Source organism: Stegostoma tigrinum, chromosome 3, assembly GCF_030684315.1.
Source record: "Stegostoma tigrinum isolate sSteTig4 chromosome 3, sSteTig4.hap1, whole genome shotgun sequence".
Lineage (NCBI taxonomy): Eukaryota > Metazoa > Chordata > Chondrichthyes > Orectolobiformes > Stegostomatidae > Stegostoma > Stegostoma tigrinum.
The window spans coordinates 103,490,376-104,067,091 of record NC_081356.1 but is presented as its reverse complement, the minus strand read 5'-3'; the positions used below and the strand labels follow the sequence as shown (position 1 = coordinate 104,067,091).

Below are 576,716 nucleotides of genomic sequence, written 5' to 3'. Positions count from 1 at the left end.
GAGTCACGGAGAGAGTGGTCTCTCCGGAAAGCAGACAGGGGAGGGGATGGAAAAATGTCTTGGGTGGTGGGGTCGGATTGTAAATGGCGGAAGTGTCGGAGGATAATGCGTTGTATCCGGAGGTTGGTAGGGTGGTGTGTGAGAACGAGGGGGATCCTCTTGGGGCGGTTGTGGCGGGGGCGGGGTGTGAGGGATGTGTCGCGGGAAATGCGGGAGACGCGGTCAAGGGCGTTCTCAATCACCGTGGGGGGAAAGTTGCGGTCCTTAAAGAACTTGGACATCTGGGATGTGCGGGAGTGGAATGTCTTATCGTGGGAGCAGATGCGGCGGAGGCGGAGGAATTGGGAATAGGGGATGGAATTTTTGCAGGAGGGTGGGTGGGAGGAGGTGTATTCTAGGTAGCTGTGGGAGTCGGTGGGCTTGAAATGGACATCAGTTACAAGCTGGTTGCCTGAGATGGAGACTGAGAGGTCCAGGAAGGTGAGGGATGTGCTGGAGATGGCCCAGGTGAACTGAAGGTTGGGGTGAAAGGTGTTGGTGAAGTGGATGAACTGTTCGAGCTCCTCTGGGGAGCAAGAGGCGGCGCCGATACAGTCATCAATGTACCGGAGGAAGAGGTGGGGTTTGGGGCCTGTGTAGGTGCGGAAGAGGGACTGTTCCACGTAACCTACAAAGAGGCAGGCATAGCATGGGCCCCAGCTATGCCTGCCTCTTTGTAGGTTACGTGGAACAGTCCCTCTTCCGCACCTACACAGGCCCCAAACCCCACCTCTTCCTCCGGTACATTGATGACTGTATCGGCGCCGCCTCTTGCTCCCCAGAGGAGCTCGAACAGTTCATCCACTTCACCAACACCTTCCACCCCAACCTTCAGTTCACCTGGGCCATCTCCAGCACATCCCTCACCTTCCTGGACCTCTCAGTCTCCATCTCAGGCAACCAGCTTGTAACTGATGTCCATTTCAAGCCCACCGACTCCCACAGCCACCTAGAATACACCTCCTCCCACCCACCCTCCTGCAAAAATTCCATCCCCTATTCCCAATTCCTCCGCCTCCGCCGCATCTGCTCCCACGATAAGACATTCCACTCCCGCACATCCCAGATGTCCAAGTTCTTTAAGGACCGCAACTTTCCCCCCACGGTGATTGAGAACGCCCTTGACCGCGTCTCCCGCATTTCCCGCGACACATCCCTCACACCCCGCCCCCGCCACAACCGCCCCAAGAGGATCCCCCTCGTTCTCACACACCACCCTACCAACCTCCGGATACAACGCATTATCCTCCGACACTTCCGCCATTTACAATCCGACCCCACCACCCAAGACATTTTTCCATCCCGTCCCCTGTCTGCTTTCCGGAGAGACCACTCTCTCCGTGACTCCCTTGTTCGCTCCACACTGCCCTCCAACCCCACCACACCCGGCACCTTCCCCTGCAACCGCAGGAAATGTTACACTTGTCCCCAAACCTCCTCCCTCACCCCCATCCCAGGCCCCAAGACATTCCACATTAAGCAGAGGTTCACCTGCACATCTGCCAGTGTGGTATACTGCATCCACTGTACCCGGTGCGGCTTCCTCTACATTGGGGAAACCAAGCGGAGGCTTGGGGACCGCTTTGCAGAACACCTCCGCTCAGTTCGCAACAAACAACTGCACCTCCCAGTCGCAAACCTTTTCCACTCCCCCTCCCATTCTCTTGATGACATGTCCATCATGGGCCTCCTGCACTGCCACAATGATGCCACCCGAAGGTTGCAGGAACAGCAACTCATATTCCGCCTGGGAACCCTGCAGCCATATGGTATCAATGTGGACTTCACCAGTTTCAAAATCTCCCCTTCCCCTACTGCATCCCTAAACCAGCCCAGTTCATCCCCTCCCCCCACTGCACCACACAACCAGCCCAGCTCTTCCCCCCCACCCACTGCATCCCAAAACCAGTCCAACCTGTCTCTGCCTCCCTAACCGGTTCTTCCTCTCACCCATCCCTTCCTCCCACCCCAAGCCGCACCCCCAGCTACCTACTAACCTCATCCCACCTCCTTGACCTGTCCGTCTTCCCTGGACTGACCTATCCCCTCCCTACCTCCCCACCTACACCCTCTCCACCTATCTTCTTTACTCTCCATCTTCGGTCCGCCTCCCCCTCTCTCCTCCTATTTATTCCAGTTCCCTCCCCCCATCCCCCTCTCTGATGAAGGGTCTAGGCCCGAAACGTCAGCTTTTGTGCTCCTGAGATGCTGCTTGGCCTGCTGTGTTCATCCAGCCTCACATTTTATTATCTTGGAATCTCCAGCATCTGCAGTTCCCATTATCTCTAATAAAAAGATGCTTGTGTCTTCAACAAGATGCAGTTTATTGCACAATAGCAATCAGGTACAAGCCATCTTACACTAATAAGATTGGCATTGTTATTCAGACTACGAGGGCACCTAGATGGTAGAATTGTTCTCTTTGAGATTCACACTTAACCCCTTTCAGAACAAGTATCATACAACGGAACCTTCCACTCTTTGCACTTCTGGAACTGACACAAGTTCAAGGCTTTTGTGAGAAATTCTCCAAGGAACTGCTGTGTGCAACTACGTCTGTTTGAGATTAGTGACTAAAGCTGATTAATAAGGCTTCTAATGGCACCTACTATTGTTCTGCATGGGCCAGAGGAGCTGCAAAAGTAACCTTAGCTGACCCTTTCCAGAGTGAACATTTCAGAGAGTGTCATCTCACAGCAGCAGCAAGGCCAGTATTCAGTTTGGATAAGCAGCAGGGCCAGAGCTTCCCTCTGCAAACAGCTTTCATGACTGTGAAATTCATTATGAAACATTTCCATGTTGACATGCATGGACCTGCAGAGTGGCGTGGTAATTTGTTTCCCCTCATTAGTAGCAGAACAAACAAGTTCTAATCTATTTGCTGTTTGTATTACGTTTGTATCAGTTTTTTTTGTAGCCCTAAACACACTAGTTACTCTGTGCCCTGACTCCGTCAGCTTTCACCTTGGATAGACACCCAGTTATATTCTTGTTCCTGAGATAACAAGGTGCAGAGCTGGATGAACACAGCAGGCCAAGCAACAGAGGGGAGCAGGAAAGCTGACGTTTCAGGTCTAGACCCTTCTTCTGTTACTGAAGAAGGGTCTAGGCCCGAAATGTCAGCTTTCCTGCTCCTCTCTTGCAGCTCCTACTATCTCCTACTTTGTTCCTGATTGTTTCTCCTCAATTAGATCTATGTGTACTTATTCCCTTTACAGAAATGATGTCACTGCTGATGATTTTAGTAATCCCTCCCAAAGATCAAATATGACGTGGGATACAAATAGTCCAAAATTAGTGGAATGGAGAGTTCAGGGATGTCGTGGAGTGTGAAAAGTATATTAGAAGCTCTTGGGATACTGTAAGGACAGAGGAATTAACAGGGATAGGGCTGATTTAAAGACAAGAATCTCAAATGCGCTGGAATAGATTGTCATGGATTGAGGTTTATTAGATTATGAGGTGCATGGACAGGTTGAGCGGTCAATTATGAGAGGACGTTGGTTTAGGGTAAGGGGCAGGAAATTCAGAGGGGACTCTGGAAAAAAACGTTTTCACTCAGCACGTGGTAGGGATCTGGAATGCACTGCCTGGGAAGGTACTAGAGGCCAGAAACCTTACAAACTTTGAAAAATATTTAGGTGAGCACTTCAAATATCATAACTTTTAAGGAAATGGGGCAAGAGCAGGAAATTGGGGTTAGTGCAGTTTTAGTGGTTGTTATGTTAGCGAAGACTTGATGGGTCGAAGGACCTTTTCTGTGCTCTATGAATCTATGAATTTAAAAGTACTAGGCAGCGCTTAGCCAAAGCTTTGGTTTGATTTACTTATTGTCATGTGTATCATGTAACAGTGAAAAGTTTTGTATAGTGAAGCCACTCTTGGTGCCATCTTAAACCAGAAAAAATAAACCAAAACATAGAATATAAAGGCAGAAAAATGAAGACATAAAGAAAGTGTCCAAATTTACACTTCTTCTTTGTACCTGCTCCATCATGGGCCTCGGGCCTGGAGTTCAGGCATGAATCCCCCTTGCCATGCTGGAACGAAAGCCATCACCCCTTGGCACCACCTGGCCTCCACCGAGACTCTTGCCACTCCAAGTCCTCAATGGACCTCGCCAATACAGAACGCCACTGATTCTGCCGGGTACCACTCCGGCCCAAACATGGCTCTGGCACCACCATGAGTCCACCTCCGGCCCGCCTTACTGTTCTGGGCCCAAGCTCACCTTGGTGAACCTGCACTGTAGACAGAGACCACAGGGAGGAACCCAAACTTGCCTCCGATGCCTCTGCCATGAGACAGCGCTGCTAGGAGTACTCATCACTGCCGATGTGGTGACTGTGGCTGAGCTCTTCACTGAGACGGAAGTAAATGAAAATCGGAGAGAAAAAAATGCTGAGGGAAGAGAGACGAGAAAGGAAATGAAAAGTGGACGGAACAGACAAGCCTCGGGTTCAGAAGCCCTACTCCACCGCCATCTACCCACAAATCAGTGGCCGACTCAGTTTCTAAGATCAAAGCTAGATGCCACGATAACAGGGCTTTGAGGCTTTGAAGGGGTGATTCATATGCCCCTATTGAGAAATGTGCAATCTAAAATTAGCGACAGGAGGTTGGAAAACTAATACAGAAAATTTATTCACTGCCTCTCCAGTGTTGCTAATTCTTTAATTGATGAAGAAGTCTTGTGCTTGTTGAATAATGGCTCTGCAGATCCTGAAGAAATTTGCAACTAGGCACTCAGAAGTCCAGACTGTAGCTACTTTCCAAAGCAGCTGTTTAAATTACATTTGTTTAAAGTGCCATATATGCAGAGATTCCATCCCACTTAGCCAGTTGTTAGGCGGATTCAGGAGCTGAGGAATAATGTGATTGGGCCTCAGCATTTAACCCAAATGCTAAAGCAAAGAACAGCAGCCCTCTTCAAACATAATTATCCTGTCAGAGTGGAGTGTTGTGGCTGACTTAAATCTATAAATCTTTTATCTGTTGGTGCAGAACTTCAAAAGCAACAAAGGTACCCCACCTAAGGCACCAGCACCTTAATTAACCCAGTTCTCCAGCCTTTGAGCGAGTCACGAGCCAGTGAATAGCAAATCTTGTGCTACCCTGATTTTGGACAGTTTGATGTACTGTGAGAGCTGAAACTCCATTAAGAAAAGAATCGGATCTTTAACCATATGAGTAAGCACACTGTAAGCCAGTGCTGAAATCAAATGACCATTTCAGTTACATTATTCCTCAGACTGGTATCAGGATACTGGTATCTCTTCCCCTGAACAGCAAAACAACATTTTCTCCTCTGGACCAATTAATTATTCTGCCCACTTTGAAGAGTATCTAAAGGGCTACTAGTCTGTATAATTAAGAAGGTGGAACATATGAAAGCTTGTGTTCTTTTAGGTTTATAAGCTTTTGCAGCATGTTTCAAACCTGCTGGTGTTAGGTTTCATTCGGCGATGTGTTGTGAAACCAGCTGATCTATTCTTCCTTTCCAAATGCAAGTTGCCATCTGGAGAGTGATTTGAAATCCCTATTAACTACCCTCTGGGGCCCTATTAAACCTGTAATTCACTGCTTTGGGACTGAGGGGATTTGTGTTTAAAAAACAAGTGCAGAAATTGCTATTGTAACAAGTTGCCTGTATATGCTATATCTTTGCTCTGTGACCTTGCTTGGTGTTCCTGGTTTGGTACCTAAGCTCATCACACGACATCAAGGGAGCATGCTTACAAGGGCTTGCATGTAATTTTTCAGCCATTAACAGGTAGTGTTTCTCCCAACACATGCTGGGAACAACAATTCCTTCCTTGACCCTGTGCTGAAAGGATTACCACTGAAAAGTTCCACACAAATTTACCATAACTACCCATCAATACCTTAAGTAATTTCCAGACTGAAATTTTCAAAGTAATTGTAGCTAATACGCTCACAGAAATCTCCCAGTGTACAACATATTTTCAACAGCAGAAATCACATTATAGGACCAATACATCATGGGATGCACTCAATAGTGCTAGGACACAGAAAGGAAAGGAGAGAAACCAGCTACCACTATACAGAGACAACTATAATTAGCCTCTAGTTGGGTATTATCCCAATTTAGGCCACTTCCCACAGGAAGCTCCCAAATTCAGACTGGGTCAGGAGCTAAAGTTAGCAAGTTTTTAGCTTACAGAGATGGTGAAAGGGAAGGAAACAAGAAGGAAATATTTCAGGTTATGACATGGTCAATATTGTTAACTGCTACTTCACTGCCTGTCTAAGCTCTATTGAATGCAAAAATGGAAAATCCAGAATTTAGTCATTTTATGTAAATTCACAAGCCGTGCTTGAAATCCATTTCTAGCTCTGGGCAGGGCACTGCAAGTCTATATACCTGCCTGATGTTGATTTTGTTGAATGTTTTTGTCTCAGTCTCCATACTAATCCATAGCTTTCTCATGGCTCAGTACAGGTTCAGCACAGGGTTTTATGCCAATAGTCAGCATTTCTTGACAGGGGTCACGGGTCCACTGGATAGCTCTACATCAACGTTTTTGTCACTTAGATGTACACTTCGTACAAAAGAGAAGTATAAGTGGGATTGAGCTAATTTTGCCTTCTGGGATGGAGTGAAAACTGCATACAACACATGTGAGAGGTTGGGAAAAGGCATCATAAAACTAGTTTATAAGGAACAGCTTGTGATGGAGAAGATGGTGATTAGCTGAGTCATTCAGAGCTCAGATTTGATTCCCATCTGTAACAACAATAAAATGTTACAATTAAATTCCAAACAACTGATTGAAATGAGAAAAATTGAATAGGGTTCTTGTTCCTCTTGGAAGCACATATGATTGCAGATTGATTAGTGTCTGCCAACATGTATTTAGCCATGTTCACCCATGACCAATTGGATCACAGACACCCAGAGTAGTACATCCCAAACAGAATTCAGCACATTGTGGATACTGTGGTGAAGTGATAATGAAATTGAGGGCAAGTTTTATGCCACCATAGCAAGTTTTGATATCAAGTTCAAAAACCTGGTATCTGTGGATAAACACCTAAAAAGAATAGACAAAATCATAAATTTATCAACACATTGGCCAATATTCTTCATCTACCTTTATTATGCCTGGTCCCATTCTTAATGAAGTCTGAAAAACAATGAATCCCAGATACTAGAGATAGACAACAGGCAACTCAGTTAGCATTGTCTTTGGGAGTTGGTTAACTAAGTTGGCTGGTTTGTGACACAGAGTGATTCCAACAGAGTAGATACAATTCCCACACCAGCTGACATAACCATGAAGGTTACACCTTCCCAACTTCATCCTTCATCTCAGGCAGGAAGCTCTTCAGGTTAAACTACCGCCAGTCATTTCTCTCTAATGGGAGACGAGCCCTATGGTCTGGTGGGACTATGGTGACTTAATTAGGCCTATCTTTAAAGTTTTCCTTTATTCAACAGCATGGGTGTTGACAACTCACTATGCTCAGAACAATGGACCTGAAGCTCAATCTTACTGCTCTTTGACAGGCAGAGTGCTGTGGGATGTTTTAAAAGCCAACGTCCACTGTCTGAGGATATAGGGCAGTGACTAATAATGCCATGTAATGCCCCTCATATGGCAGGGTTAGTTTTAAACCCTACTTCAGTCCCTGACATCAGGGGCACACATGGAGAGATTGCCCATGTAGGGGATCTGAAGTAAGCCCAATTCAGGTTTCACTTTATTTGGAAGAGTAGCTGGTACCTGTCACACCATCACATATGCATTTGGGCACTTACCTCACCAAGTGTAAAACCCCAGCATTGGCATGGAGTGACATTCAAGGTTAATGTACCCAGAAAACAAGATGCTCCGGAGTCAGGATGTGTACTGTCATTCCAAATTTACGTCTTACCTCTCGTTAGTAGACATGCTTATGTTGCATCCTGCTGAAGAATTCTTTGGTGACTAACATTATGCTGCCCAGGGTCAGAAATCACACAACACCAGGTTATAGTCCAACAGGCTTATTTGAAAACACAAGCTTTCGGAGCCTCTCCTTTTTAAGGTGTTAATGAGAGAGGTAGTATCGGACACAGAATTTATAAGTAAAAGATTATAGAGTCACACCAGTGATGAGAAATATTAAACAAACCTAAGATGCTGTTAAATCTTTAATTAGTTAGAAGGATTTAATTGATTAATATGTACATGTAAATCCCTAAATTCCATTTAAGTCACTGATCTGAGAGAACAAAAGGTTTTATCAGTGTAAAGAAGAGGTGGCATTTTAGGTCAGACAGTGCAACATGAACCCAAGATCCCATTTGAGGCCATCCTCATGGGTACTGAACCTGGCTACCAGCCTCAGGTTGGTGACATTGCATTGTTGTGTATCCTGAAGTCTGCCTTGGAGGACATTTACGTGAAGATTTGACGCCGAATGTCCTTGGCCACTGAAGCGTTGCCCACTGGGAGGGAACATCTCTGTTTGGTGATTGTTGCGCAGTGTCCATTCATCTATTCTCATAGTGTCTGCATGGTCTCACCAATATACCACGCCTCAGGACATCCTTGCCTGCAGCATATGAGATAGACGACATTGTCCGAGTCACATGAATATCTGCTGTGCATGTGGTGGGTGGTGTTCCCACGTGTGATGGTAGTATCTGTGTCGATGATCTGACATGTCTTGCAGAGGTTACCATGACAGGGTTGTATAGTGTTGTGGTTGGTGTTGTCCTGAAGGCTGGGTAGTTTGCTGTGAACGATGGTCTGTTTAAGAGTTGGCGGTTGTTTGAAGGCAAGAAGGGAAGGTGTGAGGAAGATCTTGACAAGATGCTTATTGTCACTGGTAATGTGTTGAAGGCTGTGAAGAGCATGGTGTAGTTTCTCTGCTCCTGGGAAGTACTGGATGATGAACACCATACTGGAAATATCCCGTGTCTGTCTTCTGAGGAGGTCATTACGGTTTCTCACATTGGAATTTGCAATTGATGAGTTGAGCATCGTGTCCTGTTCCTATGAGGCCATTCTTCAACACCTTCAGGTATCTGTCTCATTCCTCCTCATCCAAACAGATCCTGTGTAGGCACAGGGTTAGTCAGTAGGGGATGGCTGTTTTAATACATTTAGGGTGGAAGTTAGAGAAGTGCAATATTGTGAGGTTACCTGTGGGCTTGTGGTAGAGTGGTGTATGGAGGTGTCCATCCTGATGGAGATGCGTGTGTCCAAGAATGAAACTGATTCTAAAGTATAGTCCACAGCAAGTCTGATGGTGGGATGAAACTTGATATCACTATGTAGTTGTCGCAATGATTCCTCACCATGAGTCCAAAGGAAGAAAATGTCATCAATGCATCTGGTGTGTAGAGTTGGTCCACTAATATTCCACCTGTAATCTTACCAGTGCATTGTATAGTTTCAGCAAGACCTCCCTATTTTCATATTCCATTGCCTTTGAAATAAAAGTCAACCTTCCATTCATCTTCCTTATTATCCCTGAATTTGGATGCTTGCTCTCGTGACAAGGATTGTGCAAAAGAAATCCCAAATCTGCAGTCATTCTCCCATTTAAGTAATATTCAGCTCTTCTCTTCTTGCCGTCAAAGAGTAGGACAAAGACTTGTCTTAGGTATCCATCAACCTCTTATGAAATGAAAGACATATCGGTGGTGGAGGCAGTCCAGGGAATGTTCACTAGGTTGATCCCAGGTATGGAGAACTGTAGATGCTGGAAATCTGTAAAAAACACAGAGCTTCTGTGCAACAAAGAGGAATTGTTCAAACTAGTGCATGAAAATGTTGGCATATTGGGGAGCCAATCTGGTCCCCACGGCTGTTCTGTGTGTCTGGTTGAAGAGCTGGTTGTCGAAGGTGAAGGCATTGTGTTCGAGGATGAAGTGGATGAGTTGTAGGATGGTGTCTGGAAATTGGGAGCTGGTGGTATGAGTACTGAGACTGTTGCGGCGGTGCCGTCAATGTGGGAGATGCTGGTGTGGAGTGCCAAAACGCCCACCGTGACAAGGAATGTTCCTGGTTCGATTGGTCCATGGGTGCTGAGTTTCTGTAAGAAATCTGTGGTGTTGCGACAGAAGCTGGGGGTTTTCTGTACAACAGGTTTTAAGATGCCCTCAACATAGCCAGAGGGGTTCTCACACAGGGTTCCATTGCCTGAAACAATGGGACATCCAGGTGTGCATCTATGGAAGGCAGTAGAAGTCCCCTATGCAAGAAGTACATGGGATGCGAGTGCGAAGGGTACTCTAAAGGACTGGATCAAAGTGAAAAAACTGGACCAGTCTGTTCAGTTTATGGTTTGTTCTTTGGTCTGATTGGCAGGTAGTTGTCTGCCGTGTTCTGGGTTGTTCAGCTGCCGGTACACTTCCTTACAGTAGTCTGTTCTGTTCTGTATGATTTAGCAAAGTTGACTTAAAATAAATGCTATGACACCATACAACAGAGGAGTAAAAGCAGGCTATTCAGCCTAAAGAGTCTGCGCTGTCTGATGGCTGATCTAATAATCCTCAATGCAACTTTCCTGTCTTTTCTTCCATAATCCTTGATTCTCTTGCTGCTTAAAAAGCTGTATATTTTAACATAATTAATATTTTAATATAATTAATGACCCAACCCACTCAGCTCTCTGGGTAAAGAATTCCCCAGATTCGCCAAGCCCTGGGAATGTTCAGAGGAAGAGTCACACCAAACTTGGATTTTGATTGTTTCTCTCTCCACGGAAGGTGCAGGACCTGCTGAGTTTTTCCAGCATTCCCTGTGTTTGTTTTAGATATCCAGCATTTACAATACTTGACTTTTACTCTCTTCATCTATCTCATCAAGCCCCCTAAGGGTCTTATGTCTTTCAACAAGGTTGTCTCTCATTCCCCTAAAGTCCAAGGAGTACAGGCTTAACCTACCTAACCTCTCATCATAAGAAAATCCCTCCATACCTGAGATCAACCGAGTGAACATTCTTTGGATTGCATGCACTACCAATATATCTTTCATTACATAAGAGGACCACAACTATTTTTTACTATTCATTTGTGGAGCGTTGGCATCGCTGGCTGGCCAGCATTTCTTGCTCTTGAGAACTGTTCACAATGTTGCACTTGTAGTCTTATCAGAGCCTTGTATAGTTTTAGCAAGACCTCCCTATTTTCATTTTCCATTCCCTTTGAAATAAATATCAACTTTTCATTTGCCTTCCCTATTATCCCTGAATTCAGATGCTTGCTCTCTGATTAGGATTGCACACTAGAAATCCCAAACCTGCAGTCATTCTTCCATTTAAATAATGTTCAGCTCTTCTATTCTTGCTGTCAAAGAGGAGAACAAATATTTACTTTAGGTATCCATCAACCTATTTTCAGATCAGGATGTTTCTATAGCTACCTGGGGTGTGGATACTGTTCCCAAAATTGTCTCCCATTATAAATTAAAGCAAAACGAGATCTGTTCTCTCAACAGAGGGCTGGGCAACATTTGCTGAGTGTTGAGTTTGCCTGGGCTAGTGAGAAGCATTAACTGGGAATCCTACACCTAACAATTTGTGAGTGATATCTGCACTAAAGTTGTAGGAACTAGGTCAGAATAAATTCAACCACAATCGTGTTGCTTTCCACAGTGTGATAGTCAAACCTTACTGGCAAAGTGCACACAGGAACAATAGCCACCTGGAGGCACGACTCTATTCAACGGAGCACCACCCGCTCAATAATAAGCCTTTATCAGGAGAAAGGAAATATTTATTTCTGTGAAGTGCATTTCAGGCCTTGGGGACATCCCAGTATACTCTCCACTCATTGAAAATCTTTTGCAGCATAGTCATTGATGAAAGATAAAAGTCTGGCAGCCAACTTGCGCACAGCAAGATCCCATAAATAGCAAGGTGATGATGACCAGATAGCCTATGTAAACAGCATTAATTGACAAATAAATATCAGCCAGGACATGCCTGCTCATCTTCAAAGTTAGACTTTAGGACCTGTTACATTGGGATCATTTACATTGCTTGGTTGAGGCTTTAATTCAATAAGATCAAATAGCAGCACTGCTGACTGTGTACCAGTCCCTTAGAATGACTCTAGAGTATGTGCTCAAATCACATTTCGAATGCACAACAGTTGGAGTCAGTGAACTCAAGGATGATATGAATTACATGGATTTTGAGTCCAGTCTGCATGACTTCCATCCCCCACATTGATTTTTATTAGTGCGTTGCCAATTTCAAGTGGAACTAACGTGTTAGGATTGTGCAGCGAATTGATAATCACTTCCTTGATGGCTTCCTCTCACATTTATCACTATGTCTGTGTCTTGGATAACACTAATTGGATGTGTGGAGCTTCAGTTTCCGTGCCTATCTACGTTACTAACGCAGCCATGAACAAATATTTGAACTGTACAGAAACCGGCTAAAATTCACAAAGACGAAATCTCAGAAATGCCATTGTATCTCTCTGTATTTTTCTTGAAAGGTATTTGACACGGGAAATATTGTAAATAAAAAGGGAGACTGGGGTGAAGGGAGATCGTTGGATTCAAGGCAGCTTTAAATCCACAGTCAAACTCCTTCAGTTCTAATTAACTTTTACCCTGCTGCGTGCATAATCCGAGTCTGTGAACCCCTTGGGTTCTTCTGGAAGAATGTTGTGAAAATTAGCAGTTCCCTAATCGGATATTTGACCAAACTAAAAGATGATTAAAATTCATTATGCCAATTAATGGGTGTGGAAATGCAATTCCATTCCCTGATCAGACAATCTCATTTCTTTTGAACAACATTATTCTTGCACTTTTGTCGTTAGTCGTCCAATAGGTGACCTTTTGCATGATTTAATTTCACGACATCCAGCCGCAAGTAAGCAGATTTCCATTCATTTGAAGTGAAAATGAGATTAAAGCCTTTGGTTTGCGTGTCACACAGCGGCTCTTCCTGTGACACTCCGGGTGCCAGCTGGTATTTGACACCTCACTCCTAATGTCAAGAGAAGAAAGGGCGTTATGAATGAGTTCCAAATTGACTGCTGCTGGTCATTAACAACCCCCACAGGAAGAATGATTCCCATAAAAAAAGGTAATTTCTGCTTGGCCGGCATCGCTGCTATCTGCTGCTGCTTTGCATCATTCTCATCGGATGTCTATTGCCTCTGATTAGTGTAGATTTTCACCGCCAGAGCTTCTTAATCACCATCTGCCACTGAAGCCATCCTCTAAAGCAGCTTTATTTACCATGGGAAACTATTACTTTCTCTGTGCCCAGAATAACCAATATACGTGTTTAGTGTTTTCCTGGAAACTGCATTTGGATCCATCGGTTAAAAAAAAACAAACGTCCATCTTTCAGCTGAAGAATTATCATCAAAAATAACATAAATGTTTTGGATAGCTCCGCCAGCGAGTGCTTTGCTTGATTGGTCCAAATGTTTTGAGATTCTCTGGCTGTTGATGGCAATCAAAAAGAAGTTACTGTTCTGCATTTTTTGCGAATTTAGCATCCTACTTTAAAGCTCTTTTTACAGGACGTATATTTAACACAGGCATTTATCCTTTTGATAGCAATAATTTCGAACTGAAACTCTAGACATCTTTCCTGTTAAATTGGTATGTAGAAACAAGAACGTTCTTGTGGGAGCGGATGGGAGATCCCAGGGCTGGCAGGGCCTGAAATTTCCCCATGGGCACTGGAGGCAGCTATAAGCTGAGAAGCAGCTCCAGATGGAAGCCTTTGCTACCTGTTTAGAGAATGGCATCAAATTAGACAGGAAAGCCAGGTAGCTTTCTGGTGAGATCTTACCTGGCCATTTTGCAGATCACCCCAAAATACTTTGTTGCATCTTCTAAAATTAATGGTCATCCATTTCTCTTTCCTCCATAGGAGTTACATAAAGATGAAGGTGACAAAAAGTAATGCAGTCATACACAGTAAAGCCTGACAAACGTGCCACAACATTAATTAACTATCTATAATCCCTTTGTTGGCTTCCCCCCTTTTTCTTTCTCTCTTCCTCTTTCTGAGCTCCTTCCCCACCTACTCCTGTCTTCAACATAAATACTGCCTTTGCGCTGCTATCTCAAAGTAGGGTCAATGAACTCGTAACATTAACTCTGCTTTCTCTCTACAATTGCTACCAGACCTGCTGAGTTTCTCCAGCAATTTCTGTTTTTGTTTGTTCCACAAGTGTTTCATAACTTTGTGTTGCTTTGATGATTTTTAATGTGATATATGGTACAGTAAAAGAAAAAAAAATTCACTTATATAAGTCCTTTCATGACCTCAGGATGTTGCAAAGTAGTTATAGCCATGAGATATTTTTGACATGTCATCAATGTTGTTAACATAAGACAATGGCAACTGTGCAGCAAACTTTTACAAATAGCAATGTGATGCTGACTGGATAACTTCAATAATGTTAAGTGAAGGATAAATATTTGTCAACATACTAAGGGAAAACTCTTCCGTTCTTCTTTGAAATAGTGCTATGAAATCTTTTATGACTGTTGAGTGACCAGAAAGGTCTACAATTTAACATTCTATGCAAAACTCTGCAACAATATACTGAACAGTTATTTAAGGCTAATAGCCTGGAAGGCAATTTCTACTGAATATCTTAGATACTGAAGGGCCTCTGAGGTGGTTAAATGGGGTAAAGAAGTTGAAGCCAACACTAGGAAAGGCTGCCCAAAATCTGATTAAGTGCTTGACATTAACACTTAAGTTATGAGCAAAAGCTCATTATAGAGGCAGCATGGGAATTTGATGGTTAACATTTCAGCAAACACCCACTCCTAACAGTTACCAGCTGTTTGTAACTAAATGCAGTGTTGATGTCAATTTGAAGTGTTACTTAAAGGGATACTCGTGATTTTATGTCCTGTTAATAGTGGAATGGAAGAGGACCTTTCAAACACTCTTTCTGAAACACTTTATCTAGGCTTCACCAAAACTCAGATAATTTATTTGCAGATTTTCCACAGATCTCACCTGAAAATGTGAGTACTGTGCTCCTCTACATTCTGGGACATGACACATGAGGAGAAAGGAGCACTTGGCCATGTGCATTTTCTAAGCAGTGAGTGAGAGGAGCCCCTACATGCAGATCCAGCAAAGCGTCTCCATCCTCCACTAGTGAGTCAAACCTGTTCAGCCACAAGGGTCAGCTACAAAGCACTGAGTCAATTTAGCACTGGCAGAGATAATGGGAACTGCAGATGCTGGAGAATCCAAGATAACAAAGTGTGAAGCTGGATGAACACAGCAGGCCAAGCAGCATCTCAGGAGCCCAAAAAGCTGACGTTTCAGGCCTAGACCCTTCATCAGAGCTCTGATGAAGGGTCTAGGCCTGAAACGTCAGCTTTTGGGCTCCTGAGATGCTGCTTGGCCTGCTGTGTTCATCCAGCTTCACACTTTGTTATCTTAGCACTGTGGCAGCTGGTTTAAGTTAAAACTGGTAGTGGCCACTCTATAGCACTTCTGACACGGTCTGTACCAATTGCTATGTTGGTGAGGGTAACAGCATGTGCATTATGTGCAACTGCCTGGAGTGTGTAAAGTGGACAGAACGTGACCACCAATCAGAATCTCATGCCAAACCTAGCATTTTGGACTTCACCCATCTAGTTAAAGCTTTCGCTTAAACACATGTTGTTGAAAAACATTCAGATATATACAGACCCCGCCATGACCCAAACACCATCAGTGTTATTTAACCACCCAAACTGTGGGTGAAGTTGTTTTCAACTATTTACTTGTTGTAGAGTTGGTGAAATTATAAAACAATAATTAGAAAATAAACATTTCAACATTATCAGAAAACATACTCAATATTTCAAACCAATAATACATATAACTAATTACCTATTTCCATTTCCTCTGTGCTGTTTAGACTTTCCATTGCCTGTCGTACAGCTCCTACACAATGCTCCTCCCAGCGGCAGCAGTGTGCCTTGTGATAATGGCTGCGTGCGAATGGTCTGGAGTGCCCTGTTTAGGGTGCCTTCCCATCAGAAGGCTGGGCACTGGCACAATGGCAGTAGTGGGGGCACTAATGCTGAGAAAGGACAGCAGAGGTGTTGACCTCAGAGCCACTGGCACTCCCCTAGGCAGCTGCTAGGAAATAGTCCTCATATGTGCCAGAAGGAAGTCTGCTGGATGGTGTGAGAGCCTGCATTGATATCGGAAATAGTCTATCCTCAGATGGCAAACAGAGATTTCATGGCCTCAGTCTGTAGTGCACAGATTTTGTGTGGCTTCTGCTTGAGCTGTAATGGATGCACAGACATGGGCCAACCAACACAGCATCGAGTAAATATCCTCACGGAGCTAAGCACCATTTCCACAGTGGAAAGGATGGATTCCAAGCCCTGCACAAAGTATTCTGTAAAGTTGGAGCTGGACTCCATATCTTTAATAGTGACAATGGACTTTCTGGCAGATTTTTAAAGCTACAAGTGTGTATGTCCAGCAGTACCTTGTCCCATTAAAACACCAATATGGTGGGCTGTGCAGGATAGGTCATCAAGTATACCCAAGGCTGAGATAGACCGATCAGACAATATGGGGAAAAAAGAACTGAGGATGCTGGAAATCAGAAACAAGACTAGAAATTGCTGGTCAAACCTTAGTAGGTCTGGCATCTGTGGAGAATAATCAGAGTTAACATTTCAGGTCTTGTGACTCTTCTTCAGAACCAATTAAGAAATGTTAACTCTGCTTTCTTCTGACAGATGCTGTCAGACCAGTTGCGTTTTTCCAGCAGTTTCTGTTTTTGTTACACAAGATGCAGACGTTGGTGGGGTGGTCCAGTACATCATCCTCCACCACTTCCGCCACCTACAATCCAACCCCAACCCCACCACCAAAGAGATATTTCCCTGCCTGTCCCTATCTGTCTTCGGTAGGGACCGCTCACTCCGACTCTCTCATCCACTTCACATTCCCCACCAACCCGCCACACCTGGCACCTTTCCCTGCAACCACAGAAGGTGCTTCTACAACTACTCCCTCACCTCCGTCCAAGGCCCAAGACAAACCTTCCAAATCTAACAGGAGTTCACCTATTCATCTGCCAACCTGGTCCACTGTATCTGTTGCTTCCGATGTGACCTCCTCTACGTCAGTGAGACCAAAAGTACACTTGGTGTCCAATTTGTGGAGCATCTGTGCTCTGTATGCTGTAATCAACACCACTGCCTGGTTGCTAACAATTGTAACTCCCCTCTCCCTCTCCCTTGGTGACATGTCCATCCTGTGCCTCCTCCAGTACCACAGTGACACCACACACAAACTGGAGGAGCAACAGCTCATTTTCTGCCTTGGGAGCCTGTAGCCCGATGGCCTGAACATAGAATTCACCAGTTTCAAAATCTCCCCAACCCTGACCTCATCCCATGCCCAACCCTCCCTCATCCCCACCTCCTTGACCTGATACAACTTGACCACCTTTGTACCCATCAATGCACTCCACCCTTCCCACTGACCAATCCCCACTACTCCCTACCTGCATTCACTATCACCATCCCACCTACCTTCCTTAGCCACATCCCTCCTCTGTATTTATTTCCCAGCAGCCTTCCTCCTCCACAGCTCTGATAAAGGGGCCTGACATGAAATGTCAACTCTCCTGCTCTTTTGAGAGCCCCAGCATCCTCTGCATGCCATCCTCTCAAAAACATGGACAGTGGGAGAGCTGTAAAGTTCAGCCCAGTGTTTTCATTTTCCCTTGGACTGCGCTCTCTCTCGCTCTCTCGCTCTCTTGCTCTCTCTCTGAGCCTTGACACTCCAACTCCAAACATAATAATGGAAGGGGAAGGCTAGAGTGAAGAAAGTAGGAGTGGTGGGTGCTGGCGGTGGGGGAGTCACAGATTCATAGTGACACTGTCTACAGCTCATACTCCTACCAGACTGTGGGATGTGGGGAAGTCAGATTTGGGATGAACAAGGTACCTGAGACAAGGACATAGCAGGACCCTCAAACACTGCTGGCTGCAGATATAGTGATAGCTGACCTAGCACTATCTTCTCCATGGGAATGAGCTCACACACCTTGGCCTGGTCCTTCTCTGGTTTGCTGCTGTTCCTGGTTGCCTGAGGGAAGAGAATCTCCTCCTGTTTGCCTTCAGTGTCAGTGACCGTATAGCAGCAATAGAACATTGGCTGATGTGCCCTCCTGCCTGACGCTCTATTCCTGAATGCTTTCCAATATTTCTCAAGCAGTTTCAGCCCCTGCTGTATGTGGAAAGTATCTCCCTTTTCAACTTGGCTTCAAATGGCACATTTGACCTTTAAGTGGTGCTAGTCTTGCAGCGTCTTCAATCACTTGTAGGATTGACATTCCTGCAAAATCAAATTAGCCCCCACTCCACCCTAATGCCAGGCTTCTGGATTATCATTTCTGGACTAGTTCAGAATATGATAACCAACATTCAGGGTTAAATGCCGTGTTAGATCCACACTTCTGAACAGGCAAGTGTTGTTACACTGTCCCAATTTCATGCCTGTTTTTACCCTATGGACTAAATACCTCGTATTTCTGTAACATCCCAATTTGCCAATTATAAACTTAGATGTGATATATCTACTCTTGAGTAATTGTGATGAGATGACAAATGTGTTTCTTAAGAAGGGAAATAAAACATTTCAACATAGGAAATAAATTGTTCATAAAGCCAGAGGATTTTGCAAACTATTTGGCCATTATTTTTGCAATGTGAAGAAAAGCTTTTTCTGTTGTTTTCTTCATTATAAATTTCTTATCTTCCTCAATTGCATTTGGCAGAGTGTACTTTTTGTACTTGTATCAGGAACAAGTCACAGTTAGACATCTGTTCCTCTGCTTTTAAAAGTCATTTCCTCAATCCCTCACTTATCTTCTAACAGTGCTCACTCGTATTTGCCTACAAATAAGAGCTGGAGTCTTAACTAACTCACCATTCTTCGGTGACAGTCAACAGCCTATTTGATCACTGATAGCATCCAGTGGACCTATTCGTGTTGTCATTCAAAACCCAGGCATTGCAAACTTTCCAAAAGCAGTCATTGGTAGCAATTATAAATGACAATCAAGCTGATTCCTTGCTCTTTCAGACTAGACACACCACAGGAAGCAGTAATGCAGTAAACCTCAGAACAGAACCTGGGGCCTACATGACATATGTGCACAAAAGCTGACGTTTCGGGTCTAGACCCTGAAGGGTCTAGGCCCGAAACGTCAGCTTTTGTGCTCCTGAGATGCTGCTTGGCCTGCTGTGTTCATCCAGCCTCACATTTTATTATCTTGGAATTCTCCAGCATCTGCAGTTCCCATTATCTATGACATATGTGCCTCAGATTTCCAGCATTTGTCCTAAAGGCCTCTGACATGACTACAGCTCATAACCCTGGATCACCTGTAGACATATCGAATGGTGATTCCAAACATGTGTTTCTTAAAAGCATACTGATAGAGCCAAGATAACTGTGGACAGAAATTTAATGGGTTGTCTGATGAAAAGAATCTGGAGTGTCACACCTATAAAATGCCAGGGAAACTTTAAATGGAAAGACTAAAAAGGAAGAGGAAATGAGAAACCAATTATTCAAGTGCCTCTGAACAGATAGCTATCTGCTGAAGATATATTTGTACTTTTACCCTTCCAGGGATATACAAGTAAAGACAGGATTTAAAAGTAAACCTCAACCTTGGTCTGTGTGTGTGTTAGTGGCTTGGTGTGCTAATGTGTGAATGAGTGTGTTGTGGAAGTCACAGTTATAAGAGTAGCCATTACACACCCCTACAGTGCAGGTAAAGAAATAGAAAAGCCTCACACAATGAATGCTGTCAGTCAGCCACTGTTGACAGGGGCCAGTCCAAAAAGCATTTCAATCAATCTGCAAAGCCAAGGATCTTAAAATTGGCTATTCACAACAAAGCTACCAGTAACAACCACAGGAACAGTCACAATATTCTTTCCTTCCATCTTAGCATAGATTGTAGAAACTCTGCAGTGTGGAAACAGGCCCTTCAACCCAAAAAGTCCACACTGGCCCTCAGAACATCCCACCCAGACCCATCCCCCTGTAACCCACATATTCCTGAATACTACAGGCAATTTAGCATGGCCATCCACCTAGCCTGCAGGAGGAAACCCATGCAGACACAGGGAGAACATGTAAACTCCACAGAGACAGTCACCCAAGGGTAGAATCAAATCTAGGTCCCTGGTGCTGTGGGATAGCAGTGCTAACCACTGAGCCACCGTGCCACCCTATTCATGAGCAACTCAAAGACTAACCAATATATCTCTTTAATATGTTATCTTTTTGGGAGAGAGAAACTTCTTATTCCTAATTTATGTATATGTATACTTTGTCATTATTGCTTCTCACATTTGGTAACTATTAACCCCAGTCTTGTAAAAACCAAAAGGACCCAGATGCTGTAAATCAGAAATAAAAACACAAATTGCTGCAAAAGCTCACCTGGGCAGCACGGTGGCTCAGTGGTTAGCACTGCAGCTTCACAGCGCCAGGGACCCGGGTTCAATTCCAGCCTCGGGCAACTGTCTGTGCGGAGTTTGCACATTCTCCCCGTGTCTGCATGGGTTTCTTCCGGGTGCTCCGGTTTCCTCCCACAGTCCACAGTGGGCTAGGTGGATCAGCCATGCTAAGTTGCCTGTAGTGTTCAGGGGTCCGTGGGTTATGGGGAATGGGTCTGGGTGGGATGCTCCAAGGGACGGTGTGGACTTGTTGGGGCCGAAGGGCCTGTTTCCACACTGTAGGGAATCTAATATAATCTAAAGGTCTGGCAGCATCTGTGAACAGAAATCAGAGTGACCCTTCCTCAGAACTGGAATCTAATCTTGTGTTACCTCAAAAGGCCTGGTTAAGTTAATTCCCTCTTTAAATTAACCTTATTGTGATCAGCCAAGAGGGTGAGTGAATAAAGGAGAGACAGCTCAACCTTCTTTAACAATTTGGGGGTTAACAATTTGGATTATCTAATCTGCAACCATTACAAGCTGGGGAACCTCATGGGGACTGGTTGCATCATCACAAAGATTTCCACCAAGTTGGCCCTTTTTAGTTATTTCGCTCAATCTCTAGCCACTTGCCACTACAGTTACCCATTCAACCCTAAAGCTCTCCATAAGAACACCTATGAAGATGTGCTTGGTCTCCCTATCAGGAAAAGCCCTGACTAGTTTGACACAAATGACCTTGAGATATAGGCATTAATCGAGTGTAAGCACAAAGCTTCCAGTGAATGCAAACTTCAGCATAGCCCATCAGAAAACTGCAGTCTTACAGGCAGCTGGATAGAGTTGCACACCATTGAACAGATGAAATAAAGAAAATGTGGTTGGTAAAAGGATTGCAGGAGATCCAGCAACTTGCAGACTCCAGAGACATTTGGTTTCATCAACATGCTGCCAAGTCAAACTGTTGCCCATCATTGCAGGGTCCAGCCCACTGAAAGCCACACATGGAGAGGAGCTCATCAAAGAAAGGCAGGCAGTCACTGCTTGCTGGAGACAACATTTTTAAGAACTCCTCAAGTAAGACCCTGTCTTTAATTTTAATGGCCTCAACTCCATCCCTCAATACACTGTCCAGATTGATTTTTGGTGATGGCCCAGCCTAGAATGAAGCTGAAAAGGCCATTCAATAGCTAAAAGCCCCTGCAATGTCCAGAAACCCTGCAGAAATTCTGCAACACGCCTGAAGTACGCTCCTGGCATGGCTGCACAACTTCATAACCCGTACAGGAAGAAGACTGCATGTTGGGGGATCTCAGCAATGCTGTTACCGTGACTACTCCAGAAAGAAGAAAAGCCTAATTGTCATAGTGCCAGAGGAGTCTCCGTCGTGCCTGCCATTGTTGGATCATCACAAGGGTGCTTCTCATTCATTTTGTTCCAGTGGACAAAGAAATATTTCTAGTGTTGCAATTTAGTTTTTTGCCATTGTGATACACCAATGACATGATCTTAATGCGGTGGAAAATTCAAGTATAGTATGATCGCATAAAATAACTGCTGTGCACGGCCTTTTTTGACTTGATGAAATTTTCGGATGATCCAGATTCTGCAGTTTTTTGAGCAAGAAAGCTTCAAATTTCAACTATAATTTTGTAATGAATATTAGGTCTGAACAGCCCAGCACTAAATTTTAACAGCATCATCCCTGTTTCTGGACTGCATCCACAGGAGGTCGGTCCTATCTATCCTTGTCAATGCTGCCGATATTTGTTGTTCATTCATTTGTGAGATCTGGGCAATGCTGTCTGGACCAGTAACTATTGCCTGTGCTTAGTTGCCATTGAGAATGTGGTGACAAAGAAATAATGGGAACTGCAGATGCTGGAGAATCCAAAACAACAAAATGTGAGGCTGGATGAACACAGCAGGCCAAGCAGCATCTCAGGAGCACAAAAGCTGACGTTTCGGGCCTAGACCCTTCATCAGAGAGGGGGATGGGGTGAGGGTTCTGGAATAAATAGGGAGAGAGGGGGAGGCAGACCGAAGATGGAGAGAAAAGAAGATAGGTGGAGAGAGTATAGGTGGGGAGGTAGGGAGGGGATAGGTCAGTCCAGGGAAGACGGACAGGTCAAGGAGGTGGGATGAGGTTAGTAGGTAGATGGGGGTGCGGCTTGGGGTGGGAGGAAGGGATGGGTGAGAGGAAGAACAGGTTAGGGAGGCGGAGACAGGTTGGACTGGTTTTGGGATGCAGTAGGTGGAGTGGAGGAGCTGGGCTGGTTGTGTGGTGCAGTGGGGGGAGGGGACGAACTGGGCTGGTTTAGGGATGCAGTTAGGGAAGGGGAGATTTTGAAACTGGTGAAGTCCACATTGATACCATATGGCTGCAGGGTTCCCAGGCGGAATATGAGTTGCTGTTCCTACAACCTTCGGGTGGCATCATTGTGGCACTGCAGGAGGCCCATGATGGACATGTCATCTAAAGAATGGGAGGGGGAGTGGAAATGGTTTGCGACTGGGAGGTGCAGTTGTTTGTTGCGAACTGAGCGGAGGTGTTCTGCAAAGCGGTCTTCAAACCTCCGCTTGGTTTCCCCAATGTAGAGGAAGCCACACCGGGTACAGTGGATGCAGTATACCACACTGGCAGATGTGCAGGTGAACCTCTGCTTAATGTGGAATGTCATCTTGGGGCCTGGGATAGGGGTGAGGGGCGAGTTGTGGGGGCAAGTGTAGCATTTCCTGCGGTTGCAGGGGAAGGTGCCGGGTGTGGTGGGGTTGGAGGGCAATGTGGAGCGAACAAGGGAGTCACGGAGAGAGTGGTCTCTCCGGAAAGCAGACAGGGGTGGGGATGGAAAAATGTCTTGGGTGGTGGGGTCGGATTGTAGATGGCGGAAGTGTCGGAGGATGATGCGTTGTATCTGGAGGTTGGTGGGGTGGTGTGTGAGAACGAGGGGGATCCTCTTGGGGCGGTTGTGGCGGGGGCGGGGTTTGAGAGACGTGTTGCGGGAAATACGGGAGACGCGGTCGAGGGCGTTCTCGATCACTGTGGGTGGAAAGTTGCGGTCCTTGAAGAATTTGGACATCTGGGATGTGCGGGAGTGGAATGTCTTGTCGTGGGAGCAGATGCGGCGGAGGCGGAGGAATTGGGAATAGGGGATGGAATTTTTGCAGGAGGGTGGGTGGGAGGAGGTGTATTCTAGGTGGCTGTGGGAGTCGGTGGGCTTGAAATGGACATCAGTTACAAGCTGGTTGCCTGAGATGGAGACTGAGAGGTCCAGGAAGGTGAGGGATGTGCTGGAGATGGCCCAGGTGAACTGAAGGTTGGGGTGGAAAGTGTTGGTGAAGTGGATGAACTGTTCGAGCTCCTCTGGCGTCGATACAGTCATCAATGTACCGGAGGAAGAGGTGGGGTTTGGGGCCTGTGCAGGTGCGGAAGAGGGACTGTTCCACGTAACCTACAAAGAGGCAGGCATAGCTGGGGCCCATGCGGGTGCCCATGGCCATCCCCTTAGTCTGTAGGAAGTGGGAGGAGGCAAAAGAGACAAATTGCTTTTCTCAAAACACTGTACCCCAGTTGCTGTAGGCAGACCCATAATGCTGATAGGAAGGGAGTTCCAGGATCATTCATTGAGGCTGAGGGATCCTCAAAATATTCCCAAGTCAGAATGGGGAATGGCCTGAAGTAAACTTTCAGAGTGTTTTTCTGATACACCTATTGCCCTCATCCATGCATTTGAAAGGAACTGTGTGAGGAGTCATAGAGTTATAGAGTCATACAGCACAGAAACAAACCTTTCAGTCCAACCAGGCCACGCCCAACATAATCGAAACTAAGCTAGTACCACCTGCCTGCTGCTGGCCCATAACTCTCCAAACCTTTCCTATTCATGTACCTATCCAAATGTCTTTTAAATGTTGTGATCGTACTCACATCCACCACTTCCTCAGGAAGCCCATTCCACACGCAAACTACTGTCTATGTAAAAAAATTGGCCTCTCATGCTGTTTTTAAATCTCTCTTCTCTCACCTTTTGAAGTGTGGCCCTCATCTTAAAAACCCCATCCTAGGGAAAAGACCACTACCATTAACTCTAAGCCACACCTGTCAATATTTAATAAACTTCTATCCGGTCACCTCTCAATCTCCTAAGCTCCAGTGAAAGAAGTCCCAGCCTATTAACATTTCTTTGTAACTCAAACCTTCCATACTCAGCAGCATCCTAGTAAATATCTTTTGAACCCTCTTCAGCTTAATAATATCTTTCCTATAATTGGGTGACCAGAACTGGACAGAATATTACAGCAGAGGACTCGCCAATATCCTGTACAGCCTCAACATGACTTCCCAACTGCTATACTCAAAGGACTGAGCAATGAATGCAAGCGTACCAAATACCTTTTTAACCACCCTGTCTAGATGTGACGCAAATTTCAAAGAATTATGTACCTGCAACCCTAGGTCCCTCTGTTCTACAACACTACCCAAGGGTCTACCATTAATTGTAAAAGCCCTATCCTTGTTTGCTGTACCAAAATGCACATTTATCCAGATTGAACTCCATCTGCCATTATTTATGCCATTGACCCATTTGATCAAGATCTCTTTGTAATTTTTGATTACCTTCTTCACTTTCTATTATGCCACTAATTTTGGTATCATCCGCAAACTTACTTACCTACTATCCCTTCTGTATTCTCATCCAAATCATTTATAGAAATGACCAACAAAAGAGGACCTAGAACCAATCTCTGCGAGCACCACTGGTCACAACCCTCCACCATTACTGGTTTTCAGGCGAACGTTTTGTCTTCCTTCTAGTGACGTCATCCGTGTTGTGTAGCCTCCGTTAAAATGCTGTTGTTCTGTCCGCTCTGAGTTTATATGATCCGGTCTGTCATGGTAGGCAATGTTGTTTCCAGTTTTGTACTGTATTTGTACGTAGATGGGATCTATTTCAACATGTTTGTTGATTGCATCAGTGGTTGGAAACCAGGCCTCCAAGAATCCTCGTGCTTGTCTTTGTCTCACTTGACCTGGTACTGTAACTTTGTCCCAGTCAAATTGATGTCCTTCTGCGTCAGAGATTATTGAAACAAGGGGGAATTGGTCATGCTGTTTGGCTGTGAATTGGTATTCATGTATCTTGATGGCGAGTTTCCTGCCCGTCTGTCCTATGTAGTGCTTCTCGCAGTTGCTGCATGGTATTGTTAAAATGCCACAGCAGTAGACGTTGTTTATTTGGCTTTTAGTGAAGCCTTTGACAAGAACATAAGAACTAGGAGCAGGAGTAGGCCATTTGGCCCCTTGAGTCTGCCACGCCATTTAATAAGAACTTAGCTGATCTTTTTGAGACTCAGTTCCACTTACCCATTCACTCACCATAACCCTTCATTCCTTTACCATTCAAAAATTAGTAAAGTTAGATCACGTGGAATTCAGTTTTTTTGATAACTTCCTCAAAAAACTCAATCAAGTTTGTGAGACACAATTTTCCTTGCACAAAACCATGCTGACTATGTCTATAAATCCTATCTTTTATAATCACCTCCAACAATTTACCCACAACTGAAATCAGGCTCACAGGTCTATAGTCCCCTGGTTTCTCCTCACAAATCTTCTTTTGGTGAATTTCTGCAGAGCGTCTTGTAGATGGCATACATTGCATCTATTCAGTGTTGGTGAGGAAGTGGATGTGGTGCCAATCAATAGATTGCATTATATTAGATGTGTCAAGCTTCTGGAGTGTTGTTCAAGCTGCACTCATCCAGGCAAGTGGAGAGTATTCCATTCCAGTCCGGACCTGTGCCTTGTAGAAGATGGACAAGCTTTGGGGAGTCAGGACATGAGTTACTCACCATAGTATTCCTAGCCTCTGACTTGTTGTAGCCATAGTATTTAAATGGCTATTCTAATTGAGTTTGTTGAGTGGTAATCCCCAAGATGTTACTAGTGGGGAAATTCAGCAATTTTAATGTTATTGAATGTCAAGAGATGGTGGTTAGATTCTGTCTTATTGGAGATGATCATTGCCCACAACTTAATGAAAATGAATGTTACTTGGCACTTCTCTTCCTAGCCTGGATATTGACCACATCTTATTATATATGCACATGCCTGCTTCAGTATCTGAGCAGCCATGAATAGCACAGAATAATGTGCAGTCATCAATAAACATCTCCACTTCTGACCGTATGATGGAGGGAAGGTCATTGTTGGAACAGCTGATGAAGCAGGACCTGGGACACTATTCAGAGGAACTCCTGCAGAGACAGCCTGGAGCTGAGATAACGAGAGTCAAATGTGACCCCAACCAACAGAGAGTTTTCTCCTTGATTCCTATTGACTCCTGTTTTGCTGGGACTCCTTGAGGCCACACGTAATCAAATGTGGGCTTGGCTCAAGGGCCGTCACTCCAACCTCACTCTGGAATTCAGCTCTTTTGTCGAAGTTGGCTGTAATGATGTCAGGCCCTGATGAAACACAAAGTGGATGGCAGTTTGAAAGTTATTTTGGCAATTGCCAGATGATAGCACTGTTGATGACTCTTTCCTTTATTTGACTGATGATCGAGAATAGACTGATGGGGGGTAATTGGCCAGAATTTGCCCAGCTTTTTGTATACAGTACAGAGCTGGGCTATTACCCGCATTATCGTTTAGATGCAAATGTTACACTCAAATAGTTTGGCTAGGGTTGTAGAAAGTTTTAGAGCACAAGTCTTCAATATTACTGGCAGAATGTCATTAGGGTCCATAGCCTTTTGAGTATGTTTTGAGTCCAGCCTTTTCTTGAAATTACATGGTGTGAATCAAAATGGCTGAGGACTGGGATCTATGATGCTGTTCAGCTCTGGAGGAGGTCAAGATGGAACAACCACTTGGCGCTTCTGGCTGAAGATTGTTGTAAATGCTTCAGGCTTATTTTTTGCACCGAAGAGCTAAGCTTCGCATCATTAAGGACAGGGAATTTGTGGAGCCTCATGACTTGATGCACCAGAGCTTAGACACTATCCATTTGTTGCAGAACCCTCTTAACTCTGTCTCTAAGGTATGATTCCGTGAGGATGACTGCGTCAGGCTTGATAAATCTGTGAGACTGCACTCCCAATTTCGGCACTAGGCCCCCAGATGTTAATATAGAGGACTTTGTGTGTCAACACTGCTGAGTTTGTCACTGCCATTTCCAGAGTCTCAATCAATGCCAGGTAGTCCAGCCCAACTTAATTCCTTTCTTGAGACCTTTTAGTGGTTGATACAACTGCACGGCTTACTAATTACAGTATCGTTAAAAGTCAACCACATCACTGTGTGTCTGGATGGCAGAATTCTTTCTTTAAAGGGTGTTGGTGGGCCAGAAGGGGTTTTACAACAGTTGGCAATGGTTTCACAGCCAGTATCAGACATTTTTAATTCCGGACTGATTTAACATTTAAATTCATCTCTCTGCTGAGATAAGATTTGAACTCCATTCTTCAGAACATTGCCTGGGTCTCAGATTACAAGTCTAACCACAAAACCACCGTGTCATCACCTCCCCAATCAGATTAAACATCTCAATTAGATCACCCATTAACCTTCTATAATCAAAGAACTAGAACAATATAAGCTCCTTGAACAGTCGGCCTCTACTCTGCACCAGACGGCTCCTTATAACATTATATAGCACTAAAGGAGGCCATTCAACCCATTCCACATTTGCCCAGTTCAGTAGTATTTTCATTATTTGTTCCCTAATTATATTTTTGATACATTACCCTGGGCCTTTGATTCATCTACAACTTAATGCTAGAAATGAGTCTGATTTTATTGTTTGGAATGCCACACTTTATTGCATGGTGTGTCCTCTGATTATGTCCAAACTTAGACTTGAAACTTAAAAAAGCAGGGGATTGAGCAAAAGTGGATGAATCCCATGAAAGTTACAAGACCCCAATATTGTTTCAGCATATTTATTATAACTTCCGAAACTTCACTGGCCTCACTTCAGATATCTTAAAAGTTCTTGTGAATGTTAAGCTGGAGCCAAGGGAAAGGATATTAACTCCCCTGGGCTGGCATCAACAGCATAAGGGGACGGTTAAAAGAAAACGGGCCGATGAGGCCAACTCAATCACCTGTAGAAATAGCAGGTTTGGATTGGCTGCTGTTATCCTCATTAGTATCGACACAGTTGCATTATTGGCAGTGAATGGAAGGTGTCAATGATGCACTTTCTCACTGCTTTGCTGATAAACTGTAAATTATAATGGACATTCACTTGTGAACAGAGGCAAATATACATCATGCTTTGATTTAAGAGTCTGCTAAAATGAGAAATCCTGCTCTGCTGACTAAACCCAATTCCTGGAACATTCTTTTGAAGCCATTCCATTTTATTACTACTGTCGGAATATAGTCCAGGATAATTCAAATGCGAAATGGAACCCCCTGTATATGGTCATGTCATGAGGCATCATAAAGCTAAAAATGTCAAAGCACAATAAAGAGGCCTAAATAAGCAATAACTACTAGACTATTCAACAATAAATTAACCCTGTGGTACTCAACAGTCAAATAATCATTTAGTCTACTCAGGTAATTTTGCAGAACTTACTACCTTAAGGGGTTAAATGCAAACCTCAAGTAAAGGAATTCCCTCCCAACTTCATATTAAAAGAATAGGGGCCACTTTTTGTGATTACTGCCCACCCAGCCAGATACTGCTTTGTACCACCACTGCAACATCCCAATGCAAACCATTGCTGATTAGACTGACACAGGCTGCAGCCTTCTCTTTAATCATTCTTTGTCATATTAGTATCTGCTGCTTACTGGCTCCTTGGATTTCCCAGAGTTTACGACTCAGTTGCAGGGATTCCTCCCTATGTTACTGCCAGCACTCCAAAGACTCCCACACCTGAGCAAGGGTGCAGTTAAATTTCTAATCCTATATTGTAACTAATTTTTGGCAATTCCATTGGAAATATGTTATGAAAGAAAGTTGAGCATTCACAGAAGAAACAAAAAGTAGAAAAGGAATCAGTGGTGCAACTCAGGAAAGAGTAAGATCTAATTGCATGGTTACTTGCCTGTCTGCTAACATTTATTATAAGTCCACCAAATTCCTGCCTTGACTACACTTCCCCACACTCAGACTCCTGTAAGGACTCAATTCTCCCAGTTTCTCCATCACCATCATATCTCTCATGATGGAAATGCACCAAATGCATCTTCCCTTTTCCTCCTGCCAGCACTCTGAGGAGGTCATTTCCTCCACAATAATCTAGTCCATTTCTCAATTGCCCTCAACACCTCACTGCTTCATCTCAGTATTTTCACATGCAACCACAGAATTTAGATTTAGGTTTTATTGTCACGTGTACTCATGTATAGGAATACTGGAGTACAGTTAAATGTGTACAAAGTCACCATTCTCTGGTGCCAAGATAACAAAGTGTGAAGCTGGATGAACACAGCAGGCCAAGCAGCATCTCAGGAGCACAAAAGCTGACGTTTCGGGCTTGTGCAATCTTAGTACACAAGAGACAGGGTTAAAAACAGAAACAGGAATAGAGATACACCTAGAAAAAATTAAAATGTCTAGATCACTCGGCCACGAGTTCTTGTCACCAGACAAACAAAGTCACAAAGCCCACCTCTTGGTCTGCAAAGACTTCGACACCCTGCACACCGCTGCAGTCGGAGTACCACTGCCTCCCCGATCAGGTATCCAGGCCCAGCCATGGCCTGGAGACACACTGCTGATGCTGGAACCGTGTTGCTGCTCTTCACTGGCATCGTCACTGCCATGAGTCTGCTGGAGCTGCCAGGTCCTGGACTGGGCTCAAACTTGATGCTGGGTCCACTGGTTGGGTGGATCCACAGCCTTGCTCCAGTTTATGTTGTTCGTGCTGACCCTTCCCAGGAACTCTGCCCCCCCTGCCCTCACTGATGACCCCCTGAGAAGGAGCTGCTTTCACCACTACCTACAGTCTGGCATAACACCCTTTTGCCACCTCTCTCCTCACTATCCAAGGCTACAAATTCCTTCAAGTTGAAGCATTTATTAACACATACTTCTTTCAGTCTAATCTGCTGTGTTCACTGCTCACAATATGGCCTCTTTTGATTGGGCAGATCAAAACTGTTCAAATGGTGACTGCTTAGCAGAAGACTTCTGCTCAGTCCTTAAGCACGGCCCAAAATTTCAGTTGCTTGCCATTTTAGTTTAGACAGGTTTGCTATCAGGCTCGTATTCTTGACCTCAGCCTGCTAGTATTCCAAACAGTGGAGTTCAATGATTTCCAAGGAACAGCATTTCATCTTCAGATTAAGCTCTTTACAACTTTCCAAGCTCAACTTTGAGTTGATACTTTCAGACCATGATCCACATTTTGATTCTGTTTTATTTTTGCCTTATTCTGATATAGATTATGTTTTCATGTTTTTCCTTTCAGATATAGCTGTTCATTTTCTCACTCTAGACAAATGTTTTAGTGTTATTACTATAATCACTATGACTCACTTTTGCTTTTTGTTCCAGGATCCCTTTGTCCTTTAACATTTCTGGCACTTCACCCTGTCCCAGATGTTCCCTTTTTGTTCTTCCTCCTCCCCCTCCCTCCTTTTTTTGATAAAACCTGCTTCATTTCTATCACCCTTCAGTTGTGAAGAAGAGTCCTATCGAACTCAAAATGTTAATGCAGTTTCTCTCTTCGCAGATCTTTCTAGGCCTGTGGCATTTCTCCAGTACTTACCATTTTTGTTTCAGATTTCCAACATTTCACTGAAGCTACCTACCCAAAGAAAATGTACCAAGTAGCCTCCTCTGTTAATAGGGCACTATAATTGTATCATCAGAGCAACTCCACTCATTGCTTCCAGGTACATTGCAATTTAAGGCCATTAAGGTCTATTTTGGATTTAGTTGCACAAATTCTGGTCGATCATTAGTTAAACCACTATTGTTAAGAGAAGAACATGCATTTATATACAGCCTTTCACATCTTCAGGACATTCATAGACAAATGAAGTCACTATTGCAATTTAGGAAGTTATCATATTTAACCATTAACTTTTACATAACCTGACACTTTATATGCTCTTATATTACTAGTACACCTGGAAAACCAAGCAAAAATGGGGATTTATAATCTATTTTGGTATTGTAGGAGTGTGCATTATATATCTCCCACTATATATCATAGAATTCCTACAGTGTGGAAACAGGCTCTTTGGCACAACAAATCCAAACTGGCCCATCCCTTGAATCTCCACATCCCTGGACACTATGGGCACAGTTTAGCATGTCCAATCCACCTATCCTGCACATCTTTGGACTGTGGGAAGAAGCCAGAGCAAACACACACAGACACAGGGAAAATACGCAAACTCCACACAGCCAGTCAACCTAGAGTGGAATTGAGCCTAGGTCCTTGGTACTGTGAGGCAGCAGTACTAATTACTACACCACTGTGCCACCTAGGAGCAGCTATAGTGATATTTGATAAGGACCAAATCAGCAATGAATGTGGCTGAACTCGTCGGGCTGAGCATTCATTCTGACCTTTGTGATATTAAAAAGGGTCCATTCTTATGAGAATTGCATTTTCTCTCCATGAATCACTCCATACCTGCCTTATTCAGGCACCCTTCAACAATCTGAATTAACTGTTTGCTTAGATATTATCTAAGGTCGCATCTGCTCTTATATCCAGCGCTCTAAATGGTTCAGTGATTTCTGAATGAAGTCTGCCAAGATTGAAAGCATTTTAAATTCAGTTTTATTGCAATAGTCCAATCACAGCACATGAGCACTATGGGTAAGATCTTGACAGATATATTGAGAAAACCAGGCCAAAGCACACATTAATGTTAGCCCAGAGATAATGGGAACTGCAGATGCTGGAGATTCCAAGATAATAAAATGTGAGGCTGGATGAACACAGCAGGCCAAGCAGCATCCCAGGAGCACAAAAGCTGACGCTTCGGGCCTAGACCCTTCATCAGAGAGCATGATGAAGGGTCTAGGCCCGAAGCGTCAGCTTTTGTGCTCCTGGGATGCTGCTTGGCCTGCTGTGTTCATCCAGCCTCACATTTTATTATCTTATTAATGTTAGCCCAGATTGGCTGCTAAAGTGTACATAAAATATTATGAGTGTAAAGTGGGCAGCCAGAGTGTGGCCAGCATTCATCTTCAGTTTACACGAGAAATCAAAGTTAAAACATCTTCCAATGGCATGGTGAGGGACTTCAATCAGTAACTGTGAGATATTATATATGATTAAGGGAATCACTCATGGCATTCTGTCACAAATATTAAGTTACATCATTAAGAGTTTTTAATCTATTCTAATGAAATGCTTCATCATGCTGACAAGCTGTATTTATGAAATGAAAGTGCTGTATTACATGAAATAATGGTTTAAACTTCATGACTGTGAAGTTAGAGACTGGAATGCATCTGTGTTTCACCTACTCTCTACAGCTAGACACTGGCCCACCTGTTCTACTTTGAAGAAGTTTAGTGTAATTACTTTAGAAAATGGAGGGCCTACTGTGTAGCTGTTTCCAGATTTAAGAACAAAAGAAAACTCCCATCATTTTGTCCTATTTTATGATTTTTCTTTGAAAGGCACTAAACTTGAGAAATGACATTTTAAAATAAAGAATATAGTCAGCTGCTTGACTTTGAAGCACTTTATGGGGGAAAAAAGTTACAACTCCTTCAGCTCTGTAGTCTGTTCCCTGACACCAATTAACTCTGGCCTCTCAAATCCACAATTACACACCACCTTCCAATTTTTGGTTTGAATCAACATTAGAGGATGACTGTGCCCTAAAGGGTGTTGAACATGTCTTTCTACACATAAAGAATTGATTGTCTGCATGATTTTGTCAAAGTGACCCACCTTTTGTTCGCCTAATGAATAAGTACAAACAGGAAATGATGGTACCCAAGTACTAATTAAAGCCAAAGTCCACTCCTGGGAAGCCCATAATTCTTAAATTGTATTTATAGTACAGCTTAGTAAAATGTGACTCTGTTCTGATCAGTAATTCTTAGTGCACTTATTCTGAGGTTAGGGAGCATTATCATTCAAAATTTCTGTCTCTTAAGGCAGAATTTCCACAAAACCACCTTGTTACAAACACAAAGTATGATCGCATAAATTTACAATACTTTTCATAACATAGGAAATCAGGTGGTATTGTGCCTAGACAGTAAGTTTTCACTACTAAGACTATGTTAGAATCCAGCCCAAACTATTACTTTCCTTCTTGTACTGTCTGGAAGAATTCAATGTTACGTGCATTTCGGCAATCGTAAAGCAGTCCTGAGTGGAACTGGGTCCACAGCACTAAACTGCCTCCACCTCAGCATTTGGGAAGACTTGAGAAAAGGAAATGACACTGGTACAGTCATGTGTGGACTTCTGAGGTTGGGCAGAGTAAAGTAAGTTTAACTCTTCATCTAATAACGGTTCATTTTTTAACCTGGCCCAGAAGACCTCGACACTGAGTTTTTTTTAATATTAGTTCATGGGATAGGGTGTCAGAGGCTGGACTAGTATCTACTAGCCATCCCTTGAGAAAGTGATGGTGAGCTGCGTTCTTGAATCATTCAGTCCGTTTGGAGTAGGAATGAGGAAATTCCATGATTTTGACCCAGTAATACTGAAGGAATGGTGGTATATTTTCAAGTCAGGATTGAGTGGCTTGGAAGGGTACTTGTATGGTCTCATATATCAATTGAGCTTGTCTTTCTAGCTGGTGGTCTTCACATTTTTAGAAGTGTTATCTGAGGAGACTGATAAATTTCTGCGGGTGCATGCTGTAGGTGGTATACACTGCTGCTGCTGAGCGTCAGTTGTGCAGGGAGTGGATACTTGTCGATATGGTGCCCATCAAGTGGGCTGCTTTGTCTGGATGGTGTGAAATTGAGCGTTGATGGAGCTGCTATCATTCAGGCAAGTGGGAAGCATTCAATTACACTCCCGACTTGTGCCTCGCAGATGGTAGCTTGCGGGAGTTGGAAGGTAAATTATTTGTTGCAGGATTCCTAGCCTCTGAACTGCCTTTGGAGCTGCATTATTTATGTAGGTAATCCAGTTCAGTTTCTGTTCAGTAGTCACCCCCAGGATGTTGCTCATGTGAAATCCAACCACAGTAATGCCGTTGAATGTCAAGTGGTGATGGTCAGATGCTCTGTTGCTGGAGATGGTCATTATGTGGCAAAAATATTGTCAGTCCAAGCTTGGATTTGGTTTATTTTTACGTTGCCTGGATGAACGTCAGATCCCATGTCTTGAGAAAGGTCAAATTGGCAGAAACGTGTTTGTGACAATAATGAATAGAAATACGCCAGTCGCATGACAAAAACTAGATTTCAGTTAAGGACATTCAATAAGACACAATTTTGCAATAACAAGTCAGAAAGCTGCGGACAGCAGAGGAATAGGGTCATGCTTAAGAACTATCATTGGCAGAGAATTCAAGTTGGTCTTTACTTCTCTATCTGAGGAACTGAATCAGGTTTTTGCTGCAGGGGTTCTACTACATCCCACCTGGAGTTCAGTAAGAGAAACCTGCTCCTAGCAGACTCTAATCTTCAGTGAACCAAGGAGGAATACAGGTTTTGAGATTTGATTCCGAGCAAAGCAAGTGTGACAAAGAACTTGTGAAAGCCTAAGACCTGAGTGTGTGCTCCCTTTCATAATCACAATCTTTTCCTCCGTGTGCACATCTGCATGAGTGGGTGGTTGTACATACAGTTGTGTGTTGTACAATACACATTTTTTTTCAAAAAGACTTCCCAGAAAATCTGTTACTTGTTATTATTAGTCACAGCAGTCGGGGATGAAAGCACTTTTGCTTTTAAAACCAACTGTCTTTGGGCAACGGAGAGGTCAGAAAAGAAGAAACCATCCTTATCATCTCTTCCATCCATAACAACAAAGTTTAAAAAAATTACAGGAATTTAGATAAAGCCCACATGTAACTGTTTTGGTTGAGGCAGGTATGTTTGCGTATTTTATTGAAAATAGGATTGCTACAACTAGGTGAGGTACAATCAAAGGGCTCCCATCTTTTTTCTCTCCTCATTTTGCAGCATGTTTTATTTCATTTTGGATAAGGATATCCTTGACAACTTGATGCGTGTTTAACTGTTTACCTCCTTGAGATCATAAAGAACTAGTCTGACTGGTTTTCTTGAGATTAACAAGAAACAGGTTTCTTTTATTATGCTAAAACTGGCCTAAAGAAAATATTAAAGTACACTGTAACTTCAGTGCACACATTGCATTCACAGTTCGCACGCACAAAAACATAAATTATGAAATAGGAGAGGATAGCCAAATTTAGCCAAATTTAAGTCTGTAAGAATTAGAGAACATCCACAGTTTGTAGCTCATGTGCATGCTGACTGTAGACAGAAATACATTGCCTCAGCTCTAAAAGCAAGACAATTTAAAGCTGTAGCTTCAGAGATAGTAGGAGCTGCAGATGCTGGAGAATCTGAGATAGCAAGGTGTTGAGCTGGATGAACACAACAGGCCAAGGAGCATCAGAAGAGCAGGAAGGCTGATGTTGCCGGCCTAGACCCAATCGAAACCTTAGCCTTCCTGCTCCTCTGATGCTGCTGGGCCTGCTGCGTTCATCCAGATCTACACCTTGTTATCTTGAAGCAATAGCTGGTCTGCCTAAAGAAATTACTGTAGAGTTGAATTCTTTCTTTAAGAAACATTTCTAATTCCTGTAACAGTGGAGACAAAGGAGCAATAGCCTCATTTGACCACTTCCCTGTTGGTTCAGTCCCCAGAACCATTAAACTTTGCAAAGAATTTGGGTGCTCATATCCTCTCTGTCTCTCCAATTGCCAGCAGTTCAAACTAGCTTGTATATTCAAATTATAATTCATCTGAAGAACTATCTTAAAAATCAAGGGCCTGAACTTGACCAGAAGTCGTTGAGTTCATTGGTTCTCTCTGTGATTCTGAGCAAGATTTCTTATGCCATTTTCCCAAACTGAACTCAGCACTTGTGGTACCCCACTCATTGTATCCCCCTCTCACCACAAGTGGAAGTAGTTTCCATTGCCAGGAACTCCTGGGTTTGTGATGCTCTCTCCATCACCAAATCCCGACTTTGCACCAGTTTAGGGCTGTTAGTGTGCAGCAGCCATGTATGGTTCATGTGAATAATGCCCCCACATGTTGTACAGCGGAAAACTGGCACTACACAAAGTAAGATTAGGCCCAATCAAGGGTAGAGGTGGTAGGTTGTGTGTGGAGTCAGATGAGATGGGGAAGCGCTAAATGAATATTTTTCAACAGTATTCACTCTAGAAAACGAAATGTTGTCGAGGAGAATACTGGGATACAGGCTACTAGACTAGGTGGGATTGAGGTTCACACGGAAGAGGTATTAGAAATCCTTCAGAAGGTGAAGATAGGTAAGTCCCCTGGGCCAAATGCGATTTATCCTCGGATCCTCTGGGAAGCCAGGGAGGAGATTGCCGAGCCTTTGGCATTGATCTTTAACTCATCATTGTCTACAGAAATAGTGCCAGATGACTGGAGGATAGCAAATGTGGTTCCCCTGTTCAAGAAGGGGAGTAGAGACAACCCTGGTAATTATAGACCAGTGAGCCTTACCTCAGTTGATGGTAAAGTGTTGGAAAAGGTTATAAGGGATAGGATTTATAATCATCTAGAAAGAATAAATTGATTAGGGGTAGTCAGCACGGTTTTGTGAAGGGAAGGTCGTGCCTCACAAACCTTATTGAGTTCTTTGAGAAGGTGACCAAACAGGTAGATGAGAGTAAACCGGTTGATGTAGTGTATATGGATTTCAGCAAGGCATTCGATAAGGTTCCCCACAATAGGCTATTGTACAAAATGCGGAGGAATGAAATTGTGGGAGATATAGCAATTTGGATCGGAAATTGGCTTGCTGAAAGAAGACAGAGGGTGGTAGTTGATGGGAAATGTTCATCCTGGAGACCAGTTACTAGTGGTGCACCGCAAGGGTCGGTGTTGGGTCCAAGGCTGTTTGTCATTTTTATAAATGACCTGGATGAGGGCATAGAAGGATGGGTTAGTAAATTTGCAGACGACACTAAGGTCGGTGGAGTTGTGGATAGTGACAAAGGATGTTGTAGGCTGCAGAGAGACATAGATATGCTGCAGAGCTGGGCTGAGAGGTGGCAAATGGAGTTTAATGCAGACAAGTGTAAGGTGATGCACTTTGGCAGGAGTAACCAGAAGGCAAAGCACAGGGCTAATGGTAAGATTCTTAACACTGTAGATGAGCAGAGAGATCTTGGTGTCCATGTACACAGATCCTTGAAAGTTGCCACCCAGGTTGACAGGGCTGTTAAGAAGGCATACAGTGTTTTAGCTTTTATGAATAGAGGGATCGAGTTCCGGAACCAAGAGGTTATGGTGAAGCTGTACAAAACTCTGGTGTGGCCGCACTTGGGAGTACTGTGTATAGTTCTGGTCACCGCATTATAAGAAGGATGTGGAAGCTTTGGAAAGGGTGCAGAGGAGGTTTACTAGGATGTTGCCTGGTATGGAGGGAAGGTCTTATGAGGAAAGGCTGAAGGACTTGAGGCTGTTTTCATTAGAGAGAAGAGGGTTGAGAGGTGACTTAATTGAAACATATAAAATAATCAGAGGGTTAGATAGGGTGGATAGGGAGAGCCTTTTTCCTAGGATGGTGACGGCAAACACGAGGGGGCATAGCTTTAAATTGAGGGGTGAAAGATATAGGACAGATGTCAGAGGTAGTTTCTTTACTCAGAGAGTAGTAAGGGAATGGAACACTTTGCCTGCAACGGTTGTAGATTCGCCAACTTTAGGTACATTTAAGTCATCATTGGACAAGCATATGGACGTACATGGAATAGTGTAGGTTAGATGGGCTTGAGATTGGTATGACAGGTCGGCACAACATCGAGGGCCGAAGGGCCTGTACTGTGCTGTTACGTTCTATGTTCTATGTTTTCTTTATCAACAGGAGGTCCTGGAGGACAGAGTGGTGCAGAGGAATGCCATGCTTTTCTACCAGGTAGAATTGTTGGTCGGGACTTGGAGATTTGGGCATGATAGAGGAGACAACACCATCAGATGCACAAAAGCTGACGTTTTGCGCCTAGACCTTTTCTGATGAAGGGCCTAGGCTTAAAACATCAGCTTTTGTGCTCCTAAGATGCTGCTTGGCCTGCTGTGTTCATCCAGCCCTACACTTTGTTATTTCGGATTCTCCAGCATCTGCAGTTCCCATTATCTGTAACACCATCATATGCAGCCAGTTTTGAAGATGCCACAGGGTTTGAGGTTTCCCAAAAATTTACTGAGTGTCTATTTCGGGGAGTTCCATGGAGGGCTTCTCACCATGAGTCCTATCAATTTTCCTCCCACAATTCTCAGCTGCTAACCTCATTAAAAATGCATTATGCCTTATTATGTATGGCACCATTCTTGTGCTACTTTTCACAGCAGCAGTGAAGGTCATCACAGTGAACGACATCACTGGAATCTTCTGGGAGGTCCCACTGTTGGTGCCATATTAAAATCCCACTTACACACTACGTCAAATGTTGTTAAATAGGGAACTGCCCTTCGTAGTGTGTTGCTAAAAAACATGGCTGAGAGAGAAAAGTTGCCCTCATTAAGGCGAAGAGAGCCAAATGAGTGGTGGGGTGCCCAGTGTTCAGCTCCTCTCCTGCGACTATGAGAGAATATTGGCTTTGGTGGAGAGGGCTACATCCGTTTTTGGTGATGCCCAAATCTCCAAGTCCCGACCAACAAGTAAGTTTCATTATCAGTGCTGTGCATCGCTTCCATTACGTAGTAAGTGTACACCTAACATTCCCAAACTACTACCCCATTTTCGCAACTTAATTCAGCCTTTTGTCTCCTGGAGGAGCCACAAGTGGCATCCACACAGTCTCTGACCGGAAGAGACCAGGCCCGCAGAAGATTAGCTTCTCCTCCATCTCTGAGACACAGATCCCTCAATGGTAAGGCTACCTCCTGCAGCCTCCACCAGATCAGATACTGATGCCATAGTGGTTACATTGGCTAGACGTAAGCTAGGGTCACATACTGGTGACAACCTCATTGTCACTTCTATGTGGCTGATCTCTGGAGGCTAGGCACAGGTTCAGGTCCAGGGAGGAGAGGTCCCTATAGTGGCTGCTATTAAACATGATTGAAATGTACAAAGAGGTAGAAGAACAGCGAGCATTCTTGTTGGTAATGGGATTGAATGTTAGACAGAGTCCACTGAGCTATCTCTATCAGGCTGCCTCCATAGTGAGAGCATCAGGCTGCCTCTCTAGTGAGAACATTAGGCTGCCTCCATGGACAGGGTGGTGGATGCCGTGGAGACCCATGTCCAGCACAATGTGTGTGTGTCAGTTATTTATGTACAATCTTGCTCAACATTAACGACAATGCAACAGACAGACAAGAACCTTGACCTCCATCCACGTGCCCTTTCCTCACCAAGAGACAAGATGGTGTCAGGAGGCAGCCAGATGGAGAAGAACTACTTATAGTTTTTGCAACAGTCTTCTATCAGGACATTTCAGAAAGTGTTAGCCCTTCATCTCTACCTTGCCTGTGACCCACAACCCTATGGAAGTTAAAGCCTGAGGAAGGTGACCTCGTGTCTGGGCCCATGAGCTATAACCACCTCTGGGGTCATCTGCTGAAAAGTCCAAAGCCTACAGCTTCCACTGTAGGGCATCGACCCGCTACACCAACTGCAGATCCTGGAACTGGCCTGAGACTTAATGGAAGACAAGGGAAGTTTGGAAATTTGAAGGATTAATCCCTTCATAAAATCTAGCCAAGTTTGCATTCGGCATTTAGCTATGATATTCTGCTAAATAATTCTTCTTTTAGTTTTAGGAATAAATAAGCTCCATGGTAAAGATGCAGAGACAGTTAATTCAGTAGCTAGTATAAACTGGGTTCTTTTGCCAGCAGTGCCTGACTAAGTAGAATTCAACTAGTATACGTGTGAATGTCTTGAGCTGCACAATATCAGAAGCAAATATCTTCATGCTTGCTTACTCTCACTTTGCCTATTTTACATGCCATGGAAGTCAGTGGAAAATGTGATTTGATGGACTGTAAATTGGGTAAATCTGAATCTGTCAGTTCGTCATTGGATGGTGTTAGTGAAAATTATATTGTACGACTTGCCAAGTGCTGAAGTTTTATCTTTCCTTCAACAATTGTTTCACAAGTACTAGTTCTTGATAGGGCTAAGATTATTGCCACTGTTGTTGAAGGCCACTCATAAAGATTGAGCGCATTGATAATTTTTTGCATCCTTACACCCGTCTACGAAATCAGAAGTGTTTACTATCATTACAAGATATGAGAGAAACAGGGAAAATACATTTGAAGTTCTTCCCCATACAGCTGCCGTTCAATAAGGCTACAATGTATAGGACATGATAGTTTCTCAAACAACAATATAAAGGCCTGCAGGGTTTTTAGGTAGACCAGAGGTAAGGGAAATGTTTACATGGCCACCTTCGGAACAGAACAGGAAGGGAAAATAGATTTACATAATAGAGGTACTATATTTGAATTTTCAAATGGCCTGTGGTAAGATATCATGTAGTAGACTCATGAATAAGGTCAGCGAATGTGACTTTAAGCCAAAAAAAGTAAGTTGATGAGCAAGTTGATGGCCAAACAAAAGAAAATAGAGAGTAGGATTAAGAGTAACTGTCCACACTGGCAAAATTTAAGAAGTGTTCCACAAGGATTAGTGCTGGAGCCACTGTTGTTCACTATTTTATTACTTAATAGCCTGTGTTCAGGAAACAGGAGTCCAATGTCAAGATTGTGGATGATGCCAAATTGGTAGCTGTAGATTACACAACAGAAAATATAAGGAAATACAGGAAACATTATTATGCTTGCAGAACAAATTTGAATTGACAAAGAAATGTCAACATAGATAAGTCCGAGATATTGCAGTTTGGTAGGAAGACAACAATGGTCAAACAGTGGTTTGTCTAGAAGAGTAAAACTATCTTGAATTATGGATACATAAATCACACAAAATGACAACTCAACTAGTTGAAGGTATAAAAGAGCAAACTAGCAATTAGAGTTAATTTCTATTAAGAACAGCTGAGAAGCAGCAAAGTTAGCTTAAATTTGGGTGCACTTTGGTTAAATCATACTCCAAGTACTGTGCACAGTTCTGATCTTCATATTCTAAAAAAGGTTTATGAAGGCAGTGGAGGAGGTGCTTCTATATGCAAACACACACACACGCAAATATTTAATTTTTTGAATTTGGTGTGAACATCACTAGCTAGGTCAGAATTTGTCACTCATCTTTAGTTGAGATGAAGCTGAGGACAAGTTTTTCAGAAACTCACTGAATGATCAGATGAGCCTTGGAAGGCTGAGGGATGACCTGAGAGAAAATTTTATGACAATGAAAAAGTTCAGTAAGGTGCAGAGAATGTTTCTAGTTAGAGAGTCATAGCATTATGCAGCTCAGAAGAAATCCTTCGCCCCATCAAGTCTGCGCTGATGCATCTACACTAATCCCTCTTTCCAGCGCTTGGCTCATAGTCTTGAATTTTATGATATTTCAAATGCTCATCCATATGCTATTTAAATGTTTTGAGGCTTCCTGGGTTGAGGTGGAAAGCCCTGATGAAGGGTGTAAACCCGAAACATCGACTTTCCTGTTCCTCTGATGATGCCTCTATTGTTGAATCAGATAGTGCTTTCCAGATTCCCAACACCCTCTGGGTGAAAAACCTTTCCCTCAAATCTCATTTAAGGCTCCAATTCTTCACCTTGTTCTTGATGCTTCGACTAAGAGAACACCCTGCTCCCATCCCTCATGACTTATTACAACTCAGTCAGGTCCCTTCTCAGCCTTCACTGTTCTAAAGAAATCAAGTCAAGCTTATCCAGCCTCTCTTTGTAGCTAAACTGCCCCTCCCAGGCGACATCCCAGTGAATGTTCTTTCCACCTCCCCCCCCTCCGCCACCACCACCCACACCACCCCCACCCCCCCCCCACCCCGTGCAGTCACATTCTTGTGGTGACAGAATTGCATACATTAATATAGCTGTGGCCTAACCAAAGTTTGGTAAAACTCCAACATAACTTCCCTGCTCATATAATATATGCCATGATTGATAAAGGCAAATGTCACACATGACTTTTTAACTACCCTATTAACTTGTGCTGGCACATTTAGGAATTTGTAGACAAAATTGCTGTATTCCTCTGACCTTACAAATGTTTTGCCATTCATTGAGGATTCTCTTGTCTTGTTACTTCTACCAAAGTGCATCACCTCACGTTTTTCAGGGCTCAAATTCCAGCTGCCACTGCTCTGCCCATCTATAGCAGTTATATCATTTATATATATCAAGAATGTGGGACTAAGCACTAATCTCTGTGATATGCCACTAGACACTGGTGTCCACTCAAACAATCAGCTTCTAATCTCCACGCTCTGTCTCCTACCACGAAGCCAGTATTGGAGTCAACTTGCTAATTTTTTTATCAGTCTCTGATGTGGACCTTGTCAAAAGCTTTGCTGAAATCAACAAAAACTACATCAAACATGCTACCATCATCTACACACCAGATACCTTCTCAAAAAATTCAATCAAATTTGTTATGCGTGATCACATTCTCACTATGCTGACTATCCCTGATCAAACCTTCTGTCTCCAAGTGCAATTTAATTCTCTCCATCGGAATTTTCTCCAGTAATTTCACTACCACTGATGTGAGACTACCGGTCTGTAATTTCTGAAAATTGGAACCACATTAGCCGGGCTCCAGTCATCTGGCACATGCCCTGTGGTCAGACAGGAATTAAAAATTTGGGTCAGGGCCATTGTAATTTCCTCCCTTGCCTCCTGCAATAGCCTGGAAAACAACTCATCCAGAGCTAGGGATTTGTCCACTTTTAAACCTATCAGGATCTCCATACATCCTCACTCCCTTTGTCAATCTGCACAAAAACCTGTCAGTTTCTCTCCCCAATACTTTTCTAACACCATGGCAATGTCTTCTGCTTCCTCGCAGAGATTGCCCCCTTGTTTCCTAATAGGCCCTACTCTGCTCTGGGTTATCTTCTTCCTTTTGCGGTGCCTGTGGCATATCTTGGATTTTCCCACAACTTTATCCACTGAAGATTTTTCATGCTCTCCTAATTGTTTCCTTAATTTCCTCCCTGCACTTTATATTCACTTGGGCTTCCATTGATTTGCTCCTTTTGTATCTGTTAAGAGCCTCTCTTTTTCTTCTTATCCAATCCTGAATATTCCAAGACATCCAGGTTTTCTGGGCTTCTTGTGCCTAAATTTCACCCTAAAGGAAACATGTTGTCGGAATATGTCGATTAACCATGAACGCAGAGCGGAGCAGGCTTGAAGGGCTGCACATCATACTCCGACTGTTATTTTCTATGTTTCCATGTTTATGTTGGGCCTGTACTCTACCCATCTCCTTTTCTAACATCCCCTACTGTTCTGCTGCAGATTTTCGCACAAGTAGATGCTCCCGACCTACTTTGGACAGATCCTGCTTTATTTTCATAAAATCTGCCTTCCCCCAATCCAAAATTATTTTTTTCAGGCCATATTTTTCCTACTCCATAACAAACACAAATTATACTGTGCTAAGGCATTTATTACTAAAAAGCTCACCCCCTGCATCCTACACACTTGTCTGGTTTCTTTTCCCAGAATCAAGTCCATCATGGCACCATCCTATTTGGACTTTCTACACGTTGACATAAAAAGTTATCCTGAATACAGTTCATGAAATCTTCCCCCTCTTAACCCCTTATATGATGTCTATCTCACTAATGTTGGAGAAGTTGAAGTCCCCTAATAGAGTTACCCTACTATTCTCTTTATACACCTTAGTGAATTGTCTACTTATATGCTCCTCCACTTCCCCTTGAACTACATAGAGTTGAGGGGTAGGTCCATAAATAAAAAGGTAAATATTGCCATTGTCTTACCAGACCACAGAGTTGCTCTCTCATTTGAGAGAGACAACTGGCATTGGTTTAACCTAAGGCTTATCATGCCTCAGGCGAGGTGTGAGGTTGAGAAGAAGACTCCACTATAAATATACAACAGCAGTTTGTGAATATGCATGAGTTGAAAGTAGAAACTGAAATATCATGGAAAAGTCTAAGAAAATTCATTTAACAAAAGTTGAAGAAAATTTAGCCATCAATCTTAATGTTGACATTTCATAGTACTCACAAAAAGATAATAGAAAGCTTCTTTTCCAAAATTTATTGTTCTTCAATAGTTTGATTTAAAGTCAGGGACAAATATCTAGTCTACTTTTGATTGAGCAGGACTTGACTTTTTAAGGAGTTTGTAGAAGTGAAGGGAGCTGAAAAGGGGAAGCTCTCATCAAATCAACTGGTGATATTGTTTCAGTGATATTGGGAACTGCAGATGCTGGAGAATCCAAGATAATGAAATGTGAGGCTGGATAAACACAGCAGGCCCAACAGCATCTCAGGAGCATAAAAACTGACGTTTCGGGCCTCGACCCTTCATCAGAGAGGGGGATGGGGTGAGGGTTCTGGACTAAATAGGGAGAGAGGGGGAGGCGGACTGAAGATGGAGAGAAAAGAAGATAGGTGGAGAGGAGAATATAGGTGGGGAGGTAGGGAGGGGATAGGTCAGTCCAGGGAAGACGCACAGGTCAAGGAGGTGGGATGAGGTTGGTAGGTAGGAGATGGAGGTGCGGCTTGGGGTGGGAGGAAGGGATGGGTGAGAGGAAGAACAGGTTAGGGAGGCAGAGACAGGTTGGACTGGTTTTGGGATGCAGTGGGTGGAGGGGAAGAGCTGGGCTGGTTGTGTGGTGCAGTGAGGGGAGGGGACGAACTGGGCTGGTTTTGGGATGTGGTGGGGGAAGGGGAGATTTTGAAGCTGGTGAAGTCCACAGTGATACCATTGGGCTGCAGGGTTCCCAAGCGGAATATGAGTTGCTGTTCCTGCAACCTTCGGGTGGCATCATTGTGGCACTGCAGGAGGCTCATGATGGACATGCCATCTAAAGAATGGGAGGGGGAGTGGAAATGGTTCGCGACTGGGAGGTGCAGTTGTTTATTGCGAACCGAGTGGAGGTGTTCTGCAAAGCGGTCCCCAAGCCTCCGCTTGGTTTCCCAAATGTAGAGGAAGCCACACCGGGTGCAGTGGATGCAGTATACCACATTGGCAGATGTGCAGGTGAACCTCTGCTTAATATGGAAAGTCATCTTGGGGCTTGGGATAGGGGTGAGGGAGGAGGTGTGGGGGCAAGTGTAGCATTTCCTGCGGTTGCAGGGGAAGGTGCCGGGTGTGGTGGGGTTGGAGGGCAGTGTGGAGCGAACAAGGGAGTCACGGAGAGAGTGGTCTCTCCGGAAAGCAGACAAGGGTGGGGATGGAAAAATGTCTTGGGTGGTGGAGTCAGATTGTAGATGGCGGAAGTGTCGGAGGATGATGCATTGTATCCGGAGGTTGGTGTGGTGGTGTGTGAGAACAAGGGGGATCCTCTTTGGGTGGTTGTGGCGGGGGCGGGGTGTGAGGGATGTGTTGCGGGAAATGCGGGAGACGCGGTCAAGGGCGTTCTCGACCACTGTCGGGGGGAAAGTTGCGGTCCTTGAAGAACTTGGACATCTGGGATGTGCGGGAGTGGAATGCCTCATCGTGGGAGCAGATGCGGCGGAGGCGGAGGAATTGGGAATAGGGGATGGAATTTTAGCAGGAGGGTGGGTGGGAGGAGGTGTATTCTAGGTGGCTGTGGGAGTCGGTGGGCTTGAAATGGACATCAGTTACAAGCTGGTTGCCTGAGATGGAGACTGAGAGGTCCAGGAAGGTGAGGGATGTGCTGGAGATGGCCCAGGTGAACTGAAGGTTGGGGTGGAAGGTGTTGGTGAAGTGGATGAACTTCACCATCCTCCGACACTTCCGCCATGTACGATCCGACCCCACCACCCAAGACATTTTTCCATCCCCACCCTTGTCTGCTTTCCGGAGAGACCACTCTCTCCGTGACTTCCTTGTTCGCTCCACACTGCCCTCCAACCCCACCACACCCGGCACCTTCCCCTGCAACCGCAGGAAGTGCTACACTTGCCCCCACACCTCCTCCCTCACCCCTATCCCAAGCCCCAAGATGACTTTCCATATTAAGCAGAGGTTCACCTGCACATCTGCCAATGTGGTATACTGCATCCACTGTACCCGGTGTGGCTTCCTCTACATTGGGGAAACCAAGCGGAGGCTTGGGGACCGCTTTGCAGAACACCTCCGCTCGGTTCGCAATAAACAACTGCACCTCCCAGTCGCAAACCATTTCCACTCCCCCTCCCATTCTTTAGATGACATGTCCATCATGGGCCTCCTGCAGTGCCACAATGATACCACCCGAAGGTTGCAGGAACAGCAACTCATATTCCGCTTGGGAACCCTGCAGCCCAATGGTATCAATGTGGTCTTCACCAGCTAAAAAATCTCCCCTTCCCCCACTGCATCCCAAAACCAGCCCAGTTCGTCCCCTCCCCCCACTGCACCACACAACCAGCCCAGCTCTTCCCCTCCACCCACTGCATCCTAAAACCAGTCCAACCTGTCTCTGCCTCCCTAACCTGTTCTTCCTCTCACCCATCCCTTCCTCCCACCCCAAGCCGCACCTCCATCTCCTACCTACTAACCTTATCCCACCTCCTTGACCTGTGCGTATTCCCTGGACTGACCTATCCCCTCCCTACCTCCCCACCTATATTCTCCTCTCCACCTATCTTCTTTTCTCTCCATCTTCAGTCCACCTCCCCCTCTCTCCCTATTTATTCCAGAACCCTCACCCCATCCCCCTCTCTGATGAAGGGTCTAGGCCCGAAATGTCAGCTTTTGTGCTCCTGAGATGCTGCTGGGCCTGCTGTGTTCATCCAGCCTCACATTTTATTATCCTGGTGATATTGTTTGATGGTTCTCTGGGATTAGAGGGTGGAGTGAGAGTGTGTGGTGCCTAGCACAGTTTATGGCACAGCAGAAACTGACAAACTTCAATTTCAGGATATCTGAAATAATCTGTTCTTATGATTAAATCCTGAACTTGCGATCAAATTCAGACGGTTAATGATATGAATACTGACACTTCACCACAAAAACCTCCACCCAACAGCTTAACATACTTTGGTCTGGCTATCAAAATGGTTGTTTAAGAATTTCTAATCTATAATTCATTTATCTTATTAGTGAACCTGAACCTAATTACTTTATGTTTGTGATAACAAAGAAACAGACATTGGTTTGTTTCAGAATAGTTTCTAGGAAATTGATACTTTGATAGAAATAATCATTTTTTTTCCAAATGAGGTGCGTAACTATTTAAAGAGACTGATTACAATATATGTAAACCAAATTTTAGGGATAATTTTCTTTTATGATTCTCTTCAAAAGACGTAAGTCCACCTGGCTGTTTTCATCGTACAGCCACATTTACTCAGTGAAGTTTTACTTTCAAGTGTGAAGCATGATGACAGGTTAGCAGTATGAATGTGTCATTGGCTTTATTAATTTACTTAATATAAAGGTTAATGTGAACCTTTCATAATGTTTAGAGCTTTTCAAAGCTTTTATCTGCATTTCAAGTGCAATCACTAAATATTTTTGATTTTATTGGATCAGAGGAGTGTTGAAGTATAAATTTAATGTACAAGTAGCCATTTTATCCCTCTCCTTATTTGAAACATTAGCCTTAGAAATTTGGCGTCTTGTAGACTTTTATCTCACATGGAGAATTCCAAGGAGCCCTGATGAATCAGTAGCGTACTAACAGATTGCTACACAATTTCAGATGCTGTAAGAGATTTTTTGTTGGCAACCTCCTGCCCTTACTGCCATCTCTCTGGGGTTTCCTGTCTTCTGCTGCTGAAGCGATAGCAGATATTGCATGGTCCTATTATTAGATGGACAAACATGATTGTAAGTTAAAGAGGGGGCAGAATATTTCATATCCTAGTCTCTAGGGAGCAGAGGTCTCTGGTAAGAGAGGCAAGAGAAACCCATCATTCGGGACTCCTCCAGTACTGTGGGGCTTTATATCTACAGTGTGTCTCTGATGTTAGTGACCGGTTGCCCAAAAGCCCAATGTCATTGACAGCTGGATCTTCAGTCAACATGGTAGACTTGGTTGCAGCAACTGGCATGTCAGTGCTGGAAGTGGAGGAGCAGCTTGCTGGGCCATTTCAAAGGGCAGGTAAGAGCCAACCACATTACTGTGATACAGGCCATAGTGGGTAAGTTCAATTGCTTCCTTCTGCAATAAATGTTGGTGAACCAATTTGAGTTTGCATCACTTATTGCATCATTCAATTCATAATTTAACAAAAAAAAATCTGAAATTGAGTCCAAATTTCTTCCACCTGCCAAAGTGGGATTCAAACCTGGATCTCAAAACATCTTCTGAGTCAATGGCATTGGGCTTCTGGGCAGACGTTTCAGTACCCTGCTTGGTAACAACATTAGTGCGCATCCAGTGGAGCGTCTGCGCTCTGTCCCACTTGTTATTTATATGCCTCCATTTGTTGGGATGGTTGGCATTACTTCTGATGCTGTTGGTATTTTGTTTATCATGTTGGTTTTATTGGTTATAAGTATCGGGTCCTTTACATTCGTCAGTAGCTGTCGCAGGGTGGTTGTTGGTTTATGGGCTACTCTCAATCTAGGGATCTGAGTAGTCTTGTGGTCATCTCTGATATATCCCTGTTGTATGGTAGGGTTACTAGTGTGTCTGGCCGCGTTATGGTCTTCTTGTTATGGTCTGTCGGGGAGGTAGCAGTGGATTATGCTTTTGGGGTATCAGTTCCATTAAAAATGTCTGAATAAGTGCTCCTGTTCTGCTTTGCACAAATCCAGGCAAGGTATGTGGTTCATTTGAATAAAGTGCTGATGCAGCTCTGTTTAGGGTTTTGGGGTGATTGCAGCATACAGACACCTACCAACAAATGGCCATAGACCCAATGCCATGGTTAGAGAACCGAATCAAAACAACCCTGAAGAGCTTGAACAACTCAACAAGACAGGCTACCAAAAAATGAAGCTAGAGGGATCTATCGCACCCCGCTTCCATGGATTCTCCAAGGTACACTAGGCAGCAGTCCCTATCAGACCCATTGTCTCAATAGCATGCAAGGACTGTGAGAAACACTACATAGGCCAAACTGGAATTATCTATCTTTATCCATCTTCTATCCGCCTCCCCCTCTCTCCTTGTTTGTTTCAGAAACCCCTTGCCCTCCTCCATTTCTGAAGAAGGGTCTCGACCCACAACGTCAGCTTTCCTGCTCCTCTGATGCTGATTGGCCTGCTATGTTCATCCAGCTCTACACCTTGCTATCTCTTGATAGAAATCATCAATTGTTGCAGTAATTAAAAAACCAGAATTGAGCATTGAATGGTCTGAATATGCTAGTGTTGACAGTTATGGAGTTAAAGTCTCCTGGGAGACCCTTGTGGTTCTTTGTAAGCCAATGAAGTCCATGAAACTCCATTTTGACATATATGTTGAACAGGCGGTGATACGTGTTGAATTATCAACATGACAACAAGAATTTTGCACATTAATTAACAGACACTGAACTAAATCAAATGATGCTTTTTTCCTAAAAAAACCCAGCAATTATACATGTTAACATTAAATGAGCAAACTGCTTGGCATGTCAACACAACGATTGAAAAAGCAGGGTGGAAGTTGGGTATTCAGCTCTCCTGGTATGCAAGCGCTTCCTTATCTATAAATGCATTGGAACATTTTCCTACGATAAAGGCACTATAGAAATGCAAACCATTCCATGTGACTCAAAGAATATGATGGAATGCTTACCCATAGATAAATTGCAACAACAACAGTTGAAGAGAAGCTTGACACCATCAAGTCTACACTCGGTCCCTAATGTCTCCACTAGCAAGCACGCTGTCACTGTTCTGTTGCCATTTAGATGATTCACAACAATAACTTTTGTGGTACATCAGCAGCATCCTTTGATCTGTACTGCTTTAAAGAACAAGGCAACAAAACCACAGGGACACAATCACCTATAATTTTCCTTCAATAAGGCCCATTGCTGCCTTCTCAGGTAACAAAGGATGGGCAATATGAGTGAGAGAGGCAGAGTAAAAGTTTCAATGGTGTGTCGAAACTGGTAGTTTCAAAGAAGATTCAGATTGGACTCAAAATATTAACTCTGTCTCTTTCTCTACCGATGGTGCTAGAGCTGCTGCAGCACTTCCCAGTTTGTATCCAGCTTCCACAATATTTTGTTGTTGCAACAATATATGTGCCCTTGCTAATCCTGGCCACACTGTGCGGGCAAATAAAAGAAAATTATGGATGTTCGATTTGGTTGGAATTGCCGCAGCCCCTGACTTTTCCCTGCACCTGTGGAGAGAAACAAAGTTAACCTTTCAGGTCAATGACCTTGCATCAGAACAGAAGGATGACAGAAACGTCAGAGATTTTGAACTTACGGAGAGCGAAAGACACCGAGAGAACATAAGGGTGGGTTTTTAATAGGGTGGGTTACACTGGGTTAATAAACGAGTAATTTCACAGCACAACATCTAAAAAGAGTTTTAATGAATATATTAAAGAAACAAAGCATTAATGAAAGAAACAAACCAGCAAAAAGAAGGAAAAAGATCATGACCTCTGCCTCTGCCTTGTCCAAAGGTTGTTTAACTCAGTTTTGAGTCCAGAAGATTGTAAAGTGCCAAGGGAAAGATGTGCTCCTCTCCATGTTTGCATCAAGCTTCATTGAAACATGTAGCAGACCAGGGGTAGAAAGCTCAGAATGGTAGCTAAGGGGCAATTAAAACACCGAGCAGTAGGAATGCCATGGCCCAGAATATCTATATTCAAGCCTGTGCTCAACAGATTTTTGATTTACAAGGAAGAACAGTGTCATGGGAAGTAGTACTGCAGCCAGGAGGGCAGAGTTAAAGCTGCAATTGATCAGCTATGATCTTATTGTATTGCAGAGCAGGCTCAAGGAGCTGAATGGACTGCTTCTGCCCCTGTAGTTTACATTCTTGTGTCCTTATGTTCTTGTTACTCTTTAAGCATATAATATAAATGGATTAGAGTCATAGACTGATAGGGTTGTACAGCATGGAAACAGACTCTTTGATCCAACTTGTCCATACCGACCAGATATCCTAAATTAATCTAGTCCCATTTGCCAGCATTTGGCTCCTTTCACTCTAAGCCTTTCCTATTCGTATAGCCATCCATATGCCTATTAAATGTTGTAATTGTACCCACTTCCACTACTTCCTCCGGCAGCTCACTCCATACACGCACCGCCCTCTGCATGAAAAAGTTGCCCCTTAGGCCCCTTCTAATTCTTTCCTCTCTCACCTTAAACCTATGCCCCTCTAGTTTTGCACTCCTCACGCCAAGGAAAAGACCTTCGCTATTCACCTTATCCATGCCCCTCATGATTTTATAAACATCTAAAAGGTCAGCCCTCAGCCTCCGACATTCTAGGGAAAATAGCCCCAGCCTATTCAGCCTCTCCCTTCAGCTCAAAAGGTCCAACCCTGGCAACATCATTGTAAATCTTTTCTGAATCCTTTTAAGTTTAACAACATCCTTTCTTTCGGAAGGAGACCAGAATTGCATGCAGTACTCCAATAGTGGCCCAAACGATGTCCTGCACAGACTCAACATGACCTCCCAACTCCTGTACTCAATGCATTGACCAATAAAGGCAAGCATACCAAATGCCTTCTTCACATCCTATCTGCCTGCAACTCCACTTTCAAGGAGCAATGAACCTTCAAGGTCTCTTCGTTCAGCAACACTCCCTAGGACCTTACCATTAAGTGTATAAGCCCTGCCCTGATTTGCCTTTCCAAACTGCAGCACCTCACATTTGTCTAAATTTAACTCCATCTGCCAGTCCATGGCCCATTGTCGCATCTAATCAAGATTCCATTGTATTCTGAGGCAACCTTCTTCACTGTCCACCATACCTCTAATTTTGGGGTCATCTGGAAACTTACTAACTTTATTCACATCCAAATCATTTACAGAAATGATGAAAAGCAGTGGACCCAGTTGGTCACAGGCTTCTAGTCTGACAAGCAACCCTCCACCATAACTCTTTGTTTTCTACCTTCAAGCCAGTTCTTAATCCAAATCGCTAGTTATCCCTGTATTCCATGTGACCTAACCTCACTAACCAGTTTATCATGAGGAACCTTGTTGATTGCCTTACTGGAGTCCATATAAATCACATCCACCACTCTACCCATATCAATCCACTTCGTTACTTCTTCAAAAAACTCAATAAAGTTAGTGGCACATGATCTGCCAAGCACTAAGCCATGATAACAAAGTGTGGAGCTGGGTGAACACAGCAGGCCAAGCAGCATCTTAGGAGCACAAAAGCTGACGTTTCAGGCCTAGACCCTTCATCAGAGAGGGGGACGGGGAGAGGGAACTGGAATAAATAGGAAGAGAGGGGGAGGCAGACAGAAGATGGAGAGAAAAGAAGATAGGTGGAGAGGAGATTATAGGTGGGGAGGTAGGGAGGGGATAGGTCAGTCTGGGGAGGACAGACAGGTCAAGGAGGCGGGATGAGGTTGGTAGGTGGGAAATGGAGGTGCGGCTTGAGGTGGGAGGAGGGCCTGCACCTCTCAGTCGCGAGCCATTTTAACTCCCCCTCCCATTCCTTAGACGACATGTCTATCATGGGCCTCCTGCAGTGCCACAATGACGCCACCCAAAGTTTGCAGGAACAGCAACTCATATTCTGCTTAGGAACCCTGCAGCCCAATGGTATCAATGTGGACTTCACAAGCTTCAAAGTCCCCCCCTCCCCCACTGCATCCCAAAACCAGCCCAGCTCATCTTCTCCCTCCACTGCATCACCAAACTAGCCCAGCTCATCCCCGCCTCCCTGACCTGTTCTTCCTCTCACCCATCCCCTCCTCCCACCTCAAGCCGCACCTCCACTTCCCATCTACCAACCTCATCCTGCCTCCTTGACCTGTCTGTCCTCCCCGGAATGACCTATCCCCTCCCTACCTCCCCACCTATACTCTCCTCTCCACCTATCTTCTTTACTCTCCATCTTCGGTCCGCCTCCCCCTCTCTCCCTATTTATTCCAGAACCCTCACCCCATCCCCCTCTCTGATGAAGGGTCTAGGCCCGAAGTGTCAGCTTTTGTGCTCCTGAGATGCTGCTGGGCCTGCTGTGTTCATCCGGCTCCACACTTTGTTATCTTGGAGTCTCCAGCATCTGTACTTCCCATTATCTCTGAGCACTAAGCCATGTCGACTACCCCTAACCAGTCCTTGCCTTTCCAAAATACATGTAAATCCTGTCCCTCAGGATTCCGTCCAATAACCTGCCCACCACTGTCGTCAGGATCACCAGTCTATAGTTCCCTGGATTTTCCTTATCACTTTTCTTAAATAGTAGCACTACATTAGCCAACCTCCTATCTTTCGGCACCTCACCTGTGGCTATCGATGATACAAATATTTCAGTCAGGGGCCCAGCTATCACTTCGCTAGTATCCCACAGAGTTCTAGTGTACACCTGATCACATCCCAGGGACTTATCCACCTTTATGCATTTGAAACTGTCCTGCACCACCTCCTCTGTCATGTAGACGTTTTTCAAGTTATCACTATTTATTTCCCAAGCTCTCTAGCTTCTGTAACCTTCTTTCCAGTAAACTCTGATGCAAAATACTTGCTTAGTATCTCCCCCCATCTCCTGTGGTTCCATACACAGGTGGCATTGCTAAACTTTAAGGGGCCCTATTCTCTCCCTAGCTTCTCCTGCCGTTAATGTATTTGTAGAATCCCTTTGGATTCTCCTTAAGCCTATTTGCCAAAGCTATCTCATGTCCCCTTTTTGCCGTCCTGGTTTCCCTCTTAGTTATACTCTTACTGCCTTTATACTCTTCTACGGATTCACTCGATCTCTGCTGTCTATACCTGACAAATGCTTGCTTCTTTTTCTAAATAAAATTTCTCTAGTCACCCAGCATTCCCTACACCTACCAGCCTTACCCTTCAGCTTAACAGGAACATACCATGTCTGGACTCTCATTATCTCATTTTTGAAGAATCCCCATTTTCCAGCTGTCCTTCATCCACAAACATCCACTCCAAATCAACTTTTGAAAGCTCTTAACCTCCTCCAATTTCGAACTTTAACTTTTAGCTCTGGTCTATCCTTTTCCATCACTATTTTAAAACTAACTGAATAGTAGTGCCCCGAAGGTCTCCCCAACTGACACCTAAGACATCTGCACAGCCTTATTTCCCAGAGTAGGTTAGGTTTTGCACCTTCTCTAGAAGGTCCATCCACACACTGAATCAGAAAATTTTCTTGTACGTGCATAACAAGTTCCTCTTCATCTAAGCCCTTATCACTATGGCAGTCCTAGTCTATGTTTGAAATGTTACAATCGCCACCCATAACACTCTATTATTCTTACAGATAACTGACACCTCCTTACGAAATTGTTTCTCAATTTCCTGTTGACAATTGGGAGATCTAAAGTACAATCCTGCTAGGGTGATCATCACTTTCTTATTTCTCAGCTCCACCCAAATAACCTCACTGGATGTATTCCCGGGAATATCCTCCCTAACTACAGATGTAATGTCATCCTTATTCAAAAACACCACTCTCCCCTCCTCTCTCGTCCCTCTTTCTATCCTTCCTATAGCATCTATGGAACACTAAGCTGCCAGTCTTGTTCATCCCTGAGCCACATCTCTGTAACTGCTATGATATCCTGGTCCCACATTCCCAACCTTGCCCTGAGTTCATCTACCTTACCTGTTAGGCCTCTTCCATTGAAGTAAATGCAGTTTAATTTATCAGTCCTAATCTCATTCTCTGCTTTGTTCCTGACTGCCCATGTTGTTTGACTTGCTCCTTTTCCCAACTGTACCAGTCTCAGACTGATCTCTTTCGTCACTATCTCCCTGCGTCCTCCCCCCCACCACCCCCCATCCTGCGTGTACTGATTAAAAAATCTTCCCAAACAGCTCTAGCAAATCTCTCTGCCAATATATTAGGCCCCTTCCAATTCAGGTGCAATCCATCCTTCTTGTACAGGTCACCTCTACCCCAAAAGAAATTCCAATGATCCAATGGAACTCTTCTCCCCTGCACCAGCTCCTCAGCCATGCATTCATCTGCTCTATTCTCCCATTCCTACCCTCAATAGCTTGTGGCACCTGGAATAATCCAGAAATTCCCACCCTTAAGGATGTTCTTTTTAAATTCCGACATTCTTTCCCCAGAATCCCATCCTTTTCTCTTCCTACGTCTTTAGTTCCAATGTGTACAATAACGTTCTGCTGGTCCCTCTCCCCTTCATGAATATTCTGCATGTACTGTCAGATATCCCTGACCCTGGCATCAGAGAGTCAGCATAGCATTCTGATAGAAGAGCCTGTCTGCACCTCTGACTGGAGAGTCCCCTATCACAATTGATTGCTTGGAACCTGATGTGCCTCTCGTTATATCAGAGCCAGCCTCGGCACCAGAAGCCTGGCTGTCAGTGTTACAGTCCCCTGAGAGTCCATCACCCCCTACATTTTCCAAAACAGCGTACTTGTTTGAGATGTAGATAGCCAGTTGCTTCCCTCCCCTACTTTTCCTTCAGGTAACCCATCTACCTGACTGTATCTTCCATTTAACTCCCTTCCTGTAACTGCCACCCATCAGACCCCCAGCTCCTGTAAATTCCTCATTGCCTTTAACTGCTGGTCTAACCAAACCATGTGACCCAATAGGATTCGCATTCAAACGTACTTCCTGCAGACATAGTCATCAGGAACATTGGAAACTCTCCCTGATCTCTCATACCTGACAGGAGGAGCACATCACTCTACTAAAGGCCACCTTTGCACCTTAACAATCTACACACCCAGAAAATAGCACAATCTTACTGTCTTATAAAACACTGCTCCAGGCTAATTTAATACTTATGTTTTATATTTTTAAAGTTTAATCAAGAGACAGGTCTCAATAAAACATATAATTAAAAAAGGAAGCAATAATGGGAACTGCAGATGCTGGAGAATCCGAGATAACAAGGCACCGAGCTGGATGAACACAGCAGGCCAAGCAGCATCAGAGCAGGAAAGCTGATGAATTGGGCCTAGACCCTTCATCAGAAAAGTGAGGGGGGGGTGGCGGGAGAGGGTTCTGAAATAAATAGGGAGAGAGGGGGAGGCGGATCGAAGATGGATAGAGGAGAAGATAGGTGGAGAGGAGACAGACAAGTTAAAGAGGCGGGGATGGAGCCAGTAGAGGTGAGTGTAGGTGGGGAGGTGGAGGGGGGGGATAGGTCAGCCGGGGAGGACAGACAAGTCAAGGGGGCGTGATGAGGTTAGTAGGTAGGAAATGGGGTTGCGGCTTGAGGTGGGAGGAGGGGATAGGTGAGAGGAAGAACAGATTAGGGAGGCAGGGACAAGCTGGGCTGGTTTTGGGATGCAGCAGGGGGAGGGGGGATTTTGAAGCTTGTGCAATCCACATCGATACCATTGGGCTGCAGGGTTCCCAAGCGGAATATGAGTTGCTGTTCCTGCAACCTTCGGGAGGCATTGTTGTGGCACTGCAGGAGGCCCATGATGGACATGTCGTCTAAGGAATGGGAGGGGGAGTCGGAATGGTTCGTGACTGGGAGGTGCAGTTGTTTATTGCGCACTGAGTGTAGGTGTTCTGCAAAGCGGTCCCCAAGCCTCCACTTGGTTTCCCCAATGTAGAGGAAGCCACAACGGGTACAGAGGATGCAGTATACCACATTGGCAGATGTGCAGGTGAACATCCGCTTGATGTAGAATGTCCACCTGCACATCTGCCAATGTGGTATACTGCATCAGCTGTTCCCATTGTGACCTCCTCTACATCGGGGAAACCAAACGAAGGCTTGGGGAACGTTTTACAGAACACCTACACTCAGTTCACAATAAACAACTGCACCTCCCAGATGCGAATAATTTCAACACCCTCCCTCCGATTCCTTAGATGACATGTCCATCCTGGGCTTCCTGCAGTATCACAATGATGCCACCTGAAGGTTGCAGGAACAGCAACTCATATTCCGCTTGGGAGCCCTGCAGCCCAATGGTATCAATGTGGATTTCACAAGCTCCGAAATCTCCCCTCCCCCTACTGCATCCCAAAACCAGCCCAGCTCATCCCTACCACCCTAACCTGCTCTTGCTCTCACCCATCCCTTCCTCCCAACTCAAGACGCAACCCCATTTCCTACCTGCTAACCTCCTCCCACCCCTTTGACCTGTCCGTCCTCCCTGGACTGACCTATCCCCCCCCACCTCCCCACCTACATTCTCCACTACTGGCTCCATCCCTGCCTCTTCAACTTGTCTATATCGTCTCCACCTATCTTCTCCTCTATCCATCTTCGATCCACCTCCCCCTCACTCCCTATTTATTTAAGAACCATCTCCCCCTCCCCCTTTTCTGATGAAACATCTAGGCCCAAAAACGTCAGCTTTCCTGCTCCTATGACGCTGCTTGGCCTGCTGTGTTCATCCAGCTCCACACTTTGTTATCGCTTATAAAAAAAGGATCCCACTCTACTCACTATAGTAGATTTTCAAAAAAAGACAGTAATGTTCCACTTTTAAAAAGCCACTTGGCTGCTCCCCTACTGTGAGCTCTCCCAATACAACTTTCCTGTTTCTCTAAGGTCAGCTGTCAATTTCACTGTTTATTAATTTTTCTTGGATGACTTTGATGTCTCGAGCTACTTGAAATCAAACAGCAGAACATTCAGCTGTGCAGATTCACTGCTGAGTCTGACAGCAGTGCAGGTTTATTTCTCTGTTTTATTCACTTCCTATGCGGTCACTGCCTTTGTCTGCCTTCCTGCTTTTTAAAGTGCTCTTGTTTTCATCTTTGTTTGCCCCAAGGTTCAAAAACAATGCAACATCTTATCAAACAGTAATTGCTCCTCCTAGAATTTGAGGAAATCAACTCCAATACTGAAAATACCTCAAAAAAGGAGCTGCTCCTCAGCCACATTTCTTTTCCATCCTCCATCTTGGAATACTCAGAATCCTCGTTATTTATGAATTACATTTTATAATGAGCTGAAAAAATATTAGTTACAGTACCTGTTTTACAGTGGACTGCATTGCTAGAACATATTCCTCAAATTCAAATCAAACATCTCGAATAAATATTTAGGGATAGTAATGCAGTAATTGTGTAAATCTTACACCTGTGGAATGAAAACAGTTAACATTGCATGTTGATAAACCTTTACTCAGGTTACTAGGATCAAAAAATTAACTCTGCTCTCTCTCTAAAGCTGCTGCCAGACCTGTTGAGATTCTCTAGAAATTTTTATTTTTGTTTTAGATTTCCAGTATCAGCAGTTCTCTGTTTTATTATTACTTCTGAGAAGAATATTACCCATTCAGACATAATTCCTGGTATGTGCTTGTATAGTTAATTTCAATTTAAACAGCACCATGTATGGATTAAAGCATCTGAATTTACAAAGATGGCAGTCTTATTCTGGTTTTCCATTGTTTATCTTCCCGAGTTTCCTGTTAAGAGTTGTGCATATGTATGCACAGACTTTTAAATGCAAACTCAAAAGAAAAAAAGGCATGCCAATCTTGAGGAGGCAATAGAGGTCTCAGACTCAAACTGGAGAGCTGGTGAGATCCTTGTACTGCTTTTTCTTGGGAAAGCCTAATAAATCTTGTGCCTGTCAGGCACTTAACAGATCATTGGGATCAAGGAATCTGCTAACAGATATCCATCTGCCAAGTGTTGCTGGCCAAGCAGAGGCTATATTCAGCAATGCCCAGGGGTGGATTGGTTGGTTGCCTATACTATATCTGTTCTGCCTGAAGCCTTCAGACAACGAGACACCCAGGCCCACAAGAGGGAGGTGGTTGGAAGGCGATCATGGTAGCAAGGGAGACACTGATGGAGGGTCAGTGCAAAGACAGAGGTAGGCCATGTTCCCAAGGAAGGTGCCTCAATCAGGTTTTTAACACCTCCGAATGGGGGACCTCCACACCTCCCTCCTAACCCTGGAGTCTGTGAGCAAATATACTGAGTGAGCCCCCTAACTGCCACAGAGATAATATCAAGCTGGGTTGAATCAGGGCCCATTAATTGGTGGCGGGGCTGGGAAGCTGTCTTCCAGCCTTTCTGTCGTGGCTTGAAGCAGGATGGAAATGGAAATATGACACGTTCTTCATGCGTGACTGTTCCACCCAATTTAATGCTCCATGCCCCACCACCAAGCCTGCTACAGGTTCAGCCCTTTGTATTTAAGGCTTAAATTTTTTAAAATGGTAGGCCAGCTTTTTTCTGTTCAAACATTTATGTCATCATTCAACTAGTTCTGCCAACATCTCTCATGTGAAGTTATTTTCACTACAATATTCACGTCAGCTTGAAGGATTCCAGTAACGCCTCTGTGAATTTGAACTTGACTCCTGTCAGTTTTATCAGATCTGGCAAGACCCATATGTGAGAAAACATAATTTCCTCAACACAAACAGCTTTTTGAAGTGCGGGACTTAAGCATTAGTCATTAGGTGCAGCAGTAATTAGACCAAAATCCCGAATAGGACATGTAAATGGAAGCTTTACTACTCAGATTATTACTGAATTGATCCCTGCAGGAATATTCAAGGATTAATTTTTTGGATTCTTTTCGGGTGATTTTACGAAGAGAGATGATGTTTTTAGAGAGCCAACCACAAGGTGTCTTATATTGTGAAACAATTCAAAAGATTGAAGGATGAATAAGAAAAGGCAATGTAAGTGAAATAAGTGAGTGTATGAACTTTATACAACATCAGACACTGGTGCCAAGGCAAATATTAAGAATGAGTACAAAAGAAACCATATCAATAAAAGGCACATATCACTGCAAACAACACAAATTTCAGAAGATAATCAACCTATCCACATAGATAACCTCACTGTAAAATTGAGGTGTTAACCTGGCGAAAAGACAGCACAGGACTACCAATACGTAAGGAATAAGTGAGTGACAGGGCAAAGTGATTCCACAGCCAACAAATCAGATCTGAGCTCTGCAGTCCTATCAGTTCCAAGTGTGAATGGTGATGGACAATCAAATAATTCTGAGGAAGACGAGGCTCCACAAATATTCCTCTCAAAAATGGAGGGGCCTGTTCATCAATACAAAAGATAACATTGTCGCATTTTCAACAATATTTAACCTGATGTGCCAAGTGGATCAATCCAAATCCCAGTTTAGCCTTCTCTTGGAGCCTGCAGTGTCATAGATACCTTTCTTCAGCCAATTGGATTTACTCCATGTGATATCATGAAGAATTGAAGCAATTGGTACTGCAAAGGTTATGGGCCTTGACAATATTCCAGCTATGGCCCTGAAGACTTATGTTCTGGAACTTGCTGTAACCTAGCCAAGCCATTCCAATAAATCCACAACTCTGGCGTCTACTCAATAATGTGGAAAATTGCCCAGGCATGTCCTGTACACAAAAAGGAAGACAAATCCAACCCAGTCAAATACCAGCCTGTCAGTCAACTCTTGATCATCAGTAAAGTGATAGAAGGTGCCATCAATAGCACTATCAAGCAGCACCTACTTAGAAATAACCTGCCCAGTGATGCCCAGTTTGCATTCTGCCAAATCCAGGCAACTTCTGACCTCACTTTAATCTTGGTACAAATATGGATAAAAAAACTGAATTCCAGAAGTGAGGTGAAAATGACTGGTCTCAACATCAAGACCACATTTGATTGAGGATGGCATTAAGGATCCCTCGCAAAACTGGTCTCAGTGGGAACTGGGGGAAAGGTCTCCTTAGGCTGGAGTCATACCTAACTCAACAGAAAGTTGTGGTTGCTGGAGGCTATTCATCTTAGGTGCAGGACACTTTTGCAGGAGTTCCTCAGGGTAGTGTCCAAGGCCTAAAGATCTTCAGCTGTTTCATCAATTACCTTGTTTTTATCATAAGGTCAGATGTGGAGATGCGTGATCATGTCTAAGCATAAGGATATGGATAAGCATATGGATGATGATGGGATAGTGTAAGGGGATAGGCTTAGATTAGCTCACAGGTCGGCACAACATCGAGGGCCGAAGGGCCTGTTCTGCGCTGTATTGTTCTTTGTTCTATGTTCTATGACTATACAATGTTGAGTGCCATTTGTGACTTCTTAGATATGGAAGCAATCCATTTCCAAATGTGGCAAGTCCTAAACAATATCCAGGGTTGGATTGACAAGTAACATGTGCGCCACACAAATGCCAGACAATTACCACCTCCAACAAGATACATCTAACTATTGTCCCCTTGACATTGAGTGGCATTAACATCACTGACTATCCTTCAATCAACAGCCTGGGTGTTACTTTTGAACAGAAACCGAGCTAGACTAGCCACATAAACACAGTGCCTACAAGAGCAGGTCAAGAGCTAGGAATACTGCAGTAAGTAACTCACCTCCCAACTCCCCAAAGCCTGTTCACCATCTCTACAGCACAAGTCAGGAGTGTGATGGAATATTCCCCTTTGCCTGGATGGGTGCAGCTCCGACAACACTCAAGAAGCTTGACGCCATCCAGGATAAGGCAGCCCACTTGTTTTGTACCACAACTACAAACATCTACGCATGCTAACGCTGACACACCATAACAGCAATGAGTACAACCACAAAAATTTCTAACTTATTTTTTAAAGTCTGTAAGTTAACACAGCTACTTTTTATTCCTCTTTTGTATCCAAGATTTGTACCTAGACACTTGTATCTAATACGGCACCATAAGAGACAGACATTATAAGGGTTTTTCACTGTATTTCTACTGTATAAATGATGTTCTACTCTATTCTAACATGCACTGTAGAAATTCACCAATGCACTCTAGGCAGCACATTCCACGCCCACGACCAGTACTGTCTACCAAGATAAAGGCACCAATACAAGGGAATACATTAGCCTTCAAGTTCTCCTCCAAGCCACTCACCGTCCTGATCTGGAAATATGTCATCATTCCTTCACTGTCACTGGGGTCAAAATCCTGCAACTCCCCTCCATAACAGCAGGATCTACCTTCACTAAATGAATCGCAGTGGTTCAAGAAGGCAACTCAACACCACCTTTTCAAGGACAACTAGGACTGGGCAAAAATGATGGTCCAGCCATTGGCACCCACATCTCATGAATAAATAATAAAACCATGTCTATGGTATAAGGCCATAGAAAGCTTTTACAACTATAAATATCATGTGTCTTAAAAAGGCAGATTGACACACACTTGAAAAAAAGCAAAATCAGCACAGGAGAGACATGTCACTACTACATATATTGAAAGACATGTATTTCAGAGACAGTAAGGAATAAAAATGCTGGAAGCTAGAATCAATAAATGTGGAGATGGAAAAGCACAGGAGGTCATACACCATCTGAGGAGTGGAGAAGTCAACATTTCACACCAAAATCCTTCATCAGGACAAAGGGTTTCAACCTGAAACGTTGATTTCCATGCTGCTCAGATGCTCTTTGACCTCCTGTGCTTTTCCAGCTCCACATTTAAAGACATATATCTCAGCAAGTGCATTCTATAATACAGACTGCAAGAGGTTGTCTCACGGCACACAATGTTATCTATGTCCAGTTCTTATTTTGCAGGTCTAAGCTAAGTATTAACTCTTCAATTACAAATAGCCTGTAAAAGGTGAAAGCTGACAGCATGATTGCCAGGGATACCAAAGTGTAGAGCTGGATGAACACATCAGGCCAAGCAGCATTAGAGAAGCAGGAAGGCTGACTTTTCGGGCCTAGACCCTTCTTCAGAAATGGGGCCCAAAAAATCAGCCTTCCTGCTCCTCTGATGCTCCTTGGCCTGATGTGTTCATCCAGCTCTACACCTTGGTATCTCAGCATCTGCAGTTCCTACTATCTCTGAAGCATGATTGCCAGTCATGGTGATAGATCAACTTAAACAGAGAGGTCAGAGAAGCTAGGTTTGTTCTCAATATTGTTTTCTAAATCTAGTACATAGCTACATTTTTCAGTTTGCAATCCCTGTAATTTTTTGTGCACTGCACGTTCACATGCAGTGACCCAGAGCTTTGCATGGTCATTGGCCATTCTCCTCTCACCAAGAAGGTTACTGAGAGATTTAACTAAGGTCCTTAAAACCATGACAGGTTTTAATAGAGTGAACGGAGAGAAAAGAAACTGCACAGTGGACGTATGCTTCACAAACCAGAAAGCACAGATATAAGATAAATGGCAAAATAACACAGCACATTTTTCCAACTTGAAAGCACTGTCTGAAAGTGTGAAAGTAGCAAATTCACAAGTACTTTTACCAGAAATGGAATAAATATTGAAGGGGAATCTGTTGCAGGGATGTAGAGAAATGCAGAGGAATTAATCCCATTAGTTAATTGTTCTAAAGATGCAGGGCAGGCAAGATGGATCTATTAGCGTCCTTTAGTACTGTTACAATATATCTTTGTATGGTTCCTGACTACAGTTTGTCACAAACTTAACAGAGCACACATTTCCTGTTACTACATCATAATCCTTAGCCAGAATGTTATAAATATTAACAATGATGATTATAGATTTTTTTATTGACAATTTGTCAGTAAGCGATCAAGTTGCTTAATGCCGAGAGATGAGTTTACATCTTGTTTCAGGGATAGTTTGATCTTTGAAATTGATTGAAAAATCCTTATTTTGAACGTGGCTCTATTCACAGATCCACAATAAGCCCAGGGATGTGCAGGTTAGGATGGATTGGCCATGCTAAATTGTCATGTAGTGTTCAGGGAACTGTAGATTAGGTGGGTTATAGTGGAGTGGATCTGGGTGGGATGCTGTGGGAATCGGTGTGGATTTATTGGGCCGAAGGGCCTGTTTCCACACTAGGGATTCTAAGTTTAAGTCTAAAAACCAATCATTTTTATTTCCTCTGTAACTAATCTGTGAGATGAGAAAATAAACAATTGGAGCATTTTGTATTTTCTTCTGGCAGTAAGAGCAGCAGATTGAAAATCCAAGCCTTGAGGCTTGAAAAAGATGCATCAATAATGTACAGAAGATAATGTGCATGCTTGGCATTGGAGTCTGCCTATTAATTCATGTATATTCATGAATGAGTAATACCGTATAACTCACAAGAACTTCACTGTGAGTGGGTGATTTATGTCTTTTTCTTGAGCGTTGCCAGATTATTTTGCTTGATTGCCTATTGTTCTTAATATAAATCTCTGAGATTTTGCCCACTTAAAACATTGATATTGAAAAATGATCTTTGATTACATTTTCTGAGTTTATCATTTGTGTGCTCTGTTATTTTGCACTCAAGCTGTTGAAAAGCCAATAACATAGCAATGAATAACAAATGGCCCATCAGGTGTGATATCATCAAATGTCTGCCTTTTCCTAAATCATACTATAAAATAGAAATATATTCATAAGTCATTCTCTTTTGGTACTCAATTAAAATAACTCAGAGTAACAAATTATTTTTACTTAGTCTCAGTACGTGAGCGTCTCTGGAAAGTTCGGCATTTAAAACTCCCTCAGTGGTCCCAAGAAACTTGTAGTAGGCTTCATGAAGCACTTTTTTGTAGCAGGTTTATATAACTGCTAGTTTTCACAGTTAAAATTTAACTATGTCAGTGCTGGATTGAAATCACATACAGGCCAAACCAGACAAGGGTGGCAGCATTCATTCTTAAATTTGCATTCTTCCAATAGTGTGGCAATCAGAACTGCACACAGTACTCCATTTGTGGCAATCTTATATTCAGCTCCTTCATAACCTCCTCGCTCTAGTATTCAATGCATTGACTAATGATGGCAATGATCCAGTGTGCCTTCTTAACTACCTTATCTAGCTGTCCTGCTGGCCTCAAGGATTGTGGGCACACACACCAAGGTCCTTTTGATACTTGATACTTCCTGGTGTTCTGCCATTCAATGTGTAATTCTTTGCCTTATTAGTACTCAAAAAATACACCACTTTACACTTTTCAGGATTAAATTTTGTTTGCCATTGTTCAGCTCATCTGACCAGCCCATCCATATCATCCTGTAGTCTAAGGCTTAAATCCTCACTTTTTACTCTTCAGTCTTCAGTCTACTTGGCCAAGGGCCTCAGATAGCAACGATTCCCGATTGAGATTTTGCAACTCCCGCCCCAATCTTTAGGCAGCCTGTCAGCAAATGAACCTCGATCTAGGAACATACTAGTCAATGTTCACTCATTTAGGATTCTTTGAATTGGAAAATCAGCAAGTTTCAGGCATAGCAAAGAACACCTTTCACCAAGTTGGTGCTCTTCCAGCAACAGTTAATGTTGGTCTGTGTATCCCTGAGAATGGCCTAAAGAGCAGAGTCTTGTGTCACAGAGCTGCTCTGGTTTGTTGTAACCTGTCCCTGGGCAGGGATTTCTAATTAGGTATGATTATGGAAGGAAGATCCCCAAATGATTATGCTCCTGTTTGAGAAGTTTGCAATAAGACTGACTTTGAACAAACTCTCTCCCTGTTGATCCTGTTTCCCCAACCAAATCTAATTACATTTTAAAGAGGAACCAAATTAACTAGGCTGACCATACAGCTGGATGCACACAGCAGGCCAAGCAGCATCAGAGGAGCAGGAAGGTTGACGTTTCGGGCCTAGACCCTTCTTCAGAAATGGGGGAGGGAAAGGGGGCTCTGAAATAAATAGGGACAGAGGGGGATGTGGATAGAAAATGGATAGAGGGGAAGATAGGTGGAGAGGAGACAGACAGGTCAAAGAGATGGGGATGGAGCCAGTAAAGGCAAGTGTAGGTGAGGAGTTAGGGAGGAGATAGGACAGTACAGGGAGGGCAGACAAATCAAGGGGGCGGGATGAGGTTAGTAGGTCGGAGATGGGGGTGGGGCTTGAGGTGGGAGGAAGGACAGGTTAGGGAGGCAGGAACGAGCTGGGCTGGTTTTGCGATGCGGTGGGGGAGGGGAGATTTTGAAGCTTGGCTTCAAAACTAACTAGGCTTTCTTCAGTTTGTTGGCTACTAAACATTATGAAACATAATAAATCACACATGTGGCATTCATAATCATGTAGATGATCCAAAGCACAAGTAAGAGATACATGGATATGATCTATTTGCTTTGGCTAAATGGTGACCAGCACTGGAAATTGAATATTTGGGAAGGACAGACAAGATGGAAATGGAGGTGGGGTTGAACTGAAAATTAGGATGGGATTTGTAAAAGAGAATCTCAGATCAGAAGAACAATATTTGAAATCTGTTTGGCTAAGCTTGTTTGGCCATGAGCTCAGCTTTTTCTCCTTGAGCTGTTTAGTCTCTCTGATCTCAGGGGACTTCCCAGAAACCAATGGGATTGCTACTGTCTTTAGTGCTGCCTTGTCATTCCCAAGGAGCAGGTCGGCCCTGTCCATAGGCAATGTAAGAATGTCTCCCACCGTAACAAATCCCAAACCCAAGCTCCAGACATACTGGTAATGTCTAATGAGCATGTACCCTCCATCATCCCCTTTTGCCAGCATCTTGGTACTAACTGCACTTTCTGTGATTTATTTAACTTCATCTGCACTCTGAAGGGTGCCCTTACAGGGATTTGCAGCTGCAGTCAGGCTGGTCTGCTATGGCCTCTGACTAACTTACATTTTCTGCATGGAGTGTGTGTGACCAGTTAAATCCTACTGCTTTTCCCTGTATTATGATAGTTGGCCCAAATATGCCCTAACTTTAAACAGACAGGCCTCTCGGCCTCGACTTGCATCTCAGCATTACTTTTGTATTTTGATGAATGCTCTCAATGTTTTCCTCCTTCCCATGGGTACATGGTTTCTGATCATTCTCTCCACCTCAATCCTTTCCATTTGGATAGACATGATTAAGTGAGGCTTTCTTCTGAAATAGGCATTTGTGGATCTGCTTATAATTGCCAGACGTGCCCTGATCCAGTCATTCTCTGTTCCTCTAACAGCAATCCTGTTGGGAAGGGAATGGACAGAGGCTGTCAGATTTTGTAGAGATTGGATCGGGCCTGTGACTGGTGTGCCCTGAACCAAGTGAATGGGTTACGTTTAAACAGATCTGGGGCTGACATTCTCACAGGAAGATTCGCCAGTGTTGCTGGGGTGACTTTAACCCAGCTTGTCAGGGTGATGGGAACCTGAGAGGTAATCCAAATTTGAAGGAATTAAAGTTGGTAACAGAAGGTCAGAAAAATGCTCGGCCAACCAGAAGACAGGCGAAACAAAGGAGAAACAAAAACACTTGAATAAGATAAACAATCAAAAGGCACAAATAAACATACAAGCATATGATCTCATTGCCAGAATTTTTGGTTGTGTGATGACCAGGACAGGTGACTGAATTTTAAGGTTATTCAATGTTCAAGTAAAGGCAGACAAGAAGCAAAATGAAATGGTATTGCTCTAATAACAAAGAACAGGACTAATAATACATGGAGTCATAGAGCCACACCGTACAGAAGCAGACCCTTCGGTCCAACTTGTATGTGCCGACCAGACATCCCAATCCAACCTAGCCCCATAGAATCTTAGTTTGGAAGACCAAAGTGTGGAATTTATTTGGATCGAGTCAAGAGACAACAAGGGACAGCAGGCTTTGGTTGGAGTTACTTATAGGATACCAAATGTTAATTGTAGTGTGGGGAATGGTATTAATCAGGAGATGAGAGAAGTAAGTAGAATGGGAAATACGGTGACCATGCATATAAACTGGGTTAAGCTGTGGAAGATGAGTATCTGGAGTGTGTTAGGGATAGTTTTTTAGATCAGTGTTTTGAGGAGCTAACTAGAAGATGTGATATTTTAGACTTAGTACCATGTAATTAAAAATCCTGTTAAAAAGAACCTTTTGGGGTGAGTGACCACAATGCAATAGAAATTAATAGTTTGAAAGTAAGGTGGTAAAGTTTGGATTGGGAAATTTTAAAGGTTTGAAGAATAAATTGAATGAGGTGGATTGAAAAATTACATTAAAAGGCACAACTATACAAAGGCAATGGATAGTCTTTAATGATATTATAAGATTAAAATAATTGTATATTCCTTCAGATGCAAAAGCGCAAAACAAGTCAGTCAACCGTGTCTGACAAAGGAAGTTCAGGTTTGAATTAGATTAAGCAAAAAGACCTAAGAAGTTGTCAGAAATAGCAATGAATCTGAACTTCTTAGAGAACAGCAAAGGAGGACCAAGAATCTGATGAGGAAAGGGAGAAAAGAATATGTGTGCAATCCAGCAAAAAACATAAAAATAGGCTGTAAAGCTTCTATAGATACAAAATAAAGGTCAGTCGAAAACAAATGGAATCCATTACAAGCCGATTCGGGAAAAGTTATAATGGAGAAGAGAGAAATGTCAGCGGAGCTAAATGATTTTGTGACTGTTTTCATTGAGGAAAATAAAAAAAAAATTCATGAACTAGAGATCCAAGTGTTTAGGGAGAATGAGAAATTAAGAAAATTAGTATGTAAAGAAGATTGTATTGGTGAAATTAATGGGGCTAGAACTTGTTAAAGTCTTTTCCTAATCTGTATGTATGTGTGTTATGTTATTATTTCTTTTCATAGCTAATAACTGATAAACTCATACCTTTATTGACTCAAGAAATCCCACTAAATAAAAAAATGTCACTTCGTCTGGGGAAGATATCTACAAGGAAAGGATAATTTTTAAATGAGTTTAACCAGGACTAATCCATTGAGATGATGAATCAAGAAGAGGTGCCACTACATCCCTCTTCCCCAAGAGCTTAGTGATGTGCAGCATTCTTATGTAAGTATAATAAAGTGGGCCGGCTTGCCCAGGGACAGTCATAATACAAATTCAACTGGATTTTCTTGCTGCATGAGGGTTGCTCCAATTCCTTTCTCGCTGGCATGACACTGCAAGGTGACTTCATCATGGATGTTGCAGCACCTGAGCAATGGTACGGCAGTGACTAGGTGTTTGACTCTAGTGAAAGCTGCTTCCTGTTCTGTGTCCCCATACCTGTTTGTGAATGAAGGTGTTCGGAGGCTCAAAAATCTGATGACAAACTGTGCATCAAATATTTGTGCAGAGAATTCACGACCATCGCAAATTATAGCCTCTATTGGTCACTGGATCTCTACAGCGGTCACCCTGTTAGGATCAAGGCAAAGTCTTCTTGCTCAGTGCATAACTGTGTGTTTGCCTTCAGAAACTGCAATTACATGTTTACTTTTCAGCTTCTGGTGAACTCTCAGTAGCAGTCAGAATAGATATTTATTATTGTTTCTCTCACGTCTACAGATTAACAGATCATCCACAATCATCATCCACAATAAGAAAATCACTATTTTATGCTGTCTGCACTGATCCCCTTTTAGAGAATGGCATTTCCAAAGAGCATGTACGACCATCTGCGTTCATCATTTGCTCAGGTGGTTCAAAATAAATTCTGTCACTCTTTCATAGCTTTGCTACTGAGTGAAGACATAGTTCCAACTCTGCTGTGTGTCCACAGCAACAAGAAGTGGAAAACACATGGCCATTTTGACTTACCTTGTTCCTGTTAAGATATGGAGGTGATGAGCCATTTAGCCTGTAGCAAAATTTAAGTTTCCCGGGTGACACTTAATTTTAGTATCAACATCGCGTCTGAAAGATTCCATGCACTAATTGTTTTCTTTGTGAGTAAACATTTCCTGACATCAGTCCTAAATTTCATCTTCTGCCTATTTATCTTGCAGTCATTGGATCATGGTTAAACACATACCGTATGGGGAGCTTTCACTAGAATTGAACACCTAATGACGATGATGCCAGTGCTGAGGTACAACAAAATCAATGATGAACTCGCCTTGAAATGAGTCTTGAAATGATGCTTGAGGTTAACCATTTCTGGACCTTATAATACTTTTATATACTCTCTCTACATTCAATTCTTTCAACATTACTCAATCTTCTGACACTAGGTATTGGCCTTGTCATCTGATACTCCATCACTCCCAGAGTCTGGATGTAAGCAGAACTAAGTGCAATAATAAAGCTATGACTGCATAGAATACAAAACTTCTACCATATGATGGCTGGACACTTATTGTATACAGCATAGAAAATCTCAATGTTCTGTTTGATTTATTTTTGATTCATGTTTGTTGATCACAAATTGTTGTAAATGCTGAGCTTCCACTCATTCCCACAATGTGCTCAGTCTCCATCTCTGGTATCTTTTATATTTATGATGACTAATTTGAATCCCTCAGCTGAAAGAAGTGAATTTACTGAACTTTGTGAAAATTTGTGAGACATAATGTACTTTGTTTAATAATTTGAACTGGCTTTACTCACTTCCATGATGTCAGAAGTGATGAGTTTTATGTCAGTTTGTTGTCTATTTATCTATCTACTACACCTGTTGACACAATAAAATGATGCAACAAGATTTTCATGGCCGTGATAGATAGGTTTTTAATCAAAGGAATCAAAGGTTATAGGGAAAAGACAGGAAAGAAGAATAGAGGATCATCAGATCAATCATGATCCATTGAATGTGGAGCAGATTCAATAGGCTGATCGGCCTATATCTGTTCCTATGTCTTATGGTCTCAAAATATTCTCTGCAAAACAGTACAAGCAATGCATCACCCTGAGCACGTTAGTCACAAACTGTTCTTGAAATGCTGTGAATGAATTCATATGCCCTTGACAGGATTTTGAACTGCACGGCATAAATGGCAAATGTTGCCCTTGGATTCAGAAGTGTCACCCTTGACCCACTAATGCAAATCAAACAGCTCCACCTCCTTTTATCAGCACCATTTGTTCAAACAGAATAGTTTGCCTTCTCAAGATGAAGCTGGTTTACAATAGTAAAGCCAGCTGTAGCAACAGGAAATGAATTGGCACTGGGAAGAAATATAGCTATTTTGGACTGCAGCCTATTTGATGTTATTGGCTTTTAGGAAGAAGTCTCCTGCAAGCAGGGAGAACATGCTTACATATGCGCTGGGCAAAGTTCATCTGTAGACAGCATTATAGCATTCAGACAATGAAGAAATAGAGTCATATGAAATGCATTGTTATGACATGTTCAGTATTGTCACGTTCTTCATTCACGTGTACATACGTTCAAATGAGATCCTGTTGTTGGTGTCTTTCAGGAGCAAATTAAAGGAGCAAGAAGTGTGGCTCACCTTGTTTATATCTCAGGGCTCAATTCAGATGAAAGGATAGCACAGCAGATTTCATCTGGTAAAGGTAACAGTAGTACAAGGATTTATTGCCAGAAGTATTTCAACAATGCTGTTGACCAGCTCGCTGAATTGGCTATTTTTTCAAACATTTCATCGCCATGCTAGGTGGAGTCTCTGTGAGTAGTATTGTGTTGAGTACTGTCATTTCTGGTTTTGATCTGTATGGGTTTATATATGGAGTTCAATTCTATATGTTTGTTGATTGAAGTATGGGTGGAGAACCATGCCTCTAGGAATTCCCATGCATGTCTATGCAAATCAACAAACATATAGAATTGGACCCCATATATAAACCCATTGGGATCAAATGACGCTACTCACACTATAACGAACCGGACAGTATAAATTCCAAGTGGGGTAGAATAACATCGCTTCACCAGAGGCTCCACTGATGATGTCACCTAGCATGATGACAAAACGTCTGACCAACATCAAGCCAGCTCGGTCAGCAAGTCAACAATCTCATCCACAACCCGAGCTACAGATCTTTGCCAAAACTTTAAAGTATTTAGACAATCTGAGATGCCAAGTGTAGGCTTATCTACCATAAACTTTCTGAAGACTTAGTTAGTGAAAGGAGGTGTTGTTGTGACTTCTTTGAGAAAGGGTATTGAACTGTATGTTTAGTCATGTTGCTTAACTTGGGTCAATGAGGAGCTCTGTGCCTACAAATATACTGATATACAAATATACAATGTATAAACAAGGAACAAGACTGAGCCAGAGGTCCAGGTACAAATCCCACCTGATCCCAAGGTGTGTAACAACATTTCTGAACAAGTTGGTTCAAAAATATGTATGTCAGTTGGTACTTTAAACCCACTCCACAATTCAATAACATCATGGCTGATCTGATTTCAACCTCAATTCTCCAAACCCACAGATCCCCAATAATCTTTCATTCACTTTGTAATCAGGGATCTATATAACTCTGGGTTAAAACTATTTCAAGATTCTGCAACCACTGCCTTTGAGGAAGGGAATTTCAAAGATTCACAATCCACTGAGAGAAAGATCTTCCCCTCGTCTCAGTCTTAAATGGGTGACCGCTTGATTATGATTATACTAGATTCCCTACAGTGTGGAAACAGGCCCTTCAGCCCAACAAGTCCACACTGCCCCTTGGAGCTTGTCCCTAGTACCCACACACCCCTGAACACTATGGGCAATTTAGCATGGCCGATCCACCTAGCCTGCACATCTTTGGACTGTGGAAGGAAAGCAGAGCACCTGGAGGAAACCCGTGCAGACACGGGGAGAATGCGCAAACTCCGCACAGATAGTCACCCGAGGTTGGAATCGAACCCAGGTCCCTGGCGCTGGTGCTAATCACTGAGCCAGAGTGCCACCCTTTGAAGGCAATGAGACCTTGGTCTAGATTCCCCCACAAGAAACATACCTTCCACATTTACCTTGTTATGTCCCCTTAGGATGTTGTGTTTCAAATAAGTGACCTCTGACTCTTCTAAAGTCCAGCAAATACAAGCCTAGCCTGTCTAGCCTTTCTTCATAGGCTAATAACTCCCGGTATTAGTCTAGTAAACCTTCTGTGAACTGCTTCCAACACATGAACATCCTTCCATAAGTTTGTTGACCAATACTATACACATTAGACCAGATGCAGTCTCACCAATGCCCTGTACAACTGAAGCATAATCTCTCTACTCTTGTACTGAATTCCTCTCACAATAAAACAAACCATGCTATCAGTTTTCCTGATTACTTGCTGTAACTGGAGACTAGGCTTTTGTAATTCATGCAGGAAGACTCCCAGATCTCTCTGCATCTCAGAGCTGTGCAACCTCTGACTATTTAGGTAATGTGCTTCTTTTCTATTTTTTCTGCCAAAAGAACAATTTTACATTTTCCCACATTATGTTCCGTTTGCCTAATCTTTGCCCACTCGCTTAACCTATCCAAATCTATTTGTAAGCTCCTTATGCTCTCTTTACAATGCACCTTCCTACCTTTCTTTGTGTCATCAGCAACTTCCGTGACTAGATCTTCAGTCCCATTATACAAAACATTTAGCATTCTGTTATATCCTGCCAACCCAAAAGAGACTCATGTATTCCTATTCTCTGTTTCCTATTATCTAGCCGATTTTATATCCGTGCTAATCTGTTATCCCTGACACCATGAGCTTTTATTCTCTGCAATGATCTTTGATTTTGTTTTTATTCATTCCATGAGGGTGTCACTGACTAGGCAGCATTTATTACCCATCCCTAATTGTCCAGAGGACAGCTAAGAGTCAACCACATTGCTGTAGTTCTGTAGTCACATGCAGCCCAGACCAATATGGAACCTTATCGAACACATTGTGGAAATCTAAATATGATACATCCACTGGACCCACTTTATCTACAGCATAAGTTGCTTCTTCAAAGAACGCCAAAAAATTAGTTAAACATGATTTCCATTTGACAAAACCATGTTGGCTCTACCTGATTAAATTGAACTTATCTAAGTGCTCTGTTATACCATTTTCAATGAGGCTTCTAACATTCTCCCTATGATATATATTAGGCTAATCTGTTCGAGAAAAAGTTAATTTAACAGTGCCCATTCATAGACAATAAATGATATTAATAAATATTCATGATAAGTTGCTGATAAAATGCAATGCAGCTTTGAGAAAGCTGGTGATATGGACATAATTGTATCAAAGTTTCTTGATCTTGAATTGTTTTCTCTGTTGAGCTGCTAATACTGTGGATGAATTTGTTCAGGAAATGGAGCAACGAAGTGTGGGAATTCACCCTCGTCGTTTCAAAATGAGCCTTGATATAAAGTTAGGATTCCCAGATTATTACAATACATACCTGGCTGGCCTCTTACATACAATACACTCTCAGTAATGTCAAAACTATCCAAAATACCACTGCCTATGTTCTCACTTACACTGAATCCTGTTCACCCATCAGCCCTGTGTTCAGTGACCTATGTTGGTCCCAGTCAAACAACAGCTGGATTTTAAAATGTAATTTCCAAATCCCTTCATGATCTAGCTTCTCCCATTGCTGTAATCTCCCTCAGCCCCTCTGCACTCCTCCAGTTCTGGCCTCTTGAATGTACCCAATTTTAATTGCCGTGACCATGCTTTCAGCTGACAAGGCTGTAACCTCTAGAATTTTCTCACTAAACATTTCTTCTTCTTTCACCTCCTTTAAGACATGACTTTGAACCTACAGCTTTAACCAAGCACTTGGATATGTGCTGTCTGGGATAATGCCAATCATTAGCTGCTCAGAAAGATATGCTGTTTCATAGCACCGGGTATTGTCTACTTGTCTTAGACCACAATTAAGTCTTGGTCATTTGACTGAAAAATTAAATGTCAGGCTGAAAACATCAAAAAAATTCAGTAACAACAACATGCATGTATATAATGCTTTTAAATAAATAAAATGTCTGGCTTATATGCATCGAGTGTTTCATCTAAGTTAACTTTTAAAATTTCAAAATATACTTTATTCATAAAAATATCTTTATTTGCATACGTAGTCACTAAAGCAGTTTGGTCTTGTGCAGTAGCAAATTAAGATGGGAACATTAGAGTTTGACTCTATCCAGCAAGCAAACCAAAGGCTATATCAAAGCTGACATTTAGGTAATCAGATGAATTGTTATGTCTAAACAATTACCTGCAGCAAGGCCACTAAAACTGCCATGGAAGGCAAAACGCAAACAAGTTAAAGGGAATCATACATTTTGCAGCTGCAAATTTAACTTTGAAGGAAAATAAAGTCTGCCCAGAACGATGAGGAACTTTAAACAAAAAGTATAGGTTTTATTTATTCCAAGTAGACTAATTTCACAGTGTTCACAGCCACAGGTAGCTATTGAATGCAGATCAATTGATGAATATTCTGGTGGCTTCCCTGGTAAAAAGTTGGTTTGATTTGTTATTAATCATTAGGGGAAAGGTAACATAATGGTAATGACACCAGACTAGTAATCCAAAAGCCCAAACTAGAACCCTGAGGCATGGGCTGTAACATGAGTTTAGATTCAATTAATAATATATAAAAAAAACGCTGGAATTATAAATTAGTCTCATTAGCAGTGGACCATGAAACAATCCCAGTTTGTTATAAAATACCATCTCGTTCACTAAGGACCTTTAGGGGAGGAAATCCGTCATCCTTACTTGGTCCAATCTATGGCTCCAGACCCACAGCAATGTGTTGATATTTAATACATGTCCATATCAGAAACATTGATAACAGATTTATTTCCCTGTCTGTGGTCAGTGAATAAATTCCAGCAGCGACAGCAGGAGGCCTTGCTGTTGTTGTGAGTCTGCATCCAATAGGGTGTTTAACCTGCTGTGGCATGTTTATATTATAAAACAAAGATTCATAGATTTTGGCAATCTGAAATAGAAACAGAAATTGTTCTAGAAGCTCAGCAGGCCTGGCAGCACATGTGGAGAGAAAGCAGAGTTAATAGTTTGGATCCAGTACTCCTTCATCCAGAGGAATGGAAAAGGATAAACTAGGGAAAGAGAAAACCTGGTAATGGGCGCCATTAGTAGATGAAATCAGATTGGCTCTGGCGAAAGCAGCCCGTGTGATAACAAAGCCTGGGGTGTGGGATTAGGTAAAGGACATGGAAAAAGTGCTTAGGTTCTAAAATTATTGAACTCAGTATTGAATCCAAAGGGCTGCAGTGTCCCCAAGTTAAAGATGAGATCATTTTCTCCCAGGTCGCACTGAGCTTTGCTGGAGCACTTCAGCAAGTGTGAGACAGAGATGTTGATCAGGGAACATGCTGGTATGATGAAGTGAAGGGAATTGGAAGCTCATTTATTTTTTGCAGACAGAACATAAGTGCTCTGCAAAGTGATTGCCCAGTCTGTGTTTCGTCTTCCCAATGTAGATGGGACCACGTTGTGAGCAGCAAATATAAGAGACTAGACGGAGTGAAGAGAGAGCAGGTAAATCGCTGCTTCACCTGGAAGGTGTGTCTGGGGCCTTGGATAGTGAAGAGGGAGGAAGTGTTGCATGGGAAGGTGCTGTGAGGGTGTGGAGGTTGTTGGAAGTGAAGGATGTGTGCAACATGGTGTCCTGGGGGGAACAGTCCTTGCAGAAGGCTGCCAAGGGAGGGGACGGAATGAATATATAGCTAGTGGTAGCATGTTTCTGGAGGTAGCAGAAATGGTTGCTTACAATCTTTTGGATGTGACTGCTGGTGGGGTAGAAAGTGAAGATGAGAAGGACCCTACTGGTGTTGTGGGAGGGAGGGGAACAGGAGAGGGCAGAAGCACAGGAAATGGGTTAGAAATGGCTAAGGACCCTGTCAACCACAGAGGCAGGAGTTCCTCAGTTATGGAAGAACGTGGACATTTCTAATGCTCCCAGCGGAAGTGGCATCATCGGAACAGATGCAGTAGAGCTGGAGGAACTGGGAGAATGGAATAGAGTCATTACAGGGAACTGGGTGTAAGGATGTACAGTCAAGGTAACTGGGTAAGTCAGTGTATTTGGTATGGATATTGGTGGCCAGCCTATCCCAGAGATGGAAAATAAGATGTTGAGGAAGGAAAGGGACGAATCGGATTTGGACCAGGTGAAGGTGAGAGCAGCATGGAAATTGGAAGCAAAATTGATAAAGTGTCAGAAGAATCACTGATATAAGTGGGAAAGGACTGGACGAGGGGATAACAAATCTGTTCAAGATAGGAAGAGATAAATAAAGAACAGGCAGAAACAATGGGCTTGCTTGGGCAGTCCTGGTTGTGGATTTTGTGAAAAAAGTAGAAGTTGAGGTTGTAGACATGCTTTCCGAGCCAGTGAGCCTGGTCGCAAACACTTCATTACCCAGCTAGCTCACATTGTCAGTGTGCCTCCAGTGAAGAATCGGGGTTTTCCCGCTTGTTATTTATACGTCTCAGTTTGTAGGGGTGTTTGGTACCACTTCTGGTTCTGTTTCTCAGTGGTTAATACACAAGGTCTAATTCAATGTGTTTGTTGATAGTGTTCCGCTTGGAATACCAAGCCTCCAGGCGTGTCTTTGTTTGGCTTGTATTATTATAGATGTGTTGTCCCAGTCAAATTTGTGTCCCTCATTGTTTCAGTAAACATGGACAATATAAATAAAAAACAGGACTGAACACCGATGCTTCATCAGAGGTGCACTGACTATGTTACCGAGCCGGGTGATGAAACATCTGCAACTCAACACATTGGATCAGCGGGCAAGTCTACAGCCTCATCCACAACCCGAGCTACAAATCTTCTCAAAAACTTTCAGGTAGAAGCTGGCTGCACAGGGTTGGGGGACTGTGTGTTTAGACATCGAGGCAAGGAGATCCCCAGATATGAAGAGATTAGTGGCCATCATGGACACAGTGGCCTAATGTTCATGGTCCCAAGGAAGTTCAAGAGAAATGTTTATATTTTCTGCAGTAACGTAAAGAATTGGGCATGGATATTGTGATATTGAACAAACCAGAAGCATTTGTTATAAATAACTATGATGCACAAGTATTAAATTGCTGTTGCAGATACGTTTCTGGGCTTATATTAAGCTATGAGGTTACAGCAGAGAGCATGTTTCCAGTAGACTGTCATGTTTCAATTAATCCAAGGTAAGATGGAGTATGAGGAATTTCTACCCTCAGGTCACATGCAGTGATGATATAATGGGCATCTCTCTTAAAAGCATACTGACACATTGACTGTCGGACATAGCATGACATTTCCCTGTTTTCAAAGGCAAAAGTGTTGCACAAATAGGGCACATATTGTCAACTTCATAATTAAGCAAACAGGTAAAACAGAATTTACAAGAGTAACATTTCAAGCTTCCATGTAATTCTTTGGAGATTTGACAACTCATCTTGATCTGGTGATTGTACACCTTTCTGGAGAATTATAAATTGTTTTCTATTGCACTTGTTTGACAACTTTGTTATCTTGTTGCTGTTTGCTGTCACTCAACATCTCTGCAATTGTCAGAGTATCCTTCCTCACTCTATTTATTCATGATTAGTGTGTTGTATATTGGTGTGAGCTGGCTTATTCTTCTTTAAAATGTAGCAACATGATCAGTATAATTCTGTGTGATTTGGTTGCATATTCTAGAAATCTTTGTTGGTTTCTAGTATTCGTATATATATTTCAAACCCACACTCTCTGCCCAACGAGCTTTTTTGGTAGTTCTCTACCTGCTTGCTTGTCATGTACCTCACTCATTCTCCTCTGTCTTTGAGAAAGAATCTACCTTTGAATGGTTAGACACTTTGTTGCTGAGCAACATCATTTGTACCTGCTCTATGAGCATAACTTGTAATGGGAATGGTGATCTCTTCTCCAAGTGATGTTGAATGACAATGGAGCAGTGCAATGTGGAGATATTAATGCTAATCTTAAAACACATAATAATTATTTATTTGTTTGTACTTACTACACATTCAGCAAGAATACTTGAGCATGGGTATTGGGGTGGAAATGTGCTACTCGTCACTCCCCATTTAGCACCATGTTTGAAACAGTTGGCCAGTGTATTGCACTCTGTTAGGCATCATTGGATCCGGGACACCAAGTAACTGAAAATAGCATTCATCATGCAACAAATGTCATAGTCATTGTGTTGCTAAGTCACCAAATAACAAGAAATTTAGAGAGTTAATCCATCACAAGAATGCAATCTTCCTTGCTCACTATGCATGGTTTTGCTTCTATATGGAGTGAATTGTACATTGTGTGGAGGTAGAGGCTCTTTCCATGGTTAATATGCTTGGCATGCCACAAATGTATACAAGAATTGTTGAATAAACTGATTTATCCTTGACTAGTACGCAGATTCATGTGCTAGCCAACTTGAGCACTCAATGTTGTGATTATTTGTTACAAGCTGTGACATGTTCTCTCATAGGCTATACCAAAGAGTCCTACTTGAGGTATCTGACTTTCAGGATGTGTGGTGGTAATGCATTAGTATTACCTCTTGTGTTGATTTTATCTTTTAGTGAGTGTTGCCCTGCCTTTTCAGATGCATAATGTGAACACTTGTAAAAGCTTCATATTGCCTTGTACTGTTGAAGGGGTGTGACAGTTTAACTAAATGGAAAGCATGATCATCTTCAAAAATTCACCTTTCATCTGGTTGACTCTGAACGTCAGATGCAGTTGTATTTCTGCACTTTTATTTTGCTTTCCTTCCTGCCAGTGCTATGGTGTTGTACCATCTTGTGCATAGCCATTTGTGTTTTATTCTGGGGTCTGGTCTGGTCTTTGGAGCCAGACTTCCTGCACATGAATGTCCAATATTCCTTCTGCCACATGCTTTATAGGAATCAAGAAAAGCTGGACAGCTTTTGGGTATTTGCATCTATTAAGGTAAATGGCATCTATTGAGACTATGTGCTTTGCTTTAGTTTTCTGACTGCAGAAATACTGCTAGCTGCACTTAAATCACGTAACTGTTGACCTGTCATTATGGCTTCATATTTGCTTCCATACTCAAGTAGTATGTCAATGATATGGTTCTTTTTCTTGTTTAAAAGATTTTTTTCTAACCAGTTTAATTGGCATGGAGGTGAGTACTAATGCAGAGAGCATCTCTAGCAGCTTCTCTTCGCAAGGTCACACTCAGGCTGTTTGGCGTAGCATCTTCTGTTGAAGTGGTCAATAAACTCTTGGGATCATTGTCTGTCTGGCATCAGTTGGACTTTGTTGATTTTGAAGCTAGTTCTTTCCTTGAGCTGAGCTTTGAGAATCTTCTACATCTCTTCTGGATCTTTCTGATTGGCTTTCGAAAGTCTGGATGTGTTAATTCTGTCAAGCCCTCTCTTGCCAGTGGCAAGGAAAGTATATAAATCTCATTTCTCAGGATCATCTATTGTTTAATCTGTAAAATACAACTGCATAAATTGCTCGAGCACAACAATCTGGTTAGGGCCTGACCAGTGTTTTATGAAGGTTTAGTATAGCTTTGTTGTTTTGAACTTGATGTCTCCTTTATTAAAACTAAGCATCCTGTTTTTTGGTTTGGCCTGTCACTGTCAGAGATTTGGGTACACACATTTTCCAGTCTCTCTTTTACTGCACCCCTTTTAAAACTGTCTCATTTAGTTTTTGTAGGATCTCTCCTAGTTGCTATCCAATTGTTGCATTTCATGCTTGTCTATGTTACGTTTCATCTGTCATGAGTCTGCCCATATGACCAGTCTATCCAAATCTGCTTAAAGTCTGTTATGGTCCTCCTCGTTATTTACTACATTTCTGAGTTTTGTCTCATCTACAAACTTTAAAGTTACTCCTTGTATACCTAAGTCCAGATCAGTCATATGGATTAGAGAAAATGCACTGGCCATACGACTGACCTCTGTGGAGCATTCTGATTCATAGAAGCAGGCCATTCGGCCTATTGAGTCCACATCTACCCTCTGCAGAACAACTGACCTAGACTCACCCTCAACACTAGCCCTATAACCCTGCATTTCCCATGGCTAATCCACCTAACTTGCACATCCCTGGACACTATGAGCAGTTGAGAATGGCCAATCCACCTAAACTACACATCTTTGGACTGTGGGAAGAAACCAGAGCACATGGTAGAAACCCATGCAGACCCTGGGAGAATGTGCATATTCCACACCTGAAATCAGTCACCCAAAGCTGGGATTGAGCCTGGGTCCCTGGTGCTGTGAGGCAGCAATGCTGATCACTGAGCCACCATGCCATCCCAAGTTGTATAATTGTTCACTGCTACTCTCTGATTTCTGAGTCGCAGCCAATTTCAAATTCACATTGCCATTGTCCCTTTAGTCTCCTGGGTTTTAATTTTGCTGACATGCCTGTATATGTACACGGGTTTATACAATATTAAATTAACATCATCTTAATCATAGGCATTTGCCCTTCCAGCAGAAGTGTAAGAATCAAGATATTCACTTTCAATTGCAGGCTTCTAAAGTAAGAACATTAAAGTGACAATTTTTTTTTCCATCAGCGGCCTATGGAAGATTATATTAACAGCAAAAAAGACGAATTAGTATCATGGTAGCTCCAGAACAAACAAGCTCCAAACAGATAAACCATAAACAAACATATTAGTGATTCATTTCCCAGATAATAGATGGTAAAACTCCCTCCGAGCTGCAGGAATACTCTCGCAGAAATGGAACTTATGCAAGGCGTCTGCCTGGATTCAGATATTTAAATCAGTTATTTCAGGTGGGGGTGATTGAAATGTCCTGAAGAAACCATCCTTTCACAACACAGAGGGCAGCGTAACTAAAATCACATACACCCATGTATATAAAATCATTCATCCACACACTGCCATTAATCATGTCATTTCTGTTGAAAATGTAGTTCTGTTTTCCAAGTAAAAATATTTATTGTGACCTTTATGACCAATTTTGTGTTGCCCTGCCACAGAGTTTTCAATCATCCTAATATGATTCTGCTGATGGAAAAGGGGGGCCAACTGATTGTGTGGGAAGAATCCTTATTTTTAGCTGTAAGTTCAGAATGGTAAATTGAAGCAGAAAAATACCTATTTGAGGTCAAGAATTTTGAATCATTGAATCTCTACATTGCAAAAAGAGGCTATTCAACCCATTAAGTCTACACAGACCCTCCAAAGAGCAACCCACCCAGACCCATACCCCCACTCTATTGTGGGGTAGTGAGTGCCTCTCATCCATGACACTTTGAGAGAAATAATTTCTCCTGATCTCTATTTTAAATCTGCTAGCCCTTGTCTTGGATCTGTAACCTCTCATTTTAGATTGCCCTAGATGCAGAAACGCCTGCTTTGTCGATCCACTATCATATCATTTAAAGCTCAATTAGTTACCCTCTCATTCTTCCAAATTTCAGAGTGTATCAGACTAGACTACTCAATCACTCTTCATCAGACTAACCGCCACATCTGGAATCAATCTAGTGAACCTTCTCTGAACTGCCTCCATACAACTACATCCTCTTCAAGAGTGGGAACTAAAATAGTACGTGAAATTCCACGTCAGTCTCACTAATGCCTTGTACAGTTGCAGTAATGCATCCCTACTTTTATACTCAATTCCCTTAACTGTAAATGCCAAAATTCCATTTGCCTTCCTTATTAACTGCTGTACCTGAATACTAGTTTTCTTTCATTCATGATTGAGGACACCCAGATCCCACTGCACTGATGCACTCTGAGGTTTGTCTGCATTTGGGTAATAAGTTGCCTTTCTAATCCTCTGACTAAAATGGATAAACTCATACATATTTATATTATACTTCACCTGTCAACTGTTGGCTCATTCATCTAATCTATCCATATCCATTTGTAAATTTCTTATTTCTTTACTGCAACTTACTTTCCCACTGATTTGCAAACTTAGCTAGAGTATATATATCCTGCATCCAAATCATGAATGTCTTCCACATTTCATCTACGGGAGTGGCCATTGTCAAGCCATCAGTCTCACCACCTCATCATCGCTGCTTTCAGAACATCTCACTCAGCCTCCAGGATGTCACTTTGGAGCTCACAAACACCTATGCCTTACATTCTCCCAGCTGTTCGCTTTGAAATCGGGAACATACCAGCACCTTGCACAACCATACAGGATGTATCATGCTTCTTAAATTACTTTCTGAGTATTTGCTCACTTTGCATTTATTTGTGGAGGGTGTCAGCCTCTGTAGCAAACTTTGCTTTGTTGTGCAGAGGGAGATGCAGGCAGCTTGCCACAGTTCAGAGCACTGAACAATCAAATGAGTGGACATAGCTGTACAGATCCATGCTATGTCAATGTCACACTTTCAGGATGATTGATTTATTTATTGTCATGTGTACTTGTTACATGTATTTGTTACAAATACAGTGGAAAGTGTTATACAATATCACCACTATCTAGCGCCATCTTCAAAACAGAAAGTAAACCATGACATTAGAATATAAAGGTAAAAAATAATGAAATAATGTTAACAACTCTACATTCCAGCCCTTCTTCTTAAGTGCCTTAGCCATGGGTCTAGATCCAGGCTCTTTCTCCCTAATGCCAGGGCCAACACCAGCACAAAGCAGTTGGCCAGCCACGAGAACCTTCGCCACACCATCGCGGATGGAACAGAGTCGCCATTCTTCGTCACCATCATCATCTTGCCTCCACAGATGTCATCGCCTGAGTCCACTCTGGACTGATCGCAGTGCTGCAGTTGAAGCTGCCAGGTCCTGAACTGGGACCAAACTCAACACTGGGCTTACCGTGCCGAAGCAACCACCACCGGCACTTGCAGGTCCTACACCGGGCACTGGGCCCAAAATTGCCTCCCGCTGCCATCGCCCTCGCTGGGAGAACAGACTTGCCTCCAACCTGCTGAGCACTTCACTGCAGTCAATGCTGTCTGAGCTCTCCACCTGAAGGTAATTAAAAATGGGGAAAAGAAAAGAAAGGAAAAGCAGATGGAGCAGAAGCTATGCTCATGTGCCAGCAGCTAATACAACAAACACAGCTCTCATGCTGCAACAAACTGGCCATGTCTGATAGTCAGAGGAAATCCTTAGTGAGCTCAGGAGGTCTATGGTCTGCCTGTCAATTTTGCTGCAGTGAGACAAAGCAGGGAATTGAATATGTTGGCAATGGCTGGGTGAGCAGTTAGTGATGATGCTGGAGCAGTCAGTGAGTGGGAAGCGCAGGCAGCAGAATGCCCCAGTTGTTTTGAAGGATGAAGTTGGTGAGAATCATTGAGAGGACTCGTTGCATAGAATAATGAGAGATGCTATCCATGAGCCTTTGTGAGGCAAATGTACATTGGCAGAGTTAAAGTGAGTAGGGGCTCTATGAGTGTGATGTGACATACTGAAAATGGTGGCATTTACCCTTCAGAGCACAGAAGATTATTAGCCTTCTCTCTGTACTGCCGATCGTTTCATTTCACCCAGGGCACTACACTGCCCGAGGCACGTATTCTGGTCCAGTCTGGCTAATTCTGGCAGGATGGCCTCCTTTGCCAATCAACCAGAAAATACATTGCTGCCTTCTTCACCACATTGTCCACCATCACCTCCAGGTCCCAATGGATGGTGAACTGAGGAGCTAACCTTCCTTTCTAGGCCATTTCCTCGGGGATGGTAGTGTAGGACGTAGTGTAGAAGATGATTCCTGGCTTGCAGTGTCTAATGTGCTGTGGAGCTGCAGTTTAAATACTGTACCATTGGCATAAAAATCTCACAGTCCTGGCAACAATGAACTCTTCCATCTCTCCTGCCATACCAGCGAACTGGCAGAGAGGGCAGTTGTGCAGTTAAGGAGCTGAAGAGTGGAAGATTGAGTGAGAATTCTGACACAGGCCATGTTAGACTGCCCACTGTGATTGTCACTCAAAGAAACACTTTGACAAGATGTTGGGAAAATACAGTCCTAAGTTTAGAAAGAAGAGTCATATCAGACTCAAAATATTAACTTTGTTTCTCTCTCCACTCAGACTATTAGGCCTGCTGAGTTTCTCTGGCATGCTGTGCTTTTCTCCCTAGGGGTGGCATGGTGGCTTAGTGGCTAGCACTGCTGTCTCACAGTCCCAGAGTCCAATTCCACCCTTTGGTGACTGTCTGTGTGGAGTTTGCACATTCTCCCCGTGTCTGTGTGGGTTTCCTCCAGTGCTCTGGTTTCCTCCCACTGCCCAAAAATGTGTAGGCTAGGTGGATCGGCCATGCTAAATTGCCCATAGTGTTCAGCAATGTGTAGATTAGGTGGGCTATAGGGGATGGATCTGGGTGAGATGCTCTGAGGGTCAGTGTGGACTTGTTGAGCTGAAAGGCTTGTTTCCACACTCTAGAGATTTTATGATCATTACCCTTAGCTCAGTGATAGTACAGTCAATTCAGTACAAATTACTACAGCTGCTGTAATCTAGACTCAAAATATTAGCTCGCCTTCTCTCCAAAGCTGCTGCCTGACCCACTGTGATCTACAGCATTTTTTGTTTTCAATTCAGTGCAAATTTGCGGGAGGGCTGCATCTTCATGGAGGCCATATTTCTGATGAGTTGTTAAACCCTATCTTCCCTCTGAGGTAGATGTAGAAGATCCCAAAGCACTATTCAAAGAAGAATTGGTAGACAATCCCTCAATCAACATTAGAAAGATAGTTCGATAATCTGTTCATTATTAGGTTGTTGTGTAAGACATTGCTGTCTACAAATCAGCAATCACGTTTCCTAATACAGCAGTGGCCACATTTGAAAAATGCTTCATCTGTAATAAAGTGTTGGCATATCCTGAAGTTGTGAAGGATTCTGTATAAATGCAGGTTCACTATTTTCTGGATTGTATGACTCAGCCCTTTATGCATAGATGTTACCCACTATGCCTTGTCTTACTTGTATTAGATTGAATATTGAATATCCTAATGAGATTTCACTTCATTTACATTTGCCTTCTACTTTTCCTTTTGTTCCAGCATTGCAGCAAAATTGATTATTAGCGTTGCTCCTGTGATCACGTTATTGAATTCAGTCATGATCAAGTGACCACGAGGTTTTTCTGTGTCTCACAGGTGTGTGGAACACATCTGGCTCATTTCATTTCTGCTTATGGCTTCTATGCCTTCTCACTTCAAATTCCTGTTACTAGTTCTGCTTCCTTTCCTTGAACTGTTGCAAAATCATTGGTGTTACTGAAGACATAGCTGTGTATAAACATCACACAAAGTGGAGCAGCAGGACACTGAGAGCAACAGTAGCTTGCAAAGTAAGATTGTGTGTAGATGGGAGCACGGAGCATGATAATGGGATATTGAATACAACAACTGGATTGTGAGCATCACAGCAGGGGACTGAGAATATCACTTAGTGTGCACTCGAGCAGATTGCATGGCATGTCAAAATGAAAACCAATACATGGGAAAAGAAGTTTAAAAACCAATTTCAACCACATGCAAAAGTCATGTCCTAGTGAAATTAAATATAATTTTATGAAAACAACCCTGTTATGTCCAATCAATCCGATTGACTAAAGTACCAAATCACTCAAAAGTATCCTCGGTGCTTCATCTGATTATTTCTGACTGGAAGCATCTCTTTAATTTAAAAAATAGTATTCAAATTCAGTGAAACTCTATTAACTGGTGCTTTTATTAGTCAGCGCTTCTCAAACCAGTTCTTAGGGAGTGAGGGATCACTTATGGAAATGGCCTTTAATATTAAATACAAGGAAAGTACTTGAGGTAAACAATCTCAAGCATAACAGAGAATTGAATAAAATTTATGAATAGCTGTGCATTCCAAGTATATGTATTTTTTTCCTTCTTGTTGGCTCTGTCACCACCAACTGCAGACCTAACTTCCACTCGGAAATCTTTAGCTTTACCATTTATGTAAGGTAGTTCAAATTGATTCATTCAAATAGAGACTTTGCAGCTGGTTGAATATTACGTAGGCCTTTGCCTGTGCATGAGGAGTGGGAATGAAAAGTTTGAGAATAGGAGGCTCGTAAATTGGTTGGACAGCAGACATGGGAGAGAAATTCCTAGAACTGAAAAGACTGATGACTGGGCGTGTACTTTGATTCTAAAATGTGTGGCTATAACCAGTTGAGATGTTTCCCACTCTCCTTTATCACCGTCTGATAAGACAGTTCTGAGCGTGCACCTGCTGGTTGTCACTCTCCTTCAACAATCAAATGAAAATCAGCTTAAAGTGGAACACAGAAGTTTACTAATGTATTATCCCAGCTGCCATCCGTGGTTATTGCCAAAATATCCAAAATCCTGAATGCAGATTGCATGGAGCTTCTCCAATGAAGATTGAAATCTTTTTATGTGAAAATAAGAGTCACACTTTCTTACAATGAGATGCTCGCTGTGCTGAGGTGTTGATCTCCTACTGTTCAGAGACAGCCTTAAGTGATTATTCTTTCAATTGCCATGAGAACACTGAGTTCTTGGAATCAGAGGAATAATTTAACAGATTTGTGCTCCAAGTGTGGAACTTCGTTTGCCAGATATAAATATCAGGATTTCAGTCACATCCTTTCATGTCTCCATGGCTGCTAGTGTATTGAATTGATGAATTGAGTGGATGTAAAATCACAGGGCCACAAAATGCCTGAATTTCTAATATGTGATCAGCAAGGTAAACCTTTCTGCTAGGACTGTAGATTCATAAATCCTCAGGGAAGAGCAGATTAAACAGAAATTCTGAACTCAGATTCTTTTAATACCAAATGCTTTGGACTGGCTGATCATTTACAGAATTAGCAAACATCAGCCAGCATGTTCTTTAGATGTCAACACGTTTCAGAGAGTTTAATTTGCTGTTGGAAAGACTAATTTACAAATATTTACCATGTAATATTTTATACTATATTCCACTGTTGCCACTCTAATGCAGGTTTTAATTCATTTGCATTGAAAATTAACATTGCAATATGACTTGTAGCCACATCTCTGAATTTCAATAGCACTCATGCATCATGCAGTAGAAAAACCTGAACATTATAACTTCTCAATTTTCCGTACTATTATTGAAATGTTGTCAGGCCCATAGACCTTTGCTGTTTCATGATCTTGCATGGTGTGAGTTGAATTGGCTGACAGCTGGTATCTGTTCTACTGGGGACCACTTTACGAAGCCAAGATGGATCATCAGCTCAGCACGTCTGGCTGAAGACTGAAGAAAATGCTGCAGCCTTGACTTTTACAGTGATGTTCTGGAAGGTTCTGGAAGGAATCTTCTATTCTGTCACTATCCTAGCATCTATGTCTATACCCTTTTGTAGCCTTTTTGTATGTCATCTTCACAATTTGTTTTTCTCTCTAATGCAAGTGAAGTTCAGCCTTGGAAACTGTGTAAGCTGGTAATAGAGAAGTTTATATCTAATTCATTCTTCCCATTGAGATGACACTGTTGTTTAGTTACTATTATTGAAGATAAAATATGCTCCATTAATTGTTTCGGTCCAGATTTCTGGCTCATTTTTGCATACCACCATTTTCCAGTGGAGCAAGACAAAATACAAATGCTCTACTGATCTGTCAATACAGGGAATTTTTCTGAAGGTGTTATCATGCTACTTTAGAAATTCAACTATATCAGGCCCTAGTGGAACTATCAACAGCTGGAAAGGCTCCAGACCTTACACCATCAAACAGTCATAGAGTTACAGAGCATGCAAACATAATCAATTCTGAAGGGAATCGATTATCTTTGACCTAGAGGTGACATGTCATACCTTTCATGTGAAATTATTGTATATATTTTTTTCACCCTGCCTTTACCCAAAAAAGGCCAGCTACTTCACCCACCAGCACAATCCCCAAGACACACCACAAACTGTACAGTGCAATTTGGAATAGGTTACCTGATTCTCTTAAGATGAGGGAGAATCCAAAGCCTTATGTTCGAACAAATACAGGTTCCGATCTACAATGCACCAACAGAGCTGTGCTGCTACACCATTATGTTGCTGCCAATAAAACAGGCTACACATGTAATAATGACAAGATTGGTGCTGAGCCTCATTTTTCTCTAAATAAAATCAAAGCTTGAAATCAAAATCATTTTCATACATTTTTAAGAATATGTTAATATATCTTTACTTCTACAGAAAATTGACAGATAGTGGCATGCGCCAGCTGCTGTGATGTCACAGGGTCACTGGTTGACTTTAACCTCTGTGCATCTGCCAGGGGATTGGATTCTGCATCAGACAGATGGTCAATTTTTCTCATGTGGCAAGACAAAGGTGAAGATACATGAACACAATTATGTGCACCTGAAAATAAGCGAGTCAAATAGAGTTCTAATGAATTAACATGAAAGAGTTTCACAAACTCCTTTTTATAACGTGACTTGCCTGGCAGGATGGATTGGGCTCGAATTAGGCTGCATTTTACTGATTTTATTTTCTACTAAATGCCCCATTTCCATCAGGTGGATTCAGCCCTAGATTGTAAAGCATACACTTGCAGGCTGAGAGAGTGAAATGTAAATGAGATAACAGTTGAGAGACAAACAGTTGGAGGGAAAGAGCTGAATACATAAATGTGCAGGAGCCTTTTTTGCCGCAAATTCTTCAAAGTCTTCTTGTACTTCGTTAGCAAATGACCTCAGATGTATCGATTTGTTGGACAATCTGTTCTCATGGTCTTATAATGTTACACCTGCAAATATTTAAATAAGAAAAAAAATTCAGATACAGAGTGAGAAACATAATGACAGAAAGAAGAGTTCTGAAGAAGAGTCATATCCACTTGAAAAGTTAACTCTGCTTCTCGCTCGTAAGACCGCTGAGTTTGTCCTGCATTTTCCATGTTTGTTTCAGATTTCCAACACCCGCAGTATCTGGCTTTTAAATGGAAGAATCAGTGACAGAGATGACAATTCAAATTATAAAGCCGCACTTACTTTATAAAGGACTGTTACTGCTTATGAGCCTTTTAAGATAATCTTCCCGACTAACAAAAACAGAAACTTGTATTCATATGGCCTCTTAATGTAATGAAAAATTGCAAGGTGCTTCGCAGGAGTATTATAAGGGAAAAATTGATACTGAGACAGATAACTAGATAACGACACAGGTTTTGAGGTCAGTAAAACAGCAATGTTGCTGATGCTGAACTGCATCTTAGTGCCTAACCACTGCCACAATTTCAGTGGTCTCGTTTCTCTTTTGGCATAGCTGAAGAGGAGCCCAGGAGCGTGCCTATTGCCAGCAGTTATGGGAGGGGCCTTCAAACTCTGAACCACAAAAACTGTACAAAAGGAGGCTGCTGCAATAAAAAGGCATTGAAAAATCAAATTCAGCAGACAAGCATTATCCTACATAATGAAATGCTATGATTGAGGTAATGAAGCCTCTTTACTGCACGAGTTTTGATTCAATCAGCAAAATGGCCAATTTGTTCTCAGTTTGTGTTGCTAACCAGAATAAAATAGACTTTCCACCTGATTTTTTTCATGAATTCAAAAATAGTCCATTCATTATAGAGCAAAACTTCTTTCTAAAAACAAGTATGCATGCAAATACTTCATAAATGTTATGCGGGTTTCTGCCTGTATCACCCGTACAGACACTGACTTCCAGTCTCCTGCCAACCTCTGGGTGAAAAAAAAACCTCACATCCCTTCTAAATTTTTTGCCCTTTACCTTGAATCTATGCCCCCAATCATTGATCTCTCCATCAAGAGAAAATATTTTGTCATGCCCAAATATTGAATATAAAGTTGCAGCATCTACAAGGTCAGATTTGAACTTGTGCCCTCAGTGCATTAGCCTGGGCTATGGATTAATAGTCCAGTGACATTACTACTATGACACCGCCTCCCTCCACCAAGTTCATGGACCACACCAAAGGCAAACAAAGGGAAATCCATTAGGCCATATGACTACCCTGAGTTCATAATGTTTACAATGATGAAATGATTAAAATGTGGCATTCAGTCATAGAGCCATACAGCGTGGAAACAGACTCTTTAGTCCAATCAGCACATGTCGAACATAATCCTAAACGGTCTTGAAGAACAACATAAATCTCAGTGGGCTGTGGAGCTGGGAAACAGTGATAGGGGAGGTGCAAAGTCAAGCAACGATTTAAAGACAAAGGTTTGCTGAACAAGGAGCCAATGTAAGACAGTGCAGACAGGGATGACAGGGGAACATTACTTACGATGAGTTAAGACAGGAGCAGCAGAGTTTTGAATGATCTCAAGTTTGTGGGGGAATGTTCAGGAGGGATTGTCAAATCTAGAGATAACAAAAGGCATGAAAGCAAGTTTCAGCAGCAGACGGTCTGAGAAATGGAAGGAATTGCTTGATGTTATAGAAGTAGAAATGCACAACATCTGTGATGTCTTGAGTCAATCCAATAGATATGCTTAGAAAATGCTGTAAATACTCATCAGGTCAGACAGAATTTGTGGAGAGAAAAACTGAGTTATTGTATTAACTTGAGAACTTGTCATTGCAATGGGTTTATTTATGAGTTTCAAGGATAGATTATGATCCTGAAAAGACCCGTCTGTTTTTATTTCAAATGTCTAGCATCTGCATTTGCTTTTTGAAAAACAACAAAGTGTTAGCTGCTGGGCAGAATCCGTGAGAAATCTGAGTGATGTTGGCTATAGAGAACTGTGGGCAGAATAATGTGATAAGCTCAGGCAGGCCTGTCCCAATGTTGAAATAATCTCGCTATAACTTTTATGCCTTTTACAAGAACATGGTGAGATTCTCGCCAGACAGCAGCCAGATGCTAATTGACCATCATTATTTATTGTTGAACACTTTGTGAACATTACAACCTCCTCATTAATATTCAGCTTCCCATCTTATCAAACTTGACAAACATGCTTGATGTCGGGGAATGACAATGAGCATCTGGTGGACTCATCTCACCACTTGATCCATACCACCTCCAGGTTGGATACCAGGCAACAATGTCTCAGGGCACACTCCATCAGCACTAGCCAGATGTAGACCATCTCCATGGGCATTTGCATCCAACATCTGCAAACCCATCATTACTCTCCTGATGCTTCCGTCATGCACGGGCAGTGCTCTCTGGAATTACAGATTTTGTATAGTGCATCAGTAACTAGCATTGAAAGGCTCTAATTGAGCCACTTTGCAAAAAGGGGCAGGAATAAGCATATGGACGTACATCAAATAGTGTAGGTTAGATGGGCTTGAGATCGGTATGACAGGTCAGCACAACATCGAAGGCTGAAGGGCCTGTACTGTGCTGTAATGTTCTATGTTCTATGAATCCTAGCTCACATACTGGACCAGGTCACATCTCAAGATTGCTCATTTGCTCGCTTAGCACTCCCTCACCCAGCTCCCATCTGCATACTCGCAGCATTTTTGCTTTGCCTTACTGTGCCAGTCACACAAACAGACAGCTTGTCTTGCTGGTCAGCAGTCCTCTGTCTAGGGGATGCACATCTTAGTGTGTATCAATATGCTACATCAGTCCATGACTTGGTCCTTGTGCCAGCTGCTTACAATGCAATAACTGCATGTGTAGCAAATAGGCATTTGCCTCTCTAATTGCCCCAGTGCAGAGAAACTTCAGTGTACTTTGGTGCAGATGGATCTGAGTGTCCTTGGGCCAGAATTACAGAAAACCAGTATACACGTACATCAGGTAACAAGGAAAGCAAATGGAATTTTAACATTTATCGCTAAAGGAACATAATCTAAAAGGAGCGAAATGTTGCTGAAGCAGTACATGGCATTAGTCACACCTGGAATATTGAATACAGTTTTAGTCACTACAATTGAAGAGGGATGTAATTGTATTAGTGGCAGTTCAGAGGACATTCACTTGATTGATTCTAGGGATGAGGGATTTGTCTTTTGAAGTGAGATTCAGCAGTTTCGGGTGACACACTCCGGAATTAAGAAGAATGAAGATCTAATTAAAGTATATAATTTGCTAAACATGATTGATAAAGTATTCAGATTAAGGATGCTTATTCATGTTGTGCAACCTAGAATGAGAGGTTACAGTTTCTAGATAAGAGATAGCAGATTTTTTATTAGTAATGGATTAAAGGGCTATGGTAATGGGCAGGAACATTGAGTTGAGGCCAAGATGAGTTCAGCAATGATCGTATCTAATGGCGGAGCAGGCTTGAGAGAATGAATTGCCTCCTCCTGCTCCTAGTTCTTGTATTATAAAAAAAGTCCTCTGCCCATTTCTGGCACATCTGTTTTTAATGATGGAGGAAGGGAATGTGGGCTGGTTAGAAAACAAAAACACAGCAGAGCCAATTGAAATTAGAGCAAAGTTCAAACAAACCCCATTTCCATTGTTCTAAGTACCTGTGAGTCAAAAATATGGAGGAGACAGAAATGTTATTGAAGGCTGGATGAGATCTGTTTAACTGCCATGAGTTCAAATTATTTAAATACCCCACCTTTTTCAAACAAAACAAAAATGATGATGCCGCTGTCACTTAAAGCATTAGAAATTACATTGATTGATAGGCTATGTGGTTTAGAAAAGAATATTCTTGCATTTCCATAGCTTTTTTTTACTGCAACTGAGAAGATTGTAAATACTTGGCTGAGTTTCAAATGGTCCACGAGCAGAGGGACAGAGTTTACATTCTGATTGCCAGTTTCAAGAAACTATGAAATGATTTGATGTGGTTACCAAACAGAAATTTGTTTTCATACCACTCACCTCATGAGGGGATTTAAATATTTGAGCAGATTCTCAGCGTGAGATATTTTTCTTTAGGAACTGCGTATGAGTCAGAACTTTCATAGATTGTTCCAAGTTTGATTTGGTATAAGAAACATAGAGTTGCTCTGGCTGGATAAATGGGAGCAGCTGCAAATTGGAAGGTCTGCTCTAGTTCCTGTTGTGGAAAGAAATTTTTAGTTTCTCCAGTAGCAATTGTTATGATTTTCATTAAGTAACAGTTAATTGTAATTCAAGGGGGAAAGAGTGTTATAATTCACATGATACTGAACATACCTCGCAAGTTTCAAAATTTGCAGTTCTCGGTGAGCAAGGCTTTGATATAAAAAGCTTTCGATTCAACTGTAACTTGATAATTTATTTTATTAATTCCTGATAGACTTCATCTTTGTTCATAAGCTGTTATTAATGTGGAAGAATCTCCTTGACGCTCACTTTTGTGTCAATAAACAATCAAATCCTTCCTCAGAATTTTCATTCTTCATCAAATTGAATTGAATCTACTTCGGGAGACAATAATCTCCCAGTGAGGGCAGAGGGTGGGTTGTGCTAGAGAGAATGGGATCACTTAATCATTAAAGGAAAAAAAAACTTCAGAAATGCCAAATCCAAAACAAAATCTTGTGGTAAGTATATGTTTGCAGAAAATTGTATTGTTAGCACTGGGTGAGTTTTTGCATATGCTTGCAAGGAGCAACTGCAGATGGTGTCTTGCCGTAAAATGTGCGTTTAACTCAGGTAATCCTAATCTATTTAGACATAGAATAAAAAGCATCCACTCCCATTCATTGCTCAACCTCTTCAAAGCTGCATCTGACATACTCAGGTGTGACCAGTCATTCAGCAGCTTCAAATTCAAAATAATTATTTTCTGCAATAAAATGAGTCCCAACAATGTGCCTATTTGCTGACAGGAAGCTGTTGGTAATGATCCAAACAGAGATTTAAATTATTTACGTGGTTATATTATTTCACGTCTTACGAATGAGTAATAGTGCAGCTTGTGCTTTACAAGAGCTAGAGCTCCCCTAATGGCTAAAATGGAAAACACACCCAGGAATTTGTCAAGGTGTGGTTGTTGTTTTGGTTGTAATTGTGGTCAAGTGAAGAGTAAGTAGGGAGGCTCTTACTGGGGAGATCAATCTTGCCTAAGCAGCCGCTGTATATTTGGTGAAACATCATGAGAAGCATCAAGGAAGCTTGCTCAACTGTGCAATGTAGAACTTCTAGAGACCAGAGACTCTTATGCTGATTTTACTGATTGCAGCTGGGGTGAGAGTAGATTTGCTGGATTTTTGATTAACCTCCTGGTATCTGGAAGGAAACATTAGCCAATGTGCCCAATCTTTGAACCAACTTTGAACATAATGTGAGGCTATACACAGTCAAATTGCATGTTGGCGCTTATTTTGTATGTTCATGAAGCTGGCTATTTTGATGAGTTCCTGAAGGATTATTAATGCTATGGAACTGTATCTTTCAATAATCAATCACGCTCAAAAGAGAACGAGCGTAAATATAAATGTTACCTGTTTCTGGCTTTCATTTAACTGAATGTGAATTTATAAATTATCATTGTCAGACCTGACAATACCATTCAATTTCAAAGTGACTGACACTTTTAAACAATAGAGACAAAGTCAAAGTGTAGGTTGTGTAATCATGTATGTGCTTTTGGGGAAAAGATGCATTTAATGTTAGAGTGATGATTCCTTTAAGGAATCTTCTGTAAGATGATTTCTTGTAAACAATCACTTTTCCAATAATTGATTATGTGATCCCAAGCTTCCTGTGATATAAACAACAGGAAAGGAAAGAGTTGTTAATAAGTTAATTCTAGGGGCGAGTAGATTCCTGTTTTAATGAGTTTGGGCTTTAGAATAAGCTGCTTGCAAGGAACACCTTCAATCAGAATTCAACTGAAAATCTCCACGCTGGCTAAAAGGGTTTTTAAAAAAATGACAACTGAAAGACTGTGTTAACAGTAGAATGGGCTTCTGCAATAGTTAAACTGAGGAGAGAGAACGAGAAACAGCATGGTTTATTGGATGCAAGATTCCAGTGTTAAAGAAGATTAGAGTCAGGAGAGTTCTAACCTGTGGTGACCATGCTTAAGCTACTGGCAAAGTATGTGTTAAACTGGGAATCTACAATGATGGACAGTTGGAGGACATTTGAAGTGATAACCTTGCTGGAAGTAAGCAAAATGTGCAAACTCTCTCAACATTTATACAAATCTTTGACGCAGTTCTCAGGCCAGATAGTTATGGTCCAAATTCTGATTAGTGACTTGAGTTTTTGGGTGTGAAGAATAAAATTTGAGTGAAAACATGTAAGCACAAGTAGCTATGATAATTGTACTATTAATATCTTAAACAAACTGTCTATCTAAAATAGAGTACAGCTTTTAGTATTAATATTCTTTGATTTCTATGTGGTAAAATTTTTTTGGATTAAACCATAAATCTTGTGTTTTTCATTCTTTTAGTAATACTTGGGCTTTCAGATTCCAAGGGAGAAAATTACTGACTTCTACTAGAATGATATCGGCTGCCCTATTTACGTTGAAATATAGGGTAGATGGTTGCCTGAGGGCACCTGATCTGATATTATGGTGTACAAATAGACAGGCAGAACTCTACCCTGAAACAGGGTGTACTTTGCTTGATTCCGCAGTCAGGCTGCTATACTGGTCATAGAACCACATCTGTAACTTTCAGTATCATTTGGGGAGAGAGCAGACTGTACTGCACAGCCAAACTGAACAGCGAGAAACCACTGAACCACTACAGGAAACCTGCAACCAGTGGAGTGCCACAAAGATCAATACTGGAGTCATGATTCTTTATAATATATAGTAATGACTGCGATGATTAATCACAAAGGTATTACAACACGGAAGGAGGCCACTCAGTCTATTATGTCTGCACTAGCTCTTCCGATGAGTATCATTATCTGTTGCCAATCTCCTGCTTTGTTCCCACTTCCTTACATATTATGTCTATCCAAATACTCATTCAGTATCCTCTTGATTGCCTCAATCGTACCTGCCTCCACCGCATTTCCTGGTAGCGTATACCAGACTTAACTACTTGCTGTATGGAAAAGTTTAATGTCACTTTGTATTTTGCAAGTCACTTTTAATCTATGCCCTCTTAATTTGATCCTTTTACAAGCAGAAACAGTTTCACCCTATCTCCTCTATCAAGCCCGCTCATGGTTTTCAAAATCCCTATAAGATCTCCTTTAGTCTTCTTTTCTCTTCAATTATCTTCATATCTGAAGTTCTGACCCCTGGAACTATTCTTGAAAATCACTTCTGCACTCTCTTCAATGCGTTCACATCCTTCCATTAAAATGGCACCACAAACTATACACAAAATACCAACTGAGGTCTAACAAGTGTAAGTATAAGTTCAATATTATCTGCCTGTTCACGTACTCTGTCCATTATTAATTGCTCTCTTAACCTGCCACCTTCAGTAGCTGTGCACACACTCCCAGGTTCCTCTGCTCCTGCACGTCTTTTACACTTTTATCCCCTATTTTTATATTATCTTTCAATGTTTTTCAGACCAAAATACCCAAATACTGCTCTGCATTGAAATTCATCTGCCACCCATCCTCCCACTGAACCAACTTCTCAATGTTGTTCAGAGTTCAGCACTGTTCTCCTCTTGCTTTATAAGTTTTGTGTCATCTGCAAACTTTGAAATTGTTCCCTGGACACCAAGATCTAGATCCTTAATACATAATAGGAAAAGAAAGGATCCTAATATTGACCCCAAAAAGTCCTCCAGGCAAAAAAATTACCCATTGATCACTACTCTCCGTTTCTATCACCCAGCCAATTTTGCACCCATATTCCCACTGTGTCTTTTATTTCATCACCTATGGCTTCAATCATGTTTGTTGTGTGGCACTATAAGGCTTTCTGAAGGTCCATGTACACCTCATTAATAACAATACCATCAGCAGCTCTTTCTATTATCTCTTTAAAAACTCCAACAAGTTGGCTCAGAATGATTTCCCCTTTAGAAATCCATACCGAGTCTTACTAATCAACCCACCTTTTTCCATATGACTACCAATTCCATCCCAAGTAATTGTTTCTAAAAGCTTCCCCACCACCAAAGTTAGACGGCTGGTCTGTATTTGCTGGACTTATCTTTACAACCTTTCTTGAACAAGGCCACAAATTTTGCAATTTTCCAGTCTCCTGACACTTCCACTGAGTTGAGGAAAAACTGAACGATAATGGCCAGTGCACCCACAATTTCTACTCTCAATCCCTGAAGAAGGGTCTAGGCCCGAAACGTCAGCCTTCCTGCTCCTCTGATGCTGCTTGGCCTGCTGTGTTCATCCAGCTCTACACCTTCTTATCCCTTCAAAATCTTCTGTGCCTTGACAACTTGAAGCACCAACAGTCTATCCAACACATATTCCTTATCAATTTTAAACCCTTCTCAAGTCAGAATGTCTTTCTCAGTCTCCACGACCTGGCTAACATCTTCTTTGGGAAACATGAGTGCAAAGCATCTCATCTATGCCTGCTGCCTTCATGTATAAATCCCGTTTGTGGTCCCTAATCCTCTTGGCTCTTCTTTGTACCACTGTTATGTGCCCGTAGAAGACTTTGGCACATCCCTTTATGTTGGTTGGCAGATTTTTCTCAAAATTGCTCTTTGCTTCTTTTAGTTACTTTTTTTAAAATCTTCCCTCAGAACCTTCTATATTTCTTACTGAATGATAGAGTTACAGGATTATACCGAACACAAGAACATCAATCAGACTACCGTGCCTTTACTGGATTCTTTGAAAGTGCTACCTAATTAATGTTACGCAATGCCATTGCCACATAAATGCATATATTTTCCCTTCTCAATTGTACATCAAATTCTCTTTTGAAAATTACTGTTGAACCTGTTTGTAACACTCTTTCAAGCACTGCAATCCAGATCACAGCTACTTATACAGAAGAATTAACTTTACTTGAGAAATTTTAATCCTTTAGCACATTAAATCAGTTATGTGGTGAAAAGACACAGAAATATCTTTTTGCCAAGATTTCTTGGCAGAGTATCTGGTGTGCCAAATTAAATCCTTATGGTGCTTTGTCTTTGGATGTTTCGGTGACTGCAATGCTTCAATGTTTGGCTTCAGGCTTCAACAACTTATCAGAGGATGCATATGTGTCACTGCTTTTACTGTGTGTCTAGATAACATGCTGTGGCTCCTGGCCACTAGCTATAGCAATTAATCATTTCATAAAAACACTGCTGACAGTAAATTGTTTTTCATGAAATTGCCTATAAGCTGATTAACTGACGATCCTGAAGGGGTAACAATGAAGAGATCTGTGTGCAGAAACATAATTCAAAGTCACCGAAACCTAGACCTACCCAAACACATATAATTGCTGAACTAGCATTTTTCATATTCAGTTGAAGTATGTTACAAACATTACTCATTCTACAGGCAATGGTTTTGAACAAAATTGGGTCTCCAGGGCAGACATTGCTAGTAATAGTAATCTAATGATTTTTTAAAAGTTGATATTTGGCATCTAAAACCTATTAGAATTTTTCAGTTTGGTGATTAATAGTTCAGTGAAGTTTTCAGATTGTCTTCTATGCCTTGGGACATTTTATTTGTTTTACTATACAAATGTAAGTTGTTGATGATACATTAATACTTCTAAATTAGATACAAGGAAGTTTTACATGCCTTGTAAAGAATTTATGTTTCTGTTCATAATTTACAAAGTAAGGGCAAAAGAGAAAATAGAAAATCGAAGTGTTATAGAAACTTACATCACAGAAGAAAGCTCTTCAGCCAATCTTTGCAGCCCTGGCCCTTGGTCCTCAATTTTAGTCTATAATCCTATTAGATCCATATCCTCAAGTACCTGTCTGATCCCTATTAAAACTACTTATGCAATTGACTTCCACTATATAGGACATAGAACACTGCAGCGCAGTACAGGCCCTTCGGCCCTCGATGTTGCGCCGACCTGTGAAACCAAACTGAAGCCCATCAAACCTACACTATTCCCTTATCATCCATATGTTTATCCAATGGCCTTACTACTCTCTGAGTAAAGGATCTACCTCTGACATCTGTCCTTTATCTATTACCCCTCAATTTAGACATATGTCCCCTCGTGCTAGCCATCACCACCCGAGGAAAAAGGCTCTCACTGTCCACCCTATCTAATCCTCTGATCATCTTGAATGTCTCTATTATGTTACCTCTTAACCTTCTTCTCTCTTATGAAAACAGCCTCAAGTCCCTCAGCCTTTCCTCATAAAACCTTCCCTCTATACCAGGCAACATCCTGATAAATCTCCTCTGCAGCCTTTCCAACATTTCCACATCCTTCCTATAATGCGGCGACCAGAACTGTACACAATATTCCAAGTGTGGCCCCACCAGAGTTTTGTACAGCTGCAACATGACCTCATGGCTCCGAAACTCAATCCCTCTACCAATAAAACCTAACACACTGTACACCTTCTTAGCAACCCTATCAACCTGGGTGTCCACGTTCGAGGATCTAAGCACATGGACACAGAGATCTCTCTGCTTATCCATTCTACCAAGAATCTTACCCTTACCCAATACTTTGCATTCCTGTTACTCCTTCCAAAGTGAATCACCTCACACTTCTCCGCATTAATCTCCATTTGCCACCTCTCTGCGCTATCTACAACTCCACCGACTTTAGTGTCATCTGCAAATTTACTAACCCACCCTTCTCTGCCTGTTCCTGACTACCTTTCCAGGCACAGTGTCTCAGACCCCAACAATTCCAAGCGAAGAAAAACGTTCCCTCATCTACCCTCTCGATCTTGGGAAAATCTACATTTCTAAGTTTTGTAGCACTGACAAACTTTCCAATGTTGATCTCTACATGCAAGTATAAATACAGTTTATGCAATAATAAATACAGTTTATAAAGAGTGAAATAAATAATGTCGAAAAGCAGTGGATCCAGCACTGATCCTTGTGGTACACAGTTGGTCACAGGCCTCTAGTCTGAAAAGCAACCCTCCACCATAACTCTTTGTCTTCTACCTTCAAGCCAGTTCTGACTCAAACAAGTTAGTGACACACAATTTTCCACACACAAAGCCAAGTTGACCATCCCTAATCAGTCATTGCCTTTCCAAATACACGTAAATCCTGTCCCTCAGGATTCCCTCCAACAACTTGCCCACCACTGATATCAGGCTCACCAGTCTATAGTTCCCTGGTTTTTCTTTACCACCTTTCCTAAATAGTGTCACTTTCTCAGAGTGCCATTGGTTTCTGGAGCTCTTTTTCTCAAAATGCATTGGAAACAGAATCCTTCAATATTTTAAGGCAGAGATATCAGTTTCTTGATATGTGGGGAAGGGATGGTTGTAAAAACATATGGGATTAGGTGGGAACGTGGAGCAAACAAATTATACATGATATTATTGAAAGGAGGAGCAGGCTTGAGGCATAGAGTAGCTTATTGTTGCTGTCAATTCACACGTTTCTGTAGTTGTATGTGCTAAGGTGATCAGGATGACTATGAAATAGCTTTCCTCATTATAATAATTACCATTATGTTGATGAGTTATAGCTTGACAGTAAAAGCCTGTAAAAGAAGCGATCTAAATTGCCATAAATTAAAGAAGGGCACGGAAGAAACATTCTGGACCAAACCATTATGAATGTAAGTTTGAGAGGACAATGAGTCAAAAACAATGCCTCAACTTTGAAAAACGTAAACAAGTTAGAGACAAGAATGTCCAACCAGTAAAGGAGGATATTTGCACATTGGAATTTTTGAGTTTTGAGAGGGTTTTGCTTTAGGAGATATATCCTACTGTGCAGCTTTTAGCCTGGTGGATGGGAAACCGTTATTCCCATCGAGGTGGTGGTGTGTGAAAAGCGGAAGGTTGCCCTGACCGGATTGAACTAATAATGAACAAGATGACAAAAGTGTTTTTGTGCAAAGAGTTTTATATGTATGCCATGAAGCGTGACGATTGCCACAGGGGAATTTTACCTGTGAGGGGAAGTATAGGCTGTAGGGCTTGCTGTCAACTAAAGGGCTACAAAAGGCAGAACCAGTACAAACTCAGGCTGAGATAATAAAATGTGAGGCTGGATGAACACAGCAGGCCAAGCAGCATCTCAGGAGCACAAAAGCTGACATTTCGGGCCTGGACCCTTCATCAGAGAGGGGGATGGGGGGAGGGAACTGGAATAAATAGGGAGAGAGGGGGAGGCGGACCGAAGATGGAGAGTAAAGAAGATAGGTGGAGAGGGTGTAGGTGGGGAGGTAGGGAGGGGATAGGTCAGTCCAGGGAAGACGGACAGGTCAGGGAGGTGGGATGAGGTTAGTAGGTAGCTGGGGGTGCGGCTTGGGGTGGGAGGAAGGGATGGGTGAGAGGAAGAACCGGTCAGGGAGGCAGAGACAGGCTGGATTGGTTTTGGGATGCAGTGGGTGGGGGGGAAGAGCTGGGCTGGTTGTGTGGTGCAGTGGGGGGAGGGGATGAACTGGGCTGGTTTAGGGATGCAGTGGGGGAAGGGGAGATTTTGAAACTGGTGAAGTCCACATTGATACCATATGGCTGCAGGGTTCCCAGGCGGAATATGAGTTGCTGTTCCTGCAACCTTCGGGTGGCATCATTGTGGCAGTGCAGGAGGCCCATGATGGACATGTCATCAAGAGAATGGGAGGGGGAGTGGAAATGGTTTGCGACTGGGAGGTGCAGTTGTTTGTTGCGAACTGAGCGGAGGTGTTCTGCAAAGCGGTCCCCAAGCCTCCGCTTGGTTTCCCCAATGTAGAGAAAGCCGCACCGGGTACAGTGGATGCAGTATATCACATTGGCAGATGTGCAGGTGAACCTCTGCTTAATGTGGAATGTCATCTTGGGGCCTGGGATGGGGGTGAGGGAGGAGGTGTGGGGACAAGTGTAGCATTTCCTGCGGTTGCAGGGGAAGGTGCCGGGTGTGGTGGGGTTGGAGGGCAGTGTGGAGCGAACAAGGGAGTCACGGAGAGAGTGGTCTCTCCGGAAAGCAGACAGGGGTGGGGATGGAAAAATGTCTTGGGTGGTGGGGTCGGATTGTAAATGGCGGAAGTGTCGGAGGATAATGCGTTGTATCCGGAGGTTGGTAGGGTGGTGTGTGAGAACGAGGGGGATCCTCTTGGGGCGGTTGTGGTGGGGGCGGGGTGTGAGGGATGTGTCGCGGGAAATGCGGGAGACGCGGTCAAGGGCGTTCTCAATCACCGTGGGGGGGAAGTTGCGGTCCTTAAAGAACTTGGACATCTGGGATGTGCGGGAGTGGAATGTCTTATCGTGGGAGCAGATGCGGCGGAGGCGGAGGAATTGGGAATAGGGGATGGAATTTTTGCAGGAGGGTGGGTGGGAGGAGGTGTATTCTAGGTAGCTGTGGGAGTCGGTGGGCTTGAAATGGACATCAGTTACAAGCTGGTTGCCTGAGATGGAGACTGAGAGGTCCAGGAAGGTGAGGGATGTGCTGGAGATGGCCCAGGTGAACTGAAGGTTGGGGTGGAAGGTGTTGGTGAAGTGGATGAACTGTTCGAGCTCCTCTGGGGAGCAAGAGGCGGCGCCGATACAGTCATCAATGTACCGGAGGAAGAGGTGGGGTTTGGGGCCTGTGTAGGTGCGGAAGAGGGACTGTTCCACGTAACCTACAAAGAGGCAGGCATAGCTGGGGCCCATGCGGGTGCCCATGGCCACCCCCTTAGTCTGTAGGAAGTGGGAGGAGTCAAAAGAGAAGTTGTTGAGTGTGAGGACGAGTTCCGCTAGGCGGATGAGAGAGCATCTTCCGCACCTACACAGGCCCCAAACCCCACCTCTTCCTCCGGTACATTGATGACTGTATCGGCGCCGCCTCTTGCTCCCCAGAGGAGCTCGAACAGTTCATCCACTTCACCAACACCTTCCACCCCAACCTTCAGTTCACCTGGGCCATCTCCAGCACATCCCTCACCTTCCTGGACCTCTCAGTCTCCATCTCAGGCAACCAGCTTGTAACTGATGTCCATTTCAAGCCCACCGACTCCCACAGCTACCTAGAATACACCTCCTCCCACCCACCCTCCTGCAAAAATTCCATCCCCTATTCCCAATTCCTCCGCCTCCGCCGCATCTGCTCCCACGATAAGACATTCCACTCCCGCACATCCCAGATGTCCAAGTTCTTTAAGGACCGCAACTTCCCCCCCACGGTGATTGAGAACGCCCTTGACCGCGTCTCCCGCATTTCCCGCGACACATCCCTCACACCCTGCCCCCGCCACAACCGCCCCAAGAGGATCCCCCTCGTTCTCACACACCACCCTACCAACCTCCGGATACAACGCATTATCCTCCGACACTTCCGCCATTTACAATCCGACCCCACCACCCAAGACATTTTTCCATCCCCACCCCTGTCTGCTTTCCGGAGAGACCACTCTCTCCGTGACTCCCTTGTTCGCTCCACACTGCCCTCCAACCCCACCACACCCGGCACCTTCCCCTGCAACCGCAGGAAATGCTACACTTGTCCCCACACCTCCTCCCTCACCCCCATCCCAGGCCCCAAGATGACATTCCACATGAAGCAGAGGTTCACCTGCACATCTGCCAATGTGATATACTGCATCCACTGTACCCGGTGCGGCTTTCTCTACATTGGGGAAACCAAGCGGAGGCTTGGGGACCGCTTTGCAGAACACCTCCGCTCAGTTCGCAACAAACAACTGCACCTCCCAGTCGCAAACCATTTCCACTCCCCCTCCCATTCTCTTGATGACATGTCCATCATGGGCCTCCTGCACTGCCACAATGATGCCACCCGAAGGTTGCAGGAACAGCAACTCATATTCCGCCTGGGAACCCTGCAGCCATATGGTATCAATGTGGACTTCACCAGTTTCAAAATCTCCCCTTCCCCCACTGCATCCCTAAACCAGCCCAGTTCATCCCCTCCCCCCACTGCACCACACAACCAGCCCAGCTCTTCCCCCCCACCCACTGCATCCCAAAACCAATCCAGCCTGTCTCTGCCTCCCTGACCGGTTCTTCCTCTCACCCATCCCTTCCTCCCACCCCAAGCCGCACCCCCAGCTACCTACTAACCTCATCCCACCTCCTTGACCTGTCCGTCTTCCCTGGACTGACCTATCCCCTCCCTACCTCCCCACCTACACCCTCTCCACCTATCTTCTTTACTCTCCATCTTCGGTCCGCCTCCCCCTCTCTCCCTATTTATTCCAGTTCCCTCCCCCCATCCCCCTCTCTGATGAAGGGTCCAGGCCCGAAATGTCAGCTTTTGTGCTCCTGAGCTGCTGCTTGGCCTGCTGTGTTCATCCAGCCTCACATTTTATTATCTTGGAATCTCCAGCATCTGCAGTTCCCATTATCTCTCAAACTCAGGCTGAAGTGCTTCGGTTTAAAAATCTGCCAGAATAGACCCTTAGGGTTAATGTCAAAGGTTAGCATAGCTATCCAAAGAGTTATGTTCCTACTTTTATGATGCTATTTTATCGATCTACTTGGCAATGCAGGGATTTCATAAGGCATTTTACAGTCACTGAAACATACAGTCTGTTGGAATTTAACAATATAATGAAGAAAATGTGCATTTATAATCCTTTCTTTCCCCTTTGCAAGAACTGAGAAATGATAGCTCCATGACTGCGCTACTGGGAAATGAATGGAAGTGTGATGAGAATTGCTCTCATTGTCAATGGGAATGCACCTGAGCAGTACAAACCACATGGAGCAGAAGTCACAGGCATAAACTCCCATCTTACTTTTTGATGACACGATACCTTCAAGATATTGGTACTGAAGTATGATGTACATCACTTTCAGATAGTTTTTAAATGTTGGCTAATCAGCATTGAGAAAATCATACTTTTTCTTGGTTTTGACATTTTTTAGGGGAATGCATTCTGTCCAAGGTTGGAATGAAATGAATGGAATGAAAATAGGTTAAATCAGAAAAAACAGATCAAAACATATTGAGAGATGATGGGAACTGCAGATGCTGGAGATTCCAAGATAATAAAATGTGAGGCTGGACGAACACAGCAGGCCAAGCAGCATCTCAGGAGCACAAAAGCTGACGTTTCGGGCCTAGACACTTCATCAGAGAGGGGGATGGGGGGAGGGAACTGGAATAAATAGGGAGAGAGGGGGAGGCGGACCGAAGATGGAGAGTAAAGAAGATAGGTGGAGAGAGTGTAGGTGGGGAGGTAGGGAGGGGATAGGTCAGTCCAGGGAAGACGGACAGGTCAAGGAGGTGGGATGAGGTTAGTAGGTAGCGGAGGGTGCGGCTTGGGGTGGGAGGAAGGGATGGGTGAGAGGAAGAACCGGTTAGGGAGGCAGAGACAGGTTGGACTGGTTTTGGGATGCAATAGGTGGGGGGGAAGAGCTGGGCTGGTTGTGTGGTGCAGTGGGGGGAGGGGACGAACTGGGCTGGTTGAGGGATGCAGTCGGGGAAGGGGAGATTTTGAAGCTGGTGAAGTCCACATTGATACCATATGGCTGCAGGGTTCCCAGGCGGAATATGAGTTGCTGTTCCTGCAACCTTCGGGTGGCATCATTGTGGCAGTGCAGGAGGCCCATGATGGACATGTCATCAAGAGAATGGGAGGGGGAGTGGAAATGGTTTGCGACTGGGAGGTGCAGTTGTTTTTTGCGAACTGAGCGGAGGTGTTCTGCAAAGCGGTCCCCAAGCCTCCGCTTGGTTTCCCCAATGTAGAGGAAGCCCATCTCAGGCAACCAGCTTGTAACTGATGTCCATTTCAAGCCCACCGACTCCCACAGCTACCTAGAATACACCTCCTCCCACCCACCCTCCTGCAAAAATTCCATCCCCTATTCCCAATTCCTCCGCCTCCGCCGCATCTGCTCCCACGACAAGACATTCCACTCCCGCACATCCCAGATGTCCAAGTTCTTTAAGGACCGCAACTTTCCCCCCACGGTGATCGAGAACGCCCTTGACCGCGTCTCCCGCATTTCCCGCGACACATCCCTCACACCCCGCCCCCGCCACAACCGCCCAAAGAGGATCCCCCTCGTTCTCACACACCACCCTACCAACCTCCGGATACAACGCATTATCCTCCGACACTTCCGCCATTTACAATCCGACCCCACCACCCAAGACATTTTTCCATCCCCACCCCTGTCTGCTTTCCGGAGAGACCACTCTCTCCGTGACTCCCTTGTTCGCTCCACACTGCCCTCCAACCCCACCACACCCGGCACCTTCCCCTGCAACCGCAGGAAATGCTACACTTGTCCCCACACCTCCTCCCTCACCCCCATCCCAGGCCCCAAGATGACATTCCACATCAAGCAGAGGTTCACCTGCACATCTGCCAATGTGGTATACTGCATCCACTGTACCCGGTGCGGCTTCCTCTACATTGGGGAAACCAAGCGGAGGCTTGGGGGCCGCTTTGCAGAACACCTCCGCTCAGTTCGCAAAAAACAACTGCACCTCCCAGTCGCAAACCATTTCCACTCCCCCTCCCATTCTCTTGATGACATGTCCATCATGGGCCTCCTGCACTGCCACAATGATGCCACCCGAAGGTTGCAGGAACAGCAACTCATATTCCGCCTGGGAACCCTGCAGCCATATGGTATCAATGTGGACTTCACCAGTTTCAAAATCTCCCCTTCCCCGACTGCATCCCTCAACCAGCCCAGTTCGTCCCCTCCCCCCACTGCACCACACAACCAGCCCAGCTCTTCCCCCCCCCCACCCATTGCATCCCAAAACCAGTCCAACCTGTCTCTGCCTCCCTAACCGGTTCTTCCTCTCACCCATCCCTTCCTCCCACCCCAAGCCGCACCCCCAGCTACCTACTAACCTCATCCCACCTCCTTGACCTGTCCGTCTTCCCTGGACTGACCTATCCCCTCCCTACCTCCCCACCTACACCCTCTCCACCTATCTTCTTTACTCTCCATCTTCGGTCCGCCTCCCCCTCTCTCCCTATTTATTCCAGTTCCCTCCCCCCATCCCCCTCTCTGATGAAGGGTCTAGGCCCGAAACGTCAGCTTTTGTGCTCCTGAGCTGCTGCTTGGCCTGCTGTGTTCATCCAGCCTCACATTTTATTATCTCAAAACATATTGAGCAAGTTTTTTCTAATAGCCAGCTGCAGAACAGTAATGGCCAATTAGATGAAGCTGTAGAATACAGTTTCTGTGCATGATCTTTCTGGTTGGAGCAGGACCAGGTCCATTGTGCCTGCGGTGTTTGGGTTCACGCTGAATCGGGCAGTTAGGGCAAGGAAAAAAAGACATACCTGTCAGAGTCATACCTGATATATAGGGAGATGGTTGTGGTTGTTGGAAATCAATCATCTCAGCTCCAGGCTATCATGGCAGGAGTTCCTCAGGGTTGTGTCCTAGGGCCAACCACCTTCAGCTGCGTCATCAATGATGAATGCTCCATCGTAAACACAAAATTGGGAATATTTGCTTATGATTACACAATGTTTGACACCATTCGTGACTGCAAAAATAATGAAGCAGTCCATGTCCAAATGCAACAAGATCTGGACAACATTGAGCTTTGGGCTGACAATTGGCAAGTGACATTTGTACCACATGAGAGCCAGGCAATGGCCATCTCCAACACCAGAGAATCTAACCATTGTCCATTGGCAATCAATGGAATCACCATCACTGAATCCCCCACATTCAACACCTTGGGGGTGTAACTGACCAGAAACTGAACTGGAAAGCTTTACAGCTTCAGGAACAGGCCACAGTATAAGAGTCCTGTAGTGACTAACTCACCTCCTAACTCCACAAAGCCTGTCCACTATCTTTAAGGCTCAAGTCGAGGCTGTTTGGAATAGTTCTCACTTGCCTGGATGAGTGCAGCTCAAACAAAACTCAAGTAACATGGCATCAACTAGGACAGAGCAGCCCGCTTGATTGGTATTGTATCGACTGCTGTCAATCATTAACAGCAGTGTGTACCACCTCAATGACGCAGTGCAAAAATTCATTAAAGATTCTTAGACAGCACATTCCAAACCCACAACCGTTACCATCTGGAAGGACAAAGGCAGTAGATACATGGAAACTCCACCACCTACATATTCACCTTTGAGCAACTCACCATCCTGACTCAGAAATATATTGCATTTCCTTTGGTATCACTGGATGAAAATTCTGGAACTTTCTTCCTAATGGCATTATGGGACTACCCACAGAATACAATCTACAGTGGTTCAAGGTGGCAACACACCACCACCTTCTCAAGGGCAACCAGGGATGGACACTAAATGCTGGCCAAGGTAGCAGCGCTCACATCTGATGTCCAGGTTCAGTTGTAATGTCCCTCATGACTAAATTGTCTGCCATGATCTGAACTCTTAGATGCATTGGGAAAAGCACTAGAGTTTAGCACCATTTCCCATTGAAACTTGACACGTCCACAAGAGGAAAGGAGAAATTTGTCCAAAAAATGATATCAAACAAAGTGATGGCACTGAAATTCCTATTTTTGCGCTGGCATTGATCCTACTCACACATCTGGGGCCAATAGAGAGCTGTTGTATCTAAATAGGCAACCAGCACTACTTTCATGTGACCAGCGCCTGTATTTACCAGACGCTCTAGAATCTGTTAGGTTTCTCGGTCCTATTCCAATAATAATTCTTATTTCTGATTCCATTAACAAAAGGGACAAATGAACATGCAAACAAGAACAAGATTAGGCCAAGCTTCAAGCCCACTCCACCATTTAATAAGGTCATGGCTGACCTGGTTTAACCTCAATTCTACATTTTTGGATATCTGCTGATAATCTTTCATTCTCTTAGTAATGAAGAATCTATCTACCTCCAACTCTTCTAAACTCAAGAGGATACAGGCTATTGAGGCTTTACTCATAGGGCAATCCTCTCCTTCCAGGTATTGATCCAGTAAACCTTCTCTGGATTGTTTCCAAAACATTAACTTACTTTTGTGAGTGCAGGGACCAGTATTGTATAGAGTACCATAAAACCGTAAGAAATAGGAACAGGACTAGACTGTTCGGCCTCTCAAATCTGCTCCACCATTCCATAAGGAGCATGGCTGATCCAATATTCCTCGCATCAACCTCCTGTGTTTCCCCTTAACTCTTGATTCTGCCATAACTACTGATCAAGAATCTTTCTCAATGTTAAATTTGCACAATGACTTTAGCCTCACAGCGCTCCGCGGCAGGAGTTCCAAAGACACTCAACCTTCTGAAAGAAGAAATTCTTCCTCATTTCAATCTTAAGTTGGCACCCTTTATCCTGAGATTATGCCATCTGGTACTAGACTCTCACATGGGGGGAAACATCCTCTTCGTTTTTAGCTGGTCAAGGCCTGTAAGAATCCTGTATGTTCTAATGAGATCACCTTTCATTCATCTAAATTCCAATGAGTAGAGTCCACACTGTTTAATATTTGCTCATAAGACAATTCCTCCATATCATGAATTATCCTAGTGAACATTCTCTGAATTGCCTCTAATGAAATGATATCTTTTCTTAAATAAGGGACCAAAACTGTTCACAATTCTCCGGGTGTGATCTTCCCAGCACCTTGTACAGTTTGCAGTAAGACTTCCCGACTCTTATAATCCAATCCCCTTGAAATAAGGTCAACATTTCATTAGCCTTCCTGATTATCTGCTTTGCCTGTGTGCTAGCCTTCTGTATTTCATGTACAAGTGCTAAAGTCCCTGTGTCTTGCAGCTTTCTGCAGTTTTCCTCCATTTAAATAATACTCTATTCTTTTGTTCTCCATTCCAAATGAACAACTTCATATTTTCCACATTATACTCCATTGCCAACTTTTTACATGCGTACTTAACCTATCAATGTCTCTTTGTAAACTGCTCATATCTTTCTTGCAACTGATATTTTTCTGTCATGTGCAAATTTGGCTCCAGGATACTTACTTCCAACCTCCAAGTTAATACTATATATTGTAAAGAGTTGTGGTTCCAGCACTGCTCCCTGTGGAACCATATAGATTGTGAACCTGAAAAAGAACTCCTTATTCCCATTCATTTTTTCTTGCTCATTAGCCAATATCCCAGATGCAATCTCACTAATGACCTGTATAACTGAAGCATAACCTCCCCTAGAGTGGCATTTAATTCCCTTTGAAATAAACATGATATTCTATTGGTTTTCCTGATTGCTTGCTGTACCTGCGCAGCTATTCTTCTGTGGTTCATCCACTAAAACACCCAAATCTCAGAGCTCTGCATCTTCTCACCATTTAGGTAAGATGCTTCCTTTTCATTCCTTCTGCCAAAATGGATTATTTCACATTTTTCTACATTGTACTTCATTTGCCAGATCTTTGCTCACTCATTTAACCTGTTTCCCTTCATAATTTCTGTATGTACTCCTCACAACTTATTTTCCTTTTTATCTTTGTGTCATTAGCAAATTTGGCGACCATGCCTGTAGTGGTTGTAACGAGGTCAACCACCTGGGCCACATAGACTATGAGTTCCGTGATTGGGGTTGTTAATCTGGACCAATCAGGGAGCCTTGGCTGACAGATAACTAGAGGAGTGTCAGAGATTGTGATTCGGTGATGGGATGGCAGATCCTGTGGAGTTATTTCAATATCTTTGATCCCTTCATCCAGATCATTTGTAGAAATTGTAAAGATTTAAGACCACAGCATCCATCCCTGTGCTACACCAGACTGAAAAGACCTAATTATTTCTACTCACTGCCCCCTGTTAGCCAGCTAATCCTCTATCCATGCTAATATGTTACCTTCTTCAGCCTGACCTAAAGCACATCAATAGTGTTTTCTGGGAATCCAGGTAGCTTGGTGGCTGCAGTACATTTCTGAAGGCAGTTTTGTGACTATGATCCATATCACAACCTATCAGCTAACAGTTGCTGTTTGTGCCTACTGCCAAGGAAAATGATGATTCTGCCAACTCATAACACAGGGATCTCTCTACTGGCATTTCTAAGGTTCAATCTACATCTGCACCCATCAGTTTATCAGTTGACCTGCTTGAGTTTGCAGGCTGATTAAGGAATTAAGTACAAGTAGGGTTTGCTGGGGGTTCCTTGGTGTATTCTCCTTGGCACCTCTTTGACCAAGTATGTTTACTTGCCACCCAGTCAGCACCCACTTTTCATGCAGTATAAATAATTATTCCATTTGAAATTTGTTATTCTTGCACTTCTGCCTGGATGCATGCAAGATATAAATTTCAATGGCATCTCGCTTTTTACGGCAATATGATGTTGAATACTATCAAGCAACTAATTTTAAAGTGATTCTGCGACCATTGCAAGGACCTCAAGAGCCATTTAACTGCCTTATTTTTGCATGTTTCCTATATGATAGTATAGCCTTTCTTTGTCAGACCCAGCATCCCAACCACCTACATTCTGGTGGTGTGTGATTGGCTGCTGAATGCTTTATACCTGCTAACTGCTCCCCAGAGCCAAGAAATTATTTTCAAATAATAACAAAGATATTGCTCTACCCTTAGGTTTTAAAACTTAGTGACATTTAATGATCTGTTTTACATAAATATTATGTTTGCTTGAAGAATTTAATAGCCGATGGCATCCCGGGAAGTGACTCAGTGAAAACATGTTTCTCGTCTCAGGTTTTAATTGCTGAGGTCGATGTTCATTTGATTTCAAAACATAACCCAGCTTCTCACACTGTTAAACACAGCTCTGTATATTAAATTGATTATAGCTAGTTTGAATTATTTTGCTCTTACACCCCACTTCTACTATTTTACATGTATGACAGGCTGTCTATAAGGTAGAGATGTTCACACATAGACCCTGAGGCTAACTGGAGCTCATATCTTAAATTAAGTGTTGCTCCACTAACTGCTGCTTGTGCCTTTACTTCAAGCATTCTGATCCTTGCTCCTGATGGGAATGAAGACAACATACCAATATATTGCATCACAGGTATTAAATAATAATATTGGAACTAATGCCCTTTAACTTGAACTTAAGCAAATCAATGGCAATTGATTTTAGAATCAATGCTTCTGTTTGTTATATCCCTGTCTCCTTCAATAATGAGATTTAAATGTGCAACTTGTAAGTGATACAGTTGCTATGAATGGAATACAGAGCAAGCATCAACTTTCACTGCTGAAGTGAGACAGGCCCCTGTGAGCATAGAAAGATTGGACATAGATACAGGATGGAAATATGAGTTGAATCAGCACTGAATTTTCAAACTACTGCCGACATGAATTGAGTTAAATTCAGAAAATTAACATGGTGGAATATATATTTCGTTTTCAAAATCTGGGCAGCTCCAAGAAGGCTGAGTTTATTGCCATTATTTTAAATCCGTGATTGGCATCTCACATAAACTAGACCAAGGGTTCAGCCTTCCATACCTAGTGAATCATTTGGAGCTTTACAATTATACAGCACTTTTAATTATTATTGTGTCTGTTTTCATTCAACAAATCACCAGATTTAATTTCGTAACATTCTGTAGTGGTAATTAAACTCACAATCTCTTGATTGATACTCCATTCCTTAATCATTCTCTACATATATTATAGATAACAAAGTGTGGAGCTGGATGAACACAACAGGCCAAGCAGCATCTCAGGAGCACAGAGATGCTGCTTGGCCTGCTGTGTTTCATCCAGCTCCACACTTTGTTATCTATAATATATGTAGAGAATGATTAAGGAAAGTGTGGAGCTGGATGAACACAGCAGGGCAAGCAGCATCTCTGTGCTCCTGAGATGCTGCTTGGCCTGTTGTGTTCATCCAGCCCCACACTTTGTTATTTTGGATTCTACAGCATCTGCAGTTCCCATTATCACTCTACATATATTTCTCTTTTTTATCATTCCCATTTTCAATCTTTAGCAAGCTACTTACATGCATGATTTTCTAATAGGAACATTGTTGGATTGTGGATATTAACGATTCCAATTATGATAGAGCTACCTCTGAACCCTGGATGGGTTGCATTTAGTGGTAGGACTGACAGCAGACCAATCCCCAGACTGTAAGATGTTGGACACCTTGCACCTGAATGACCTTGGCCAAGTCCAGGATTGGAATTGGACTTGACTGACTGCAGTGATACCTCCAACTGACTATGGCCCTGCTCTGAGTCCAATAAGGATGCTGCTCTTTGACTTTCATGTGTGGCATTTGCTTGAAGCACAGGTGGTGTGTTTGCTGAAAATTGCTGTGACACATTGGTCTTGGAGGATGGCAGAGGCTCGGACCAGAGGACATAGTCTTAGAAGGAAGGGATGCCAAATTAAGTCTGAGATGAGGAGAAATTTCTTATCTCAGAGAGATGTGAGTCTTTAGAACTCCTTGCCACAGGGAACTGTGAGGACAGAGTCCCTGTGTATACTTAAGGGTGAGAAAGATAGATTTGTGATCAGACAGGAAATTGTAGATTATATGGAAAACACAGATCATCCATGATCCAACTGAATGGCAGAACAGGCTCAACGGTCCAAATAACCTACTCCTGTTCCTATTTCTTATAGCCTTAAGGACATGATAAAGCACAATGTCACACAGCAACAAGACTCACCAGGATGTCTTAAAGTTCTGCTATGCTGCTGGTATCTTCCACTGTGAAGACTGATGTAAAGTACCTAAACAGTTCCTCTGCTATTTCTTTATTCTCTGTTACTACTTCTCCAGCCTCATTTTCCAGCAGTCCAATGTCCACACTTGCCTTTTATATATTTTTTAAAAATTCTTGCAATCTTCTTTCATATTACTAGCTGACTTGCCCTCATATTTCATCTTCTCCCACATTATTTTTTTAAAAATTATCCTCTGATGGTTTTTAAAGGCTTTCTGATCCTCTGGCTTCCCACCTCAACATGTACATGTGAATTTCAACATGTGTTACAAGCTCCTATATGTTGTTTCATTTACTGTTTGTGTTTAAGTACAATACCCTTAGTCCTCCGTTGACCATCCAGTCCTCCTCATAGTTGTCTGCTTTTCAGACTGGAGGTCTGTGATCAGCAGTGTGCATCAAGGATTGGTGCTAGGTCCCCTGCTTTTCTTCATTTATATAAATTATTTGGATGTGAACACAGGAGGAATGGTTTGTAAATTTGCAGATGATAGTACAATTGCAGGTGTAGTGGACAGCAAAGAAGGTTACCTCAGAGTACAATGGGATCCTAATCAGATGAGCCAAGGGGCCGAGGAGTGGCAGATGGAATTTAATTTAGATAAATGTGAGGGTGCTGCATTCTGGAAAGGCAAATCAGAGCAGGCCTTAACCATTTAATGGTAAGGTCCTGGGGATTTTTGCTGAACAAAGAGACCGCAACAAGGACCGCAAAATCCACCACCCCCCGCCCCAGTGGTTGAGAACGCCCTCGACCGTGTCTCCTGCATTTCCCACAACTCATCCCTCACACCCCGTCCCCGCAATAACAACCAAAGTAGAATCTCCTTCATCCTCACGGCCCACCCCACTAACCTCCGGATCCAACGCATCATCCTCTGACATTTCCGCCATCCGCAATCCGACTCCACACCAAAGACATCCTTGCCTCCCCACCCTTGTTTGCTTTCTGGAGGGACCACTCTCTCTGTGACTCCCTTGTCCGCTCCATAGTCCCCTCCAGCCCCACCACACCCGGCACTTTTCCCAGCAACTGCAGGAAGTGCTACACTTGCCCCTACACCTCCTCCCTCACCCCCATCCCAGGCTCCAAGAAGACTTTCCACATCAAGCAGATGTTCACCTGCACATCTCCCAATGTGGTATACTGTATCCATTGTATCCGTTGTGGCCTTCTGTACATTGGGGAAACCAAGCAGAGGCTTGAAAACCCCTTTACAGAACACCTACGCTCGGTTCGCAATAAACAACTGCACCTCCCAGGTGCGAACCATTTTAACTCCCCCTCCCATTCCTTAGATGACATGTCCATCATGGGCCTCCTGCAGTGCCACAATGATGCCACCCGAAGGTTGCAGGAATAGCAACTCATATTCCGCTTGGGAACTCTGCAGCACAATGGTATCAATATGGATTTCACCAGCTTCAAAATCTTCCCTTCCCCCACTGCATCCCAAAACCAGCCCAGCTCGTCCCCTCCACTGCATCCCAAAACCAACCCAGCTCGTCCCCACCTCCCTAACCTGTTCTTCCTTTCACCTATCCCTTCCTCCCACCTCAAGCTGCACCTCCATTTCCTACCTACTAATCTCATCCTGCCCCCTTGACCTGTCCCTCCTCCCTGGGCTGACCTATCTCCTCCCTACCTCCCCACCCACACTCACATTTACTGGCTCCATCTCCGCATCTTTGACTTGTCTGTCTCCTCTCCATCTATCTTCTCCTGTATCCATTTTTGATCCACCTCCCCCTCTCTTTTTATTTCAGATCCCCCTTCCCCTCCCCCATTTCTAATGAAGGGTCTAGGCCCAAAACGTCAGCTTTCCTGCTTCTAAGACGCTGCTTGGCCTGCTGTGTGCATCCAGCTCTACACTTTGTTATCTCGCACCCTCCGAGTATTTGGTTTAAAACCCTATCCTTGAATAGTCAGGGCTCTGGTCCCAGCATGATTCTTTAATCTTGTTGACTCTGTATGAATAAGCTCATGGTTCAGGTGGTATTCCGAAGTTGTTACCTTTTTGGTTTTTCTTATAATGTGGCTCAAGCAGCTCTGTTTCCTTTTTCTACTTATATTGTTGGTAGCTACGTGGACCTCAACAACTGAATTTTTCCCCTCCCACACTAAGTTCCTGCTCAGGCATAAGGTGATAACATTTAGGCGTGGAATTAGGCCATTTGGCCCATCAAATCTGCTTTACCATTTGTTCATGGCTGATATATTTCTCAATCTCGTTCTCCTTCCTTCTCCCTGTAACCCATGAACCACATACTGATCAAGAATCCATCTATTTCTGTCTTAAATACATTCAATGACTTGGCTTCTACAGCCTTCTGCAGCAATGCGTTCCACAGATTAACCACTCTCTGGCTGAAGAAATTCCTTCTAATTCGATTTATAAATGGCTGTCCCTTCCCTCTGGGTCTGTGCCCTCAGGTCTTAGTCTCTTCTACCAGTGGAAACGTCTTCCCCATGTCCACTCTATCCAGTCTTCTGTAAGTTTCAGTGAGCTCCTCCCAGCCCAGATGACATATCCTGAATCCAGGCACCAGGCAGGCAATGCAGCCTTCAAGACTCTTGTTTTTGTTCTATTTCTTTATTTTGTGGATGTGAATGTTGTTGTCTGGTCAGCATTTATTGACTGTCTCTAGTTGCCCTGGAGAAGGGGGTGATGGGCTACCTTCTTGAAGCATTGCAGTCCACCTGGTCTTAGCCACAAAGAGCAGTATCTATTACCCTGCTTACTATCCTCAATTACAACAACATTTCTTTTTTCTTCCATTACTTGAATGGCTCCCTGTACCATGGTGCTATAGTCAGTTTGTTCATCCTTCCTACAGTCCCTGCCACATCCACAGAGGCAGCAACCTGTTAAACAAGCTCTTTCAGCACTTCCTCCTGGAAGCCTGTACCTGCCTCATTTGTGGTCACACAGTCTTATCCCTGACTACTGCCCAAATTCCAGGGAGGTAATCCAAGAGATGTGATCGCCTCCTGATCACAGTGTCCAGGTAACTCATCCTCTCCCTGATGTGTCATAGTGTTCGAAGCTCATCAACTCTGAGCTAGAGCTCCTCAAGCAACCAACACTTTCTACAGATATGATCACTGTGAACCACAATGAGGTCCACTATCTCTTATATCATGCAGGTACGACACATCACCTGGCCTAGCATCTCTATTTTATCTATGTAGTTCTTAATTTGTTTTGTTTTTAAATTTCCAAGCTGGTCTTTTAGTTTGTAATGTGTAATCATTTCTCCTATTTACCTTCAATCAGAAAGCACCTATAATAGCCACATTTTTAGCTATTACCAATCAAATTTATAGTTTTCTTATGATGTCACGTTCTTTTGTGTTGGGCTCTTGAACTTAGGCTTTGGTTTATCCTTTTTTAAAATAAAAGTCCTACAAACTATGAGCCAAAAAAGAAAGCAAAACATGCCTCTTCAACTCTGCACCAAATACCCATGCTGCCTCCAATATCTCTGAACTACACTCATTCGGGCTGTTTCTCACTCTCAATGTGATTGCTTCTTCCTAACTTCACAGCTCACTGTTAGTAATGCTATTGAAAGTCAAGGATCAATGGTTATGGTATTATGGGAGATGCTTGTGTGATGTGAATGTCACCTGCCACTTGTCAGCCAAAGATTGCTGCAGTCAGACATGGACTGCTTCAGTATCTGTGATAGGGTTACGGTTAGGCTTATCATCAGTGAACATTCTCACTTTGGATCGTATGATGGAGGCAAGATCATTGAAGAAGCAGTTGAAGATGCTTGAGACTAGAACATTACCCTGAGTTATGGAAGATGCTCTTGCAGTGCATTGGTAGTGTCACTATCTCTGAGCCAAGAGACTGAGGTTCAAGTCCCACCTTCTTCAGAGATGAGAAATAACATTACTGAACAAGCTGATTCAAAAAGACCTACCCTGAGGAACTCAATCATTAGATGTACTTAAATACATAAATGGGAATCACAGATATGTATCTGTGGGATGTGGGCATCGCTGGCTGGCCAATATTTTGTGCCAATCCCTAGTTGCCTTTGAGGAGGTGGTGATGAGCTGCCTTTTGAACTGTTGCAGTCCACCTGTTGTGGATTGGCCCACAATACTATGAGGGAGAGAATTCCAGGATTTTGATGCAGTGACAGTGAAGGAACGGCGTTATATTTCCAAGTCAGGATAGTAATTGCCTTGGATTGTAACTTGAAGGTTATCTCTAATGCTGACTTTATGATGGAGGGAAGGTCATTGATGAAGCAGCTGAAAGTGGTTGGGTCGAGGACACTACCCTGAGGAATTCCTGCAGTTGAGATGAATGACCTCCAACAGCCATAACCACCGTCCTATGTGTTAGGTATGACTCCAACCACTGGAGAGTTTGCCCCCGATATCCATTGATTCCAGTTTTGCCAGGGGTCCTTGATGCCACACACAGTCAAATACAGCCTTGATGTCAAGGGCTGTCACTCTCACCTTACCTCTGGAATTCAGCTCTTTTGTTCATGTTTGAACCAAGGCTGTAATGAGGTCAGGAGCTGAGTGGCCCTGGCAGAACCCAAACTGGGCGTCACCGAGAAGGTTAAATCTGAGCAGGTGTCGCTTTATAGCACTGTTGATGACACCTTTTATCACTTTACTGATGATCGAGAGTAGACTGATGGAGGATGCGGGGATTGGCCCAGTGATTTGTCCTGCATTTTATGTACAGGAGATATTTGGACAATTTTCCACATTGTTGGATAGATGCTAGTCTTGTAACTGTACTGGTTAAGCTTGATTACAGGAACGGCAAGTTCTAGAACACAATTCTTCTGAATGTTGTCAGCGCCTGTAGCATTTGCGGTATCCAGTGTCTCCAACCGTTTGATCATAGAATCCCTACAGTCATGAAACACGCCCTTTGGCCCAATAAGTCCACACTGACCCAACCAGACCCATCCCCTTAAAACCCATCTAAGCTACACATTCTTGAACACTATGGGCAATTTAGCGTGGCCAATCCACCTAGCCTGCACATCTTTGGACTGTGGAGAGTAGCTGGAGCACCCAGAGGAAACATACGTAGACACGGGGAGAATGTGCAAATTCCACATAGACAGTTGCCCAAGGGTGGAGTCGAACCTGGGTCCCTGGCACTGTGAGGCAGCAGTGCTAACCACTGAGCCACCATGCTGTGAATCAAATTGGCTGAAGACTGGAATATGTATTTCTGGGGATCACTTGAAGAGGCCGAAATGGATCATTCACCCAGCTCTTCTGGCTGAAACTTGCGGTGGAAGCTTCAATTTGATTTGAAATTTGATTTGATTTGATTTGATTTATTGTAGTCACATGTACCTAAGTACAAGCTTTGTTTTGCGAGCAATTCGGGCAGATCATAGCAAACAAGAACATACAGGTCTTAGGATGCTCAGACAGAGTGAGGCATACAAGGTTAAAGGAGCACGGGAGATGCACAAAGCAAGATTAACATTAGCAAGATCAACATTATATACGTTCGAGAGTCCATTCAACAGTTTAATAATGGCGGGGAAGAAGCTGCTCTTGAATCTCTTGGTGCATGTGTTCAAGCTTCGGCATCCTCTGCCCGGTGGAAGTGAGCATTACCAGGGTGGGAGGGTCTTTGATGATGTTGGCAGCCTTTATCTTTTGTACTGTCAACCTTATCTTTTGCACTGATTTGCTAGGCATCATTGAGGATGGGGATATCTTTGAAGACTCCTCCTCCAGTGGGTTATTTAATCAACCATCATTCACGAGTGGATGTGGCAAGACTGCAGAGCTTAGATCTGAACCGTTGGCTGTGGGATCACTTAGCTCTTTCACTTGCTGCTTATGCTGTTTGACATGCAACTAGTCATGTTTACTGGCTTCACCAGCTTGACACTTCATCTTCAGGTATGCCTGGTGCTGCTCCTGGCCTGCCCTCCTGCACTCTCCATTGAACTGGGTTTGATCCACTGGCTTGATGGCAATGGTTGATTGGGGGGGGTATGCTGGACCATGAGGTTGCAGATTGTGATAGAGTACAATTCTGCTGCTGATGATAGCCCACATCACCTCATGAATGCCAAGTCTTGAGATATTAGATCTATTCGAAGCCTGTCCCATTTAGTATTGTTATCATGCCACACAACACAATGGAGGTTGTTCTCATTGGGAGGGCAGGACTTTTTCCCTGCATCAACTGTGCGATGGACATCTCTTATCGATACTGTTATGGACAGCAGCTGGAAGATTGAAAAGGATAAGGTCAAGCATATTTTTCCCTTTTGTTCATTCTCTCATCACCTGCTGCAGAACCAGTCTAGCAGTTATGTCTTTTAGGACCTGACCAACAAGAAAATATCTGATTATCCACATTCACCACATACAATCAAGGGGACAATTGTTCTATGTCACAAGTTTTGATGTGGTTTATTTCAATTGAGAGTATTCAATTCTTGCTGTCTCGGTGGGAAGTGGTGGGGTAGAGTTTGCATTGGTCTCTTACTGACATCCATTACAAGTTGTTATTCACCATGAAGTCATCAAAGACCTGAAAATAATTCTTTCAGAATCTGTTCAGTAGTCAGTAACCCAGTAGGCTGCAAAATGCTGCAAATCTCTCCTGGCATGTTTTAGGATTACTTGTTCAAGCTTAGGCTTTCTTCAGCTGAGACTACAACTCTTTGTTTAACATCTGCTATCTGGAACTCCAGATGTTCATTCATCCTCATGTATTAGACTCTCAGTCTAATTTGTCCTCTTGGCTTACATACCATTCCATTATATAACCTCAATCCTTATGTTTGAGAATTTCATTTTTTGATCACCATCTTGTGCTAATTCACAAGGGTTTGTGAAACTTGTGATATTGTACAAAATACTGATGTTAATCTGACACTTCATGTTCACTCAATGCTCTCCTTCTGCAGTCACCATTCGAACAGTCACAAACAATTTATCACTTTTAGACCTGACTACACCAACCTGTTGCAAGGTGTACGGTGATTCATTGACTGACATTTCTCCAACAACTAAACTTATCAGTTTGATATCTCAGACTCAGATGAAGAGATTTAGCTTCTTACAGATGCTTCCGGCAGACTGGACATGCTTCCTGTTTGTATGTGATGCCCTCATAATATTTCCAACTTGCTCCCTGATTTGAATTGTTTCTGTAAATGTTTTTTTTGTTCCCTTTTCTCATTCAATCTGGAATGTTGCTCGGTATAATGCAGACTCTCATTAATACGCTTCAGTTGAATATTGACAATCTCAGACCTCTGCTTTTGATACAGAGATATTAGGAACTGCCGATGCTGTAGAATCTGTGATAACAAGGCATGGAGCTGGATGAACACAGCAGATGAAACTGCATCAAGGGAGCAGGAAAGCTGATGTTTCAGGTCTGGACCCTTCTTCAGAAATGCTTTTGATAGCTTCCTTGAAAGTTGGTTTCTTCTCACTCAGCAGACATGCTGTCATGGCAACATGCCTCAGAGAACTCTATCTCAGAAAAGAACATCTTCATGTTGTCCAGTCTTGGGTTTCAGTTAAATGTCACAGTGCAGTTATATACTGATCAATAGTCTGAGTTTCACCTCAGTTTTGATATTGATAACTTACCCTTCATTTGTAACATTAATACGGGGTTCAAAAAGTTCTCCTCCTGAATGCAATCTTTTAGCACTCATTCCTCAGCACTGATAAAACGGTTGCTACTCTTATTTGCTCAGGGGTTTTAAAATTAATTCTGCAGTTATTTCATAGATTTTCCATTGAGGATGGGAAATAAGTTCAATTTAACCTCATTGCTCCTTTCAGTTGAACAACAGCAGAGTGAAAAATGCACAGCTATCTTAACTAACCGGCAATCTCAACTTGCAGACCATTATCTATTTGCTTGTTTGTGATGTTTCTTTCCATCACTAGATTTGTTTCAGCTTTGAAAATCCACACCTTTTTACACATACCACCCATCCGTATGTTACAAGTGATGTGTGTTTAATTGTGATCACTGACCGCTCACAAAGGCACTCAAAGCAGAGATAGAGTTCACACTGACTACAGGACACAAGCCCAGAGTACTGAACAAACAGTTATATTTCTCCCAACAATCGTAATGGTTTGAAATGCCCAATATTGTCTGATTTCAGAAAATGGCAGACCAAGTGATAATGGGAACTGCAGTTGCTCGAGAATCCAAGATAATAAAATGTGAGGCTGGATGAACACAGCAGGCCCAGCAGCATCTCAGGAGCACAAAAGCTGATGTTTTGGGCCCAGACCCTTCATCAGCGAGGGGGATGGGGTGAGGGTTCTGAAATAAATAGGGAGAGGGGGGAGGCGGACCGAAGATGGAAAGTAAAGAAGATAGGTGGAGAGGAGAGTTTAGGTGGTAGGCAGGGAGGGTCGAGAATGCCCTTGACCGCGTCTCCTGCATTTCCCGCAACACATCCCTCACACCCTGCCCCCGCCACAACAGCCCAAAGAGGATCCCCCTCGTTCTCACACACCACCCCCCCAACCTCCGGATACAACGCATCATCCTCCAACACTTCCGCCATCTACAATTCGACCCCACCACCCAAGACATTTTTCCATCCCCACCCTTGTCTGCTTTCCGGAGAGACCACTCTCTCCGTGACTCCCTTGTTAGCTCCACACTGCCCTCCAACCCCACCACACATGACACCTTCCCCTGCAACTGCAGGAAATGCTACACTTGCCCCCACACCTCCTCCCTCACCCCTATCCCAGGCCCCAAGATGACTTTCCATATTGAGCAGAGGTTCACCTGCACATCTGCCAATGTGGTATACTGCATCCATTGTACCCGGTGTGGCTTCCTCTACATTGGGGAAACCAAGCGGAGGCTTGGGGACTGCTTTGCAGAACACCTCCGCTCGGTTTGCAATAAACAACTGCACCTCCCAGTCGCGAACCATTTCCACTCCCCCTCCCATTCTTTAGATGGCATGTCCATCATGGGCCTCCTGCACTGTCACAATGATGCCACCCGAAGGTTGCAGGAACAGCCACTCATATTCCGCTTGGGAACCCTGCACCCCAATGGTATCAATGTGGACTTCACCAGCTTCAAAATCTCCCCTTCCCCCACTGCATCCCAAAACCAGCCCAGTTCGTCCTCTCCCCCCACTGCACCACACAACCAGCCCAGCTCTTCCCCTCCAACCACTGCATCCCAAAACCAGTCCAGCCTGTCTCTGCCTCCTAACCTGTTCTTCCTCTCACCCATCCCTTCCTCCCACCCCAAGTCGCACCTCCATCTCCTACCTACTAACCTCATCCCACCTCCTTGACCTGTCCGTCTTCCCTGGACTGACCTATCCCCTCCCTACCTCCCCACCTATACTCTCCTCTCCACCTATCTTCTTTTCTCTCCATCTTCGGTCCGCCTCCCCCTCTCTCCCTATTTATTCCAGAACCCTCACCCCATCCCCCTCTCTGAAGAAGGGTCTAGGCCCGAAACATCAGCTTTTGTGCTCCTGAGCCTGCTGTGTTCATCGAGCCTCACGTTTTATTATCTATAGATGGCAGACCAAGACCTGGTTAGTACTTGGATGGAAGGTCACGTAAGAATTCCTGGTGTAGTGGTAGTGTCCCTAACTGTGGGCCAGGAGGCTTGGGTTCAAGTTCCACCTACTTCAGAGGTGTGTCATGATATGTCTGAAAATGTTGATTAAAATATCTACAATTATATTTCTCTGGACAAGTTGTATCTACGATTGAACACAGAGAAGCTACTCACTAGAAGAATATCTCGTTTAAAGCATTTTGTGCTGATTTATATTTTTGCTATATTGTGTAACTAAAAAGTTCATTCTACAGAGATGACTTACAAAGAGAACGTGAGATAAGTTGCATAAAAAAGATACACCATTCTATCTTTTACATGAAACACAGTTGTCCAAATGATCCATGGTTTTTCCTTGTGTTTAATTAACATAAAAAATATCAATTGCCATGTATAAAGTAAATCTATCTTATGCAGTGCTCCACTCAGCCTCCTAACCTTCATCTCAGACTTTGAATTTTCAATCTTTCACATCAGCTTTCTTTGCTGCCTAGCTGGCTGAAGTTTTGTATCAACTTGTAAGAACTAAGAAAGAAAATCTTGTGTTGTGACCCTCTGCACACCAAAAACTGGCCTAAAGTCATATCATACAGCACCATTCTGGCCTGGAAAGGCACTGTTCCCACATGCCTGAAGCAGGAAGGGAGGGATTAGAATCCAGGTTCAAGAGGTGAAAGAGCAATGGTCTAATTTTAGCAAAAAAAGGCAATGGACATATTGAACAAGTTACCAGTGCAGGTGGTCAGAAAGGAAATTTAAGACTTTCAAAAAGGAAACAGAAATGTTCCTGCCTCCTGAACAGATCTGTGCTCATTAAATGGAAACAATTGAATCTGACAGCAAATTAGACAAATAACCTATCTATTTGAAGTACTGTAATAACATAAATGTAACTTGCCTTGCTATTAAATCACTTGCTGAACAGTATGAGTGCAGTGCCCTTTCCAAAGTTAGGGCTGACCCTATGGCATTGTATTACTTTACCAATAATAGCAATTTTCCAACAGGCCTCACTCGGAGATCCAGATGACTTAATGAGTAAACAGATCATCGAGAGTGAAACATGCCAGGTAGGGTCTGTGTTTGATCTAAGGTCAGTTGTATTGATGTGTTTTTACATCTTGTCCGCGAACCCTGGGCTAGAATCCGAGAATGTGAGCACTGCAACCAGACCTTAATCACTATCAAATGATCCCTGCTTGTTAATGTATATGTAGCCAAAATAGGGCTCAGGTGTGATTGTCCTCATATCTTGGTTGAAGCATTAAGAATGAGTACTTGATAAAGATATTTATGAGTGTGCTATCCAGAAGAAAGAAACAGGAGGCAAAAAGGAGAAATGATTATATCTGAACAGTAACATTTGGAAAGCAAATTTCTGTATTCAACTATGAATCTATCTAATTTTCTTTAAAGCAAATAAACAAGATGAACGATGTGCTCAGTGACATTTATATTCAAAATAAAATGCTGGATGCTGCCAAACCATCTACCAGAGATGTGATCAATGCCTGATGGCCCTTGGTGGCCTACTTTTTACACTAATTAAGTTTTTAATCTTTTCTGCCAAGGAGTTCATTGGCATAATTACTTTATATTTGAATGATTAATCACACTCAATTACTGCTTCATACATTCTATTCAGTGATATTTAAAGGCTAGAATTTCCCAATGGTTATTTCCTTCAGGTTCTATTTTCAGTGATTTTCTTTGCAGCACTTCTCCTACTTATGCATTTTGTAAAAAGAATTCAGAGTTCAGTGCATTTATAAACACCCGAAAAGCTGATAAGTGAGTTTTTTTTATAAAATCAGTAATTTTGAATGTTCAGTTAGCTACATTCCATCTATTACTTTATAACTTTCAGCAACCAAAGAGTTAATTAGATACATTGCACAGACACTCCAGAACATCTGTTCAGACTTTATTAAACTGCCTGCCAGATAAGGTTCATTTGGAACATTCTATAAAATTCAACATTTTTTTTACATAAAGAAATAATTACATTGTCATGATCTTTTAAGAGGCAAATGACACTAAGTGTACATTTTCACTTCAACTTTCCGAGTCTTTTGAATAAAAATGTGCATTTTTCAAAGAGAATACAGCAATTCTAAATATGCAAAGTGCAAGAAATGGAAGTAAGTAATGAATATATATTCAGTTCAGTATTTACAGTTCAAGATACATGGTAGCCATTGAAAGCTTTTGTTTGGTTAAATGTGTCTTATCTTCAAAAATCTCTAAGACAATAAACTGCACATTCTTGATTGTAATTCTAATCTAGTACTGAGCAGGTGTGACTTGTGTGATGACTTACCACTTTTAATAATGTTCCTAATATTCTGCATGAGGTTCTGCTTTAGGGTTTAAGTACAATTAAGTTTCCAGTTACAGAACAACTTTGCAACATCAGCAGAAAGTAACTGCATGCTTGAAAATGTATTTCCATTCTGTGATACTGTGGTGCTGAAACTCCTTTAAGTCATTACCATGGGTATTCAGTAATCAACCCTTCACTCACCATCTTGAAATGATCATCTTAGGTTTTAAAGGACCACTATTCATGGAGTTGAGCTTATCCAACTCTTCACCACCAAAAATGATTGTGTTAATTACACTAAACACATCATTACTGCAGAACTGACTTGTGATGAAATTGACGCATATACTGACTCCTGACGTTCCACAAAACAAGATCTGATGCACTTCTTCATGAACCAAATGCTAAAAAATTACTAATTATTTTACATTTTGCTCTGAATCTTGGGTGGTAAATTAAAATAACTCATTAAATGTGCAAATTTAAAATGAGTCAGTGTGTTAATACTTCTGTTATTGCTACTGGAGGCAGTGCCGTCTCTAAATATCAATGTCGTCTCTAAATATCAAAAGTCTGAAAGCCACCTTTAGACATGTGCCACAATGATCTTAATCTGGGCATCAGTTAAAATTTTCAATGTCCTTTACATAAATTTTGGTAAGCAGGTGTAGTGCAATATAGCATAATAATATCTCCTTTTAATCGGAGATACATATAACAGACACAACTAGTATACTCTTCACATAAGGGCTGTGCTTATATTATACTAATACCAGCATCTATACGCCAAAGATTAACGTCAAGAGAAATCCATTCCAGGTATATTATTGTTTTAGTGTAGAAGAGAGTTATACACATTTATAATTTAGATGGTCAGTTATCAGTTGAGTACAGGTAAAATAAACTACTTTCTTAAACACTATCCCATGAAATAAAATAATTACCACGAATTTGCTTCATTGTGAAATTCACTGGTAAATTATTGGCTTAATTAGTACATCTTGAAAACTACTGCTTACTGATGTGTAAAGATATATAGTCCTATCTCTGGTCTTAATATCACACATATAAATAGTATAGTTTATACTTATTTTGCCTTGGTCTATAACAACTAAGTTCAGTCATTCAAATTGTTAACTTGGTTAGTGATCATGTGAGCAATATTTGGACGTGGGGCTGGATTTTTGTGGAATTGGAAGTGACATACATCTTTAAACATAATGGGTAGGGTCCCAGATGCATAAGACACAGCCTATTTACCACAGATCCATTTTTTTCTGCAGTTTGCAGGGAGTTCTATCTTGAACAGGCAGGGCCATATAAACTTTATGCTGCATTCAAGCAATCCCAATTCTGGCAGTTACATGAGCCTAACCCACAGATTGGAGCCACAAATCGATAGAGTAGGCATAAATGCTCTTGGAATGTTTCAGTGCCATGATCTCAAGTTTTATTTAATTTCCCACTCTTAAAATGTGTGAAACAAACTAGGATCAAGGTATTGTGAAGGTTAAAAAAAAGACCTCTGCTGGATTGCCTTGTCAGGCCACCTGGTATAGTTTAGAAAACGAATTCCAATAAACAGGTGACTTCATAATCCCAGTGTCTACTATGAAGTCATTATTAATGCTTGGCTGAGTTTCAGAAGTTACAATTATTTCAATTGGGGATCTTGAGTTCACTGTTTTATTTTAGGTTAAAGAGTCTATTAAGCAATTAGAGGTTTTTGTTGTGGGCTTTGAATAGAATTTTGTTTTGATAAGGGAGTAATACTAGAAAGATTTAAAAATTGAGTGGGTTTTCATTAATGGGATTTTTTTTCATTAGCATATCTGAGAGTGCTAGATTACATTTTTACCAGTTTAATTTTTCTCATCTACATGAGTCCTAAATTCCAGCCACAGTGGATTCTCAGTAACTATGATGTAGCATATCAACAATGAGAAGCCATGGCAGGACACCATTATTTGAAAAGGTGTGGCATGAACATGGGGTTGGTCATGAGGATAGTGTGGAGCTTGAGTTGGCATGGAGATGGCCTGTGCAATATGATGTGGCACTGGGATAGTTGGGGAAGGGGAAAGGGAGAGTTGTGCATCAGGACCAGCAGGAACCATGGGGTTTGGTTGAAGGGTGAGGTTGTTTGAGAACTAAATCACTTAACAATCTGTAAAACAACTGGGATAAAGACTGGGAAAACCACAATTCTAAACAGCCTGTCTAGACACGAGTCTACCTATAATTAGGTCTAACATGACCCTTTATATTAAGACCGGTCAGCTGAGTAGGGAAATTTCACAACTCAAGTTACCTGATTCGGTAGTGAAAATCAGGCCTCGAATAAATGTTGATATTATGGATTTGTTGAACAAATGTGGTCTCACCCACTATTCAGTGATCTAGGGATTGGGTGAGGAATGATCATTTCCATGGGGGTGCCCAATAGAATTAATTATCCTTCTGGCATTTAAAAGGCTTCCATTGGGCCTTCATTCTGATTGAAGATCCTGATGGTAGAAATCCATTCTGCTGAGAGCTGGTGGCTATTCAAAGGCCAGCAGCAGGAGCAGTGACTGTCTGCAGCAACTGCACCCACCTGAGACCCAGCATCTTGAATGGACTCCAGGACACAGCTAATGGAGACAAGATGCTGGTCATGGGAAGTGCTATTTGGGAAAGGAGGAAGGGTAGTTGGAAGCAAAGGCAAGGAGTGACTTTCAGTGGTTAGTCCTTGGCCTCATGGTGAGTTCTTCAACCTGGCACAATCTGATGTCGACGGACTTCCCAACTTTGGGTGACCACACATAAAACCCAACAAGATTTTTGCTGGCTATTTGGACATGAGAGATCTGGGCAGCCTCCATTTAATCCCCAAAGCTCAGTTGCCATACGTTATGGTGGATTTAGGGATAGTGAGTACGAATGATCTCATTAATGAGCCTGATTGTCATCCCACTGGCCAAGCCTGGAATCCTGCATCACTCTATTCCATCATCCAATTTAATTGGAGGGGGTTTTCAACTACCAGGAGAATGGTTCCATGATTAAATGGCCCGGCTGACATGGATCCCACTGTGATGTGCACCGTGAAATCCAGCCCCACATAATATACATTTTGATGAGTAAAAACACAGGCACTATGAATATAACCAGGAATCCAAATACACACGTACAGATAGGTCATTGGAGGTAACCATTTTACGTGATTCTAATAAAATTACTGAACAGGATCAAGCATTGAATTACATTGCAATAGTTATAGTTTAAGTTAATTTGGAAGTTATCAATCTAATGTGGATATTGGCATAACTTATGAAATTTCTTAAGCAAACAGACATTTAGAATACCTGAGTTCTCACTGAGAGACATTTAATAATACTCTAGCATTAAAGGCAGCTGGAAAATGGGGTGAGAGCTCCTGAGTGAAGAGACCTGTTGTGCGCATGATCTACACTCTGTGTATTAAATATATTTGATATACTTCTCCCTAACATGGTAGAAATACTCAACCAAAGAAATACATTTTTTTTTAGTTCATCCATTAGGTCCTGCAAGTGTCTGATAATTTTACACAACTCCACTCTGTAACAACACAAATTTGCATTTATATAACGCCTTTAACATAGTAAAAACACCCCAGTGTATTTCTCTGTATTGTATCAGGCAAAATTTAACACATCACCGCAAAGTTATACTGGCAAAATTGACCTATAGTTGGTCACGGAAATAGGTTTCATGGACCATCTTACAAGAGGACAGAGAAGTAGAACATCAGAAGTTTAGGAACAGAATTCTCCTTTGTGGCCTATGGCAATAAACATTTTTTTCTGGTCCCTTCGTAATAAAGGATAAAGTTAAGATATTACTTTAGTGTGACTACATTCATTTTGGTTGTGTGATCTCCCTCTGCACTAGTCTCTACTTCTATTCTGTGACTCAAAAACTCTTGCATTAATGTAACAGTCATGTACAGGGGAAGTCAGATGATAACGATTAAATAAATTCCTTGCTGTAGTAGTGCATGTCACTGGTACTTCAGAAAAACTTGCGGGACAAATCTTAACATTTCAAACAAATGAGAATAAATTGGACCACAGATTGTCATTAATAACAATTCAGCAAAGAAATTCAACTATTAATGGTTGGCTGTTTTAGTGGTTAACAAACTCAAGGGGCACATTACCACAAACAGCAGCCAAGTTTCTGAAGTGAACTGGAAATTGGCTGAATCAGAGGAAATGAAGGAGAACTGTACATGGAGCTGCATAAGCAAGATGATGTCTAACAGGACGCCTGTAGAGACCAGTGTTTGATCCACTATTATTTACAATGCATATGAAAGTTATTTGGGAATTGGAACAGGGAAAAAAAAATGTATGCTGGGTCTATTAAACCTGGATAAATGGGTGAAGAAGAAAATAACTATAAATAATAGAACAAAGAGAGCTAATATCAAGGGTAATTAGATTGGTAATTGACACCTGTTATTCACAAAAATATGAGACTGAATTGGCATTATTCTGCAAATTACAGAAGAGGGAGATACAGGAGTATCTGGGAAATATCTTGAAAATACAAGACAAATGTATAATAAGGATGAACGAAAAGAAATAAACAACCTCTTAAGGTTTGCAGCCGGGTATAAAATACAGATCTCAAAAAGTGGCAAACAATTCAAAGCATCTGGAGTACTGTATTGTCAGGTGGCCACCTACACTAGTAATACTGTTCTATCCCCACAGGTGACATTGCAGTGAACTAATTTAGGTATCTGAGCTTTGAGAAGATCATACGTAAAAAACATTATTGACATGTTCGAGAACTTAAGGTATAAAGGTAAATTAAAACCAAGGACTACATTGGCTGTACATTGCTTTGAGACTCCTTGGAGTTATCAAAGATACTACATAAATGCAAATTATTTCTTCCTCTAATCTAGTACTATATTTAACATAAACATAAATAGTACAGTAAGTTTAGGGAACTAGGCCAAAACAGGGGCTAACTTACAGGCACTTTTGATTTAACAACCTTAACACAGAGGATGATGAATACAGGGGACAAATTACCCAGGGAATCGGTGGAGATGGATAGTGCTGTGAAATTCAATAGTAAATTGGATAGCTATGTGTCACAGAAAGCAACTGACTATTGTGAAAAGCTTGTAGGTCATGATATTTGCCTAGTTAACAATGAGTGAATTAGAGTACAATGGTCTCTCTTAGTCTGGAACCTTCTAATTTTGCAGGTATCGTTCAAAATGTTGGGCTTAAATAGATCAAACAAAGCAATTTCAAGATATATTACTTTTAAAATGTATGTATACTAAATTCATGATGTGGAGGATCAAATTACAATTGAACCAACTTTAGTGATGGTTAAGTAGGTCATAAATCATGTTCAACAATTTTAATAATGACAGGCAGTAGAATTAATAAAATAAAACAGATCCTGTACAGTGGGAGGCCACTGTGACCCTGGGAAATTAACCATAAACTGGCTAAGCAAGATAGTGTTTAACCTTCGAAACTGGACCTAAGATTAAAGAAAATCAGGTTGTTGTAATTAATAACTTAAGAACTTCCGGAAAAAATATCAAATCCTGTCCTTGAAATAAGAAGACTGCAAGTTAGATATGGTCTTTTCTGATTTATAACTGCTTCAGCTAGCATGACGTAACTGATGATATACTATTTCATATATCACAATCTTATCACTAAACTGAAAAGTGTAATAAATTTCATGAAACTTCAAGGTTCATAAGCATATCAGGGACTACAAGGCTTAGTAAAGAATTAACTGTTAGATTTCTCTATTTGTAACATTTAACTGAATATGACCAAGAGGTCAAGGTGGCCATATGTTGTTCTAGTTTGACTCAAAAGTGCTAATGTTGAATGACTTTCAGAAGTAAAATACGTTCTCCTCTTCAGCCCCATCTTTTTGTCCATGTTTGCTTTCCTGCGGGACATATGAGCATTCTTGAACTAACAGTTGCATTTCATGCTGTGACTGTAAACCCCCCTGGTGCAGAGTGCTTGAAGCTGGTTTCTGAACAGACAAGGTTGTTTGTTTGATATTCAGATCTGTGCAAAGTAAAAAGTAACAGTTAACATATAATGGATTGTACTTTTAAGAATGGAGGGCTTTATTTTAGCTCCCCCACCTGACACAAACGGGAATCAGTTAAAACACACCAGTGGACATACTCAGTTCTTTCTTACCCAATCTGGCTGAGCGACATTTTAAATTTCAGATGGCAAGGTCACTACTCAAGGCAGTGATGTTTCTTTAAACATGCAGATCAAGCTCCGTTGTCATTATCACTTACCGCTCTGCTGTCATCACTATTGCCCTGGGGTAGAACTTTTGTCTGTGACCACAAGGTGGGTTCAGAGGTCGGGAGGGAGATCCATTTAATTGTACAGGAGGGGGTGGAGTGTCGGCCCTGCTACTTAAGGACCCCATTCCCACTAGTTTGGTATTCAATCAGCACTGGTATTACCACCATCCAGGAAAGCCAGCAGCTTAAAAAGGAGGTTCTTGTTCACAGGAACAGTCTGCTTCCAAATCAAGTGGCATGACATTTAGAAGAGCTCTCTGAAAGCCATCCCATGGCCTTACATTGAACTACCTCTACAATTACCACTGACCCTTTCCTCACTTCCAGTCACTTCTGTCTGGGATCCATAACCAAACCTTCTTGTAGTCCTGACTGGCAGTGGCCACTTGTCCTGATGGTGCTGCAGAAGAGCTGGCAACTCTCAAGGTGCCATTTTGATCCTTCTGGTACATTTATCAAATTGCAGGCTCAACGCTGTTTAGGTAAGTGCCTGGTTACCTGATGATTACATTGGAACACCCAGAGGGAAGCTTCACACAATTCCCAGCAATATGCGCAAGACATGACTGAACTCATTAAATTCTGGTTCTGAACAGAGAAACATTGGAAATCATCATTATATGGCAAAGGTGCTGGGAATGACAGCAACTTGGAGAAGAGATTCAGCAAACTCATTGTTATGTTTTATTTTGGATTCATGGATCATAGAATCCCTACTGTGTGGAAACAGCACTTAGGCCCAACAAGTCCACACCGACCCTCAGAGCATCCCACCTAGCCACAGCCCCCTCGAACCCAACTAATCTACACATCCCTGAACACTGCGGGCAAGTTAGCATGGCCAATCCACCTAGCCACACATCTTTGGAGTGTGGGAGGAAACTGGAGCACCCAGAGGGAACCAACGCAGACTTGGGGAGAATGTGCAAACTCCATACAGACAGTCGCCTGAGGGTGGAATCGAACCCAGCTCCCTGGTGCTGTGAGCAGCAGTGCTAACCACTGGGGAACCATGCCACCCCTTTATTTTACTTTGATCCCCTTCCAACCTCTTCCTCCCCTCCCTCCTTGAATGGGGCAATTAGGGCCAGACAAACCCCACTCCCTCTCCATCATGACTCCGGAGGAAAAATACATTCCTCCGGGCCATACAAGAAAATCCAGTTCTGGCCAAACAGGATTACTCTCCTGGTATGTTTATATTGCACAGGTGCCTGATCTTAAGCTCAACAGTCAATTCTCATCATTTTTGAAAAGTGCGAGAGAATGCCGATAAGGCCTAACTGGTAATATTAGCCATTCCTGTCTGGTGCTATTCACCAAACGGCAATATCGCTCGCTAGGCTATGTTCCTGCACAGAAGCCATAAACAAACTCTAAGTGTCTCTTTCTGATCTGCACTTCTTCGCTACATTATGCCAAACCCCCAGGTTGCTACAATCAGGAATATATCACTTAGAATTAAAACTACACCTACATCAAAATGGTTTCTCCAATTTGTCACTTTTGGAAGCATTTGGAATTCTCACAGCTGAATAACTCAAACTAATGATTCGTCACTGGTAATAATTGGTCAACGGAAAGAAAATTAAAAAGTATATCATTGATTTGTGTCTCTGTGTATACCTACTATTGTCAGATAGTAGGAATGATAAACATCTTAGAAAAAGTTTCTTCCCACCTTCCTAACTCTGCAATGTCAGTGAAATGATCTAATGCTAAAAAGTCATATTGAAAATAACGTTTAAAAACTGAAATGAAGTTTGCATCTTTAACCACAGTGGAAGCGATGGATTCCAATTAAATAGATCCAAGGTATTTGAATTGCAAAGCAGGTCCACTAGTATTCACAGCTCAGAGGAAGGGTCACTAGACCCAAAATATTAACTCTGATATTTTCTCCACTAGTATCCCCCATTCTTTCAAGTTGTTTTTTCCTACAGATATTAACCTGTCATTTTACTTATACTGGCAGACCAGCACAATGTGCTTCTAATTTCATGTTTTATTTCAGATTTCCCTGGATCACAGGCTTGTTACTATTTTTTGATAATGTCTCTTCCATTTTTCAAAGAGAGAATTGATGATTTTAAAGTCACCAATCGCTTTGTGCCAATGCAAGGTCACAAGGTTATTTGTGAATCAAAGTTATTTTTTCAATATGTGCTCCACCCATAAAAAAACACAATAAATCATTGCTTCATTAGTGCTAGTAACTCTCTGGTACATTGCTTAAGAGGCTATTCTTTAGTTTCTGAGTAACATTTGTGAGGGCCAGCAGACCGTTGAACTACGGGCGCAGCCCAGCATAACAGGCTGAAACCCAAACAGAACATTTCAAACAAGATTCCACTGCATTGAAATCAGAAACAGGAATCCTGTCTGATTTCTCCCTTTTCTAGCCCAAGGAAACTGAAACCAGATATATCACCCAATTGGTGGAAAAGCTTTCTAAGATGACTTACTCACCTGAATTGAAAGTAACACTTTGATGTTCTAGTAACACATGACTCGAAGAACTACTTGCTTTCTCAAGATTATCTTTTGTGTTAATCATCTCTTTTATATAGTTCTCTTGGTCACAGGAAGCTATAATCATTGGAAGAGAAAAAAATGTAAAGTTATTTCAACATATGTGAAAGCAATATCATCTGCTATCTTGTGGCAACAAACAATATTTGTGAAATAATATAAAACAGAGGACGACAGATGCTGGAGAAAAACAGGAATTCCTGGAGAAACTCAGCAGGTCTGGCAGTATCTGTGGAATGAAAACAGAGTTAACATTTCCAGTCTACTTCAGTTCTGAAGAAGGGTCAGAGGTCGTGAAACATTAACTCTGCTTTCTCCCCACAGATGCTGCCAAACCTGCTGAGTTTCTCCAGCAATTTCTGTTAATATCTGTCCAACAATTGTTTACACATATGGCAGACAAATGAAAGATGATCTTAATGTAACAGTGCACACATACTTCTGTGAAACAGTCGTTATTTATTATAACAATTAGATCATATTTCCTGGAACAGGAAAGTCTCAGTTTAAAAATGGGAAAAACGTTAATAATTTAACTTGACATGAACATGGGAACAATAGATAAGTACGGGTGAAGCAATCCTTCAAACAACTTAATCTAAACATTCCTGACTGCTAACATTCCCAACTTCACTTTAAAGTAATTTACCATTTCTTAAATGAATCTGGTGTGCTGGCTGCCCACCCTCTGTAGCATTCCATTCCCAGGTATTCTTCACCTCATATAGAAAGTTATTCTTTCAAAGTATAGATATCCAAGCAATTGAAAGAGGACAATACTAATAGTTTATAAATTTATACTCACTGTTTCAGATAAATTAAGATATTAGAAACCAAATGAGGAAGTGTGACAATGAGAATGATAACAATAATGCAAACACGAACAGAGGAATTGAGAAAGCAAGAAGTTACACAGATTTAGCTAAGAAATAGGTCACTCAGCCCAGCTGGCCTCTGCCTGCATTCACATCAGGCAGCTCTCACTTGAATTACCTCATCCCACCAGCCCGAAAAGCCTTCTTCGTGCACACATCAAAACTCCCCTTAAATAAATCAATGCTATTTACTTCAAGCATTCACTCCTTGAAGAAGAAATTCTCCATTCTGAACACTTTGTGTGGAAAGGTTACTTAGTATTAAGTTCTTTATTTGACCTGTTAATGCCTTTCTTATACGTACAGCTCTTTGTTCTGTCCTTACCTACAACAGAGTGCCATTTCTCCATGCAGTCTCTAACTTTCCAGTATTCTATACACTCACATCAAATCACCTTTCAGTCTTCACATTACCAGAGAAAAGCACCACAAGCTGTTGAATCTTTCCAAGTAATTGTTTTTTTTTCCCAATTCAGGGAATGCCCTTAAAAGTCTTCTCTGCACATTCTCCAATGACTTCGCACTGTAGTATGGAGACCAGAACTACACATAATATTCCACTTTTGTTCTAACAAAGGTTCTACATGAATTTATTTTTACCTCTCTGTTTTCAAAATTTTATTTGTCCAGAAATGAACTAAAATATTTTGTTTGTAATCCATCTGGCTTCTCTGGCCGTTGTGTTGCTGATTTCAATGATTTGTGTGTCCATCTTTAAAGCAAGCTCTAATTTAGTGTCGGAGAAACAGCTCGTAATTTTTTTAGAAGAGCAGATACTGCCAATGCTGGTTACTGGAAACAAAAATAGAAAATGCTGGGGAAAGTCATATGACTCAAATAAGTTACATCAGATTTGAAATGTTAAGTCTCTTCCTTTTACTAGAAGTGGTGCCAGAACTGCTGAGTTTCTCCAGTATTTTCTGTCTGTATTTCACAGTTCCAAATCTCTTTTCTATCCTGCAACCATCTTTCAATCACTCCTGGTACCTTCCCCTCCACACTCCCTGACATTTGTTTAAGTTTCTTATATGGCCCTTTATTGAAAGTTATTGGATGGTTCATGTATATTAAATTCATTAATTTACTACTTTGAGGAATTGTTTAAGGCTGGATAAGAGTGTTCTTCCTGGTCAAAACGAAGCCTATTAAATGACCAGGCTCTGCATCTTTTGGTGGGAAACAGTTTGAGCACGTTAAGTCATGCAAGATTTAATGTATCAGTCGGCATTAAGCAAACTGTCTAAGGCTTAATGTATCAGTAGGCATTAAGCAAACTATCTAAGCTTCCCTGGATTTGTTACAGTTCTTTGTGCGAAGTAGAAGAACTGAATTTGCTGTCAAATTTGCTCGTTATGTGAGGCATGACAGCACATCATTCCAACCAAAAGACCTTGGAGAAAAAGTCAACGGTCTGCAAGTGTACAATCACAAGATACAAACACTTTTATAAAAAACAAAGAACTGCAGATGCTGGAAATCTGCAGATCACATATGCCATGTTATAAATAAATTGACAAAAATGAGACGAACTGGAATAGCAAACAGTTCCTAATGCAGGAGGACTGTACATATTGCATATTTTGTATATATTTTGTAACCCAGTAACTTCAAATGTATTTGTTAATGTACGTCCTTTTTCATATCAAAGGCAATCATGTATATGTCTGTCCATGTGATCTCAACCACAAGGCACACATTATGGGCAGATATCCTGAGCCTTGCTTTAATAAAGTCTGAATGTTAACACTCTGCTGTTTTGTACGTTCATGTCATTGTACTTACTGTTAAAAGTGTCATCTATTTATTTATTCCCTTGTCTACTTATTTTTGAATTATTGATAGATCTGATATTCATTTTGCATATCTACTTATGCATCTCTTTCCCTACTTCCTTTCCACTATTTGGTTGTGAAGTCACAAAATGTGATTTCACTTTGTGATTTTTCTTTTTACTGGCAATTATGCTTTATCTGCTGGCACAGAACAGGGCAAGCAATGTAGCACAGGTTTCTCCTCAAATGTATGTGATGACTTCAACCTTATAGTCAGCAAAACAAAAAAACTTAAGGAATGTACCAGCCTGCTCCAGCATAGCCCTATCTCAAACCCAAAGTTTCAACCACCGACTAGAACAAGTTCATTTTTCTCAGCAGCTCACATTTTTGAGCTATCTATATTGATGACAAGATGCATGCAAGAATTCCCAAAGCAAATGTAGCCTTTGGCTGATTTTGAGCACAGACTGGGACAGAAGACGATAAGCCTGTTTATTAAACTGAATGTCTAAAGGGCAACAGTCCTGCCCACTCAGCGCTAAGCTTGCAAGAGCTGGTCTTAGTCATGCAAGACTTATTGTATCAGAAGCTTGACCACTTTTACCTGGGCTGGCTTCAGAAGCTACATGACGATCAGGTGGCAGGGCAAATATCAGGCACTGTGGTACTCAAATGAGCTGGAATGTTAAGCATTCAACTGAATTGGCTGGTTTTGAGGCCACTGTGTGCCGTTTGTCAAATCTTCAATGGAGAGCACATGTGGCTGCTAAAGGAAGCCAAAGGGGCATGCTGAAGGTTTCATTAGGAATTTTGTTATTCACTTTGAGACCTGGGAGCGGTTCACCCAGCGCAGTGAACAAGTAATGACACAATTCTGAAGAAGTGTCACTGGACCCAAAATGTTGATACTGCTCTCTCAGCACAAATGCTGCCAGACCTGCTGAGGCAATTTTGATTTTTGTTTCAGATTTCCTATATCTGCAGTTCTTTTTTTTTTGTTAATAACACAGTAGCACAGCTATCAGCCCTCCTGAGGATCAGGTTGTATGGATTCTGCTGCAGAGCACTAAGAGAGACACTATAAAAGCAAAGAATAAAGTATGAGGCTAGCTGTTTGTTGAATGAAATGTTTGATGTATTGGCATACTGGTCAGAAAACGTACATGCAATTTCAATGTGCTTCCGGAAGTCTCACACCAACTTTGCACAGGGCTTTCTGCACAGCTTGGGAACTGTTCAAGTTCCATCTTCTGTCAGAGAAGCTCAGGTTACAGTCGCCATGGGAGAGAATTCTACAGGATTACCACTCTCTGGACGAAGAGATTTCTTCTCCTAAGTCCTAAATGTCCTACTCCAAATAATTAAATTTTGACTCCTGATCTGGACTCCACCATAATTGGTATCATCCTTTCTTTATTTACCCTGTCATTGTATTAGAATTTTATTGATTTCTATGAGATTCCCCTACTCATTCTTCTAAAATGGAGTGAATATAGTCCTAACTGATACAGTCCCTCTTCATACTTCAGTCTATAGTCCAACAAGTTTATTTGAAAACACAAGCTTTCAGAGGGTAGTCCCTTCTTCAGGTGAAGAGAAAAAAAAGCACACAGAACACAGAATTTATAAGTGAAAGACCAAACAAACCTAAGATGCTGTTAAATCTTTAAGTCCGACAATGCATGTTAGGTGTGAGGCCTTGTTTAGAATCTGTTTGTGTTTTAGTTTGGAGTCAGGCTCCATGTACATTTGAATGCACACAAAGTATCAAAATAGTTCTTATCGAACTCACACGTCATATCTTTTATCATTGTGACAAAGGTAAACTATCCCTTTCCGTTCATCTCAACCCTTTGAACAGATCTTTGGACAGAGTTGGTGTGCCATCCTCCAATGCTCATGCACCATCATGAAGATGGGTGGGCAGTGTTCATCTTGTTCTAATTTAAACAGAACCTTTCTTTTTTAGTTTTCCCTTCCTGCTCTAGCACTATTGCTTCTGTTATTCGCAAGGATCTATTCTTGACCCCTCCCATTTCTCCCCTACAACTTGCCCTTGGTGATATCATCTGAAAACACAGCATTAATTTCCAGATATACATGGATGACACTCAACCCAACTTCATTGCCCTCTCTCTGCATATCTCCACTGTTTGTGAACTATTAGCCTGCTTGCCCAACATGCAGCACTGGGTGCACATAAAGTTCACCCAACTAGATACTGGGAAGACCAAAGCCAGTAGTTTTGGTCTCTGCCACAAACTAAATTCCCTAAGACTGAATCCATCCCTCCACTGGACAGTTTGAGGCTAAACGAGACTATCCACGATCTGAGGATGTTCTGAAGTAGTTCTGAGGAAGGGTCACCAGACCCAAGACCTGTTGAGCTTTACCAGCAACTTTGTTCTTGTTCCTGATTTATAACATCCACAGTTCTTTCAATTTTTATCCACAGTCTGGGTGCTTTATCTGATTTTGAGATAAAGTTCACATTCATCCCATTAGGGAAACCCACTTATTTCCAGCTCCAAAGAGTTTCTTGACTCTGCCCCTGACTCTGCTCATTTGCTGCTTAAATCCTAATTCATGTCGTTGTTACCACTAGACTTGACTATTCAAATGTATGTCTAGCTTAGCTCCCATATGCCGTCCTCCATAAACATGAGGTAATTCAAAAGTTTGCTGTCTCTTGTCCGAACTCACACCATATTTTGTACATCATCAATCTGTGCTCAATAGGATCATAGAATCTCTACAGTGTGGCAGCAGGTCGGTCGGTCCATCAAATACACTGGCCCTCCGAAGACCATCCCACCTAGACCTATACCCCTATCCCCGTAACCCTACAAGTTCCATTGCTATTTTTTTCTTCTTTATTCATTCACAAGATGAGGGGGTCACTGGCTAGGCCAGCATTTATTGCCCATTCCTAATTTCCCAGAAGGCAGTTAAAAGTCAACCACGTTGCTGTGGGTCTGAAATCACGTAAAGGGCAGAACAGGTAAGGATGGCAATTTCCTTTCCTAAAGGACATTAGTGAACCAGATGGGTTTTTTCCCCCTGACAGTCAACATGGATTCATGGCCATCATTAGACTCTTAATTCCAGATATTTACTGAATTCAAATCCCACTGTCTGTCGTGACGAGAGTCGAACCTCAGGTCCTGAGAACATATTCTGGGTCTCTGGATTAACAGTCTAGCAATAATGCCACTAGGCCATTGCCTCCGCTCCTAATCCACCTAGACCGTGCATCTTTGGATCGCAGGAGGAAACCCAGGCATGGGGAGAACGTGCACACTCCACAGTCACCCAAAGCTGGAATCCAATCCAGGTCTCTGGTGCTGTAAGGCAGCAGTGGTAACCACTGTGCCTATGTGCTACCTGATAACATACATGATCTCCAGCTTAAGCAATGTTTCAGTTTTAGAATTCTCATCCTTGTTTCAGATTCCATCATTGCCCTTCCAATTCCTATTGCTGCAATCTCTTTCAGTTACACAATTCTCTGTCTCTAGCTCAACAGCTGTCAAAGATATACGTGCTGCTCCAGTTGAGGTCACGAGCATTTCTGATTCTAATTGCCCTCACCATTGGCAGTCATGCCTTCAGTTGCCTTGTTCCTACACTCTCAAATTTCCTGTCTAAACATCTCTACATCTTCTTCTTTGAGAAGCTCCTTAAAACCTTTCAACTAGTTTTCGATCATTTGCACCAATATCTCCACATCAACCATGTTGTCAAATTTTATTTCATAACAGTTTTGTGAAGCATTTAGGGTCAATGATCTAATATAAATGCAAGTTGTTATAAACTTGACATTCCAAACTTGACTGCATGAAATTTTATAAACTGTTTTTATTCATTTGAAGTTTACAAAGGGATAAAACCTACAATGGATATTTCATTTGATGTGAACTGTCAAAGTTTGAACTGGGGCTTCAAATCATGTCAGCCATTGGGACTTGATCGGTTGTTTCTAAGACAACATCATTTATTTCTGTCTCAAGGTTAGTCGTTTATCAACACCCCAGCTATCAATCCCTTTTAGTTTAGACTGCTGGTTTGCTGATCAATATGCGGTACAAATACTCATTTGTAAGATTGAGAAACAAAAGTAGAATCAGCAATTTCAGGAACACAGAACAGCATTTTTAAAATCCTCTTAAAGAAGTCGATGTTATTAGATGGGGTCCAAACAGGAATATAGGGTGGAATTTTCCCAGCCCCTGAATAATATGGATAATTATGAGTAGGTTGGTAAAATATGGCGAGATCAGAAAGTATGAGGTACTTAACAGCAAGAAAAAAATTCTGCTTTTCCACCAAGGTTTTCAAGTGAGAATCTCACAAATGAGAAGTAGGGAGCCTACTTTTACATATTAACAGCTCATTATGATTTAATTTCAACTCATTTACATGCAGTTTGAAATGCCGACATGAAAGTCAGAGCAGGTTCTTTGTGACTCCAGCTCCCTGACTGTTGAGGACTGCTGGCCAAGAAACATTTCATGGGCAGCACTGGGCAAGCATCAGCTTCACCACATCATTGTGGCAAATCTCTAACTCACTTCAAATATAGTTCATCACTTCAATATTGTGGTTTGGATCTCCCCGACATCTTAGGTTGCAATGCTGCTGTCTGACCACTTTCCACACATGGATAAGTCTGCTCTTCTAGTGCTCGTTCATTTTGCACCTACTTGAATGCTCCAGCATCTCTGCTTGTTTTGCCTTTTTGCACATTGCCACATTATTCAGAACTTAAAAGTCTCACGGTATTAATATCTTGTTCTGCCTCATATCACAGACACAAAGCCAGGCAAACTTGTCATGTTTGACATTAGTATTCAGTCAAGGGGATGGACATTTTGCTATGTTTGACCATGCTATGACAATTTCACCACTCAACGTGTGCCAACAACTTAAGGGACAAACACACTGAACGTGCTTCCGTCCAATGGCCATGTCTCAAAGTCTAAGAAAGTAGACCTTAGTCAAGTTCAGGGGGACTATTGTCAGTCATTGGGCACCTGACTATCAGTCAAGAGCATCATCCGATCTCAGTCCAGGTGCTTGGGCTCAGTCAGTCAGCTGCTTGGGGCATTCAGGGTCAGGGTTCTGTACAGTCAGGGGATTGGCCATGGTCAGTCCTACAGGTCCACTGCTAACAGTCCAGGAATTAATACTATGTCAGACAGGGAGGTGAAGAGAGATTAGTTAGGGTTATGATCACTCATCAGTCGGTGCTGCCCTTCCAAGTCAGTCAGGAGACCACAGCAAGCTCTGGGGGCCTGTTCTCTGAAAATAAAGGGGAATTATCAAAAATCATGACAATAGTAGAAAAGTTGGGGTTGTCAGTTGTGAGAATTGAAAGCAACATGCAGGGATGCAGGGATGAAAATAAGGTGTAATTCAACTCAACATGTAGGGAGATGATACAGCTCCATCCAGGCTTCAATAGGAAGTCAAAGCATTATGATGGTTTGAATAACTAAACTATAGACTCAGGATTCAGGCAGTAAAGTGGGTAATAAAGTCTTAAATAAAAGTGTGGAAATGTATGTAAGCTCAGAACTGATGGGATCAATAGGGAGTGCAAGGAAGGACGGACAGGCAAAGTTTGGGCTGTCACCTGGATTGATGGTGATATTGACAGGCTGCGTCTGCAACTCACAAAATCCTGGTCACAAGTAATCTTGATCATGTCATTTGTTATTATAGATTGATCATAATCATCTCTGTAAAGTAGAAGTAATAACAGGCAACCTTAAAAGTGCCACCCGTGAGTCATAGCTCACAAACAATCCAATTTATCGTAGGCTGCACAGGGGCAAGGAGGTGATTTCCTTTCACTTTAAACTGTATGTATTCGCCAACATGCTTTTAGATGCAGGGTTGGCATTGTTGGGTGGTGTTATACACTAGGAAGGTAAGGTTTATTCCTACCACAATGTAGCTGCTTCATCAATGATCTTTACTCCAGTCAGAACTAGGAATGTTCACTGATATTCAGCACGACTCACAATTCCTCAGATACTGAAGCAAATGCAATATGATCTGGACAATATCCAGGCTTAGGCTGACAAGTGGCAAATAAAATTCTTGCCACACAAATACAGACAATGACCATCTCCAATAGGAGGTAATCTAATCACCACCTTGACATTCAATGGTACGACTATCACGGAATCGCCCACTATCAACATCTTGGGTGTTACCATTGACCAGAAACGCAACTGGACTTGCCATGTGAATATGGGAGCTACAACAGCAGGTCAGAGGCTGCAGCAAGTAACTCAATTCCTGACTCCCTAAAGCCTGTCCACTGTCTACAAAACACAAGTCAGAAGTGTGATGCAATACTGTCCATTTGTCTTGATGGGTGAAACTCCTACAACACTCAAGAAGCTTGATACCATCCAGGACAAAGTATCCTGATGGTTGGTATTGCATCGACAAGTATTCGCTCTCTCCATTGCCAATGCACAGTTATAGAACCACCTGCAAGATACACTGCAGAAATTCACCAAATATCCTTAGACAGTACTTTCCAAACACATGACTATGTTTATCTCGAAGGTGAAGGACAGCAGATACCTGGGGCTACTACTACCTGTCAGTTCCTCGCCAAGAAACTCACCATCCTGACTTGTTGTTTCTTCACTGCAGCTGAGCCAAAATCCTGAAATTTTCTCTCGCAATCAACCCACACATGGACTCCACTGACTCAAGAACACAGTTCGCCACCAGTTTCTCAAAGGCAAGTTTGAGACACACAACAAACGCTGGCCAGCCAGCTACACCCACATCCCATAAGTAAATAAAAACAATCTTACAATCCCCTACTACATTTGAATGAAATGAATCATGCTGCATACTTTAGAATAAGGTCTATTGTGACTAAGGTCCATGCGCAGGCATTCCATGGAAATTGGGTGCTCAGTGTTCCACTGTATTGAGGACTGTGCTAAACTGTAATTTGTGCTCAGTGTGATTGCTGACTGCTCACATTCCTAACGACCTGTTTTGTTTCTGATATTCTCCACATGGTTCATCAGAAATGTGATGAGTGGACACAGATCGGCCTTCGTAAGGGTGAACCCATGGAAAGCAACTGGCCTGGATGAAGCCCCCAGCCAATCACTCAGGTCCTATGCAGACCAGCTGGCGGGTGTATTTGCAGATATCTTCAACTTCTCTCTACTACGATTTCAAATCCTCATCTGCTTCAAGAGGGCCACCATCACCCCAGCGCCAAAGAAAAATCATGCAGGATACCTCAACGACAACTGCCTGGTGGCTCTCACCTCCATAATTATGAAGTGGTTTGAAATGCCAGCCATAGCTCACATCAATTCCAGCCTGCCAGACTACCTTAACCCTTTGCAATTCAGCTATCAGTGTTACAGGTCCCATCTTCCTGCCATACACTCATCCCTGGAATGTTTGGACAACAAGGATACTTATATCAAGCTCCTACTTATTGACTATAGCTCCACTTTCAACTCTATGATTCCGAACAAACTCATCTCCGAACTCTGGGACCTAGGTCTCTGCCCCACCATCTGCAAAGGAATTCTGGACTTCCTGACCAACAGACCACAGTCAGTAAGGGAATACAACAACACCTCCCCCACAATAAACCTTAATACCGGTGCCCCATCAAGGCTGTGTGATCAGATCCCTATTGTACTCCTTATACATTCGTGACTGTGTGGCGAAATTTCACACCAACTCCATTTACAAGTTTGCTGCTGGTACAACTGCTGTGGACCAGATCTCAAACAACAACAAGACTGAGAACACGAAGGAGATAGAGGGCTTAGCAGCATGGTGTAAAGACAACAACCCCTCCATCAACAAAATCAAGGAGCTGGTCATTGACTTCAGGAAGCAGAGTGGAGGGCACCCACCCAGGCTGACCTTTTGTCAGCATTTGCTGTAGCACTTCAACATTTGTTCCACCTCAGGTTTCATGTGCCTTCATTGATTTGATTTGCTTCATTAACTGATCAAAGATTTAACAGCATCTTACGTTTGTTTAACATATCCTCATCAGTGGGGTGAGCGTTCGATGTTTTACTTATCAATCCTCTGTCTGATAATACCTCTCTCACTCTAACACCTAAAGGAGGAGTGAGGCTCCAAAAGCTTATGTTTTCAAATAAACCTGTTGGACTATAGCCTGGTGTCGCGTGATTTCAGATCACCACATTACAGTTCTGTGCGCTAATACAGGGTTGCACTTGTGGCGCCATATGCAGCACTATGCATACAAATTTCTCACTCCCTGTCTTTGAATTTAACATACAGGAAAATGTTCTGTACTGTAACAGAAAAATGTAGCTGAAACTGAAAACTTTACACTTACATTGTATTTTTTCACGACTACTGGACATTTCAAAGCATCTTACATTCAATGAAACAGCTTGGAATTATAGTCACTGTTCCATGTAGAAATTTGAAAACCAAAATTACATAAATTGCACTGGTTTGCAATAATTTCAGTTTTACATTCCCATACAATTTATGATAGACAACATATATTGTGGAGTGTGGCAGAGGTGGTTAATATTCTCAGGCAATTCAATGGGTTTGAGGGTAGATCTGGCCAATAAACTGTATGATATGCCAGTAAAGTTGGCAGTTATCAACAATGTTTCTTATTATAAATAATCTAGCTCTGTCAGGAGTTTCAACAACATCAGCATGGTTCCAATATTTTAACCATTCAATCTTAAAGATTAGGTCATGTCAATTCAAAGCAGAGTCAGGCATACTTGACAATGAAAACCAAAAGAACTGCGGATGTTGTAAATCAGAAATAAAAAAAAGCAAATTTCTGGAAAAACTCAGTAGGTCTGGCCACATCAGTGGAGAGAAATCAGAGGGTTGATGTTATGTGTCCAGTAACCCTTCCTCAGAACTATTGGTAGCTAGGAAAAGGTTGGTTTATATGCAGAGGATAGGGTAGGGGGAGGGTGTAAGGAGTAAATGGTATGTGGGGATAGAGCTCAAAGGGAGAGAAACACAGTTAGACAGAAAAAGGAGTGGATAACAATCTGACTAGAAGGGTGAATAGCTATTAATGGGGACTGATAGTGGCTCGCAATGAGTTGTGCTTACTGGCAGATGATGTGGTAACAAGGCCTGGTGTGTGGAGGTTGGGTAAGTACATGGGAAAGCTCAAGCCCTGAAGCTGTTAAACTTGATATTGAGCCGAGAAGGCTGCAGGATTCCCAAGCGGAAAATGAGGTGCTGTTCTTCCAGCATGCGCCGAGCTTCGCTGTTGGCTAGGGAACGGGGTGGTGTGTTAAAGACACTCTGATTTCTCTTCACATTTGCTGCCATAACTGACAGTGAGGTGTTAATATGCTGAAGATCATACAACTATATGCATGCTAAAACAGCAAAAGTAGCATGCAATAAGGAGTGTGAGGCAATCCCTTCGCTAACAGAACAAAGCTCTGGAGCACTTTCAGATGTGACTGTGACTGGGTGGTAAAAAATTTAATTACTTAACAGAGGACCAGGGTCCATGAACATCCCCATTTTCAACAACGTGAGTGGCCAACACATTACAGTAAAGGACAAGGCTGAAGCATTTACAAACATCTTCGCTAACAGACTACTTCCAGTTATCAGCAAAATGGTCAGAGGTATGACTGACAGTACTAGCAATCAGCATTGACCCATCAATAACCTGCTCGCTACATTCTGTTCAGGCCCATCAGGACCACTTAACCCCAGATTTCATTACAGCATTGGTCCAAACAAGGTAAAGCAGAGCTCAACTCCAAGGATGAGGTGTGAAACTTTGATGTCTTTGACATTATAGGGGTATTTGACCAAGTGTGCTATCAAGGAGTCCTAGCAAAACTGAAGACGATACAAATCAAGGGGTGGGCACTCCGACTGGTTGGAGTCATATTTGGCACAACTCTATTCACTGGAGTTCAGAAGAATGACAGGTGACCTCATTGAAAAATATAGGATTTTTAAAAGGGGCGTGATAGGGTACTTGCTGAAAGTATATTTCCCCTCATGGAATATCTAGGATCAGAGACAGAAGTCTCAGAATAAAAGGATGCCAATTTAAGACTGAGGTGAAGGGGAATTTCTTTTCTCAGAGGAATGAGAATCTTTGGAACACCTTGCTACACACAGTTGTGGGAGGAGAAGCCTTGTCCTATATTTAAGGCTGCAATAGATAGATTCTTAATCAGTTAGGGATTCAAAGGTTATGGCAAAAAAGCTGGAAAATATATGTGAGGAATGTTGATCAGCCATGATCCTATTGAATGGCAGAGCAGTCTGAAATGGCTGAATGGCTTACTCCTGTTCCTACTTCTTATGGTTGAAAGATGGATGATTATGTCTGTTAGATGTCAATCATCTCAGATTCACAGCATCACCTCAGGAGTTAATCAAGATACTCTCCTAGTCTCAACCATCTTGAGCTGCTGCAGTTGTGGCCAAGTGCTTAAGGTGATGGATTTGAAATCCATTGATGGTTAGCCTCTGGCCATTCTAGTCTGAAAATGCCCAATTTTGTCTGTTCTTAGAAGCTAAGCAGACTCAGGTCTGGTTAGTACTTTGGTGGGAGACCATCAGGGAATACCAGGTACATTAGGCTTTAGAGTAGCATGGTGACTCAAGGGTTAGCACAGCTGCCTCACAGTACTAGGAACCCAGGTTCAATTTCACCCTTGGGCAACTGTCTTTGCGGAGTTTGCACATTCTCCCTGTTTCTGCCAGGTGCTCTGGTTTCCTCCCAAAGTCCAGAGATGTGCAGGTTAGGTGGATTGGCCATGCTAAATTATCCATTGTGCTCAGAGGTGTATAAATTAGGTGGATTTCAATAGGGAAATGCAGGGTTACAGGCAAAGACTAGGGGAATTAGTCTGGGTGGGATGCTCTTTGGAGGGGTGGTGTGGATTTGTTGGGCTGAATGGCCTGGTTCCACACTATAGAGTTTCTATGGCTTTCCTGCATCTTAATATCAGAATTGGGGATAATTGTAGTGGGCAGTTTCATTTCCAACTCCACAGATGCTAACAGAAATCATGTGGATTTGGGTCACAGAATGCTCATTTGTCAGAAGAGAGAATCTAACTATCTTTCTTTGATATTCATCAACATTACAATTGTATGCCATCAAGATCCAGAGAATTAATTGGTTCAACCTGATAAATATTCTGGCTACACGAGGCTGGAATCATGCAATAGCATGTCCACAATTTACAATGCACAAGTTAGGAGGGTAATAGTATTCCCGCCATGCCTGGATGTATACACCTCCTACACTCACAAAGCTGAATGCCATAAAAAAAAAATCAGAAATGTTGCAGTGCAGGAGGCCGTTTGGTCCATCATGTTTGTTTGGTCTCTAGTATTGAATTTCTCCACCAACTGGCATATCATGACTGAGGTCCATCATCTAAAAACTGCATTGCAGGAACCCCTCATCTAGGCACTTTCAATCACAACTTCCAAAACCTTGAATCCCTACCATATGTAAGAATAAGGGGAATCAAGCTTGTGGAAACACCACCTGCAACTTTCCCCCCATACCTTATCGCCCTACCATGGAAATATATTGTTGCTCTTTCACCGTCACTTGGACAATATTGCCTGAAGTTCTTTCCTAACAGAAGTGTGCATGTACCTACACTACATGGGTTGCAGCAGTTCATGAAGGCAGCTCAACACCAAGTACTCTGGCCTTGCCAACATACAAATGTCCCATGTCTGAATTTTTTTAAAAAGGCATTGCAGCTAGGCCTAATCCCCTCTCCATCAGAGTCCAACACAAACATTTCAATAGATTCATTAAATAGTGATTCAAGAACATGTGTGGGTGGTTTCCCTCTGCTTCTCCTTGTACTGCAATGGTCAATTGTATTGCCATTGTCTCTAACAAGACCAACCTAGTCAATACAGATTTAGGATCTAAAACATAAACAGAAATTGCTGGAGAAACTCAGCAGGTCCATCAGCATCTGTGAAGAGAAAGCAGAGTTAACATTTTGATCCAGGGACCCTTCTTCAGGGCATCTCCTTTCTCTCCACAGATGCTACTAGGCCTGCTGAATTTCTCCAGGAATTCCTATTTTTGTTTCGGATTTCCAGCATCCACAATTCTTTGTTTTAGATTTAGGAACTTCCTGGTCTACATGGTTCAGCCAGTGACTGAATAAGCACTATGATTCATTAGCTGGGGGATCTTCTCCCCGTTGTGATGCATAATCTTTCCACAGAGAATGGCTGGGTCTGCTGTGAGAACTAAAAAGAAACTGTAACATATCAAAAAATTTGACCAATCTTGTAAGTCAAGCTTTCAAAGCGTACAAACTGAAAGCATCTGCTGCTTAAGACCACCAACATGCAAGTTATGAGCCAATCATTGTTTATACTTAATAATTCATTATCTTGGTTTCTCTGTGTTGTCAGATATCACATGCAGTTACATGAGAACTATTACTTCTAAGCTGTCTGAAATCAAAGACAAGCAGATAATTGGAGGAGGACTGTGGATGATTTGGGATTAAAACTAGAGGGGGTACAGGGATACATTAGGGGCATGGGGGGGGTGCGGCTTGGTAGTTTTAGATTCTATCCACATTGAGTGAAAATCAATATTTTCTGACTTAACCAACCTCCCAGCCCAACATGCTGTGAATAGTCAGCTTCATACCAGGACTCAAGTGGAACACATAATTCAGAAACTTAATAGTAGAAAGAGAGATTAATTTCAGGATGAACATTATTTCAGTTTGGCATTGTGAATGGGGTACGAAGGTCAAATCAGGATATGCAGACTCCATAGTATAAGAACAACAATAGGAAAAATGATTGAAAATCTCCAAGTGAGATGAGAGTGAGATCTTTATACACTGCTTCTGGAATTTATTTTTTGATGTTTGATGCATGTGAATTGATGGAAAAAGAAGGAAAATGACAGAGAAACACAACCATCTGTTTTCACTAGGCTGTGGACTGGTGTTATTTTTGCGTAGGAGTGTGGGAAAAGGAATTGTGTGTGGGTGTTGATTTCTACCAACAGCCAAAAAATTGTTGGAGATCATTTTCTATGATAGCTTTCGCACCTCCTGAGTTAAAAGCTTCTGTGTTTAAATCTCACTCCAGAAACTTAACACAGAACTTAGGTTCACCCTTCAGTGCAGAACAGATTGCTGTTTGTGACATGCATGCAAATTATTAGCTTCATTTCCTATATTACAACAGTGATTATAAATTAAAAGTGATTCATTGGTTGTAAAGCCCTTTGGGACATGTTATGGTTGTGAAAGGCACAATACAAATGTTTTTTTGTTTAATAAGAATAAAAATGTTGGTCAAACTCAGCAGGTCTGGCAGCACCTGTGGAGAGTAAAAGAGTTAACATTTCTTTCAGATGGATGACCTTTCATCAGAACTCTTTCTTAGGTTACGTTCACAAAGATGTCATACCTTGTTCTTAAACCGAAATGGCCCCTTGTCATTTACTTCCTTTTTCCCTTTTTCTCAGACAGTTTCTTTGCTTCTTCTCCCTGCCTAACACACTAACTATTTGCTGATGAACAATTCTGAAGCAAAAGGTCTTAGTTCTGACTGTTGGTGTCCAATTTGCAGCAAAGGCCACAACACTGTCACAAATATATAAGTACACACTTAGAGCATGAAATCTTGGAAAATCTTTCTCTCCCTTAACACAATTGTTGGAGTAAAATCTCAAGAATATGAGGTTGTCTTGTTCCTTGGATTGGCCATTTCCATCAACCTGAACAAGCAGGAATGGTCTTAATTTAATGCCTCACTGAAAAGATGGCACCTCCAATAATGTGGCACTTGCTCAGAGGTAATTTGACTTGAAATTGATCAAAACCATGACAGTGACAAAACAAAATAAAAGTATGCTCTTCTAAATCCCTCAATGTTATATAGTGAATTATTTTTATGCACAGGCTGTTATGCAGCTTTTATTCCTACAGAAATGTTCCACAGAGTGCAACTAAATCAATTACAAGATAATCTACAAAAAAAAACGAAGTAGGGACTCTGTCCCCACAAACCCCTCAGCTAAACCCTTCCTTGAACTTCTTTGAACAGTCCTTTGGGGTCCTCAACATCTAAGCTCCATCCAAGGCACTTCAACTTCTCACCAAAGCTCCTTCAGACAGCACTTTCCAAAACCAGAACTTGTACCATCTGGGGCAAGAGTATCAGATACATGGGAACATCATTACCTGCCTGGGCCATTCACCACCCTAACTTGGAAATATATTGCCGGGTCAAAATCCTAGAAATCTTTTGCAAACAGCATTGTAGAAACAGGCTTTTTAGGTGGATGATCAGCCACAATCATGAAGAAGAATGGAGTAGGCTCACAGGGCTACATGGTCTACTCCTGCTTCTACTTTTTATGTTTCTACATGGACTAAAGCAGTTCAAGAAGGTATTTCACTACCACCTCCTTAAAGGAAATTCGGGATCGACAATAAATGCTGGTCCAGACAATGATACCTACATTATATAAATGAAGTTAGAAAACACACTTTTCTTCACTACACTGAACTGTCAATTTAGATCACATGCTTATCTTTCAATTAGATATCAAATTTGCAACTTTCTGGTGCAGGAATATGATTGCCATTAAGTCAAGTGGATATCAATAAGCGCTCATTAAATTTCTTGAAAACAGAAGAATCTTTTGACTCAACATTGCTACGTTGCAATTATATAACACCTTTAATAAGGAAAAATGGTCTTAAGTTACATCACACGTACATATCTTTTAAAAATAGGTTGCTAAACCAACCAGTTAAGGAAAAGTTGGGCATTGCAATGACATAAGACTTAGTCAAAGACGTGCATTAAAAAGGGCTTTAAAAGGAATGACAGGAAAATGGATAGACATAAGGGGTTTCAGGAAAGAATTCCAAAGCTTCCAAAACTAAATAAAAAATGGCTGTTAATACTAAAAAGTCATGTGGAGTAGGCTGACATTGGGAGCATAAGAGGTCATGATAAGAGGAAGAGAGAACAATGAGAGGAAGTTAGAGGTGCTGCAGTGAGGGTTGCAGGGGCAGGGATAGGTGAGGCATTAAAGTGATTTAAAAGGAAATTTGCCAATTGTAAATTAAAGGTAATGGGGTATTGAAACCAATCTGATATGTGAGATGGGTGAATGGGACCTGGTTTAGTGTCAGGTATGGACAACAAAATTTCAACTAGGCTGTGGTGGAGGATAAGGTTTCAGCTAGTAAAACTTTGGAATGATTGGGCATGAGGCAATCAAGGAGAAAGAATGTTTCAACTGTGGGTGTAACGGAAGCAGAAATGTCTTCGTCATGGAAGGGGTTGAGGGGCTGAGGTCGGCAAATCTTTCTGATGGTAAGCAGATTGTATCATTAGTTCTTCCTACAGTTGAAGTTATTGAGATTATGGACCATCTAATCCATCCAGTGACAATGCCAAGAATGTGAATTAAATGAGTGAGTAGTAATAAGGTAATTGAAGATTGGATTGAATTTGGTCTTCTGAGTGTTTAGCTGCAATGCAACTCCAAGAAAAAAATGGCAAGGTGTTTGACAACACAATGCTAGTGGAGGAGTTAAAGAGGTAACAAAAGATAGGGTGGTTGTCATCAGTGCATACGTAGAAGCTATTCTCCTATCTATGGATGATATTCCCTCTTTCATCCTCGCTTTAATATTTTCTGTCTTTCAAGAATGTGTAACCAATCTTTTGAACACTACCTTTCTAGTCTGATTGACCATGAAGTGGGCTTTCATGGGAGGTTGTGCCAATTAACTCAAGTCCTTGGTCAGTTTTTGGTAGTTTTCTAGGCTGACACTGCACTCAGATATTCACCCAAATGGTGATCTAAATAGGATGATTGTGTGTATTTAAAATACAGTTACACAAATGAAAATGAGCACGTTCAAGAAAGATCAAGACTGAAGCCCTCTGCAGTCATTTCAGACAGAAGTGCTGTAGTGTCTGTCTGTTGACTGCAAACACTAAAATGTTGAGTTTCTGTCGATGAAGGTTTCCCCAAGACACTCTCTGTATTATTAGTCAAAAGCAATACATGTTTATTTAGCAATTTAAAGAAAATAAAACACAGTTTAATTGAAGTTTTTGTCTCTGAAGGTTATTAAAGGAATTGAATTAAACAATCTCAAACCATTCAGTCACCAAACAACAAAAAGAAAGTTCTGAATTCTGTAGTGATTTATTGATCTAATTTTGTCAGATCTCAAGGATACATACATGGAAAAATCAAAAATGTCTGGTGCAGAAGGACACAGTATTCTGATGATTTATAGTCACTGGACATGAGACAGAACACCTTTGCATTCCCCAGGATAGTGGTTCACATTTTAATGATAGAACGGTGACAGAACAGAAACCATTACAGCCATTTGGCTCATCATGCCTGTGTTGCCTCTCCAAAAGGAACAATTTATCTCGTCACTGTCCTGTCTTCCTACATAGATTCATACTACAATAGTTGAATCAATGTTACAGTTTAACAAGAAAAATTTGTACTTCTATAAAACCATTACCACAATAACATATCCAAAGCCCTTTACAGGGGGGTCATCAAACAAAATGTGACATGGAACCACATCTATATAGCATTAGGGAAAATTACCAAAATCTCAGTCAAACAAATAAGTTATAAGAGTGCTTTAAAAGAGGAAAGCGAAGTAAACTGATGGGTTTGGGTACAGCTGCCAAGAGTACAGCTGTTACAACTGTGGATGAAGATTGACCAGAGCTGAACTGTACTAGCCATATGGATGTTGTGGTTACAAGAGCAGGTCAGAGGCTAGGTATCCTGCAGCAAGTAGCTCACTAGTTCCAAGTACCCTCAATAAACTGAAGTGGCATTACATTCACAAACGTCCACCACTGACTCTCAGGAATAGCATAATGTACCATCTATAAGATGCATTGCAGAGATGCACCTATTTTAACATTCCAATCCAAATGACCACCACCATCTAGACAGACAAAGGTGGCTGAAAAGTGGGAATGCTGCCACCTGCAAGTTCACTTCCCAACTATTCACCATTCTCACTTGGAAATTGCTGTTCCTTAAGTTTCACTGAGTCAATATCCTGGCACTCCCTCCCAAATGACATTGTGGGTCTACCTATACCAAATGGATGCAACAATTCAACAAGGGCAACTAGGGATGGGAAATAAGTACAAGCCAAGCCAAGCCAATACAGCAATATCCCCATCCCATGAAGGAATAGAAAATAAATAAACTGAATTCAGAAACCTAACTGCCACTGTCTCCTCACGACCCAATGAACTGTGAGCTAGGGGTGCTGTTCTATTAGATCTGTTTCTGTTGCCCCACTTATTACTGCACACTGTGGAAACAAGACTTTGGAGTTCTGGCTGTGCTCTTTAGTGTTCATTATGCCTCACCTGAGGGAGTATAGAGGAGGATAACACCTTGTCATAAAGAAGTCACAGAAGTCAACAAATATTAGTAACTGAAGTCTAGTGTGAGGGCTGAAGTTCAACAGGAAGAGGCTGCATCACAAGCCCCTGGTAGGAAGATAAAGAGAAACAACCAAGTTCTACTCCATGAGGCTGGCCTACAGACTTAAAGCATCATAGCTCAATCTGATGGAAAACCAGTACTAGAAGAAACTTGGGTTGAAGCCAGTCAAAGAGTTGTGTTGAAGGTACAGCAACAATCCACTGGTAAAAGAAACCATTGTACTCAATTTCCAGGCTGGTTAGTAAGTTAGCGGATAACATCAAAATTGGATGTATGGTGGACAGCGTAGAAAGTTACGTAAGTTAATCTTGATCAACTTAGCCAGGTGGCCAAGGAATGTAGTTTAATTTAGTTAAATAAGAGGTATTGCAATTTGGTATGAAAAACCAGGGCAGGACTTACACGGATAATGGTAGGGCCCTGGGGAGTGTTATCAAACAGAAAGACCTAGGTGTGTTCCTTGAAAGTGGTCTCGTAGGTAGGCAGGGCAGTGAACGTGGTGATTGGCATGCTTGTCCTCATTGGTCAGAACATATGAGTACAGAAGTTGGGATGTGATTTTACAACTATACAAGAATTGGTAAGGCCACATTTGGAGTACTGCATACAATTTTTGTCGCCCTGCTATGGGAAAGATGTTCTTAAACTGGAAAGGATACAAAAAAGATTTACAAGGATGTTACTGAGACTGAAAGATTTGACTTATAAAAGGAGAAGCTGGGACCTTTTAACCTGGAACATAGGAGGCAGAGGGGTAACCTTATAATGGTTTATAAAATCATGAGGAGCATAGATAATGTGAATAGCCAAGATATTTTCCCCAGGGTAGGAGAGTCCAAAATTGGAGGGCATACATTTAAGGTGAAAGGGGACTGATTTAAAAGATTTAAAATCTGAGGGGCAACTTTTTCCACACAGTGGGTGGTGTGTACATGGAATGAAATGCCAGGGGAAGTGGTAGAGGCAAGTACAATTACAAAATTTAAAAGACATTTGGACACAGACATGGATAGAAAAGGTTTAGAGGGATATGGGCCAGATGCAGGCCAATGGGTCTAATCATATTTAGGAAACCTGGTCAGCAGGGATAAGTTGGGCTGAAGGGTCTGCTTCTGTGCAGTATGACTAACTCAGGATCTTTCCTGTGTGCATCAGGCAATCTGGTTGGTATTTTCCAGTCAGCAGAGCACCGCTGCTGATGTGACTAATGCCCTGTTTACTAATGTGGAAAAATAATTTTAAACTTTTTCAAAATTCCTCAGAAAACAGTTGACAAAGAAGCTATTGCTCCACAATCTTTCAACTTCCAAATTTTATTCAATAGTCGTGATGCTGCAGCTGATAAGGTACATTCAGCTCACCACAATGTTTATCTTTTTCACAGTGCTTTCAATTTCTGATTGAAATATAATCAAAAAATCTTCATGCTTAGAACTTGAACAATGTTGACAATTCTACTTATGAGCCATTAGTCACAGCTCCAGAATCATTGCACCATGAGATATCTAATATATATGAAATGGGACACCATGTGATATGCAATGATTGCTTTCAATTGTTCAAGTATACCACTCTGAATGGGTAGTCGGTCCAAGTTTCTTCCCATAAATCACTCAAAATACTTGCTGTGTATTTCCATTGATGTCCTTTTCTTCGATATTTGAAATTTCTAATGTTCAATTTAAGTGTTTGAACAAAATGAGAAATGTAGCTGGAATACTCATCCCTGCAAACTTGTTTTGTGGCATTTAATACCTTTTTTTAAAATCTTGTAAGTTTTAGTTTCTTCACAAAAAGAAAATTACCTGACCAATATCTTTTGTTATTCTAGGGAGCTTGCTTTGCACAAACTGGAAGCTGTGTTTCCTACATTACAAAACTGGCTACACTTTAAAACCTGGTCGGATGTGAAGCACTTTGGGATGTTCTAGGCTCAAGAAAAGAGCTGCATAAAAAGACCAGGTTTTTTTTGTATTTCTTGATTAAAAAGCCCGGTCCTGTACATACCAGGCCTTGGATTCTGAGAGTTGAATTTACAATATTTGCAGTCTACATGATGTCAAAACTTTGTCCAAACTCAAAGCTCACTGTAGTGATGGGTGATTTGGTTTTGAATGTCTAGTATTTTCTACTAAGCTTTTTTTTGAATAATTATGCAACACAAGATGTCAAATTTATAAAACCCTAAGTATTTTGTGCTACAAACAGAAAGCTGTTTTCCTGTATGTGAGAGAAAAGTTACAAAATTGTTTTGATAACGCATCTATTATAACTCTTATTTTACATTTCTTAACTTCAGAGGACAATACAGACAAATAAATGCTTCATTGTCAGCTACAAACACACCAGCTGAAAAAACTCCATGGGTGTTATTGACAAAGACGACCATTCTGGAGGAGTATAAGTTGTGGGAGGTTCTGTATTTGCAGAAGCAGATCTGCCCATCTTTAGCTACTCAGTAGCTTGCTATATGTCTGCTCTTCTGCTTATCTGACTTTATTTGAGCCTATCTCATGCATTAGTGTCAGGGCTGTTCACGTTGCTTTCAATAGCATCCTTGTTAAATACATGAGTGAGAATGTTCATTTGGGCTTCTAAAATACCAGCACTTTGTGGGGTGGTGGGGGTGGGCGGGAAGATATCTTTAGGGTTGAATGCGATATCTCTTACTACTTCTAGCGTCCAAAAAGGTATGTAGATCAGGTGGGAAAGTGCAGCTGAGGTCAAAGGGTTAGCCATGATCTTATTTCATATGTTATCCTACCATACCAATTCCTACTTAATCAAGAGGAGAAAAAAAAATCAAAGGACAGAAAGAGAAATAGACAAGATTCTAGGGGTTAGAAGAGGAAAGGCAAGAAATGATGCAAAGAATGATCCTATTCTTTGACTTACAAAGTGGTACACCATGGAAGATAAACTCATATTAATATTTACTTTTGTTTACCAAAGCAAGTCTATAGCAAAAATACTGACCACTGATGTTTGTACTAAATTTAGACATTAATTCATTTATGAATCCTTTTTAAATATTTGCATAATTACTATCTTCTGGTTAGGAGCAATGGCATTAGAAATTTAGCACATTCCTATTTATTAATGTTGCTCAATGATCAAAAGTATTCTGGGTCTTATACTATTAAAATAACACAACAATTGTTAGGGATGGTGAACATTGCAACCCAATGACCCTTTATCAGAACTCAAAAAAATTTCATTGACTTGACAGGCTAACTTGTTTTTTTTTCCCCTACAGGTGCTGTCAGACCTGCTGTGTAATTCTAGCACTGTTTTTAATACTGAACAAAAAAGTGAGCTTGTTTTTCAGAATCAAGTCACCCCTAACAGCTTATCAATATTGCGAAAAAACATCTGAATCAAGTTGCCTTGAGTCTATAACAATGCAGACTACAGTTAATGGTTTCACATTGTTGGTTTCAGAGTACAACTAAATAAAGCTCAAAATGTAGTTGAATTTCCATCTTATACAGCATTTGGCTGGGCACATCTTTCTAATTACAAAGCCAATAGTTAACTTTGTAACATAGATGTGGTTCCCTCCCCACAAAGAGATTCAAGTCTAGCCACGTCATAAAATGAAAACATAATTCAATTCAAACAAAAAAATGCAACATATTGCAACTTGATTAAGATTTAACTGTGTATTGATTGCTTATTCTTAACTGAGAAGTGTTATTCGGATAAGAAATCTCTGAGGATTTGCAGATGTACCTAACTTCACAATCCACTTAACCTCTGGAACTATGGCATCAGAAACTGAATCCCTACGAGTTAATAAATTGTCAAATCAAGTTAGAGGTGCAAGCAAAGGACAGTTCAAGTTAATCAAGAATATTGAGATAGGATATGGTTAGTGAATGAACATAATCTAGCAAAGTCATTTTCAAGTTGTGGCGATGCAGTATATCAGCTCATTGTTCGAGCAGGAAAACAGAAGGTATAAAAACAGGTTCAACATAAAACTTTTCACAGTTAAATAAATAAAAGCAATTTGATCTCCAGCTTCAAAAGAAACATGAATTAATTATCTCTCATGGGCCACACAACCAACTTTGATTCATTTAAGAATTACTTTTTTTATCAGAAAGCAATCTACCACTGTATTGGAGATACAGATATCAATTTGATTCCACTTAATTTCTCGCCTGGAACCTTTAAAATACTAATGCTGCACCATGTTCTATTTTTAATGGACGAGCTTATTGTGGTTTATAAAATCATAAAGGCCATAGATAAGGCGAGTGACAAGGGTCTTTTCCGTAGGGTAGGGGAGTTCAAAACTAGGTGGGATTATTTTAAGGTGGGAGGAGAAGGGTTTAAAATGGGCATGAGGGGCAACTTTTTATATATATAAAAAAAATATGGTTCGTGTGTGGAATGGACTGCCAGAGAAAGCAGTGGAAGCAGGTATAGTTACAAAATTTAAAAGACACTTGGATAAGTTAATGAATAGGAAACGTTGGGAGGAATATATGCAGACAGGTGAGACTATTTTAGTTTGGGAACATGGTTGGTGTAGACTGTTTGAACTGAAAGAGTCATACAGCATGGAAACAAACTTATGTCTCAATGACAGGTTAAAAACAACAAGCAGATGAGAAACAAATTCAGTTCGATTGTCTGGTTTTCAAACATTACTTGCTGCGGGCCTGCTTAGAAATTGCATGCTTCTATTGAGAATGTCTTGGCATTGTTGTTAATTTCCTTGCTAATATTGCAGGACAAAAATACATGCTGATTTTAAACTGGTCAATCTGGCAACTAGAGATGGTAATTGTCTTCAGCTATCCCTTGATTCAAAGATGGTGTCTATTCAGTGTGCTGAGTTGCTGCCTTGGGTCTCTCTGGGAATAAAAAGGCTGACTCACAACCTGCATATTTTTGGGCACATTGGACAGCATGTCCAATAACATTATAGGAGTGCAGGATCAGCTTTGTTTTCTTTCCCTCTTGACTGCTGCTCTTCTTCATCATTAAAAAACCGTGATTCAAAATAGGATATGGTTTGATTACAAGTTGTTTTGAACATTGATGATTGGGAGGATCTTGCTATCAATGTCAATGACACAACACTGATTTCAAGAAGGACACTAATATCCATTTCATGTTCCTCCCATTGGATCTGGAGGATGGGGCAAAGACATTGCTAAATGAATTTCTTTATTCCTCTTTACGTATCACTGATGGATATCCAAGTCTTAATGAAGTACAGGGGCATGTTGATGACAACTGCCTTGCACACTAGGAGTTTGGTTGAATTGCAAAGGACTTTGTTGTGAAATACTTGCTGTCACAGAAAGGTGAACTGGCATTGTTGATCCTGCGTTGGATCTTGTCACCTGTGATAGCTTTATGAGAGAGGCAGCTAAACATATTCCAGAGTTCCTCCTTCAAAATGAATGAGAGGTAGAATATTTGGCAAATCAGATCTGCTGGATATGAATTTTGTTTCTGATAATTCTCAAAGACAGGCTGAGTTGTTCCGATGTAAAACTGAAGAAACCAACGGTGGTTTGCATATCCGATGCACTTTTACCAAAAATGTTGAGTCATTTGCAGACTGTAAGTCATGTATATCCAAAGAACTCAGCTTAACTTTGCCATGAAGGTGGTTGAGGTTAGAGAGTTTTCTATCTCGACAGTATTAAATACAGAAACCAGAGGTAGTTAATTTGATGAAGTGATTAGCTACTGAAAGTGTAGATTCCAAATAGTGTGGGGCTGTCTCACATCCTTGCTTGATACTACACTGGATTTTGAAGGTGTCTGTTTCAGGTCTCCCACAGATATAATCATAGCTTTTTGAAGCAGTTGCAAGATTGTAACTAAACCACTTAGAAATTTAAATCTTTGAAGCATAATCTTCAGACATTTGCAACTAATAGAGTCACTGATGTTCTCAACACCGTTCCTAGATTCTTCTGGAAACAAAATCCAAACTGGAGGTTCCTCTGAAGATGAAAAGCTGTGTCCCTGATAGCCACAGGAAGAAGGTGATTCAGGAGAATCAAAACACAAAAACAAACCTAATGCTGCAGTGATATTTCAGCTTAGATCTATGAAGCTGCTGGTCTTTAATGCTCTCTTTAAGACCGTGTGTACTCATCTTGAAGACTTCAGAAATCCAACATTTGCAACTCTCTATAAAGAGGTAATTCATGCTGTGGAATCTTTCGTGGAGGGAATATCCTGATACACATTCTTCTCAACATCAGAATTCAACACATCAGGAATTAAGCAGGATGGTGCTGCAAAAAAGAACTACTTTTGTAAACCAGTTTTCCCATTTACTGTGCATATATTTTGATAATGATTTGATTTAGTTTTGATTTTATTATTATGTGTACCGAAAAATAGTGCAAAGTTTTGTTTAGGAGTGGTACAGGCAGATCACAGCAAGCAATGGATGAACAAATCGAGAAGGCTTCAAGGCATACAGGTTACATTATTTGAGGCTACAGTCCATTCATCAATTTGATAATGGCTAGAAAGAGGCTGTTCCTGCACCAACTTGTGTATGTGTTCAGGCTTCTGTATTTCCTGCCTGGCAGAAAAGGTTGTAGGAGGTCATTACCTGGGTGCGAAGGAGCTTTGATGACATTGGCCACCTTTCAACAGCAGCGAGCTGTGTAAGTAGAGTCCATGAATGGAAGGTTGGCTTCCATGATGGTCTGGGCTGTGCACACCAACTTCTGTAGTTTCTTATGGTCCTAGGCAGAGCAGTTGCCGTACCAGGCCATTATGCACCCGGACAGTATGCTTTCAATGGTGCATCTGTAGTTGGTGAGGGACTTTATGGACAAGCCAAATTTCCTGATCTGCCTGAGGAAGAAGAGGCATTGCTATGCCTTCTCGACTGTCACTTCTATGTGGGACAGGTCGTTGGTTATTGTCACTTTGAGGAGCTTGATGCTATTCACCCTCTCAACCTCAGTTTTGTTGATGTAGACGTTGGGGGGGGGGGGGGGGGGGGGTGTATTCTCCTCCTTTCTTTCTGAAGTCGATGATTAGTTCTTTGCTTTTGCTGACGTTGAGAGACAGATTGTTTTCATTGCACCATGTCACCAAGCCCTCTATCTCCCTTCTGTAGTTTGACTCGTCATTGTCAGATAGCATTCCCACAATTGTGGTGTCATGTGTGAACTTGCAGATGGTGTTCATTCGGAATTTGGCAACACAGTCGTGGGTGTATAGGGAGTACAGTTAGGGGCTGTGGACACATCCCTAGGGGAATCCAGTCTTGAGCGTTATTGTGGAGGAGGTGCAGTTACCTATACTCACTGATTGCAGTCTGTGAGTCAGAAAGCTGAGGATCCAGTTGCAGAGGGTGGAGTCGAGACCAAGGTCACGCAGTTTTGTGATCAGTCTGGAGGGAATAATGGTGTTGAAGGTGGAGCTGTAGTCAACGAGCAAGAGTCTGACACAGCTGACTTTCTTGTCCAGATGTCAGGGATGAGTGCAAGGCTAGATGTATGGCATCCTCTGTGGATCTGTTATGTCGGTAGGCTGACTGTAGGGATCGAAGCAGTTTGGGAGGCTGGAGTTGATATGGGTTGTGACCAGCCTCTTGAAGCATTTCATGACTGAGATCAGAGCTATTGGGTGGTAGTCATTAAGGCACATTGGGTGTGCTTTCTTAGGTACTAGGATGTTGGTGGTCTTCTTGAAGCAGGTAGGGACTTCAGCTTGTAGGTGGGAGAGTTGGAAGATGTTGGTGAATACCTCCACCTGGTCCACACAGGATCTGAGTGCTCAGCTGGGGACACCATCTGGATCTTTTTTTGTGACCGAGATGCTGCTGGGCCTGCTGTGTTCATCCAGCTCCACACTTTGTTATCTTGGATTCTCCAGCATCTGCAGTTCCCATTATCACTCACACCATCTGGATCTGTTGCTTTCCTTGGATTGACTCCCAGGAAGACTGATCTAACTTCTGGAGTGGTGACAGAGGGAATAGGTGTGTCTGGGGCTATCAGGCAGGAGTCGCCACGCCAGTGGTATTCTGTTCAAACCGAGCACAGAAAGCATTAAGGGTGTTGGAGAGGGATGTGTCATTGTCCGCTAGTTTATACTGTTTCATTTTGTATCCTGTAATGTAGTTTAGGCCTGGCCATAGACAGCGGGAATCTGTTTGGTAGATCTGGGCTTCACTGCCTCTTGGCCTCCATGATTTGGAAAGGAAGATTATCTTTGCCCAACACCCATGCTCTTTGAAGGCATTTTGTGCTTTCCTAAGAATGGCACTTTATCAAATCTTTCCCAGGCCTGCATTAGAATTCTGGGCAAGCTGTACACAGTTGTAAAAAGCTTAGATTTATTATTAGCAGCGCATGTATATTTAATTTGTGTTAAATATAACTTTTGAAATTAAACATGACTAACTTTTCTGTATGAACTTTGGAACAACACTTCCTTTTTTAAATTTCTCCTCCATTCCTTTAACAGACTATGTGAAACTGCATTGGTGTTAGGTACCATTCCACTATGGAAGGCGTCACAGCATATCTCAATGTTGATCTCAATTCATATCAGCACTTTTGTTCTTCGTGGTAAGAATCATTAAATCCAAATCAGGAGCTGGAGCTGTGACCATTTCATAACTAACAGACACTAATACCAAACATATTCATCCCTGTTGGTAACAGCTGAGAAAATAAAAACTTCTCACTGACTGGGAAGTAAAATTTAGGAAATTATGGTTTCCACTGCTTAGGGACTGCAGTTCCTTAGGGCATAGCTCTCCTGCTTCTGAGTTAGAGGCCCCTGATACAGGTGACTGGTGAAAGTATGACAATGCACATTTGTGCTGCTCTCTAGCTTGAATAAATGGGAAGGATTAGTTACAGGAAGGTATCTTGGTATAATATTACATGAAAAATCCAAATCAAAGTTTGTTTATGAAGGTGACCAACTACCATCCTAGTGACTCATGCAACATGGAAAAGGCCAATAGAGGTCCCATCATGAACAGGATAAAAATCAAACTCAAGAACTTACCTTACATAAATGCATAATCTGTTAAAGTCCATGATATATTAAGTAAATATCTGAAATTATTTTAATGAATTATTTAAATTTCATTTAAAGCGCCAACATAACCATAACTGACTGTTGCATGCCTGTCCTTGTTTTTGACTAAGCTTGCGGTGTCTTGGGAAAGTACAATGCCTCAAAATATGCATTTGATCATGTATGTCCCACAACAAGTTTCACTTCTTCATTCTCTGACTCAATTGTCTTCCAAGAATTATAAATACATAATTGTGCTACCTTTGTTATGACAGGACCCACACTTTAAAAGTACTCATTAGTTATACAATGCTTTGAGATGTCGTGAGGTTATGAAATCACATGAATGCTCTTTGTGCTCTTTGAACAATGCTGGGCTGCCTGTGCTTCTTGTTATTTACTAAAGAGTAATGGAAAGGCAGTGAGATTAATGGATATAAATGGTGATGGCATAGCATAGCATGACCCAAAACAAAAACACAGCAAGAACAGTGGAAGTTTATGAGCGGGGTGAAGGCAAAATGTCAACATGAGTAGGTTTTTTTTTGGGCGGGAGGGTAGTGTTGGTGGGTGGGGTAAGTGAGAAGGTATGATGGCTTAAAATGAACAGAGAATAATGAACAAGGGCCAGATTTAATTAACGAGAATTGGGGACAATAACAAACAGGATTGGGAGGCATGGTGGCTCAGTGGTTAGCACTGCTGCCTCATGACATCAGAGGCCTGGGTTCAATTCCACCCTTGGGCGGCTGCCTGTGTGGAGTTTGCACATTCTCCCTGTGTCTGCGTGGGTTTCCTCCGGGTGCTCCAGTTTCCTCCCACAGTCCAAAGATGTACAGGCTAGGTGGATTGGTCATGCTAAATTACCCTGTAGTGTTCTGGGATGTGTAGATTAGGTGGGTTATAGGGAGATAGGTCTGGGTGGGATGCTGTGAGGGTCAGTGTGGACATGTTGGGAGAAGGGCCTGTTTCCACATCGTAGGGATTCTATGATTCTAGGATTCACAGGCATGAGGAGGTAATGAATGAAAGACTGTGACTTGAATGGGGTTGGGGGATAAATTAATGAATGAGGATGAAGGTAAAATAAGCAAGGGCATAAACAGCGATGAGTGGGATTGTGGCAATGAGCAGGGGAGGAATGGTAATAATGAGCAAGGGTGGGGATAAAAGCCAAGATGGGGTGTCCATGAGCAGGTCTGGGGTAGGAATGAGTGGGGCTTGAGGTATTGAGCGGGACTGGCAATACCGAGATGGGTTGGGGCAATGAATGCAGTTGGAGTAATGAGCAGGGTTGGGGTTAATAAGTGGGGTTGGGGTAACAAGTGGACTGGGGACATTACAAGTTTGGAGTGCAATGAGATAGAATAGGGTAATAATGAGCAGACTATTGAGAGGTAGTCGTTGGTAATGAGTATGATGAGTGGGACTATGTGCTTTTGAGGGTTTATGGGAGTAATAATGAATAAGGCAGGGGATAATAAGCAATGGATGTGGGTATTGAATGTCATTGGGGGTAAATCAGCAGGAGCAGGTGGCAATGGGGCGGATGAGAGTGGGGAATTTTGAGAGAGGCTGGTGGTTAGCCGTTATTGATGTCAGGTGAGGTAATGAGCAAGACAAACAAACAGATACAATGCAGAAGTAGGCCATTACGCCCATTGTGTTTGCACTACATGTTTAATAACGATTATGAGTTGGCGCTATTCCCCTGCCTTTTCTACATACCGTTGCACATTGGATGATTACCGGAATAGAAACAACGTCCTTTCAAAAGTCTTAATTGATTGTCCCTCCAACATACTTTCAGGCAATGCATTCCATACCCAAACCACTCATGAAAATTGTTCTGTCCCACATCACATTTGTTGCATTTACAAATCAAATTAAATCCATGCCCTCTTGTTCCCAATCCTTTTGTGAGTGAGACATCACTGGAAATAGGCAAGTGATTATTGGTGAATGTTTCTTTACCTTTCTACTTAAACGCAATTCTTAAAACTTAAACCAGATTTGTTCAATTTAAGATCTGTGTAATTGCATACTTCACTTGGGGTAAGTAAATAAATAACTATTATTACAGAGCAGGTCTATACGCATTAACTAAAATTAATACTTCAGACAAGCTATTGTCAGGAATGTAAGAGAATTCGGACTATTTATTTAAGATCATGTGAAGAAATTCAAGATCTTTTGTTTGCAATTGCTGCTGCACTGGCCAACTTTATGGTAATTCATAACAAGTTTTCCTGGGATTTCTAAAGTGGAGGGTAGCTGGGAGCATTCAGACATTCCAGGAGGTGGTCACACACAGGCAGTGTATGTTCAAGATTGTACATGAGTGGCCATCCAGAAGTGTAAGTATAAACAGGACATGTGTGACTTTCAGGACATGTGCTGCTCTCAAGCAGGTACTCCAAATTGGAGGCAGCTGGGCATGATAAAACCTTGAAGGAAAGCAGCTTGTCCTCCTTCTACAAGGCACAAGTCAGGAATACTCCCCACTCGCCTGAATGAATGCAGCTCCAACAAAATTCAAGAACTTTGACCCCCATTGTGTCCACACTGACCCTCCAAAAGGCATCCTACCCAGACCCACTCCCCTTCATTATCAGTGTAATCCTATGTTTTCCATGGCCAATCCATATAACCTGCATATCTCTGGACTGTGGGAGGAAATGAAGCACCTGAAGGCAACCCACGCAGACACAGGAGAATGTGCAGACTCCACACAGACAGTCGTCTGAGGGTGGAATCGAAGCCAGGTCCCTGGCATTGTGAGGCAATAATTCTAACCACTGAGCCACTCTGTGTACTATCCACAAGATACATTTCAGAAATTCACCAAAGATCCTTAGACGGCACCTTCCAAACTCACACCCACTTCCATCTAGAAGGACAACGGCAGCAGAAACATGAGAGGACAATCACCTGCAAGTTCCCCTCTAAGCCATTCGTCATCCTGATTTGGAAATATCTCAGTTCTTTCACTGTTACGAGGCCAATATTCTGGAACTCTCTTGTATGGTGTATTGTGTATAAACATACAGCACATGCACTGCTGTGGTTCAAGAAAGCAGCCCAGCACCACCTTGTCAAGGAGGTGCTCCAGATTGGAGACAGGCAATAAGTACTGACCAGCCAGTGATACCCACATCCAACGAGTGAATGAAAGTTCAGATTACGGCCCCAATAGGAGGGGGTTTCTGACACCATCATTTTGAATATAGTATGGACATCCCCAGTGCCAGTTGTAGTCTCTTTCACCCTCTTCCATCAGGCAACAGATACAGAAGTTTGAAACACGTACCAACGGACTGAAGAACAGCTTCTTGCCTGCTGTTACCAGAGTTATGAACGGACTTCTCATGTAAAAGTTTATCTTCCTCTGCACCTCTCTGTAGCTGTAACACTATATTCTTCATTCTGTCTCATTATCCTGATGTACTTATGTAAGATATGATTTGTCTGGATAGCAAAACAATACTTGTCACTGCATCATGGTGCATGTGTCAAATCAAAACAGAATATATTGCAGAGAGAAGGGAATGAGCCAAAAGTTATATCACAACTCAATACCAACAAAGTCAGAAATCACACGACACCAGGTTATAGTCCAACAGGTTTATTTGAAAATACAAGCCTTCGGAGCTTCAGTCCTTCTTCAGGTGTTAGCACCTGGGGGTCCAAAAGCTTGTGTTTTCAAATAAACCTGTTGGATATAACCTGGTGTCATGTGATTTCTGACTTTATCACCCCAGTCCAACACAGACACCTCCACATCATCAGTACCAACGATATAAAGGGGGAAGAGATTGAGAACCGATGGTCAGATTTTCTGGAGCTCAAGGAGAAAGATACAAAATAGGACTTAGTGGTAGTAATCTCAGTATCGTGTAATAGCAAGAGCAGAAGTTGGAAGACGAGGATGATCAAACGCAGGTAATGCTTGAGGCACAATGTAAGAGAGAGGGCTACTGAACCCCTTTGCATTGAGACAAATTCAGAAGTCAAAAGCGACAGAACTGAGACCAATGTCTTGCAGAAAAGTTCACCACATTGTTTGGGAAGGGTTCAAATTGAAGTCTCATGGGAGTGAGCACCAGCCTATGGAAGCAGAACAGAGGAATAACACATATAAAGTGACTGCATTAAATAGCAGTATAGAAGGAAGTAGCATCATTTTAGACATGAATAGACAATATCAGTCTACAAAGAATGCAAAGACTGGGTTTGAATGCATGGACGTAAACACACCAAGTGTGGTGTCCAAAGTTGGTGAGTTAGAAGCACAAACTGCTGTGTGCGAGTATGATGTAGCTTAAAGACAATAAACAAAGGGTATTAGGGTAATAAAGTGTGAAGCTGGATGAACACAGCAGGCCAAGCAGCATCTCAGGAGCACAAAAGCTGACATTTCGGACCTAGACCCTTCATCAGAGAGGGGGATGGGGTGAGGGTTCTGGAATAAATAGGGAGAGAGGGGGAGGCGGACCGAAGATGGAGAGAAAAGAAGATAGGTGGAGAGGAGAGTATAGGTGGAGAGGAGAGTATAGGTGGGGAGGTGGGGGGGGGGGGGGGGGGGGGAATAGGTCAGTCCAGGGAAGACGGACAGGTCAAGGAGGTGGGATGAGGTTAGTAGGTAGGAAATGGAGGTACGGCTTGGGGTGGAAGGAAGGGATGGGTGAGAGGAAGAACAGGTTAGGGAGGCAGAGACAGGCTGGGCTGGTTTTGGGATGCAGTGGGGGGAGGGGAAGAGCTGGGCTGGTTGTGTGGTGCAGTGGCGGTGAGTCGTGGATAAAGTATAATCAAAAAGGTAAGAGGGGAAAAGAGAGGTGACATGACAGTACTGTTTAAGAAAACCATTGTAGTGTTAGTAAAAAAAGGGTTTCTTTGAGAAAGCCAGAACAAAATCCATTTGGGTTCAAGCTGAGAAGCAATAAGCTCCTCATCAGGCAGTGACTTTTGTCCCAGTGCCAGAGGCAGTCTGTTGTCCGAGGAGCAGGACTTGAGTTGCTGCCTACTGATTGGTCAGTAGCTCTTAGAGGCAGGGCTTTCTTCCGCATAGGGGCTGAATCCATGACCTCAGGCTTGTTGACTGTGGATCTGGTTGGGATTTCCTGGGCTGGGATAGAGTCAACCCCCAACTTTTCGGCGATGGATAGGGTTTCACCTCTGAAAATTTCTGGTTTCAGATCAGTAAGCTTTCGTTGTTTTCTACTTCTATTTCAGATTTTCACCATACATAGAATTTTGTTTTTGCAATTTTTATGTTAAAATATTGTCTTGATTTTTTTTTCTTCCATGATGTTCACAAAATTATCCTTGTAATTAATCTCTAATTCCTGGTGGCTCATGACAAGTATAGATTAATAGCTCTAAGGCCAGTGTGATGGCAAACATCACCCCAAGGGTCACAGAGGCTTGGTAATGTACAATATGCATTAAGCCCATGTTTAAGAGAACTGTCAATCAGTGATGGGAGAAGAGCAGCAAACTGCCAGAGGCAGTTTCAAGATAACCAGGCACCTTCACAGCTCTAAGTATTGATGTACCAGATGGTATTTTCACTGAATAAAATTTAAATTTTAATCTCTTTTGGTAATTGACATGTATATTCAATTGTAGAAAGCGAATTAATTATTTAGTAATTGACATGTGCATTTAATTGCACAAAATTAATTGATCGTTCAGCTTTCATTTGAATACAATGGCTTTGCAACTTTGCTAAACCACTGCAGAAGGGATTTTTGAAGAAACAAATAGGAGAAAGAACAATTTTTACCTGGCCTGCTCAGCAGTAATTAGCAGGGTGGCAGCTAAAATGCTCCGGATAACTCAACAGCTGGAAATTGCAAAGCTAGCACACTATGATTGACCCAGAGTCTCCAGGCAATAAAAGTGAATTCAATAACACTGTTTTAAACAACCAAGAAATGGAAAAAGGGGATTAAAACTTTTGTGCTTTGTTCTAATTTCTTTGAACACTTTCATTTATTGGAACTAATATCGTAGGTGCTAAAAGAAAAAGTTGCTTGACGGAACAGGATGGTTCAGGAGAGTGGTGATAGCATCCAACATGAACTCTAGCTAACATAGTGACCTCCCAAAGCACAGCATGGCCCTTCTTTAATTACGTAGCTGAAGGAGGAGTGTTATCATCAAGTTCCAGCGACAACTGTGAATCAAGTCTAAGCGTGGGAGTCACAATAGGTTGATGGCCAAGATGAGGTGAGTCAGGATCTGCCTGGAATATGTCTAGTTTAAAATACATAGGTTTTATTAGGAGCAGAGGAAGAGTAGGAGGTCAATGGATTGAGAAGGTCCTAACCTAATTCACAGCTTTTAATAAAAATCTATTACACATAAGCATCTTTTGGCAAAATACTGTCCATCTAAAATACCTATTCAACTCACATTTATGTCGTTTAATTAAATGCTTAACTATATCAATACTACTTATATTCAACCATTTAAAGCACTGGACCATGTCTTCATTCAATGTTATTTTCTTTGTTAACTATGTTTACAATTCTTTTCTATAAATCCTTCGAAACAATCTTCTGATGAAGTTTTCACAGCAAACTGTTAGGGAAACTTTGAAGCACAAAGCAATAGCAAAAAAACCCAGAAAAAAACTTTAACTCCACATAAATAGACATTTCTAGATGCTCTAAATCAATTCTGATTGAAACCTATCACTGAACACATGTCTTTTATTTTCCTGAAGAAGGGTCTCGACCCGAAACAACTTTCCTGCTCCTCCGATGCTGCTTGGCCTGTTGTTTTCATCCAGCTTCACACCGTGTTATCTCAGATTCTCCAGCATCGGCAGTTCCAACCATCACTGCACATACCTCTGCCTACTTTCTGTCTTAGTACCATCCCAGGTTTGAATCCCCCTTGACCGAGCCTATATATACACTCTATCATTCAGTCGGTATTCCACTGGCAGATCAATACTCCTCCATAAATTTCATTCTACCTCGCTTGTGAGCACAGCCTTCCACAGTATTCTGATAAAGGGTAACACAGTTTTGCATTTATGTAGTGCCTTTCAAGATAATAGAAAACCCCAAATGCCACCAAACATCCCACAGTATTTTAAAGTTAGTGAAATATATTTTGAAGGGTAGTCACTGTTGTAATATCAGAAACATGGCAGCCAATTTGCACAGGACAATCTCATCCAACCAGCATTGCAATATGGCTAAATATTTATATTGATTAAGGGGTAGATTTCATTAGGACTCCCTGCTCTTTTTCAAAGTAGCACCATGACGGCTTTTAGAACGAGTCAAATATCACACAGTCTCGAAACTTTCGCTGAGTTTTCTGCTTCATGCTGGTGAGTTTAAAGGTGTGGGGTGGGGGAGAAGATACAGAATATCCAGCAGAACACCTTACAGTTGACTACCTACCTGCCCACAACCTCTCCGAAATTTTAACAGGGGCATGGGTGGACAAGCTATCGTTGGATCTATTGAAATTCTTCAGTGGCTATTTAAAGCCTAAACTGCATGGACAGGTGTTGGATAAGGATGAGAGTGACACCTCACCCTACACCAAAGTAATACCCCCGCCAAGTCAGATTCACTTTCTACATAACTCTAAGCAAGTGTTCCAGCCGTAACTCACTTACCATTGGAGCAGAGAGGTTACAATGATTTTGGGTCTCTTTCTGTTGTGTGCAGCCAATAAACATATGGATAGAGCTTACTGATTAGCATGATTGCAGCATACAGTCATCAGTGTAATAATGGTCTATTCCTTGAATGTAAATCAACAGATGTGGGTTAATTACACATTGCAACCCCTGGGATTTTTTGGAAGCTATCCAATTTAGGCCCTTCATGGAGAAGAAAATTAACTGACACTCAAAAGAAAACTTTAAATATAACCTACTGCAGCTGACAATAGATGTTAATTAAACAATTATAACTTTTTTGCTACAGGGAACTGATCAAGTATTTCTTTTCATTCAGCATCATTCCTGCAATTGCTGAAAAGATCAAACACATTTTTCACACGCCCACTAATTGTCTCGCCTTCCACACCTTTGCCAGTTTTAGCTTTGTGGGAACCTGCCTCAGGGTGCTTGCATGTTACTTTCCCATTGACTGTATCAAAGGACACTGCACCTCTGCTGTCTATTTCCAAATAAAAAAGTGCAGATTTAATCAGCAAAAAGCAATTCATGGCACTTAATGAAAAAATGCTTAATTGAAAAGGATGACAAAAGTTCATATCAGATTGTAGTTTAATTCAGCATTTTAATAAATTTACGAGATGTGAAGCTACACGGATTCTATCTTGCTTATGGATAGAAAAACATCCTGGAATTAGGTCCATGTAATAAATGCCACCCTTTCTCTGCAATTATTTGTATTTTAGCTGTTACAACACTCAGTGCAGGTCAAAACGTACCTGCAGTATCATACATCAATGCATTTGTTCTGATGCCAAACTTGTACTCACATAACCTGTACTGTGATTGAAATTTTACAACATACAGCCAAAGAGATGTACAGCATGAAAACAGACCCTTTGGTCCAACTCATCCATGCTGATCGGATATCCTAAATAAATCTAGTTCAATTTGCCAGTATTTGGACCATTTCCCCGTAAACCCTTCCTATTCAATTTAACCATCCAGATGCCTTTTAAATGTTATAATTCTATTAGCATTCATCACTTCCTCTGGCACCTCATTTCCATACATGCACCACGCTCTGTATGAAAAAAAATTCCCCTTAGGTCCTTTTTAAATCTTTCCTCTCACCGTAAACCTATGCCCTCTAGTTTTGGACTCCGCCACCCTGGGGACTAGGCCTTGTCTATTCACTATATCCATGCCCGTCACGGTTTTAAAAACCTCTATAAGGTCACCCCTCAGCCTCCGATGTTCCAGGGAAAATAGCCCCAGCCTATTCAGACTCTCCCTCTAGCTCAAACGCTCCAATGCTGGCAACATCCTTGTAAATCTTTTCTGAACCCTTTGAAGTTTCATAACATCCTTCTAATAGGAGGAGACCAGAACTGCACGCAGTATTCCAAAAGTGGCCTAACCAATGTCCTGTACAGCTGCAGCATGAACTCCCAGATTCTATGCTCAATGCACTGACCAAAAAGGCAAACAGACCAAACGTCTACCCAGGACTCCACTTTCAAGGAACTGTGAACCTGCACTCCAAGGTCTCTTTGTTCAGCAACACTGCCAAGGACCTTACCATTAAGTGTATAAATCCCGCCCTGATTTGCATTTCCAAAATGCAGCATCTCACATTTGTCTAAAGTAAACTATCTGCTAGTTCTCACCTGGGCCCATCTGATCAAGATCCCGTTGTACTCTGAAGTAACCTTCTTTGTTGTCCACTGCATCTCCAGTTTTGGTGTGAGCTGCAAACTTACTGACCATACCTCCTGTGTTCACAGCCAATTCATTTATATAAATGACAAAAAGCAGTGGACTCAGCAGCGAATTTTGTGGCATAGCACTAGTCACAGGCCTCCAGTCTGAAAAGCAACCCACCACCACCACCCACTGTCCCCTACCTTTGAGCCAGTTCTGTATTCAAATATCTAATTCTCCCGGTATTCCATGTGATCTAACCTTGTCAACCAGTCTACTATGAGAAGTTCTGTCGAACACCTTACTGAGGTCTATATAAATCACATCTACGGCTCTGCCCTCATCAATCTTCTTTGTTACTTCATCAAAACACTCAGTCAAGTCAGTGAGACATGATTTCCCACACACAAAGTGATGCTGGCTATCGTTAATCAGTCCTGCTTTTCCAAATACATGTAAATCCTGTCTCTCAGGATTCCCTCCAACAAACTACCCATCACCAATGTCAAATTCACTGGTCTATTGTTACTTGGCTTTTCCTTCCCTCTTTTCTTAAATAATAGCACCACGGTAGCCAACATCCAAATCTTCCAGCACCTCACCTGTTATTACTGATGATACAAATATCTCAGCAAAGGGCCAAGCAGTCACTTCACTGGCTTATACTTGATCAGGTCTTGGGTATTTATCCACCTTTACACATTTTAAGACATCCAGCACCTCGTCCTCTGTAATGGAACATAGAACAATATAGCACAGCAGTACAGGCCCTTCTGCCTACGATGTTGTGCCGACTTATTAGCCTACTAAGATCAATCTACCCTGCATGCCCCACACCCTACTATCCTCCATGTGCCTATTCAAGAGTCGCTTAAAAATCTCTGAAGTATCTGACTCTACTATCACTGCCAGTAGTATATTCCAAACGCCCACCACTCTCTATATAAAGAAAAACCTATCTCCCCTATACCTTCTTCCAATCACCTTAAAATTATGTCCCCTTGTAATTGTGATTTCTGGCCTGGGAAACCGTCACTGACTATCCACTGTATCTATTCCTCTCATCATCTTGTACACCACTATCAAGTTACCTCTCATCCGTCTTCATTCCAACAAAACAAGACCTAGCTCCCTCAACCTTTCCTCATAAGACCTGTCCTCCAGTCCAGGCAGCATCCTGGTAAATCTCCTCTGCACCCTCTCTAAAGCTTCCACATCTTTCCTACAATGAGGTGACCAGAACTGAACACAATATTCCAAGTGTGGTCTAACCAGAGTTTTATAGAGCTACAGCATGACCTCACAGCTCTTAAACTCAATTCCCTCGCTAATGAAAGCCAACTCACCATATTCCTTCTTTACAACCCTATCAACTTGGGTTGCAACTTTGAAGGATCCTTGGTCGTGGACCCCAAGATCCCTCTGTTCCTCCACACTGCTGAGAATCCTGCCACTAACCCTGTATTCTGCATTCAAATTCGACCTTCCAAAATGAATCATTTCACACACTTTTCTGGGTTGAATTCCATCTGCCACTTCTTTGCACATGTGGACATTTTTCAAGATGTTGCTATTTATTTTCCTACATGCTGTAGCTTCCATTTCCTCCTCCATGGTAAACACTGATGCAAAATAATTGTTTTTTGATCACATTCTTTGCCTGTGTTCAGTGATGTGGGGCAGGGGGTGGGGGATGTAGGATGCGGACAAAAATTTTTGGGAATTCTCCCACTCCAAAATATTGCCTGAAGCTATGACTATGATCTCAGTTAAACCTTACCCCCACCAATTTTATTGCACCATGAGCAGTAACGGGAAATTCATGCTCAGTATGATTGCTATTCCCCGACTCAGGTTAAACAACATCAGCCATCACAAGCCATTGAATTATGAATTACTGTTTTTAAGAATGCACGTTAAAGATTCAACACCATCAATAAGTCAATAAATTTGGTGCTTTACTGAAACCGTGAACATTCAATTTAATAGTTCTAGTCTATATTCAACAGTTGTAATCCGAATAATATTAATTGCTGGCACTAAGTAATTAAATAAGTTTGTTGCTTGTTAACAGGGTTGGGAATTTGACTTTAACTATTATAACAGTAATCACTAAATACCGCAGATCAAGACCTAGCAAAGTTAAAAAAAAACTGTAAAAGCCGATGAAAACTTTTTTTAACTACAAGGTAAATTAGTTTTCCTGTTTGAAAAGCTACAATATTAATATTATACATAACAACATATGTTACAGACCATGCGGAACTACTTTATCTGAAGTCCAACACACAACTCTGCAACATCTAAACACGTACTCACTGGTAAATGTTGTTGATGATTTATCTTGAAGAAAGAAAATGAAGTGATGGAGAATTGTTATGTTCCATAATGTAAGAGCAATCTGCCTGACTGAGAGGTTCAGTTTGTGAGCAATACAAAACTCTGTATGCAGAAAATGGATTAATAGGCACTTTGCAAAGATTAAAAATATCTATAATCAAAGAATCCTGCATGTGAAATTGATGCAATCCCCAACTACACACAGATACAAATTCTGACCAGAAGTAATCTTGACCATCTCATCATAAATGGTCATTACAAATGGATCATAGTCATTTCTATGAAGTAGATGTAATCAGAAGTGGCACTTATGAATCACATTTCACAAGGATAATCCAATGTCTCAGTCTGCACGAGGATACAAAGCTGATTTCCTCAACCTGAACTATATGCATTTGCCAAAATGCTCTTAAATGCAAAGCTAACTTTGAGTGATGGGGTTGCAAGGGGGAAACAAGCTTTCATTAGTCCTATGCCATTTTCAACGTTTTGCCATATTTGCTTGTGGTACAAACATTAGAATAAGGCCCATTATGTCAAAGCCTATATACAGGCATTCCATGGCCCTACTTGCCAGAGTCCTCCACGTCCCACCCTATTGAGGACAATGCTTAATGATCATTTACAAGTGAAGCAAATGCTGACTGTTTATCTAACAAAGGACCTGTTCTGTTTCTGATATTCCCTAAACAGGTTACCTTGAAATGATACAAATGAATCCATAATGGATTATCATCACTCTGGTTGCAGATGCAGAGAAACTGAAGAGGAACAAATATGTCAGCAAGTTCAGGGAAGCAACATTGAACAACTGCCTAACATCCTGCATTTGTGGACATCCAAGTCACAGCTGAATGGTCTCTCAGGATTTGGAACAGGTACAAAAGGGCCCAGAGCTGATTGTTTTTGAGGTCAATTCTCCAAATGAGCAAGCTGCGCTGCCACAGGCGACTGAGGATGCTCTGGGATACTGTCAAAGAAATGTGGCATTTACTGAAACAGAATTGCAAACTGAAGGGAAAGATGACTATCCCATTTCAGTGGTCATCAAGGTTCCAGCTCACTAAATATTTATGCGATGGGCAGCTTCCAAGTATCCAGTAGGAAACTGTATGGACCTCTCAGTCCTCAACTCACAAATGTATCAAGGTTGCTATCAATGCAATTTAAGACAGATGGCATGGCTTCAGCTTGTTTACTGTAAGACTAGTACTACGACCTGGACAATTTTCCAACATAGCTAGTCTCCCCACATGCATGGTGCGAAAGAGGATACTCATTGTACTGAGAGAGTCATATCAAAAAGGATTACCCCATCAATAGGAAATAGCTTTACTCCATCAATGTTTAAATTATTTATGATCAGCACCATATTTTAGAAGTCTGCAACAGGTGCTCTGGAAGCTGCCATGATGCCCATTTCCCTCAGAACTCTCGTGCTCCTGCTTAATTTTAAGGTCTGGATAACTCAAGAATAATTACTCCGAGACAATCATCTTCAGCTGCTTCACCATCCTTGCATCATAAGGCCAGAAGGGGGGACTTCCATGAATTGACCACACAATGCTCAGCACCATTTGCAACTTCTCAGATATCAAAGCAGTCCTTGACCAAATGTTGCAAGACCTGGACAATGTGGACACAAGTGTCAGGCAATGACCATTCTCAACAATGCTCCTTGACATTCAATTGTATCACCATCACTGAATCCTCCATTAACATTTTGGAGGTTACTATTGCCCAAAAACTGAAGTGCACTAGTTATGTAAGTACTGTGGCTACAAGAGAAGGTCAAAGGCTAGAAATCTTGTTGCAAGTAACTCACTTCCTGACTCCCAAAGCCTGGCCACCCAGAAATTTACCAACACTCCTCAGACAGCATCTCCCAAACCCACAATCAGTACCATCTAGAAGGACTACAAGTGTGGCTACAAGGGAATATCACCACCTCTGATCTCCCCTTCAAGTCACTCACCATTCTGACTAGCAGAGATACACATTTACTTCAGTGCTGCCAGGTCAAATGCTGTAACACCCTGCCCAAGGGATTGTGGGTATAACTACACTGAATAGATTGCAGTGGTTCAAGAAGACAGCTCACCATCACTTTCAGAAGGGCAACTAGGGTGGGTAATAAGTGTTAGCCCAGTCAGCGACGCTCACATTTTTTCTTTGCTTTACCTGTTACTCTTTAGAAGTTAACATTTGCAACTCTTCGAAGGCCTCCAACATGTGATTCATTTACATTGAACAGACAAGATGCTGTACTATGTTGGGCATTAAGGGAAGAGTAGCACTCCCTTAGATAGGGTATGAATATGGTGTAGTGCTGAAGATGTGTAGCCTGTGTAGCTTTGATTCTTGTAACTGCAGTTACAATGACCTGTCAATCAGACTGGTGATGATGTAAAGTAGCTACACATTCATCCTGAGATGCTGCTTGGCCTGCTGTGTTCATCCAGCTTCACACTTTGTTATCACACATTCATGTCTGTGAGTTTCTATCTGTCATCAGGTGGCACCCATGGTAATCCTATGCTCTTTGAAATTTCTCTTTCTCATTTTTTCTCCCACTGTGTGTACTGTGAAGGGCTAGTTGAGGCTGGCAGCAACTGACTTACTACACAGCTCAGCTTTAAATATGACATTGGTAGCAGCAACCCCAGAAGGCTCTGGCAGTGGCAAGCACTTCTGCCACTGGTGTGTGGGGACTGTGCCATAAGTATGTGTGAAATAACGCCATAGAGGCTGGTATCCCATCACCAAGTCACCATTTATTTACACATGAAAAGTCCTTGACACTGATCCAGCTTCCTCACAGCCAGCTCTGAGAGTGAACAGAATCTGCACCGCTCCTGTTTATCTGTCAGCCAAGGCTCCCTGATTAGTCCAGACTAATAGCCCCAATCAGGGAACTCATATTCCATGATGTCCACCTGGCTGACCTTGGTACAGTCTCTACACTGTGGCGCAATCATATATATCTCTACACTGTGGCGCAATCATAATAAGGTGAGCTGAGGAGAATTGCATGAGATAGTGTGCTAGAGGTTGTGGAAGGAAAACGTCCATGAAACCTCCCAAAACTGACACTTAGATAACATTTGATAAAATTCGGCACAATGTTAAAATGACCCAACGCAGCCAATAGTAACTCATTACATCAACAGTGCCTTCAAGTATATTGGTTTGGTTTTTGAATGTTTAGAGGAACTGAGTGCAGCACATTTTGCAAAGAGACCAAAAGCAGGCACTCAATCTTCAATTTACATATGCAGTCAGCTTAATGCTAGGTATAGCAATCCATCCTGGACCCCTACATAGGAACCCTAACAAATACAGTAGGGCTGCATGTTTATGTTAATTCCACATGCCAGGCCCGATACTGGTTATTTTTCTGAAAGGATTTCAGGGTGTCTTTGAAGTGATGAAGGGTCTAGGCCCGAAACGTCAGCTTTTGTGCTCCTGAGATGCTGCTGGGCCTGCTGTGTTCATCCAGCCTCACATTTCATTATCCAGGGTGTCTTTGAAGCCCATTTTGAGCCTGCAGAAGGAGGCATGGTTTGTTCTGAATTCCAGGACTTAAATGTTCTCAACTGCATCAATGCATCTTTATTTACTTGACACAAACTAACACATCTTTTCTACCCTGTCATGGTAAGCTAATATGTTTTTCAGGAAGTATCTGTTAAGTATGACATTATGCAATCAAAATATTGATGACAACCATCTGACATGTAGGAAGGACAGGTTTTATCACAAAAGCATTCCAATGGCTTGAGTCCATCTTGTGTGAATGCTAGTAACATAGCTATGTACAATCAGAAATTACCCATTTTAAGTATAAAAGTTTCCTCATAGTTTAAATATTGTTCATTTCTACAAAGTAGTTAATTAGTAATCATTCTTTTTTAAAAAAAACATCATCCTCTATTTAATTGTGCTGTGAAGCAAGTGAACTTTGCCAAAGGCATGGGCTATACCCTGTTCTCATTTCATACCTTAGATGTTTTAAAGCAGATGACAACTCAAAATATCTAATTGGTACAACATATTGAAGCATACATGCAGAAAATGACAGAAGGTCCCTTTGTATTAGCTCTGGCACAGAAGACAGCAGGAAGCAGGCTTTTAAATCATAGACTGAACCACATTCAAAATGACGAGAGCACAGTCCTTCTCAATTCTCACATAAATAAACTTTGCCAAAATAGAATAATAACTGGGTACCACTGAAATGTATTTGAATAATGCATTAAAGAATTTCAAAACAATAGGGACTTGCTTTCCCGAGAAGGCAGATAAAGACATGAGTATTTTATAATTGCATAAAAGTCACTTCAGTAAGCAGCCTGATAAGACTCAGAAAAAAGAATTACAGATGCTGTAAAGCTGAAATAAACACAAAAAATGTTAGAAACACGCATCAGGTCTGGCAGTATCAGTAAGGTTGATTTCATTGACCTGAAACATTAACTCCAGGACTTCTCGTTCTGCGCTGTGAAGGTAGTGAGGGGAGAAATAAGTGACCAGTTTACCTGAGGGAAAAATTCAACCACTTTGCACAACCTCGATGTAAGGGCCGAATAAAATATCCATCAGTGACTTTCTCAATTATTGAGCAATTATTGCCCTTAAATAAAGGCCTCGATTTGCCAACTCACTGGTCACCTGCTTTCCTAACGGATGGGAAAAGTGGCTAGTTTCCCTGACAGAGAATGTGGTAACCCGCCTACTGAGTTGGGAGAAGTTGACACTTCAGTTGCCCCAATCTCAGGACAATTGCAAGCACAGATAGCAGGCAAGGCAGTGGTCTCTGAAAGCCATCCTCTGTACTGGACCCCCTCCCCCAGCCCTCCATGACCACCACACCGTGAGAAGGTAAAAAGAACCTTCCTGTTACTGGATTCTTGGGGAGTAGACTGTTGAGCACTGTGATGGAGTGCTTAACAAACTGTTTGACAGGCAATATGGTATGTTATCTGACTGGTAGAGGTGGTAAGTCAGTTGCTGCCCCGCTCGCTTTATAAAGGAAAAATTCCACCCATTGCTCTCTCCATAGTTGCTGTCAGATATGAGCAATTCAAGTATTCTGGTTTAATTGATAACTACTCCACACAACCACTACATAATTAAATCAAGCATTTGCTTTCCCTCGTGATTTTTCATTAAACAAGCTAGAGCAGAATATGGAAGAAAGAAAGTATGAAGCAGAGAGAATAAGAAAAAATGAGAAGCACTGCAGACTAGTATTATTACATTATTTTATGTAACAAAGGTTAAAATAGTATACATGGAAAAAAATAATAAAAAAGGTGAAGATAGATATGTTATATTTAAAAACTTTCAGTATAACTGGGAATAGTGCAATGTTAAAACTACTGTAATAGTTTCAGCAACTAAACAATAAAAGTGTTAGACACATCATTGTTCTGCCATTCTCACACTGCAATTGCTTAACCTGCACAATCAATGCCCTTTCTCAAGCACACCACCCCCACCATTGCACCCTCCGCACTTCACGTCAGCTCTGGTGAGGAGTCATTTGGACTCAAAACATCAGCTTGCTCTCTCTCCATTGATTCTACCTGGCCCGCTCTAATTTTCAGCAGTTTTTGTTTTCAATAATAAAGTGACTATTAATTGAAAAAGTAACAAAAAAGTCCAAAACTTTTAGGATTTTCAACCAGTGTTGGTGGTCAAAGGGTTAAAATTCAAGCTGTTAAAACAAGCTGAGAGATGAATCATGTCACAATTGACCTCTGTGAAATACCCCTGCATTTAGGAATCCCTGGACGTGGTGCACTCAACTCCAACAGGTCAAATACTGAAGCCTTCCACAGCTTTTAAGCAGTTACCAAAACTGCTGTTCTCTCCTGCATTTAGATCTTGTGTTTGATCCTTAGAGTTTGTAAATATATAGAGAATACATATACAAAGCCATTCGCTCCCAGGTGGTTGACAGACCATCAAAGGCTTGCCCATATTCTTGTAGAAATATCTTGGCAGCAGTTTATTCTGGAAGATTTCCAATGGTTTTATCTGTGGCTTACCCAACCAGTTAACAATTAGCTGGAGCATTTCAAGGAAATATCAAAACTAACACAGTTCCATTTCATTTCTCAATACTAAACAAAAAGACTGGCAAGTGCTTTCATGATAATAATGCCCTTATATGACATTTAAGTAAATTTTTATTACCTTGTCTGCAAAATACAGAATATAATAAATGCATATGTTTTTATCCATTATGTGATATACTGTTCTTAGCTGGATTACTTTGTGTGCATTCCATCTGGCTGGCATTTTACACAACAAATTGAACCAGCAAGTATATGGTATATAAATAAAATTATGATTTTAATACAGATAAAAATTGGGAGAGTTGTACACAGGCTTCTGATTCACTGTAACTTATCTGACACTACTATGAAAAATCAAAATCTATGCCCAACTAACTGATGAACATGTTCCCCAATCAAATTTGATGGGAATTCTCCAATTACATTCATTCTCTGCAGATTTTAAAGAGTCTTGTTAAACTCATTGAAATCACAGACACTTATTGCAAGTCTCCGCATAATTTCTGTTCCTATGTTCAAACTTACAAAATTGATAAAACTCTACAGAACGAGTTTCTACGGTCCTCTGAAGCAGCAAATTCCAAAGTTCACAACCTTCTGTGTAATGAAACATTTTTCCTCGTCTCAGACCTAAGTGGCACTCCCTTAATTTTCAACTGTGGGCCTCATTCTTGACTCCTCAACCAATGGAATATCTTGAATGCAAATAAGTCTTCCCTTTAAGTATTTTATAGGTTTCAATGAGATCACCTGTCATTCTTCAAAACTCTGAAGAATACAGGTCCAGTTTGCCCAAATCTCTCTTCATTGAACAACCTGGTCATCCCGGGAACAAGTCCGGTCAATCTTCATTGAACTATGAGTACGGTAATATCTTTTCTGAGATAAGGAAATCAAAACTGCACAAACTAGTCCAGCTGTGTCTAACCAAGCTCCTTTACAAGAGACGGAAGGCTCCACTATTGCTACTTCACTGCCAGGGTAGCACCTCCAGATCACTTGAATGTGAGTAAAAAGGAACTCCTTCCTGTTAATCAGTTCTGCAGTGTTGTGCTTTGACCCCCTCAAATTCATATGTGTAGTTGATGGCACCTTGCACCAGGGGATGCCAGCTGTGCTCCCTGTTGACATGATCTGTATGACTGCACTCAGTTGAGCAATACTGAAAGTCTCTGCTTGAGGTAGGGGCAATGCAAGACATGAATGCCATGTACATATAACTAGGTTCTCAGTGAGAAAGCATTATGGCAGTAAGCTAGAAGCACTTGGTATCTGACAACTGTATGAACTGACATAAGTTGAACAAATAATTAGATCTTTATTCAGCCAGCCACAATATAAATGCTTTTCAGAGCTTCAAGAAAGGCTAATGGACTCAATCCAATTGGTGGTTGAGTACACAGCCAGAAAGTGAACTGATATAACAAGGTGTAGAGCTGGATGAACACAGCAGGCCAAGCAGCATCAGAGGAGCAGGAAAGCTGACATTTTGGACCTAGACCCTTCTTCAGAAATGGAGGAGGGGAAGAGGATTCTGAAATAAATAGGGAGGGGGGGGATGAGGATAGGAGATGGATAAAGGAGAAGATAGGTGGACAGGAGACAGACAGGTCAAAGAGGCGGGGTTGGAGCCAGTAAAGGTGAGCGTTGATGGGGAGTTAGGGAGGGATAGGTCAGTCCAGGGAGGACGGACAGGTCAAGGGGGCGGGATGGGGCTGGTAGGTAGGAGATGGGGCTGGGGCTTGAAGTGGGAGGAAGGACAGGTTAGGGAGGCGGGGACGAGCTGGGCTGGTTTTGGGATGCGGTTGGGGGAGGGAAGATTTTTGAAGTTTGTGAAGTCCACATTGATATCATTGGGCTGCGGGGTTCCAAAGTGAAATATGAGATGCTGTTCCTGCATCTTTCGGGTGGTACCGTTGTAGCACTGCAGGAGGCCCAGGATGGACGTATCCTCCAAGGAGTGGGAGCGGGAGTTGAAATGGTTCGCGACTGGTAGGTGCAGACGTTTGTCGCGAACTGAGCGTAGGTGTTTCACGAAAAGCCTCTACATGGTTTCCCTGATGTAGAGGAGGCCACATTGGGAACAGCAGATGCAGCATACCAGATTAGCAGATGTGCAGGTGAACATCTGTTTGATGTCGATGGTCTTCTTGGGGCCTGGGATGGGGGTAAGCGGGGAGGTGCAGGGGCAGGTGTAGCACTTCCTGCGGTTGCAGGGAAAAGTGCCGGGAAAAGTGGTGGGGCTTGTGGGGAGTGTGGAGCAGACAAGGGAGTCACGGAGAGAGTGGTCCCTCTGGAAAGCAGATAAGTGTGGGGAGGGAAAAATGTTTTTGGTAGAGGGGTCTGCAAAGAGAACCGCTTGCTTTGATTAACAGTCCTACGAGATTGTAGTAACTGTTTCTTTAGTACTGCTAAAGAAAGAACACAATTTATTGAAGCTTTTCTTCTTGAACTCATCAGCAAAGTCACAGGAATTCTTGCAAATGTTCTGGCAACTACAAATCAAAAACAACTTTGTGTGGAAAAAAACTGTGACTTTGTTTGACTACGTTTTTTGAAGTGGTTTTTCAATGGTTGTGTTTATTTTGGCATGGTTAGGTGATGCAAAGTAGATGGAATGTTTCTTCAAAGGGACTTTCACTGGAAATGTTTGATTGACAGATTCATGAAATTGTAAGAATGCAACATTTTTCAAAGGAAATGTTGAAGGCCTTCTTTGACGAGCACTTCAAAGGTTTGCCAATGTTATTATATGGCTTATGAGTTGGATGCCTAGTATCCGGGTGGCAGAATGGCACACTGGTTAGCACTGCTGTCTCACAGTGCTAGGGTCAATTCCAACTTTGGGTGAATGTCTGTGTGAATTTTGTATATTCTCTGTGTTTGTGTGGGTTTCCACCACATGCATGGTTATTTCCCTCCCCGTAACCGCCCCTCACCCCCCCCCCCCCCACACACACACACACACACACACACACACACACATACACACACACACATACACAGAGACAAATCAAAGATGTGTAGATTAGATGGATTGGCCATGCTACATGGCCCCATAGTGTCCAGGGACGTGCAGGCTAGGTGGCTTAGCCATGGTAAATACAGGGTTACAGGTGGGTCTGGGTGGGATGTTCTTTAGGGGGTTAGTGCAGATTCAATGGACAAAAACGGCCTCTTTCTACACTGCAGGGATTTTTTAATTCTAGTGAATAATGGAATACTGCTTCCAAGGTTCAGCAAAGATCAATTTGTTGTGAACATTAAACCATGGTGTTCCCCACAGGCATTTACATCTAATTCTCCATATTGTAGAATGCAAAGGAGAACTTTAACCAATGTAAAAAGGACCGAAATGCATCTGAACCCTTACAAAATGTGCTGGCCAATTTAATGACCTCTTGTTTTTTTCAGATACAGCCCATGATCAATCACTGTATTCAAAATATACTTAAAGACAGACAACCTTAACCAGGTACTTAAAACAAATCACAATTCCCTCAATTCCCCTTAAACTCACCTGTTAAAAAAGTTTCTAACTCCAGACTACAATTTCTCATGAGTTAAAACTTCCTGAAAAAGCTATGAACCACATCTCCTGCAAAAGCTATGTTGACTCCAAAACTGTGAAGGGTCTGAAACATCTATACTATCAAATTCAGACTGATAAGAATAGGAACGCTCTATGCAGATCTATCTGGAGACTTATCCTCCACCAGCAAAAATTGGCTAGAAATGAAGATAAGGGAGGGAATCCTGGAGTGGCTCCTGCTTGCCATTTGTAAAGCTGTTCTTTTGTTCTGGCATGAAGAATGGCATAAAAATCTAGCCCTGTGTTTCAAAAGTAATTTATAAGCTTTAAAATACTTGAGGTATACATAAGGTGGGAATATTTCTGCATGTATACAAATTTGTTCATTCTTTCCCACTTCAATATAAGCTTACCGTATCAATCAACAATCTCAAATGGAGGCAACTTCTAATGATTGTTCAGCAGCATTATCAAATAATATGGGAAGTGCAGCAACTTACTCATTCTAATTTGTGAAAATTTATGATAAACAATGTAGGATATATTAAACAAAACCAAATACTGCAGATGTGGAATTATGAAATAAAAGCATAAAATCCTGCAGAAGCCCAGCAAGTCTAGCTGAATCTGTGGCGAGGACAATACAACCGATGTTTTGAGGCCAGTATGTCTACTTTGAAGAGCCTGAAACGGTGTTTTCTCCTTGGTTAAAAAGGGAATATAGTGCAAAACTATCAGAAAAATAATAATACTAGAAAAATATTAGCAAAGGAAATATGCATTTTTACAGCATCTTTCACATCTTCAGCATGTCACAAAACCATCCATAGCCAATGAATTAATTTTAATACATTCAGTTTTGTAACGCAGGCAAACACAGCAACTCTATTAGACACAGCAGGTTGATAAGGAAATAGATACATTTCTTATTGGTGTCACATGTGTTACAATTTCAATTCTGTGGCCAGTAGAACATGGAGATAGGCAAGGGAACTGTGACTATCCAATATTTGGAATCCTGTCATTACATTGTTATAACTTTTCTCTTGTTAAAAATGTTGACTAAGTTTTATTCGTAAACTGTAAAGTTAAATGGATGGAAAATGTGAACAGTTGCAAAATTATATTCATTTACCTTTGGTTTTTTCTCTGTCTCCTTTGGAGAAACTTGCCAATTTTGTTGGTATCTGTTGTTGAATGCCTGTAGGTTTCAGAAGCTGATTGGTTGCACTGCGCAGCTGAACAGGAACTTCATTTTTCAAGTTTTCATTAATCCTAACAATAGAATTCAAGGTGCTCTCCACTTTATGAGGCTCAAAAACTGTCTGTGCACTGCTTGCTCTTTGATAATTGTTTGGTGAATATTGGAGTGCTGCCTCGTTTACAAAGACCGATGCTGTATCTACTCCCCCACCGCCCAAACTTCCTGTGCGAGTGTGAATCGGAACCTGTGGAAATCAAAGCATTTAAAATAAGTAATTATTTCATTACTTATTATACAAATTCAAAACACTTCATGGCACAGCCATATGGTGTACTGTACAATGGAAGGGCATTTCCTCCCCACATCTCATACACAATAACAATTTCTAATTTCAACTATGCCTTCAAGGAGAGATGTAGAGCAAAGATTGGGCACTTCTTTAAAAGGGGGGTGGGGCATAGGAAAAAGGACTAAACACAGGTTCCTTTCACAAGTGACCAAGCAATCAATTTGATAGGAATACTGACAAGCTACTTTCTTTACTTCTCTGCCTACTATATGGTGTTCTTAAAGGTTCCAGTAGACAATGAAAAGGAAAAACCACACATAAAATTGCAAATTGAGGGAAGATAGTGATCACAACTCCTTGACCTTTACTATAGTCATGGAGAGGGAAAGGAGAAGGCAGTATGGGAAATTATTTAATTGGAAGAGGGGGAATTACAATGCTATTAGGCAAGATCTATGGAGCACCAACAGGGATCAGATGTTCTCCGGGAAATGCAAAACAGAAATGTGGAGGTGGTTTAGGGAGCACTTGATACGAGTACTGGATAGGTTTGTCCCTCTGAGGCAAGGAAAGGATGGTAAGGTGAAGGAACCTTGGAATGACAAGATCTGTGGAACGCCTAGTCAAGAGGAAGGAGAAAGCTTACTTAAGGTTGAGGAAGCAAGGATCAGACAGAGCTCTAGAGGTCTACAAAGTAGCCAGGAAGGAACTGAAAATGGACTTAGGAGAGGGGTATAAGAAAACATTGGTGGGTAGGATCAAGGAAAACACCAAGGCATTGTACGCTTATGTGAGGAACAAGAGAATGGCCACAGTGAGGGTTGGACCAATCAGGGATAGTGGAGGGAACTTGTGCATGGAGTCAGAGGTGGTGGGGTGGTCTTTAAATGAATACTTTGCTTCAGTATCCACCAGTGAGAGGGACCTTGACGTTTGTGAGGACAGCGTGAAACAGGTGGACGTGCTCGAACAGGTTGATGTTAGGAAGGAGCATGTGTTAGAAATTTTGAAAAACATGAGGATAGATAAGTCCCCTGGGCCAGATGGGACATACCCAAGGTTTTGACGGGACGAGAAGGAAGAGATTGCTGCCCCTTGGACAATGACGTTTCTGTCCTCACTGTCCACTGTAGTACCGGTAGATTGGAGGGTGGCAAATGTCATTCCCTTGTTCAAGAAAGGGAAAAGGGATAATCCTAGAAATTACAGACTGGTCAGTCTTACTTCTGTGGTGGGCAAATTATCGGAGAGGATTCTGAGAGATAGTATTTATGATTATTTGGAAAAGCACAGTTTGATTAGAAACAGTCAGCATGGCTTTGTGAGGGGCAGGTCATTGCCTCACAAGCCTTATTGAATTCTTTGAGGAGGTGACTAAACACATTGCTGGAGGTTGAGCAGTTGATGTGGTATATATGGATTTTAGCAAGACATTTGATAAGGTTCCACATGGTAGACTCATTCAGAAAGTAAGGATGCATGGAATTCATGGAAATTTGGCTGTCTGGATACAAAACTGGCTGTCCAATATAAGACAGAGAGTGGTGGTAGATGGAAAGTTTTCAACCTGGAACTCGGTGGCCAGTGGTGTTCCGCAAGGATCTGTTCTGGGACCTCTGCTCTTTGTGATCTTTATAAAAGACTTGGATGAGGAAGTGGAAGAGTAGGTTAGTAAGTTTGCCGATGACACGAAGGCTGGTGGAGTTGTGGGCAGCATGGAGGGTTTTGTTGGTTGCAATGGGACATTGACAGAATGCAGAGCTAGGCAAAGAAGCGGCAGATGGAATTCAACCCAGAACAATGTGAAGTGATTTATTTCGGAAGGTCGAATTTGAATGCAGAATACAGGGTTAATGGCAGGATTCTCATCAGTGTGGAGGAACAGAGATACCTTGGGGTTGATGTCCATAGATCCCTCAAAACTGCGACCCAAGTTGATAAGGTTATAAAGAAGGAGTATGCTGTGTTGGCTTTCATTGGCAGGAGAATTGAGTTTAAAAGCTGTGAGGCTATGTTGCAAATCTATAAAACTCTGGTTAGACCACACTTCGAATATTGTGTTCGGTTCTGGTCACCTCATTATAGGAAAGATTTGAAAGCTTTAGAGAGGGTGCAGAGGAGATTTACCAGGATGCTGCCTGGACTGGAAGGCAGGTCTTATGAGGAAAGGTTGAGGGAGCTAGGCTTTTTTCATTGGAGCAAAGAAGGATGAGAGGTAACTTGATAGGGGTGTACAAGATGTTGAGGCATAGATACAGTGTATAGTCAGACTTTTTCCCAGGGCGGAAATGACTATTACGAGAGGGCATAATTTTAAGGTGATTGGAAGAAGGTACAGAGGGGATGTCAGAGGTAGGTTTTTTTTTAAATAGAGAGTGGTGGGTGTGTGGAATGTACTGCCGGCAGCGGTAGTGGAGTCAGATATTTTAGACATTTTTAAGTGACTTTTGGATAGGCACATGAAGAATAGTAAAATGTGGGGTATGCAGGATAAATTGATCTTAGTAGGATAATAGTTCGGCACAATATCATGGGCCAAAGTGCCTGTACTGTGCTGTACTCTTCTATGTTCAATGTTACACATTCGCAACAAATTACCTAAATAGCGCATATTTGTATGTAAGCTTACATCATGCCAGCATAGCACTAGTCATGCAAATATAGAAATGGAAAGGAGCATAAAGCACTTTACAAATGAATTGAATAGTTTCTTGCCACTTGTATTTAACAAATACAGTGAACTGTGGAATATGTCACCTTGCTCCAGTGCCATGTTGGGTTACAGAAGATATTGAGGTATAACAAGAATATAACTAAGGACACATCTTCCTCCTTTTTTGTAATCTGCTCAACATCTGGGGGTGTTCTCCAAAACAGGCTCCAGCCCTGCCAACACCCTACATCACTGTCCATTCCAGGAGTCCTATTCTGGGCCAACACTGCCACTGCTGCATTCCAGGAGCACCGCACCGGCCTACTATGTCACAGCTAATGCAACCATCATTCCCACTGATCCACCAGGAGTACCGATTCCACCATTCTCATTGGTCCACCAGGAGCACCGATTCGGGCCTACCGCATCACCTGCAACTGAAGCCCAACATCCCGATCCTGACACCAACCACAGAATCCACCTTCACTGACAACCACACAGACTGTATGCATTTACTGCAAAATGATGGGTTGTTCTGATGTCCACCATTGAATTAGTTAAGGCATGTTAACAGGCAGTTTGTGACTTCTAATTGTGCCATGAACATATTGTTGCACTACCTGTCAGATGGCAAATATATATGCTCATCATGCTACAGAGCTCTGATGCACTGTATTTCATTATAATTTAAATAATGTCTCAATATAAATTTTCAAAAACATAATATTTCTGGAAGTTGTATCACCACTGCACAATGATTTATAGAAATACTTTATTGCTGGTCATAACTTTTGAATACAAGGTCAGCCTTAGCACATCAGGCAAATATTTAAACCATTCATATTTAATAAGTAATAGTCATTTGTTTCATGCACAATACTTGTGATTAAACAGTTCGGACAATATTTCAGAAGAACATTGAGGAGCAACCTGGTTCGTTGTTCTCAGGCTTCCTGATGAATGTCTTACCTTGCAAAGTTTTGGACTAAACTCTGTTATATGGTTACATTTTAATGAGTCACGTTCAAGACTTCATTCCATAGTTACAGCAAACACAACCTTTCTTTATTGTCCTACTGGTTTAACTTCTCAATCCAGCATGACAGAGGACTACTAAATCCGATGTGAGGCAGGGTCAGAACTTCACATGAAAGTCAGCTCCTCTATGATTATTGGTTCATATATTCAAGAAGTCAGCTGACAAATTTTACTTTAGAACAAAGAACAAAAAACAAAAAAAATTACAGCACAGGAACAGGTCCTTCGGCCCTCCAAGCCTGTGCTGATTGAGATCCTCTGTCTAAACCCATCATCTATTTTCTAAGGGTCTGTATCCCTTTGCTCTCTGCCCATCACGTACCTGTCCAGATACATCTTAAAAGACACTATCGTATCTGTGTCTACCACCTCTGCTGGCAATGCGTTCCAGGCACCTACCACCCTCTGCATAAAGAACTTTCCACACACGTCACCCATAAACTTTCCACCTCTCACTTTGAACTCATGACCCCTGGTAATTGAGTCCCCCACTCTGGGAAAAAGCTTCTTGCTACCCACCTGGTCGATACCCCTCATGATTTTGTAGACCTGTCTGGTCCCCCCTTAATCTCTGTCTTTCTAATGAAAATAATCCTAATCTACTCAACCTTTCTTCATACCAGGCAACATCCTGGTGAACCTCCTCTGCACCCTCTCCAAAGCATCCACATCCTTTTAGTAATGTGGCAACCAGAACTGTACGCAGTACTCTAAATGTGGCCGAACCAAAGTCCTATACAACTGTAACATGACCTGCCAACTCTTGTACTCAATACCCTGTCCGATGAAGGAAAGCATGCCGAATGTCTTCTTGACCACCCTATTGACCTGCATTGTCACCTTCAGGGAACAATGGACCTGAACATGCATATCTTTCTGTACATCAATCCCCAGGACTTTACCATTTCCTGTATTGTTCGCTCTTGAATTACATCTTCCAAAATGCATCACCTCGCATTTTCCCGGATTGAAATCCATCTGCCATTTATCTGCCCAACTCTCCAACCTATCTATATTCTGCTGTAATCTCTGACAGTCCCCTTCGCTAACTACTACTCCACCATCTTTGTGTCATCTGCAAACTTGCTCATCAGACCACCTACACCTTCCTCCAAATCATTTACGTATATCACAAACAACAGTGGTCAAGGCACAGTGGAACACCACTAGTCACAGGTCTCCAATTTGAGAAACCTCCTTCCACTATTACTCTCTGTCTCCTGTTGCCTAGCCAATTTTTTATCCATCTAGCTAGCACACCCTGGACCCCATTCGACTTCACTTTCTCCATCAGCCTGCCATGGGGAACCTGATCAAACACCTTACCAGAAGTTCATGTATATGACATCTACAGCCTTTCCCTCATGAATCAATTTTGCCACGTCCTCAAACACTTCTATTAAGTTGGTAGGACATGACCTTCCCTGTACAAATCCATGCTGTCTATCACTGATAAGCCCATTTTTCTTCCAAATGGGAATAGATCCTATCCCTCAGTATCTTTTCCAGCCGCTTCCCTACCACTGACGTCAGGCTCACTGGTCGATAATTACCTGGATTATCCTTGCTGTCCTTCTTAAACAAGGGGACAACATTAGCAAGTCTCCAGTCCTCCGGGACCTCACCCGTGTTTAAGGATGCTACAAAGATATCTGTTAAGACCCCGGCTATTTCCTCTCTCGCTTCCCTCAGTAACCTGGGATAGATCCCATCCGGACCTGGGGACTTGTCCACCTTAATGTCTTTTAGGATGCTCAACATTTCCTCCCTTCTTATGCTGACTTGACCCAGAGTAATCAAACATCTATCCCTAACCTCAACATCCATCATGTCCCTATCCTTGGTGAATACTGTTGCAAAGTACTCATTAAGAATGTCACCCATTTTCACTGACTCAATGCTTGACTTTCCTTCTTTGTCCTTAAGTGGGCCAATCCTTTCTCTGGATACCCTCTTGCTCTTTATATATGAATAAAAGGCTTTGGGATTTTCCTTAACCATGTTTGCTAAAGACGTCTCATGTCCCCTTTTAGTCCTCTTAATTCCTCGTTTCAGATTTGCCCTACATTCCTGATATTCTCCCAAAGCTTCGTCTGTCTTCAGTCACCTAGACCTTATGTATGCTTCCTTTTCCCCCTTAACTAGTCTCACAATTTCACCCGTCATCCATGGTTTCCTAATCTTGCCATTTCTATCCCTCATTTTCACAGGAACATGTCTCTCCTGCACACTAATCAACCTCGTTTTAAAAGCCTCCCACATATCAAATGTGGTTTTACCTTCAAACAGTTCCTCCCAATCTACATTCCCCAGCTCCTGCCGAATTTTGGTATAGTTGGCCTTCTCCCGGTTTAGAACTCTTCCTTTAGGACCACTCTCCTCTTTGTCCAGGAGTATTGTAAAACTTAGGGAATTATGGTTAGTATTTCCAAAGTAGTCTCCTACTGTAATTTCAAACACCTGGCCGGGCTTATTCCCCAACACCAGGTCCAGTATGGCTCCTTCCCGGGTTGGACTACATACAAGCTGCTCTAGAAAACCCTCCTGGATGCTCTTTACAAATTCCCTCCATCTTGACCCCTAACACTAAGTGAATCCTAGTCAATGTTGGGAAAATTAAAATCTCCCATCACCACCACCCTGTTGCTCCTACACTTTTCCATAATCTGTTTACATATTTGTATGTCTATCTCATGCTTGTTGTTGGGAGGTCTGTAGTACAGCCCCAACATCATTACTGCACCATTCCTATTTCTGAGCTCCGCCCATATTGTCTCACTGCTCGAGTCCTCCATTGTGCCCTCATTAGTGATATCTTTGACCAGTAATGCAACTCCTCCACACCTTTTACCTCCCTCTCTATCCCGCCTGAAGCATCGATATCCTGGAACATCTAGTTGCCAATCATGCCCTTCCCTCAACCAAGTCTCAGTAATAGTTATAACTTCATATTCTGGGGTGCTGATTCAAGCCCTAAGTTCATCTGCTTTATCTACTACACTTCTCGCATTAAAACAAATGCACCTCAGACCACCTGTCCCTTTGTGTTCATCATCTGCTCCCTGACTACTCTTTCCTTTAGACACGCCGACTTAATTATCTAGTTCCCTACAGACTTTGGTTACTACCTCCTTTCTGTCCAATAACCTGTCCAATATTTGGTTCCCATCCCCCTACCACATTAGTTTAAACCCTCCCCAAAAGCGTTAGCAAAAGCACCCCCAAGGACATTGGTTCTAATCTGGCCCAGGTGTAGAACTTCCCATTTGTAATAGTCCCATCATCCCCAGAACCGGCCCCAATGTCCCAAAAATCTGAACCTCTCCCTCCTGCACCATCTCTCAAGCCACACATTCATCCTGGCTATTCTTTCATTTCTGCTCTGACTAGCACGTGGCACTGGTAGCAATCCTGAGACTACTACCTTTGAGGTCCTGCTTTTTAACTTAGCTCCTAACTCCCTAAATTCTGCTTGTAGGACCTCATCCCGTTTTCTACCTATATCATTGATGCACCACGACAACTGGCTGTTCACCCTCCCCCTTCAGAACGTTCTGCAGCCGATCTGAGACATCCCTGACCCGTGCACCTGGGAGGCAATGTACCATTCGGGAGTCTCGTTTTCGACCACAGAACCACCTATCTTCTCCCCTTACAAATGGATCCCCAATGACTATCACCCTTCCACTCTTTTTCCCACCCTTCTGTACAGCAGAGTCAGCCACGGTGACATGCACCTGGCTACTGTTGCCTTCCCCTGGTGAGCCATCTTCCCCAAGAGTATCTAAAACGATATACTTGTTCTGGAGGGAGATGGCCGCAGGGGACACCTGCACTGCCTTCCTGCTCTTTCTCCCTCAGCAATCCTAATCTGCGGTGTGAACAATTCGCTAAAAGTGCTATCCACGACCCCCTCAGCATCGCATATGCTCCAAAGTGAGTCCATCTGCAGCTCCAGAGTCGTCATGCAGTCTAACAAGAGCACCTCCCACTATGATCAATGTAGTATTTCCAATACATGATAGATTAGCATATAGCCTGAGCTTTGGGTGCCATGTCTGCAGTTTGGTGCTCAAAGTGACACTTGTGCCACATCTGTGAAGTTCTCGTGTGGGCATTGCCAAATGACATTTCTGAAGAGCCAAACAACTGGAATCTTTTACCCAGCTCAGAAAATCAGGAGTCAGGTCATCAATACATTCAAATAAGGAAACTATCATTTGGTTCTGCTCCCTCTTGCAACTTCAGCTTGTCCCTGAAGTGACCAGCATCAGTGGGAAAATCAGGGCTAAACAATTCACCGTAGCTGCTGCTGCTTCTGGTCCTGTGACATCTGACCTCATGAGCCTTTTGTTTTGAACCATTCCTGATCTCATAAGCCACCCACTCACCCAACTGCACTTGAGACCTGACCAACAATAACGTAGACCGCTGCAGTGCTCTTTGTTCTTCTAGTCAACCTTGATCACACTCCAACAATATAGCAGATACCCATGATATACCTTCACAAGCTCCTTTTGCATTCCCCAACCATCCAATCATTTATTTAAAAATATAAAAAGATAACAACTAGGAGCAGGAGTAGACTATATTGTCCATTGAATTTGCTTTGTCACTTAAAAATATCATGGCTGATCATATGATTCTGAGGTGCAGCCACTCTTGCTCCAAACCCGTGACCTTACCGAAGCACTACCTGAATATTGACACATGAACCTAAGGAGGCAGTGACCATGAAACTTGTTACATGATAATGTGGTCCAAGGTCAAAAACTGCATGCTCACTGTCCTCCCCAATTGACCTCAGGCTCTTAGAATTCTGCACTGAGGGGCCCAAAAATGGAAGCAGCTGAATTGCTAATCTATAACTTTTAAACTTGTATAATTGCAAGAAAAGACAAACGAGATAACACAGTGTGGAGCTTGAGGAACACAGCAGGCCAGGCAGCATCAGAGGAAAAGAAAGGCTGACATTTCAGGTTAGGAATGACTTCTTTTTGAATTGGAACTACAGAAAACATTTTAACTTGCAAAATGATATTCTAGCTAGAAGTAGTAATTCTGTATACTAACGATGCGCTGAACATTTTGGAAGATTTACTACAGATTAATTATCCAACTGCTCATCTGAACAGCATTTCAAAATTTCAGATGCAAACTGCTCCCAATTATCCTACCATTGGAATTTTTAATTTGCACTAGAAGAAGGAATACCTCCCCACCAAGGCCACAATGTTTGGAAAATTATTCATTAACTATGGGGCGTGGGGTGGCACGGTGGCTCAGTGGTTAGCATTGCTGCCTCAAGTGCCAGGGACCTGGGTTTGATTCCACCCTCGGGTGACTGTCTGACTGGAGTTTGCATTGACCCTGTGTCTGCGTGGGTTTTCTCCGACTATTCTGGTTTCCTCGCACAGTCCAGAGGAGATCAGCAGGTTCGGTAGTTTGGCCATGTTAAATTGCTCATATTGTGCATGGTAGGTGTGTTAGCCATAGGGAATGCAGGGCATGGGGGATAGGGTCTGGGGTTGGTTTGGCTGGAAAGCTCTTTGGACGGTTGATGTGGACTTGATGGGCCAAATGGCCTACTTTCACACTGTAGGGATTCTGTGAACTAAAACGTCAAGAGCATTTCACAGTGACAGGACTCAATTTGAACAGATCCATCATTTGTAAACGGGACAGTAAACACAAGAAAATTTTCTATGCCACCATGTTGGGTACATCTGAGTTTGGAGCACGTGCCTATTTCCATGTGCCCATGAGACTACTTAAAATAATGTACATAGGACCCTGATTGTAATTCAATCAATTCAAATAACAATGGACACCGAGTATTCTTATCAGCTGTTTAGAAGCGGAATGGTGTAGACCACTCGGAAAAGTGTTGAAGTTATTCTCTAACTTTGAAATTTATGGACTAGGCAAATCAGAATCACTTACCCTCCATAGCCCACATTTACAAATAAAAATTCTGATTCGCCTTAAAGCAGCATACTTGTGATTAGTGGCAGCATGGAAATGACAGCCTGCTTTACAAATGGATAAGAATGAGCTCACAGCAAGAATATTTCAGCTCATCTAATCTCTTAAAATAACAGCCACGAATAATTACTTCTCAATGGATATTATATTCATAGAGACGTACAGTACAGAAACAGATTCTTCCAGCTAACACATTCATAGTGACCAGGTATCCTATATAAATCTAATTCCATTTACTAGCATTTGGCCCATATCCCTCTAAACCCTTCCGATTCATATACCCATCCAGACACCTTTTGAATGTTCTAATTGTACCAGCTTCCACCACCTCCTCTAGCAGCTCATTCCATACACGCACTACTCTCTGCATGAAAACATTGCCCCTTAAATCTTCCCCCTCTCACCTTAAACCTCTGCCCTCTAGTTTTGTGTTCTCCCTATCCTGGGGAAAAGACCTTAACTTTTCACCCTATCCAGACCCCTCATGATTTAATAAATGTCTAAGGTCAGCCCTTATCCTCCAACACTCCAGGGAAAACAGCCCCAGCCTAGTCAGCCTCTCCCTGTAGTTCAAACTCTCCAAACGAGGCAACATCTTTGTAAATCTTTTCTGAACCCTTTCAAGTTTCATAACATCTTTCCAAAACAGGAAGACCAGAATTGAATGCAACATTCCAAAAATGGCCTAACCAATGTCCTGTACAGCCTTAACATGACCTCCCAACTCCGATACTCAATGCACTGACCAATAAAGGCAAGCGTACCAAATGCCTTCTTCACTGAGACTCTGCTTCCAAGGAAACATGAACTTGTACCCCAAGGTCTCTTTGTTCAGCAACGCTCTCAAGGACCTTACCATTAAGTGAGTAAGTCCTGCTCTGATCTGCCCTACCAAAATGCAACACTTAACATTTATCTAAGTTAAACGCCATCTGCCACTCCTTGGCCATTTGCCAATTTAATCAAGATCCCGTTGTACTCAGGAGGTTCTTTCTTTGTTGTTCAGTGCATCACGAATTTTGGTTTCATCTGCAAACTTAATAAGCATACCTCCTATATTCACATCCAAATCACTTAGATAAATGACAAAAGCAGTGGACCTCGCACCGATCCTTGCAGCACACAGATGGTCACAGGTCTCCAGTCCGAAATGTAACCCTCCACCACCAACCTCTGCCTCCTACCTACAAGTTAATTTTGTATCTAAATGGCTAGTTCTCCCAGTATTCAATGTGATTCAACCTTGCCAACCAGTCTCCCTTGCAGAACCATATCGAGCGCCTTACTGGAGTCCAAGCAGACAATGTCCACTGCTTTGACTTCAATCTTCTTTGTCACTTCTTCAAAAAACTCAAACAAGTTAGCGAGGCACAATTTCCCACAAACAAAGCATGTTGACTATCCGTCATCAGTCCCTGCTTTTCCAAATACATTAAAATTCTCTTCATCAGAATGCTCTCTGACAACTTACTCACCACTGACATCAGGTTCACCCGTCTATAGCTCCCTGAATTTTCCTTACCACTCTTCTTAAATAAGGGCACCACATTAGCCAACCTCCGGTCTTCTGGCACCTTTATGCATTTTAAGACATCCAGCACCGCCTCCTCTGTAATTTGGACACTTTTCAAGATATCACTATTTAGTTCCCTATGTTCTCTAGCTTCCATATCCTTCTCTATGTAGGTAAGTAAAGCAGTTGTTTTGTATACAGCTATGTTTTTCAACTAGAACAATGCAGATGCTATGTATTTTAGTGGTCTTGGCTGAGGGATAAATTCCAGCCAGGTGATCTTTGATATTTATCTAACATCACTAAACAAGGAGGGGGGTAGTCTGGGGCTATGCCCAACATCCCATTTAAAAGACTGCATCTCTGAAAATTTATGCTGCACTAAGTTTCCAGTCTTGATATTAGCTCAAATGGGAGGAGCAAAGGGTCTGAAGTACTGACAGCTGCACCAAGCTGAAAAAGCAATCTACTACTAAATAAAACTAGTTAAAGAAAAGCAGCACATTGTTCCTTTGGTGCCTCAGTAAAGTTGAAAATGACATCAATTTTTTTCTTCAGAATAATTTCAAATCTGAAGTGCCTCCCAGATCCTGAACTATTTTTCCCTGGCATTTTCACAGGTTGGGAACGCCTTGGAACATGACCTCACATGTGTCTGTTCAGAGGTTGTGAACCTGTACAAAATGTGAAATTCATTACCTCCATCCCATGTATGTTCTGTGTGTGCTGGCCTGGGTTTCAGAAGCCTCAATAAAAGTATTTGCTTAAGTAGAAAGTGCATGACCAAAGGGGAAATCTGCTGAGGAGACTGAAAGGCCACAGGGACAGCAACACCAAAAGGGCCATAACGTAGGAGCAGAAGTGTGTGCTCACTGAGTAAGGGTGCATGGTCAGTGTGAGGAAGCCGGAGTCTGAGTGATACAGAAACAGAGGCCAAGTGCGAATTTGATGAAGTGGGAATTAGGTGCAGACAGGAAAGCAGGAAAGTAAGATTTAAGTAAGACTTTAAATTGCTGCAAATATGAAAAAGATTTATTATTTTTAAAGAGTTAGCCATATTTGGATCGTACTGAAAACACCAAGAATAAAAGAAAATTAGGCCAAAATAATAAGGTAATACAAATATTCAAAAACAGGATAAAGTTAGCCTAAGGGAAATAAAGTTAAGAGGCGTGTATAACTCAGTCAATTAGAATGCATAGCCTGCAAGATGTGGGAAGTAATGAACTCTACCAATGTCCTAAAAGGACTTTAATTATCCAAACATAGACTGGTATACTGTATTTTAAAGTAACTAAATTGTATGGAGCACTGAGGGGCAAAAGTTCCTGGACTGTGTTCAGGAGAATTTCTAACAGGAGTAGGCTTGCAGTCCAACCAGAAAGGGTTCACTGTTGGATGTGGTTTTTGGAAATGAGTTGGGCCAAGTAGGTCATAAGTGTCCATAAGGGAACTTCTAGGAGACAGCAAATGTTGTATCACAATGCTTAGTATGAGTGTGAAGAGTGGCGATGGTCAATCCAGAGTATGAAAAATAAATTGGCAGACCAATCACTTTGTTAGGACAGGGATGCAAGTGTGCATCTCAGACTACAAAATAAGGTTGGTGGGAAATACAGTATCTGGGTGATGGCTTCAAAGGGGAGATGATTCAGGCACAGTTGAGGCATATTTCCCTCAAAAAGTAAAGGTAGGATATACAAATCCACAGCTCCTTGGATGATGAAGGCAATAGAAATTAAGATGGGAAAAGTGTGCTTACGGCAGATGTCAGGGAGAAAATACAATTGAAAACCAACAGCAATACAAAAGATGCAGAAGGGAAAAGCCTATTAGAGAAGCAAAGAGAAATTAGAAGGAAAGACTGGCAGCCAACATAAAGAGGAATCCCAAAGACTTTTATAAATGCATCAATAACAAAGAAGTGTGAAAAGAGAATTAGGGTTAATTTGGGACCAGAAAGGGGATTTGACTCAGGGGTCAAAGGGATGGCTGAGGTATTAAATGAATACTTCTCATTCATCTTTATCAAGGGATAGATTCTACCCAGGCCATGTTGATAGAGAATAAGATTCTGTTACAGAAGGATTCAAAATTGCTAAGGACAAACTGCTTGATACACTGTTGGTAATTAAAGTTGATATAGCACCAGGATTGGATGAAATGCATTCATGAGTATATTTAAGGCAGATAGATAGGCTCTTGACTGATCAGGGAGATCAAGGGTTATGGGGAGAAAGCAGGAGAATGGGGTTGAGAAACTTATCAGCCACGACCGAATGGCAGAGCAGGCTTAAGGGGCTGAATGGCCTAACTTCTGCTCCTATGTCTCATGGTCTAGTGAGATGTGGGCATCCTTGGTGGGGCCAACAATAATTATCCATCCCCGGTTGTCCTTGAGAAGGCAGTGGTGAACAGCCTTCTTGAATCACTGCAGTCCATGTGCTGTGGTAGATCCACAATGCCATCAGGGAGGGAATTCTGGGATTTTCAACTCAGCAACAGTGAAAGTACTGCAATATATTCCCAATCAGGATAGTGAGTGGCGTGGAGGGGAACTTGCAAGTGGTGGTGTTCTCTTGTATTAATTGCCCTTGGAAGTGGTCATGGATTTGAGGGTGTTGGCTAAGACGCTTTAGTGAACTTTTGCAGTGGATCTTGTAGATAGCACACATTGATGCTACTGAGTGTTGGTGGTGAATGAAATGGCTATTTATGGATGTGGTGCCAGTCAAATGAGTTGCTTTGTCCTGGATGTTGTCAAGCTTCTTGAGTGTTGTTGGAGCTGCAATACTCCAAGCCTGTTGGGAGTGTTCCATCACACTCCTAACTTGTGTCTTCTATAATGCGGACAGGGTTTAGGAAGTCAGGAGGTGAGTTACTTACTGCAACAATGGAAGTGAATGAAATTTTCACACAAGTCTGAAGTGTGACACAGCACCAACGACAAGAACAAGCAGATCATGCTGATCCAAGTAGGACATTCGGTAGACCTCAGCCGCAGCATTGTATACTGTTCTCAGCGCCACATTACAGGAAGAATGTGAATGCACTGGAGAACACTGAAGAGATTTACATGAATGATCCCAGAAACTTTAGTCCATCACCTTTTAGTCTTTGCTAAAGTCAGAAGAGGTGCCAGAGAATTGAAAACATTGTAGACTTGTTCAAAAAAGATTGCAAGGATAAACCCAGCACAACAGGTCAGTTATTTTACATCAGATGCAGGGAAGCTTCTGGAAACATTTACTTTGGATAGAATTAATCATCACATGGGAAAAGGTGGATTGAATCAGAAGAGTTGGAATGGATTATTAAAGGAAAAATGATTTTTAATTAGCTTGCTGGTGTTTTTTGAAAAGGTAGCAGCGAAAATCACTGAGGGCAATGATGTTGCTGTGGCATTCATGGGCTACCTGAAGGTGTTTGATGCTGTGTCACACTTCAGACATGTGTGAAAATTTCATAGCTCATGGAATGAAAGCAGAAGTAGCAGTAAAACTTGTAGAGATGTTTGAGACAGTGCATTTTGGTTGGAATAACATTGAAAGACAACACAAAATAAGGAATACAATTCTGAAGAGGTCATTGACGCCTGGATGTATATGTACACACAGCATTGACATTGGCAGGACACATGAAGAGAGCAGCAAATAAAGCATACAATGTCCTGGTCATTCAGGGCATTCACGACAAGAACAAGCAGATCATGCTGATCCGAGTAGGACATTCGGTAGACCTCAGCTGCAGCATTGTATACTGTTCTCAGCGCCACATTACAGGAAGAATGTGAATGCACTGGAGAACACTGAAGAGATTTACATGAATGATCCCAGAAACTTTAGTAATGAGGATAGATTGGATTGTTCTCCTTGTAGAAAGTGGCTAAGAGGAAATCTGATAGAAGATTTCCAAATTTTGAGGAGGCAGAGAAAATAGGGACAAGCTGTTCCCATCAACAAAAGGATTATGAACAAGAGTCCACATATTTAAATTTCGTAGTGGAATAAACAGTCTTTACCTGCCTTGAAGTGAGGACAATACAAGTGTAAATAATTAAAAAGCTTTCTTAAATCCATATAAGTTATTTGCAATGTCACCGAATAATTTAAAAAGTACAAAATTCGAACAAAGCAAGGTATTCCCATAAAGCTTAAAGCGGTTACATTATAGATACTGGTTTTGTGATCAAGTACTTGTTTATACTGTTGGGATCTAACAGAACTTGGTTACAGCTGCTCCAGCCCATCATCACTCTCAGCCCATCCAAATAACTTTATCAATATATATTATGGCAAATATCCAGTCGTGCAAGCGGGTCTCTGTCAACTGAATAATATGGCAAACTCTGTTTAATAGGGTCAAGGAATATTAAGTGAATGTGACATCCGTTCCTGGAGAAGATCTCACATCAACCTTTTCAGTACACTACAGACAGTTTCGCAACAAAGTCACAGAATGCATTTCTCACGATATTAAATCTAAAACTACTTGTCACTGCTGCAAAATGGATTACTGCAATTTATGAAGGAGAATTAACCTATAGTATACATTGTGACTAAATCTCTTTGCAAAGTACACGAACACAGCTTAAAATTTGTAGTTTCACATTTTCTCCATTGGGTCTTGTTACTACACAATCAGAAAACTGACATCTAAAGGAAATCAAGACAAAATGTGCACATGGATGAATACATTCAGGAAAGGACCTGCAGGAAATGTCAATTATCTAACTATCAGTATTAATTTTTTTGTTAAATTGACCTAGTTATACCCAGCAGTGCTGATTGAATTGCTTTTGCTTTCCGAATTTTGCAACCATTCTTGAACCAAAAGGAAGTGCTTAATCTGGGAGTAAGTTGCTAATACTACACAAAGCACATAGTTCCCTTATCAAGTTATGGTTTAGAGACTTTCTATAAAGGATTGGTGTATTATGTTGACTGTGGAACTCTGTTTATCATACCAGTGTGTCAAGTCTTTGTTGTTAATAACACAAACTTAACGCAGACATTTTTTGTTATTCAGCAAAATTGAAACACTTCTTGAATAGGCACGATATAAAATATTTGTGAAATATTGTACAACAAATTCCATTGTTGTCTGAAATTTCATTGTTTATACCAGTGGTGAATATATGCTATCAACTGTATTATTAGCAAATGGTCAATTATTTAAAAACTAGATTGATATCATTGCACGGTTTGCTTTTGTGTCAGTTATTTCCTATCTTGCCAGCAACAAAAGATGTTTTCACAGTTTGAACCTTATGTTTTTTTCTAGTAACATGTAAATAGTGGTTGTTGAATGGGGTACAATGCTTCCCTTCTATTTCAAAACCAGTTTTCTAGGTTTTAGTAGGGCTCCTTTATCAATTTTCAATCCTAATTTTGTATTGTACCTGACTGGTTTCCTGTGGGAACATCATTACAGGCAGGCTCCTCTGTCGACTGTGTTTCCAGGCATTTAGATGCTTTTGCTGCGCCTCCAATTTGTCTCTTTCCTTTTCCACCATTCTCATGCCTTCCCTCAGTCTCTCCAGATTTTGCTGGTACTCTTTCCACTGGCTCTCTAACTCTTCCCGCTCTCGCCACATCTGCTCTGCCTGCTGCTGACATTCTTGCTCTCGTTCCTGTAGCCTACTCTCTTGTGCTTCCTGTTCCCGCTGCCTGCGTTCACATTCTCGTTCCCAACGCTTCTGTTCATGGTACAGCTTGCTTTGAAGTTTGCGTACGTTTGTCAGTTCTTCTCTTTGCTTCTCCATGTTGCGCTGCTTCTCTTGCTCGAGAAGCAAGTTCCCACGGGTGCCTTGGATATGAGCTGACCGCTCACGCTCCTGCAAGATCAATCGCTGCACTTCTATGTAACTGTCCTGCATGGTCACTACTGCCTGAAAGAAAAGTGAAAGATACGGTGCTGAGCAAGAACTGTATGTGAAGCACTATTGTTAGTCCTGTACAAATGTGGTTTCGGGACAGCGGCTCTTGGCATACAAACATTTAACATGTGTTTGATCATTTTCTTTTTGCACTTTCAGTCACCATTTGAACAAATGTGGAGGTAGTTAGTTTAAATGGGTTATGTTTTCAGAAAGGAATAGCACTTGCTGGAAATTATATCATGAAGTGTACAAACCAGTTGGGACAAGAGGGCCCTTGTGGCACAATGACAGTGGTTCCTACTTCTAGGCCAGCAGGCCCAGATTCAGGAACTATCTTTTCCAGAGTTAAGTATGATGATGCAGTGGCTTTACATGTTATTTTGTCCAGGACTTTTTTTTAAGAAAGAGAGGTGGATAGACAGAGGTAATGAGCATGTTGGAGTAATGTAAACAGCTTAAGGTGCCTTGGGTTTTTTTAAAAATGCAGTCTAAATAGGTGTAGCCACCTTGTATTGGTCCAGATTTCTTGGCTTTGGTGTTTTTCAGTAACATCAGAAGCTTCTGGCATCTCAACACAGTTGGAAGAGTTAGTCAATGTCTCCTGGCTTCTAGTCTCTCAGAATTTTCTCTTTATGTTTTTATCCTCTTGCATTGGAGAATTGCATGTGAGAATCAGTGTCTGAATTTTCCTTTTTTTCCCAAGGGGTATGTTTATGGTATGTTACTATATTGGAATATTACAATTAGTATTTACTGTACCTATTATTCTGTTAAGTTTTCCAATCGAGTTATGTTATTCTAAATTCCTGTGTCTTTGGTCGTATTTTAAATAGAGTGTTTAAATAAATTGCTTTGCTTCATATTAAGTAGTTTGATCAGTCACATTGCATCTGGAACGGGCACTTCACAATTGCCTTTAAAAGGAGAAAAAGTTAGGGTTTAGGTTAACTTCTTAAAATAATTTTGGGGGGTCTGGTGTGATCCATAACATATTTAATGATGTCTCTGAATAGGTTGATGCAGAAATTAAATATATATAATTTACTGATTACAAGTTAAAGTATTCAAAACCCAGCTGAGGCAAATGAACTCTTATGGCATGGCGGTACGTCTCTACCTCTAGGTCAGGAGACCCGGATTTAAGTCCCACCTACTCCAGGAGGTGTGAAATACCAAGCTAAACAGGGTGATTAGAAAACACCTCCAAACCATTAATGTAAAATCATTCATTAACATAAAATAAAATACGTAAATGTAATATGCATTATGAATTCCTATCCTTACACAATATATTTGTTTTCCATTGTATTACAGTCTTTGTGCTTGGGATCTAGGCAGCATGGTACCATCAAAAATGTAGTAAAAGTCAAGTGGAGGACAAAGTGGAAAGACATGTCAGAACACTGGTACACTGTGAGGTTCCACGCCAACCTGAAAGGTTTCATGGTGATTTGTTCTGGTGTGAGCCTATATGGTTGGGAGCTAATGAACCAGTTGTAAGGTGATTCATATCTCCACACCTTGCCCAACCTCCATCAAAAAAGCCTTCACTCTCCTGTTGAGCAATTTTGGGTCCATTTTTGAGTTGGATACTGAATGGACATACAATTCATGGCATGCGCACTTAAACAGTTGAGAGTCCTCTGGCAATTTTAGCTTCTGGCTTTATCAAAACACTTGCAGTGAGCTGCAAGCCTTAAACAAAGCCCACCATTGCAGGTTGCTGGTCAGAAGCAAAATTGTCTAGCTACTACGTGCATTTAGCAGGAAGGTCATAAGGCCTTTCTTGGAATAGTAAGAAGAGAGAGTAAGCAGTAAATTTGTTTAGCTGCAAGAATGAGAATTCACCAACAGGAAGTCCAGAGATGTCATTGGGGTTTTGCGGAACGTTCCTACCCTTGGAGCCTGTGGGAGATCTCTGCTGACTCCCAGGTTTCTTGCATAAATGACTAACTTGACTCTAACCAATCTTAATCTTTCAAGCTATTCGCTCTGCCCTTGTCAAACATACCAGTGACCAGATTAACTACGTTCAGTTTCACAAAATGCCATAAAGTGAGTCTTGAGATCTGAAGCTCTGAAACTGTTGTTCCAGCACCAAACCACTCGGGTCCTATTTATGGATTCAGGTGGCCCGAGGTAACTTGATCCAACTGATGCGGGTCCCACCTAAGTTTAGCTTCAAAATGCAATATTTAAGACTATTTGCTGTACAGCTGACAGACGTTCTTTATAATGCATTTTATTCTCTAGGTGCACATTTTTACTTGGAGGTCTGATTGCATTATGGGGTGCCTTGACCTTTATATATACAAGATAAATGGAGTGGCATACTGGGTTTGAACCAACGCAGTCTAGGCAGATGTAATATTTTTCATGTCATGAAAACTGCAAAAATTTCTATTTGAAGTCATTTTAGCATAATCACAGAGTAACATTGAGACTCTCAAACTTAAACAATTTCTATGATTGTCAATAACTTGGTAAACTTTCCCTGAAAGGCAATAAGATCAGGGACTGTGCAAAATAGCAAGGTCAGTCAAATCCAATATAAGGTTTGGAGAATCAGGAGGTTGGAACTGATAAGATGTGGTGAGGGTAATGTCTAAATTGAACTGAACTTGAATTATGTATGAGGAGAGAATGCTTGATAAATATCAATGCACGAAAGCACAGCCAACGCTCAGCTGGCTGAGCACACATGAACTAAAATATTTAACACTTGACAAAAGAATTGGTTCTGGATCTGGCAGCCAACCCAACAAATATCTCTGAGAAAAACATAAATACTCCTTTGATTGCTGTGCTCATCTATACCTGGGATTAAGATTTATTGTCAATGTGCTGGTAGCTGAGACCAGTATTGTACCATATCAGAGATGTATTCAACTGAGGAATTTATTATTGTAATTTGGTACAAAACAGAAAAAAGGCCAATGTTCTCCTATGTGCACAATCATTGATATTGATTCGTAAATATCCTATCTAAAAATAAATCAGCATCTTGCAAATTAGAAATTGTGTCCTGGAACCACTAGTATCTTTTCAAAGTCCATATATGCTAGGTCTGAAGGAACAGCTCCTAGCTGCTAAGGATGTAATCACATTGAAATGCACAAAGCTGATTAAAGAAAAAAAATGAACTTACCTGCAAACTGTAAAGAAGCTGAGTGATATTTTGCACACTGTGAACAACCTGAAACAAAAAAAAAATTTAATAGAAGGCATAAAATGATGCAAGTCCTGGTTAACACACTCCAGTTAAAACTGACTGGCTGTTAGCATTAATTTTAATGTTATTCCCCCTTGTTTAGAATTCTCTTATCTGAGGAAACGGCTTATTTGTATGCATTACATTTCATCTTTCTATTATCTTAACCATCTTGATTTGATTATCCTCAGGTTCTAATAAAGTTCTAACAGACCTCTGTTTATTGCTGTTAGAGAAGCATGCTGCCAAAGCTTTTAGTTTTGCACTCACCTGGATAAATGCAAGAATATCAAATTTCAAATGGTCACAACAACATATACCACACAATGAAATGGTGCTGAACGGTTAGCAAATTGACTCTGATTGGCCAGGGCATTGGTATTGACGGAGGTAGCAATAAGAAATTTATGGCTCCTTTTGCTCTGGCTAATATAAAGTAGGAGAGAGAGAGATAATGGGAACTGCAGATGCTGGAGATGAGCAAAGTTTGAGCATTCTGTTTTGTTTGCAAAGAATGGGTTCTGGTCTATGAATGAATGTCACTTTTAGCAAGCATGTTCGTTGGTGCAACTATTAGAACACAGAGGATCGTTCAATCAATCAAAATACCTAATTACAGATTCACATCTAATAGTCAATGTCATGACTTGTTCTTTGAAAGAGTGGTCTGCTTGAGTACAGTCTGTATTGTGCCTATTATGGACAGCTGGAGGAACCTACTGTTTGATTCAATCAACAATTGGGATGTATGTCTGTAAATGTGGCATCACACTGGCACTTTGCTAAATTGTGCGGTACACAGAAAATCCTTTTGGACTGATGGCAGCATCCAATGAGTAGAAAATACTATTCACATTGGCAAAGCATGAAATAGCTTGTAAATCTGTTGTTCAACCTTTTTCAAAAACGTACTTTGCTTTTGAGGGTAATTTGACTTAGACCGGATAACAAAATTTGTCAGTTCATGTAACAAACAGCAAGCAACCATGTGATGTGAATAGTCACTGTTCCATAGGATAGCTTTGACAATCTCTATTTCTGTGCCACATTAGCAAGATGAACAAGCTGATAACGTCAATCTACATGAATCCCAGTGCATATATTGTGGTAGACAGTAGTGTAGAACATACTTGCAGATTTCTCAACCAGCATGGAAGGAAAGGCAACTTAGTATTAAACCATTCCATCTCAGAAGTTTGAGTGTGAGATAGAGAGCATTACCATGTGCAGGAAAATCTTTACACGCAGATACAAATTCAAAGATCATAACCTTTCAGCTACTTATGAATATGCATATTTTCCCTGTATTTGCTTATTGGATCACTTAATACATTTAAATTCTTTTGAGAGATAACATTTCAGCTTTCTAATCTCAATGGAATACAAGTCACGTTCATATATCCATATTGTATCATAATTTGTACCAAGGCATTGTTCTGGTAAATCCCCTTTCCAAGCATAGCAATTTGAACAGCCCCATCCAAATCAAACTCCTGGGAAAATGAAGATACAAAATTTGGAATATGACTAAGTTAAACAGTTGAAGTACAACTAGGTTTCAACTCGTAAAATATAGTTTCGAATAGACATCAGGAGATTCTCCTTCACACAGAATGTGGTCAATAAATTTCTTCAGAGAGAAGTGTGGGGTTAGAACTCCCTAGAATTATGTAACAACCAATCAAATACTACATTGTGGAGAGAGTAGAAGAAATATTCTGGAAGGATGAACTCAGATGCGCTAAATGGCCTTATTCAGATATGTGATCTTGTGATGTAAGGATTCAAAGCTATATTGCAGCAGTTATATACTGCTTCGCCCAGTATTTTACTAAGCATTTTTCAATTTCTTTTCTCTATTTCAGAGAAAGGGGAGAAACCCTGATAGTAGTGTTGGTTCACATCAGTAATTTGTTCTACTCTTGAAAATAATAGGGCTTGTGAGTAGACAAGAAACTGGCAGCTTGCCCAAGGCAAATTACATTTTTCAATGCCCCTCCTGCTCATGCTGTCAGTTCAGTGAGCAGATGAGGGATGTGTTAGAATATCATTTTAAGCAGATATTGTCTGGACTTAATGGAGGTGTCAGTTTAATAGAGGTTGTATATCGTGAATATATTCAGACAAGAAATCAAAACTGTTGAAAAATACTAATAGAAACAAACTGTATATCAATACATAGAAATGTCCAAAAAAGTTGAAGGGAACATAAATGCAGGCACAGATAGGTTGGAGTAAGTAACCTGTTTCTGTGCTGTAAATTCAATGTGGTATTTTGTTATGCAGGGAAAAAATTGATTTCTTGTTAAACCTCTGTGCTACTGTCGAATCTTGCAAAATTAATAAAGCAACTTTAAACCAAAATCTACAAGACATAACTTCATAAATTGAAACACAGAAAAAAGCAATGTCAAGAATTCTCCTTCATCTCTTGCCACCTTGTGGCAGACAACAAAATTACATATTTAAAGATGTTCGAATCCACTTTCAGTAGAGTTGCAATTGTTCTATATGTTAGTGAACAAAACAGTTACTTTAGAAGTTAGGCAGTTAAGCACCAGCTCTACCTCACATCTCTCAAGTCCAAGTTTGCCTCTATATTTGTTCGACGCTAAGACTGGGCTTCATTCCAGATGTCTGTCTCCCATGGTGTACCTGCACAACAACTTACTTGCCTATCAGCCCTTTTTCTGTATCAGAGATAATGGGAACTGCAGATGCTGGAGAATCCAAGATAATAAAATGTGAGGCTGGATGAACACAGCAGGCCAAGCAGCATCTCAGGAGCACAAAAGCTGACGTTTCGGGCCTAGACCCTTCATCAGAGAGGGGGATGGGGAGAGGGAACTGGAATAAATAGGGAGAGAGGGGGAGGCGGACCGAAGATGGAGAGTAAAGAAGATAGGTGGAGAGGAGAGTATAGGTGTGGAGGTAGGGAGGGGATAGGTCAGTCCAGGGAAGATGGACAGGTCAAGGAGGTGGGATGAGGTTAGTAGGTAGGAGATGGAGGTGCGGCTTGGGGTGGGAGGAAGGGATGTGTGAGAGGGAGAACAGGTTAGGGAGGCAGAGACGGGCTGGGCTGGTTTTGGGGTGCAGTGGGGGGAGGGGAAGAGCTGGGCTGGTTGTGCATCATGGGCCTCCTGCACTGCCACAATGATGCCACCTGAAGGTTGCAGGAACAGCAACTCATATCCTGTTTGGGAACCCTGCAGCCCAATGGTATCAATGTGGACTTCACCAGCTTCAAAATCTCCCCTTCCCCCACCGCATCCCAAAACCAGCCCAGTTCGTCCCCTCCCGCCACTGCATCACACAACCAGCCCAGCTCTTCCCCTCCACCCACTGCATCCCAAAACCAGCCCAGCCTGTCTCTGCCTCCCTAACGTGCTCTTCCTCTCACCCATCCCTTCCTCCCACCCCAAGCCGCACCTCCATTTCCTACCTACTAACCTATCCCACCTCCTTGACCTGTCTTTCTTCCCTGGACTAACCTATCCCCTCCCTACCTCCCCACCTATTCTCTCCTCTCCACCTATCTTCTTTACTCTCCATCTTCGGTCCGCCTCTCCCTCTCTCCCTATTTATTCCAGAACCCTCACCCCATCCCCCTCTCTAATGCACGGTCTAGGCCCGAAACGTCAGCTTTTGTGCTCCTGAGATGGTGCTTGGCCTGCTGTGTTCATCCAGCTTCACATTTTATTATCTTAGCCCTTTTTCTGTATACTGCTTTCACATTCTCCAATGCCTCGGTTTTAAAATGCTTGATCTTGTCTTCAAATTACTCCATGGCTCCCAACTCACTAAATCGGAGACCTCCTCCAGTTCCAGAACCTTTCAAGAACATTGTCACTCACCAATTCTGATCTCTTGTGCAACGCCATCACTGCTGGAAACACCTTAAGTCCACTAAGCACAGGAATTTCCTCCCAAAATCTCTCGGCTTCTACGTCCTATCCACTTTTAAAACCCTCACTGAAACTTAGCTAATCGACCAAACTTTTATTGCTTGTCTTAATATTCCTTTCTTTGATTCAGTGTCAGCTTATGACTGTTTACACTCCTTTGAGAAACTTTCCTACATTAAAGGTGCTGTATAAAGGCAGGGTGTCATTAAGTCATGTTCAGCCATGTGGATTTATCGATGAGCCGGTGGTGAGCGTACAATAGTAACATACAAATATGTATCATGGATAAGAAATGGTTACAAAGGAACAAAGTGGGTTGACATTTCAGTTTCTTCTGCTCTTTGTTAAACTGAAAACTATAGAAGTTAGAATCAAAGAAATTGTAGGAGACATTCAATCTGTATAAAAATTCCTAATGTGCAGTTATATATTTTCAAATCTAGGCTGACACTCTAGTGTAAATCTGAGTAAGTGTAAAGGGCTGATTTTTACCCATCCTTTATCTGTTCATTGGGAACAGTTAAAGGTGACACTGGCAGCCTTCATTTGTCGACTGTCTCTTTCTGAACTTGTTGCACTCCATACCTTCAGGTCTTGTTATCTGTGTTGCTAATAAGGGTGATGTTGCTGTGACTGCTTACATCTGCTCCACAGATGCTGTTTGCCAGCTTTCAGACACTTCATCCTATCTCCTCCTGGATCGTGACCTCACCATTGAACATCAAGCTGTTATTTCCAGACTTTAACTGACCTCTGGAGATCTCCCTTCCACAGCTTCCCATCTCATAGATCCCCAACCAGGCACAGCTCATTTCGACTTTCTTCTCAAAATCCACAAACAGGACTGTCCTGGCAGACCCAGTCAATTAACCTGTTCTTACCCATTGAACTTATTTCCTGTTATCTTCACTCTATTTTCTCCCCCCTTGTTCAGTCTCTCCCCATTTACACTTGTGATTGTTCTGATGCTTTATGTTGGTTCCATAATTTTCTGATCCTACCGCTTCATCACACACATGTAATCACTTGACAATCTATCCTCCATCAGGATAATCTGAAAGCTCTCTGCTTCTTCCTTGAAAAACCGGCCTGCACAGTCTCCATCCACCACCATCCTCCTTTGTTTGGCTGAATTTGTTCTCACTTTGAACAACTTCTCTTCTAACTCATCTCATTTTCTCCAAGTCAGAGGTGTGGTGGTTGGTATCTCTGTGAATTATACCTGGATCTTTGTAGGATATGGAAAACATTCCTTATTCTAGTTGTGCTCAGACAACCACAATTCTTCAATACATTGATTATTTCTTCAGTTCTGCTTTCTGCTCTCATCTAGAATTGGAAAAATTAATCATAGAATCCCCACAGTGCGGAAGTAGGTCATTCATCCCATTGAGTCACATGGACCTTCTGAACAATATCTCACCCAATATCTGTAACCCTGAATTTTCCCATAGATAATCTACCTAGCCTGCACATCCCTGGATGCTATGAGCAATTCAGCATGGCAAATACACCTAACCTGCACATCTTTGGACTGTGCAAGGAAATTAGAGCTCCTAGAGGAAACCAACGCAGACGCAGGGAAATGTGCAAACTCTACCCAGACAGTCGTGGGAGGAGGAATCAAACCTGGGTCCCTGGTGCTGTTATGTAGCAGTGCTAACCACTGAGCCACTGTGCCATCCCGTTTACAGTTTTGCTTTCAATTTCCATCCTTCTTTCACCTTCACCTGGGCCATCTCTGACTCTTCCTTTCCCAGCCTTGACTTCACATTTTTCATTTCCGAGAACAGGCTATCCATCAATATCATTACAAGCCCATCAATTCCATTGAAAACAAAACAAGAGAACTGTGGATGCTGTAAATCAGAAAAAAAAACAGAAATTGCTGGAAAATCTCAGCAGGTCCAGAAGACCTATGCAGAGAAACCACAGTTAACATTTCGGGTCCAGTGGCCTTCTGAAGAAACGTTCAACGTGATTTGTGCCCCCAGGTGCTGCCAGGCCTGCTGAGATTTTCCAGCAATTTCTGCTTTTGTTCTATCAACTCCACAATTATCTTGACTATGCCACCTCACGTCCTGCTGGCTGCAAGGTTTCCAAGTCCATTCTCCCAGTTTCTCCATTGCCTTTGCCCTCACTTTCTATTCACTAGTGTCTGCACTCAAGGATCATCCTCTGCCATTTCTACCACCACCAAACACACTTTTTCCTTCACTACACTGTTAACATTCTGCAGGGGCCATTCTCTCTGCAATATCCTGATCCGTAACTTAATCCCTCCTAACACTTCCTTACTGCCTATGGCACCTTTCCATTTAATCACAAAAGGTGTAACACTCGCCCATTCACCTCCTTTCTCCTCAACTTCTAAGGCTCCAAACATACCTTCCAGGTGAAGCAGCAGTTTACTTGAGGTTTTCTCGATCTAGCATTCTGTATTCGCCACTCACAATGCAGTCTCCTTTACATTGGTAAGACCAAATGCAGACTGAGTGACAGCTTTGTGGAACACCTCTGCTCTGATTGTAGAAATGACTCTGATCCCCCAGTTTCTTGCTATTTCAATAAATTACCTTTCAGGCTACAATGAAAACTGAAATTGCTGATGAAACTTGGTGGGCTAAAGTGTCTGTTCTGTTCTGTTCTGTTCTAACGCTTCACTTTTTACTAAGGCACTTTACAGCTTCAAGATCCCAAATTGAACTCAATAACTTCAGAAACTGACTGCATGGTAGTTTAGTAGTAAGACAAATTCTCTCTCTTTCACACCTGAATTTACACCCATTTTATATCTCCTTTTTTCTTGATCTACCATCCACAATCCCTTTGTCTTTTGCACTGGACCTCCTCCTCTGTCAAATGCAGAGACCAAAACGATCCAACACTTTTCAGTTCTGGAGGAGTGTCATACTGGACCTGATGTGTTAACCAAGTTTCTCTCTCCACAGATGCTGCCAGATCTGCTGAGTTTCTCCAGCATTCTCGTTGATTGTTTCAGCTTTCCAGAATTCAGAGTATTTTGCTTAAATGTGAAAACAATAAAATAATTCTTTTACTTTTGCTTTCTTTCTCTTCTAGTTCTTAATCTGTATGTGACAGTCTTTTACTTTACTTATCTCACATGATTTAGATTTAATTCATATTTCCTGTTTTATACTTCCTGGAATTGGCAATCTTATAGCGTAGTGGTAACATTCCTAACTCTGGGCTAGACACTCTGGATCCAGTCTGATGCCAGGAACTTGTCAGCCAATGGAAAATGCATTTCAAATGTTGCCAAACAGCCTGATGATTCATTCCAAAATGCCCAATGGTAGGTAGTAAAACACTAATAAAAGTTATTCTTTCTGCAATAAATGTAAAGTGCTGGTAAAACTGGGAAGGGCTGGAGAGAAACAGAGAACAAAGAACAGTCCAGTGCAGGAACAGGCCCTTCAACCAACCAAACCTGCTCTGACACATGATGTCTTTCTAAACTAAAAACGTTTTACCTCTACAGGGTCCATATCCCGCTATTCTCTGCTTGTTCATGTATCTGTCAAGAAATCTTCTTGTACATTGCTGAGATACCAAGGGTTCTGAAGAAGGGTCGAGACCCGAAACGTCAGCTTTCCCATTCCTCTGATGCTGCTTGGCCTGCTGTGTTCTTCCAGCTCTACACCTTGGTATCCCAAATTCTCCAGTATTGGCAGTTCCTACTATCTCTTGTACATTGCTATTGTTCGTGCTTCTGCCACCTCCACTGGCAGTGCATTTACCACCCTCTGTGTAAAAAATCTTGCCTCTCACATTTCCTTAAAACTTTCCTTTTACCTTAAATCTATACCCCATGGTAATTGGCATTTCCACCCTGGGAAAAAGACTCTGGCTGTCTATTCTATCCATGCTTCCCATAATTTTCTAAACTCCTATCAAGTCAGCCTCAGCCTTCAACTTTCGAATGAAAACAAATCAAGTTTGTACAATCTCTCCTTCTCAGCTAATATTCTCAGAGTCTCGCCAACATTCTGGTATAACTTTTCTGTACCTTCTCCAAAACCTCCAGATCCTTCTGGTACTGTGGTAACCTGTCCTGTATGCAATATTTGTACAGTAGCCTAGCTAAAATTCTATACTTCTACAATACGATTTCCTAAATTTTATACGCTATGCCCCGGCTGATTAAGTCAAGCATACCGTACGCCTTCTTGACCAGTTTATCCACTTGTGTTGCCACTTCCAGGGAACTATGGACTTGTATGCCTAGATCCTTCTCTATAGAGCATAGAACATTACAGCACAGTACAAGCCCTTCGGCCCTCGATGTTGTGCCGACCCGTCATACCGATCTGAAGCCCATCTAACCTACACTATTCCATGTACGTCCATATGCTTATCCAATGACGACTTAAATGTACGTAAATGTAAATGTATGTCAATGCTTCTAAGGCTTCTGCCATATATTGTACTCTTCCCTGCTGCATTATCTTCCAAAATGCATCACCTAGCATTTGTCTAAATTAAATTCCATCTGCCATTTATTCCACTCAAGTATCCAGCCTACCTCTATCCTCATATCCTCCAGCAATTCTCCTCATTATCTGCAGCTTCGCTAATCTAGGAATTATCCATAAATTTACTAATGAGACCACCACACTCTCTCCCAATTCTTCCAGCACTGATCCCTGTGGAACACCAATCAGAAAAACTACCACTGTTACTCACTGCATTCTACGACCAAGCCAGTTCTGTATCTATCTTAACAAGTCACCATAGATCCGAGGTGACTTCACCTTCTGCGACAGCCTGCCATGAGTAACCTTGTCAAAGATGTTGCTAATATCCTTATAGATAACATCTATTGCCCTGCCCTTCTCAATCATCCTTGCCATTTCCTCAAAAGCCTCAATCATGTTTGTGAGACATGGCCCCCACCCCACGCACAAAGCCACGCCATCGGTATTAAGTCTATATTTTTCCAAACGTGAGTTAATCCTGTGCCTAAGAATCTTCTCCCTTAATTTCCCTACCACTGACATAAATCTTACCAATGTGTAATTTCCCAGATTATCCCTGTTGCCCTTCTTAAACAAAGGAACGACATTAGCTGTTCTCTTGTCCTCTGGGACCACTCCCATGATTAAAGAAGATGCAACGATTTTGTGCAAGGCAATTTCCACTCTCACCTCCGTCAGTAGTCTGGGAAAGGCCCCATCAGGCCTGGGGACTTGTCTCCTTTAATGCTTTTCAAAACTCCCAACAATGTTTTTATACTGAGATAGCAAGGTCTAGAGCTGCATGAACACAACAGGCCAAGCAGCATCAGAGGAGCAGGAAAGCTGATTTTTTGGACCTATACCCTTCTTCAGAAATGGGGGAGGGGAAGGGGCCTCTGAAATAAACCGGGAGAGGAGGGAGGCGGATGGAAGATGGATAGAGGAGAAGATAGGTGAAGAGGAGACAGACAGGTCAAAGAGGCAGGGATGGGGCCAGTAAAGCTGAGTGTAGGTGGGGATTAGGGAGGGGATAGGTCAGTCCAGGAAGGATGGACAGGTCAAGGGAGCGGGATGAGGTTAGCAGGTAGGAGATGGGGGTGGAGCTTGAGGTGGGGGCGGGGGAAATAGGTGGGAGGAAGGACAGGTTAGGGAGGCAGGGACAAGCTGGGCTGGTTTTGGGATGCAAAGAACAAAGAAAAGAACAAAGAAAATTACAGCACAGGAACAGGCCCTTCGGCCCTCCAAGATCCTCTGTCTAACCTGTCATCTATTTTCTAACAGTCTGTGTCCATATTGCTCCCTGCCCATCCATGTACCTGTCCAAATATATCTTAAAAGATGCTAATGTGGCTCTGTCTACCACCTCCGCTGGCAACGCGTTCCAGGCACCCACCACCCTCTGTGTAAAGAACTTTTCTCCTCTCACTTTGAAATCATGACCCCTAGTAATTGAGTCGCCCACTCTGGGGAAAAAGGTTTTTGCTATCCAGCCTGTCTATACCCCTCATGATTTTGTAGACCTCAAATCAGGTTCCCCACTCAATCTCCGTCTTTCTAATGAAAATAATCCTAATCTACTCAACCTCTTTTCGTGGCTAGCGCCCTCCATACCAGGCAACATCCTGGTGATCCTCCTCTGCACCCTCTCCAAAGCATCCACATCCTTTTGGTAATGCGGCGACCAGAACTGTACACAGTACTCCAAATGTGGCTGAACCAAAGTCCTATACAACTGCAACATGACCTGCCAACTCTGGTACTCAATACCCCATCCAATGAAGGAAAGCATGCCATATGCCTTCTTGACCACCCTATTGACCTGCATTGTCACCTTCAGGGAACAATGGACCTGAACACCCAGATCTCTCTGTTCATCAATTTTCCCAAGGACTTTTCCATTTACTGTATAGTTCGCCCTTGAATTTGATCTTCCAAAATGCATCACCTTGCATTTGCCCGGATTGAACTCCATCTGCCATTTATCTGCCCAACTCTCCAACCTATCTATATTCTGCTGTAATCTCTGACAGTCCCCTTCACTATCTGCTACTCCACCAATCTTAGTGTCATCTGCAAACTTGCTGATCAGACCACCTACACCTTCCTCCAAATCATTTACATATATCACAAACAACATTGGTCCCAGCACAGATCCCTGTGGAACACCACTGGTTACAGGTCTCCAATTTGAGAAACTCCCTTCTACTACTACTCTCTGACTCCTGTTGCCTAGCCAGTTTTTTATCCATCTAGCTAGCACATCCTGGACGCCATTCGACTTCACTTTCTCCATCAGCCTGCCATGGGGAACCTTATCAAACGCCTTACTGAAGTCCATGTATATGACATCTCCAGCTTTTCCATCAATCAACTTTGTCATGTCCTCAAAAGAATTCTATTAAGTTGGTAAGACATGGCCTTCCCTGCACAAATCCATGCTGTCTACCACTGATAAGCCCATTTTTCTTCCAAATGGGAATAGATCCTACCCCTCAGTATCTTTTCCAGTAGCTTCCCTACCACTGACAACAGGCTCACTGGTCGATAATTACCTGGATTATCCTTGCTGCCCTTCTTAAACAAGGAGACAACTTTAGCAAGTCTCCAGTCCTCTAGGACCTCACCCGTGTTTAAGGATGCTGCAAAGATATCTGTTAAGGCTCCAGCTATTTCTTCTCTCGCTTCCCTCAGTAACCTGGGATAGATCCCATCCGGACCTAGGGACTTGTCCATCTAAATGTCTTTTAGGATACCCAACACTTCCTCCTTCCTTATGTCAACTTGACCTAGAGTAAGCAAACATCTATCCCTAATCTCAACATCTGTCATGTCCCTCTCCTTGATGAATACCGATGCAAAGTACTCATTAAGAATGTCACCCATTTTCTCTGACTCAGCGCATAACTTTCCTTCTTTGTCCTTAAGTGGGCCAATCCTTTCTCCAGTTACCCTCTTGCTCCTTATATATGAATAAAAGGCTTTGGGATTTTCCTTAACCATATTTGCCAGCAATATCTCATGTCCTCTCTTAGCCCTCTTAATGCCTTGTTTCAGATTCGCTCTATATTCCCGATATTCTTGCAAAGCTTCGTCTGTCTTCAGTCGCCTAGACCTCATGTATGCTTCCTTTTTCCTCGTGGCTAGTCTCACAATTTCACCTGTCATCCATGGTTCCTTAATCTTGACATTTCTATTCCTCATTTTCACAGGAACATGTCTCTCCTACACGCTAATCAACCTCTCCTTAAAAGCCTCCGACATTCCATTGTGGATTTACCTTCAAACAGTTTCTCCCAATCTACATTCCTCGCATCCTGCCGAATCTTGGTATAGTCAGCCTTCCACCAGTTTAGTACTCTTCCTTTAGGACCACTCCCATCCTTGTCCATGAGTATTGTAAAACTTACGGAATTGTGGTTGCTAATTCCGAAATAGCCCCCTACTGTAATATCAACCACCTGTCTGGGTTCACTCCCCAACACCAGGTCCAGTATGGCCCCTTCCCGAGTTGGATTACATACATACTGCTCTAGAAAACCCTCCTGGTCACACCTTACAAATTCTGCTCTGTCTTGGCCCTTAACACTGAGTGAATCCCAGTCAATGTTGGGGAAATTAAAATATCCCATCACCACCACCCTGTTGCTCCTACACCTTTCCATTATCTGTTCACATATTTGTACCTCTATCTCACGCTCTCTGTTGGGAGGCCTGTAGTACAGTCCCAACATTGCTACTGCATCCTTCCTATTTTTTCTGAGTTCTTCGCATATTGCCTCACTGCTTGAGTCCTCCATGGGGCCCTCCTTCAGTACGGCTGTGATATTGTCTTTGACCTGTACTGCAACTCCTCCACCCCTTTTACCTCCCTCCCTATCCCGCCTGAAGCGGTAGGGGAGGGGAGATTTTGAAGCTTATGAAGTCCACATATCCCAAAACCAGGCTAGCTTGTCCCCGCCTCCTTAACCAGTCCTTCCTCCCACCTATCCCGTCCTCCCACCTCAAGCCCTACCCCCATCTCCGACCTACTCACGTCAGCCCGCCCCCTTGACCTGTCCATCCTCCCTGGACTGACCTATTCCCTCCATAACTCCCCACCTACACCCACCTTTACTGGATCCATCCCTGCCTCTTTGACCTGTCTGTCTCCTCTCCACCTATCTTCTCCTACACCCATCTTCTATCTGCCTCCCCTTCTCTCCCTATTTATTATAGAACCCCCTTCCCCTCCCCCATTTCTGAAGAAGGGTCTAGGCCCAAAACATCAGCCTATCTGCTCCTCTGACGCTGCTTGGCCTGCTGTGTTCATCCAGCTCTACACCTTGTTATCTCAGATTCTCCAGCATCTGCAGGACGTACTATCTCTGAAACAAATGTTTTTGTACTGATGTGCCCTAGAATATCAACATACCCCTCTTCAGGCTTACCATCCACCATGTCCTTCTCCTTTGTGAATACCAATGCAAAATATTCATTCAGGGCATCCCCTACTTCCTCCGGTGCCATGCATAAATTCCCTCCTCTGTCTTTGAGTGGACCTATCCTTTACCTAGCTACCCTTTTGCTTCTTATATATGTATAAAATGCTTTGGCATTTTCTTAATGCTGTTTACCAAGGACATTTCATGGCTCCTCTTAGCACTCTTACCTCCTTTAGTTTTCTCCTGCTTTCTTTATATTCTTTGAGGGCACTGACTCTCTTCGGTTTCCTAAACCTTACTGTGCTTCCTTTTACTTATTGACTAAACTCACAATTTCTCTTGTCATTAAAATTCCCCAATCTTTCCATCCTTATCCTTAATTTTCACAGGAACATGCTGGTCTAAAAATCTAATCAATTGATATTTAAAAGATTACCACGTGACAGCTGTGGATTTACCAAACAGCTACCCCAATCTATATTCCGCAGACCCTGCCTAATATTGTGGTGGTTAGCCTTCCCCCAATTTAGTGCTTTCAACTGATGGGTACTTCTATCCTTATCCGTAAGTAACTTAAAACTTACAGAATTATGGTCGCTGTTTCTGAATACTCCCCCAATGAAATTTCAATCGCCTGGCCTGGCTTATTCCCCAATATCAGATTTAGAATGGCTATTTCCCTTGTTGGATTATTTGCATACTATTTTTTAAAAAACTGCTGGCTGTTGGCAGACCTGTAGTTGCAATCCCATTGAAGTAACTGAACCCTTCCTATTCCTGAGCTCCTCCCATGTGGCCTCACTGGCTAGCTGTCCTCCTTCAGTACAGCTGTGACATTCTCCCTTACTAATAACGCAAAACCTCACCTCTTTTATATCTCTCTCCATCACACCTGAAACATCCTAAATCCCAGAATTTTAAGCTGCCAGCCCTGTCCCTTTTTCAACTAAGTCTCTATAATAGCTGCAACATCATAGTCATCCAAGTTCAAAGTTCATTTGCCTTCCCTTATCTGTCATACTTCTCACGTTAAAATAAATGCACTTCAGACCACCACTCTTCCTGTCTGTTCTTCTTCTTAGCTTTGCTTGCCTTAGTCTCCAACTCCTCCTCAGTTATTTTACTTGCTGACCTATTGCTCTGTTCCCCACCCCATTACACTGGTTTAAACCCTCCTGGGTGACACCAGTAAATTGCTTTACCAGGATATTGGTGCCCCTCCAGTCTAGGTGCAACCTAGAGGCTTCCTGTACAGGTCCCATCTGCCCTGGTAAGCCCTCCCTCCTACACCAGCTCTTTAGTCACGTACTTAACTATACTTATTTCTTTTTCATAGTTTCACTGGCACTGCACAGGGATTAATCTTGGGATGGTAACCCTATAAGTCATGCTTTGCAGTTTACTACCCAACTCTCTGAACTCCCTTTGCAGGGTCTCATCACTCTTCCAGCCTATGTCATTAGTACCAATATTAATTCTTAAGTTGAGTGCATTACTAACTAGTCCAGCATTTACTGCTCATCCCTAATCAAGTTAAGAGTCAACCACATTGAAGTGAGTCTGGAGTCACATGCAGGCCAGACCAGGTGAGGATGGCAGTTTCCTTCCCTAAAGAAAATCAGATAGAATTTTCCGACAATGATTTCATAATCATCACTAGGCTCTTAATTCCAGATTTTTTTTATTGCATTCAAATTCCACAATTTGCTGCGGCAGGATTTGAACCCAGATCCCCAGAACATTATCTTGGTCTCTGGACTAACAGTTCAATCATAATACCATTAGGCCATTGTCATGATATATACCACGTATACCACAACCTCTGGTTGCTCGCCCTTGCTTTTGAGAATGTCCCATGCCTGCTCAGAGAAATCCTTTACTCTGGCATCAGGGAGGGTAGACACAATTCTGGAGACCCTCTTACAACTGAGAAATGCCTATCTGTGCCCTTGACTATATAGTCCCCTATTATTGCTGCTCTACTGCACTTTGGCCCGCCCAGCTGTATAACAGAGCCAGCTGTGGTGCTACCACTCTGGCTGCTGCTGTTACCATTCCCTGATAGGCAATCCCTCCTACCAGTATCCAAAATGGTAGGCTTGTTAGAGAGGAGGATAACCACCCGGGATTCCTACACTCTCTGCCAGCCCGTTCTAGTGGATACCCAACTATCTGCTTGGGCCTTGGCTACGTCCATGTCTCTAAAACTCCGAGGTACAACACTTTCCGCCTGCTCCCAAGTGTGTCCCACGATGGCTCCAACCAATACGAGCAGACTGTCAGGAGCTGCAGTTGGGAATACTTCCTGCAGGTGGAGCTGTCAGGGGCATTCAATCTGTCTCTGATTTCCCACTTTCCACAGGAGGCCCACACTATCCCCCCCCGCCTGCCATTTTGCCCTGTAGTAAGCATATAATTCAACATAAATTTCTATTAATTTATGGGTAACTGGATGGTCCTTAGTGTTGGATTCTCATTAAAAAAACTATATAGCGATATTAATCTGTAAACAATAGTCTAGGTACCACTAAATCTCAGTACTGCCTTGCTGTACCATTAGCCTAAATCTCACTACTCTAAAATCTCACAGTTATGACAAGGTCAGTGCAAATTGAAGGTAAGAAGAGTCACCTGACCACTACTTAGCTATCAGGAGCCTTTGTATTCAAAATGTCATTTTTGAACTTGTGATGTCATGACTTGCAGCTCCCATGATACTCCCTGTGTAATGAATCAAGGTGAGGCTCCTATTTGAAACCAGCAGTGCTAATGCCTGCACCAACTTCTCGTAGAAACCTCCTTGATCACTGCTCACTAGTACCCTCTGTTGGACACTCTTCTTTCTGTTGAGCACCAGACCCTCCGAGATCTCTTTCTTATTTATGGTCTCTGCATCAATTTCTCCCAGAAAACTTCCTAATCATTTCTCACCAGACCCTCTCTTGGATGCTCCTCTTCTTGTTGAGTACTGGGTCCTCCAAGACCCCTTCCTCAGTTGTGGTCCCTGTGCTGATTTTTCCTAGAATCTTCCTCAGTAGCTTCTCACCAGTGTCCTCTCATTGTCAATGTTTCAAGTTCAATAATACTCCTCTTTAGTTACTTAATAGGAAACTAATACTCTAAAGAACGTTTAGTCAATATTAATTTTAGTCTGTTGAATTAAAATCTTTGTCCCTTCGGTAATGTCATTTAATTCCTTAATTTGTTGTCTGGAAATTCAAATCTGTTTTTCAATGTTATCCATCTCCACGGGTTCATAACATTTTAAATATGTGACATTACTTTTTGTTTTATGCATGCAGATTTTTTGGTTTTTACTGCTTTTCAAATTCTCAAAAGCAATTTTTTCAGATTTGTATGATGCTACATTGAAGCTCTTGAGCTCTTCAGCTGTAAATCTCTTTCATGTCAAACAGAAGTTCAGGACAGTCACTGATATCAAAACATCCTTAGTTTTTAACATTGCAGTACAATTATGTTAAAGCCATTGTTCCTGATGCATCTTTTGCAGAGTTGAGAAGATGAGTCTGTGACCTTCTAAAATAGCAGACAGGGAAAGGAAGTGGGGCATAACCCACACAGAAGCGAAACACAAACTCAGAAGAGCTATTTGAATTTAATAAAAACCAAAAGAACTGCAAATGCTGTAAATTAGGAACAAAAACATAAGTTGCTGGAAAAGCTCAGCAGGTCTGGTAGAATCTGTGAAGAAAAAAAATCAGAGTTAATGTTTCGGGTCTGGTGACCTTTCCTCAGAACTGAATTTGAATTTAATATTGAGTTTGAACAAGCCCCATTTTGGCAACTGCAGAAACCTTAACCTGCAGTGTGTAAGGTTCAAAAATTGATGGAATTCATGGCCTCACCCATCCTGCAAGAGCATTTGAGCGTCACGATCTGAAATTTTTATTTAAAAGCACCACTTTTTAAACATCGAGAAAGGTTGAATTTGTGAGTGAGAATTGAATATACTCCATTTTGGACAACTTTGATTGGCAGGCTCTCTGGTTTAGGCTACTAAACAAAAATTAACATCTAATCATGCAGTTTCAATAGAGTCCTTTGTTGATATTTCCCTAATAGCTATTGCTATGTCATTATGTCATTGTTAGCCTAACTTGAAAAGTTACAACTGTCTCAACAGGAGGTTTCAAATTTATGGCTTTGATTGACAATTTGAGGATGCTGTTATAAGAATAGGTATATTTAATGCATGGGTTGAATAGGAGTTTTTTTTAAAAAAAGGAGTTTAGCCAATTAAGGTGATTTGAAAGCTTTGTATGGATTTCATGATGGAGTGTTCACCTTCTGCTGTATATGATTGAGACATTTATCACAACATTAGAAGCATATTTGTGTCAAATCTACGTGATTCTTGAGGGGTGCTTATGGTGGTAACTCGGTGAGTGGCTATGCAGGTGGCATATTGCTGCACGGGGACATGACAGTGGGAAGCAAACATTGTGGGCATGACAATTATAGGGGTCATGGAATGGGTACAATGCTTAAATTGGGGGTTAGTTTGTTTTGGGACTGAGGTGTTGATGGCGTGTGAAGGCTAGCAAGCCTAACAACATTGTAGTGATTGGAATGAAGGTGGGCGGATGAATCTCATTGAGTACGAGTTCCCTGATTGGGGCTGTTAACTTGAGTCAATCAGGGAGTCCTGGCTGACAAGTATAAACAGGAGTATCAGGGATTCTCCTCAATCTAGGGACTGACTCTGAGCTAGCTGGTCAGAGTCCATGTACTGTATACATATAAATAAAGGGTGATTTGGTGATGGGATACCAAATTCCGCGGAGTTACTTCAAACTTCTAAAACAGCTGGAATGAAGTCTCAGTACTAAGGTAGGTCTTCTAACCAGTTTGCCTCACCTGCCACCACCCCCCACCTCACCCCGAGGCCAGCTAATATCTTTTTCCAGAGTTGACACGCACTCCTGGATTGAAACTTCCACATAACAGGGAACATTTTTACAGTGGCTGGTCCATGATTCATGACACTTCTGACATAAGCTATTTGTTCCAGTAGCAAAAATCTGCTTCCTGTGCCTTCCTCAGCCAACAAAAACAGCAGCATGAACTGGTTTGATTCGCTAAAGCTGGTGCTTAGAAGATTCAAGATAAATTAAAGAATCCAGCAAATTTATCTTGGCTTCTCCTAGTTCCAGAAAACCTACATGTCATGCACCAGTAGCTGCAAATAGTGCACTTTATTTAAAATAGTAGCTCAAATAATAAGGCCCTCCACCTAGTGGCATGGCCAGGAACTGGTAAACTGACCACTGCAACCGGTCTCTTTGAATACTAAATCCAGAGAAAGACAGGTCCTCTGTCTAAGCATCCACCAAGCTTGCTTCATCACAGATGAGATATTCTTTCCTGTAGGACAGGGAAAGCCGAGAGCTGACATGAAATTTATGCAGCAATTTAATATTGAAGACATAGTGAAGTTGTTACTACCTAGGGAAAGTGCAAAATTCAAAGCCAAAAAGAAAAGCTAATCAATAAGCAATTTGCGGAAATTCATATGCTCAGAAAGTTGTTAGCTTTCTATCACTTTGAATATTTGAGAAAAGTAGTTCAGAGGCATCTAAGGGTAAGCTGGAGAGGTACTGAGGGAGTAATTAATGGAGAGACATGTTGATAGTTCAGATTAAAGAATAAGAGGCTCATGGAAAGCATAACTACGACTGCCAACCTGTTGAGCCAAATGGCCTGTTTCCATGATATAAATGTCTATGTATCTCTTGATTAATTTTTGATTGGGATACTGTCTCACAAGTGACAAATAGCCAGCTGAAATCTATTATACATTTAGAAACTCACTCTGCCTTTAATGGACTGAATTACTTTGCTATCCCTTATAGAAAAGATTTGAACGCTAGTTGAGTGTTCTCCCACCATAGTACAGCTGAGATTGCTGTTCAGTCGTGCGGATGTTTAAAATGCACAATTTAAAACCAGTGCTAAGGTGCTCACACAATGGCCTGCAAACCATGGAACTCATGAGAGGTGACAATCAGTTTTCTAAAGCCAAAATTGCTTATGTTTTATTTGCATTGATCTTGCTAAATTTACTGAACCATTGAATCATAGAGAATAGAGAGAGGCCATTTGGCTTATTGTCTCTGTTTGAAAGAACTATCTAATGACTGGTTTCTCCTGTTTTAATATTAGGAAGCAAGTGATTTTGAAAGAGATATTTATAGCATTGTTACTACTGGTGGATTACTCCATATTTAGAGATAAAAGATTGTTAGTAACCACAGCTTGCAGTATGTGCAAAGGAATGGGAACATTCATTTCAACAGTATATGTGGCCCTCCTTGCTTCATGGTACGCACCTAAGCAGCTAGCAAACACAAAAAGCTTGGAAATGTCTGCATGTGTAATCTATCCGTGTTCCCTGGCAATACTTCCATACAGCCTTGTGTATTAGCCTGTAGGTTTAAATCTTTGGATTCATTTTACGAAATTTTATGATCCACAACATGAAATCTCAAGAAAAACTGACTTCTCGTACTGAGCTGCTAATGATTTACTAGACATGGCAAACATTCAAAAACAGGCGGACAAATTAGACTGAATTGTACTCAGGAGATGAAAGAAGTGAAAAAAGAACTAGTGGAAAAATAATTACTGCAAGCTGGAATCCGTTTATGAATTTAGCAGATGTCCATTTTTGGCAAAACTTAGTAACTTTCATTTATTATTCAAGATTTTGTTAAATATCAATCCTTTGAAGATTGAATTTTTCTTTTGCTAAAACATAATTCTAAATAAATTCATTTTGGAACAGTATAAATAGCAACATAAAGGTTGTGCAGAAAAAATGTATCTACAAAGAATCTAGTAAAGACCAGATTCTAAACAAACTAGTGTTTCTGGTCAGCCTACTGCACAGGGATTTTGAAGTATCATTTCAAGGAAATTTCAAAATTCGGCTTTTCATCTTTGGTACAAAATGATCAATAAATAATTTATCTGTAAAGATTACCAAGGTAGGGAAGGTGGTGAGGGAACAGGTGGAGGTGGGGGTGTAGTGGGGTCACTATTCAAATTGGCAAACTGATGAATCATTCGCTGAGAATCAGAAAGTAATCTTACTTAAATTAGGACTGACGGACAATCTTCCATAGCTATTTACCTTTCGTACAGTGTCATGTGATCTAGGTCTGTAGAGTTCACCATCTGTCTGCAAAAATGGAGTGTCAAAGCCATACCATACACTTCCTGTCTGTTTCATCATTGAATCCACAACTGATAACTGAGGATCTGGGATCTTAGCATCGGGTACATCTGTAAGGAGATACAAGAAAAGATGCAAGTCGTTTTAATGTTCATATTAAACACACTTACACGTGCCAACTATCAAAAGCTGCTTTTGTATAATGTGAAAATCCCATGTTAATATTGCATGGTTCTTCACGAATGCAGTCAGCAGTAATCTGAAAATAAAACTGCTCAAATCATTCACTCAGTTGAAAGTACTTCACTCTGTTATTGGTAACATCTAGGCAGCAATCAAGACCAACAGTGGTGCCTAGCATAGCAGTTTTTAAGAGCAACTATACAAAACAAAATAAACTTGTTTGGAAGTTGGTGCACTTTGATACAAAGGTAGATGGTACTGCATGAACAGGATGACCCTGGTTACACAGTAGCTCCCAACTAATGCAGTCTGAAGTGCTTTGTGCGTATTGTAAAGACACTAATAGAGGATTGGCTGACTGGCTGAAGACAGAGAGTGGGGATAAAGGGATATTTTTCAGGAGGGCAACTGCAGACCAGAGGAGTTCAACAGAGATCAGTCTTAAGATCACAACTATTCATGTTACACATTAATGATCTTGATGAAGGTACTGAGGGCATTGTTGCTAACTTTGAAGTTGACAAAAAATTAGTTGGAGAGACATGTAGTGTTGAGGAAGGAGGGAGGCTGTAGAAGCACTTGGGCAGACTAGGAGAGTGGGCAAAGAAGTGGCAGATGGAATACAATATGTGAGGTTATATGTTTTGGTAGGAAAAATACACACATGGACTACATTCTATAAATGGAAAGGCTTCAGAAATCTGAAGCACAAAGGGACTTGGGAGTTCCAGTTCAGGATTCTCTTAAAGTTAGCATCCAGGTTTAGTTGGTAGCTAGGAAGGCAAATGCAATATTAGCATTTAGAATTTCAAGACAGCTAGAAAACAACAGCAGAGGTGCACTACTGACGCTGTGTAAGGCTCTGATCAGATGGCTTTTGCAATATTGTGAGCAGTTTGGACCTTGTATCTAAGGATGGACGTGCTGGCACTGGAGAGGGTCTAAAAGAAATTTACAAGAATGACCCAGGAGATAAAGGGTTTGTCCTATGAGGAGCAGTTGAGGACTCTGGGTCTGTACTCGATGGAGTTTAGAAGGATGAGGGGTGAATCTGATTGAAACTTACAAAATATTGAGAGGCCTGGATAGAGTGGATGTGGAGAAGATGTTTCCACTAGGAGGAGGGACTAGGACCCAACGGCACAGCCTCAGAGAGAAGGGGTGATCCTTAGCACTGAGGAATTTCTTCAGCCAGAGGGTGGTGAAATTGTGGAACTCATTGCCACAGGAGGCTGTGGAGGCCAAGACATTGAGTGTATTTAAGACAGAGATTTATAGATTATTGGTTAGTAAGAGTATTGAAATTTACAGGGTGAAGGCATGGGGAATGAGGTTGAGAAGGACAGCAGCTATGATCAAATGGTGAAGCAGACTTGATGGACCAAATTGCCTAATTCTGCTCCAAAATCTTATGGCCTTATGGTCTCCCGCTTCTGAAACAATCTGTTGTAACACAGCTTTTGAAGTTTTATATTTACCAACTCAACCAAAAGGCTGTGCTTCCTTTCAATTAACTAATTTATCTGTGTAAACATAGCTCACTGTTTGCACAAAAACCACAGGTTTGCCAGCAAGTTTAGGAGAAATGGATGTTCTTGTTACAATCAGGTCTAAACAAAGGAGTGATCAAGGCAAAGAAAATAATTCTCAAAAAGAAAATAACATACTTGTCACAATACATCATGTCTGGCTGACTTGATGGAAAGGTGGGTAAGGAGAGTGGAGACAGGAAATGTTGAGACTTAAGAGATTGTTTTACTAAAGCTGCCAGGTGCATTGGCTATTAACATGTGCATTGAAACAATCTGACACAAACATTTCCTGTGTGGTTTTATGTTTTAATTTAGAAACCTCCCTTACTTAATAAAAGAATCAAAAGCACTGATGCCCTTGAAACTATCATGACATCTGTAAGTATGGCATTCAACTATTTAGTAAGTGGTGCAGGATATTTACAGCAGTAGTCAACTGGCTATTTCTTACACATGGGCCGTCAACATCACTGTATGGTGTGCAAGACTCTGTTACCACCACTGGTTTCTTCCATCAGGCAGAAGATACAGAAACCGGAACACCCGCACTGGTAGGTTCAGGAGCAGCTTCTGCCTGGCCGTTATTAGATTGATGAATGGACTCTCTAATCTCAAATAATGCTAATCCTGCTAATGTTGATCGCATCTAGTACACGCCCTGTGCAATGTAACCTGTATGCCTCTGTCTAAGTCTTTTTACAACCTCTGATCAGTGCACCCTTGCTAATTATGAGCAATCACTGCAGCCCAAAAGTCACCACAGCTCAAAGAGTGACTTTTAACTGCATGAATGAATTGACTAGGTTTATTTTCAAGTTTTTTGTTGGCTATTCATTACCTATACATCAGGAGTTTTGCAGTATTTATGTGGATTTTTCACATTGCACAACAGCAGGTTTAAAGATTAAGAGATAATTGGACCAAACAAAGTAGATGCGATTCACGACCAATTTTCAAAAATTGTGCAGTTAGTTTTATATATCCGTTGCTGTTTCTATCTACAAGAATAATGTTGACATAGTCTTGTTTAAAGTTGCCACATGTAATTACAGCTGGAACACCTGCAGACATAGGCTCTGCAGCACCAGGCATAACCATCGGTGGCACCAGACTCAAGGTTGAAGAAAAATTCTCTGACCTGAAAGCGTGCTTCCAGAGTGCTATTTGAAACCTCTCACTATGAAGGTCAACATACATTTGCCTTCTTAAATGCCGGCTGTACTGGTATGCTTACTTTAACGACAGATATGCAAGGATACTACAGTTATAATTGGACTTACCCCTTTCACAATCTATCCCTATCCAGATAACAATCCCCCTTTCTGTTTTTGCTACCAAAGTGGATAACCTCACATTTATCCACATCATCTTCAAGTATTCACCCAGTTATTTTACTTGTCCAAATCACACAGAAGCCTGCCTGCAGTCTCCTCACCGTCACAACCAGCTTTGCAACATCTGCAAGCTTAGGGATAGGATACGTAGTTTCTTTATCTAATATAGTTTGTGAATAGCTGGGGTCCAAGCACCTGTGGTACTCCACTGAGTCCTGAAGTGGGTTACATCTGAAGGTGATTGAAATGGTGAGGAGACTGCAGACAGGCTTCAGTGTGATTTGGACAAGTAACGTACCTGGGTGAATACTTGAAGATAATGCGGATAAATGTGAGGTTATCCACTTTGCTCCTTTCCTCCAGTTGCTGCCTATGTTTTTCTAGCCCCCTCAGACAAGGGCACATTTTTTCCTACCCTTTGCTCCTCCCAGTAATCAGTTTCTATTCATTCTAATACTCCAATTCCAAGTACTTTAAATACGCATGCTATTGTTTTACATGGAACATTTTTGAAAACCTTCTGAAAATCCAAGTAAACCACATACTCTGGTTCCCTCCATCCTCTCAACCATTTACATCCTCAAAAAATTTCAACAGGTTTATCAAGCATGACCTCCGCTATGTAAATCCACGCTGAGTCTGTTTGATTCGGTCACTACTTTCCCAGTTTAGATCTAAATAAAAGTATAAATGGTGACGGTTGACAGGAAGTAAAGACTCAAGATATTTAATTTACTACCAGTAAACATCTTGTTTGCTTCTATTTTAAAGCAATCGATAAAATAATATTAAGATAATTTTCACAAATTTGCTAATGTTTATGGATCAAATTGTGCAAGTCTGAGAGAATATTCTATAATTTACAATTTGAGCACATCTGCAAGATCGAACCAGAATAAAGAAATTCTAGTATTCAATAAGGGCCAGGAACAAGGAATGGCATTACTCAGTTTGGTATGATCTATGAAGAATATAATATGCATATTTCTGTACAAATCAATACTAATCATGAGCAAAGGGTATTGATAGCCCACTGTAGATGCCGAAAGATAGTATTTCATAGAATCCCTAAAGTGTGGAAACAGAACATTTAGCCCAACAAAACCACACTGACTCTGTGAAGAGCATACCAGCCAGACTCAGCACTCCTACTCTATCACTGCATTTCCCATGGTTAATCTACCTAGCCTACACATTCCTGGACACTACGGACAATTTAGCATGCCTATCCACCTAAGCTGCACATCTTTGGACTGTGGGAGGAAACTGGAGCACCCAGAATAAACCCATGCAAACACAGGAAGAATGTGCAAACTCCACACAGACAGTTGCCTGAGGCTGGAATTGAATCCAGGTCTCTGGTGCTGTGAGGCTGCAGTGCTAACCACTGAGCCACCGTGCCACCCATAGTCCCAAAACAAACTAATGGCCACATTATCTTACGGTAGTATTTTAAAATATTTTAATTTAATACTTGCATTAGATTGTTTTATCATTGCAATGTTTATTTTAATTATTACTACATCTTATTTTTCCTAATTCATTAAATTCATTTTTGAAAACTAAACAAAAAATGTGCAGAAACACATATCCTGAAAATCAGAGTTTTCTTTAAAAGCTACTCCAATTTTCAGAACAATCATATGGTTGTTTTTTCTTTTAAATAGTCTGACAATTCTATAACTCTCCATTTAATGCATTACTCCCTCTACATAACTTGGTTCCCACTTACACACAGATGATTGTGAAACTCCCAAACTGAAGCTCCCAAACATTTCTAGTTTTTGTGGCATCACTGCTTCTTCCAAACCTTCCCGTGACTGTTCAGCAAAATTGCATGGTTGAGATGTTAGTAGTCTGTGCAGACTTTCAGCTGTAGAACAAGGAGAAAATGAAACAAATTGCAATAATTAAAAAGTAATTCATCAAATATGTTATTTCATAATTAGAATTGTCATGAAGTTCGATATTAAATGACAAATAAATACAATCTAGAGGAAGAATATATTCCTACCTACCCTCCCTGACTGCAGCAGTCAATAAAAATCCAGCTTGTGGAAATTCAACGGTATCTGGTTTGATCAAAAGCTGCGTTTCCTGGCCAGCTTCTTCATAGCCATTTCTTTCAGCCATTTCTGCATAGATTTGCAGCTTCTCCTCTAAGCTACTGCAAACTAGCTGATCCTGGAATCTCAGTCGCTCTGTATAGAAAGACAAACAATCACAATGCAACTTTCTACAGTTGAACATGTGAAGACGTGTTTCACCACAATGCAGCGAAAAATAACAGTTTAATACTCTTTCTAAAAGCAATGTAAAAAACACTGATCAACTCTTAATATTAAAAAAACAAAGAAAATAAGATTGAATACTATGCAGACTTTCTTCAGAATACTCCTGTGAAATAATGGCCATTTTAAATGTGTCTAAATAGGAGATCAAATACATTTATCCAAGGGAATACTGTAGAGAGTTATAAAAGTCTGATAAATTCTCTTACTATGCTTTTCCTGAATTTTTTTTTCATTATTTTAATCTGATATTTCCATTACTAACAAAATTTGAACCATTAGACCAAGAATGGTGACTTATCACTAATATTTATGTTAGACTGTTTCATATTTCAGCATTTTTCAATGATTTCATATATAAATACCACATAAACTTGGAACTTAACATTCAGGGATATTTAAACTTTCCAAAAGACACGAATGATGGAATAGGTGGTGGGTTAGCATGTTAAAAAGAAATTAAATGAGAACAGTCGTGAGAGATGATCTAGGCTCATGGTAAATGTAGAGTTCATTTGGTTACTGGGGGTGAAAAACATCAAAGGAAAGATGTTGGTAGGAGTAGCGTATTGCACCCCAAACAGTAGCCATGTAGGAAAGGCTACAATTCAACAAATAATAGCAGCATACAAAAAGAATGGAACAATAATTATAGGTGATCTTAATCTTTATATTGATTGGGTTAATCAAATTGGAAGGTATAGCTACGACAAGGAATGCATAATGTGCAATTAGGGCTAGTTTCTTAGACCAATATGGTCTTATAAGGTGTTCTACAACAATATTAGGCAGGAACTGGAGAATATTGGTTGAAGGAAGCTATTTAAGGGTAAATCTACATCGGACATGTGGGAGTATGTCAAACAGCAGTTGATAAGAGTTCAGGAGTAGCACGTTCCTGCAAGAATGAAGGATAGTTATGGCAAGTTACATGAACCTTGAATGACCAAAGGATCTTATGACATTGATTAGAAAGAAAAGGAAGCATATCTAAGGTCCAGGAGGAAAGGAACGGAGGAAGCCCTTGAAGTATAAAAGGCAAGTATGAAAGAACTTGGAAAAGGAATTAGAAGGGCTAAACAGGGTCATGAAAAGTCATTAGCAACAGGATTAAGAAGACTCCCAAGGCTTTTTATACATACATAAAATGCAAAAGGGCAGCTAGAGAAAAGGTTGGCCCACACAAGGACAAAGGAGGGAATCTATGCGTAGAGCCAGAAGAGGTAATGAGAGGTTCTAAACAAATAAATTGTGCCGGTATTTACCAAAGAGAAGGAGTTGGTGGAAGATTATCTCAGGGAAGGGAGTGTTGAGTAGCCAAGTTGCTATTAAAAAGGAAGAGGTTGTGTGTGTCTGGAGAAGTATTAAGGTCCCCAGGTCCTGAAGGAATCTATCCCACAATATTGAGGTAGACAAGAGAACAAATTGCTGGAGCATTGACAGACATCTTTGTAGCGTCTTTCACCACAGGTGAGGTCGTAGAGGACTGGAAAATAGCCAATGGTGTTCCACTGTTTAAGAAGGGTAGTAGGGATAATCTGGAAATGACAGACCTGAGAGTCTTGCATTGGTGGGAAGGAAGTTATTGGAAAAGATTCTCAGGGACAAGATCCGTACACATTTAGAAGCAAATGGCCTTATTAGTGATAGCAAGAAAGTCAACATTTTGAGTTTTTGTCAGGACTGATGTAAACACGAAATGTTGGCTTTTCTGCTCCTCTGATGTTGCCTGACCCACTGGGTTCCTCCAGCTTGACAACGCATTAACACAACCACTCTAAATGAAACATGATCTGCTAAGGGGTCGGAGCTTGAGCAACTTGATGCTGACTACATGTTCTTCAGGATTAACAACAGCCAGCCCAACAGTCAAGAGTGGACTTTGCTATTTGATCTCAACTGGTGTAAAAGGTTGACTCATTTCCGGTGGGGCTAAACAATTGGCACATGGTTCTTGGTTTAAGTAGTAACTTATTAGTGCCTATGCTTCAAACTATGCAGGACAAATGAGCAAAACACAACATCAATGCCGTCATCCAGTCCTCTGGCATGGCAAAAGTTTCAATATAAAGCGAATCAGCTATGTAAATTGAGACTTGGTCTAAAGTCACATGATATGATATGAGCCCAGATGGTAAAATCAGTCTTTACTTTTTGCTAAACTCCCAATCATTGAAGCAACAGGAAAAATTAATGCTATTTGAATTAATTAAGTTGCTGTTTCAGAGACTTACAACGAGCTTTTCTCCTTATTCAGGAATAAATTTAATTTCAATATTTGACATCTTTCTTTCTGGCCAAATTCATCTATTGTGAATCAGATAAACCTGTTTTTTTTAAGTGCACGCACCTCTATAGACATTGCTTCCTGTTTTGGAAAATTGCAAAGTGTTTTCCTGAAACAGCACTTAACATGTTTATTTAAGATAATGCGAACAATGAACAGTCTCTTTCATATGCACGTACCTTGGAATTTCTGGGTCCTGGCTGCCCTTGCCTCAGCAATACGCTTGTCCTCTTCATATTCACTTAAACGTTCTTCCTCCTCCTCAGGACAGCTTTAACAACAATAATAAACAATACAAAAGACCTGTTAAAAATTATGTTGCAGTGGGGAATGGGGGCAGTGGAATAGTACTGTTGTCACTGGTTAGTAATCCAGAGATTTAAAAATAAGTGTAATTGTAGCAGCCTCCTGGCTGCTAAAATACAGATTGCTAACTTGGCCAAACAGCAAGGGAAGCTGGGTACTGATGCTGGTCAAGTGAAACTCTGAAATCACAAAACCCATACACCAGACACAGTGCAAACATAGCAGTCAGGTGCTAATGACATTAGCATAACATAAAAGGTAACAGTTATTCTGGACAGACATATCCCAACAAGTTATCCAGTAAGCAAAGGAGACCCCAGACAGAAAGGCACCAGGTTCTGCTACATAAAGAAACTAACAGTAATATGTCATCTAATTGACTCTTGTTTCAAACTATTAAGTGTATCTCCCTGAATGGCCAGAAGTATGGAAAGTTCCAGAAAATTTCTAAAGAAGGGTCCTGACCCGAAACGTCAACTTTCCTGCTCCTCTGAGGCTGCCTGGTCTGCTGTGTTTCTCCTGCTCCATTCTGTGTTGTCTTCGACTCCAGCATCTGCAATTCTTACTATCTTTAACAGGTACAAAAGCATTGGTTCACCTGCAGACCTCTCTGGGAACAGATCTCGGAATCTCTGGAATCATCTGAGGCCTTCCGAGGAGGCAGCACGGCAAGAGGCAGAGACGAGCTGGCCATCCAGAGAGACAGAGGAAGAAAGTAACTTTGCCGAACCCAGAGGCACAGCCACAGAGACAGCAATTACGTAAATTTACAAGAGACTTGGGAAGTATTATAAGGGGACAAATAGGATTAGGAATAGTTTGTTTAATATTAAAGATGATCGTCATTTTGTTCCTAATAAAATGGGAATGTTCTGCTTTGGTAACGGCTTGTGTTCATATTGATTTGACAGTTTTAGTGTTTTGCAACGCCTGGGCAAAATCATTCATAACATTCTGGTCGGAGTTGTCTGTAACTTATTTAAAGAGGAACTAGACAACATAATGGTGACTGTGAAACAATTGCCAATCGTGGCAAAAACCCATCTGATTCACTTACATCATTTAAAAATGGAGAATCTGCCATCGTCACCTAATTTGATCTTCATCAGAGGGAAAATACTCCATTGGTTGGAGTCAAACCTTGCATAAAAGGAAGATAATTGAATGGTTGTGGTTGGGGGCCCATTATCTCAGCCACAGGACATGACTGAAGGTGTTCCTCAAGATAGTGTCCTATGTTCAATTATCTTCAGTTGCTTCAGCTCTCCCTCCATCACAAGTTTGGAAGTGGATATGTTTGCTGTTGATTGCAAAATGTTCAACACCATTCACAACAGCTCAGGCAGTGAAGCAGTCCGAGTCCATATGGGATAAGACCTGCACAGAATTCGGGCTTGGGTTGATAGTGGCAAGCAAACTTTGTGCCACACAAGTGCCAAGCAGTGAACTATTCCAAGTCAGAATACAATTGTTGCTTATTGACATCCAATGGCATTGCCATCACTGAATTCTGCACTATCAATATCCTAGAGGTTATCATTTACCAGAACTGACTGGGCTAGATATCTAAATATTTACAAAAGGAGGTCAGAAGCTGGGAATTGAGCAGCAAGTAACACTCTTTCTGACTCCTCGAAGACTCTCCACCATCGGCAAGGTGCAAGTCAGGAGTGTAACGAGATACTCTCTACTTGCCTGAAGGATGCTCAACATCATCCAGGACAGTGCAGCCTGTTTGATTGGAATTCTGTCTGATACTTTCAACATTCAGTCCCTGTGGTTTGACAATTTTTCATTCATTCGGTATTACCACCTGATTGGGAATACATATATTACTGTCACAGGCCCTTCTGTGTCTGGGCTAAGCCATCCCTTTACAAATCATAGCATGCTTTCATTGGCATATTATGCCTCAAGTGCCCCTAGTTTAGCTCACAAAATATGATTGTGACAATATCATGAAAACATATACTGTATATTAGCTTTGAGACATAACACAAGGCGCTCGAATATCGATGGGCACGGGCAGCATGGTATGGCATGTGCAAGATGCACTGCAACATCTCACCAAGGCTCCTTCAAAAGCACCCTCCAAACTTATGATCTCTACCATCTATAAGAACAATGGCAGCAGGTGTATGACAGAAGCACCACCTTCATGCTCCTCTCTAAGTCCCAGACCTTCCTGGCTTTAAGCTGTATCACCATTCTTTCTTTGTCACTGGGTCAAGATCACAGAGCTCCCTTCCTGACATCACTATCAGTGTACCTACATTACAAGGACAGCAGCAGTTCAGGAAGGCAGCTTAGCACCATCTTCTCAAGGGCAATTCAGAATGCACACTAATTACGAGCCTAATAGGATGGACAATGAGAGCCTTTTTCCTCGGATGGTGATGGCTTGCACGAGGGGACATAGCTTTAAATTGAGGGATGATAGATATAGGACAGAAGTCAGAGGTAGGTCCTTTACTCAGAGAGTAGTAAGGGCGTGGAATGCCCTGCCTGCAACAGTAGTAGACTCGCCAACTTAAAGGGCATTTAAATGGTCATTGGATAAACATATGGATGACAATGGAATAGTGTAGGTTAGATGGGCTTCAGATTGGTTTCACAGGTCGGCGCAACATCTAGGGCCAAAGGGCCTGTACTGTGCTGTAATGTTCTATGTTCTAACTAGCAACCAACATTCCTTCTAAGCTGTGCAGCAGGTTCTGCACTCACTAATCGTTATGTTAACACCTTCCCAGCACGGACTTCCAGTTTTGGAAAAGCAATTGTGCACAAACTTCAGAAGCCTGTAAGTAGAGAAAAGTATGTAGCAGGAACATTACTAATGTTGTCCCCAAATGAATAGAAAAAAATTCAACTTTTAGTTACAAATCACAAGTAGACAGCTAAGTATCAGAGGGGCAGCCCAGTGGCTCAGTGGTTAGCACAGCAGCCTCACAGTGCCAGGGACCCGGGTTCGATTCCAGCTTTGGGTAACTGTCTGTGCGGAGTTTGCACATTCTCTCCGTGTCTGCGGGGGTTTCCTCTGGGTGCTCCAGTTTCCTCCCACAGTCTAAAGATGTGCAGGGTAGGTGGATTGGCCATGTTAAATTGCCCATAGTGTTCAGGGGTGTGTGGGTCATAGGGGGATGGGTCTGGGTGAGATGCTCCAAGGGGTGGTGGGGACTCGTTGAGCCAAAAGGCCTGCTTCCACACTGTAGGGAATCTAATCGAATCAAGATACATGATTACTACATTGGATTGGGCCATTGAAGATGCATTGAAACGTTGTTTAAGATTGACTTAAACTTATCATCTGCAGGTTATGTCCAAATTATTTTTTTAAATCTTATGGTCCATTAAATATGTTACATGAGAAATATAGTGGTTCAGTGGTAGTATTCTACATCGGAACCCCAGAATCTCCAGTTCTGAGTCCCTGCTAGAATGTTTGTCACAGAAGGAACATTCACGACATACTTCAATGAGCTGATAATTAGTCAGGGAATCTTCTTTTCCCAAAATCAGGGGGAAAAGGGTGTTTGTGTGATCAAATGCTAAAAAGACGGTTTATCTAACAAATCTTTACTGTTAAAAACCTGAAGAACTGTAGATGCTGCAAATCAGGAACAAAAGCAGAAGTTGCTGGAAAAGCTCAGCAGGTCTGGCAGCATCCGTGAAGAAAAAAAAAATCAGAGTTAACATTTCAGTTCCTGTCACCCTTCCTCAGAACTCCCGCAACTTCTGTTTTTGTTCCAAATCTTTACTGTTGCTGTTATTAGCAAATCAGAACTCAAAATCTCAGATACTGCCCAAAAACGAAAATAGTACCCAAATATTTATTTGATGTGACAGAGATAGTAGGAACTGCTGATGCTGGAGAATCAGATAATTCGGTGTGAAGCTGGATCAACATAGCAGGCCAAGCAGCATCAGAGGAGCAGGAAAGTTTGACGTTTCAGGTCGAGACCCTTCTTCAGAAATGGGGGAGGGGAAGGGCATTCTGAAATAAATAGGGAGGGGGGGGAGGTGGATAGAAGATGGATAAGGGAGAAGATAGAGTGAGAGGAGACAAACAGGTCAATGTAGGTGGGGAGTTAGGGAGGGATAGGTCAGTCTGGGGAGGACGGACAGGTCAAGGGGGTAGGATGAGGTAGTGGGTAGGTGAAGATTCCACTCCCAAACATCCCAGATGTTCTCTTTTTTTCAAGAACTGCAACTTCCCCTCCACAGTCATTGAAAATGCCCTCAATCGTGTCTCCCGCGTTTCCCGCAACTCATCCCTCACACCCCCTATCCGCAATAACCAAAGCAGAATTCTCCCTCAACCTCACGTACCACCCCACCAACCTCCAAATCCAATGCATCATCCTTTGATGCTTCTGCCATCTGCAATCCGACCCCAGCACCAAAGACAATTTTCCCTCCCCACCCTTGTGCTTTCCAGAGGGACCATTCTCTCCATTACTCCCTTGTCCGCTCCACACTCCCCTCCAACCCCATGACACCCTGTACTTTTCCCTGCAACAGAAGCATGTGCTACACCTGCCCCTATACATCCCCCTCATCCCCATCCCAGGCCCTAAGGAGACTTTTCTCAAACAGATGTTCACCTGCACATCTGTTAATGTGATATACTGTATCTGCTGTTCCCGTTGTGGCCTCCTCTATATCGGGGAAACCAAGCAGAGGCTTGGGGACCGCTTTGCAGAACACCTACACTCAGTTCGCAACAAACAACTGCACCTCCCAGTGGCAAACCATTTCAACTCGCTCCGCCCCGCAATCCTCAGATGACATGTCCATTCTGGGCGTCCTGCATTGCCACAATGACACCACCCGAAAGATGCAGGAACAGCATCTCATATTTCGCTTGGGGATCCTGCAGCCCAAGGGTATCAATGTGGACTTCACAAGCTTCAAAATCTCCCCTGCCCTGACCATATCCCAAAAACAGCCCAGCTAGTCCCCGCCTCCCTAACCATTTCTCCCACCTCAAGCCCTACCCCCATCTCCTACCTACTAACCTCATCCCACCCCCTTGACCTGTCCGTCCTCCCTTGACTGACCTATCCCCTCTCTATCTCCCCACTTACATTCACCTTCACTGGCTCTAACACCACCTCTGACTTGTCTGTCACCTCTCACCCTATCTTCTCCTTTATCCATCTTCTATCCACCTCCCCCTCTCTCCCTATTTATTTCAGAATCGCCTTCCCCTCCCCCATTTCTGAAGAAGGGTCTCGATCTGAAACGTCAAACATTCCTGCTCCTCTGATGCTGCTTGGCCTGCTGTGCTCATCCAGCTTCACACCGTGTTATCTCTATTTATTTGATATTCCTGCATTTATTGATATTAGTTTGCTAAGGCCCAATGCATACACTTTTCAGTTTGGCATCAGCTGAACCAAAAGAACATCATATTCTGCATTATGTCAGTATACCAAACAGTTCATTTATCTTTCATTATTGGCAGAGCACTTTCCTGTTTCCCTGCTGGCTCGTTGTCACAAGTGTTTTTCCTGTTTGCCACTGAGGAATAATCATAAACTAACTTTCCCATTTAATGGATTAATTGTTGAGCACAACATCACAATGGCTTGAAATATACAAAAACAAAACGCTATAAAAGAGCAAAAATGATATTTACCCAATTCTCCAACACAGCACGTACATGCTCCTGTGGACTCTATAAATTTATTAAATCTTGAGAGGTAATTGCCTGAATGTAAAAATCCTCACATTAATCTGTAATTTTCTTTCCCAATCCATGCAAAGGACTGAATGCTCTATGAATGAAGCTATTTCTTCTTTCTATGAGCCAAGCTGACATAGTTCTCATACAAAGTGCATTTACCAGCAGGTGTCACCAGATAGTTCTCAACAGCATGAACATTGGATTAGCACCACATTAGGGCTGACCTCCCCAATAGTATTATCTCTTTGCAGACTGCAAACAGAAGTTTGACTGTTTCCAGTCTTGGGAGAAGGTATGCATGTTGAGGTGGAATGTTGGATTGTGTGTCTGTAAGAGGGGTGGTGGGATTAGGTTCTCTCATGCAATTACATTATTCTCAGCTTATTACATCTGTATGCACAGGTAAAACATTAAAATGTTACGGGCTGGAGGTTCTGCCCCCTGCAGGGACCTTCTGGTCTCCAACAGGGCAGCGCTCCACTCTGTGCAACCCAGCAACATCACTCAACCCCTGTTCATAACCCTAATCACCCCTGGAGATTTGCTGAGACTGTACAAATAATGTGCCATGCTTTAGCGACACCTCCATGAGACTGTCCTGAAGGTTGTCCTGGAAACAGAGGGAGTTCTTTTCTTCAGGCATCGCAAAAGAGGCCATCCCAACTGATAACAGCTGAACAGAGATGGCTGCAGGAAGCTAAAGTCCACAGGTGGCTCAAGAAGGGAGGAATTGGCCGTTGCATTCTGCCAGGGCATGTGCATCTCTCTACTCAATGTTTCTTGTCCTCTTGAGTGTAAGACAGCATTGTACAGTTGCCCTTACACAGGGCTGTTACACAAGACAGGACGGCAGACATCTCCAACAATGTCAGAGTCACACAGCACAGAAACAGATCCTTTGGTCCAACTTGCCCATGCCGAGCAGGTTTCTCAAACTAAACTGTTTCCATTTTCCTGCCCCGTATCCCTCTAAACCTTTCCCATTCACGTACCTGACCAAATGTCTTTTAAATACTGTAACTGTACCTGTGTCTGCCACCTCCTCTTCCTGCTCATTCCACATACAAACCACCCTCTTACCTGGTCTTGGTAACGTGCGATTCCAGACCCATGGCAATGTGGTTGATTATTACTAACCTCTGAAGTGGCAAAGCAACCTCTGTAACGCCATCAAACCAGACAGAGCACCATAAATGACATGGCCAAAGTCAATCCTTTCAACCTTGTGCCAAAATTGGGACAGAGATCTCACAGACAACAGTCTAATACACAGAATGATACCTGATAGAGAACACCATCAACATTCTGGGTCTGTCCTATCTCAACAATGGAACAGATCCAGTGGAGGGGGGAATACAGTTGGGAACAAGTTGCCCTGAGAGCCCGTAACATTGATTCAGGACCTAGCTCAAACAGGGTCAAGAAAACGTTCTGCTAAATATTACATGCCATCACCCCTGGTTGATGCATTGGTAATTCCTCCACATTGAATGCCTCTTGGAGGAAGCATTAAGGTCTGCAAGGATGCACCATCTCAACCTCCTCCAAAAGTTCTCAGCATCATTGGTTCTAGTCTTCAGACGATTTGATTCACTTCATATTATATCAAGAAATGGCTGAAGGCAATGGATGCTGCAGAGACTACAATCTGGTAACAGTACTGAAGACTTGTGCTTCAGAACTTATTGATCTCTCCTGCTTCCCACCAATCAAGCTGTTCCAGTAGAGTTACAACACTGGCATCTACCAAATAACATGGAAAATTGCCTAAATATGATCTTTACACAAAACACAGGAGATATTCAACTCAGTCAATTACCACCGATCATTCTCATCTAAATTATCATTAAAGTGATAGAAGGAGTCATCAATCATAATATAAAGCAGCAATTGCATCATAATAACCTGCTCACTGTTTCTCATTTTGAATTTTGCCAGGGCCATACAGTTCCAGGCTTCATCTATGGCTTTTGTTCAAACATGGACAAAACAGCTGAACTCCAGAGGTCAAGTGAGAATGACAGTCCTTGACACCTAGCCCCCATTTGACCAAGTGTAAATCAAGGAGCACTAGCAAAATTGGAGTCAATGAGTATCAAGGGGAGACTGCCCCACTGGTTAGAGTCATACCTTGCATAGATTAATGGAACTGTGGTTGCTGGCAGTCATTTCTGCAAGAGTTCCTCAGAGTAATGTTCCAGGTCCAATCATCTTCAGCTGCTTCATCAATGACCATCCATTCAAAGGTCAGAAGTGGTGGTGTTCGCCAGTGATTGCACAATGTTCAGCGCCATTCAAGACTCCTCAGATACTGAAGATGTCTATGTCCAAGTGCAGCAATATCTGGACACTGTCAAGGCATGGGCTGACAAATGGCAAATAACGTTTGTGCCAGTTAAGTACCAGGAAATGAGTACTTCCAACAAGACATTCAATGGCATTTTTGTCGCCAAGCCCCTCACCATCAACATCTTGGGCGTTAGCATTGAAAGCACATGAACTTCTACTATCCATATAAGTATTGTGGCTATGAAAGCAGGTCAAACCCTAGGAATGCTGCGGTGAATAACTCACTGCCTGATTCCCCAAAGCCTGTTCACCATCTATATCAGGCATGTGATGGAATACTCCCCACTTAGCTGGATAAGTGCATCTCGAACCACACTCCAGAAGCTTGACACCATGTGGAAAGCAGCTCAATTGACAGATACTGCACGCATCCCTGCACCACCAAAACTCATTGGCGGGAGCATGTTCCATCTACACAATACAATGCAGAAATTAATCAAGAATCCTCAGGCAGCATCAAAGCTCACGATCACTACCATCCAGAAAGACAAGGACAGCAGATACATGGGAACACCATCACCAGCAACTTCCCTCTATGAACAGAAATCAGTAAGTCATTTAATTAAGGGAGAAAGTATTTTAAGATGGAGGTGCCCTCTCTCCAACATATTTAAAGTTTAATTAAAAATGGATCACGCAGCCATGTCACACCTGTGAGAGGAAGCCCTCCCCATAGTCTTGCCTTTGGTTATATTGCTGCAGTCGTCAAGGATGGAAAGCATCTCAAAAGTTGGAAAATTGATCTCATTTTCTGTCTTCAGGATGTCACCTCCAGGCAATAAAGCTGGTAGCCGTTGCCTTCAGGACTTTACAGGCTGAGTGGAAAATCCCAGCTGACCTTCTGTAATTTGCATCCATATGTTTTTGAGGAGCAGTGTGTTCTACCTGCTGCTCATGAGTTGGAAATCATGCTGTGCCCTTCCCACTGTCACAGAGATGGCAGAGAGGTGGGATGGAGTCAGGGAAATGGAACATTAGCTTGGAGGGGCCTTTTGTTCAGCTCTCACCACTATTCCTGGCTTCAGCAGGGGAACAAAACCTGTCCCCAAGTTTGCTCAAATGGGAAATGCTGCAGAACTCTTATCTACATTACACTGTACTATTAATCTCAAAAAGATGTAGTTAATAAAAATCAATGAAAGGTTTATAATGGTTTCTGGGATAATTTATAGTTATCCCAGCAAACACTTCCAATATCCAGACTTTCAGTTTGAGCTTATTAGCAAATCTAAAAATAAATATTCTCCTCAATATCATTTGAGATAACACGACAAAAGGAACTTCATTTATTACTGCTCTTTTTCATCACCTGCTTTCCACTGCTAAAAAAATTACTTCTGCTTCATTAGGGCCCTATAGCTCTGAGCTATAATTAATCAATTATGTTGAATTCTTTGAAAATAAGCTGCAGAGTCAAACAACAAAAACAGCTATTTCAAAAACAGTTCACATGCTTTTATTTGCAGATCTGACAAACACAGGACACTCCTTTTAAGAAAAACTCAAATGTAGCTCTGCAAACCATAAAACATGACTGGATATGCAAGATGAGAGTCATTATTCAACTGACTAGAACCACAATGAAGATAGTTCATGGAGTCTAGGATTGACAATTTTATGCCTATAATGTTTTGGGGCTATAGTCGAAATAAGGCAGCAACTGCCTATTCTTTAGTACCTTCAGATTTGCAGTATGTAGAGATGACTATGTCAAGTTAAAACCCACTGAATACTTTGGCATGTGATTGGACAGAAAGCATCAAAAGGAAGCAGTTTTAACGAGTAAAGCAACTTACGGGTTTAGAAAACGGTATGTCACAGAGATTGATGTGTATATCATGTTGTCAATTTACCTGCTAAATTTAAATTGTTCTAATACACATTTCTTAAGAGTGATCAATAATAACAGCCATTTATAGAGCAGATATAAAGAGACATTTGGTAGTGCTGAAAGGAGACAAGGATTAGCTTCTCTCTTGAACCTGATCCTGGATCAGTTTATCAGACAAAAGCACTTAAGTGTGACAGGTTTCATCATTGATAGGTACACCAGACACGATCACATCTGTCCATTTCAGACTTAAGGCTGAAAATGAAAATAAATGAAATATTGAAATATGAAAAAATGAAATGAAATAAATGAATTATAAAATAAATGACCAAGATAGAAACAGTGGCAGGGAACATGCTCATTAAAGAGACAAGATCAGCAATGAAGGCTGCTGAAGCGCCATGATGAATGCAGGGTCAACGGTTAACAATTGTGCAGTTGTTTGGAAGTTTCAAGCAACTTGGAGAATTTCTTTCTCCAGGTATGGATAAGCAAGCAGGAATTACAATAGTTGGGAGATATGGCTGAGAAGCAGCATGAGGAGATGGTTTGAGATTACCCAATCAGCAATGAAGACAATAGGAGTAGAGACTACATGGAAAATAGAACGATGGAAGGTAATCAGGTGAGAGTTTAATTGAAGGGTGAGTTTAGGGAAGAAAATGAAAACATAAAACATAAACAAAGCAGCAAAATCGTTAAGATGAAAATCATTTAGAAAAATTGAGACATTCAAAGCACAAGCTGTAGGAGGAAAGAAACGAGGATATCTCAGTAACAGACTTTGGCTTTCAGGGAACATTAGAAATATATCCTTCCGAAGGAGTAATGAGAGAAGTGGACTCAGATGAAATGTTTGCTCCAAGGAATAGGTCATACGTGGGGTTAGGGGGTCTGACCAGAGACCTAATATGCCATGACGCCATTGCTGCAGTTTAGGCAGGTAGCAGAAATTAAAACTGGGTGAGGGGCCTTCAGAAAGGAGCAATTATCATCATTCACAAACAATGCATTTGTCCCTGGTTGTAGATGGCTGAGGTTGTTTGCTCGTGAATGGAAATTTCTGGAGGAAAAATGTGGATTGTTGGTGTGCTGACAGAGTTCATGGGGAGATGACTGCGAGGTGAGTGGAATGGAGAGGAGACCGATGAGGTTAACTGATCCAGGAAATAGAAGAATAAGACAAATGAAATTATGATTCGCAATTTGCAGTCTTGATTCATTGATTGTCCCTCAGCAGAAATACAAGGAGATACACCAAAAGGAAGACTTGTGCTTATGAGGTGGATTCAACTTCAAATGACATTTGCAATACTGAGGCTTAGTGATGTACAGTATACAGATTAGTGGGCAAAGTATTCAAAAGGACAAAAAATTGAAGGTGACAGAACTGAATGACAGGAAAGGAAAGAATGGAGAGGGAAATCAGTAGAGGGAAAGAGAGGAAATATAAACAATTGGACCAAACCCAGAGCAGCAGGAAAAATGTAGCAATAGATTTAGAAGATATTCAAGTTTCACAGGTATGGCATTGTCTGTAAAAATAAGACAAGCAGCAAACTATTTTAAAGAGTCAAAATTTCAAATTCAAGTTCCTGTGGTGGTATAGGATCGGCCTAAATCAGGAGGCGATAGCTAAATGGTATCATCGCTGGACTGTTAATCCAGAAACCAAGATAATGTTCTGGGGAATCAGTGCCCTGGTCTAGAAGCAAACTCAGGTCCAAGAGTCCATTTGGGGGGGAAGAGTGTTAATGGTGTGCTACCTGAGGTTGTGCACTAATGTGGGCGAGTCAAGGCTAATGAAGTATTTGTCATATTCAGTCTTGCCCTGTGGATTCTTCATATTCAAAAATGAATCCCTGGAAATGAACAAGAATACCAACAAGCCTCTCTTCCTTGTGAAATCATTATGAAAAGTCATTCATAAAAACTTTTTGCAGGTTTACAAAAGGAAGAGTTCAAAAGAAAAGGGACACTGAATTGTCGGTCGCAGCTGGTTGTAGTCAGCCTAGGATTCAGGATTTTGAAGTCTTCCTGTACACCAAGGGTAATAAATGGTAATCACAGAACCGACAGCCATAAGTAATGAGGTTTCTTGCACCAGCTTGCAAACAATGGCCAATGCCAGGTGCCACTCTGCACCAGCACAGGACTTTTTTGAATGAATTGCAAATAAACAAGTAAAACATTGCAGACAAGCTATCTCAGACAACAGGCACACATCAGATAGGCTGCGTATGAAGCAACACAGGTTCATTGTTTAACAATGATCTATGTTGTCAACTCTACAAAGACCACAAAGAATACTCAATCATCACCATTAATGGCAGCAAAGGCCACAAGTGTTTTCAATCTTTACTTAACAAATCTGTTTCAGGTATCACAACTGCTGTTTTATTCAGCTTTCTATTGAAGGAGGTAACTGAAGCCTTACGTTGTCACACATCCACCTAGGTACTCTTCCACAACTACCAAAAACAACAAAGGCAGAAATGAAAGTCATGGCTTTACATGGTATCTTTTACTAATCAGGGTATTCTAACACACTTCACATCTGAATACAATGATGTTCATTGAAGACTGCACAGTGTTCAGTTCCAATTGCCATTCCACTCACAAAAAAGCATTGTGCACACATCCAACAAGACCCACACAAGATCACAGCTTAGTTTCTAACTGGAAACTAAAATTTATAGTACACAAGGGCAGGATAACAAAACTCTCCTATTAGAGACTTGAAACATTTCTTCATGACATTCCATGACATTATCATCATCGTATGAAGAGATTTACTGAAATGGTACCAGGCATGAGGGACTTCAGTTGTGTGGAGATTTTGGAGAAGCTGGGTTTGTTCTTTATCTAATCTTGTAATGTTCTCTATTTGGAAAAGTGCTCAAAATCATAAGTGCGTTTGAAAAAGAGAATTAGATGCAGAACCAGGAGTAGGCTATTCAACCCAACAGGTTTGCTTGCCATTCAATGAGATCATGGCTGATCAACTCCACTTTCTTATAATTTCCCCATAACACTTCACTCCCTTACCAATTAAAAATCTGAGTATTAAAAAATTCTCAGCCTTGAATATACTTAACAACCCAGCTCCATGGCCCATTGTGTAAAAAAATTCCACAGGTTAACCACTCTTCGACAGAACAACTTCCTCTTCAACTCTGGCTTAACTGTTTTAATCAAGGACTGAGCAAGGATAGTCAGCACGGCTTTAAGCATTTAGCAAGGCCTTCAACAAGGTTCCACATGGTAGAATTGTATTGTTAGATCACATGAAATCTAGGAAGTACTAGCCCAATGGATACAAAATTATCTTAACGGTAGGAGACAGGATAATTGTGGATGGTTGCTGTTCAAAGCAGAGGCCTGTAACCAGCAGTGTGCGGCAAAGATTGGTGCTGGGTCCACTGGTGTTCGTCATTTATTTAAACGATTTGAATGAGACTATAGGAGGCATGATTAGTCATTTTGGAGATGACACCAAAATTGGTGGTACAGTGGACAGTGAAAAAGGTTATCTAAGAGTACATCGGGATCTTGATCAACTGGGCCAGTGAGCTAGAGTTTAATATAGATAAATGAGAGGTGTTTCATTTTGGTACAACAAACCAAGGCAGGACTTACACAGTCACTGATAGGGCCCTGGAGAGTGTTGTCGAACAGAGGGACCTATGGGTGCAAGTGTGTAGTTCCTTGAAAGTGACATCACAGGTAGACAGGATGGTGAGGGCGGCATTTGGCACAATTGCCTTCACTGAGCATTGCACTGAGTACAGGAGTTGGGACATCATGTTACAGCCATACAGGACATTGGTAAAGCCACATTTGAGTTCTGATGACCCTGTTATAGGAAGGATGTTATTAAACTAGAAAGGATGCAAAAAAAGATTTACACGGATGCAACCAAGACTAGAAGGTTTGAGTTATAAGGAGAGGCTGGAGAAGTTGGGGTTTTTCCCCTGGAGCATAGGAGGCTAAGCGGTGACCTTATAGAGGTTTATAAAATCATGAGGGGTAATCATAAGATGAATAGCCAAGCTCTTCTCCCTAAGGTAGGGGGGTCCAAAACTAGAGCGCATTGGTTTAAGATAAGAGGGGAAAGGTTTAAAAGGGGCCAGAGGGCAATTTTTTTTCACCAGAGGGTGGCATGTAGTGGAATGAGCTGTCAGAAGAAGTGGTCGAGGCATGTACAATTACAACAACTAAAAGACATTTGGACAGGTACATGGATAGGAAAGGTTTACAGGGCTAATGGGCCAAATGCAGGCAGCTGGAACTAGTTCAATTTAGGAACCCTGTTTGGCATGTACAAGTTGGGCCAAAGGGTCTGTTTCTGTGCTGTATGGCTCCATGACCCTATGATCTAGGTGGCCGCTTATTCTGTCATGTCCTCTGCTTCTAGACTTTCCCACATGGGGAAAACAACCTGTCTCTGCCAATATCTACCCCCATGCCACCCTCATAAGACAGTCCCTCCATACCTGGGGTCAGCTTCGTGAACCTTCTCTGGAATGCCTCTAATGCCAGTATCACTTTTCCTAGATAAGGAGCCCAAAACTGTTCACAGTATTCCAACTGTGGTCTGACTAACGTTTTGACAATTTTAGCATGACGTCCCCACATTTATGCTCCATTTCCTTTGAAATAAAGGTCACCATTCCATTTGCCTTCCCCTTTACTTGCTAAACTTGGAGAAAGTCAGAAGAAAATGTAATTAGAAGACATAGGTGAACCAGAGACGATATGAAGTATGAAGTATCACAGCAAGTCACAGTATGATGTACTAGAAATATCTGCCTAAAGAAATGATGGAAGTAGGTTCAATGATCACCTTTAAAGGGGAATTCAAAAAAACATGAGAAAATATTTACTGGATTTCTGAAAGGGCAGGAATAGTGAGCTAGCATCACCAAAGTACCACACAGTTACAATGATCTCCTTTGGCACCATATCATTCAATAATTCTAAGCTGAATTACTGAAGAGAGGTACTATGGTCCTTCCATCATTCTTATTATTAAGAGGCAAAGATAAATTATTTTGGTAAGAATGTGTGAATCTAGTTATAATTCTGCCCTATATGTCGAATGGATAGGAAATAAAGCAGCTTAGCATTTTTCATCAAACTTCATGACAACAAGGATCCACATGGTCTGCCTTCACAGAAACTGAAGAAATGCAAATACAAAAGACATTGAATACCTTGTCCAGATTGTGAAAAAAATGTTATTGTTACTTCTCATTGTATTAATAGACTTGGGGAATGGTGTGTCAACAATTAAAGAGAGATGTCCAGATCACAAAAGGAAGCAACTGATTTGGTTGAACCCGAGAAAATATCTGCCAGCACGGATACTTGCTCCTCATCAACTCTCGAGACTGCATTTATCTATCTAATTCATCTTTAATAATTACTATTTTAATTCTTTTTTTAAACTGGCATCTCTGTTAGCTGTTGCTCACAATCAGTGCTTGAAGTAAGTAGTGTCCTTCCAGGTACAGTATGCATCATTTGTAATAGAAAATAAACTGAATAAAATATTGGTGCATTAAACATGAGAACACCCACAACAGAAACAATAAGTTACAAAAAACTGTATCCATTTGAGTAATTTCCATTCTTTAACCCAGTTATTGTTTCTGAGATGGGACAGTGTTTCAGTACCTCTCTACTGCCATTCGAATCAGTCTCATCCAGTTGTTCCTGTCCTCTTTTGAGTTTGTATGCATTTCATACATTTCAGGTCCAGCAGATGAAGCACTAATTAAGAACATTCCTCGTTCTTCATTGGCTACTTCTCGGACAATTAATTTCTGCAGCAAAATAACTGCAGGCTTCTGGTCCTGATGTGAACAATACAAGATGACAAACAAATGAACAAACAAAACCAATAATGCCATTTAGTTTAGTCTTATGCATGTCTTGTACTCTTAAAGTTACATGAAAGAATGTCAAACATTTGTAGCTATTAAATAAAAACAAAAGTATCAGAATACAAATTATTTCTCCTCTTACAATTAAAATCTATAGGTTAAAAATGATATATCACATGCATAATCACACTTACTGAACAATTTTAAATTGGGTGAAAAAAATCTGAGAAAATAGATGAAAAACAAGAAAGTCTTTGAAAGAAGAGTGAGGATGAGGGGACTTAAGGGTAAGTTCTCAAAATCAGGCTGTAGGCAGCAGAAATCTCTAACACCAATGGTGGATACAGTGGAAACAGAAGTCTGAAGCCTACAAATGTAATAATGACCAAGGGAGTAACTGCTTTTGTGATATTGGTTAAGGGTAAAACACTGGTCAGGGAGAGCTCTTTATTAAATAGAGCTATTTTTAAAAAAATTCACCCGAGGGGGCAAACAGAGCCTAGATTTACTGACTTATCTTAAAGGTAATACCTTCAAAAGTACAGCGCTTCCTCTGTACCACAATAAACTGTCAGCCTAAGTTTTGTATTCAAATCTCTGAACTTGATCTAGAATCCATAACCTTCTGACAGAGGAACTTGGTGAAATAAATAGTGATGTCTTGAAAAGTATCCTGAAGAGAAGGTCCTGGAGGTGCTAAAAATGCACAAGGGTAGGTAAACCTCTGGGACCTGAGCAGGTGTATCCCAGAACTTTGTGGGCAGTTAGGGAAGAGATTTCTGGACCCCTTGCTGACAGCCACGAGTAAGGGTGCCAGAAGACTGGAGAGTCATTAACGTGGTGCCATTATTTTAAAAACGTGGTAAGGAAAAGCCAGGGAACTATAGATCAGTGAGCCTGTCATCAGTGGTGGGTAAATTATTGGAGGGGATTTTGACGGACAGGATTTACATGCATCGGAAAGATAAGAACTGATGACAGTCACTATGGCCTTGTGCACGCGAAATCAAGTCTTACTAACTTCGTTGAGTTTTTTGAAAAGGTGACAAAAAAGATTGAAGAAGGCAGAGCATAAGACATTGTCGATATGAACTTCAGCAAGGCATTCAATAAGGTTCCGCATGGTAGACTAATTAGCAAGGTCAGATCAAATGGAATCCAGGAGGAGCTAGGCAATTGGATACAAAATTGACTTGAATGCAGGAGACAGAGGGTGGAGGTAAAGTGCTGTTTCTCAAACTGCAGGCTGTGACCAGGTGATAATGGGAACTGCAGATGCTGGAGAATCCAAGATAATAAAATGTGAGGCTGGAATAACACAGCAGGCCAAGCACCATCTCAGGAGCACAAAAGCTGACATTTCAGGCCTAGACCCTTCATCAGAGAGGGGGATGGGGTGAGGGTTCTGGAATAAATAGGGAGAGAGGGGGAGGCGGACCGAAGATGGAGAGAAGATAGGTGGAAAGGAGAGTATAGGTGGGGAGGCAGGGAGGGGATAGGTCAGTCCAGGGAAAACAGACAGGTCAAGGAGGTGGGATGAGGTTAGTAGGTAGGAGATGGAGGTGCGGCTTGGGGTGGGAGCAAGGGATGGGTGAGAGGAAGAACAGGTTAGGGAGGCAGAGACAGGTTGGACTGGTTTTGGGATGCAGTGGGTGGAGGGTAAGAGCTGGGCTGGTTGTGTGGTGCAGTGGCGGGAGGGGACGAACTGGGCTGGTTTTGGGATGCGGTGGGGGAAGGGGAGATTTTGAAGCTGGTGAAGTCCACATTGATACCATTGGGCTGCAGGGTTCCCAAGCGGAATACGAGTTGCTGTTCCTGCAACCTTCGGGTGGCATCATTGTGGCACTGCAGGAGGCCCATGATGGACATGTCATCTAAAGAATGGGAGGGGGAGTGGAAATGGTTCGCGCCAATGTGGTATACTGTATCCATTGTACCCGGTGTGGCTTCCTCTACATTGGGGAAACCAAGCGGAGGCTTGGGGACCGCTTTGCAGAACACCTCTGCTTGGTTCGCAATAAACAACTGCACCTCCCAGTAGCGAACCATTTCCACTCCCCCTCCCATATTTGAATACGAAGGGTTTAACGGGATATGGGCCAAATCCTGGAAAATGGAACTTGATCAGTTTAGGATATTTGTCAGTGCAGCCGAGTTGGACTGAAGCGTCTGCCTCCATGCTGTATAGCTCTCGGAAAATGTACGACATATACTACAGGTTTGAATTTATGCCCTATGGTCTGAAGAAGGTTGGTAAGTAAAGTATTAGAATTAGAGTTGGAGCTAACAAAAGCCCCAAGAAATGTTTATGTGGAGAAAATCTATAGGAATTGAGATTTTGGGGATGGAATTATACAGTCATAGATCCAGACAGAATACTGGTTTTTAAACAAAGCTCAAGATCAAAGCAGATGCCAGAGTTGAAGCTGAGTGAAAGGCCAAGCAAGGATCGAGTCAATGTGGAGAAAACAGATTAGGGCCAAGTACTAAAACTCATAGTTATCACCTTCCCAGTATTCAGTTAAGAAAGTAATGGTTCATCTGAAAATTGAAGCCAAACACGCAGTAAAACTGTTCCAGATGAGGGAATTGGGAGAGAGCTGCCAGTACCGGATATCATCATCTTACCAATGGAACCAAAACCTATGCTTATGGACTTTGTGAGCAAAGTCAGAGAAAAGGATATGTATTTGGTGATTGCTCATTATAACGCTTTCATTTCCTTATTTCAGCAGAACTGTGAAGTCATTATAGGGATGCATGACAGTGGCCAAGTTAGTAGGAGTGAAGCCACATAAGTGTATTTCCATGGTGCTGTTCAATACAGAAATACAGTAAACATGTATGGATTCAAATTCTATTCTACTACATCAAATTCTACTATTGGTATTAGAAGCAGATGGTATATTGAATGTGCAGACTTACTGCATTGCACTATTAAAAAAACTAGCGAATAGAACTCCCAAACTAGTTCTCTTGATTTCACACTGTAACTTCAATGAAAGATCAATAGTAACCAGAGAGAAATGGTCACTTTTCACATGGCAAGTCAAATTTAAAGACATTTGAGATAAAATAAGTTGAACTCACCACAGTTGCAAAAGTATACTTTTGGTCTTTCTCCTGCAGGAAAATCAGCACATCAGTAAGAAGCAGAGCTGTAATATCTGAAACAAAGTTAAGATAACTTAAACACAGAATTCTGATAACCCTTTGGTGCTATTAACTAATTGACTACTAGTAATTTCATAGGTGAATTTCATAGAATCCCTACAGTGTGGAAACAGGCCCTTCAGCCCAACAAGTCCACACTAACCATCACAGCATCCGACCCCGACCCATCCTCCATAACCCAGCTAATCTATGCATTCCTGAACACGATGGACAATTTAGCATGGCCAATCCACCTAGCCTGCACATCTTTGGACTGCGGGAGGAAACCAGAGCACCCAGAGGAAACCCATGCAGACACAGGGAGAATGTGCAAACTCCACACAGACAGTCACTCAAGGGTGGAATCGAAGCCGGGTCCCTGACATTGTGAGTACACTGTGTCTGATTTTCCGATTTCCAATTTAATTTGTCAACCCAAGAGCACCATCTCAGGCTTGGGATCATGCACTTGCCACTGAAAACAATGTTTTAAGTTGTAGAATGCATTCCAAAACTGAAAATAGCCTAACAGGTGTAGTAGGAGGTCTTGTGGTATAGTCGGTAGTGTTGCTGCTCTCTGAGCTAGAAGCTCCAGGTTTGTCTTCCATTCCAGGGCATGATGGCCAAAGGCATGTGCATTCGTAATACTTCCAACAAATGGCAACAGCAGGCAGTGAGAACAGGAATGTTTCATGGTCAACCATGTGATGGAAAGAAACTGGATCATTGATGATTACCATCTATTTCTCCAGATTTTGATATGACTTGTCATGATATAATGGCTTTAAGACATGTACATTGTCCTGGTGTTTTTTTTTTACGAAAAGAGGTTGAGATAGAGGTATTGAGCGGGCTGCTTTAAGCCAAAGAAGTAAACAGCTTGTGAGGCCTGTAGCCTTGTTAGAAGGTGATGAAAAGATTAAAAAAAAACTATTGGGCATCTCTGCCTCAACCACTCTTTGTAAAAAATACCAGGACAACATACAAATATTAAAGCTATAGTATTGTCACTCCTTTCCCCTTAAAAAAGAACCATCAATATACAAGGATGGTTTAATTTTTTAAAAACACTTAGTCTTACACTACTTTACATATGTATTGCATTGATTACATGCTTAAGAGTCATTCACTAATTCAAACCATTTCCACCTGAATAATCATCAACAGAAATATTCCACAATTGAGAAGGGAAATTTGAATTTGATGTTGGCGTTGCAACATTGATTGTGCCAGTAATGGGTCTGAGACAATTGTACACACTGATCATAACTCCTTAAAGTATTTATAAAAAATTAAGGACAAAAATACTGTCCTGTTGAAATAGAGTTTATTATTGCAGCCATTCAATTTGAAAATTAAAATTAGAATTAGAATCCCTACAGTGTGGAAACAGGCCCTTCAGCCCAACAAGTCCATATCGAACCTCAGAATATCCCACCCAGACCCATCCCCTATAACCCGCCTAATCTACATCTCCCTGAACACTATGAGCAATTTTGCATGTCCAATCCACTTAGTCTGTACATCTTTGGACTGTGGGAGGAAACCAGAGCACCCAGAGGAAACCCACGCAGACATGGAGAGAATGTACAAACTCTACACAGACAGTCACCCAAGGCTGGAATTGAACCTGGGTCCCTGGTGATGTGAGGCTGCAGTGCTAACCACTGAGCCACATTGCATGACGAGACAACATAATTGCCAGTGAGTGCAACTTTAAAGGAAGATGGAGGCATTCAGTGCCGGGGGGGGGGGGGGGGGGGGGATAAACACGGACTGAAATGGATTGAATTAGTGAATATTTACATGCTTAAGAGTCAATGCAATACATATGTAATGTAGTTTAGGACTAATGGTTTTTTAAAAATTAAGCCATCTTTGTATAGTGATGGTTCTTTAAGGGAGAAGATATGACAATGCTATAGCTTTAAGACTTGTATATTGTCCTGGTATTTTTTCTTACGAAGAGAGGTTGAGGCAGAGATACTGAGCAGTCTGTTCTAAGCAATTATCAGCTTGCGAGACCTTAGGATTTTTTTTTAAATTTTAAGTTGCAACAATAGAAGCCGCCTGAATGGGTGGGGCCAATGTGTGCTTGAGGGGTGTTATCACATCGGAACGGCAAATAAGTAGTTCATTTTTCGTTAAGTATTTTGATAGAGGGACAGTTAAGCCAACTCTTTTACTTTTATTTTGTCTGTATTTTAACTATAGTGTATAAGTAAACTGTATTTTCCTTCAAGCTTGATAACTTGGCTAATCAAATTATATCTGGAATGCAATGCCTGGCACTTATCTTTAAAGGGAGAAAAAGTTAAGGTCTAGGCCATCGCCCCAACATGTTTTGAAGGAGTTTGGTCCAGTCCATAACAACTGTAAAAGTGCATATTGCAATGGGAGTCGTGGTGGTGGTGGTTAGGGGGTGGGGTGGTGTTGTAAACGCAATGCTTAGCTCCATTGGATAGATGGCTGGTACAGATCATATGGGTGTCAATATGATGGGGTTCGATCCCCATCAGTGGATTCAATGTTGTGCCAAACTTTTACCCTAATCCTAAGGTCTATCTAACCTCCACCCCTACCTTATACTATCATCCATATGCCTATCTAGTAGCCACTTTAATGCCCCTAATGAGGCTGACTCCACTACCCTCTCCAGCAATGCATTCCACGCCCTGACCACTCTGAGTAAAGAGCCTACCTCTGACGTCTCCCTGATATCTTCCTGCACCCACTTTAAAACTATGTCCCCTTGTAATAGCTACCTCCACCCTAGGAAAAAGTCACTGGCTGTCTATGCTATCTATACCTCTGGTCATTTTGTACACCTCTATCAAGTCACCTCTCATCCTTCACTGTTCTAAAGAGAAAAGCCCTAGCCGTCTCAACCTTTCCCCATAAGACCTTCCCTCCATTCCAGGCAACATCCTGGTAAATCTCCCCTGCACCTTTTCCAACGCTTCCACATCTTTCCTGTAATGAGCCAACCAGAACTGGACACAATACTCCAGATGTGGCCGAACAAGGCTTTTGTATAGCTGGTAGGAGGTTAAATTTGCAGAAGCCACCAAGATAGGTCAGAAAGTAAGTTGTCAAGACAAGACACATAATCAGCGAAAAGATACAGACAGATTAAGAGAGAAAAATTAGGAACATCATTTGGGAAAATGAGAGCATGTCCACTTTTGCAAAAAGATGTCAGTTGTTGTTAGAGGTCAGTCATCTCAACTCCAGGGAATTCCTAGTTTCTTTGGTCCAGCTATCTTCAGCTGCTTCAATGACCTTCCTTGATTATAATTTTAGAGGTGGGGATGTTTGATGATGATTGCACAATTTTCAGTATCGTTTGGGATCCCACAGATACTTAGACAGTCCTTGCTCAAATATTGAGGGTACCTGATTGTTATGTATAACATTATGAGGGGCACACATTGTGTAGCCAGGAAGGTACTTTTAGCTTTGATGGAGGGATGAATGACCCACTGCATAAATTTAAAGTATGGAGCAGAAAGGTTAGAGGAGATATAAGGAAAAGATTTTTCACCCAGAGCATGTAGGGAACCTGGAACTCACTGCGTGTAAGAGTGGCAGAGGCAGAAACTGTCATAACATTTAAGAACTATTTAGATGCACACTTGTGACATCAAGGCATACAAGGCTATGGGCCAAGCGCTGGAAAATGGGATTACAGTATTTAGGTGGCTGTTTTTGATCAGTACAGATGCAATGGGTTGAAGGGCCTTCATCTCTGCTGAATATTTCTATGGCTGTGACTAACATGACAGACTCTAACCATCACCCCTTGACATTCAATGGCATTGCAATAATTAATACCATAATCCCTCGCCATCAAAATCCTTGGAGTTACTATTGATGAGAAACTAAACTGGACCAACCACATAAATACTGTAGCTGCAAGGTCAGGTCAGAGACTAGAAATACAGCATTGATAAACTCACTTCCTGACTCCCCAAAGTCTGTCCTGTATCTATAAGGCACAAGTCAGGAGCGTGATGGTATGTTTCCTATTTGTCTGAATGAGCGCAGCTCTAACAACACTCAAGAAGCTTGACATCATCCAGGAAAAGGCAGCTTGCATGATTGACAGCTCATTGACAAGTAATCACTCCTTTGACCACCTCCAACCACTCCTTCTACTCAGTAACAGCAATACGTACCATCTATAAGATGTACTGAATAAATTCACCAAGGCTCCTTGGGCAGTACCTTACAAAACTGCAACAAAAAGTATCTAGAAGGACAAGGGTGGCAGATAAATGGGATTACCACCAACTGTAAGTTCCTCTTCAAGCTACCCACCACCCTGACTTGGAAATATATCACTGTTCCTACAGTGTTGCTGGGTAAAATCCCAGAACTCACTCAATAATGGCAATTTGGGTGTACCTATGCAAACAGACTGCAGAGCTTCAAGACGGTAACTCACCACCATTCTCTCAAGAGCAAAGGGGATGGGCAATAAATGCTGTGCAGACAGCAATGCCCATGTCCCAAGAATAATCTTTCTAAAAAAAATTAATTAAAAACAGAGAGAGAATGCAGAATTCAGTAGCAGAAGGATTGGGTGTGCTGACAAGTGAGTCACAAAGCTGGCATGCAAGTACAGCAATGATTAGACAGGCAAATAGAGTTTTTACTATTGCAAGGGAAATGAATGAAAATAGTGAAGTTCTACTGCAAAAGAGTAAAAGGAAGTGCTGGAAAAGCCCAGGAAGTTTCGCAGTATTGTGTTGAGAGGCAAATAGAATTAATATTGAGTCCAATATAGCTACTTGGAGCTCTAGCAAATCCAGCACTTTGTCTTTATTTGAAGCTTTACTCAAGTTATACACGGCATTGGAGAGACAACTTCTAGAGTATGGCATACAGTTTCAACCTTATTTGAAGAAAGGAAATGATTGCTTTAGATGCATTTCAGAAAAGGTTCAGTTGATTTATTCAAAGTAAAAGGAATATCTATCGAAGAAAGATTGAACATCGACAGTTATTGGAGTTTAGAAACATGTGAGGTGATCTTATTAAAGCATATAAAGATCTTGAGGGAACCAGTCAGGGTGAGTAGCAAGTGCATGTTTCCACTTGTGGAGCAGACTAGAACTAAGTGACACTGTTCAAGAACAAAAGATCTCAGTTTCCTCCCTCTGAGAGGGTCTTTATAATGTTAGGTTTTTAATGGTTTTGGGAGTCAAGGGTTATATTATCAACACAAGAGAACTGAAAGTAAGACCACAACTAGATTAGCCATGATCTTATTGAATGATGGACCAGACTTGAAGGGTCATATAGCCCACTCCAGCTCCTAAGTCCTATATTCCTACAATAAAACAATGAACTGCAAATTCTAATGATCTGAAAAATATGAAAACGGGAACTGCTAGAGAAACGCAGCAGTCTGGCAGCATCTGTGGACTGAAAACAGACTTAACATTTGAAATCCAGTTCCATTCTGCAGGAGGGTCACTGGACTTGAAATGTTAATGCAGTTTTCTTTTTATAGAAGCTGCCAGGCCTGCTGAGCTTTTCTAGCACTGTCTGTTTTTGTATGTTTCCAAAGTTCCTTTTGGAGGGTCGAAGATGGAAGGCCGGCCAGAAGGGTTAGAATGGAAATATGTAGGAAGTAACAGAGATTTAGCAGATCACACTGTAACATGGAAGCTCAGATACCTGTCCATTAATTGGACTCTGGGGAGCACTGCTAATGACAACTTCTAGAACACCATATCCCTTCAATGCTCTATGTTTGTGCAGAACCATTGCAGCACTATGAGGAAGATCTAGAAGAGGAGCAAAAGTGGCACCTGTTGTCCTGTCTCAGGGCGACAGCAGACTTTAGCACTCACTCCTCCTTTGTTAGTGCTGCAGGGCCATGTCCAGTGTCCCCAGTGGATATTTACCCAATGTTCTTCACCTGTCATTTTGGAGGACGAATTTGATACAAATACAAACAAAAGAGGCGGGGAATCATTGGTTGTATGGGGAGACTCTTAGCAGCAATTAGCATTGAACCACAATCTCATTAAGTCACCCCATCCTCCAGGAGCAGAAGCTAAGACAAAACTCTAAGAATTTCATGCAAGGTTTAATATATGTGTATTCTCAGGCAGTCTTGCCATACCTTTTCAACAGGTACATCTAGAGGCAGTGAACCAATTAGTAAACCTTATTAAAGCTCACTAAATCTTCAACACCACAGCAGTCAACTCTTTCAATCTGAATAACTAGAGGTAATTTTGACTTCAAATAATTCATTACCTTCTGACAATAAAAGTCAAAAGGTGTTGAATGGATGACTGAGCCAAAATAGTGCATTTTAGGCTATCGTCAAAGTCCTTATTACCCCCATTATGTCAAAAGGATTTATAGCCATCATTTTCCTTTCTTCTGGGTTCAACAATATAATTTTTCAAGCATTTTAAACAGGGGCAAGTGTAATTTTTGGTAGAACATTAGATCTATTACCTTTCAAGCGTCCCGTGGCTGTTTTCCAATACATGGAGCCCTCATGCTGTAACTCCCTCCCTTTGATGATCAGGTCCTGTTTCCGGAATATGCGGCCATTCTTTAACTTGCCACACGTTTTGTTTTCAAACTTATTTAAGATGTCCAATAGCTTTTGTTCTTTCTCATATTTGTTGACCTTTGTATCAACTGCTGCTATTATGTCCTTTATCATACTCAGAGATTTTGCCACATCCTCATTCTCTTCTGTTCCTTCTGGGAATAGGAAGACAAAATTTCAGCATATTATTACTTCACAAGATACATCTTGCAAAATGCAATTGAACTGAGTGTTCATTCCAGTTCCACATTAAATTAATGGGTTGCTGGCTGTCACTCACCCACATCCCAATTCTTTTTTAAAAACTTATAACTTCTCCTATCTCAATCTTTCTTGCACAAACCCTCGAACATTTTGCCAATACCTGAATTGGCAGTTAAGGTGACAAGAATAGTGGGCACCAGTCATGATTGCAAAGATAGTAATAAAATAATGAGATTAGTGGCAATGTTGTGTTGTCCTGCCACCTGATTCGTTAGGCACATGTAGCATACGCTGTGCTGTGTTCATGGCCTAATCTTTCTTACTTTTAGTATTTTTTCCATCAGATGCATGCATTCCTGGGGAGATCTGCTTGTGTTGATCACATAAGTGCCCTCACAATGGATGATGCTGCAGTCATCCTGGATTTTGATCCAGCAACCATGATGCAACAAGTATACAGTTCCAAGTCAGGATGGTGTGTTGCTTGGAAGGGAACTTATAGATGGGTGTGGTTCCAAGCATTTACTGCCCTCATTCTTTTAAGTGGTAAGGTTATAGTTCTTGGAAGTGGCAGTCAAAGGATTCTTGGAGAGTTACTGCAATAGCATCTTGTCGAGAATACACTATGCTGGAATTCACTGTAATTGAGCTAACATGCCCAAAACTAGAGCGTGGCTACCCTGTGGCTATAGCGATTCACTGAAAGTCATGCTATCACACAAAGTTTCATCAAGCAAACCATTTGAGTCCTCATGCAACTCATTCACTGGCTATTGTTCAGAATCAGTATTATATACAATACAGAAGGAGGCCAATCAGCCCATTCACACTACTACACCAGTCATATTCAGCACAGTACATGCTATACAATTGGTCATGGTATGCTAAATCCTGCACAACCTGGTCATTTGGCCCCAGGATGTGATGAGCAGCTCAGGATGTAGAACTGCAATTCACAGAGTCAAGATGTTGCTGCAATCCCTCAACTAGGCCTTTATCTTTTCAAAAAGTCATTTTAATTAAGTATTAATGGGACCTGAGAGTAAGGATTTAAAGAAATTAAAAAGATTATTTGAAAACATAGGAATTACATGCAGATGATTTCCTGAGGCATGTGAGAAATTAGTGGTACACACATTTACAGGGAAAGTCAAAACAGGAAGTCAAACCATGGGAACTTTTAAACACATGTATTCCAACATATGGAATTTATAGCAAACAGACTAAATTGAGAATAACCCTGAATCCATAGTCTCACCTAGTAATCAAATAGAATGCCTATGGAATGCATTGCTGACACCATTCATTCTGAGAGCAAGTCCACTTGAGAAAGAGTGTTGCAAAAAAAGAGAATGAGGATTGAAGATAATAAAATGTGATGCTGGATGAACACAGCAGGCCATACAGCATCTCAGGAGCACAAAAGCTGCCATTTCGGGCCTAGACCCTTCATCAGAGAGGAGGATGGGGTGAGGGTTCTGGAATAAATAGGGAGAGAGGGGGAGGCGGACCGAAGATGGAGAGAAAAGACGACAGGTGGAGAGGACAGTATAGGTGGGGAGGTAGGGAGGGGATAGGTCAGTCCAGGGAAGACAGACAGGTCAAGGAGGTGGGATGAGGTTAGTAGGTAGGAGATGGAGGTGCGGCTTGGGGTGGGAGGAAGGGATGGGTGAGAGGAAGAACTCATTAGGGAGGCAGAGACAGGCTGGACTGCTTTTGGGATGCAGTGGGTGGAGGGGAAGAGCTGGGCTGGTTTTGGGATGCGGTGGGGGGAGGGGAGATTTTGAAGCTGGTGAAGTCCACATTGATACCATTGGGCTGCAGGGTTCCCAAGCGGAATATGAGTTGCTGTTCCTGCAACCTTCGGGTGGCATCATTGTGGCACTGCAGGAGGCCCATGATGGACATGTCATCTAAAGAATGGGAGGGGGAGTGGAAATGGTTCGCGACTGGGAGGTGCAGTTGTTTATTGCGAAACGAGCGGAGGTGTTCTGCAAAGGGGTCCCCAAGCCTCCGCTAGGTTTCCCCAATGTAGAGAAAGCCACACCGGGTACAATGGATACAGTATACCACATTGGCAGATGTACAGGTGAACCTCTGCTTAATATGGAATGTCATCTTGGGGCCTGGGATAAGGGTGAGGGAGGAGGTGTGGGGGAAAGTGTAGCATTTCCTGCGGTTGCAGGGGAAGGTGCCGGGTGTGGTGGGGTTGGAGGGCAGTGTGGAGCAAACAAGGGAGTCACGGAGAGAGTGGTCTCTCTGGAAAGCAGACAAGGGTGGGGATGGAATAATGTCTTGGGTGGTGGGTCGGATTGTAGATGGCAGAAGTTTCGGAGGATGATGCGTTGTATCCGGAGGTTGGTGGGGTGGTGTGTGAGAACGAGGGGGATCCTCTTTGGGCAGTTGTGGCGGGGGCGGGGTGAGGGGGATGATCTTGTTAGCGTAAAAGAAATTTAGGAAGAGAATGAGAGTTTAGATTGCTTTACAACAAGAATTGTTCATCTGAAAAAAATTTAGATGTTTGTGTTAGAATGAATTACGAGAACAAGAAATATTCACATTATAATTTGATGAACATTTTTCAAGACAAAGTAGAACAAGTTTTGTTGAGATGAATTTTATACTAATGCAACATAGATTCTATCAGTTTGTAAAGTAAGAGCTAAAGTCACCGTGTCCCACCAGACTATACGGTTGCTCTCTCATTAGCTAGGCAGAGAGAGACAACTGGGGGTGGTTGGACCGGAAGGTCAGTACACCTCAGGCAAGGGAAAAGGCTGAGAAAGAAAGTTAAAGTTATTAATGACAACCTCAGCAGGAATTTAACCTGTACAGTAGATATTGTTCTGTATTGTAATTCAGCTCTTCCACCAACTGAGCTAACTGATCCCGTGTCATTTTGTATCTTTTTATGAATAGCTTGCTCAGGGAATAAAATAAAATAATCTGTTAGCATCCTAGTAACAGAATTAGAAGCTAACTACCCCGCAGTTAAAGGTAACAAGGGTTATTGGTATTGGAAAATTGTTAATTATATTCAAATACACGTTGTTTTAACCTTGGTTTAACACAGATTACTTTGGTTACTTGTTTTAGCAAAAAAAATACTGAAATTTATATAAAGAAAACCCAGCTAGGTGGGAGGCTGGGTGTATTTAATTGGTGTAGAGAAGTAACAAAGCTCTTTCAAAGTTTTAGTTTTTGCATACACTTCATGAATAGTCTCAAATCACCATTAACATGGACAGCAGGTTTGTGCTCCATGAAAGTAGTACCAGTTTACCAGGATGTTGCTTCAAAGTCAAACCATTTGTTGCTGGACTGTGAATGCACCAATGTAACCATAAGTATTCTTCTGTGGGCTGTTCCAGCTCACTATTCTGCAGCAGATTTTATGCGAGTGACCTCACCCCTTGGGGAGGTGGATACTACAATTTATTTTCCCTGCCCAGGCTGCAGGTCACTCAAGCCCAGTGACTAATTACATATTGATCCCACCTGTACACATTTTTCCAACATAAGGATTTGAGTAGGCAGCTGCAGGTGTGGGATTGAGAGGGAGTAGTTCTTGACCATCACTGTCAAGCTCAGCATGTATTTTATGTTCCCGTACCACTGCCTAATAAGATAGCAGTTCTTAGGTATTTGAAAGGAGAAAGGAAGGGTCTAGGGCTGTGGCAAGGAAATGGGTAGAACTCCAATAGTTACACCAAGTGCAGATTGTAAACTCAGAAGAAACTGTGGGATGAGGAGGCAGTGAGATATGAGGAGGAAGATGAGTCAGAAACTGACTATCATTTTCAAAATCGCTGTTGGTGTTGGCCTCAGACAAAGATATCCAGACTAAAGTCTAGTTTCTCGTTTGGTGCTGCGACTTACCATTACGCATCACCATTTTCCATAACAGAGTGCAAGGTACATCACTGACTGTGGTGTGGTCTATTTGGGTGGAGAGTTTGTAATGTGTTCAAGAGCTGAAGAGTGGTTGTAGAAACAAAGAAAATATGAGCAGGTGACAAAGTGTAGAGCTAGATGAACACAGCAGGCCAAGCAGCATCAGAGGAGCAGAAAAGTTGACGTTTCTGGCCAAGACCCTTCATCAAAAATTGGGGAGGGGGAAGAGGGTTTCTGAAATAAATAGGGAGAGAAGGGGAGGTGAATTGAAGATGGTTAGAGGAGAAGATAGGTGGAGAGGAGACAGACAAGTCAAAGAGGTGGGGATAAAACCAGTAGAGGTTAGTGTAGGTAGGGAGGTAGGGAGGAGATAGGTCAGTCTGGGGAGGACGGACAGGTCAACGGGGTGGGATGAGATTAATAGGTAGGAATTGGAGGTGCGGCTTCAGGTTGGAGGAGGGGAAAGGTGAGAGGAAGAATAGGTTAGGGAGGAGGGGACGAGCTGGGCTGGTTTTGGAATTCAGTAGAGGGAGGGGAGATTTTGAAGCTTGTGAAGTCCACATTGATACCATTGGGCTGCAGGGTTCCCAAGCGGAATATGTGCTGCTGCTCCCGCAACCTTCAGGTGGCATCATTATGGCACTGCAGGAGGCCCAGGATGGACATGTCGTCTAAGGAATAGGAGGAAGTATTAAAATGGTTCACGACTGGGAGGTGCAATTCTTCATTGCGAACCGAGCATAGGTGTTCTGCAAAGCGGTCCCCAAGCCTCCGCTTGGTTTCCCTGATGTAGAGGAAGCCATAATGGGTACAGCCGATGCAGTATACCACATTGGCAGATGTGCAGGTGAACATCTTCTTGGGGGCTGGGATGGGGGTGAGAGTGGAGGTATGGGGGCAGGTGTAGCACTTCCTGCAGTTGCAGGGGTAAGTGCCGGGTGTGGTGGGTTTGGAGGGGAGTGTAGAGTGGACAAAGGAGTCAAGGAGAGAGTGGTCTGTCTGGAAAGCAGACAAGTGTGGGGAGGGAAAATATCTTTGGTGGTGGGGTCGGATTGTAGATGGCAGAAGTGTCGTAGGATGATGCGTTGTATCCGGAGGTTGGTGAAGTGGTACGTGAGGACGACGAGGATGCTCTTTTAGTGGTTATTGCGGCGACAGGGTGTGAGGGATGTGGTGCGGGAAATGCAGGAGACATGGTTGAGGGCATCCTTGACCACTGCAGGGGTGTGGATGTTGCTGACCTTGAAAAACAAGAACATCTGAATGCCTCATCCTGGGAGCAGATGTGGTAGAGGCGAAGGAATTGGGAATAAGGGATGGCATTTTTGCAGGAAGGTGTGTGCAAGGAAGTGTATTCTAAGTAGCTGTGGGAGTCATGGGCTTGAAATGGATATCCGTTTCTAGATGGTTGCCTGAGATAGTCCAGGTGAACTTGAGGTTGGGGTGGAAGGTGTTGAAATGGATGAACTGTTCGAGCTCCTCATGGGAGCACGAGGCGGCGCCGATACAGTCATCAGTGTAACGGAGGAAGAGGTGGGGTTTGGGGCCATTGTAGGTATGGAAGAGGGATTGTTCCATGTAACCTAAAAAGAGGCAGGCATAGCTTGGGCCCATGCGGATAACCATGGTCACCCCCTTTGTAGACACTGACGCCATCTGCACTCCGACCCCACCACCAAAGACATTTTTAACTCCCCACCCTTGTTTGCTTTCTTTTGGGGGGGGGGGGGATCACTCGCTCCGTGACTCCCTTGTCCACACTCCCTTCCAACCCCACCACGCCCAGCACTTTTCCCTGCAACCGCAGGAAGTGCTACACCTGCCCCCATGCCACACCCTTACCCCCATCCCAGGCCCCAAGAAGACTTTCCACATCAAGCAGATGCTCTCCTGCACATCTACCAATGTGGAATGCTGCATCCGCTGTACCCGTTGTGGCCTCCTCTACATTGGGGAAACCAAGTGGAGGCTTGGGGACCGCTTTGCAGAACACCTACGCTCGGTTCGCAATAAACAACTGCAGCTCCCAGTCGCGAACCATTTCAACGCCCCCTCCCATTCCTTAGACAACATGACCATCCTGAGCCTCCTGCACTGCTACAACGATGCCACCCGAAGGTTGCAGGAACAGCAGCTCATATTCCGCTTGGGAACCCTGCAGCCCAATAGTATCAATGTGGATTTCACAAGCTTCAAAATCTCCCCTCCCCCTACTGCAGCCAAAAACCAGCCCAGCTCGTCCCCACCTCCCTAACCTGTTCTTCTTCTCACCTATCCCCTCCTCCCACCTCAAGCCGCATCCCCATTTCCTACCGACTAACCTTATATCACTCCCTTGACCTGTCCATCTTCCCTGGACTGACATATCTCCTCCCTACCTTCCCACCTACACTCACCTTTACTGGCTCCACCGCCATCTCTTTAACCTGTCTGTCTCCTCTCCACCTATCTTCTCCCCTATACATCTTCGGTCTGCCCCACACCCCCCCTCTCCCTCCCCCATTTCTGATGAAGGGCCTCAGCCCAAAACCACAGCTTCTCTGCTCTCAAGATGCTGCTTGGCCTGCTGTGTTCATCCAGCTCTACACTTCGTTATCTCGGATTCTCCAGCATGTGCAGTTCCCATTATGTCTCAAATATGAGCAGGTGTAGGGGTTTGCTATTCAGCCATTCAAACCTGCTCTGCCATTCAAAATACAATCATGATTGATCATCCAACTCACCCTGTTCTTACTTTCTCCCCATACCCTTTGATCTCTTTTGCGCTAAGAACTATATCTAACTCCTTCTTGGAAACAGTTAATGTTTTCTGAGGCAGAAAGTTCCACCGGTTAATCATTTTCTGGGTGAAGAAATTTGTCCTTATTTAAGTCCTATATGGCCTACCCCATATCCCTAAACATGATCCCTGGGTTTTTATATTCCAGTCATTGGGATTATCATTCCTGTGCTTACCCTCTCTCGTTATGTGAGCATTTTACAGGTTTGTATGATATCACCTCATTTTTCTGAACTCCAGTAAATATTGACTTAACTGACCTGGTGTCTCTCCATACATTAGTCCTGCTATCCCAGGAATCTGTCTGGTAAACCTTTGTTGCACTCCCTCCATAACCAGAACATTCTTCCTCAGATAAGTAGGCTAAACTGCACACAATCCTCCAGGATCATGTAAGATTGCAGCAAGATATCCCTGATCCTGTATCCAAACCCTCTCACAATGAAGTTCAAACAAAGTTTATTTTCTTCACCACTTGTTATACCAGCATGCGTACTTTCAGTGATCGTTGTACAAGGGCAGAGATGATAGGAACTGCAGATGCTGAAGAATCCGCGATAACAAGGTGTAGAGCTGGATGAACACAGCAGGCCAAGCAGCATCAGAGGAGCAGGAAAGCTGACGTTTTGGGCCGTGACCCTTCATCAGAAATAGGGGAGGGGAAGAAGGTTCCAAAATAAATAGGGAGAGGGGGGGAGGCGGATCGAAGATGGATAGATGTTCCAGAGGGAGGTGGGTAACTTCTTCAGGTTAGGCATCCTTAGAAGAGGCTTTGCAGTGGGGTTAAAATTGTATCAGAGATAATAAGAACTGCAGATGCTGAAGAATCCGCGATAACAAGGTATAGAGCTGGATGAACACAGCAGGCCAAGCAGCATCTATGGAGCAGGAAAGCTGAAGTTTCGGGCCTCCCCCTCACTCCCTATTTATTTCAGAACCCTCTTCCCTTCCCCCATTTCTAATGAAGGGTCTAGGCCGAAAATGTCAGCCTTCTTGCTCCTAAGATTATGATTGGCCTGCTGTGTTCATCCAGCTCCACACATTGTACAAGGACACCCCAGGTCTCATTGCATCTCCTTTTTCCAATCTATCACCATTAAGATAGTAGTCTGCCTTCTTGTTTTTGCTGCCAAAGTGAATAACCTCTCATTTATCCACATTATACTTCATGACCTAATTAGTAAACTTGTCCAAATTATAATAAAGCACCTCTGAATTCTCCTCACAGTTTACACTTCCATCCAGCTGTGTCATCTGCAAACTTGGAAATATTACATTTAATTCCCACATCTAAATCATTAATACATAAAGTGAATAGCTGGGGTCCAAGCGCCAATCCCTGCAGTACCCCACTAGCCACAGGCTGGCACTCAAAAGACAACCCATTTATTCCCACTTCTGTTTTTTGTCCCCAGCTAGTTCCCTATCCATGTCAGTGCACTCTACTCAATCCCATGCAATTTAATTTTACATGCTACTTTAGCAGGCTAGTCTCTTAAGCAGGACTTGCAACAGTGTTACACATTAGACTCTGATCTGAAATAATCCATGTTAATAAGGAGTCATGGCCAATAATGATTATTGGTAAGTAAGTGAGGGAAGTGTCGGAAATTGAGCAGTTGGCAGGGTGAGTTTTACATTTGTTAGGATATGGCATTTGAAGAGACAGTCACTGACCACTTATGACAGGCCACTGAACATCTTCCCACACTGCATCCAGGTCGAGTTGCATTAATGATAACACCATTACCTGCACCTAGAACCCTTACAGTATCTACATGGAGTTCCCCCTATGCCTCAAAGAGGAGGAACTTTCTTTTCCAGTCTATCTACTCCTGCACCAAAGCCTCCAGTGCTATTACAAGGAACATGACAGCATGATTTATGCCCTGTTGAGCCATTCAGGCTTTCCCTGGCTACTTCATACACCTGGGCAGCAGAACGTATCACATCTTCAAGAAGTAAAGTCTAGCTTTAAGTGATGTTAAATTCTCATAAGCTTGGCCCCGTCCCAAGGCATGCACCCATTAAACAGGGTCCTTAGCTGCTGAACAGCACTATACGCTTTTAAACTTGTGGGCAACATAAAATTTGTGAGCTACTTGCATCGAAATGCGTGGCACAGTGGCATGGTGGTTAGACAATAGTTACGATTTTGCAACAGTTTTACAATGTATGGAATCACTTCATAAAAGCAGTTCTGTTCCAATTACCGACTGGCACTAAACAATGAGACATCCTCAATTTAAGGCGCAGGACAGATTTTAGAGCTGTAACGGGGACGTCCAACAGCTGTGTCACAGTCCCAGCATCCCAGTATTAATTTTCATTTCTTTTTTTCCAAATAGCTTTCAGATCGAGCAGTGAAGGTTGCAATTTAGAATATAACGAAAAAATCTACGGGTTGAATTTGACCACAAATTGGCTAAGTGTCAAATGTGTTGTGTTTCATTGAAGGTTTCTTTCTGCGAGCTTTCCACCTCATTACGTATACACTGGTACACCCACGGTATCCTGCTCAGCATATTCACAATCTCACCACAGGCAGAAATACTGGCCACTGATGGCACTTACAGGAATTCCTAGCACTGGCACAAATTTTAAAGTTCAGCTGTGCACCCAGTCAAGCATTAGCAGCCGCAGCTGCCCCGCACATGTTATTGCCAATCGTCTCAGACAGGAAAATTGGCGTTCAGCTTTGTCGATGGGGACCTGGAGAAGGACAAGGAATGCATGTGCTTGCTGCCCAAGGAGTATATCCTGAGATATTAATAACTGGCGTACAAAACAGAGGTCTAGAGAAGCATGCAATGAGTTGGAATCGTTAGGTAACCAGTGTGATTTTCATGCCAAGAATTGTCCTGGTCTAGTTTCTATTCAATGGGTGCAAGATGGGAAAACAGTATGTTAATAAATTGAAATGATGTTAAAAGGGTGGCATGGTGGCTCAGTGGTTAGCAGTGCAGCCTCAGCACCAGGGACCTGCGTTTGATTCTAGCCTCGGGCGACTGTCTGTGTGGAGTTTGAACATTCTCCCCGTGTCTGCATGGGTTTCCTCCAGGTGCTCCGGTTTCCTCCCACAGTCCAAAGATGTGCAGGCTAGGTGAATCAGCCATGCTAAATTGTCCGTAGTATTCAGGGTTGTGTGGGTTATAGGGGGATGGGTCTGGGTGGGATATATCAAGGGGTGGTGCGGACTTGTTGGGCCAAAGGGCCTGTTTCCACATTGTAGGGAATCAAATCTTAAAAAAAAAGGGATGTTAACATATCCTCATACATGCAAATAGGCTTCTCGCCAATCTCAAATTAGACTCTAATCTCATAATTCAACACTGGAAAATGGGACTTTTTGCTGTTGTCATCGGGAATCTCCTTGCTGCCGATCTTTCCTGATCTTCCCAACTTTCTCAAAAATGCATTTGAGATTGCTCATGTATATTAGTGGTCAATATTATTAACACAGAAGAAAACACAAGGAACAGAAAACCAGCCAGTTATATTTTCCACTAGCACTACTGTGCTTCCAAAAGATGTAGAGAGAAGCAATTACTAGGTCATACTCAATGTACTGCCATCACTTGCCATATATTTTTGCAAGTCAATGAAAAATATCATTGGGAGAGGTGTACAATAGATTTGCTATTGCTCACATCACAGTCTCATTCAAAGTCAATCTTTGCTTTTAGTCATTTTTGTGATGTAAGCATTACTGGCAATGGCAAATTTGAGTACTATCCCGAACTGCCCTTGAGAAGAGAGAGTGGGGAGCAACTTTCCTGGGCTGCTGTAATCTATATGGTACAGATTCTCCCAAATGTGGCAAGGAAGGAAATTACTAGAATTTAATCTAGTGACAGTGAAAGAATAGCCATTGGGGAGGCAATGGCCTAGTGGTATTATCGTTGGACTGTTAATCCAGAGACCCAGAAAACAGCAGGACTTGAATTCCATAAAATATCTGGAATTAAAAATCTAAATGACGACTGAATCCATTGCCAATTGTCGGGGAAAAACCCGTCTGGTTCATTATTGTCCTTTAGGGAAGGAAACTGCCATCCTTACCTGGTCTGGCCTACGTGTGACTCCTGACCCACAGCAATATGGGTGACTCAACTTCCTTCTGGGCAACTAGAGGTGGGCAATAAATGCTGCCCAGCCAGCGGAGCCCTCATCCCATTAATGAATAAAAAAAACTTCTAAGTCAGGGAGATCTGTTGCTTGGAGACAAACTTACAGGTGATAATATTCCCAAGTATTGTCACTTAGAAGGACATTGGTGGACAGAGGACACAGGTTCATTCCAGTGATTTGATACTGGAAATCAGCTTCTTATATGATTTTTACAGTTGGCTAATCTCATGTGAATGAAGCAGATTGGGAATTTGCTGTTTGGCATTCAGCAAATATTTTGGCAACATTTACTTTTCTTTACATTTTACTCCAAACGTGCATCATCATCTTTAAGACGGTGGGGGTGGGTGGGTGGGGGGAATTCTGCAACTGTCCAACACCTTACACAACCAAAGGGCTTCTCAGAACACTTGAATGTCAGGTGAGTTCTTGCGATGTGTAGTCACTTTTGCAATGTAAAATATATTAATTTTATACATTGAATTGAATTGACCAGCTCGGAGTCTGACCTTTTGTGTATTGCAGTATTCGCTCGAGCAGGACTGGGTATTTGGTGATCCGCTGGGTAACAAGTAATATACACTCTGGTACACCAAGGCGTCGAACCAGCAGATTGTTGCTTTGTTGCTATAAAGGGTAAAAAACAAATGTAAATTAATCTTTTCATTCTTTCATATTTACTTTGTTTGTCAAAGAAAAGTAATTAATCAGATCTTACCCTGATAAAGTTTTGGAATTTCTTATTTTGTTGCTGCAGTTCTTTAAAGAAACTGACTGCTTCTTTGTGGTGGCTACAGAAATCACCATAGGTTTGCTTCAATTTATCGCCATTTTCATCTGCAAACTGAGCACAAAGGATGTTTGTTATTAATTAAAGGGTCAAACACCATGGATTTATATTTATATTTATTTCCAAATGAAGACACCTGGATGGAGTTTCCTCGTGTGATCTTTTAGGGAAATTAGGTAAATAGAGATTAAAGAAAATGAACTTCTCCCTGCACAGTGCTGGATTTACAGGCCACTCTGGTCACAAAAGGTTGCATGAGAATTGGGAAGCCCACGCATGATTCTGACAGCAACTGTAATCTGGGATCAGCACGAACAGCTTTCTCAGAAAGCAGCCCTACATTAGAGACCTTCCAGCAGTAGTAGTCATTAAGCTAAGAAACCATAAAATGGTGGGCTTTTGGGTCTCGCTGGGGGAGATTCGCTTCAAAAATCCAAGAAAAGGGTTAAAGTGAATGTGTGGGAAATGATCTTTATGTGGGGTGTTCAGAGCTATGATGGGACCAGGGAACCCTTACAGCAATTCAACATTGCTTGCCATACACCAGTCATTGTAACTTCAGTAGCAGGCTTTCCACATGACATGGGCCTCCTGCTACAGTAGGTAAAATATAGACAGTGCAATGGGACCCTTAAATAGTCATTAATCAACAGGTTCAATGGGATTGAGCGTCCTGATGCCCCCAGCATACCCCGTAAAATTGCAGGCAGGTAGGAGCCAGTTAGGAGGCAGCAGCAAGGGCACCCACTGGATTTTATGTGATTTCCCGCCTACGTATTCTCTTCAGAGGGGTGTTTAAAATCCAACTAATAATGTGTGATCATATCCATCAGACACATCCAAAGTATTCACATATAACGATTTACTTTGCATTTTGTCACTGTTAAAGGAAGCTTCTTAAAATGGAAGAGATTTTGGATGTGAAGAAATAACGACTGGCTTTAGGTCTCCATGGTCATTATAGCACATATGGAAATAATTCAGATTATCAAATCTACACCAGCTTTCTGTAAAACAATCCATGCACCCTGTTCCTCCACACTGTCTTGTAGCCTTTTAAGTTTACTTCCACTGCGTGCATTTGACATCACACATCCCAGACAACATCCTGTTATGCACACTTTAAGTTTACAGCTTAGCTTTTGTGCTCCTGAGATGCTGCTTGGCCTGCTGTGTTCATCCAGCCTCACATTTTGTTGTCTTGAGGTTATAACTCTTATTTGCTTTAATAGCAGCGATTAAAGCCAAATTCTAAATACCGTTCATTTAAAGCCTTGCAGTGCATTTGGATCCAAATTCTTTCTGTATGGTGGCATCTGAATAGGCCCATCCAATATAAAGTTACAGAACAAGAAATAAAATTAGTGGTTTGGACTCTACTCCAGTTTTGGAAGGGAGGGTATTATTATGAAACTACAAGTTAAATAGGACCCTATTGCCTTAGGCTGTGTCTTTGCCACCTGTTCAGTTGAGCAGCTTAGTGAATCTGTCAATGCCCGGCTCTTCAAGGATAAGCAACAAGCTGGAACATTTAACTCATCCACTTGTACAGGTTCTTATCAACAGATAGGGTTAAAATCGACCGAGTAGTTTAATTTTGCAACAGAAATCGAAATCCTTTTATCATATCAAAAACTCAAGATAGTTTTGGGCGATCTCAGGATTTTTAATACTGTGATCATTCAACTGCTGAAATAGTATTCTTACACAGCCGGCACATTTCCTTTAATGTAGCAGCATTTAACCAAAACATAGGTTTTAATCATTCAACTCTTGGCCATGCCCATGAAGTGGAAGTAAGATTTCATGATCAGCTAAGATGCTCAGACCAATGATTAGCCACAGTCTTATCAGATCATAAGACCGCTCTCACATTACAGAGGGCCGACTATTAGTGGTTTAACCTGAGGGTCATTGCACCTCAGGTGGGGAGATAGCACTTCACTATCCCTCAAATAAGAGCCATTCAGCTGGAACTTTGGAATTTCTTGTGTACCATTTACTATTTCTAAATGCAGCAATTGAAGATATTCTTACTTTTCACACAGTGCAAACAAAAATGGTGTTGCAAGACACAGAAGGCACGGGTTCGTGCAGGAGAATTCCTCCATAAGATCAAGGATCACGCAGTGACTTCTGGAGTGACAGGCTTCATACGTGATTTGAACAATGTACTGGCAAAATATTCAACCACAGAAAATATCACTGACAGCTCGAAGCGGCGCTCAACTGCGGCCTTCTCATGCATACTTTCCAACATGACTGTCTAATAATAACTGGAATTGCAGCAAACATTTCCCACATCTTGTGCAAAGCTGCTGAATCTCATCGTAGTATCCTGGGCTGAGATTTAATTTGGGGTCAGTATCAATTAACTATGCCCCATTTGGTGATCAAACATTGAACCTTTTTAATTTCTATGGCTCAGTTCCACAATACTGAGGCTGTCACGAGAGATACATTTAGACTTTTTATTCATAATAATACATTCTACTTTGAAAATACTTTGGCTCCTCTTATTCTAATGTTACCTGTTGTAAAAGGATATCACCAATCTTACTGATGAAAAAGTTCCTTTCACTGTCTTCCTCAAAAGACTCCCGCCTTCTCTCTTTTAAGCAGAAAAAAAAGTGCTTGTGAATTTCTAAGAGTTCATCCAAAGATGGAAATATTTTGTCAATGGTGTTGTGATCTAATTGCAACTCCTCCTTCATGCCCTTCCTAAAAATTTCTGACATTATCTCCAGGGTCCGAATGTGGTGCATCTCTGTCTGCATCAGCTCTGTAAGTGAATGAGAAACAATTTAATTAAAAAAAGTGGAGATGCTTGAAACCAGAAACAAAAACATTGCTGGGAAAAGCCAGCAGGTCTGGCAGCATTCTGTGGAGAGGAAGCAGAATTAACATTTCATGCCCAGTGACCTTTCTTCAGAACGCAAGATGGATTACTGGACCCGAAAGATTAATTCTGCTTTCTCTCCACAGATGCTGAGACTTGCTGAGTTTCTCCAACATACAATTTAAGTACAGTACAGTTTAAGGCTCAGTACTCCGCCATGGTGACTCTATAGGCAGGTGTTAGTAGAATACCACCACATAATTTGAGTTGGTGAAACTCATGAATAGTGAAGCTGACACAAGCTCTGCAGCATTGGAGCAGAGGTCTCACTCTTGAGAAATTTGAGGGAATTTTATGCAGGAAATAGCAATCTTGGCTGCCAGCTAGAGAGAGACTAGACCACTATTACATGCTGATCAGGCAGTTGAAAGTCAAGTCTTCTACAACACAAGACACCAAGGGCAGGAAGTCCTGGCTGCCGACAGCTGTCAGGCAAACAGAAATCAGCAACTGTGTTATTCAGCAGTGACACCTTCTAAAAGAGGTACCTGCAGGGATAATGGATTCATTGGCTATGATTTTCAAAAATTCTTTATACTCTGCAAGGCTTCAGGGAATCTGGTTAGCAGATATACCACTAGTTTTCATGAAAGGAGGGAGATAAAAAACAGGGAACAACAGACATCAGTCACTGGGAAAATGTTGGAATCTATGATTGAAGAAGTCAGTAACAATACTTTTTCAAGATCATATGATGATCTAAGTCAAAATGATTTTCTGAAAGGGAACAATGAGAAATTTAATGCAGCTTTGTGAAGATATAACCAGCACTTTAAACAAAGGAGAACCAGCAGACGTACAATGCATGAATTTCTAAAAGGCATTCAATAATATGCCACCAAAAAGAGCATTAAGATAGATAAGAGTTTATAAGTTTGATGAAATATAACAGTATGGGCATTGCTGTCTGTTTGGAATACTTGTGTGTTCTGGAAACTACATCTTTTAAAAAAGCAAGGCACTGTTCTTCAAAGACAGACCATAAAACATAGTAACAGAAGTAGGTGGTTCAGACCACTGGGGCTGCTCCACCATTCAGGAGGATCATGGTTGATCTAATAATCTTCAGCTGTTTTCCTGCCTTATCTTCATAACCCTCAATTCGCTCACTGATTAGAATTTGCCGATCTCAGCCTTGATTAGACTTATTGACCCAACCTCCACAGTTCCCCGTGGTAATTAATTCCACAGATTCACTACCCTCAGAAAAAAAAGTCTTCAGTAGAAGGGTCTAGGCCCAAAACATCAGCTTGCCTGCTCCTCTGATGCTGCTTGGCCTGCTGTGTTCATCCAGCTCTACACCTTGTTATTTCAGACAGAAAGAACAGTTTCATGCACTACAACTCTTTTAGTACAACAAAATAAGTGACAACCAGTCTCTGGTTCATTTCTCAGGGCAATGCTTTGACAAAATTTAAGCAAAGATTAGATTCCCTACAGTGTGGAAACAGGACCTTTGGCCCAACAAGTCCACACTGCCCCTTGAAGCATCCCACCCAGACTCATCCCCCTACAACCCACACACCCCTGAACACTATGGGCAATTTAGCATGGCTGATCCACCTAGCCTGCACTTCTTTGGACTGAGGGAGGAAACCCGAGCACCCGGAGGAAACCCACGCAGACACGGGGAGAACATGCAAACTCCTCACAGACAGTCACCCGAGGCTGGAATCGAACCTGGGTCCCTGGTGCTGTGAGGCTGCAATGCTAACCACTGAGCCACCATACTGCCCTTAAGGCTTTACCTTAATTACTGCATTCTCCATGGCAGAGCCTCTATCAATCAGAATCCATTTGCCAACCAAATCAATCAGCACTCTCTTCGCACACAGTATAAATGTTGTTAATTTTTCTTTACTTTAGTATATCTTGTAACTAATCCCAATAAATGCACGATAAAAACAAAATGCCTTTACAAAATGCAGGTCTTTTTCTACAGTTCTATACTGCCATGGAATGGATAGCATAGATAGCAGATTGCCTTTGGATAGAATGCAGAGAGTAAGATAAGCATGATCTTTTATCAGATTTGCCCACTATAATTAGGGGAATGCCTCAAGGATTAATGCTGGCCCCTGAGATATCTACAATCTATGTTAATGAATTAGATGTGCAGACAGCGCAGTGTTTCTAAGTCCACTGATAATTCAAAATTAGATGGGAATGCAAGCTGTCAGACTGGAGAAGACTGGAAAATGACCCACACTGGCTAAGCAGGCAACAATACAGCAATTGGAGTATAATACAGAAACATGAAAGATTATTAACTTTGATAGTAGGAATGGAAAAGCAGAGTAATTTTTCTTTAGAAAAGAGTGGTAACGTGTAAATATTGTTGTTCAAAGAGGCTTGGGTTACATATACAAGGAATACAGGAAGTTACATTGTAGTTTCATATAATACTTAGAAAGGCAAATGGTATCATCATTGTACAGTGATTGGAGTCCAGAAAAATTTGGAAGCTTAGTGAGGCCAGTAATTTAAAGAAGAATACGTATGCATTGGAGGCAGTACGACAAATTGATTGATTCCTGGGAAGAGAGGGTTGTCCTGTGTTAAGATGTTGAGTAAATTGGAGTTATAACTGCTGGAAGTTAGAAGAATAAGCTGTGATCTCATGAAAAGTACAGGATGCAACATTGATTTGACAAAATAGACACGAGCAGAAAATTAAAGTGGTATTTCAGGATAAGGGACTGATCATTTAGGAAGAATCTCATAATTTGAAAGAGATACTAGCAACTGAAGATGCTGGGTTCGGAGATAGCAAGCTGTGGAGCTGGATGAACACAGCAGGCCAGGCAACAGAGGAGCAGGAAAGCTGATGTTTCGGGTCTGGAAACGTCTTCAGAAGAATTATCTCATAACTTGAAAGGTACTGTCCAATAACGATGCAGATGCTTCAGCAGGATAAAGACTTTTATATCTGTCAGTGAATGAATTGTTATGGTGAGACAGAAGATTATGATAATAGTGATAATGGGAACTGCAGATGCTGGAGAATCCAAGATAATAAAATGTGAGGCTGGATGAACACAGCAGGCCAAGCAGCATCTCAGGAGCACAAAAGCTGACGTTTCGGGCCTTCATCCTCTGATGAAGGGTCTAGGCCCGAAACGTCAGCTTTTGTGCTCCTGAGATGCTGCTTGGCCAGATTATGATAATATATTATTATATAATATTATATCAACATAATATGATAATATTGAATGGTGGACCAGAATTGAGAGGCCAAATGTTCTTGTCGTTTCCTGTTATGCTCTTTGGGAAAATAGGTTTAGAGGATAGAAGTGTAAATTAACAAACAGTAAATTAAAACAGTCAGTCATCAAGAAATATCTTTATCAAAGACTGATAAATATTTTAAATAATCTATTTGGGCCCTTTGCATAGCTAAATATTGCAGGATGTTATGGTAAAAGAACTAGAATGATGGAACGATCAATTTCACTTGGTAAAATAATTTTTCCCAAACATTTCTTGGGTCTCGTGCGCTGAGTTTATGATTTTTTATAATGAGCAATGAGGAAACCTATTTTGGACTATTATTTAATATTTTATAACAATTTGAAAGAGCCCAATAGCTCTTAGCATATATTTAAATTCTTAAAAATAACAAAATTAAACATTAAACATTTCAGAAATGTTGACTGCTATATTTGCAGCCACTAATTCTACAGTATTAAAACTGAACTTACCATAAATAACATCTTGTCTCTGTATCAGATCTTTCTGTTGTTTACTACTGAATGCATGATCAACAGCAAGACTCCAGGACTCAGCTTTAAACTCCTGTGCATCAAACTCAAGTTCTCCACGTATTGAAGGGACTACATTATCTAGTAAAATTGAAAATTAAATTCAGTGACTTCCAATTAATATTTTACTTGAATCCTAACCGCTTGAACACACTATATGCTAAATCCTACGCTCCAACATCAGAGTCCCAGCAGTCTCTTTGATGTTCTTTTAAATAAGCCAAAAACACAAATAAAAAAAACAACCTCTTTGAATGGGATACTGAGGAGTTCTTGCAATGATATCAAAACTCATTAATTTAAAATACTATTTCTAATGATGATGATGCACATCAGCTCCTCTGGAGCTATTTACTGTAAATAATAAGCTGTTCTCATCATAGACCACACTAATGTATGAGGCTGTCGGCTCTGTTGCTTACCGTGGGATAGAGGACTACAGGACCAGCTAGCTCTGATGTCATAGGCCACTTGCTACTCTAATTAGAGAAGTTTTAAGCAAGATGTATTTTAATGCATGTTAGCAGCTAATTACATGTATATGATGTGTTACATGCTATATAGTATTACAGAGACTGAGAGAGACCCAGATGGTAGGCTTTATTCCTTTGAGATCCTAAGCTGTTCCGCCACCAAGTCTACATGACATCATAACAGGCTATACTTAAGCCAATCCTCAGTATTAACCCCATTAGACCATTACACAACTTTGTGTGCTCAAAATATTTAATGTCAATACACTTCATCTGGTTAACCTTAATTTGAAAGGACATACTTGGAAAGGCATTGGGCAGATAGGAGAGGAACATAGATAATAGAAGCAGATGTAGGATATTCAGCCCTTCAAGCCTGCTGCACCATTCAATATGATCGTGGTTGATCATCCAACCCAGTTCCCTGTTCCTGCTTTCACCCCACATCCTTTGATCGCTTTTGCCCCAAGAACCATACCTAACTCCTTCCTGAAAACATTCACTATGTTGGTCTCAACTGCTTTCTGTGGCAGAGAAATTCCACTTGCTCAGTACACACTGCACGAAGAAATTTCTCTCAGTCTCAGTCCTAAATGGTTTATCCCAAATCCCTAAACTGTGGCCTCTAGTTCTGGACTCCCCAGTCATCAGGTACTCCCTTCCTGCATTCACCCTCAAGTCCTATTAGAATTTTATAGGTTTCTACAAGATATCATCACCATCACCACCACCACAACGACCCCCACCACCTGCAACCCCCCTCCAACTCGCCCCCCCAACTTAACCATTTTCCTAAACTCATGTCTCCAGAAGCTACAGAAAATGCTGGAGAAACGTTGGCAAGGTTTAGCTTTGTGGACAAGGATAGAGGTGGTAGAGAGAATTAAATGAAAGGTCTGAAGCATAATAGAAACATGTAGTTGTGGTGAGAATGGATAGGACATAAGGAAAGGTTTAAGGAGACTGTTTGTTGTAAAACAAAGGAATCACTTTTCATTCCAGGTTGATTCTGAAATAAGTAGTCTTGGTAGACTGTTAGAAGTCGCAAAATTGCTTGCCATGGTCCAGCAAGGTTTAGTAATGAATGACTAAACCAGTTGCATATTTTCAAATTTGCACCACTTGTCTTGTGGGATCAAAGATGGGCTTGTGCCAAGGAGAATAATAGAATAGATCAAGGTAGGCTAAGGGTGGAAACTATAAGGATGTTACTGGAGACAAAGTTGGAGGTGAGGGACTGATTAGACATAGAGACACGGCTTAAGGATTGTGGTGAAATGAAGCCAAAGACTAGTTATGAGCTCAAAAACAAAGTTGCTGGAAAAGCCCAGCTGGCAGTATCTGTGATGGAAAGAACAGAGTTAATGTTTCGGGTCGGGTGACCCTTCCTCAGAATGGGTTATGACTTGTTAGAAAAGGAGTTGGCGTGATTACCACATGGGCTGTTACAACATTGTATCTGCGTTATGAAATGAAGTCTGTGAAGAGCCAATCGATCAGTGTAACTATTGAATAGTTTGTGTTATGTAAACATGTGACATGTACATGAAACAAATGAACATCAATTTTCAAAGTTTATTGACCAAATTGGTCACAGGCCGTAACTGCAGCAACATCAAAATTCAAGCTGACTTTTTATTAATGTTGAGAAGAGGCAAAAACGGATGGCTTCAACTTTGTAAAAGAGATAATTAGTGTGGTGTAGATACCATGGACAGATCGGTGACTCGAAGCCTGTCCATAAATGTAAAAAGACTTTGAAAGGAACACAAGAATGAGGTCTGTCTTGAGTTGTTAAAATGTTGTTCATGGATGGCATGAAAGAAGCTGATAAATACATACAAAGAAATACTGGACCAACTATATTAAAACCAAGTAACACCACAATTTATTCACTATTTTCTAGGAATATATGAAAGTGTGAAAGACACTCACCCTCTAATGCAAGCAATTCTGTCGAAGGAGATGTGCCCATTGTTTGAAGCAATTCCTCTGATTGTGATTTGCTCCGCGAAACATAGCTATCTACCTCCATGTCCATTGACTCCGTAATTCTTCTAAAAGAAAAAAATCAAAAAGTTTCACACAATAACAAAATCAATTGAGGAGGCATCAAGCAAATTAAAAAAGGGGGAGCAGTAGATATAATAATATTTGGATTTTTAGAAAGCATTTGTTAAAGGTACCACATATCAGGCTACTTCATAAGAAAAGAATCCATATGTTGCAGGTAATATAATAGCATGGAAACAGGATCGGCTACCAACAAAAGACAGAACGTTGGAAAAAGGGGGCATTTTTAAGATGACAACCTGTAACAATTGGAGTGCCACAGGCATCAGCGCTGATACTACAATTACATATAAAATATAAAATAATGATTTGGATGAGGAAAGTAATTGTACTATTGCCAAGTTTTGAACTCTTTAGAGAAGAGTACAGAGAAGGTTCATTAGACTGACACCAGGTACAGAAGGACTGTCTTATAATTAGAAGTTGAGTAGGCTAGGTCTGTACTCATTGGAATTTAGAAGAATGAGAGGTGACCTTATTAATATGTATGTGGAATTCTTAGGGAACTTGACAGAGCAGATATGATGAATAGGTTGTTGTCCTTTTGATGAGGAGAAAGTTATTCTCTTAGAGCATAATGAATCTGTGGAATTCTTTATAGAGTAGAGGGCTGTTGAGACCAGGTCATTAAGTATATTCAAGACTGAGATAGGCCCATCTTGAAGAAGAAAGAAAATGGAAGGTTATAGAGATAAGGCAGGCATGTAGTGTGGAGGATTATCAGATCAGCCATGATCTTATTAAATGTCAGAGCAGACTCAATGAGCTGAACAGCCTATTTCTGCTCTTATATCATATGGTCTCATGTTAGATGAGGTTTACAATAATAGAAGGAAAACAATTATGCTTACCTCTCTACACTAATACTAGAAGCACTTTTTGACAGTGGCTGATGTTGTAGCAAAGTTTCTCGTTTGACAGCAAAAAGCCCAATAGGCAAAGATGATGACGTGGAGTTCATTGATAGGAACGCAGGCTGTGATGCATCCTTGAGTGAATTTGCTATTGAAACAACAGATATTTTAATAGTTTAAACAGAAGACTTTGTTAATGTTCAGTGTATCAAGTAGATGGTGTGGTTAGCCACCCTGGTGAACATGGCATCAGTGACTTGGTAAATGCATCTACAGACTGCAGGTCAGTTGATGTGGGATATATCTCTTGTGGTTACCTGAAAGCATTCGATAAAATAATAGAGTGCCACTGTAATTTTGACTGGAATAAGAAGAGTTATAGAGCTTCAGGATTATATTTGTAGACCATTTCCCAGTTATTGATAAGAGCTCTTTTGCCATCTTCCTGTTGAAACAATGCTCCTAATGCATTGCTTCTCAGAAAGATCTATTAATGTTGGCTTTGTTCTGTGCATGCTCTTCGATTCCATCAAGTCAGCAGTTTCTTCCTCCTTTGGTAATGCTGCAGATCCAGTTATGTTTCGAGAGCATTCTTTTACTTCATTTAACATGTGTAAAGAACACACCAGGCCTCAAACCTTAAGCAGCCTCAGAGGAGGACAATAAGGCCTTTTTTATATTAAAAAAAAATCAAGGAATTAAATGCTCCTGAACCAGTTTAACATTTTTTTATACTAAATCTGTCAGCTGAAGCCCACTTCACCAACACTGTAACTTTTCAAACTACCCCCTCTTAATAAGTCCACAATATTCAAGTATTAACACATCCAGGAAATTGGGGCTCACCCTCATGTAACATGCCAAACATATCAAAAAGTTTGTATCCATATTGGTTGCCTTATGTAAGCGGCAGCAACACAGGCTTGAGGACAGATCTAAAAGCAACAGCTTAGTTTGGACCAGCCTTGAAGATCTCCAAAATTTCTTTTTGGTTGGATGCACCTCTTCTGAGAGTTCTCTTGGTGTGTAAGTTGCAAGAAATTGCCTCAAAAAACTCTTTGTTACATCCAATGTTAATTTTTAAAACTGTTTTCAGAATTGTATTCTACCTTTTAGCACCTCTATGTTATTTAGCAATGCTTGGCAGTTGAAAGAATCTGACTTAAAGTATAATGCAGTACAAGTTCAGATGCAGAAATGGCAGGAAACGTTTTTTGGTCTATCTAAAAATGAATTAACATTATTTATAAAAAGGTAATTACCAGGGCAGCAACTTTGAAGAAAAGTCATATGGGACTCAGAACATTAATCTTATTTGTCTCTCTACAATGCTGTCAGACCTTACTAGGTTTCCCAACATTTACTCTCTAGTCCTAATAATTACATTTGACCAAATGTCATTGTACTAATTTCTAACATAGATCAAACTTTCTTGTTTTCTAAGTACAGTGCCTCTTCTATAGGTACATCCCTCGTGGTATATCTACCAATTATCACTAAATAGGCTCAAGATAAAAGCAAAGACGATGGGTGGATCAAATTACTTCAAGCCTTTACACAGTACCAAATACCACAAGTTATCAGGAGTGGGACAATACCACAAACGCCTCCAACAGATGTTTTTAAAATCTGGTAAAAAGTGGGGCAGGTGCAGAAGTTGGTGAACATCTAGTGTCATGTTTCTTAGTAAATTCTTGCTAATGCAGTCACCTCTCATCAGAAAATGAAGCTTGTGACTTTAACAAACAGCTGGTTCGACAAATGGGTACATCTAGTTTTACAAATTTTTTTGATGTAATCATTCTTACTTACAGTGCACACAGTGGGTTGGTTTGCTTCGGGATGTTACATGACATTTATCTTGAAGATTCTGCAGAAAATAAAACCAAATTGACAAGAATAGACTAACAACTGATATTTGTATAGCACCTTCAAATCAAAGGAACATCATAAGGGCATTCCAAACAAATTGTGACTCTAAGATGTATAAGAAAATATCAGTCAGATGAGCAAAAGCTTGGTCAGAACGGTACTGTCGTTAATGAGGAAAGTAAGGTAGCAAGGCAACGTGTTGTATTGAAGGTATTCCAGAGGTCATGGCCCAAGCAATTTAAAACACAGTTACAAATGGTGGAACATCTTCATGACAAAACTCAATACATATGTGACATTATACTGAAATAATATTTCTGAAAATACCACATACCAAATATTTTCCACAAAAATCTTCTACTGTAGTCATTTGTTGTCACATTTTGTATTAGCTTAACATTTATCACCATCAATCGCTGCATGCTTAGGTATACCTTAAAAGTAAAACTTACTAAATATAATTTAAAGTAAAATACTGTAGATGCTGGAAAGCTGAAACAAACACAGAAAGTGCAAGAGAAACTCAGCAGTTCTGTCAACATCTGCGGAAATAGAAACAGGTAATATTTTAGAACTCTTCTGAAGAAGAGTCACTCGAGACTCGCTAACTCTATCCGTGCAACCCGAACTCTATGGTTTATTTATTTTATGCCCAATAAAACCCTTTGACGGTGCATCAAATACCTCCTGGATTCCTAAGTTCTGCACATTCGCCAAATCTCCTCTATCTCTAGGACATGTCACTTCTACAAAGAGCTTCAACATGTTGGTTAAACATGATTACTTAACTGTAATAAGTTGGTTAAAAATAATTAACACATTTTCAGACCAGGACTTATTGCCTAACTACCCTTGAGAAGGTGATGCTGAGCAGCCTTCTTGAACCATTCAAATACGTAAGAGTATGCCATTCAGCTGGCATGCAAGTGCAACAAATGTTTAGGAAGATAAATGTGATGCATTACAGGGGAAATCAGCCTAAAGGTAAGGACATTTACTTGCAGCTCTACAGGGCCTTGATGAGAATATATCTGGGGTATTGTATATAGTTTCGGTCTCCTTATTTAAGAAAGGAGATAAATGCATTAAGAGCAGTTCAGAGAAGGTCTTCATAACTAATTCACTGGATAAAGGTATTATTATATGAGGAAAGTCTAGACAGGTAGTGATTATATTCTTAGGAATTTAGCAGAAGGAGAGGTGATCACATTGAATCAATGCAAAATCCCAAGGAGTCTTGACAAGGTGATCTGAGAAAATATTTTCCCTGTGAAATAGACTTGAACTAGACCAGGAGACACAGTTTAACCATAGTGGGTTGCCAATTAAGGCGGAAATGAGGAGAAATTTTCTCTCTCAGGGTGTCATTAATATGTGGATTTCTCTGCACCCAAGAGCAGTAGATGTAGGACGTTTAATCAAGTTTTTTTTGAAGAATAGGTCCAAGGTTTTAAGGCACAGGCAGAAGAGTCAAATTAGGCCATAAAATGGCAGAGCAGGCTTGAAGAGGTCAAATGACCTCTCATGCTCTTAGGCTTGTGTGTACATAAATATAAAGCAAAATCCAGAAGATTCTGCAGGGGAAGAGAGGTAGAAGGTAATCACTGTTGTGATTGCTACATTTTTGATTGTGACTACTTACTTTTAAATAATAAGCATTAAAATTTGTTCACATTTAAGCATGGGGAACATGATTCACAATTTGCATGTCTTTGCCGGCAAGCAGACACGCAAACATTAGGGATCCTCCTCTGAATGTTTTCGGTGTGCAGTCCATTGACAGGCAGACTGATGGTTGGCTGAATGCACAATGGGTGCCTAATACTGTACCAGGGCAGTATGATCCCTGGCTAGATGGCTGTTCTTAAAGACATACTGTCCATCTCAAAGGAAAGCTGCATGATTTGATTTGGTTTAATTTATTATTGTCACATATACTAAGATGCAATGAAAAGCATTGCTTTACGCATACCTCGTATCTTGTATAAGTACATCAGGATAAAGCAGAATGTGGATTACAGTGAAGGTGCAGAGGAAGATGAGCTCTAATATATGAGAGGCCCATTCAGAAATCTGATAAAAGTGGGGAAGAAGCTGCTCTCAAATCTGTTGGCATGGAATAAATGCTGCTGATTCTCAATACTACAATCAGAGAGAAGGGAAATGGAGCACCAGTGAAGAGAGTGCTCCAAGGTTTACAGCTGTTGAAATGAGGGTGTCTGTCAAAGAACTGGACAAGAAGACAAATGCCAGGTTTCCATGAGAGGGCAAGGAGCCATGAAATAATTCTCTCTGAATAGAATGGGAGTAAGTGAACTCTTAGACTCTGGTAGCAGTGTAGGAGGAGGTCAAATTACCTCAGTCAATGTATCTGCAAAGCACATCTTCTTCCCAGCACATCACCAACACCAGTCACCAATCCTCACTATCTCTCTCTCTCAGGATTCATACCTAACAGCCAAATACTCCATGATACCCTCTTGTACCCTCAACTGCTGCTACCTCTAAAACACTTCTAAATATCCCAACATACCTTCAGTTACTCAGTTATGACAGGTTTTTTTTTTAAAATCAACCACGATACTGCAATGCAATCACTAATATATAATCATTGGCATCTATGTAGCACTTAGAAAATTGTGCAGGTATGTCCTGTCTAAAAAGGGTAGAAAACATCCAAGCTGGCCATCTACAATCCCATCTGTTTATGCTCAAATCTGGAGAAAAGTGATGGAAGGGATTGTCGAAAGTGATATAAACAACATTTGCTCAGTAATAACCCATTCACAGGCACTCAGTTTAAGTTCTATTTTGCCTCTCAGCTCCCAGCCTCATTACAGCCAGATTCCTCAATAAACAAAAAACAGCTTATCTCCAGAGGTGAGGGGAGAGTTGCTGTTCCTCTAACCTTCAGGTGGCATCATTGTGGCACTGCAGGAGGCTCAGGATAGACAGGTCATCTGAGGAATGGGAGGGGGAGTTGAAATGGTTCGCAACTGGGAGGTACAGCTGTTTATTACAAACCAAATGTAGGTGTTCTGCAAAGTGGTCCCCAAGCCTCTGCTTGGTTTCCCCAATGTAGAGGAAGCCACAACGGGTACAGCGGATACAGTATACCACATTAGCAGATGTGCAGGTGAACATCTACTTGATGTAGAAAGTCTTCTTGGGGCCTGCGATGGGGGTGAGGGAGTAGGTGTGGGGGCAGGTGTAGCACTTCCCACAGTTGCAGGGAAAAGTGCCGGGTGTGGTGGGGCTGGAGGACAGTGTGAAGCAGACAAGCGAGTCACGGAGAGAGTGGTCCCTTCGGAAAGCATATAAGGGTAGGGAGGCAAAAATGTCTTTGGTGGTGGGGTCGGATTGCAGATGACGGAAGATGACGTGTTGGATCCAAGGGAACCAGAGGTTGGTGGGGTGGTACGTGAGGACTAGGGGGATTCTCTTTTGGCTGTTATTGCAAATACAGGGTGTGAAGGATGAGTTGCAGAAAATGCGGAAGACACAGTTAAGGGCATGCTCAACCACTGCGGGGGTGGGGGTGGTGTTGCAGTTCTTGAAAAACGAGGACATCTGAGATTTGGAATGCCTCATCCTGGGAGCAGATACGGCGGAGGCGAAGGAATTGGGAATAGGGGATGGCCTTTTTACAGCAAGGTGGGTGAGAGGAAGTGAATTTGAGGTAGCTGTAGGAGTTGGTGGGCTCGAAATGGATATCAGTTTCTAGGTGGTTACCCGAGATGGAGACAGAGAGAGAGGGGTCCAGGAAGGTGAGGGATGTGTTAGAGATAGTCCAGGTGAACCTAAGGTTGGGGTGCAAGGGTGTTAGTAAAGTGAATGAACTGTTTGAGCTCCTCGTGGGAGCACAAGGTGGCGCTGATACTGTCATCAATGTAACGGAGGAAGAGTTGGGGTTTAGGGCCAGTGTAGGTATGGAAGAGGGATTGTTCCATGTAAACCTACAAAGAGGCAGGCATAGCTTGAGCCCATGGCCACCTCGTTTGTCTGTAGGAAATGGGAGTGGATTTCACAAACTTCAAAATCTCCCCTTCCCCCACCACATCCCAAAACCAGCCCAGCTCAGCCCCGCCTCCCTAAACTGTTCTTCCTCTCACCTATCCCCTCCTCCCACCTCAAGATGCACCTCCATTTCCTACCTACTAACCTCAACCTGCCCCCTCAACCTGTCCATCCTCCCTGGACTGACCTATCTCCTCCCTACCTCCCCACCTACATTCACCTTCACTGGCTCCATCCCCACGTCTTTGACTTGTCTGTCTCCTCTCCACCTATCTTCTCCTCTAAACATTTTCGATCCACCTCCCCTTCTCTCCCTATTTATTTCAGAACCCTCTTCCCCTCCTCCATTTCTGATGAAGGGTCTAGGCCCAAAATGTCAGTTTTCCTGCTCCTAAGATGCTGCTTGGCCTGCTGTGTTCATCCAGCTCCACACCTTGTTATCTCAGATTCTCCAGCATCTGCAGTTCCTATTATCTCTGAGAGAAAGTAAGTTTTGCACCACAAAAGTGTCTGGAAATGACTATCTCAAATAAGAAAGAACTTCAGCATCTCCCCTTGACATTCAATGACATAACCATCATCGCATGTCCTTTTCTTTATTCATTTGTGGGACATGGGCATCATTGACTGGGCTCCAGAATTTATTGCCCCTCCCTTGAGAAGGTGGTAGTGAGCTGGCTTTCTGAACCACTGCAGTTCTTGCTCAGTAGATGGGCCCACAATGCTGTTAGGGAGGGAATTTCAAGATTTCTATCCCACAATAGTGAAGGAATGGCAATATATTTCAACGTCAGGACAGTGACTGGCTCGGCGAGAAACTTAAAGGTGGTGGTTTACTTATATGTTTGCTGCCCTTTGCCTTGTAGATGGAATTGGTTATGGAGGATGCTTTCAAAGGATGTTTGGCAAATTTCTGCAGTGCATCTTGTAGATAGTACACACTGCTGCTACTGAGCATCGGTGGTGGAAGAAATGAGTGTTTGTGGATGTACTGCCGATCAAGTAGGTTGCTTTGTCCTAAATGGTGTCAAACTTCTTGAGTGTTGTTGGAGCTGCTCTCAACCAGGCAAGTGGAGACTGTTCCTCATACTCCTGACTTGTATCTTGTCAATACTAAACAGGCTGTGGGGAGTCAAGAGGCAAGTTTCTGACTGCAGTCCTCCTAGCCTCTGACCTGCTCTTATAGCCACTGTATTTAAATTGCAAGCCCATTTGAATTTGTGGTCAATGGTAACCCACCCCCACCCCACACACACACACAAACACACACACAAACACACACACAAACACACACACAAACACACACACAAACACACACACAAACACACACACAAACACACACACAAACACACACACAAACACACACACAAACACACACACAGAGAGGGTGTTGACAGCTGGGATTCCGGTGATGGTAACGTCATGAACTGTCAAGGGGCAATGGCTAGATTACTCCTAATTGGAGGTGGTTATTGTCTGGCATTTGTGTGGCACAACATCCTGAATTGAATCTGAACTGCGCCAGCCATGCAAATATAAAGAGCAGATCTGAGTCTAGCAATCCTGCATCAGATCATTCGCCTCCTCCTCTCGAATGCCTATCCACCATCCACAAGACACACATCACAGTTACCTTGTAGATGATGGAATACTTTTCACTTTTCTGCAAGTATGCAGTTCCAATCACACTGAAAAAGCTCGGCACCGTGCAGGGCAAATTAGCCCTACTAATTGTCATCCACCAAACACCTTCTCAAAGCCAATTAGGCATAGGCAATAAATGCTGATATAGTCAGCAATGCTCACATCCTGTAAATGAATAAAAATAATTCAGTACTCACTCTTTTGCAGCAGGATTCAAACAATTAAAGCACCTAAAGTTGGGCCAACAGGGGTCAGACAAATCTTCAACTCAAGAAAATCAGAGGAGATGGTGCTGCATGTCATAGATCTGGCTGTGACAGAGGCTTTATTATTTGGTGTCACAGAGCATTCAGGATAGTGTTGTGATATCGCAGGCCTGTTAAACTTCCACCCCACCCTCATGACGACATTTTGCCTAGAACGGCCTAGAATGCCATTCAGTTCAAAGAAAATTAGAGATGAACAACAATTACTGACTTGTCAGCGATGCCCTTAACACAAAAGAATCTTTAAAAAATTAAAACTATAACAGGCCAGCAGAGAGGAGAGTATTTAATGTAACAGTAACCACAAATCTACATTCCCCACTTACTCCTGAAAACCTTTCATCCACTTAGTCGGAAGGAGTGAGTATTTGTGGATGTGGCATCAATCAAGTGGGCTGTTGTGTCCTGGGTAGATTCAACCTTCCATGTTTGTCTTAAAAATATTCAAAGACTCTGCTTCCATTGCCTTTTTAGAAGAAATATTCCAAAGACACTCACCTCCCTGACCTTCACTGATCCATTCATTTTAAACAGTGGCTTCTATTTCTAGAATGTCCTGTATGACATGGTATTCTCTCCAAATCTACCATGTCAAGACCCTTCAGGATGTCATTTGTTTCATTCAAGTCACTTCTTACTCTTCCAAACTCTAAATACTTGGCCTGTGTAATGTTTCCTCATAAACAAACTTACTCATACTAGGTATTAATCTGGTAAACTTTCTGTGGACTGCTTGCAAACTATTTACAATCTCCCATAAATAAGGTAACCAAAAATAAACAAACAATCGTAATTCCTGTTCTCCAGCTTTGTGCCCAGCAGATCCCTGATATAAATAGTGTTACTCATGTGGAGTAAGAGCACTGCTCTCTTTGACTGATAATGAACACTTACTGCACATTCTTGCGGAATTAGGGCAGCAATGTGGTTGACTCTTAACTGCTCTCTGGACAATTAGGGAAGAGCAATAAATGCTGGCCTGGCCAGTGATTACATCATCCTGTGAATGAATAAAAATCACAACGCTCTGGGTGCGGTTGCAGTAGTTCCCTACATAAATAAAGCGTAACCACCTTATTTTTGATTTCAATTCCCCTTTTGATAATGAAAACATTTTATTAACTATCAAAATTATTCGCTGTGCCTGCATACCAACTTTCATTGATTTATGCCCTGCGACACGCCAACGTTCCACACACAGCAATTAGTATAGGCTGATCACAGCGCTGACTTCCAATGCCAGAAGGTGCTACTGTGCTGGTTCTTGGAGGCCCATGCAGGCAGGACGAAAATTAATAAACAGTGTCCATCCGCAGCAACTCAAGGATATTAGGCATGAGCAATAAAAAAGTAGTTGCAACAATAGTTGCCACAGTCTGAAAATAGATGATCAAAAATTATATTTTCAGGGACCCAAATTATTTTATTTCTACTCCAGGGGAGCTATACTTACTGGATACTTGGCCTTGATACACATAGGAACAGAATCTCTGCAACTTTTATGAATACTCATGGTACAATCTGAAAAAAAAGAGAAAAAATCTTCAGCAAAGGTAAAAATAAAATTTTAAGTGCTGGGAACCTGTAAAAGACAGACATTAGATAAATTAGGAGCTATCTGACAGTGTCATATTATTCAAACTTCATTCACCTTGTTTAGACATCACTTGTAAGGCCGACGTATGCTACCAATCCAAATAGAGCTGGCATGTTTCCGTGAGGGGGAAGTCATGCCTGACAAATTTACTATGGTTCTTTGAAGAAATAACAAGCAGGATAATACAAGTATATATAATATATTTAGATTTCCAACAGACATTCAGTAAGATACTATACATAGCATTACTCAATAAGCCAAGAGTTGATGGTTTCAGGATACAAAAAAATTAAGTTGTCACAGCCCTACCACACCATAGGACTGCTCTATCATTAGAGAGGCAGGGAGATGGTTTATGGCAGTTTAACCTAAGGCTCACCACACCTAGGCGAAGGGACAGGTTGAGAAGGAGAGTCCTTCATGGTAACTCACAGAATGGAACCCACGCTGTTGGCATCATAACCTAACTGTTCAGATACTGAGCTAAATCCTTGGCGTTTAGGAGAATGAGAGGAGACCTTATTGAAGCATAGAAGATTCTTAGGGGGCTTGACATTGTAGATGTGGAAAGGTTGTTTCCTCTGGGGAAGAGTCTAGGACCAGAAAGAATAAGCTCAGAATAAGGAATTGCGCACTTAAAGACTCTAAGGATTGTCAAGTTTGGGACATTAAGTATTTTCAAGGCTGAGATTGACACATTTCTGATCATTAAGGGAATCAAGGATTATGACGATAAGGGAGGAAAGCGGAGCTGAGGATCAGCCAGAATCTCAGTGAATGCCAAATCAGTCTTGGTAGGTCAAATGGCCTGCTTTTGCTCACATATCTTATGGACTTATGATCCCTAATTCCTGTTAGCTGAATGACTTGCTAGGCCATTTCAGAAGTCGGTAGGGATTATTTAATTAATATATTTCAAGGGTAATGAATTGATTACATTATGTAAGGGTGGCAGATTTGTCTTTCTAAAGGACATTATTTGAACAGAAAAGCTTGTTACGATCACCTTTACTGAGACAAGCTTTTAATTTTAAATACCAGATTTATCGATTGACTGAATTTAAATTCCCCAGCTTCTATGACAGATGTTACATGTGTGCGTTGCCTAGACAACCATTAGATACAGTTCTATCTTTCAAACCGATTCTGCTGTCAGATATACAACTTAAATATTAACTCAAGTTTTCTATTAGTTGATGACAGAATTGTGATGTATTCAGGGAATTCTGTTTTACTTTTAAAATTGTCTACACCAACAATCCCTAATGAGTATTACATCAGATATTCAACTGTTCTTCTTGTCATTCCCTAGATAGGAGCAATACATTCAATGTTTCATCTGCATGGCCTGGGATAGTTTTGAAGGAGGGCTGCTACCAGAAAAGCCTAGTATCAATGGAATGGGCAGGAAAGTAAAGTGAAAGTGCAGACTGCTTCACAGCTGCATTTCAGGCCTTGAGATCAATAACTCTGACTGCTAATGGAAATTAGCATGCAAAAGCTTTAATTAACTGGTTGGTAGAGGTTTTGGATTGGGCTTCAGTGACTCGTATTGTAGGGAGCTGACTGTTGAAGCACTGGGCAAGCACTTACATCGTGACCATGAGTCCAAAGCTGTCCCCACATTGTCTTATTAACTCGACTCTGACAGCCCTCTGTTTCATTCAAGAACAAGTCGAATATGTTCTCCACCATCCTCGAAGTAACTGTCTTAAAATGCCAATTTAAAATAAGTGGATACCCAGCAAGACCAATTCCTAAAGGATAGAAGACTAATCTGTAACTGTTTCCTTGACCTTTGTATCTAGGAAAGTAGCTATCCTGGCATGAGGACAGAGAAAGAGATAGCAACCAAATAGTAGGTTCTGTAACTACTTCAAAAGGTGGAATTTGAAGAAAAGGTATGGAGGTCATGTTGCAGCTGTACAGAACACTGGCTAGGCCACTTCTGGAATACCGCACACAAGTCCGGTCACCCTGCTACAGGAAGGATGTTATGAAACTTGAAAGGGTTCAGATAAGATTTATATGGATGCTGCCAGAGTTGGAGGGTTTAAGCTATAGGTAGAGGCTGAATAGGCTGGGGCTATCTTCCCTGCAGTGTCAGAGGCTGAGGGGTGATCTTATAGAGGTTTATAAAATCATGACGGGCGTGGATAGAGTAAATACACAAGGTCATTTCCTCAGGGTAGGGGAGTCCAGAACTAGAAGGTATAGGTTTAAGATGAGAGGGGAATGATTTAAAAGGGGGCTAAGGGGCAACTTTTTCATGCAGAGGGTGGTGCATGTAAGGAATGAGCTGCCAGAGAAAGTGGTCCAGGCAGGTACAATTACAACATTTAAAAGGCATCAGAAGAGCATACGAATTGGAAGGGTTTAGATGGATATTGGCCAAATGTTGGCAAATGGGACTAGATTTATTGAGGATATCTGGATGGCATGGGCGGAGTAGTCTGTTTCCATACTGTGGCAGCTTTCAGGGAACTGTGAACATGAACCCCAAGATCCCTCTGCTCTTCCACAATGCCAAGAGTCTTTCCGTTAACCCGGTACTCTGCTTTCAAGTTTGTCCTTACAAAATGAATTACCTCACCCAGGTGGATAGAGTTGTTAAGATGATGTATGGTGCGTTAGCTTTCATTAATAGTTGGATTGAGTTCAAGAGCTGTGAAGTTATGCTCCAGCTGCACAAAAACCTGGTTCGGACACATCTGGAGTGTTGTGTCCAGTTCTGGCCACCTCATTACAGGAAAGATTTGTAGGCAGTGGAAAAGGTGCAGAGGAGTTTTACCAGGATGTTGCCTGGAATGGAGGGAAGGTCTTACGAGGAAATGTTGAGAGCGCTAGGGCTTTTCTCTTTAGAATGACTGACTAACTTGATCGAAGTATACAAAATGATCAGAGGTATAGATAGAGTGGACAGCCAGAGATTTTTTTCTCTGGTGGAGGTAGCTATTATGCGGGGCCATAGTTTTAAAGTGAGTGGAGGTAGATACATGGGAGAAGTCAGAGGTAGGTTCTTTACTCAGAGTGGTAGGGGCGTGGAATGCATTGTCGGAGAGGATAGTGGAGTCAGCCTCATTAGGGCCATTTAAGCAGCTATTAGACAGGCATATGGATGATAGTATAAGGTAGGGGTGGAGGTGAGATAGACCTTAGGATTAGGATAAAAATTTGGCACATCGTGGGCCGAAGGGCCTGCACTGTGCTGTACTGTTCTATGTTCTATCTCTATGGTTCTCTGACTCTACTTACTGACAAAAAGAAGTATTGATACTTAGACCTTTAACAGTTCTTGGTCTGTTTTGGTGCTTGGCTGAAGGCAGGTCTAGACCCGAAACATCAGCTTTCCTGCCCCTCTGATGCTGCTTGGCCTTCTGCGTTCATCCAACTTCACACCGTGTTATCTCAGATTCTCCAGCATCGGCAGTTCCTACTATCTCTGAACATCATCATCTCAGTTCCACCACAAGTAAGGCAAGAAAACATGCCTGAAACTATCCCAGCTGGAATGAGGTTTGAACCGAATGCTTTTGGCATCTATTTGATCCACATTCTGGGCCAATCAGACACCCCTAACCCCAACCCATCACCACCCCCTCTACCCTTGGCCCCATCTACCCAACAGTTTACATGCATGTTGGTGCCTTGAAATAGGCACTGTTGGAGGACACTCCAAATGCTTTCAATCACATGACAAGTGAGGAGTTGCTCCCTCATTTATTGCCAGTTATTGGTATAAATTGGAAGGATTTACTAGTTGATGCTCAACCTGTTTGGCCACATGATAAACACAGCTTTCCTAACCATCAAGTTCAGGAGTGATATTTGAATCTAGAATTTCAGCCTCAAAGGTAGGGACACTGCCCACTGCACCACAAGATCTCCTCCGGAATAATTGCCGTAAGGTAACTTTTATTATTCAGCTCCGCACAGAGATTAGTCTGCTGAGCGAACCCATTTAGAATTCAGACACTAGACTCAATACAGCCATAGAAACCACGTGCCCAAATTCAGCACTGAACTTCTGTTACATGCTGCATCAGAAACGTCAGTTTACAGGGCTAGATTTACCAGCCACACCCACAGTCTGTTCTTGGTGGTGACAGGGTTGTGGGGGCTTTGGTAATAGCACATAAAACATGAGAGGTATAAATCTCCCAATCTTTCCACTGCTGGGCAACCCAGTCCCCGTAATACTGGTGCTGAAATGGGCAGCACTCCTGACACTTAAATCATTAACAGGCAAATGAGTTTCCAAGTCTCATTCTAACCTGTTTGATCCATGTTATCGCTGCAGGGTGAGCTTTTTCCCGTGTCTATCAACTACCAGTTGATTATTGCAAGGAGTCCCCCACCCAGCATGAAATTCAGCCCATTAGGTTTGCCTTTGAAAGAGGGGAAGCGGTATTGCATTTTTTTGATTAAGAGGAGTGTCACAGTAGTAGTCAGAGATGAAATAGTTGAGGGATCAGCTCCACCCACAAAGTCTCACTGGATAAGAAATAAGAAGGGGATCGTGACATTATTGGGGTTGTGCTATAGGCCACCAAATAGTCAATAGGAATTAGAGGAACAAATATTCAGGGAGACTGTGGAGATTTACGTGAGCAATAGGGTTGTCATCGTGGAGGATTTTAATTTTCCTAACATAAACTGAGACTGCCATAGTGTTAAGGGCTTAGATGGGGTGGAATTCGTTAAATGTGTTCTCAAAGTTTCCTTAAGCAATATATAGAGGGTCCTACTTGAGAATGGGCAAAACCCGACCTACTCTTGGGAAATAGGGCAGGACAGGTGACTGAAGTGACAGTGGGGGAGCACTTTGGGACTAGTGATCATAGTCTATTAATTTTAAAATAGTTACGGAAATAAACAAAATTGGTCCACAGGTTCAAGTTCTAAATTGGGGTAAGGTGAATTTTAAGAGAATTAGACAGGAGCTTGCAGGGGTTGATTGGAGTAGTTTGTTTGCAGGCAAAGGGATCTTTGGCAAGTGGGAGACATTTAAAAAGTGTGACAGCTAGAGTTCAAGGTCAAGGTTGGGTGAGGGTGAAGGTCAAGGTTGGCAGGAGTAGGGAACCCTGGATGACAAGAGATATTGACGCTTTGGCCAGAAAAAAGAAGGCATGGCTGAGAAGCAGGCAGCTGGGATCAACGGAATCAACGGAGGTATATAGGGGATACAGCAGTGCGGGGGCTTGAGATAACTTTGGCTGAGAAGATTAGGATGAATCCAAAAAGATTCTTTAAGTGTATTGAAGGAAAAAGAAAATAACCAGAATGAGAATAGGATCCCTCAAGGACCAAAGTGGGCATGTATGTGTGGAACTGCAAGTGATGGGTGAGATTCTCAATGAATACGTATCCTCTGTGTTTACTATGGAGAAAGACGTGAAGACTTGGGAACATGGGCAAGTTAATGGCAATAACTTGGAGACTGTCCACATCAGGGTACAGGAGATGTTGGAAGTATTAGAATGTATGAAGGTGGAAAGGTCTCCTACTCCTGACCAGATATATCCAAGAACCATGCAAGAGGTAGGTAAGAAATGGCTGGGGCCCTGGCAGATATATTTGTATCATCATTAACCATGTGTGAGGTCCTGGAAGACTGGAGGGCGGCGAATGTTGTGTTCTTATTCAAGAAGGCCTGCAAAGAAAAACCTGGGAATTATAGGGGAGTAAGCCTAACATCTGTGGTAGGTAAGTTACTTGAGAAGATTCTGAGATATAAGATATACATGAATTTGGAAAGACAGAGTTTGATTAGGAGTAATCAGCATAGCTTTGTGCATCTGAGATCATGCCTCACAACTTTGTCAGGATTCTTTAACTTTCCTGGTCACTTCATTAATGGCAGCAGGATAGTAAGGCGTTTGGTAAGGTTCTACATGGTAGGCTGCTGTGGAAGGTTAGATCGCATGGAATTCAAGGAGAGCTGGCAAGTTGGATTTATAATTGACTTGATGGAAGGAAGCAGGGGGTAATATGGAAGTATGCGTGTCTGACTGGAGGCCTGTGACGAGTGGGGTGCCTCAGGTCAGTGCTGGGCCCATTGCTGATTGCTATCTATATCAATGATTTGGAATGGAAACATACAAGGCATGATTAGTAAGTTTGTAGGAAGTACTAAAATAGTTTGTATTGTGGACAGCAAGAAAGGTTATCAGGAATCGCAGCAGGATCTTGATCAGTTGGGGAAGTGGGCCAAGAAATGGCAAATGGGGTTTACATCGAACATAGAACGATAAGTGTGAGGTGTTGTATTTTGGAAAGTCAAATTTAGGTAGCAGTTTCATGGTGAATGGTAGGATTTTAAGGAGTGTAGTGGAACAGAGGGATCTTAGAGTTCAGGTGTATGGTTCTCTGAAAGTGGAGTCACAGGTAGACAGGACAGTGAAGACAGCTTTTGGCACACTGGCCTTCATCAGTCAGGATATGGAGTAAAGAAGTTGGGAAGTTATGATGCAGTTGTACATGATGTTGTGGAGGCCGCACTTGGAGTATTATGTCAGTTTTGGTCACCTTGCTTTGGAAGGATGTTATTAAACTGGAAACAGCACAGAAGAAATTCACAAGGATGTTGCCAGGACTCAGGGGACTGAGTTTTCGGGAGAGGTTGGACAAGCTGGACTTTTTTCTTTAGACCATAAGAGACTGAGGGGGGTTTTAAGAAATGCATAAGATATTGAGAGGCATGGATAGGGTAAATGCACTCAGTCTTTCTCCCAGGGTTGGGGAATTGAGGACTGGAAAGCATCAGTTTACGGTAAGAGGGGAAAGAATACATGGGAACCTAAGGGGTAACTTTTCACACAGAGGGTGGTATGCATATGGAATGAGCTGCCAGTGGAAGTGGTTGAGGCAGGTACATTAACAGCATTTAAAAAGGCATTCAGTCAAATACATGGATAGGAAAAGTTTAGAAGGATAAAGGCCAAGTGCAGGGAAATGAGCTTAGCATGGATGGACATCTTGGTCAGCACAGACCAGAGTTGGGACAAAGGGCCTGTCACCGTGCTGTAAGACTCAGTGACTCTATAAACTGAAACATCGTTACTCACTGAAGCACTGTAGAACATCCTTTCCACCAGCAAGCTTGTCACAAACCATGCACTGTAGTGTCCCTGAAATAATTCCTGCAATGAAGTGGTGGCCATTGCTCCATTTCTCCTTTTCCTTGGGATCTTTATGCTTCCCCTGTTAAAGTAAAACATGTTGGGAAGTGAAACATCATGCTGTCCTCTAGCATGCTCAAGACAGTTTTAATGAAGATTACAAGTTTTTTTTTATTTGCCAAATATCTGTAGTAACTTTTACAGCATTTATAAATTTGCAATCTGAAATGTTCTTCCATTTATGGTCATTGTTCCTAATAAAGTGAGTTAATCATTTCAATATTCTTTCTCACCATCACACTTCACCCCTCTCCCTCCCAATTAGAAGCCTGTAAAACATTAAGTTCCCAGATTTATTTTTCATGCACTTAACTCAGTCAGCTTTGGCAAAACAGTAGGCAAGCAGACAAAATGATTTGCAAAAGGGCAAATCTGGCGATGATCAGTCCATGGTCATGAGAGGAGAAGGAAGTGATTACATGCTTGAGCTGACTGCATTAATTTGGACTCCAATAATCAAACATCAGGGTTTAAATTAAAATGTTGAAACTTTTCTTCCTTTCTTCAGACTAAAGAAATGTTGTCTTTTGCACTGGAAATACAATTAACAACCAGAATCAAATGAATAATTTGACTGCAAGGCTGGTGTTTAATCCTGCCATCTGGTGGCATTCAATCCCATATCAATGGACTGTGGTGCAGTTCATGTTTTAATGGCTAATCCAGTATAGAGTATCAAGCCCTAAATCAGTGGTCTCAATTAATTTAGTTTTCTTATGGCTGTAAATTTAATTAAAAATCAGAGCAAAAAAGACACAAAAGTGTAATAGAACAAAAGATTATATTGCAAGTCCAGTCAATTTCACTGAAGGGACTAATCACAAAAAATTCAAAAGGTTTGTGTTCTGAAATCTCAGGAATATCAATATAAATAGAATACATACGATGGAAGAGGAAGTGTGGTTGGTGGCTTTTCAGTGAACCTTCCCAGGATATGCAGTAGACCATTTCAGATTGAGATGAAGAGAAATTTCTTCCCTTGGAGGGTGGTGAACTTGTGGAATTCTTTACCACAGAATGTTGCAGAGGTGAAATCACTGAACATACTTAAGAAAGAAATAGATTTCTGGAAGTAAAAGCTGTCAAGGGGTATGGGGAATGATTGGGAATATGGTGTTGAGATTGAGGATCAGCCATGATCATGTTGAATAATCGAGTGGGCCTGATTGGCTGAATGGTCTGCTCCTGCTTCTATTTTCTATGTTTCTACGCGTATGGAAGTCTCATGTTATCAAAAACAAGTTACTCAAATGAAATAAATAGAGAGAAACTGGGTAGTTTGTTCTGTTCCTGGAGGTGGTGATCTAAGGAGGCAGGAAGAGCATTTGTTTAAGTGGACTCGAAGTGTACTCAAAAGCCACCACCTTTCCACATCCACCAGAACCAAGCTCTTTCTTGAGTCCCTCGAATGAAGGGCCTTAATTTATTTTTAATTTATTTGTTCATTGATAAACCAGCTTTTATTGCTCACCCTTGTTTCACAGACAGCAGTTATGAGGCACCTACATTGCTATGGGTCTGGAGTCACATGTAGGTTACACTGGGAAGCAGATTTCCTTCCTTAATGGACAATACTGATGAGATTTTTGTTTTAATCCCAAATGACAGTGATTGCATGGTTACTAATAGGCTTTTTATTGAATTTAAATTTTACTATCTGCCATGGTGGGATTCGAACCTACATCTCCACACCATTAGTCAGCGGTTGTACTTTACCAGTCCAATATATTATCAGTAGCAGTAATGTCACAGACTAGAACTGGTCAATTAGGGATCAGTAAAGAGCCTCAAACTGCACTCGGTAGAGAGTAACCCGAGCAGGAGAGCCTGTAACCATGTGGCATGCTTGACAGGTCAGCCTATGTGGGCAGCTTATCAAATCTGAGGCATTGAGTGATATCCCATGATTAGTGCCCAATCTGGATACTGGCCAGGGGAATTTCTCTGAAAACCACCTCCTAACTTTGCTTCCAACTACACCCACCTGCCATCTCTGCATCATTATAATAGAGGCTAATTAATTGGTTTATAATGTTATTCAAAGAAGTTCAAAAAGTTAACAAAAATACGTTTGTGATACAACAGTATATAGTTTAACTGCACTCTCAACAATAAATTATTAGCCTTACGTAAGTCAGTAACTATGTTGTAATCTAAGAATTCAGAGACTTCTGGTGATTTATGAGAGTAACTGGTTCCAAGTGCAGTAATTAATTGAAAATGTGTTTGCATAATAAAAGAAGATGGTCTACCTTGCCCTTATTCCTGGTGCTCGTCATTCTGTTTTTGAGGAAGCTGAACGTACGACTCACTTTACATTTTTCAGTCTCTGCTTTTGAAGGAATAATATACTTGCCCCACTCTTCCTCTTCAATTCTGTAGATAAAATAGATTTAGACCAAGTTCTTTTTACCAACTAAAATTTCAAAATTCACTCTAAGTTTTCATTGTCATGAAGTAAAATATATATCTTTGATGTCTGAGCTGAATTAGTAAATGGCTAAACTATGCTGACATACTTGGTCCAGGATTTGATTTCCTAACTTTTGCTGGGTTACCTGATCTCTGACAAGACAGCAATGAGGAGTGAGTTTATATTTTTTCAGTAGTAGAACCCTATCCAGTAATCGCTGCCAGAGGTAGATATTTTTAACCGATGTGTTCAGTCATGTCATGATATGCCTCTCGTGCAAGTGGGGCTGTGGACACTTGGTGAGAACAGATTGAGTTAGGCTTTGAAGATGGCCATGAATAGAGAGTTTGCCAACAGTCACCATTAAAACTCAGAATTTAACAAAGGCTAGTAACAGTGAGGCAGATATAGTCACTGTAGCATCACAACTCCAGAAATGAGTTAATAAGTTAGGACAGGAGGAGAAAACTTGATTGGAATAGATGGGTCAAACTCGTTACTCACAAATAAATCCTCCAAACTCCTAACTGATACAGTTTTACACTGGTAACTGAGGATTGCTCTCATTATTTAGTCACTAGCAGGATAATGTGGTACATAGTTACTCCAGTCATCAGTATTTTAGGTTATGTGACGTTAGCTAGCAAAGCCACAAGGACACTGTTGACACATAAATTACTGCAAGCACTCTGCACTCAAAATTAGCCTTTGAAGAACAGAAGCAAAATTGGTACAAAGAGGAAAATGTCCCAATAGGTTTGTTGGGTCTTTGAAAATTTGTATGAGATTTTATTTCTGTGTTAATTGTTACATTCACTTGGATTAAACTCTGACTGTACTTGCCTGATGGAACAAGGAGCTGGATTTTACAGGGCATAATGGTTCTCTCTTCCCAGCTAAATATTGGAGGGTGGGTGTCTACCCATGATCTCATCAGATCCCTCTCATCAATTTAATAACTAAAGCAGTGTTAGTTGCATTAAGATACATCTTCCATCTGTATCTGGACGCTATGTCCTAAGAGAGTTGTTGGACAATTGATACCTAACATCTCTGTGGTCCCCACAGCACCAATCCAAGCAATGGTCACAGCTGAGACTACAGGCAATTTCACCATGCTGAGGAGCCCAGGTCAGTTTGGAGTCAGGAGTCTGTTGTCTGTTAAAGGAGTGATGGGAGTTGAAAGCTGAGGTCATGAGTCTGGGGGATGAATGGGGAGAATTAAAAGTTGGGATGTCTCCAATGGTGCCCAAGAAGCTTGGCCCGTCCTTTGCCGAACACCAGAATGCACAGCTGAAACTGTTGCATTTCCTGAATCATTTGATCCTCCATCTCGGCCCATTGGAAAACATTGATGATGGTAGGAGGCAGCATTTGGGAGCTGTTCATTGGTAATTTAAGAGTCTCAATAGGCCTAAGGACAAGTAGATATTCTCACCAACCCCCAACCCTACACCACAAACCATGATATGACAGTTCAGAGGCAGGCAGGCAGTGAAGAGTCCACCTGCTGGAATCAAATCTGCCCGCACAGAGCAAAAAATCCAGCCAGAGAAAATTGAACAGGAGTCAGCAATGAGTGGATTGACTCAAGAATTTCTAAAATGTACCAAGATCTGAAATAAAACAGATGTGTGAGGAACAATCCAAATGCCAGAATGGATAACTGTAATGAGCACATAAAGGTAAGTCCCTTAAGAGAACTGGGTGTTGTGTAGGCTGGAAAAATAACAGTAGGTCCAATTGGGACAGTGGCGATGACAGGGGCAGAAGAAGCTAGTGTGGTTTTAATTTGTGGCTAGGAGGAGTACCTTTGCCCCCTTTAAGGAACAATTGCTTGATAGCACGTGGACCTGATTTTCCTGAATGCAGCAGCCCTCAGATAAATAGTGTTCATTGTCACTCTTTCCATCATGGGCCTTGGATACATTATTTTAGTTCAAGGTGAAGAACGGAACACTTCTAGTCCACAATTGCATGCACCACCTGCTCATCATTTTGGAGGCTTAAGACACTCTTTAGCACCATTAAAAGAAAGTGCTGCATGGTTAAATGTTTAGTCCCAGGACCTATCTTGTTTGTGAAATAATTTTTTTGGGAATTCTATTTCTAAGTTCAAACAAACTTTCATTAACAGCAGAGCAAACATCAGAACTGAAATCAAGATCCAATTTGATCTTACATTGATGTTTGACTATAGACTAAGGCAAGGGTGGACAGTGCCAGAAACTGGCACATACATTGATGTCAAAGAGGAAACTGTAAACTATAGCAAGTCTACATTTAGCAATACAATCAAACTTTACTTCTACAAGAACTACAATCGATAAACACCTGTATGGACTTTGGACGGGCATTTTTGATCAACAGTGTAAACAAACCACAGTATAACCTTATCTGTTCACAGAATAGACAACTTTGTTTCTGTTCTGTGGGAGTGTAGAATCAAGTGAACTTCAAAACAAACTGTAATGAAACACTGCATGAAGATGCATTAAAAAAGCATTTTGTGTGTGATGATTACACATGATTAAATTAATTAGTATGTAACATGAAGGATTGTGTGCCGTCAACTATGCTACTGAATTTCTCTACATTTGCACAAATCTTGATTCAGTGGAGCCATGCATATGTCCAGCTCTATGAAAATTAATATCTTTGTAAAGTTTATGTGGATATACTCTGTGCATGTGTAGAAAATCGAAATTCTGAGTCCACGTAACATACATTGAGTCCTTATTGCTATTACATTAGTACTTTGTTGCTGAAAACAATAGAAAAAGGACAAATAGGAGAAAACACTATACAGACTGACAGACACATGGGTGCACTTTTACAGAGTACTCCATTAAAAAGGAATCTCACAGGCCAAAGTCCAAACTCAATAGAGCCATAGGAAATTAATGCTGAGCTGTAACAGGCTCCCCTTTTAGCTGCATTAAACTCATTAGTTTGCAGTAAGAAAAGGTTTATTGATTAGGCATATACACTCTTGAAGGTGAGTAAATTCTCCATAAATGCCACGATGTAAAATTATTCATATTCATGGCCCTTTAGATATAAAGAAAGTAGGCTGAAGTTGCCAGAGTTTCTTTCTAAATCTTCTGGACTGCTTTGATACACAGACTATCTGGTGCAGGTTAAAACATTACCATTTGTTCCTGCCTGTCAATAGAATTTTTTGTTGACATTTTCCAAAGGCTGTTATTGCCATCGAGGTCATTATGAATGCCTAGATTAGTATCAAAACATAAAAAGGCATTTATCTTATTTCAGGCGAGGCCAAGTTTACGTTTTGATTGACAGCTTAAAGAATTTGTTAAGAATTAGCTACCATGATGTTACCAAGTAGAAGTACATTTTTTCATAACAGGTTGGACATTCTGTTGGTTTTAAACTCTAAAAATAGGTTTCATGAATGAAGTTTTTCTCAGATTAAAGTGAGTATGACTGAACAGCTGAGATTTGTCCATAATGGAATAGCAATAGAGGTGCCAGGGAGTTTTGAGCTGGTATTGAGGGACATGAATTGTCATGGACAGGATGGTTGTGTCACTATGGACTGGGCATGAACTGGGCCAGACTAACTTATCACCTTCCCAGAGCCCAACTTGGGTATAATAGTGCCTTTTAAATCAATGGGAGTCTGCAGTGTCAACGAATTTCCTGCCTTGGTCGTGAAAATGTGGCTCTTGGTGGCAGAAGCCCCAAAACGGTGAGTAGCGGTACAAGTAAAAGAGAAGTATCTGATAAGGGATCACATAGAAAATTAGAGATTTAGGAGCAAATGAGTATATAAATTGAATCTCCTGAATGAAGAGCAGGCTTTTAGCAAAGAGAAGGTTCAAAGGAGTTGTTTAGAACTAGTCCTTTTGGAAATCCTGCAAAGTTCAGAATGCAAAACTGCTGCCATATATGGGAATACAAGAGTAAGAAAGGAAGAGCAGTCTTGAATTTTTCACAACTTATCAACAGTCAATTCAGTAACATTGACTTGTCAAGTGAAGACAAATATATATCAGTGACAAATCCCACACAATATTTTCTTTTTCCTGTTTGTTACAATAAGTGGTAGGCAGGGTAAATCACATTGTGAATTTATATTATTTAAAGTTATTATAAAATAGATAAATTTTCATGATAATAAAGTGAAAGGGCAAACACGCACCAGGGCATTTACTAAAGGCGCTGTTACCATTCGGCTGCTCCACAGCATAACTAGAGCCATTTTGCCTCAAAAGATCACACTACAGAGCTGATCACATGCTCAGATTTATGAGGGTGACCTTACTAAATTAGCCAGTTGTTAAAGAACTCTGGGTTCTATTGCCAGCACTGTGTGTGTGCAGGTCAACAAAGCTCCCATTTGCTCACTTAGAAAGTTATAGCTTTCACAACAATTCCCTCCCCTTCATTACTAAAATAAAAGCAGGGACTTGGGGAATTCCATATTTACTGTGTGCTAAGATACAGAGGACTACATAAGTGAGTGAAGTAGCCTATCTACAAGTGTCACTGTGTATCTTGTATATAATGCACAATATCAATAAATCACAAACACTTCTGTTAGCTTATCACTTCCTATCACTTGAGTCAGCCATTATTCAGAGAATAACCATTCACTTTTAAGAAAAGGCCTTTGTGCGGCCTAGTGTTATTAATTTTCATATTTGCAAGCAAAGGGTTGAGATGACATACTTTTTCATGGGAATCAAGTGAGCTTTCAATATTCTTGCATTCAAATTTTTTTTGCACAATATCTGTTGTATAAATATTTCACTAGTAACAATTTAATAATTATGGTCAGGCCTATGATGAAGCTGTTTCCATGAAGCCAATGATAACTCTAATATGCTTATTTTGAACGATGGTGCATCAGTTCATATTTGTGTCAGAAAAAGACACAACATATTATCTTTCAAAAATTACATGCAATTATTTAAATAATTTCTTTCTGAAGTTTTGTTTTAAGTAGATAATTACAAGTTGAGATTTTATGTAAAAAATGTTTTGAAAATAAAATTACGCTGGCAAGTTTCCATTTCTCATATTTTGGAGCGGGGTATCAAGCATTTACATTCCAGAATGAGCTTCTCCAGGCAATGACGAGACAGAAATATCCAGATTGTTAAAAGAGCAAATAAACTGCCCAGTAACATCACATCAATTAGTTCAAGAATGATGGGTGGAATTCTCTCCCACTGACTACAGATACAAAAGAAATTCTATCCTTAATCATTAAAATACTGAAACTTGGTCAACAGAGAAATCTGTTCCAGCACATCAGTTTCATGTAAAAGGCCTCAGTGGGAGGTTTCCAGTTTGAGAGAGTTAGAGATATTTATTGGGGTTAAAATTAGACACAGGTTACTTGAACACACAAAAACACATATTTATTAGAGGACTGAAACATACTCTTTAAGAAACTCCGACAAAGTCAGATGCTGCAGCGAGTCTGCTAGCTCCGAACTTCCTTCCTCATCAGCTGATTGTGCCCATTTGCGAAAACTAAGTTCCCTACAGAAAATGATAAATGCCTGAAATTTTGCTGCAATGCACAGAATAACTAACAAAACTAAAGGATCTTAAGTTCATACAATACAGTTGCCACTTTTTTTATAACTGCCAAAGATTGTGTGTTTTGGAAATATATTTTCAAACATCAGGATAAAATTCTTGTGGATTTCGTGAAACCTCCTTTGTGAAATTCAGAGTAAATTCCCATAACACTGTTAGCAAGAGGATTTGAGCACACCAATAATGATGACTTGCTTGAATCATAAACGGGTGAGACATGAATATGGTGTGCAGTTTGACTCTTTCAAGTAACAGGAAGCAGAGAAACGCAGGAAACAGGGGTAGGAAAGGCCGTTCAGTCCTTTGAGCCTGCTCCACCAATCGTTATGATCATGGCTGATGGTCGAATCAATAGCCTGTTGCTTTCCCTCTCCATATCATCTGATCACTTTAGCCCCAAGTGCTATATCCAATTCCTGCTTGAAATATTACAATGTTGTGACCTCATTGCTTTTTGTGATAGCCAATTCCAGAGTCACCACTCTCTTAGCAAAGAAATTTCTCATTTCAGTCCTAAATTTGCCCCACATCCTTAGACTATGACCCTTGCTTCTGGACTCCCCATCATTAGGAACATCCTTCCTGCATCTATATTGTCTAGTCCAGTTAAAATATTTTTAACAGGAGGTTCTTTTCCTCCTTATTCTTCTTAACTCGTGAATATAATCTTGAACAACTCAATCTCTACACATGTCAGTCCTGTCATCCCAGAAATTAGTTGGATTATGCTTTGTAGCACTCCCTCCATAGCCAGAATATCTATCCTTGGATAAGGAAACCAAAACTGCATGCAATATTCCAGATGTGGTCTCACCAAGGTTCTGTACAATGGCAGCAAGACATTCCTTCTCCTGTACTCAAACCCTCTCACTATGAACACCAACATACTATTTGCCTTCTTCACCATCTGCTGAACTTACTTGCTTACCTTCAGTGACTGATGTACAAGGATACCCAGCTCTCATTGCTCATTCATCTCCTTCAATTTAATCCCAGATAGTAAGCTGCCTTCCTGTTTTTGCCACCAAACCTCACATTTATCCTCATTATACTTCATCTGCATGCATTTGCCCACACACACTGTTTGTTCCAATTACACTGAATTTAGACCTCCTCATAGCTCACCCTCCCACTCGCTTTGAGACATCTGCAAATGTAGAGATATTACATTTAGTTCCCTGACATAAATCATTAATATATATTGTGAATGGCTTAACACTGATCCCTACAATACCCCACTATTTACTCTCTGCCATTTGGAAAAAGACCTGTTTATTCCTACAGTTTCCTGTCTGCCAGCCAGTTGTCTATTCATGTCAATGCACTGCCCCTAATCCTATGTGCTTTAATTTTACATGCTAAAACATATAGATATACTTTCCATGGAGGGAATGCAGAGGAGGTTCACCAGACTATTTCTTGCAATGGTGCGAGAGAACTTGAGGAGAGATTGAGGGGATTGGGCACGTATTTTCTAGAGTTTAGAAGAATGAGGATGCTCTCATTAAAACATACAAGATTTTTAAAGTGCTAGTCAGTGTAAATCCAGAATCAGGGTATATCTCCTGGGGATACAGAAGCAAGGACACACTCACAGAATGAAGGCCAAGCTATTTATGATCAACTTGAGAAGAAATTTCTTCCGAGGGTAGTGAATTTTTGGAATTTCCTACCCCAAAGGACTGTAAAAACTCAGTTATTGATTTTGTTCAAGATTGAGATTGATAGATTTCAAGATATTAATGCCATCAAGGACTATTAGGATAGCATGGGTAGATGATCAACCATGATCTAGAATGGTGGAGAGACTTGAGGAACTAAATGGCTTACTCTGGCTCCTATGTTTCTATATTCAAAGTTTATTGAATCACATTACCTGGGTAAATCAATGAAGTAAAATATCAACTAACCATTGTTAGCTACCTGCTAATGTGAATAGTCTGTGTTGTTAAATGTTACTGACAGTTTGTGGTCACTTTATACTCACATCATCAGTACGCGTTAGAGAATCACAGAATCATTATGGGTAAAGGTGGAGGCTATTGAGCCCGTCATGTTTGAGCCAGCTGTCTGAGCATTTTAACTTGGTGCCAAACTCCTACCTTTATCCCCTTTACCTGCACAGTGTTTCTAATAAAATATCATGCAGTACCTTCTTGAACGTGCCTCCACTACACTTCCAGGTAATGCATTCAAACCCAAAACACACATACAATGAAAAAAAATTCTATTCATCTCACATTTGTTATTTTCGCAAAACCTAAACTGTGCCCTCTTGTTCTCCACCCTTTTGTGAAAGGGAGAAACTATTCCCAAACCATTTTGTCCAGACTCTTCATTATTTTGAAAACTTCTATCAAATCTCTCCTCAGCTTTCTCAAGGAAAACAGTCCCAACATCTCACTTTCCTCTTAGCTGGAGTATCCCAGTACTGGCACCACCCTCAAACGTTTTCAGCATTCTCTCCTGTGCAAACACACCCTTCCGATAGTGTTGTCCTGAAAATTGTACACAATACCCCAGGTGAGGTCTAACCTGTGACCTATATAAGTTCACCATTAACTCCTTGTATTTGTACTCAATGGCCCTTCCAATGAAGCATAGCATATTGTTTGTTTTTTTTCAAATCAGCCTCTTTTAAATGTTCATTAGCATGGTATACTACCAATAAAAAAATTGGAAGCGATGAATTTAGAGGGCTATGGAGTTAGGGCTAGAGAATGGGACTAGCTAGGTAGCTCTTTGGGAGCTGGTACAGACACGTTGGGTCCAATGGCCTCCTTTGTACTATAAATGCTATGATTCTAAAATTTATCATTAATGTGACTAGAGGCCAGATGATTTGTGCAATGGATGTCATTACCAGTCAAAGAGATCTAAATTAAATAAGTCTAGAGAATCTTCATTGATCCCAAGGTACACAAGTGGTTAATCCACTAGGAAGGTATGCATGGTATTGGAAGTAAGTGTCCGAAATGTGTTGAAATGGATTGGATGGGGATTGGCAAGCAGCATTTAATTCGATTCCAAGAAAATAAGGTCATAGATAAGAAATAAATAATAAAAAACTAAATTCCACTGTTCTCGGCCACAAAAAATAACACAGGTGATGGATTCATGGGATGCTAATGGACAGCCAACTGAAACAGACACAATATGTAGGAATAGCAGCAGCAGCAGCAAGAAAAGCTGACTAGATCTTGTGGCATATAGTCATGCATGTATGGCATAAACACCAGATGGTGAAAATGAAAATATAAAACAAGCCTTGATTTAGTCAAGTTACTTTGTACAATTCTACAATTGTACAATACTACGGCAAGACAAAGTAAATACGATAGTAATGCAGAAGAGGTCAACCAAAGTGAAATCTCATTCAAGGTATGACAGCTTCTGGGGTCAAACTTCAGGACTCAGAATTCTGGCTCAGGGTTAACAAGCAGAACAGATTAGATTCCCTACAATGTGGAAACAGGCCCTTTGGCCCAACAAGTCCACACTGCCCCATGAAGCATCCCACCCAGACCCATTTCCCTATAACCCACACACCCCTGAACACTACGGGCAATTTAGCATAGCCGATCCACCTAGCCTGCACATCTTTGGATTATGGGAGGTAACCGGTGCACCCAGAGGAAGCCCACGCAGACACGGGGAGAATGTGCAAACTCCACACAGACAGTCGCCCAAGGCTGGAATCGAACCCGGGTCCCTGGCGCTGTGAGGCTGCAGTGCTAACCACTGAGCCACCGTGCCACCCTTTTAAGATCATTATATACAGCTTGGTGAATATGTGGAATGGACTTTGTATAGACGTAATGGAAACATTTGCAGGCGAACATATGATCATTTTTAATAAGAGTGGTCACTTAAAACCATTAACTTTTTTGGTGACAGTAAAATGTGAGGCTGGATGAACACAGCAGGCCAAGCAGCATCCCAGGAGCACAAAAGCTGACGTTTCGGGCCTAGACCCTTCATCAGAGAGGGGGATGGGGGGAGGGAACTGGAATAAATAGGGAGTGAGGGGGAGGTGGACCGAAGATGGAGAGTAAAGAAGATAGGTGGAGAGAGTATAGGTGGGGAGGTAGGGAGGGGATAGGTCAGTCCAGGGAAGACGGACAGGACAAGGAGGTGGGATGAGGTTAGTAGGTAGCTGGGGGTGCGGCTTGGGGTGGGAGGAAGGGATGGGTGAGAGGAAGAACCGGTTAGGGAGGCAGAGACAGGTTGGACTGGTTTTGGGATGCAGTGGGTGGGGGGGAAGAGCTGGGCTGGTTGTGTGGTGCAGTGGGGGGAGGGGATGAACTGGGCTGGTTTAGGGATGCAGTAGGGGAAGGGGAGATTTTGAAACTGGTGAAGTCCACATTGATACCATTAGGCTGCAGGGTTCCCAGGCGGAATATGAGTGGCTGTTCCTGCAACCTTCGGGTGGACATCATTGTGGCACTGCAGGAGGCCCACGATGGACATGTCATCAAGAGAATGGGAGGGGGAGTGGAAATGGTTTGCGACTGGGAGGTGCAGTTGTTTTTTGCGAACTGAGCGGAGGTGTTCTGCAAAGCGGTCCCCAAGCCTCCGCTTGGTTTCCCCAATGTAGAGGAAGCCGCACCCTCTCCACCTATCTTCTTTACTCTCCATCTTCGGTCTGCCTCCCCCTCTCTCCCTATTTATTCCAGTTCCCTCTCCCTATCCCCCTCTCTGATGAAGGGTCTAGGCCCGAAACGTCAGCTTTTGTGCTCCTGAGATGCTGCTTGGCCTGCTGTGTTCATCCAGCCTCACATTTTATTATCTTGGAATCTCCAGCATCTGCAGTTCCCATTATCTCTGTTATACTGAGAGACTGACTGCCTCCTGCAGTGCCACAATGATGCCACCCGAAGGTTGCAGGAACAGCAACTCATATTCCGCCTGGGAACCCTGCAGCCATATGGTATCAATGTGGACTTCACCAGTTTCAAAATCTCCCCTTCCCCCACTGCATCCCTAAACCAGCCCAGTTCGTCCCCTCCCCCCACCGCACCACACAACCAGCCCAGCTCTCCCCCCCCCGCCCCACCCACTGCATCCCAAAACCAGTCCAACCTGTCTCTGCCTCCCTAACCGGTTCTTCCTCTCACCCATCCCTTCCTCCCACACCAAGCCGCACCCCCATCTACCTACTAACCTCATCCCACCTCCTTGTCCTGTCCGTCTTCCCTGGACTGACCTATCCCCTCCCTACCTCCCCACCTACACCCTCTCCACCTATCTTCTTTACTCTCCATCTTCGGTCCGCCTCCCCCTCTCTCCCTATTTATTCCAGTTCCCTCCCCCCATCCCCCTCTCTGATGAAGGGTCTAGGCCCGAAACGTCAGCTTTTGTGCTCCTGAGATGCTGCTTGGCCTGCTGTGTTCATCCAGCCTCACATTTTATTGTCTTGGAATTCTCCAGCATCTGCAGTTCCCATTATCTCTGAAACTTTTTTGGTGTTTGCCCAATGTCTTTTCTGGCCGTGTAGCTTCCCATGTCAGTGTAACAGTATTTAATGGAAGAAACATGTTAGTTTTCATAAACTGTAAAAGGAAATTAAAAAAAGATACACATTACCAAAAACTGAAATGCAAAATGTTTCAAACACGAATGTCAAACATTACTAGAACACTCTACAACCATTTAGAAGCTATGTAAAATAAACCTAATTATATACTAAGGTACATCTGAGGCAATTATCTATGATCAGCATCTTTAAGTTCCTAAAAGCAAAACACTGTAGATGCTAGAAATCTGACATGAAGACAAACTGCTGGAGAAACTCAGCAGATCTGGCAGCATCTGCGGAGAAAGAAACAAAGTTAACTCTTCCAATTAATGGCTCTTCTTCGGAATTGAAAAGGGGCCAGAATATGTTTCTTTATTGCGAAAAAGAAAGTTTTATAAGTACTAAGGTTCTAAAATCAGTCCTGTATAGTCTTCACAGTGGGGGGAAAAAAAGAAATGGAATTTGGCACTTCTGAGCTTCCCTGCTGTTGCAGAAAGAAAGGCATTTCCTATTCATTGCAGGGAACTATTTACATTCATTTTCAGGCAACAAGAAGGTCCGATGACTGAACAAACCCTCATCATACTTTAGCAGAAAGACCTTAGATGGTGGTCTTTCTGCACTGCACCTTGGCAGCAGCTGCCCCAAGCTTTAATGCATCCCTCAGCACAGGGTCCACGACTCTGGAATGTACCAGTCTGAATTAGTCATTTGAGGTCAACTCTTTACACTGGAAGACAAGCAAGTTACAGTCAGACCAAAAAGAGTGTCTTTCACCAAGTTAATGGTCCACCAGGCACAGGTCACAACCAACCTGGCATGCATCACAGGAAATGACCTTTAGACCACTGAGTCCTGCAACTGGAGCAGTTCAAGAGGAACCTCAACACTACAAGATCACTACATCTCTCTCCAAACCTTCTTTGCAAAGGCACATTGCAGAAGGAGATGTGTGGCAGTTTCCTCTCTACCCTGGAACAGTGTCAAGGGCAGCATGCAGTGGCGGACAGAGGCTGGGCGTACATGAATGATCTGATAGAAAATGCCCTTCTGATCACCAACCAAGCTACATCGTGGTGCTTGTTGGAAGGTCCTGGTGAAGAGGCATTCTGCCAAATTACTTTGATGGTCTGCTCAGCGAACCACCCACCCAGATCCATTCTATCCTTTTACTGCAGGGCCTCAAGGATGTAACATGATGACCACATGCTGCCTGAAACTTGTGATCAAAGGTGTTTTCCTTTGCAAATTTTCATATGAGTGACAGGTGATATGAAATGGCCCAACTAGTTGGAGCATCCTTGGAAATGAGACCAGACCCATCCTTCACAATACTGAGGGCAGGCAGAACTTTAGTATGTAGTGACACTTGCTGTTTGTGCACAGAGGATCTACCCTCAGGCTGGAAGATGGAAGAAACATGTTAAATCTGAAGAATACTTCGAATTACATACCTCACCCATAAGATGAAATGAAGGACAAAGGTTAAACTAAACAAAGCCCTAGAAAAGTCATTGTTAACACATTGTCATCTACTTAAACATAATTAGCCAATACTCTTTTTAAGGTGGCTAAATTGACATACAACATTCCCACCATTAAATAATGCATGAAGTTCAATGAAGCAGAGGCACTACAAGGCAGCTAATAAGTACCTATGTTAGTTTCCTTAAACATTACAATAAGTAGATGATGGTGAGTGTTCATCATATATACAAGTTTTCTTTCTTGTTTCTTACAAATTTATTCTGCACATATTAAAAGGTAAAGTTATCAAAAGCCTTACCAGACCCAAGGGCTGCTCTTCCATTATGGACAGAGAAACACTGGTGGTTTAACCTGAGTCAATACACCTCAATGAGGGGAGAGGATGAGAAAGAGAGTCCCTCATGGTAACCTCTTAACACTATTAAATCCAGATTATGAAGACAATTTTATTTTTGACCAGAAGAATCAAGGCTGGAATCAAGGATTATGGGGATAAGGCAGGAACAGGATACTGATTGTGGGTGATTAGCCATGATCATAATGAATGGTGGTGCTGGCTCGAAAGGCCAAATGGCCTACTCCAGCCCCTATTGTCTGTTGTCTAAGAAGCTAATACTTGCTCACAGTTGACTTTGTTTTTTTTTATTACTCAATTTCCAGGTGAAACTAGTATGGTTCAGAAACCTGTTTGTACAATACTCAATGTACTTTACAACAACAATAACAACTTGTATTTGAGGAAGATAGTAAATCAGCCCAAGGCACTTCATAGGAGTAACATGAAACAAAATTTCACATCATCTCACCGACATATTGGGCACGGGGCCAAAAGTGATGAAAAATATTGGTTTTAAGGAAATACTTAAGAGAGAAGAGAGAGCATGCGAGAAGGAAGAAGAGTTAGAAAAGTTTAGGGAGGGAATTCCACAGGCTTGGGCCCAGGAGCGAAACACATAACTGCTGATGGTGAAGCAAAAGAAATAGGAAATTGGAAGAGCACAAGGGTCTTGGAAAATTGTAGGGCTGGTTATAGAAATAGTGTACATCAGGTCATAAGGGGATGTGAACATTAGGAACCTTTAGAATTCCCTTCCTTACAGCACTGTAGGCACACCATCATCATTTGGAATCACCACTGCTTTCTCAAGAACAATTAGGGATAAGCAAATAGGCTGACCTAGCCAGTGATGCCCACATCATGTGAAAGAGTACATTAAAAACATTGGCTCCCAGTCCAGGAAAATCACAATGAAAGCCTGTGAACACAGGGGACGGATGATCATGTCTTGCTTAGGATCTGGGTAACAATCGTCTTGGCATTAAGAAACCCATGTCTTGTGGCAGTAATGATGGCAAAGCTGCCAACATTCACGGTTGCTGTTGTCCTGAAATTATTAGCAATTTCTGAGTCTGAGCATATACAGTTAAACAAGAGTAGTTGTCAGTGATACAAAACCTCATTGTAGGTTGCACTGTTACTGTCCCCGCAAACTGCAATCAGGTTATATTCATGAAACTGATGAAAAATTGTCTATTTTCACAAAGAATCTCATTGCGAAGCCCTCAAGGTGGTTACGTCAAACTGAATAAGGTGTAATTGGACTTTTAATGGCATAATATGTCCCTGATTAGTTTGTTTATTGTATCTCAGCTCCTATCTAAATCTCTTGTGTGTCCCCCTATCATTTATTTCACTTTCCGTATATTAAGTTTAAAAAGGAGCATATGTTTGCTTGTGTATGAGAAAGTGTCAATGTGCTTTAGTTGCTTCAGAGACGGTAGGAACTGCAGATACTGGAGAATCTGAGATAACAAGGTGTAGAGCTGGATGAACACAGCAGGCCAAGCAGCATCAAAGGAGCAGGAAAATTTGACGTTTTAGACCTAGACCCTTCTTCAGAAATGGGGGAGGGGAAGGGGGTTCTGAAATAAATATGGAGAGAGGGGGAGGCAGATAGAAGATGGATAGAGGAGAAGATAGGTGGAGAGAAGACAGACCAGTCAAAGAGGTGGGGATGGAGCCAGTACAGGTGAGTGTAGGTGGGGAGGTAGGGAGCAGATAGGTCAGTCCAGGAAGGACAGACAGGTCAAGGGGGCGGGATGAGGTCAGTAGGTAGGAGATGGGGGTGGGGCCTGAGGTGGGAGGAGGGGATAGGTGGGAGGAAGAACAGGTTAGGGAGCCAGGGAAGAGCTGGACTGGTTTTGGGATGCGGTAGGGGGGAGGGGAGATCTTGAAGCTTGTGGAGTCCACAATGATACCATTGGGCTGCAGGGTTCCCAAGCAGAATATGAGCTGCTGTTCCTGCAACCTTTGGGTAGCATCATTGTGGCACTACAGGAGGCCCAGGATGGACATCTGAGGAACGGGAGGGGGAGGTGAAATGATTCGCGACTTGGAGGTGCAGTTGTTTAGTGTGAACTGAGCATAGGTATTCTGCAAAGCGGTCCCCAAGCTTCCGCTTGGTTTCCCCGATGTAGAGGAGGCCACAACAGGAATGGCGGATGCAGTATATCACATTAGCGGACAAACAGGTGAACATATGCTTGATGAAGGAAGTCTTCTTGGGACCTGGGATGGGGGTGAGGGGGGAGGTGTGGTGGCAGGTGTAGCACTTCCTGTCAGTTGCAGGGAAAGGTGCCAGGCGTGGTGGGGCTGGAGAGGAGTGTGAGCGGACAAGGGAGTCAGAGAGAGAGAGTCATACTTCTGGAAAACAGATAAGAGTGGGGAGGGAAAATGTCCTTGGTGGTGGAGTCTGATTGCAGATGACGTATGTATCGGAGGATGATGCGTTGGATCCGGAGGTTAGTGGGGTGGTATGTGAGGACGAGGGGGATTCAGTTGTTTACCTGGTTTGATAACATTGCTGTTGCTGGATGCCTAGAGATCATTTTAAAGCCATTATCAGAATTAAACTGATGTCAGGAAAGGGGGAATATACGCCACATAAATAGACAAATCTTTATAGACAGCTTGCTTCAAGATTACTGAATAGCCTTCCTTGAAATTCATGATTCAAACTGCAGTGCCATGAAAAGTGTAACTGAAAAATCCTGAAGAAGTGGAATTCATGGCCCTGCTTGATCTTTTCATGTTTTGTAATCTCGAAATAACTTGACAGCCATTGACTTGTGCTGAGTTAGTCATGGGTTTTCCTGCAAAGCATCATGTGTCCAATATTCTACTGTGAAAATGGAGCAAGTGGTAGCCATAGTTACCACCACCCAACATCTATTGGACCAGCATCAGTCAAGTGCTCATTCTTTCCCAGTACTGACACAACAGCATTAGTGTCATGTCCTTGAGAATTGCGTACTAACCTACCGGGGGAAAAAAAAAACAGGTGCTCAGGGCTCCATATTGAGCAACTCCATCTTCCTTATCGAATGATGATAAAGAAAGGTCTTGAGGTTGGAGATTTACATACATGGAATCGTGTCAATTGGTTTGGGAGCCCAGTCACCATGTGGACACCTTTTAAGAGCCTCATTCCTGAGATAAGGGGGTTATTTTATGAGAAGTTGGACAGCTTGGGCCTGCATATGGTATAAGTTAGAAGAATGAGAAGTTACCTTATTGAACCGGAGTTCTGAGGGTTCTTGACAGGGTGGGATGCTGAAAGGAGTTTCCACTTATGGAAAAGAATAGGACGAGGGGATGCAAATTGAAAATAAGAGCTCTACCATTTATGAGAGAGATGAGAAATCTTTGGTGTCAGATGGTCATGAATCTGTGGAACTCTCTTTCAGTGTGTGAGGAAGCAGAGGCAAATGGACTAACAAAAGAAGTCAAGGCTATTAGCAAATGAGAATTTTGGACCTAGTCGGATCCACCACAATCCTACTGAATGGTGGGCAGGCAGAAGGGACAAAATTGCCTTTTCCGGCTCTTAATTAGCATATACATTCATATGTATATGTTTGTATGTATATTCATGTATTCAAATATTTCTGTATTCATATGCTCAGATTGTGCCACCTCATTTAAATACTTGAATCTGCCAGTTCCAACTACACGCAATATGGCAGTTCTTATTTTGAGTTTAGTGGTTATAGTCCAGGTGATTGAAAGCAACACAAAGAGGCCAATCCGATGCATGAGCCACCACTGTTTCCTTGGAACAGGCATAGACGCGAAACAGGAAAGAAAGTCAGAATAATGCAAGGCTTAGTCAGAACTCAAGAGAAAACAGACAAAATTCATTGGAATAAATAGCATGTCTGAAATGGAGCAAAATGTATGGACAGAAGATGAAACAAAATGTATTGGAAAGGAGAATGGATGGTAAGAGAGGCAAGAGGCGGGGCAGCAAAAGCTGAGATCTAGACTTTGAGATGAGGAAGGAAAAGTCAGAACAGAGTTGGGGTGAAGAGAGGAACAGGAAGAACAAACATAAAATCAAGGGTACCGTACCAGCTTTAATGGGAAGACTACAAGAATGCTGCCAGAGTGAAAGAGTTTAAGGTATAGGGAGAAGCAGATTAGACTGGGGCTGTTTACCTCGGAGTGTTGAAGGCTGAAGGGTGGCCTTATAAAGGTTTATAATATCATGTTGGGCAGGGATGGTGTAAATAGACAAGGTCTATTCCCTGGGATTGGTGGGGGGGAGTGGGGGGTACTCAAAAACTGGAGGAAATAGGTTTAAGGTGAGAAGGAGAAGATTTAAAAGGCACCTAAGGGGCAGCTTTTGCATGCGGAGAAGGGTGCGTGCATGCAATGAGCTGCCAAAGGACGTGATGGGTGCTGGTACAATTACAACATTTAAAAGGCATCTGGATAAATATATGAATAAGAAGGGTTCAGAGGGATATGGTTCAAATGCTGGCAAATGAGGCTAGATTTATGCAGGATATCTGGTCGGCATGGACAAGTTGGATCAAAGATGCTGTTTCTGTGCTGTACATCTCTGTGACTCTATGACTCCATCTGAATGTAGGAATAAAAATAGACTATTCTGTCCAATATCCATTGTTACCTCGACTACACCTCCTCACACCCTGCTTTCTGCAAGGTTTCTGTTCCATTCTCCCAGTTTCTCCATCTCTGTCACAATGGATTGCTTCCAACATGACCTCCTTTGTCCTTGGTGAGAAGGTACAGTTGTTGGACTGGGGTGGACAAGGTTAGAAGTCACACAACACCAGGTTATAGTGTAACAGGTTTATTTGAAAACACAAGCTTTCAAAGCACTGTCCCATCGTCAGGTAAAGTGCACACAGGCACAGAATTTATAGCAGAGAGATCAAAAGATCATACAAATGGTTTGAGTGGAATAACAAGTCTCTGCAGGTGATCAAAAGTGTCAGACTGTGTGACTAAAGTGTCAACAGCTGAATAACAAGTGAAGGGATTACCTATAATCTCATTAATTGAGGCAAAGAGATAATTAGCAAAAATGAAAAATAAGGTGGTGCTGGAGACAAACCAAAGTGGCTGGAATAACATGATAGATGTAAGAATTGCATGCTGAGGGTCTAATTAAAGTAACAAGTAATCCAAAATTGTACAAACATTTACGGACGAGAGATCATAATATTTTATCCAGGTGATGGTGTCAAAACAGGGCAGTAGGGAAGATTTTACAGCTACAGAAGTGTGGTGTGGTTACATTTAGCACGACTTGAATACAAGATCACGGTTGAGGCTGTCCTCATATGTATGGAACTTGGCTATCAGTCTCCAGTCAGTGATTCTGCGTTGTTGTGTATCTCAAAGGCTGCCTTGGAGGACATTTACCTAAAAATCAGAGGCTGAATGCCCTTGAATCGCTGAAGTGTTCCCCAACTGGGAGAGAACATTCCTGTCTGACAATTGCTGTGCAATGTTCATTCATCCATTATCATAGCATCTGCATGGTCTCACCATGCTTAGGGCATCCCTGCTTGCAGCTTATGTATCAGACAACATTGGCTGAATCACGTGACTACCTGCCATGTACGTGGTGGGTGGCGTTCCTACGTGCGATGGTAGAATCCATGTCGATGATCTGGCATGTCTTGCAGAGGTTGCCATGGCAAGGTTATGTGGTGTTCTGGTCAATGTTGTCCTAAAGGCTCGGTAGTTTGCTGTAAACAATGGTCTGTTTAAGATTTGGTGGTTGTTTGAGAGTGAGAATTGGAGACATGGGGATGATCTTGGCAACATGTTCATCGTCGTTGATGACATATCGAAGGCTGCAGAGAACATGGTGTAGTTTCTCTGCTCTGGGGAAGTACTGGAACAAAGAGTGCTCTATCGGTCATGTCCTGCATCTGTCTTCTGAGGAGGTGTCTGCAATTTTTTGCTGTGGTACGTTGGAACATAGTTGAACATCGTATCCTGTTCTTGTGAGGGCACCCTCATCACTTGTTATTCAGCTGTTGACACTTTACTCACACAGTCTGACACTTTTGATCACCTGCAGAGACTTATTTTTCAACCTGTCGACACTCCACTCACACCATTCATGATTTTTTTTGACCTCTGTTATAAATTCTGCGCCCATATGCAGTTTACCTGACAAAGGGGCAGTGCGCGAAAGCTTGTGATTTCAAATAAACTTGCTGCACTGTAACCTGGTATCATGTGACTTCTGGCCTTGTCCTTTCTCCTCAAACAAGGTTTTCCCCACGCTCCCACTGCGGTTGACAGGGCCCTCGGCTATGTTTAATACAACTCCTACATTTCTTTCCTCACTCCTTCCTAAAACAGCATAGGGTACCCCTTGTCCTCACCTCCCAAAGGTTCATCTTCCACCACTTCCAGAAGGATGCCACCACCAAACATCTCCCTGTACCATCTATTGTCAGCATTCTGCAGGGATCATTCCCTCTGTAACAACTTTACTTTCCACTTAGGAACTTTACCATCCCCAAGTATCAATACTGAAATCCATAATTTCAGAGCCTAATCGCATGATCTCTGCTCTCCTTTTGAGGTACATTCTTTTCCCCATTACTCCCAAGGTCTTGGCTTGCTGGTGTCTGATTTACTTTGCTTTCAGTAGAGGGAACCCGTTCTCTCCCTCTCACACCTTAAATTTATACCAGTTTTATGTCATTCTCTCTTTCACCACATTAGCAAAACCCCTGTCTTTTGCATGCAGCCTCTACACCACCTGTTCCCTTTGCATCTCTCTTTCCTTTCTGTCAAAAGTATAAAGAAATGTTCCAACCTCTTCAGTTCTAAAGTACTCAAAAACTGTTTTCCTTTGTTCTCTTTTCACAGATGCTGCCAAACCTGTTGAGTTTCTCCAGCATTTTCCATGTTTGCTGCAGATTTCCAGCATCCACAATATTGTGTTTGTATTGGAGATTCCACAGGTCTTTGGCATGGAAAATTCCAAAAGATACACCCCAGCTCCAAATAAAAACACTTCGAACATAGAACATTACAGCACAGTACAGGCCCTTCAGCCCTCGATGTTGTGCTGACCTGTCATACCAATCTCAAGCCCACCTAACCTACACTATTCCATGTACGTCCATATGCTTATCCAATGACGACTTAAATGTACCTAAAGTTGGCGAATCTACAACCGTTGCAGGCAAAGCATTCTATTCCCTTACTACTCTGAGTAAAGAAACTACCTCTGACATCTGTCCTATATCTTTCACCCTTCAATTTAAAGCTATGCCCCCTCGCGCTCGCCGTCACCATCCTAGGAAAAAGGGTCTCCCTATCCACCCTATCTAACCCTCTGATTATTTTATATGTTTCAATTAAGTCACCTCTCAACCTTCTTCTGTCTAACGAAAACAGCCTCAAGTCCTTCAGCCTTTCCTCATAAGACCTTCCCTCCATACCAGGCAACATCCTCGTAAATCTCCTCTGCACCCTTTCCAAAGCTTCCACATCCTCTTCCTTTCAGTCCTAAATGGTACCTACCTTATTTTTAAAATTGTGCTACCATACTAGATTCCTCAAACAGGAGGAAACATCTTACCTGCATCTACCTCTAAGTATTGTGTAGGTTTTAATGAGATCATCCCTCATTTTTCAAAACTCTAAACATTACATACTCCAATCTACCCAATCACCTTCCGTTAACCTTCACTGCACTCGTTCTATCACATTAAATCTTTGCAGAGATAAGGAGACTAAAACTGCACACAGTACTCCAGATGCCGTCAAAACAAGCTCCTATACAACTGACACAAGGCTTCACTGGTCCTGTTCTTTAATTATCTCACAATAAAGGGTAATATTTCATTAGCATTCCCAATATAATATGCTTGCTGTACCTGCATATTAGCCTTCATGGACTTATTGACAAAGACACCCAAGCCTGCACACCTATACTTTACTGATCATTAAAGAAAAACTGCACATCTTTTCTCCTTGCCAAAGTGGATTACCTTATTTTTTTACATCATAACCTATCTATCAAGTTTTTTTCCCCCCAAGCACTAACCTTGTCTAAATCCTCCTGGAAATGTTTTTTCACCTTCCTTTTAACAGACACGTGTACTTAGCTTTAGGACATTTGCAAATTTGAAAATATTAATCCTCATGTCTAAGTCATTGATATGTATTGCAAATGGTTCAGTGCAAATCCTAATCCTTGTGGTACTCTGCTAGGAACAGTCTTCTAATATGAGAATGACCCATTTGTTCCTATTTTCTGTTTTTAGCTGGTCAGCTAATTTTTAATCCATGCCAATAAACTACCTCCTATATCTCGTGCTCAAATTTTGCCAGCCAGCCACCTTTGAGCGACCTTATCAAAAACCTTCTGAAATTTAATTATACTACATCCATGAAGAGGCATACGACTTTTGAGGTTGTAGGGACAGAATATATAGCAGAATCAGGTGTGGTGGTCATCTTAATAGGCTGGTGAGAGTGGAAGGGAAATGAATAAATCTTGAGAAATGGAGAAGAATGGGCTATTGAGAAAGATTTTTGTTTTTTGACTAAGTGTGAGTTTTGTTGATTTTGGTCATGTGAAACTCATCATGAGGGCAGGTTAGTTTTCTCAATGCATCTTACCAAGCTCATCATTGTTGCTGATCCAACAGCGAGCATCGCGTCCTATCTCCAATCTATCTCAACATGCACCATCTCTGGAAGAATCAACTCCTCACTGAACATCCTCCATAAGACCAGCATTCCTTGCAGTTGTGCCATCTTCAGGAGTCCATACTGCACCTGAAAGTAGCAATGGGCATCTGACACCTGCTCTGCTCATGATTGATGACTGGACAAAGATGAGTGACGAAGGAAAATTGGCACTGAGGTTCTATAACAAGGACCTGGAGGTGCACAGAAGGGCCATCTTCTTCCTGGAGGACAGAGGAAGGAAGCTGTGCCACTCCACAATATCTGTCTGATCAGAGATCGCTACCTGTGTCAGCGCCTTGTCCTGGGTTTGGATGATGAAGCATCAGAGCTGAAGAAGGTCAACAATCTTTTCCATGACACCACTGCAAGTGCTAATTCACATTCTACTTCTACTCCTGCACTCACCTCTAACCAAGGTTTCCATACTGACATGCCCTCTATTGCATGCTGCTTCTTCCTTCACTCACCTTTACGACTGAAGGCTGCACAGTGTTTAGACAGATGGTTGACAACTGCAGTAAATGTTTGGAAAATGACATCATGTTTGTTCTGCTGAAATGCACAACATTTTGTTTTTTTGTTTTCTAAATGCAAATGTGTCAAATGTGAACTATCATAGTTCTTAAAGTTAACCAGGAAGGAATAACTTAAATGCAAAATTTTCAATTTTCAGGGTGAATTTCCCCAGACCCCCCAGGCTACAACTTCCATTCCGGTTTTCATTCTTTCCAATGAAAGTGAAAGAATGTCATGCACATCAATTGTTATAAAATTTATAAAATGATGTCTTCACACGTTCATAAATGCCACTGGATTTTGCACTAGAATTTAAGCAATAAAGGCTTATGATCATTACCACTATTTGATTTGGAGTGATATACATGGGTGTATACTCTGACCATGCTTATATCAACATGTTGACCAAGATACAATAACCATGGCATAGCTGATCTCTCCATTTTGCAAACATCCTGTGATTATTACAATCTAGATTCTGAATATCTCCAGAGGCAATGGTGAGTTGGTATTTTAACCATGCTGGTTGAGTTCAACTATTTAATTCCAGCAAGGCTAATGTGTGTTACTGTACCTTTTTTCTTTCGGATGCTCAGGCAGGCTGAAGGTTCGCTGTTCTGAAACAAAGCAATATAGAAAAGTTTACAACTCACAACAAATTAGAAAAATAAATTTGCCTTGAAGTAAGTAACTTTCATTGAACTCGTGCTAATGAGGTATCTTTCAAAAGAAGCTTCAAACAAGACAACACAAGTCTGGTTTAGACGTTTGAAACTGAACATGTAATTTCTATCCCCATGTTCAAACATGCAGTCTATTAAAAAAAATACATTTTGTCGTATTTAGGGGAGCTTCATTTGTTCCAGAAAATTGTAATATTTTCTACGTCTGGCACAAAAGCTTCAGCAGCTCGTACTCCCATGTACCTCCGACATAGTAAACCTCCCTCTTCATGGCTCAAAAATAGTATCATAGTTTGAAAAGCACACCTTCTATTTTAAGAGCATTAGTGCAAAGTTGTACTGCAGGCCACTTCTAATAAGAATTGGACGAAGACTACAAAAATCTATAGCACCAGGCATTCAGAGAACTTTAGGGTACTTATATCTTGTGAGTCTTCAAAGCAGATGTCACTGTGCTTGTCTGAGGTAGACAGAAATTATGCAAGAAGTCAAGTGATCAGATTTGGAAGGATTCCAACAAACAAGAAATTTGTAACCATATTCTGCTTAGAAATGATCCCCACTGAAACAGCAATCACCTAGTCCAGCTCATTCCCAAGTTGGACCACTCTATTTCAAGCACACTGACTCCCACAGCTACCTAGACTACACCCCCTCTCATTTACCTTCCTGCAAGAATACAATCTCCTACTCCCAATTCATCTGCGTCTGCTCCCAAGATGGGGCATTCCACTCTCAAACATCCCAGATGTCCTCTTAGTTCAAGGACTGCAAATGGCCCCCTTCGGTGATCGAAAATATTCTCAACTGCATTTCTTGTGTTTCAGGCATATCTGCCCTCACTGCAACAAAAACAAAGACAGAATCTCCCTTGTTCTCACATATCACCCCACCAACCTCCGTATCCAACGTATCGTTCTCTGCCACCTACAATCCGACCCCATGATCAAAGAAATATTTCCGTCCCCACCCTTACCTGCTTTGCATAGGGACCACTCTCTACACTCCCTCATCTGCTCCATGCTCCCCACTAGCCCCAACACCCCTGGCACCTTTCCCTGCATCAGTAAGTGCTTCCCCTCCATCTGAGGAACAAAAAAACCTTCCACATCAAACAGATGTTAGCCTGCACATCCGCCAAAGTGGTCTATTCCATCCACTGCTCCCAATGTGGCCTCCTCTACATCGGTGACACCAAGTGGAGGCTCGGAGACAGTTTTGTAGAAGCACCTGTGCTCTGTTCGCGATAAACAATACCTTCCGGTCGCCAACCATTTCAACTGCCCCGGTGACTCCCTGGGTGGCATGTCCATCCTGGGCCTCCCCCAGTGTCATAGTGACACCACCTGCAAACTGGAGGAGCAGCACCTCATATTCCGCCTCGGGAGCCTATAGCTCAATGGCCCAAACATGGAATACACCTAGTTTTAAAATCTCCCACCCCTGGCCTCATCCCACGACCAGCCCTCCCTCTCATCCCCGTCTCCTTGACCTGACACAACCTGTCCATCTTGTCTCCCACTCATCTGCTCCCCCCACCCCACTGACCAATCCCCACCACTTACCTATCACCATCCCACCTACCTCCCCCTGCCCCACCCCTCCTCTCTGTATTTATTTCTGAGCTCCCTTCCCCATTTCTGAAGAAGGTTCTCAACCCAAAACATTAACTTTCCTGCTCCACTAATGCTGCCTGGCCTGCTGTGCTCCTCCAGGTCCACACTGTGTTATCTCAGACTCACACTGTGTTATCTCAGACTCCAGCATCAGCAGTTCCTACTATCTCTGGGCTGTTTATGTATTGTCCTGGACACACCTAACAAATTCCACCCCTCCAAGCCTTCACTGACCACAACAACTCTGTTGTTTTCACATTTTTCCATAATTTTAAAAAATATCTTATCCTCTATTACCCCTTTGGCTGTTAGAATATCTACAGTACAATCCCAGAGTGATGCACTCTTCCTATTACTTGAACTCTACCCATATGGTCTTGCTGGATAAGCCCTCTAAGTTGTGATGCCTTAGTATTGCCATGATATTCTTCCCCCACTTTTTACAACTCTCTCTACCATACCAGATACATCTAAATCCCAGAATGTTAAGCGGCCAGCCTTGTCCTTCTCAACCAAATCTCTAACAACCATCCTGGTATCTATCCTCCTATTCACACCCAGGTATGGTCTGACTGACCCCACTCCTTAGGTATTTATCCTGCTGCTGTTGTTCACCCCCAGGTTCACTCTCCTTCACTATATTGCTGCTGCTGTTACTGTTTGGGCTGACGTCAAACAATTTACTTTGGCTGCAAAACATCATAATACACCCCTCTCTCAATTTTCAGCGTGTGGAGATAATGAATCAGGATTAAAGCACTTTATTTTAAAACTGACATGCATACAACTCAGAATTTGACTCCATATTGTAAATCAGAACAAGTGAACATTTCTCCCAAACCAGCACTCATTGCCTGCCAATCAGCTTGTTACTAAAGTTGTGCTTTTATTACATTAATTGTTAAACTTTCACAACTGAGACAACCTAGTTATCATCTTTACTTCATGTACATTTCTAATGAAGTGTGGGTTCATAATAACTACCGCTTCAGAAGTTCCGCTTGATCAGAATATTTTGCCACCGAGGAACTGGTGACAACTTGAAACAGTAAGCTTCAGTGAACAAAAAATTTGTGTTAAGCAAAGACATTAAGGGCTACGGGTCAAGGGTAGTTATATGGAGTTTGTCTAGAGATCAGCCATGATCTTACTGAATGACAGAACAGGGTCAAGCATTTGAATGGTCCAGTCCTGTTCTATGTCCCTTTACATTTGTTCATTGCAAAATCATATGTTCACTACCCTCATCAAAATCTCTATTAATACCAATAGCAGTGACAATCATTGTGAACTGAAACAATACAATATATTAAATTCTCAACATCTGCAGTAATTGAACTCTCACCTTCAGCTTTCCACAGCAAAAGAAAACAATGCCTGTGGCAGAGAACAGACAAACAGAGAACCAACCTCATCTAAGATAAAATGAGAGGCTGGATGAACACAGCAGGCCAAGCAGCATCTCAGGAGCACAAAAGCTGACGTTTCGGGCCTAGACCCTTCATCAGAGAGGGGGATAGGGTGAGGGTTCTGGAATAAATAGGGAGAAAGGGGGAGGCGGACCGAAGATGGAGAGTAAAGAAGATAGGTGGAGAGAGTATAGGTGGGGAGGTAGGGAGGGGATAGGTCAGTCCAGGGAAGACGGACAGGACAAGGAGGTGGGATGAGGTTAGTAGGTAGATGGGGGTGCAGCTTGGGGTGGGAGGAAGGGATGGGTGAGAGGAAGAACCGGTTAGGGAGGCAGAGACAGGTTGGACTGGTTTTGGGATGCAGTGGGTGGGGGGGGGGGGGGGGGGGAAGAGAGCTGGGCTGGTTGTGTGGTGCAGTGGGGGGAGGGGACGAACTGGGCTGGTTTAGGGATGCAGTACGGGAAGGGGAGATTTTGAAACTGGTGAAGTCCACATTGATACCATTGGGCTGCAGGGTTCCCAGGCGGAATATGAGTTGCTGTTCCTGCAACCTTCGGGTGGCATCATTGTGGCAGTGCAGGAGGCCCATGATGGACATGTCATCTAGAGAATGGGAGGGGGAGAACCAACCTCATCTACATTACTTATGGGTCTTTGGGACATGTGTGAAATCCAATGAATACATCCTCGTGAATTTCTATCATTTCACATGCGCAGGTACAGAAGGATATTTTCTATGGGTATGGAGGCACTGATCCAAGGACCATACACAGACCCAAATGCGTATTTCCCAGCAGTGCATCGACCAACAGAACTTTAAGTGATGCAGACTCCTTATTGCCAGTCTCCAGGTTATTAAGGACAGTGGGTAGGACAATTGTAAGGGAGACCCAGCCAGACAGCCTGCAGCGTTGGACTGCCAGCAGCTCCACTGGAAGAGCAGAGTGCTGCTGAGATAAGGTAGTTTAGCACATGGCTGCCTCAAAATGGACATTACCTTGGACTATTTAGAAATAAAGGTCCAGAGCTGTTTGGGCATTCAATGTGGAAGGCGGATCCCCAATAGAACATAGAAAAGTACAGCACAGTACAGGCCCTGCAGCCCACGATGTCGCGTCGCGGAATAATCCTAATCCAAAAAAAAAAAATGCCCTAACCTACATTCCCCTCAATTCACTGCTGTCCATGTGCATGTCCAGCAGTCGCTTAAATGTCACTAATGACTCTGCCTCCACGACTACCACTGGCAAACTATTCCATGCGCTCACAACTCTCTGGGTGAAGAGCCTCCCTCTGACGTCTCCTCTATACCTTCCTCCTTGCACCTTAAAACTATGACCCCCCCAAGGTAGTCAATCCTACCCTGGGGAAAAGTCTCTGGCTATCGACTCTATCCATGCCTCTCATTACCTTGTACACCTCGATCAGGTCACCTCTCTTCCTCCTTCTCTCCCAGAGAGAAAAGTCCGAGCTCAGTCAACCTCTCCTCGTAAGACAAGCCCTCCAGTCCAGGCAGCATCCTGGTAAACCTCCTTTGCACCCTCTCCAAAGCCTCCACATCTTTCCTATAATAGGGCGACCAGAACTGGACCACAATATTCCAAGTGTGGTCTCACCAGGGTTTTGTAGAGCTGCAGCATAACCTCGCGGCTCTTAAACTCGATGCCCCTGTTAATGAAAGCCAAAACACTATATGCTTTCTTAACAACCTTATCCACCTGGGTGGCAACTTTGAGGGAGCTATGCACTTAAGCACCAAGATCTCGCTGTTCCTTCACACTGCCGAGAATCCTGCCTTTAATCCTATATTCAGCATTTAAGTTCGACCTTCCAAAATGCATCACTTTGCATTTGTCCAGGTTGAACTCCATCTGCCATTTCTCAGCTCAGCTCTGCATTCTGTCAATGTCTCGCTGAAGCCTGCAATAGCCCTCGATACTATCAACGGCACCTCCAACATTTGTGTCATCAGCAAACATACTAACCCCACCCCTCAACGTCCTCATCCAAGTCATTTGTAAAAACTACAAAGAGCAGAGGCCCAAGAACAGAGCCCTGTGGGACACCACTCAGCACTGACCTCCAGGCAGAATACTTACCATCTACAACCACTCTCTGCCTCCTGTCAGCCAACCAATTCTGAATGCAGACAGCCAAATCACCCTGTATCCCATACCTCCTGACTTTATGAATGAGCCTGCCGTGGGGAACCTTATCAAATGCCTTGCTGAAGTCCCCGTACACCACAAGCACTGCTCGACCCTCGTCAACCTGTCTCGTGACTTCCTCAAAGAACTCAATAAGATTTGTAAGGCATGACCTGCCCCTCTCAAAGCCATGCTGACTCCCTTCAATCACGCAATGCTTTTCCAAATAGTCATAAATCCTATCCCTCAGAATTCTTTCCAAAACCTTGCTGACCACAGACGTAAGACTGACTGGTCTATAATATCCAGGGATTTCCCTATTCCCTTTCTTGAAAAGAGGAACCACATTTGCCTCCCTCCAATCTTCTGGTACGACTCCCGTAGAGAGTGAGGAAGCAAAGGTCTTCACCAGCGGCTTAGCAACCTCCTTTCTCGCTTCCCGGAGCAACCTAGGATAAATCTGGTCTGGCCCTGGGGACTTATCAATCTTAATGTTTGCCAAAATTTCCAGCACATCAACTTCCTCAATCTTGATTTGTTCAAGCCTGTTTTCCTGCTCCTCAAAGTTCTCATTCACAACAAAGTCCCTTTCCTTAGTGAAAACCGAAGCAAAAAACTCATTTAGGGCTTCCCCTATTTGCTCAGACTCCACGCACAAGTTCCATACGCTATCCCTGATCGGCCCTACCTTCTCCCTGATCATTCTCTTATTCCTCACGTATGAGTAAAATACCTTCAGGCTCTCCCCAATCCTTCCTGCCAAGCCTTTTTTGTGCCCCCTCCTGGTCCTCCTCTGTCCACTTTTGAGCTCCTTCCGAGCAAGCCTGTAATCCTCCAAAGCTGTGCTAGACCGTTCCCTTATGTACGCTGCCTTTTTCTTTTTGACAAGAAACACCTCTGTTCCCATCATCCAAGGCTCCTTAATCTTACCCCTTCTTACCTCTCTCAGAGGAACAAATTTATACATCACTCGCAACAACTGTTCCTTAAGCAGCCTCCACATGTCTACTGTGCCCTTTCTGTGGAACAATTGCTCCCAATCTGTACTTCCCAACTCCTGTCTGATAGCATCATAGTTTCTGTTACCCCAGGAATGCAGGAATGATTTTGGTCATGGGCTTGACTTACAGCTCTGCAGCTCTGTGCTTGCGGTTGGGGTATTGTAAACAGATTCACTCTGCTGACCCTCTGAATGCCTACCAAAAGGCATCCCCCAAATCACTGCCAGGCTCTGAAAGGGAATCATGCAGCATCGAGAAAGTTCCATTCACAGCAGAAACTGTGGCCCAAATTGGCTGCGCATCCCCTTAAATTCATGCAAAATGCAGCTGGAGGCAGGAGAACATTGTGCAGCAATCCCAGCGGGGTTTTCTGCAAGTCTCGTGGCTTTTCTGCTCTTAACAAAGAGGCTTCACAAAATAAATATGTAGACAGTCTTGCCTCACAACCAGCTGGATCCACTATGTGACAAGTGGGACTAGAACCTGGCAGCAAGAACTGTCCCCTGCAGTTATTGAGGTGAGGATGGGCATCGGGCAAGGATTTAGGAGGCGGCACAAGTCTGACCGCAGCTCGGAGTGATGACAGCAGGAGGGTGATTAGGTCTCACAAATATCAGGAAAGGAGTAGACTGGTGCAAGGGAGGCCTGGGACTTCCTCAGGACTCTTCATGCCTCACAAAGATCCCTAAAAATAAAGTTTTCAGATTTATCTCATACTCCTCCTTTGATCCATGGTCCATAAGACCATAAGACATAGGAGTGGAAGTAAGGCCATTCAGCCCATCGGTCCACTCCGTCATTTAATCATGGCTGATGGGTTTTTCAACTCTACTTCCCTGCACTCTCCTCGTCGCCCTTGATTCCTTGTGAGATCAAGAATTTATCAAACTCTGCCTTGAAGACATTTAACATCCTGGCCTCCACTGCGCTCCGTGGCAATGAATTCCACAGGCCCACCACTCTCCGGCTGAAGAAATGTCCCGTCATTTCAGTTTCAAATTTACCCCCTCTAATTTTAAGGCTGTGCCTACGGGTCCTAGTCTCCCCGCCTAACGGAAACAACTTCCCAGCATCCACCCTTTCTAAGCCATTCATTATCTTGTAAGTTTCTATAAGATTTCCCCTCAACCTTCTAAACTCTAATGAATACAATCCCAGGTTCCTTAACCGTTCATCGTATGTTAAACCTACCATTCCAGGGATCTTCCGTCTGAATCTCCGCTGGACATGCTCCAACGCCAGTTTGTCCTTCCTGAGGTGTGGGGCCCAAAATTGGACACTGTATTCTAAATGGGGCCTAACTAGAGCTTTATAAAGTCTCAGAAGCACATCACTGCTTTTATATTCCAACCCTCTTGAGATAAACGACAACATTACATTCGCTTTCTTAATTACAGACTCTACCTGCAAGTTAACCTTTAGAGAGTCCTGGACCAACACTCCCTGATCTCTTTGTACTTCTGCTTTACAAATTTTCTCACTGTTTAGAAAATAGTCCATGCCTGTATTCTTTTTGCCAAAGTGCAAAACCTTGCATTTGCTCATGTTGAATTTCATCAGCCATTTCCTGGACCACTCTCTTAAACTGTCTAAACCTTTCTGCAGCCTCCTCCCCTCCACCGTACTACCTGCCTGTCCACCTATCTTCGTACCATCAGCAAACTTTGCCAGAATGCCCCCAGTCCCTTCATCCAGATCATTAATATATAAAGTGAACAGCTGCGGCCCCAACACCGAGCCCTGCGGGACACCACTTGTCACTGGTTGCCATTCCGAAAAACAGCCTTTTATCCCAGCTGTCTGCCTTCTGTCAGACAGCCAATATAATGCTAATATTGGGACACTGAGAGAAAGCAGCAGGGTCAGAGAGACTTAGTGAGTTATAGTATACTAACTGTAATCATCCTAACCCAACATCAGCTAAAGAGAAGCAGTTAAAGCTGGGGCCTTGGTTTTCACTTAGCAGTTATCTGAGATCAGCTTTCTAATGGAAGATCGCATCACTCCAATACCAATTGACAGGTCAGCAACTTTTGCCATCACAGTACTTGATGGCATCTTTGTAAAGATCCTATTAAAAATACAGCAGTCACAATCAGCAATAGAATAGAAAATTTTCATCACGTTGTAAAACATAATTTGAATAACCAACTACCATCTTCAATCAAGATGGCACCAAAGCAGTCATTGCTCCACGTTAGGTCATGATGCAATATTTCTCATGAAGGAATTTATTGTAAAATAAAGAAATGAACTTGCCATTCCTCTTGTTAAACTTCAGCAAGAAATCTGGAATATTTTTAATGCTTACATTGAAAGTTAGGAGGCATGTATTCATAACATTTTCATGCCCACATATTTATCATGCTCTGGTAAGGCTGCTTTTAGTTTTGGTTATCAAGGCACCAGAGTTATGTTCAAGCTCCAGGGCAATGTAGCAACACTGACAGAATGGCTTCCCAGTCACAAAACTGAGTTGGGGATTAAGAGTAATTAGCTCTTAAAGATGATCCTATTGAAGAACTGTAGAGAATTACAAAGACGTCCAGCAGTAAAAAACATAGCTTTCCTGCTCCTCTGCGGCTGCTTGGCCTGCTGTGTTCATCCAGCTCTACACCTTGTTATCTCAGTCAGAATATAGTTTGAAATAAAGGAAGGCAATAGGAAAGAAGTATATAGATGCAAACAAATAAAAATGAAATGAAGGTAGTTCAAACGAGAGAAATGAAGATCTGGCATGGATTTTAATGGACTTCCAGATGAAGGAAGCTATTCAAGAGCATGTTAGATGATAAAGGCCAGGAGAAGGAATTGTTGGATAGATGAGTTAAAATGGTATTCATGGCCTTCCTTCTTTCATTCACATTGCGCTCAGCACTTCGCTAAAAAATTGCACACACGTTGTCTGAAGTGCTTAGTTTCAGTAGAACTTGCATTACTTGCCACATACTTACAAGGGGGGCTTTCAGTTTTTATTTCCATGGGTTTTTTCAAATTTTACTTAAAACTAAAACTCATCAAGTAATTATAAACTTCAAGCTTTACAAAACATAAGAGACAAGTTAACACCACGCTGCATTCATTGGTTTTGATTTCAATTCAAGCAACATTGAATTATATATTGTCCATTTAGCAAGACACAGGGACATAAAAGGGTAGCAGATGCAGTTTCATGCAGAATTGTGACAGCATTATCTGATTATGAGTGGTACTTACTACTATGGTGTAGCAGAGAAACTGATTTAGACAGTGAGAGTGCTTGAAGAAGGGATCGTCCACTGCTGAAAACACCATCTACAGAGCAGGGACAGACTCATCATAATGATCAAAAGAACAACAGCTAATTGGGTATTCATTCATTGACATGGCTAAACTCTAGTTTACTCTAGCATAATGGCTAGGTAAGAGGGAACTGCAATGACAGATCATAGATGAAATTAGGATGGGTTATGCATATTTTTGCATTCCAGTATCATATTACCCATTTTCTTGGTATTTTAACTGCTTTATAAATAATATAGTGAATTCAATTTAATCTTTTATCACTGTTAGTAGCTTTCTGGCTACCAACAAAAATTCAGATGTACCATGATATCTTATGAGGAGCGCTCACTCTGCATGTTACAGGGATTGTGAAACAAACAAATGCAGTATATTCGTCACCATGTTAAGAATGGAGATAGTCAACTCCAATATAATTAGTAAGTAAATAAATAATAATTCAACTTAGGGAACTACACATTAGAAATGTGTTTGAGTTTTATATCTAGTAACAAGGTATTACAAATCTGGATATTCTAAATCCCATTAATATTAATTCAATTTTTTTGTGCATCGTAAAGTTCTCTGATGAAGAAACTAGCTTCACTAATCAATTATTTATTGATTCTCTTTGGCCTTCGCTAATATATTCCTGCAACACTCTGGCAAACAACAAACAGCAAGGTAAATCAGCTATTAGGAGGATACCACAAAACATAAATATCCATTTTAAACCTTCTCCTTTATATTGGATAAGTTTGTGTAATAGGTGGTAGGTGATGTTCTATTTAGGAATTCAAAAACTTGGAAAACCAAGTTCAGCTCTGAGAGGCAGACAATATGGGGTAGCACACTACTGTAACAGTTCACATATCCACATATCTCATGTCCCACTGTTAAGCCAAAATCCTGTCATAAAGTGGTAAGACTATACTTTATAAAGCAAACTGCTCATTCAGGCAGTTCTATATGGTAACTGTGCAGGCATGAAGGTGAATTCATACTCTAGACTTAAGCATCTTTAAGAAAAATTGTTAATTGTAAGATGAGAAATCTAAAATTGTGATGCTTTGCATGTGATGATACAAAGTTGATGCCATTTTTAAACAATGACATAGATTTAGTCTTTTGTTTAAACAAAAATCAATATTTTGTTATTCAAAGTTATTTTTCTCTTCTGTTGACACTAACCTTCGTTTGGGGAATCAAACACACCAAAATCTTTCATGAATCGAGATTTGCTTTGAGTCACTTTAGGAGAGGAAAGGGAGTACGATCTCAGCCGAATTCCAGTATCTTCAGACTCCTTTAAAGATCAGAAACTGTATCAAATGTTATATTCTAGCGTTAACACAGGACATTTTATATTTCAGGTGTAAATGTAATCAACTACCTTTCATTTTCACCAATGGAACAAGACAATTTCCTTGACAATGTACAAAAGGTACAACAGAAGTTATTTTAAGCACTATTTAGCATCAATAATTCACAAAGAGAAAGCACGCCTTTTTTTGAAGCAAGCAAAAGTATTCAATCTACAAATTCATAGTGTTGCAGAGGGGTGAGCAGAGTCCTAAGTCTTGAAGTATAGAAAGGAGTTTGGTTGGAATTACTGGGTTATGTTGAGATTGTACAGAACGTTGGTGAGGCCTCTTTTGGAGTAGTGTGTGTAGTTCTGATCACCCTGCCATAGGAAAGATATTATTAAGCTGGAGAGTGCTCAGAAAAGATTTACCAGGATGTTACCAGTAATAGATTGGAAAGACTGGGATTTTTCTTTTCACTGGAGTTTGAGGAGTGACCATATGGAGGTCTACAAAATCATGAGAGGCAAAGATAAGGTGAATGACGAGGGTCTATTCCCAAGGGTGGCCAAGTTCAAGACTAAGGGGCACAGTTTTAAGGTGAGAGAAGAGAGATTTATAAACGAGGGGCACTTTTCTTTTTAAACACAGAGTGGTTTGTGTGTGGAATGAACTGCCAGAGAAGTGGCGAATGCTGGTACATTTGAATGAGGTCATGAATAGGAAATGTTTGGAGGAAAATGGGCCAAGTGCAGGCAGGTGGGACGAGTTTAGTTTGGGAACCTGGTCAGCATGGAGTAGTTGGGCTGAAGGGTCGGTTTCCATGTTGTATGATTATAAGACTATGACTAAGAAACCATGATGTATTTTCAAGTCAGGATGGCTTGTAGTCCGGAGGGAAATTTGTATGTAGTGGTGTCCCACACATCTGCTGACTACCTAGGTGGCAGAGATTGTTGATTTGTGAAGTGTTGTCAAAGCAGACTCGGTAACTTTCTACATGGCAACTTTTAGATGATACACACTGCTGTCACTGTGCATCAGTGGTGAAACAAGTGAATGTTTAATGTGGTGTGTGAATTACTAGTCAAGTGGGCCACTTTGTCTTTGATGTTGTCAAACCTCTTTAGTATTGACACCACATTCGGCTGACCAGGTGGTGAGCTCAGAAGGACTTGGGTGTACTTATATACAAAAAACGGAGTATGCAGATAAAGCAAGCTATTAGAAAGGAAATGCATGTAGGCTTTAATTACAGGGCTTTCAAGTACAGGAATAAAGACATTTAGTAATAATTGTACTTGGTTTTGATGAGAGTACTCATGGAATTGTGCAAAAATTTTTAACTTCCTAAATACGGAGATGATATACTTGCATTGGAGTTTATACAAAAAAAGGTTCATTAGGTTGGTGTCTTGTGTGAGAGTTATTGTATGATGAGAGGTTGTGTAAATCGGACTTTCTGTCTCTGAATTTTAGATTGAAAGGTGATCCTTTGAGACATACAAGGTTGTGAAATGGTTTGATAGCATAGACAACCAGCATTCAAACTACAGGAGACAGCAGGAAATTTCACGCCAGAAATCCTCGAAATTCCCAGGCAAATTTAATCATGGAGGTGACCAATGAGAAAATATTATCTATTATACAAAAGTCTAAGTATCTGTTCATTCAATCATAGACTGTTTCTGGTCCATCCTTGTTGCTAAAAAGGTTCATTGTAAGGAGAGTTACATGTTTTGCAGCTGAAGTTTTTCAATGATATCATGAGTTTTAAGGGCCAAGATCCAGCACTTTTTATTTTAAATGAAAATTACAATTCTAAGATTCTTTCCTTTGACTGTTGAATAAATTTGATGCCAGATGGAATGGTCAGAACAATAGTTTTGTAATCTGTTAATTAACTGCTTTTATTTTGGTCTGCTCTCCAGCTTTAAAGTGCTACCATCTTGAAAAACATAATAAAGTCAAACATATGTGCATATAAAACATTTCTGTGTCAAATAGAGCTTCCTGTTTTGATCAACTATCTAATTTTAAATTTCTGATTGATTTCATGTGTTACATCCTTCTAGAAATAAATCAGCATTATTTAGCCTTAAGAGCTTTAGCTGAAGTTGCCAATAGCATGTTCTTACATTGCCAGCTGGAATAGAGACAATGTTCCATTGGGATATCAGCTTTTAAATTTGCCCAGATTACACAATTGCATTCGTTTTCCAACTAACTACTAAAGTCTGCTCTAGTACCTTTGGCAACAAGCTGTTGGATGAAGACCTTGATTCAGATTCCTTGATGTTTATCTCAGTTTCCTGGTGAATCTCAAAAGAATCCAGTTCATCTCCACTGCTGGCAAATAATGCAACAGAATTAGGAGATTTTGGAGTGCATGAGCCCGGAGACCTGTCTGAAACCTCTTCTCCTTCACTGTCTGCATCAATGCCATCAAAGCTGAACCTGGAAAAACAAATAGTGAAAAAGGTGTCTACAAACAAATTAATATTGCAAAAATAATTATGTTTCCTTACTAAATCACTTATAATATTGATACCAATCCAAGGTGGTGCTTGGTAATTATGATCAATATAAGCCAAGAGGGCAAGTTTGCCCTTTCATCTCATGCAACTTAGGCTAGTACTATTTCTAACAACTCCGCAAATGTGACCATTGGAATACATTTTGGAAAAAGCAAAATCATTTTCGTTTGATATTTTGCCTGATTTAACAAATTTTACTTAATAATTCTCCAACTTAAGGACAGCCTAAGCAAATAAAACCCTTTATGTTGGAACAGACATTGATTTTTCAATTTTGGTTTGGAGCCACAAACTGGAAATTGTTGCTTAAGAAGGACTTGTTGTTTTTGAAACCTTTTTGCTTACAGCAAACAAAAAAAAAAATCAAAGCTTTGTTTGTCTGTGAGGCCAAGCATGGAGGCTGATTGCAGGCTGAGTCATGATTAAAAGAGTTCAAAAGACACAGTGACACCAGGTAGAGCATTGCTTTTAATAGATAGCAGAACTTGGCTACTAATGATTCAGTACCTTGGAACTGGTTCTGGCAAGTCTGGAAGAGTTCCTATGGTCAAGGAGATGACAGATGTTAAATGGTAATCGAGGCCTCAAGAAAAGTCAGTCTGTCTGTCAGGGTGGAACTATGTTGTTGAGGAGATGGGTTACCGACAAGACAGCATATAGATTTGAAAGCTTGCTGTCTAATCTGCTATACCAACGTTTGGAAGCCCAAATAGGTGAAGGCTGAGTTAGAATCACTGAGGTTAAAGAGAACTGTCAGGTACCCTGTGAAAGTGGTCAGGCAGCCTCAGAAATTGTGTGTAAAAAGTTCATGAACTCATTGGATATATCAAAGCCGTCAATCCATAGTCATGATGTCAAAGAATCGTGAAAACTCATTGAATGCTCAAGGATCATGACATATGACTAGTGGCGAGTGGCTAGTGGGACAGTGGCTCAGTGGTTAGCGCTGCTGCCTCACAACACCAGGAACCCAGGTTCAATTCCAATCTTGGGTGACTTTCCGTGTGAAGTTTACACGTTCTCCCTGGGTTTCCTCCGGTTTCCTCAAACATTCTAAAGATGTGCAGGGTGAGTGGATTGGCCATGGTAAATTGCCCATATAATGTTTAGGAATGTTTAGGTTAGACATGGGGAATTACAGGGGTGGGATGCTCTTCAGACGGGCAGTGTGGACTTGTTGGGCCAAATGGCCTGTTTCCACACTGTAGAGATTCTGGGACAGCTTTTCTAAAAAAAACTCCAACCTTGCTATTTTACTTTGTCAGTTGACGAAAGCGTGATGGCTGTTATTATAGGTTTTAACCTGTTATTACAGGTTAGTTAGTTTGAAAATCGGTCATACAATACATCAATACCATAATGAGCTTCCGGTTTCTATTTTTCATGTTGTTTGTCTATTGGATTTGGTATTTATTATTAAACTGTTTATAGATTTGTTTTCATTGGAGATTAGTTTGAAGGAATTTCAATTTATTGGTTATTTTTGATCAATTAAAGTTTACTTTATAAAAAATGCTAATGCGTTCAATAAACACAAGTATAATTTTATATCAGCATGTGGCCTGAAGTTTGACCACGGTGGTAATTAGGACACACTGTGGCCCAGCCTTATTATGCATTCTAGTTTGAGAGCCAGGGCATCAATTGGAGTGTTAAAATAGTTAAAACACTGTTTAACAGCTTCAGCTCTGTATGATGCTCATTTATAAGTTTAAGACGTTTCAAGTTCTGGCAGTTTCTGCTTTAGATACTTTAAAGGGTCTGGATGATTGCCACTCCTATTGATATGTAGTAAATGGAAAGTAATGAATGAATGACTGCTTATTTAAAACAAAACCTTTTAAACATAATTTTCATGTTAAAAACAGCACATAGTGGGCAAATGACATGGAAATGCAGTTGCTTCGCATGGGTTGTAAATGGGGAAACTGGAATGGCAGCGGTAAGAGGGAGGTGTTGTGACAATGTTATTTTGAATTTATCTCCTAAGCATTTCCTTCTTCAATTTATGGATCACATCTGAAGTACTGTGAACAATAAGGCATTTAAAAACTGGTCCAAATCCATGAATAAATACGGAGTATCAGATCCTAGCTTCAAAATTGCCATTCCTTCAGTGTTGTTGGGTCAAAATCATAAATCGTGAAAATTGCCAACAGTAGGTGAGTGTGCCTACACAAAATTGATTGAGGTAGTTCAAGAAGTCAACTCATCATCCACCTTCTGAAGGGCAATTAAGGATCAGCAATAAGTGCTTGCCGAAGCAGCACAGCCCAGATATCTTGAATGAATACAAAGATATGGGCAGAGTAAACAGGTAGATAAGGAAGCAAAAGCAGTCAATGGTAGAGCAAAGAGTCTCAGAAACAAAATAGGCTTCAACAGGGCAATGAAGTTGAGGGAGAAACTATGAAAATAGAAAAGGATCTCTAAATAGTTTCTTACTTTCCTTTATGGGCCTACAAGATGCAGGAGCACTCTCCAAGGCCCTAAAAGGATGAGCCAAGCCTTCACTGCCCTGGGCTCTCTTTACACTCTCCATCTTCAATACAACAAAGGCAGCCTCAATCTCCAAATGTTCACTGCCAACACTCTTCCATACATGCCTTCCTCTGCCATCAGTGCCCACTTCCCATTACTTACTCGTAACAAAACTGACTCAATCTCTGGATGCCGGCATCTGGTTTCTGCCTATTTCCCAGGTTCACCAGGAAATGTGGACCAAATGTATGTTAATAAGCACCGGTCATTTAAATTGTCATGGTCTCATACTACCACGGGTGCACGGGAAACTCAATTAACATGCCGTTTCCCAAAGTTAATCTAATATGCTAACCAAGGGAGAGACCATAATCATGAAGGTAGTTCTCCCAGGACTAGACAAGCCAATTGCACTGGGGGTGTGCTAACACCTGTCCTCAAATGTGGGGTACATAATTGTAAAATCTGCAGTGATGGGAGATAAGCAGCTAAAACTCCCCTGGATTCAGCACAACTTATCGTGCCCTTTGTATTGGCAAAACAAATTCTTACAAATGAATCTTACGAAGACTTGTCTGTCTGTCCCTTTATTATCCTTGAGAGCAAGCACACAATCTGCTTATCTTACTGTCTGCTTAAACATGCTTGTTGTTTTATTTCGCTCCCCAGCCTACTCATTCTACTTTATAACTGAAATGTGATTCAGTACAACATCCTACCATCAAGCAGGAGTAGAATAACCCATTTGAACATGGGTGCCCCCATATGACATTAAACTAAAAAACTTAAATGACAGAAGGCAGTCTTATTTAAAACTATTCGCTGAAAAATAACTCAGGCAGAGAAATAATTATGGAGAACAAAAAACAGAAGCCAATGGCATTGAGGCAAAGACACACAGTGAAAAGTTGCTGAACATTGGTAGACAATTTTTATAACTCTGCTTTGAGCAAATACCACTATTAAAATTGCTCTTTTTACCACTTCTTCTCATTAACCATTTTTCTTGAGATACAAATACACCAAAACAAACAAGTAACAACGGAATCCAAAAACATTCTATTAACTTTATTTGCATTTTTGAAATTTAATCGGATCAATCAAATTTTAGAAATGGCTGATAAATTTACTTAAAATCAACTATCACAAATTGTAAATGACATACCTTTGCTTATACTTGATGCTTGTGGAAAGACTTTCTGCCTTGACACAATCATGCTGCTGTGATAATAACGATGATCGGCATAAAATACTATCAGGTGAAGACAAATCAGAAACTTGTTCTGTAAAATCATTCTGATCTTCCTTCAAAAGTGTGTCTATGTGGTCCTCAAGATAGTAATTTGAATGCTTCTTACATAGATTGTCTTCTAATGATGTAGGTATATTGGATTCCATTGACTGGGGGACATTGTAAGCCCGGCAAAGATGGTCGTCAGATGACTTCTCATGCAGTGCGTTAGTAGTACTGGTACTTGCACTGGTAAGTTTGTTACTATTATAGTTTATACTGCCTTCATTAACCTAAGAAGAAGGATATATTTAATTGACCGCAATAAATAAAAAGGCTGAAAGTACAGAGTAATGCAACACAATCAAAACTTTAGTTGCTAAACGTTTTCAGTTTCAAACATATAGAATTATTCTGTGGTCATCCCTTGTTAATCTTAAGGTGCTCTTGAAAAAGGTTCAAGTACCACATGATTCAGACAGAAAGCCATAAGGAATGTTCACAATTTTAAATCATAGACGTTACCATGGATCATCCCAAATTCTTTCACAAGACTGCATTGTACGCGTAAAATAATTTTGTAAACTACAACCATGGACTCACACAATAGAGTGTTAATTCAGAGATTCACTGATTCAGCTTGCCCTCAACTAAAACAATCCAAAAATAATGCTATAGCTTCAGTATTGCAAATTCTCTCCACTTTAACCACAACACTCTATCCCTACTACAAAACTATTTCATGCTCCAATTACTTTCTGGCTAAAGAAATCATTTCTCACTTCCGAAGACAGTTTTGAATTAATGTATTTTCTTTACCAACTCCACGAGCACATAAAATCTCTCTGTACTAATCATATTAAAACCTTTGGTAAAACTAACTGATCTGTCCCTTACAGGAAAAAAATGTGTTTACTGAGCCTTGCATGCTGTTGATGATTCACCATATCACACAAATATATTCATATTTTCTGACCCTCCATATTCCCATCAGTAGGAAAGCATCATAGAGTGGGTTAATGTCACAGCAGGCTCTCATTTTGAGGTAATACATGTAGCGGGACCATCACAAACAAATCATTAGGTGAAATAACTGCATGAACATACTCATTTAAAACATATCTGTTTTCTTAAAATACACAACAAAAACAATCTCATCTATTCCTCAACAATCAGTTTACAGCCATTCAAATCCAAAGAAATTATCCCTCAATATCAAGTCTTTAAGTTTGGTTTAACTGCTTCTCCAGAGTTCTGGCCTGTGAACTGAGAGATAATTTTATATAAATACAAATCTGAAAGCTTAGGCTTTCTCAATATTTTAATCCGCTGTAAATTTCTAACCCAACACTTTTAGTCTAGAAGTTTCATAAACTAAACAAACCATACTCATATAGAGTCATTACAGTCATAGAGATATACAGCACAGAAAGAGATCCTTTGGTCCAACTCATCCATGCTGACCAGATATCCTAAATAAATCTTAGTCCCATTTGCCAGCATTTGGCCCATATCCCTCTAAATCCTTTCACATTCATACACCCATCCAGATGCGTTTTAAATATTGTAATCGTACCAGCCTCCGCCATCTCCTCCGATAGTGTTTATATGGAATGTGCTATCCTCTGCATGAAAAACTTGCCCCTCAGATCCCTTTTCTATCTTTCCCCTCTCACCTTAAACCTGTGCCCGTTAGTTTTGGACACACCCCACCCTGAGGAAAAGACCGTGCCTATTTACCCTGTCCATGCCCCTCATGATTCTACAAACCTCTACATGATCATCCTTCAGCCTCTGACGCTGCAGACAAATAGCGATCCAATTCAGCCTCTCCCTATAGCTCAAACTCCAACCCTGACAAGACCCTTGTCAATTTTTTCTGAACTCTTTCTAGTTTCCCCAACATATTTTCTGAAGGAGGGAGGCCTGAATTCACACAATACTGCTGAAGTGGCCTAACCAATGTCCTGTACAGGCTAAATATGACCTTCCAACTCCTGTACTCAATGAATCAACTAATAAAGGCAAGCATAGCAAATGCTTTCTTCAGAATCCTATCAACCTCATATCCACCTTCAAGGGGCAATGACCTTGCACTCTAAGGTCTCTTTGTTCAGCAACACTCCCACGACCTTACCATTAATTGTATGAATCCTAGATAAAATGCGGAGCAGGATGAACACAGCAGGCCAAGCAGCATCTTAGGAGCACAGCCACAGTTCCCATTATCTCTGAAGTGAACGAATCCGGCCCTGATTCGGCCTTTCCAAAATGCAGCACCTCCTACTTATCTAACTTAAACTCCATCTGCCACTCGTTGGTCCATCTGATCAAGACTCTATTGTACTTGGTGGTAAGCTTCTACTTTGTGCACCATGCCTCCAATTTTAGAGTCTCCTTCTTTCTAAGGGAAAAACCATACTTGCTTGTGGTTCAGGTCAAGTCTCCTCCAAAACTGTCCTAACAGCTTTCGGTCTCTAGTTTTTCAGCAAAAATCGATCTTTGATTATTCTAAACCAAAATGAAGCTTTCAATATTTACTCTCCTGTCATCAACATCACAGTATGAATAATCCTCTATAAACAACGCAGGAACTTTACAGCCACTTGCCCAGTGACACATACTAGATTATTTCAAGAATCAAGAGATCTTTCTAAGCTTATTGTTTTTTACTCTTCACAAAAGTAACCAAAGCCCATACACCACATGCTTGAAAAATCATATACCATTCAATACACATTCTAGCCCTGTACTGCCATTAAAACTGTACAATTCATGTAGTGTTGTTTCTTCATGTTGCTGCTACTAAGATGTGTTATCTCACATTTTTCTATATTAAACTTTACCTGCCACCAATCCATCAACCTATCTACATCCTTTTGTAGTTTCATGCTACTCTCCTCACAGTTCATAATGGCTCCAAGTTTTGCATTGTCCACAAGTTTTGAAATTGTGCCTGTACACAATGGGCTAGATCATTGATATATATTAGGTAAAGCAACCTTAGTCCCCAGCCAAAACACATCAATTAATGATTATACTCAATTTTCTATCGACCAACTTTATAATCACACAAATACTGTCCCTTTTCTTCCATGAGTTTTAAAATAGCTCACACATAAGTTGCGCGGCACTTGTTGCAAAGTTGGGTAGAACACTTATAAATTGGAAGACAGCAAGTTACAATTTAGTGTTTGTACAATGTTAGGCAGGGGGGAAACCATTGAATGGTCATTTCAAAAGATGATGTGCTTTTTCAATACTTAGAGATTTAAGAAGGATGTCTGTGAGCAGCAATTTGAAAGTTTGCAAGTACACAGAGAGCACCCATATTGAAACATTCGTATCAAAAGGCTGTACAATTAGCAGGCCAAGCAGCAGTTTTGACCAAGACAACACATTTTGAATTTATTTAGTCAATTTGAACCAGGCACTTAGATATTAAAAAAAAATTAAATTTAAATCTGATTTGACAACATAGGACCAATCCTATTGTAGGAAATTGATATGTAATCAAGGGTATAAATGAAGGGGGCAGTTGGGTAAAGACTGCAGAGCAAACAGTTGTCTGCCAGAGTTAATAGCCATCAGCTCTCGAGAATAGCCGACTCTCGCACATTTCTCCAAGTCTTAGAGAAAGCACCATCTAAATAGCAAAGGTACCCACAGCATAATGAGTTAACATTCCTGACAGAAGAATCCCCAGAGAAGGCCTTCCTAACAGAAGAATCCATGGAGAAGCCACAAAGCATTCCGGAAGACCCGTAACCTGGCTGTAATTTTAAGAGACTAAGTCTTTTTTTGTCAAAGTGGGATTTGTATTTATTGGAACAGCATACCATTAGAATCTTGTTTTATTTGGAAAAGGTTAGTAGTTAGAAGAGGTTTATTCGGTTTGTTAATAGTTTAGTTAATTTGCTCATTGCTAGAGTTAAATAAGTAACTTGTTACTTGTTGATTGTAAAGTGAGTGTCAGCGGTTTATTTTATTTAACCAGCAGAAGTTACTGAAAAACAGGTTATAACACTTTTCACACTTCTTTTACAGATTATGGAGCCAGGTGCTCCTCTTTGGGGGGGCTTTCAGTTTTTTTAGTTCTCGATGGCGGCGGGGGGAGGGGTCAATCTTCACTTTTTAACACACTATATATCCCTTTTGTGTGATTCTGTGTATTTCACAGCAAGAATTGCAATCACAGAACAAGGTGTATCAGGGAGTTGTTTTGTAATTCCGATGAAGCATCACTGGACTTGAAACGTTAACTCTGCTTTCTTCCCACAGATGCTGCCAGACCTGTGGAGTTTCTCCAGCAACTTCTGTTTTTTGTTTCAGATGTGTAGCATCCACATGTAGCATTACGGGAGGCAATGGCCTAGTGGTATTAGAGTTTGACTATTAACCTAGAGGTCCAAGAAATGTTCTGGACACATGGGTTCAAATCTGACCACAGCAGATGGTGGAATTTTAATTCAATAAAAAAAAATGGGTTAAAGAGTCTCAAGATGACCACATATTCATTGCTCCTGAGATGCTGCTTGGCCTGCTGTGTTCATCCAGCCTCACATTTTATTATCTTGGAATCTCCAGCATCTGCAGTTCCCATTATCTTTGTTTTATTTTGGTTGCTTTATAATTACTTCAATACATTGATATAATTTTATTTTTAACTGGCGTCAAAGTGTTAAGGAGTAATATGAAACAAGCTTATCATTTTGTTTATTTAAATTATTTGGCAATAATTTGAAATATTCTTGCAGGTCTTACCTGATCTACAACCATACAATTGACATAAATTTCTTCTCTGTCATTCAGCATGGAAGAAGGTCTTGCTGCAGCCAGAAAGGTAGACAAACTTGGCGTTGACTTCTTGAGGAATTCTTGTGAGGAATGTTTGCACTCTGTGATAGCCAAAAGAAGGCAAACAGTTTTGATATCAAGAAAATGGTTAAGTTGCATTGTTCTAATGAATATGTCATTAGAGTGCCTGATGATATCAGAAATACTTGGAACTAGAATCAAGCCAGAATGGTTCTGGGAATTTCTCTCCTAATTTTGCAAGTAGTGTTCAGGGGTATGTGGGTTATAGGGTGATGAGTCTGAGTGGGATGCTCCAAGGGTCGATGTGGACTTGTTGGGCCGAAGGGCCTGTTTCCACACAGTAGGGATTCTTTGACTCTATGATAGTGTACATCATTAATAGGGGTTCCTGTTCACTGGTATGAAGGCAGACTCATCTCTCCCAGTACAGCCTCAATATAAAACTTAACAACATGGTGGCAGCAGTTGTAGACTGGCTGCAGAAGGCAACCAAAAAAACACAACCATCAGTGGAAATAATACTGTCTAATAATCTGACATGAATGAGTTCTTCATGTGCTCAACTATAGGACATAGGTATGCGTTTAGAAATGGCTTCAACCCTTCCTTTGGACCATGAGGCTGGTCCAGCCCAGACCACTCAGGGAATAAAGGTGACACTGAACATTTACTCCAATACCATTTCGAACCTTTCTATAAACTTGATAAAGACCAGGGCAAGAAAAGAGAAATACTGCAGATGCTGGAGAATCAAACGAAACAAAATGCTGGAGACACCCTGCAGACCTGGCAGCATGTGGAGAGGGAAACAGATCTAACATTTTGAATCCACTACTCTTCTTCAAAAAAAAAATGAAGAGAGCTGAAAATATGGCGGGTATTAGGCTGTTGAAAATGATGGGGGCGATCAGGTAGAATGGAAGGGGAGGGGAAGGAGGATTAGAGATCAGACAAGATTAAAGTCTGAAGGCAATCAAACACCAGGTTAAGAGATAACAAGGTGTAGAGCTGGATGAACACAGCAGGCCAAACTGCAGAGGAGCAGGAAAGCTGACGTTTTGGGCCTAGACTCTTCTTCAGAAATGAGGGAGGGGAAGCGGTTCTGAAATAAACAGGGAGAGAGGGGGAGGCGGATAGAAGATGGACAGAGAAGAAGATAGATGGAGAGGAGACAGGCAGGTCAAAGAGATGGGGATGGAGCTAGTAAAAGGTGAGTGTAGGTGGGGAGTAAGGGAGGAGATAGGTCAGTCCAGGGGAGGATGGACAGGTCAAGGGGGCGGGATGAGGTTAGTAGTTGGAGATGGGGGTGGAGCTTGAGATGGGAGAAGGGGGATAGGTGGAGGAAGGACAGATTAGGGAGGCGGGGACGAACTGGGCTGGTTTCGGGATGCGGTAGGGGGAGGGAGATTTTGAAGTTTGTGAAGTGACTGCCTTGTCCGTTCCACACTCTCCTCCAGCCTTACCACCCGGCACTTTGCGCTGCAACTGTAGGAAGTGCTACACTTGCCCCTACACCTCCCCCCTCACCCCCATCACAGGCCCCAAGAAAACTTTCCACATCAAGCAGAGGTCCACCTGCACATCCACTGGCCCTGTTGTGACCTCCTCTACATTGGGGAAACCAAGTGGAGGCTTGGGGACTGCTTTGCAGAACACCTACGCTCAGTTCGCACTAAACAACTGCACCTCCAAGTTGCGAACCATTTCAACTTCCCCTCCCATTCCTTAGACGACATGTCCATCCTGGGCCTCCTGCACTGCCATAACGCTGCTATCCAAAGGTTGCAGGAACAGCAACTGACATTCCTCTTGGGAACCCTGCAGTCCAATGGTATCAATGTGGACCTCAAGCTTCAAAAATCTCTCCTCCTCCATAGAGCATCCCAAAACCAGCCCAGCTCGTCCCCGCCTCCCTAACTTGTCCTTCCTCCCGCCTATCCCCTCCTCCCACCTCAAGCCCCAGCCCCATCTCCTACCTACTAACCTCATCCCAGCCCCTTGACCTGTCGATCCTTCCTGGACTGACCTATCTCCTCCCTAACTCCCCACCTATACCCACCATTACAGGCTCCATTCCCACCTCTTTGAGCGGTCTCCTCTCCATTTATCTTCTCCTCTATCCGTCTTCTCTCCACCTCCCCCCCTCTCCCTACTTATTTCAGAACCCCCTTCCCCTCCCCCCATTTCTGAAGAAGGGTCTAGGCCTGAAATGCCAGCCTTCCCGCTCCTCTGATGCTGTTTGGCCTGCTGTGTTCATCCAGCTCCACACCTTGTTGTCTCAGATTCTCCAGCATCAGCAGCTCCCACTATCTCTGAAACACCAAGTTAACATGCCTTTATAGACTATCAATAAAATTGCTGATATGCCAAACTCATTGTTAGGAAACAAATAACAAACTATAAAATTTGTATTAAGGTGCTCAACATCTATTTTAGTCTCAGGCATAACACACAAATACCAATCACGCACCGTTTAATAGGTGCAATCAAGACCCAATGGAAAGCATGAATTCCTCCATTCGTTTTGAAGACTACTGACTACAAAACCTGTTAAAACAAATTTTTCGGAGATCTTACAGTAGTTGGTGTTCCGAATGAGACTCTATCTGACCAGGATGGTCCTCACCTTGCTCAGGCTGTTCAAATAGCCTGGCATGTTGAAATACATAAGCATAAAAAGTCCGGGGAAAGAGAGAATTTCCATGGAAGCCCATGGCTGACTTTGTCAAGATAGTCAGCTGCAAGACAGCTAGGCTACATGGAACGCAGAAGGACAGGGACGATGGCATGGCCACCACCGTTCTCCTTATTCACTGAAAAGTGTTCACATCAGAGGAACTCTGCACAGCCATTAATGCAGTGAGAAACCATCTGCAACCAAAAGGATCATTTCCAAATTGTCTGCAGGCACAGCAGAACAGTTCAGCAGTGGAACCAAACGGCATAAAGTAAATGACAACAATATATTCCTGCCCAGAAGGTAAATGCAAGCAAACGGCCAAAAAGAATTATTATTCTGGGCAAAGTTATAAAACTTCGAGATATTTTCTAGTATTCAGAAGTTTTTGTTAACAGCAAGAGGACTCTTGCTAAATTAGATACAAGGGCAGGAGTTCTGTTCTTCCCGATACAATACTGTGAGTAAAGCCTTACCTTCTCCAAACCTCTAATGTTCAACTTCAAGATGAAGAAGTCATCCAGTGAAAGTCAAGGGGCAACTGCAAGCCACACTTAGCTGTAATTGACTGGGGTTTAAAATATTTTGTATGCTACTTCTAATCAACAGCGTGCTTTACAGAATGGAGAAATTTGTACTACCCTGAACCTTCTTTATTCATTAGCAAACAAACACAATCTGCTATTCTTTGATGACACTCCACTTGTTGAACCTCAGATGAATTTTCTGAATCTTCACTCTTTTCATCTGGTTTGGGTACATGTTGTGAAACACAAGTGTGCCTGGCAGAAAGGTGACCACCTTCAGGATACCATGTTAAGTGTGCATTTGAGAAGGGAGATGCCATGACTGCTGATGATCCAATGGAGGAGGGTTACCTAGATGTAGCCTTGTTCTTTCAGCACAGCACAGTGACCAACAATTTACCTGAAGCCTCTCTTATCTCTGTATCATCCTTGCATGGACAAGATGCAGCTGTGTCTTTATCTCATAGCCCCACTGGACACTCCAATATCATTTCACACCAGTCATGTTTAAACACCCTACTCCTTTTGTTTCTTGTATAAAAGATGCCCTGGTCACTGCAAGGAGTTTAACAGTCTCAAACAGAAGCAGTGACTTCTGTTTAATCAAGTATGGGCTCCAGAATGTGATCAGGCGAATAATAATAATGTGTTTGCATATTTTATATTGAGTTGTACTGCCTCATAATTCAGTGCACTTTTTTTTGAATTGTTTACTTTTAATTTTGTAAAGAACAATAAGAAATACCTTCTGGAAATTCAAATCTTAACTGGGGCTCCTTTGCACACCATGCTAATGACCTCAAAATTGTGATTAGACTCGCCAGACAGACTTGCATATGAAGGTAAAATATAGTCTTCCAAAACTACTGCTCCAGATTAATTTGATTTTCTTTCTGCAGACCCCCCACATTGGTTACAATAAAACTTGTATGTTTGACAAAAGAATTATATCACAATATGTACAAATCAATGCTGTAATTCATCATTCTGTGCTGCTGAGCAATGAATAGAAGTCAAATAATACTGTAATAGCTTCACTGCTGGGTTCTGTATCAGGATTGTCCCAATGAGATTAAGGTCAATAAGATTAACTTGCAAAGCCTCGCAATTAGTCAATCCTAAACAGAGGGGTGAAGCATATTGTTCTTAGGATTAACACAAATTTCCTTAAGCATCACAATTTAGTAATCAAACTGGCTACACTAGTGCAAGTTACATTTTCTTTTCTGATGGCTTTGAGAAACTCAGAATTGACACAAGAAACCAAGTTTGGAAAAGAAGGTTATCTACTTCCTTAATATATGTCTTTCCAAATTGTTGGATAGTTCTAGAAAAAGACATCAATATGATTTCAATAGCAATTATGGTTTAGCTGTGTTAAACCAACTTGCCTTCTGTCTGAAGTGATGTTTACAGATAGCTCAATCTTATCAGGCATTGTCCCACTAACTTGCAAATTTTCAATTATCATTTCTCCTCTAAACCCCAATATAATCCACCCTTCCTCATAATATCCTACCCCAATTGCAACGTCCTTTCTTTAAAGCTATTAGGTTTTGGTTACTTTTACAAATGAGATCGAAATTGTCAAAGGCCTGAAATTGGTTATGGGAATTATGGTATTGGATTAACATGTGCCTTTCATTGTGATAGGCAGACAGATGATGCCTGTGCTGTATTAAAAGATTTCGACATGAAGCCAGGTTTTGTGCGCTGTTTGTTAGTGAATATTAGAAGAATTGGGGGAGGGGTAGTCAAGAACAGGAAGAGGGCATGAAATGTTACAAGTAATTAGCGCCACTTAAATGTGGCATGCATCTCTTAAAAGGGAAGGTGAATTGTGGCAGTGAGAGGTGGGAGATTACTTTCCCAAAGTTCAACCAGAGCTCTGCAGGTTAGGATAATTAGCAAATAATACCAGGCAACAGCAAAGAACTGGACATGAACAAATATACTTGTATGTGTTAGAACACGAATGGAGGTAATAGTGTTGACCATCATGGGAAAATGCCAGATCTAGGCTATGGACCCTGGTGGGGGGTGAAGCAGTTATGGTGTCAGTAGCTATACCTATTTCTCCTTCTCTCATCCTTCATCCCACAATCTCTTCCACCTTCTTTCTTTTCTTATCTTATCTTCCCTCGCCAAAACACAACTCTATGATTAGAGTCCTGGTACAATTACAAAGTCTAATAGACATTTGGGAAAGTACATGAATAGGAAAGGTTTGGAGGGATAGGGGCCAGGAGCAGGCAGGTGGGACTAATTTTAGTTTGAGATACTGTTTGGCATGGACTGGTTCCCTTTATCATTTCAAATTCCCAAGAACTAGCACCTATCCACTGTTTAGGAACAGGATGAATCACCATTACTGAACCATACACCCACAGTCACCATTTCATCGCCTCATTGTGTGCGTATTTTAAAGCTGGGTACAAGACAGCTCCACATGTGGGGGGTAAAACAATTGGGCAGGAGCAAGAGGTGAAGAATTACATAAAACATGTCTTAACTCACCAGATGGCAAAGTCGCAGACTGATTTATTAAAGACGTTTAATAAAGACACAATAAAGACGTTGGTGTAAAAACAGAAATTTCTGGAAAGTCTCAGCAGGATCTGACAGTATCTGTGGACAGCAAAGTTAATGTTTCAGGTCCACTGACCCTTCTTCAGAAATAATGGCAGTTGGGGAAAGGATTCATACAGAAGATGGGGCAGAGGAGAGGAAGGAGAGCAAACAATAGGAGGAAATAGAGCCCAAAGAAAGAGAAAACAGTTGGACACACTAAAAGGAGTTAAAAGTCAGTCTGGAATCTGAATAACTGCTAATGGGGACAATTAGTGGCTGACAACAGGTAGTACGTAGTCACAGCCCATGTGATGCCAAGGCCTGGTGTGTGGGTATGGGGGAAGGCATGAGTAAAGGTGCTCAAGCCCTCTAACTGTTGAACTTGATATTAAGTCCAGAAGGTTGCAAGGGTCTCAAGTGGAAAATGAGGTACTGTTCTTCCAGCTTGCATGGAGCTTCACGCAAGCACTGCAGCAAGCCTGAGGCTGGCATGTTGGCCAGAGAATACAGTGGTGTGTTGAAATGGCAAACAACTAGAAGTGGCAGGCACCACGTTCTCTGGCCAGCATCTCTGTTGGGCTTGGAGCCCATCTTTTCCAACATGTTCAGAGTGGCCACCTCCAGCAGCACATCTGTGCAACTGAATATGATTCAACATCTGCTGGTCTACGTCACAGTTTCCATTGTAACATAGTCTCCATCAATGCTGTAAGTGCTGCAGTGAAAGCTCAAACAGCTGCCACTGTGGTTCAGTTCACTCTGATCAAAAGGAGCTTTCAGAGCAGCACAGCAGCCTATCAATATGACCACCAATGGATTACTGAGATTGCTAAAGGCACACCTTGCAAGAATAGTAATGTTTCCATGCAGCACTAACTAGTGTTCTTATCTTACAATGGGAGTATTCCTACTGTCATTCCTGCCACTCTGCCAATGGCTGTTGTTGTCTGTCAGCCACTCCCTCCAGAATGCTACAGCCCAAGATGAAAAGGTGCAATGAGAAGTCTGAGATTCACAGCTATTTGAGGTTGAGAACTGTGAGGGTGATCCATGACAAGATGCACTGACAGGCCTGCCGCAGAGCCGCTTGACACAATATTTCCAATCCAATTACTCAGACATTATTACACCCCACTGGAGCAGGTGGGTCTTGAACCAGGGGTCCCAGTCCAGGGGTAGAGACACTACCATTGGTAAAGTATAGTCACCATTGTAGGTATTTTTAAGTAACCTGTTCAGAGATGTTATGGCATGCCTCTGGAGCAGGTGGGACTTGAACCTGGACTTTATGGCTTAAAGGCAGGGATAATGCCACTGTGCCCGATATCCAAGTCTAATTTTGACAAGGGTTTCACAAAGAACTTGTAGCTAATCTTTTCGAGCAAGGGAATGGTGCCAAATTCAATATAAGCACTTGTGGGCCCAATCATCATGTGGTGTTTGATGCGTGATTTCTCAACTTTCACTGCAACAGAAGTTCTGACTGAGTCACAAAATTTCTGTTTGTTGCCATGGATGCCCAGCTTAATGTTACATCGCTTCAGGCTCCTGCCACATGGTTGCTGATACCGGTGCTCAAAGAGGCTTCAAGTTCTCACCGTAGACTCTTCTCCAGTGGATTACTGGAAATGCCCCCAGGAAGATGGCAATGATGCAGTGCACTAATCAATCATGCTTCATGCTAGTCCATCCGATTTACACATTTCAGTTACCCAGACAAGCCTGTAGCCAGCCACTCTTGCTTAGATGATGCTGTCTGAAACAAGAAAATTAAGGCCGACAGCTTCTCATTGCCTTTCTTCAAGGTCATTTGCGGTATATGGATTACTGGAAGTGTTGATAAATATTTTATGAATGGTGGATTTTATTTTGGGATTTTGGTTAGTTGGGCTCTGTAAGGGTCCATGAGTGATCAGTTGTTGGTATATTATGAAGCAACTATAATGTGAGAAATGGTTTTAGCAGAACCTGAGCTGTCTGTAGTGAATGGGCCATGGATACTCCTCCACCTGAGGAGGTTGCCAAAGGTCTAGTGGCAAGATCTGTTCGCTGCTGGAAGTGAGATTGCAGAGAATGCAGCAAGCCACAAGGCAGGTGGAGAATCTTTGGCTAGAGATAAAAAGCATACCCTTGGGTCCAGCAGCCAGTCTCTGGTTCACATCAGCCATGATCTTATTGAATTGCGAAGCAGGCTCAAGAGGCTGAATGACCTACTTTTGCTCATGATTTGGATGTTTCTATGTTCTGCGCGGTGAGACAAAGGCGGCTGGTGCAAGTGACCAGGGGAGGATAAATGCATCATGACTACTGAAAGGGAGGAAAGTACGAACGCTGTGTTCTTGTCCTGCTGTGTCACTGTAGGTTGGATTGTAGAGTATAGCACAGTCCAATTTTGGTGAAAAGTATACACTTAAGAGACCAGTCTTGGCTGACAGGGAGGTAGGAGGTGCACCATAAAGACTCTTTGTGGGGACATATTTATTCAACAATTACAGACAGTCTTGTAGAAAACTTAAAAGGCCTGCAGAGGAATTCACATTTTTAATTCACAAATATGTAAAATCCATCAGCTGAAAGGCAGAGGAAAACGGGAGTATACTTTAATATTATGTTATATTCTTGTTTTCTGCCTGTAACTAAGGGGAAATTGTTGCGTTGTAACACTGTTCATTTTACTGACTTTGTTCCTATCCTATAATTTAGGACATCTTGATGGCTCATGCCTTCTATTATTTTCTCTCATTATTTGACACAGAATGTCCTCGCTCTTTGTTGAAGTTAACCATTTCTGGTCTAAATAGGGGGTATTCAGTTTCAATTGTTTTTATTAAAGAATTCATTGTCCTCTCCCTTGCCACAGTTTACTCTATAATTTGCCAATTATGTGGAACAGATCCAAAATCTGTCAAATCAGCCACATTCCTTCAACACTCTCCATTAATCTTCAATTATGGAACAATGCAGAAATGAGAGTAGGTTTCATCGAAGACATTAGGCAGGTTTTGCATTTCCTCTCTCGCAAAACTTCTTAAAATTCTTTTAACTGGAAGTGAAATAATCTCAAACAAACACAGAATTCCTAATGTATCATTATTTAAATTTAGAATTAAAATAGAAGCCAACTTAGTCTCAAGCGAATAACAAGAATGTTGGAGGGTACATCCAACCCACACAGTTCTCAAAAAATCTCCAAGGGACTAGGCACAACATGACACAGGGATAGGCCTGCTTACTTAGGTCATGTAATCATGTATACCACAAGGAGTTTTTTTTAAAAAGATTAGATGGTGAGGCAGGAATGTTTGGAAACCAGTTTAGACCAAAATACAGATTTCTAAGCTGCCATGTGTAAATGGGAGACAAAGGAATCAATGCTAATGTATCAGCCTGTAAAATGAACAAATTAATCATGATATGCCTTGCCAGTGGTAAGTCCAGGCAGATCCAGGTGATCTGGCAGAACTAATCTTTAAATGCCTGGGGATCTCAGTAGAAGAGAAATTGTTTCCTTGTTATTGAAGGTGTTATTGTCTATTGTTGTTGAAGGGGTCAAATATTTATTTGATTTTTCTGTCTATTCTGGTGCTTCCCAATATTTTTCCCCATATGACTCTATTTTGGGGCAGGAGGCGTGTTTTAAGGAGAAGCTACGGGGAGGGGAGAGGAGGGAATGCCTGTGAAACCAGTGACTGAAGGTGGCATTAGAGACCTGTGACAGTGGCAGGGGGGAAAGCTATTGAATAGACAGGGTTTTTAAGTAAATACACCTCTCTTGCCATTTGATCTTTTAGGACAGGATTAATGCCTACAAGATTGGGCTATCATGCCATACCTACTACTTCAAAAAATACTGCAAGATTTAAGGTTGACACTTGGTCAGAACTCCATAGTAGCCATTAGTGCATCACAGTTCACAACTCCAAAAAATCTTGACTGCCAAGAAAACCCACCATTTGGGAATCCCCAATCTACACCCATCTGTTGGCAGAAAGGACATCCTGTCTCAAATGATTCCACCAATGTTGTTCTTTCATCAGCTGTTAAGAGACATAAAAATAGTCAAGAAATAAATTTTCATCAAGCTTTCTATTTTGCTCCTTTCCTCCTACTCATCGGTAACGAAATGTGGATGTTCTTCCTTGAAAGATAAAGCTAATAAATAGAACAGGATTGAATAAGTTCTATGGAGATTTAAACATCAGTCTGGATCAGTCCTTTAAAGACCACACAAAGCAACATGTCAATAAATGAAGTAATCAGATCTGTCAATCAATTATTAAAGTCAATTATTATAATTACAATATTTCAGCAGTTATCATGAAAGAACATGTATCTGATGTAAAATAATCTCAAAAACCACAACCATCTACTTCTGATTACAGTCATACCTAGCACAATGAAGAGATTCTCCCCAACCCCCAGCATCCCCACACCCAACCCCTATCTATTCCCATGACTTCAATTTTGCTAGGGCTCCTTGGTGCCACACTCAGTTACAAATATCTTGATGTCACACAACAAAGAACAAAGAAAATTACAGCACAGGAACAGGCCCTTTGGCTCTCCAAGCCTGTACTGATCCAGCTCCTCTATCTAAACCGGTCGCCTATTTTCCAAGGATCTCTGTATCCCTTTGCTCCCTGCCGATTCATATCTGTCTAGATACATCTTAAATGACAGTATCATGGCCGCCTCTACCACCCCCTCTGGCAACGTATTGCAGGCACCCACCACCTTCTGCATAAAGAACTTTCCACGCACATCTCCCTTAAATTTTTCCCCTCTCACCTTGAAATCATGACCCCTAGTAATTGAGTCCCCAACTCTGGGGGAAAAAGCTTCTTGCTATCCACCCTGTCTATACCTCTCATGATTTTGTAGACTTCAATCAGGTCCTCCCCTCAACCTCCGCCTTTCTAATGTAAATAATCCCAATCTACTCAACATCTCTTCATAGCTAGCGCCCTCCATACCAGGGAACATCTTGGCAAACCTCCTCTCCAAAGCATCCACATCCTTTTGGTAATGTGACGACCAGAACTGTACTCAGTATTCCAAATGTGGTTGAACCAAAGTCCCATACAACTGTAACATAACCTGCCAACTCTTGAACTCAATACCCCATCCGATGAAAGAAAGCATGCCGTTTGCCTTCTTGGCCAATCTATCCGCTTGCATTGCCACCTTCAGGGTACAATGGACCTGAACATCCAGATCTCTCTGTATAGCAATTTTCCCCCAGGGCTTTTCCACTTACCGAATAGTTCGCTCTTGAATTGGAACTTCCAAAATGCATCACCTCGCATTTGCATCATGGGCAATCACTATCTTGTAATAAATTCATGTCCATGTGTGAACCAAGGCTGTAATGAAGTTAGAAGCTGAGTAGCCCTGGCAGATCTCAAGCTGAATGTTAGCAGTCAGCTTATTGCTGAACCTATTTATGAGATTCTTTTACCAGTTTGAACTATGCAACTAAGTCAAATTGCCATAGTCCCAGAGGACCATTAGGCCTCTCTCATTAGAGAGAGGCATGACTGACAGTTGTTTAACCGGAGGGTCACCACACCTCAGATGAGGGGAGAGGCTGAGAAGGAGAGTCCTTCACAGTAACCTTGCCTGTGCAGGAACTGAACCCATGCTGTTGGCATCATTCTGCATCACAAGCAAGCCATCCAGGCAACTGAGTAAACTTGAATGACAGATTTTATTTTCAGGGCAGAAATGCTCAAAGATTATTTCACTTGTCATCAAGAATTACATATAATAGGATAAATTGCTTGGTCTCCATTTTAACATTTTTTGGAGTTTATTTTGCAACGTTATTTGTTGTTGTCTTTGCACTGACAATTTAAATTGTTTTCAGTCACACTGGATTACATACAAAACACCATAACTATCTATGAAATTAACATGGTACAATTTAACCCTCATAAACCTTAATGACTAGTTAGTTACCCGGTCTTAAAATAGCCTACGGACATCACGAAATGACTAAATCTTTAGCAATTGACTTTTAAGCATCTGAGTTAACATGCTCAATAGAACCATTCATTCATTGCAAATTACAACCTGAGCATTATATTTGAAAATTATATGTTTAGAATTTTGAATAACAAACCTAAGATCAAATGTTTACTTGTTCAAATGATATTCTGCAGTTTACATATTACTTGATGGCATCAGTACCACAGTCGTATTGTTGTTGTATACAATTACATTTCATAACAACATGTGCCTTGAAGGTCTATTCAAGGTTTTAGACCAAAAATAGAATCAAAGTTAATGCAAATGTAATTAACATTCACTTCTTGGGCTGGTTTTGTTAAGTCATCTAAAACAATACTTGCTTGACAAAATTTGATAGCTACACTGCATTTTCATGGGTAGGCTGGGAGTTGAGGGGCAGACGCAGGTTGACTCAGTTAGCTAAATGATTGAGGTGCAGTGCAGAATAAAATTAACAGTGCAGGTTCAGTCCCTGTACCAGCTATAGTAGTCCATAGAGTCCCAGCCCCATCAACTTGCCCCATATTTGTTGACTAGTTGCCCTCAAGCTATACATAAACCATTGACTCCATCTAATGGAGAAAGATGCCTATGGCCTTTTGTAGGCTTTGGCTCCTTGCTAATGTTAATACATTGCAAATACGCTACGGCAAACCATTTATATAATCTGCTACTGCCAGATGGCAACACAATGTACAAAATTCTTCTAAAATTACCTTGGATAGAGATCACTACGGTGCACATTGTAGTACATCCCACTTAGACTGAATGTACTGTGTCTAAGTATTGATGTTTATGTCTTTAACTTATGGTCAAAGAGCAATGAACAAGGAACAAGGAACAGAACAGCACAGGTACTTGTCCTTTAGCCCATCGAGACCGCACCAACACATGACACTTTTCTAAGAAAAAATCCTTTTGCCTCTATGTGGTCCGTGTCCCTTTATTCCCTGTCTATTCAAGATGCTTCTTAAACATTGTAGCTTCTTCTACCACCTAATCTGGCCACACATTCCAAGCACCTGCCAATCTCAGGCCCTCACATCTCCTTTAAACTTATCCCTTTTACCTCAAACCTAGGGTACCCATGTAATTGACATTTCTGCCCTGGAAAAAGATTCCAACTATCCATTCTATCCATGCCCCTCACTTTTGTAAACATCTATCAGGTCACTCCTCAGACTCTGACTCTTGAATGAAAACAAATCAAGTTTGTCCAATATATCATTATAGCTAATACCCTCCAAGCCAGGCAACATCCTGGTAAACTGTTCCTGTATCTCCTCCAAAGCTTCCACATCCTTCTGGCAGTGTGGCGACCAGAACTCTATGCAGTTCTGTCTAGTGCTTCATCTTGAGGGACTGTTTACATACAAATAAAGATCAATAATTTATATTTCGGTGATGGCACACAGACACAAAAGGCAGGATTACCAGGCCAGACTCAGAACCCAGCCAACTCAGTCACTTTCGTTGACATCATAGATGCATTGCACATTTCAAAGTGGAAGTTGGGTAACTGACCTGGAACTGGATTTGCCATCCAATTAGCTGTGGGTGACACAGAAAACACATAAGGCTTAAGTTGTAACAGGCTTTATTCAAAGGGCAGGTGACAACAATTGCTGAGGTTTTGTTTGACCAGGAATTGAATGGGGGGAGCAAAAGGTAGTGAGGAAAGAGGTTCCTACCAAAGCCAAGGCAGACGGTCACAGGAGGTTCTATTGGAGGCAGAAACCGAGAGAAGAACCATCCTGTTCCCTGCCAATGGGAACAGAAAGCCCACATGGTTCACCAAGCAGACACAGGTAGAGCTGTCTTAAGTTTAGCAGCAGAAGCTGGGCAATCAACTGTCCTACAATTTAAGAGATTATCCCTCATCTTGACCATAGATTATGAAATATATCCCATACTTCTAGGACAGCCTGAGAGTCTCAGTGAGAGGCCTGGATGGAACTGCAGGTCTGAGAGTTGGTTAGTTGTGTAATTCCAGAAGATAAGTTAAGTTATCAGTTTTAGAACATAGAACATAGCACATAGAAGATAGAAAAGTGCAGCACAGTACAGGCCCTTCGGCTCACCATGTTGTGCCGTGGAATAATCCTAATCCAAAACTAAAATAACCTAACCTACATTCCCCTCAATTCACTGCTGTCCATGTGCATGTCCAGCAGTCGCTTAAATGTCACTAATGACTCCGCTTCCACGACTACCACGGGTAAACTATTCCATGCGCTCACAACTCTCTGGGTGAAGAACCTCCCTCTGACGTCTCCTCTATACCTTCCTCCTAACACCCTAAAACTATGACCCCTCCAAGGCAGTCAATCCTGCCGTGGGGAAAAGTCTCTGGCTATCGACTCTATCCATGCCTCTCATTACCTTGTATACCTTGATCAGGTCACCTCTCTTCCTCCTTCTCTCCAGAGAGAAAAGTCCGAGCTCAGTCAACCTCTCCTCTTAAGACAAGCCCTCCAGTCCAAGCAGCATCCTGGTAAACCTCCTGTGCACCCTCTCCAAAGCCTCCACATCTTTCCTATAATAGGGCGACCAGAACTGGACACAAAATTCCAAGTGTGGTCTCACCAGAGTTTTGTAGAGCTGCAGCATAACCTCGCGGCTCTTAAACTCGATCCCCCGTAAATGAAAGCCAAAACACCATATGCTTTCTTAACAACCTTGTCCGCCTGGGTGGCAACTTTGAGGGAGCTATGCACTTGAACACCAAGATCCCGCTGCTCCTCGACACTGCCGAGAATCCTGCCTTTAATCCTATATTCAGCATTTATCCATGTTGAACTCCATCTGCTATTTCTCAGCCCAGCTCTGCATTCTGTTTTGGTTGCTCCTTCCCTGTCCCACAGTTACTGGTCCTACAGTCACCAGAAACCATTCCCCATACCGGCCTGGCTCTGTTCTCCTGCTCATCAGCATCTGCCAGCCACTTCCATGGTGACCAGAAATCCCCCTCTCCTGGTGCCATACAGACTCATCAAACCTGGTCGCACGCGTGAGCGTGAGCGTGTGGGCATACCCGAGTGCATTCAGAAAAGTTTCAGTGGCCTTCTCCGGTGTGCAAAGAGGAGTCTACAGACAGAAATGGTTGGCACCCCTCCCAGTCCTCAGAGTGCATTAGACAGGGACATTTTGAGAGCATAGAGTTCTCCTGACCAAGGGAGAAAGGTATGTGCAGGAACCCTGCTGACATACAAGCAAAGGTCAGAACCCATGTGCTGTTGGACAGAAGCCTGCAGTACTGCAACACCAGCCTTTGCAATTAAAAACCTTCAAGTGCTGAAGAAGAGAGGCATTGTCCTGTTTACATATTTATTCATTGTCAGGCCAAAAACAAGTTAAATAATGAGGAGAATAAGAGGGCAAACCTGCAGGTTTGGTTGCCTCAGGTAGTGTCACTGACATACTTTGATGATCTTGTACTGGGTTTGGCTAAATTGTCCAGCCACAGGAATATTGCAAATGGGGAAAAAAAAACAGGGATTCACTGAAAACATGGTAATATAAAACTTAACTTCTGCAGGTGCAAGGGGCTCATCAAAATATTCTCCATACAATGCCTTAGATGTAATTTAATTGTTCTTAGCATGTGTTGAATGGCTCAATTTCGAGGAAGATGACACCTAAGATGTTGCACCATTACATCATTTCTGTTCACTACAGGAGATGCTTGAATCTTGATGGAACCTCACGCAGAGGGGCCCTCAGAGAAAATTATACCGCATGTCAGTGCTGGAGAATTCAGGTAAGACAGTTGGCTGTGCCCGGCTCCCCTCGGAGGATGAAGAAATGGCACAGCCCTGCTCAGGAAGGCAGAGATGCAGAGCCTTGGGAGTCTTTAAAAAAAAAGGCAACTCTATCTGGAGAACCATCATCAGGTGTGTACCTACATATTGGAGTTAATGGAAACACTGCAGTGATGTTGAATGGACGAATCCATTCATCTCACATACTCCATTACAGCTCAGTGCTTTGAGAGTACAAGCTTCTCTACCAACACAGTAGCCAACATTCTGGAGATCCGTACATGATGTCAGTCAAACTAGATCCTGGAACAGCAAATTGATTTCACAGACTGCACTTGAGTGTCTCTGGAATTGACCAGCCAGTGTATAAGTGGCTGAATAAAGCATGGAGCAGTTGTGAATTTTGGTTGTCAAAGGTACCGTGCAAGGGATCATGAGGTGAGAGTCAACAATAAGAGGCCACACCTCAGAGGACAGTCACGCTCATTTTGCCTCTCCCTTCACACTCCAATACGATGAGCCTAAAATGGGTAAAGCATCTGAACCCATGTGACAGGGGTTGCCTGTGGGTATTGCAAGCAGAGCTGCCTTTGGAAGCGCTCCCAGCAGCTGCACATGGGCCAAACACTAGCATATCTCAGGCCCAGACAGACATGAGTGAGCAAACTGACTCCACTTCATCCACAGCCACTAGGAAGTCAGGCAGCCCAGGCCACAGTGTCAGTAATATCACCTTGCTGGGATTCAACTAACAGTGAAATGTGCGACAATGAAATACAGGGCAAGCTGTAGCTCTGGAGGAATTATATGTTGGTAAAACACAGGAGGACAGGAAGTAAGGGCTGGGCAGTGGTGTCAGTGTGGTGGTAAAAGTTGTTCAAGTCTGGAGAGTGTGGAACTTGCCTCTCCCTCTGTCCTTGCCCTTTCAGCCCCACTGCCCAGAGATCTGCCTCTACTTCAGTTGTTGTTCCCCGTAACTGTTAGGACCGACCTTCTTTGCAAATGTTCTGATTCTCTCTAATGCACTTGCTATGGTGGCAATAATGCAAAGTACTACATTTAGGTAAAGCAAACAACAACAGAACTTATACAGTTAATGCTGGCGTCCTTGGTAGTGTTGTTGAACAGACAGACCTAGAAGTTCAGGTACATTTTCTTTGAAAGTTGATTCACAGGAGTCATAAAGGGGGTTTGGTACTCTTGCCTTCATTTCAGACCATTGATGTAGGGGTTGGGACATCATGTTTGGGTTGTACTGGATGTTGGTGAGATCACTGCTGGAGTACTATATACAGTTCTGATCACCGTGCTTTAGGAAGTATATTATTAATATTGGAGAGGGCTCAGAAAAGAATTACTAGGACGTCACAGGAATGTTTGAGTTATAGAGAGAATGGGACTTTTTTCACTAGAACGTAGGAAGTTGAGATTTTATAGAAGCTTATAAAATCATGACAGGCATAAATAAGGTGAATAGTAAAAGCTTTTTTTTCCTGGGGTGGGGGAGTTCAAAACTAGGGCCCTTATTTTTAAAAGGTGAGAGAAAAAAAAATTTTAAAAAGGGACCTGAGGGGCAATATTGTCACCGAGGGCGATTTGTATGTGGAATGAACAGCCAGAGGAAGTGATAGATGTAGGTACGGTTACAACATTTAAAAGATATTTGGACAGGTACATGAATATGAGAGGTTGAGAGGGATATACACCAAATGCAGGCAAGTGGGGCTAGTTTAGTTTGGGAAATTTTGTCAGCATGTACAAGTTGGACAAAAGGGTCTGCTTCCGGGCTGTATGACTCTATGGCTAAAATATGGAGTAGTCCTGAACACCACCTGTTTCATGAGCCCAAAATGATCTTGCCAAGAGTGCAGAGATTTTAAAAAGATAAATTTACTCACTAAATACAACCATTTGCCTGTGAATAAGGTTTTTCCTCTGACTATCCTTGTTCAATGCAGCCTCTCGCTTCTGTCTTGCTATTCCAGCACAATCCCCATTGCAACACCATTTCCTTCATGATACTAACAGTGCATCAAATTCGCACCTTACAAAGGAAATACAAAACTAGTGCTTTAAAGATCTTGCAGACTTGTTGATGGGCTTAATTATCTATCTGCATACAGCAGATGGCTTACCTCTTCCCATACCTGAAACTGTGTTTTGGAACATGCCAGAAACCTGGCATACTGAAGCAAAACCTGGGTTTAGGCAGCCATCTGACCCCTTTTCCACACTGTCAAATTAACAGAAGTGCTACCCAAAAAGATATTCAAAGTGATTTATACGCTGCTGGATGATAAATCACTGTTAGCTGCGAGGAAGGAAGAACAAAAGGGAAAAAGATCACTATTCGGTGATCAAAAAATGCTCAAAGAGATGGGAGTTGATGCTGTTGAGGAATGGGGGAAAATAACGAGGAGATGCAGAGAACTGGAGTTCCAGAATAAAGAGGAATAATGACTGAAGGCGTGGCCAAGAGATGAAGAAATGGAAGGGGGTCCTTCATGGTAACCTCAGTTTGTGTGGGAATTAAACCCATTGTGCTGGTGTCATTCTGTATCACAAACCAGCCATCCAGCCAAATGCGCTAAATGACTGCTAGTGTAGGGGTACATAAAAAGGGATTAATTTTACTGGAAAAATGAGAAAATATAGTTAAAAAAACTGAGTAATCTAATGTGATAGGTGATTGCAGAAAGAGAGATCTGGGAGTATGTACACAGGCTTTAAAGGTGGCAGATCACGCTAAGACATACAGAATTCTCAACTTTATAAATCAAGGCCTGAAATGAAATCAAGCAATGAATCCACACTAAGCCTTCGTGAAACACTTGTTAGACTACTAGTGCTATGTTGTGGCTAAAAGAATCATACAGCATGGAAATAGACCCTTTAAATCAACTTGCCCATGCCGACCAGGTTTCCCAAACTAAACTAGTACTTTGTGATCAGAGATAATGGGAACTGCAGATGCTGGAGAATCCGAGATAACAGAGTGTGGAGCTGGATGAACACAGCAGGCCAAGCAGCATCTCAGGAGCACAAAAGCTGACGGTTCGGGCCTTGACCCTTCATCCTTTTTCTGATGGAGCGTCTAGACCCGAAACATCAGCTTTCGTGCTCCTAAGATGCTGCTTGGCCTGCTGTGTTCATCCAGCTCCACACTCTGTTGTTATCTCTTAAACTAGTACTTTGCCTACATTTGGCCCATATCTGTCTAAACCATTCCCTATTCGTGTACCTGTCCAAATATCTTTCAAATGTAACTGTATCTGCATCAACCAATTCATGTGGCAGTTCCCCCACATACACGCCATCCTTGGTTTAAAAAAGATGCTCCTCAGATGCTTTTTAAATCTTTGCCCTCACAAGTAAACCAATGCCCTCTAGTTTTGAACTCCCCTACCTTACGGAAAAGACCTTTGCTATTCACCTTATCTATGCCACTCATAAATTTTACTAACCTCTACAAACCTGAACTCCCCTTACACTCTAGGGGAAAAAACAGTCCCAGCCTCTCCCTGTAGCTCAAACTCTCCAGTCCTGGCAACATCCTTGCAAATCTTTTCTGCACCCTTTCCAATTTAATAAAGTCCTTCCCGCAGTACAGCGACCAGGACTGTACACATACTTCAAAAGCGGCCTCACCAATGTCCTACACAGCTGCAAATGACATCCCAACGCCTATATTCAACGTTAAAACCAATGCAGGCAAGTGTACCAAATGCCTTCTTCACCACCCTATCTACCTGGGACGCTACTTTCAAGGAACTATCTAGTTGAACCTGTAGTTTGTCTTTGTTTGACAATACTCCCCAGGGCCCTAGCATTAACTGTATAAGTCCTGTCCTGGTTTGTCGTACCAAAATACAACACATTTCATTATTCTAAATTAAACTCCATCTGTCATTTCTCAGCCCACTGACCCAGCTGATCAAGATCCTTATGAACGTTTAGATAAGCTTCTTCACTATCTACTTTTCCACCGATTTTGGTGTCATCCGCATCCTTACTAACGATGTTTCCTTAATTCTCATCCAAGTAGTTTGCATAAAGGACAAACAACACAGCGGACCTAGTACTGATCTCTGAGGAACATCGCTGGTCACATGCTTCCAGCCTGAATAGCATCTCTCTGACCCCACACCAAGCCAAGTTTGTATCCAATTGGCTAGCTGTCCATGATTCCATGTGATCTAACTTTACTAACCAGTCTACTGTGCAAAACCATGTTGAAGGTCTTTTTATAAAGGATGTAACAGCCTTAGAAAAGATGTAGAAGAGATTATTAAAATGCACTACAGATTGTGGATTTCAGTAACATGGAGAGATTAAAGAAACTGAAAGAGACAAAAAGAGATCGCCTGTAACTAGGAAAATCAAACGCAGCAGCTCACCTTTAGCACGACAGTTATCAGCACTTATATTTAAAAAGGATTGATTTTTTGGGAATACATCTTAATTATAAAATTCTTCTTATATTTTAAAATTTATTAGACAAAAGCATGCACTGACAGATTATTTTTGGGGAAACTTATTCGAGGGAAGGAATGCAGAGTCCCAACTGCTTATTCGCGACATGATTTTCCTACTAGAAGTGAACTGTGAATCATAAAGTGCTGTGTTACTCTTGTGCTTTGAGCTAGTCAATTCAATATTGAGTGTGAAAGAGCAGAACGTTTGAACAACAAGGTACTTATTGGCATATTAACTATTCAACATTACTTTCAATTAAAGCAATTCTTATCTGCAAAGAAAACAAAAAGTTCAATTTTTTCTCAATTTGACCTCGTGTAACCCCGCCTGTAATGTTCTTTGATGTTTCTCTCAACAATATGGGGGATGGGATTCTGTATCGCAACTGCTCCTCGAAAATAATTCATTCTTTTGAATTACAACATTTTCTTGAGGTTCGTTGGCTCACCGAGCTAGTTTGTTGTTTCGCAGGCATTTCATTACCATGCTTGATAACATCAGCAGTTGCAGCCTCTGATGAAGCATCAGTGTGTTTTCCCACCTGGTTTTTAAACTGTGGGGTCCATTGCGATGGATCGCCTCACTTCTGGGTTTCCTCCACTGTGGAACATAGATGGGGTAATGTTCAGTCTGTTCGACAGATTGACCAGGCGGGAAAACACACCGAAGCTTCAGGGGCTGCACTGAGGATGTTACCAAGCACAGTAACAAAACGTCTGCAGAACAACAAACCAGTTCGGCGAGCCAACCAACCTCAACAACCACAAGCCAAGCTACAAATCTACTCCAAAACCTTAGACAACATTTTCTACTTTCTGAGCTATAACTGGATAATTTCATGGATTATTATGTGCCGTTCTAGTTGACAGACAATAGGAAGGTTGTATTAGAAGCAGTCTGGTTGACACACTATAAGAAGGATGTGGAGGCTTTGGTGAGGGTATAAGAGGTTTACCAGAGAGATAGTAGGAACTGCCAATGCTGGAGTCTGAGATAACAAGGTGTAGAGCTGGATGAACACACAAGGCCAGGCAGCATCAGAGAAGCAGGAAAGCTGACGTTTCAGACCTGGACCTTTCTTCAGAAATGGGGGAGGGAAGGGGGCTCTGAAATAAAGAGAGAGGGGGAGGCAATGATGGAAAGTGGATAGAAGAGCAGATAGGTAGAGAGAAGACAGACAGGTCAAGGGTTGGGGAAGGGCGGTGAGGCCAGTAGGTAGAAAGTGAGGGTCGCGGTTGGTCGGTGAGGTAGGACGAGCTGATAGGTGGGAGAAAAGACGGACAGTTCCCATCCCAGGCCCCAAGAAACAATGCATTATTCTCCGCCACTTCCACCACCTGCAATCTGACCCCACTGCCAGGGATATTTTACCCTCCCTACCCTTATCTGCCTTCCGGAGGGACGGCTCTCTCCGCGGCTCCTTCATCTGATCCACACTCCCCACTAGCCTCACCGCCCCAGCACTTATCCCTACAATCGCAGGAAGTGCTACATCTGTCCTCCTCACCCCCATCCCAGGCCCCAAGAAAACCTTCCACATTAAACAGATGTTCACCTGCACATCCACTAATGTGGTATATTGTATTCACTGTTCCCGATGTGGCCTCCTCTACATTGGGGATACCAAACGGAGGCTTGGAGACCGCTTTGTGGAGTGCCTACACTCAGTTCATGACAAACGACTACACCTCCCAGTCGCAAACCGTTTCACCTCCCCCCTCCCATTGCTTGGACATCATGTCCATCCTGGGTCTCCTCCAGTGCCTCAACAATGCCACCTGAAGGCTGGAGGAACAGCACCTCATATTCCACCTGGGAACCCTGCAGTCCAATGATTTCAATGTGGATTTGACAAGCTTCAAAATCTTACCACCCCTGACCCGATCCCAAAACCAGCCCACCTCATCACCACCCTCCTTGACCTGTCCATCTTCCCTCCCACCTACCCACCCCTCCCTCCTCACTGTCCAAACCCCATCCTATCTCCCTACCTACATTCACCTTTAGTGGCTCCATCCCAACCTCCTTGACCTATCCGTCTTCTCTCCACCTATCTGTTCCTCTATCCACCTTGTATCATCGCCTCCCCCCTCTCTATTTATTTCAGAGCACCCTTCCCCTCCCCCATTTCTGAAGGAGGGTCCAGATCTGAAACCTCAGCTTTCCTGCTCCTATGATGCTGCCTGGCCTGCTGTGTTCATTCAGCTCTACACCTTGTTATCAAGAGGTTTACCAGATGTTGCCTGGATTGGAGTGTTTTAGCTCTAAATAGAGATTGGATAAACTTGGATTGTTTTCGCTTGAGCATCAGAGGCTGAGGGGGTAGATAGTCAGAGTCTTTCTCTCAGAGTGGAAAATTCAAATACTTGGGGGCATTTGTTTAAAAGGTGGGTGGGTAGTTTAAATGAGGCAAGAATTTTATGCTGAGGGTGGTTGGATGTCTAGAATGCACTGCCAGGGGAGGCAGTTGAGATAGATACGATAGCAACATTTAACAAGCATTTGGACAAACACATGCAGACAGATGGGAATGTTTTAGAATGACAATACCACTGTCACAGACATGTGGGCCTGGCCTTGCTGTACCGTTCCATGTTCAATGTTCTACAACAGAAGCTAGATTTTGAAGAGACTCCTTTTGCTGTAAACCAGGATTTCTTGACATCATGAAAGGTCCATGTAATTGCAAGTTCTTCCTTTGTTCTCTGCATTACAAGCACATGCCAATCTGTGTCTTATTGATAGCTTTTCTCTGCCAACCAAAAGGTTAATGAGTTTATACAGAATTGGCAAATATAAGCTCATTACAATTTGCACGTGCAAATTATAACAACATGTTGAACTGCACCAGCTAAAATAGTCCCAGATGCAGGAATGAGGCACAGTTAGAAAATTATATGCAGCAAAAAAAAAACAGCCACTCACAAATCTCTTCAGTTTTGGAACACAGTCAAAGCATTGGGCAGGTAATACAGGTTTCCAGCAAGTAGGCTGACTGGCGAGTAGTTTCAGTGTCAAACCCTGTGGGGTTGCATTCTAATCAAGTCATCCTAAAGTACAATGAGTCCAATCATGCAGGGCAGAGTGTAAAAAATGAAGATACTACTAAAACAAATATGCATGAAAAATCATGCTGCATTCCATACATGTTTCAGTGTGTTAACAATCCATCCCTTCAGAAACCAGTACTGAGAAATTGTTCATTGTATGATTCTTAATCTTTTAACAGCAAGAACATTGCAGTGTAAATTTTGAGTTGAAAAGAATATTTGGTAATTGTGTCTCTTTTGGAAACAAGAATGAAAGAAGCTTCTTCTTCAGAGATTGCATGTCTAAGAGTGCTAGAAAATACCATATGATATTCCTCAATGTGCAAGTAAAACTATATTCAACCAAGTTATAGGAACAGTAGTTTAGCAAGTTGTATCCAAGTACATTTTCCCTCTTTACAAGATCCAACTTGTTCATAATGGCTACCACACAGGAGAGAAGGTAACCAGATTTTTCCCAGGTCAATCCCAATTTTTTCTTAAAGTCCCCAGCATCCTGATAACTTTGGAAATGCAGTTTAAATGCCCTGGTTCTCCCCTCTTGCTTTTTTGTTATTTATGAACTGGCTGTGCATAGAGACATAGTGGTATTTGAGTATTTTGAGCAACGTAATACCATAGCACAGATTACAGCTGGTATATGTTGGGTTGTAAAGCTTGGTTTTAGAAAGGAGTACATCAAAATCCAGAAAATCCAATATAGCAAATTGCTTAGGTGATTGTAGCTGTCAGTCACTTGAAATAAAAACAGAAAATTATGAGATGAATTTTCTCTTGGAATGTGACCATGCTATACCATCAGGTCTTTGATGGAAACCCACGAGCAGTTTGCCACCTCGCTAGCAGAGTAGAGTTCTACAATGCAGGCAGTAATAAAACAGCTGTATTTTAACTTTCTGGTAGCTTTCAACTGCTCCAGCAATGTTAACAAAAGGTTCAGCCCTGATGCCTGATCCCTGTGGATAGAAACAGGTTCCCCAGGACAGCCCAGCTGTACTAGTTAAGTGCATTAGAACAGGGTTGGACCTGTCACAACTGTGAAAGGGGGTTGGGGACTGTGAATGGTAGCAGCCCACATTATTTTTAAAGGAGCTTCAACAGCACTCCTGTTTTTCTTGTTCCCACAAAAAATAATTTTAGCAATTAGCTGGCAGAGCCTCTGCATTTAAAATCCTCAGAATTTTAGTTTCCTCATAGTAATAAGTGTTGACTGTTTCATACACAACCAAGTGAAGGTCCTGCAAAATATGGCATCAGAGCAATAATAAGGGACGTGATAGCCAAGTGGTATTATTAATAGATTATTAGTCCAGAGACCCAGGTATTGTTCTGAGGACCCAGCTTTGAGTCCCACTGCAGTAGATTGCGTAATTTGAATTGAATTTTTCAAAACTCTGGAATTAAGAGTCTGATGATGACCATGAATCCATTGTCAATTGTCAGGAAAATCCCATCTGATCCACTGTTGTCCTTCAGGGAAGGAAATATGCCATCCTTACCTGATCTGGTCTACATGAGGCTCTAGACCCACAGCAACGTGGTTGACTCTTAAGTGCCCTCTCTGCAATTAGGAATAAGCAATGCCCTCATCCTGTGAATGAATGAATTTAAAAAGGTGTGGAATCAGTGCATCACCTCCAATTTGACTCTTATTATAAGGGAGGGGTGAGAAGTAGCAATGGAGGAAGGTCACTAGCAGGTATTCTATAGGCGTTCAACAAGGTTAGGTGGGACATAAATTGTTCATTCCTGTCTGGCATCAAAAACAAAATGTGAAAGGTAGCCTGACCATGGCTAAAAAGGAAAATTAGGGTTAACACTACGGAATTGGCATAAACATTAGCCAAAAAAGCAGCAGACCTGAAGATTGGAAGCAGTTTAGCTTTCAGCAAAAAAGAGAACATAGGGATTAATTAAGAGGGTTAAAATATTGGACAAGTGTAAGCTGATGGGCAACATAAAGAGATGGCAGAAGCTTCTGTTGGTATGTGAAGAGAAAAAGGATCGTGAAGGCAAATGTAGGCCCCTTACAGTCAAAAACAGACAATGTTATAATGGGAACAAAGATGGCAGACCAATTAAATACGGTCATCGGTCTGTCTTGACTAGGGAGAATGATAATAAAAGCCAAGAATTGATGGGGAGCACCGTGTCGAATGAGCAGAAGAAAATGAAAGAAATTGGTATTCGTGGGAAAATGTTGTTGGGGAAATTAATGGGATCAAAAGCCAATAGAGCCCCAGTGCCCAATGAACTACGTTCCAGAATATTTAAGGAAGAGGCTTAGAAATAGTGGACAGATCAGTAGATATCTTTGAAGACTCTGTAGACTCTAGAATAGTTCATATGGATTCGGAGGTAGCTAATGAAACCCCACTATCTGAAAAACAAAGTAGAGAGAAAACAGGGAATTACAGGCTGCTTAGCCTGGCATTGTAGTGGGGAGAATTCTGGAGTCCATTATAAAACATTTAACAGAAAAGCACTAGGCAAACAATGACGAAATGAGACAGAATCAGCATGGATTTACGCAAGGGAAATTATGCTTGACACATCTACAAGAACTTTTCAAGGATGTAACCAGTAGAGTTGGTGAAGGGGATCCAGTGGATGTGGTTTATTTCGGCTTTCAGAAGGCTTCTGTTAAGGTCACACTTAGGAGATTAGCGTGTAAAACTAAATTGCATGGCATTTCGATAGTGTACTGACATGGATAGAGAACTGGCAAACAGACAGGAAACAAAGCGTAGGAGTAAATAGCCTTTTTCCAAGTGGCGGGCAGTGACTAGTAGGTTACTGTAGGGATCAGTGCTTGGAGTCCAGCTATTCGCCATACATGTTTATGATTTAAATGAGGGAACTAATTCGAAGATCTCCAAGTTTGTAGACAGTGCAAAGCTGGATAAGGAGGATGCACTGGAGATAGTGGGAACTGCAGATGCTGGAGAATCCAAGATAATAAAATGTGAGGCTGGATGAACACAGCAGGCCCAGCAGCATCTCAGGAGCACAAAAATGAAGGGCTCTGATGAAGGGTCTAGGCCCGAAACGTCAGCTTTTGTGCTCCTGAGATGCTGCTGGGCCTGCTGTGTTCATCCAGCCTCACATTTTATTATTAAGGAGGATGCACTGATGGCTCCATGTTACTTGGACAAGTTGAGTGAGGGTCATGACTGCTGAAAAAAAATGAACAAATGTGAGGTCATCCACTTGGTAGCCAAAACAAAAAGGCAGATTATTATCTGAATAGTGATAGATTAGGAAAGCTGAACACATAATGAAACTTAGGTAACCTAGGTCAACAGTTTGATTCCAGCTTTGGTTACTGTCTGCATGAAGTTTTAACAATCTCCCCATGTCTGCGTGGGTTTCCGCTGTGTGCTCCAGTTTCCTCCCAAAGTCCGAAGATGTGCAGTTTAGGTGGGTTTGCCATGCTAAATTGCCCATAGTGTTCAGGGATGTGCAGGCTCAGGGGAATTAGCCATGGGACATGTGAAATAATGAGGACAGGTTTGGGGACTGAGTCTGTATGGGATGCTCTTTGGAGGGTCTTTCCACAGTTTAAGGATTCCTTGATTCTGTGATTCTAAGACACTGGAAGTCAGAATGCTGGTTTAGAAGGCAGTGAACAAACAAATGTTGTTATGTTGGCTTTCATGTGACAGGATTTGAGTACAGGAGCAGAGATGTCTTGCTGCAAAAGTACAGGATCTTGGAGAGTCCACAATTGGAGATGTTGTTGCAATTTTAGTTTCCCTATCTGAGGGAGGATCTTTGGCTCAGGAGGCAGTGCAATGAAGCTTTATCAGACCGATTTCTGGGATGGCAGTACAGATATACAAAGAGGGATCTTCAGGGTACAGTTATAAAAAGCACCCCAATAATCATAGAAAATCAACTGGCTTCTGACACCATCACCTCCTTTCAAATGATCGGTTTAGGCAGATGGAACATTGTCCTATTTGGACGGCCATTATTCTTAAACTTATTGTGGGAAAATACGAAGTTATCCATTTTGCTTGGAAGAGGAGAGAAGCAACATAAGGGCTACAGAATGTTGCAGCCAGTGCAGTGCAGACATGCTCGTACATGAATCAGAAAAGTTTAGCTTGTAGATGCAACAAGTACTTGCTTGGGAAAAGAGATCACAGGTGTGACACACAATGCAGGTGGAGAAGGTAGTCAACAAGGCATATGGCATGCTTGCCTTCATTGGCCGGGTTTAAAAATTGGCAGGTAATGTTGCAGCTTTATAGAACCTTAGTTAGGCCACATTTGGAATATTGTGTTCAATTCTGGTCGCCACACTACCAGAAGGATGTGGCAGCTTTGGAGAGGGTACAGAAAAGATTTACCAGGATGTTGCCTGGTATGGACGGCATTAGCTAGGAGGAAAGATTGGAGAAACTTAGGTTGCTCTCGCTGAATGATGGAGGTTGAGGGGGGACTTAATAGAGGTCGACAAGATTATGAAGGGCATGGACAGACTGGACAGCCAGAAGCTTTTTCCCAGGGTGGAAGAGTCAGTTACCAGGGGCCGTGGGTTTATGGTGCGAGGGGCAAGGTTTAAAGGTGATGTACAAAGCAAGTTATTTACACAGAGGGCGGTGAGTGCCTAGAATTCACTGCCGAGGGAGGAAGTGGAAGCAGACACTATAGTGACTTTTAAAGGCCGTCTTGACAAACACATGAATAATTAGGGAACAGAGGGATACAGTCTCCAGAAGGGTAGGGAGTTTTAGTTATGATGGGCAGCATGTCGGTGCAGGCTTGGAGGGCCGAAGGGTCCGTTCCTGTGCTGTAATTATCTTCGTTCTTTGTACTACAGAAGGCAAGTGGAATATTCATCTCAATTTAAGCAAGATGGAGTATAATAGTTCAGAAGTCTTGTCACAGTTTTACAGAGCACTATTGAAACAACAGTTAGCTTATTGTGTGCTGTTTTAGTTTCCTCATTTCAAGAGTAACTTATTACATTGAGAAGATTTACTATGTTGTTTCCTGGGATGAAAGGGTTAGCTTGTAAGGGAAGGTTGAGCATGTTTGGCCTATACACATTGGAACTTAGAAGGATAAATGATGATTTCATTGAAACTTATGCAGTTTTGAGGGGCTTGATATGATAGCTGGTGAGAGGATATATTACCCCCATCCCCATTGGGAGATCTGAAATGGGGGAAATGTTTTCAGAAAAAGAGCTGCCCAAATAAGACGATCACGAGGAAGAATTTTTTTTCTCTCAGAAGATCTGAATTGTAGAAATTTTCTACCCTAGAGAGCACTAAAAGCTTTCACTAAATATATTCAATGGCAAGTTAGGAAAATTTTTGAATATACTTGGGAATCAAGGGTCATGGTGAACAAGTATGCTAGTGGAGTCAAGTTCAGATGAGCTATGTGGTTTTCAAAATGGTATTGTTATCAGTTGTTGAACTTGCAAACTGATCAGAAGACACCAACATGTATCTCGTATCTATACGGAAATTAATACCCAACAGGAAAAACTATGTCATGCCACAATTATTCCCTCAACTTATTTATCTTCTACAGCCATTAACACTATTAGACTCATTGTTAAAAGTGGTGCATAGTTTTAACCTCTTTGGATTGATATTACAATACAAAGCATATTCAAGAACAGTTGTTACATTAACTAGTTCTTTTTTGATGACACTTAATTCTATGCATGATTTAGAATTAATTTAGTAATAAAATCATAAAATGTAAAAACACAGAAGCTGAAACAGTATCTGGTCAAGAGAACAACAGGGTTATGTTCAAGGTATAGGCCTTTCTAATAACTGTGTTTTTGTTTTTAAACTGCAATATCTGCTGAAAATTGCACTTTTACTCTGAGCCAAGTTAATCTGTAAGTCAGTATTTGTGGTGGTTAGTCTACCATCCAAAATTGGACTTTGAGTAAATGCCTGTACGTGTGATTTAGCAAATAATAAAAGGATTACTTTGTTATCTATCCCAAACATTGGAGCAGACAGCTCATACTCAACCAAGTGTAGCGCACCTGGTCAGGAAACGCAATTGCGGTAATTAAGATCCATTTTAATTAAATTAATTCTCACAGCAAACAATCTTTGTTAGTTTTGATCTTCTTTAAACCAAAACTAGTTTAGAAAATAATGTATCTAACAAAAATTTATTCTTCAGAACTAACTGGTCAGCATTGTATGTCGTATATATTAAAATAAATTATTTATCGCACATGACAGAAACCTTCCTCCTTAACCTTTCCCTTCTTCTGTTAAGAAGAAATAAAATACAAGGACTAAAAAAGTTCAGATGTTTCTTTGAAAGAAATTACATATAACTTCTACCTTGTTTGGATAACCTGCGCTGAATCCTCATCTTAGGCAATGATGGCCAGGAGTAATTGAAAGGTGAATCGGAGTCTGAATCCATGTTGGTGACTTAAATAAACACGCCAGATTGATTTGACATACTGGAGCAGGACTTTGTTGTGCACACAAATGATTCCAGTCTAGCTGTGATGCAAAATGAAAGAATGAAGGAGGCTGGGATCAAATTGCCCTATAACCTAGGGGAGGGTGTAGCAGTAAAATATTTGGTTTCTTCAGGCAATCAGGCAAGTAGATGGGTTGTAAATTACAAGGCAGAATGCAATGTAAAAAAATCAGAAAATGAGTGGAGCTGCACCGACTATCCATGTGTATTTGGAAGGTCAGTATAAGCCCATAACTCATTAACTCACCTTTTCATTTCTATGCAAATATAATTCCCATGGAGACGTGCCATGGGAGGGCAAACATAAATCAGGAACAACTCAAAATTTAATGTCCACTCCCCCAAAAATCTTAAAATAGGCCTTCCTTTTCCAAACAAAAAGGTAAACAAAAGCATAACTGGAGCAATTACTCACAAATAAACAGCAAGTAAATCACATTTTTACAAAGCTGTTTCTGTGACCTACTGATGGGAAGTTCAAGGCAGGGGTTAAACAAATAATTTAAATATCTCAGAATGGCCAGGCAGTCCTCTGCCGGACTTTGAGTTCTTTGTCAAACTGAGACGTCAAACGGCTGAGAAGCTGGAAGCATTGCCAGGCATAGAGCTGGCAGCTGATAAAGCAAGATAAGACCTCTCGACCAAGAGCCAGACTAGTTGATAAAATGACAATCTAAAAGGTCCACACACTTATCTCTTCAAGGCAACACAGCGAGCAGTTTAAACAGTAGGGAACAAGATTTGATAGAAAATCAGTTGCCATCTCACAGACTCTTTTCCTCCCCATCCTCCCCCCATCCCAACTACTCCTTTACTATTCACCAAATCAATGCTGGATTTTACAAGCCTGGCACCTTTACAGCACCAGTCTAATCTTTCAGTTATGCACAATAGAGCAAGTAGCCAATTTACAACAAATCCTCCATTCTTACAATCTTCTAAACAACTTGCAGGCAATTAGTATTCAGCAAGAACTCATTCCCCTTCCTCCAACATGATTTTCATACAGATTTTGTGTGTCTAATCACATTAGCAATCACAGAATAATTTGTCCATCATTTGTTAAATTTGCAAGTTTATTTTTTGAAACAAAAGTAGTAAAAGCTTCATGTGAAACTTGCAAATGTTGAATAAAGATGGACAGTGAATGTGCAGATTGACTTAAATGTCAGCTTTTCAAGGCTATGACATTTGAGCTTGTTAACATTCCTTACTACAGTTCAATTATTTTTCAACCCACTGTGGCATACAGTGGTAATTCTGTATCAAGCCAAAATTATTCATTAGTTAGCAGTTTTGTTCTACATTGTACACACAGAGCAATCCAATACATTTCGGTTAATTTAACTTGCTAATTCCAGCAAACTATTAGACTGTCTTGAAGATTATTCAAGGACAAAAATATTTTACACATTATACAGAGGGGTGAAGACAAAAGACCTTTGTATGACAGAGTTTTGCATAGCAACACAATGCTGCACAGATTGTGCTGCACACAATCAACACTGATAGCACTTTTTCCAAAAGCTTAGAGGATTGGACAAAACCCTTCAGCAAATAAAAAAGTTCAGATGCTGTCAGTATTGTAAATATTAATCAATCTCCATCAATGCTTTCAATGCTGTAACAGAACAGAAATTTGTCAGTTACCACATTTCAGATCTGATGAAAGATCATTGATCTATTTTGCTCTTAGTTGTTGTCTGGTTTGCCAAATACAACCAATGTTTCTGATTTATTTTTCAGATTCCCAAGCATCTTCAGTATTATACTTTGTTTTCCAAATAAGTTATTTCATTAGTTTCATTTCACTTCTAATAATAACAAAGCAGTGACCAAGCGTGTTTGCGTTGAAATGTAATAATGTACAAATGTAGCATGACCTGGCCAACAACCGGACTTGCGCCAACAAGTGCAAAGTAACATTCACGCCACATAAGTGCCAGGCAATAACTGTCTCCCTTTTGGAGATGATCTAACTACCAGCTTTTGAAATTTAATGGCATTACCATCACTGAATCCTTCATTATTAACATTTTAGGGTTATCTTTGACCAAGAACTGAGTTGGACTGGCCATATAAACACTACACAGGAGGTCATTGGCTAGGAATACTGCAGCAAGTAACTCACGTGCAGACTCCCCAGAGTCTATTCAACATCTGCAAGGCACACGTCAGGAGTGTGATGGAGTACTCCCAATTTGCCTGGATGAGTCCAGCTGCAAAAACAGTAAACAAGCTTGAAGATAACAAAGTGTGGAGCTGGATGAACACAGCAGACCAAGCAGCATCTTAGGAGCACAAGCTTGAAACCTACCAGAACAAAGCAGCCCACTTGATTGGCACCACATCAATCCTCTCTACCATCGAAGCTCATCATCAGCAGTGTGTACCAATTACACAATGCACTGCAGACATTGAAAAGATCCTCAGACAGCACTTTCCAAACTTATAGCCACTACCGTCTAGGACAAGGGCAGCAGATACATGGGAACACCACTACATGCAAGCTCTCCTCCAAGCCACTCACCATCCTGACATGGGAGTAAGTTGCCATTCCTTCAGTGCCACGGGAACAAAATTCACTCCCAAATGGCACTGTAGGACTACCCATAGCACATGGACTTCAGTGGTCAAGAAGACAGATCACCTCCTTCTGAAGGGCAATTAGCAGTGGATAATAAATGCTGGCCCAGCCAGTGATGCTCACATCTGATGAGTCAATATACAAGAATGAGCAAGGACAGTCACAAATGGCTTAGCTGCTTCCAAATGCCAATGTCCACAGAGGAAGAGTACTTTTGTGTGTTGCCCATGAATCGTGCCCCAAGATACTCTAGCCCTGATTCCTTAATGGAGAATCAGTCTGAATAAGTGGCAAGCTGATTTCGCCAGGCACACTAGCTTCCTTGTCAAATATTTCCAATGTCTGGCTTGTTTGACAAATTTGGTAAGAGAGTCTGAGTATCAATGAAATGAGCTGTGCCATTAACAAGGCATCTAGCAATGAGTATTGACCATCAATTGACATCTCGCTGCTGTCTGCTGGGAATCCCACCATGGGCATTGTGAAGAAGATAAAAGATGGAGTGCAATAATCTCAAAAGCAAGATGGGCCTCACTGCACTTTTCATCCAATTCTGTCACACATCTCACAATAGACCACATCAATCAGACCCTTGTAATATTCAGTCCACAATGTTTCATAAGTTCATATTCAGTTGGGTTTCAAAGGATGTCTGCTGGGATTTTTAATTTGTTTCAATTTTTTTTCCCTGTTCTTCTGACACATTCAGGGTGGAATACACTTTGAAACAGTCTTTTCCCAGTAGTGGTACCAGTGCAGTGAAACAGCTTCACTGGCTTGTTAAATAGATTTGTTGCTCTTTTGTAATTTTAGCATTATGCATAGCACAATTTATAGTTTTTCTTCATATTCCCTTTCATTTTTAACTGAAGCCGGTAACACAAAAGCTGCAGTCACCTTTCCTTGCTCAGGGTTGCAGTGGTGGCCTTTGAATTAGCTCCACAGAAACCAGTATTCCATCATCAAATCACCCTTTACTCACACATGAGCAGTCCATGACTTTAGCACAGAGTCAGCTGTCAGAGTGGCAACATCTCTGACACTCCCCATTGTTTCTGTCAGCCAGCGCTCCCTGAATGGACCAGATTAACAGCCCCAGTCAGGGAACTGGTATTCTAAGATGTCTAGACGTCTGACTTTGTTACAATCACTACAGTTTTTACTGTCCTTTCCTTTGTTTATTTCAGTTCTTTGTAGCAGCTTTCAAAGCTCTGAACCAGAGAACTGGCTCTCTAAGTAGCTGTGCTTTTATACATTTCTTCCATACTCAATAGAAGCTTTATTGCTGCCTTATGAACACAGAACATGGTGCCGGAAATCTGGTCAGAATAGAGTCTTTCCAAGTGTTTCTAAAATAGTTGCCAGCAGTGTAACTGGAAGGACATTTCCCTGCGCTTGCCATTCAAGATGGGTGTATAGTGGCTGTATGGTGTGACGTGGCATGATGTGTACTGTGTGTTTGTATGCATCTGTGTGTTCTGTACACATGCGTGTGTGCACATCTTTGTTGTGTGGGGTGTGAGTGAGTGACATTTTGTGCGTCTGGTGTGTGACATTTGGGTGTGTGTATGTGTGCGTGTAGGAGGGTGTACGTATGTGAAGATGGGTGTGGTGCGTGTGCACGTGCTATGGCATGTGGTACATATGACCAACAGACCCTGAGCATGGCTCTCCATGGCAGCTGCCAACCTGCCCATGGAGGCAGACAGACAGCGCAGGATTTGCTGCAGCTGCTGGGTAATCAGGACCATCGCATCCCATACCTGCCTCCTGCAATTCTGTCATTTGACCAACTGCCTGATCGCTGATATTACACGGTGCTCCCCTGCTTGGGGCTGAGCAGGTGCCTGTTCTCCAGCAGTTCTCAAAGTGCCAGTAGGCTAGATCATTTCCTCCCACAGTCAGCTATACGGAGCTGGTAGGCATTCACCTTATCCAGTAACCACACTTTCTCAGTTTACAGTTTCCACCAAGGTGTCACTTCTCGAGAAAGGATGCATGAACATGGTTCACATGGCCACATTAACTCTCTATAACAATGCACTTGTGTGTCATTAATTGATCATCATGATTTAACAACCATGTGTGCAATGAACATGCAGAGACTAATGGGAATATCAAACTGCTAATGTATGAGAAGAGTTGTGTGGATAATACAAAGTGTACATGCAGTAGTGCTTTTTATTAATAACAGGGGAATGTTTGGCTTGAAATGTAATCATGTAGAAATGTCCTTCCTGGTTTGCCATAGCCATGTGGCCTCTACCATTAGGCACAAACATCATACAGGTGTTTAACAAATACTCCACTTTAGCCAGACTACTGTCTCATGAACACAAAACTAAGCCAGCTTTACTTCTATAATGCTACAATTATCAAATTTTACAGTGCAATGTTTTAAAATGTTTCTTTTTGTTTCAGGTGAAATGAAATGTTCTTAATCAGGTATCGTACTACCCATATATGGAACCTATTAAAAATCACGTGGCTGGTTTCATGTGTGACACAGTTGCTTTGCAAAAACAGAGAATCACAGATTTTTATTTTACATCCCAGGAAGGAGCCCATTTGATCTGTCTTGTCTGCAGCAGCTCTGTTATGATCCCCTCTGATGTTATTACCAGACAAGTCAGATACAAGGCAAGTCAGATTCCAGACAGGAACTTAGCTTGATAGATCACATTTTCATTTATTTTAGTTTTAATGAAGTGGTCTCACACAGAAACCTGAGGGTGTACTTGAGCACACTCACAGGGAGACGAGGGCCTAGTGGACTGTAATCCAGAGGGCCATATAATAACGTGGGGATCTAGGTTCAAATCCTGCCACAAACAGATAGTGGAATTTAAACTTATCAACAATCCGAAATTAAGAGTTTAATGATGACTATGAAGTCATTGTCGATTGTCAGGAAAAACCCATCTGGTTCACTAATGTCCTTTAGGGAAGGAAACTGCAATTTTTACCTGGTCTGGCCTGCGTGTGACTCAAAAGTCACTACGTTGCTGGGTGTTTAAGTGCCCTCTGGGTAATTAAGGATGGGCAATAAATGCTGGCCTATCCAGCGACACTCCATCTCATGAATTAATAAAGAAATGCAATAGTGTAGATTTTGCTTTAATGATAACAAACCTACTTTAACAAACAAAGTACAAATAATATAGAATAAATCAAGTGATGTAATAAGACAGAAACAGAAATAGGCTATTCTGCCCATTGTCTCTGTCCTGTCATTTGATTATGGCTGATAGATCTCTTAACTACATTCTTCTGCCTTCTCCCTGTAACCCTTGATCTCCTTACCAGTCAAGAACCTATCTATCTCTGTTTTAGACAGACTTAATGACTTGGCCTCCAAAACGATTTGTGGCATTGGGTTCTACAGATAAACCACCCTCTGGTTGATGAAATTCCTCCTCATCTCATTTCTAAAGGGTCATCCATTCACTGAGGGGAGGTGTACTTAATATAAATTAAAATAATTTTAAAAACACAATAAAAGTATAATCCTATTAATCTCAAGACATAACTCACACTGGAGTCTCTGTATCTAACACCTCTGTAGGCTTAAGTCACTCATGACTTCAACACTTGGACTAAACGGTAGATAGTTTCTTCCTGGAGCCATCATTCACCTGAGCTTCGATGTACTCAAAGCTTTAAATAACCTCTTCAGGGTTTTATCCCTGGCCTGGAACCAACATTAATTCTTCATTCTAAGGTAACCTAGTTTACTGTATAAAACTCTCCTTCACAGGAGCATGGGTATAGACAGCCATCCTACTCCAAGGACCTCTTCACAAGACTGCTCCACTCAAAATAAAAACTGAAACACAACATTCTCCCTCTCTAAGCTATGGCTGTTTTCCTTTAAAATTAGAAAAGAGTGAGTTCCAGAAGACTCCAACAAAGCTTGAGGTCCCAATATTTATCTAGCTGGTTCACAAAACAATCTAAAATGTTCATTAGTGACAAACACAACCATTCACTCTAAAGCCAGACGTCAAAAATTGCTTTTAAAAAGAAAGCACTGTGACTACAGAAATATTTACAAGGGTACTTAAAACAAGAACTTACAAGTTAATTATTAACTTAGCTACACAAACCATCACCTAAGCCCAGGAACTAACTCAAAAAACCTTGTAAAGCAAATCTAAAATAAATAACATTTAAAACATAGGCGTATAGATGCCACATTCTGCATCACAACTCAAGAAGTGCAATTTACCTAGCGCCATTTTACATCTCTCTCCATAGTCCTGCACATTCTCCTATTTCAGATAATAATCAAAATACTTCAAATACTTTCATTAAACCTATTTCAATCTTAACCAGTCATTGCTGGAAATTGTTAATACTCATATTGCCATTGGTTCTTTTGACAATTATCCTAATCTCTGTTCTCTTTTTCTTGAATCTTCCGTCAGGGGAAAATATTTTTTCCCTTTGATTTACTCCAAGTAGTCTGATCATGATTTAAAATAACTCTGTCAAACCCCCTCTAAATCTGCTCTTCTACAAGAGAACCAGACCAATGCTCCAAACTACGTACATAATTTGAAATTCTTCACATTCTTGCATATACAGGATGTGGAGACACAGAGAAACAGCAGCTGCTATGAATAGGCACAAGAAAGACTTTTTTCTGCTAGTAGGCAAGCAAGCACAGTGATGGGGATTGGTTCTCCATTCAAAAAAAAATGACTCTTGGAGATTTAAGGAATAAGGAGACCTTACCGATGGAAGTCAGTTGAAAAATACTCAAGAAGGCTGTACAGAACAATTTTGGAAGGACATGGAAGAAAAGAGCTTGATGATAGGCTGGGATGAACTTGAAGCTTAATCCTTAGAGCTACATGCTTGCCAAAGGTATGCCATGAATTTTATACAAAAAAAACCTTTCTAAAGTTTATGCGCTACTTAAAGTGAAAGTATCTTTTTGTTAAAGTTTGGTGTACTGGATGCCTATCAAGTAAACATTTAGTGTAGGTTCATCTTAGTTTGCCTGTTACAGTAGGAGGTTTAAAACATGAGATCTTGTGCTTCAGTTATTTACATTATTCACGAAGAAATTTATTTCCTTTTTAAAAAGTTACTCGTGTCCACAGTCACTGTAACAAGCTCCAGTGGAATTTGATTTTAAGGGCTATAAATATAGAATAGTGGAGCCCATGAAAAGTCAAAATGGCTACCATGAATACCTGGGAATTGCTGGAAAAGATAACATGTCTGTTAGTGCCTTGCAGTAGTTAACTAATGTTACATTTGTAGGCTGAGGTGGAAAAAATTAGAAGCCAGCTTGAAAAATAGAGACTAAAATGGTGAATATAGTTGATAATTGGCTCATCCTTTTGGAGGAAAGGGTGATGCTGATAGCACACAATCAAGTCAGCCAGAATGCAACGGCAAATGAAACAACTTGATTTGGAGTCAGAAATTATAAGTTGCGACATTGAAAGAGAAGGTAAAAGAAAGCGAAACATGGAAGCATGTATTATATATTCAAAGAGAAAGTAAAAAAAAAGGTAGCAAGGAAAAGACCTTCAATTCTAGAGAAAAAAGGAAGCAAGAAAATTGAAATCACCAGAGGAAAGCCACGAATGCACCAACAAGGAACTGCAGGAAAACTGGTGGATAACTGTTTTAGCACTTGGTTGGATTTGATTAGGAATATTCACTTAGCAACTGAATTTAGCGAGGAAGGTGTTGAAATGTCTTCTTTTGACATTTGAAAAATGCTACAACACTTCAACATCTTGCGAAAATTGAACTATATTGTTGCTGCGAGTTCATGCGAAAGACTTTGTAAATGAACCTCTTTTAAATGACCAGTCCAATGAAAGCTGCTATCCTAAATGCTTATATGTTAGTACCAGAAATCTACAGACTGAGCACAGAAATTTTGGGAAGAAACAAAGTCAGTATTAGAAAAGGAGATGATATTTGATCAGTACAATTGATCTTTGAAAGTTGAAAATGACGACTTTAAAAATTTAGGAGAGAGGTGATACATATGGAAAAAAAATTAAAAATAGTGTCTCTTTAGTCGGAAGATAAGAACTTAAGGTGGTGTAGGCCATTCAGCCCCTCTAGCCTGTTAGTGAGTCAATCAGATCATGGTCGATTTGTAGCCTAACTCCATGTACCTGCCTTTGGCCCATATTCCTTATTACCTTTGCTTTACATATTTAATCAGTTAGAAGGTTTTAATTGATTTAAGATTTAACAGCATCTTAGGTTTATTTAATACTTCCTCATCAACGGTGTCACCCTTTGATCTTGCACTTATAAATTCCATGTCAGTTACTACCTCTAAGCACCTGAAGATGAATTGAGGCTCCAAAAGCTTGTGTGTTCGAATAAACCTATTGGACTGTAACCTGGTTTTGTGTCATTTCTGACTTTATCCACCTCAGTCCAGCACGGACGCCTCCACATCGTTACAAAAATGAATTAACTCAGATTTCAAATTTATAACTGATCCAGCATCCACTCCATTTGTGTAAAAGCATTCCAAACATCTAGCACCCATGTGTGTAGAAGTGTTTCCTAACATCTTTACTGAGCAGACTGGCCCTAATTTTCTGACTATTCCCCTTAGTTCTAGAAGGCCCAACTAGTGGAAATGGTTTATCTTGATCTAACCTAATTTTCCTGTTGACAGCTTGAAGACAGTAATATGGCTCCATCTGGAAGACAAAGTTTCTAAGATGAGAGAGGCTGCAGTAATTGCAGATGACTGAGCCGTTTCACAAGAATGCTAGTATAACAGGGCATTGTCTAGGAATTCTCACAGAAATAGGAAAGAGAGAAATCAGATCAAACTGGGGTAAATTGCCTAGGGGAAGAAACAGATGTCCTCAGGGATGCCATCAGAGGTTATAGTTGATTTTAAGGGAAGTAACATGTTATATTTGTTGTAAAAATGACATATGAAGGCTGAAAAAGCAAGACACAAATTTGTAAGATTTCTGGATGTTCTTCCAGAAGTTACTGTCTCAGTGAGCTAGCACAACGATTGTAGGTACTCACTACCAAGGTGAGACTGGATGCAAAAATTTATGGAAGTTTGCTGTTTAAAGGTGAAGTGTCCTCATTCTTATCCAGTAAGGTAGAGAACCAATTATTACTCTTAAAGATATCACATCAGCACACTCAGTTGTTGGCAAGGTGATTGGAATTTCCATTGTTTACCCATTCCTTTGTATAGAATTCATTTAAAATGTGGTTTAATTAATAGTCCCATAATTATGGACACAGTTCTTATTTTGTTTACTCTCGGTGTCAATTTTGTTTTTAATTAGGAAATTATTTGGCTGGAGAGGAAGCACTGTCATCTCCAATGGCTTTGGTGTTTAAAAAAAGAGTTGAAACTGAAGTTACACAAAGAGAATTGAGCAAACAGATGCTACTGCTTTAAAAAAAAAGGAGGTAATTATACATTCATTAACTCAACTTCTGTACTGGGGAAAATGCTTGAATCTAGAAGGGAAGAAACAGTGGTACATCCGGATAGAAATTGTCCCATCAGGCAGATGTAGCATGGGTTCATGAAAAGCAAGTAATGTTTACCTTATTTACTGGAACTCTGAGGACATTATGAGTACAGTGGACAGCAGATGGACTTGCTATATTTGAATTTCCAGAAGGCATTCAACAAGGTGTTGCATAAAAGGGTTCTGCATAAGATAGAGGTGCACAGCCTTAGAGGTAATGTATTAGCATGGATAGATGATTGGTTAACTAACAGAAGGCAAAGATTGAGGATAAATGGGTGTTTTTTCTGGTTGACGATCAGTGGTTAGTGATATTCATCAGGGATCAGTGTTGGGACCACAATCATTTACAATTTACATAGATGATTCAGAGTTGGGAACCAAGTGTAGTGTGTCAAAGTTTGCAGATGACACTAAGATGAGTGGTAGAATAAAGTGTGCAGAGGACACTGGAAGTCTTTAGAGGGCTACAGATAACTATAGATAAGTTGTGAGTGGCCAAGGATCTGATAGATGAAGAACAATGTTGGTAAATGTGAAGTCATCCATTTTGGTAGGAATAACAGCAAAATGAACTATTATTTAGATAGTGAAAAATTGCTGCTGTGCAGAGGGAGCTGGGTGTCCTTGTGCTAGAATCACAAAGTTGGTTTGCAGGTGCAGTAGGTAATCAAGGCGGCAAAAGGAATACAGTCAGTTGTTATAATGCGTGTTCCAGCAACACAAATTGGCTATAACCGCAACTGACAAATAGAGAATGCTATTTATAAAACAAGACATTGTGTTAGCTATAACACGATTCCATCAGTGCACAGAGGAGTACACATCGACCTCACATGATTGCTTTGTCCTGAGCACGTGCAATGTTAGTGCCAAAAAGGTCACTGTGCCAGCATCACATAATCGTTGTCTTGAAGAAGCGGAGAGTAAGGATGTTGAAGAGCTGTTCGAGTCCCACTGTGAAGACCTCTCTACAGCTGATCTATAACAACTTGTCACTGAGGGGGAAGTGGAACCTGGAGATGAACAAGATGAAGGCCAGGATGAAGAACCATGACAGCTTTCCACTTCTGTTTTCTTCTTCTATCTTGTGGGAAATTGAGAAGCAGTTGCAGCTCTTAGAGGACAATGATTACAATGCAGAAAGCAGTAGGATGACATTTCAAGGAATAAGATCTTATTTGGCACCCTATGAAGTTTCTTCCGAAAAGAAGAAAAATGGTAAAGCTGGGTGTTGTTCTTAAGCCAAACCGGAAGAAACAAACCAGTCAGAAGACAATGAATCACAGCCATCCACTTCTGCATTAACTAGTTTTTCAACCTCACCCTGCAACTGCACTTGAAGGTGGTGGCGATGATGATGATGATGATGACGCCCCTCAGCCCCTGCATTAACAACAGAGCAACCTCAAAACCTTCTCCCCTATCAAGTCATCTTGACTTTCTTTTCCAAGCAAAGGTGTTAAAGTTACTTTTATTTCATTATTAGATATGAATTAAACATTTATTCAAAACTGTGCTATCCATTGTATTAGGCTTTTGTGAGATTTTTGTGCAATTTTTTTTGGTGGTCTGCCCCAACCTGCTCATCCCATATGCCCCAATATTTCTATAGCACAATTTTCTATAATGTGATGTCACACAGGAATCCAACTATTGTGTTATAGTAGAACCAAGTATATTGTCCTTCATTGCTAGAGGGATGGAGATTAAAAGCAGGGAGGTTATGCTGTAGCTGTACAGGGTGCTGGTGAGGCCACACATGGAGTACTGTATAGAGTTTAAGTCTTCTTCCTTGGAGAAAGAATGTACTGGGACTGGAGGGAGTGCAGGAGAAGTTCACTAGGTTGATTCCAGAGTTGAGAGGGTTGGCTTAGGAAGACAGATGTGGTAAACTGGGACTACACTCATTGGAATTTAAAAGAATGAGGGGAAATCTTATAGAAAGATATAAAATTATGAAGGGAATAGATAACATCGGAGCAGGGAGATTGTTTCCACTAGAAGGTGAAGCTAGAACAAGGGGGCATAGATGAGGGGGAATGCATTTAGCATGAAGTGGAGGAGAAATTGCCTCACACAAAAGGTTGTAAATCTGTGGAATTCCCTGCCCAGTGAAGCAGTTGAGGCTCTCTCATTGAATGTCTTTAAGGCAAAGATAAATTATTGAACAGTAAAGGAATTCAAGGTTATGGTGTGCTGGTGGGTCAGTAGTGCTGAGTCGATGAAAAGACAAGCCACGATCTTAATGACTGGTGGAGCAGGCTCAATGTACCAGCTGGCGTACTCCTGATCCTATTACTTATCCTTTTGATTTGAATATCTTTTTATAATATTGCTTAAAAGTTTGTCCAGAAGTGGCGATACAGTAAATGATTTAAAGAGCGAAAACATGAGCAATGTCTGGCAAAGCAGACAGCAATACTAAAAAGGTAAATGTTGAAACTAAAGGAATTAATATTTTAAAGGAGAATGGCAACTGTATCTGGTGCTAGTGCCACAGAACTTCGATGCGAAAAAAAAAAGTTTCTGTCAATGAAATGATGAAGTTTGAACTAAATGGGAAGATGAAAAGAAAATTTACAGAATGCATGACCTACCTGTAAAAGAGTCTTTTACATTGATCACTGAAATAACCCGAACTAAGTTTGTAAAGCAGATATGGAGGATTTTAATTTGAAAAGAAAGGGGAACTGCATAAGCAAAAATGAGTCAATGTTAAACCTGTATTTACTGGAAAAGAGCTTTAAGTGAAAACCATCTGTTAAACCTGTACTCCCTGGAAGAAATAAATCATGGAAATAAATTTCAAGAAAAGTGATCCTGAATTTAAAAAAGATGGTGAAATCAGTTGCTATGATGGATAATTTGTACATTTAGCTAAAGAAAACATTCTTCACAGACTTGACATTAAAAAATACTTGCAGAGATGGAACAAAATTAAGATCTGGAATCAAAACCTGATCGGGGGGTCTAGAGTTAGTTTTAAAAGTAAAAACACTGATGGTTATTTAGTGTCTGACATTAAAGGAGGGTAAAAGAAATTGCTGAACCCAGGAAGTAAGAAGAGTTCTGACAGGAAAGTCTACTTGGATTCCAGCTCTCAACTGCCAGCACCCAGAATCCAGGATGGTTTGCTGCAATCAAAGTAGTTCTTAACAAAGTTACCAAAACAAATATACTATGAATCTGTGTAAACATTGGGCTCAATAATATGAAACCAAGACCACGATTTTGTGCACTCCAATCAGCCACAATCTCACTGAATGGTGCAGCAAAGTTGATGGGCCAAATGGCCTACTTCGGCTTTTACACCTGCAGGCATATTTGCCCTGGATCTGTGGTCAAGCACATCATCTGTCACATTTATTAAATTGATTAAATGCATTTTTTTGAATGTATGATTAAGAAACCCTATTAATTGCAATAAGATTTATTTATTGTAACAAGCCATTGTGTACTAATAAACTCTTAAAATTAACAAAAATTCCATATATTTTGAAAGCTAAACAAGCAACTTTACTTTAAAAAAAAGTCATAGGATGTGGGTGTCACTGGCTATGTCAGCATTTATTTCTCTTCCTTAAGTGCCCAGAGGGCTGTTAAGTGTCAACAATTGCTTTGGATCAGGAATCATAAGGATGGCAGATTTTCTCCTTTGAAGGACATTGGTGAACCAGATGCATTTTTTGTTACCAGACTTATTAAACTGAATTCAGACTTCACCAAGATGTTTTTTAATTCACATCCCCAGAACAGCAATTTGGAAGTTCTAAATTACTAGCCCAGTGGCATTACCACAACATCACTGCCTCGCCTTGCACACTCCCCCACTTCCTAGCCCACCACCGATAAAAGACTAACCACCACTTGCCTATTTCCCTGTGCCATCATACTTTGATTTGTCTTAGAATGCAGCTAGTCCACAAACTGAACTGGCTCAGTCTTTTGGACTGGTCTGACACTCTGTGCACTTTAAGTGAATGGAACCTGCTCACTCTCAAGAGTTTGAAAATTGAGGTGCAAGAGGAATTGCAGCAAAGGGAGACCCTACAGCATAGCAACAATCATGGAATAAAATGGTGAGATTAGGATACAGATAGAATTTTGAATGAATTCAAGATTATGGATGGCGGAAAACCAGGCTGGCTAGGACAGTGCTGAAGTAATCAAATGTACAGGAAAGCAGATAAGCAAGCAGCCACTAGAAATTAAGGAAGCAAATACAGCAGTCACCAGAAAACAATACTTGATGTACGAAAGTCAGTATCTATTTCATACCACATTTATTTGGTACTAATTCATTGGTGTGAACACAAATAGGTTTGCTCTCAGGGTAGAGGATGTAATGAATGCAATGTTTTATCCACAGGGTGACCAAACTCCTGATAATGCTGCAAATTAGGTTGGTTTTCTTGACAGATTAAACTGTCCCAGTGACTCAGTGCAATAAAATGCATCAGACATCCATCAGCAGTTATTGAAATTTGTGCACAGAAGGTGATTGACCTCGTAGATAACAGGTTATTTGTTTCACTATAAGGGCCCAATGCAAGAAAAGTGATCTCTTCATGACTATATTTGGAATTAAGCTATTGGAGCAGATCGTGCAAAAAAAAATTACATTACCATCAACAGTTAGTGCTGATTGCTCGTTAACATGCTTGTAAGTAAGCATACATAAGCAAGTGAGAAAAGCTAAAAGTATGGAAGTTATAGACATTAATCCCATTTTTAATGTCATTTTCAATACCAGTAAAAATAGACATTTAGAAAATTCAAAGCAAATAATAGCAGGTGAATATATTGAAGTATGTCTGCAGACTGAATGTGAACATATCACATCTCACTTGTGAAAAGAGATTATTTGTGAAGAAAAACAGCAATACAAAGACCAAGAATGAATTGAATGCAACAAAAATTAGGATTACAAACAAATAAAAATTAAAAGTTAGGTGAAATGATTAACAAAGATACTGTATTACAGATAGCAAAAAGAAAAAAAAGGTATGTTACATAGGAGCCTTACTTCAGAACTGCAATATTGGAAATGCGATTTTAACATGTGAAGAAAGAGCGTAAAGACATAAATCTCAAATTATACATCATTCAAATAAAAATCTGCTGTGGAGCAAACATTACATGGAATGCTGTTAGTATTTGTCCAAACAGCACCAAGTCCATGAGAAGTAGTTATCAGAGATTTAAGCAGAAGGCCATGCTTCGCTAATCAGCTGGAATTCTTTGAGGAGGTAGAAAATTAGTCTGCAAAGACTACACAGTGGATATACGTCATTGAATTTTTAGAAGAACAAAAAAGAACAAGTATGCATTGATAACTATAGCACTTCTCCTTTCTCAGGATATCCTTTTATTTGCCATTTAACAAATAATTGCTTTGAAGAGCTGCCAAATATATCATGTAAAACATTTGAAGAAGTTTAATGCTTCAAGCAGTCAATTAGCTACACTAAAAATGGATTTGGTGATAAAAAGCAGGAGGTGATGCAGCAAGAAAGCTATATCTCGGAGTATTGCCACTAAAATTCAATTGCTTCTTGAAGAACAAAGCAAAGCACAGAGATTTTATTCAGCCTGCCAGTAACTGCTTCAACCTGTTCATTGTGAAGAATAAACAATCACTTTCTGAAGCGTTAGATGTCACCTTGCTTTTTATAAGGAGTAAAACCAAAATAAGGTAACAATGGATTTAATCTGCATCCCTTAATGCTCCCAACATTTATCATTTTTAACATCGAAAGAGCTTTGTTTTATAATGGTGAAATGTGAATTAACAATGAAGAAAGAATTACATATACATTTTGCCTTTCATGATCTCAGGACACCCCAATGTTCTTTATAATCAATATACTTCTGAAAAATAGTCAATTTTTAATATAAGCAATACAGTAGCCAATTTATGAATGCAGACCAAAATCCCAATAAAAGAAAAGTAACCAGAAAATTGATTTTAGTGATACAGTCATACAGCACAGAAACAGACCCTTCGGTCCAACCAGTCCATGTTGGCCACAATCCCATACTAAACTAGCCCCACCTGCCTGCACTTGGACCCATATCCTTATCTAAATGTTTTTTGAAGATTGCAACCATCCCACATCCACCACTTCCTCTGGAAGTCCATTCCATTTGCAAACCACTGTAAAAAAAATTATACTTTGTCTTTTAAAAAAAACTCTCACCTTAAAATGATGTTGGTTAAGAGGCATATATGAATGGGGGCGGGGTAAATAGGGAAAAACTCCTAGCTCTTCCGAGTAGCATTATGGACTACTTACATCTACACAAGAGGCAGATGGGGCTTTGGTTCAAGTTCTCATCCGATAAAGGACACCACCGAAAGTGAAGCACTCCCTTAGTAATACACTTAAGAGTCAGCCTAGATTACTTGCTCAAATTTTGAGCATGAGCTCTGAGCCCACAACTTCTGACTCAGGCAAATATGCTATCACTGTGCCCAGTCTACCACCTTATGTCACACATGGAATGAAAACAAAAAACAAAAAGTGAGCCCAAGCTCTAAACCGTTAAATACTTCACTTAATTTGAGTCAGTATAAAGGTACACGTCTTAATGCATTCTATCCTGTCCTGAAACGGAGCAGTTAGATGAGCTCCCTTTCCTCAACATTTCAGATAAATTTATTTCAACTCAACACATCTGCAGTCTGGGACACAACCCAAAGATCACAGTGCAGTTTTTTTGAATTGCATCTCTCCTTTTGAATTGTTGCTGCCTGATTTTTTTTGATACTCTTTAGGCATGACATGCTACAATTACTCTCAGAAGTGAGACTTTAGGGATTTTAGACAGCCACTGAATTTACAACTTCAGCCATCATTAGGCTTGTGTGTCATTCTTTTAAAGATCACATGTTGAGCTCACAAGTTCAGTACATTTGTAAGTAATTCAGCTATCCATTTCATGATCTATTTCATGACACCATGAATGTGCCAAAGGTCACCATTTCTTGTCATGAATAATGTCTAGTCTACCTCAGGATTGGTTTCTCAAAAACTTCAGGAATGCATAAAGCTTGCCATTTCACTCTGCAACACAAGTTATGCTCACTACTAAATAGGATGCTGTTAGTCTGCCTACCACACAAATTAGTAAAGTGGTATATGAATTTCAGTGGCAGTGCAATGTGCTGATGTAGGCTATATTTTCAAACAAATGATGGATCATTCTTTGGTTATTCACGGCAGACAGATTACTAACCATGCCCAACTAGCCTGTGCTTGCAGAGTATAGTGACCAGCATTAGATGTGATACTGTGATCAAATTTAGCAAACAATTTGAACTGAACTAAAATTCAGACTAACAACTAATTTAAGATTATTAGTTGTTCACATGGTGTAGCCACTTACATGTACTACATGTGGATTACAAGCAGGAGTAGAGTAAGCTACCCAAACTCAAGGCCGTTCTGCCATAGATAAGTTCCTGGACAATCTGAATGCTCTACATTCCTCCTCAAAATCTTTCATTTCTTTACTGTCAAAAAAAACACTACTATCTGGCTCTGCCTTCAAAGGTGTCAAAGGCATTGCTTCCACTGCCCTTTGAAGGACAGTTTCAGGACTTTCTCAGCCAGAAATTCTCCTTATCTTTGCCATAAATGGGTGGCTTTTTTTTAAAAAAAGTGACCTCCCAGTTTTAGATTCTTTTACAAGAAGAAATATCCTTTACGCAGCCAACCTGTTAAGGCACCTCAAGATCTTATATTTTTCAAATTGCCTCTCACTCTTCTCAACTTGAATGGATACAAGCATAGCCTGTCAAGCCTTTCCTCATAAGACAATCCACCCACTCCATGTTATTAGTCCAGTAAACCTTCTCCAATCAATGCTCAACTCAACTGCATCCCTCCGCAAGAAGACCAATACGGTACGGTACTGCAGATGTAGTCTCACCAGTTCCCTGTATAGCAGAAGCATAATCTTCCTACTTTGTACTCAATTCCCTTCTCAATAAAAACATAACATTCTACTAAGGTTCCTAATTCCTTGTTGCAGCTGCACAGTAACCCTTTACCATTCATGCACGAGGAACTCCGATCCTCCACACCTCAGAGCACTGCAATCTCTCACCAATTTAGATAATGTGCATTTTTAAATCTTCCTGTCAAAAATAGGTAACTTCACGTTACTCCGTTTTGCCACTCATTAACCTCCCTATATCCATAGATCGTCTTTTTAAATCAAGTTTCCTACAGCTTTTTGTGTCAACCATACCTTCGGTCCCCCATCCAAGTCATTTATATAGACCGTAAAAAGGCATGTCCTTGTGGTACATCACTCATTACATCGTGGCAACCAGAAAATGATCCATTTATGTCTAGACCAAGTTTCCAGTTAGCCAGCCAATCATTTATCCATGCTAATGTTACAAAAAGCTTTTATTTTCCTGAATAACCATTGTTGTAGTACCTTAGTTCCATAAGTCAGTACAGGACATCCTCTTAATTCCCTTTATTCATAGTATGTTACTTCTTCAAAGAGCTGCAAATATGATTTTAAGCTTCACCAAACCATGTTGACTAACTGGTTGTCTTGAATTTCTCTAATCATGCTACTATAATCATTAGTAATAGTTTCTAATATGTTTCCATTTATAAATGTTAAGACAACAAGACTGTAATTTCCTCCATTGTCTCCTTTCTTTTTCAAATACAGTAGTTGCATACATTCATTATTCTCCAACAACTTAAAAGCTTGTATCCAGGGGATATTGAAAAATTAAAACCAACAGATCAACTATCTCACCAGACACTGTTTTTAAGACCTTATGAAGAAGTCCATTAAGACCTGAGGGCTGCCTTGACCAAAGTCAATTTACTAGATTTAAGTTGAACAAAAGCTTAGCTGTTAATTGTTTGATGCATTCAAAATGGCAATGCCTCACCCAAAGTCCACTGAACAACCAATCCACACCCTCTTCTTATCTGGCATAAATTAGTGTTTCCTTAGAGATTTGGTGTTCCTGCAATTCTGTCCTGAATAACGCAAGGCAAAAAGCTTCAACTGCATGCCTTTTTACAGCAAATCTCAGTTCTGTAATACCAAAAGGTATTTATAGATAGAATATTCTATCAATTGCTTCCATCTTACTGATTGAAGTAAATAACTGTTTTGCAAAAATGAATAAAAACTGGCACAGTAAAAATGCTTAAAATTCTTTGCAGCCATTTGCAAACATTCTGATCATTATTGAAATTCTATGCTTTTTCTTAAGGCTATCATGAATCAAAAAGTAAATGAGTCCAAAGTTGATAGAAATTGAAACATTTACGATTAAAGTTTTTGTGATGTAATTGGAAGGTACAGAGAGTACTGCACGGTTCACTGACTGCTCTCTCTCCCTTTCTATTGAGGCATTTGTGTCAAACCAATTACATTACAGTGAATTGTTTTGTGGGTTCATCCCGTTTACAACTATTTTCTCATTTTATAAAGCAATTAGTTTAAAAATTGTGCATCTAATAAGGTTAAACGATGTTGCAGCAAAATGTGTGCCATCGTAGAATTTTAAAAATGTTACTAAAAAACTTTGGTGACAACTGATTACAAATTTACTTCTATTGTAGAATGTTTGATTCTGTGAAATGCTGAAAAAGGCTAAATAAAGACAATAATATCTGAAATTCAAAGGAACATTACTGTGTCATTCAGTTGTTCACATTAATAGAGTAGTAGTAAAATGTACCACTTTGAATTTATAGCGTTTCTAAGGAGCGGTTCAAACTGCTGTCTCATTCATATGGAATCTAAAAACAGTCCTTGTAAATTCAGGCAAATAAACCTGTTAGGTAAATAAACCTAATAAATAAGCCTGTTTAATTTCCATGAGGAAGTGCACTGTAACAATCTAGTCAATATCAATTACTCCAGAAAGCAATTGACCATTATTTATTTCACAGAACATTGTACTGCCAGAAGTGGTATCAGGGAATTCAAAATGTCTACAGACTAGAGATTCTAAATAGGCACAGCAATAACCAGTTGTATAATTAGACTTGAGGCATGTTGCTAAGAGAAAGAAAGCAAATGCAATGCTCATTGTAGCTAATTTAATGGCCACTAATTTAGAGGAATCAGCAGCCAACTGAAATGGAAGCAGAGATTATTACAAGAGAAACTATAGTCTCCCCACAGAATGTCAGACAAGTATTAAACGCAACAAATAGAATCTGTGGTATGCGTTTAAAATTTCCAATTTGTTTATTTATGCAGACGGAAGTAAGAGCTCATGACATTCCAGTCTATGGGGGGGTAGTGTGTGCAAGAACTGTGCATTACAGCAGAACCATAGAGATTTACAACACAGGAGGACACCACTCAACCCACTGTGTTGGTTCCTACATGATTTATTGTAGTTGAATGACAGATTAATGACTTCTTCCAATCTGATCTGTATTTACTTCAGTAATGGAATGATAGTTTACAATAATCTATATCCGGTTATTCCATAAGATCAAGTGAGTGAGCTTGCATAAGCTTGTGGTACCGCCAGAGTTGCTGTAACGCCACACTGATGCCACACATTCTGAAGAAGGGCCTAGGCCTGAAACGGCAGCCTTCCTGCTCCTCTGATGTTGCTTGGCCTGATGTGTTCATCCAGCTCTACACCTTGCTATCATTGCCCCAATTGCTAGTTTAACAATTGTTTTCAAATAAAGTAAATCCATGGTTCAGAAAGTAGAAAAATACCATCTGAACTATAAATTAAACAGATCAATAAAATAATTTCAAAAGTTGAACAAGTTAAGTAATAAAACCAACAATCTCAGAAACAAAGAGACATCACAAAATAAACCAATCAAGTTGTACATGCAATGTATTATAATGATTCAAGATAGAATCATACCATAGAATTTAGAATCAAGAAGAGGGGCATTTGGCCCATCACACCTGTGCTGTCTGTAAGAAAGAGCCTACCTACATTTCTGCATTGAGTCAGTCTCATGAGGCAATGAAGGTTGAACATGCTATCAAGTCAGGGAGGACTTCACAGACATCTTAAAAGTTCCAATGTGCCTGCTTCTCTCTTCTTCTAGAAGCAATGAATTTGGGACATACTATTTAAGGAGCCTTCGAGAGTAACAAACATATCTTGTAGACGGTATGCACCGTAGCCACTCAGCATCAGCAATACAGAGGATACAGAAATTCTATGCCAGTAGAGTGCCAATTCAGCATGTTCATTTGTTCTAGATGGTACGGAGTTTTTCAAATATTGTTAGAGTTCCACTCATTTAGTCAAAAGGCAGAGTATCCTATCACATTTCTGATTTGTGCCTTTTAAATGGTGAACAGGCTTTGTGAAATCAGGAGATGAATCATTCACTATGAATACCGAGTCTCAGACCTGCTGTTGTCACTACAGAATTTTTACGGCTACTCTACTGAGCATTGTACAATGAAGAAGGCCACCAGTTCTGATTTTATGATGGAAGATATTAATTGATGAAGCAGCTGAAGATCATTAGAACTTGGACACGGCCTGGAGTAACATTTGAACACGCATGGCACCAAAATGATTGGCCCATCAAAACCACAGCCATCTTCTTTGAAGCTAGTTATGCATCTAGGCACAGGAGAATTTCCTCCCCCTACGTCTAATTTCTCTTTACTCAGTTTGGTTATGGCTTCAATCAAATGCACATGAAATAAAGGCACATCACTCTCAATGTCACCCTTGGAATGTATGCCTTTTGTGCATGTTGGACGTGGAGTAGTGTGGCTCTGGCATAGTCAAAATGGTGTATTTCTGAACAGCTGTTGCTAAGTTTGTGTAGCTTGATAGCACATTGCTAGCATTTTCTAAAACTTTGTTGAAGTTTGAGATTAGACTGCTGCAGCAATTAGCTGGATGGCTTTGTTCTGCCTTTTATGAGGGGTGAAAACTGGAAAGTTTTCCACGTTGCCAAGTAGATGCCAGTTCTGTGGCTGCACTGGAACAGAGTGGCTGAAGACAGTTATTTTTGCAGTAGTAATTGACAAGATCTTGTCAGGACCAATAACTTCTGTTGTATCCGATGCGTTCAGCCTTTTCTTGGTATCATGTGAGATGAACAGAATTGACTGAAGATTGGTTCCTGTGATAACGATCTGCTCAGCACTTTTGGCTGAAGATGACTGAAAATAATTTAAGCCTGGTCTTTTGCATTCATATGCTGGGTTCCTGGGCCATCATTGATGACTGGGATGTTTGGGGTGCTTCAACTTCCAATTAGTTGATTAATTGCCCACCAGCATTTGCAACCAGGAATGGTTGGATTTTGATCTGACTCATTGTGGATTTCTTAGCTCTGTCTTTTTAATATATCTTCCAAAGTTTAGTAAGTATGTAGCCTTGTATTGTATCTTCCACCCAGCTAGGACTTCATTTTTAAGAAGCTGGGTGCTGAACCTGACATATTAAGTGAGGTTTGATGGTAAAGGTAAAGAGGAGGGATGTAGCAGAAGACAACATTACAAATTACTGTGAAATATATTTCTGCTGATGGCCAAGCTCCTCATGAATGTCAGCTTTGAGCAGACAGATTTGTTCTTACTCTTGCTCAACTGTTAAATAAATCGTTCAGAAGTAGGCCCTAGTATAGTTAAATTGTTTAAAAAACAAAACTGGCTGGAATCTCATTCCTCCTCAACAGTGTTAATAATGATTGTTTGGTGATCTCGTATGCTATTTAAGAATGTGCATCAATATCTGCTAAATTGATCTTTCTTTTGTACCTGTATCAAGTAGGGCCTGATCCACTCCATCCAGCAATAAACCTGCTTGATTTCCCAGAGTGCTAGCGTGCTGAAAAAAAAATAGTCTTTTAAACAAATATGGCAAAGCTAAAGCCTGAAACTGAAATGCAACTCTCTTTAGGGTTAAATGGGCTCAAAAAGATAATCTCACAGTGGATGCGGTCAGAAAGCAGTACATTCATTGTTGGCACAACATCCACAATATTTTCATCCTACTGAAACTTTGAGCATACAACACTATAAAATAAAATTCAACTTTAAAAAGTTACAAACAATTTTAATCAACTAGCTACATTGGCTTATAAAAATATCGGGTAATCAAAAATCAAAATTTATACCCTTAAACCACTATGCTATTAAAAAATTCACAGGTTCTAATAAAAGTATAAAGGGCAACCAAATGAACAATTTCTAAAAAAACACTAAGCCAAATGACTAACTATTAACAACATGTTGTCAAATATATAGAGAAATAAACTTGAAGCTTAAATTATCTTAAATGAAGTTAAGTAACAAGAACAGTGGATGACTTGATTTCGTATAGGATGCATCTGCAGTAATGAGAAATTACAGAACATTGCATACATTAGACTCAGAACCAAGAGGCTTGCTAAATTGAGGGCAACATGGGTGTTTAAAATTTCACAATGGGTCCATCTGATCCTGGTTTCTCTTTTATTTCTTCTTTTTCCTCTGTAAATTACACCTGACAATTAAATAATCTATTTGTGAGAAAATTAAATCCACAGCCGCACAATAGGGTACTTGAAGAAATGTTGGCACTAGGTCAGTCCTGAACTTTCATCCTTTACACCTTATTCTCATTATATCTTATTATAACCGATCTCCAGTTAGAAGTCACATTGGACTAATATGTCTTATATATTAATTTATGCATTACAGAATGTCTAAGCTTGATCAGATCTACAATGGATTATTATGTAGAGTCAAAGCTTTCAGAGCAGTGCATTACACAATGCTGTGCATTCAAAGTATGATAAAATACAGTTTCTAAGTATCCAATGCCACTATTCTCTTAGCTTAGTTTTAACATGAAACCCTTTTAAAGCTAACTCCGATGATTAATTACAAGTAGCAGTTCAGACATATAAATCAGTTATGGGTGTAACTGAAAAGGTCTCAAAGGTTTGTAAAGAACTCAGTTTTGCCAATTTATGAAACACTACAGTGCGTGACTGAAAATGTTATTGCTTTGATCTATTAAAGGGCTATACAACACTTAAAAATCAATCTACTTATAATAATTTAAAACAAACTAAATGACACAATAAGCTTCAATAATACTTTTAAAGCAGTTCAAAGAGAAACTAACAAGCGTACTTTTATTTTTTCCCCCCCTTCCCCCCTTTATTAACCTGTTCAGAAACGTTATTCTACACCACTGGAGCAGGTGGGGTTTCAAACTGGGCTACCTGTGGTAGGAACACTACCACTCTACAGCCCGCACAATTTTAATTTTATATAGACAGGTACAAATACAGGACTAGTGTATTACGCAGTCTTTGGCTATTTTGCATCAAATCCTCAACCTTTATTTTTCATCCCAGAAGTACACCGTTAGAAGAGATTTTGGTGCTGGTAATTAAAAAAAAGAGTAGAATGTGAAAATAGGGAAGAAAATTAGGAGTGAGGGATAGATTCTGGTACAGATACTTTCTTTTGGCTATTTGAAATATTTGAGCTTCTTTAGAATAATAGTCTCCATCGGAATGTTTTACATCATATTTGCAAATAGGTAAAACAGCTACGCACCAATTGCCTTCAACACAGCGGGATCATTACAGCCCAGAAGCAATCAGCCCATTATGGTTGCATTGACATCGCGTAAATATATCTTAAGTCATTTGTACAATGCATCAGTAGGTATACAAAGATTTTCTTTCTGCCTCATAGATCTCCGTAAGAGCTCAGAGAAATGAGTTGTTACAGTTAAATCTAATTAGACAGATAATCAAAGAATCCATTACCTCAACACAGGTCTCTTTCTCTGTGCTTCCCATCGAGTGACCTGGTTCATTGGTAAACGTTTCAGAACAAAAATCTGGATGAAAGAGAAAACTATTGTTATGTCCAAGATGGGAGCATTGCACTGGCTTTCTCTAGTTCAATTACATTATGGGTCACAACATAATCATTTTATCCTGTTTCCAGTATGGTCAAATCATTTGCTTTTACGAAGTAGACTTAAAATAAAAAGATCCATCAACCAGGTTTCTTGTAAAATCATTTAATTATACAACATGAAAATTCAATGAGGATGCAAAACCGGTTAACACACTTCAACAATTTTTGCAAAATTCAGCCCCACTGTCAGTTTTGGAGAGTTTAATGTAGCACCTCTCTTTGTGAGCTCCAGTAACTTATCTCCACTGCTCACCTCAATGTATGCACCACACCTAGACAGTGATATAAGATAAAAGGATAACGGTGTGGACATTTCATAGTCCAGGCACGAAGTGAATTGTTCCGCCATCTTATGCAGGCTATGAGATCTTGAAAGGTGATTGCAAATTTTGGAACTTAGATGAACTTATACACTTGCCTGACATTACTTGTGCTTCACAGCCATTAGTAGGATTAATTTAGAATGTTGAATGATGCAGTCATAGATGCTTGTGGTCAGGATTTTCATTCAGAACTGTTTGTCAATGCATGAGGAATTAAAGACATTTTCTCAACCCACTCCAGGTGCAAGTGGCAGCCATTTTTTTTGATATACTCTTACAAATTGGATGGAGACAGAAGGCAGCTCAAGGGGGGCTTCACAGAATGGGTTGCAGGCTCAGCCTCTCAATCTAGTGAATCCTCCGATGTTTATGCCTTTTTGCCTTGCCCTCTTGTCATACTTACCAGATTCTATCTTTCCCATGTGCCCACCCAACTTTCATTTAACTGCTCATATTCTCAATTTAGCCCAACCTCCAGGCATACAGCTTAGTTATTCCAAGTATACTTATGCATTGTGCCCCTCACTGATACCAAAGTAGTGATTACAGTCAATGACCACCCCCGACAAACAACCTACCACATCCATTGTCTCCAACACATGATTCAGTGCACCATCTTCACAATTACTTTCCCTATTCCAGCATGCTGCCCCCCACTCCCCAGAATTAACTTCCCCAACAACCCCACCACAGCACTGACCCTGATACTCCTTTCCAGTAAACAGATCCCTTGCACTTACTATGGCCCACACACCCGTCCTACCTAGAAAGACTAATGAGTAACCATACCTCTAACTGATTTCTGTGCGATTCCTTATCTGATCCACTCTTAATCCTGGACTAGTTGCAATGGACTTTCAGGATATAGACATTGGCCCACTCCAGGTTGTCTTCATTATAGTCTACTCTCCTTAGACTTTTAGACTTCAAGTAATTTGGTTGTGCACTTTCTTGCCAAGTAAGCCACTGGAAAAAACTGGTGTGAAATTGATGTAACATGGTGCTGCACAGGAATATGTCTATCCCCTTAATTGATTATGAATGGCAAATATGACAAGCTGCTTGGCTTTATGTCGGCACCTCAAGGAGAGGCAGGAGTACTGTGAGGCTAGAAGTTCTGCAATAAGGAAGACAGAAGTTGAAAGCGTCCAAGTAGGCACAAAGTGAGTGGGTGCCAAGAAGGCAAGCTAGGAGTCCTGTAATGCACTCTGGTCTGATTGATAATTGGGTGCCCATCAGTGTAAGCAAAGCAGTCTGGCAGCAGCGTTACAATGCATGACGTCAATTTTCTTTAAAATGCAGTATTAAAGTGATGAACTATATACTAAGCATTTTGGAACTGCGCCATGAGGTGAAGCTGTTGCTTATCCCATGCCATGGACGAAGAATGTTAGCTAAGGAGTGTGCCCTGAGATATTGGGGACTGCTGACCAAGATAGAGGCCCAAAAGGAGCAATGGAAGAGCTGGATAACGAAATGTGAGGCTGGATGAACACAGCAGGCCCAGCAGTATCTCAGGAGCACAAAAGCTGACGTTTCGGGCCTAGACCCTTCAGCGAGGGGGACGGGGTGAGGGTTCTGGAATAAGTAGGGAGAGAGGGGGAGGCGGACCGAAGATGGAGAGAAAAAGAAGATAGGTGGAGAGGAGAGTATAGGTGGGGAGGTAGGGAGGGGATAGGTCAGTCCAGGGAAGACAGACAGGTCAAGGAGGTGGGATGAGGTTAGTAGGTAGGAGATGGAGGTGCGGCTTGGGGTGGGAGGAAGGGATGGGTGAGAGAAAGAACAGGTTAGGGAGGCAGAGACAGGTTGGATTGGTTTTGGGATGCAGTGGGTGGGGGGGGGGGGCGAAGAGCTGGGCTGGTTGTGTGGTGCAGTGGGGGGAGGGGACGAACTGGGCTGGTTTTGCGACGCGGTGGGGGAAGGGGAGATTTTGAAGCTGGTGAAGTTCACATTGATACCATTGGGCTGCAGGGTTCCTAAGCGGAATATGACTTGCTGTTCCTGCAACCTTCGGGTGGCATCATTGTGGCACTGCAGGAGGCCCATGATGGACACGTCATCTAAAGAATGGGAGGGGGAGTAGAAATGGTTTGCGACTGGGAGGTGCAGTTGTTCATTGCGAACCGAGCGGAGGTGTTCTGCAAAGCGGTCTCCAAGCCTCCGCTTGGTTTCCCCAATGTAGAGGGAGCCACACTGGGTACAGTGGATGCAGTATACCACATTAAGCAGAGGTTCACCTGCACATCTGCCAATGTGGAAAGTCATCTTGGGGCCCGGGATAGGGGTGAGGGAGGTGGTGTGGGGGCAAGTGTAGCATTTCCTGCGGTGGCAGGGGAAGGTGCTGGGTGTGGTGGGGTTGGAGGGCAGTGTGGAGCGAACAAGGGAGTCACGGAGAGAGTGGTCTCTCCAGAAAGCAGACAGGGGTGGGGATGGAAAAATGTCTTGGGTGGTGGGGTCGGATTGTAGATGGCGGAAGGCTGATGCGTTGTATCCGGAGATTGGTGGGATGGTGTGTGCGAACGAGGAGGATCCTCTTTGGGCAGTTGTGGTGGGGAGCTGGAGTCACCTGGTGCCCACTCAAGACTTCATTGTTGGGAATTGCTGATGTCCAGTTTCTCTCTGCCACACGGGAGAATGTCAAACTGCATATGAATGAAGTGAAAATAGTAATAATGAAATGCAAGAGCACGCAAATAGGCTTCTCCCTACTGACTACTGAGGTTGTAAAGCACATTGCTAACTCACTACCATGAGCACCTAAAAGGACAAGGACGGTGAATTCACAGGGAGACCAAAACCTGCCACTTCCCCTCCAAGCTCCTCACCACCCTGACTTGTAAATATATACAGTGTTAATGGGTCAAAATCCTGCAATTCCATTCCTAAGAAGACCTACTTGAAATGGGGAGATGGTTGTGTATTGGACCAATAATCCAATAACCCAGGCTAATCACTGGGTTGGCACAGTGGCTCAGTGGTTAGCACTGCAGTCTCACAGCACCAGGGACCCGGGTTCGATTCCAGCCTCGGGCAACTGTCTGCGTGGAGTTTGCACATTCTCCCCGTGTCTGTGTGGGTTTCCTCCAGGTGCTCCGGTTTCCTCCCGCAGTCCAAAGATGCGCGGGTTAGGTGGATTGGCCATGCTAAATTGCCTGTAGTGTTCAGGGGCATGTGGGTTATAGGGGGATGTGTCCGGGCAGTGTGGACTTGTTGGGCCAAAGGGCCTGTTTCCACACTGTAGGGAATCTAATTTAATCCCACCGTGGCAGAGAGTGTAACTTGAACTTAATGTAAATAAAATCTGTAATGAAAAAATCCTCATTTAAATGGCAGCCATGTAGCTACTGTCAGTTATGGAAAGCTATTTGGTTCTCGGCTGTCCTTTAGGTAAGGAATTCTGCCATCCTTACCTACTCTAGCTTACATGTGACTTCAGACCCTCAGCTATGTTCTGGATTCTTAACTATCCTGTGGGAAAATGGAGGTGGGTAATAAATCACATCCCTTGTAGGACTAAAAAAATGGACAAGATGACAGTTCAGCACTATCTCCTCAAGAGCAACTAGGGATAGCCAACAACACCCACATCCATGAATGAATGCACAAAAAGAAAATAATTCTGGTCCTGTTATTAACACCTGGAGTGGAAAATCACAGATCTTTTCCTCAAAAGGTGAAAGTCTTCCTTTTCTGATCTCACGTTGGCCTGAATTTCAGGGTTTGTGAAGATTCCACCCTCAGTTTGCAATTTGAAAATATATATATTCACCATTCTAAATAGCCAAGACACACCACACATGGGATAATGTGAGAAAAAAATCCTCTCTGCAGACATCTATTTGGAAAAAGAACATATCCATTAAGTCTGAGTAATAAGCAAGCTAATGAATAAGATAACAGCATCCTGGCCTACTGTGTTCCTCCAGCTCCACACTTCTGACTCCACATCTGCAGTTCTTACTGTCTCAGGATAAGGATTGGGATATTCGCATGGCTGTTGTCCTGACATTTTAGTGTGCATTTATGAATATCACACCAAATGCAATCAGATATCTTTAGAGGAATCCCTGGACCCAGCTCTCAGCAACCTCCAAGGCCTGAAGCCATGCTCAACCATCCATAAGTTTTAGACCCACAGTCAATTCCAGTGATTTGCTTACTTCCACCATTGTCCTTCCGGTCTGCTATTCAAAAAATACATGCCAGTAACCACCAGTGAACCTATCTGTATCAAATGAAGGACAGAAACAGTTTGCTACTGGAGGATCAGACTATCGCAGATTACCTCGTGTTCTAAGTTGGGTTGACCTTTGAGATTCGCCATAAGGGGGGCTAGTGCCATCCATATCTGGACTGCCTCAAGAAAGGTAATGAGCCTAGTGATTAACACCACATGCATCCCTTCTCCAGAGCCCCGCAATGCATGAGGCAGCCCATGTCTCACCATTGGAGTATTAATTTACCTCACACCTAACAGATTCTGGTTTTCCCCAGCTGATGTCTTTATCGGATTAATCTTGTTTCCGGAATGTTTCCACAACAGAAGATATTTCTAGCCCATCTGAAAGTCCTGCACTGGGATGACTGATGATCTAATGGAGTCTCACTAGTTTGGGAAAAAGGCTCTAGAAAGGAATCATGCACCTGCCAGAATTGCTCTCCGAATTGTAGAAATATGCAGTTTCTCCCACCACATCAAGGTGCAGTCTCCGAAATGCACTCAAGCTGCATCTGCAGAAATCAGCTTAACCAGCAAGTGCTGCAACTGAATCTTGATTTTCTTGATTTACTAAGAACATTAGAAATAGTTGCAAGAGTCAGTTATTTGGCCCAGCTAGCCTGTTTCTTCATTAGAGTAAGATTATAATTGATCTTCTACTTTGAATCTACCTTCCTACACTATTCCTAGCATCTCCACAAATTCAATGACTTAAATATGGTCAATGGTTGAACATACACAGCTCTCTTATATATAAAATTTCAAATTTACACTGTGCTTTGAGTGAAGAACTTTCTCTTCATCTCAGCCTTTAACAATTGACCCTTTATACTCAGACTGGGCCTCTAATTTTAGGCAAGTGGAAATTATCCTTGCAACATCCAACCCATCACACCGATTAAGACGTGTGTGGTTTTTCAAATAAATCACAATTTCATGTTTCCAACTCTGATGATTACAGCCATATTCTCGCCAAATTCCTGGGTTGTTTTAGAATTGAAAATTTACCATTGGTAAAGATCCAATGTAGCCCAACAGTTGCAAGAGAAATGTCAGGAGCAAAACAGACCGCTGTAAATTGCCTTCATTGAACTCACCAAGGTGCTCAACCAAGTAAGCGGACGTGGTATATTTAAGCTGCTGGAGAAAACCGGCTGTGCACTGAAGCTGCTCAATGTGACCTCTATTTCCATTACATCATGATAGGAAAGGTCAGCTGTGATGGATTAAAAAATATTGGTGCTCACCCGAATCAAGACCCACTCCCCGCCATGGACAGGGCCAATGTCATCTACAAGATCCCCTGCAGAGACTGCGAGAAACACTACATCAGACAAACAGAAAGGAAACTAACAAGAGTACATGAACGCCAACTGGCTACAAAAAGACACGACCAATACTCACTCGTCTCAATCCACATGGAGAAGGAGAACCACCACTTCGACTGGGACAACACCAAGTTCCTGGGACAGGCTAGGCAGAGACAAGCACAAGAATTCTTGGAAGCATGGCACTCTACGAAGCAGACTATTAATTAACACATTCAACTTGACCCCATATACATTCCACTATGGTGGCAACCCAGAAGTGAGGCAATCCATCGCAATGGACCAGAGTTTAAAAACCAGGCGGTAAAACACACCCATGCTTCAGAGACTGCACTGAGGATGTTACCAAGCACTGTAACGAAAGGTCTGCGAAACCACAAACCAGCTCAGCGAGCCAACTAACCTCAACAGGGTTGACCATCACAGGGCAAAACAATTTTCTTATGGAATGGAAGGTTGCCACATTCTAAACTCTATATAGCTATATTCTTCTCAATCTCTCCTCAGAATAATTGCAAAATGGGGTTTTGGTCTATGAACTTTCATTTCACTCTTTGTACAGCAGTTGTTAGATATCCTAGTGTAGTCCTATACAAATGCAATAAGACTTACACTTATAGTATAATCCCTTTAATTGTTCAAGCAACAAAAACAAAACTTGCTACAGAAACTCAGAAGGTCTGGCAGCCCCTCTGGAGGAAAAGCAGAGTCAGAGTCAATGTTTTGGATCCAGTAACCTTTCTTCAGTTCTCTCCACAAATGCTGCCTGACTTGTTTCTCCAGCTATTACTGCTGTTTCTTGATTTGATGATAATCCAGATTATGTACCAATCTCCTGTGTTAACAGGCTAGTGCCTTAAGCAACACTGCTCGTCCATCCTGGTGTCCACCACAGACCAAAATATTGTAATATTACTGGAAATTGGAAGATGTAAAGAATTCATTCTGGATATGCTCAAAATGTCTTTCCCATCTACAGAAGACTGGCATGGAGCCTATTGCCCAATTATGTGGGCAAGGCTGTCATGTTTCCCATAGCGACCGGCTGGATTAAATTCCAGCCACTGTGCAGATTTTTACAATTCTTTCAAGAAATTTGTCGCCAAAGTACCACTTGAGTCGCAGGTTTGTTATCAGTTTTATACCATCATGACTAGAGTCAACCATGGCAAATTTCATTTTCAAATCATTTGAAATTACAGAAATATCACAAGTAGCCACAGAGTGAAATGTGAAAAAGGAATGTTTGTCAAAACCGGTCAGTAAGATTTGGAAACTGGATCGAGAGAACACAGTTGAAAAAATAGTTGCTGATCCTGTCTCCAGTCAGATCCATTAAGTTAAGAACATTAAAAGCATGAAGTAAGGAATTCATGGTGTACTCAGTGTGTTTTCAAGATGGACTCAATTGAATGTTCTGTCCAAAATTTTTAAAAATCGTATATTATTTATGTGTTTAAAATATTAACTTTCAATGGTCCAGTAACTATGAAACCTAAAAGAGTTTAAAAGATAGACAATTTCTCATCAGGTCTTAACTTATTCAGGACTTTTTGAAAATGGATCTGGAAGATAGAGTGTAAAACATTTCTAACTATTTTTATCACAACTTTGTTGAGCTGTCAGCACTATAAAAATAAACAGCCCTGAAGTATTTTATAGTTTTGCAAGATAATACGGCAATCAACATTTCAAAATATGTTAGCACATTTCACAATACCATAAATCAATTCCAAAAGAAGGACAAAGAAATTTTTAGTACACAATGTATCATGAAGAATAGCTGAGGCATTTATAAATAAAATCCTAAGAAAGCAACTCAGTTCACTTTAGACAAAAGACATAACTATCTACATACAGCATCACAACATGGAATGAGCACAGTGAGTAGCCAGCCTGATTGTTGTAGTTCACATTCATGCCAATAGACAATATTATTTAAATCACATTTAAGAACTGGTTTACAACATATCAATTAAAGAAACAACTCACTTCACTTTTCTGAACATAAATTGTTTGAATAAATCCAAATGAATAGAGCTCTCTGTCCATACCATACACTGGTTAAGCACAGATTCTTATGCAAATATTCGGGAGAGAGAGCCAGTATTCACTTGGGAAAGTTTTCACGTAAAACATTAAATGTGACATGACCATGGGACTCAGAATCAAACACTGTGACATTAATCCAATTGATTCAATTAATCCAATAGTCTAAAGCTAGCTAGAATCAGAAACTCTAATCAATTATTCATTACAATTGTCAAAACCAAGATATTCAACCTCTCACAGTATAAATTAATCCAACTAATAATCTAAAGTGAGCTAGAATCACAATTTACTGTGTAGTTAAATATATCATCTACTGTCTAGACAAAATCTTCAGGTAAGGAACCAGGAAGGTTCCTTAGTTAGTAGATCCTAAATTTTATAGGAACTGTAATGCTACCGCAGTAAAAAGACTAGATTTTTTGGAATGATGAGTGTTCCTGCCCTGTCAGATAAAACATCCCCACCTATCACAACAACCATATAACCCACTCTGAGGAGCATGAGTTTGCAATAGATTGAACTTGCACCCCTCACTCAGGGAAGTCCCACCTCAGCTTCCAGCCAATCTGATCAGCTATCAGTCCTATTATCTCAACAGAGCCAGTAGAAGCAGCAGACAGGACTGAGACTACTAGAATTTTCCGGATTCTAAATCTCAGAGTCCAAGAGCAGGTGAGTGCAGGGACTGGAGCTTGGTGTGGTGAGGGCTTTTACGGGGGGAGGGAAGGGCCCATGAGGTATGGGAACACATCAAGATAGGCTTCCATGGGTCTGATGTAGAAATGGGAGTCTTGTAAAAAAGAGGTTTCCTGCTAGGGGATTGAGTGAATTGTCCTGCTGGGCTAAACCCCTGCCCCTGAACCCTTCCAACTATACTCAATATAGGGGCTAGGTGGGAAGCAGGCCTCAAGATGCCAACTTAAGCCCTAGTTGACGCAAAGGTTGGCACGATTGACCCCTTCAGGATCTAGGCCCGAAACATCAGCTTTCCTGCTCGGCCTGCAGTGTTCATCCAGCTCCACACATTGTTATAAGATTCTCCAGCATCTGCAGTTCCTATTATCTCTCCACAGAATCTTACAATGTTTCAACAGGATCACTTCTAATTCTAAATTCCAATGAATACAGGTACAAACTCCTCAAACTGTTGTCAACCCATTTATACGAAGAATCAACCGACCAAACTGTCGGTGAATTGTCTCCAATACAGGTTCGTAGTTGTACTGTTATGTTCTTATACTAGGAAACCAAAATAGCAAGATTATAAATACACAGTCTCACCAACACCCCAGATCTTTGTGCCAAAATTTTCACGCTTTTATATTCTAGCTCCCACCACGATCATAATGAAGGGTGTGACATAACTTGTTTTCCTAAATTATTTGCTGTAGCAGCATGCTAGCATTTTGTCTTTTATGTACAAGCACATCCAGATCCCTGTTCATTGAATGTTCATGATTTTCCTTCACCCGCAGAAGTTGATAATCTCACATTTTCCCACATCATAATACATTTGTCAGATTTTTGCCCATTCACTTCAACTATGTACATCTCCTATCAGACTCATTACATTTTTTTTTCACAACTTGCTTTCCTACCTATCTCTGTATCATCAGAAAATTGCACTACAATACACACGGTCCCTTCATCCAAGTCATGAATGTAAATAAAATGTTTTAGCACTGTTCTCTGTGACAGCATACAAGTTACAGTTTGTCAATTTAAAAATGACCCATTTATCCTGACTCTAACTTGCTAAACCTCAATCCAAGCTAATTAAACTTATTTAGAGTCATAAAGCATGGAAACAGACCTTTCAATCCAAAAAGTGCATGCCAATGTTTCCAAGCTAAACTAGTTCCACCTGCCTGTATTTGGCCCATATCCTTCCAAACCTTCCCTGTTCATGTACTTCTCCAAATGTCTTTGAAATGTTGTAACTGCACCTGCATCCACCACTTTACTGGCAGTTTATTTCACACACTAAGCACCCTCGCTGTAAAAAGTTGCCCCTCATGTCCTTTTTACATCTTTCTCCTCTCACCTTAAAAATATGCTCCCTAGTTTTGAACTCCCCCCACCTTAGGGAAAAGTCCTGTGCTATTCACCTCATATATGCCCCTCATCATTTTATAAGGTCACCCTTCAGCCTCCTACGCTCCAATGTAAAAGTCTCAGTCCATCTGGTTTATTTTTATAACTCAAACCCTCCATCCCCAGCAACATCCTGGTAAATCTTTTCTGAACCTTCTCCAATTTAATAACATCCTTTTTATAAAGTGGCATCCAGAACTGGACACAGTACTCCATAAGAGGCCTCACCAACATCCTATACAATCTCAATATGACCTCCCAACTCCAATATTCAAAAGTCTGAGCAATGATGGCAAGCATGCTAAACACCTCCTTAACAACCCCATCTACCTGTGATGCAAATTTCAAAGCATTATTTAACTGAACCTCAAGGTCCCTCTGTTCTACAACACTAACCAGGGCTATATCATTAACAGTACAAGTCCTGCCTTTTTTTGTTTCACCAAAATGCAATACCTCACATTTGTCCAAATTAAACTCCATCTGCCATTCCTCAGCCCATTGATCCAATTGATCAAGATCACTTTGTAATCTTAGATAACCTTCTTCATTTTCCAGCATACCACCAATTTTGGTGTCATCTGCAAACTTACTAACCATGCCTCCTACATTCTCATCGAAATCATTTGTATGAAATGACAAACAAAAGTGGACCCTACACTGATGCCTGTGCAACACTGCTGGTCACAGGCCTTCAGTCCAAGAAACAACCCTCCACTGCCACTCTTTATCTCCTAATGTCAAGCCAATTTGTATCCAAATGACAAGCTCACCCTGAATACTATGTGATCTAGCTTTACTGACCAGTCTATCCTGTGGAACCTTTTTCAAGCTTTACTAAAGTCCAAGTAAACAAAATCCACTGCTCTGCTCTCAATCTTTTTGGTAACTTCCTTAAAAAAAAGCTCAAGTTTGTGAGACATGATTTCCTTCACACAAAACCATGCTGACTATACCTAATCGTTCCGTGCCTCTCCAAATGCACATAAATCCTATATTTCAGAATCATCTCCAACAACTTATCCACCACTGATATTAGACTCACAAATCCATTGTTCCTAAGCTTCTCCTCACAACCTTTCTTAAATAAAAAGGTACATCAGTCACCCTCCAGGATTCCAGCACCTCACCATTGTAGATGATACAAATATCTCTGCTAGGGACTCTCAATTTCCTCCCTAACTTCCCACAACATCCTGGGATATACTTGATCAGGTCCCAGAGATTCATTCATTTTTATATTTTCTACCACCTCCAGCACTTCCTCTTCTGTAGTGTGAACTATTTTTGGTTATTCCAGGCCTGAGCAGGACATTGACCAGCAAGACTCTGGCACCAGCCCTAGTGTATCACAATCTCTTTTGCTCCAACTGAGTGGTTTTTCCATTCTTGAAGGTCCTCCTTAAATGTACTGCCAATTTTCTTCAATCAACACTCTGTTCCTCTTCCACCAGCTGATGCTCATTTTACTGCCATTCTGTCCAGGTGCATATCCTGGCGTTTGTGAAGCCACTGGAAGGCTGATTCTGCTTTGGAATTTTGCATGGACACTGATGACTACATTACCTTTCTGAAGATGGTGATTTTTTGACAGGGATACGGTCAGCAAATTTAGTTATCTAGGAAGCAATATCTCCAGAGAGGTTGGTTTATAGAGATCTATGTAAATACATGACCCTAATACCACAAGCTCTTGTTTTGTGCCGTATGTTATGTGGCACCTTATGGAAAGTCTTCAGGAAATCCAACACATTGCATCAATCAGTACTCCTTCACCCTGCCCATTACATCCTCAAAAAGCTCCAATAAATTTGTCAAATAGGATTTCCTTTTCATAAAAGACTGCAGACACTATGTGAATAAATTACAATTTTGGGAGGGTCCCGCTATTAATTTCTTAATTCTGAATTTAGCATTTCTTAGTAACAGATGCACGATTAACTGACCTGCATTCTGTCCCCTTCATTTCTTCAATTGGGCTGTTATATTTGCTCCTTTCCAATCTACTGGGGCCTTTTCAGCAAGTGGCTAATTTTAGAAGGCTTCAACTAACGCTTTCCTCGCAGTAAATTCTTTTAAGACCCTAGGATGTGGGCCATCAGGTCCAGGAGATTTGAAATTTGGATGACTTTAATATATTCAACCATATGGAATGCAGAATACTTCTTCAAAGTTTCTGCCATTTCTTTGTGTCATATGACTGATTCTTGTCACATCTTCTAAAAAATAAATGTTTACTTTAGCAATGCTCTACAATTTCTTATTCTGCATCTGTAGAAGTTTGTATTGTCTTTTTATCTCCTCACTCCCCAACTCATTTGTGGGACATAGGTATTGCTGGCTGGCCAGCATTTATTACCCATCCCTTGTTGGGTTACCCATCCCTTCAGAAGGTGGTGGTGAGCTGCATCCTTGAACCATTGCAGTTGATGTGCTATGAGTAGATACAATGCTCTTAGAGAGGGTATTTATATTTCTCATATTCTTATCGCTGAATTCCTTTTTAGGCAGCGTATGTGCCCTTTCACCAAGCTTTTCTACCACCAACCTGCCCCAGGTCATCAAATGTACAGACGCAATATAGTATTGTCTATTCACTAGTGTGCTACACTGGAAGACCAAAACAATAGATGGAGTAATTACTTAGCTAATTACATCCAATTAATCTCCAAGCAGGACACTGAACTTTGGCTCTTCTGTTGTTTCAATTCTCAGCACCACTCCATTCTTGACATCTTATTATGTTCCAATGACATTCAAGAAAAGCTCATGAAACAGAACATCAATTTTTCAATTAGGTGTTTTCTAACCTTTTGAATTCAAACATGAATTCTTCAACTTCAGATTGCAGCCTTTGATTTGGAAAGCAGGTACAAGCAGGGTTTTCTCTTGACATTACTTGTATATAATTTAAACATAATTTTTGTTTCTTCACTTACCCCATTAACACCCAATTTTGGCTTTCACCATCATCCCTTTTGTCACATTATCACTTCTGCCTTCCGCCATACCACAGGCCTTCCTTTTGCTCATTCTCCTGCCTTTCTATTCCTCCATACTCATTTTAAAAAGCTTACATTTCTAAACTTATTCCACTTTGTTACAATCCCTTTGTAAATAAAGCAAACCAAAGTAAACATGCATTTAAAAAGAAATCTCAATTTTAAATAGTCAATACAGTACTCACACAATCACAGGTATTCACATCATTCCCTGCACAAGTGTGGTGCTATGCAACACATTTTCACAATACATTGCTCCTTCTTCACACAGGATAGGCCTAGACTCCCACAAGCAAAGGCTTTCACTTTAAGAGATTTGCATGTCTATGATAACTATAAGCGAGGTATAGTTGAAAATCCCTCTCCTTCATATTGGAAAACTAAACCTTAAGACTGTCAGAGTTCATTTTTACCTGATCAACTAACAACACCCTACTTCACAGTTTGGTCACTTCTAAGATAACATTGCGCTCATTAGAATTTCCAAGCTATTCACAAAGCTTTACAGATTTTAGAGCTTTTTAGCCAGCTCACATAATGCCTCTATAGATTCCAGTCTCCTTTTCTGACTAACAGAGACACGGCGTAATTTGTTTCTTCATTACAATAATATTCCAGTTTCTCTTTCGGTCTCCATTTACTTTCTCTCCATCTGCATATATGCACTGATCACTTTCACCCTTGAGCCCTTGAGCCCTTCTGCTTGTTCTCTCTTGCTTCTGCCAGCTACACAGCTTCCTTCTTAACCTCCTTTCTGTTGGTACTGATTCTTTGTCAAGGGTCAACAGATTAAATGGACAAGTATTTGATGCAAACACTGGAAGATCATTTTTAAATCTTCTTAAACATAACGGCACACTTAACAGACCTTTTTTTTAAAACATTACAACTTTTCCTCACTATATTTCTTCAGCGTCAAAGGCCATCACAGTTATCTAGTCTCTTCATTGGTTCAGCCTGAACTGCTAAGTCTTTCACTCTCATGTTATTGAACATGGGCCAATCAAGAGAACACTGAAATTATGAACTCTGCAAATGGGAAGGTTAATGATATGGGATTCTGTTCCAGACAAGGCAGGAGCACAGGTGGAAGTTATGGTAGCGCAAGCAAGAAAGCTGGAGTGGATGCAGGGTTGGAAGCTCGGCAAGGGTTAAATGTAAAAAAAACCAAGTAGGATGGGAACCTTAAAGAACTAATAAAAAAGTGAATTATCCTTTTTTAAAAACATGATCCATGCATTTTAGATGTTGCCCAAAGGAATAATTTGTGTCATTGTGAATGCCTGAACACATAACATAAAATAGTCACAGAAATAGAAATCTGAATTTATCCAAACACCATGAACCTTGTAAAATGCCCTTGAGGGCAAAACAACATAATAATGTGAACGATTATAAAAATGGTTGTGACAGAGCATTTCCGTTGTAGTGATATATCCAATTCAAGTGCCTCAATTTTAAAAGTAAGTTGCCTATAACAAAATAAGCAGAAACATACAATGAATGTCATATTTTAAAAACTGTTAATGTCAATTTATTGTGAAAGAACTAAATTTCAAAAAACCCTGCCTAAATTAAAATTATTTTTACATTCTGTCTATAAAAATCAAGGCAAATTTTCAATAGTTTTCTTTTATTTTACATTTAAGTCAATCCAAGGAGACGGTGTACCTCAATACCATAGCAAACTACTACAGAGATTGAAAATCAGGAATAAAAACAGAAAATGCTGAAAATACTCAGCAGGTCTGACAGCATTTTTTTGACAAAAAGAGTTGATGACTTAGTTCAATGACTGTTCAGTAGGGTTCTGACAAATGATTATTCACCTGAAATATTAACATGAGTGATAAAACACTGTACACTATCTTGACAAAGATAAAGCTTCATCACCTTATTTGGGCCACAGGAGAGAACGACTGATAGTGAGAAAATACACTTCAGGAAACAGAAGACAAAAACTTAAAATGCCAGAAAAATGTGCAGCTCAAAACAGAAATAACAAATCTGACATGGAGCAAAAATTGATAAGCGAAATGTAAAATGCAAATCTCAGAAGTTCCTAGAACTAAGTCATTAATATAAACGAGCTGAAGTTTTGCATGATTCAGGTTCCTGGTATCCAGCCAGTGCAGACCAGCTTTATCACTCCATGAGGTGAGGGATCAGGTGGAATATTGTATCCCTGGATAATTTTTTTTAAAATTATGAATTGGGTAGTAATCAACTGAGACACAATAAAATTAGGCAATGATACGTGGATGGAACAATGCAGTCTTAATGATGACACACATGAGGTCAGAACATCACCTCAAGATCATATCTGACATCAAAACTGCGACCAACTAACTTAATGTCAGACTGCTTCTACCTAGACAAACGAAGCCAGTAGAAATAGGAAATCTTTCAAATAATTAGATTAGATTCCCTACAGTGTAGAAACAGGCCCTTCGGCCCAACAAATCCACACTGCCGCTTGAAGCATCCCACCCAGACCCATCCCCCTGTAGCCCACACACCCCCTGAACACTACGGGCAATTTAGCATGGCTAATCCACCTAGCCTGCACATCTTTGGACTGTGGGAGGAAACCGGAGCACCCGAAGGAAGCCCACACAGACACAGGGAGAATGTGCAAACTCCACACAGGCAGTTGCCCGACGCTGGAATTGAACCCGGGTCCCTGGTGCTGTGAGGCTGCAGTACTAACCACTAAGCCACCGTGCCGCCCTAAATTAATAGACGAACATCCTGCACTTCCACTACTGAATGCTGGATAAGCATTATAATAATTTAATAAGAGTAGAGGATTCAGGAGAAGTGGTGACAATGTAGATCTGGAAGCCCTTGTGTACATGTGAAAGCTAATGCTGTGGCTTTAAATGCAGCTACAGAGGCGTGGCATGTAGATGAGAATTAGGTGGGAGCCATGAATCAATCCTTGGGAATATCAGAGGTAATGGAACACAGGCAGGAAGAGAAGCCATTGCAAGGGCTACTCTGGACATTGCTAATGATAATAGAGTATCAGCAGAGCTGGACCGCAACTCAAAATCCACACCTATTTACCCCAAAGTTCCCCTGCTAAAATTTCTCCTTCCTAAAGCATCTTTCCCCATCCCATCATCACATTCAGATTGGATTACTGGTATGCTCAAGGCAAAGTACAGATTTTTGGCAATGATGATCCAACTGAATGGAAAAGAACAAAATGGAAAATCTAGAACAACAGGAAGGTAATTAAAAGGTACACCACTTATGTAGATTACAATATCATTTTCAGTGGATAACAGATTGTTTTCTGTAAAACTGGAAATGATTCACAAAGCTGAAATTCATTAAAATGTTTCTCATGATGTCATCACCCATGAGAGTGAAACTGAAGTCATCCATGCTTGCCAGCACAGATCCTGAGACGGAATTAATTATTTGTGAATAAATTTACAATTTGGGAAATAAATCTGTATGCCTACCATTACACACTGGGCACAGTGCCATTACTTACAGTGTATGTATCTTAGATTAGGCAAAACTCAGTAAAATTGATGAAGCACAGTGAATGTATTGCAGGCTGCAAGAATCTGTAACATGTGACAAACACTACATTGGACAAACAGGCAGAAAGCTAGCCACCAGGATACATGACCATCAACTAGCCACAAAACGACATGACCCACTATCACTCGCATCCTTACATACAGATGAGGAAGGACACCACTTTGATTGGGACAACACATCCATCCTAGGACAAGCCAAGCAGAGACATGCATGAGAGTTCCTAGAAGGATGGCATTCCAACCGGAACTCCATCAACAAATACATTGGCTCCAAATCAATCTACCATCCTCTGAGAAAAAGAACAGGAAATGACATCACAAACGCAGGAAATGACATCACCAACCCAAGGAAACCTAAACATATGAATAGAAAGCGGGACATAACACCAGTGCTTCGTCGGAGGCTCACTGATGATGTTACCTAGAATGGTGACGAAACGTCTGAAAACTAACCTTCCAGCTCAGCGAGCAAACTCACATCCAGAACCTCAACCTGAGCTACAAATCCTCTCAAAACTTGCTAATCTGTAGCATAAATAAGTCGCATGCTTCGTATTTTAATGTTGAAATGTTACTGTATTCAAATTTTCCAAGCTTACGTCGGTAAAGTGCTCAAGCCAATTTTTACTTTAATGACACAACAGAAGCTTGCTAATGAGGAAACTGCATACTTTCCCAACCCAAAACTTCCTCAAACACTAGTACTAACTACACTGAATCTTTTCACAATATACTAGGTATGCTGCCTCGAACAACAGGTTGGCATTAGCTAGAAGTACTAACAGTTGATTTTCATAACTATCTCTTTGAAAATTGCTGTTGTCAGTAGTGAGGAACTTCCCAATCTCATGAACTTGACCCTATTCTGAAGGAACCTGCCCATCTTACCTCATACTTTCTAAACCTGTTCAAAGGAACACACGGACATTGAAAGATCTCTTCAAAAGGCATGTAACCATCCAATACGCAAGGTAATAAACTTTACTTGGGGCTGTGAATCCTAAGAATTGTTGGGGAGCTGACAGCCTAGTATTATTTTAGATGGACTATTACTCTCATGATCCAGGTAATGTTCTGGGATATCAGGTTTGAATCCTGCCAGGGCAGATGGTGGAATTTAAATTCAGTAAAGTTCTAGAATTAAAAGTCTAACGACAACCTTGAATCCACTGTCAGCTGTCATTAAAAATCTCTGGTTCACTACTGCCCTTTAGCAATGGAAATCTGCCATCCTGCAATAAATACCGGCTTAGCCAGAGACATCCTAATCACATTAACGAATAAAAAAATTCCCTACTCCCCCCGAGCACCAGGAAATAATTATCAATTCCTTAAAGGATTATGGGAATAATAATGAACAAAAGTTGCGAACGTGTTCAATTAGCTGTGATCTTATTAAATGACAAGCAGGATTGATGGGCTGAATGGCATACACTTCTTCTATGCTCCTACATATGTCAATCACGCAAAGAAAACGTTCCACTTTACAACTGAATAAGTAGATCCATGCAGAGTTAAATCCATTTTATTTGTATTTATAATGAGGTCACCTAGCAGCTAAATCAACAAAGCATGTTGAACAGATAACTAGTCAGATCTTCCTCCAGGTAGTCTCAATATGAAGTGTAAGATTTCGTCCTAGAGTTTGGAAATGGGATGCGCCAACTGTAATTGACTGACAGTTTTATGAGTAAGTAAATAGGGGATTCTTTTCCAAAGGGACTTTTAAATGGTTTCTTTCTTCAGACCCCAGACTTGAGAGTCAGATCCCTCTACGGGTTATTACTGTTGAGGTGCCAAGAGCCATGTCTCCCAAAAAAAAGGGCCCGAGTATCAAAACTGTGTGGAAAATTACGACAAAGCTGGCAAATGACAGGAATGCTGGGTGTAGGCTCACTATCCACATGGGCAAATTTGCTGAAAAGAGGAATTAGTGGTGGTTGGGGCAGGGGCAGGAATTTCGGAACCTGTTCACCTACCATATGTTTCTTTAAGACCTTTCATCTCTGCTGACTTGAACAGTGGAATTAAAATTTGTGCCACAAGTCTTATATGTCAACAGTAAGAGCATCAGTAAAATGTGCTTAAATCATGTCCTAATAGATGGTTTTCATTTAGATGTCATCCATAGATCCTTCTTCTTGGGCACGGAGAAATGAACACAATTTGAGAAAGACTCTAGTGTCCACAATATTATTTCGTACAAATCTTGGGCCAATGCAGCACAGGGAAAAATAGAAGAAACTTTAATTTAAAAATGCTGGAAGCAAGCAAATCCATTCCTCATTGTTCATTTAGCTCTGAAAAACAGCTGCCTGGGTTCCAAGAAGGAAAAACTACTATGCATTTCTCAATCAATTTAAAATTAATACTCAAGCTGTACAATAATAAATATCAAAGAGGTACAATTCAACCAAACAGAGCCATCAAACCAAGACATTGTGACTGTTATTCTACCATCAGGCTTAGAAGGAAAATTTTCTTTCCGCCACACAATGAGAGTACAATGTTTCCCCACTGCTGCACATCACATCTCATACTTGTATCGTGTATTATGAAGAATCTTACAATAAAATATGTTCACGACTAATTGATCACCAAAAAAAGTTAGTAAGCACAGGTGTCAGCACATTTGAATAGTACGACATTCATCTTGCAGCTTGCTATTGAAAGCTCATACTTGAAGAATCTGCTCAGGCTAATTTCTATGGAAAGTTGTGAATCATATTTGGAAAGAAGATAAAAAGGAATTAGAATGCAATTAAGAGAGAATTTAGATGCAAAATAAACTAATTTAAAAAATTAACAATAAAAGACAGGGTGATTAAAAATAAACTATTTCCATAAAAGTAGGGAATGTAGACTGAAAATTAGGGCCAGACCATTCAGGGGAGATGCTGGAAATGACTCCTACGTACAAAAGGGTGATAGAGATTTGGAACACTCTTCCAAAACTGGCAGTTGACGCTAGATCAGTTGCTAATTTTAAATCTGAAATAGATTACACTTTTGTTAAGCAAAAGCATTAAAAAGTTAGAAGGCAGGTAGGTGGGTTTAGATTAGGTGGGTAACGGGGGATAGGTCTGGGTGGGATGCTTTGAGGGTCAGTGTGGGCTTGTGGGCTAAAGGGCCTGTTTCCATACTGTAGGGAGTCTATATTTTAAAAAAAAGGTATATGGAGTTAGACCACAGATCAGCCATGATCTTATTGAATGGTGGAACGGGCTTCAGGGGTTGAACAGCTGACTCCTCTTCCTTTATAAATTCAACTATGAATAAAAACTGAAGTATCATTACATCTAGAATTCTTTCCTTATTTGACTGCTAGCTTAAGAGCGGGAAAAGAATCACATCTATACGGATTCCTACCTTTGAAGCACTGCTTATGGACCAAAAGCAGGAGTGTTTCATCCAGGCTTAACAGGTTTATCTGCTTCCCTCCCCACTGTCAGTCAGATCCTACTTCTATAATCTCTGTTCTCACTCCCAATCTTCCCTTAGTGTGGTGCCCATTTGCTTCCAGGTGCCTTGCCAGGACATCCTCCTGTGCAAATAATGAGCCAGACAGCAGGCAAGATATGAAAATACTCTGATTGGAGAGATGTGATAAGGCATGCCCCCCAGTATCTGGCTTCTTGCTTGTCATCACACATATCAGTTCTGCGAAAGATATACAGCACAGTCTATCTAATTTATAGACAGCAAGTAGGGGTCAAATTTCTCATTCTCCATAACAGAAAATAGACTAATTGACATGAGTCTACTGTGTACTGCGTTCAATTTTTCTCCCACATTGGAAAATGGAGTAAATCAAGCTCCTAATTCATTCCTGATTTCATCCTTTCTAAGACAGCCAAACAGGGGAATGCCAAAACAATGTCCACACTATTTCCAAATCAGAGATGCCTCAACAGCTCAGCTTAACAAGGTCTACTCCCCACATCCCCACCCCCCACCACCCACAGTTTATTCAGGCACAAAATTTCTCTGAAGAGGAGAGAAATCTATAATTTTATTCCTTTACTGCCATATATAGAGAAATATTTTAGTTGTGTGCTGTGTTTTGCTGTGAATACACTTAGCACAGTGAAGTACACAGCTCCACCTGCTGTATTCCTGATGTAGGTTAAAGCACCACCTCAGATATTTATGTGGCATGTCTGAAGAGGTCTTAGTTACAAATTGTACATCAGTGTGGCTGAGGTAGAGCGCATCAATCCAGCAACTCAGTCATTTAGAAAATAAAACTCAGTATGAACTTGAATTTTTCAATAACAGTAAAAGGACCTAACTAGTCATTGTGCTCAAGGTGTAACTAAAAAAAAGTTCAGCAGAAAAAGTTACAAATTTGACAGAGTTGTGGGATAAGTCTGGTGACACAACTGGGTACGAAGAAGTAGAGCAGAGAAAAATGAAAGAGCAACTTTACGATAGAGAGGAATGGAGTTAGAAACTGAGAAGTTGACCATAAGATTGCCAGCACTGACAAGATATTGATGTCAGGATGAAAGCAGTTGGCATGAGCTTATGGGCAAGAAGTGCAAGTGGATCAGTAATGTTGTCCAAGACACTCAATTAACAGTCAACAGGCATGGTAGCTAGCCAATCAAGGGGCGGGGGGGGGGGTGGGTTTAATGAAATCATGTCAGACAGGCACTACCTTTAAAGTGCAGCTAGACATCAGCTGGAAGTCAGGGGGCACCCCAAGACTTTAAGAAAGGGGCAAATTAGTAACTGCTATGTTTAAGAGGTGGCAGGCACCTGCTCACTGACATGGATCTGCCACTGAGTGTCTGAATGGTCATGGCAACACATGCTCTGCATAGCATTCATGTATCTTTCTCATCAAATAAAAGATTAGATGTCAACACAGTGAGACAGACATCCATCACTGAGGAAGAGGAGACCCAGAGGATGCAGCGTCACGTCATTCACGTATGATCTTCATCAGCACTCGTAGTCCATGTCAGTGAGCTTTTGTGCATGTGTAGCTCTGAGCACACACTATGGTGAGCACGTAAGACACATGCCTGAACAGCTGACAGGGAAAGTAACAGACACATCCATTCACACTCAGGAGGAGTCTCCAAATCATGGAAAAGTCCATCCAGCCAGGAGTATTGTCATGTTTCTGATATGTATGCGTATGGTATGAGACAAACAATAACCATTATGGTGAACCACATCCAGCAACCACATAGCTTGTTAGAAACGCATATCAATTGTGTGCCATCCCCTCCTCCTCCAGCTGCCTGGAGCAATGACTGGATAAGAGGTGAAGACGAGTTGCCTAGAGTCATGGTCAGGTGTTCAAGCACCTCATGGGAAGATGCTCAGGGAAGGACAAGTATGCCCTAAAAAAAAAGAGAGGAATATTTGGCCAGAGATTCTTGGTGTTTTTTTATAATACAAGTTAGGATGGAGAGCAGGACCTCATTTCCGGTGAGGGCTGTGACACTAATACCTCATGAGCCAATAAATGCAAACATTTAAAGCTCAAGGCCTAAGGCATAGGTTAACTACCATGGCCATCATAAGCCACAGAGCAGCAAAGTCAGAAGCCTACTCTTACATCAGTTGACAGCATGGACAGTTCGTTGTAACAGTTTATGTAAGCACACAATGAAGTCTATCTAGCTGCACTTCGATTTCACTGGGTATTAGTTTGCAGCTCAATGTTAATCTTGTTTCATATGATCAATGAAATCTGATATCCTGCACCACAAAGTAAGTCCTTTACTAGTTGCTATAGTATGGAGTCACGTACAGTTCAATTGCACTTTATTGGAAATTCTACACTGAGTTAGCTAATGTCATGGTGTGATGGCTTGACTGGTCCCTTGGAATAGTAAGGATATTCGAGTAAAGCACAGTGTTAGGGAAGGTAGAACATTTTTTTTTGCACCGGATTCTTCTATGCGTATTAGTTCCCCATGCATACACTTCTTTGCGCCTTGCCTGTAATCTCTCAGGTACATCATCACAGTTCACCTGGTCAGTAGCATCTCCAAATCTGCTTCTGCTGAACTGGTGCCAAGTACTACATTTATTTGCATCTCTCATGTTCCCAATCACAACTGCTTTAACAGAAGGCCATGCTTTCTGATGCCTACACACCAAGATCTAGAATTCCCTGCCAATAACTCTCTACTTCTATACCTCAATTTCCTTGTTAATATGCTTCTTGAAACTGCTCTCTGATGAACCTTTTGATCAATTGTCGTTGTATTACCTTAATACAGTTTAGAAACTTACCATGTTTTATAAAGCTTCTCTGTATAGCCTTGGGACACTTTCTTATGCTAAAGGTAGTGGTGGTGTTGTTGCATTTTACTGTTTCACTACATCTTCCACCACCATATCTACTCAGGGTCTAGCTCAAGAGCTGAAGACACTCACATATTTAGGATTGTATGGCTCTGACAGGGGAAGTTATATCTTTGGGGAGAGGTCCAAACAGTCAATGGGATTTGTTTGTCTTATCCTCTCATTGGCTTATTCAATGTATTGGGCCATAAAGTAGTTGACATTAGTCCCAAGAGCACTGAGGCACAGCCAAATTTTGTTGTTGCCAAATTGGTTGTAATAGATGGTTCTCATGGAGGTATCCATTATCATTAAAATTCATTATGGCCTGAATTGGGAGATGGTAGACGTAAACTTCAGTTACATATCTGTTCACATTAAAGAGGATTTCATGAACCTAAAGAACATACCTTGGAATTCAACCCCAAATCCCCAAGTGTTACAGCACATCCAAAAGCTGCAATTTACTAAGACACTAAAAGATAATAAAATGTGAGGCTGGATGAACATACAGGCCAAGCAGCATCTCAGGAGCACAATAAGTGTGCTCCTGAGATGCTGCTTGGCCTGCTGTGTTCATCCAGCCTCACATTTTATTATCTTGGAATCTCCAGCATCTGCAGTTCCCATTATCTCTCATTTACTAAGACATTCCCAATTTCCTCCCAATATTGTGCAAATTCAAATCAATTCAACTTTGTTCCAAAAGGACAGCATAAACAATGTAACAAACAGTAACAGCACACAGCAGGTCAGTATCAGGGCAAGGAAAGTACGTACATTAAGTATGAGCCTCCATTTACTCTGAAAAAGGGCTAAAGTAATGGACATTATACAACAATAGACAACACTTTTCAGAGTATGAGAAATCTCAAGTGATAATTTGTCAAATTCAAGGAACTTACAAATAAGTTCTCTTAATATGTAAGTTTTCCCAAGTTCCCACAATCCAAAATAGAATTTTAACATTAAATTACAGTGTTTCTGTATTTTAAATGTCAATTAATTGGACATCAGTCTTTAAAATGATATCAACATACCTTGTTAGAAGATAACAAGGTGTAAAGCTGGATGAATACAGCAGGTCAGGTAGCATCAGAGCAGCAGAAAAGCTGGCATTTCGGGTCTGGACCCTTCTTCAGAAATGGGGGAAGGGGAAGGGGACTCAAGTAAATACAAAGAAGGGAGGTAATGATGGAAGGTGGACAGAGGAGCAGATAAATGGAGAGGAGATGGACAGATCTAGGAGGTGCGGATGGAACCAGTAAAGGTGAGCGTAGGTAGGGAGTTATTTTGGGGACTGGTCAGTGAGGTGGGAGGAGCAGATTGCTGGGAGAAAAGATAGGTAAGTCGAGGAGTCGGGGATGAGCTGGGCTGGTCTTGGGAGGAGGTTGGGAGAGGGGAGATTTTGAAGCTTGTGAAGTCCACATTGATACCATTGGGCTGCAGGGTTCCCAAGCGGAATGTGAGTTGCTGTTCCTCCAGCCTTTTGGTGGCATTGTTGTGGGACTGCAGGAGGCCCAGGATAGACATGTTGTCTCAGGAGTGGGATGGGGAGTTCACGTGGTCGCGACTGGGAAGTGTAGTCATGTGTTACGAACCTAATGTAGGTGCTCCACAAAGCGGTCTCCAAGCCTCGACTTGGCCTCATTAATGTAAAGAAGGCCACATCGGGAACAGCGGTTACAATATACCTCATTCGCGGATGTGCAGGCAAAGATCTTCTAATGTGGAAGGTTTTCCTGAAGTCTGGGACTGGGTGAGGTGTAGGGGTAGATGTAGCACTTCCTGTGGTTGTAGGGAAAAGTACTGGGGGCGGTGGGGTGAGTGCGGCAAGTGGGGAGTGTGGTGCGGACGAGGGAGTCACTGAGAGAGCGGCCCATCCGAAAGGCAGGTAAGGGTGGGGAGGAAAAAATGTCAGATTGCAGGTGGTGGAAGGGGCAGAAGATGATGCGTTGAATCTGAAGGTTGGTGGGGTGATACGGGAGGATGAGGGAAGTTCTGTCTTTGTTGTTATTGCGGGGGGGTTGTGAGGGCTGAGTTGTGCGAAACACAAGAGATGCGGTTGAGGGCATTTTTGACCACTTGGGGGGAAATTGCACCCCCTCAACCTCCAGATTCAACACATCATCCTTTGACTCCTTGACTTGTCTGTCTTCCCTCCCACCAGCCCACCCATCCCTCCCAAGTGACCAACCCTCATCCCAACTCCATACATATACTCAGCTTTACTGACTCCATCCCTGCCTCCCTGACCTGTCCATCTTCTCGCCACCTATCTGCTCCTCTATCCACCTTCCATCATTGCCTCTTGTCTTGGTCTCTCTCTGTCTCACACTATTTATTTCAGAGCCCCTTTCCCCTCTCCCATTTCTAAAGAAGGCGGCAGATCTGAAACACCAGCTTTCCTGCTGCTCTGATGCTGCCTGGCCTGCTGTGTTCATCAAGCTCTACACCTTGTTATCTCAGAATCCAGCATCTGCAGTTCCGACTATCTCTCAACATACCTTGTTCTTCTTTTACTTCACTATGGTCTTCCCCTGTACAGAGGTGATTCAACTTCAGTTCATCCATGTTTGCATTTCCCTGGAAGAAAATACAAAGCATTAATTATTTTATTCCAAAATTCATGCTTTAAGCAAAATTTCAGCCAAAATTTTGACATTTGTACATTGGGCCTAAATTATCACTGTAAAGCCCAACAGGATGTTAAGATGTATAAAAATGTTGTTATTCATTCTAAGCTTGTAAGACTGTGAAACATAATTTCTAATGCACTCTGTGGTCAGCTTCTTCAGTTTTGAATTGGCCTAGAGCAGAATATAAGCTTTGAATTGAGAGTTTTTAAAACTTCCACCGTGTATTGTACCTGCTCCAACTTGTTATTTACACAAATTCCAAGTTACTAACACTATCTGCACATGCTTTGTTTATAATATTTTGCTGTAGCAACACAAAAGCAAAATACTGCCTATGTGAAATTTAAAAAGTGGTAGGAATACTTAGCAGGTCATAAAGTTATACAGCATGGAAGCAGAACCTGCAGTCCAATTTGTCTGTGCTGACCAGATACCCTAAACTGATGTAGTCCCATTTGCAGATTTGGCCCGTATCCCTCTGAATTCTTCCTATTCCTGCAGCCATCCAGATGCCTTTTAAATATTGTAATTATTGCAGCTTCCACAGCTTCCTCCGGCAGCTTTTTCCATATATGCACAACTTTTGCCATGAAAAAGTTGCCCCTTAGGCTCCTTTTAAATCTTTCCCCTCTCACCTTAAACCTGTGCCCTCTAATTTTGGACTCCCCTGCCCTGGGGAAAAGACCTTGGCTATTCACCCTATCCATGTCCCTCATGATTCTATAAACCTCTAGGGTCATCCTTCAGTCTCTGACAGTCAGGTGGTATCTACGGACAAAGAAACAGTTAACAGTTCAAATCAATGACCTTTCATTGGAAATGGTACAACAGCATTGTTCTGGCAGAGCAGTATACAAGAAAAATAATATGGACAATTGTAACTGATGCAAGAAAGGTGGGAAAGAATGTCATTAATTTGGTAACATTCTTCAGTATGTACCCAAGACTAACTTCCAAATCAGTACATTTTCAGTGCAACTAAGAAAGAAACATGATATAATTCAGTTTCAGAAACTGATAAATAGCAGATAATTATCGAGAAAAGAAGAACAATTGTAAATTAACATTACCTACATTTGTAAACCATCTTTAATGCAGAAATAATTGTCCATGGGTTTTGTAGGAACACAATATAGACAAAAATTAACAGTAAACTTTAAAAGCAACAATTAGTTTGGTTGACTTAAAGCATGCTCACATTTATGTTTTATTAAAAGGTCTTAATTTTCAAGGGTTATACAATGCAGACAGGAAAGTGGAGATGAGGCACCAACCAGGTCAGCCATGATCCTACGGACAGATGGATCCAGCTCAAAGGGCCAAATAGCCTACTGCTGCAAGGCTTATGTTTCAATGTAAAAAGTACACAGAGAAAGAGAGACAGAGTGCAACAGAGGTAGCGAGACAGTTAGAGTGATGGAAAGGTTTGGTAAGGGAATTCCAGGGGCTAGTGCTTGTATCATCTCTTAACACCAAGTGAAGGAGGGAATGCATAAGAACAGAATTGAAGGACTGCAGAATTCTGGGAGGGACACAGACCTGAAGAAGATACCGCATTGGGGAGGAATAAGCCATTGGAAAGGTTTGAACACAAGAATGATGAATATTAAGTGGTACAGTGGCACTGTTGCCCCCTCCCCCCACCCACCCCGGACCAAGAGACCCAGGTTCAATTTCCACCTACTTCAGGGATGTGAAATAACATGGGTTAATTAGAAAATTAACAAATGTAGATTAGTCATCACAGAGGTGACTATATTGAAGTACAGCCACCAGATTTTGTAGTTTTGTTGGATCCTGATACAGCTTTGGGCTCGAATCTGCACTCCATTTTTGAAGAAGTAGATATCCACCTTGCATAATCAAGTGGAATCTTGAAAGATTAGTGGAGCAAATGAATAAGTGTTTTCAAGATACCACTTTCTTTTTCACTGTCCATTGACCCACAGATCTGTGGAGATGCTGAGACCAAGACCATGGAGTGGCAGTGCCAAAGAGGTCCGCACACTGCTCCCCATCTGTTTTGACAGAATATCCTTGAAATAAAATTTGACTGAATGGTTTAATTGTTATTTCATATTGGATAAAGATGGTAAAGGACGCAAGAAGGTTTTGCAAGAATTCTCAGAGTGGAGGAATGAACTCACTGGAATCACAGAATTAATTTGTCCCTCACATCACTTGCTGCAAGATGTTGGAGTGACCCCAATACATCTGCTATCTCACTTGCTCTCTGGTCATCCAGGGAGAAATTCTCACATTCCAATCACTTAACCTACACTATCAACATCCTTTCTCTCCCTGCACTTCACCCACCCCCCAACAATTGTATAAATGCTGCTCCCACCACACTTCACACCAGCTCTGATAAAGAGTCATCTAGGCTCGAAATGCTAGCTTACCCTCTCTCCATGGACACTGCCCATCCCACTGTCATTTTCAGCATCTTTTGATTTCAGTGCTCTTTGTGGACAATTGTCAAAATCAGTGCAGAAGGGGTTAAACTTATCAGCCCCAGTAACAGGACATTGATAGCCTGAATAATAGATGTGTAATGTAGATTAGGAGATATGACTAATTTGCCCTGCAACAAACGAAAACAGCCCAATAACAAAGAAAAACTGACTTTGAAACAAAAACATTCTTGCAGGAGGCTGCAGACGTGACTAGATGAATGTAAGCTGCTTGCTTACTTCCCTGTAAATAGATTCAAGAAACTGACTTGTGGCCTCCACATCCCATGTTTTGGGTTTGGATTCCAAAAGTAGCCCTGCTTACCTGTTGCCTTCTTACAAATTCAGCAATTGCTGATGCTCTTTGCCAAGGCTGCTGTTGCTACTCTCTTCATCTTCCAAATGGAGCAAACGCTAACAGCAACCATTAAATGCAGATAATAGTTACTGAAGATAATCAAGTGAGAATATCAAAAGGAAGTGATCTAAAAGCTGGAAACTCGTCTGGCAATCCACACAGAAAACATGATCCAATTGTTTACAGCTGAGTGCAATTTTACATTGAAGTTAAAGTGGCTCCAAGTGACCAATCCCACTAGACTTTACTAGTTAGTCCAGTACTAGACAGATTGTATCACCTTTTGGTTAATATGGTTAAATGCATCTTACAGCTGCAAATTACATGTATTCATGAGACTTCTGTCTCTGTCAGATGAAAGAGAGGAGGTAGTAGTGTAGTTGTAATCATGGACAAGAGGCAATACACTGGCAACACTGCTAAAGCACTTTAGCTCAAAATTAGCCACACTTTCACCCTGATTTAACCTGATGTGATCTTTTGCCACAATTGATTAAAAACAATATTTTATCTCTAAAAGTGTGTTTCTTTGCTCATTTCTCATGCATTGTAATAATGGGTAGACATAAATCAGTATGAATCAACTCTAACCTAATCCAAAAGCTGCAAATTACAAACTTAATTTATGGTCACGCAATGTCTAATGGTATTAATTCAGTACAGTAAAATAATTGTACTGAAAGTATACTGTGTTGCTTGATGTTAAGAAATTGTTTGCTAAATGAAGTTTTCAACAACAGTTATGACATTCTATGAATACTGAAAAAATAATATGTCAACTGGACATTGATCAGGATAAACCAGGCATTTTAGATTCACTCAAATTTGTTTACTGATAGAGACTATTTCTAATCTCAGCAATTTAATGCCTTCTGCCAAGAAGTGACTCATTTTGGAAGTCAATGGAAAATATATTGTTTTCCCATTTGCTTATTTGTAGTGGAAGAAAATGGAATCAAGCAGAGAGAGACTAAAAAAAGCTCTGTGAACCGAGTTAGAAATCACTCAAACATTAACTCTCAGATGGTCTGGCAGCAACTGTGAAGAAAAAAAATCAGAGTTAATATTTTGGGTCCGGTGACCCTTCCTCAGAACTGATGGTAGCTGGGAAAATGTCAGTTTATATACAGAAAATAGGGAAGGGGAAATGGGGTGGGGAGTAAGCGATAGGATAGAGCCTGAGGAGACACAAGAGCAGTTGAATAGACAAAGAAGTTGATAATGATCTGTGCAGGAGGGTGAATCGTTATTAATGGGGTCTGTAAGTGACTAACAATTCGCCTGGACCATCTCTGATACCTCCCTCTCTTTCCTGGACCTCTCTGACTCCATCTCTGGTGATCACCTCAAAACTGATGTCTATTTCAAGCCCACTGACTCCCACAGCTACCTAGACTAGACCTCCTCTCACCCATCTTCCTGCAAGAATGCCATCTCCTACTTCCAATTCCTCCGCCTCTGTCGCATCTGCTCCCAAGATAGTGCGTTCCACTCCTGAACATCCAAGATGTCCTCTTAGTTCTTAGTTCAAAGACTGAAACTTGCTCCCTTCGATGGTCAAAAATGCTCCCAACCACATCTCTTATGTTTCCCGCACCTCTGCACTCACATCCCCTCCCCCAACAAAAGCAAAGACAGAATATCCCTTGTCCTCACATAATACCCCACTAATTTCCATATCCAATATATCATTCTCCACAAACTTCCGCCACCTACAATCTGAGCCCACGCCAAAAATATATTTCCCTCCCCACGCCTATCTGCCTTTCATAGGGACCATGCTCTCCGCAACTCCCTCATCCGCTCCATACTCCCCACTAGCCCCACCACCCCCAGCACCTTTCCCTGCAACCACTGGAGGTGCTACACCTGCCCCTGCACCTCCCCTCTCACCTCCATTCAAGGAACCAAACAAGCCTTCCACATTAGACAGAGGTTTACCTGCATATCCCTCAATGCATCCATGGCTCCCAATGAGGCCTCCTCTACACTGGGGAGACCAAGCAGAGGCTTGGAGACCACTTTGTAGAAGCACCTACATGCTTTTCACAGCAAAAGACAATACCTTCTGGTTGCAAACCATTTCAACTCCCTCTCCCACTCCCTGGGTGACATGTCCATTCTGGGCCTCCTCCAGTGTCATAATGATGCTAGTGGAGGAGCAGCACCTCATTTTCTGCCTTGGAAGCCTACAGCCCAAATGGTCTAAATGTGGACTTTACCAGTTCCAAACCCAGCCTCATCCCATGACCAACCTTCCCTGTCATCTCCACCTCCTTGACCTGACACAACCTGTCCATCTTCTCTCCCACCTATCCGTCCCCCCCAGCTCACTGACCAATCCCCACCACTCCCTACCTGCACTCGCCTATTACCGTCCCACCTATCATCCCCAGCCCAACCCCTCCTCTCTCTATTTATTTCTGAGCTCCCTTCCCCCTCCACATTTCTGAAGAGTGCCAACCTGAAATGTTAACTTTCCTACTTCTTTGAAGCTGCCTAGCCTACTGTGTTACAGGTAGTGTGTAATGGCAGGCTATGTTATAACAAGGTCTGGTGCGTGCGTAGCGGGGTGTAGAACATGGGAGAGTTTAGGCCCTAACAATTTCAAACTCGATATTGAGTCCAGAGGGCTGCAGGATCCCCAAGCGGAAAATTAAGTATTGTTCTTCCAGCTTGCACTGAGCTTCACTGGAACACAGCCAGAGGCAGAGGTGTTAGCCAGGGAACAGAATGGTGGGTTAAAGTGGCAGGCAATGGGTAGCTCAGGGTCTTATGTGCAGCAGAACGTAGATGTTCTGTGAGACAGCCACCCAGTCTATGCTTTATTTCCCCAATGTAGAGAAGACCCCATTGGAGGTGAAGGAAGAGTGGACCAGGGAGGCAGACAAGGGACAGGAGTGGAATATATGTCTGGTGGTGGCATCTTGCTGGAGATGGCAGAAATGGCATCTGATGATCCTCTGGATGTGGATGCTGGTGGGATGGTACATAAGGACAAGGGGAACCCTATTGCTGTTGCGGGAGGGAAAAGAAGGGGTGAGGGACCGTTCCCTTTGGCATTCCCACTCTTTCTTCACCCTGAACACACCCCTACAGGCACTTTCCCCTGCAAATGGCAAAGGTGCAACACCTGCCCATTTATGTCCTCCCCCCACCCCTACTATCCAAGGGCCTAAACATACCTTCCAGGTGAAGCAACACTTCACCTGCACTTACCAGAATCTAGTCTACTGCATTTGCTGCTCACAAGTATAGTCTCCCCTAAATTGGGGAAACGAAGTATAGACTGTGTGACCACTTTGCAGGACATCTATCTCCTGGTCACAAAAAAGACTCTGAACTATCTACTGCCTGCCACTTTAACACAGCACCCTGTTCCCTGGCCAGCATTTCTCTCTCTGGCTTGTTGCTGTTCCAGTGAAGCTCAATGCAAACATAAAGAACAACCCCTCATTTTCCGCTGGAGATCCTGCAGTCCTCTGGACTCAATATCGAGTTCAACAATTTTAGGGCCTAAACTCTCCCATGTCCTAGTCCCCTACCGCACACACCCAACCTTGTTATCACACAGTCTGCCATTACACACTACCTATCATTAGTCACTCACAGTCCCCATAAAACAATTCATTCTCCCAGCCAGATTTTTATCACCTCCTTTGTATATCCAACTGTTCTTCTCTCTTCGGGCTCTATCCTATTGTTTATTTCCTATCCCAACCCCCTTTCTATTTTTTGCTTTTAAACCAGCATTTTCCCAGCTACCATCAGTTCTGAGGAAGGGGCACTGGACCCTAAACGTTAACTCTGATTTTTTTTCTTCACAGATTCTGCCAGACCTACTGAGCTTTTACAGCAACTTCTGTTTTTGCTCCTGATTTACAGCATCTGCAGTTCTTTCAGTTTTTATTACCTCTCAGATAAATGATGTACCACAAAGTATAATCATTATGCTGTCACAATCATAATCTCCTTCTACGCTCTATAATCAAATCAATTGATCAAATATTTTTGTCCTTAATACATATTTCAGGGTTATTTTAAAAATAGAAATACTGTTGTGTTTGAGCTGTTCAAAACAAAATGACAGCAATATATCTGAATGCTAACCTATGCTTTATTCTCTAAATACAGAAATCCAACCTTACACTGAGCATTATTTGTGTATGTCTATCACTATTGAGGATACACCAGAACACTTATGCACTCTATTGCAGGAAGATTTTATCATCTTACCGTATTCTCCAAGTTAGTATCATGTATATATCCCCGCAGCAGCAGAATATCTGACTCCAGCGAATGCCTTATCTTGTTATCCACAGTCAGTATAGGTGTGTTTGGTCTACTTCGGCACTTCTGTAGTATGTGGCTGTCACCATAAGTCTTTGAGATTCCAACTGATGGTGTGACTTGGGAATTCTCAATACTAAGAAAGCAAAAAAGAGGAACAAAACATGTTTCAATGTACCCCTCCTTTGCAACAGCTTTCAAATCATGGCTGGTCATTTCGTGGAGAGAGATAATGGGAACTGCAGATGCTGGAGAATCTGAGATAACAAAGTGTGGAGCTGGATGAACACAGCAGGCCAAGCAGCATCTTGGGAGCAGAAAAGCTGATGTTTCGGGCCTGAAGGATCTAGGCCCAAAACGTCAGCTTTTGAGCTCCGAAGATGCTGCTTGGCCTGCTGTGTTCATCCTGGTCATTTCGTGGACGCAGCTCCACTTACCTGCCCGCTCACTGCAACCCTAAATTCCTTTACTGCTCAAAAATCTAGCTATCTTTGCCTCAAAAACATTCAATGAGGTAGCTTCTGCTTTTTCATTAGACAGTGAATTCCACAGGTTCACAACCATTTGGGAGGACAAGTTCTTTCTCAAATCAATCCTAAATCTGCTCCCCCTTATTTTGAGGCTATGCACCCTAATTCTAGTTTCAAAAGCCAGTGGAAACAACTTCCCTGCTTCTATCTTATCAAGCTTCATAGTCAAGAAAAGTACTTCCAAGATGATGTCACCAGTGTAATGTAGGAAAACACTGCAGGTAATTTTTGCAGAGCATAGTCTCACAAATAGAAAGGAGTTAACCTGGTTTTTTTCTGCAATGTTCATTGAGAGATACATGTTGGGTAATACACTTGCTCCTTCACCATAAATTTGCACACGACACCTACCCAAAGCAGCACACAGCCTCAGTTAAATGTGTCAGATGAGAATATATGGTCTCGCATCCGGGTTACTAAGAGTACTACTGCTAAGCCAAGGTTGATGTCGACAAAGCTTTGCAGAAATACTGCACATTGTAATCAAGAAGTGATCATTTTTGTTTCATTCATTCATATATTTAATATTATTTTTGGTTTTGATAAGTAATTCTTATCATTGATTCACAATATATTGGCATCACTGGATAGGCCAGTGTTTATTGCTATCCACAAATGATTTGGAAGAGATGATGGTGAGCTGACTTCTGAAACCACTGTAGTCCATTTTGCGTAGGTACAACCACAGTGCCGTTAGGGAGGGCTTGCCACGACTTTGATGCAGCAACATTGGAAGTTCTGAAGGACACAGTTCCATGTCAGGATGGGAAGTGGTTTAGAAATGTGCTTCCGAAGCAGTATGGTGAGTTGCTGCACTACATCTTATAGATGGTACGCGACAATATAACACTGGTACAGGGAGTGAATCTTGAGAAATGAGATGCCCATGACATAGGGTGCTTTATCATGAATGATATCAAGGTTCTTGAGTACTGTTGGAGCAGTACTCACCCATCACACTTTTGACTTATGCTTTGTCAATACTGGGATAGGGTTCGGTGGTCAGGAAATGAGTTCTTTGCAGCAAACTTTAGGTACATTTAAGTCGTCATTGGATAAGCATATGGACGTACATGGAATAGTGTAGGTTAGAAGGGCTTGAGATCGGTATGACAGGTCGGCACAATATCGAGGGCCGAAGGGCCTGTACTGTGCTGTAATGTTATATGTTCTATGTTCTAGAACTACATGCTCATGTATCAGAGATAATAGGAACTGCAGTTGCGGGAAAATCCGAGATAACAACGTGTGAAGCTGGATGAACACAGCAGGCCAAGCAGCATCTTAGGAGCAGGAAAGCTGACGTTTTGGGCTGAGAACCTTCATCAGAAAAAGGGAAGGGGAAGAGGGTTCTGAAATAAATAGGGAGAGAGGGGGAGGCAGATCGAAGATGGATAGAGGAGAAGATAGGTGGAGAGGAGACAGACAGGTCAAAGAGGTGGGGATGGAGCCAGTAAAGGTGAGTGTAGGTGGGAAGGTATGGAGGAGATAGGTCAGTCCAGGGAGGACGGGCAGGTCAAGGGAGCAGGATGAGGTGAGTAGATAGGAAATGGGGGTGTGACTTCAGGTAGGAGGAGGGCATAGGTGAGAGGAAGAACAGGTCAAGGAGGCAGGGACGACCTGGGCTGGTTTTGGGATGTAGTGGGGGAAGGGGAGATTTTGAAGCTTGTGCAGTCCACATTGATACCAATGGGTTGCAGGGTTCCCAAGCGGAATATGAGTTGCTGTTCCTGCAACCTTCGGGTGGCATCATTGTGGCACTGCAGGAGGCCCAGGATAGGCATGTCGTCTGAGGAATGGGAGGGGGAGTTGAAATGGTTCGCAACTGGGAGGTGCAGCTGTTTATTGCGAACTGAGTTTAGGTGTTCTGCACATCTTTGGACTGTGGGAGGAAACCGGAGCACCTGGAGGAAACCCACGCAGACACGGAGAGAATGTGCAAACTCCATACTGACAGTCACCCGAGGCTGGAATTGAACCCGGGTCCCTGACGCTGTGAAACTGCAGTGCTAACCAGTACTCATATGTTAGTAATAGATCAGCAATAGATAGTTCAGAGGGTATGTAAGGATCTAAAGTGCCCCTTGAAATGCCACGGCATACAGGATGACAGGTCAAGTTTTTTTTATAATTCATTCATGGGATGTGCACATCTCTGGTTAGGCCAGCGTTTATTGCCCATCCCTAATTGCTCAGAAGGCAGTTAAGAGTCAATTACATTGCTGTGAGCTTGGAGTCACATATCAGCCAGACCATGTAAGGGCAGCACCCTAAAGGACATCAATGAATTAGATGGGTTCTTCCTGACAATCAGCAATGGCTTTGTGCTCAAAACAAGCCTGTGAATAGCAGATTTCATTGAGCTCAAATTCCATCATCTACAATGGACAGATATGAACAGAGGTCCCCAGAACATTACCTAGGTCTCTCGGTAAAAAGGCAGTACAGTGGCTCAGTGGTTAGCACTGCAGTCTCACAGCACCAGGGACCCGGGTTCGATTCCAGCCTCGGGCGACTGTCTGTGTGGAGTTTGCACATTCTCCCTGTGTCTGCGTGGGTTTCCTCCAGGTGCTCCGGTTTTCTACCACAGTTCAAAGATGTGCAAGCTAGGTGGATTGGCCATGCTAAATTGCCCATAGTGATCAGGGGGATGGGTCTGGGTGGGATGCTTCAAGGGGCGGTGTGGACTTGTTAGGCCAAAGGGCCTGTTTCCACGCTGTAGGGAATCTAATCTAATAATACCACTAAACCATTGTCTTCCTTATAAGATGATAATTCCAGAAATACAGCACACTTGTAATGGAAAACTAAAAGCATCTCAGTAACAATCTTGAAGAAACCAAAAGAAAGTTCAAATTAGGACAAAGATGAATTCATAGCACATAAGTATGCCATTTTGACTTTATTGTCTGAAAATGAAAAATTAACCTGCACCATCAAGATGGAATTACATTTACAGCTGATGGAAAAAAAAACACTTGGGTTGTGGTATTAACTGAAACCTTCTTTGCCAACTTAGAAGGGCATAAGAAAAAGTTGTGTTCATGAAAAGGTGTTCAAATCCTGTGGATCCTACTTATACATACTTGTCATCAGTTAAGCTAAGCTTCTTTTTAAACACACTATATGTATGTAAATGAAAGGGTTATTTGTACAATCTGCAAAAACCTGCTTGTTCGAAGTTTATGATAAGCACTGATTGATTCTGAACACCATTTTAGAAATCCTTCAGTGCGGTAAAGCTTGCTTTCTTCCAAGTCCCTTTGTTATACCCAATTTTCGGACTAAGCAAAGCCAGCACTCTATGATTGGTAATATTCAGTTCCAAGAGTTGTTAAGTTGCAATGTTCAATTCTGCCCAGAATAAGAGTGGGACTTATTGTAAGGCTTTCACTGGGTCACTTGGGTCAATTCAGACATCACTGAAGAACAATTCAATAGCTTGCAGATGGGGTCTGAAGATCAATACAGTTCTGGCAGCATCTGCGATCAAAAATCAGAATTAATATTTCAGGTCCAGTGAGGAAGGATCACCGGACCCGAAATGTGAACTCTGATCTTTCTTCACAGATGCTGCCAGATCTTCTAGGTTTTTCCCAGCAACTTCTGTTTTTGTTCTTGATTTACAGCATCCATAGTTTTTTCGGCTTTTACTGAAGATCAGTAAATGTGTAAAGGAGAACGTGATTCCACCATATTACAAGTACTAATCTTTAGCTGTACTGCAGAAAAGGCAAATGAACTTTGTGCATTTTGTGCAGTTGGGAATTGGTCAGGGAAATCTCAGAGCAGTCAAACAACTTTTGTTACTGAGGCTCAGGGAACTCCTACCAGAACAGCTCTAGAAGAAGAAATGAGTTGTTGGGCTATATTTCTGAAAAGGCAATTGAGCTTGTACAATTGGGGAACCAGTGAGAAGTCAAAACAGCTGGATGTCTTTGTACTGTTAGTATTCAGACCATATTCCAAGAGATATTAGACAGCTACAATGTTTCACTTAGAACTTAGGAAACATCCTGGAAATTGAAACGGCTCCTAAGAAGCCGAGTGCCACTAATAGGTCAGTATTACTTAGAGTGGGTCTGCTTGAAGCAGTTAAGCAAATAGATACCAGGCAAAATATAGTAAAGCTTTAGGGTTTATGAAGCCAGCTATCGTCAAAAAGATGGAACAAAAATAAAGTTGCTGGGAAAGCTAAGCAGGTCTGGCAGCATCTGTGATGAAAATAATAGAGTTAACATTTCAGGTCCAGTGACCCTTCCTCAGAACAGACATGAGAAGAACACACAAACTCCACACAGACAGTCACTCGAGGCTGGAACTGAACCTGGGTCCCTGGTGCTGTGAGGCAGCAATGCTAATCACTGCACCACCATACCATCCCAAGTACTGTGTGGTTACAATTGTTCCTGAGTTTTCTATTTAAAATATATATTTAATATTAGGAAATGATGTACCAGACTGTATTGTTTTTCCACCATCTGAAAAGGAGTGCCCCAATTCCAAGTAGCTTCTTCCAGTACAAATATCTGCCAATTGAGCAAAAGATTGGTTCAAGCAGTACTCATACGTCAGTAATAGATCAGCAATAGATAGTTCAGAGGGCATATAAACACCTAAAGAATCCATTGAAATGCTACAGCATACAGGACAACAGATCACATTTTTTTTCTAATTCATTCACAGAATGTGCACATCTCTGATTAGGCCTAACACCTCTTGGTACTGAATGAGCTGTAAATATTACCAGTCATAGATTGTTGGCTTTGCTTAGTCCAAAAATTGGATATAACAAGAGGATCTGGAAGAAAGCAAGCTTTATCACAGTGAAGGTTTTTCTAAAATGCTGTTAAAAATCAACCAGTACTTATCATAAACTTCTAACAAGCATGATTTTGCAGATTGTACAGGTAACCCTTTCATTTACATATCCTTCTGACTGAGGGTCACCGGACCCAAAACATTAACTCTGATTTTTTCTTCACTGATGCTACCAGACTTGCTGAGCTTTTCCAGCAACTTTATTTTTATTCCTGATTTACAGCATCAACAGTTATTTTAGTTTTTATCGAAAAGATGGAGTCATGCAATTAACAAGTACTGGAGGGTAGTTTGTGGATGTCTGGACCAAGGAAAGGAGTGTAATTGATTAGAACAGGAGCAGTTCTTGAAGAATTTCAAGATTAGATTGGCAAAATGAAGAACTAATCTGTTGTGAACTTTTAAGAAGATTTGATGATCCACAGTATTATTAACAACTGACAGTAGGTGCCGAGAAATCCATGGGATCTGTCCTGATCACCTTTTCAATTTCATATATGCTGTAATGTGCTTCATCATAGTATGTTACCCATGTTACCATATGTTAATTATGGGTGTTAGAAAAAATTTGTATATATATTGTCAATTAGACTAAGGTTCTCAATTGCACTGTAAAGTCTGGTCATTTGTGGAATCTTGTGGGTTTAGACTCTTGATAGGTGCCCTGAATCTCATCTTTTATCAACTTTAAAAATAAAAATTTATTGGTCTCCAATCAGATTGCAACAAATTGATTATCTTGTCCAGGGTCATCAAATTGTATGGGCAATAATATTGCCAGAATGTGGTCAGGACCAATAGCCTTCACAGAATCCAGTACCTTCAGTGTTTCTTGATAAAGTGAAATGAAAGTTTCCGTAATTTTAGAGGTTGCTTTTTAATTAGAGTTAGATAACTATTGCTGAGTTTATCCTTGAGGCAAAGCTTGAGGCTGAGAAGACAACGCTGTCCATGCTGATACAGGAAATGAACCCATACTCTAGATGTCATTGTGCATCACAAACCAGTTTCCAGATAACTAAGCTGATCATTTCTTTAACATGTGGCTGAGGCTGGCATCCATAATGATGGGGACCTCAGAAGGAGGCCAAAACATGTTTCAGTTTATCTTTAGCACTGATACATTGAGCTAACCTACCATTGAGAATAGGTATATTTGTGGAGCATCCTCGTCCAATAACTTGTTTAATTGCTCACCATACTTGAACGTGGCAGTACCTCAGAGCTGAGATCTGATCCATCGGTTGTGGGATCACTTAGTTTTGTCTACTGCATGCTGTTTGGAATTCAAGTTGCTTCACCAGGAGGGTACCTCATATTTAGGTATGCTTATCACACTCTTCATTGAACCAATGCTGATCTCCTGTCTTGGTAGTAATAGGAGAGTGGGCCATATGAAAGGCCATAATGTTACAGGTTTTGATCAATTACAATTTAGCTGAGGCCCACAGCACCTTATGGATGCCTGGCTTTGAGTAGCTGGGTCAACTTGTAATCTATTTTATTTAGCATGGTATGAAGATTTGAGGTGGCAATGGTGTGTCAATGGTTAGTACTATTGCCTCACAGCACCAGAGACCCAGGTTCAATTCCAGCTTCAGGCAACTGTCTGTGTGGAGTTTTCACATTCTCCCTCTGACAACATGGGCTTCCTCTGGGTGCTCTGGTTTCCTCACACAGTCCAAAGATGTGGAGGTTAGGTGGATTAGCCATGAGGGTTACAGCGGCAGGGTAGGGGAGTGCGCCTGGATGAGATACCCCTCAGAGAGTTGGTATGGACTTGTTGGGCCAAATGGCCTGTTTCTACACTGCAGGGATTCTATGAAGAAGATGGAACTTAGTCTCCAAAGGACTATGCCGTGGTCTCTCCAACCAATATTGTCATAGACAGGTGCAACTGTGACAAATAGATTGGTCAAAATTTTGTACCTGCTGCCCAACAGATGATCTGACCAGACAGATTTCTTCGCTTCAAGAAGAAATTAGCTCAACTCGAGCAAATGCCTATGAACTTGATAAACAGAAGAATAGCTTACAGGAGCTCGTGGATGAAAAGACTGAGACAATTGCTTCCCTAGAGGAAACACTTCACCAGAAAGTAAGTGGTTTTTAAAGAAACTGGCCTTTCCTTTTAAACTTGTAAACTTATTAGTAGTATTTTGAACAGATTTGCAGCATTTAAAGAAGTGAACACAGAATATTTACTTTATATGAGTGATCTTTATCCTAGATGAAGACTCATTATTGTTTATTTTTTCTTATCTTCAATATCAGGTCTCAAGCAATAAATAAAAAATAAATCCCAATTTATAGTTAGGTGAGAAATCTTAAGAGTATAATTCGAAGTTTTTACAATCTAAAAAGCTAAGTCTAAACAGTCTTACGTCTGTGATCAGCAAGGCTTTGGAAAGAATTCTGAGGGATAGGATTTATGACTATTTGGAAAAGCATAGCATGATTAAAGGGAGTCAGCATGGCTTTGTGAGGGGCAGGTCATGCCTTACAAATCTTATTGAGTTCTTTGAGGAAGTCACGAGACAGGTTGACGAGGGCCGAGCAGTGGATGTGGTGTACGTAGACTTCAGCAAGGCATTTGATAGGGTTCCCCACGGCAGGTTCATTCATAAAGTCAGGAGGTATGGGATACAGGGTGATTTGGCTGTCTGCATTCAGAATTGGTTGGCTGACAGGAGGCAGAGAGTGGTTGTAGATGGTAAGTATTCTGCCTGGAGGTCAGTATTGAGTGGTGTCCCACAGGGCTCTGTTCTTGGGCCTCTGCTGTTAGTTGTTTTTATAAATGACTTGGATGAGGAAGTTGAGGGGTGGGTTAGTATGTTTGCTGATGACACAAAGGTTGGAGGTGCCGTTGATAGTATCGAGGGCTATTGCAGGCTTCACCGAGACATTAACAGTATGCAGAGCTGGGCTGAGAAATGGCAGATGGAGTTCAACCTGGATAAATGCAAAGTGATGCATTTTGGAAGGTCGAACTTAAATGCTGAATATAGGATTAAAGGCAGGATTCTGGGCAGTGTGGAGGAACAGCGGGATCTTGGTGTTCAAGTGCATAGCTCCCTCAAAGTTGCCGCCCAGGTGGATAAGGTTGTTAAGAAAGCATATGGTGTTTTGGCTTTCATTAACAGGGGGATCGAGTTTAAGAGCCGCGAGGTTTTGCTGCAGCTCTACAAAACCCTGGTGAGACCACACTTGGAATATTGTGTCCAGTTCTGGTCGCCCTATTATAGGAAAGATGTGGAGGCTTTGGAGAGGGTGCAAAGGAGGTTTACCAGGATGCTTCCTGGACTGGAGGGCTTGTCTTACGAGGAGAGATTGACTGAGCTCGGACTTTTCTCTCTGGAGAGAAGGAGGGAGGTGGCCTGATCGAGGTGTACAAGGTAGTGAGAGGCATGGATAGAGTCGATAGCCAGAGACTTTTCCCCAGGGCAGGATTGACTGCCACGAGGGGTCATAGTTTTAAGGTGTTAGGAAGAAGGTATAGAGGAGACGTCAGAGGGAGGTTCTTCACCCAGAGAGTTGTGAGCGCATGGAATACTTTGCCAGTGGAAGTCGTGGAAGCAGAGTCATTAGTGACATTTAAACGACTGCTGGACATGCACATGGACAGAAGTGAATTGAGGGGAATGTAGGTTAGGTTATGTTATTTTTGGATTGGGATTATTCCACGGCACAACATCGTGGGCCGAAGGGCCTGTACTGTGCTGTACTTTGCTGTGATAAGGTCAAGTGCTTTCCCCTCTTGTTGCCTATCTCAGGCCCAGTCTAGAATGTTACTGTAAAAGATAGCTGTTTCAGAAATGCTATTACTAACTGGTGCCAAGATGGCGGTACGGGAAGTGAGATAACGCAATGAGCTTTCTTTAGGAACAAGTGTAGACAATTTGGTCCCTCAAGAATGCTCTGCCATTCATTTTAATTACAGCTGATATTTAGTTCAACATCACTTTATCAGTTTTTATTCCATATCCTTTGATCATTACCCCAAAACAATCTATCAATTTCACTCTTGAAAGTTTCTTCTGTCCCAATGTCTGCAGCTTTCTGAGAGAGAAAAAATTATTTGCATATTGTACTGTGATGTCTGGTGACATTATCATGTTTTTCTCCTTATGCTTTCAAACATCTCTGCAGATTTTTACATTATTAACCAAAGCATCCAACTTCATTGGCTCTTCTCCATTAACCAGCTCAGCAGGACAGACCTCAGCTGGTTCTACTTTTATGTGTGCAACCAAAAGGACTTTAGAAATGGCTTCACTTCCCACTCCTGCATTGTTATTTCTGGAATTCCTGAAAGATATATCATTGGCCCAAATTATTCCACATCTACACATCTGTACTTGGCAACATATTTTTGCAAACATGTGGTCAACTTATACATATACACTGACAATGCACAGCTCTGTTGCCTATCTAACATTTGGTCTTGGAGGAGCTGCAATCTCCTCCAGTTAGAAACTTTGAGAAGACTGATTATAATATTCAAGGCTACGGGCCAAGTGTTGAAAAGTGAGACTAACAAATGTTTGGAGTAGTTTTCTGCCAGTGTGGGCTCAATGGACTGAAGCCCCTCTTCTATACTGTTTGTTTCTATAATATCATTGTCTTTGGCACCTACCACAAACATCATTCCATTGCCCTATACTGAACCCAGTCTCTGATCATAAGTTGACCTTTCACCCTCATAACCTTTCCATCACAGAAAGCAGCTTGAATTACCTCCACGAAACTGCCTGTCCTTAATCCTCTTCTGCAAGAGTTTTCGCCAATGGCTTTGTTATCTTTATTGTCCAACAATTCTACTGGAATAGTTGGCCAGCCTTCCATAATCCACCAACAAAGAGTTACGAGTCATTGAAAACTCGGTCCATACCATATTCTATACCAATTCTAATAAGTCATTGTGCCTCTGCTTAATTTCTTACAATGGCTCAAAGTTAAGATTCCTATCCTATTCAAATCCCTTTATGGCGTCATCCTTCTGATCTCTGCAATCTTCTCCATGTCAGTAAGAATCTATCTTCCTCCAACTCTCCCTTGTTCATTCATTCAGTCTGATCGAACTTCTTAAAATTGAGGAATTTGTCTAAGACTTTTACTATCTCTAAGGATTTCACACATTGGATGGCACAGAATCAGTTGCAAGGCAAATCCTCCACCAAGTGCCCTATAATTTTCTTTAACCCTGCAATGTGCACGAGTATTCCCTATTTTACATCATAGATCACTAAGCTGGCTGATACGAAGAACTTATTTAATGCCAAAAATGTGTTGTGCGTTACAGGAGGGTTTTCTTTGCTGTATCAAAATAAATTGGTTTTTACCTCCCTATCATTTCCTGTGTCGGACAGGATACAATTAGTTTCATCAATTTGAACAATTTAGAAATTATTTCCAAATTGAAAGAACCACACTGGCAATATTGCCCTAACCTGCTGTAGTTAATTGATTTTTATGAAGAACAGTAGATTTATTCATCTCCAAATATTTTTGGCAGATTACACCACTTAATCTCGGAACCAGAGATTTCACTTTGCTGGTTGGTGTTATCTTGAGCTTATCCTAAGTGCATTTTGCACATTACAATGTGTCAAACTAACTCCTATTAATTCTATAGTTTCTGCGAAAGTCCTGCTACTTGTATTATACCAAATGATTGAAACGTGCCAAGAGGAAGTGGGGATAAGCAGTGTTCCATGGATACATTTTGAATACACAAGACCACATACAGATTGAATCAGCTGAAGGGCTCCTTTTGTGCTGTATGATTCTATGATTGTATGACACAAATGTGGAGTTATGCTGTCTGATACTTTACAAAAATCCAAGCAGATAATAAAACACAACTTCCACTTTCATCCTAGTTAAAGCAGAACTATGTTGTTCTCCTCAGTCATGTGGCATACAAATGAGTCATATTAATACTATTTTTTTTCATCCTCTTTATTATCTGCTCATTTGTGGGAATCATTAAGCTGTTTAATTTAGTGCCTTAAACCAAATGAGCTTTTTTAAAGTATGACCAAAACATTCTCACCAGCAAACACATCCTGTGAATTGGTAAAATGTATCATTCAAGTTAAGACTGATCTTATTTCTACTTACATATCCATATGTTGAATTTGACATACTCCCCACTTTTCAGGTCATTTCAATTCTAACCCTATCCTAGCCCTGTAACATTCACTTCATTCTGTAATTCAGGCATTATACAATTAATTGGGCAGTTATAAGAAATGAAACAGATTTTCAGTCTTCAGATGAAAAATGAATGCAGCAAAATTAAAAATGGAAAACAGGCCTAATTCACAAACATCAGGTACTCACGCTTTCAAATATTCAGCAAGGCAATGCATCCCATTCTGCAAAGCTAAGTCCACGGGCATCAGTCCTTCCTCATTGGGCACAATCGCAGCTTGGATTCCACCAGGCTGGCACAGTAAAAACTGAGAGAATTTATAAAGACCTAGTCTCACTGAAACATGTAGCAGGGTTTCCTTGCGGTTTATCTCTAAAATGAAATAAAAAGAAAATCAGGGCAAAGCGTTATTTCATTTGTTTGGAAGGTGTTTCAGAGAAAACACATTCATGTTACTGGCAACTACCACCCTTAAACAACTGCTACAGGCAAGATCACCTGCTTTTGACTGAAGAGAATAGAAAAACCGCTCCCGAATTGGGGTAAAACTGAACATTCTCTGTCTGTAACTTGTTCCAATCTCCCAAGTTGGTCAAAGCAGAAATTGCTGGAGAAACCCAACAAGTCAAGCAGCATCTATGCCCAAGGGCAATGGCAAAGTTCACAATTCTGTCAACTTCACAAACTTATAGCCCCTTGCTGAGATCTGCCTAATATTTCAATGCCCCTGAAGGACTTCTAATGATCTTAGAGGGTGGCACAGTGGTTAGCACTGCTGCCTCACAGCGCAAGGGACCTAGGTTTGATTCCACCCTCGGGTGACTGTGCAAACTCCACACATTCTCCCCATGTCTGTGTGGGTTTCCTCCAGGTGCTCTGGTTTCCCCTCACAGACCAAAGGTGTGCAGGCTAGGTGGATTGGTGATGCTAAATTGCCCATAGTGTTCAGAGATGTGCAGATTAGGTGGGTTATCGGGGGATGGGTCTCGGTGGGATACTCAGTATGGATTTGTTGCACCGAAGGGCCTGTTTCAACACTGTAGGGATTCTATGATCTGTGAATCTGCTCCTTTTATGATCCTAATTTCTGGGCTGGATGCTCTTTGGAAGGGTCGGTGTGAACTCGATGAGCCAAATTGCCTGCCTCCACACTGCAGGGATTCTATGATGCTATCATGAAATATCCAAGATCCAAGAACGTGGAATGAGATTATCACCAGGGAAAATGGGTTTAGACATCCCATTTTTTGCCAATTCCAGAAGAGCTACTGTCCCTTTATATATTACAGGACATCAATAAGGGAAACTCCGTTAATTTAGAATGAAAATCTTCAAAAGAAAAAGACAAACACATTAAGTATATCTTGAGTCAGATTATAAATTAAGAATTAAACACACCTAAAATATCATAACCTTCCTTATACTTTTACAGGTGCTAACTGATCTGCTGAGTGTTTCCAAAATTTTCTGTTTTATTTCAAACTTGCAGCATTTGATTTTTTTTGCTATCAGACTTTTGCTGAGAACTAAACAATGCCACACCTGAACAGTATGCCCTTAAAAATCATTCATAAACTTTCACAAGGTCAGAAACTCTTTCAACAGTTAAGCAGTGAAAGGACTATGTCTTTTCTATTTTGTATTTATTTTCAAGGGAACTGAAATGAGAAAATGCTGTTGTGAAGCCAGTGTTTGAAAGGGTGATTATAACGTTGTGAAAAACCTGACAGCAATGGCAAGTATTGTACACATTTGTTTGAACAAGTGGCAATTGGGGTTTATGGTGCTGATGATTTGATGCAGAGTTTGTTGGCAACAAGAAGCTAATTGGTCAATGGACTAGTGACCAGTTATCATTGACAGAGACCATTCAGCCTACCAACTGTGAAAGTGAACATCTTGGGATAAAACATAGAATGCAGATGCTGGAAATCTGAAACAAAAAAACTGCTAGAAAAACTCAGTAGGTCTGGCAGCATCTATGGTAAGCTCTCTCCCCAGAGGCTGCCAGACCTGCAGGGTTTTTCCAGCAATTTGTGTTTTTGAACAATTTGGGAGTTGGGAACAAGTTACAGAGAGAGAAGAGTTCAGTGCTTTTTCCCCAGTTCAGGAGCAGGGTCTCTATTCACTTCAGTCAAAACTCACTGTAAACCTAAGAAAACAGTTAAGTCTTTCCCTCAACAGTTGTTGTAAGCTGCAACTTCTAACTGATATGTCTAAAACTTCTTATAAATCAACTGGCTACCTTGTGTCTCTTAACAACCAGAGGAAACATACCAGAAGAAATGTGCTATCTAGCAGAAGAGTATAAGGATCATCTCTACAACTGTATTTGGAAATAAAGATTACTTTCCAGTTCTTCCCCACTGTCCATAGCCTATTTTACCCTGTGTGTGTGTGTGTGTGTGTGTGTAATGAGGAGTTTATAAGGGGATTAGAGTTTTAACTGGCAACATTACATACCAATAGTTTATAACTGTACCTGTAGCTAGAATCTAATTACTTGTAATAAACAGTGATCCATGTCAAGTACAAAAACCCAGACCATGTTTTCTATCAGTCTAGGTCTGAAAATCATGTAAATCAAAGAACCTTGAGTACTTTATAAAATTTTTAGCCTTAGTAATGACACTGAGAATAGTGGGGCTTAATTTCTAGCATGCTACCCCAGTGAGTCATAACAATAGTATTTAGAACATCAACACGCCTGCTCCTCTGATGCTGCCTGATCCACCGTGTTCCTCCAGCTCCACACCGTGTTATCTCTGACTCCAATATCTACAGTTCTTACTATCTCCACATTTAGATATTCACTTATCTTTCCAGAGCCTCCAGGGTTATCAATCAAGAGCTGGAAAATGGGCTCAGTGTAGTCAGAGATAACAAAGTGTGGAGCTGGATGAACACAGCAGGCCAAGCAGCATCTTAGGAGCACGAAAGCTGACATTTTGGCCGAGACCATTCCTGATGAAGGGTCTGGGCCGGAAATGTCAGCTTTCGTGCTCCTAAGATGCTGCTTGGCCTGCTGTGTTCATCCAGCTTTACACCTTGTTATCTCGGATTCTCCAGCATCTGCAGTTCACATTATCTCAGTGTAGTTAGACCTTTGTTGACTGGCACAGATAAAATGGGCTAATGGCCTCTTTCTGCTGAATGTGCCTGACCAGCTTGTGTCAAGATATTACTGCAAAGAGCATGAATTTGTCTTTTCTAAATGGGACCTGTCAGACTGGCACATGAAAGTAGTCATTATTTTTACACCATTTAAAACTTTTGGGTAGAATCTTTTAGGCAAGTAAAAGAGCTGTTTCATTAATGCACCACTTGAGGATTAATCCAAGTATGAAGCCATAGTGGCAAGCCAACATCAATTACAGGTTTTAGACGTAGCCAACATGATTGCTACAATCGATAAAACACATCAAACCAACAAAAGGTGTACATATGCTGTTAGTTGCAGCAACCCTATCCAGTTTTTCTTGATATCTATAAAGCATGCGGCATCAAGGGACACTGAGCACAAATGTGCAGTAAATCTGGTTCTAAAGGCCAAGCCAAAGCCAGAGAGCAATGTAGAGGCAAACAGAAAGCCACAATACCATAACATTGACAATAAGAAAAAGGTGTTAAGAGCATACACAAACACATCAATGAAGTACAGAAATGACCAAGTGAAAGGCAAACTTCAAAAGATGATCAAGGTTTCCATTACATTAATCTTTTACATGTCATTGATGGTAAAGGCAATTAAGAACTTTACAAACATTAACATTATTTCCCCTGACAGAAGGACAACACATACAAAAAGCTAAAAATCAACAAGGGAGCTCATGTTGATCCATTGGTACAATGTCTGGCATGAACCTCAGCAAGTGAAGTTCCATGATTAGATTCTCTCTTGTTCGACATCATCATTGTATGGCATTTGCGTCGCATGAATGTTATTGGCACTAAGACATGTTCACCCTATGGAATAACTCTTCATGACATGCCAAGTTAATTTCAGCTAAAATCAGAGAATCTTCTCAGCTACTTTCTTAATACTGTCAGGCCATCCCTGGCTAATGATCTTTTGTAAACCTTGTTGCTGCTCACCTCAACAGTTGTCAGCTACAACTGGCAACACAGGCTGTGGCCAAAGTATAAAAGATCAACCTTGAGAACCTTCACCTTCAGTGTCTCAAACATCAACATGAATACCTTGATCTTCCAATGAGTTTGGTAATCTGCTCAGAATGTCAGGTACAGTCATCCTGGTACCTGGCTTATATCTCACTTTAGAGTCATCTACTTGGAGATCATTGACTGGTTTGATTGTATCATGTGTGTTCTGTTTTGCCACAGTAGATGTGATTTGAATATCATGAATGGTGATTTTACTGACATCTGTGCATACTGGTGCCCCTCCCAATGCTGGACCAGTGGTATTCACCAACTGAAGAATACAGGAAGCCAAGTTGAGCTTGTGTATTGGCACTGCAATACATTTCTGCCAATACATGGAGTTTATAGTTTGTTATATCCAGTGAGGAGTGTTCACTTATTGTTGAATAAGGGAGAATGTAATCATCATGCCTTAACATGCAATGGTGTTACCATCATGAATCCCCCACTATCAACACGCTGGGGCTACCAAACCAGAAACTGATCTGGACTCACCATATAAATAATGGCTACAAGAGCAGATCAAAGACTAGAACTAATTCACCTCCAGACTCCCCAAAATCTGTCCACCATCTACAAGGCACAGGTCAGGAGTGTGATGGAATATTCCCCATCTGCCTAGATGATTGCAACTCTAACAGCACTCAAGATGCTTGACACCATTCAGGATACAGCAGCCCACTTGATTGATACCAAATCCATAAGGGTCCACTCCCTCCACACTCTGTAGAAACAGTGTATACTCGCTACAACATACACTGCAGAAATTCACCCAATGTCCTTAGACAGCACCTTCTAACACATGGCCACTTCCATCTGGCAGGCCAAGTACAGCAGATACATCAGAACACCAGCACCACCATGTGCAAGTTTTCCTCCAAGCCACCCCATCCTGACTTGGGATATATATATATAGACACTATCCTTCACATTCACTGTGTCAAAATCTTGGAATCACCTCCTTATGGTATTACAGGTCTACAACAAAACACAGAAGGTAGCTCACCATCACCTTCTCAAAGGCAACTAAGGTTGGGAAATAATTTAAAACAAAAGAAATGCGGATGCTGTAAATCAGGAACAAAAACAAAGTTGCTGGAAAAGCTCAGCAGGTCTGGCATCATCTGTGAAGGAGAAAACCGAGTATATGTTTCAGATCCAGTGTTCTGAGTAAGGGTCACCGCAACTGAAACATTAACTCTGTTTTCTCCTGTTGGGAAATAATTCACTGGACTCTGAGGTGGTTCCCACAGATTGGAAAACAGCCAATGTGACGCCACTGTTTAAGAAAGGAAGTAGACAGAAAGCAGGTAACTATAGGCCAGTTAGCTTAACTTTGATAGTAGGGAAAATGCTTGAATCTGTCATTAAGTAAGAAATAGCAAGACATCTAGATGTAAATTGTCCCATTGGGAACACCCAGCATGGGCTCACAAAGGGTAGGTCATGTTTAACTGATTTGGTGAAATTCTTTGAGGACATTACTTGCATGGTGGACAATGGGGAACCTGTGGATGCGGTGCATCTGGATTTCCAGAAGGCCTTTGACAAGGTGCCACATCAAAGGCTGCTACATAAGATAAAGTTCTATGGTATTACAGGTAATGTATTGGCATGGATAGAGGATTGGTTGACTAGTAGAAAGCAAAGAGTAGCGGTAAATGGGTATTTTTCGGTTGGCAGTCAGTGGCTAGTGGTGTGCCTCAGGGATCAGTGTTGGGACTTCAATTGTTTACAATTTACATAGACGATTTGGAGTTGGGGGACTAAGTGTGGTGTGTCAAAATTTGCAGATGACGCTAAGGTGAGTGGTAGAGCAAAGTGTGCAGAAGACACTGAAAGTCTGCAGAGGGATATAGATTGTCCAAGTGAGTGGGCAAAGGTCTGGCAGATGGAGTACAATGTTGATAAGTGTGAGGTCATCCATTTTGGTAGGAATAACAGCAAAATGGACTATGTTTTAAATGGTAAAAAATTGCAGCATGCTGCTGTGCAGAGGGATTTGGGTGTCCTTGTGCAAGAATCGCTGAAGGTGAGATTGCAAGTGCAGCAGGTAATTAAAAAGGAAAATGGAATTTTGTCTGCCATTGCTCGGGGGATGGAGTTTAAAAACAGGGAGACTATGCTGCAGCTGTATAGGGTCCTGGTGAGGCCACACCTGGAGTACTGTGTGCAGTTTTGCTCTCCTTGCTTGAGAAGGGATATACTAGCACTAGACGGAGTACAGAGGAGATTCACTCGGTTGATTCCAGAGTTGAGAGAGTTGGATTATGAGGACAGACTGAGTAGACTGGGATTATACTCATTAGAATTCAGAAGAATGGGGGGAGATCTGATAGAAACATATAAGATTATGAATAGAATAGATAAAATGGAGGTAGGGAGGTTGTTTCCGCTAGCAGGTGAAACGAGGACCAGAGGACATCGCCTCAAAATAAAGGGAAGTAGGTGTAGGACTGAGGTCAGGAGGAACATCTTCACCCAAAGGGTTGTGAATCTGTAAAATTCCCTGCCCAGTGAAGCAGTTGAAGCTACCTCACTGAATGTTTTTAATGAGAGGCTAGATAATTTTTTGAACAGTAAAGGAATTAAGGGTTATGGTTGAGTGGATGTGTAAGTGGAGCTGAGTCTCAAAGATCAGCCATGATCTTATCAAATGGAGGGGCAGGCTGGAGGGGCCAGATGGCCTACTCCTGCTCCTAGTCTTATGTTCTTAAAATAAATGCTGGCATCCCACAAGTGAATAAAAACATCATGTATCATGCCCATGTTACACTAGAGTGTGGCTAGTAAAAGCATAAGTCAGGTGGCTCATGAACCTATGTACAGGCTGCAGTGCCACAGTGGTGCCGCCCGAAGGTTGCAGGAACGGCAACTTGTTTTCCGCTTGGGAGCCCTGCGGCCCAATGGTGTCGACGTGGAGTTCACAGGCTTCGGGGTCTCCCCTTCCCCTACTGCATCCCAAAACCAGCCCAGTTCTTCCTCTCCCCCCACTGCATCACAGGGCCAGCCCGGCTCGTCCCCTACCCCCACTGCATCCCCAAACCAGCCCAGCCTGTCTCTGCTTCCCTAACCAGTTCTTCCTCTTGCCCGTCCCTTCCTCCCACCTCAAGCCGCACCTCCATTTCCTACCTATCACCTCATCCCGCCTCCTTGACCTGTCCATCTTCCCTGGACTGACCTATCCCCTCCCTACCTCCCCACCTATACTCTCCTCTCTACCTATCTTGTTTTCTCTCCATCTTCAGTCCGCCTCCCCCTCTCTCCCCATTTATTTCAGAACCCTCTCCCCATCCCTCTCTCTGATGAAGGGTCAAGGCCCGAAATGTCAGCTTTCGTGCTCCTGAGATTGCTGCTTGGCCTGCTGTGTTCATCCAGCTCCACACTTTGTTATCTTGGATTCGCCAGCATCTGCAGTTCCCATTATCACTCATAATCAATGACTGGTTGACCTCAGTAACAGAGGTAGATTCTACATACTCAAGGTGTTTCATCCACCCCTTGGACAAAAGTAGCAACTGACTAATTCACAGTACACATGGCTGATTAAACATGGTGATGGATTACTTCTTGAAATATACCAGTATTCAACAACTTAACAACGCAATGGGTCTGTATCACAGCATGTGTGCTAAGAGAAAAAGGATTTTATACTCTATCTTACTTCAGATCACTTGAAGCATGACATTCTATAGAGAACAAGCTCTTCTGTTATAAATTGATAACTTAAAACTAGGCCAGACACCTCTGCCTGAGGAATGTCATATTTGTGCATAATAAAGCTGTTATAAATATGAGTTGTTTTTTTCTATACCACAATAGTCTACTTTTTAATGTTACATTAGATAACATAAGCATTGCCACCTCAGGTAAAACATCTTGTTTGAGGCAAACTCACATCATACCCTTTTTTTGATGGCTAATTTACATCTTCTATTGTGAGGATGGACACAAAATTTTCATTCAATGCTGTTAACATTTCCTCACTGCCCAAGGTGTGTTTCTCCAAATAACAAACCCATACTTACTTGGGCTACTTGCCTCTCCGTACTTAATTGCAAAAGCACTTGGTCCAAATTTATATGCATGGTTACTCATTTTCTATTTCCTTCCTCTTTCGACCAGCTTTTTGGTCACCCTTTGCTGGTTTTCAAAGCTCTACCTACTTCAGGTGTAACAGAATTATTCACAACACTGCAATCATCTTTTAAAAATATAATGAAATCTATAGCTTCCCTCATAAAAGACCTTTCTTCCTAACGCAAAACTTAAAAACAATCAAAAACTTGAATGTGCTGAAATCCAAGTCTGTGAAGTGGCATTATATAAACTGAAGATTTAGCAGTTGAATTACCTTTTCCTGACCACTTTCCAAGCAGATTCCAAGATGGTGGTAATTCCAAATGCTCAATGGCAGCTGTCATATTTTCATCTAAAGACTGTGCAGCCTCTCTGGTTAGGCCAAATTGTTCAAGTAGAGTCAGGTGGCTGGTGCAATCCACCATCCCAGCACTTTCAACCAGAACTTGAGTTAGTTTAGATGCTACATCCTCAATGTATGTTATCCTGCTGCACCCAAGGATAGATACTGTTTGTGCCTCTGTGTATGTACATGCCAAAACTGTAACATCTTCTAAAGTATCATGACCTGCAACAAAACCCATGAATAAAAATGAATACAAAAATATGACAACACACAACGCCTAAAACAAAGCAGTATTAAACATAATATAAATTAATTTATTTGTGCATCAGCTTTGGCTCATTTACTTCTGAGTCAGAAGTTGTGAATTCATTTGTAATTCTTTGTAGCAGTTTTTTTTAAATTTGGTTATTTCAGAGGGGAGCTAAAAGTAAATAATGTTGTCGGTTTAGGGTCATAATGAAGTCAGGCTGGATAAAAATGGTAGCTTTGCTTTCCAGTATGTGACATTACTGAACCAGCTTTGCCTCTGTAAAAATTATGGGTGGCACAGTGACTCAGTGGTTAGCATGGCTGCCTCACAGCACGGGGTTCCTGGGTTTGATTCCAACTTTGAGCAATTATTAGTGTGGAGTTTGCACATTCTCCACGTATCTGCGTGGGTTTCCTCCAGGTGCTCCAGTTTCCTCCTAGAGAACGTAGAACATTACGGGATAGTACAGGCCCTTCGGCCCTCAATGTTACGCCGATCTGTCATACCAATCTCAAGCCCATCTAACCTACACTATTCCAAGCACATCCATATGCTTGTCCAATGACAACTTAAATGTACTTAAAGTTGGCGAATCTACTACCGTTGCAGGCAAAGCATTCCATTCCCTTACTACTCTCTGAGTAAAGAAACTACCTCTGACATCTATCCTATATCTTTCACCCTTCAATTTAAAGCTATGCCCCGTCGTGCTCGCCGTCACCATCCTAGGAAAAAGGATCTCCCTATCCACCCTATCTAACCCTCTGATTATTTTATATGTTTCAATTAAATCACCTCTCAACCTTCTTCTCTCTAATGAAAACAGCCTCAAGTCCCTCAGCCTTTCCTCGTAAGACCTTCCCTCCATACCAGGGAACATCCTAGTAAACCTCCTCTGCACCCTTTCCAAAGCTTCCACATCCTTCTTATAATGCAGTGACCAGAACTGTACACAATACTCCAAGTGCAGCCGCACCAGAGTTTTGTACAGCTGCAGCATAACCTCTTGGTTCCGGAACTCAATCCCTCTATTAATAAAAGCTAAAACACTGTATGCCTTCTTAACAGCCCTGTCAACCTGAGTGGCAACTTTCAAGGATCTGTGTACATGGACACCAAGATCTCTCTGCTCATCTACACTGCCAAGAATCTTACCATTAGCCCTGTAGTTTGCCTTCTGGTTACTCCTACCAAAGGGCATCACCTCACACTTGTCTGCATTAAACTCCATTTGCCACCTCTCAGCCCAGCTCTGCAACTTATCTATGTCTCTCTGCAACCTACAGCATCCTTCGTCACTATTCACAACTCCACTGACCTTAATGTCGTCTGCAAATTTACTAACCCATCCTTCTATGCCCTCATCCAGGTCATTTATAAAAATGACAAACAGCGGTGGACCCAACACCGACCCTTGCGGTACAACTAGTAACTGCTCTTCAGGATGAACATTTCACATCAACTACCACCCTCTGTCTTCTTTTAGCAAGCCAATTTTCGATCCAAACTGCTATATCTCCCACAATTCCATTCCTCCGCAATTTGTACAATAGCCTATTGTGGGGAATCTTATTGAACGCCTTGCTGAAATCCATATACACCACATCAACCAGTTTACTCTCATCTACCTGTTTGGTCGCCTTCTCAAAGAACTCAATAAGATTTGTGAGGCACGACCTTCCCTTCACAAAACCGTGCTGACTATCCCGAATCAATTTATTCTTTTCTAGATGATTATAAATCCTATCCCTTATAACCTTTTCTAACACTTTTTTACCAACAACTGAGGTAAGGCTCACTGGTCTATAATTACCAGGGTTGTCTCTACTCCCCTTCTTGAACAGGGGAACACATTTGCTATCCTCCAGTCATCTGGCACTATTCCTGTAGACAATGACGAATTAAAGATCAATGCCGAAGCCTCGGCAATCTCCTTCCTGGCTTCCCAGAGGATCCGAGGATAAATCCCATCCAGCCCGGGGACTTATCTATCTTCACCCTCTGTAGGATTTCTAATATCTCTTCCTTGTGAACCTCAATCCCACCTAGCCTAGTAGCCTGTATCTCAGTATTCTCCTCGACAACATTTCGTTTTCTAGAGTGAATACTGTTGAAAAATATTCATTTAGCGCTTCCCCTATCTCATCTGACTCCACACACAACCTACCACAACTATCCTTGATTGGGCCTCATCTTACTTTCGTCATTCTTTTATTCCTTAAATACCTATAGAAAGCCTTAGGGTTTATCCTGATCCTATCCGCCAACAACTTCTCATGTCTCCTCCTGGCTCTTCTGAGCTCTCTCTTTAGGTCTTTCCTGGCTACCTCGTAGCCCTCAAGTGCCCTAACTGAGCCTTCACATCTCATCCTAACATAAGCCTTCTTCTTCCTCTTGACCAGATATTCCACCTCCTTCGTAAACCACGGCTCCCGCACTCTACAGCTTCCTCCCTGCCTGACAGGTACATACTTATCTAGGACACACAGGAGCTTTTCCTTGAATAAGCTCCAAATTTCTACTGTGCCCATCCCCTGCAGTTTCCTTCCCCATCCTATGCTCCCTAAATCTTGCCTAATCTCATTGTAATTGCCTTTCCCCCAGCTATAACTCTTGCTCAGTGGTATATACCTATCCCTTTCCATCACTAAAGTAAACATAACAGAATTGTGATCGCTATCACCAAAGTGCTCGCCTACTTCCAAATCTAACACCTGGCCAGGCTCATTACCCAGTACCAAATCTAATGTGGCTTCGCCCCTTGTTGGCCTATCTACATACTGTGTCAGGAAGCCCTCCTGCACACACTAGACAAAAACTGACCCATCTATAGTACTCAAACTATAGTGTTCCCAGTCAATATTTGGAAAGTTGAAGCCCCCATGAAACTAACTTGTCTCTCTCACTCCTATCGAGAATCATCTTTGCTATTCTTTCCTCTACATCTCTGGAACTATTTGGAGGCCTATAGAAAACTCCCAACAGGGTGACCTCTTCTTTCCTGTTTCTAACCTCAGCCCATACTACCTCAGTTGACGAGTCCCCAAACACCCTTTCTGCAACTGTAATACTGTCTTTGACCAACAATACCACACCTCCGCCCCTTTTACCATCTTCTCTGTTCTTACTGAAACATCTAAATCCTGGAACCTGCAACAACCATTCCTGTCCCTGCTCTATCCATGTCTCCGAAATGGCCACAACATCGAAGTCCCAGGTACTAACCCATGCTGCAACTTCACCCACCTTATTCCGGACACTCCTGGCATTGAAGTAGACACACTTCAAACCAACTTCTTGCTTGCAGGTGCCATCTTGCTTCCCTGAAACTTTATTTTGGACCACCCTACTCTCAACCTTTTCTATAGTCGAACCACAATTTTGGTGCCCATCCCCCTGCTGAATTAGTTTAAACCCACCAGAATAGCCTTAGCAAATTTCGCGCCCCCCCCCCCCCCCCCAGCTATCGGTACCCCTCTGGTTCAGGTGAAGACCATCTTGCTTGTAGAGGTCCCACCTACCCCAGAAAGAGCCCCAGTTATCCAAGAATCCAAAACCCTCCCTCCTGCACCATCCCTGTAGCCACATGTTCAACTCCTCTCTCTCCCTATTCCTCGCCTCACTAGCACGGGGCACGGGCAACAAACCAGAGACAACAACTCTGTTTGTCCTAGCTCTCAGCTTCCATCCTAGCTCCCTGAATTTCTGCCTTAAATCCCCATCTCTCTTCCTACCTATGTCGTTGGAGCCAATGTGGACCACGACTTGGGGCTGCTCCCCCTCCCCCTTAAGGATCCCAAAAACACGATCAGAGACATCACGCACCCTGGCACTTGGGAGGCAACACACCAACTATGAGTCTCTCTCGTCCACACAGAACCTCCCATCTGTCCCCCTAACTATGGAGTCCCCAATGACTAATGCTCTGCTCCTCTTCCCCCTTCCCTTCTGAGCAGCAGGGACAGACTCTGTGCCAGAGACCTGTGCCCCACTGCTTTCCCCTAGTAAGTCGTCCCCCCCCAACAGTATCCAAAACGGTATACTTATTGTTGAGGGGAATGGCCACAGGGGATCCCTGCACTCCCTGCCGGTTCCCTTTCCGTCCCCTGACCGTAACCCATTTGCCTTTTTCCTGTACTTGAGGAGTGACTACCTCCCTGTAACTCCTCTCAATAACCCCCTCTGCCTCCCGAATGATCCGAAGTTCATCCAGCTCCAGCTTCAGTTCCCTAACGCGGTTTTCAAGGAGCTGGAGTTGGGTGCACTTCCCGCAGCTGTAGTCAGCAGGGACACTAGTGGTGACCCTTACCTCCCACATTCTGCAGGAGGAACATTCAACTGCCCTGACCTCCATTCCCATTATTCTAAATTCCCATGACTTAAAAAATAAAGAATAAAAAATAAACTTGTTACCTTACCAATCAGGCACACAAATATATTACCTCACTCACTCACCAGTCCCATGTCGACTCCTGCTCAGCGTACCCTAGTCCAGGTGGATTGGCCATGCTAAAGTATCCAGGGATTTTTGGGTTAGGTGGGTTAGCCATGGGATATGTGTGGTTACAGGAGTAAAGTAGGGGGCATGGGTCTGAACGGAATGTTCTTCAGTGGGTCACTGAAGACTTGATTGGATGAATGACCAACTTCCATAATGTAGGGATTCTATGATAGTGTTAGATCCTCTGAAAATCAACATTATTCAACCAAATATGTTTTAACATTAACCCATTATTTTCATGGTTACCAGACCAAGATTTTTATTCCAGATTTATTGAATCAATTAAATTTGAATTCCAAGTTATGGTAAAATTTGATCTCACATCTCTCAAACATTAGATCAGACTTCTGGATTACTGGCTCAATGGCATAACTACAATGTTTTCAGATAAGCTAAGCCTTGATTTTAAGTATTTCATCATTGTTTTCAAATCTCTCCATGGCCTGGCATCACCCTATCTCTGTAATCTCCTTCACCACAACAACGCTTCAAGCTATCTCCTAGCCTCCTAAAATCTCTGATTTAATCATTCCTGCAATAGTGCCCATATCTTCAGTTGCCAGGTCCTAAGCGCTAGAGTTCCCTACTTATATCTCTCCATCTCAGTTCTCTCCTTTAAGACACTCATTAAAACCTACTTCTTTAACAAGATGTTGGGTCATTTGATCTAAATATCACCTTATGTGGTTTGTTTTCATATTTCATTTTATCTTGTGACATACCTGGGAACATCTTGGTTTGTTAAATGTTCCATACAAGTTGTTATTTTCCTACAAATTTAATTATGGTTCCCTGAAGGGCTAAATTCCCACTCATACTACTTCCTAAATGAAAGTCATGCACTAAAATTGATAAAAGAGAACCAGGAAGTATCAGTTTCAGAATACAAAGGAATACAATCTATTTTTACTACTTATATATGCATACAAATCAAATATATTTTTTAAAAGTATTAGCACACATTTTTCATCACATTGAATGAAGTATCTAATTCTGCATGCTAACCTGGAACAACTGACTCCAGTGTTTTCGCATTAAGTCTCTGTGCCACAGTTACATGATTCTGGCTTGAACCCTCATATACAAAGTACCATTCGGCACCGTCAGGTACAGGACAGGTCGCTTCAAACACTGCTAGCATAGACTGTTGACCCTGTAAGAAAGAAAATTAATAATTCTCACTTTGTGGGCAGCTAGCTTTGAATACTTAAAAGCATTAATTCTCAGACACACATCTTTAATTTTATACTAGCTGAAAAGTCTTACACAATGATTCAATTTAGTGCTGAAGTAAAATGTTAGTGTTGTGTTCTTCTTTCATTAAAAATAATGGGAAATATCAAATAGGTCTGTGATCATTATTTGAGCAGAAGGAATGAAAAAGCATATCTCACAAAGAAATGTCATAAACTCAATTTGTCTAACTTTTTACAGTCAGGGGAGATTTAACCAAAATAAAACCAGACAGTAAGCTGCTAAGTCAAATTGTCATAGTGAAAAAGGAAGGAAAGTTTGAACGAAAAGGAAGTGGTAATTTCAGGTGTCAAGTTAACAGCATGCAAATGGGAGAGATCTTGAAACAGAATTTCAAAAAATCCCAATCTCCGTAAAGATAAAATGGACAATTTGTGTCAGCAGTCTTAAAATTCATTCAGTACTCGGACCAGGAACAAGGAATTTATCAGACTAGATTCTCATTCCTGCATGCACCCAGTGAACTCTACTATAACTTAGACATTGAACAATAATAAGCTTAGATTTGACTGTGCTTAACAAATATGTACCTCATCCTTTGGCAGCACAAGGAAAAAAAGAAAAATTATTAGCATGTACATAGCACAATATCTAAAATACCCTTCCATAAACACCTTTGCATTGTTGCTTTTCTCACTTGAAAAGCATCATTAAAAATTGTTTATTGACTGTACATTGAAATGAGGATGTTTTGGGGATTATAAGTACTTTTGTCAGTACATCCATAGAATCATATGAAGTTTACAATCTCCTGCCCCCTCTGTGCAGATCATACAAATTAATTAGGCATTGAAGATGATTTGGGATAACATTCTTAAAGTATGTTCTCTTCAATTCTGGGCATAAGTTCAACTCAATCAAGAAAGCCAGAAGCATCTGTGTGCGTATAACAAAATAGAAAACTGAAACTTTATAGCTTGTGCAAAAAAAAGTAGGGCATACCAGGAATGAAGTTTTCCCAGTTTCAATTAAAGTGTCTTGTCAAGTGAAAACTAACTAGTCTGCCATGGCCTGGACTGAGTGTGCTCACACAATCTTCCATGCTTCACCTCATTAATTATGCAACCAAGCTTTTCAGCACTCCTCTCTCAGAGTTGCGCCAGATTGCTTGCCAATGCCAAAACCTTCCAGCGATCATGCCGCTCACATCACATCAAGTCCAGGTGCACACCACTTCAGATGTTGTAAACCAGGAACTGGCCCTAACACTGCGATTCCGCACTATTACCCTTGAGGAAACTGCCCAGAAAGGAGAATCAACTTTCAAAGTTGCAGATAGAGATCTGAAGGTGGTGAATAGGGAGGTGAAGAAGAGGGCAGTTCTTTTTCCTGCGCACTGCCACAGGTAGCCACACCACCACTTACAGTCAAATTTTTCTGAAGAACGGTCTCGGCCCGAAACGTCAGCTTTCCTGCTCCTATGATGCTGCTTGGCCTGCTGTGTTCAATCCAGCTCTACACGTTGTTATCTCAGATTCTCCAGCATCTGCAGTTCCTACTATCTCTAAAACATTGTCCACGTCATTTGCATATGGACACAGACTGTTTCAGTATCTGCAATGCTGTTAATGATGCAATCACCAGCAAATATCCATACTTGTGTCTGTGTGATGAAGGGAAGACCATTGATAAAGCCGCTGAAAACTGATGGGCCTAAGGCACCACACTGAGTAATGCCATCAGCGATGTCTTCAATCTTAGATGATTCATTTCTAGCAAACACAACCATCTTCATTTGTGCCAGGTATGACTTCGACTGGAAGAGACCCGTCCCCTTATTTCCATGAGTCTGGTTTTGCTAGGGCTCCTTGATGGCATGCTCAGTTAAATGCTGCCTTGATGTCAAGAACAGTCACTCTCACCTTACCCTACTTCAGCTCTTCTGTACATGTTTGGACCAGATCTTCGATGAGGTGGAGAGAAGACTGGCCCTGAAGGAGCTCATGCTAAGGATCAGATATGTCTGTTATATTGAGCTCTCCATTTAAAGTGTACATTGTTTTTATTCTTTTTTTCTAAAGTAGTCATGTTCACATTTTCCCATGTTATGCTCCATCTGTCAACTCTTTTTGTCTCAGATAGTCTCTCTGCAAAGGGGTGGAGACAGGTTATCTCCTCTAGACAACTTGCTTTCCTATCTATTCTGGCATTGTCAGCAGAGTAAACTGCCACACAATCTTTCCCTTCATCCAAGTCATGATATTAATTGAGACCCAGGACTGATATTGTCTTAGATCAAATTTAAATTCAAATTATCATTCAACAAATAATTTCTGAGATAGACAGGAAAACCAACATTCGGTTTAAAGGAATAAATGACTGGGTCTGTAAACGGTGGAGTTTAGAAGAATCAGAGGAGATCTCATTGAAACAATCAAAATTCATCCAGACCAATTCATGAAGGATATTTTCCCTGAGTGGGAGAGCAAGAATCAGGGGACACAACCTGATAATAAGGGGAGACCAATTAGGACTGCAACAATGAGGCATTTCATCTCTCAGAAGGTAGTGAATTTCCAGAATTCCCTGCCTCAGAGGGCTGTAGAAGCTCAGTAGTGTTCAATTCTGAGTTTGATAGATTTCAACGTATCATAAAATATCAAGAGATATAAAGATAGTGCTGGAAAATGGTTTTGAAGCAGTAGAAGATCTGCCATAATCTCACTGAATGCCACAACAGACTCAAAGGGCTAAATGGCCTACACCTGCTATTTCTTATGTTCATTTGTTCATATAACTATGAAAGCAAGTACTGTCAGCTTACTGTGGACTGCCTTTACTGTCTTTAGTGTTGCAACTTTGAATCTGCTGACCCCCATTTTTAAGCTGGCTAGCAGATGGTGCGATGTGAAAATAAGTGGAAATGGAAAACAGCTACTACTTTACAACTGATGGTTTGATGTGCACTTTTCAAATATAGACAAAATTATCAACTATAAATACTTCCACACAGAGCAAATTCAAAAATCTTGACAAAAAAATTAATGAAGATCACAAACTATTTATTGCCATTATTATGCTTCAAAGTATATCTAGACTGTCAAGAATTGAACTGTTTATTTGATGTTCCTCATAAAGAGTCCATGCTGACTTAGATCTATGCCTTTCACTTAAAATTATTTAAATGTATCAAAAAATTAACAAAACAATGATTTTAAAAGAAACACAGGAAGCCATGTAGAATAAAAGTCACCAACAAACAATAACAGTGCAGTAACATTACTAAGGCAGGAAACTTCGCTGACATCTGATTTCCTGGAAATATTTCAAGCAGTTTCAATGTTTCTATGGTAATTAATGATTAGTGCCAGATTGGGATGGTGTGAACTGTCAAAAGGAATTAAAAATGCATAAAAACACTTCAAAATATTTAACATATTCACTTGCTATTGAAAATGCAATGTGCTTACCATTCTTCTTCCAGTTCGTTAGTTATCCTTCAAACCATTAAATATATAATTTTCCATGCTTCTGCCTCTGGAAATTATTGCTTAAAATGCTTGTGTTGCAAGGTTGTAAATATTTTGCACCCTCACTGTAAATTCAGTAAATCCATCTCATCTTACAAATGGAATTGATTACAAGCACGTTTCAAATGGTTTAGGGTTGGTTTACAACTAGGGGAGCAGAAATAATCATAGCTAAATATGTGTCATGTTCTGTGCATTACAGAGATAGAGAGAGGTAAAGAACCACTGGGCTCCATTTAGTGTTGGTACATCAGGATGATGTTAGTGAGGGAAATTCAGGAGTTTAACATAGTAACACTGAAGGAACAGCAATATAGTTCCAAGTCAAGATTGTGTGGGGCTTGGAATGGAATTATTTCTGTCTTGGTGATTCCTTCAACACCTGCACCCTAACCCAAGAACAGTCTGTGAGTGATACCCTTTAGAACTCGATTAGTAACGGCTTCACCAATTCATCTTTGGTGATGAATATTGAAGACGCCAACAAAGTACATTCTAACCATCCTGCAGCCATCAATACTTCCTCCGAGTGGTGTTTAATATGGAAGAGCAACTGATGTAAGGGTGAAGTTTGTGCTAATTAGCAGGAAGTTTCCTTGTCCATGTTCGATCATATGCCCAGTTCGCTCCTCCCTCACAAGTCGATGACTAAATTTATGGAATATTTTCTCACTTTCAGATTCTTTCTAATGTTTTCCTGCAGAGCCTCCAACACTCCACAAACTTTAGTGTATCCAGACTTTTGCTACTGGTTTCTTCACCTGCACCAACTTTTTCAGACCCATTAGACCTATCTTTGCCAGCATTTATCAGTTCCTGATTTCCCAAAACCTGAAATTTATCATTATAATCCTAACTATTATTTAGGGATAGTCAACATAGTTTTGTGAAGGGTAGGTTGTGCCTCACAAACCTTATTGAGTTCTTTGAGGTGACCAAACAGGTGGATGAGGGTAAAGCAGTTGATGTGGTATATACGGATTTCAGTAAAGCATTTGATAAGGTTCCCCATGGTAGGCTATTGCAGAAAATATGGAGGCATGAGATTGAGGGTGGTTTAGCAGTTTGGGTCAGAAATTGGATAGCTGTAAGAAGACAGAGGGTGGTGGTTGATGGGAAATGTTCATCCTGGAGTTCAGCTACCAGTGGTGTACCTCGATGATGTGTTTTGGGGCCAATGCTGTATGTCATTTTTATAAATGACCTGGATGAGGGCTTAGAAGGGTGGGTTAGTAAATTTGCGGCTGATACTAAAGTCGGTGGAATTGTGGATATTGCAGAATTATGTTTCGGGTTACCGAGGGGCATAGATAAGCTGCAGAGCTGGGCTGAGAGGTGGTAAATGGAGTTTAATGCGGAAAAGTGTGAGGTGACTCACATTGGAAGGAGTAACAGGAATACAGATTCTGGGTAGTGCAGATGAGCAGAGAGATTACTGCAGAGTAGTTGAATATAGTCCATTATTCAAATACTGATGACACACTGTCATGTATACAATCCCGCAACTTGTATTTGGTATACACCACTGAAAGGTTTTACAAGGCTAAACAGTACAGTTTGTTGCTGTATTGGAAATAGGTTGAAGACTATCATTGGACAAACAAAAGAGAAGTTTGACACTTTTATAACAAACTGTGGAGCTGGATGAACACAGCAGGCTGAGCAGCATCTTAGGAGCACAAAAGCTGACGTTTCAGGCCTAGACCCTTCATCAGAAAAGGGGGATGGGGAGAGGATTCTGAAATAAATAGGGAGGGGGGGGGGAGGCGGACTGAAGATAGATAGAGGAGAAGATAGGTGCAGATGAGAGTATGGGTGTGGAGGTAGGGAGGGGATAGATCAGTCCTGGGAGGACGGACAGGTCAAGGGGGCAGGATGAGTTTAGTAGGTAGGAAATGGAAGTGCAGCTTGAGGTGGGAGGAGGGATAGGTGAGATAGGCTGCAGGGTTCCCAAGCGGAATATGAGTTTCTGTTCCTGCAACCTACGGGTGGCATCATTATGGCACTGCAGGAGGCCCAGGATAGACATGTTGTCTAAGGAATGGGAGGGGGAGTTAAAATGGCTTGCGACTGGGAGGTGCAGTTGTTTACTGTGAACAGAGCGCAGGTGTTCTGCAAAGCGGTCCCCAAGCCTCCGCTTGGTTTCCCCAATGTAGAGGAAACCACACCGTTCAACAACCGCACCTCCCAGTCACGAACCATTTCAACTCTCCCTCCCATTCCTTTGACGACATGTCCATTCTGGGCCTCCTGCAGTGCCATAATGATGCCACCCATAGGTTGCAGGAACAGCAACTCATATTCCGCTTGGGAACCCTGCAGCCCAATGATATCAATATGGATTTCACCAGCTTCAAAATCCCCTCCCCCGCCATTGCATCCCAAAACCAGCCCAGCTGGTCCCCACCTGTCTAACCTGTTCTTCCTCTCACCTATCCACTCCTCCCACCTCAAGACACACCTCCATTTCCTACCTACCAAACTCATCCTGCCCCCTTGACCTGTCCGTCCTCCCCGGACTGACCTATCCCCTCCCTACCTCCCCACCCATACTCTCCTCCCCACCTATCTTCTCCTCTATCTATCTTCAGTCCGTCTCCCCCTCTCTCCCTATTTATTTCAGAATCCTCTCCCCATCCTCCTTTTCTGAAGAAGGGTCTAGGCCCGAAACGTTATCTTTGGTGCTCCTAAGATGCTGCTTGGCCTCCTGTGTTCATCCAGACCCACACTTATCTTGGATTCTCCAGCATCTGCAGTTCCCATTATCTTTGACGCTTTTATGCCCAGATACTGCCATTAGGACATGGAATAACTTTACCACTGGATCATGAAATTAAAAAAAAAACTTTATTTATGGTGGAATTGTTCAATTATTAAACAATATATCAAGATACAATGAAGCCAGTTCCAGATTGGGGAGCTGTTATCTGGAAAAATGGGCATAGGGGATCAAATGACCCTATCCTATTCTAAAAAGTCTGAACCATGGGCAGATTTAAGAATAGGGAGGCAAGCACAGATATATACAAGAATAAAGAGGAGGAGGACAAAAATGGCAGATATGTGGAAGATCTAATAGAACAAAGAACAATCATTGAAGAAAAGCATAGAGAAAATGGAAAGTTTTAGGAAAGGTACTCAATTGACAAGATGAAAACACCAGTGAAGATGTGCACATTTACAGATGAACCACAAATGATTGGAAAGAAGATCCAGTAAAGAGACAGACAGAAAGATACACGCATGCTAAACTTATAAGTACACATAGACAATTGTATTAACGACTGCCCAACATTATTAAGACGGGCAGATTTGAATATGCGAAGAGCCAATACCTGTTTGCAGTGTGGGTTCTCCATTACCTACAGAGGTGCAATTCTAACTAATAACAAGCATTCGATTCCTACCTGTCATATCTGAGGCTGGCTTGCAGCTGTAAAAAAGGCGCTGCATGGATAAATTGTAAAATAATCGCAATTTACTCTCAATGTTTGCAGAAAACTAGATGCAGAGTAAAACATTGTTCCCAAACGACAAGAATGAGTCTCAGAAAAACTATATGAACATTTGTAATCTGATTTAATCAGGCAGTCTAAATCTTGCCTCGTGATGTTAACCCCTGCAGAATACAAATACACTTACGGTTATGAATTGTCTGACTTATGATGGAAAATATCTCGGATGTTAATATGATTTAATTTCACCCTATATACTTTGATACACAGTTAGGTGAACTGGCACATGATGAACGATATTACACATTGTTTTGCAGGCAAAAATGAGATATGGCCAATATCCTGCGTTATGGTGCAGTGGTTAACACAGGAACATTGACCTGTTTTCTAACTGCACACCAATATTCACTAGTGATCTCAATCTTTGCTTTCCACTTAATGCAGTGAAAATGTTTTTGTTCAATTGTTGGAGCTCATTATAACATTCCTCGCACAGCAGAAAAGTCAGTCTTCTCTAAAATTTCAACTCATTTTCAATTGTCTAGGTACGGTGCTGAAAGAAGGACACATTAATACAGTTGCAAATTCTTCAGTAAGAATGCCAATCTTTTTAATACAAGAACCATCTGACTGCCTAAATTTGGTGAAACTTGTTAACTATATAAACTTGAAACAATGTTCATATTACTGAATTATAAAACAAAAACGAAACCACATATTCTTCCTTTCATCAAATTACCAATTAATTTTCATAGAGAAAACTTCTGTGGATTGCCAATGTTGCATCTCTTAAAAACTACTGTTAGTTAAATTACAATTTTCAGGGTCAACCCCCAAAGTTCATTTTTCTACTGATCCATCACGAGGCTTTTACAAGTGTGCCCAAAAAGTACCTTAACTGATACCACCCATTTTCTGATAATGTCAGCAATTGGTCAGCAACATTCTTTATCTGAATAAGATGTAGTTGATGTAGCAAGCAAGTTGTGGCTAGTTCTGATGCTATAACGTTCAAAAGTATTTTCTGTAGTCATCATAATTCAATGACAACGATACACCCTTTCTCAGGTTTGCAAATCCTAGATCACTTAGCACATCTTCTAATGGGCTATAATTCAAAATACCACTCTTGGAGTGTAAGCTTCTTATGTGACACAAACAAAAATGCCATTATGTTCAAAAAGCAAATGCAAATTACATTATGTATATACCAGCCCAGTGAGCCACAGAGATGAAGCCTCTCACGCTGACAGGAAATTATTAAAATTAAACTGGTGGCAAAGTCATAGGATTGGTAGTCCAGAGATACAGATAAATGCTGTAGGATCATGAGTTGAAATCTTCCTGGTCAACTTTAAAATCAAGTAATAAAACTGGAATTAAAAGTTTTGTCTAGTATTAGTGACGGTGAAACTATGTCAAATATCATTAAAAATTCATCCAGTTCACTATTCCCTTCAGGGAAGGAAGTTGGCCATCCATATTCCGTATAACCTCCATATGGCCCCCTACTAAACTCCTTGCACACCCCCAACTGTGTAGTCAAATTCCAAACGAATACCCTCTACAAATTTGCTGATGACACCATCATGATAGAACTGGTAACAAACAACAATGAGTCAGAATACAGAACGGAGATAGTGGGCTTGGTGTCATGGTGTAATGAAAACAATTTGTCTCTCAACCTCGGCAAAACAAAAGAACTGATCATTGACTTCAGGAAGAAAGGAGGAGAACGTGTGCCCAGCAACAGTCCAGAGCCAAGGTGGAGAGAATCGAGAGCACCAAGTTCCTAGGAGTGACGGTAACTGACAACCTGTCCTGGACTTCCCACGTTGATGCGATGGTCAAGAAAGCACAACAACGCCTCTGCTTCCTCAGGCAGATCAGGAAATTTGGCATGTCCAGAAGGATCGTCATCAAATTTTACAGATGCACCATAAAAAGTATACTATCCAAATGCATAACAGCCTGGTACTGCAATTCAGCCCATGACTGTAAAACACTACAGAAAGTTGAGTATATAGCCCAGCTCATCACAGAAGCCAACTTCCCATCCATGGACTCCATCTACACTTCTCGTTGACAGTGCTGGCTGTCTTTCCACAGCGAAGACTCTTCCCATCCTGGTAATGCTCTTCTACAAACTTTTCCGTCAGGCAGAAGATACAGAAGTTTGAACACATATACCAACAGGTTCAAGAACAACTTCTTCCCTGCCGTTATTAGACTGCTGAATGGACTATCTAACTTCAAATAATGTTGATCACGCTAATGTTGATCTTGCTTTGCACACCTCATGTGCAGTTGTAACCTGTATGCCTCACACTGTCTAAGCACCCTATGATCTATGTGTCCTTCTTTGCTACGATCTGCCTATACTGCTCGCAAAACTAAGTTTGTTGCTGTACTTAGGTATTACATATTAAATCAAATTAAATTAAATCAAATGATTTTAGACCTACAAAAATCTTAACTTATGGGGGTCTTTTATATGTATACTGCCCTGTAAAATGGCCTAGCAAGCTATTCAGTTCAACAGCAGTTAGGGATGAGCAACAACTTTTGATCTAGCCATTCAGAGATAGTAGAAACGTCAGATGCTGGAGAATCTGAGATAACAAGGTGTAGAGCTGAATGAACACAGCAGGCCATGCAGCATCAGAGAGTAGGAACTACCGATGCTGGAGAATCTAAGGTTACAGGAACAGCACCTCATATTTCAATGGGATACCACCCGACGGTTGCAATAACAGCACCTCATATTTCGCTTGGGAACCCTGCAGCCCCATGGTCTCAATGTGGATTTCACAAGCTTCAAAATCTCCCCACTCCCAACTTCATCTCAAAACCAGCCCAGCTTTCCCCGCTTCCTTGACCTGTCCAACTTTTGTCCCATCTATCTGCTCCTCCCACCTCACTGACCAACCCCCACCTCTACCTCCTACCAGCCTCATCACCGACTCCTTGACCTGCCCGTTTTCACTTGACTGACCAACCCCCATCCCAACTCCCCACATACACTCATCTTTACTGGCTCCATCGCCACCTCCTTGACCTGTCCATCTCCTCTCTACCTCTCTGCTCCTTTATCCATCTTCCATCCACCACCCCCCACCTCTCTCTATTTATTTCTGATTCCCTTCCCCACCCCATTTCTGAAGAAGTTTCAGCTTTCTTGGTCGTCTGATGCTGCCTGGACTGCTATGTTCACCCAGCTCTACACCTTGTTATCTTTGACCGAGCCATTGATGTCCACATCTCATCAAACTATTTTATTTAGAAAAGAAGCCTGTTTTTCCTCATAATTAGGTTCTAGAACATAGAACATAGAACATTACAGCACAGTACAGGCCCTTCGGCCCTCAATGTTGTGCCGTCCTGTCATACCGATCTGAAGCCCATCTAACCTACACTATTCCATGTACGTCCATATGCTTATCCAATGACGACTTAAATGTACCTAAAGTTTCTGGTCTTTATTATGATATTGTGAGTTGGAGTTAAGATGCAAACGGAATCTCTAAGCAAATGAATGATCACCCTGGGGTTTTCTCCCATGGTGCTGGTTTAGAAATAGCACTGAAATAGAACTGGAAGCACAGTGTAGATTGGGCCTATTAAGAAGAGAGACAGAAGGGTAAAGAAGACATACTTTAAAAAAGAGTTCACTGTTTTATGGTGAAATCATTTATTGCACATTCTACTCAACAATATCATAGCTTCAGAACAAGTTGCAGAATCTATGACATCTTGGACGTTTAATAACACCATAAGTCAGTCAAACTCCCGACTCAATTGTATGGAAAGATCAGAGAAATCATCATTGACACTTGACCTAGATAGTTTACTTCACCTTTCTTAAAAAAGGAAAAGATGGAAGAATGGGTGGACTTGAACTATTGACTTAAAAAGACACAATTTATTATTCTTTCACACTTGGCATTTTGTAAAGAACACTTCATTCAAAATGATCTGAATGTGTTATAGACATGAGACAAGACTTTACAGGAAGGAAGTACTCTACAAGTACATAAAGAAGGAAAGACAAAGGTGGCACAAAGGTTTCAAATGAGAATTTCAGAATGTAAGGCTTTGGCAGCTAAAGGCATAACCTCCAAATTAAGTCCCATATTTAAAAATGGGGATGTTTGAGAGGTTATAAGTTGAGGAACACACAATACAGAGCACTGCAGGGCTGAAGTACATCACAAATAAAACTACCAAAAATATACTTACATATATTGGCACTTCACGGCAGCTCAGCTCCATTGCATCTGCATCTGTATACTGAAACAGAAAAGTTGTTTATACTTTAAAATTAAGTATCAGAGGGATTTATATTGTTGTGACATGAATATATACACCAACATTTAAAAATATTGTGCCCCTGTCCCTAAGAAGGGAAAGAAACAGAAAGAGTCAGAGGGCAAAATTTATCAGAGAGCAGGAGTGAACGTAAACCCAAATTATCATTGCCTTAAATGAGCTGTTATTCTAATAATGAAACATTTAGTTACTCCCTCAAAAAGAGCTATCATTTGATTAATTACATTTAACACTATGTCATATTAATATGCAAATACCTGTTCATCAAGCTATACTTTACATTTTCAGACTTTTTAATAGCCTTTAATCTGGTGAGCATCTATACAATCACCACTGACTGCATAACACCTTTTCATCACTGGCCGCACAAAAAATCATGGGCTGAATCTTCCAAACCGTTGAAAAATATGGGCATTGGAGATAAAATTGGGAAAATTACATGTGATCAGGAGGAAGAAGGCTCCTGATTCAAGAGTAAAGTCCCTTTCCCCAGCAAAATGTTGAAGGATGAGGTGAGCTAATTGTGTGGCAAGAAGCCTATTTGCATGCGTTAGCATCCTCATTATTGTGAATCCTGCCTCATTATTATGCAGTCTCCCATTCTCCCACCTGCCAGATAGGAATTTGATGATAACAATTCTGAACGTGAAATTCAGAACAGAACCTGAAGACTCTAGCTTGCCACGTGATCCTCCTGGCATACATCTTGGACAACAGGTGCCAATGCCTTAGGGCCCACTCCATGCGGAGTGACCTCAATCATCCCTCATCCATCAGGGCCTCCAAGACCCTGTCAGCAAAGCTGGATGGGTGACAGTTCGCTGTTTTGTTATGAATGACATTGATACAATAAGCATGGGTGACCTTAGCTCTGGAGATCAGAATGTAGAGTCAATTTAGGCAGAAATACTAAACCTTTGTTGACGTAAATTTGTAATAATAACGGAGCACAAACCCCTGCTAGGTCCTCTTAAGAAAGACAAGGCAGTGCTACCCATAGCTTCAGGCTGAATTCAGTGGTCGGCTCTTATATTAAGTGCATATAATTACAAGTTTAAACATCATCCAGAAGCCAAGTAGCAAATGCAGATGCATTGAGCCACCTCTCACTGACAGATACACCACTGGTGGTACTGCCACAGAAAGAGTCCATAATGGTTTTAAATTTTCTGGACACACTTCCAGTCACAGCTGACAATATCAGAGTTTGGACACAAGAAGACCTGGTCCTGGCAAAACTGAAACAGCTGGTGGTAATGGGGTAAACAAAATTCCTAAAGGAGAATGGTGTTTGTCATACAAGGACAGCTCCATACCATCCATCGTCCAATGGTCACACAGAAAGAGCAGTCCAAATTTTGAAGACAGGCTTAAAGAAACAGCTTACAGTTTCACTGGAAAGCGAACTGTCCCAGTGGCTAGTTGATTATAGGACCACATCTCACGCAATTACAGGGATAGCTCCAGCAGAATTGCTAATGGGAGAAGACTCCGTACCATGTTAAATCTGATCTATCTGCACCTGGAGGGGAGAGTGAAACAGCATCAGGAACCCAATACCAGATACAAGACTCTGCTAAGCAAGAGAAATAGCTTACTTCAGGGAACAAGGTTTGGTGTTGGACCAGAGGAATGGCCCTGCATTTGTAAGAGGCATGGTCAATGCCAGGTCAAGTCCTGTGATATATAAAGTTCGGGTAGGTGTGATGATCCTGAATAAGCATGTGGGCCATATGAAAGCTGCAAAACTCACAAACAGTGCGGGAGCAAAATGTGCCCAGCTCCTCAACTGCCTTTCCAACTGTTCCGGAACTCATGTGTTCTCTCTCTCCATCAAGCATTGGAGATAACTCGAATCTGAGATGGACACAGCAGATGACACCACCTCAATGCCTTTGATGCCAAAAGAGAAGAATGAATTTCTTCTGAGACGCTTTGGGCATAAAAGGTGAGCTACTGTGCATTATCCCCCACCTATATCAGAGGCAGAGTTGGAGGAATCTGACCCAGTGCTGAAATGCCCCAGGTGGAGCTACAAAATAATGAAATTTTCTTGACCACAGGAGCACAGTGAAAAGTGTACAGAGCCGCCAATCTCTGACACCATCTTAGAAGACAACAGTTAGAATTAAAAGCAAAACTTGAAATTATAGAAACAGAAGCAAAAAGGAAAAGAAAATGTCCGGATCATCCTCGTTTCCACTGCTGCCGCCCTGAGTCTTCAGCCTGGCTCACCAATGCCACCTGCACTGGGCGCACCAATGCTGCGGTGTTGCCACCCCTACAATCGTGTCTTCGCCACCGCCATTGCCATCACCTTGCATCTTGTGGCTCACCACTACCTGCACCAGACCAACAATGTCAAAGTTGCCATGATCTGGCACCATCACTAACCACTGGGACCACCTTGCCGTCACTGCCATCATCTTGGAATCAATGGAAAGAACCCACAACCTTCCTGAACAAATGCAAAAGAGTAATCCTCAAAACTAACATTGACGTCAGAGCCACTGTTTGACCATAAAAAACACATGGCCTGGAGAAGAAATTAGGCCATTCAACCCACTGAGTCTACTCTGCCATTCGATCATGGCTGATAAGTTTCTCATCCCATTCTCCCCATAACCCTACATCCCCTTAACAGTCAAGAACCGATCTATCTCTGTCTTAAATATACTTAACAAAAATTGACGCCAGTGCTTCCACCACCACCTCCAGTCCTGTGCTGGGCCCAACTAAATCGAACTTGCCAGGCTCCTGCACCATCTCTCACTGCTGGGGCCATGCCAATGCTACTGGTTCCACCGCAGCTGAGCTTTCCAAGGGCAAAAAGGTAAGACAGCACTGTAGAGAAAAGTGGAAAGAAAAGAAGAAAAAAATAAAAAAAGAGAAATGGATGGAAGAAAGCGGCAGGTGAGCAGGAGCCGGAATGCTGCTGCTCTTCTGTCACCACCTTGCCAGGAGTTTCCCGCCCTTTCTCTTTCATTCATTTACAGAAGATGGGCATCCTTGGCTAGGTCAGCATTTATTAGCACTCCTAGCTGCCTTGCAAAAGCTAGTGATGAGCTGCCTTCCGGAACTGCTGCAGTCCTTGAGGTGTAGGGGTGATCACTGTGCTGGTAGTTAGAGATTTCTAGGATTTTGACCCAGTGACAACGAAGGAGCAGCAATATAGTCAGGATGGTATGTAATGTGGAGGTGAACTTGCAGGCATGTGGTGTCTGTCTGCATCTGCTGACTTTGTCCTTCAAGGTGACAGAAGTTGTTGCATTTGGACGGTGTGTTAAAAGGAATCTTAGTGAGTTACCAGGCTGTCTTTGTAGAGTGTCCACACTGCATCCACAATGTGTCGGTGATGAATGGAGGGAATGTCGAATGTTGCAGTTGGCTTTACAGTCAAGCGCACTGCAATGTCCAGGATGGTGTTGAGTTTTTTGGGTGTTGTTGGAGTTCGACTCAATCAGCCCAGTGAAGTGAATTCCATCATAGTCTTGAATTGTACCTTATAGATATCAGTCTGACATTGGGGAAATGGGCGGTGAGTTACTTGTCATAGAATTCCCAACCTCTGACTTACTCTTGGAGGTCATGGCAATCCAGTTCTGTTTCTGATCAATGGCAATCCCCAATGGAGCATTCAGTGATGATAATGTCATTGAATTTCAAGGGGCCTTTGTGTGTTACAAATATTACCTGACACTTATGAAGCCAAGCCCGATATTGTCCAGGTTGTGTTGCATGTGGACATGGACTGCTTCGGTATCTAAGGGGGCATGAATGGTGCAAAACAGTGTGCAATCATCAGCAAACATCCCCATTTCTGAATTCATGATGGAGGGAAGGTCATTGGTGAAAATGTATGACAGTACCCTGAGGCACTCCTGCAATGATGTCCCAGAGCTGAGGACAACAATTTTCAATAACAACCATCTTCCTGAGTGCTAGATATGGCTCCAACTAGTGGAAAGATTGCCTTTGACATCGCAAGTGTCACTTGATAACACTGGTAATGGTCACTTCCATCACTTTCAGATGATCCAGAGTATACCAACGGGGCTTAGATTAGCCAAGTTGGATTTGTCCTGCTTTTTGACGACTTATCTAGGAGTATGGCTAGTTCTGCAACACCAGTATTCAGTATATTACATTAATGTTTTCAGGACCTATTGCCTCTTCAGTATCCAGTGTGTTGGTATCATGTGAAGTGAATCAAATGAGTTGAAAACTGGTATCTGTGATGCTGGGGAACATAAGGAGGAGACGGAGATGGATCATTCACAAAGTTCTTCTGGCTGAATGGATGCAAATACTTGTCTTCACCAGTGTGCTGAGCATCACGGAGAATAGGGGTATTTGTGGAGACTCCACCTCATGTTACTTGTTAACTGACCACTGCCATTCACAACAAGATGTGGAGGACTTAGATCTTATCTAACACAAAAACAGAAATTGCTGAAGAAACTCAGCAGGTCTGCAACATTTGTGGGGAGAAAACAATTAATGTTTTGAGACCTGTGATCCTAGACCTGATCTGCTGGTTGAGGAATCACTTTGCACTTTCCATTGCATGCTGTTTCTGATGCTTGCAATGCAAAATCTTGTGTTGTAGCTTCACAAGGTTGACATCTCAAGTTTAGGAATTTCTGGTACTGTTTCGAGCATACCTTCCTTCACTCTTCATTCCACCATGGCTGCTCCCCTAGCTTGAAGGTAGCAGTAGAGTGGGTGGTAAGCCAGGCCATGAGGTTATAGGTCGTGGTGGGATACAGTTCTGCCGCTGATGTCTCATGGCACCTCATGGATGCCCAGTCTGGATTGCTAGTTTTGTTCAAGATCTGTCCCATTAAGTAAATTGAAAGTGCCACACCACACACTGCAGGCAATTCGCAATGAAAATTCCTCTCCACTATAATTGTGCAGTGATCATTTCTACCAATACTGTAATGAATGGTTACACTTTCTGAATCCACTTCGCAGAACACTGTACCCCCACCCTTCATAGAGATATATTCCTCTCCTTCACAGAAACTCCACACCACCATGGCCCCCACCTCACAAGGATATTTCTCTCCCCTGATCATGGCGACAATTCCATCCTCCCTCACAATGACACTTCCCTCCTCACAAAGACACTTTCCCCTTCACACAGGGACACACCCGCCTTTTCACCGGGATAATCTTCTTACTCCCTGCCTTTCAGAAACACTCCTGCTCCTTCTCACTCCCCAATCACTGAGGGACACTGCTTCCTCACCCTCTGAAATTTAATCACAACTTCAGAATTAGGCAAATCAACATGTTTTCACAAACACATATAACTACAGATACAGAAAAATAACTAAAATATTAATGATGCACTGCATGTATGTAATGCACCATGAGCTCAAAGGGTTATAGAGGGGATGGTGAAGAGAGAGATTAATAAAAACCTAGTTATGTTGCCTCTTTCTCATCATATAATACTGCATTACAAGGGTCTACCACTAGAGTGCATTGCCAATCCATTCAATAGTGGAGCCCCTCAAAGACTTTAGGAATATTATATATTACTTACATTTTCTTCCACTGTGCCTTTGAGCCTTTAAAGAGATTTTGTTTCTGCAAGTTATGACTGTAAAAATATGTTTCAGGACTTTAAATGTGTATAGTTTTTTAAACGTTTCAAGTATCAACACTATGTCCAAATTGACTTTTACATCAAATCCAGGAATCAGGTGCCAAATTTTTACAATATTTATCCATTCAAATAATTGAAATAGAAAAAAAGTAGCATTATGAATGCTATATGTTATTTTAGTCAATTATCCCCTGAATTGTGTGCGCAGAGTTCTCTAAGGGATGCCAGAATACAAGATTGCAAGGAAGTTTTGTCTTTTTAGCACCTAATTAAAGATAAAACTTTTGCCAGGCATTCAGAAGTGAAGGCCAGAATCCTCCTTCCATAAAGACATTTCCTCTGTTAAAATAACAAGGATACACAATGTAATCACAGCTCAGTAATGCCATCTGTGAATGCAAAAGGAAATGCTTTTAACAATATTTTGCAAATTATCAAGGAGTTTTGTGGCTGAGGTAACAATATTTCTTATCTCTATAAAGCCTGTTTCTGACTGTGTCTGTTTAAGAAATCTCATGGAGACTGCTATTACATTGCACACTTGGAAGGCTTGATTCTAAAATGCAGAAAGAAACCCACGTCTGATTTGCAGAACACATTTATGAATGATTTCCTCCTCCTCATAGCTACATGCTAGCAAACAAGCTCAGATTTAACAACAGTCTTGAGTTCTTGATCTTGATATTTTCTGTAAGTACATGGACCTCTATAATATGTGACCAATCAACAATGGATGTTATTGAGCTAATAATGAATCTTCGGTATAGTTAAGCTAGGAATGTGGACAACGCACGGCTTAACCTCTGAAACCATCATTCCCTGATAACTGCAGCTTTTGGATACACCACCTGAATTCTGACATGCAGGATGCCCTAAAAGCATTCCAATCTAGATTGTGTAATTTTCAATGCTGACAAAGAGGCATCTGAACCCATATAGGACATTAAAAAATCACAACAAATACAGAAGTTGCTGGGAAAGCTCAGCAGATCTGAGAGGATCTGAGAATTAAAACCAGAGTTAACATTTCTGAGGAAGGGTCACTGGACCTGAAACGTTAACTCTGATGCTTCTTCACAGATGCTACTAGACCTGCTGAGCTTTTCCAGCAACTTCTGTTTTGTTCTCGATTTACAGTTCTTTCAGTTTTTATTAAAAATCTCATCTTGGACTTCCACATTATATGATACTATGCAGAGAATGAACCAGAAAAGCTTGAATTTGTGCTGTCAAGTTCCTTTTGCTGAAAGTATCATTTAATAGTAGCCAGTCTAGATTCATGAGCCTAGAAAATGAAAGTCAGTGAGCCATTCAAATGCCAATCTTGTTTTGTCAATTCCTGCCATCTAGATGAGCATCTACCAGCAGGGATGATTGAACTGCAACTGGGAATTGTGGGTGACTTTCTCAGTTCCTAATCCAGCGATGCTGCAGCCAATTATGTTCTCTCTCTTAATGTTCCTAGGTGAAATAATTTAATTCAGCAGAGACTGGAAATCAAAATTGGCACTTTCCTGGTTCTGTATTTTTCAATGTATGTGGTGTAAGAAGTTTGTTTGAAGTCTGGCAAAAAAAATATCATTTTACTGATAGGTTTAGAATGGATGATGATGGGATAGTGTAGGGGGATGGGCTTAGATTAGTTCACAGGTCGGCACAACATCGAGGGCCGAAGGGCCTGTTCTGCGCTGTATTGTTCTATGTTCTATGTTTCCAACAAAAGATCAAAGTATGTTTTCCACTTCCACCAAAGCAGACTGATCGAAGAATAATTCTTATTATACGTTTATTTAGTCTTGACAATTTTGGTTTGAAACTTCACAAATGCCAGAACGTGAGCTTAAACAATCATTTTAAAGCTTTATTTCTGCATTGTTACATTTTAATGCAAGTTTAAAATCATTAGAAGGTATGGAATGTTGCCACTGTTACCAGCGAAACAAAACAATGCATACTGTGTATTTTTAAACTAAAAATGTTTACAGATCTGTTTGACATATTCACTTTTATTAAAAAAAAACCTTGATTTTTCTTTTGCCTCTTGGTACTCAATGTAACACCTGAAATCACTTCTTCATAGTAGCTCCTATACTGCTCTGTAATATATCCTAAATTTTGTACTTAACAAAGACATTTGTATTTATATATAAGAAACATCTCAACATGCTTTCTGGTTGCATTGTAAATCAAAGATGAACCTAGGCAGCAAAAGGAAATATTATACCAAATGACCTAAAGCTTAATAAATGATGTAAGATTTAAGTAAAATAAACAATAAGTGCTGGAGAAACTCAGCAACTCTGGCTGCATAATCTTCAAAGAGGAGTCACATTGGACTCAAAACATAACTCTGTTGCTCTCTTCACCAATGTTGTCAGCATTGCTGAGCTTCTCCAGCACTTTCTCTTGTTATTTCAGATCTCCCCATCCACAGTACTTAACTTTTTAGTTTAGGAATTAAGGAGTTCTGAAAGGAGAAAAGTGTGATTGAGGGGCAGAGAGGTGGAGAGAAGATATTCCAGAGCTTTACGGAGCTTAAGACATGGCATCCAAAGTTAAACCTATTAAATTCTGGCTGCTCAAGAGGCCAGAATTAGAGGAGCATAGATATCTCACGTGGTCGAGCAGCAGGAGTTCTTTCATGGAATGTGTGCATCACTAACACGGCTAACATTTGTGACCCGTCCCTAATTACTCTTGAGAAAATGATTCTGAGCTGTCTTATGGAATCAATACAGTTTATCTGATGTAGGTTATTCACTGAACTGTTAAGAACAGAGTTCCAGGATTTTTACTCAGCAACAATTAAGGAATGGCAAATGGTTCCACATTGGGATGGTAGGTGGCATGAATGGAAACTTTCAGGTGGCACTGTTCACATATTCCTGCTCATCTAGGTGTCAGACACTACCATTTTGAAAACAAGGGCAACAATTTGAAAATCAAGATGTTGCTTGATCACGAGCCAACATACACCGGTTGAGTTAGGTCATGGGAAGCAGAGTAGAGGATGACTTCATTTTGTGTGGGTAGAATATGAGAGACCAGCCAGCAGAGTGTGTTGGATCAGCAAATTTACAGGTCACTTACGAAGATGGTTTTTGTTTTACATTGCTTGGAGAACTGAGGTTTTGCAGGACTGTGGAAAATGAATTTATTTCAGGTTTTCTGCAAATACCAGCAGTGGTTTCTTTAAAGTCATTGTAAGTTCACTGGGGATATTGGAGGCTCTTTCTGTAAGGTTTTCTGTGAATTGCCTGACCAATACTAACTGTGTGCTCTGCTATAGACCCCTTCTGGGCTGTTTTGAACAAGGACTAGCTTCAAGATCTCCTTCTTTGCATGGTTCAGGAGGGATTCCTGTTCAGGGGAAAGGTGATGACATAGTTGGTGGCAAGACAGCGGTGTACTGTTGCTAAAATAGTAATCCAGAGGCTCAAGCTAATGCTCTGGGACGTAGGTTCAAATTCGACCATGGCAGACGGTGAAATCTGAAGTCAATAAAATTTGTAATGAAAAGCTAGCCCAATGGCGACCATTGCAGATTGTCATGAACCCTAGATGGATCACTGATGTCCTTTAGGGAAGGAAATTTGTCACCATGCCTGATCTGTGTGTGACTTCAGGCCCACAACAATGCAGTTGACTCAAAATGGCCCTAACAAACCACTGCATTCAAGGGGTAATTAGGAATGTACAATAAATAATGGCTCAGCCAGCCATACCCACATCCCATGAACAGATTTTTGAAAACGCTGTTTTGGGGAAAAGCCTGATAAGAACAAGCCAAGTTGGAGGAAAGCTACCCAGCTGATCTCTGCCAATTTTGACACGAAAACCCTCTTGCTGAGTTCAGGGTGAACCATATTTGTTCTTTTTAACTGCAATTGAAGAAGCATTTCAAAACTGAATTTCCTGAGCCCAGCTGTGTATGTAAGACTTCAGAGACACCGTACATGATTTGTGACTTGACCAATGAGCCAGAAAATGAAAGCAATACATTCCCTTTGTCTTCAATAAAAAGCCAAAGTGATTTTTATTTTCAGATAATTAATGTCCACAGAGAAATCCCATTTTTGCTTTCTTTCTGTGTGTACACATGCGCGTGCCTGTGTGCACGTGTGTGTGCGTGTGTGTGTTTGAGAGTGTTTTGGGGATGTTCAGAGAGATGAACACTTATTTTTCAATATTACTAACTATATGTTAACCAATAACTGCATATTTACTGAATAAGTAGCGTTTTGGTAATAACCGATAATGCTTGTACATTAAGAAACTTGACTGATAGATTTTGTTGCTTAAAACCTAAAAAAAATGTTTAACTGGTCATCTTGGTAACTCACAAAGGTATTTTTAATTTAAGTTGTGATACATGGAATCATGACACTAGAGCAATGGTGCACTCCTCCGGTCCCCAACGGTCATAAAGATATGCATAAGTGATACAAATGTAAGACAGTGATGTCATAGAGTCGGAAAAAGACAACGTTGCTGATGACATGAATTTGTCGCTAGAATCTCGCTTCGGGCTCAATTGTTACAAAGGTTGAAAATAATCTGGTTTAGTGTCAAATAGTTACCAAGAAAAGAAATTGAGTCAGCAGCGAGGAAACTAAGAGTTTGGAGTGGATCTGAGGAAATAATTAAAATTTTCTGATACTTACATTGGGAGACATTTCTGCTAATGTCTACTGGATATCAGATAAACAGTCTGACAGCTTAGAAACAGTAGAGGGAACCAAGAGAGGTGATGGTGACAGAGTAGTGCTTGGTGTCCTCTCAGTACATGTGAAAACTAATGTTTATGCTCTTGAATGATTGGTTAAGGGACAGGACAAGGATAAAACGTAGGAGGCGGCAACATTTAATTCCTTCCTGGATACCAGAAGTAACAGGGCAGGAGCAGAAAGAGAAAGTTTTTCAAGTGGTGCTCTGGCTATAATTAGATAGACCAAGAATGAAAGCAGATAAAAACAGTCCCAACTAGCTGGGCAGTTCATCAGATATCATTGTAATATTCTGCCCAAGTCTACTTAACAAGCTTCGAAAGGTACTGACCTTATTTGAATGTCAGCCACCATTGGACCAAAGCTAGCACATAACGCCGGCCACAAAACAAGCTTACAATTGTTTTTCTACAAACAAATCTTTTGCTGCTATATGACTACTTCCTGGAGCTAAAATAGCATTTAGTTGATCTTTGTTGGTTTCCTACAAAGGAACAAGTTGAAAATCAACAATAACAGATTGCAATTTAGCTACTAACACACCCAGCATTAAGAGGAACAGTAATTAGCAAGACAACTTCCTAATCCAAGATAAAATGTAGACAAAATAAATTTGCCCAGGTTCTCATGTTACACAATGAACAGACATTAGGCAATACCATACACTGAACTTCAATGATCTGCAACAACATGTTTTGTTGTCAATGTCAATTTACCTCATTTGGTAGCAATCTTGCCTCAGCCAGAACCTTCTACATTCATGCCAGAAATCAAATCCAAACTCCAATATCACCCAGAGGGAAAAGTCAACTTTAAGATAAAATGTAACCAGTAATCCAGAGGCCCAATTAATGTTTTGGAGAACACATTCGAATCCCTCCATGACAACTGGATTATAAAGCCACCATCTGTGATTTGTGAAAATCGAGCAGATTCACAAACGACTTCATGCAAGCAAATCTGACATCTTTACCCTGTTTGACCTGAATGTGACTCCAGACATACACCAATGCCATTGACTCTTAACTGCATTCTGAGATGTTCAAGAAATTCAGTCAGGTCAAGGACAACTAGAGATGATCAACAAATGCTAGTTTTACCAGCAACACAAACATCCCAGGGAAATGTTTTCTAAAAACCTGAGGCTCCCTTTTCTTGATCAGAGTAGGCAATTGTTCACTCATCCATTGAATCGAGGGCAACACAAAGTAGAATCAGAATTGTGGAATTATACTGTAAAGTAAGAGGCTATTGGATCCACCGTGCCCTATTACGGTAGCTCTGTGGTAGGGTTATCAGATTAATCCCAGTCTTTGCTCTCCAGAACAAATTAAACATTTTCCATGTAAAACTGTAACAGTGGTCACATTTCAGGGCTGACTTTCAATTTCCTAAAAATTCAACCAGTATTACATAAATGACCTCTTCCTAATGCTTACAATGTGAAATGTTGTCCCTTTTACATCTTTCTCCTCCCACCTTAAAAACATTTCCCCGAGTTTTGAACTCATCCACCCTAGGGAAAAGATCTTATTCACCTTATCTATGCTCTCATGACTTTATAAGCCTCTATAAGGTCACCTCTCAAACTCCTACACTCCAGTGAAAAAAGGCCCTAGCCCATCCAGCCTCTCCTTTATAAATTAAATCCTCCAGTCCATACAACATCCTGGTAAATATTTTCTGTACACTCTCCAATATAATAATATCCTTCCCATATTAGGGCGACCAGAACTGTACACAATACTCCAAAAGAGGCCTAACCAACGTGCAATACAACCTCAACATAATGTCCCAATTCCTCCACTCAATGATCTGAGCAACGAAGGCAAGCATGCTAAAAAAAAGTTCTTGTTTAGAAAACAGCAAATTCTCCAACTCACTGTTACCAACATCAAAAGATACCTGCTAAACATGGGTTATAGCAGTATATATTACACATAAATGAAGTAACACTCCATTTTTTCTCTAAATTGTATCAGAAAAATAAAACTTAAGAGCATTCTTATGTACAAACTTATTCCCAATCAATACAAACTGGTGCACAGGATTAAAGGCGAGGGAGTGGCACAGTGGCTCAGTGGTTAGCACTGCAGCCTCACAGCACCAGGGACCTGGGTTCAATTCCAGCCTTGGGCAACTGTCTGTTTGGAGTTTGCACGTTCTCCCTGCGCCTGCATGGGTTTCCTCCAGGTGTTCCAGTTTCCTCCCACAGTCCAAAGATATGCAGGCTAGGTGGATTGGCCATGCTAAATTGCCCATAGTGTTCAGGGTTGTGTGGGTTATGGGGTATGGGTCTGGGTGGGATAGTTCAAGGGTCAGTGTGGACTTGTTGGGCCAAAGGCCTGTTTCTACACTGTAGGTAATTCTTAAAAAAAAGTTAAAAAGCTGACAAATGTTGGTCTTTGTCTCAACATGCTAAAATACAAATTTGTGGAGGTGCCAGTGTTAGACTGGGGTGGACAAATGGTAGGTTTAACATACAATGAACGGCTAAGGATCCTGGGATTGTACGCATTAGAGTTTAGAAAGTTGAGGGGAGATATAATAGAAACTTACAAGATAATGCATGGCTTAGAAAGGGTGGACGCTGGGAAGTTTTTTCCGTTAGGTGGGGAGACTAGGACCCATGGGCACAGCCTGAGGATTAGAGGGGGTAAATTTAAAACAGAAATGAGGAGACATTTTTTCAGCCAGAGAGTGGTGGGCCTGTGGAATTCATTGTCATGGAATGCAGTGGAGGCCAGGACATTAAATGCCTTCAAGGCAGAGATCGATAAATTCTTGATCTCACAAGGAATCAAGGGCTACGGTAAGAGTGCAGGGAAGTGGAGTTGAAGTGCCCATCAGCCATGATTTAAATGGCAGAGATGACTCAATGGGCTGAATGGCCTTACTTCCACTCCTATGCCTTATGGTCTTATGGTCTTATGGGCAAAGTCAGAATTCACACAACACCTGGTTACATTCCAAATGCTCGTCATTTCAGATAAACCTGTTGGGCTATAACCTGGATAATAAAATGTGAGGCTGGATGAACACAGCAGGCCCAGCAGCATCTCAGGAGCACAAAAGCTGACGTTTCGGGCCTAGACCCTTCATCAGAGAGGGGGATGGGGTGAGGGTTCTGGAATAAATAGGGAGAGAGGGGGAGGCGGACCGAAGATGGAGAGAAAAGAAGATAGGTGGAGAGGAGAGTATATTTGGGGAGGTAGGGAGGGGATAGGTCAGTCCAGGGAAGACGGACAGGTCAAGGAGGTGGGATGAGGTTAGTAGGTAGGAGATGACGGACAGGTCAAGGAGGTGGGATGAGGTTAGTAGGTAGGAGATGGAGGTGCGGCTTGGGGTGGGAGGAAGGGATGGGTGAGAGGAAGAACAGGTTAGGGAGGCAGAGACAAGTTGGACTGGTTTTGGGATGCAGTGGTTGGAGGGGAAGAGCTGGGCTGGTTGTGTGGTGCAGTGGGGGGAGGGGACGAACTGGGCTGGTTTTGGGATGCAGTGGGGGAAGGGGAGATTTTGAAGCTGGTGAAGTCCACATTGATACCATTGGGCTGCAGGGTTCCCAGGCGGAATATGAGTTCCTGTTCCTGCAACCTTCGGGTGGCATCATTGTGGCAGTGCAGGAGGCCCATGATGGACATGTCATCTAAAGAATGGGATGGGGAGTGGAAATGGTTTGCGACTAGGAGGTGCAGTTGTTTATTGTGAACCGAGCGGAGGTGTTCTGCAAAGCGGTCTCCAAGCCTCCGCTTGGTTTCCCCAATGTAGAGGAAGCCACACCGGGTACAGTGGATACAGTATACCACATTGGCAGATGTGCAGGTGAACCTCCGCTTAATGTGGAAAGTCATCTTGGAGCCTGGGATAGGGGTGAGGGAGGAGGTGTGGGGACAAATGTAGCATTTCCTGCGGTTGCAGGGGAAGGTGCCGGGTGTGGTGGGGTTGGAGGGCAGTGTGGAGCGAACAAGGGAGTCATGGAGAGAGTGGTCTCTCCGGAAAGCAGACAGGGGTGGGGATGGAAAAATATCTTGGGTGGTGGGGTCGGATTGTAGATGGCGGAAGTGTCGGAGGATGATGCGTTGTATCCGGAGGTTGGCTATAACCTGGTGTCTGACTTTAAAATAGCAAGGAACTGATGCTTCAGTAGTTGTCAGGCTTTATCAAACATCATCACCATACAAAATCTTTGAAGCATTACAGTGCAGAACAATGCTATTTGGTCCATCATTTCAGTACTAATCAGCATCACTATTTAGTGTTAAACATCAGCTTTCTCTCACATCTTAGCAATGTTATCCCTATCCGAATAATTGTTCAATGCCCTCCTGCATGTCTCAGTTGAACCTGCCTCCCTCACAATGCCAAGCAGTTTATTCCATACACCAACTGCGCTGTGTGGAAACATTTGCACACATCACATTTGCTCCTTTTGCAAATCATATTGAATCTATGCCTCCTTATCATGGTTATTTTACAAATAGGAACTGTTTCTCCCTATCCATTCGATCCAGTCTGTTAACGGTTTTGAAAACCTGCATCAGATCTCTTCTTAGCCTTTGAAAGATCATAGTGAACTGGAGATAACAAGGTGTAGAGCTGGATGAACACAGCAGGCCAAGCAGTTCTAGGCCCAAAACATCAGCCTTCCTGCTCCTCTGATGCTGCTTGGCCTGCTGTGTTCATCCAGCTCCACGCTTTGTTATCTCAGATTCTCCAGCGTCTGCAGTTCCTACAATCTCTGAAACAAGTAGTGAACTGGAGTTTATTTTTAATAATGAATAAGCAATTCTTTCACAATCATTATTATGCTTTTAATTCCAGATTTTTATTGAATTCAAATTCCACCATCTGCCATGATGCGATTGGAATTTGGCTCCCCGGAGCTTTTCTTAGGTCTCTGGATTATGAATCGTGCAAAAATTCCACTGGACCATCGCCTCCTCATATTTTTGTGATCACTTATCTTTGGCAGTTGCTGATTGCAATTGTTCACAGTAACTTTGGCCATACTCTACTGATCACCTTCTGAATATCTTTACAGACTAGAACATCAATGTGTCGACCAACAGGAAATTTTTTGTCTTTGTGTGGATTTGGTAATCTGCTTGATGTGTCAGATGTAATCATCCTGGTTCCTGGAATTTAAGAACTGGAGAAGGGCATTCAGATGATCAAGTCCTGATTCCAGATCATGGCCGATCATCTCTTCAGTGCCATTTTCCTACATTACTGGCAATTCACTTAATAGCATTAGTTTCCAGATACCTATTGATTCCTGTATTGAATCAGCTAAGTAAATTGAGCTTCCATAGACCTCTGAGACATACTTCTAAAGATTCAAAGACCTCTGAGTGAAACATATTCTCCTCTTCTCAGTTTTAAATGGCCCTCCCCTTATCCTGAGACATGACCCTTTTCTAGGGTCACCAACTAGGGAAGATATTCTATCACCTGTTATGACCTCTAAGAATTTTAAATTTCAATGAGATCACCTCTCAAGAATACACAGCCGACTTTCTTAGTCTCTCTTCACAAGACAATCCATCCATTCTAGGAGTTAATTTGGTGAATCTCCATTGCACTCCATCCATGGCAAGTATATTCTTGAGGTTGTTGACTTACAAATCTTTGCTAAATCTTTAAACTTTTTATATTCTTGCTTGAAATAAGGGATCAAATCTGTACACAATGCTCCAGTTACACTCTCACCAAGACTCCATCCAGCCATAGCAAAACATTTTTAGCTCCATACACAAATTCCATTGAAATGAATGCCAGCATGCCATTTGCCATCCTGATTCTTTACAGCTGGTCCCCACATCTACTGCAAATAATTGTGAACCTAACACTGACCTATGCAATACTCCACTAGCAAAGGCCTGCCATCCTGAGGATAGCCTGTTTGCATATTGTCTGTGCTTTCTGCCTGTTAACAAAAATCCCACCAATCACATATGCTCCAATTTTATTCACTAACCTCCCATGTTGGACCTTATCAAAGCTTCCTGAACATTCAAAAGCATCATATTCACTGAGCCTCCTTTGTATAATATACAAGTAATATTCTCAAAAAATGACAACATTCATCGAAGCATGATATCCCTTTCATAAATCCATGTTGGTTCTGCTCAATTTTGCCTCTCTTGCTAAATGTTCACTTATCATATCCTTTTGTCTAGATTCTAACAGCTTCCCTACTATGCATGTAAGCTAGTTAGTCTGTATTTCTTCATTCCCCCTCTGACCACTCCTCAGAAAATAGTGCAGTTACATTTCTTACCATGGAACCTACAGTAACTAATCTATAGAATTACAAAAGTTGACCACAAACGCATGCATTATCACTATTGTTATTTTGTTCGATATTCTGGCATCAAGCTAATGTGATCCAAGAAATTTATCAACCCTCAATTCAGATCATCAAGCATTACGTCTTTACCAATACCAAATATTTTTCATTCTTAAGTTACACACGTCCCTTGGTCACCTAGTATTTCTGTAAAATGAACTGCAACTTCTTCCATGAAGATAGATGCAAAGGAACTGTTCAGTTGCCCTATTTCCATTTCCCCACTGTGAACTCTCCTGGTCCTACTTATAAGGCACTCAGATATATCCTAGCTAATATTTTTCCTCTCACATTTCAACACTTTAAAGTGATCGGCGCAAAAATCACTGCCAAAATCAGTTGCATCACGTGATCTACTCTGCCACAGTCGGTATAACTCGAGCTTTAAGAACTGTGTCTATACAGAGGTCTGCTTATACTGACTGTCTGCCTCTAGACAAGACTGTTGGAATCTGCCAGGTAGAATATTTCAGGAAGCCGAGATGAGTTTGCATATTTACAGTGTAGTGTGATTCTGCCAATGAACAGACTTTGTGCATTTTGAGACAGTCTCTTATAAACTGCTATTTGTAGCATCACCCACTGCCGTACATGACTTTCAAGATATATGCTGATAATGTTTTGGTACTAACTGTTGTGTCATTTTAACTTTTGGGGTGTGGCAAGTTGCTTTTCTACAATATATAATGTTAATGGGTGTAAAAGCATCTGGTCCCCAATACCACTAGCACGATCTGCAGGGTTAAGAAAATGGAAAGCTAATCTTGTTGTCAGTGTTGTGGAATTGTACTGTCTTGTTGGTCAGCGATGTTTTGTTCCAGGTTCTGACTTGGCCTTCAGAACCAGATATCCTGCATACGTATGCCAATGTCCCTTGGTATCACACGTTTCACACATAGCAAGAATAAAGTTTAAAATGTTCTCTCCTTACTAACAGAAAATTGTACAAAATAAGGTTGCTCTAGGAGTGGGGAAGGTCTTGCTCAAAATAGTGTCATGAGATTTTGTTTTCATGACATGTGGGCAAGGTTAGCAGGTGTTGCCCAACCCGACTTGTCCTTGGTTTGCTCAGCCATTTCAGAGGAAAGTTAAAGAGTTGCACGCTTTGCTATGGGTTTGGAGTCATAGGTAAGTCAGACCACATAAGGTTGGCAGATTTTCTTCTCTAAAGGTCATTAGTGAACTAGTTGGGGTTTTCTTCAACTAAAATCAATAACTTGTCCTGATCTCCACTATTGGTACTAACTTTATTTTCTAGATATATCAACTGAATTTACTTTCCCATAGCTGCCATGACACAATTTCAACCCATCTCTCTAGCTGAGCCTCTGGATTGTTAATTCAGTGATATTACACCCCATGTGCCACATTCTCCCCATCAAAACATCTACCTGGAAGGAAAGGCAGGCCTTAGTTTAATAACTCTCATGAAAGACAGCACTTTCCAGCCATGATTCAACTGACATTTTGTGCTCAATTCTCCAGGTAACGTGTGCTTTCAGATTCTGCGGTTGGAGTGCTAGTGCTGAGCAATAGCTGACAGACATGATGTTTCATTTCTAAACGTAAAAACATAGTCACAGATTCTGCATATTAATTTAGCTCCTTTGCATCAAATAATACAACGAAGAACATCTCCACTCAGCCCTTCAAGTCATGCTGGCTTTTTAAAAGTGCAATAGAGTTAGCTCCACTCCATCTCTCATTCCTGGATTCCTGAATTTGCTTCCATGTTCAAATATTTGTTAAATTCCTTCATGAATGCTACTATTGAATATGTCTAGGCCACCCAAATAGGCAGTGCATTCCAAGGCCAAACCACTCATTGCTTTTTCCTCATGTTGCTTTTGATTCTTTTATCAGCAATCTTACTTCATTGCATTCAGTTACTGACATTTTGCTACTGGAAATAAGTTTTAAACACGCGTATCAAATTAAATGCACATTAACTCTAGCTGTTACCATGAGAAATAACTTGTCACTGTTTTATTTGACAGTCATCTGTGTTTCCACTGTAAAATCACACAAAGTCCGACTTCTGAACATGTGTTAGGGCTGAGAAAACCTTTCTGAGGTGAGCATGAACAATTATTGTCTTAAACATTTTATTAAAAGCCAGAAAAATAGAAAGGCAATTTATTATTTATATGGAGGGGAACTTCAAAGTGCTTCAGGACAGAAGGATCTAAGTATCCTCATGAATGAATTACAGAAAACTAGTGTGCAGGTACAGCAGGTACTAAGGAAGGCAAATGGAATGTTAGCATTTATTGCCAGAGGAACAGAATATAAAAGTAAGGGAGTCTTGTTGCAACTGTACAAACAATTAGTGAGACCACAGCTGGAGTACTGCATACAGTTTTGGTCCCTAAACTTGAAGAAGGATGTAATTGTGTTGGGGCAGTTCAGGAGAAATTCACTAGGTTGACTCCAGAGATAAGAGGCTTGTCTTATAAAGATAGCTTGAGCAGTTCAGTTCTGTACTCTCTGGAGTTTAGAACAATGGGACGAGATCTAATTGAGGTATATAGATGCTAAAGTGGACTGACAAAGTAGATAAAGAGAGGATGTTTCCTCATGTGGGGCAATGCAGAATGAGAGGTCATATATTCATGATGAGGGATAAGAACAGAGATGAGGAGAAATTACTTCTCTCAAAGCATTGTGAACGTGTGGAATTCATTACCTAGAGTGTGATAGATGCTGGGACATTGGGTAAATCTAGGGTGGAGATAGGCAGATTTTTAATTAGCTATGGATTGAAGGGTTTTGGGCAGCGGGCAGCAAAGTGGCATGGAGGTCAAGATGAGATCAGTCATGATTGTATTGAAAGGCAAAGCAGGTTCAAGGGGCTGAATTGCCTAATATTGCTCCTATTTCTTCAGCTCTTTACTCAATCAAATTTTCTCAATCAAAACATAGGCTCAAATTCTATTCATTAGCATCAGTCAAATCCTTCAAGTGAACATACAATACACATTTTCCCCATTTACGGAGGTTCAGGATGAGCAAAAACCTACATCAAAATGTTCAACTGTGCAACCTTCCTTTGCATTTATGCCAACAGAGAAAATTTTCATCATCAAATGATGACTAAAATAACGAGGAACACATTTGATCCACTTCTCCAATTTTTTTTATGTTAAAACATTAACATCCAAAGCACATCACTGGTTGTAATACACTACGCACCATCCTCCATCATAATTCATAAAACTGTGAGAAGTAAATGCAAGCTATAACTCTATTAATTTTGATTATTAAATTTGTCTTACCTTCCACCAACAGAAAGATTACTTGTAAATTATTTTGTCCATGCTAATTAAGAGACCAGCAGCAAAAGACTTATTTTAAATAGCAAGTGATCTTCCTGATTGTATTTCAATGAGGAAGAAGTAGTTGAGAATGGAGTATCTGTTCCCACTTTTAAAGCATACCTATCAAGTTTGGATAATTATCAGTCAAGTTAGAATCAACATATCCAGTTTCACATTCAATTGTGGGAAATCAAATATGGTTCGAACAATTTTGAAATGTGGACACCGAAGTGCTATATATGTTAATGAAGTCACAGAAGAATGTTCTCCTGACCAACTTCTTAAACTTTTGAATAGTTCATTCTAAGTTAGACACTGTAGCATCACAGCCAAATAACTCTGATTAAAAACTAAATGATTGTTGTAAAGTTTTGTTTCCTTCTGAAGATTTTCAGTGTACGTTGCCTGTTTTTAACCATTTCATGAACTGAGGTTATTCAGTGCCTAATCCTATTTACAAATAAAAAACATTGATTTTAAACAACCACCACCAATCTCCAGATGTTCTAATGCATAGATCTCATTGTAGAGCAAATTAAAATCTGACATTATATTTTCAGAGTCACTGAAATGTTCTGGCACAGAAGGAGGTTCTTCAGCTCGTCACTGTGTCTTCAAATAAACATCAGTACCAAACACCAGTCTCCTGCTGTTTCCCCATATCCTTACATATTATTTTTATCCACATAATCATCCAATATCCTCCTGTATGCCTTCAATGAGCCTGCCTGAACCATACTTTGTGACAGTGATTTCAAACCCTAACTACTCACTGAATGAAAAAGTATTTCATCATTTCATTCTTGTTTCTTTTGCAGATCACTTTAAGTCAATGCCCTCTCATTCTTGTTCATTTTACAACCAAGAACAGTTACTCTATCCGGCCCACTCATGATTTTGAAAATCTCTATCAGGTCTCCTCTTCGCCTCCTTCTCTCCGAAGAGAACAGTCCCAAAACCTTAGGGATGGAGAGGAAATATGAGAAGGTTTCTTGGAGTTTCACCCTTACCAGGGCGCCATACTGCAGAATCTGAGAGACTACAGTGAGATGATCTTCCAACTTACATGAAGAACATGGATGGAAATGACCAATAAAGTCAAGAGCAAGGTAGCACTGCCTACCACTTAAGAGACTGATTACCAAGAGGATTCAGGGTCTCCTGTGGGGATGACTGGTAGAGCAATTTCAGATGCCAAGATCCATATTATAGCTTTTCCGGCATTCTCCTGGGTAGATCTCCTCAGAACACTACCCTTGCAGCTGCACTCATTCTTTTCTCCTGGCACTTCACATCCTATCTGGACAACCAACATTCTCACAGAAATTCATTTTATTCACTCACAAATACATCTCAATGTTACCTTGTGTATGGGTCCTTCCTTCTTTATTCATTATGTTTTTCCTCCTTACTGAACAGAGCACCTAACTCTCTCAGAGTCAGAGTCACCAAAGTTGTCTCTGGGGATAAGCATCTTGCTAGCCACTGGCAATGCATTCCCACTCGTTCCACCTGCAAGGAGGCCTTGTTCTAGGAGGTTATACATATCAATAATTTGCCATAGGACTCTGAGCCTTCTGAAACACTAGTGCTCAGAAGCATCGACATTACTGATCCTCTACCTGGAGAGTATGTCTCGTCTCCTTCTAGCTGAATCGCAATGTCCATCTTCTCTGGCCTGTGGAGGGTCATGTGCCTGAGGAGAAGACAGTGTTGCACCCACTGATGGCAATGCTGTTGTTTCTGCTCTTGCCCTCAGTAAGGAGAAAGGTAGGGGCACTACCATGTCATAGCACCAGGAACCAGGTTCGATTCCAGTCCTAGGTGACCGTGTCTGTTTGGAGCTTGTACATTCTCCTCACGTCTACAGGAGTTCCCACCAGGTGTTCCAGTTTCATCCCACAGTCCAAAGATATTTAGATTAAGTAGATTGGCCATGTTAAATTGCCCCATAGTGTCCAGGAACGAGCAGACTAGGTGGATTAGCCATGATAAATGTACAGTTACAGGGATTGGTGAGGGGAAATCCTAGGTCTGACTGGGATGCTCTTTGGAGAATCTGTGCAGACTCGACGGGTTAAATGGTCTCTTTCCCCACTGTGGGGATTCTATGATTTTAAGCTGCTCTCATTCTGTGCTGAATGCTAGTCAGAAGGAACAGAAGTTGAAGATGAGTGAAATTCAAGACAAAGGAAGTGCATTCCAAGAAGTAAAATGTTGCAACCAAACTGATGGCTACCGATAAAGCTGAATGATTACAATGATGTGTGAGTGATAATAAAATGTGGGGCTGGATGAACACAGTAGGCCCAGCAGCATCTCAGGAGCACAAAAGCTGACGTTTCGGGCCTAGACCCTTCATCAGCCTCTCTGATGAAGGGTCCAGGCCCGAAACATCAGCTTTTGTGCTCCTGAGATGCTGCTGGGCCTGCTGTGTTCATCCAGCCTCACATTTTATTGTCTTGATTACAATGACGATTTGCCCATCAGACCTCTTGGTTTATTTTGTTCTGGAAAACCACTGACTGCAACCAATAATGTAAATTACAATCTGATAGAAGGAGGTTGTATTTAACAATGACGTGGACGTGCCGGTATTGAACTGGGGTATGCAAGGTCAGGATTCACATGACGCCAGGTTATAGTCCAACATGTTTATTTGAAATCACAAGCTGCTGCTCCTTCATCACCACTGCGAAAGCTTATCAAATAAAACCGTTGGACTATAACATGGTGCCATGTGACTTCTGACCATATATAAAAGTTACATTAAGTGTATTTTCAAAAGGGATCTGTTAACTCAGTTGACTGGATGGCTGCAGAGTGACGCCAACAGTGTGGGTTCAATTTCTGCACTGACTGCGGTTACTGTGAAAGACTTTCCTTCTCAACCTCTCACCTTGTCTGAAACGCATTGACCCTCAGGTCAAACCACCACCAGTTATTTCTCTCCAATGACAGAGTAGTCCTATGGTCCAGTAGGTCTATTGTGACTTCGGTTAACTTATATTTTCAAATATAATGTTTGCATTATTCTTTTCAACCAATTGCAAAATATTCACACAATGTATTACATGATCAACATTTATTTCAAAAATGAAATATCATTCAAGGGTAAATTAACACATTTTAAATCTTCAGTTCCATGTGATCCTTTGAAATAATGTGATGTTACTTATGATATTCCATGACTTTTAAAATTGATCCAAGCAATACGAAGGACAATCTGTCCTTCCATACACCTTTAATGTAGGATGTAATGTAATGCAATTTAATGTAATACTTTTCACAAGAGCGTAATTAAATAAAAATTGTTGTGGAGCAAGTAGACAAGCAATGAAAACCTTTATCAAATCAATAGAATGTAAGGAGCATTTTAATGGGGGAGAGGGAGATGTTGAAATGAACAGGTTTAGGGAGAGGCAGTATTTTGGGCCTAATCTCAGGCTCTGGTTTGTGAGTGCATGCATCTGCAGGGCCAATCATTCTTCCAAAAAGCGAACTATTATTGCTCTGAGCTCGTGTCAGGGCAAACAGCAGCCTTTTTGGACAGTTTATGTTACCCACATGAGGCAAGTGCCCACTCATTTGAAAAGTTATGAACTAGTGATTCATTTTTGGAAACCAAGCTAATGTAAGTCAATGGAAAAGCAGCAACTGAGAACACAATTACCAAAACATAAACTGCTCTCATTGAAAGGATTTCTTTTTAATAAGGAGGATGCACCAAACACACCTTCCCTTCAATTCCCCTGTCTGCATTGCACAGGGATTGTTCCCTCCGGAACCCTAGCCCATCACATGACTACCAACACCGCCCTCACCCCTTTCTCATGGCACCTTCCCATGTAACGACAGAAGGTGCAACACCTGCCCCTTCACCATCTCCCTGCTCAGCAGCCAAGGGACTAAACAGTCTTTTCAGGTGAAGCAACATTTCACCTGTATCTCCTCCAATCTCGTGTACTATATTCGCCACACCCAATGTGACCTACTCTACTTTGGAAAAATTAAATGCAGACTGGGTGATCACTTTGTGGAGCACCTCTAGTCTGTGCACAAGCAGGATCCCAGCCTTCCCACAGCCAGTCATTTTGACACAGCATCTTGCTCTTGTCTATCCCTAAGCATGCCGCAGTGCTCCAGGGAATCACAGTGCAAACTGAAGGATCAACATCTCATCTTCAGACCAAGCACTTTACAGCCTTCTGAACTTAATATTGAGTTCAACACCTCCAAATTGTGAATAAACTCCCACTTCTTCTCTTTCTTTTAGCTTTACTTGTTACATTCTCTGTCATCATATCCTCTCTCCCTTCCCCCACTCCAATGTTCTTTCAAGTCTGGCAGTTAGACACACCATTGCTCTGCCACTCTTACATTTTGTGCTGCCCCCTCCACACTTCACTTCAGCTCTGATGAAGAATCATCTAGACTCAAAACGTTAGTTTGCTGGCTCTCCATAGATGGCGTCTGACCTGCTGTGATCTCCAGCATTTGTTGTTTTTCAGTACAGATTCCAGTATCTGTAGTAATTTGCTCCTACTCGACGCTGGAAAGCCCACCTAGATCCAGCATGGAACAGTTAAAAAGTGGTTAGAAAAATCCAAATTAGAACCAAAATAAACATCTGGTTAAATAGCCACCCAGTTCTATCATAGTTTAGGCATGGTTGCATCACTGATTGCAGAGCCAGAATTTAACAAACTTCACTCTGGACTCCAACACTTAAGTTTGCATAAGACCTTGGCTAGACTGAGGACCTACACTGGGGAACCTTGACAAATTTAGGGTACAAGATCAGTTCTGGTCTCTTATGAGAAGCAGTTGGTGCAGTTCCCACTGACTGTAGTAAAAGGCTTGGGCCCAAGCTTGATGGGGAGAAATTGGTTGAAAAGTATTTACTTTGATTGGCTCAACATTTTTACATTAGAACTTGGCTGCGTGAGTAAAGTTCTAAGTAAACACCCAGAAGATTTTCAGGAAGATTTTCAGTCGAGGGTCTATCAAAAGAGGCACTGCCAGTTTGCATGTTGACCAAGAAGCAACCCCACAATTCTGCAAGGCCCTCCCAGTGCTATTTGCCTAACGCGCATAAGTAGAAGTAGAAATCAGGAGGCTGAAAAGCAAAGAGATCATCAAACCAGTCAGTTTGAGGAACCAGGAGGCTGAAAAGCAAAGAGATCATCAAACCAGTCAGTTTGAGGAACAGGCAGCATCAGTTATACCACTTGTGGAGCTTGATGGGTTGGTTCACCTTTGTGGGCATTTTAAACAAATGGTAAACCACTTCTCGCAGCTGGAGAAATACCCAATCACTTGCAAAGAGGGCTCACACATGAATCTGCTGGGGATGGGGCTGCCTTCACGAAGCCGGACCTGAGCTATGCACATCTCTAATAGCGGTTGGATGAGGATTCGTAGTAGTTTGCTACAATTAATATCCTAAGAGTCTATACCAATTTATGAGACTGCCATTTGGGGCTTTCATCAGCCTGTGTCATTTTTCAGCAGACGATGGAGAATATTTCTGAAGGTCTATACCAGGTCGCCATTTATCTGGATAACATGCTAATAACAGGGAAGACAAATAAAGAGCAATAGAAATTAGTTCCTTGACTGGGGCCATTCATCTGTTCCAATCAGGGAGCCTTGCCCGACAGATATAAACAGGAATGTCAGAGGTTCTGTTCACTCTGAGAGTTGGCTCTGAGGAAGACGGACCAGGGTCAAGTACTATGCACATGTGAGTAAAGGGTGACTCAGTAACAGGATACCAGCTACTGTGGAGTTATTTCAGCATGAAAACATGGTTCCTTAATATTATTTTATGTCCCTTTGTCTACCATTTTGATTTTACGTCCTCTGGTTCTCAGCTCTCCTGCCAATTGATACAGTATTTTTCTACATCTATATCATTTAGGCCCTTCATAACTTTGAACTGTCGTCGCCTCTCTAAAGAACACAAGCAAAATTTCTCCAATATATTAAATGTCAACTACGTAGCTTCCTCAGGCAATTCCCATCAGCAAACTTAATGGAAGAATACTGAGAGAGTTTTTGACAGCAATTGGCAAGCAACATTATGTCCAGCATAAAGAAAACATCCCATACAGCTACTCTTATGGTCTTTATGACTAACCAACGCCAAATAAGGACATTTCTGTGCTAGGAGTTCACATTCCACAATATACTGTAACTACTCGACCTGACTTCACATAGAATCATGAACTGCTGTCAGATGAATATTTCTTCAGCTGCTTGAACTAGATTTCAAATTAACATCACAGAGGTGAACTAAGAGGCTTATACCTAATTACATCACTGTACCTAACAGCACATTTTGACCATTTTTATTTTTTGAGACTTGTTGGGTCGGTTGGGGGTGGGAGGGGAGATGCTTTAATAACTTCTCTTTCATCTCTTAAATCAAAACGCCTACAGCTTTTCTATGATTTATTGAGTGCCAGACAATCTTTGGTGGGATCCTTCATATGTCAGTGGCTGCTGGCAAGATACTCAACTCCTGCATTAAGTGATGCAGCAAAACAATATGGTTTAATTATGTTCGTAACCAATAACCATCAATACTTTCCAAATTCAAACATCAGATCATGAATAGGAACACAAATCCTGGCTGATTTCCTGCCGGACATAGCAAGAACTGCAGGTGCTGGAGTCAGAGTTGATACAGTATGGAGCTGGAGAAACACAGCGGATCAGGCAGCATCTGAGGAATAGGAGAGTCAACGTTTTGAGCTAAGCCCTTCTTCAGGACCCTGAAGGGTCTAGGCCAGAAATATCAACTTTCCTACTCCTCTGATGCTGCCTGATCTGCTGTGTTCCTCCAGCTCCACACTGTATTGGCTGATTTCTCCCTGACTCTTCCACTCTCTCCATTGCCCAGGGATGTGGAGACTAACTGTAGCAACTCCCACTATCACCCAGCTTGTTTCAGCTAACACAACACAGGCCAGGAATCAAATTTGGAAGTTCCTGATATAAATGCCTTATAAGCAAACCTTAGCAGTTTGAGCCATTAAACAAGCTATTTTAACATGGTTATTAAATTAGAATGTAGTTAGGTGACTTACGGCTCATTTGAAATCTTCAGCAGACCGGGGCATGATGTACATATTCCACACTGTCATTCTTTTGTGTTATACTTATTATCACTTTCGGAGTTTAGACAATTTCTGATCAATCTTGCTCTCGTGGGGAAGCATTAGATTCAAATTTATGATAGTACTGTCTTTTCGCAAAGAGAGGAAGGTGGAAGATTACTTGGGAGATAACAGGCAGCTATGTGCCCCACTCAACCCTGTAAAGAACTTTATTATATTGTAGTAGAAGAATTTTATTTCCTAACCAATTTTCTTTTAATGCCTTGAGTTAACATTTCTGGTCCAGTTCCAAAGAAGGGTACTAGACCTAAAATGTTGACTGTTCTGAGGAAGGGTCACTGGACTTGAAAAGTTAACTGTTTTTCCCCTCAAAGATGCTGCCAGACCTGCTGATCTTTTCCAGCAACTTTGTTCTTTATTTCTCTTTGTTCATTTGCTTTCTCTATTATCTGCTAAAATTGCATGCAATCCATTTGTGATTCACGCACAAGGACCTCCAAATTCCTCTGGGCTGCAGCTTTATGCAGTCTTTCCCTATTTATACAACAGTTAGCCCTTCTACTTTTCCTGCCAAAGTGCATAACCTCACATTTTCCCACATCATATTCCATCTGCCAAGTTATTGGCCACTCACTTAACCTGTCTGTATCCCTCTGTAGACTCATAGTGTCATCTTCCCACTTTACTTCCCACATATTTTTGTGTCATCCATAAATTTGGTGGCACATTCACTTCCATAATCTAAGTCATTAATTTATATTGTAAATAATTGTGGCCCCAGTAACGATCCCTGTGGCACTCCGCTAGTTACAGGTTGCCTTCCTGAAAATGCCCGCTTTATCCTAATTCTCTGTCTTTATTAATTAGTCAATCTTCAACCTGTACAAACATACTACCACCCAAAATCTCATTAACTAGTCTCATGTGCACCATTAAATGCCTTTTGAAAACATAATACATTGACTGTTTCCCCTTTATCTATCCCGCTTAGTACCTCCTCGAAGTTCTGTAACCATATTTTCCAAGCATGATTTCCCCCCATAAAGCCATGTGAATTGTGTTTGATTTTACGATATTCTTCTAAATGCTCTGTATTATGTCTTTTATAACAAATTCCTGTATTTTCCCAGTGAAAAATATTAAGCTAAGTTACCTGTGTTAATTTTTTCTCTCCCCTTTTAAAAAAGTGTGTTACATTAGCTAGGACATTCTCTGAATCTAAAGATTCTTAGAAGATTACTACCAGTGCATCTACTACTTCTGTAATGACTACTTTTAAATCTTAGGATGTAACCCAACAAGCTGAGGGAACTTATTGGTCTTTAGCCCATTAGTTTACCTGGTGTTTTTTTCTCTAGTGATAGTTACTGTGCTTATTTCCTTCTCCTCACCCCTTAGCTGCCTTAATTATTTCATATTTTTGTATACAATTAATGTCCTCTACCATGAAGTTTGTTGTAATGTATTTATTAATCTCTTCTGCAATTTCTTAGATCCTCAGTATTATTTCCCTAGCCTCATTCTCTGACGATCCCATGCTCATTTTATCCTAACTTTCCTTTTGTATATGTTTAAAGAAATGTTTACTATCCATTTTTAAAAATCTTGCTAGATTTCCCAGTTTATTTTGCACCCTGTAACTTTTTTTTGTCATTTTTTGTCGGTTTTTAAAAACTTGCCAACTCTTTTGCCTACCATTAATCTGCCACATTGTATTTTTTTTGATAGTATGATGCTATCCATAAATGTCCTTGGTTAACTGTGGTTGGTTTATCCCCCTTTCTAAAATTGCTCTTCCTCACTGGGAAATATCTTTGCTGTAAGTCACAAACTATTTAATTTAATCATCTGCTATTATTGCCAACCCCATCTTTTCTGCTAAACTCACTTCCCAGTCCACTCTAGCCAACTCAGTCTTCATTCCTATATAAATTACATTTATTTAAGTCTATTACAGTTGTTTCTAACCTAAATTTCTCATTCTCAATCTGGATGCTAAATTCTTTAATGTTGTGATCACTGTTCTGTAGGAGATTTCTCAGTCTGAAATTATTTGTAAAACTTGCCTCATTAAACACTACCAGATCCGTAGTTGGATCATCATACATTATTCCAGCAAACTGTCCCAAATAAATTCTGTGAATTCCTCCTCATAGCTACCTTTACCAATTTGATTTTCTCAATCTACATGAAGATTAAAGTCACCCATGAATAATGCATATGCCCTCATTATATCATGCTTTATTTTCTATCCTACAGTATGCCATCTGTTATGGATCCCACAGGCTACACCCACCAGTGTCATTTTCCCCTTGTTATTTCTTATCTTCACAGATATGGATTCTACATCTGATCCAAGACCATTGCTTATCATCACACTGATTCCATCTCATACTAACAAAGATACTCCACCACCTTCCACTTTCCACTTGTCCTTTTGAAAAGTCACATGCCCCTGAATATTTAATTCTCAGATTTGATTTCCTTGTAACTATGCCTCTGTAATGGCTATATAATCACATGAATTAACTTCTGTGTACATACGTTAAATTATTTATTTTTTTCTCAATACATATACTTTTAAGTAAAGAACCGTTAATTTTGTCTTTTATCATTTATTCCCTGCCCCACCCCCAACTTGACCTAACTTGTTCTCTGTTGCTATGAGTGTGAGTCATGAAGGCTGTTACCTGCCTGATACCAGGGCTCTTTTCTTATGCTTGCCTACATTTCCCCATCACCTACCCCTCCAGGCACCCCATCTCTGATTTATTTAAAGCCCTTTCTGCAGCCTTTGATATTTGATTCACTATGACACTGGCCACAATACTGTTCAAGTGAAGCCCATCTGACCAGAGCAACTCTCCTCTAGCCTAGTACTGATGCCAGTGTTCCATAAACTGAAACCCATTCCATCCAGATGGAATACTGCAGGCAGTTCTCATCAAAGGGATGTGATTGCACTGGAGAGGGTGCAAAGGAGACTCACCAGGATGTTTCCTGGGATGAAAAGTCTCAGTTATGAGGAGCGACTAGATAGGCCGGGTTTGTTTTTGTTGGAGCAGAGGAGGCCGGTTGGGGTGAGGACGGGACTGAAGGGAATATGTACTGCCTGAGAGGGTGGCAGAGGCAAATACTTCCACAACAATTATGAAGTATCTATATGAGTACTTAAAATGCCAGGGCAAAGTAGGCTGTGCACCAAAGGCGAGGTAATTGGGATTAGTGTCATTTTGTATTTGTTGGACACAGATACATAATGGGCCGAAGGGCCTGTTCCTACATCGCATAATGTACGACTCTCACATCTAGCCGTACATTTAAGTACTTGACTTGATTTGCTCTGAGCCAGTTTGCAATGGCTCAAGTAATAATCCTGAGATTATTACCTGACGAGGTTCTGCTTTTTAGTTTTGCTCCTAACCTTCAAATTTTTTCATCAGAGCCTCTTTTCCAGTCCTATTAATATTATTAGGACCAATGTGGGTGGCAACATTAGATCCCTCTTTTTAGATTCCAGATTCCTCTCCAAAGCTGAGGAGATGTCCACAACCCTGGCATCAGGCAGGCAACATAGCCGACATGACTCACACTCAGTAACATACTTATCTCCCTAAATGTATTGTCCCCTACCACTACCACATTTATATTTTCTGCTCCCATTAAAACAGCTCCCTGCACCACAGTGCCATACATTCCCTTCATGGGTCCCCATTCACATCCAGGTAGCTTCAATGAACATCATGAGTGTTGGACAATTGTAGGGACAGAGGCTCCTCAAGGGCTAACTCGTGAATCCCCTTACCTGCCTCACCTACAATCACACCTTCCTGTGCTTGATCATAGTCGTGGTTTGAATTTCCTAATCTAAAGGCATTACCTACCTCCTGGGGCAAAGTGAACAGGTAACATTCCCCCTTTTCCTGATCCAACAGAATGTCTGCAGCTCAGGCTCCAGATCCTCAACTTGGGTCCAAAATTACTCAAGCTACACATATTTGCTACAAAGATGACTATCTGAAGGAAACAAATTTTTATTGAATTCAAATATCTCCATTTGCCATGAGATAGTAGGCTTGCTGTGTTTGTCTGTCTCTATTTGCCATGGTGGGATTTGAACAGTTTACCTTAGAATATTAATCCAGCATTCTGTAGTGCTAGTCCAGTGACTTTACCATAATGCCACCATTTTTTTTTAAACTTGCTCATCTTAGCTGTTAGAGTTTAAGCAAACATAATTCTGCTTGCTATACTTATCATCATTCTGAAATACTTTTTCAAACTTGACCGTCTTTTGTTAGCATCTAGGTTTGTTTATTTTTAATTAAAACGAATAAGGGAAAATCAATACGTATGAACTGTACTCCCAAATACATTGTTACCAAGCACTGCAGGTGCTGCAAGGCTGTACCACAAGTCACGCAAAATGAAAAATCATCAGAATGTAGCAGGAGCATCCTTATAGGTGTAAGAAATCCTGAAATGTACTATTGTCTTCAATGTGCCTCATGTTGTCATCTTAGATAAATTTGTATCTTTCACTTAATAAATTTCTTCTTTAAGTGCTACTGTTCTCACCAGCAACTATGTTCCTCTTATGAAAGAGAACACTGCTCAAAATATGTTGTTTCATCACATCCCATAGTCAATCCTACCACAACAGATCCAATCAAAGCAGTATCAACAAGTCCCTGACAAAAACCTTCTGACAGGTACGGAAATTGGAGCTGCTCACAAAATTTTAAAACCATCACTGCCCAAAAAAGTGAAGATCAATTCATAAGAATATGCATTACATGAAAAACATGCATATTCCATAAATTATGCTTTTGAACCTTAGAAAAATATTTATTAACTTACATTCATTGATAATATTTGATATAAAGTATATCAGGATAATAATATTACTACATCAAAAGATAAGCAAAGAGTGGCATGGCATAAAGAACTTCCGAGAGTTTAGTTATAAATTGAAAATGTACATCTCTACAATGACTTAATTTGAACCACATGTTACACTAGTACTCAAGTTAAGGTAGAACCCACAGATGTAAAAGGATCATGTAGGCAGATGATTTCAGAAATTTTTCACTGACCACATCTCAGGTCACGCTGCCAAGTTGAATTCATGTGTATATGGAAAAGAAAAATCACAAGAAAAAAATTTATAAAAGCATAGATGTGATCTATTAAACTTTTACTCCCCGAGAGAAAAAGATAAATATTTTTCTCCATATCTAGTAAACACATAAACCGCAGTATTTTTGAAATGGTAAAACACTATGTGGGCAATGGCAAAATTTCTGGCAGTAGTTCAGTGAGGCCTATCTCAATGTTGGAGCATTTCACTTTCCAGACAAGTTTCTCGCTAAGCAGCAACAAGTTGTCTAATAAAGAGATTCTCGCTTCTTAAATATATTATTAATGGTCCACTTTCCCTCACTAATATTTAGATTCCTATCATACAAAACACTGCAAATAAGCTAGACATCAAGAATTTTCAATGTAGAGATCCAAGTGAGTACAATCAACACCTCAGGGCATGCTCCATGGACATTGGCAGGCTCTTAGTTCCCCTGTGGCACATTTGATCCGTTTACAGGACTCTTATGCACTTCACTGCTGCATATTGCACCGCAACAGGAACTATCATTGTAATGCTTCTGCAAGGATTCTGCACACCCAGGGACACGCTAACTTGCTGTCGCAGCACTTACTCACACTGAGCCTATGTAGATGTTCAAGGGCATCCTGCCTTGCATTGCTTTGACTTGCTTTTTAATATACTGCCTCTCAGCCAGAGATACCAAGTTCATATTTCTTCTGTCTTGCTGTGCCATTTAGCACAGACATGAAGTTAGGAAGCTTGTCATAGCTATCAGCCGGCATCAGTCAAGCAAAGGACGATAGCCTCATGCAAGAGGTGCCAAGACAACAAGGCAAAGGCAGCCTCAGATAGCAGTCTAAGGGATTAGACATGGTCAGTCAGCTACGCAGGGAATTTGGTCTGGATGCTCTCTACGTAAGGGGTGAGGAGCTGAATGCCAGGCAGCCCACCACCTAAGTGAGACTTTATGCCTATTTTGAGGCTTTTCTCCCCCTGGAAATGGGACTGCAAGACAGATTACAGGAGGCGAAAGTGTGGACACAGCCGTTAATGTTGGTGCAGGTGGGGAGTGACCCGAGCAAGTGAGGCAGCAATAGAAAAGGCAAGCAAGGTTACTGGTTGGTTCAGGGGTTGGGATGGCTGAGAGCAAGTGGAGAAGATATTGCAGGCAACAGTGACAGTGGTAGAGCCTTACTGTGAGATGAGTCCAGTCGCAGAGATACAATATGAGGCATCAGAGAGAAGATTATGACACTTCCACTGGCAGAATGGAGAAGGTTAACTGACCTTCCTACATTACTGTGCATTCCTCCAGGCAGCTGAAACTACAATGACCCAGGCTGGCATAGTCCAGAGCCACAGCCTCCATTACTGCTCCTGGAGTAAGAGGGCATCCCACCTGGGTATAACCCCATCCACCAGGAGCTCCGGTGACCTGCAGAGCCAGGTGCCAATTTTCCCCATTTTGATGTGTCCGGGACAAAGAATGCAGTGTTCATCTGCATTCAGTACAAGCTTTTAAAGGCAGAGAGAGCCCAAGAGATGCTGGTGCATCAGTGAATATCCGCTGAGTGGCAAACTGTTACAGGAATGGCGTGTGACAAAATGGTTACGGAATCAGATAAGAATGATGCTATAAGAGCAACATAAGTAGGTAATGAGACATATTTTGTAACATACAGCGAGGAAACTTGCTAGGGCTCACAGTGAGAAACCCTAAAAAAGTTCAGAGCAAGCCAGGCTTAGCCAAAAGTATCCTTGTAATCGTATGGCATCTCTACATGCACTGGAAATGTATTTCACAGCTATCAACTCCATCAACCCACACAGCACCACAACTCAGTAGCAGAACTGCTAAGATGGCATGGATCCAGACTCAGGCAGATCTGAGAGTATTGGTTGGGGTAGGTTTGAGAACAGATGGAAGGAAAGGGGACGATGTGGGGTTTTAGACTTTTGAAGCCATTGGGTGGAGGTACGAAGTGAGACACTAGCTTGGCTAATGTGCCAGAGTTGGTAAAAAAGTAGTCTGTCCATTCTTGCCTAAATTCCCTGCCTTTAGTATCACTGCATGGACAAAATAATACTCAGTCAACTGGTTGTTAGCAAGGCTGACGTTGGCAGCTGCCAACTACTCTATTGTGGCTAACCAGTGTATTAGCATCAGGTTCATGATCCAATGTCTTCAGGCTGGATTTTACACATTTGCAAAACTCAAACAGTCGTGATTCCTACACAAAGTCCCAGTCATGGTGTATGCTACAGCCACCTTACACAAACTAATCTTTGGAGACTTGAGTTCCTTCGTACGGACAATAATCCTTTGGTACTTCTGCATTCCTGAGAAACTCAATTTCAATCTCAGCCACATTGTCCACCATGAACACTGAAAAGAAAAAATACATTTCGTCTATTTGTAATCACTTGAGCTGCTCTTGCTATTTCTATCTTTTGAAGGCTTCAACGTTCTTCTTTTTTAAACTGCTTGCAGAGGCAATGGCTGAATAATACCTGTTATCAGATTGCACCTGCCCTCAGCTACAACATCGGGTGTACTGGGAGCTTGCCAAGGAAAATACTGGCTGCCATGCGGTCATTCAATTGCCAAGCTGTTAATGGGCTGCAGATGGAATGTCCATCTGAATCACAAAGACCTGCTTGAGACAGCTGCCACTGGCAAGCCACTCCATAACATTTACAGCTGGTCACTTGGCATGGGCTTCTTGTACCAGAGGTCAAAATCCCATTGTAGGAGAGATAATTGGCCCAGTCTTGGGTATGGCACCTATCACTATCCATGCCACTGATGTAGTTGTAATGAAGATGGAACCAGGTGTGAGGTAGAGTGTAGGCCATCCACTGAATTTAACAAAATCCCGACAATCTTCAAACCTGTTAGTGGGATATCATTAAATCCAGACCCGTATTTATGAAATGCCGACATTTGTTTTTTACATTCCTCATCATTCCAACCTCACTTTCCGTCTTAGCTGAGTTTTTTAATTATATTCATTCATTTTTCACCATTAACCAAACCTCAAATCTGGCCTTATGATAACTGTAGCCAAGTTATTCATCTATTTTGAAGTGGCAGTCAATTAACCTTAGATGCAATTCTGCCTTGTGTGCCAGGGCTCCTTGATCACTTGTTTACAAGTAACAGTCCAATAGCGTCCAGGATCAGTCACTGACTCCCGCTGAATTCTTCAGAAGTTTTGTCACACTTCGTTAAAATTTTTCATTCATAACAACGAATTGCACCTGTTCTGGTAAGAGTTAATTGATTGCAAGATCTTCAGTTCAATTCCTTCTCCATAAAGCTTGGTTTAAAGACTACCACAGTTACCTTTCTTTGCTCATGGCTAATCACAATTCATAGGTTTTCCACTTCATGGGTGAAGCAGTAGTGTTATGATTATATCACCAAATGAGCAATCCAGAGGCTCAGGCTAATAATCTGGCAATACAGATTTGAATCACACCAGGCAAGATGTTGAAATTTGAACTAAATTAATTAGGTTAGGATTGAAAAATCATCTAATGACCTTGTATTTACTGCAATGTATTTTTTAAAATGATACCCAGATGCTAATACTGTAAATTGTTGATAAGTGAATGAATATTCATAATGATGGATGGACGTGAATTGTAAAGGCACTGTCACGTGTTCTGTGATCCAGCCCCCAGGCTAATGTTCTGGGAATATAGGTTCCAATCCCACCATGAAATATGGTTAAAACGGAATTCATTTAGTATCTGAAATTAAAAACTAGCCTAGTTTTGTAAAAACAAAAAGGTGACACAGTATTGAAGACTTGCGTTTCAAAACCAGTCATGCCCTTAGCCAAGATTTTTCAGTCCAGCTACAACACTGGCATTTACTCAACACTGTGGCAGATTGCCCACATATGTCCTGACCACAAAAAGCAAGACAAACCCAACACAGCTAATTACTATTGTTGTGAAGAAGAGTCATTTTGGACTCAAAACATTAACTCTGCTGCTCTCCCCAGATGCTGCCAGCCGTGCCAAGTTACTCCAGCATTTTCTGTTTTTGTCCCATTTAATTACTGCTTGACTACCGTTGATCTTCAGCAAAACGATGGAAGAGATCAAGGACAGTACTATGGAGTTTGCGTTATGCCTGGGCCACGCAGTTTTCTCAACTTATTGCAAGCTTGGTCTAAACGTTTGGGCAGAAGAGCTGAACTCCAGGAGGTGAGGTGAGAATGACTTTCCTTGTCATCAAAGCAGCATTTGCCCAAGAATTATAACAAAAACCTGTGGGAAAATTAGAATCAGGAGCAAAACTCTCCTCTAGCTGCACTTATACTGAAACACAGGAAAATGGTTATGGATACCCTAGGACATTTCCCTTTCTTCACTTCGGGGAATGTGGACATCACTGGCTGGCTAACATTTACTCCAGGTGCCCTTGAGAAGGTGATGATGAGCTGCCTTCTTGAACAGCTGCTGTCTACATGCTGCAGATTCACACACAATGCCCTTAAGGATGGAATTCCAGGGCTGTGACCCAGAGGCAGTGAGGGAACAGGTGGTGAGTAGCTTAGCGGGAAAATTGCAGGTGGTAGCATGGACCCTTTGTGCCCTCTACACCTCCTACTCACTCAGCGGGGACACCTAACTACCTGTCTTCCTGGTACATCATCGTTAACTGTTCTTCCACCTATTTCCATCATCTTCGATCCGTCCCGTTGGCTCGGTGCAGGAAAAATTGGTCGACTTCACCCTGTGCTTATGTCTCCACAGCACTCTGACTGGCTTACTTGTATACTGGCAAGTCTGATATTGGTTCACCTTGGCCCAACCCTCAGACTACAATGCCATGGATCCCCGGACTCTGATAGGGCCAAGCGCCTGACTGCATGTGGTCAACACTGAACTGGAATAGGACAAACTCCTTGACTGACACTAGTGTACCCCATGCTACCCCCCCCAAGACCCTCCATGCGTGCCACCCCCCCACCAAAACAGACTGTAGTCCCCCTTCTCTCAATTATGAGCTGCTCCCCTTTGATTCTGATACATGGCTAGTGTGCTTGCCACGTGATTGCCGACACATGCTGCAGGTGTAGTGTTGTTGGAGCATGATGCCACACAATGACACGTTCAGCTACAAGAGATAACACAGTATGGAGCTGGAGGAATACAGCAGGTCAGGCAGCATTAGAGGAGTAGGAAAGTTGACATTTCACGTCGGGTTCGCTCTTCAGAAATTTTTTCTGAAGAAGGGTCCCGAACCGAAACATCAACCTTCCTACTCCTCTGATGCTGCCTGACCTGTTGTATTCCTCCAGCTCCATACTGTGTTATCGCTGACTCCAGCATCGGCAGTACTTACTATCTCTGAGTGACATGATCTGCTCCTTGATTTTATGATGCTTTCCACTGTGACAAACTTCCAGTCCTTCTCCATAGCTTATCGCATTTCTAACAATTGACAAGACAAAATAACACCAAAAAATGAATTAATTACACCCCAGCTGTCTTCCATAATTAAGGTTTCTTTCATATAAAGGCTGCATCCTCTGACAAATGATCTCTCTATGTCTGAACCTATTCGTACTCTTGTATATTTATCCAACTGGAACCATATCATTTCCATATCACACCAGGATTTGTGATACTCAATATATCAAACCTTCATGTCTAGCAAGAATCTCCAGGAGTCCTATTTTATTCCCAAGATTCCCAGCGTGTACAGAATTATGAGATATTCATCACTCTCAAAACCTGCAGTGACCTGCTTATTTTCTCGTTGTGTCTCTTTTTAGCCATAGACTTAAAATCCATACATTTACCTGCAGTATGAGTGGCTGAATTAGAGTCATTACTTTCCAGCTCCTGTCTTGCACTGAGACAATTTTCCATTTCTCTAACCTCACATCAGTGTTGGTCAAGCTGTATCATTCTCACCACCAATTCACAATGCTGTGGGTTCAATTCTCATTTCGATGAGCCTAGCACGTATTCAGACCAGCACTTTCATATGTTTTTGAGGGAGTGCGCTGATGGTGACATCTGCACCCAACATATTAAACAGAGACCGCACAAGGCCACAAGATTATAGAACCAGAGTTAGGCAATTCAGTGCATTGAGTTTGTTCTGTCATTTGATCATGGCTAATATGTTTCTCAACTCCATTCTCCTGCCTTCTCGCATAACCCTTCATCCCTTTACTAATCAAGAACCTATCTATCTCTGTCTTAAATACACTCAGTGACTTGCCCTCCACAGCCATATTGAGCAATGAGTTCTACAGATACACCACCCTCTAACTGAAAAAATTCTTCCACATCTCAATTCTAAAGGGTCACCCCTTCACTATAAGTCGTGCACTCGGGTCTTTGTCTCTCCTACTACTATATGCAGGTCTCTCAGTTTTCTGCATGTTTCAATTAGATCACCTCTCATCCTTCAAAACTCCATTGAGTACAGACCTAGAGTTATCAATCACTCTTCATACGACAAGTCCTTCATCTCTGGGATCATTCTTGTAAGTCTCTTTTGGACCCCTCCAACACCAGCACAACCTTGCATTGACAACAGATCCAAAACTGCTCTCAACATTCCAAATGCGGTCTGGCCAGAGCCTTGAACAAGCTCAGGAGTACATCTCTGCCATTGTATTCTAGCCAGCTCGAAATGAATGCCCATCTGTCCTTTCGGATGGACGTCAAAGATCCCACCACACTAGCAAAAGGATCTGGTGACTTCATCCCAGTGTCCTCGACAATATTTGTTACTCAACAATTACTGAAAAGAAGAAGATCTGGTCATATATTTAATTGCATATAAGCAGAACGAGAGCAGATTATCTGGCACATTTCCTACATTCCAACTGCAACTGCATATCATTGTAATTAATTGGAGCTAAATAAGTAAAAACAAACCAAAAAAACCACTTTGGACAGGCTGAGGTCATGAAAGGCTCCTTCTAAGTTCAATTTTCTTTCCATTCTCTTTCAAGGTCTGCTCTGTTTACCATTCTCCCTATTGAAGCAGGTGAACTCATTCCACTAGTTCACTTACAGTCTGAAGGTCATTCATACTGATCTGATTCAAGGAAACATGTCTCATTTACCTTTGACTTCCTGACTAAATTGAGAAGGCTTTAGATTTGCTTTGTAAATTGTCTTGTTTTTGTATTTTTCGTCCGTCAGATTGAGTTTCTCTTGCAAAACAACAATGGTTATCTCCCCCTTCTGCTGAGCTCACAATGACTTGTTTTCACAAACACTAAGGACAGATCAAAGAATAAATTGTGACAATATATGCACAATGAGAGTAAACTGTAAGAACGTAATCAAAAAATACAATGCAAAATTTGCATTGCATACTAAACATTCAACCACAATTGCTGATGTTTTTATGGAATATTTAGAAGTAGTTTCATAAAATAAATGAAATATTTTCCCAATATGATTGCACTCTGAAGATAAACCAGGTTCTTATTCACAGTGAAATACGTGGGCTAACTTTGACCTATGTCAGAGTTCTTTCCCCTTGGGTCTCCTGGGTGTTATAGTTTTTTTTGACAAAAATCATTTGTAAGTTTCCTGCAAATGTTCTTATAGCAACAGATTCAAAGTAAGAAAGTTGAGATGTATTGAAGACTTTATGTACAAAACCTTCTTAGAACTACAGCTAAAGGTCTGTTGTGCTCTGGTTGACGCATTATAGGGGTTATTATACACATTTACTAAGATGTCACTCAATATGGGGAAACACAAAGCCGAAAGAAGATGAGGTATTGGAGCTTGTGTTCAAAAGAATTGAGATTATTGACTTATTGGATAAATGTTCAGAAAAATGACCAGACAAAACAGATAGAATTTAGAATTAGAATTAGATTGTATTGTCACGTACTTAAGAATAGGATTATACAAGGACAATGGGAAGTGTACAAAGCTGCCATTCTCCGTCACAATCTTGGTTACAAAAGCAGAATTCTAAAGAAAACAAAAGAATAAAAAAGATCGAAAAGATCCTTTATCTCCATAAATGTGTTAGGAAAGTTCAGCCCTCGGTGTAGGCACCCGGGCATAGCCATGACCAGGAATTAGAGGACATATGCGGAATATAAAGCAAAATTCAAAAGATTTAAAACAGACTGCAGGAGTATATTTCTGAGTTTTTTTTTAAGAAGAGGGTCAAGAGGCCATAGAATGTACTAGGGAAGTTAGTGAAGCAGAGGCCCATGTCGAGATTAAATAGGCAAATTAAGGAAATAAAAGAATACAGGGTCAGGGAGTCATGCAGGATTGGAGCTACTGCTTGTGTGATGTATAAACACTAACACAGACTGGTTGAACTGGATAGACTTTGCTACATTGCAATTTCTCTGTCATACAACTAAGACAATAGTTGACTCCCTTTGCCTATCTTGCAACTTATCGGGACTAAAATCTTTACAGTCAAAATCAGATGTAATGTCTTTAATTGAATTACACTGGGCACGCAGAATAAGTACATACTCAAGAATACAAACAAGTATTAACTGGACTCAAATTTAAATATAAAAAGAGGTAAAATAACTTTTCAGACCTTAAAAAGGGAAAGAAAACAGGAAAAAACAAGTTTTATAAGGCTTAAAAATATACAATGGGCCAAGAGAGAAATTTGGTGATGATGGAGATGGAGAGAAGCACAACTGCAGAGGCAAAATATCATGTTAAAAAGTAAGTACTGCCAATGCTGGAGTCAGAGATAACATAATGTGGAGCTGGAGGAACACAGCAGACCAAACTTTCTTGCTGTGTTCCTCCAGCTCCACACTATGATGGAAAGCCTCTTCCAATTAAAGCAGTGAAGTCAAAGAAGGGAAGATAAAACTTAATACACACTAAAGTATAAAATATTACACCAAAAAAACTTAATTTAGGCACACAGTCATTGAACCAAAAACGAATGCAACAACCCCCTACCCAGCCCCACGTTATTTTTTATTCATTTATGTCACTGACATGTTGTTGCCAAATCTGTCGTCAATACCTTACAGCTCTGCGAGAATGGCCACATTTCAGAGTATTTCAAAGTTACACTGCTTATATCTTTCCTTTCATTATGGTACGTATTGGGGGCTAAATTTAAAAGAACAGAACCAAAATGGAATGATCTCTGATTACCATCTGAGCCATGAGCAAACTGGCACAGGGTCAACTATATTAAAGAGGCAAACATGAGACTCAAAGACATGTGGGAGAAACAGTTTCAAATTGATGGGAGATTGGCACTAATACCAGGCAAGGATGGAGCTGTTCTAACTAGACATGCTCCATTTGAATCGTGATGGAACCAGAATCCTGGTGAATTGCATAGCTATGCCTGTGAATAGGGCTTTAATCAAATTTTTTTTGCGGGGGGTAGTGAAGAGGGATCTGACTGGGTGGAAAGTTACAGAAAAAGTTAAGGCAGTGGAGAGAGCTTATTAAAGTTTGCAGACCAAGTAATAGGACAGAGTATGGAAAATGTCAGGAATGGCAGCATGGTGGCTTAGTGGTTAGCACTGCTGCCTCACAGCACTAGGGACCCAGGTTCAAATCCAGCCTCAGGTGAAAGCCTGTGTGGAGTTTACACATTCTCCCTGTGTCTGCATGGGTTTCCTCCCACAGTCCAAAGATGTGCAGGTTAGGTGGATTGGCCAAATTGCCGTAGTGTCTAGAGTGGGAAATGCATGGATAAGGTACTGGGTAGGTCTAGATAGAGTGCACTTGGATGTTTGGCGTGCATTTGATGGTCTGAATGGCCTGTTTCCACACTGTAAGGATTCTATGATTCTATCTGACTTCAGGCATATCAGATAAGGGAATAACTACGAGGAAGGGGTTTTGGTAAATGCAGGATTGAGGGTGTTGTACTTAAATACAAACAGTATACGAAACAAGATAAATGAGCTTGTAGAACAAGTTGAAATTCACAGGTATAAGGTTGCGGGTATCGCAGAGGTGTGGCTGCAAAGAGATCAGAGTAGGGAACTAAATGTCCAAGGATACAAATCTTATTGAAAGGACAGGAAGATTGGAAAACAGGGCAGGGTCGCCTTGTTAGTAAGAAATGAAATAAATAGATAGCAAAAGGTGATATAAAGTGAAAACGTGTAGAATCTGTGTGTGGAAAGTTGAGGAATCGCAAAGGGAATGAGACCCTGATAGGAGTTGTATACAAGCCTCCTGGCAGTAGTGAGGAATGTGTTGAACAAAATAAATCAGAGGATATAAAAGGCATGTAAGAACGGCACTACTGCAATAATTACAGGGGACTTCAATTTGAGGAAAGCTCACCAGACTCGAAACGTTAACTCTGATTTCTTTCTTCACAGATACTGCTCGACCCGTTGAGCTTTTCCAGCAACTTTGTTCTCGTTCCTGATTTACAGCATCCATAGTTCTTTTGGTTTTTACTTCAAAATGCAGGTGAACTGGACATATCAGGTTGATAGCAGATCTCAAGAAAAAGAATTTGTGAACATCTACGAGACAGTTTTTTTGGAGCAGCTTGTCGCAGAACTCACTAGGTAACAGGCAATTCTGGATTTGGTGATGTGTAATGAGGCAGACTTGGTCACTGAGCTGGAGGTGAAGGGACCCTTACGGGGCAGTGACCATAATAGGACAGAATTCACTGTGCAGTTTGAGAGGGAAAAGCTGGAATCAGATGTAACAATATTACAATTGAGTAAAGGTAACCACAAAAACATGGGGAAATAGCTGGCCAGAGGTGATTAGAAAGGGAAGCCTGGAAGGGAAGATTGTGGAGCAGCAATGACAAGAGTTTCCGAGAGGCACGCCAAAAATTCATCCCAAGGAAGAAGAAACATACTAAAGGATGAGGCAACCATGTGAAGTCAGGGACAGCATAAAAGGAAAAGAAAAAGCATACAATGTTTTTTCTGAAAAAGGAACTAGGCCTGAAACATCAGCTTTCCTGTTCCTCTGATGCTGCTTGGCCTGCTGTGTTCATCCAGCTCTGCACCTCGTTATCTCAGCATACAATGTGGTGAAGATTATTGGGAGCTAGAGGTTGGGAAGCCTTTGAATACGAACAGAGAATAACTAAAAATGCAATAAAGGGGAGAGGATAAAATTTGAGAGTAAACTAGCTAGTAACATAAAAGAAAATTGCACAGGTTTTTTAGATATATAAAAAGGTAAAAGAGAGGCAAGCGTGGACATTAGACCATTGGAAAATAAGGCTAGAGAAGGAGTAATGGGAAACAAAGAAATGATGGAGGAATTGAATAGGTACAGTGGCTCAGGGCCAGGGTCAGGTTCAATTCCATTCTTGGGCATCTGTCAGTGTGGAGATTGCACATTCTCCCTGTGTCTGTGTGGGTTTATGCCAGGTGCTCTGATTACCTCCCACAGTCCAAAGCTGTGTAGGTTAGGTGAACTGGCCATGTGAAATTGCCCATAGTGTCCAGGGATCTGCAAACTAGATGTATTAGCCACGGGAAATGCAGAGTTACAGGGATAGGGTACGAGGGCATGTCAAGGTGCGATGCTCTTTAGAGGTCGGTGTGGATGTAATGGGCTGAATGGCCTGCTTCCACACTGTAGGGATTCTATGCACCTGACATCAGTTTTCGCTGTGAAGACACTTACAGCATACCAGAACTTCAAGTGACTCAGGGAGCAGAAGAAAGTGTGTGGCCATTACTAAGGACTAGGTGCGTGGGAAGCTGAAATGTCTGAAGGTGGATAAATTACATGAAATGAATGAACTACACTTCAGATTTCTGAAGTAGATAGCTGAGGAACTTGTAGAAGCATTAGTGACGTTCTTTCAATTATCAATAGAGTCAGGGAGGGCTGCAGAAGACTGGGAAATGGCTAATTTAACAACCCTGTTTAAGAAGGGAGGGAGGCAGAAGACAAGAAGCTATGGACAGTTAGCCTGACCTTGGTCATTGGTAAGATTTTAGAGTCTACTATTAAAGATAAGATTGCAGAGTACTTACAGTGCATGGTATAATAGGGTGGAGTCAGCAGGACTTCGTCAAAGGAAGGTCAAGCCTGCTGACAAATCTGATGGAACTCTTTGAGGAGGTAATGAGCAAGTTAGATGAACAGCCAGTGGATGTGATCTATTTGGATTTCCAGAACAACTCCGATAAGGTGCCACACAGTTGGCTGCTCAATAAGTGCCCAAGGTTTTAGGGATAAGATACTGGCATGGATAGAGGGTTGGCTGACTGACAGAAGGCAGGCAGTAGGGATGAAAGAGGTCTTTTTCAGATGGCAGCTGGTGACCAGTGGAGTTCCAGAGAGGTCAGTGTTAGGACCATAACTATTAATGATCTGGACAAAGGAACTGAGGGTGTTGTTGCTAAGTTTGCAGATGACACAATGAAAGGTGGAGAGACCAGCAGTGTTGAGGTAGGAGGGAGGCTACACAAGGAAAAACAAAGAACTGCAGATGCTATAAATCAGGACCAAAAACAGTAGTTGCTGGAAATGTTCAGCACATCTGGCAATATCTGTGAAGAAAAAAATCAGAGTTAACATTTCAGGTCTAGTGATCCTTCCTCAGAACAGGCTGCAGAAGGACTTGGAAAGGCTGGGAAAGTGTGCAAAGTATTGGCAGATGGAATGCAATGTGGGAAAGCATGACGTCATGCACTTTGGTAAGAAGAGAGGCACAGACTAATTTCTAAGCAGGGAAAACGGTTCAGAAATCTGAATTACGAAATCCTAGATCAGGATTCCCTTCAGGTTAACATGTAGGTTCAGTTGGCAGTTAGGAAGGCAAATGGAACGTTAGTTTTCATGATCTGGGAATGATGGGTTTGTCATATGAGGAGCCGTCGAGGACTCTCGGGTTGTACTTGATGGAGAGGGTATCTGACTGAAACTTACAAAATACTGAGATGCCTGGGTTGGGTGGATGTGGAGGTGATGTTTCATCAATTAGGAGAGCCTAGGCCTTGAAGGCACAGCCTCAGAGTGAACTGACAACCCTTTAGAACTGAAGTGAGGAGGAATTTGAGGAGTTCTTAGAGAAGGCGACGAAACAGGTAGATGAGAGTAAACCGGTTGATGTGGTGTATATGGATTTCAGCAAGGCATTCGATAAGGTTCCCCACAATAGGCTATTGTATAAAATGCAGAGGAATGGAATTGTGGGAGATATAGCAGTTTGGATTGGAAATTGGCTTGCTGAAAGAAGACAGAGGGTGGTAGTTGATGTGAAATGTTCATCCTGGAGAGCAGTTACTAGTGGTGTACCGCAAGGGTCGGTGTTGGGTCCACCGCTGTTTGTCATTTTTATAAATGACCTGGATGAGGGCGCAGAAGGATGGGTTAGTAAATTTCCAGACGACACTAAGGTTGGTGGAGTTGTGGATAGTGACGAAGGATGCTGTAGGTTGCAGAGAGACATAGATAAGCTGCAGAGCTGGGCTGACAGGTGAGAAATGGAGTTTAATGTGGACAAGTGTGAGATGATGCACTTTGGTAGGAGTAACCAGAAGGCAAAGTACAGGGCTAATGGTAAGATTCTTAGCAGTGTAGATGAGCAGAGAGATCTCGGTGTCCATGTACACAGATCCTTGAAAGTTGCCACCCAGGTTGACAGGGCTGTTAAGAAGGCATACAGTGTTTTAGCTTTTATTAATATACGGATCGAGTTCGGAACCCTGAGGTTATGCTGCAGCTGTACAAAACTCTGGTGCGGCCGCACTTGGAGTATTGTGTACAGTTCTGGTCACCGCATTATAAGAAGGATGTGGAAGCTTTGGAAAGGGTGCAGAGGAGGTTTACTAGGATGTTCCCTGGTATGGAGGGAAGGTCTTATGAGGAAAGGCTGAGGGACTTGAGGCTGTTTTCATTAGAGAGAAGAAGGTTGAGAGGTGACTTAATTGAAACATATAAAATAATCAGAGGGTTAGATAGGGTGGATAGGGAGATCCTTTTTCCTAGGATGGTGACGGCGAGCATGAGGGGGCATAGCTTTAAATTGAGGGGTGCAAGATATAGGACAGATGTCAGAGGAAGTTTCTTTACTCAGAGAGTAGTAAGGGAATGGAACGCTTTGCCTGCAACGGTAGTAGATTCGCCAACTTTAGGTACATTTAAGTTGTCATTGGATAAGCATATGGACGTATACAGAATAGTGTAGGTTAGATGGGCTTGAGATCGGTATGACAGGTCGGCACAACATCGAGGGCCGAAGGGCCTGTACTGTGCTGTAATGTTCTATGTTCTATATGTTCTATGAATTTCTTCAGTTAGAGGATGGTTAATGTGTGGAACTCATTGCCAGAGAGGACTGTGGAGGCCAAGTCATTGACTGTATTTAAGACAGATATAGATAGGTTCTTGACTGGTAAGGGGATCAAGGGTTATGGGGAGAAAGTAGGAGAATGGGGTTGAAAAACATAGCAGCCATGGTGCAGCACATTCAATGGGCCAAATGGCCTAACTTTGCTCCTATGTATCTTCCATCCAAATTTGGACCAACACAGCTGAAAAGGTACAAGATTCTGATTATATACAGGAAATTAGCCAGACATGCTAAGGCATGTCATTAGACCAGCTAAGGATAATTACACTTTTCCCTTTCCTTGCCGTTTGTTTTGTTTACGTGCATGCAATGGAATGTGCATGTCTGGACTCTGACTGTATTATACTCTATCTCACCATGAACATTGCCACAGGGATGTACATGAAACAATATCTGGTTATTGATCTATTACATGCAATAGTAATTAACTGGTACAACATGACATAAGGCTGCCTCATTTAGAAAGCTGCTGAAACAAAGGCTTGAATTTTCCCCAGGGCGATAATGTACTGATGCCTAGATGAAAAGCAGGTTGTGAACCCATATTTGCTGGCAGTGAAACCTGTTCTGCAATTTTACCACAGATTGCCTCTGTTATATGCCTGCTCACTACGCTGTATGTGCTGCTGCTGCTGTTGATAATGCTGCTGTCACCTTCCTTAGAAAAGGGAACAATAGGGCCTGCTTGGTCTAGTGAGCTACAGGAAGACAGTCTAACTGCAAGAATCTCTCACTTTTAAGAAGAAACTGTTTATTGCATGTTAGAAATGAATTACAGGTGACATTAATATGATAGACATTGTTACAGAGGCTTTGAGGAAGACAAGATGTTAGGTCTCACTTCAAGGTCCAAAGCTGTTCTTCCCACAAGTTCATCTGTTATGATGATAGCAGAAGGCGCTTCTGGTGCTCTTCAATTGAAGCCCTCCAAATTCATACACAAAAACCTGCGGACAAGCCACCTAATTAAGGGCAGTTTGTAGGGACATTGAAAATAGGAGCAGGAGGAGATCTTTTAGCCTGTTTCTCCATTCATCACGATTGTGGCTGATCATCCAACTCAATAGCCTTATCCTGCTTTCTCTCCATAACCTTTGATCCCATTTGCTCCAAGTGCTATATCTAGTCCCTCTTGAATACATTCACTGTTTTGGCATCAACTATGTCCTGTGGTAATGAATTCCACAGGCTCACCACTCTTTGGGTGAAGAAATGTCTCCTCATCACTGTCCTAAATCAACTAACCTGAATCCTCATAGTGTAACCTCATATTCTGGACACACCCACCATCAGGAACATCCTCCCTGCATCTACCCTGTTCAGTCCCATTAGAATTTTATAAGTCTCTATGAGATCCCACCTAATTTGTCTGAACTTGGGTGAAAACAATCTAAACCTAGTCAAGGCGCAGTTTTGTGGGGGTGGGGGGAGGGGGGGGTCGTGCCTCACGGGCTTCCTTGAGTTCTTTGGGAGGGTGATCGGGCAGGTGGATGGGAGTGGACCGGTTGGTGTGGTGTGTGTGGATTTCGGCGGGGCGTTCGATGGGGTTCCCCATAGTGGGCTGTTGTGCAGGGTGCGGAGGAGTGGGATTGTGGGAGGTGTGCCGGTTTGGATCGGAGGTTGGCTTGCTGGGGGAGGGCGGGGGGGTGGTGGTTGGTGGGGGGTGTTCATCCTGGAGGCCGGTTGCTGTGGTGTGCCGCGGGGGGTCGGTGTTGGGTCCACTGCTGTTTGTCATTTTTGTGGATGGCCTGGATGAGAGCATAGAGGGATGGGTCGGTGGGGTTGTGGGTGGTGGCAGGGGATGCTGTGGGTTTCGGAGAGGCGTGGATGGGCTGTGTGGCTGGACTGAGGGGTGGTGGGTGGAGTTTGGTGTGGACGGGTGTGGGGTGATGCACTTTGGTGGGGGTGGCCGGGGGGGGGGCAAAGTGCTGGGCTGGTGGTGGGATTCTTGGTGGTGTGGGTGGGCGGGGGTATCTCGGTGTCCATGTGCACAGGTCCTTGGGGGTTGCCACCCAGGTTGACAGGGCTGTTGGGAAGGGATGCAGTGTTTTGGCTTTTGTTAATAGAGGGATCGAGTTCCGGAGCCGGGGGCGGGGCGGGGGGGGGGGGGGGGAGGGGGGAGGGGTTGTGCTGCAGCTGTGCAGGACTCTGGTGTGGCCGCACTTGGAGTGTTGCGTGCCCTTCTGGTCACCACATTATAAGAAGGATGTGGAAGCTTTGGAAAGGGTGCAGAGGAGATTTACTAGGATGTTGCCTGGTATGGAGGGAAGGTCTTACGAGGAAAGGCTGAGAGACTTGAGGCTGTGTTCATTAGAGAAGGTGGTTGAGAGGTGACTTATAAACTTATAAAATAATCAGAGGGTTAGATAGGGTGGATAGGGAGAGCCTTTTTCCTAGGATGGTGATGGCGAGCACGAGGGGACATAGCTTTAAATTGAGGGGTGAAAGATATAGGACAGATGTCAGAGGTGGTTTCTTTACTCAGAGAGTAGTAAGGGAATGGAACGCTTTGCCTGCAACGGTAGTAGATTCGCCAACTTTAGGTACATTTAAGTTGTCATTGGATAAGCATATGGACGTATACAGAATAGTGTAGGTTAGATGGGCTTGAGATCGGTATGACAGGTCAGCACAACATCGAGGGCCGAAGAGCCTGTACTGTGCTGTAATGTTCTACATTCTCTCCTTACACGTCAGTCCCAGCATGCCTGGAATCGCTGCACTCCCTCCAGATAAAGAGCATCCTTTCTCAGAAAAGGAGACCGAAATTTCACACAATATTTCAGGTGTGGTCTCACCAAGGCCCCACACAATTGTAACAACACATCCCTGTTCCTGTACTCGAAATCTCTCGCAATGAAGGCGAACATACTTTTGCCTTTTTGCCTGCTGCACTTGCATTCTTACCTTCAGCAGCTTGTGCACAAGGACACCCACATCCTGCTGCACACTCCCCTCTCTCAATTTACAGCCATTCAGGTAGTAATCTACCCTCTTGTATTTAGTCCCAAAATGAATAACCTCACATTTATCCAAGTTACACTGCATCTGCCATTGGTTTTCCCACTCACCCAACCTCTTGAGGTCATGCTGAAATTCTCTGTATCCTTGTCACAGTTCAGCCTCCCACCCAACTTGGTATCATCTGCAAACTTGGAGATGTTAAATCTTGTTTTTAAAATCAATTTTCTTTGTTTTTCTGATTAGTGTGCTTGCTGTAAATTTTCCTGGCTTTAAGTCCCGTACTGTGGACATTCTGCCTGAAAATAATTGTAAAGTACAGAGCAGAAGTGTAAGTTTTGCTTTGCTGTTTTGTGACAAGTACAATGAAGCACAGAAAATATCTGTCATGCTGGCACAATTATAGTCTAAATTTTTTTTTGTCCAGATGCATTTCCATCACATCAAAATGCACTAAATTTTAAAGGCTCATAAGCCTAATTCCAAAATGTTTTTCTTAAAACGTGGTGCAGATGCAAAACAGGAATTTGAGCCAACCATCGTTGGAGTATTATTGCAACTTTCTTCATGCCACTTACACCAGAACACCAGATCTTAACAGGCCATGTCAAATTTATTCAGGGGAACGTGGCAACCCAGACTTAAAATTTCCTTGAAATTAGTTTTCAACTAAAGAAAATTGCATACTTTACACTGAGGAGTTTTCAGTATTATAAGGGCACTATGCCATAAACCACAAATTCCACACTCAAAAACACACAAGAACTGAGAAAGTTGATATTAAAAATCACCTTTTTTTAAAGAAATGTACAGTATTTCTTGTGCTAGTGTATACGGTCTATGGTCAAATTTAATTTCTGCTGAATTTGGTGGCATGAATCACAAGCTAAACGTTGTCCAGGACACTGTTGCCATAGTTTTCAAACTATCAAATTGCTGAAAAGTTTCAATGTAACATTGTTTTAAAAGATATATTTTATTGAAGAGTTTCATCCCAACAAATGCAAGATAATTCACAACAGTGTCAGTTGAAGGGAAAATGACATTTATTCCACATGAGAGAAGACTGTTGATTGGCTGTACTACCAAATGATAGCTGTTACATCTTGTGTTTTGTTTCCCTGTGAATTTTAATAAGTATTAGTACTGCAGCATTAAATTCTTCCATGCCATCCAAAGGATAATTTCATCTGAGCAACTTCACATCATGTTGCAGGCCAACAATTCAACTCCAGTCAATGTTAAAGTATTTTTGCATTAGGTCACAAGTAGACGTTGCCCACATTTTTATCTCTGATTAAGTGACTAAAGCTCATATTGGCTTAAGAGAACACCTTGACATTCTGGACAATAATCAGAAAAGTCTTACTTTAAAAATGGCCTTAAACTGATGATCAAAATACTATGCTAAAGTTATGCTCACTGCTTATTTCACATGCAAATATGAATTCCCCATATTAGAACACAAATCCATAACAAAAGCTTTGTCTATATCATTATGCAAACTGAGGCAAAATCCTGCTGTTGATAATACTTTTGTATCTATTTCACCAAGGTGACTCTTTGTCAAGGGTTAAAACTAAACTGAAATCCACAGTTAATAATATTGCCTGCAAGTGTTTGACATTTCTTTTTTAAAAAGTGCCAAACCTAATGGAACATCACACAACTTATAGTTTGATTTCATTTTTTACACAGTGTTTACAAATTCTATAACTTGCAAACGACTGCACCATAAAAAGTTTTAATTGTATGTTAAGTCAGTTGTTATTAATTAATGGGGGTAGTGGGAGCCTTGTCAATTGGATGCCATTCCTGTCAGTTTAAACAGATGCTGTAAGGCATGCTTTTCAGTGGTGAAACCAGCCATCAGCTCATGATGCTTCAGCTACAGGCAGGCTACAAAACAGCCTCCAAGTCAAATAGACAGGCTCTGCATTATTGCCACAACTTTCCTGCCCAAATCCACTGCCATTTATATAAGACTTGAAAGCACAAGGTGGAATGTATGGTATTAAAAATTAAATTTCACTATTAACATTTCATATTAATTTCACTTTAATAATGTAAAAATCATCAACATACACTGAGGCTGGCTTAGCCAAGAGTTAAATGTACATGCCTCCCTCATTGCGGTTTCAAGGGAATTAGGAACCTTTCATTTATTGTGAAGGAAACAATGCAGCTCACTCTTTATTGAATATTGATATTTGTGTCCATGTTGTTCTCCCCATTCTGTGGAACATGGCTGAACTTACAGGCTCAACTGGCCCTTCTTTCTACCCTTACCAAAGACATGGTCCAGTCAGGATAAATGAAAGGCTGTAGACATCTCAAAGGCCTGTTCGGACTCAGTCCTTACAGGCCAATATCCGACAAAGGACACAAAATTTGACAATACTAACTCTGTCTTTAGGCCCCTCACTTTCTTACCTTGAGTAATTGTCTCCACCATCATCACATCATCATGTCTCAGATGCCAAGTTCTTCCTATGTCACTCCTGTATGCTCACCAAACCCCGCGCTCTGTATCCCTGTTCTACTTCATGACCCCACCCTCATTCCTCACCCTTGACTCATTGTGGTTGTCCCAAGCCTCCAGGCAAACCACCATTCTCCTGCTCCCTTCAAATTGTTCAAGCGTAACAAGGCTCAAGCTACGTGTACACATGAAACTGCGTAGGAAGCACAGGAAGGATGAGCGACCTAATGTTAGCACTGTGGCACAGGGACGTAATCATGTGGTGATGGTGGTGGGGGGGCCATTGGAAATTGGAATGTGCTAGTGGTAGGGGGAGCATGAATAGTGGGAGGGATACTGTTTGCTGCAGACATGAGCATGAGTCACAAAGGCTGCTTGATGCCAAGGTTAAAGACATCTCTTCGCGGCTAGAGAAAAACATTGAGTGGCGGTGGTGGTGGCACCCAAGACATGAGCAAATTGACATCGTGTAAATGAAGCAAATTGGCATGGGAGGAAGAGATTTCAGTTCTCGGGGCACTGGCATCAGTACTGGGAAAGAAATAGCATTCCCTTTTAAATTCTTTTCTTCTGTGCAGACCTCCAAGGTCCACGCTTGGCAGTCACTTCCAGAATCGGAAATCAATGATGAAATCCACATCAGCATGCGAATTGTCATGCACTGAACATCAGACCAGATGCTCATGTGCGCAACTGCGCAGTTTAGAGACTGTATTAGGAGAGAGTTGTTCCAGTGAGGCAGCACAATACAGATTAAACTGAATGACTAAAGTGAATGAACGATTGCCAAAATCACTAATGACACAAAAATAAGATGTGAAGATAAATTGTGATGGTGACGCAAATAAACTACAGAGTAATCCAGACAAAAGCTACGCAAATGGGCAAAAAACTCGGCAGATGGAATACAATGTTGGAAAATGTGAGGCTATGCGCTTTGACAGGAAGTATAAAAGAGCAGAATATTATTTAAATTGAGAAAGTCTGCAGGAAGCTGGAGCACAGAGGAATTTGGGGATCTAGTGCCTGAATCACAATAAACTAGCATACAAGTCCAGCCAGTAACAAGGAAAACAAATGGCACATTAGCCTTTATTTCAAAAGTAAAGCAAAATCTTGCTAAAATGATACAAGTCACTGGTTAAACCATACTTGGAAAACTGAACATTCCTGGCCCCCTTATGTGAGGAAAGATATACTGGAATAAAAAGCAGTACAGAGAAGGGTCACCAGCTTAATCCTGATAATGGAGGGATTTTCTTATGAGGAAAGATTGAATAGATTGGGTCTGTGCTTATTGAAGAAGAATGAGAGGTGACCTTATTGAAGCATGTAAGAATCTTAGGAGGCTTGACAGGGTAGACTCAGAGGAATCATTTTCTTTTGTGGGAAAGTCCAGAACCAAGAGGCATAATTTCAGCATAAAGAGTTGTTAATTTCAGACATGGATGAGGAAGGGTTTTTTTTCTCTCAGAGCGGGGTGAATCTATGGAATTCTTTACCATTGAGAGCTGACAAGACTGGATCATTATTTATATCAGGATTTTTAATCATTAACTGAACCAAGCACTATGGTAAAAAGGGAGAAAAGCAGAATTGAGGATTGTTAGAACACCCATGATCTCACTGAATGGAAGAGCAGATTTGATGAGACGAATGGCTCACCTGTGCTCCTACATCTTATAGACACTAGGCCATAGAATTAAGTAAATAAAATAGCTGACATTACACACAATTGCACAATTCCAACCAACACACGCCAACTTTAAACAAACAGGGCCTGCTGACTCCATCTTGAAGACAGGAGGTATTTTAAAAATATTTGATGCAAATGAGTAATACGTTCATTTATTATGTAAATGAGTATGCCATAAATCCAACAGGGCACCTACCACAGGCCAGTGTAAGGTAGGCCCACAATGGATTAGGGACAGAGTTCTGAAATTTCAGTCCAGTTATACTAAAAGAACAGCGATACATTTCCAAGTCAGGGTGGTAAGTGACTTTGAGGAGAACTTGCAGGTGGTCATGTTTCCATGTATCTACTACCCTTGTCATGCCAGACAGTAGTGGTCCTGGGTTCGGAAGGTGCTGTCTAAAAAACCTCCGTAAAATCCTGCAATGTATCAAGTACACAGCATATACTGCTACTTCTGTGTGATAGCGATGGAGGAACTGAGTAGCATCATATCCAAAAACAATCAAATGGATTGCTATATCCTGGACATTGTCAAACTTGTTCAGTGATGTTAGAGCTACATTCATCTAAGCAAGTGGGAGTATTCTATTACACTCCTGACATGCCCTTGGAGACAGTGGACAGACTTTACGAAGTCATGAGATAAGTTACTTGCTGCAGAATTGCTAGCATCTGACCTGCTTTTATAGCCACAGGTGAGTTTCTAGTCAGTGGTGTATTCCCCAGGGTATGGATATTGAGGAACACCAGCCATGGTAATGACACGACTGACAAGGGGATGATTATTAGATTCCCTATTCTCGGAGATGGTCATTACCTGGCTCCTGTGTGGCATAAATATTATTGCCACTTCTCAGCCAAAGCCTGAATATTGTCTGTAATAGAATACTGTATTAGTATTAGATTATTAGTATGCTATTAAGTTCTGAAGAAGGGTCACTGGATCCTATATGTTAATTCTGCTTTCTCTCCACTGATGCTATCAGACGTGCTGAGTTTTTCCAGCATTTTCGGTTTTTGTTTCTGAATTCCAGTATCCAAGGTTCTTCATTTTTCTGAATATTGTCCAGTTTTTGCAATATTTAGATATAGGCTGCATCAGTACCTGAGTCATATATGGCTCTGAATACTGTGCAATCATCAGCAAACATCTCTATTTCTGCATTATGATGAAAGGAAGGACATAGATGAAGCAGCTGAAGATGACTGACCTCTAACAATTCTCAACATACCACAGCCATGCTGTTAATGTTATTTTTGCATCTTAAGCCACCATTCGGAAGATCAAGACTTTGTGTCACACCTAGTAACAATGCCACATACTTATTAATGTTCCTAATCTTGCAGACACCATAAAATTACCGCCTCTGCCCACCCCACCATGGAATTAAATTGAGAAGCTCTACCAGTTCTCTGCCAGAATTGGAATTTGTATACATGTTTAATGGATGAACTGTTTGTGATCTGAGTTAGCAAGAAGTCCCTCCCCTTGTGGTAACTATTGATTCGGTATAAAGGTGAACAACATCATGGTCCAACAGACATATTATAATTTGGTCTCAATCAGTATGTGAAAATATGTAAATCCATAACATATAAGTATTATTAAAGCATTCACCATAATTCCTCATTATGCATGTATAAATAGCTTTTCCCTGTTTTTGTTTTTTTTTACATAGTTACGATATATGAAGGGGAACAGAGGAATTGACATCTTGTTTTCATTAGTAATATTTAACTTGTCTGTTCAAACATCTTTGGAAATCATGTAAGAGAGAGTGTACTTGATCAATTAATTCCTTTGGCTATTGTCTACTGTACATCCTCAAAAAACAATAACACTTCTCTCCAAGTGTACTAACCTAAATAAATCCCAGGTGTGTAAATAAATCTCATCATCTATCAAAAGTTTAGAAATTGTGTTTGCCAGTGCAAATCTAAGACTAAACATACAGAACGATGGACAAGAATTGACCTACTAATTCATCTAACCCACAGGCAAGGACATCCATTCTCAAACAGTAGTGACCACTATAATCTTCTGGGAGAAGCAAAGGAAATGGGCTAAAAACTTGCCTGGGCCTGAGATGAAAGACTCTGGCTAATTACTGGGAAACATGATGGAAAACTTATCGCAACTTTGATTACTCAAGAATACAATCAGAACTCGTGTGGGAGATAACACTGGCCTTAATTTATGTTATAACAAACAGCACATTTTGTATGATGAGGTGATATTCATCTCAACCAGAAACAGGTCCACCTCTCACGTGGGGACTTAGACTTAAATTTGCAATGAAATGGAATAGAATAGAATTGAATAGCATAGAATAGCCTTTATTATCTTGTGCACATGAATGAGTGTAGTGAAATGTTTGTAATGTTGCCTTCCAGTGCCATCTTAGGTACAGAGAACCCAGGTACAGATACTGTTAAGTGTAGCTACAGTGTAAATAAAAATTAGCATGGGAACAGTTGAAAAAGTCCAGAGTGATAATCAGTGACACTTAAGTTCCAGTATGTGCCCGGTGGGCCCAAAGTACGAGGCCATGCTACCTTCACTTGGCGGTCTCCATCCAGGACTCACTCGACCTTGCTCTGGGAATCGGCCCATTCACTCCACCACCGGACTCAGCCTGCACTCGCTCTGCTGCGGGACTCAGCCCTCATTTGCTCTGTCGCAGGATGTGGCTCGTGCTCACTTTGCCACTAGACTCAGCCTGTTCGCTTCGCTCCACTCTGCTGCGGGACTCAGCCTGTGCTTGCAGGAAAGTATTATTTCTAAGTTTTTGACAGATGATGGGATTTATTTATGTTAGTTCACTTAGGGAGAAGTGTTACTGTTTTTTGGATGATGTGCAGCAGACAATAGCCAAAGGAATTAAGTGATCAAATATACTGTCTCTCGTTACATGATTTCTAAAGGTATTTCAATGGAAAATCTAAATATTTCTAAATGAAACAAGATGTTAATTCCTGTATTCCTCTTCTTATATCGTGGTTATATAAACTGTTAGGATAATTAAATTCGGGACAGAGCTATACATGCATAATGATAATTATGATGGATGCTTTGATAATACTTATACACAAAACCGATTTACAAATACTTTCATCAGACAAACCAGTCGGCAAACAAACCATTCCACAAGTTCAGCTTTCTCTAGGAACTGCTTAACAATTTGTGTGAGAGTAAAACTAACCAGAAAGGTAATTGTAAATCCCTGATTTTTCCTAACCTATGTCAGTTAAACTAATTAGTCTACATAAAAACAACCTACTCCCTTCGTGTTATAAACCTCAGTCAAACCTAACGACACTCTAAATGGCAGGAGAAAATCAATAGAATTTATTACGCCGAATGAATAAAAAAAAAATTACACCTTGCAATTTATAAGGGGAGACTGGGGGCAGTAACACACAAGGATTCAAGAGATCCAGGTCACTGGTTTTGTCTGAAACCATGTGATTATATAACAACTCTGCACCAAGCTAACCACCATTGCTTGATGCCAGTAGATAGCTAGAACAAAATCATAAAAAATTACCAACACTTAATGAACACATCCAAACAGCGGGCCAAGTAATTCCAGTGCTAATGAACAACTGCATGTACAGTCCATTCCATTATCTTGTGTTTTCACTGTGATTTCTGAAGAAATGTGAAAGTACAGCAATCATGAGAATTTTAAAATGTAAATCTGATATTAAAACCTGCCTACACCTTCAAGTTTACAGTTTGGCAATGTGTTAGCAATACTTTGAGTTGTCCTTGTTTCGGTTTGTCTCATGTAATGCCATGCATTATCCCTCTATTCTCCGTATGAAGAATTACCTGTGCTACACCTTTAACTCTCTCTGTGCTGAATCCTTTTTACATTTTTTAGCATCTGCACATTTTCAATGATACACAAAGAAAAACACCAGACAACAGTATTTTTTAAGTGTTACCCAGCAGACTGAAAGAAATGAGATAACAAGTGGTAGAGCTGGATGAACACAGTAGGCCAAGCAGCATCAGAGGAGCACGAAGGCTGACCTTTCGGGCCTAGACCCAAGGAAGTACCTGCTCTTTGAAACTGATAATCTACATACAAAAAAAACAAAAAGAAATTGAGCTAGTTAAGTATAAACTTCATCCTGAACAGCAGAATATTATTCTGGGACCTTTATTTGAGATTTCAAACAAAAGTAACATGACTCAAAATGTCATTAAAGTCAAATAGTCTGGGTTTACAACTGCAACCAAAAACACCAACCTCCAATATTTCTCACTAACTTTTCCACACCTGTACACCACATACCACCTCACTCACTATATCATGTAGGTCACTTCAACAACCAGCATCATTTCACCTCTTATCCTTTGTTCTCCTTGAAACCATTCTCTGATTCTACCTGCATCGTTAAGAAGATTTGAAAAACAATTCTGACAGAAAAATATTGTTCTAACTCCATTGGTATTTAATTGTAATTAGCCATATTTACTGACAATCTTCCCCTGTTCCCAACAAAATTAGGATCAAAAATTGTCACACTGTTAGAAAATTGGAAATGTTAAGAATTATAAAAGCATATCTTAATTTTTGCCAATACAGTACTTAAATCTTTAAGCTTTATTGTGTCCTTGTGTTTAATCAATAATTTACCTTTCAAACAGTGCTGCGTGTAAAATGTTCCTCTAAATTAATCAATAATTAAGTCCAATTGCAGCACTTTTACACCAAAGTGATGCTAATATTTTTGCGATGTGGTCTCACATTCTTTGATGTTTCTCTGCTGTACACTACACTGTAAGTGATGGAACACAATTATGCAAGTATTCCTTTTTCTGATTTCAAATGTACTGTGAATTAAAACTCATCATAGGAAAGCAGAGATGGATGTCTGGCAGGTGGTGTTACCACTGGAATACTAATCCAGAGATCCAGATAATATTCCGGGGAGGAGGTGACCTGGTTGTGTTATCATTAGACTATACATCCAGAAACCCAAGTTATGTTCTGGGGACCTGGGTTTGATCACACCACTCAATATAACTAGATCATAAACTATCACAAGCTATAATTATTATTATTCAATAAAAAAACCGGACAGTCTTAAGATGACCATGCTCAAATTGCTGTCAATTGCTGGCAAAATCCATCTGGTTCACTAATGACCTTTAGGTGAGGAAATCTGCCATTCTTACTTGGTCAGATCTACATGTGACTCCAGATCCACAGTAATGTGGTTGACTATTTACTGTGGTCTGAAATGGACTAGCAAGCTATTCTGGTGTAACAAATTGGGAAATAGATTAAAAAATAAATGAAACCAGGCAGGCCACCTCGCAGCAACCAAGGCACTGGAAGTGACAAGGGCAAAAACAGTCCTACTGACTATGTAAGTTATCTTCTGGGGGCTACAGCCAAAATTGAGAGAGCTGATTTACAGACTAGTCAAACAAAAGCCATCCCTTACAATGTCCCAGACACCACCATCACAATCCCTGGATATGTCCTGTCCCCTGGTTGAAATGGCAGCACAGTGGTATAGAGTCGGGTTCACCAAAGATTCTTAGACTACAGCTTCCATCTTAGGAGGACAAGGGTCACAAATATATGGGAACACGACCTTCCAAACCAATGACTACTACCATCTGAGAAGGCCAAGGGCCACAGATAAATGGGAATACCACCATCTGCAAGGTCCATGCCACGCATCATCCTGACTTAGAAACATGTAGGGAACTAGATAATGGAGTCAGTGTGACTAAAGGGAATAGTAGTCGGGAAGCAGATGATGAACACAAAGGGGCAGGTGGTCTGAGGTGCATTTGTTTTAATGCGAGAAGTGTAGTAGATAAGGCAGATGAGCTTAGGGCTCGGATCGGTACCTGGAAGTATGATGTTATTGCTATTACTGAGACTTGGTTGAGGGAAGGACATGATTGGCAACTAGTTGTCCCAGGATATCAATGCTTCAGGCAGGATAGAGAGGGAGGTAAAAGGGGTGGAGGAGTTGCAGTACAGGTCAAAGACAATATCACAGCCGTACTGAAGGAGGGCCCCATGGAGGACTCAAGCAGTGAGGCAATATGGGTAGAACTCAGAAATAGGAAGGATGCAGTTACAATGTTGGGGCTGTACTACAGGCTGCCCAACAGCGAGCGTGAGATAGATATACAAATATGTGAAAAGATAATGGAAAGGTGTAGGAGAAACAGAGTGGTGGTGATGGGATGTTTTAATTTTCCCAACATTGACTGGGATTGACTCAGTGTTAGGGGTCAAGATGGAGCAGAATTTGTAAGGTGTGTCCAGGAGGGTTTTCTAGAGCAGTATGTATGTAGTCCAACTCGGGAAGGGGCCATACTGGACCTGGTGTTGGGGAGTGAACCCAGACAGGTGGTTGATATTACAGTAGGGGACTACTTTGGAAATAGCAACCACAATTCCGTAAGTTTTACAATACTCATGGACAAGGATGGGAGTGGTCCTAAAGGAAGAGTACTAAACTGGTGGAAGGCCGACTATACCAAGATTCGGCAGGATCCGAGGAATGTAGATTGGGAGAAACTGTTTAAATCCACATTTGATATGTGGGAGGCTTTTAAGGAGAGGTTGATTAGCGTACAGGAGAGACATGTTTCTGTGAAAATGAGAAATAGAAATGGCAAGATCAAGGAATCATGGATGACAGGTGAAATTGTGAGACTAGCCAAGAGGAAAAGGGAAGCATACATGAGGTCTAGGCGACTGAAGACAGACGAAGCTTCGCAAGAATATCAGGAATGTAGAGCGAATCTGAAACGAGGGATTAAGAGGGCTAAGAGAGGACATGAGATATTGCTGGCAAATATGGTTAAGGAAAATCCCAAATCCTTTTATTCATATATAAAGAGCAAGAGGGTACCTAGAGAAAGGATTGGCCCACTTAAGGACAAAGAAGGAAAGTTATGCGCTGAGTCAGAGAAAATGGGTGACATTCTTAATGAGTACTTTGCATCGGTATTCACCAAGGAGAGGGACATGACAGATGTTGAGGTTAGGGATAGATGTTTGCTTAGTCTAGGTCAAGTTGACATAAGGAAGGAGGAATTGTGTGGTATCCTAAAAGACATTAAGGTGGACAAGTCCCCAGGTCCGGATGGGATCTATCCCAGGGTACTGAGGGAAGCGAGAGAGGAAATAGCCGGGGCCTTAACAGATATCTTTGCAGCATCCTTAGACACGGATGAGGTCCCGGAGGACTGGAGACTTGCTAATGTTGTCCCCTTGTTTAAGAAGGGCAGCAAGGATAATCCAGGTAATTATCGACCGGTGAGCCTGACGTCAGTGGTAGGGAAGCTACTGGAGAAGATAGAACATAGAACAGAGAACATTACAGCACAGTACAGGCCCTTCGGCCCTTGATGTTGTGCCGACCTGTCTTACCGATCTGAAGCCCATCTAACCTACACTATTCCATTTACATCCATATGCTTGTCCAATGATGACTTAAATGTACTTAAGGTTGGCAAATCTACTACCATTGCAGGCAAAGCATTCCATTCCCTTACTACTGAGGGATAGGATCTATTCCCATTTGGAAGAAAATGGGCTTATCAGTGATAGGCAACATGGTTTTGTGCAGGGAAGGTCATGTCTTACCAACTTAATAGAATTCTTTGAGGACGTGACAAAGTTGATTGATGAGGGAAAGGCTGTAGATGTCATATACATGGACTTCAGTAAGGCGTTTGATAAGGTTCCCCATGGCAACTGATGGAGAAAGTGAAGTCACATGGGGTCCAGGGTGTGCTAGCTAGATGGATAAAAAAAAACTGGCTAGGCAATAGGAGACAGAGAGTAGTAGTAGAAGGGAGGTTCTCAAATTGGAGAACTGTTACCAGTGGTGTTCCACAGGGATCTGTGCTGGGACCACTGTTGTTTGTGATATATGTAAATGATTTGGAGGAAGGTGTAGGTGTTCTGATCAGCAAGTTTGCAGATGACACTAGATTGGTGGAGTAGCAGATAGTGAAGGGGACTGTCAGAGATTACAGCAGAATATAGATAGACTGGAGAGTTGGGCAGATAAATGGCAGATGGAGTTCAATCCGGGCAAATGCGAGGTGATGCATTTTGGAAGATCAAATTCAAGGGCGAACTATACAGTAAATGGAAAAGTCCTCGGGAAAATTGATGAACAGAGAGATCTGGGTGTTCAGGTCCATTGTTCCCTGAAGGTGACAACGCAGGTCAATAGGGTGGTCAAGAAGGCATATGGCATGCTTTCCTTCATTGGGCGGGATATTGAGTACAAGAGTTGGCAGGTCATGTTGCAGTTGTATAGGACTTTGTTTCGGCCACATTTGGAGCACTGTGTACAGTTCTGGTCGCCACATTACCAAAAGGATGTGGATGCTTTGGAGAGGGTGCAGAGGAAGTCCACCAGGATGTTGCCTGGTATGGAGGGCGCTAGCCACGAAAAGAGGTTGAGTAGATTAGGATTATTTCCATTAGAAAGACGGAGATTGAGGGGGGACCTGATTGAGGTCTACAAAATCATGAGGGGTATAGACAGGGTGGATAGCAAATAGCTTTTTCCCAGAGTGGGAGGCTCAATTACTAGGGGTCATGAGTTCAAAGTGAGAGGAGGAAAGTTTAAGGGAGATATGTGTGGAAAGTTCTTTACACAGAGGGTGGTGGTGCCTGGAACGCGTTGCCAGCAGAGATGATAGACGAACACACATTAGCATCTTTTAAGCTATATTTGGACAGGTACATGGATGGGCAGGGAGCAAATGGACACAGACCGTTAGAAAATAGATGACAGGTTAGACAGAGGATCTTGATTGGCGCAGGCTTGGAGGGCCGAAGGGCCTGTTCCTGTGCTGTAATTTTCTTTGTTCTTTGTTCTATGTCACCATTCCTTCAGAATTGCTGGATTAAAATTCTGGAATTCCATATCTATTGGCAATATGGGTCTACCTACAGCACATGGGCTGCAGTGATTCAAGAGGGCATCTCACCACCACCTTCTCAAAGTCAACCAATAAACATTGGCCCAGCCAGTGACATCCATGTCCCACAAGAGAGTACCAAGAAAAAAAGAGTTGGAGAGATGCAATAAATAAAGTCAGTTCCACAGTGACTTACCATATAAGTGTTAACAAAAGAGTTTTGGCTTGATGCCATCATCACGCATAACAAAACAAAAAAGAAGCCAGACAGGACAAAGCCATTGCCACAAGACAAGGAACAGGATAGAACACAGCAGATAGTGCCAGAAGGGGACAAAAAAAACACAGCTAACTAATCTGACGCCACAGTCTCCAGAGATGAGACTGGAGAGTTAAACACAACACAAACTTGTAAGGATTTAGCATCTATAACAGAATAAAATGTTCTAAGGCTCTTTACAGGAACAACACAAAAGAAAATGACACTGAGCCACATAAACAGTGATTAGCGCAGATGACAAAAAGCTTAGTCAGAGGTAGGTTTTAAATACTGTAATAAAAAGTAGGGAAGCAAGGAAGGCAGGTTTAAGGAGGAATTTCCATAGTCACACAGAACAGAGGGAGAAAGGGAACAGCAATGCTGGTACAACAAAGTCACAATGGAAATGATGCAAGACAAAGCTAAAAGACGAGTTTGACAATATTTATGTTGTGTGTAGGGATGCTGGGAGAAAGCATCTGAATCTACTTGAGCATTCGTAGCAGCCTTTAAGATGTTACTACTTTAAATATACAATCTGTTATATATTTTTAAAATCCCATCAAGCATGAACATGATGGAACATGGATTTCATCACTGTCGAGTCTGTATTGCAACCTACAATAAACACTTGGCCTCTTTTTTTAAACGCTTTTTATCGCAGCTGAACAGTAACTTCTTGCTTAATGTTAAGTTGCAAAATTAGCTCTTCACGAATTTAATACTGATAGATTGTTTCAGCTGATTGCCAAGATAATGAGGGCACCATTTAAGTATTGTTTTTTAAAAGATAGGAAATTTGCTTACTCAGATTAGTCAAAATTTTCCACCACCAACAGTCATAGAAAGAATGAATGTCATTTTAAATATAAATTTGATCGCTCCCTGAAAAAAATGCGGGAATGGAGGATGAGCAAAAAAGTGTTGGATTAGAAGTAAATTTAATTCTGTCCATATGACATCAAGAAGCAGCTGACTTCAGTGGACCAAGGCAAAAACCAACAACAAACTGGTTCGTCCTGAAAGGTATTGGAACTTGTCGACCCCTTGTTTACACTGTTCCAGCACAGCTACTGGCACCGAGCAGACAATGCGGGAGACTGTCCAGGTATGCAAGAACGAATCCAATCTAGCCAACTGTTGCTCCATCAGTCTCCATCTTGTCATCAAAACAGTGCACGAGTCACCAAGAGCACTCGCGCTATCAGGTAGCACCCATTACCTTCTTCATAATACTGATTGGATTCCGCCCGGGTCACTTGTCCCCAGACCTCATTATGGCCTCAGTCCAATCCTGGACTCAAGAGCTGAACTCCAGAATAAGAGCAAAATATTGGGGGTGCCAGAAATCTGAAAAAAAAACAAAAAAAACGACAGGGCTGGAAATACTGAACTCCAGAGAGTGGTTGTTCTCTGCCTTACGTCTGACAGGAGAGTTGGCATGGAACTTAATGCCAAGTTCCATTGCGATCACAATTTGTCATCAGGTTATACCAGGTGCATTGAGGGTTGAAGAAAAACAAGTGAACAGAGTTTTCATAGACTCGTTATGGATGGACCGAACAGAAATTTGCAATATTTTTATACAATAATTCCGAAAATGAAGAATCATTAACTTAATTCCTAAACCTGACTGGCCATATCCTTCAAAGTGATGCTGACTTGCCACTATTAGTGCTGTGGCTTCCAGCAATTTGTACTTGTTGGGGGGGGGGGGCGGTGGTGGTGGGAGCGAGGGGGGAAATTCACTATCAAATCTAGAAACCCAGCAGCTCTACAAGTATATTGTTTCGACACTTTCTCCTTTCAATGATATTTAGTTAGAATCGCTTTTCACATCAAACGTTTTGTTTGAACATCATTAGTATTGCCACGCTGAACTCGGGTCTCTGACACAAAAGCTGTCCCGCTCTGAGCCAGATTTCTACACGCGAAGCCCTCACTGAGCTGGAAAAAAAAGCTCCTGGTCACATACCTGAATCTTTTTTTTAGAAAAGGTCTCTTTTCTCCCAAAGTCTGACGAATCGGACTGCAGTCCGGGAGAGCTCGGGGTCTCAGCTCTCAGATGTTTTGACTCGGGAGAGTTTCAGATCGAAATCCACATTTCCCCTCCTCAGATCTGGGCATCTCTGGGAAGGTACACAGCACTTGGAGCCGTGCAGGCTGCACACGTCAGCGACTATTAGTGAACGTTTAACAAAAGACAAGTGAGCAAACGCCGCTGACTTCAGCCAAACGCCACAGGCTCCCGTTGTCAGGGAGTTTTCCTCGCAACTCCTTGTTTTTAAACTGGCGCTCGGTGACAGCTCTTCGCCACACTTGGGTGCACCTGATCAAAGCGCCTCAGGTACGATTAGATGACGGGGGTGTGTGGAAACAAGTGCAAACTTCTTTCGGGGGGAGGCGAGGGGTGTTTAGCTGAGGCGACGTGTCATTGAAAAGGGCGGGGAGAAGATGTTGTGATGGTGGAGGTAGCGGGCACTCAGTGAGCAGGCGGACACAGTCCGGGACCGCGAGCCCTCCCACACCAGCCCTGAACCCGCCCTTTGGGCACCTCCCTTCCCATCATTGGCTGCTGCCCGCGGACTCAATCCACATGATTTGCTACAAGTCCAGCATGAGCTTCTCTCCCATTGGTCAATGCTGTTGCCGGACGCAGATTTTCAAGGCATCTGATTGGTTATCTCTTGGATACACTGGTTGGTCCACTGCTCAGTCTAAACAACAACAGTTCAGAGCAGGTCGCATCTTCCACAGACTGCCCGGAATTAAATAATACAACTCACTCTTTTTGTCCAACTCTTTCGTGGGTGTGACCATCACTAGCGAACACAACATTTGTTGGCCATTTCATACTGATCCTTGAGAAGGTGATGGTGAGGCATCTCCTTGACCAACAGTACATGGATTGTGGGTATATTCACATGCTCTTGGTGAAGGGAGTTCCATGTTGATCCAACGGCAATGGAAGAACAGCGATATAAACCCAAGTCCAGTTGACGGTGCAAATTGGAGGGGAACTTCCAGGAGATGGTAGTCTTATACATCTGCTGTACTTATTCTTCCATGCAGGTTAAGTCATTGACAGTTTCTTCGTGGCAGCCAAATAAAACAATCATCAAAAGCCACTCATGAACTTCAGTTAAAACATTCATGCTTGCTTCCTCCTTGCTCTCCAAAACTCTGTCCCAAGCCAACCTAGCTGGAACACTGGCAACAATGTGGAAAATTGCACATGAGCCCAGTATACATAAAACAAAACAAATGTAAACTGACCAGCTGTTGTCCCATCAGCCTACTCTCACTCATCAGCACAGTGAAGGAGGGGGTCATCAACAGTGCAATGAAGCAGCACTTGCTTAGCAATTACCTGACGGTCAATTTGGGTTCCACCAGAATCTCTCAGCTCCCTACCTCAGTACAGCCTTGATTCAAACATTGACAAAAGAGCATTTGACCAAGTGTGGTATTAAGCACCCACTGCAAAACCAGATCCGCTAGGAATCATGGTAAACTCTGCTGATTAGAGTCATAGTTGGCACAAAAGAAGATAGTTGTCATTGGTGGAGGTCAGTCTTCTCAGATCCAGATCATCTCTGCAGACGTTCCTCCTGGTAATGTCCCAGGCCTGACCATTTCAGCTCCTCCATCACTGACCTTGACTCCTTTGTAAGGTTAAGAGTGGTGTGTTTACTGTTGATTGCACAATCTCAGTACCATCCGTGACTCCTCAAATACTACTGCAATTGATATCCAAATGTGGCAAGACCTGGACAATATCCAAGTTTGAGCTGCCAAGTGGCAGGTAATATTCACGCCACACAAATGCGAAGCAGTAAAAACCAAAAGAACTGCAGATGCTGTAAATCAGGAACAAAAACAAAGTTGCTGGAAAAACTCAGCAGGTCTGGCAGCATCTTTGGAGGAGAAAACAGAGTTAATGTTTTGGGTCCGGTGACCCTTCCTCAGAACTGATGGTGGCTAGGAAAACGTCAGTTTCTATGCAGAAAATAGGGAGGTGGGTGGGGTAGGGAGTAAACAATAGGACAGAGCCCAAAGAGAGAGAAAGACAGTTGGATAGACAAAGGAGTTGCTAACAATCAGCCTGGGTGGATGAGTAGTTGTTAATGGGGACTGTTAGTGACTAACAACAGGGGGTGTGTAGTGGCAGGCTATGCGATAACAAGGCTTGGTGCGTGGACTGGGGGTCTGGGACATGGGAGAGTTTAGGCCCTAAAATTGTAAGTAGTGACCACCAAGAGAGAGTCTAACCATCGTATCTTGACATTCAAATTGTTTATGAATGCCAAATCCCCTCTATTAGCGTTAACATCAACCAGAAACTGAACACTACTAGACATATACATTCTGTGGTTTCAAGATCACATCAGTTGCTAGGAATTCTACACTAAGTAACTCACCTCCTGATTTCCCAAAGCCTGTCCACCATCTACAAGGCACAAGTCAGGAGTATGATGGAATGCTCCCCAGTCATCTGGATTAATGCTGCCCTAACAACACTCAAAACGCTTGATACCTTCTAGGACAAAGCTACCCACTTAATTAGCCCATCATCCACAAAATTTTCAGTTCTTCCACCGCAAACACACAGGAACAACAGTGTAGATCATGTCCAAGAAGAACTGTAGGATTTCACCAATGTTCATTAGATAGCACTTTCCAAACTCATGACCACCTCTATTTAGAAAGACAAGAGTAGCAAGCATGTGAGAGTACTACAAGTTGCAGGTTCCCTTCCAAGCCATTCAAAGAACAAACAAAGAACAAAGAAAATTACAGCACAGGAACAGGCCCTTTGGCCCTCCAAGCCTGCGCCAATCCAGATCCTGTATCTAAACCTGTCACCTATTTTCCAAGGATCTGTATCCCTCTGCTCCCCGCCCATTCATGTATCAGTCTAGATACATCTTAAATGACACTATCGTGCCCGCCTCTACCACCTCCGCTGGCAATGCATTCCAGGCACCCGCCACCCTCTGCGTAAAGAACTTTCCACGCATATCTCCCACAAACCTTTGCCTTCTCACCATGAAATTGTGACCTGTAGTAATTGAGTCCCCCACTCTGGGAAAAAGCTTCTTGCTATCCACCCTGTCTGTACTTCTCATGATCTTGTAGACCTCAATCAGGTTCCCCCCTCAACCTCAGTCTTTCTAATGTAATTAATCCTAATCTACTCAACCTCTTCGTGGCTAGCACCCTTCATACCAAGCAACATCTTGGTGAACCTCCTCTGCACCCTCTCCAAAGTATCTACATCCTTTTGGTAATGTGGCGACCAGAACTATACGCAGTATTCCAAATGTGGTCGAAGCAAAGTCCTGTACAATTACAACATGACCTCAATAGCCCATCCAATGAATGAAAGCATGCCGTATGCCTTCTTGACCACTTTATCGAACTACATAGTGACCTGCAGGGTACAATGGACCTGAATACCCAGATCTCTCTGTGCATCAATTTTCCCCAGAGCTTTTCCATTTACCACATAGCTCGCTCTTGAATTGGATCTTTCAAAATGCATCACCTCGCATTTGCCTGGATTGAACTCCATCTGCCATTTCTCCGCCCAACTCTCCAATCTATATTCTACTGCATTCTCCAACAGTCCCCTTCACTATCTGCTACTCCACCAATCTTAGTGTCATCCGCAAATTTGCTAATCAGACCAGCTGTACCTTCCTCCAGATCATTTATGTATATCACAAACAACAGTGGTCCCAACACAGATCCCTGTGAAACACCACTGGTCACAGTTCTCCATTTTGAGAAACTCCCTTCCACTACAACTCTCTATCTCCTGTTGCCCAGCCAGTTCTCTATCCACCCAGCTAGTACACCCTGAACCCCATGCGACTTCACTTCCTCCATCAGCCTACCATGGGGAACCTTATCAAATGCCTTACTGAAGTCCATGTATATGACATCTACAGCCGTTCCCTCATCTATCAACTTTGTCACTTCCTCAAAGAAGTAGGAAGTCACCATCTTACTTGGAAATAAACAGCCGCTTATTCACAGTCACTGTAGTAGTTCAAGAATTCAGCTCACCATCTCCATCTCAAAGGTGAATAGGGATGGACAATAGATATTGACCCAGCCAGTGATGCCCACATCACATGAATTATGTTAAATATTCAGAGCTAGCTAACATTCAAGATGATGATGAAGGCTGACATTTGAGTGTGGTACAGAGAGAGTGCTACACCATGCACCAATAATCCAACAGCCTGTTCTAATATTCCAGAGGATGTGCGGTCAAAATCTACTATGACACCACGAAAATTTGCATTCTGCTTTAATGGAAAAATAGGCTTGCATTAGGGAAAATTACCAAAAACCTATTGGATTACTGTAAAATTCCAACCTTCTCAGTTATATCCTTTAAGAAAGAGAGCCTGCCTACATTGCCCATTCCCTTGCCTATTTGTGACCTTTACCTGCCCTCTGAAGTGACCTAGCATGTTACATTACTGGACAAGTTACTTGTCTAAGACTTGATGAAAAGGCAACAAACCTGTCAATGAAAGATTGCTATCTATATTGAACAATACAATTACAAAGCAAAGAAAATGCCAAACTACTCACAACTGCACAAGCAACAGCACTCTGATCACTGAGTGAATTTTATGGAATCAGAGAAAATTGCTGCCGAACAAACTTGAAGAAACTTCAGAGCTCTAGTTTTGATATTTTCCATCACCAGTATAGAGTAATCAAGTCCTCCAAGTCATTCATCATCCTAACTCAGAAATAAATTGCCATTCTGCTCACTGTCACCTGCATTAAAATCCTAGAACTCCCTCCACAAAGGCCAAAGGACCACAATAGTTCAAGAAGGCAGTTCACCACCACCTTCTCAAGAGCAACTAGTGATGGGCAACGGAAAAGTATAAAAGATAGAAAATGATTTTCACAGACTTTGCAAAGATTCATCTATGCTTTACCTGTTTGAAGAGAGGATATCAATGGCAAAAAATTATGAGGAATATCCGTTGGGTTGTGATAGTTGCCAACTTTGGTACATAAACATTTCCTTCTTCAAATTGAAAGGAGCTCGGGAACTTTGGTCAATCTTCCTTCTCTTCAAAGTTGCGGAAGGCTTACACAGTTTTAAGTTGTGTACCATCAGTTTGTCTTCATAGTTCAGGACTTTGATCTGTGCAACAGAGTGGTCTGAAAGAAACGGAATCAAGCTTAGAACTGAGAGGTCGATTTGTATAGAGAAAAGAGGGAAGAAATTTCATTGGCACGATGATCTAGGCAGCAGACTTTCATCAAAGGGAATTGAATTCAGTCCAGCCCATTCTAAACAGATGAATATTATGTGCCTAATATTAACACTGAAATGGGAAGCTTCTATTACTAAAACCTCCCAACTTTCATGAACAAATCATTTGAAAAGGAGGAACGGTTTCACAAGTACTCGTCTACAATTACATCTTGCTTCGGATACTAGAGGAATCACCCTTTGTGTGTTTGTATATTATATCAAGAAATTAAAAACTAGTCGACATGCCACAAACTAGGTCCTTCACTAGGTGCCCACTTGTAGGATTTATAAGGAACCTTTGAAGATCATGGTAACAGCTGCTGGGAGGTCTAGGAATGAGAACATGCATTCACCAGAATTTCCATTAGTTCAGCCCACCTTCAGGGCATTATGTCTGTGGCACAGGCTTGTTATTTGTCATTCGGTTCCCTGCTGACTTTTTTTCCAGGGTGGGGGGCATGAACCATCACCCTCTGTATATTTCTGCCATTATTCTCGAGTTTTACTTAGTAAGGGACCCTGAAAGTATTCTGCTCATTTGTATATTCCAAAGAGATTCTATTTGTTTAAGTCTGTGTCAGTCATTGTATCCAAAACGTGCAATTGAAATGTTATATACCCTCTTAGAAATATTTGAAAAGATGGTGTGAATCAATAGGAATTGATGTCATTCATGCTGGGGGTTTGATTGTCTATTTCATGTCACTTGCTGTCATCCTAAATTGTGTCATTTACAATGACACTGCGTGGCAGTCTTTCTAAAAAATATAATTGTGGCTTGTAGAGGGCCTCAGTTCTTTTATAAATCCAGCTAGAAAAAGGAAAATTAGAATTTAGAATACCTTTTTTAGCCGCTCTGCTAAGAATTTGAAAAATGCCAAGAAAGCTCATTGTAAGTTAAAACAAAATAGAAGTACTGTGGATGATGGATATTAGAATTAAAGGCAAGGAATGTTGGAAATACTGAGCACATCCGATAACATCTGTGGAGAAAGAAACTGAATGAGTGTTGAAAGTCTGTTGTCTTCCATCATTGTTAGTTTGATGAAATGTCATAGCTAAACTAGAGTAATTTTCCCAGCCCATGAATGACGTGAGCAGCGGTGAATCAGTTGGTAACACATGACGAGATTGGAACAATGAGATTCTTAGCATTGAGAAGAATAGCTCCAATTTTTCACCTAAGATTTTAAGGAATAGATGAGAATCTTACAAATGAGCAACAAGGAACCATTTGCATGGACAATCATCTCATTATTACTTAATTTCACCTCCATTTATACACAAGTTACTATTTTCCCAGGGAATGGAAGGAAACAAGAACATGATAATTCCCAATATGGAAGTCAAAGTGGGTACCTGGTGGTTGGAACTCACCACTTGTTTCTCAGGCATTATTTTGATCAACTTTCAGCATCATCTCTGAGTACTTGCCATGGACAATGACCACTTCAACCTCATCCATGAAGGTTTGCATCAGGCATGCACTAGCCTCTACATTATCATGGCACATCTTGGACTCTCTTACATTACAGTTCACTGATGCTGCACTGATGGAGCTCACTGATACCTCATATTGCAAAGCTGCTTGGGGACTGGCACCAATCTCATAAAGATGTGCATCTTAGGGTTCTTAGCATGCTTTCATAGCATTCACTCACTTTGTGCCTACTTGGTTGTTCACAGAATCTCCACCTTGTCTTGGCCTGATGCACATTATGTCAGAAGTCACACAACACCAGGTTATAGTCCTGCTCTTTTGTCAGGTGAAGTGAGCAGCATTCCAAAAGCTTGTGATTTCAAATAAGCCTGTTGGACTACAACCTCGTGTCATGGTCTTCTTCTGTGACTTCTGACTTTATCCAGTCCAGTCCAACACTGGCACCTCCACATCATTGTTGTGCATTGCCGCATCATTTAGAACTTACAACCTCACAGTATGAATGTGTTACCATGCCTTTTAGCACAGACACAAAACCAGACAGCTTGTCATGACTGCCAGCAGCAATCAGCCGAGGAGGAGGACATGTTGATGTACAGCACCATGCAATCTTGACCATGTCATTGGTCATTACAAATTGATCATAGTCATCCCTGTGAAGTAGAAGGAATCACAGGTGAAGTTTAAAGTGTCAGTTGTGGGCCACAATTGACAATTCACAAGTCCTCAATATTATAGACTTCACAAAGACACAGTGCTGATTTCCCGTTACCATGAACTGTATGCATTTGCTAGCATGCTGTTACATGCAGTGCTGTTTTGCTTGGATGATATAAGGGGTGGATGTGGGGAGACAAGGTTTCAAAAATCATACAGTACATATAATCCCCTGCATTGGAATATGGTCCCTATGTCAATGATCCATGTAGGAGTCTTCATGTCCCACTACATTGAAGACAATACTAACCTATAATTTGTGTGTGATATGAATGCTGACTGCTTCATCTCTTCAACTGTTCTGTTTCTGATAAAGTCCATGCTGGAATGTTCATTGGAATTGTTACCAACAGGCCCAGCCACAGCAGAGGTTACCATCACTCTGCAACAAAAACCCAGAGAAACTGAAAAGGAACAAATGCATCAGCAAGCCCAGAACCTTAAGCAGCTGCCAAACAATCTCCATATGAAGAGGTCACAGCTGAAGGTTCCCTCAGGATGTAGAGAAAGAACATATATTCATAAAATTACAAAACGTATGGATAAGGTGGATAGTTGGAATTTTTGTCCCAGAGTGGAAATGTCAACTGCTAGGTGCATAGGTTTAAATTAAAAGAAATGTGTGAGGCAGGTTTTTTACACAGTGGATGTTAGGTGCCTGGAATGCATTACCTGGGGAAGTGGTAGAAGCAGAGATGGTAGAAATGTTTTAGAGACATTTAGACAGACATATGAAGGGAATGAAGGGATACGGACCATATACAGGCACATGGGTTTAGTTTAAAATGGCACTGTAGTAGGCACAGACATAGTGAGCCAAAGGACCTGTTCCTGTGCTCTACTGTTTGATGTTCTAACAGAAAGCCCAGAATCCTCATTCTTGTACCACTTTCTGCAAGGTGCAGTGCCACTGCAGAGTGAGGATGCCCTGGGACACCTTGGCAGAACTGCACGATCTGCTAGAGTAAACTACAGATCCAAAGAGGAGGGTGGCCATCCTTTCCCAATGGCCACCAACATCACAGTTGCTCTACATTTTTATGAAACTGGCTGTTTCCATGGATCCACTGTGGATCTTTGTGGGATCTTTCAATCCTCAACCCTCCAATGTGTTAAGGCTGTTACTAGTGCAATTTGTGTCATATCAATTCACCTACATTTCATTTCCCCCAGGGAGATCAATGTTCCAGCACAGGCGTTAATTTTTGGCAACATAACTGGCTTCCCTGGGGTGCAGATGCTATAGACTATACACACATCACACTGAGAGTAGAATGTCAGAATACAGCTGACTTCACCAGTTTCATTCAGCCAATGTATAATTCATCTGTAATCATCTGTGTTACATCATAGAAGCCTGCACCAGGTACTCTGGAAACTGCCATGACATCTGTATCCTCCACAGCTCTCTTGTTCCTACTTTATTGCAAAGACCAGATGCCTTTCAAGGATGGTTCCTGGAAGATAAGGGCTATCCTGTGCAACCACACCTGATGATCATGTTATGCAAACCCCTGACTAAGGTGGAGTGTAAATACAATGCGGCTCATTCTTCCACCAAGGCCGTCAAGTAGCAGATGATAGTTCAACTGAAGATATGTTTCCAATGCTTGCAGTACAAGCCTGCCAGAGTGTGCCACATAATCTTAGGATGCTGTGTTCCAAGCACTGAAGCAGGTAAATTGTAATGCTGTAAAGCAGCAGCAGTGTTGTGAGGAGAAGGTCAAGAATATTGAGCAGAAGGGACATAATTTTCACCATGATTGTCTGTTGGGTGCAACAAGCCATCCAAAACTTAATCTGCACCCACTTTTAATTGATCTGAATTAGGTGAAGTCATCATTCATTGATTGTAAAACTGTTGTTAGTCAAAAGACAAGCAGATCCTGTTTAGCCCCAGAAACAAATGCAGGATTGTTGCTGTTGCTTCTTCACTGTATATTTAAAATTAACATGAGCAACTGTTTGAAAGCTTTACCACAAGTGATGCTCCCACATTCGACAATAACAATAACATGTCATGTTCCATTAAAAACAAACACATATATGCTGTTTCAGTCTTTTAAATATAGGTGCATTGCCAAAATTAGATTGGCAATGTATAGTGAATAAAGAACTCAAAAACACAACCATGAAAATAACATAAAACAGACCGTGCACATTTGCCCTAATACTGTCTGCTCAGACTTATTGGCACTTGCACAGGTTTCTGGCTGCAAATCCATTAACAACTGAGATAAGTCTAAGTTAATGTAAAGTTGTTTGAAATTTGAGCCAGTAAGCTGCACCATTGCCAGTAACTCTAAGAACCAGGACATTCGTCAATTTCTTCTTTATGTTACTGATTTCAGTGTTAATGGATTTACTCTCTTCTGTCAATTCTTGCTTTTGCTAGTGTAATTTTTTAATGTATAGTCAAATCTGCATTATTGAATCTTAATAAATGCACATCCCAATATTTGAATATATGTATTGTTACCAATATTTTGTTTTCATTTCAAGTTACTGCTCAGCATAGTATTAGTTTTAGTTATCAGCAAGATTTTTGTTTGACATTCTTTTAAAATATATGTTGCGAGTTCTTTTCTTTTATCAGCTGATCTTTCCCTTCCTTCCTTCTCTTGAAACCATTAACCTTTTTGTGACGGATACCAATTTTATTAAGGTATGTCCTTGAGATGACCCTTATTAGTGTGTAAAACTTTTCTGCCAATTCAGCTGTGGGGATATCACAGCTAACATTGATCCTACTCAGCTGACACCTACACATTTGCACTTCATGCCGAGTTCACTGCAGAGCGAGCAAATGTGGGAACTCAGTCCAATTTTTAGCTGCCTAATCCAGAGGCACTAAGGTTAAATGAATCTGCTAACTTTATCCTGGCTACGGTTAATTAACTCAGTACAAAATGGGGATCGTCTGTGGGGTTTACCTGATTTGTGAGACACCATTTAATTTGTTGATTAATCCAGGAAGCTCTTTTTTTCATTGATAATGCTTTGAATTGAACTCTGAAGTGAATTGTTCGGAAATGTAAATGCAGTTTTGACTGCGTATATAGTGGTGTGAAAGGAAAAATGGCTTCGTTTGCAATGAAATAGCTGGAATCCATTTCCTAATCTAGCTAAAAATGTTCAGTGTCTGTTTACTGACCGCTGCGATTAATATAATTTCTTGTGCTATAACACAATTGGAAGAGATAGTCAAATTGGAAGATGGGGTCTGACTGTATTTGGGCAGAAGTATCTATTTGCAAGTCGCTTAAACCACCTGTTCATGAAGTAGAAGCCCTAGCAAAATAAAGGTGACCTGCTCCAATTATATTATCAGTAAAACAAGTTTTTAATTTTCAATTAGGTCTTTGAACGTTTCCCGAATGGAGGCACGGTTGCCTAAAAGCAGATGTTCAATGTTGATTCAATACAATAACTGTTTGGCTACAGGTTTCATCAATAATACTAAGGAAAATTATTTATTTTTCTAAATATTTATCTAAATTTGTTATAATTGTTTCCGGTTACAAGAATGGTTCAAATGATAAGTGACCAAAATTTTAAATGTCTCTCAAAACAACATAAATAAAAGCAAAATATTCTGAATGCTGGAAATCTTAAAATAAAAATGCAAATTGCTGGCAAAACACAGAAGGTCTAGCAGCAACTGTGGAGAGAGAAGCAGAGTTAATGCTATGACTTTGATACAACTCTGCTTTAGCACTAAAGCTCTGCAGAGTAGCCATTTCACACCCAAAACTTTATCTCTGCTCCCTCTCCAATGTTACTGCTGGACCTGCTGAGTTTCTCCAGCGCTTTCTGTTTTTATTATAGTTACAATGACTGTCTTATTTGTCATAGTAAATAGCCAACACGTTTTCAGAATTTTCAATATTATAAGTCATTGGAATAATTAATAAATGAATGTCCAGACTCTAAGAAGCTCAGAGGAACAGAGGGATCTTGGGGTGTTTATCCACAGAATGTCTACACATTCAAGGAGATTTGAAATTGCACCCCCAAGTCTCTTTGTCCAGCAACACTCCCCAGTGCCTTGCTATTAAGTATATTAGTCATGCCCTGATTTGCCTATGTGAAGGATATGGCTGCGCTGGAGAGGGGAAATGGAGATTCACCAGGATGGTGCTTGGGATGGAACATTTCAGCTATGGAGAGGGGCTGGATAAGCCTGTGTTCTTTTCTTTGGAACAGAGAAGGTTGAGTGGGTTAGGGTTGGGATTAATCTTATAGTGGTGTATCAGATTATGAAGGGCATGAACAGGGTGAATAGAAAGCAGCAGTTCCTCTTAGTGGAAGGGTCAATAACAAGAGGGCATACATTTAACATGAAAGGCAGGGGTCTTCCAGTGCATTTGAGGAACCTCTTTTTCACCCAGAGGGTGAGTAGAGAGAAATTTTTCAGTTCAATATGATAATTCTTCATAACTTAATTTCTACAGCAGTCATATCAAACTCTGATTCTGTCTCCACAGATGCTGCCAGACCTACTGAGTTATGTCAGCGCCTTCTGTTTTTGTTTTAGATTTCTAGTATTCACATTATTTTGCTTTTATTTGAGTCAGTGTAACTATGTTGCTTGGAATATGGAATGCACTACCTTTGAGGATAGTTAAAGCCAGAATGTCACAACATTTTAAAAGTACTCAGACGATAACTTGATGTGTCATCATATTCAAGGCAATGGGCTTACTGTGGCAAACTGGGACTAATGTAGATAGTAATGTATTCTGGAGGTACAGACTTGCTGGGCCAGAGGGCCCATTCTGTACTGCACAGTTCTATAAATCTATGGTTTTATGATTCTATGATTCTTGGTATAAACCAATGTCACGTCTAGATCTTTTGCTTGTATTCTGAGAGCTCAGAGCTGAACTTACATGAATATCATTACTTTATATTCTGATTTGGGGCCATTAGTTGTAAATGCTGTTAAATGTGACTCTCTTATCCAGAGAGCGAAGTGTAAAGAACTGGTTTATGAGTCTGCCCCTAAGATATTGGAAGCAGATGTAGGAACCTGCACATTAGGAACAAATTCATGCATCTGGGATTACCACAATCCAAATTTGAATGATGCCAGCATAAGAGCAGTTAAATAACAATCGATTTGTAACTAGCTCTTTTTATTCATTCCCTATCAGAAAGTAATCTTTTTAACCTCGATACTTGGAGCATGCCACTTGACAAAAACACATGTTGGAAAAAGTAAAATAATGCTTGTTTCTTTTTGACCTCCAACATGCAGCAATAACATATTAGTGCATCAGAAAAAGGGAAGCAAATTTTTGGAGTGTCAGTTTAACCCTGAAATTAATATAAAACTGCATAGTAGATTACTTGCTGTCAGATGTTAATTCATAATATTTAGAAATATATACATTCATTCATTAAAGCACAATTAATCAGCACTATTTTAAAAATAATTTCGTTCACATTTGCAAAATAATGGAGTGTATCAAGAGTAATGCAAGTGCCTTCTGAAACAAAGCAAGCTTAAATACAATAGAATCATTAAGCTTTACAAAACAATTTAACTTTCTGATGCAGTGGGACATTGGTAAACTACAGTATACTTTTAGCTCTAGGATCTGATTAAAATCAAACCATACTTATCAGGAATGCAAGATGTATCTTTCCACCAGTTGTAAAGGCTCTATGTAAAATTAAGGAGTTTCAATCATATGCAGGCCGACGGCAAAAGTTCACACATTAACTGATATTCTTGTATATGGTCCAAGGATGACTTGTGTGGAAAGCACTTGAAGAGTTCATTTTTATTGAAATTACCCTTTAGCACACTATTGAGAGAAAGGAACATGAGCCTAATGATGATACATAATTGACCTGAGACTTCTCAGTACAGATCCAATAACAAGTAATATCCCTCCCAATGAACAGTGAAAAAAAATCATAATTATGCAATTATAAGACTGACAAAATGACACAATAATAATGTTATTTTGATCCTAATTTTAATTTATTTAAAACATGCTAAGCTGCTTTTAACATGGCTCTTGTCCAATAACATGTTGCTGGGAGAGCTAACTATGCACAGATGGAGGAAAGAACATGTGAGATAGACTCTCCAGGACAAAAAAAAATTAACATTATCTCAATTAATTCCTTTAAAATGATATATATCATCAGTTAGTTAAGAATTGATGTTTATATGGATGGGCATAGATAATCCAGTGCCTTATGGAAATAATTCCTGCGCTGCAGGAGAGGACATGTAATTCCCTACTCCATACATTCTCCTATCGATTTGTCAGCACTACTGTTGGAACTCATTCACAACATATCTTTTCTCCTCATTATATTATGTGATTATATTTCAAATTATCCTCTTTCAAATTATTTTTATATACCTCAATTTTATTTGTCCTTCATATATTGGCAATCTCATGGGTTGTTGAATACATTTTTCCACAAATGCAGAGGGCACTAAGCATGCTTCTGCCAAGCTATGTTAGCTCAACATGATTCCAATTACATAGCTCTTCCTTGAGGCTATTTCTCTGCCTGGTTGATGATCTTTAACTATATATGTAAAAAGTAATTCTTTTTTATAAGTGCTACTGTCCCTCCAAGGAGGCTTCAGGCCTATCCACCTTCAACCACCTGCTTTGAGAAGTTTAGTCAAATTTGACAAATGTGAACATTTCAACCAGAGACATTCCACAACATTCTAAAATAATCAATAACTTATAAATATAAAGAACTAAACATTCTACAAAATATTCAATGCTCCCTATCTTCCAAAGTTAAGAACCCTTTTAAAAATATCCAGGATCTGAATCCTGATCCAAGTCTTCATTAAAAACTAAACAGCCCTTCCTTGGGCGCTAGCCTATCAACATAATAAGTTTCTTTGAAATCCATTCATTAGTTTTAGAGACGTATTGTTTATAGGCAAATAGTCTAACCAACAGATAAACTAAAATTATCTCCACCCACTTTCAGTGACGCAAGTACAAATATTTTAAGGTTGCACTGTACATTGTGTATAGATTGTCACAACTGAAAAAGAATAATACTGTAGTGTATTCATTAGAATTAATTTGCTTACATTGATTTTAAACTGTAATTTTCATGGTTGAAGTCCATTTAAATCAATGTCTTTTCTGTTTGATGAAATCTCACTGTAGCAGAATGTTATAAACTGAACTGAAAGCTACAGTTTAAATGGAGAAGTCAGCAAGTTGTATCTGTGCACTATCTGTGTGCTCACTTTATACTCAGGTCCTGGAACTATTTCCTGAACTACAGCTGAACTTGAAGTTGTAAATGCATTATTTGCCTTTGCTAGTTTTCAATATGGAAGGCTGGCCCAAGTCTAGCTTCCTGTAGCTACACTGAGATAAACACTTAAAATGTAATTAAAGGACTCAGAGAATATGCTGACAAAGATTAAGTGCAATTCTAAAGGAGGCACTGACTTCCCTTGATCTATGAAATCAGTTCTACTGCTCTTGGGCCAAGCAAAGGTTGTTTTTGGCATTCTTAAGATAGTTGTAATTTAATTTTTATTTGATTTATTATCTGTGGTGATTGGATAAATTCCTTATTTAAACAATTGACACTTTTCTCCTTTGGTCTTTCTGTCTACCTGTCCATAATGCACAATTTGTCATTGAATGGAAGCAAGATGAAAATAATGGGAACAACTTGTACTGTGCTGTTGTCTCACAGAGTGGTCAATTATAGAACAGCACTAATAGTAGCCTATCAAAAGGTAACCTGTTCAGGTAGGTGGTATTGCAAGTGCTATAAAGATCTTAAAACATAATGAAATTACTATGATTTTTCTTAAAATGATTCTGACCAGAACGCTTCCTAATCAGCGTTGATCTTACAAGTTCATTGAATGGGCAATAGTACACTCCATTATGATAAAATAAGTTGGCTTCTTATGCCATCAGGAATATAACAGCATAGCAATTATGTTACTGGATAGTAATTCAAAGGATGAATGATTCAGTGAAAAGCATTCAAATTCCATCTTTACAGATTCTGTTAGTTAAATAAAGCTGGAGTACATATTCCATAAACTAGAATCAATAGTGGGAACCATGAAACTACGGATTGTCATTAATAAAAACACTTATGAAATCCTGACATTTATGCTCACTTCATTCAAAGACTAATAAATACTTTCGTCTGGATGTCTAAAAAGATTACACTGAGCTTTGAAGTATTTTGAGGGGAATGACACAATTATTAAGGCTCCAGTGAACAAATGGCAAGTGTATGGTGCCATCATAGGGCTCTTATGATGCTGTGTTAGAGCCTCGACCTCTGGGCTGTGGGGCCTCAATTCAAGTCGTACCAGCTTCCGAGGTGTGACACAACACCTCGAAATAGGTTGATTAACAAATATTTGTCATACTCATCAAATGCAGCCTTGCCATTGAGTAGCAGCTTATTATTGCACCTTTAAAACTTGTATTTAAAAGAGTATCTTGTGAGGCATTATGCAATGCTGAATATTTGTGCATAATTATGTTGTGAGATGATGACAAATTTATTAATTTTGTTTTAATCATTGATAATAAAATATCAAAACTGCATGTTAAAAGTTTACACTGTCATGAGAAAAAGAAAATTTCAAGGAGATTAGTTAAATTGGGCACAGCTCTGCACTGAGTCAATTTCACAAAGTTTGTAAAAGAAATGAGTTTTCTGTGAGAATAGTCTTTTCTTGTTCTACACTTTCTTAACTGTCCTTCAGGATAAGGTTTTTTACTGACGAAAATAGTGGCGAAGGCAATTAAATTTGCAAAATTGGCCATTTTAAGTGAATCAAAGAAATCAACAGCACCAGCATAACTTTCAAAATATGCATTTCTTTCAGCTGAGCTGTTTTTGCATTCAATATTGTACATGAAGAGGATTAGGTGACAGGAGAGACTGCTAAGGCAACTGGTACCTGTGTCACCCGCTGCATGGTGACATTTATGTCACAAACAGGTAAGGAGGCATAAGTTACTTCCCCTCTGCTTAACTGTCTCTCAGTTGGTTCCATTAGATATTTTTATGACTCTTTCAGCTTCACTTGAAATGTAGCACTCATTAGACTACTAAATTAAAAATTAAGGAGCCAATTATGAGTTTTCCTTGAGTGAAAAGGGATTTTATTACCAACTAACCCAAGAAAACCAATAAAACATAGCATCAAACATGCACACATAGAAGCACAGAAGATGCAAGCAGGAGGAAGCCATTCAGCCCTTCGAGACTGCTCCACCATTCATCACAATCATGGCTGATCATCCTACCTAATAGCCTAATCCTGTTTTCTTCCAATAATCTTTGATCCTATTTGTCCCAAGTGCTTTATTTAGCTGCCTCTTGAATACATTCAATGTTTTGGCATCAACTACTTCTTGTGGTAATGAATTCCACAGGATCACCACTCTTTGGGTGAAGAAATGTCTCCTCATCTCCATCCTAAATAGTCCACCCTGAATCCTCATGTTTGAACATACCCACCATCAGGAACATCCTCCCCTCATCTACCCTGTCCAGTCCTGTTAGAATTTTACAAGTCTCTATGAGATCCCCTCTCGTTCATCTGAACTCCAGTGAAAACAATCCTAACCTAGTTAATCTCCCCTGATACATCAGTCCTGCCATCCCCGGAATCAGCCTGGCAAACTTTTGATGCACTCCCTTTAGAGCAAGAGCATCGTTCCTCAGAAAAGGAGATCAAAACTGCACACAATATCTTTGGCGTGGTCTCACCAAGGCCCTGTATAGCTGCAAGAACACATTCCAGCTCCTGTAGTCAAAATCTCTGGCAACGAAGGCCAATGTACCATTTGCCTTCTTCACCGCCTGCGCAGCTGCATGCTTACCTTCAGCAACTGGTGCACAAGGACACCCAGGTCCTGCTGCACACTCCCCTCTCCCAATTTACAGCCATTCAGGTCGTAATCTGCCTTCTTGTTTTTGAATAACCTCAAAGTGAATAACCTCACACTTATCCAAATTATACTCCATCTGCCATTGGTTTGCCCATTCACCCAACCTGAAGGATCTCTGCATCCTCGTCACAGTTCACCCTCCCACCCAACATCTGCAAACTTTGAGATGTTGCATTTTTTTCCCTAATCCAAATCACATGGGTATAAGATTTTTAAAAAGGAGAGACTGTCTTTTTTATACAGACAGGAAAAATAAAGGCGATGATGTTCGAAAGCCATTGGAGTCCTGGAGATGGTAGACTTTTATCTGAGAAAACAACTATTTACCTGGCAATTGCTATCCTCAGCAATAGCAGAATTTGTAGAAATCCGTTGAGCTCTGACTAAATGGTTAAACTCTGGTTTGCTTCTTACCACGCACTGTTTCCGGGGCAATGAGGAGAATACAAGGGAAGAGAAAAACTTTGGGGCTGAATCTTACTAGCATTTTCATTGACTCTCATGGAGGATTTCTCTGCCTGAGGCCTATTGAGCTTTCTCATGCTATCAAACCAAACCTGCCTCATTAATGATCTGACACAGTCCTGTGGCACCTTCTCATCTGATGCTAGCTTTATTCTCCCACTTGCCAGCCTTTTGTAGATGGTGCCATAGCCAGAAGTATTCGCCATTGCTGGCATATCCACAATGCCTTGAGATTCCTGGCGCTGACACCATCTACAACAGTCTGTTTTTACACCCAGTCAAGTGTCGACAATCTGGAGCTGCCCTGCTCAGACACTTTTCACCCATTGCAGACATTCACCCCAGGTGTGGCTTAGCAGGGAAAATTGGCAGCCTGCTTTGCTGATGTAGACCTGGATGACCTGGTGGATGGTATGATACAGAGGAGCACCATCCATTTTCTCCCCAGACTGCCAGATGGTGCTATACCAATAGTCTGGTCAGAGGTCATCATCCAGGTCAATGTAGTCTTGGGAAACAGCCAGCAGTGATCTTCATAAGGAAACAAAGCAGGATTAGGACTGCAGCAATGTAGATGGGACACTGTTGCCTCAGGCATTCAAGTGTCACACTGCCTCCCTAGACCGTTGGCAACTGCCATTGACAGCAGGGTCTGGCACTCTCAGAGCCTGCTGGATGTGCACACAGACCTGTACTGCCTCACTGTATCCACTGGAGCTCCGCATCAAAGGCAAGGTGCAAGGGTCAAAGGACCTTGACCTCATCAGGCGCCTGTCCCTCGCAAGGAAGCACCAGCCACATGAAGAACCACAGACAGGACTTCCAGAGGTCTCCTCTCAGGATACTCCAGAGGAGAGCAAGCCTTCTACCTCCAATCCTTCTGCCCCCTCAACACTTTGGAATGCCAAGCAGAGGAGGATGTACTGGCTTCCGGACAGGACACACTCACTAAGTCTGGGTCTTCTTGGCAATAATGTCAACTGACTCACCCGACGAAACCTCCACGGCCAAAAAATTCCACTTAATGGCACACTCCCTGCGGCTCAGCTATAGGACTTGAGACTGTACTGAGAACTCATGAATGAGAAAGAAAGTAGATGTTCTGAGGGCAAAAAGATGGCATGAGTGAAACGTCATTGTTAAAAATATATGTTTCCGTTTGTCCAACATCCATGTGCACAAGTATCTGTCCAGCCATTACTGAAGTTACACAGCTCAAGCTCCTTAGCACTACACCCAATGGTCCAAGTATGATGTCAGCAGCTCCTGCAACATGTGCATTTGGTGGTTTTGTTGCGCCTACTTTGGCATGTAGACTCCATCTTTCAAGGCAGACAACACAGGCAGATAATAGAATTCAAATTGAATTCCTACAGTGTGGAAACAGGCCATTCAGCCCAATAAGTCCACACCGACTCTCCAAAGATCATCCCACTCAGACCCACCCACCTACTCTATCCCTGTAACCCTACATTTCCTGTGGCTAATCCACCTAACCTACACATCCCTGGACACGATAGGCAATTTAGCATGGCCAATCCAGTTAACCTACACATCTTTGGACTGTGGAAGGAAACCGGAGTACTGAGAAGAAATCCACACAGACATGGGGAGAATGTGCAAACTCCACAGAGAATGTCACTCAAGGCTTGAATTAAACCTGGGTCCCTGTCTCAATGAGGCAGTAGTGCTAACCACTGAGCCACCAAGCCACATTTAGTGAGACTTTGTCATTATCTTGCACGATGCAGCCAGGAGCATTTGTGGGCAAGGATGTGGCCTACAGAGAGTAGGCTAATGCCTATGGCTCAAGGAATATAATGCTCCCAGATGTATCTCAGCTTCAGTGGATGAGTGTCAGTGAAACGTTGTTGTCCTTTGAAAGACCTCAGATCATTAGAAATTGAAGCCCTCCTTCCTCACAGAATCTAACTTCCCACCCCAACTCCTGGTGCGGTTGCAGCCATTTCTGTCTCCAGTGCTCACTTGTTACATTTTATTTTCCTTTAGTCATTCATGGGATGAGGGCATTTATTGCCCATCCCTAACTGCCTAGAAGGCAGTTATGAATCAACCACATTGCTGTGGATCTGGAGTCATGTGTAGGCCAGACCAGGTAAGGATGGCAGTTTCCGTCCCTAAAGGACATTAATGAACCAGATGGGTTTTCCAACAATCAGCAATGGATTCAGTCATCATTAGGCTGTTAATTCAATTTTTAAATTTATTGTAAATTGTAAATTTATTCCAAATTTATTGAATTCAAATTCCACCATCTGCCATGGCGGGAATTGAACACAGGTCTCCAGAATATTACCTGGGTTTCTGGAGTAACAGTCCAACAATAATACCACTACGCCATTGCTTCCCCTTGAACAATATAGAACAACGGACGGCACTAGTGGTTGCAACTTGAACAATAAGTCTCGGACTCGATCTCTTCATCTTGATGAACCCACAGCTTCTTAAATATCCCTTCCTGGTATTCCCTCACCCCCTCCAACCCCATAGGTTATGCATTTTCCCAAGTCCTCACCCAACTTATTTATCTGAATCCTCACCTGTCCACTTGACCACCCCAGCTGAAACATATCAAGCAAACATGCTGTTTCTCCCCCCCCACCTCCACTCATAGAAGCCAGGGCGCAACAACACTCCCTTATCCCCTCCATGAGCCCTTTTCCTCCCATATTGTCTCCCCCAATATTGATTTGCCCTTCACTATTGTAATCCCCTCTGCCTTCCTGGATCCAGTTCCCACAATAACATTCCTGCACCTTCCTCCTGCAGCAATGGCCCCAATAACCCCCTCTACATTTAGTGGATGGTCTCCAGGACAGACCATGGCCCGCCACCTCGAGTGACTTAGCTGGACGGCCCAAACGATGACAAGACCTCTGACTGGTAATCTGTATGGCTCACCCATTGGCTTCCGATGACTCCCTAGATGGGTTGCACTGAGCTGACTGCAGTTCACTCTCAAGATTGTACAAGTAAAGGCCCCCTTGACCCTGACCATCCAGCCAGTGGAGTGATCATGTCCAAGCCCCTGTACTGAAACCGGAGGCTGCCCTTAATGTATTGTGCCAGAACCTCCTGAAAGGTATCTCCCTGGATGTGACTGAGGACTACTCTTCCTCCACTTCGTGAGATGACTGTTTCCTTGCAACAACTGCCATGTGCTTGCCATATATGCAGCTGTCACATGGTGAAAGTATGAGATTGAAGCAGCACTGTATCGTTCAGCAATATTTCCAACCCACTGATTACTAACCAGCCTGACAAGCTGCCTTAGCTGCTTTATTTTTACAATGCAAGATAGAAGTACTGCGAGCCTTTACGATGCAGTTGTGGGGATCAAGTATTCAAAGACAAGGCTTAGCAGTGTTCACCATTGAGGTAGATGCTTACTGACTGAGCACTAAGGGATTGAACAAGCAACCCTGAGATGCATCTTGGTATAATCAATATGTTTGGTGCTTGAAGCTGCACACAAAGTGACCTTGCAGCACCATTTCAATGCAAGTTGCCAATGCACTCCAAAGTGACGTAAGGTAGAGCAGTGTATCGTAAGTGAGATTAAGTAATAATCATTGAATTATAGAATCCATACAGCGCAGATAGAGTCCATTCAGCCCTTTAAGTCTGTATCAAAGCCTTGAAAAGAATCCCACCCATACCTCACCCCATCCCCACACCCATAACTCCAAATTTTCCATGGCTAATCTACCTAACCTGCACATCCCTGGGCGTGACAGGGAAATTTAGCATAGCCAATCAACCTAAACTGCACATCTTTGGACTGTGGGAGGAAACCAGAGCTTCTGGAGAAAACCAAATGTAGGGAGAACATGCAAACTCCACACAGAAAGTTGCCTGAGGCTAGAATCGAACCTATGTAACTGGCACTGAGGCAGTAGTGCTAATGCTGCCCTTAATAATGAGGTGACAATGAGCAATATATCCACTAATAGGCTTTGCAGCATTTATCAATGAGAATCTCATCTCAACCCCAACAAGTTGGCTGGAAAATATTACTGTTGCTGCTTCCAACATCAAGAAAAGCCTCACTTGACTTGTCATGTAATTTCTTACCATAGATCAAGTTGCTCAAGGTCTGGATACATTCTGCCCATGCGGTCTTAACTGTTACCAAACCATATTTCTTTCTCTCTTCTGCCACTCTAAAGCCCATTTGTAGACAGGTTCCTTTGTGTATTCCTGAGTCTGACTCTTGTTTCTTCAAGCTAAAGGCTTGATATTTTTCATGTCTAATGTATATCCTTTATAGGTTATATGTACAGTGAATCAGGACAGGCCAGTTTCCAAATGGCTGACTCAGTTGACTTGTTGCATCTCTTCAGATAAAATTATAATTTCATTCAGATGGTCATGTTTGTGTCACACTGGTTTTCTGAAGATGTTTTTCCTTTTTAAAAATCATTTTGTCCACAAAATAACAGGCTTTAAAATGAGTGCGGAAGCCCTGGCTTGACCAAATTAATAGTCTGCTGACCATAAAATTGCTGCAAACAAACTGCCAGAGTGTGTGGCTTCACCCCTGACATTTGTGTTGGAAAGATGAGGATTCCAGCTGAGAGTAAAATTGAGCTCTATGATCCTAAGCATTAGGTATTCTCACCACCACATTCGAAAGCAGGTTCATATTCTCAACTGGGAAACATTTCAGTTTGTCCCTTTCAAGTCATTAATTTACATAAAATTTCATACAGTGTTTTGGTACAGAATAAAACCAGTCAGTCTAACAAATCTAGGCTATTGTTTATGCAACAGACAAGTCTTCTCTTACTTTACTTCATCTCTCCCTGTCAACATTTAAGGATTCTAAGATTCTAATATATCCCTCTATTGCCCCCTCACTTATGTGTTTTATGAGACTCCTCTTGAAGGCATCCATGTATTGTTTGTCACAATGTAGCAGCAAGTTCCAGGTTTTCACCACTCTCTGTGCAAAGACATTTCTCCCGACTTCCTTATCGCAGTTATTAGTAATTATCTTAAACCTATAGATTTCAGATATGCACTTGACCACAGGTGGAAACATCACGTCCATGTCTATCAAACCATGTCTTGATTTTGAAGACACCTCTTAGTTTGCTTCAGTGGTGATGGGAACTGCAGATGCTGGAGAATCCGAGATAATAAAATGTGAGGCTGGATGAACACAGCAGGCAAAGCAGCACCTGAGGTGCTGCTTTGCCTGCTGTGTTCATCCAGCCTCACATTTTATCATCTTAGTTTGCTTCATTGTCTTCTGATTTATCATGCCATCTCAACAATTCCTAAGCAGTAACAGTGCAAAGGTACAGAAAGTGATCCATGTGAAAACTCTGTTATAATCATGTGCTTTCATTTGCTTATGTCTCGGCTGATACAATTCTGAATATGGTTGTACTTAGGGTAAAGGGTATAATTAGAGTCAAAATTAACAGATGTGGCTCCTCTGGTAGAAGCAATATCTCTCTGGCTATGTTTATATAATGGCTCCGCATGTCTAGGCACAGAGACTGGATTTGATCAAGCTGTAAAATTACAGTGCCCCACAGATGGTAAAATGTAACTTGTAAACATTTTAAAGTACTTCCTTATTCCAGGAGACCCACAAAGAACATTTGGGATTCAATTTTTCTATACACTTTTTTCTGGGGTTCCTGTGGATCTTTTGTAATTGTCGAGCAGATAATTAGGAGAACACCCATGAAATTTCTTTGTTAGTGTTTGCGTATTTAAAGTACAAGTATTTTGCACTAATTGTTAAGTTCCTGGCACATATCAATCTATTTGTTAGTGATAACTATCAGACAGTTATACAGAAACCTTTGCCACAATATTGGTGAAATATGCACTATGAATTTCTTCACTAATTCAGAGCATGAGCTTTATTGGCTGGGCCATCATTTATTGCTCATCTCTAGTTGCCCTAGAGAAGATGCTACAAAGCAGTCTTCTTGAAGCACTGCAATCCTTCTCAGTTGGTAGACTCACAATACTTTTAAGGAGGGAATTCCAGGATTTTGACCCACTGACACATGAAGTGTAAGTGCAATATTTCCAAATCAGGAAATATGTGGCTTGGAGAGGAACTTGCAGGTGGTGGTGGTCCCATCTGCTTCCTTTTTTTTGGATGGCCAGAGTTGTGAAATCGGAAGGTGTTGCGTCTCTGTGTAAGAATAGTGGACTATCACTTTAAGAGTCCAATCACATGATGCAACGATGCCATCACCTGCAATTTTAGGTAGGAAACAGTTTAGTCGAACCTTGCTGTCTCAACAGTAAACAGTTCCTTAGTAAACCTCCTGTTGTTTAACACCAGTCTCCAAGTACTTCTAGGAACACAACAGAGGTAGACAACTAACAAATTTGTATGGTGCATCTTGTAGATGAAATACACTGCTGCTACTGTGCATCAGTGGTGGAGAAAATGAATTTTTGTAGATGTGTTGCCTATGCAGTGGGCTGCTTTGCCCTGGATGGTGTCAACCTTCTTGAATGTTTTGTTGGAGCTCCACTCGTTCAGCTAAGTGGGGAGTTTTCTATCACACTGCTGACTTGCGCCTTGTAGATAGTGGATAGGCTTAGGGGTGTCAGAAGGTGCATTACAAACAGTGAGATTCCTAATTTTTCAGCTGCTGTTGTAGCTATTGTATTTATATGGTGAGTCCAGTTGAGGTTTTGGTTAATGGGCACCCTAGAATGCTGATAGTGGGGATTTCTGTGAAGTTAATGCTGTTGAATGTCAAAGGACGATGGTCAAGGGTCTCTTTTTGGAGATTGCCATTCCTTGATACTTGTGTGACACAAGTGTCGTTTGCCACTTGCTGACCCAAACCTAGATGTGGTCCACGTCTTGCTGTATATGGACATGAATTATTTCAGTATTTGATGAGCCATGAGCATGCAATGTTTTGCACCAACCAGCAAAATTTCCCATTTCTGATCTTATGGAGAGAAGCTCATTCACGAAACAGTCAGAGACGGCTGGGCCAAGGATACCAAGGTAAAAAAAAATCTCCGAGTGTGTCCCGGAGCTGTAGTGACAAACCTCCAGCAAACACTGGAGTCATATCTGACACAAAGGACAACCAGCAGTGCGTCTTCCCCCAATTCCCATTGATTCTCGTTCTGTTAGGTCCCATTATGGCACAGGAGACCAAGCACTTGATTATGAGAAATAGAATAGATGAATGTCTAACATAATTGATTGGATGATTTCAATCTAACGTGCCATTATTTTTCCATTTTATGTAACATTGAAAATATTATAGGGTTGATTTCAGACAACTACAGTGAGTAGATACAGGTAGTTCTGCTATAACATGTGTTTTGTTAACCCGAATTGGCTGTAACGCAATTGGTGAATATTGGATGTTCTTCGGATAATGCAAACTTTTTGCTGTTTGGGATAATGATTTTCTAGAGTGATTTTCTAATGTGATTTTCTATGACAATTTTCTACAGTGTGATTTTTCTATAGGGCCAGGTCTCACAGGATGCAACATAGTAAAGAATTTTTTAAAAACCCTTTAAAATTCTCAATCTCCATTGTACATTTCTAGAGCAATGAAGATGAAGACTTACGTTTCTAAGCAATTCTCAGACAGCTTACGCATACCACCAGCAAGTGAACAGGAGCAAGTTGCCATAAATAGCAGAGAACATTAAATCAACAAAGAATTATTAGAGAACATTACAGAAAGGAGCATTACTGTTGCAAAAGATGATATGCAAAGGTAATACAGATTAAAATTCAAATATTTGTTGTATTTTCTTGTTTTTGAGAATGACGATCTTTGTCAGATTGGTATCACCAATTGTCCCGCTTTCATAGTTGACCTCTGATCAGAATCACAAGATTCTGACATGGTTTTCTTGTAAATGAAGGGGGTGATTCTTGATGCATGTACATTCCAACTCATTTTGGATCGGGCTTACAAGACTAGCTTCCTTTTTCTTTCCCTTTCCACCATCACAATGCCTCATCAGTAAAGCATGAGGCAGTTAATAGACAATTTGTCATCATTCTGAATAATCGGTAACAGGCTTGTCCTTATCATTAAGATTAATGTTTCTTTGCTTCACAGTGTGTCGTAGAGTATCTTTGGAGCACGTCCTGCATCCTCCCTTGAAACATTGACCATTTGGGAGCTGAAAGAACAGGACCTGATGGAGGAGACAACTTTTGGCCACCTGGCCACACTTGCCAGTCCATCAAAGTCTTTCAAATCTGGCTTCAACATTTGAACATATTCAGGTGTCACAGACTTTTCATTGAATTTGAAGGATGCAGTGAAAGTGTTGCTGATAGAATTTCTCGCTTTTTTTCTTTATTCTTTCAGGGATGAGGGTGTCACCAGTGTACACTTAACTTGGCCTAGAAACATGCAATTTCAGAGGGCGGTTAAGAGTCAAGCATAGTGCTGTTGGTCTGGAGTCACATGTAGGCCAAACCAAGTAAGGATGGCCAATTTCCTTTCCTAAGAGTGAGCAGTGAACCAAATAGTTTTTTTTTTACAGCAATCAGTAGCAATTTTATGGTCACCATTTCAATTGCAGATTCTTTTTACAGCTTGAATCTAAATTCCAACAACAACCAGAGCATTAGGGATAATAGGAACTGCAGATGCTGGTGAATCCGAGATAACAAAGTGTAGAGCTGGATGAACACAGCAGGCCAACCAGCATCTTAGGAGCACAAAAACTGATGTTTCGGGCCTAGACGCTCACCAGGGTATTAGCCTGGGTGTCTATCGTGCTAGGCCGATGACATCACCAGAATGCCACTGTGTCTCTCTATGTCAACTGTGCACAGTTGATTTCTTGCTGCATACTATAACAGTGATGACAAGTTGGTTTGAATTATTTTATTATTGTCACATGTACTGAGAATGTAAAAAGCTTTGCATGCTAACCTGGCAAACCATAACTTACGTAAGTACATCAAGGTAATAGAAAAGAATGCAGAATATAGTGTTACAGTTACAGAAAAGGTGCACTGAAAGATCAATTCATAAATCTGATAACATTGGGAAAGAGGTTCTTGAGAAGATTTGTAGCTCGGATTGTGGATGAGGTTGGAGACTTGCTGAGCCAGTGGGTTTGGTGGCAGACGTTTCATCACCCTGCTCGGTAACATGGTCAGTGTGCCTCTGGTGAAGTGTTGGTGTTCTAACCCAGACAAAGAAGGACATTAATTCGACGGGGACCACAATACATAATAGCATGAGCTAAACAGAGACATACCAGGGAATTTCTGGCGGCCTGGCATTCCAACCGAAACTCCGTCAACCAACACATTCAACTGGACCCCCTATGCAAACCACTGAAAAACAGAACCGGAAGTAATGCCAACCTCCCCAGCAAACCGAGACACATAAATAACAAGTGGGCCAGAACACCATAGCTTCACTGGAGGTGCACTGTCAGTGTTACCTAACAGGTGATGAACCGTTTGCAATCAAACACACTGGCTTGGCGAGCAAGTCTACAACCTCTGGGGAAGAAGCTCTTCTTGAATTGGCTAGTATGTGTTTTCAAACTTGTATCTTTTGCCCAATGGAAGAGAGTGGAGGAGTCTTGTATTATGTTGGCTGCTTTCCCAAGGCAGCAGAAAGCGTAGATGATGTTAGTGGAAGGAAAGCTGATTTGCGGGATGGACTGGGCTGTGTTCACAACTCTGTGATTTCTTGTAGTCTTGGGCAGAGCAATTGCCATACCAAGCCCTGATGAATCCAGATAAAATGCTTTCTATAGTACATCTATAAAAGTTGGTAAGAGTCAATGGGAACATGCTGAATTTCCTTAGCCTTATGAGGAAGTAGAGACAGTGGTGTGCTTTCTTGACTGTAGTATTGACATGGATGGACCAGGATAGATTGTTGGTGATATTTACTTCTAGGAACTGGAAGCCATCAACCATCTCTAGCTCAGCACCATTGATACACACAAGGGTGTGTCCTTCCCAACTTGCTGAAAGTGATGACCAGCTCCTTCATTTTGCTGACATTGAGGGAAAGATTGTTGTCTTTCCACTATGCCACTAAACTCTCTAACTGCTCTGTACATGAGTACTTTTGTTGAATCACGGAGGTCATTGTTGTTAAACATGCAATTCCACAGAGTTTGCGGAAAGCCAAACTGAAGCAGCTGATCCAGTGTTGGATCCCCTCTCAAAATGGTGGACTTACCAGGGAGCTAATGTAGTGATGGCAGAAATCCTCAAAATGTTCCAAAGTCTTTCCTCCAACATGTAAAGGAAGTGGAACATTTAGTTGACCAGGTGCATTGATATAATTTTAGTTTTGGAAACATTCAAGGACAGGCTGAGTTTCTTGTATGGAGAATTGAAGAATTTGAGAGTGGCTTACAAATCTGCAGAATGGGTAGCAATGCTGCATGATACAGAACACTGTAGATCATGTACAGTTACATATCACAGGGTCTAAAAGCATAGCAGATGAGTAACACTCGAATTTATGTTGTTATATTGCCACCTTATGGAACTCTGTGCATGTTCATGTATGAGTCACAGAGTCATAGGATGGAATCTTAGCCCTGGTTGCCTAGAGCCTTGTATAGCGAGATGAATGGTAGACTCCGGGCAAGATGCTAATCTCAGAAGTTGAGATTGTTTCACCACAACTTGCTCCCTTTGCTCAAGCATGTGGCAAGATTCTCACCAGGGAATGCTAAATTCCCAATTCCTTCTTTATTGCTTGTTAACAACACAGCTTGCAAAACTGGCCACTGGGAAACCTCAACATGGAAACTAGAGTGGATTTTGGTGGATTTAACTTGCTGTTTGTTCCGCAAGATCCATGTTGTCCACTGGAGAGTACAACATGATCCACAAACCTCAAGACCCTTCTACCATGGACACTGGCACTTGCACTCCACTTTTAGGAGTCATTGTCACCATCCTCCAATGTGCTGGCACTGTGCCCCCGTAAAGGCACACTCGTCTAAGAGGACACACTGGATACTAGCAGTGTATGGTTGTACAAAGTAGATGTACCACACAGAGCAAGGAAATTATGACATGAATTTTACCAGGCTGACTGCTGGAATGCTTTCTTGCCCTCCACACACACTCACCAGGTGCCTACTGTCATGCCCACACCATGCATACCTTTCCCTGCTAGGTCTTGGTTTGCATTTGTGATTGGCATGTCAGACAACCAGGCAGGTCACCACTCTGTACAGCTATCCTCAGTCAAGAGTCTATGCATCATCTTTTACATCAGCAGGCGACATGGTGCTAGAATATTCACACAAAGCACACAGCATTTGCAGCAAGCAGTACAACATGTCTGAAAGTCTTAGGGGTGTGGCTGCAGCAAAGTCAACGCAGCCCAGTACAGTTAGTCAAGAACAGCCTCCAATAGCGTTCCCAGGCATTCAGTCACAATCAGGTATTGAATCAAGGTGGAACTACACAGGGGCACCATGCCTCCATGTTACAGGGAGTGAGTCATAGCCAATCCTGTTTCTCCATAGGGGTCCTTACAGGGCTGAGAACCCTCATGGTCTGGGTTATGTGCCCTCACAAGACAGGGGTCTGAGTAACTCAGGGCCAATGCTGGCAGATCCGGTCACTCGAGGGGATGGGCCACAATCATTTCATCACCATGTCCACAGACAGGGGAAATGGGGGGCACTGGTGAAAGGTGGGGACAAGTAGGCAGTTTTAATCACGGCTTCACTGCTGACTAAAGGACATATGTAGCCTGTGACGTCCACAGCCTGGACACATGGAAAGGAAAGGCCTGACGCTGAGGCTGAAAGCTACTCAGAGGACCACTTGCTGTCATATCAATCGTCAAGTACATCAATAGCACACTGTGTGGAGGAGAGTGACTATGAAAAGTCTCACCGTGGGTGCCGTAAGTGAGCTGACTTGTGAGGGAGGGCCTGTATCTCCACCCATTCACTAAGTTCTCTCTGGAAAAACGTTGCCCTCCAACAGATAGTGTGTGGTTCATACAGGATTGCAAGGCAACTACCTCCGGCAGCATTGATCATCTCGGTCGCACCTCAATGTCACTGTCAGTGCCAGTGATCTCCCAGAGATGTATACTCCTGTACATCCGGCAATGATGAGGATGTGGGAGTTAGGGGGAGCCAATGCCATGTAGACCCATTGCTACTCCTGCTCCTACTTGATAAATTTGGATAACTGCAGCTCCCCACTCACTGCGCCTCATTAATGACCTTTTCAAGAAATAATTGTGCAGGGCGTTACCAAGTGTGTACAGTTGCAACAAAGGCAGGGACAGCCACATGCATAGTGAAACACGACAGCTTATGATAAGTTATAAATATTTACATACTACTGGTTGTGAAATAAACTGTAATCGTGAAAAAGTGTTTTCAAAATAAACTGTGGATATAAGAGTATAGCAAATAAACTGTTTAAATCTGATATGATGATCAACAATCTATGAACACACAAGCAAGATAGCTGCTCATCACTTCAAGTTTGCTCCACCCTTAAATAAGATCATGGTTGATCTGATTTTAACCATAACTCTACATTTCTGTATACCCCTAATAATCTTTGATGTCCTTGATTCTTGATTACTAATTTTGAATTCCAAAGACACTCAATTTCCTAAGAGAAGAAAAGGTTTCTCAAGATGGTCTTAAATTGATGCCCTTTCTTTTTAAACCAAGAGCCCTAGTTCTAAATTCTCCCACAAAATGGTGAAAAAGGATATTCTGTTTCTATAAGTTGATATGTTAGTAACTAGGAGTCACAGTTTTGAGAATGTCAGCAAGAGAGCTATGAGTGTCATGTGGAGAATCTTCAGTATTCAGGGAATTAGGATTTGGAATGTGCTGTCTCAGTGAGTGGTGGAGGCAGATTCCATAGAGGTTTCAGAAGAGACCTGGGTATATGTTTGAAAGTGATGAAGCTAGAGGGCTGTGTAGATAGGGTTGGAGAATGGGACTAGCTGGATTGCTCTTTTGGGAGCTGGTACAGACATGATGGATCAAATTGCTCCTTCTGTATCTCAAATTCTAATATTCTAAGAAGAAACATCATGCTAACATCCACCCAGTCAAGTCCCTCAGGATCTTGTATGTTTTAATTATGTTACTTTCTAAACTCGATACAGGCTTTGCCTTTCTAGCTTTCATCATAAGGCATTCCACTTATTCCAGGTATTATTCAAGTAAACTATCCCTGAATTACTTCCAACGTGTTGACATCCTCCTGTAAGTATGGTGATCAGCACTGTACACAGTACTCCACGTGTGGTCTCACCAATACCCTGTAAAACTAAAGCACAACTCTTGAATTCAGTTTGCTTCACAGTAAACATAACATTTTATAAGCTTTCCCAATTACTTGCTGTACCTGAATGTAAACCTGCAGGTTCATGCACTAGGATACCTAGATCTCTCTCTACCTCAGAGCTCTGCAACGTCCTCTCACCGTTTAGATGATATGCTTCTGTTTTATTCTTTCTACCAAAAAAGGTGACACACTTTCCCACAGGCCCCTCACATTTTAAAAATGTGCAGCAACGTTTGGCACCTTAATACAGTATGTTGAAAATATAGAGATGAGAAACTGTTATTTTGTTCCAGCTAAGCAAAGTAGAAGTTGTCCCTCTGTATTATTGAGGGAAAATCTTTTAACCTCACAAGGAGTCTGATACAGTCAGAGAAGCCATGTTCCAAATCTTAAGAAGAAACAGTAGGAATCCCACAGGACCATTTTTCATGAAAGCCAGTGGGGATTGTTGAAATGTTCGTGCAACCAGCATGTTAGTGAATCGATCACCCAGTTCAGAGTAATTTGGGGCAGCACGGAGGCCCAGTGGTTAGCACTGCTGCCTCACAGCACCATGGACCCAGGTTCGATTCCACCCTCGGGCGACTGTCTGTGTGGAGTTTGAACATTCTCCCTGTGTCTGCGTGGGTTTCCTCTGGGTGGTCCGGTTTCCTACCACAGTCCAAAGATGTGCAGGTTAGGTGGATTGGCCATGCTAAATTGCCCATAGTGAACAGGGATGTCTGATTAGGTCGGTTATAGGGGGACAGGTCTGGGTGGGGTGCTCCGAGGGTCAGCATGGACTTGTTGGGCCGAAGGGCCTGTTTCCACACTGTAGGGAGTCTATGATTTTAAAGAAGTTATCATCATTATGTTGTCTCAGAATTCTGCTATCAGAGACGGACTGATATATATATATAGTTTCAGATGTGACGCAATCCAGAGGAAACTATTGGCAAAAAGGAAACTAGATTTAAAGAAAACATTGGAAGTAGCAGTCTTGATGGAATTAGCAGCCAAGGAAGTGCCACAGCTAAGCTCGAGCATGAGAGTTCACAAAATAACAGCTAAGAGACAAGCACCAGTGCAAACTCGATGCTGCCAATGTGAACAAACAGGTCACACAGCAACATATTATATGAAGACGGTTAATGCAGAAACTACAACAAAGAAGAACTTGTTTGGGGAAGAAACTTGAACAACATTCAGCGAATGTACAGAAACTGAAGACTAAGAAGAAAATAAAAGGCACAAGTAAAGCCTAGACCCTTGATCTGAAGAGGAGCTGATATTAAACATAGTGCCATTGCTGGTGACACCAACGGATATCACGTCACTCACTTTCTGAATGCAAGCGTGGACACTCGAGCAGCAGTTTCATTGATACCTGAAAGTATGCATCAGATACAGCCGAATTACATTGTGCTGCAACCCTTAAATATTGTACACAGATGAACTGGTGAGTTAAAGGCTTGTATCAATGTGAATTTTTAATCATACAGTCATTGCTGAAGATTTGTCCATGGCACGTTACCAAATAAATTTTACAACATTATTGAAAATAATCTGGTCAGGGAATATCAAACTTAACTGGGCTAAATTGATTTACTCATTAGATTCTGAGACTGATCTATCACAAATTCTAAAGAACCATGCCATTGTGTTCAATGAGGATCTGCAAAGCATGGGAAAAGTCACTAAAAATCAAGGATGAGCATCAAGCAAAATGTTGCAAGGATAGATCATTGCCTCATGCAATCAAACCAAAGATCAAAGCAGAATTGGAGAGACTGGTCAAGACAGGGGCCTTTGAACCCGTAAATGTTGGTGACTGGTCCACAATCATCATACCAGTGATGAAGGAAGATGGATTGGTGTGCATTTATATTGACTTCAACATCTTTATTAACCCAGTATTGTGTACTTACCAGTATCCTTTGCCTTTAATCAATGACCTATTTTTCGGATGAGGTGGAGGTCAGCTTTTTAGCAAAAATTACCTCCCTCAAGTCTATCTACAGATGAATGTAGATCCGGAGTCACAGAATTACTTGATGACTGCGATACAAATGACCATTCAAATACAAGAGACTTCTGTTTTGAATCACATCTGCAACTTCTTTCTTCTGATGAACCATGGTTCAGATTTTAGGTGGATTAGAAGGTGTCCAGTGTTACTAGACGATATTTTAGTCATGAGGAGAAACAAAAAAAAGTACCTCCACAATTGAGATGCTATAAATTTGAAGATCAAGGACTAAGAGTGAGGAAAACCGAATGTGAATCTTCTAAATCTTCCAGCAAATATTTAGGCCGTGTCATTGACGATCTGGGACTACACAATTCACCTTCAAAAGTAAGAGCCATAAGTGAGGTACTAGCACCTAAAAATCGTAAACCAGCTATGATCATCAGCTATGACTTTTGAGACTACAATGGCAGGTCTGACCCAAATATTACAGTCAATCATTCTCAAGCCATTGCACAATTTATTTTGGCAAACCAAGAATTGGGAATGAGAAGATAAATGTGAAAGAACCTTTACACAAGCCAAAAAGGCTTTAATAATGTCAGAAGTCCAGACCCATTTGATCCAAAGGTTACCATTTGAACTAGCTGCTGCCGCTGGGTCTCGTAACTCCACATCTGCCACTGCCACTGGATGCAGACCCCAATGGGAACCCAAAACTCACCTCAGCCGATGAATGAAGGAGCTAGCCAGATGCTATTTTGTAGTGAGGGTGCAACTCCAAAACTGAGAAGGTGGGAACGTGAGATATGGTGTAGAGCTGCATGAACGCAGCAGGCCAAGCGGCTTCAGAGGAGCAGGAAAGCTGATATTTCGGACTAGACAGACCCTTGTTCAGAAAAATGCAAGTGGCTTGTGCAATCTATCCATATTACGGCCATTACACCCGTGACAGTGGCCAGTAAGGCTATGGCAAAGAATCTATGTTGGCTATGCAGGACCTGTTGAAGGGCAAATATTTTTCATAGTGATTGATGTATTTACTAAATGGCCCAAAGTTGCTATCATGAAGATGGCATCTTCAGAGAAAACTATTGAAAGATAGGGGTGGATCGTTTTGAGGAATGGTTATCCAGAACAACTTGTTCGTGATAATGGTCCATAGTCTGTAAACTCGTGTGATGTAAAACTACTTAAAGCAGGGTGCAATTTAACACATCCAATCAGCTCCTTATCGTTCAGTCATAAATGGTTTGGCAGAAACATTTGTTCAGACAATGAAGCAGGAAAAGAAAGATAGATAAAGAAACTATTTCCACTGGTTGGGAATTCTAGATCTAGGGGTATAGCCAGAGAAATACGGCCAGACTGTTCAGGAGAGAAGTTAGGAAGCACTTCAATATGCAAAATGTCGTTGATGTTTGGAACTCTGTTATAGAGTGAATGCTGGATTGGTTGTTAATTTTAAAGTGGGAAATATAAATTTTGTTTAGCAAAGGCCAAAGGCAGATATATGCAGTTAGGCCACAGATCAGTCAAAATCTCATGGGATGGTGGAACAGGCTCGAGGGCCTGAAATGGCCTACCTCTGTTCACATGTTCCTGTGAAGCATTCCTTTAAATTAACTCAAGAACATGGATAGTTATCCAACGGATATAGCCAATTTTTGTTAACCCACTCGATGACACTATTCATGGTAAACCTCCTGTGAGGAAAGACATTATTGACAGGAAACTAGCGGAATAAGACAGTAAAGCCAAATGCCACATTTTTCAAAAAGTTCAAGAAATTTTGGTGAGGAATTACATTACTGGTGAGAAGTGGGACCAGCCAACATTGGAGTACAGACTGGACTGGTCTCCTATGCCACACAGACAAGAGATAATCTGCAGGGATGAGACTTGCAGATCAACTCTTGGCAACTAGAACGAATGTGCCAGAAGCAACATTAATTAAAGATCCACAAATAACTGCCAAATAGACACCTGGATATACTAGAGGACAGAACAGTAACTGAACCATCTAAGGGAGACAGTACCATAGTGGAGAATACCATGATATTATGCAAACCTCTGAATATTAAATGATTTCAGGAAAAGGCAAACCCCAATGATGTTCCTAGTATACCTCAGACACCAGAGGTTAAAGCCAATGGAAGAAATAAACAGATGCCTGAGGAGCATGGACAGCCACAGAGGAATCAACAGGAATGCAAACATTCACAATATTTACAGGAATCAACATTCTTGTCGATTCCTGCAAATATTATGAATGTTTGCATTGCAATCATACATTTAAGGGGATGGATTTATGTACTTGTGTAAGTATGGTGGACTGTCACGTTAACAGTCCAATCACATGACATTATGGTGATATCACTGGCCATTTTGGGTGGGAAACACGTAGTTCTAACCATGCTGCCTGTAGAATAAACATATCCATAATAAAATTTCCTGCTTAATGTTTCGGCTCTAGGTCATTGTTGGAACACAAGTCCTGAATGTCTGTCCGCCTGCCTGACACTGCTGCTTATCCCTGTGCATCTGAATGAGGTCCGTCATCTACTTGTTGCTCAACAGGTGCCTGGTCTCTGGCAGCCCTCTGACACCCACGTTTGGAGCTGCAAGTGTGTGAAACATAGTGGGTGTCCTCACAAAACCCAGTAAGATGCCAGCATCTGTGCTGCTGGAGAGGCAAGGGACAGTGCAGGTGACAGTCCCTGCAGTGTTTCCCCATGCTGATCCAGGGGACATTAAGGATCTCTCCTTTGAGAAGAATATGTTGGTCCATGGGAGGAGGGATCCACCTGTAATACCTCAGAGGCAGAATGTGTTGCAGCCACTGGTTAGTACTGGTGTTCAATGCCTAGTTAATGTCACCATGGTAGTGGGGTGACAAGTGTCACCTACGCAGGTATTGGGACATGGATGTCTCCACCTCAGCCTTTTACCACCAAGGCGAGAATCCTTTCATTGAAGGGGGTGAGGACATGGATGCTCAGCACAGTGTCATTTCTGTAGGAAGTCTTCTCCTGCAATGTCATGAAGGGGGTGGGGTGCAACCGAACAAGATTTACGTGGGTGGCATGACTGTAAGGGCTGGTGCATTTGGGGAAATGTGTTGATGTGATATGAATGAGTGAGAAGGCACCACTGAGGTCATGCAGGGGTGGTAGAGTGGGAGGATAAGGGGGAATTGACAGCAAATGAGAAAAGGTCTTTAAATGCAGAGGAGTTGTTTTGATGTCCCAGCCAAGATTGATTGTATTTAGTGGTGGATGACTGGGGAGACAACTGCACCAAGTCAAGCAATCATAGACTTCAGTTGAGATAACAAGGTGTAGAGCTGGATGAACACAGCAGGCCAAGCAGCATCAGAGGAGCAGGAAAGCTGACGTTTCAGGCCTTCGAGAAGGGTCTGGACCCGAATCGTCAGCTTTCCTGGTCCTATGATACTCTTAGCCTGCTGTGGTTGTCCACCTCTACACCTTGTTATCTCAGATTCTCCAGCATTGGCAGTTTCTACTATCTCTATAGATTTCAGTTGTCTTCTTTATCGAGACCTGGTTTTGGTAGACATCTTGCCTATGGGTCCTTTGTGTTGGCTTGACCTTGAATGTTCATACAATGCAAGGACAGGCTTTTGTCTTAGCAATCACTGGAAATTTCTGGAAGCAGTCAACTTACTGTGAACAATAGTAACTATTTTAATATCTGACAAATGTCCATGTAAAAAAATCAAACAGGGTAAATAAAAAAATCTGTCCTCCTGCCCATGGGTCTTTCGACCCCTGCTTATCTGTACTCAATTACTAATGCACACTTTAGCTCCCATGGCTTCCTTGAGTCCTCACTAAGTAGAACTATTGAACTACTTTAAACTTCCCTGCGTTCTTATTGTGCAAAACCCATGTAATTTGGCTGCTTTTAACAGCACTGTCAACAGCAATACAGTCTAATGTGAGGTCTGTATTCCTGTTAACTTCTTCTGCCATCCATCTCCAAACTTTCTGCAAATCAGCTGTACAAAACTCTGGTGTGGCTGCACTTGGAGTATTGCATCCAGTTCTGGTCACCGCATTATAAAGGAGGATGTGGAAGCTTTGGAAAGGGTGCAGAGGAGATTTACTAGGATGTTGCCTGGTATGGAGGGAAGGTCTTACGAGGAAAGGGTGAGGGACTTGAGGCTGTTTTCGTTAGAGAGAAGAAGGTTGAGAGGTGACTTAATTGAGACATATAAGATAATCAGAGGGTTAGATAGGGTGGATAGGGAGAGCCTTTTTCCTAGGATGGTGACGGCGAACATGAGGGGGGATAGCTTTAAATTGAGGGGTGAAAGATGTAGGACAGATTTCAGAGATAGTTTCTTTACTCAGAGAGTAGTAAGGGAATGGAACGCTTTGCCTGCAACAGTTGTAGATTCGCCAACTTTAAGTACATTTAAGTCATCATTGGACAAGCATATGGACGTACATGGAATAGTGTAGGTTAGATGGGCTTCAGATCGGTATGACAGGTCGGCACAACATCAAGGGCCGAAGGGCCTGTACTGTGCTGTAATGTTCTATGTTCTTTCAACTCTCTTCTGTGATCCCTGAACTAATGTAAGTCATTTTTTGAAAACTTCACAATAAACTCTTCACCTATTATCAGGAAGAACTGAATACTGCTACCTAGCAAGTCTTGGAACTGTTTGTACCATTGATATTACCAGTCAGAGGTTGCTGTCTTGCTCAGCACAAAGAAATGGACAGAAGTGGATGATTTCATCACACCTTCACAATTTACAAATACTTTGCAAGTGTACATTCCTATCATAAAATTCTAACTTAGTTTATTATAGACTGGAAAGTTAACCCTTTCAATTACACACTTTAAAATTAATTTTAACAGGCTAGTTCTAGAATTTGGGTTCACAGTGTTACAATATGTGATGGACCATTTACAGCTGAAATAATGATAAATGTCTCCACTCAAAGAAGTTTCAGATACAAAGGGAATTAGTGGATTGTGGGGATACTTTGGGAATGTGGAGATCAGGTAGATGATTAGCAATGATCTTAGTCAACAGCAGAATAGACCCGATACACCCAAACCTGCTTTTCTCCCCGTCATGTTCTTATAAAACAACATTTTTGCTTATTATATTTGAGATATTACTAATCCACCAATACTGATGGTTACATATCATGTCAATGTATATAGTTTAAACAGTGAATATATTGGCTAAATGAGCTTATATTTTCCACAGGCAATTTACATTGTAGTAAACCATTTATATTTATACAGCATCTTCAACATAATAGACATCTCAAGATTCACAGGAGTATTATAAAGTAGATTTAGATATTGAGCTTCAAAGAGATGTTAAGTCACAGGGCTGATGTTCATCCATGATCTGAGATTTGCATGACCTCCAGTTTACAGGGGGTAAAATGTTGGAGGCCAGCACAAACAATGTAGAATAATCAAGTCGAGAGATAACTGGAAACATGAGTTAGGGCTCAGCAGCTGATGTGTTGGGGAATGGATGATATCAGGTGATACTTTAGAGGGGAGAATTCACAACGTTAGTGAGGCAGATATTGTCAGAAGCTCATCTAAGGATCAAGTATGATTCCAATGTTGTGAGAAGTTTGGTTTAGTTTCAGACACTTGCCAAAGGATAGATTCAATGTTTAGAGAAGAGAGCTTGGAGTGGAGATCAAAGACAATGTGGAATGTTCCCAGTCCCTAAATAACGTCCAGTTATGCAAACCTGCTTTGAATGGCGAGACAAGATTCTCACTAATGAACAGTAAATGGCATACCTGAATGTATTTGCACACTATCAGTATTTAATCCCACCTCACCAATAGACAGTCTCCTATGCACCAGAGAAAATCTAGACAGCAACAATTCCCAATTTGAAAGTGGGTAGCTGGCATTTCAAACCCACTGCTTGCTTCTCTGGGCCTCTAACATGGACAGCAGTCAGTAACATTTCAGGGCATGCTGCAGGTTGGAACAAATGCATTGAGGTGTTTGATCAGTCATGATTTCTTGAATGGCAGGGCAGGCTCAATGGGCTGAATGACCTACTCATAATCCTGTCTTCCTTCCTATCGAGATTTGACAGAGGCTTTCAAAATCATGAATGCTGGATAGGGAAAGAGAAGCTGTTCCCGCTTGTAAAAGAAACAAGAAAGATAGGGCATTGATAAAAAGTGATTGTCAAAGGAAGCAAGGGTGACATGAGAAAATACATTTTCAGTCAGTGAGCAGTTAGGATATAGAATGCATTGCATGGAAATGTGGTGGACGCTGGTTGATAGTTGCTGTATTTATTCTTATGCCATTTATTGAACAAGGGTGTAACATCCGCAATTCTCTAGTCCTCTAACACTTTTGTAAGATTGTGACCAAAACCTCCACAATTTTCTCAGCATCGTTGGAAGCTTCTGACTCTCATGACTTAATTGTTAGGCACAGAAAACATCTATCAATTTTCAGCCTATCCACCATCTTAACCACATCCTCTGTCTCCTCTGATGCTGCTTGGCCTGTTGAGGTCATCCAGCTCCAGACCTTGTTATCTCGGATTCTCCGGCATCTGCAGTTCCTACTATCTCTGATACAACTTTAACCCCACGCGAAGCCTCTTCTAAGGATGCCTAACCTGAAGAAGTTACCCTCCTCCCTCTGGATAAACCTCAGGGGATCTCTCTCCCACTGCACCATCCCCACCCCTTTAACTTGCCTGTCTCCTCTCCACCTATCTTCTCCCCTATCCATCTTCAATCCGCCTCTCCCTATTTATTTCAGAACCCTTTACACCTCCCCCATTTCTGAAGAAGGGTCTAGGCCCGAAACGTCAGCCTTCCTGCTCCTAAGATGCTGCTTGGCCTGTTGTGTTCATTCAGTTCCACACCTTGTTATCTCAGATTCTTCAGCATTTGCAGTTCCTATTACATCCTCTGTCTCGATGACTTTGCATCCATCTTTAACAAAGAGTGAAAAGCTGCAAAAGAACTCATTTAGTATCTCAGTCGTGGTCTTTGCTGAAAATTTCCTTTTAGTTCCCAATTACCTCCCTCTTCTTACCACGCCTGTACAATTCATGTGCTGCAGCTAATTCTCATGCTTTGAAACCTGGAGGTTGAGCTTCTCCAGCTGACCCTTCGTATACAAATGGTTGCCAGTAAAAGACTTTCTGGTTTCATGTATAATTCATTTAAATTAAAATGTGAACTATCTGCAACAGACTATACGAAAAGTTAAAGCAACCTAAATGGGCATTTCGTAATGTAGATCTTGGGTGAGAACAGGTCATTCAATACATAGTAACTCAACCTGTCAAACCATTAACTCTCCATTAAATGTATAATGGAGGATACTTCCTAACTTTGTTCTGGATTTATTTTCCCTTGAATACATTGAAATAATGATGAATGAAATAGGAAGATATCTGGTAGACTTATTCATGCCATTTAACATATCCAACAATGCAGAGCAGTAAACAAGGAAATAGATTGTTGAACTATAAAGTCAAAATAGTAGATAGGTAAGTCATGTTCCAATGCCATAATATTTATGG

The 576,716-nt window shown here is 41.6% G+C and overlaps 1 protein-coding gene across 1 annotated transcript; it reads right to left on the bottom strand.

The window, feature by feature from the left end:
• Positions 1-126,155: 126,155 nt before the first annotated feature.
• Positions 126,156-536,481, bottom strand: arhgef28a (Rho guanine nucleotide exchange factor (GEF) 28a). The gene is made up of 40 exons (XM_059644799.1): positions 535,992-536,481; positions 471,051-471,101; positions 459,638-459,785; positions 453,810-454,103; positions 445,480-445,663; positions 438,771-438,842; positions 433,730-433,919; positions 426,551-426,629; positions 407,109-407,177; positions 401,006-401,079; positions 398,997-399,066; positions 346,547-346,680; positions 341,717-342,075; positions 337,783-337,990; positions 335,421-335,535; positions 334,185-334,262; positions 324,687-324,729; positions 307,389-307,490; positions 301,813-301,936; positions 299,447-299,582; positions 292,236-292,303; positions 284,796-284,853; positions 282,981-283,131; positions 281,992-282,113; positions 279,524-279,664; positions 275,455-275,705; positions 272,852-272,977; positions 272,643-272,760; positions 261,026-261,280; positions 254,483-254,559; positions 251,184-251,362; positions 235,509-235,600; positions 232,770-232,952; positions 232,484-232,624; positions 227,661-227,812; positions 207,641-207,688; positions 204,013-204,501; positions 187,065-187,377; positions 135,347-135,466; positions 126,156-132,620 (listed from the first exon to the last, which is right to left on the bottom strand). The coding sequence occupies exons 2-40, from the start codon at positions 471,081-471,083 to the stop codon at positions 132,439-132,441; spliced, it is 5,778 nt and encodes a 1,925-aa protein (XP_059500782.1). The 5' UTR covers positions 471,084-471,101; positions 535,992-536,481; the 3' UTR covers positions 126,156-132,438.
• Positions 536,482-576,716: the final 40,235 nt, after the last annotated feature.

Coding starts and splice junctions, on each gene's coding strand:
- arhgef28a (XM_059644799.1), bottom strand. CDS start 471,083: ATGGAGCTGAGCTGCCGTGAAGTGCCAATATAT. Junction 445,664..453,809: donor TGGAAAGTGGTCAGGAAAAG/GTAATTCAACTG, acceptor ATTTCATTTTAG/AGATAAACCGCAAGGAAACC. Junction 324,730..334,184: donor TTCTCTGCTACACCATAGTA/GTAAGTACCACT, acceptor GCTTTGTTTCAG/AACAGCGAACCTTCAGCCTG.